General features: G+C 41.0%; 6 protein-coding genes across 25 annotated transcripts; 3 read left to right on the top strand and 3 right to left on the bottom strand.

Moving 5' to 3' along the window:
• Nucleotides 1-14,401: 14,401 nt before the first annotated feature.
• Nucleotides 14,402-39,801, bottom strand: MTMR6 (myotubularin related protein 6). The gene is made up of 14 exons (XM_054829159.1): nucleotides 39,692-39,801; nucleotides 34,926-35,042; nucleotides 32,842-33,004; nucleotides 31,688-31,845; nucleotides 30,822-30,950; nucleotides 29,639-29,773; nucleotides 28,259-28,391; nucleotides 23,728-23,837; nucleotides 21,995-22,120; nucleotides 20,713-20,762; nucleotides 19,723-19,923; nucleotides 18,895-19,029; nucleotides 18,694-18,820; nucleotides 14,402-16,843 (listed from the first exon to the last, which is right to left on the bottom strand). The coding sequence occupies exons 1-14, from the start codon at nucleotides 39,713-39,715 to the stop codon at nucleotides 16,586-16,588; spliced, it is 1,866 nt and encodes a 621-aa protein (XP_054685134.1). The 5' UTR covers nucleotides 39,716-39,801; the 3' UTR covers nucleotides 14,402-16,585.
• A 1,846-nt stretch (nucleotides 39,802-41,647) lies between these two features.
• On the top strand, nucleotides 41,648-79,725 carry NUP58 (nucleoporin 58). 2 transcript variants are annotated; one of them, XM_054832385.1, is made up of 16 exons: nucleotides 41,648-41,992; nucleotides 45,855-45,994; nucleotides 47,304-47,342; nucleotides 48,778-48,930; nucleotides 49,983-50,117; nucleotides 50,859-50,969; nucleotides 53,782-53,806; nucleotides 54,221-54,286; nucleotides 55,057-55,231; nucleotides 56,526-56,605; nucleotides 57,266-57,384; nucleotides 60,285-60,367; nucleotides 63,175-63,376; nucleotides 69,248-69,346; nucleotides 72,188-72,283; nucleotides 77,643-79,725. In XM_054832385.1, the coding sequence occupies exons 1-16, from the start codon at nucleotides 41,877-41,879 to the stop codon at nucleotides 77,810-77,812; spliced, it is 1,809 nt and encodes a 602-aa protein (XP_054688360.1). In that variant the 5' UTR covers nucleotides 41,648-41,876; the 3' UTR covers nucleotides 77,813-79,725. The 2 variants fall into 2 exon arrangements, with proteins under 2 accessions (XP_054688360.1, XP_054688368.1); XM_054832393.1 differs by having other exon boundaries at nucleotides 41,719-41,992; nucleotides 47,307-47,342.
• An 11,736-nt stretch (nucleotides 79,726-91,461) lies between these two features.
• Nucleotides 91,462-97,499, top strand: SHISA2 (shisa family member 2). The gene is made up of 2 exons (XM_054813268.1): nucleotides 91,462-92,167; nucleotides 94,250-97,499. The coding sequence occupies exons 1-2, from the start codon at nucleotides 91,864-91,866 to the stop codon at nucleotides 94,801-94,803; spliced, it is 858 nt and encodes a 285-aa protein (XP_054669243.1). The 5' UTR covers nucleotides 91,462-91,863; the 3' UTR covers nucleotides 94,804-97,499.
• Nucleotides 97,500-104,749: 7,250 nt separating this feature from the next.
• ATP8A2 (ATPase phospholipid transporting 8A2) lies at nucleotides 104,750-452,342 on the bottom strand. 8 transcript variants are annotated; one of them, XM_054809745.1, is made up of 38 exons: nucleotides 452,215-452,342; nucleotides 410,906-411,050; nucleotides 396,249-396,348; nucleotides 395,547-395,645; nucleotides 394,679-394,724; nucleotides 390,418-390,458; nucleotides 388,315-388,388; nucleotides 385,429-385,498; nucleotides 383,833-383,960; nucleotides 382,700-382,811; nucleotides 381,842-382,007; nucleotides 379,701-379,828; nucleotides 378,436-378,513; nucleotides 376,285-376,373; nucleotides 375,482-375,526; nucleotides 374,849-374,924; nucleotides 367,459-367,564; nucleotides 366,042-366,124; nucleotides 364,347-364,396; nucleotides 362,131-362,200; nucleotides 360,347-360,431; nucleotides 358,843-358,982; nucleotides 355,437-355,575; nucleotides 347,571-347,635; nucleotides 311,770-311,942; nucleotides 260,491-260,674; nucleotides 256,375-256,485; nucleotides 217,478-217,552; nucleotides 214,633-214,755; nucleotides 213,499-213,577; nucleotides 210,078-210,139; nucleotides 209,732-209,788; nucleotides 205,406-205,513; nucleotides 141,784-141,872; nucleotides 135,980-136,084; nucleotides 120,509-120,600; nucleotides 106,741-112,121; nucleotides 104,750-105,332 (listed from the first exon to the last, which is right to left on the bottom strand). In XM_054809745.1, exons 2-37 carry the CDS (start codon nucleotides 411,004-411,006, stop codon nucleotides 112,024-112,026), a joined length of 3,447 nt encoding a protein of 1,148 aa, XP_054665720.1. In that variant the 5' UTR covers nucleotides 411,007-411,050; nucleotides 452,215-452,342; the 3' UTR covers nucleotides 104,750-105,332; nucleotides 106,741-112,023. The 8 variants fall into 8 exon arrangements, with proteins under 8 accessions (XP_054665720.1, XP_054665681.1, XP_054665698.1 ...); XM_054809706.1 differs by having other exon boundaries at nucleotides 452,225-452,335; XM_054809723.1 differs by lacking the exon at nucleotides 452,215-452,342 and adding an exon at nucleotides 451,737-451,950.
• Nucleotides 452,343-468,121: 15,779 nt separating this feature from the next.
• Nucleotides 468,122-478,131, bottom strand: RNF6 (ring finger protein 6). 5 transcript variants are annotated; one of them, XM_054805269.1, is made up of 4 exons: nucleotides 477,213-478,131; nucleotides 473,242-473,454; nucleotides 472,569-472,676; nucleotides 468,122-471,351 (listed from the first exon to the last, which is right to left on the bottom strand). In XM_054805269.1, exons 1-4 carry the CDS (start codon nucleotides 477,334-477,336, stop codon nucleotides 469,616-469,618), a joined length of 2,181 nt encoding a protein of 726 aa, XP_054661244.1. In that variant the 5' UTR covers nucleotides 477,337-478,131; the 3' UTR covers nucleotides 468,122-469,615. The 5 variants fall into 5 exon arrangements, with proteins under 5 accessions (XP_054661244.1, XP_054661274.1, XP_054661282.1 ...); XM_054805299.1 differs by having other exon boundaries at nucleotides 473,242-473,449; nucleotides 477,213-477,306; XM_054805307.1 differs by lacking the exon at nucleotides 477,213-478,131 and adding an exon at nucleotides 476,936-477,179.
• A 6,322-nt stretch (nucleotides 478,132-484,453) lies between these two features.
• CDK8 (cyclin dependent kinase 8) lies at nucleotides 484,454-570,618 on the top strand. 8 transcript variants are annotated; one of them, XM_054848820.1, is made up of 13 exons: nucleotides 484,456-485,024; nucleotides 513,048-513,123; nucleotides 524,395-524,505; nucleotides 527,672-527,812; nucleotides 547,533-547,590; nucleotides 550,385-550,516; nucleotides 552,417-552,560; nucleotides 554,635-554,704; nucleotides 556,141-556,213; nucleotides 563,229-563,326; nucleotides 564,742-564,820; nucleotides 564,943-565,098; nucleotides 569,337-570,618. In XM_054848820.1, exons 1-13 carry the CDS (start codon nucleotides 484,897-484,899, stop codon nucleotides 569,460-569,462), a joined length of 1,392 nt encoding a protein of 463 aa, XP_054704795.1. In that variant the 5' UTR covers nucleotides 484,456-484,896; the 3' UTR covers nucleotides 569,463-570,618. The 8 variants fall into 8 exon arrangements, 6 of the variants coding, with proteins under 6 accessions (XP_054704795.1, XP_054704785.1, XP_054704803.1 ...); XM_054848810.1 differs by having other exon boundaries at nucleotides 484,459-485,024; nucleotides 564,940-565,098; XM_054848828.1 differs by having other exon boundaries at nucleotides 484,461-484,974; nucleotides 564,940-565,098.
• Nucleotides 570,619-576,716: the final 6,098 nt, after the last annotated feature.

Below are 576,716 nucleotides of genomic sequence, written 5' to 3'. Positions count from 1 at the left end.
TATCCTACAGAAGGGAAGAAAAATTATTTCAAACGTGATTCATCCTTCATAGTCAGTCAATCATAGAATGGTTTGGGTTGGAAGGGACCTTAAAGATCATCCAGTTCCAACCCCCCTGCCATGGGCAGGGACACCCTCCACTAGACCACATTGCCCAAAGCCCCATCCAACCTGGCCTTGAACACTTCCAGGGAGGGGGCATCCACAGCTTCTCTGGGCAACCTGTTCCAGTGCCTCACCACCCTCACAGGGAAGAATTTCTTCCTACCACCTAACCTAAATCCACCCTCTTCCAGCTTAAGGCCATTCCCCCTTGTCCTGTCACTCCATGCCCTTGTCAACAGTCCCTCTCCAGATTTCCTGTAGGCTCCCTTCAGATACTGGAAGGCTGCTCTAAGGTCTCCCCAGAGCCTTCTCCAGGCTGAACAATCCCAAGTCTCTCAGCCTGTCCTCATAGGAGAGGTGCTCCAGCCCTCTGATCAGCTTCGTGGCCCTCCTCTGGACTCTCTCCAACAGCTCCATGTCCTTCTTGTACTGGGGCCCCCAGAGCTGGACGCAGTACTCCAGGTGGGGTCTCAGAAGAGCAGAGTAGAGGGGCAGGATCACCTCCCTGGACCTGCTGGTCATGCTGCTTTTGATGCAGCCCAGGATATGGTTGGCTTTTTGGGCTGCAAGCACACTTTACTGGGTCACATTGAGCTTCTCATCCACCAACACTCCCAAGTCCTTCTCCTCAGGGCTGCTCTCAATCCATTCTCAACCCAGCCTGTAGCTGTGCTTGGGATTGCCCAGACCCATGTGCAGGATCTTGCAAGTCAAGAGAAATATGAAGTGAGGAAGAGGTCTAAAATATGTTACATGGATGGCTACCTAGAAACAACTCTCCATCTCTCCATTGTCTGCAAGGGAATCCAGAGGACTTTCAAACGCTGTCACCTAACATCTGAACATAAGCACTTAGATATCTACCCCATGCCCTTGTCCTGGCTACCCTGTGACCCAGGAGAGAGATGACCAAGGCCATGCTAACAGGTGGGTTCAGCAAGCTGGGGAAGGCACTGTGGCCAGCAGCTGGGCCTGAGGACTTGTTGGCAGCTCCCATTAGGAGAACTTAGACTTTTGGTACCTACTTCACTGAAGGCAAAGAAGTCTGGCTCCTTGATGTTATTTTTCTGATTCTGAACAGCTTTATGAATTTCTTTTTATTATTCTCATCTTCATTAACTACTACTAAATTTTGTACTTCTCAGTTTCTCCAAGGTCTCTGGATGCAACAATTTTGATTCTTCTGTTTACAAAGGAAAGCTAATACGTTAAAACTATGTATTGACCTTCCATTCACCTCAGAATTTTGTTTTCTGTGAAGTTCTTATTCTTCCTCAGTTTTGCCTCACAAGCAATGGAAGAGAAAAGATTTAATATCTTTCTTTTCACTCATACTTATCTTTAGCATTATTTCTTACCTGATAGATCTGCTAGAACTGGTAATAAAGGATGATGTTTCTGTCTAGCTTCTGCAGAACTTACTTTTTTCTCCTTTAAAAGCTTTTTAAGATACAATGTTAAGACATAACAAATCCCAGCCATCTTAAAGTAAAATCAGCACTTTAGCATAAAATATTCAGACTGTGCCAACATTGGGGACCTTCATCTGCCAGCTGTACACTGCTGTTGTAATCATCTAGATATATTGCCATTCTGCAATTTGATAGAAATTTTAAACAGTTTGGGAGGAATTGTTATTCATTGTGATTCTTCATGAATTAATTGTAGATAGTTTCCAGATAATAGTATTAGGAAATAGAATTATCTATAGATCGAGCTTCAGGGCCCTCAGTGAAATTGGTCCATATAAAATAGGACTAAATCTCTGACCTGAATAGATTGTAATCTAGGCAAACCAAAGGAAGAACTTGATGAAAAGAGGATATTATCTCAGTTTTCCACAGGCAAACAGGAGTAACACGGAGATTAAAAGACTTATCTGAGGTCAGAGAGAGCCTGCAGCAGACCCTGCCATCCACTCGCATCTCCCAAAGTTCCACATTTAACTATGAAGCTATCTTCCTACTCCCATACAATAATAAGAGATAATTAAAAAAAAAAAGAGAATTAACCCTCAGTTTATTACAGCCTGGAAATTATTACAGTATCTCTTAGAGAGAAACCAAATACCTTTCTCTGAATCAAGTATCTGCTAGTAATTTAACAGTTTTTTCCAAAGAGCTGGGGTACAATAACATTTTTTTGCTTGCTCCACCTAAAGAATCTGGCATATAGGAATATTTACAAACTACTTTAGATGCTTTGGTGAAAGCAAATCACATAATTCACATAATCTATTTTGTTAAACTTGCCACATAAAAAGGAAATACTGCTTTCTGCACCAATTGCTACATTATTCCACACTTACCTTGAAGTGAATCTGCTTCACAGTGACCAAAACTAATAGGTAACAAATTTATACCTTCAGTGTATGGCCAGCAATTGCTGACTACCACACAATATTTATCTGGGCAATTTATACCTGTTTCAAACTCTGCATTTTGAGAGAGAAGAGAGAGGAGGATTTCCTACGTGCCCAAGGGAATAAAAGCCTCACCTCTACACAACACGTGGGGCTTCGTCACCAGTGAGGAACACCTCAGTGTAGCCAGCACTACAGACCCTGCTCCTCCACTTCCCAGTTCAATGCATTCAACTACTGGCATCACTTCTGTCCTTCAGAGCTTGGTATGCCTACAGTATCATGGCATATCTGGAACATGGCTTGGAAAACCAGTATCACTGAGCCCTTTGGGAAACACAGGTGTATGGGGGAAGCAATATTCTTTGGCTGATGAGAAGCTCTACACAACCCAGCAGTGTGCGCTTGCAGCCCAGAAAGCCAGCCGTGTCCTGGGCTGCATCAACAGAAGCGTGACCAGCAGGTCCAGGGAGGTGATCCTGCCCCTCTACTCTGCTCTTGTGAGACCCCCACCTGGAGTACTGCGTCCAGCTCTGGGGGCCCCAGTACAAGAAGGACATGGAGCTGTTGGAGAGAGTCCAGAGGAGGGCCACGAAGCTGATCAGAGGGCTGGAGCACCTCTCCTATGAGGACAGGCTGAGAGACTTGGGATTGTTCAGCCTGGAGAAGGCTCTGGGGAGACCTTGGAGCAGCCTTCCAGTACCTGAAGGGAGCCTACAGGAAATCTGGAGAGGGACTGTTGACAAGGGCATGGAGTGACAGGACAAGGGGGAATGGCCTTAAGCTGGAAGAGGGTGGATTTAGGTTAGGTGGTAGGAAGAAATTCTTCCCTGTGAGGGTGGTGAGGCACTGGAACAGGTTGCCCAGAGAAGCTGTGGATGCCCCCTCCCTAGAAGTGTTCAAGACCAGGTTGGATGGGGCTTTGGGCAATGTGGTCTAGTGGAGGGTGTCCCTGCCCATGGCAGGGGGGTTGGAACTGGATGATCTTTGAGGTCCCTTCCAACCCTAACCATTCTGTGATTCTATGACGTCACATGTTAAGCACACAAAGTACATCTTTTAGCATTGCAAAGCTCTGCAGAAACCTGCTTTTCAGTTCTAGCCTGGCTTTCCCAACAACACACTTACAGCACAGACCACTTCAGAAAACACTCCCCTTTTCAAGCCAACTTACCTATTTAGAATAGTTTCCTCTGGCCAATTAGGTTCGAATCTCCCTACCTGGGTAGGGACAGTGGTTCAAAGCCTTCCGCTTATCCAAGCTGGTCTCACTGCATCCCCTGAGCCCCAAGGAGTCTCAGAGCACTTGGCCAGGAAGATGAAGACCAGGGTTTTACAGTGACCTTAGCCCAAGTACCCTCAGAGTTGTGCTCCCTCTTATGCCGCCTTTTTAGTTCATGTATCTTGACTAGTTATCTGGAGACCAGCTTTGCTCCCCTGGTGGGATGGAAAGTACCATGGGGCTCCATGGCAAGTTCTAGTCACCACAGAGAGGCCCAAGGAGAGACTGAAGATGATGGGGCTGCTCCCTCATGCTTTCTGCTGTGCTGCAACCCTGCTCGGCCCAGCACGCAGCCTGAGCGCCAGGACAGCCCTGCTAGAGAGGTGTCTGCCTGAACCTGCCCAGGTCCGTGAGGAAAACGACCTGGGGCCTCCCCTTTCACATGCAACTCTTAACCAGTACATTAATGGCTAAAAGGCAGAGAAGAGGCAGGATTTCACACCCGACCTCCTTGCATCTTTCACCAAGCACCAGCATATCTTGCTGGCAGTCTCTAACCAGCTCCCTGCTCAGCACACCAGTTTTTTGAATCCTGTTCTTCAGTTTCACTTGCCAGCCAGGCAAAGCCATCTCTGGGCTGCAGCCCAAGCTTTGCTACCAGGAGGATGAGACATCAGTCTCTGGGGTCTATTAATAGTGCCCTGTGAGTCCCCCAACTCTCCATGAGCAGCACAAGGTGTCCAGGTACCTTGCAATGCTCCCCAGTGCTGCTCTGGAGGCCACTGCCATGAAGTGCTCCATCAAATAAGCACTGCAATGTTGAACATCTAGGCACCTTGCTCCTTCATCAGCACTTACTTTCCCAGGCATTTTTTTTAGCTGCTCCAAATTCTAGACGTTTAACCTGTAAAATCAGCGGGAACATGACTCACAGTGCCTGACTTCACACATGACTGAGTGGGTCACCCAAGGATCCCTGCACAATCAGATGACAGAAACAGGCATTTTCACCATGTGAATCCTATGACCTATTTCAGACATGCACCTTTGCCTGAGGGCAGTGGTGCACCAGAAGCAGCTGTTCATCTGTGCAAGGAGCCTAGGGTGACCAGCTCAGAGGTGGATGTCTGCACAGAAGTGGGCACAAAGCTGGAGATGAATCCCACCAGGTGCCACTGGGACCTGGGTACTGGCGGCTTGTGATTCCTCCTTCAGGTTTGCTGGAAAGAGTGGTCAAGAGTTTTAGTAATTTACATGGGTACTTGCTCACGTGGGCAGAATAATTTAATCTCTTTCCATTGCTTTTCTATGATTTACAGCTTTGGCACATTTGTGCATTGTTTTACTCTGTTCTCTGTTTTATTAAACTAGTGCTACAATCTCTTGAGGCAACTTTAAAACACTTTGCACAACTAACCTAACATTACTTGCTTGCTCAAGTTCTCATATGAAATTCAATTGTATTCCACACACCTCTTCTAGCCAGTACAAATCTATTATTCTGCAAACTATGGAGAATTTCAGGATCGATGAACTTTTCAGTAACTTCATCATTATTCCACAGGTTTTCAGTCCTATTTATAGTCTTACAGGACTTGATAAAAAAAATATCAGTGAGCATCTTCTCTAGGAAGTTATATAGATGGCTTTCCCTGCCATATTTGTGGCTTTCAGTTTTAATTAAAATCTGTTTTTCAGAAATCAACTTATCCAACTAAATAAAGTCTGATAAAACATAACGAACTACGTATTAAAGTCTTCAAAAATGGCAGAAAGAAGGTAAGAGGGCAGTTGCTATTATCTTTGTACTAGAGAAAGGAAAAAAGTAATTTGATTTATTGGTACTTTAAGCATTACAGCTGAAAATGATAATGTAACAGCAGCTTAACTGCATTACGTAAGTAGCCTCAGGCTCTTTCCATAGTTCTGACTCAGTCTAGACAGCACATAAAAGCTCATCAAACAACGACAACAGTGGGTGCGTGCCTCCAATTACGCTGTCATTTGAATGGCAATAAAAACAAGGACCTAAACACAGTGTTGAGAGCTGCCTCTCAAACTCAGACACACAGTAGCTAATATTTCAATTTTCAAGTCACCGTAAAGACCATTTCCAAGTATTTTATGTTCTAGTAACAAGGTATACTTGGCTTTGAAAGAGGTTTTTTGTAGAAGCTGTCTTCTCCCTCACCTGCCCCTGTTCTACTTAGCTTTACATCCAGGGAGCCAAGGTCTCTAAAGAAGAGTAATCATAAGGATGAGTTTGTCATTACTGCATTTCTGTGCTGAGCCCTTCACCCTCAATGAAGGTTTAAAAGTGAAATGAGGCTTTGTTTAGTTTGTTAATGTGAACCAGAGTATAAAGGCTTGACAGCTCCCTCTCCTAAACTTCAGTATACTTGAAGACTTACGCTCCAGAATGGGCAATTAAAGCATTGCAGAGTACATGTCACTATCATAGATTACATTATTTGATAGATATTAATAAAAATATTTCACAACAAAGTAAAAAATAATTGGAAAAAAGCAAGAGATTGTGAATACATCACTTCACCTAAAACGAGTCACTGCCTCTGCAGAGCATCCCGGCAGGAACATCTTCAAGACAATGGATCATTCTGGAACAATCCTTGAATGCAGGAAACCATCCCGTTCTGAACAAAGTGGCAAATGTTGAGGTCACAGTGTTCATTACATTGTCTTCAGAGAAGCATTACTTACCCACTTCAGGGAGCATGACTCCACTATAAAGTATTTAAAAAAAAATTACACCAAATACCCAGTATTGTTTTCAGAATTAAGCCTAAAGATGTCTTTATTGTGATTTTTTTAAAAATTTCTTAAAACTGTATGGATTAAAAAGATTTTTACACAAAGTGCTGCCAGTTTTAAATTGCTACATTTAATTCAAAAAATATTCAGACACAGGAACTTACTGGACTTTTTTTTTTTTTCCTCCTAGAAAGCATACTGTAGTTTGGAGCCAAATACAGAATATTTTTTATCCAAAGTGGAAAACTCAGTTTAGCCCAACCTCTACCAGAGAGCTGGAAGAGGAGCTTTTCCTTAATTTGGAAACTGGAATTAACATGAAAAGTCACGGGAAAGGTAAACATGATTTAATAATGAACCCAAAAGTCTCTCTGGAGCTGGCAGAGACTCACTCAGTGGCGTAGCTGTAGTTCTGTTTAATGGCCCAAATGCTGCTAGAAAAGCAAGTTCCCTTGACCTTGTGAGACCTGAGATGCCTTAGCTCTTTCGAGGCTGTGATTACCGCTTTTCTAAAAACCTCCCCAGGGAGAGAGCATGTCCTCAATACACACACTGCCCGTTTAACTAACACTAAAGGCACCCCATTATCTGGCATGCTCATAAGCCTACAAAGCAACAGACCAAGTATGAGCAGCACAATTTCGGAATGCCTTTTAATTGCAGTAAATCAGAGCAGCTCTCCCTAATCCTCACAATGACAGAGCACCACACTCTTCACATCCTCAAGTGCTGCTCAGAAGTGGTGCTGTTCCAGCACTTACCTAATGGTCCTTTTCAGAACGGGGTCAGGTCCTTAGCTCTTCTGCAGACCTGCCGTAATACCAGTTTCCAAATTACTGCGCTGTTCCGCGGCTCAGACCAAGCACGGTGTACTGTTGCTAGAAATCCCAAATGCTGGTTTTCTACCTTGCTGCACTTGGATAGCTATTACCAAGACAAGCAGCTCAGTAGTAAACCACTGTCCCTTGGCTGAACTCTGCAGCTACATATGAGCAGCTCTTCTCAGCTTCAGTTGCCTTGAAGTCTGACTGACTATAGGCAGATAAGAGAGAAAAAGCAAGAAAACAGCAGAAATGATCAGAAACTGAATAGCCACAAGAGCGCTAACCACAACAGAGCATATAGAACTCAACGCAAATCCATAGATAAGAGAGCAGTCTCTGCCAAGTTGTGCTCAAATAAACTTTTGGCAAGACTTTAGGATAGCAAAGCAGAATTTTACATATGGATTCTCATCTTGAAATAGAAAAAGCCAAATTGAGACCCAAGAATTTGAATTTTTAGGGCTATATATAACTCAGTGATAGGGTTATACAAATAGCTAAATTCCTCCATACATTACAATACCTCAAACACTAATAAGTTGAAGTAGTTCTTGTTGCTAACCCTAATCCTTTCCCCACTGCTGAACTCCAGCTGGCCAGCCTTTCTCCTGCAACAGCCTAAGTAGAAATTAATTCTCTTACAACCTCGTGACTCACTCTTGGTATGCAATCTCTTCTACATGACCTCTGCTTGGGAAGCAGCTCTCCTTTCCTTTTCTTGGTTCATATCAGCAACCAGCCAGATACCAGTTATCTCTCTTCTCCCAGGCTGTCCTTTGGCACTGTGGATGGACCTGTGTGCTATGGGATATAAGCAGCAGCAGCATTAGAGCACAGTTCAGTCTTTTTTTTTTTTTAACAGCCACCAAAACCTCAGTGCTCTTCTCTGCACCGTATTTCACAAAATCCATAGTGATGGTTACATCCAGTTGTGCTCCATGTTCCCTCTTTACATTTTCCTGCCCCAAAACACGTTCACCATCCAAGGTCAACTCACTGAAAATAGTTTAAAAGAACCACTAGAATAATATTTACAAATCTTTGTCTTGATAAAGCACCAGGCACCAAGTGCTTATTCTTCTTGAGACACTACTAACCACACACCTCTGTCATTCTAGCTGCATTCACACTGGGATTTAAATCGTACGAAGTAGAGTTACAAAACAAAACCCTCCTTAGGTGTAGATTTAACATGCATAAACATTCATCCTTTTTCTTCCACTAATCATTCCTTTTCAGTATGCTTCATAATAGCTGCCAGTAGTCTCCTTTGATGTTTCCTGTACCCACAATGAGCATTTAAGAGTCATTCAAATAAATTATATAATAGCAATTAGAGCATTTTTCCTGCTGTCCTTATCATATTCGAGAGAAGAAAGTAATCAGTTATTATTCTATCATGGTAGTCACACTTTAACCTCTCCAATATATTGTGGACCAATGGAACACTTGCACATCACCAGATAACCTAGACAGACAGTGCACATACAAAATCCAGTAACCAAGCAGAAAAGTAAACATTTGGTTTATTAAGAATAACTTCTTCCACCAGCATCCTACTAAAAACAAGTTTACTAAAAGCAGGACTAGAAATTAAAGAAGGATGCAATCACTGAGAGCATTTCCCCCACTAAAGCATTCTCACATGAGTCTCAGAGCACTGACCTGCAGCAGTCTCATGCTTTCATAGAGGGACACAGCCAGAGCAGCTAGCGCCACAGTTGAGGAACACGTCTGAACAACATCCACACTCTTGAACAGTCAGAGAACACCCCGTCCTCTGCCAAGCCATATTCTTGCAAGAACACGGCCATCTTTAGTGTTTTACCCAGGGCAGCTTCAGGGAATGGAAAAATAAACACAAAGCAGACAGCAACTTTTTTAGGATCACTCAATCTTGCAACAAACTCTGGAACTAGCTCAGGCAGCATCGAAGCCCTCAAGCCACTGCCACATCAGCCCTTCATCCCACAGCCCAGTGTGGCCACCACAAAGGTCAGGAACAACATATTCATCTCCAGTTTTGCCTTTATGTAGTTTTTATGTCCCACTTGCTCCTCTTTAACCATTCTGTGCAGTGGCCAGCTAATTCTCACACATGCACACTCCAAGTAATGCCTAAACTTAGGCTGTCGTTAGACACTAGCAGGGCAATAAATGCTCCCTAGACCAAGTCAATAAATAAATTAATCAGCCTCTGGGCTATACTAAGAGCTGAAGTTAAACTTAGCATTTCTCTCCACTTACATATGCACACATGAAACTCCACTTTTACTACATCCCGTAGCATCCACACACTAGAAGTGCAGGTGGATGAACACATAGCAGCTACTGCTGCTGGATACAGAGCCCAATTGACAGATGTTATGATTGTTGTGGCACACAGTTAAAACATACTGCTATGACTTCTGAGTTCTAACATTTTCCCCTGATGGTACTAACCAGATTCTCCAACAGCATAGTTCCAGCATACAGCCTGCCTACCTGAAAGGAAGCCACTCAAAAACCTCCAACAGATTGAAGAGAGCCCTTTAAAGTTGCACCTGCCTACAGCAGGAAGGTCCCATTCTGCAATAAAGATCACAACATTGACTCTACATTGCCTAGTCCAGTGCCCCAGGACATTAGTTTCCCTCTGTGCTATGAACAGAAGCCATATTCTCAGTGCAGATCAAGATGGAGCTGGATGTAGGTGAAGTAAGTAAATATGAGCAAAATGCTGCTGGAAGAAGCTTGAGCATTGTGTAACAGGTGCTAGTTAGGAAGAGCTTTACTACCATGACAAAAAATGATTGCTATCTTTACTAAATGAAGGATACAGCCTCAGAACTAAGAATTAAAGAAAACCATTCTTAATAGGTAATGGCAGAGTCATTGAGAAGAGAAACTCATGTTTTCAGAAAATTATTCTGATTTCATAGAATGGTTTGGGTTGGAAGGGACCTCAAAGATCATCTAGTTCCAACCCCCCTGCCATGGGCAGGGACACCCTCCACTAGACCACATTGCCCAAAGCCCCATCCAACCTGGTCTTGAACGCTTTTCCAGGGAGGGGGCATCCACAGCTTCTCTGGGCAACCTGTTCCACTGCCTCACCACCCTCACAGTAAAAAATTTCTTCCTAATATCTAATCTAAATCTACCTTCCTTCAGCTTAAGGCTGTTACCCCTTGTCCTGTCACTCCATGCCCTTGTAAACAGTCCCTCACCATCTTTCCTGTAGGCCCCTTCAGGTACTGGAAGGCTGCTCTAAGGTCTCCCCAGAGCCTTCTCCAGGCTGAACAACCCCAGCTCTCTCAGCCTGTCCTCACAGGAGAGGTGCTCCAGCCCTCTCATCATCTTCGTGGCCCTCCTCTGGACTCGCTCCAACAGCTCCATCTCCTTCTTGTACTGGGGACCCAGGGCTGGATGCAGTACTCCAGGTGGGGTCTCACAAGAGCAGAGTAGGGGGGCAATCCTAACCAGATTTGTTGGAGCTATTGAAAACACTAATCTGGATTACCAAGTCTGGAGTAATGGCAATGCACAGTAAACACTGAGGTCTCTTCTCCTGACACTTAATTCCTGTGTTTGTAATTAATAGACCAGCAGTCTAGAGTCAATAACGCAAAGCTGAGCCAGTCTCCCATACCTAAAAGTTACAGAATCATTCAAGAAACTAATAGGCCAACTAATTGCTGTACTCTATAGCCTGTATCAGATATGATTCATCCATAAAATTAAAGTTTTATTCAATGTTTAATGTTCATACACTATTATAAATGGACTATTTAATGCCCAGTTAGATTGGCAATATTAAGATCATTTTATTTGAAGCTTTATGGATTTTCAAAACACATACAAATAAAATACTTATTACAAAATTCCATTTGCTAGACTTTCTTCAGGAATATACATCAAGCATGATCCCAGCACACAGATAAATGACTTTTTACAGCGAGCGTTACATAGAGCAATAAATGCTAGTTAAACAGCCAGTCTTTCCTGATACATTACAATGAAAACAGTTTTCTTTCTCTTTGCCACATCCAACATTTGAATAATTTTTTTATATATATATAGCCAGGTCTGAAGTTAACATGTGTAAGTAAACTGACTGTGGAAGTCAACAGGCACTCAGAAGCCCCGAAAGGGAGAATAAGCACTATTTTTCAAGTTCACTAGTTCAGGGGTAAAAATCCCTGAGAGACAGAAAAACAACAAACCCGTTTTCTTTGATGGAAAGATGTTTGTCAAGAGACATCACTGACAGACAGCTGTACAGATAAACCATAAGATTGAAGAGCAACAGTAAGACAGAGCAAGCAAACCAATCTGTAACGCTAGGTAATGAGGAAAGCCGTTGTGGGGCAGCACAGGACTTCACCAAGACTGCCTACCTGCAAGAAGAACGTTCAGCAGAAATACAAAGCATATGTGCGTGCTAACCTTGTCATTAAAATGGGAAAGACTTTTATAGTGTGTGTCAAAAACTGTAATACCAATTATAAGCAGTATGCAACTGACTGCAAGAGTTCAACTACAAACAAGAACAAAATATTGCACTCAAATTCCAAAGTCACCACCAGGAGTTTATTACTTGAAGCCAGTTAAGAAACACAGAACCATCTGTCTTTTCTGTTGCTTGATGCCAGTGCAGAATTGCTCAGCTACAAGTTTTAATAGACCAAGTCATTGAATTCTCTGGGATCTGGGAAGTGATCTCAGAAGTAGCATGCCTCTGACCTTCCACCTCAAGCCCCTGAGCTGCTGCTGGACATCAAAACTGCCCTACTGCTTCTTTTTAGGAGTCATGCCCCAGCAGGGTCCTGTTCCTTGCTACATGCTGGGACAAGGATCCCTGACTACATCCTTTTCCTTAAGCCTATTGTGCATACAGAAGTTGCACCATTGAATTATGATGCTGTGCTGATTTTCAATGCTATTTAACATGTAGGCAGGTCAAGCTAACTAGATGAAACGTAAGTCCACCCATACTAAGGCTGATCTGAGCCTTCAGAATAATGGCAGATAGTTGCACTACTTCCAGGTTTTTGAAACATCCAAAGCATTAAGAAGCCTGTTACATCTGACAGATATCAAGCACCACAATAAGCAACACTTGGAAGAAAGTGTGGCATAAATGGTGAAAGCAAGTCAAAGCAGACTTCAGTCTAAGGATCCAAGACTAAAGGTTAATAGAGATTTCACAACCAGTATACTTAGCCTATGATCAGCTACAGGTTTGGAACTACTAGCAATTAAACAAGAGTTTTAAGAACAACCTTTAGGTTCTGACCTAGAGATCTGTAAGTTACCACTGTGGAGGAATGATCTAGTTTGAAATCAGATTATCTTTAAACTAACTAGAAAGCAGTCATCATGCTTATGCAAGGCCCTCACGCTAGCTATGTTTGCTCAAGAGCAGGGCAGGACTCTAGAGAACAGATGTTGATAGCATGTGCCCTGTGCCATTAACATCAAATTTCCTTATGTTATTTATGTCACTTCCTTAAGAGGACAGTAGTTAAGCCAAGCTACTCCAACCCCACTTCAGCCCAACGGTGCATCCAGTTATGTGCTTAGTTTACCAGAATGGGAGCAGTAAGTTCTGAGATTTGCTGATGTGTGACTATCAAAAAGCCTTAGGAAGACAGCAGCTACAGAGGAAGAACACATCACCTTTCCCAGCACAGCGTTCTCCACTGTGCTTATCCTGAGGAAGAGAGATCAAACCTGTCACAGCTTGATTTGTGATAGCTTTCCCTCTAAAAAAGCATTATATTAGGGCATTTGTTCCACACAGGGATGTGCGGTTTTATGGAAGGACTGCTGTTCCAGTTCTCTAAACGGACTCTCCAGACTTCAGGGTTTTGCCCTAGATTTAGGTCACTAGTAATTGGACATGTGTGGAAAATGCACAGGCTCAGTTCAGTGTTGCTTAATTAATTTCTTAGTCTGTTGATTTGGCAGTCATCCTACAAAACAGAACAGTTGGATATTTAAACTTGTTTTGAGGAATACATTATGACAATAGCAAGCCTCCCAAAAATAAGCCCAACTCTTTCAGTACTAGTGAAATAAATATTTTAAATTGCCTGAAGTACAAAGTGAAAATCGGTTTTAGTTGCCCAGGTGAGACTATAAGCTTGGTTAATTAAAAGGAATTATTTCTTTTCTAGCATTTAGATTGGAAAAAAGATCAAGCACAGCACAAAACAGAAACCCAAAGACTTTACCAGACCTTCTCAAGATGAAGCACAGAATTGACAGATGCCAAAATCTTGCAATCAATGGAGCAGAATCAACTATAGCAACTTTCTATCTGGGACGTTATATTCCCAAGCAACTGGCAAGTGCACCAACTACACATTAATGCCACAGCTTGAAAGTTCTGTGCATTATTTTGAGCTGTACCAGGCATCTTTCAGTATTGAAACTGCTCTTGATACAGTATGTTCACTATGAAGAGCTCATCCACTGAAATAAGAATTCTGCTCCCAGCAGGCTTCTGCCACAGGTTTTTAGTCAACTTGCTTGACTTTTCTTTAAGCCCTTCTTGAAGGGCACAGAACAGCCCCACTGTGCCAAGTCCTGGCCATCCTGCCAAGCTTTCTGTTGGAGCTCATTTTGCTACCATCTATTTACTTCACCACAGGTCCCATGTGCTTTAGGTAGTTTTGGCTTAAGCCTAAACAGCAAATGAGAACAGACAGCTGCCTCTCTGCAGGAACTTTGCTCGCTGGTGACCCTGGGGGCTGAGTTGGCAGAGCTATGTGGACTTTATAAGAAGGCTGTTCTACTAAACAGCCTTATAAAACTCTATTCACATATTAACTGGATAAAATATTTACTTCAGATCAGGAAGTATTGTATTCTTTGATGAAGAAACAGGTTCTGTGCTTGAGCAGATAGTTTTATGGCATTTTAAAGCTGACCTAACATGCCTACCTTTATTCAAAATAAAAAGGCATCCCAATTCCTTTTGCTAAGAAGCGAACTCTGCCAATAAAAGGGGCCTGAAGACTGAAATAAACTCACTTTAACAGTACTGAAGAGGAACAGATCTTCTCTTCAAAAGCCTTGTATACAGGGGTACTCAGATAGTCAGTAAAGTAAAAACGACATACAACAATATTTGCAAAAAAGCTTAATATAATCTTTTAAGTCTATAAACTCTAAACAATAAATATGAAGTGTACATAGCACACCAGAGCAGCTAAATATTAAAACAAGTACAAATTGATAACACTTGCCTATATTGTCAGTGAAATTTGTCACTACTGTGATACAACACAAGCTTAATATACAAGATGTTTCTCCAAAGGAAAACCACAGGACCAAGTTGATACAGAAGGTGAGACAAATGACAAGGCACAAAAACCTTTCTTGCTGCAACCCTGTTAAGGCACCACTGTGCAAACATGAGACTATCAAAACCTGTAGTGGAAAATTTTGAAACGTGTTTAAGTGACTGGATAATGTATTTTAAAGATGACACTATGCTCATATCTTTGGGAATAGAAATACTTATGAACCTTTATTTACACTTATAGGCTTTTAAAAAACAAATTAGTGAAACAGGTGAATTGATAAATACAGGAGTCACAGTTAATTTCTCCCAGACAGTTTCACAAGTGCAACTTGATCATGACCTATACCAGCCTTGTTAAGAGTGTCCTGGATCCAATATGGTGCAGAGGGAAATGCTGCCATTTGTGTCAAATTGTGTGTGGCACACCACTAATTTTAATAAACCAGACTTCAAGGATTAGGATGAGAACAGACTAATTTTCACTTGTAGCCAAAAGTGATCTAAATCCAGAGATAAAAGGTCAGTAGTATTAATCTAACATCATACCTACAGATCTTAATACCCACAATTCTAATTTATACCTCTATTTCAGAACTGGGCACCGGCATTTTTCTTCCCTATTCTGTCATCTCCTCAGAAAATCCATCGTGAGACAAACTTCAGCAAAAACCTTTTCCCTGACTAGAAGGTTACAAGTTAAGCTTACACACTCTAAGTTTCCCCCTCTTTTTTTTTTTTTTTATCTCCCATGATCTTTACTGCATCCTGCTAGAAGAAGTTTTTGTCCTCTCTCCAACTACATAAAAATCTCCAGACTATACTGAAATTACTTAAAATACACACAGGTTGGACAAGTTTTTTTTTGTTTGGGTTTTTTTTTTGTTTTTTTTTTTTTTTTTTTACAAGATGAGAAGGGGATTTCACAAAAAACTAAAGTTTTCTTCTAATGAAAGATTTAGGACGCACTCAGTTTCTCATGAGCTTCAGACATCTGAATGACTTCTGTACTTGAGGACAAATGTCAGTAGACTATGCTTCTAAAACTTCTGCTTCCATTCTTGGAACTTGAACAACTGTATAGCACATAGTAAACAATCTGTATAGATATGACAAGTTAGTTACTGGCTAAGTTTTGTTTTCTTACACAACATGTTTTACTCTTCTTACTCTGCACTTAAATACCTTGCCACAAATCAAAACATTGAAGGTCAGACACAACCTGTAGCTTCAATGATGCTCAGTCTACTGAGCTGCCAGAGAAGAAAAATCAGCCAATCTATTACATTTTAAACCATAGAGGAACTGGAAGAAACAGTCTTCGGTGATAAGTTAACATTCCTATAGCTATTTGCTGAAAGGCTGTGCCAGCTTAGGCATGCTTCGTTATATTCAGTCCTGTTTTAAAGAAGTAACAATTTGAGGAAATACAATGTAAACAGAGTCAGGTAGACTCCAATAAAGGACAGTATCATTGACAGTATCTGACAGGTTTAAGGCCAACTATTTATGATTTGAAATATATCATACTTTTCCATGGCACTTAATACATTGAAAGTTAGTACTGGGTGACATTAAACAACAGTATACATATTCATATCATATGCGATATATACATGTAGCTTCAGTTCCTAAAATAGAAAGTTCAAGTTTTCTTGCCCAAATAAAATCAATCTGTGAAAGACCACCTGTGTTTTCCTATACTGAATAAAGTAGTATTACTGTTGTAATCAATTTAGTGCAAACTGACTTAAGTCCAAAGACATACCATTCCTTGATTTTTAGTCACTACTTACCAAATACCCCCATTTCTTTTAAAACACAGCTACGCTTTTTTTCTTAAAAGAACAGCAAACACTTGACAACTAGCATGCTGTTCTAGTCTACATTAACAAAACTTGCCAATATACAAATCGTGTTTTGGTCATGCAGCACAAATCCATCCTCAAAATAATCCATCTCTTAATTCAATCAGTCTAGAAGAAGAGGAGCACAGTGCCGGATTTTAATTAGCAGGTCATCCTGGCCACTCCGTACTCCAAGCTGACAACAGCAGGCTCAGCTTTCGAGAACTCTGCCACCAATTCACTGTAGCGATTGTCTGCTGTGTTGCTGCCCTCTATAGTTCTTACAGCATCGTTCACAGGGATCAGTGGCTGCTCCTTGAAGCACGGAGGGGTCTTCAGTGCCACGGGTGCAGGATGAGCAGACTGCTGATGTTCCTTCACAAGGACTGCACCTGACTGCCCATTTCTCCGCTTTATTTTCTGAAATATAGAGAACAGTTACTAACAGTGAGCATGGCTGCTTTGCTGATAATATTCTGCTTTGAAAGGAAGTGAATCCACTTTAGCTGGCTATCTCAGTGTCTGCAGAACCCTTGTATTGCATACCCTCGGTTAGGTGTGCAACAGTATTATTAAATGTTAGGCCATTAGGTAAGACATTTTCCCCCACAGTTTACAGCAGATGCTACAAGCACTATATGCTTAAGATTCACAGCTGAGCAGAAGGCAGAAAGGTTGCCTGTCCATGTCCATAGAGAAGGAGAGGTTCTTCCAGGCTTGCCCCTTGTTTGGTGGCTATCAAGATGAGAATACTTTCTGGAGTACAGTCAGAGGAAGACAGGCTTTGGTACTATTAGCAAGTAGGGAGCTTGCAGTAGATCATGAGCATCTTAAAGAGAAAGAGTAGTTTCATGGCTAAGCCCTTATGCCCTTCCTACAAGCCTTCTAAAAGACTTTTCCTTTAGATCTGAAGGACGTCAATACGGATCGTTTGAATGCAGGAATACACTAGAAGATGTCAACTAGAAAGCAGGTCTGGAGGAAAGGACCTATGCTGCAAGCACTGAGCAAGAGAAGAGAGATTTGGATTAAGGGCTGGGTTGTTTTTAAATTCAAATAATCTCACCCACTAACTGGGAGCTTGAACTAGTTAACTGAATTGAATTTTTCTTTTTTTGTTGATGTTTGTGCTCTACTAGAGCTGAGACTGAGCCTAGAAGACTTTGGTGTCTCTTGACACCAACTTTTTGAAGATAGACGCAGCAGTAGGAAAGTTTACTATCAAGATTTCAAACAACTACATCTCTATCACTCAAGTGAGAAACGTGGGCTCAGGTGAAGTTAACACCTTGAAACAAGGTTCTAGAAAATTCAAAACTGAGATGTCACTTTCTATCTTGCTTATTCTTCAGCTTGCTTCATCCTGAGTTTTCATCTTGATGCTTCAGTTGTATAAAAACTTTTAAATATACAATTAAGAAACAGTTTAAAGTGACCTGCATTCATTACATTACAGTAGGATCAGTTTAATAAAATCTTTCCTCCTAGAAAAGTTGTGCTTCCCACTTCCTCCCCAACATAACATACAGGAGTTGTGTTACTATTTCTAGCCACACAAAGAAGGAAAAACCGATAATTAGAAAACTCTCATTTCTTAAAAGGTTTTATTCTGAAGTTTCAGCACCTTAACTGACTAAAATGAAGTATCAATTAGAAGCCACTGATTAAGTCATAGCAGAATAAAGTGAGAGACACTGTTCAGCCTTTCCTGGCTGTTTACTGTAGTACTGAGTAGAAATCATTTATAGAAATCCGATCTCTGGATTTAGCCCTGTTTTCAAATAAGCATTACAATGTATACGCCCCATAATTACGGTGACTTACAACAGCATGCACCTGCATATGAAATTAAAAGGACAGTACTTACTGCTTCCATTTTAATAGCTATAATGGAAATAAAACATTTTCAGTCTCCTTGGTTTAGGAACACAGCTGTAGCTATGATGGTTACCTTATTATCTAAAGATAAGTTTCACATAAATTTAACCTACATTAAGCCACCTTCAGTAATGCTTTGATAGTAGGAGCACTTTTACATAATACAGTTCATCAGTAAAGCAAAATAAATTGTGCCTAAGAGCAAAACATTGGCAACATAGTCCGACATTCAGCATAGAAACATACAGTGAAAGTCAAAGTCGACATTACATAGATTAAGTGCTAGGCCATACAGCAGTGACACTCATGTGAAAGTTAGTAGTATTGTTACAGACTATAAATGTGAATTTGAAGAACAAGTCACAAGTACACCCACATTTTGTAATACTTACAGCTTCCAGTTCTTTAATGTCTTCCTCCAGTTGTTTATTTTGTTCACTCATGTTCATAATAAGATTGGACACAGACTGCCTGGGATGCATACTTCGATCAAACTGATGGTACATATTTCTCCAAAACCTGTATAAAGCAGACAGCTTTAACTACACAAAGACAAAACTGAAGAAGAGATACTGTACATAATTTGAACTTACTTAAAATTGAATGATACTGTGTTAGGCTCCAAAAGAGTTAGTTCTGGAGAAAAGTCTGGATTATACAGAGGATTCTGATATTTCTTTCGTTCACCCAGAAGAAATGGCCACAAGGAATAGGTCTTCTCTTTTAATCTTAAAGCAAGAAGAAATCAAGGTCAAGACACTGACTGCAAGCAAAAACCAGAAACTGTTCAACTCAGCATAATAAAAATCTAACTTTTTAAAAAGTTACCAGAATTACTTACAAATCTTGAATTAAAACTCTTAGTAAAATCAACTTCTTCCTGTCATATGCTAATGTTGGGAGAACTGTCAGGTTTAGAAGTAGTAGTTCTTATGCCATGCAAGTTTTGCCTGGTTGCAATAAATGCTTTTAAAGTACTGTTTGAGCACAGATGAATTGATGAAAACTTCACAGAAGTTTTCCAACTGAAAACATTAGGAGACATCCTATTAATACTAACTGACAGTAATTAGCATTGAGCAGGCAGGAATTTTAAGGTTACCTAAAAATAGATTGGAAGTATCACTTCATTCTGTGCCCCAAACTTAAGCTTACCTATTTTTAGGAAAGAAAAAAAAATAAGGATAAAGAAGTTTTAACTTTCCCTATAAAAAGTGAGCATGGGATTTTCTCCTAGAATTAGAAAGACTGCCTTCAGTGTCCAAAAGCATGGGAAGCACTGATGATCCCTGATGCAGCTCAACATCATTTTCAGTACTACCAATCCTGTGTCTATTTCTATTCAGAGCCTAAAATGAAGATGACTCACAGGAGTCCTTAGTCTGCCAGAATAAACAAAAGACATTACAGTATCTACTTACTTTAGTTCTTCTCGCTCTTTTTGGCAGTTTCCAAGGAAGTTACCAAACTGGCACGAATGGACGTGTTCATGGATTTGAAGGAGGAAAGCTTCATTGTACTCAAAGGCTTGTGGAAACTGCTCGGTCAGGTTCCACACGCTTTCTAAAAACTGGGTGAACACTGGTGAGATCTCTTTTGGATCACCATCCAACTGACAACACCTGAAAAAGATTCCATAAATAGATTGAAACGGTTTAAGTTAGAAATCAAGAAGAGTCTTAGTAGCACTTGTTTTTAAGTGACAGCACATTAATTTGACACTAGCTTTGCTTTGGAGATTAAACACCTATTTTTGAGAACTAGGGTGATTTTTTTAATAGAAATAAGTCTATATTTAACCTATTTTTCTGACTTGTAAGTAATCACACATCTGTGTTCAGTACAGAAGAGCAACATAAGACAGTTAAGTTCCTTTGTATCAATTACTTCCATAGTCAACATTTGGCATGTACCAGCTAAAAGCACATTTAAGCAGTAAATAGCAGCAAGACTATTGTCATAGCTGATGATAGGCAGATCAAGGGAAAAACAGAACTCTGAGCATACAGGACTTCTAAAGGTATGTATGACTTAAATGTAAACCCATTTTTAATGTTTACTTTTAATGATAAAGATATCAAAACTAAGTGTTTTATGTTGCCTAAATAGCTGAGATAGTGCAAAACCAAAAGCTATCTGTGCATACATGCAGACCTAGCTGTAGTCATCAACATCTGAGAGTGAGGCACCAGTAGCACTAGAAATTTATGTCCATAATATAAATCAATTATCCAATAGGTATTTGAATAAATAGCAATATACAAAGTGCACTGTCTACTGAAAATAGCTTATTCACTGCAAAATTTCTAGGAACACTGCAGTAGTTTAACATCCACAAGTTGTCTTTTGTTTTTAAGAATATTTAGTTCAGTTCACTGCATGCGTTTTACTGTATTGGAAGAGGTAACTACCTGTCAGAGAACTTGTGCCCAAAAGAGATCCAGTCTTTCTCTATCAAGACCTAGAGGGTAAAAAACCAACAAGATCTCATATAAAGTGTTACTCAATCTTACATCTACAGTATTAACCCCACAGGTAATCAATATATTGTATTTTACATTTGAGTCAAACTACAGTAGGAGTAACTATTTGTCACTTTGTAGTTCCTTTATTTCCTTAGAACTCTTTCACAAGAGATTCTCAAAGCACATTTCTCAAACTAGTAAAAAAGTTTAGCAAGTTGACAATCACATAACTGCTGTTAAACCAGGCTCGCTTTAAGCATACTAATGTTGCTTGACTTCACAAGCAGGTTATAAACCAACTAGCAAAAAAATGCAAAGTATAGGAAAAGTTTTAGTATTGCATTCCTGCTGTCATAATTTATGTAAAGCTACACAATACAATTTTTGTAACTTTTTATAGCAATAAGTTTATTATCAACACTAGCTTTTTTATCACTTCAGTCACAGTATCAGGAATCAAAAGGAACACAGGACTGCCTGCCCATTGCAGAAGTTTTCCCAGAAGTCTAATTGACAGTGATGACTAAAAACCAAGAGATTAAATTACTTCCCTAAAGATTCCACATATTCTCACTATTTACAAGAAACAAATCCTCTTCTAATTCCTCCTCAACTTCACTTTTGTTGCTTGTAATATTTGTGGTAGTTCTAATCAATACATGGAACTAGTTTTATGTACTACCTTTTAGGAGTTCCCGTAACACTGTGTATTGCCACTGCAGAACACTGTTGATTTTCCAACTCTAAAACTTGGAATAATCATATTGAAATTCCTCTTACTATAGAAAGAGGAAGAAATTTAGACTGCTAAAATATCTTCAAGTCTCTGTCACTAAGGGAGTTTTTAGATTTTAGTAATATTGATTTTGAGACAATTGATAACAGCACAGAGCTGCTATAATTTAGTACATCTATCTCACATAAGCACTTTGGAATCCTTATGTGTCATAGATAAGGGGCTTTTTTGGATTCAGAAGGCAATCACTGCAACATTTCTGCAGGGTGGCCAAAGCAATCTGCTATTTGTAGTTCAGTTTTTTAGATTTTAAATAAATGGTTCTTCCCAGTAGCAAAGTATTTCTAAAAGAAAAATTTGTTTGTATACTGCAAATCTTATTTTGTGTAACTACAAAAGGAGCATCTATATGTTTATACTGCTCCTTTTCACACTCAAACATTTCACATCCTTTATTTACCAAGGAATAACTCAATAAAACAGCTTGCTTACCATGAATCCTTTGATTGTTCTATAATAGGAATCTAGTAAGAGAGCTCCAAGAGAACAAACTTGGGAAGTCCTATCCCAGCCATCTGAGCAGTGCACTAATACACTCGCGCTCTCAACCGCTATTGCCTGCAAAACACAGTTGTTTCTTAGAGAATGTTCTATTCTAGACAGAAGTCAAAGTTTAGCAAATACAAAAGCTACATTCATCCAAAACTCACAGCATAGACCATTTTACTTAAAGCTAGAAAAATGTTTAGTATCAAATCCTTTCCTTATAGTATTAGAAAGCTAGAAATTCCTCTCCATGGAAGTATAGAAAATTCCTTATAAAGAAAAGAAATTCCACGACTTCGCACAAGATAAGAACATCTACAGTAGTTTCCAGTTCTCTTTCTACTCCTTATAAAACTAATAAAAACTCCTTGCAATGCATACCAAGAAAGAAGTAGACTACACATTACAGACCAAACAGGTTAAAAAAAGCCAAAACAACACAAACATATCATTAAAGATACCCACTTCATAGAATCATAGAATGGTTTGAGTTGGAAGGGACCTCAAAGATCATCCAGTTCCAACCCCCCTGCCATGGGCAGGGACACCCTCCACTAGACCACGGTGCCCAAAGCCCCATCCAACCTGGCCTTGAACACTTCCAGGGATGGGGCATCCACAGCTTCTCTGGGCAACCTGTTCCACTGCCTCACCACCCTCACAGGGAAGAATTTCTTTGTAACACCTAACCTAAATCTACCCTCTTCCAGCTTAAGGCCATTCCCCCTTGTCCTGTCACTCCATGCCCTTGTAAACAGTCTCTCTCCAGCTTTCCTGTAGGCCCCTTCAGGTACTGGAAGACTGCTCTAAGGTCTCCCCAGAGCCTTCTCCAGGCTGAACAACCCAACTCTCTCGGCCTGTCTTCATAGGAGAGGTGCTCCAGCCCTCTGATCATCTTCATGGCCCTCCTCTGGACTCGCTCCAACAGCTCCATGTCCTTATGCTGAGGACCCCAGAGCTGGACGCAGTACTCCAGGTGGGGTCTCAGGAGAACAGAATCACCTTCCTCAACCTGCTGGTCACTTGTTTGTCATTATACTACACAAGTTAAAGGACTAGGAAATGCTTATTAGCTTCAGATAAGAATTCAAATCTCATTAGCCCAGATATTTGAGGGTCGTCTTTAGCAGAATCATCCACTTTAAACTTCTTGTTATTTCACCTAGTAAACAAAAATCTATTTTTCTTCCTTCACCTAGTCCCCCAAAGGTGAAGCCCTTTGGCTTCATGTGCGTCTGGCAAAGGCAACTGTTCCTCTGAATTCTTTGGAGAGTCCCATTTCCTTGCCAAATGAAGTCAGCATAGCTAGTTTGTCTTCTCTGCCATTAGTGTCCCAGGAATTCTGTTTTTCAGGGTACCTGAAGTAATAGTTTGTTCCATCCACCTCCAAACTAGTTACAGCTTTCATAAATACTTAAAAGAGCCAGGGAGCATAAGAATCCTTCATCTCCCAATAAGGTGACCAAACAGCACCAAAAAATATCTCAAAACATTAGCTGGCATATTTAACATCTCCAATCATAAAGAAACATGCAGTACTTAAAACAGTATATCAGATGTATCAGTGTATACTAAGTATCTACCTCCAAAAAGGTCAATTGCAGAATTTTACACATTACATAATATTAAGATTAATTTTGCCTGTAGCAAGTCAGCTTCCCATCAAATAAAGAAGTTACCTTGACAAGGAAGACAGCAGCATCCAACACAGCTTTGATGTGACGCAGCCATCCAGAATTCTCCAAACCAGACAAAAAGTCATTGACAGACAAACCCTTTGTGCCACTGACTGAAAGAAACCAAGAGTTAGAAAGCCTTAAGCAGTTGTAGCTACCTACATCCTGCAATGGAGAAAGAAGAATAATTGTATATTGTTTCCACTACCCTATGTTGTAAGTTAATTAGAAAACTTCCAGGAAACCACTACTCCAAATGGTTAAGAGAAGAGCACTACAAAACGTTCTCCATCCAGAATTCAACTCTGTAGAACTACAGTAACCATGAATGATAGGAGTAAGATCTTTGTGCCTTTTTGACAAAGTAACATTTGAAGTAAATACACTGGTTATCCCCAATAGGCAGCCTTACCACGAAAGGCAAAGCAAATGCCAAAAGCTTACCAGAAATAATTAAAAATTTCAACTACTAGTAGGAAGTAGCTGCATCCAGACAATATACACAGACTGCCAGAGTTATATCACCTTCTCCACTCTGCTTAGGAGAATAAAGTGCAGTACAAGGACACAGTGATGAACTGAAAACTATCAGGATTTTGTCTACCTCCAGACTTGACATACTCCAACTCTGATTGATCTCTACCATTCTTCCCTAGTATACTTTGATCCTGTAACAATAATGCTGATTGAGAGGGCAGGGAAGAACTCAAGTTAAAGGAAAGATGCCTTGCAGCGTAGCAGCGAGAGGTGTAGAGGTAGGTTGAAAGCTTCCCACTCACATTCACAAGTGAGACAGGTAACCTGGTTCTTGTATGATTTTGAGTAGCAATTCGCACAGTTACTTTACTGTCCAAACATCACAAGCTTCTGGCAACAAGAAATGAAATATTTGCTGGCTAATACAGCTTCGGCTATGGGTGATTTTAAAAGATACCCAGGGTTGCTGTTTACAGAAATACCTACCCCTGCCACAAGCAGAAGCCTACTTTCTTAATGGTTGGACTTGATCTTCAAGGTATTTTCCAACCAAAACAATTCTATAATTCTAAGCTAGTGGGCCCTAAATGAAAATAAAAAGGCTCTGCAGCTGAAAACTATCAGTGGGGATACTAATACAGCAGCTGCAAAATAATCTTTATCTCTGACTATGGGAGGAAGTGAGTCAGTAGGAAAAGTAGAGAACAAAATTCTCCAAGTCATTCTGTGACACAATTTCATGTTCAGTCAAGTCCCCTGATGTAACGAAGGCTATAAACTCTTAAACCACTGCCTTAAGGAGCTTTTCTGTGTCTGCACTACATGTTTCTCAGCTTTCAGCCATACAAGTTTTGGTATACTCCCCACTGCTCAGAAGGGGTCATAGTGCCAGTTGCAGCTGAATGCTGTAACAAAGACAGGCTTCCAAATAAGTATCAGAGAATCTTTTCTAAAGCCCATAGAACTTTGTCATCTACAAAACTACCTAGCAAACCATAGCACAATGAGGTAACAAAACATCAAGAAACCACTGGATACAAGACCTAAGTTTAAAGGTTAGTCTGTAAATATCAGTAAAAGCAGCAAAAGCTACACTAGCTTTCCATGCTCTTTGAAAGAGATAGCATTGTTAGTCAAGAGTTCTGCTTCCAAAAGCTCTAGCACATGGAAGAAGTCAGCTGAGAACTACTTGATCCCTCCAGCTAGCTCATACTCTCTTCACACCACTGGTTCCATACACCTGTTCAATCACAATAGTGCACAAACAGGTCCACCACTCTATGGTAAAGGAAAGAAACTAAATACTCTAATAACTGGAAAGTCAGACATCTGCAGGGAAGGGATTGGACAGATGAGAATGTCTAGAAGCACTATTCATGGCTGCTCACCCCTATATTCTGTAGCTTACAGTTTAAATCACAAACTTTCAGCTAGAAAATAAAGAGGCTTCCAGCCCTTCGGTTGTTTTCAGTCAGCTACTGCTGTCAAAATCTGCTTTTGATCAGAATTTTCAGGTTGGTAGAAATATTTCACCATTGGTATTTCCCCCTTCTAGTTAGATTTCTGTATTTTTTTTTACAAACTGAGGCAGAGATAGGAACACATGTGTTGAGCCCAAAGAATTACTTTCCATTTCTGTGAATTGAGACAGACATTTTTATACTACTTAATGATGAAATAAAGAAATTGCATTGACACTGTTTTGACACTTATATGCTAAAAAAATAATTTCTAGTCCCTTATGGTCCCTAAAAGGGTCAAAGATGATTTATGGTACCACTAAAATGTTTAGCTACTTCACAAAAAACTATCATTCAAGATAGTTTTGGCTATACATTTTTATGAAGGGATCCGTATGTGCTGCATGCATGTGAGCCTCAAAACCTCAGTGTTCCATTGCTTGATTGTCCTTATCCACACTACTAGCAATGCCTCAGGCAGCAGTTCAAGAGGTGACTAGAACCTGCAGGCTGAAGCACAGTAAGTTGGGGGTGGAGGTGGTTTAACAAATAAACAAAGAAAAATAAAGAATCCCATTGCCCATATACACTCCACATAACCCACAAAAAAAATCCTTAGTTAACACACTTCTGTCATCAAAATATGCACAGCAGACCACAGTGACTATTATTGAGCCTCCTCCTCAAATATTTCCTGCAGAAATACTGTTACTTGACATACACACAATCTTTTTGCTTATCAGAATTCAATCTTTTCTGATATGTAATACTATGTTTTTGAATATATAAAAACTGGAGTTTATATTTAATACCACAGCCACAAGTTTAGTCTATGTGAAGATTCTTCCATTAGTGTTGTATAGATGGGCAGTCCGCCCATCAGGGGAGCACAGTCATCACATCCACACTGAAGAAAATTATTTTAGAAGAGTTTTGTTTCACTGCATACAAGATATTTAAAGCAGCTGAATCAGATGAAGAATAGACTGTAAATCCCCCCAGCACGGTCCATGGTGTAATCCTTCCCAACATCCTTTTGCAATGGGACTATGTCTTACCTTCTGCTTGCAAACAGAATCATTAGATTCTGAAGGAAATCAGGCAGATAGACACAGAACTTAGGAGCAGGATGCATGCTGAAGAACGAACAGCAGTTGTTCGTTATAAATAAAACTGAGGACAGTCCCAGTTACAATGACTCTTGAAAGAATAGGGTCATTGGTATCACATTTCTGATTTGAGAACATTCAGTTCGGCACATCCAGGGGAAGCTGATAGACAGAAGTTAATGGCATTTTCTTCATTTTAAGCTATAAACCATTTTTATAGCATTTTTTTCCTGATCAACCACTGATGGCACATTTCTACAGGAGTCTGAAGTGTTATTGCATACCTCCCTAAATTTTAGGGAACTCTCCTACCCGCAAATATGTTTATTTCATGTTTTTCTGGAAAAATGCAATTCCCTTCTGAAGGGAAAGTTTAAAGTTTAACTGTGTGACACACACACTTCTGCATCAGACATTATTCCATAGGAGCAGGCCTCAAAAAGAAATCAAGATTTATTAGCTAGTTTTCTGGAACTGAAGATATTAGCAAAAGAAATCAGGATTATCTCACATTTAAAATTGAAGTTCAGGTTCCAGCTGCTCATTTTTCCCTTCAACAACAACCACAAAAATACATATTATCAAAGCTTAGTAGCATTCCATACAGAGTGCCTGAAGAATAGGTTAGCAGCAGATACAGGCTTAATGAGAATGAAGTAAGACTACACCACTAGCCTGTAAGATTTCTTGACCAGTATAGCCAGAATGTCTTCATCAAAACAGGCTTCCATACAAGTGTAAGGCTTCTCCATGACTGGAAGTAGTTGCATAATTCTAGAAGGCAAGCACTTGTATATGTATTGTTTGTCAGGTGCAGAAGCCTGACTTCTGCCACTGTACTCTAATCTCAGTATTAATACTCCACAAAGTGTCTTTTTTTCCAGCTGTTTACCTAAATAAAATATTAACAGAACTATTTAATAGACTTCTGCCTGTCCATTTTCATCACCAGGTGGCAGGCAGTGGTACGGTGAAATGGTTCACTTTTACCCCACCCACTTCCCTACAAACACTCTAAGATGTACCTACAAGCACAGAAGTGACTCACCGGGCCAAAGAGCTCAAGTTTTGTACAAGCCTTACACTTATTGTGAATTCTGTGGAACTAAGTGCTCCTTGAAAAATCAGTACTCTATATATGAAAATGTATGTACAGACACACCCTATTTTGTGTATTTATATTACACGTGTGTGTATACATGCATGTATACTTGGAACACACAGAAGTCTTCTCAACAAGCCACTGACACTCATCAAGTTCACCCAAGATTTATGTGCCACTCAGTTAATTTTCTTCAAAAATCATTCTATTCATTGGGTTTACAGTTTAAAGGTAAAAATTTAAGGTAATTCACAAATTGGTACCAAACATAGAGCTGGGATAAAATATACAAATATCAATACAGTTTGTATAAGCTATTATTAAAAACGTCAGAAAAATATTTATCCTATTTTCATATACACTATTATAGTACAGTTAGAACATACCTTCCAGAAGTTTTTGTAAGCTGGATCTCATTACATGAATATTTTCAATGCCAACAAACTGGAACCTAATGTTAGAGTAGTTGTCTTCATTTTCATAGCCCTTCCCAGCAGCTCTGTTTGCCATTGCATTAAGCTTAAGAGAACAAAAACAAACAAAAAAACCCACAACTGAAAACCAGTGCTTGACAAAAAAAAAATCTCAAAAAGTGAAAGGCATGCAATTTCAATGGAATACACTGGGAAAAAACTCAAACACACAAGACTACATACTATAAACAGATTCTAAAATTAACAGTTTGTGGCAAATCAACTTGAAAGCATTCAAGTGTCAGAAAGGCACGGTGCATAAAGAACAGGCAGTCTATATTTAGAACTGACATGTGAATAATGCATTTAATTTCCTATTCTCTCCTCCATATTCCCACCAACAAACCTTTACTTATTTCCAAACATTTCTGAGCAAAGACACTACAAAGCCATTAACCTAAAAAGGAAAAAGCAAGACCCAGACTTAACCATACATTTAAGGGTTCTTAACATATATGCACTTCCCAGGCATCCTGAAAGTGTCAGTTTTGGGGGTAAGCAGCTAATAAATTGCTGCAGCTATAAAAATTAGAACTATAAAAACCCACAGTTGGCTTGGTTTCAGTCTGTCAGACCGACCTACTGCTGAACCCTGCCCAAAGTAAGTACAGATCCTACAGCGCAGGATTTTCACTTTACATCCTTGTTTTCATAGAATGGTTTGGGTTGGAAGGAACCTTAAACTAGGTCCAAGTTTTCCAGCTCCTGTGTTCAGAGATTTGAGTGAAATGAATACCAATTTAAATGCAGACGGTCTAAAGAGTGAAAGTTACCCCACACATTCCAACAGAGGTCAAAACCCCAACATAATTCAATTTAATTAGACAGTGATGAAGTATGAACTCAGAATGCTATAACTGAATTTTGCCTACTTCTTCCTAGCTAAGACAGCAACAGCAGTTTTCATACATTTACACAGCACACAGTCCTCCCTCCCAGTCTAAAAGAAACCCCCAACACAGCTCACTATTAATTTAACTTCAAACATTACAATGACTTAGATCCCACTCAATATTCACTTCTTAACTATGTTTTAAGTATATTTTTTAAATGCACCTCCCCAAAAGTTCACTAACATATTCAGTCAATTCTAGCTGAGTCCTGAAAGGGGTTCAACTTCTTTAAGAAAGCAAGAAATTAGAAGTCTGAACAGAGAGGCCTAGCCTCACATTTAAAGAGCTTTTTTGCCCAAAATGGAGTCATATTTAACTCCAAATCTTTCAGAATTACACTGTATCCCTGTACTTTAATGTTCAGGAAGATAGACTAGTCCGTAGAAGCTGAAGTACACACCTTTGGCCTGGTGTCCATGACATACATATAGCGATTTGAAGGATTTGCTTTACTGATGGCCTGCAACATGTGTTCATCTTCCAGGCACCTGGCACTGAAACCTGAGAGAGGTTGACTGCATCTGCAGATTGCAGCCTACCACAGAAAACAAAGAACAAGTCAGCATTGGTTTAATACCTGTAGTTGAAATGCTTTGCACAATACTAAAGAGACACTGAAACAAATTGTTTCATTCAGCAGACAACAGCACTAAACTGCAAATAAGTTTAGGTGTTCCAACTTTTCAAGCTTATCACTTGCAAACCTTCAAACACAGTATCTACCACTTAAATCTAAAGGTTTATCAAAACATTTTTTCACGCTCATCTACATGGGCAAGGTACCAGTTTACGTATGGACTTTCCCCAAGTATGAAAATTCAAAAGTATGGGCTGGAAAAGATATACTTTAGGAAATCATGAAATTGGTATGAAATGAATTATAGTTGAGTTTACTACTGCAAGTATGATTTTATTATTGCAAATACAATATGTTACCATCTGATGTAATTTTCATCATGTCATTTTCAATGATCTGCTGTATTTCAGAAGGTATCAGTTGCATCTTTCAACTAGTAATTATGTTCAAATGCATATAGTAGCTTAGCACTCATCCTTCATAAATTCTTCAACTCAGCAAGGTGACAGTCCTTCTCTCTCTTCACGGACACCTCCTAGACAGGCAGATGCTGCTTCACACCACTCTCTACCAAACCCTGCAAAATCTTATTTATCATCCTCTAGTTCTTTTTACCTTAAAAATTCCTCAAAGAGCCAGTTCTAATCTTTTAATGATTTGTTGAGGTTTTGTTTGGTTTTTGTGGGTTTTTTTAATCTCCATTTTGACCTAACAGATTTTATTCTTGATATATCAAGGAAGACAGATCACTTGACAAAGGCTATCTTCAGGTCAGTTTCTGAAAGCTTTAAGAGATTCAACTGATTACTGAAGGATTTCTTTTAAACTGGCTTAGCTTAATTCAGCATCCTGTTAGACACCACTACTGTCAGCTGTATTTAAGGTTGTCATGAGTTATACCATTCTCATACACGTCACTAATTACTTCCCTACTTGCCCTAAACTACTGCCAAGTGTTGAGAAATAATTCTCAGCACATTTGCATTAAGAGGAAGACACACTATACCTCTTTATTTTTATGATAATATGACAACACTGGGAATCTTCCTTTGCTTCTGAACTTGGAGCTACCAACAATTATGGGCTTGCTTGCAGTTCTGGGAACATAAAGTTCTCTAGGATAGGTTTCACAAATCTGAAAGACACACATACACAAAAAGAATTTTATGTATAATGTACAAAGCCTATATTAGTTATTACATCCAATTTGAGAGATGTTAGGTGAAATAAGAGACAAAGAATAAATGCCAATATGTGTATATATATATATATATACACACACACACAAATAGCTCAGGAGACAAACCATGGATAAATAAGTATATATTGGTACCCAAGCTGTACAACCAAGTATTGCTATACTAGTATTCACCTCAAGAATATGACTCTTCACTAAAAGTACTAACAATGCGTTTCAAATAAAATATTGAAATTATTTCCCTCACTTTTGTGTTTGCAGACTACAAAGTAAAATGAAATCTAATCTGGGAATCACCACAGCACTGTCTCCCACAGCCAGCATTGTAAATACTAATGTAGAATCCTTCTCAGTGAAGAGAGATAAAGCTGCAGAGCACCAGAATTGCTGGGGCTGGTCTTCAAACAGGTAAGTATACTCTAGAAACAATCCCAAAGAACATGTGCATCCATGCACACATACTCTCTCAATGAGGCCTTGGAAAAAAACTTCAATTAGAAAGTTGTGAAATAGCACACTGATTAAGGAGTTAACTCTCTCCACCTGCAAGTTTTTGCTTATGCTGCAAGCTAAGTGACTTCATAGTATTAGACTGTTTTCTATAGGGCTATAGAGTCAGAGGATAAAGCTGAAAACAGATGCAGAGCAAAACATGTCTCCATTACAATCCTTACCTTATAATCACGATTTGCATCGGACAACTGCCAGTTAGCATTTGGCACTCCCATTCTTTTATATTCTTCTGCTAGATCAATAAGCTGCCAACCTTTGACTTGCTCAGATTCATTTTGTTTTGGATTATAGGAGAAGGCATACAGTTCTTCATATTTTGCTAAAAAAGGGCAAAGAGTAAGACTATGTAATGAGCTGTCCCCCAAAATGTCTGAGTGGAGAAAGGTAGCACAGTTGGCAAGTCTTGAAATTGCACAAATTGCAGAGAAAGTTTCAGGCTTCAAGATTCTCAGAAACAAGACTAAATAGACACTTGACACTCTTGAAATATTTATTCTCCAATTATATACAGTTAACTGACACAATTATAGATATTTAGTTAAAGGTAGGTTACAAGAGCTTTCTTGAGTGTTTGACCTAGTTCAGCAGGGACAATTCTAAAGCTGTAAGGGCAAAGCAGAGGTCACAAAATTAAACAAGACAAGAGGCAGAATTATTAGAAGACTTCACAAAACCTAAAAGAGCAAAGTTTTGGGAGGTAAGAACAGAAATTTACATCTACTGAGCTTTAGAAGCAGTAAGTTTTAAAGCTTCCTTTAAAGCAAAAGAGCTTTCAAAATATTCTGTGTTTTTTCCTAATACACTATTCACATATTACAGATAACATTTTACATTGTTCTAAATACAAAGCAGAAAATGCAAAAGACCATATTAGGTGACAGAAGTCTTTTGTAAAGCTGAATTGGTAGTGCTATTTTAGCATCAAAACTTCAGTTTTATTTTTGAAACTGCATGAAATCAGTAACAAGTTAGTGTTTGCTTAGCAGCATTTTGTCTATGGAACACACCAATTAAGAGAGACTATACATACTTAGTGTCACAATTTCAGGGGTAACAGTAGAAATGCAAAAAAGAGAGATACAGGAATCTCACATTCTGTTAGTGAACATCAGTGACCTACAGAAGCCAGACAACATACCTTCTGAATTTGTATGCAAATTAATACTTAATCATTAAAGTTCTTTTACATACCAAATCCATTTAAGAGACTTCTACGTAACGCACATTTTTAAAAATAAGAGCCATGGATTTTTCCCCACCACCACCTTGTTATCCGGGTGTATGCTGCAAAGTCTTTTACAGTTAGAAGTATTACCTGTTCTTGACAGCTGAAGCAAAGAGTTATAGATGTCATGACAATCTCTCTCTCTGGGAACGACAAAGTGAACTATCCTGAAGTTCTTGCACTGGATAACAAGGGGGCAGCCAGAAGTAGTCAAGGGAAGTTTTTCCACTGCAGCAATGTGATGATGTAATATCTACGGCATAGAAGAACTCACAGCATAAGCACGCTGATAAAAATGAGAACAGCATACTGTTTACAAGAGCAGATATAAGATACATGAAGTGATGCTGAATATGGATTTTGACTAATTTTGTCAATCACTTAGTTAAAAAGAAAGAAATTTAGAAGAAAAAACCCAAGACTAGTATTTTGGTCAGGATACCATAGTATGACAAAATTTAATTATTCTCTTCCCTCATATTTTGAGGTGTTACCTAGCGTTTGTAAGGAACAGCAAATATCCTTCTAAATGCAAAAGTGAGAAGTAAAACTACACTGCAGTTGTTCAGTCCTCTTCTATAACATTGCTAACTGACAAGCATATGTCTAGTTACACAGGGTCCAAACAGGATATTTTTTTTCTAAATGATCTACAGGAACATACTTCAGAATTTTCATGCAAAATAAAGCAAGTCAGGGAAAGCAACTCAAAGTATAAGAGATACAGAAGATGCTGAAGATTTTAGAATTCCAGTATTTAACATCTACAGAACGAACAGGAGACAAGAAAAGCATCTCCTGTATTGCCCATTGTGTTATGTAGACATGACAGTCTCTCAGCTAAATGCCTTTCAACCACTTTAATAGAAGACTGTATGGATATACAAGAGTCCTCCATAGATTTAGCTGTGCAGCAAATCTACACAAAACTTAGGAAAAATACAGCTGTTTAACCATGGGAAGAAAGCCACAGATATATTATCTCAACTGAACAAGATGTTCTTGACAGCATTTCAATTACCTCACTGAAGCAATCATCTCCTCTTAAATATTGATCAGAATTAGACAGGCATCTGAAAACCATGCTGTCAAATATGCATTTACAAAGAGACTATATCTTGGAGACATCATCACAATTATACTTGTTACTTGCATTATCATAGAAATGCAATACTCCGAGTATAGGTTCAATTCCCCCAAAATAAAACCTTTTAACATAGTGCACAGGGAGATGCAAATAATGCTTCCCAATCATGTTCTCCCCAGTAACCCATTTTGTATGAAAGGACAACAGTTTGCTTTGTACAAAATTGTACATTGTATCCAAGAATAAATCACAGAAAAATAACTTTTCTTGAAAGCACTGTGAGGTGTCTAGTCAGATAACCAGGACACAGGATTAAGGGTAATCCACAAAAATAGACCTACAGAGAAAAAATTAACCACAGCCCCCAGGGAAACAAGGTTTCACCCTGGAGGATGATAGACTTAAGGCACTGAACTCAGGTAGCTGGACTACAGCAGAAGCCAGAACTTGATGTCCACATGCCTGCCACCAAGACACTGAGCAGAAAAACTAATGGAAATTACTATACTTGCCAATTTTGACTGTATAACATTGGTAGTGGTCACCAAGAAGCTGCAGCCCCTTCTGAATTCTTTTATTCTGGAGATGAACACTTGGGAAGAAACAGCTGCTTACCACTCTAAAAAGGGGCATGGGATCGTCAATATTTCACCAAAGCCTAGGTATTTGGATTTCGCTGTCTCAATTAACCTAGGCAGGATCTAAATACAAGGCAAGCTAATGCAGAAATTTAAAACCTGATGCTTAAACTAGCTAGTCTCCCACTCCTGCCTCTGAATTGCAGTGCAAATCAGTTGTTTAAAGAAAGCCACCACGCATTCACTCAGGAATACAAGTGAAAGCTATAGAAGAAATTACAGAAGCTTGAAGAGAAGCAATATTTTCAACATTACCTGCTTTCTGCTGCAGTAGTGTCATGCAAGAGTACAATCTGCAAATCATTAACTTATTATGATACCATGAACAAGGAGAGCATGGGGAATAACTTAGATGAACATTTTAGTAAACAAATTCAATCTTAGATCAGGAAGAAAACACACATCTGAAGAACCTATGCTTTTAAGCCACAAGCATTTGTTATCCTTACCCATGTTTCTCTCTGGCTTGAATCTATGAATAACAGATGAGTTGCCGTAAGGTATAGAGTTCCTGTCAGCGACTTATGGCTTGCACTGAACCTATCTAGTAATTTCACTTGTTCTACCTGTAAGAAAAAGAGGTAGGGGGAAAAAAGTTTTTGGTTTTTTTCAGAACACATAATCCTAACTTCACAAAAAGCTTTGTCAGTTCGTGCAATAATTTTGAAAGTGGTAGAAAGCATAACACAGCACACAAGACCATTCAGGCCAAACTATTAAGAACACACTAGTGGTAACATAAGCTTTGAAAAGACTCACTACTTAAAATATCTTGTTTCAATACAAAAGTGCATAATGAAGGCATAAGGCTAGGCTCATCAGAATACTTCCTCCATTTACATAACTACTATGGTTATTTGCTAGTAAAAGAGACCAGGGTATCAAGTTTTTAAAAAAATAATTAAGAGCAATGAATTACTAAGCTTTTAGACTGCTCCCCAATGTAATGCAAACACACACTAACAATTTCCTGTTACTGAGATGCCAGCACTGAATTAACAGCTGATCTCAGCAACATGCTTCACTGGCCATTTGCAGACTCAAAGCTATAAAGATTATGTCCTCCTGACTCCACTTGTAGTCATCGACCATCTTTTATATCACCCCCAACTTTAAAAGTCTAGATCATCATAACCTTGCCTTAGTCAAAATAAATTCTAGTGAAATGCAAACATTATACTAATAATTATAACAATCTCCTAGAAATTCAAGGACTCTGCTGGCATTAGAAACAGCTATTTAAAGCTTAAGGCTTGCAAGGGCAGATTTCTCCTCCTGGATAACATTAACACCATTATCTCAATGCTATGGAAAAAGATTTCAAAGAAAGCAATTTTTAGATAGCTTGCATTTTTATCTGCTGCTCATACAGCAAACTGTGGAGCCCATGAAGTTATTTGAAGCAAACATTACATGATTCTTTGCGTGCAACAACAGGAAAGGAGTGTGGCGAATAGCTTATCTGCATGCATTCCTCTATTTCTTGGCAGCATGTCTTATCAGTGCCAAGTTAAAGCTCTTATGCTTGAGGCTTGCTGCTACTGCCATTAAATGCCTGGCAGAACTCCAAGAACTTCCACACCAGCAAGACCAGCACCCAGATGAGGTAACTAGGAAAGCCCACATCTACTGTGCTGATGTTAAGCTGGTTTTAATTCACATGTACAAACTTAATTTACTAAAAGCACATATAAAATACTAAAAATTTGTCTTTTCACTTCAGGTATTTCTTACCGTGAACCACGGCCTAGTTTTGTGTTTGAAAGTTAAAAAAGTAATTTAATGCATACAAAACAGAATGGAGGTACTAAAACCAAGTGCTACTACGATATTCCAGATTTCAGTTTAGAAAACAAAAAAAAATTGGAAGTTACCTGCACCAGTACATTATGCTGTAACCAGCAAGATACCAGTGCTCAGAGTGGCACAAATCAATGTAGCACAGCCAAAACACAGAATCCATTCTGGGCAGTTCTGCTGCAGCAGCTGCTCAGGTACCTGGCACTGCACCTCCCCAGCAAATTGAGAAGTGCCCAGAAACTGCTCCAGTTTTGTTCCAGTAATACAACCCACAAAATCCTGGCATGAGATGTTCCATTCTCCTCCATGTAACAAGACAGAAATACAGCTTTGAGAATAGCTATGTGAGATGAGGACATGCGTTAGTGCTCCAGCTTCCTCTTAAATCAGTGAACTTGAAGTTCTACGTGTAGTTTTCTTAAAGGCAACTGAAATGTAATTTAGATTCACCCTCCATAGATTCGTTTAAACTTGACCCAAGCCTGCTTTAATGGGTACTCAGCTAGATAAATGCTTTTATTTTTTTGCTTTTTAATTGTAAAGTTTGGCAAATCCTTAGTTATGAAGAACAAGTCAGTCATCAGTTTTGAAGAGAACAGGTTCACAAGATTAAGAGATTGAAGACTGCTATTGAGTTTTAGCACATCTGTAAACAAAGACCATGTAAGTAGTCAGAAGCAATATTCTGACTGTAGCTAGCACTAACAAATCAGTGAGTTTTTACACCAGTAAGAATTTGCTCAGCTACCTCAAGAATATCGATTATTTACAGTGAAAGAGTCACCAAACAGTTTATCGGGACTAGGAGTTACAGATTAAAGGTAGAAAAAAAGGCAAAGAAATGTTTCAGTATAGGAGACAAGTTGGAACAGAAGAGAAAGCTGAAACTATACCTCTGAAATCTTGCATTAAAAAAGCTGAAGGATTAAGTTAGAACAATTACACCAAGACAAAAACAATACAAGAATACAACTTTGTTTGACATTCACTGAAATTAAAAGGAGTTTTCCCCTCCCCATTTAAGTCTCAGGCTTAAAAACATAAGCTTAGGATTTAGCAGTTAAGCTAACCAAAACTCTCCATCTCTAGTAGAACACTCATCAGTACTTTCACTAAGACAGATTTGACTTTAAATATACAAACAGATTTGACTGAAGAAATTCCAGTCTTTTCTACTGCTTTGCTTTAAAGTATTTTTAAGGACAGTTTAGTTCTAATGCGTCATTGCAAAATCACAATATTCTTATTTGTAATTTCCCCATCACAACCACTTATGACATTGTGAACTGGGTTTCATCATTTGTTGCTATGTGAGTATATATTCTCAGATAGAAGTGATTTTTAAGTTAACCTCACTTCTTTCTTCATCATAAATCTATTGGATAGTTTGATTTCACAAAAAGCTAAACTTTATTTCAGGAAACTGTGCTGACAGTTCTAAGGCAATTTTAGCTTCAACATTTCCAGCAAACAAGTTTGAGGAGGAATAAAACCTATTTCATCACTTCTCCTAGAGATGACAGCTTCCCTACACAGCAGTTAATTTGTGCAAGACTGCACTGTTATTTCAAGCTTATTTCTCTATTCCTTTAATAGAACAAATCTAAAAAAATCTAAAGTGCTGTCAGATTAGAAACAGTAGATATCTTAGAACAGCTGCAATAAGATCCAACTTGAACCTACACATGCAGTGAACTTAAGGCCCACAGTGCAGGCTGTACTTTAGTCTTCTTGCTTCCTATAACTGTAGTACTCATAATTATTACCATCTAGCATATATGTTTTTTAATCCACCTGAATATTCAATAAACCAACAGCTTACAAAAAGCTAAGCGAGCATCACAGTTATAACCAAAAACTTATCAGTTTCATGGCTAGGAATAGCATATTTTTAGAATGAATTTTTTTTTGTATGAATTATAAAAATAATTGCTTCAAGTAGTAAGTCTGGTATTTCAGAGCTTCTCTCTTCAGTTATATTGCTACATGAAGTATTTGTTCCCCAGCAGGGGCCCAAAAACGTGCAGAAACACAATCACTTGCAGATGCAAAGAAGCCAATGACCTGTACATAGCCTTTCTAGTCTCAATTTCAGGTTTGAAACTTAAACAGCTACTGGATCATCAAGAGACTTTGGGTTTAGTATAGTTTTTATTTTGAAATTACCTATTAACTGTAACAATACAATATTAAATTCCCAAACAAGGAGTTTCAGGTTTATAAGTACATAGGCTGATAAAGAAACCTTATCTGCAATCTGTCAGCTTGGTGCAAGATTATTCCATCCAGTAAACTAAAGCGTCACTAACAGTAGCTTTACCAGACACCTTCTTCCTGTTCCACATATACACTTACAAATATATATGAAAAATACAACTAGCTATACATATTATATAAAATTTATATAAGCTATTACTCAAAAAAATTAAAAGCCTGTTTCTTTATATAATTATTGGCTATAAACTGCTTGACAGTTTCCAGGACCCAACGAGGGGCAGTCTTTTCAGCAGCCCTAATGGTCAGGGCTGATGGGCAAGATGAGAAAAATACTGTTAGAAATGTAATTCTGTAAAAGCTGTGACTTACAAACTTACTTTAAAATTATTTACAGAAAAACTTTTTTTTTTTTACATCTTCATTATAGAGAAAAGATTAACAAAATAAAAATAGAAAAACAAAATCAGAACTCTGCAGTGTCAACTGCAGCTTAGCTAATTTTAATAGCCTAACACATTGCACGTATACTGATAGCTTGTATTCCTAACAACACGCACCAGAGCATTTAAAAGGAATAAAAAAAAGAAAATATTGTTTTCACAACAGATTCAGTTCAAAGCTAGAAAAAAGCCGCATGGAACTGCTCTCCAAGTACGACACCCAACGCCGCCCTCTCCCAGCTGACCGCTTCTGCTCCCCACCCCACCACCCCTGTTACACCAAGAGAATTTTCAGCGCTTTCGCCTTATTAAAGAGACGGCTCATTCGAGCGGGGCCCCACCGAGGCAGCACACACCGAGCTCCCCACGGCAGCTTTTACCCCTTCCAGGCCCTCGGCTCGGAGGGGCCCAGCCGACAGCTCCGCGGCGGCCGGGCCCAGGGGCAGCACCTGAGCCAGGCACCCCGGTGACTCCACCGGGGCCCGAGGACACGCCGAGCGGCACGGACCTCCCTAGAGCCCCTCACGGCAAGGCACCAGCTACAGAATGGGAGGAGGAGAAGGACAACAACGTCCTCGCCCACAGCTGACAGCTGCAGGGCAGGGACTCGCCGAACCGAACAGGCCCTCCCCGCCCCACAGTTACCGGCGCAGCACCGGCAACGCCGCCCCTCCCGTGCCGGCTGCCGCTTTCCTTCGCGAAGCGCCACACCACGCCACGCCACCCGGCCTAGCAGAGGAAGGCCGAGGCGGGGGTACCTTGGTAGTGCGGATATGCTCCATAGCGGTGCCCGCTCAGCCGCAACAGCCGCCGCCCACCGTGATACTGCCGGGCCAGGGCGGCCGTCACCTAGAAACGCTTCCGGGACGGGGAGGGACCGCCGCTGGGGCGGGGCAAAGCCGGAGCTGACTCTCTGCAGCGCCCCCTCGCGGCGGGAGGAGGACACTAAGTCTCGCAGCAGTGCGGGCAGCGCGCATGCGTTGTACCCACGAAGTGAGGCGGTGCCATGGTCGGGGCGGGAATGGTTGGGGGGCTCGTGAAGTGTCGGGGTGCGGCGGTGAGGAGCGGCAGGCGTGGCAGGCACCGGGCCACCCTCTGTCCGGCAGTGCCCCAGGGGTTCTCTGAGAGATTCGGGGGGTGAGGGGGGAGGAAGGGGCTGGAATGCTGTGCTGGGAGCCACAGAACTCAGCGCTGGCCATGAAACCTTGCCTGGCGGCCAGCCCTGAGGAGAGAGCGGTCCTGGGCCCCGCCATGGGGTGACAGTAGGTGTGTGGAAAACAGGAGCCATTCCCTGGTTACCCAGGCCTCTCTGTGGCATGGAGAGTTTCAGTCTTTTAGAGTGCAGTGACTCATCCATGTTGTAGTTATTTGGGTGCTGGTGCACAAAAATCTTGTGTATGCTGTAGGGTAGTTGAGATTTGATGAAACTTAAAAGTTGTAGAATGGGCTATATAAGTCTTGCTGTTTGCAGGATTATTATGTAAATTAGAAACAATTCAGTAGGATGGTTTTTATACAAAATTAACCTCTTTTACTAACATACAGGCTTCGTGATCTTGAACTTAAAGTTTTTGAGTGGTGACATTCATAGGCTGTCACAAGTTATTAAAACCATGCTACAAAGACATCACTCTTCCCTCGACAGGCCCTCTTTTCCTGGTATGCCAACACATCTTGTCACTTTGTGGCCTGTCAGATCAGAAGAATTTGTTGACAAATGACTCCATGGAAATCACTCTATAGATGCCATTTAACATCTCAGAGGTTTGGGACTCATTCTTTTTTAAGATGTTCAGCGATAGGCATGTGCATGCAATATGTAAGTAAACATGGACTAAACATCAGAAATTACATTTAAATATGTGCCTGAAGCTCTGCCTTGTGTAAAGGACAGCAATCCAGTCACCCATAAATAACCTCAAAGATTTTTTTCAGTCAATATGTCGGCCATCCATAGTTTTCAGCAGCCACAGCACTGAGCAGCAGAACATAGAGGTTTTTGTGTTGTTTTGGATGCTTTGAGAAACTCGAGGTAATCACATAAAACCTTTCATAGCACTGTGATTCACCTAGACTACCAGGTAGATTTAAAAGAAAAGCCTAGTAACGCCTTTTCCTGAGCAAATGTGGTGTGTAGGGTACTCGGAGGAACTCCCCTGTGTTTCAGCAGCGGCTTCTTAACACTTCCCCAGCTTTACATGTCGGGATCCAGCGACCGGATGGGACAGGGATGGAACCGTGTCACAGGTGCACGCAGCGGCATACGCGTGTGACGTACGGCCTGGTAGGGAAACGGGAGCAGGCGTTTGTGAACGCAGGCAGTAATTAGTAATTGAGCTGGTGATGTTCAGGTGCTGTAGTTTGTACTTCAGTGTTACCAAATGATGGGTCCTTGGAGAGGCAGACCAGAGCCATGTGCCGCTGTGCTGGCCGCGAGCCCGGGTTCAGCCTGAAATTAAGTGAGTTTTGGGATTTTCACGGAATTCGAGTTGGCTTTTTGAGCTGGTCTCCTGCTTCCTAGCCAGTCACCTGGAGGTAACCTCGGAGGTATCACAGCCTGTCCTGTCCGCCCGCCAAGAGCCGTGGGCCCCGCCAGAGCGGGACACCCTCGGCGTTTGCCTTGGCCTCGGCCAAGAGCGCTGTACCCGCCGAGGGGCCGCCGCCCCTCCGCGCGTTACTGTTCCTTTAAGGGCCGGCGGGCGGCGCGGTCCCGTGGTGCACTGCGGCGGGCGCGCGTACGGAGCGTGGCTGGCGTCCGCGCGTTCGCTGCCGCCGCTCGGTTCGAAGTTGGCGCTGGGCGCGATGCGGCGTTGAGGAGGCCGACGACGACGACGACGACGACTCTGAGGAGGTCGCCGCTGCCGCCGCTCTCCCCGGCCCCCGCCATCGGGGCTCGCTGCCGTCTCCCAGCCCTGCTTTCCGGCCGTTTCCGCTGCTGCCGCCATGTCTGCGGGCTTCTCCTTCGGCGCGGGGACCCTGGGCTCCGCGGCGGCCGCCGCCGCCGGGTCGGGAGGAGGAGGCGGGGGCGGGGGCTTTTCCTTCGGAGCCGCCACGCCGAGGTAACGTGGCGTCCCCCGCCCCAGCTTTGCTCGGCCATGCCAGCAGGCCCCCGCCCCCAGGCTCTTACGGCCTCGGGGAGCCGAGCCCCGCGGCCCGGCCCGTACCGAGGCCGCCGTCGCTCCGCGGGCTTGGCCCGGGCCGGGGCGGCCGCGGCTGGGCAGGCCCGGGCTGCACGCGTGTGTGTGCGAGGGAGGGCTGGGCACGGGGAGGAAGCGCAGCCCCCGGGCCGTGTGTCTCGGCGGCTCTCCTGCTGCTCCGGAGAGGCCCGGAGCTCCGGCACCTTTGGCCGAAAGGGCCTTTGGTGCGCGGATGAAGCGGCTTCATCGTGTCTGCCCCGGCGCGCAGGGGGTGGGGGTGCCTTTCCTGCCTCATCTGCTTCAGGGCCGGCTTCGGGAACATAGACGTAGGGATCGATCTTTTCGGCAGCTAATAACAAAGCGAGGTGCTCTTATAATTTTGCTTTATTTTGGTTTTGTCGAAGCAGGGCATCTTCTTTCACGATTGTCTCCAAGGTTCTGAACACAGAACGTGAATCGTATACGTGTGGAGGTTTCAGCAGTCAGCCTGAGCTTGTGCGTGTGGCATGGAGCTCGTTGATGTCAAAGCCCAAATGTTTAATGTTCAAATGTGATTTCCCCCCCCGCCCCGAGGTTGGGTGCAACCTTATCCTTTCTGGCACAGATAACCTTGCATTTAGTATATAGTGTTTTGGAGTAAAAGGAGAACTTTGTGCATGTGACACACTGCAGGCTCTATACTAAAGGCATTATTAGTATTTAGGTTTCTCAGAATAATAGGTAAGTCTTTGTTGTTGCTGGGGCTTTTTTTTCCCCTTTTTTCTTTCTTTGCACACAGCAGTACCAGCAGAGATTGTTTTTTCTGACCTCCTTGCTATTATGCTTCCGTTGAAAATTAAGGCTATTGTAGTGGAGCTTTGTATCAGGGTTTTTCCCAAATCTGATCAGGCAAAATTGATCACTGTAATGTAAACAAAATGGGAAGGTGAGCTACTCAAAGGAACATTACCTGATGCAGATATATTTGAAAATACTTACTTGTTGGAATTGTCAGGAATTAGCAGCGTGAAGGGAAGAGAGCAGAACGTCTGGATCTGAAAGAGTATCTCTGGATTAAATGGCAGTATTGCTATTTGGAAGCCCATGTGAGAGGGAACAAGTTTTCTGAGTCTCTTCTAATAATTTTATGGTTGTGACAGATTGATGGCATTTTTGTGTTACCTGTGCTTGTGGGTTTGTTTGTTTTAACTCCACAGTGAAGCTTATATGGAATTGGTAAAGAACATAAGTTTCTTTTGCTTCATGCCTGTTTAATGCAGGTTTCCTGTGATTAAAATGAGCAAGTTAAAATAATATTTGTTTATTCAAAAACACTCTTCTAAATGTACTGCCTGAAACAAGGGAAACTCTCTTTTTCTGTCTTGTTGATCTGTACTTGTTAAAAACTGCCTATTGAAATTAAATATTTTTATGTTTTTTTCTGTTCTAGCTGGCTTTTTAATCTCTTTAATAAGTAAAAGTTTAACAGGTGCTAACTAATAGTAGTATGATACCCTGCATTTTTAGTCATGCATTTATTCTTACAAGCAAGACACGTCTTTAGGGCTATTGGTCAAGGAGTATCACAGAGGAAGAGGCCTTTTTACTGCTGGATGATTGAAAGAATCTTGATCATCCCTATGGGATAGTTTGCTGGAGAACGTGTTTGAGCCTATAGGAAGAAGCTGTTCTTCAGTTGAGCTGGGTCTAAGACAATATTGCCAGGTGTTGGGAGAAAAGGGGCTTTATTGTGTAGTTCAAGTGTAGGTATTATTGATGAGAGTGACCAGTATTCTAGTGGCCTAAAGCCTATGCGATATGCTAGTCTGCCTAATTCCTGCATAGCACCTACAGCCATTCAGGTATTTAAGCTCTTTCTTTTTGTTAATTGATGTTCTCTATACAATTACATGGTATGTTTTAGCCAGGTGCAATGCTTTGTTCTAGTTCTAAAATTAGAGTTAGGACTTGACTTCAGTCACCTGAGCTCCTCTTCATCTGTGGGGCATAGATAGTCCTTTTGGTACATGCTTTCTCCTGCTGATGAGAAGCTGCCATTGCTTTATTTCTACATTTTGGGTTTTCTATCTTAAAAAACCAAACAAAATGCCACTTCATTTTATTTGAGTTTTTGGGGGGTTTTTTTGTCCTACAGTGCTGAATTGCATCTTTTGTACCTTAGCTTTCTTCTATTGGAATACTGAAACAAGAAGAACTTTCACAGAAGAATCATCTTTGTACTGGAAAAAGATGAAAAACGTAAATTCTTGACTAGTGAGAGAAGCACCATGTTGTGTATTTAAGTTTACAAGCAGTTAGGTCATGGTGCTGTAGTGTGGTATGTTGAAATTTTGAGAGTAAAGCAAGCTGAAATGATTTTGGCTCCTGTGGAGTTGGACTGTTAGTGGGTCTGTGTCCTTCTAAACTTCTTGGCTACTCTGCTTCCTAAATTACTACTTTGAGAATAACTCACACCTAGATTTTTCAACTTGCAACCAACTTTTGCTGGGCTTGCCACAATCAGTTTTGGAGATATTTTGAAAACTTTTAATGTAAAAGCTAATTATAGCCTTTTTTTTTAAGGATTTATTTCTGTGTTTAATTTGTTATGCCTAAGAGCTGCCCTCATACAAAAAGGAGAGAGGAGATGAGGGAACAATGAGAGACTACTGAACACCTGAAACATAAAATATTTCTTGACAGTCATTACTCTGAAGTCTAAATTGCATTTTGTTTCAGTGCTACTGTGGTACTATGCAAAATGTCATTTAAGTTAGAAAACTTACCTAGTTTCTAAAAAGGCTCACAAATGGGAGGAGGAAGTTACTACAAATAAATTTTTATAGTAACTTACCTCATCTTTCATCAGTTTAAGAGCAAAATTTTTGAAATCGTAGACTCACCTGGCTGTTAGTACCTGCAGTTTCATTGGTTAGAGATAATCATGATTATTGTGTTCCCCTGTGTTATTGTACAAAAGATAATGTGTTCTCCACTAAATGTAAAGCTTGTTCTCTATTTGCCATGAAACTTCTCAAATGTGTAGTTAACCAGGAAAATTAAGCCTTTTTATTTATTTTGGATGTTACTGATCTTTGTCTCCTTCCTCTCTTTCCCTTCATATGTGAAAATAGCTAAGTTTATTTCTGTAACTTTCTGACAAGTATACAGTCAGAAAATAAAGTATGGTAGGCATGAGTACCTCTATAGTTTGCACCTGTGGGGAAGGGCAGCATTTTGGTTAGAAAATTAATTCATAAATCAGTGTGTTTTGGTGGTACTATAGGGCAAAGTTGCGCTATTGATGTGAATGGCTGCGTGTCTGCTTATCACTTCAGAATGAAATAAAGTAACATTGGTTGAGGTTTCTGGTCAGGTGTATCTAACTGGACTTGCAACCTGCTTTGAAAAGATGTTCTTGCAGGTTTGTTGTCATCTTTGCGCTGCCTCTAGTGTTTGTTCTCCCATTTCAGTAGTTCAGGGACAATAATTAGGCAGAACTAATGAGATGATTTAACGGAGAAAAGTTGAAATTTCACACTGGTCTAGCAAGATGTATCAGCTCAACAAGGAGCTGAACAAATGCTGGAGTTGGTATCAGGGAAGCAGTGGGGATTATGGAGTTGTAGAAGGAAGGAGGGAGATAGACTTGGTGGGCAGTGATCGTAGACTGTCTTGTCCAGCTGCACTATGTGTGGTTCAGGAAAATGAATGATGGGGTGGGAAAGAAACTGAAATAAGGGAGGTGTTGGATCTTTTTTTATTTTGTAAAATAATTATTGCTAATAGTCTTATTTTGTAATAGCTCAACAGGAGGACTTAATTTTGGAACTCTGGGCTCTTCCACTGCAACAGCAACTACATCAGCTCCTTCAGTGGGTTTTGGGAGTGGACTTTTTGGATCAAAATCAACCACTGGCTTTACACTAGGAGGCACCAGTACAGGTAGAAAAAATTCTTGTACAGCAGAAATATAAGTACATAAAAACTGAGTCATCAGGTGTTTGTTTTTTTACAGTAGCTCAGGATATTGCTTAGGTAGCTTTGTAAGAAGGCTTCATTGAACAGTTTAAAAGGTCATTCATTGAGAACTATGTAGTACTGATGCCGCAGAAACACAAATGCAGTTAACAGAAAACTGTGCCTATGTGTAAATTCTTCCATAACTTGAATCCTAATGTTTTCTAGAAATCTAACTCTTCATCCAGGATGCTCAAAATTATAATTTAATATTGAGTTATATTTTGATCTGAAAAATATTTTAAAATATTGTGAGTTTGTCACATTACAAATACTAATGTTTGTAATTCTGCAGTAGTAATCATTTCTGGTTTTGTTGTTTAGGTTTTTTTAATACGCATGAAGAAATTTATTAATATTTTCTTAGATCTGTAATTCAATCTATGAACATACAGATTCTTACAGGAGTATTGGAGTGCAAAAGAATAAAACTTTGACTGGAGGTGGTTTGGTTTTTTTCAGCCATCAGGCAGATATAACTTAATGAATTTTACTTTGACTTCAATATTGTTAACAAAATGGTCTTTTTTTTTTTCTTGTACGCTTGTATGAGTAGATAGGGGAAGTTCTAAGAACCAATCTACTAGAAATCAATTTAACAGTAAACTGAAAGCCTGTACTACTGTGTTTGACTACATTGGGGTAATTTTCTTTTAACTCTGAATGATTCTTTTGATCTTCTAATCTGATGGTTTTTAAAATATGAAATGGCATAGCACTGTATTCAAAAGAATCTCTTTAAATTACCGGTGGGGCAGAAACCCTAAACCAAGACACAGGATTTTACAAAGACTTTGGACTCTATAATCCTCTTCATTATACTGTAAATCTACTGGTTTACATGCTAATGTTATGTACTGCCATATGGCTGAAAAAAATATTTGATAGAATTACTAGTTTCCATATTTTTATTTACCTTCATTTATTTGAAATTTCAAACAATTTGCTATACTGCTGTGTTAACATCAGCTTCACTGTTAGCAGATTCTTAGAAAGAGAAATGACATTTTTTGAAGTCAGTTATGCTTTGATTTGTGCTGCTAGCACTTACAAATACTGTTTTCTATTAATGTTGTTTTGCTTTCAACATACTACATAAAAACCTTGTATAATAGTCTGCATACTGACTCATAATGTTGTATTATTTTAGTCTTTTGTTTCATGTTTTTTACTATCATAGCTGTTCTGTGGTCTTCAATTACTATTCTTATTCTGTTTGGGTTTATTCTTAAAGCAGGAACAGCAACAACGATTGCTACAGGACTGACATTAGGTAAGGACCTAATTTAGATTTTAACGTTAAACAGGCCAAAAAGGACAGATAGATCTTTCTTGTAATGCAGAAAGTTAGTGGTCATACGTGAGCTTTTCCCCATTACTATAGCAGTCTGCTTTGCAGCCCAAATGGTGAGGCTGCAAACTAGAGGGGAGCCCTGCAGTTCTGGGCACTATTACTTATTGGTAAAGGATTATTCCATTCCTGTACAACAGTGACCCTAGTGGAAAGTTAGACTTCGTATTCATTTTTCCCTGAGGAGTTTCATCCTTCAGCAGAGGGGAGAGAATACCTTATCAAAGAATTCTTCATACAGAATTTCTTGCTGTTATGAACTTTGTGTGAACAGGTCTGTTAGATAATTACCACTTTTAGAAGAATAAAGAGGATTGAACTGGGAGGGGACCTTGGAAATATTTTACTTCTGTTTGATGCATCTTTAGTGACTATTTTTCAGCTGTCATTGGAAGTACAGGAATGTGTGGCTACTTGTGGGTTTTGTTTTCTTTGTAAACACCAGCAACTGAGGTCTGAGAAGAAACTGAGCTTGAGTATCACAAATGTTGGGTGTGGGGGTGGTGCTATAATACATACTGCAGTCCAAGAACTTAGGAAGCCTTGCTGTGAATAAATAGTAAAAAATGGTGTTGGATAAAGCAGCAAATGAAATGAGCAGAAGGGGGGAGCAGCAGCTAACACAGAACAGGCTGTGTGGAGGTGTAATGGTACGTGGCAGTCAGTAATATGCAGATGAACATTAATTATTTTTCAATAGCTGAATGAAATGATGTCATCCAAAACAGACACACAGCAGTTACTGAGAATACCAAGTATGTGTTTCTTATGCTTGCTGTTGTGGTTTGTATATGTATCTGCACACTCCTCCTTACTTTGGAATATGGATTCTAGAGTGTAAAATGTATTCTTGCCATGAAAACAGCAGAAAGTGGAAGTGATCAAAAGCAAAGTTTGAGGGAATAACATTTCAGTTTGTAAACAAGAGAACTATGTTGAAAGGATGTATGCATATTTCATTTTGGTGTGCACATCCAATTGAGAATTTTTAGTCTGTATTTTAGGCAGTATTGCTTATAGCTCCATCTACCAGTACTTTGCTGCTTCTATTAGATGCTCTTGGTGGAACCTCTTATTTTTACTTTTTTTTAGATTACTATTAGATATAATTGCCAGTCCATGATTAAAGCCCTTTGAATCACTAGGAATTCTGGAGTAAAAATGCCTGTGCAATTAATATAAACCTTTGCAATTTATCTGAAGGTGCTACAGGGATATTTTATTTGATGTGAGTGATCTTGCATGCCATGGTGCTCATGATGGTTAAATGGGAATAGTTCAGAAGAGAAGGTGAATTCAGGATTCATTCTCAGACAGAATGTTCTAAGAGTGACATTTGGCTTTTACTTTCTTTTAGGCACGCCTGCCACCACATCAGCAGCTACCACAGGCTTTAGTTTAGGTTTCAACAAACCTGCAGGTTCGGCCACGCCATTTGCTTTACCTGTTACTTCTACCTCAGCGGGTGGCCTGTCATTATCATCTGCTCTTACATCGACTCCTGCAGCAGGTAGGAAGATGTTTAGGTGTTTTGTGGGGTTTTTTTTGTTGTTGTTTTTAACAATAAAACTGTGGTAAAACAGTTCTACACTCTATATTTTTCTAGTATTTACATAATTTTGTGGTACTTCAATAAGAACATTCATTGGACTTCACTGGTTCTAAATTTGGGTATCCTAATGCAGGTAGATTTATGTTGATATAGAGGGCGGCATACCATGTGATATGGGCAGCATATAAGTCATTAGAAATGTAGCAAGAGCTGATTTGTCATGTGAAGTGATTATTTTGTTATTGTTAACCCCATGGAAGGTTGAAAGCTTCTTACGTGCACAGCTGAAAAGTTTGAAAAATGTCTACCTTTTGTAGATGGCCTGAAATGGCTAACTAGTAGTGGAAACAAGATTTTTTCCAGTGTAGTTCTCATACTGGCACACACCTGCCATCATATTTAACTCAGCTAAACTGTACCATGCATGATGATAATTAAGACTGGACTTCATTGTTCTTAACTTTAAGAGTCTGCATTTGAGCTCAGCTATCTGTGCCTTCTTTGTCCTCTTATGCCTGTGGTCTTTCTCTACTCAGTTCTTCCCTATCCTACCAAAAGCTGGGATGCTTAATTCCAGTAGGTGGCTCAAACTACCAATGAAATGTTCTTGTATCATCTGTCTTGTGTAATATATTTTAATGTTTCACATAAAACGTTAACATTTCAGCATTTTAATATAACAAGTCAATAGCACTTGTTAGACCTGTTTTGCCATAAAATAAATTCTGTGCCAGGTTCTAGATTCTCCAGTGTTCTGGGGGACTCTCAAAAATTTTATATAGTTGCAGGTAAATATGGACTAATCAAGATTATGGTATTGTAGAACAAAATCACGTATAATTCGAAAGTCTCTTGGCTTTCTGTGGAAAATGTGCAGGAAATAAAAATGACGATTGAGTTTATTATCCAGTGATGATACAGGTGCTGTTCAGACCCTTCAGTTATTTCAGATTGTCTATGGATGTATTTGAATGCAGTGTCTGCATGAAGCTGGTTTGCTTTCTCTGCAGGAACTACTGGCTTTACATTAAATTTGGGTGGTACAACTGCTCCAACTACAACTGCCTCCACAGGCCTTTCCTTAGGAGGAGCTTTAGCAGGTTTAGGAGGTTCACTTTTCCAGAATACAAGCACAGCAGCAACAGGTGAAAGTTATTTTAGTTTTTTCCTCTTTCTATCTCAAAATGTTGAAATTTAATGTGTGAATGTATTAAACTCATAATCTAAGATTTGGTTTATATAAAATCTTAACACTGTGAAAGTGTAATTTTTAAGTGTTACAGTTAAGAACATGGCTATGGAGTTGCTATCCATGGACAATAGAAATGAAATCTGAAATCATCGGCGGCTTTCTCATTCTTAAATTCACTTGTACTTAATGCTTTTTTTAAAAATGAAAACACGTGGAAATCTTTGTCATTGCCGTAATCGACTCAAGGAAGTTGATCATGAATGGGAGAGGGCAGCGATATACAAGTATCTCCTCCAGCTGTGGAGAAGTTGAAAGCTACTTATCCTGGTGGCTTTTGGTCTGAATAAAATCTTTAACTGTTAGTATTGTCATTTCACAGCTTCCTGTTTTTCAGCTCTGTTGTACTGTGGTGATAACACTGCTCTTTAAGTGAAACAGAAAGATACTTAAGATGCTGATGACAAGTTAGCTATCTGATTAGCTACCTAGTAATGTGAAGAAATAACACAAAACACTTGTGTACAGTTGCATGAAACTTCATGCAATCTGCTTCCTGTTCACTTTGCATATTTTTTTAATCCAAATGTAGTAAATGGACACTGAAATTGCATGCAAGATTATGTGCTTTTAGTTTAAAACCAGTTTTAATTATCAACATTATTAAGTGCAGAAATTCTGTTTGGATTCCTTGTAGGGCTTGGGCAGAATGCTTTGGGTTTGACTCTGGGGACAACTGCAGCTCCTTCAACTACTGCCAATGAAGGTCTTGGTGGCATTGATTTTAGTAGTTCTTCAGACAAAAAGAGTAAGTTTGTTTTAAAACATTCATAACTTTTTTTAATTGAGAAAATTGAGAGCACTACAGCAAAGATATTTGTCAGCTTTAATTCCCCACTCCTAACACAATGAAATAGTAACTCTTCCCCTTACAATGCATTTCAGTTAATTTCATTCTTAGCTATTGTGCTTGTAGAGAACAACAAGATTTTGGGGTGCAAATGTTATGTAAATGTATTTAAAATGTGTGTAAGCCACTGTAATACTTGAGAGCCAGGATTTAAACCCTTTAGCCTTTCGGGAGTGAATAGTCAGGGCTGTTGCTGAAAAACCATGGCAGATTTCTGCAGCTATATGTCAAATAGCCGCTAGAGGGAGGAGCAGGGTTATGTTTAAGTCATTCATTGCAAATACAAAAAGTACTCGTTTGAAACCAGCTTTCTCCAACTGTAACAGATCGTAAACTTTCTTTTTTTTGAAAGCCTACACAATAAAATGGCCTATTTTTAGCTGTTATTCTTCAAAGCTGTATTTCTGGTGGTGCATAGTTCTGTCTGATACATTCTATCAGGTTATTAAAACCAGCTATAAAAACTTTACCTCTGTGGTAGCTTTGAAGTACTTAAGGGAATATTGAGCATTGACGCATGGACACTTATTAATTTGTTTTGCTTTTATACTTTCAGACTAAGCTTAACTAAAGCTGATTCTAAAATGTGCATTATCTCTGGGGAATCAATACTACTAATTTAATCTTTTGATTCCATTCAGGAGCCAAATTTTAAAGTAGGTGTACCAGTAGCTAGAAAAGAAGGAAGTATAGAAACTCCATGAAACCATCTTTACAGAGTAACATATGTTGTGGAGACAGTTTTTCATACTTGTAGAAGAGATGGCATATTATTGACTGTCCAAACTGGAGCACTGTGCATGGTCTTGATTGTTTTTGGAGATTATTACTGAAACTGGGAGTGATGAAAAAGCTCCAATTCCTAGGTTCTTAATGGGATTTCCATTACTACAATATTAGGATGTTACACTTCCGTAATATCAAGTATCTTACAGTGAGGCCCAGAGAATCATAGACTCAAAATCTACTTCAGTCTGACATCTCCCAGCATTGTCTTGCCCAGCTTTTAGGGTGGAAACTTGGTTAGTACCTGAACTCCCCATATGTTGCGTAGTGCCACTGGATGTGTGGGACTATCACTGTCAAAATGCTAAGCAGTAGGTCCCTTAGCTAAGCAGTGAGAAATGTCAGAGGAGACTGGTTTTTGAGTTTTCTTTTTCTTTTCTTTTTATTTTCTTTCTTTTTTTTTTTAATTTGGGTTTTAATTTAGGAGTGTTTCCCATAATGGATAGTGCTGGCTTAAGCAGCCCTGACAAATATCCCTACTTGTGTCCTCTGTCAATACAATTGTTTGTACTTCAAGGTTTGAGAGTGGTGGTTTTACGGTTTTGAAAAAGTGCCCTAGGAATCCCAGGACAGATAGGTACTAGCACCTTTGTTCTCTCTTCTGGAATTGGTTATAAAAGCTTTTCCTTCTGGAGACTGAAGACTTGACTGTCTACTATTTCTTTAAAATACAACTGCAGGAAAAGAAGCTGATCTTATACGTATTTTCTGATGTATTACTAAAAAGAATGCAAAAAACCCCCCCAAAACTGGAGCATTCAACTTGCCCAGAAAGTAGCAAAATCTGATTTCAAATCTTTATTTTTTACATTGTAAGTATTGTTCTGATGTACGGGGGGGGGGGGGGGGGGAACCCACACAAAACAAAAACCCACCAAAAAAGTGGCTGGAGAGAGAAAGCAAAGTATACTTAGTTTTCTGCCTGATTTTTATGTTATCAGCAGAGAAAGGAGTCCTAAATTCTGGGGTTTATGCCTTTTTTTTTTTCCCAATTTTGTGTAGATTTTTCCCCCCTTAGCAAAAGGCATAGGGAATGGTTTGAGACTCCAGGTTTTCTAAATGTCCTGGTACTGCATGATAGAGTCTGCAGACAATTTAAGTAGATGTTGCTTCTAGAAGAGGTAGCTTCTCCTAGCAGGAGCACTGACTTGTGCAGCTTAAAATGCTTGTGGCACTAGTGTTAGCTACGTACACAGCTGCTTTCTGTCTTGGTGGCGCTGAGGGGGAAGTGAGGATGTTTTAACTGTGTCCAGCTGAAAATGAAGCTCACTTCTTGGACTTTGAGTGAGTAGTCTTCCTAGCAAATTGCTATGGTATGGGGTGTGATTGCTACCCTGTTGTGCACAATATCATTTTCAGCTCTGTTCTGTTACTCAGAGACATTTGGCATCTTGATCCACAGATGCGTAATTTGGAGTGGTAGGTAAGCAGTAACATCTTCAGTTCTGTAAAGCAGCATTCATTACTGAACTTGAAGCAATAGCAGAATTCTTAGGGAAGTCCAATGGGCACACCTTCGTTACCTGTGTATTTGAGAGGAGACTGCTATTGCTGCATTTAAACACTTGAGTGTTTTGTGGGTGCAGGTCTAAGTGTGGTGTGGTTGCATAAGAAGGAACAGATGTCTTATGCAGGTGCAGTTGTTTATGCATTCGTAGTGGCTCGTATAGTAACACAAGATGTCTTGTATTACTCTGTCCCAAGAAATTAGCACCTTAGCTGTGGAACCATTGTTCTTGAAAAGATATTTATCTGTGAAGGGGGGTTAAATTAAAACCTTCTTTCTTTTATGGCTAGCCTAGTCTGTGTCTTATCAAGAGAAATCAAGCCTATTGTAGTCATTAGTTCTTCCCTAAAATCTCATTAATGTTATTTTGCTTGTTCTTCGAAGTTTTATTTCTGACCTATAGTTTTTATTTTCTAGGTGACAAAACAGGAACAAGACCAGAGTAAGTGTTCAGATTTTCTTTGCATTCCATGTCTTATTAAAAAACAGCTAAACTAAATATGTTGGCTTTTGTAAATAACCAACTTTTGCAACAATTTAGTAATGGTGGTTCATCATTTTAAACACTGCAATTTTCCTGTCAAATACAATACACACAGCTTATCTGGCATCTGCTGTAGACTGATCATGTGGCCTGAAAAACGATTTCTGCAAATGTGTACAATGCTTACACCACAGGCTTGGACCCTGGAATAGCATCTGTGTGCATTAATCCAAATAATTCCTGGTTGTGACATACATGCAATGGGTGCAAAACTGTTTAATCATCACTTGAGTGTTTTAATGATGTTTGGTAGTCATGCAAAAGTGTTTGGCAGTATTAAAGCACCATCTAAACATGTGTTGTCTCTTGTAGAGATAGCAAAGCACTAAAGGATGAAAATCTACCTCCAGTAATCTGTCAAGATGTAGAAAATCTACAGTAAGTAGTGGTTTTTATTTATGATAGTTGAATAGCTGAAGTATTGTATGCTGTTGATGCTCTGTGACAGAAACACCCTACTGAAGGCTGTGCGCAGGATAATTTACTAGCCCAATGCCTTTCGGCAGGTTAACCTTGGGAACAGAGTAGGCGGATAGTTCTAGTACCTGAAGTCTTAGGCTGGGTTTTTTTTTTTAGCCTCACTTTTCCATGCATTTACGCAATATAGGCATGCCCAACAAATATGCTCTTAAAATCTGATCCATCTCTCCCTGGGAGTATTAAGCGTATTGTACATGCATAGTAAGTATTGAACCTTATGTCCGTGTTGCTTGTGCATTGTGGGTCTTGTATGGAATAGAGAGAACTGCAAAAGAGCTTTCCCTCAGGCAGGAAGGAGGCGGATTGTAGACTAGTCAAAGAGACTGTACGTCACTATATTTGTGAGGTCAAAGTAGTGATCACTTTTACATAGATATTTCAATATTTTAAATATAATATATATCTTGGCTTATCAGGGTTCAACAACATGTTTAAACACTTGCTATTGAGGTTTAGGGGTCTTTTGGTGTGCAGATGGGTTTTTTTCGGTATTAGCATGCTAGGAGTTCAGATAATACTATGCTATACAGTAATTTTACTGTTCAGTACTTGATTTTTGGAAAAATTAATAGCTATTTAAATATGACTGAAAGGTAGACACTTGGGTACTTCAGGCTCAATACTTCATGTTTCTTTCCTCCCCACCCTCTTCTTTTTGCTTTCCCCAGGAAATTTGTGAAAGAACAAAAACAAGTTCAGGAAGAAATTAGTAGAATGTCCTCTAAAGCAATGCTTAAAGTACAAGAAGACATTAAAGCTTTGAAACAACTTCTGTCTGTAGTTGCCAGTGGATTACAGAGAAACACTCTAAATATTGACAAGCTGAAAGTGGAAACTGCACAGGTATAATTGAATATAAATTTTTGTTATGTAGAGTTTGTATGTTGGTTATTTTATATAGGATAACTAGTCTTCTTTATCAGTCAAGTTAACAAATTTTTAATTTGTTAACTAAGGGGAAAATTCTAATGAAGTTTCTGGGGGAGACTGAAATCTGCGGTGTCAGTATTTTCACATAAGTGCAACAGCAATAAAACGGCTTTTATTCAGGAAAGCATTCCTCTATAGCAAAGGTGACAAGAGAATGTGTGCCTGCTTTAGTTCAGTTTCAGTTTTGTATTCAGCTGCTGGTGAAGAGGTATTTGTAACAATACGCTGGGCTCTGGAGCAGCAGAAATAAAAGTTATCAGAAGAAAACATACTTGCAAAAAACCCAAACAAAAAATGCACCATAACATTTCAAGGACCAAAATACCTTAACTAGCACTACTATTCATTTAGTGAACTTGAGTCACAACTCTGTCTGCCAGTCTGCATCTTAACTGTGCAACCAGCTTGAGCTCAAGTTTTGATGCAAGTGCTTTTCAGGTTAAGTTCTGTACTGCTTTTCTTTTGTCTGGTGTGTCAAGGCTGCTTGCTATATAAATAAATAACTGTATTCTGAAGTAAAAATGTCGATGTTTTTTCCTATATCTTGTGATACCAAAAGGAAATAATCTATAGCTGTGCCTTGCCAACTGTTTTCTGCAAAAACAAAAACTTGTTACTGATATTCTCATATTTCTGTAAGTGATCCAGTTGAGAATAATTGCAGAACCAGGCACTGAGAAATTCTTAATGGTAGAGTTATTAGAAGGTATTAAACAGAAGTGTATGCTGTAATTATCTTGCATAAAAAGATCATTTCCATAGAAAGAGGCATTTTTTGAGCTAGTTAATATTTTTTTAAAGGCAAAATAATCCTTTTTGTTCTATTTCTTGTTTTTTAGGCGTGTTACTTCCTTGCACTTGACTGTTGCTTTTTTCCCCCTAGTCCTTGATAATTGTAACAGGATTTCTGAAGTACAACAGAAATTAGATCTTCTCTGACAGTTTAGCACAATATTTTCTCAGCTTCTGAGAGCTCAATGTGCTTTCACTATGTGCTGTTTGTTCCTTCCCCAAATTTCTGTTGGTATTTGCAGTTATCCAACTTTCTGGCACTCTATTCTTTGAAGAATTTCTGGTCAGATTCTATCATGATGTTAACTTAAATATACAAAGAAAATATTTTATGTGAAGGAACAGTGGAGTTGTAGCTGGTTTTGAATGCTTCATACAGAACCTTATCTCTTATTAATTCTCCCTACTTATTTAGGAGCTAAAGAATGCAGAAATAGCATTACGAACACAGAAAACTCCTCCTGGTCTCCAGCATGAAAATACAGCCCCAGCAGAGTGAGTTACTGTTATTCATAAAAAACAGTCAATAATATAACTTGGAGAAGGGAAGTCTCCGGGGAGACCTTGCAGCCTTTTGATACTTAAAGGGGGCTTATGAGAAAGATGGGAACAAGCTTTTTAGTAGAGCCTGTAGCGATAGGACAAAGGATACTGGTTTTAAACTGAAAGAGGGGAGATTTAGACTAGATATAAGGAAGAATTTTTTTGTGATGAAGGTGGTGAAACATTGGAGCAAGTTGCCCAGAGAGCTTGTGGATGCCACATCCCCGGAGGGATTCACCATCAGCTTGGATGGGGCTCTAAGCAACTTGATCTAGTTGAAGATGTCCCTGCTCAGTGCGGGATGGGTTGGACATTTAAAGGTCCCTTCCAACCCAAACCATTTTATAATTCTATGGACTTAATATGATTTTTTTCTGGTTCCTGTAACATTTGTAGTGAATGCTTCATAGAATCAGTATTTTATCTTTATCTCATAGGCATGAGAAATAAGGTCTTTACTCTCTTTCCTGACATTGCTCTACTAGTGGAATGTCATAGAACATAACTGTTGCAATTAATTAAATGAAAATTGACAGCTAACTTATCAGATTAAAAAAACAGTGGCAAACTAGTGAAGTTTAATCATACAATTTCATTGTTTTACTCGTCTAGCTACTTCAGAATCTTAGTTGAGCAGTTTGAAGTACAGCTGCAGCAATACAGGCAACAAATAGAAGAACTGGAAAATCATCTTGCTACTCAAGCAAATAACTCACACATAACTCCACAAGGTAAATGTTTCCTACATAAAAGTTAAGATATCTTATACTTACAAGAAAAACTTACTAATTAATCTCCTCTTTTGTTATTGTTGACTTTTCTTATTTAACATACAGAAATAAGTGTTCGCATAGATTCTGCAGTTGTTCAATGTAAAGATTTGGAATTAAAGGTTAAATTCATAAAGATTCTTGAGCTTTTTAAGATGGATGCAGTTCCTGAGGTGCAATTTGTCAGCCTGGTTTGTTATGCATAGACATTTTGATATGTAGATACATAGGAGTAGACATCACAACTTCTGAAAAATAAGAAACAAAGCAGCATGGTATGTTTTACACTCTTGTTCTGTCTGATTTGGTCACCATTCTTGTAAAAGAACTTGAGTCTTCTCTAGATGTAGCTAGGGCACTTGCAGAAGAAGTTTGGGACTTAGTGGGGCCAGGGCACATCTGAGACATTACTTGGCAAACACTTGGACTCCAATTTTGTGCTGCCTTTTCTGACATTGTCTATTCAATCCATCTGCATTTTGCTTCTTTACAGTTCCTAGTGAGGTCATGAATGTCAGAGAAAGCTCCCTACTCTTCAGTTTTTCGTTGATTTGGCTTAATATTGCTTGATCTATTCTGTTTTGCTTCCAAACCATTTTTATTTCTTTTGCCTTTGTCTCTGTCTACTGTCCTTGTGGTTAATGTAACAGTGAGAAAACCTATTTTCCTTTCACCTTGGTTTCTGTCTTCCTTCTTCTATCCCATTCCACTAATAGGACTTTTCTGTCCACCTGCTATTTTAAGATGAGGTATTTGTACAGCAGAGGTGCTTATCTATGGAAGATACTGAAATGTCCTCACCATTGTAGATGAGGGATGATGATTCTATGATACGTCAAAAAAAAAGAGAACTGTCTAGACCTAGCTTCCAGAATGGAAGATCTGCTGAATCGTGAGGGTCCTCCATCTTTCTGTGTGATCTTCCTGTATGTCCAGAGTACGAGAGGGATGCCTTCACAGATTTTCCTCAGATTTTTCAGCAGCTTCTGCTATCATCTAAAGGTTCCTTGCTTGTGTGGGCAAGGCTGTTGTGCCAGCATACTCAGACTGTCAGCAAATGATCTTCTCATCTAGTCAACACTGTATTGCATATGTGGCCTTTACCATACTGGAAAAACTTCCTTTACCATACAGGAAACCATGACCCAGAATGTCTGGAAAAATTTGAAATGTCAGTATCAATAAATTGCCTCCAGACTCTTTGGAAATGTGTGGCCCGTCTTCCTAGATACCACTGCCTCCACAACCCTGCAGGTTGGCATGAGATTTATTCCCCAGCTCTTCTTTTTCAGAAAGAAATGTTGTTGTGGTTTTACCCCAGCCGGCAGCCGAGCACCACACAGCCGCTCACTCACTCCCCCCGCCCCCATTGGGATGGGGGAGAGAATTGGAAAAGTTTAAAGTGAGAAAACTTATGGGTTGAGATAAAGACAGTTCAATAGGTAAAGCAAAAGCCACGTGCACAAGCAAAGCAAGGAATTCATTCACCACTTCCTATGGGCAGGCAGATGTTCAGCCATCTCCAGGAAAGCAGGGCTCTGTCATGCGTAATGGTTACTTGGGAAGACAAATGCCATCATTCCGAATGCCGTTGCCTCCCCCCCCCCCTTCCTCTTCCCCCAAGCTTCTTATAAACTGAGTATGACGTCATATGGTATGGAATATCCCTTTGGTCAGTTTGGGTCACCTGTCCTGTCTGTGTCTCCTCCCAACTCCTTGTGCACCCCCAGCCATCCCACTGGCAGGGCAGTGTGAGAAGCAGAAGAGGCCTTGGCTCTGTGTAAGCACTGCTCAACAATAGGTCCATTGAACAAAAAATCTCTATATTATCAACACTGTTTCCAGCACAAATCCAAAACATAGCCCCATAGTAGCTACTATGAACAAAGTTAACCCTCTCAGCTGAAACCAGGACAAATGTGAATTATAATGGAGAAATTCACCTATGGAGAGGCAGCCCTTTTTAGTTCAAGAATCATTGCTAGACCTACACATATTCAAGAAGGTCATAGCTACTACTTGCATTTCAGTAGGGTATATGCATCCTTCAGAGGAAATGCAGAAGCTGATCTTTTCACAGTGAAAGACCCATTCAGCGCTTTTCTTCCATTCTGGTACATTGTTTCAGTGCTTCTTTCAGAAAAGCATTTTTTGTCAGCAGACACCTCATTTTGCTAAAAGTTTTGAGATTCCCCTTTAATCCTAAAACTTTGCATTAGTTGGATCAGTGCACCAAAAACACTTTCATATTGGTGTCTTCTAAGAGTTTATGTAGGCAAGGAGCTCCCTGTTGTGTTTCTTTTGTTATGATGTGCTTGTGGGTAGAGCTATAGTAGGAGTTCCTGTGATGCTTGTTAATAATGCCTTTAAAATGTAAGTAAAGCTTCCATTCTACTGCTGTCTCTGGCAAAATCAACTGAACACTTAACTGTGCTTTAAGTCAGAAGGAGTGGAAAATATGTACAAATGCAAGAAAATCTGATTTAACTATATTTATGTAAAAAACAAGTAAAATGTTCCTGTGTAATTAGACAAAGTTAGGTTAAATAATATCTTTTAGCTTTGCTAAATGATAGAATCATAGAAAGAAATTACCATGTGTATAAAAATAAATCTGAGAAAAGAGTACTTCTCAAAATAAAGTTTGAAGCCCTTCCAAAAAGTAGCTCTTGGGTGACTTGTGTCACCCAATTGCTTTCAAATTCTGTATTTCTTACAGACATTAACTTATTCTCATGCAATAGTTCTTGTGTTTTGTGCTGTATAGATTTTGGGTAGGCTTCTTGCTGCGGTATAAAGACTAAATCTTTTCTCCTGGTAGTAAGATTGTCACTTACCAATATTTTATATGCCTCTTACAGATTTGTCTATGGCTATGCAGAAAATCTATCAAACATTTGTAGCTTTAGCTGCACAACTTCAATCAATACATGAAAATGTAAAGGTATGTTGTTTTGATGTGTTCCTGTGTGTTTAGTGAAAGAACTACAAAGAGTCAGTTTTTGAAAATATAATGTGTCTTCAGGTATTCTTTTTTTCCTCCTGTTAAGTTAATTGATTTTAAAAATTTTCAAACAGTCTTGGAGAAGTGTTTTGATTTAAAAAGTAACTTCTGTTCAGCTGAATTCTAGTTTGAATTATTTACTTACAGTGATGATACCAACTGACCACAATCATTTAGGTTACAAAATGTTTTTCATTTAACTTTTTAATTGATCAATTTTTGAAATGTCTGTCTTGAGCTCATGCTTGTATGCTTTGCTTTTTGCCCAATGACCCCTTGATCTCAAGCAAAGATGATCTAAAGCTGCTCTTACTCAAATAGGTAACAGGAAAAAAAAGTAGGTATTCATATGTAAGATTTTTCAACATAGAAAAGAATTTTGAAAATCGTGTTCTGGCTTGCTTAATTTTTTTTTAACCTGCTTTTAATGGAAAGTCATATGTACAGGAGAAAAAAAAAGACTACTGTGGGGAAAAAATGCTAATGTATCAAAGGTCCTAGTTAGGCTTTTTTTTTCCATCATGGACTCTGGCTTGAATTTCCTATTTACAGTTCTGGACATATTGACAAAATGTCAATATTCTACAAGCCATAGTTTTTCTTGATCATCAGAACCCTTCTTAGTTACAAAAAAAAAAAAGAAAACTTGGAGAAGAGTATACTGTTTGGGATTGTTTCTAAGTTACTTCCTTAATGGGAATAGCTCTGGTAAATCTGCTTGCTTCCTTTCCAAAGCTTCTTCTGCACAGTATTGCTAGTTTTCTAAACATCTGAAACACTTTACTTTTCCTGAATAAAGTTTAGGAGTACTGAGGGTTATTTGTGCTGCTCTTAGTTAACTCAATTTTGGTACCAGATATAGAGTGTATCAGCTCCTCCATAATTTCGACAGAATTACACAAGAAGGATCCCAGATGTGTTCTAGACTCATCACTTCGGAGATCTGAGTGTAGCCTGAACTCATACATTGGTCTTTGATACATTTTTGTTGCTTTTTGATATGAAGAGGTGGATTAGTATGCAAGTATAAGCAATAGTGTCTTCAGTACCTTGTCAGCATGACTGAATAGGAAATGCTTCAGCTTAAGTATTCTATTGCCTGAAGTTGGTTTGAGGATTTTTCTTTTGGGGAGTATTTTTGAGATTTAATCTAGTGGGTGGACATGAAGGCTGATATTTTGTAAGACAATTACAACTAAAGCTTCAAAAATCAGAAAAATGAATGTACTGCTTAAGTGGGTCTGTCATTCTGGCCATCTATTTTAGTGTGTCAGCTAGGAGATGCTAGCAGAGGAGAGCAGTTTTGAAACTGCTGTGTCTGCCTTATTTGGTTGTGGTACAGTTTGTGAAGGCAGACCTGCAGCCACAATTCATTCCTGTGTGTGAAACAGGCTTACTGGTTTGCACATACACTTTGATTCAGAGGTTTGCAGTAGAAAAATATGGCCTGAAACATCTTTTGCACAGGGCTAGCTGTTAAAAATATTTATGTCAGAGAAGAGTAAAATGTATTTGGGCACAATTCAGGTAGAGAATGTAGTTAAATCATTCTGCATAGATTAGCCTTAAGAACTGCTCTACAATGTCTAATGGCATTTCTGTCGGTTCCTATGGCAGTCAGTATGGCATTGTATTAAATCTCAGCAGAGTTCTAAGAATGTCTCTTCTGTCCAAAGACAGCACTCCTGATGTGATAATGAAGTCATTCTTTTTGTGTTTCCTGCTGTTGCTCATACTTAAGATTATAGGTGTTCAAATCCTGAGTCAGAATTTTTGGACAGTAAACTCCTCTTCTTTGGAACAAGCGTATCCTTAGCCAGGAACACAGGACATAGTATGTCTTCCATAAAATTGAATTGAACCTACTGTTAATTGGTTTTAATAAATCTATCACACTTAAAGATTCTCTCTTAGAAGATGGAAATCATTCTATTGGTTCTTTAGTTGAAGCCATTTATTCTTTTTGTTACCTGAGCTATCCATAGCTCCTTCATCTGTGACAGATAGAAATAGGTCATGATGAACAGGCGAAGCCAGATGCTGCCACAGGAGGTGGGATTTTGAGGGGGGAAGGGGCATAGGCAAGGGGAGGGGGCACACAAGACAAAAGATTTGGACAACTTGTTAGTTTAAAGCAGAATGATCGATTGCATTTGTACTGCATTACATTGCTGATGAAATATATCAGAAACAAGAGTGAATTCTAAAGTTCTCGTAGCTTCTCTAGCTTTGTGCTAAGAAAGAAATGTAAGCGTCAAAGGAACAAAAGAAATGCTAGTGAAGGTGATAGGGGAGCAAAAGCAGAATCCATGCAGAAAAGATAACATACTCTTCTTCAGTTTTATGTTAGAAGCAAGTGATGTTGCATTTTGCCTCTTAAGTCAGCTAGTACAGTGATACAAATGGAATTGTGCTGATTTACACCAACTTGAAAAGATTTTGATACCATTCAGTATGGTAGTCTGTTACATTTGACTGCTTTGCAGAATTTAAGGAAGGAACCTGTTCTGGCTGTAGCTCCTGCAAAACAGTCAAAACAGATCTCTCCAGCTCATAGCCTGACTAGATCTTTTCAGGTTGTGGGGGGCTTTTTTTGTTGTGGATGGTTTTTTGCTGGTTGGTTGGGGTGGTTTTTTTTTTTTTTTTTTTTTGAAGTGTTATTTATAACTTGGTGTCTCTTTCCTTATTAAGTTAAGGTTTTATTTCAAATACATGAACTAAAATGGCTTCCCCCCCACCCCCTTCAGATGCTCAAAGACCAATACCTTGGCTACAGGAAAACCTTTCTGGGAGATGCCATGGATGTGTTTGAGGCAAGACGAACAGAAGCTAAGAAGTGGCAGAGCGCGCCACGTGTTACCACTGGACCGACCCCTTTCAGCAACATACCAAATGCAGCAGCCGTTGCGATGGCTGCAACACTTACTCAGCAGCAACAGCCTGCTACAGGTCTGAGTGCATTCAAGTTATAGATTATTAGTGTTACGACAATAGTAAATTTGTGTAAAATTTTCTATGAAGTCTTCCTTTGTGTTAGACAAAATCTAAACATTGTGATGAGCAAAGTTACTGATACATAGCCAATAGAAAAATGCAGGGTAGACTTAGCAATAACTATACAACAGATACTTAATCTTGTGAATTTACTTGTATTAGTGATATTTACTGTATTGTTCTAACTTACCCCTTGGAATGTGAGCCTTCACTCTTAAATAACATCTCCGAATACACATAGCATAGCCTCTTTCCAGAATTGTATGGTTATAGTAAATTATTTCAAATCAGTGAGGAGAGAATATCTAAATACATATTTCCTTTTTCTTATGTACAATTAATAATGCATTTTTATATAGCACTTTGGAACTGTAAAATGAAAAATGCTTTAGAACAGGAAGGATAATGGAGCAAACATCTGTAGACTAGGAAGACAGATGCCTGGCCGACTCCATTGTCAGAATGATGCTGAAGCAGTTTCTGCTGGCCATTCTGCTGTCGCAAATAAATATTAGATAAAGTAGAGTGGATCAGTGGTTCTGCATGTGTGTAAGAGGAAGATGAAAACAGGAAATGCATGATCCACTGCTAGTGAAGAATGGATACATATGGCAAAGGAAATAATTTAAGGCACCTTAGTTGACATTGTTATACTAACCAGTGCTTCTCAGAGAGGGGTTCCTGAATGTAGAGAAATGAATTAATATTTAATCATTTAACAGGAATAAGGTAAATTCCTTTTAATTTTACTTGAACGCGGACATGTATCTATGTCAGGAAATTATGAAAAGCATAGTTAACTTCATTCTAACATTTATTTTCTAAAATGTTTATTGTAGGTGTACTGAAAGTCATATTAGCACCTTTTCCTTCTCTTGTCTTACAACAGCAGTCATATTTTGAATGGTTTTAATTAGAGACCTATGCAACAACCACCCTAAGTTTGACAAATTATTAGGCTGTCCTTGCCTTCTCCATAAAAGGAAAATATAATTTACTTCCAGCCCTGGCCCTTATAAACAGCAAGGAGATGGGTTTAAAAGATAAATATGCCAAAATACTTTGAACATAACAAAAATGAAGTCCTTATGAAATAGTTCTCTTCTAAATTTCAATCATAGACCACAGTTTTCCTGTTGCCACTATGTTAATCCATGGAAACTCTGTTGAAGTGACATCTGCAAAAGAGTCTGGTTTTAAACAGAAAACATGAGATAATGTAATGTCATATTTCAGGGTTTTTAGCACAAATGGAAGTGTGGCTTGTGCAGCCTAATGATGCCAAAGTAGTTCCCTCTCCCCTCATCTTTCTCCTTGTCTCACGTTTGTTTTAAATACTCTCCACAGTCAGTACAGGATTAGTTACGATGAAAGTCATATACTTGGGATGTCACATTTAAAGTTATATCTGCATTGTCATGAATTGGGGTGAGGGATTTGAACTTCCTCTTCCTAGTCCAGATTGAATACAACTGCTAACAACTTGAGTAAATTGATGCCACTTATGGCATGACTTCATGAATATTCTTTTAGGAGTACCAACACACCTGAGGTAAGGTGACTTCACACCTTGAGGTATTTTGTAGTGAAAGGAGCAAATGGGGGTGTGTGTGTAGGTTGTTTTGGTGGGGGGTGGGAGGTTTGGTTGGTTGTTTTGGCGGAGTATTTCAAAAGCCAAAAATGTGCCAGCTACAAGAGTGATGCAGATAGAGCAAAGCCATTAATTTATGTCAAACATGCCAACAAAAGTAGACAACAATTTGTTTACTACTTATCCAGTTGGAATATTGTTACCCTCCGTGCAACTCACTTGAGGACCTGGAGCAATAAAGGCAGATTGATGTTTTGAGTGGCACTTTAAGAATACTTAAAACTCTTAGAAAATAAGGTCAGATGGAACATGAAGTCATGTTTTCTGTTCCTCTAGTTCAAAAGCAGGGTTAGTCAAGCCTGAACTATTCCAGAGAGATCTTAAAGTCTTAAAAGCTTGCTAGAAAGGAAAATTTCACAGCTTCCCTAAATTACTGATTTCAGTGCTTAACTTTTTCCCAACAACTTCCCTGAAACTTCTTAGCTTCAGACTAAGGCTGCCACTTTTTGTCTTACTCTTAGTGGAAAAGGAAAAGAACCTATTCTTTCAGTTTTGCAGGAATCTTTAAAGTCTATCTCCTCTTCATTTCCATTTACTTGTTTGAGTTTTCAGATGGCCGTTTGCTGCAGTAAAACTGCAAATGTTTGCATGTTTTAACTTTGTGTTATGTTATTATGAATTTGATAAACTATCTGCTAGAAGATAAATTCATGCATATTTCTTTGCAAGGTCTAGATCCTGAAGAGTGGGATGGATGAGGGATGGTAGAAGGTTATGAGAGAGAAGACTATGAAATGAGTTGTATATAAAGGGGGGCAGGGGGTGTCTGTGTAATACCTGACCTGCTGTTGCTGTTCTTGAAGATAAGAATAAAAGAAGAAAATTAATATGGGTTTCAAAGTTTTTTGACTAAAATCTAATATACGGTATGCTAGTATGGAGGGATCATGATGGTTAGTCTCTTTTTTAAAAAAGTATTTGATGTTTACGTGGTTAAGTCTATTTCATAAGATTAGAGTTAGTTACTGTTCTTTCTCTGAAAAAGTTAAATAATTTATTTTAAATTTGTGTTGAGAAGTCAAAGGTTTAGTAGCTACATCTAAGCTGTGGGATCAGGGAATGCTTACCCATTTCCTGGTGTAGATACGCACCCTATTTGTGTTCAGTCTGTATGCCAAGACATGTCTGGCTTCTGTTGAAACGGAGCAAGCCAGTGAATCCTGGCCAAATGGAAGAAAGGGAGCAAAGATGCACTCCGCTAGTCTCCTGGGGTGGACCATCAGGGCACCAGGACTGTGGCGTGCACACTGAAGCACAATTTTTGTGCAGTTTTGAAGCTAGAGTTACTAAAATTATGCTGAAGTCTTGTCTGCACACAACCTTTCTCCTTGATTTAGCACTTTTGCTCTGAGCACAGCTTTATTGGTAGCAGTGAGGCTGGTCATGCTTTTGTGCAGTAGCAGCTAGAGTTTTAACCACTGCCTCACCTGCATCTTCCCTGAGCAATCTTGAACCGTGTGGAAGTTAAAATGATGGTGGCTAGTCTACCTATTATTATTGATGGGACTAAAGTAAAAGATCTTAAAGAAAACGAAAGCCTAGTGAACTAAGAGCTGTAAATGCATGAGGCTGAAACTGATGTTTTTCTGGTAAGACTAAGTTGTCTTTAAAGAAATGCTTTTCTTCAAGCTCACTTTTCCTCCTGTAAAAAAGTAAAGTACCCCCCAACAACTTAGTTACTCTCTCCTTAACTGGTGAAGTGCAGAGTTAGTCAAAGCATTATCAAGCTATTAGCATGCTCTGTTATGTTTTGACTTGACTGAGTATGAGGTTGAAGTGCTAATGAGAAAGGATGCTGAAATCTTTACAGCACTTAAAATTTTTATTGTGTAATTTAATATTAACCTTGGTTAAAATTAGTGTATTGCTTTGTCAGAATCAGATCTAAGTTGTGACACTAAATTTGTTCACTGTTAGGACCAACTGTGATTTAAAAAATTACAGAATGTCACTTGAAGTCTGGCTGACCTGTCTGCACTCTCTGTAGCGGGTCCTATTTATTAAACTGCAATGCTCTACAGGGCAAATATATCAAGTTTTCAAATGTTAAAATACTATAAAGAATTTGTCTCATACCTATAATAGCCAGAAGTGCCAATTTTTTGCTAGTACTTTTGGCATCAAAGAATCTTTATTACGAATTTTTTGCTATTGAAAATTATGTTTACTTACAAGAACTATAAATAGTGATGATGCCTTTAGAACATTATGGTACAAAATCAACAAATATCATATGCTGTTGCTCAATGAAAAGCTTGTTAGCCTAAGGCATAAGATCCTGTTTTATATAATCTGAGGCGTTTTAGAATAATGTTTTTTTTACTGGCTCTAAAAAGCATGTTGCATTTGGTGAAAAGCTTGGCCTGGAGGACTGTAGTGTTTTGGTTTAAGGTCTTCCACTAACAGTGCCTCCTACTGAGATAGAAACCTGTGCACTTGAGAGAGAACTGGATATGTGGTTTTGGGTTGTTCTTTTAGTTTATTAGATGATTAACTGACTTGTGTAGGTTTCTTGTTTCTTTTTATTGATAACAATTTTACTCTTATTTTTAAAGAGTTGCTAGGTAGATGTATCAGTATTTAAACTGGATGTAAACAAGTTTAGCTTGGAATTTATGTGAAAATTTGTAATTACAACATCTGATATACTTTTTTTAGTGGAAAAAATAGCTTGGGTTTCCCAACTATTCCCTGCTAAGCAGAGACTGAAAGCTAACAACTTTAGTTGTCCTTAAAATTTAGTTTAACACTACTTTGAGTATACAGATGTCATTCAGCTCGGATCACATAAGAATTTTGTGTTCCTAGCAAAAATACTACTTTTCAATATACAGTGCCTTTCACTTGATTCAAAATGATTTCCCATTTAAATCTTCAAATACTGAAATGAATCTAAAAGCTTGAAATATTTACATTTTAAAACTCTAGATAAACATTAGTAATGGGAAACTTTGTAGTACAAAGGAAGAAATTTTGAATGAAAATAAGGCCAAATGTGATAATGGTTTAGGAAAAAGACTGAAATAATCTGAGCTTTATAGTAATATTTGAATAAATGGTCACTTTTTCACAGATATAGTATGTAAAGTATGTTCAAATATGGAGAAGGCTATCTTGAGGAAAGGTGTGAATGTCTGTGGATTAAGAGTTTGGCACTGTATTTTTATCTTCAATGGTTAAACTTTAACTAGTGCACTGAAAACTGTTTGAAAGACAGGAATATAAGATTGTACTGTGAAAACTGTCAAAATATATTAATTATTTATCAGAATTAATTATTTTAAAATGTGTTAGTAATGGGCTAGCAAGTTGATTCTTTATTCCGCAAGGTTTAAAAAAAAAAAAAGGAACTGAGGCTGTAAATTTCATCTTGTCAGACTGAAAATGGTTTTTTGACAGTCCTGCATCTTAGTGTGAATATGCAGGTACTGCCAACTTTTTTAATTATGGGGCAAACTCTGACTCTGAAATTTTGAATGTATCTAGTTCATTAAGGTACACAGAACTGTGCCTTTTGTAAATGTTTATTTAAACAGGTGGTTTGACTAGTTTACCTTATTGAATGGTGTTATGTAGCAGAGCTTAACAGAACTCAGTTATTACTTGTGTGGAAAAGAATTGAATTGTCATGTTACTGTGTAATTGACTTGCTTAAAAATGAACAATAAATTTAATAAAATAAAGTCATTGTCTTGTTTTTTATCTTAGTGTTCTGTTTAAATTTGGATGGAATGCTTGAGTAGTTTTGAAGGTTCCTATTTATTAAATAAATTAACTTTTGGTAATATAGTTTTAGTTACGTTAGTGTCAGTTCTTATGTTTTTAATTTGAAGGTTTTCCCTTATTCTGATTCCATGAATACAGGTGGCAAAATGTTGTTACCTATGAGTTCTCTCAAGGTTTTGAATAATGTGTTAAAGTTTAAGGTGAGACTAGTTAACTTGTAAAAATACTAAATGATATTATGTTATTAAGTTTGACTAGTTTCACCTTATTACAATTAGTGGTTTTACCAGGTGGACATAGAGGCAGACAGTTTGAGGTAAAGCTTGGGATCTTTATGGGATTTATTGAAAGCAATGATGTTCACGTTATCAAATACTTGAATAAATAAATAAAGGACCTCTTTACTATGAAAGAGTAAGGCAAGTTTGTTCTCATTTTTTTTATACCAGGGCCACAGCCATCTCTGGGAGTTAGTTTTGGAACGCCATTCGGCTCAGGTATTGGCACTGGCTTGCAATCAAGTGGCTTAGGTTCTTCAAGCCTTGGAGGTACACTTTAACTTTTCTAACCTTTCATTGAATTATTATACCGCACATCTGAATCTCTTGCAAACCTTTAACTCCACTAAGAGAATGATCTGTTTCAGGGAAAGACCTTAACAATTTGGCAGTCTGTGCTTTCCGAGCTTCTTCATGCCGTGCAGAAGGCATTGCTAATACTAAGGATAATAAGCCATTGTAGTGAAAACCCCAGATGAAGTAATCACATGGAAGTTCTGTTCTTAAAGTTAGGGAAATACATAAAGTACATCCTTTTATAACTACAACTTGACTTAATTTTACGTATGCGAAAGTTAGGTATCCGAGATGTTGGATCATGCTGTAGCTAATCCATAGAAGTTTTTCACCTGTATGTACAACTGTTAACTGTAGGGACCCCTTTCTGCTTGGATTAAGATAAGAATAAATGCTAAAACATTACTACAGTTCTGGGATCCTGCTTGGTGAAACATACTTGCTTTAGCTGTCGCTCTGTCCCTCAGTGCTGAGGTGGAAGAAAAAAATCCTTCCTCAAGCTGAAAAAGCAACATTTGAAAGTGAGCAGAAAAATCCTTATCAAAATGTTGATAGTGCTGGTGGGGAATATATTCCAAGAGGACACATGACTGAAAGAATAGGTGGCAATAAAATTGTAAAACTAATGTAGACCTTTTCATTTAAATACAATGAATTATCAGTAGTAGAAGTAGTAGAATCTAATGTGCATGTAAACTTCTTATCTGTATAGGTCAGGGGTTTCTACAGTGCAAGTCAAAAGACACTAGTGTCCTCTGAAGCTTTTGTATGACATCTGCAAAGAAAATTGTTACATCTGCTGAGCACAAAAATGTGTTGTGGTTTTTCTTGTTACATCCTCTCTCCAGCATCAGTCCACATCCTTACATTTTGCCTCTTTGAGTCTAACATGTGAATCAATGTTGTAATGTATTTAAAATAATTAAACATCACTTGGTATTGGAAAGATGTACTTGAATGTTATATCACTTTTACCTTAAATGATCATCTTGAAACTAGCTTTAAATCTACCAATGTCCTAAGTTTTTTCAGATAAAAGAAAGTCTGTACACCTAAACAGGAAAAATAACCAAGAATAGTGGGCTAAAAGGAAAGTACTTCTGAATTGCCAGATCATTCCCTCAATGTTTTAAATGCCTTACAAAACAAACCCCATGGAATTCTTCCTTTTGAACCAAAGAGGTTGTAGACTGGTGAACATGTATAAATCTTTAGTCTTGCCAATGTAGATTAAAGAACACTTTCTTTTAAGTTGATGGAGAACTGCTAGTTTTGTCGTAGAGGCCTAACTTGTATTCTTTTTTTTTTTTGCTAGTTCTCTGCTTAGGAAGGCATTTGCTTGCATTTTATCTGTTCTGTATTGATTTGCAAAATTTTCGTCTTTTGACAAATTGAGCAGCCTATCTGATAGAAGCAATTGTAGAAGAATGAAGGAATAGATGCAAAATATCCTGCAGGTGTGCTCTTGGAAACAAACTAGCAGAATGAATACTTAAGGGTTTGGGTTTTTTTTTTTTTGAACAGGACAATTTTTAATGTATACTCTTGAAACATCATTTGAATTGGGGAAATTTGCTCTCTTTCCATGATAAATATTCTGTGAATTTTGTCAGTGATAAACATGGAGGCTTTTGCATTTCAGTATATAAGAGATGTAGCGTATAGATCCTGTGCTTCATTAAATGTTTTCAGACATCTTCCCTGACCATTGGTAATTCATTTCAAACCAGATAGTTCATTTATATGATATACTTTTGTTCTATCATACATTCAAATGATAATTGCCATTATATACCCTTAAAACTCTTCTTTGATTTAAAAATTGCAGGAGACTAGAGAACAGTGCTTCAGATAGTGTACAATGATGTTTTAAAACGTAAAAATTATTTCTCTAAAGGAATGATAAAGGCTCAATTTGCAGTAAAATACAAGTATTTTCCCTGACACTTGAAACTTAAGATGGGGGCAGAATTTCCTCAAATACAAATACTGTTCTGTTTTTTTGAAAACCTCTTGAGACAGCCAAAATCAGAGAGTATATTTCTCTTGGTGTTTCTTGTGTCTGGCCTCTGTCTCACACGGCAAATATCAACTTACTTTTTCCTTTGAAGTGATCTCATATTAATAACACAATTTGAAATCTTGAAATATTTATATTATGAAATTATAAATGTGAATTACAAAATTAATAGAATTAGTTTTATTGCAGCTATATGTTTATAGCTGCCCTTTATATGATTTTTTTTCCCTCATTAAATATTGTGAAATTCTGTTTCTATTCTGTATTTAACCTATTTTGTGGTTTCCTAGGTAAAGCTGATCCCTAATAACTTGGGGGGATGATGACTTTAAAATAAGCCAAATGTAACCTGAAGAAAATGTTTACTTTGTTTTAAGTATAGAGATTTTTTCTTTTAGAGTTGTAGATGATTGTGGCTTTCTGGAATAGAAGTCATATAATTTGTGTCTGAATTTTCTTGGTTTTGGCCTATTTGGTTGCCATTTCCTTACCAATTTAACAGCAATTTTGTAAACTGTGATAGTTTACTTTGCCTGTTTTTATAGCTTTTTCCTTTACTCAGTTTTCTATTTTGAAGGAAATTTTTCTCCAATGCTTTCCTGTTTGCACTGTTTTCTTAACACAATGCAGTGTTGAGAATAAAATACTCTTAAGGCAATAATTTTAGGAATATTTGTTTATCAAGTAATGTTTAGAATTATGTTTGGGTTTAGAATACTTGCCCAAAACCTATGAGTCTTTAATTGCTCTGTCTGTAATTTTTTTGTTGTATGTCTTTACTATTATTCTACTAGGATTTGGAAGTAGCTCTGCCTTTGGAAGTAGTGCCACAGGAGCATCATCATTTGGGTTTGGAACTACAAGTAAACCATCAGGAAGTCTAAGTGCAGGTTGGTTTGTTTCTCTTGAATTCATGTTTAAAGCAAAAGTGTTATAACCAAACTGCTGCACTCAAAGAAAGCTACTGAAACAAATGTACTTAGAAGTTGCATGTGTATGTAACCATTAAAGTAACTATTTACTTCTAAATATCCATTTTCAGAGAAGTTTTTAGGTTCTGTTAAAGGTCTCCTAGGTAGACAGTGTTGAGTGAGCATTAATGTTTTATGTTTGATGGTGTCTGTCTAATTAGCAGTGGAAGCAGGAGGTAAGATGCATCCAGAGTGGATCAGATGCAGTCTGAGGCACAGAAATGTGGTTACTACTGAATGCATAGGCTATACAGTTCCTGAGCTGTTGAAATTAGTGTATAAATTTGTGACAAATATACCAGTAATTTGATTTCCTGTATTTACAAGTAAAGTTAAAATTATTTTTAGAAACCCAGAAGGTTTCATTAAAACTGTTTATCTGCTTATCCTTTCTATTCGAAGGTATTGTATCTTGGTATATATCCATAATTCATTGTGTCACTACTTTGAAAACATTTCTGTGGCAATTGAACTACTCAGTACTCATTTCACTTTTTTGTTTAATTTTGCTGGTGGTGAGAAAATGAAGGTATGGATGCAATTGGTCCTTAACTCGGATGTCGGAAATCTTAGTCACTTCTATAGCTTGTATCCCTATTTACTTTTTAAATAGGAGTTTGGTTTTGAGGCAAATAACTTACTATAGTCTGTTTTACAGTCTTTCTTCAATGACAGATTGAAGGAGTATCATGTCTCCCGGGATTGGCTTTTGGTAGCATGTTTCTTTTCTTAAAAGCAAAATGTTTTTTTAACTGCTGTTTATATTAACATAGCAAGTGGCTGGTAGTAAGTGTCCAGTACATTAGCTTGGACCAACATCTTGTTAGTTGCCATCCTTCTCATTTTGTTTTTGTTTTTTCCTTGATTAGTGATGGGTTATGCTGCCTGTAAAGTACCTTAAGCTTTGTACTATAAGGTGGGAATAGGTCACTAAGCTGGCTGTGTAACATTCATGAATGTGTAACACCCTAGTAAATTCTTGATAGAACATCTCTGACTTTACAATATGCAGTGTCTAAGCATCAGCCTTCTTTTGCTGAGTTAGTTTTTAATATCAGAAAGAAGCGCAAAACTGACACTGCTTATGTTTTTATGTTGTAGCTTATTCTTCCTGAGCCTATATTAAACTTCCTATATCAACATTTATATAAATAGTATTGCAGCATTTCAAGCTGCTAAGTTACAAAATACATAATTTAGTTTTATAATTAGAAAAGTAGTTGTATGGATCACTTGTCCACTACTGAGGTATCAAACCAAAGTAAATAGCAAATCTGTCTTGTCTCTGCACACAACCAACATAGCTAATTTAGATGTCATTTCGCTGTATGCCTCAAACGAGGCTTTGTCGTGGTGGCAGTGCCCCCAGTCTCTCTTGAGCAGTGAGGGAGTTTGACCCAGTCAAATGAAGATTGTTTTCATTTATCTCAAGAGTCTCAGCTGTAGAAAGTGGTAACCAGGAATATAAAAGATTAAATGCATTTCTTGTCATTTTGTGCTTATAAAATAAAGTGATCATGAAATTCTGATCTAGACTGGGATTATGGAATAGAAATCTCCATAAAAATTTGGTAGCCCAGAAGCACATTAATTTTTACCTTTTATATCCAAAATCCTATGCTGTATGGCTTCTGGGTTGCATATGATCTTTAGTGTAATTTTATTGATGGGTTTGAATGATGCCTGAGGTAGCCAGGTTATGGGGGGGTGGGGTTATTTTAATGTGTCCTGTTGCTTAGATAACACTTACAGAATCCTGAAACAATATTCTGGTTTATATTATTGTATGATAGCTGTATCTTGTTTCTGAATCTTTTTCTTTTGAAGAAGCTAGGAAAATGGGGGTGAATATGGGATATACTGTTGTTACTGCTTGTGTTTAGATGTGAGTGCTTAAGTATTTTCCCAAACTAATGTCTAGTGAGTGTTCCGTCACCCTGTCCTTCTAGGCTGCTTAGATAATGCCCCAGGTCTCCTCCACATATTTTCCATCAGTTTGTTCTTATTTTAGAATGAAAATTATAGATCCCCCAAATTCCTTCTGTCAAGTGTTTGTAAGTTATGAGTTAGATTTAATTGTTTTAAAAGATTTGAAAATGCAGTAGTATTACTGCTCTTCTCAATTTCAGTTTGTTTGAAAATTGAGTCCTCTAGAAGTACTTGAGTGTCTTCTAATAGTAAATTGGGCTTAATCCAGGAGCAGTTGTGTCCACTGTGTTAGCAGATGAAAAGCAGAGCAACTGCAGTCTTCTCTCAATTCCTTTAGCACACGCAATTATGAGATGGAACAAGTGTCTCAGACACTGTGGAAAGCTGACTCCAAATCAAGTCGCAGATAATTCCTACACTTACTCATTTGATGGCAATTGAAAAGGCTGATGTGAGTGGGATGTTGTAAAGAGCATTGAGACCCACCACTGAGTTTATAGATACAAAGTTAAGGGAAGGAGTGTGTGTACGCACACACTATTTTTGTGAAAACTGAGATGCTACATATGCTTTGAAGAGCTGAGTTGAGAATTTGTGTTAGAGACTTCTTTTTATTGAAGAATAGGAGCCTCAATACACAGGATAAGAGACAATCAAGTGGGACCGTGGCTGGACATACTGCTGAAAAATGGACCTGACTATAATCTGTGTCTAACTTTGAGCAGCTTTTAGCTACAGAGACTATAGTAAATCAGTCAAAGTTGTGCTGGAAATCTTCTTTGATACTGTGGTATGTGGATTGAGGGAGAGAATAGATTGCCTTTGAGATCTACTAAACCACTGTTTATCCCTGTAGTCTTAAAATAAAAAAAATACGGTTATGGTGTGTATCTCACAGTTGGCTTACCTATCTGAAGGGCTGACTGAAGCAGAGATGCAAAAGTCCAATGAATAAAGTGTACTCTGAGGTCCTTCAGGGACATGCTAAGTCTATGCCTTCGAAGGGCAGCTTGTCCTTTACTTCCTGAAAACAATTATTTACATGTAAGTAATACTGATTTCAACAAAGAAATCCTTGATCACATTGCAGCTATGATTCAAGACTTTGACTCTTATCTCTAGAACTGAGCTGTGCTGTGACTGATTCCTTCCAACAGGAATAAAACTGAATGTATACCTTACTTTTTTTCCCTGAAGATTTTTCATTTGAGTATTCTGCTTTAGAGTATGGTTTACTTTTAAGGGAAGAACTTCATACCACGGCCTTGGTATACTGCCATGACGAGACAAAGCCATTTAGATGAATTTCCCTTCTGCCTTTCTACACTTTTGTGCTTTCCCTCAATGGTACTTCTAACATAATAGCTATTACTTTCCAGGCTATAGCTAAATAAGCAAGCATGTTCTCAGTCTTCTATCACATAGTTTATGCATCTCTTTCTTATTCTAGCATTATATAAATAAAGCTCAGTCTGCCTTCCCTGCATGCCACAAAATAATCCCTGCATCTAGAAACAGCTAGGTGGAGGTAATTAATGAATGCTTTACCTTTGCCTACTGAACTCCTGACACTATAGATCACATATGGCTTTATTATGAATGGCATTCATGATGTTTTCTATAAGAGGCAATGCTTACCCGTTATCTCAGATACATACTAAAAGTAAAAAGGTAACTTACCAAGAACAGTTTTAGTTACTAAAGGTGTTTTGGTTTGGGTTTTTTTCGTTCATGAGATTCCCTGATGAAGAACAAGTTTAGTCTTCTAAAAATCTTATTTTGGATTCAGAGTTAGCAGGGAGATAGTGGAATAGTTTCATCTGCTCCACCCCTTAGATCCTCGGATGAGAGACAAATTAGTCCACAAAACTTAGACAAGACCCAAATGAGCAGTGTCATTTTTCACACTCTAGGTCTGCACACTCATTACATTGACAGTGAGTTGTGCACAGGCAACTGCACATGGAATGAAGGACTACAGCTACCGGAAGGTAGATAATGGGGGATTTTCTTGATAAGATGTTGCAGGGTATAACCCAGGTCCAGACATTTCAGGAGGAAGAGTTTCACGTTATGTTTTGAAGTAGTTCTTGATCCAAAGTGTCAGTAACAAGTGAGAGAACAGAAGACATCGGGCTTGTGAGAGCTACTTTGGGATTCTGATGAGACAACCAGTTGGGTTTTTATTTTTGTGCTTTAAAGAGATTTAGGCATTGAGTTGAAGATACTGATGTGATGAAAGGATTGCTTTAACTCTCTACTTGAGAACTGACAAAACTATGCTAAGTAATGCGTATTGAGATTATACCCCTTTCTGCTTGTTAACCAGTACCATTTTTTCTTAATATTTTGTTTACAGGTTTCCATGTGCAATTTCTATGAAACGATCTGTTAAAATCTTAACTTGCTCATGTCATGCTTGTTATTTTGTATGACTGGTTTCCTAAGAGAACAAAAGGCAGAGTTATGAAGTTCTGCTTCTTATTAACTAACAATTGAGAAACTTCTAACATTCTCTAATAGTTTCAATTATTATCCAAGTATGTTGTGCATAACTGATATACATTCACAAAAAAAGTATAATGAGTTGGTGTTACTGTTGCTGAAAACTGTAGGCAGATTTTCTTCAACTGATCTCGTTTTATAGCCGAACCAAAAGTTCAATTTATTTATGTTTACAGAAGAGGGTGGAGGAGTTAAAATAGCAAAATTCACTCACCTAGTCATTCAGTTTTTCCCAAGCTTTGTTTTCAGTGCTGCTTTTTGGTTTAAGTCATAAAGGGTGGCTTTAAATACCACAAATTTGACAAAGATTTTGTGCCTTTTCCACCTCTCATTTAAGACATGGTCTGTGCCCCATATGTTCCAAAGACAGGCAAAGGTAGCCGGGGCACAGGGCGCAAGGCTGGGAGCTCCAACCCCAGCTTTGCCACTTACCTGCTGTGAGCGAAGTGAGCGGGCCATGGTCTGCATTGTACTTCTGCCTTCTCCCCACCCTACGTATGCGTTACGTATTTAGACCCAGAACTTGAGGAGTTATGGTGGTTCTATTGTACAATTTCAGTGGGGTTTTTGGGTGCTAGTGTTGTATGGCTAAGGGTATAATAGACTTGTGATTTAGGATAGAATTGTTTAGAATCAATGAGGTAGACTGTGTTAGTGCTGTAATACCCGAGTTGTCACAGCAAGTCCAAGTGTGTTAGCAATGTGCCATACTGTTGTAGATCTGTGTTAGTATAAAGTATTACAAATATCGGTAACAAAGTGGTTGGCGTTCATAACTCCAAGGAGAACAAACTTGTGATCTGATATAACTTATGTTTTAAAATATTTTTCCCTCCCTCATAAGGCTTTGGCAGCTCGACTACATCTGGGTTTAACTTCAGCAATCCCGGCATCACAGCATCAGCTGGCCTGACATTCGGGGTGTCTAATCCTGCATCTGCAGGCTTTGGGACAGGAGGGCAACTTCTTCAGCTGAAGAAACCTCCAGCTGGAAACAAGCGAGGGAAAAGATAGGCACCCCTTTCAGGGAAGGGGAAGTGAATCAACTTTGTTCATCTGAAAAGTCTATTTTTCTAGATTGATGCATTAATTAAATTGCATCCCAGGAGATTTATAAAAATTTTGCTACTTTTCCCTAGTCTGAAATACAAAATAAAATCCTATTGAACAGCTATTTTCTTGTGAATAGAAACTCGTTTATGTATTTTTATTTTTGGCCCTAGTTTTAGAAATGTTCTATACTGCATTATTATTAAAGAATCTTGTAAAACCATCTATTTAACCTAATGTTAGTAGCAGAATATTTTTTGTTAATAAGCTTTATACCATATGAATATATGCATATTTGTTTTTTGTACAGATAAAATATATTCTAGTACAAATACTAGAGTTCATATCTTCTGTTCCTGGATATGGCCTTTAAATATACTTCAGGGTGGTTTTGTGTATATGGATGTAAATATATACAGTACAATGCACACATCTGTGTGTATGTATGTATAAAATACAGATGTGCAAACCTTGCCCCATAGACAGGTCTCCTTTTCTTTGTGTGTGCTGTTCCTCCATGTTGCCCTGTGGTCCCATATCTTGATGTTCCCAGGAGTTTCAAATGGTGGGTCCCAGGCTATGTCATCATTGCTTCTTGTATTTTGTTGTTTAAGACCAGCTGAAATACAATGTTTACTATTTCATAAAGTTTGGTAAATAGTGGTTAGTAGCTGGATTTTTTTTTAAACCTTTTTCTTGAACCATTTAGCAGCCAACTCTAAAGAAGAATCTGAGATTGACACAGACATTTCATAGGTAATGTTCCCAAACTGTTTGGTTTTGTTTGTTTGTTTTTCTCCTGAGCTGAACAGTAGGGTGTTGCAGAATTTCAGCTGAAAGGTCGGGATGCCACAAGATCTGTGTGCAAGCAGAGAGCTGTTGGACTGGATGAGCTTTTCCCTGCAACTGGAGGAGATAGGATGTGCTACTCTAATGAAAACCCGAGTTAGCTGTTACAAAGTGGAGTTGATTCACTAGGTTCTCATCAGCGCTACTAGCATTGACTTAAAAGCAGTTGCGTATCTGCTTTCAATACGAGGTATAGTACAAGAAGTTGCTGCTAAAGAATGGAGGAGGAAAATGATGTAATTTGAAGGTTAAAGCTATTGCAACAGCAGTTTATGAATTTTGCACATTACGACATCATAGCTTGTTGTGCTGCAGCTCTGGTCTGGTGTGCACTAGAAATAGCTGAGAAAACATCTTAAGGAGGAAATAACAGGTCAATTAATCTCTGCAGATAAAGACACAGGTCGAAGTGTGAACATGTAACTTTGGAGCCGAGTTGCTTTTTATGTAGGTGTTTTGTATATAACATGCATCAAATGAATATTCACAATCATTTTCACAAAAGCACCTTTTTTTCTAAAACAGTTGCAGTGCATAAGATTTTTCTAGTACCGGGTCATTTGCTTTCTATTGTTAAAGTGTTCTTACCATTTTGTATGTTTTGGAAATGATGTCTGCATTCAGCAGTGATTGCTCTTCGACAAATGTTCAGTTTGTCGCTTGATCTGATAAAATTAAGGGAAACTGAGCACAGAGTTCTTCACTTTTGTACTTGTATGTTATTGCATCTTTGTGAGCAGTCTCTTAGGAAGGGATATAATGTGGTTTTTTTATGTCTCTGAAAAATAAAGCTTACAATTTATTTTGATTTCAACCTTTTTTTAAACTTTTATTGGGCTGCAGTCAAAACCGTAATGTTTGTATTCCTTTGTTATTGCTTTTTTTAATAGTTAATACGTTAAACCACTGGACTCCTGTGTAATGTATTAATTTGTGAAACTAATTCTAAATGTGTACCGTTTTGTCCATATGTGCAACTTACCATTGTGCAAACAATAAAACAATAATGCTGTGATCCTTGTAATACATACTTGCCTATTTGAAAGATCATTTCCTGTTGTTCTCCTGTGTTAGAAGAGAAACCAAAATGTCATCGGCTCATATGTAGAGTGGTTTTTCCTAGAATTTATATAGTGCAAAATTGTTCTCGCTGAAGTTAGGGCCTTGATCTCTGGATTGAAAGTAGGGGGGTGAAGGGAGGTGTCGCATTGTGGGTTTGTCTAGAATCTTTTCACAGTGCGCTACATAAATCTGGATTGTGCTGTCATGTAGCACAGCACTAGGTATGGCTTTGTAAATTCAAAAGCAGTGTGAGCCTCCTGGGCACCTCTGTTCTGTTTCTTTTCACATTAAGGCAACAGTTATGTCTTTAATTTAGCCTAAGTGAAAAAGTGATTATGTAATAGAATAATCACATGTTGGAGTACAAACTAAAGTAAAATGGGATTTGAAAGAATTATATTCCCAGAATATCACTTGGGTGGTTGAATTTAGCCATGATTTTCAAGGATCAGCATTGTATAAGCTGTTTCAAATGATTTTTTTCCCAATTTAAAAACATGTAATATAATTAGAGTGCAAAATACAAGCACATTCAAGGTGTGGCAGATTAAGAATCTGACCTGTACTTAAACACCATTAAATGAAATCAAGTCTGCATTATTTCTTTTGTAAAGAAAGAAAAATACATGCCAGAGGAAGGTTGAAGTCACATACGTAGGATGTGCTTCTCTCTTGGTTTGTACCTGGCTGTACAGCTGTGGTGTAAACTTATTTGTGACCTCTTTCTTTTACTAGAAGTAACTTTTATTTCCCCACTGTTTTCCCTGCAATGAATGTAGCAGGAGGTAGGACAGCGTTACGCTTCAGATTGCTCGTTCCTTGAACCTCTTCCTGTTCCAGCATCTCAAAACTTTATGCCAACGTTTGTGTCTGTTCCTGACAAGTCGGCTAGTTAGATCCTGCCACGCTGACTGTTTTCTTGCAGATTGGAAGGGTGGAGGTTGAAATAAGGTGGAGTTGGATAGAATTTATGCGTTTTCCTCACCACAGGCCTCAAATCCAAATCTAGCTATACCCCCTCCATCTACGTATTGATAATGTAACTCCATTTTGAACCTTGACTGCTTTTATAGCATCATTTAAAAAATGAAAATAAAGTTTAGAGATACAGATTTAGTGGCCTTTTTTCCCCTCTTAGAGATCAGTGATATTTCTCTGAGTTTTGTTTTTTGTGGTTTTTTTTCCCCACTTCTCATGTTAATGGTAGAAATAATCCAGAGTCAGTCATGTCAGCTCTTACGTGTTACTGGTTCTAATACCTGGCATGTCTCAGCAGCAGATCTGGAAGAAGAAACTTGTACGTTCTTAGTGAGAAATTAAGAGTAACTGTACAGAAAAATCCATCTGTACTGTAGAGCTTTATGCTCTATAAAAGTTTGTTTCCCTAAAACTCCCAAATTCAAGTTTATACGAACAAAAAACTGACTGTGCGCAAAAAATTCCAGCAATAAATTATGCAAGTTTCGGACTAATTATGGGGATTGTGCTGCCAGGCTGGTTCCCTCTCATTAAGTACCTTTCGGCCCTGTGGCTACTATCTCCGGACACTGATGGACGGTTGAAGTATCACAGTAGTAGATTTGTACAAGTTCTCATGAAAAGCAGCAGCTGGGTTTGGGGAGGGGAGCGACACCGAGTTGGTGCCCGCAGCCGCTCTGGGAGGCAGTGGTTACCTGCTGCGGCAGCACCCGTGGAGCTTCAACCCAGCTACAGCACGCGGTGTCCCACCCAGCCGGCCAGGTAGGTTGCTTAAAAGGAGGATGGAGGTGGTGAGGGGGAGGAGGAGTGTGGGGAGAGGTGAGGGGATGTAGAGCGTAAGGCTTCCTACTGTGAGCGGGACCTGTTTGGGATCGTTTCTTCTGAACTCAATGTTGAATATTTATACACTGGTGGTTTTTTAGTCCCCAAAACTGAATTTGTTTTGTATTGGTTGAATGTTGGGTTTAGTAGGTAGAATTAGATAATTGTAGCAGTTTAATTTTCTAGGTGGGTGACATTTTTACTCACAGAGGAGGAAATTAAAAATTAACTCCATAACCAAAGGAATAAAAAATAAAAAATTAAGGGATCCCCATCAGGATTCCCATAGCTCTGTTGGAGAATGCTGCTTTCACCGCCTGGCAGGGGGCTGCCAGTTACTGCTGCTGCAAGCCCTTGCAGGCATAGTTGTCAAACTTTCTTTAAGGTAGTAGGATTTTGCTAAACTTCCTCAATATTTGAATGACCCTTCTGACTCATTTGAGTCCTGTTATGAGGTTTATTACCTAACGCTTTTTTACTCAGCCTCTGGAATTTAATCTTTATAGCCCATCGCTGCAGTTGAAGCACCACATGAGGAGGTGAGTATGCTGTGTGTTAACTTTACCTCTAATGACTTTTCCAAAGAATGTTTTTGTTTTCTCACCCGTTAGAAGGCAGTTCTAGTTGATTTTGAACAGGTTATGGTTAAGTTTAGAAACTTCTGCAAACTTCTAGAAAAGCTTTTGGATTGATGTTATTTGTCTTGGGCTATGGATCTACCCCTACCAGGATATCAAGTTAATTCTGCTGAACACTGCATGGAAAACTTGGAATACATACTCTTGTCCTAAACTGGCCAATAGCCAAGCAGGCGAAAGATATTTTAATTGTTTGTTCAACTAATATCTCTCAAACTGATGGATTTCTCTCTTTTTTTCCCCCTCTTTGATGCAGGTGTCACTCTACGGCATGTGCTTGGGCAGCAGCAGAACAGCAGCTTTCTAGAACGTCATGTAATTGCTACCAAAATCCGATTCTGATTAGAGGCTGGTATATACCTCCCAGGCAAGAAGTTCCTTGCTGGCTCTGTGTATTTAATGTGGCACGTTGTGGTAACAGGATATGCTTCAGAGGCGATGATCCCAGTCACAAAAGCAAGCTAGAATGGTGAGGTTTTGATCAGACATTACAGTGTAGTAAAAAGGGAAAGAAACACAGACTTGACAAATATTCAAAATCAAACTATTTATTATATGAAACTTGAATTTCTGAAAAATACCATGTACTCTTAATAAGAGGAGTGGATAAGTTCTCATGGGGGGGGAAAAATTGTGATGGGCACCTTGAGTAGACTTTCAGTTGAGTGAAACTGTGGGGGGAAAAAATACACACAAACTATGTACGGTTGGGTAGCTAAAGCTCATCTATTAAATCCGTGGTTAGGTACCACAGTAGAAGCTACTCTAAACTGAAAAACCCCACCAAAACCCTCTAATCCTGTTAACCATGTTAGCATTTCTTGGCTGTTTGGACCACCTTTATTTCTTTATCAATGCACACATAAAGGAATCGAACCTGGGGGCATAAACACTTTTGCTATTCTATCCAGGATGAGGTAAAGTACAGGAGTCCTTACTAAAAAAGAAGTCCATCTTTCAAAATGGATGAGCTGAAATGGCAGTGAGCAGTCAGGCCAGCACTGTCCCAGTCCTTAGCAGCTTGGGGACACATCTCCATCTCTGCTGGAGATGGGTAGAGCAGTGATGGTGAGCATATCTGTATCTCACCAGCATGTCATTGTTTCGTGCAGCTGTGCTTGACACAGCTCTCCAGCGTGTTGCCTCCTTTATCCTTCACAGCAAGGCTGAAGGCAGTGATGGTGGTTCTGATCTGGCATCAGGCTGGGCAAAGTGAACCAACAGACGTGATAGCAAAAGGAACATGCTAGCTTTTGTGCCATGGAAATGAGTCCTAGCAATGCACATTATATCCGTTTCAAATAGAAATGGTCATCTTTTTCCTTCTGCCTTTTATTTTGGCTGCTAAGGAAACTGGTGGCTACCTGAAGGAGCTCGCTGCAGCTAACATCGCCATTGCTTACCCCCACGGTAGCAAGAATAGCTTTCAACAAGCAGGCAGGTGTTTGCATACCTCTGGCAGCCAAACCAGAAGCAAGCTTTATCCCCAGGGAGGGTGAGACCTGCTTTGGCCATTAGCTGAGCTTACACAGTACAGCCCGCAAGGGCAAAGCTCCTACTTGATCACGCAGTAGCGAAGTGAAGTTGATGCTGAGCTCTGCTCTGAGAGTAAAGAGGGAAGGCTTTTAACATTGTTTATGTTGGCTTTGGGCATGGTAATGCTCTGTCAGCGGCAACAGCAACCTCCAATAGTAACGCTTCTGCACATCGGAGATATGCAGAAGGGGCTGGAACTGCAGAGAGGCTGTGTCAGCTTGTCCAGGTTGCCCTGTGCAGAGCAAAATTCACTGCTGAAGGTGCAGGTCTAATGCAAATACCTATTAGCTTGAATTTATACTTTATTAGTAACAATCATAGCATGGTTTGAGTTGGAAGGGACCTCAAAGATCATTTAGCTCCAACCTCTCTGCCATGGGCAGGGACACCCTCCATTAGACCACGTTGCCCAAAGCCTCATCCAACCTGGCCTTGAACACTTCCAGGCAGGGGGCCTCCACAACTTCTCTGGGCAACCTGTTCCAGTACCTCACCACCCTCACAGTAAAGAATTTCTTCTTAATAGCTAATCTAAATCTACCTTCCTTCAGCTTAAGGCCATTATTACCCCTTGTCCTGTCACTCCATGCCCTTGTAAACAGTCCCTCTCCAGCTTTCCTGTAGGCCCCTTCAGGTACTGGAAGGCTGCTCTGAGGTCTCCCTGGAGCCTTCTCTTCTCCAGGCTGAATACCCCCAACTCTCTCAGCCTGTCCTCACAGGAGAGGTGCTCCAGCCCTCTGATCAGCTTCGTGGCCCTCCTCTGGACTCTCTCCAACAGCTCCATGTCTCTCTTGTACTGGAGCCCCCAGAGCTGGACGCAGTACTCCAGGTGGGGTCTCACAAGAGCAGAGTAGAGGGGCAGGATCACCTCCCTGGACCTGCTGGTCATGCTGCTTTTGATGCAGCCCAGGACACGGTTGGCTTTCTGGGCTGCAAGCACACTTTACTGCTGGGTCATGTTGAGCTTCTTGTCCACCAGCACCCCCAAGTCCTTCTCCTCAGGGCTGCTCTCAATCTATTCTCAACCCAGCCTGTAGTTGTGCTTGGGATTGCCCCGACCCATGTGCAGGACCTTGCATTTGGCCTTGCTGAACTTCATGAAGTTCGCATGGTCCCACCTCTCCAGCCTGTCAAGGTCCCTCTGGATGGCATCCCTTCCCTCCAGCATGTTGACCACACCACACAGCTTGGTGTCGTTGGCAAACTTGCTGAGGGTGCACTCAATCCCACTGTCCATGTCGCTGACAAAGATGTTAAACAGTGCCGGTCCCAGTACCGACCCCTGAGGAACGCAACTCGTCACTGGTCTCCACTTGGCCATTGACTTTCCTCATCAGCTCTCCCTGTGCTTTATCTCTGGCGCTGCAGCAGCCGGTACAGCTGCTGTTTGTTGCTCTGCCATGGTGATACCCGCACTGTGGTGGTAACGGGGTTTGCCAGGCTGCCGAGCTGCTGAGAAATACGGGGCAAAGATCGTGGGCTCAGGCAGATGGCTGGTGATAGCATTCCAGCAGCGACAGAAATAGTAACATTAAAAACCAGACACCGTCACAGAGTGGTGGCTGTAGCATTTAAAGTTGGCCCTGAGAGTGAAGGGGTGGGGGGGGAATTCCAAAGCCTCATAGCTCGGTTATATCATCTTTAAGGTGCTACAGATATGCTGTAGCTATCAAATGAAATAGCAACAATGCAAGCAGATACAGTCTTTTTTACTTCTTTTGTAAGCAGTATACAAAAACGTCCCGGTCTAGAAAATATTCTCATAAATATTGTTAATTTTCTGCACCAGGTTGCTGCTGCTTGCTCATCTGCACTAATAATCCCTATGTAAAATCAAAACCTGCAAATTAAGTCGTAGTTTAAGTTCCGTTGAACCATGCCAAGAGGAGAAGCACCTTTTTCTTGCCTGGAGCTCATTAATCTTACTGTACAGGCAGCAATGTGGGCTAAAGCTGCATAAGGATGCTGCTTTTACCATATCGTGCCTAAATCTTTGTCTTGTGCTCTAGCAGCAGGAGGTAAGCAACAGTAAAATTCTGTTTCTCTTCCTGCATTTGATAAAATGTTCATGCTTTATGCTCTGCACAGCATAGACTGGAGTGTGAATGTGGAAAATTCCTGTACTTTGGGGTTTTTCCTTTTTCAATTGAAATAATTTTATAATAATGATGCCTTGTCAAACTGGCTGGTCTCACTGGGAGGGCAGGCTCTGGGAAGATGGATTTAGTCCGTAATGAGTAATTCTTCCTCTCTTCTTGTCTAAGGAGGGGGAAAAAAAGCTAAAATTATTTCCTTTTTGCTAGTGGCTTGAGCGGTTGGTTACAGCAGAAATAATAGTTTGATTAGAAAACAGCACCCCTTTCGATCTGAAGATGTGCGCATCAGCTTTGTGTCTTTTATACTGTAACGGCAATCTGTCGTGTCTGCGGTAAGTGAGAGCTCCAAAAATCAATGTACTGAGACTCCTGGGAGAAGAGCGTGACAGTTGTATTGATCAGAGCCGAGTAGCTGGTAATGCTAACAAACTCCCTAAAGGCCCGGACTCATGGGGCTCGGTGTTGAAACTGGGGGACGTTTTCTGAGAAACAGCCTCCTGCTTAACTTACTGCAGTGCTACCCCCGTGAATTTGGAGGAGGATGTCCCCCAGCACTTACGGATACTGTTACCCGGTCACCTCGCACCCCTCCGCCTGCATCCCTTAACCCCGTTATCGAGGCAGTGATGCATTTGGGAGCCAGCCGTGCGATACTGGAGGTGTCTGCGTTGGCTGTGATAACGTGGTGCCAGGGCTGATGTCCGCTGTCACCGCTGCGTACGCCGAGACAGCGTGCGCTGATAGCAGAAGCCGAGCCTTTGTCTATCGATGTGCTTGGTGCCGGTGCAGCCGCTGCAGATTCCCAGCCCTTGAGGAGTGCGCTAACTCCATATCATTTAATTCAAAGTTAGTTTTACAGTCCTTCGACTCTTTCTGTGAGTTTTTCCTTGGGTCATCTTGTTCTAATTATTTTCCAGGAAATGAGAGCCAATAAAAGAAAGCCTTTCTGTTATGAATACACGTGTATTTTAAAATGTAGATATTAAATATGTTCCCTAAGCAGAAATAAAAACCAGTCCAGCTTATGCAAGTAATATCACAATCGGAGTAGCAGTTTGGGCCTTTAAGTATACTGACGGCATTTAAGTAATACTTACCACAGGTGTAGCTACGCTAGTGTAAAAGATAGCTAATAATCAGGGCAGGAAGAACAGGAAACCCTACCAAGTTAAGCTCATATACTCTGGTAACTATCCTCAGCTGGGAAATTAGATTAGCATGACCTGTGGGTAAGGACTGCGCTCCTGATTGCACCGGTTGTCTGTACAACACCCACAGCGATGGTGTTTTACTAACGCTACCCTTCCCGCTAACCTCACACGGGGGCAGCAAGGCATCGCGCTGTCAGTGGGAAATACGGTTTTTACCTGAGATGCGATTTCGTCAGGATAAACGTACAAGACGCAGGGATTTCTGACTCCAAGGTGATTTGTTTATAAGTTTAAAAAAAAAAAATCCAAAAGACAAACCAGGTTTTTTTTAAACAACTAAACCCCTACATGCTCAGCTTGGCTTTTAGGTGGGAATCGATTCTGTTGTTTTATATTACCAGGAAAAGGAATCTCTGCTGATGAAGTGTTAAGCTGCAATATGTAAGTGTACAAACTGCAATAAAATCCAGCGCTTGCGGTAAGCATGGCCTGGCTTTTACATGTCGAGCGATCTAAACGATAGTACCACGCTGACGAATTCTAGCTTTTCTCTGGGAGAAGCAGGGAGAAGACTTCAGGTTATGAGTTTTAACTTGCAATCCTGATTTGCAACGTTGTGGACACAACTGCAGAGCCAAAGTAATTCCTGAATCCGGATTTTCGAGGTTTCTGATGAGGGTGCAAAATTGTTTGAAAGTAATGATGTAATGGTAGATAACGCTAGCTAAATATAACGAGAAAGGCACTTCAATGCCTGTTTGGTGTCCAGGGCTGGGCAACGAAAAGCAGGTAATGTCACTTGTACCCAAGTGAATAAAATCCATTTACTGTTGACTAGGCTACCAAGAATGAAATCAAAGGGGAAGAGAAGAAAGCATCCACCCTCCATCTAAAGTTTATCTGCAATGATTGAAAGGAAAAGGGGATAGGAGATGCTGCCAGTTTTGTGTCTCTTTTACCATCGAGGGAAGGTGGCAATTTGCAGAGCATGGGTTAGAAATACAACAGGGAAAGCAAAACGTCCCTAACAGCAAGAGCCACTTACACACCCAGAGAAGCTCGCGGCAGCACAGAGTGTCCCATCACAGGGTTTTCCTTTCTGTAGCTCTAAAGAGGTTCCAACCAAAATAGAGATACAGAGTAAGGCGACAGGTCTGCGTTCCGGTGTCAGCTTGGAGAATTTGTAAGATGGCCACCACCAACGGGTGAGGGAGACGGACTGTTGTTACAGCTTCCTCTCATTTGTCCTTTCTCCTCTTTCCTTCCTGTCCAACGCGTGCTGGCTCAGCCAGCTCTGACAAATGTTTGCGGTACCTCACTGTGACCGGTTCAGCAGCTCAGGCTCAAGGTGGGATGTCCTCGGTTTTCCTCCTGTTGAACTGGGAGCTGTTAAGGACAAAAGACATGCTTTTATAATATCCCTCTTTTCATGCCTTTCTTATTTCTGATGTCTTTTTTTTTTTTTTTTTTTTTGAAGTAGAAGCAGTTGTATTTGCAAGGAGCTTTAGCAAATGAGGCCTGAAAACCTAAGGAAAGCAAAGCACCATGCTCTGAAGGCACATAAATACTTATGAAAAATTCCCATCTCTAGAGGGACTGTAGTAGTAAAACAGCAAAAATACTTTTGTTATAATAAGGAGAATATTTGTCAATGCAGCGACCGAATGAATTCGCAAGATACCGATCTTACACAGCCATGGTGGCAATTCTCCCGCAGCAGCTTTGCCTGCAAGGATCAGCATCCCGGTCAGCAGCGGTGCCGGTTGCTGCGCCACAGCTCTGTGCCCAGGCACGTGGCTGTGCTGGTGTCGCTCTCGCACGGCCAGCGCAATGGCTGGGCGCTGGGTCCTGTGAAAGCTGTATCGTGCTGTAAATGTACTTATCCCCTTCGCTGCTGCACAGGCAGTTTGCAGTTCCGAGCGTTAAAAATGATACAGAAAACGCATTTTATCAATTTCAGACAACTAACTGTGTTGGGTTTGCGTGGCAGGGTTTTGGTGGCGGGGGGGCCATTTTAACTCTTATTTTCCCTGCTCTAAGTGAGGAGATTTTTCAGGAGTCACAGAAAGCATGTGAGTTCTTCGAATGACCGAAATAAAACGTTGTATTTGCTTTCCTGCGATTGTGCGTTTGGCTTGGGAAGGGCAAAGACCATTTCCAGTGAGCCAAAGGCCTCAGAAACCTACGCCTGGTACTAGTAGTAAAAAAATTCGGAGACTTTTAGAAGAAAATAAACAAAAGTTGAAGCAGATAGTAGGGACTTATAGACTACGTGGTCGTTATTGAATATCTCTAGGCTTTAAAAATCTTTGCCACTCTAATACGTGTGCGATGTTTCATTGGTATCTAAAAGCTGCAAGCTGCTGTTTGGTGGGACCCAGTGAGTTCGGTGTCCTCCAGGAGCCGGAGCCTTAGCGAGGGGTTTAGTTTATGTTGGAATAGATGGAGCTAATGTTATGAGATTGCTAGACACAGGAAAGCGAGTGAAAAAGTTGCAGAGTAGGAAAGATTGTTGCTATACTCACGTGTTTTTGCATGTTTTGGGGGTTTTGTGTGCTTTAAACTTTAAATCATGCAGATATTACCTGATCCGCTTGTAAAGACAGCTAGAAAAAAAATGGTTGCTAATTAGTCTATTGCCAAATACGTTCTAAAGCACTTTGCAAAGTGCCAAATGTTTTACGTTTTACAAAAGCATAATGAGGTGCGCTATTATCTCTGGTTTTACTCAGGCAAGTTGAGACAAATTCTGAGCTTGAATAGATGAAGTACCTGTTACAGATAATCTCTGTGAGGGATCTGGTGCTGGTATTTTGTTGTGATCAGGGCTCTTAGCTGGGAATACTTATGTAGGTAGACAAAACGTAGGCTATCTTCTAATAGTCTGTTACTGCTGTTGAAAGAGATCCACCTTGTTGAGTATCAGTGGAACCATCGACTCGAAGGATGGGGCTGGGAAAGTATTTTGCCTGCCACGTATAAAAGTATCAAGAAGCTGCTTTTCTTATTATGAAAACGTCAGTCCGACCCAGATTTAAAGAAAACGTAGGAAGACCTCTGTGAATGAAGGCGTTTAACAGCTGCCGTGCCGTCACTCGGGGGGTGCCAGACGCCCTGACAGGTCACTGACAGGCGCTCGTGGTTTTAACTCCGTCCCCAGACGGTGCCCTTCCCTCGCCGTGCCTTGAGGCTGACTCGCAGCGTGGGGGTGTCTCGGGCAAAGGGTGCTCTGGGCGATGCGATGTATGAAATCTGTCACGGCTGTCCGTGGTGCGCTCCTCACCCCAAACCAAACATGTTAGAGCTGACAGCTCTGGGTAACCTCTCATCAGGTGTTGAGATGGAGCATCTCAAACTCCATCATTCGAATCCCTACACTTTTCTTCTCATTTGTCCAGCTGGTTTGATACGGGCGACGCAGAACCTGTCCTGCTGCAATCCCACTTTACATCTTGATAACCACAAGCTTTTCCAAAGGCTGGCTGCTCCGGGTTACTCATCCTGTCTGGGGTAAGGCGTGAGATGTGTGGGAACCACCTCTGCGCCGTGCCCTTGCCCTGCCGTGGCGCTGGCTGTGGGTGAGCTGGGAGCGGGACACGGCTGGGAAATAACTCGCTGGGAGCAGCAGCGAAGCCGAGGGGGCAAAACGCAATTACCTGGGCTGTAATTTGACCAGAATCTGCTGGTCCAGACTAATACCTCTGTGAAAGCCTGCAGCTGTCCGGGAGCGGCCAAAGAGAGAACAAAAGAGGGAGACGAAAATGGAGGGGGAAGGACGGGTATGTTACTAGTGACAGTAATTTAATTCAAGAAGAAAAGCTCGACCGAATGAGAGAAATAAACATTACTGCGGTCGCCTTCCTCACAGTGAAGTGATTTAGCAGCAGGATTTTAAAACAGCGATCGTTACCAGAGCTACGCTTTTCCTGCCTTTTTATTACACGATGTATTTTTTTTACTTGATCTAATAATGTCTTGTAAGCAAAAGCTCCGGTTGCTAATACGCGAGTTGTTTTTAATCTCTCCATAAAAGTCAAACTTTCTTGATGCTTCAGCAGCTCGGACGCGTTTGGAAGAGCATCCTTGCGTCCCTGACTGTTAAAGAAGTGCGGAAGCAAAATCACCGCCTGTACTCAGGGCGGCAGCGTGTGACCCCGCACAGCGGGACCTGCCTGCCGCTCCGCCGGGGGTCGCATCGCTGGTTTTGGGGGTGGGGGGGGGGGCGGCGGGGGGCTGGCGTCGGTCGTAGCGCCCGGCGGAGCTGCAGGGAGGACGGCTGCCTGCAGCGGCACCGCGGGAGCAGGGCAGCGGCGCGTCCCACCCCCCCCCGCGGGCCCCGGTGACCCCCCCCCATCCCCCGGGCAGGGGGCGCGGGGCCGCCCCGTCGGGCGGGGGCGGGGCAGGCGCATGCGCGCTCGGTCGCCACCGCTGCCTATAAGGGCGGGGCGCGGCGCCCCCCCCACACCTCAGCGGCTGTTGCCGGGCGCGGCGCCGGACGGGGCGCACCGCGGCGGCGGCTCCGGCTCGGCGCCCCCCGGGCGGGCGGAGGATTACAACCGCGCCCGCCTACCTTCGCCCATGGGCAGGGCGCAGGGCGCAGGCCGGGCCGTCGCGGCGCGGCGGTGGGGAGGGAGTAGCGAGTAGCGGCGCCGCCCGCCTTCCCACCCCCCCCCCCATTCCCGCGCCGCCCGGTGGGTTCTTAACGGCGGCGGCTCCGAACCCCGCGGGCCAGCCCCGGGCATGCGGCGGCGGCGGCAGCAGGACCCGCGGCGAGACTCCCCGCAGCGCGGCGGCTGCATGTCCCGGGGGGCCGGGCGGCGCTGCCCCGGCGCGGGGGGGCTCTGACCGACCGGCCGCCCGCCCGCCGCCCCCTCGGCGGCGCCATGCGGGGCGGGCGGTGCTGGCTGCTGCTGGCGGCGCTGGGCTGGCTGCTGCCGGCGGGGGCCGCGGCCAGCGGGGAGTACTGCCACGGCTGGCTGGACGGGCAGGGCGGCTGGCGGGACGGCTTCCAGTGCCCGGAGCGCTTCGACGGCGGCGACGCCACCATCTGCTGCGGCAGCTGCGCCCTCCGCTACTGCTGCTCCAGCGCCGAGGCGCGACTCGACCAGGGCGCCTGCGACAACGACCGGCGGCAGGGCGGCGGCGAGACGGGCCGCCCCGGCAAGGACGGCCCCGACAGCGCGGCAGGTGAGGCGGCCCCGGCACGGCCCCGGGGGGTCCCCCGAGGTTCAGTGGCTCCTGGGGAGCCGCCGGGGGTTTGCGGCAAACTTCTGTCCCGCTCCTTCCCCTTGTCGCCAGTCCCCTCCGCCGGCGAGTCGTGGGGCAGAATGACTGGAGGTGGGGCCAGCCAGGCCCGTCTGCAGTGTTAAACGGGGAAAAGTGCCCACGCTCAGATACTGCTGCTTTTTTTTCCCTCCCTGTTATTTGAAAGTCCAGCCCTGTTTTCTTTAGAAAGAGGTGACACCGCTGCCGACAGCCTGGGGCAAGCTGTCTGTGTCTTGTGCGGCTCTGCCCCGCGCTGAATTGGCTCCTCAGCCCCGTCTGTGCTCCCAGTTTAAAAAGGGAAGAGGAAAAAAAAAAAAAAAGAAACAACCTATACGAGCTACACAAAAAAAAGTAACATGACATTCCAAAATTACTTCTGGCTGCTCCCCGCTCTAATTGTATACGTTCTTCCGGCTCAGATACCCCCACTTAGTACTGGTTTTTGCAAGATTGACTTTCAAGGATAAACTCAAGTCTTTCTAGTGCTGTTTAAAAAAAAAAAAAAAAACCTCGGTGGCTTCCCAGCACCCGTGCTGCCATCCCCACACGCTGAACGCACCAGAAGTAGCCTGAAGTGATGTTATAATTAGGGCAGATTTACTCTTGGAAAACTTGCATGTTACGGGCTGTAGCAAGTGCGTGCACCTGCTAAGGAGCTACTGTAGCGCCAAGCGCAGAAGTGGAAACAATTTTTTGCAAGCCTTTTGTTTAAAAAGTGCTAAAATTATGGAAGAAATGGGAGAAATGTGGCCTTTTGGTTATAACTTGCTCCATGTAATCACCTGTGCGAGGAGGTGTTCTGACCTGTGCGGAGAGATAACCCCCTTTACAGTTCTGAGAACAAGGCATTTTTCTTAACAATTCATTATTTTCTTAATATTTACTGCTCAGCAGATTTGGAGCCGTCACCCTGTGCTGGCACCAGTTAACTTGCGGGAGAGGCAGCCGCTGTGCCAGGGGACGTGGTTAGCAGCGGTCAGGCAGGGGTCCGCAGCCCTGCCTGAATCTCGGGGCTGCCAGATTTCAGTGGAAATGATGAAGCCCAGGCATGTTTGGAGCGTTCACAAGTGCTGAAAGGGAGGCACTGTCCCCTCGTTATTCCCAGATATATCCATGCAGATTTCTTAATGAGGCAGAGAAAACAGCTTTTTCCCTGGGAGCGCAGAGCAACCAGAGCCCAGGTTGTTCCAAGGATGGTGTTCGCCATCCGCCTTGTCAGGCTCCTGACCCCACCACTGAAGCATCACCCATACTTTCTGCTCCCACCCTTCACCTACCCGCACTCCTCCTGTCCTGATGTCCCTTCTTTAAGCCTCACAAGGAGCGATGCTGCCCCTCTGTTGGTAGTGAAGCTTTGCAGCGTGGTGCTGTCGTCCTGCTGCCCACCCCGTGGTTTCTCCCGAAACCCAGGGCTGGAGCGCAGAGCAGCCAAACACTCTCCCAGGGCTGTGGGGTGGCAGAGCTCCTGTGACTGCTGCCTGGTCACTGCCTGGCTGTCTCCCTGCCTGGAGGGGCGACAGCAGCCAGAGAGGGCTGGCAATGAGGAGGGATGTGATGCAGCACTGGGGTTTGGTCACCCCATGCTCCCAAGCTGTGAGCAGGGCTCCAGCCCCCAAAGTATGTCCCTATGGCACTGTTCAAACCCAGCATTCTCTTGCCTGATGTTTCTAGTAGGGCATGTTGGAGACAAGATCTGGAGTGGTGGTTGATGTGGACTAGACCACCATCAACAGGAGCAAGCTGCCCTCCCTCGAGGCATGAACTGTGGGCTTTCCTTCTGGCTAATAACTTTGAACATGCTTTTGGAAACTCCAGCCATTGGTTTTGCAGCCCTTTTCATCTTCCCTGTGTAAAATGCTCGGCTGCACACACAGCTTGTAGTGCTCACCCTGCATTGACCTGTGCTGGGGGGAGATGGGCTCTGCTGGGGTGAGGGGGGAACCCTCTGCTGGAGCTGCTGTTTGTCCTTGTCCCCCAGTGACGGTGTGTTTCTTGCTGTTGCAGTGCCCATCTACGTGCCGTTCCTTATCGTTGGATCTGTATTTGTCGCCTTCATCATCTTGGGGTCGCTGGTGGCGGCTTGCTGCTGCAGATGCCTGCGACCCAAGCAGGAGCCCCAGCAGAGCCGAGCCCCCGGGGGTACCCGCCTGATGGAGACGATCCCCATGATCCCAAGTGCCAGCACCTCCCGGGGCTCCTCCTCCCGCCAGTCGAGCACCGCTGCCAGCTCCAGCTCCAGCGCCAACTCGGGGGCCAGAGCCCCCCCGACCAGGTCCCAGACCAACTGCTGTTTGCCAGAAGGGACCATGAATAATGTCTACGTCAACATGCCGACAAACTTCTCGGTGCTGAACTGCCAGCAGGCTACCCAGATCGTGCCGCACCAGGGGCAGTACCTGCACCCCCAGTACGTGGGCTACGCTGTGCAGCACGACTCGATGCCGCTGACCCCAGTGCCCCCCTTCCTCGACGGTTTGCAGAGCGGCTACAGGCAGATCCAGTCGCCCTACCCGCACACGAGCAGCGAACAGAAGATGTACCCAGCTGTGACTGTGTAGCACTGACGCCTTCCTCCCCCTCCCCACCCGACAGATTTTAATATCTAAACTGAATGGAGGAGAAATACTTCCTTGGAATGAAGCTCCCAGAACATCACTTGTAAATAATTTTGAAAGGCTCATGCATGTCAGACAGTGTTTATAAACCATTTATTTTCATCGGGGTCCGTTGCCAGAAACCGTAGGATGATATCTCTGAATTAACGTTGCCAGATATGCTCTCATTCCAGTGCATGATTTACAGCGGCGAAGGATTACGCTGAAAATGCATATGCATTTCAGATCGCTGTACTTGTGAGATAAATGCCGGAGCCATTAAGTGCCCTTCAGGTATGACATGGTCAGAAGTATTTGCCTAATTAATTCGCAGAAAGAGTTTTGTTACACTGTACCACATCGCAGTACTTAAGACACCTCTTTTCTCCTCTCCCAGCTCCTTAATGACATTTCCCGTTGCTTTACAGACAATCACAACTGAGAGCCGAACAGTGCAATCCCTGCGTGCTGGGTGCTGGTACCAGCCCCTGTGATTTCTTACGCACCCCCAGGTTTGGGGTGAAATGCCACGAAAGGGTTAGTCTTGCAAAGACCAATTTTTTTTTGTCCCTGGTATTTATGTAGGAATTAGAAGAGTGTGAATTATTCAGCTCTTCCTTCCAGTGCACTTGAAACCCTTCTTGATTTGGTTTTGCCTCAAGATCAGGACCCAGTAGTGGTTTGCACAGACTGTGTTTATCTTTGTGAACTTTTTACTAAAAAAACAGGGTACGAGGTGCTTGCTCTTCCTGACGCTCAGCAAAGCTTTTGGTACAGCTAGCAGCATCTGAGCTCAAACTGCCTTTGCAGAAAAAGGTTGTGCTGTGACTCCAAACACGCCTGATTTCACCTCACTTCCCATGAAACAGTAAACCCGTGTGAAGGCGCACGATGTTGTCAGACCCAAGCCCTGCTTGTGCTCGAGTCTGAGCATAGGGTGATGGGCTCGTTCCCCGCCCCCCCCCCCACCCCCCCAGCCCACTCCGGGTCCCCAGCTCTGCTCTGTGGGGGGGGTCACACAAAGCCCCCCCCACCCCGGGCATGGAGGGGCTGGTGGAGGTTTGAAACCTATCCCCTTTTCTTCTTTACCCATGGGGCAGAGGAGTAGGAAGGCACAGCTGTATTTAAAAACAAGGTAAAAAGCCCAACCAAAGGGTGAAGGTGCATGTGACTGCCCGTGACGCCACGGGGGTCGGGGGGGGGGGGGCACTTTGCATGGGAGCTGCTGGCTCTGTCTCGCCTTGCTTCATCTGGGGAAAAAGACTTCTCCAGGTGGAAGAGGCAGCAGCGCACTGGGAATAATCAGAATCGTAATGTATCAGCCCCAATGCAACAAACTGAACTGTTTATGGCTGGGTTTGTCTCTTAAAAAAAAAAAAAACACCCAACAAAAAACCCCCAAACAAACCAAACAACTTAATCATCTCTGCATTTCCATCCATTTCTTCTTCAGCTGAAATACCGCACCAGAGGACTGAGGGCATATACCAAAACCGGGCAATTACTGTAACCAGACCAGGTTTCTTATTGTCTGATACTGTATCAGTATGTAGCAATAACTGTGATACTACTATTTTTTGTATGTCTGTTTTTAAATTACACATACATGCGGAAACGTTGCCAAATGCAATGGTTTACTCATAAACACGCCACACACAAGCAGTCTGCAGCGGGCAGAAATGGTTTGACCACTGACATACGAAAATGAATAGGTAATTTATCCCAGCTCTGCTGGTCCTGGCTGCCTTCGCCCCATTCAGCGCGTAGGACCTGGGCAGAAGGATTGACTTAGGGGACCGGGCTTCCCCTCGGGCCGGGCGGCTTTGGCAAGGCAGCGATGGGCTGCTGCAGGCTCCGGTGGCTGCTCTGTGCTGCCTGCACAGCTTGCGGGGGGGGGGGGGCCTTAAAGGCAGCGGGTGCACCAGAGTTGGGTGATCCCAGGCTTTTGGAGAACCCAGTGTACGCTTGATCTCGTGGAGAATTACGTTCCTGCCTTGCCAAATTTTGTCTGGCAACTCGGTCACTCTGTCCTTGCAAAGCTGGGTTTGCGTTAGGCGCGGGGGGGGGGGGGGGGCGGATGCCTTCAGCGGCTGGTGGCTCTGGCAGGAGCTGGAGGTGCTTGGCCCCAGGTGAGACCCCAGCCCGTTGCTGCGTGGCCAGAAGCCAAGCCCATCCATGCCTTCGGTAGCCTTCCCAACTGTGAACCCGGGCAGCTCTCGCCTCCCCCTGCCAGCGTGTGCTGCCTTGAACGCGCCTGGCAAGGAGACCTCCTCTGACCTGTGACATTCAGGTGAATCTCTTTGTATATTGTTTACTTGTTTAAAAAAAAAAAAAAAAAAGAATAAGTTAAATTTAAGTCTGTAGAAATTAATTTACAACTGAAGGCAGAGAAACCTGAGTTGTAATAAAAGGAAGTTTGTGAGATGTGGTGGGGTTTTTTTTTTGTTTTGTTTTTTTGTCATGTACAATAATGTAAAACCAATGTTACCATTTGATATAGCTTTTAAATCTCTGAAAGGGCACTTGCTTTAAAGTGTTTCTTACAAATGAAGAAAAAAAGACCCCTTTGTTACTTAATAAATACTTTATGGTGTGACTGTTTTTGTTATAGTTTGGTTTTTGGATTTGTTGTTTTTTGTTTTTTTTCTTTTCAGTTAATGCTTTACTTTCCTCTGTCCACAAGAGCCCATCTGACCAGCCCAGTTCTCCAGATCCTGGCAGAAAGCAAAGTTTGGGGCTTTTTTTGCTGTGTTTTTAAAGAATAACAGTAAAAACAACCTACATGGCTGAATAATGTGTCTGAGGGGGTTTGCTGGGGGAGCAGGGGAGCAGAGAGAAGGGTGTTTGAGCATCAGGTGAGCTTGGGACCCCTCGTGCCCCAGTGGCCGCAGGGATGGTTGGGGAGCAGGATGGGCAGAGCCCATGGCCCCATCAGGCTCCCCCTTTCCAAATAATACCAAATACTCTGCAGCAAATGGCATTTTCAGAGCATTTTGGTTTCAGCTGGGCTCCCAGTTACCAGCTAAGCATTTTGATCCTGCAACTCTCAGTTAGCGGCCGTGCTGTTCCCACCTCCTGCTGTACGGGGACCCTTCTCACTTGAGCAAATTCCATCTTTGGGAGACAAAACCCAACCCCCACGTTGTGCCGGGGCGTAATGCCATCTGGGACAAGGCCATTTCACTTTCCCAGTGTTTGCTCCCTCCTGCCGCTGGTGATGCCAACACCGCCGATACTGTCCTGCGAGGCAAAGCAGGTGGCTGGCAGGGGCAGAAAGGGCACGGAGGGGAAATTGGGCCTCCTTGGCTCTGTGTGTTTGTAGCTCAAATAAGTCTGGGGGAAAAAAACCCATAGCCTTGGTCAGGCTGGATGCAGCATGTCCCAAAATGTCACGGCTTCCTGGCCTCCGGGGGAGGCAAAGGAGCAGGGCTGGAAGCAGAAAGCTGGCAGGGGCGAGGGGCCAGCCACAGCCTAGCGCAGATGTGCTGAAGTGATGAGCACTTCGCAGCAGGAGAAGTCAATAGTTTGTGTCAAAACTCCTTTTTTTTTTTTTCCTCTTTAGCAGGTTTGGTTTTTGGTTTTGGTTTTTTGGTTTGTTTTGGTTTTTTTTTTTTTCCTTGGTGAAGAGGGGTAGAGGTTTTTTCCTCCTGCACATAGTGTCTATGGGTGGCATGGGGAAAGCGTTGCTGACAAACGCTGAGCAAGCACAAGTGGTGGTTAGGCACGATGCAGTTATTTACTTGCTATAGATTACCGTGCTAGTTGAGGCACGGGCTCTATTTGCTTGCAGCTCAGAAGGAACAGTCCCGCACGTAACACCGTAACTGGAGAACCCCGGTGCAGTGCTGCTGTGTAGCGCTGCACCCTCACAGCGCAGGGATGGGCTCGGACCGGGGAGCAGGATGGGCACGGTGGCTCCCAGCCCACCACCGAACGTGCATCTGTTCCCCAGGAGAGCCGGTCTTCCCCTTTTCTTTATAACGCAAGACTCTGAAAATCTGAGGATTTAAAAAAAAAAACACCAAACCAACACAGTCATGCTTCTAAACCTGCTGTGTAGCCCGTAAATACATTTTTAGCCTTATATGGCTGTAAGAAGCGGTGGAACCACTCCTGCACTCACTTCACCCACCCTGCAGCCCTGGCCGAGTGCTCCCGGTGGGGCTCTCCGCAGCGGGTCCTGCAGCTCCACACGGGATGACTCACGGCTCAGGAAACGCGCCCTGTGAGGCCGTCCGCCTTTTTGCTTGCTCAATTCCATCCCGTTACTCAGTCCCATCTTCCCAGACTGCCCTAAACAATTCCTCTTTTTTCCTGCTGTTTACACCCCTTAAATTTATGTTCTCGCTCACTCGCAGTTTGACGTGTGCGGCGTACTTTTTCAGTGCCTGCTGCTGAATACATTGCTACCTACTCACGGCACTGAAGCGGCCAGTACTGGTGTGCACGGTGAGCAGAAATGATGGTGGGGAGAAGCCAGCAAAATGCATAGAGGCTGGGCTGGCGCTGGTTTGCCCACACCAACGTGCTGCTGGTGGCCTCACACAGGGAAGTGTGGGCATGGCGGTACCCCCAAGGCAGCTGTGGGCAAACCCGTCGTGCTCAGGCAGCGCTGACCAAAAGCCGTGCCGGCACCCGCTGGCGTCTGCACAGAGCAAGATGGGGGCCTGGTTGACCCACCATGTCCAAACCACTGACCAAGCCATGGATGGGGGCAGCAGGAAACCATCACCAGTGACATGAAGGCCGAGTTGGATGGGGCTTTGGGCAACCTGGTCTAGTGGAGGGTGTCCCTGCCCATGGCAGGGGGAGGGGGGGGGTTGGAGCTAGGTGGTCTCTGAGGTCCCTTCCAACCCAAACCATTCTATGATTCTGTGACTCCCTCACAACACGCACATGGAGAAGCCGGTTGCTCCCCATTAGCAGGAGGTCTGCATGTCCCCACAGAGCTGTTACCAGCCATCGCCATGTTTATTAGAGGAAAGTGGCACTTGGTGCGATCAGAGACTGTTGCTTAAATGTGGCCCGTACTGCCCACAGGAGAGCGAGCCAGGGTTTGGGTCCCAGCTCAGCACATTAACATCAGCACCTTCCTTGCAAAATATAATTTGCTGTTCACTCCTGGCCGGGCCGGAGCTCTTCTTTCCCCTCCAGATTTTCTACTTTCCCATTCTTTTCCTCCCACTGAAGTTGTTACTAAATATTATTCCCCACATGTATTCCCTTGTATTTTTCCAAGCTGAATCTCATTTTATTGTTTCCTGCTCATATTTCTTGCTTCTCTGTAGGTCCCTTTGTATTATTTCTCTGTCCTCAGTGGGGTTTGCAACATTTTTCCGCCCAGGATCACTTGCAAATGGACTGAACAAGTCACTTCAGCCTGTGCCATCCTTTCTCCCCTTCCCCACCTGTAATGAATGGAGCCAGTTCAGCAGAACTTTGCCCTCCCTGGGGGGATCACCATGTCCCCCGTCCCGTAGCAGAGCTGTCCCCGTGACAGTGTTTCTGTGCCACATGAACGGCCAAATAACACCGGTCACTGGTGCTGGAAGAGCCTCCCGTGCCTCAGCCGTGGGGAGATGCCCACCACGCTGGCCCACGTGGCACAAAATATCGGTGTGGGATTCACATGTGGGAAGCCCTCACGCGAACCAGCACCACAGTGTGGCTGCTTTGCACCAGTCGAATGCCAGCAGCGTCAGCCCATCCGCGGTAAGCCCTGGAGGTGAGGGGCCTGATTTGTCTTTATACCTGGAAAATCTCAGCACAGTGGCCCTGGGGTTGAACCCCTGGCTCTCAGCCCTGCACCTCTCACCTTCTCCAGCTCCTCCACGCTGGCCTCTTCACAAAGTTTTCTCTGTGCCTCGTGTCTTCTCCATCTCTTGCTTGCCCCCACACCAGCTCTGCATCCCACAAGGGCATCGTGCTGCAGCGGCGGCCGAGCTGGACTTCTCACAGGGGCAGCTGTGCTGGATGGGGGCACCTGGGGCAGCTGGTTAACACGTGGAGGCACAGCTTCATTAAATGTGATGCCTTCCGGGTTTTCCAGACACTGAGAGCAAGGTGGCAAACATTTCACTAGGCATGGCTAAAAAAAGTCACTCGGTGTGCGAGAGGCCAGGTACCTGTGTATTCCCCAATGTTCATTAGAAGAGGGGAGAGGAACCTCGCTGGAGGTGACATGAATCACAGCTCCCAGACTGCAAGTGCCTCCAGCATTGTACTGGCTGCTGGCCTTGGCGAAGAAAAAAAAAAAAAAGTTAATTTAATTTACATTTTCTTAATATTTACCAATTTTGGTGGTTATTACTGATGAAAGCACTCAGGTAACAACTCAGTCACCTTCAGCACTGGGCAACACCGGGTGGGTACATGCAGCTCGCTAGGGAGAGGTGTCATTTCCTTCTCGTTTGCGTTGCAGAGAGCACAGCAGGAAAGCTGAAGGAAAATTTACCTTAAACTTTGAAAACAGAATCTTGCCTGCCATCGCAGGCTCTTTTCACCCACTTAGAAGGCTTACAATAGCAAAAAAAGTAGAATTCAAGTATTCAAGAAAGAGTAGAAATAACATCCTTCCTCCTAAACATGATAATCCTTTGCTTTCAGGTAAGCAATATTTGCTGTTACCAACCTGTGAGAAAACCTCCAGCAAAATCAAGGCATACATGAAGCTGAAAAATGTTGTTTAATTCGAAAGATGAGTCCTTTCCATCAAGCATTCCTCATATTTAATGCTGAAGCAGCTCAGGGCACAACCCAAACTGGTTTATCTTCGCAGGTTAACCTGAAACCAAAAAGTAGTAAGACTCCCCTTTGGATCCTATCAACCCTCTGAAGCTGGGGCAAGTGAACATCATGTCAGGCAGCAATAAAATAAAATTACTTATCTCCCTTACAAGTTATTGAGCAACTCCCTTCAATCGGGTTTGGAAAGCACTTTGAAAGCCGGCAGAGCGGTTGATGCTGCTGGGCAGAGCGCCCAGCTTCGCTGGGCCACACGCTTCCCAGAGCCTGATGGCGCTGCAGCCGCTTGCACCAGGGCAAGCCCATACAGGACCTCGCTCCTCCGAGGCGAGGATGCCAGCGCGTTGGGCAGTCTCTGCTGTGATTCATTACCTGAATGGTAAATATTGGCTTACACAGCTGCTAATTCCCTCAGTATTTGCTTTTGAGAGAAAGAATCCTATTGACTTCACGCACCAGACAGCCTGCGCGTGATTGTAAAGGTCTTGTTATGGGGGAAAAAGTGATTCTGTTTCCATCGGTGCAAACTGAAAGCAACTGCTGTAGACCTAGCATGCAGTCACAATCAGGTACTCAGTTTAAACACCAAAATGCCACCTTCGTTATGTACAGGTAAATACATGTAGTCATTATACAGGATTTAATTAACACGTGTGATACAGGTACGCAGTTCAAGCTCTCATACCAGGCCCATCCAAATGAACTGACGCTTAGGACCACATCACATTTTTGCCCAGACGAAATCTTGTGGCAGTGTGCTTGGAGACAGCTCCTTCCACAACCAGCAACATGGAGAAAGGAAGGAGGGAGATGGACCAGCAGAGTTACAAATCCAGTGCATTACAGAAACCCAGCCACCAGTGCCTTTCTCCTGGTCGTCTTTCTCCTGAGGGACTGAGAGGTGCTCCTGCTGCCTGCGCTGGTTACCAGCAAGAACCACCAGCTCCACCGCATCCGTCAAGACCAAGAAACCATTCCCCACCTTGGACCCAGCCCACTCACTGTCTGCCCAAGAGCTCCCTCCTCAGCATGGACAGCTGAGAAACGGCAGTGGCTTTCAGGGATGTTTCCAAGCCTCCTTTCTCCGTAGTCCCAGGAGAACACCTGCTGCTCCATCCAAGTTTCTGAGGACTTGCTGTGCCCCAAATGCTGGGGGAGCTCAAAGAGGCGCGGGGCTGTGCTGGAGGGAGCGCTGGTACAAGGTGGCTGGGCACCGCTGTGGCAGCGCTCACAGAATAGGATGATGTTTCTGAAATCTTCTTCGTTAACATTCCTCAACCGGACCTTTCTCACTTACACTTTTATTTTTTAATGCTCCCATTTCAGACTTGAGCATTAAGCTACGGGTTTAGGGACTTTGATTCTCCTTTGGTCTGGTATGAGGCACCGGAGACGGCCGGCAACGGACTTAACAGCTGCTCCGGCAAATATTTGGCTCTGGGACGTGAGCACTAGGCGCTCTCACAGCCTTGCCTGTCAAACTGTTAGAGGGAAAGTCTCTGAGGTGATTAGTCAACTAATATATCTAATAAGGGGTTTAAGCAGCAAGCCATTATATTTAAGAATTCTGAGAATCATTTCCCTTTCGGTGCGCTGTACAAGAGATGACAGTGCAGGGAGCAGTCGGCTACACATCGAGTTCTCCCACCACCAACCGAATAAAGCTCATTCAAGTTTTATCATCAGTGTTACTTTGGCATAATTGATTGCCCAGATGTGTGAGAAGCTTTTACATACAGCGAAGTTCCTGCTACTACACGCTCGCGGGCTGGACCGCTGCTACGGAGGCCCAGGGAAGGAGCAGGCGTTTACCGCAGCACAACAGGGATACACAAGGAGTTCATCGATGGCTTTTTATTTCTCTGCAAAGGAAAAGCAGGTACTAGGTCTGGCTTCTGGGATAAAAGTGTTTTGCAATGTGCTCAAGCAATGACTCGTAAAGGGAAGAGGGGAAATTTGGCTTACACCTCCTTTTTGTTTCCTAATTTAAAAAATCCAGAAGTAATTTGTTGTTTTATAAAAGTCTCTCTATGCTCTTAAAAATGGTTCTGTCAGCAATCTATAAGGAAAAAAAACATTCATCAAGTTACAGCACCCCAAGGAGGAAAAATTTTAGCCAGACTATATATAAATATGCATTTTGTTCCTGATAAAATCTGTTTAATTCCAGTATCTAATAATATTTGGACAAAAAGCTCCCTTTGTTAAAGCTCATACCCTTTTACTTTCTATAGGGATCTTATAATGTGCGTTCCCTGTGGTCACCAAAAATCGAATCAGGCCAACCTTTTCTGCAAAGTGAACTTCAGCCGTGACTCGAGCATCACTCCCGACTCGGTGCACGCATGACGGTTTTGTTCAGGGAAGATGCTGCCGTTGCCCTGAGGGCTTACAGCCCAAGCTCGCCCGGCCGAGCGAGCCCATGTAGTTTATGTTAACTCCACACACATTTTGGATACATTAGCAGCTTAGTTTGACTCAAATTGGTTATTCGCCACACCATCCCAGCAGGCCCAGCACGAGGGACAAGGTGGTTCACAGCTCACCATGAAAAAATCTTCGTTACATGGAAGGAACATGGCATCTCTCATGTCTTGCATCACTTCACATCTCAATGCATCATCAGACCGCTCTCCCCCCGCAAACATAAGAGCGTGCAGGCCCAGTGGTAAAAAAGCCTCTTGCAAATTTAGCTGCAAGAAGGGAGCAAAAGAGATTTCAGGGCTTAATTTTCCCCTGCTGTGTCTACTTGACTTAGCTGGGGCAAAAGATTTCCAAGGTTTATTTTGGTGAAGCCTCGGTGAGATCAAATGTATCATTTGTAGGAGAATATCTGTCCATCTTAGTTTATAGAAAAAGATGGTTTTCCCCCTGGAGACACTGTTTAAATATCAGGTACCTGCTGTCAGCTCACCAGTACCATTCTTATTTTGCCGTATAATCTTGTGTTTGGGGCCTGATTCGAGACCCACTAAAGGCAGCCAAGCCTTGTCCTTGGCACTAACAGAAGCAGGCCCTTAAAACACATCCAAAAAGGCATGAAAAAATAAAAATAATCCCCTCACCAGCTTTGCAGGCTAAATCTCAAATGCATTTAACATTGAACTCTTGCTGCAGAACTTGCAGGAGGGATAAAACAAACAAGCCTTGGTCCGTTGGATTGCTTTAATAAAAGGTTTATTGGAAATATTTTTGTGCAGACATACAACAGTCAACAACGCTGTTCAAAGCTACAAATTTTCTAAGTTTTCCAAACCTTCTAAAAATACAAGTAAATGACCTTCATTTGTATTCAGTCTGGGAGGGAAACAAACTCCACTGTAATGCGATGCTGTATTTAAACTACCAGAGGACATTAATAGGACGTGAAAATGGTAACACTTCTAGAGGAAAAAACCCACACACCACCGCTGCTCTGCTGGGAGCCAATTAAACATCCCCCCACAGCATTACTCCTCTCTGCATATCCAGATTAAAACCTCCCCATCTGAAACAATATTTAAGCAATTCGAGTACAGATATGACAGACAAGCGGGCACACGACTTGGCTCGCTGATGAAAAAGGTGCTGTTAAACATCCTGTCACTCAAGCCGCTGAATATTTGACCTCCCAGCGCAACGGGCTGCACTTTGGGGGCAGGAGGAGGGACAGGGGGAGGTTTTAAAGTCGGACGAGTCTTCCAACACACACATGCACACATGGTCCCAGAGGGCTTGGCTGCCTCATTGCTTTATGTTATCTGGAGCCCCTTTTTTTAAAAAAAAAAAAAAAAAAAAAAAAAAAAAAAAAAAAGAGTTGAGAAACAACTTTGAGCAACTTTACAGCCTAAGAGCTCTTGACGGTAAGAGCAGCAAGTGCCTGCATTCCCTGCCTGAATCAAAATATCAACCAGAAGGGCAAAGGGGAGCATATGCACTCTGTTAAATTCCATGTTTTCTAAGAAACCTGCAGATGTTTTGAAGTTGATTAATTTATGCCAAGACGACATCTGGAACATCTTCACAAGGAAGCCACCCAGTAAGGTGGTCAGAATTTAAAACAATCACGTCTTTCTGTTAATGTTGGCTTTTTCCCCTGGCTTCATCACTCCATAATTACGAGGGGGCTGACCTCCCAGGTACGCACGGTGACAGTTTGGCAATATATTAGTCTTTTCTTCATCGTTAGACTTCTGTGTAACTGCCCAGAGCTGGGCTTGCCCACACAGAATTTGTTATTTACCCACTTCTATTTCTCTTTAGTAGCTACAGAGATGCTGAGAAAGAACGATCCCCTCGTAGCAGACTTCAGGAGAACTTGTCTCACCTTCTTCATACATAAAGGAAGGCTTTGGAGCTAAACACCAGCACTCAGCTATTTTACCTTCTGTCCACACCGCAAATGAGCGAGCCACGAATCCAAATGAAACAACCCCTCGGCTTCAGACTCTATCACAAAAAGACCCAGGTCCCCGGATTAACAAGCCCCTTCCACCAGCCTGGGGGAGAGGAACCTGCCCAGGAGCAACACCCAAGGAGAAGCCCCATTAACTCTCTGTGAAAGACACTCCCTGTCAGGACTGAAATCATTTCAGTGCTCAATTCCTGTGGGTCCATGAGGCAAACAGCAGTCAGTAAACAATTTAGCCATCTGTCATAATCCAGAAAACAACCTGCTAGAACCGAGGGACGCCAAGCAGGGGGGCTTCTGGCAGGGACACGTTCCCTTTCTCCAAGCCCAGGTCTCAGCCTGGGGTCAGAGACAGCTCAGCTTCAGGTGATAACGGAGCTTTGCAAGCTCACAACGCAGCTCTCTCCCTCCCTTCCCACAGCCGCACAAAGGAACCAGCTTTATCATAGCTCTTCAGGGAAGACCAAGGAATCCCTCTCCTCCCTCGCCACTAACAGCAGCAGCGGTCTCGGCCAAGCTCTTTCGTTTCCCAGTCCCTTCACCCCTCCAAGAGCACGTTCCTGGCCAGATAAACCTGGCCAGGCTGCTGCTCGCTGAGAAGCTATCACCTTTGGGATTCGCTTGTATGACTCAGCAGCACAGGGCACTTTCTGGTTTTCATTTGCGAGCAAGGCTCCAAGCCTCCATTAATCGTGCTGCTAGGCGTGGAAAGGTACAGAGAGAGTACATCCACGTAGATTTCTTTTGTTGTCATCTATTGTACTGACCTGTTCTGTGGTCTTCTCCAGACACACAGCTCTGGTCACAAGCACTGAAGGGTGGTGGAGGCTCTCTTGGGTGTCTGGAGAATGATGAAGCTTTCGGGCAAAAGAATCTGAGCTCTCTCCCTCCTGGAGCTATTTGGTTCTGAGAAGTCAGTGTAAGCGAAATCATAAGACTAGTGAAAATAAAGTGGGAACAGGGTTGTGTTAACTGTGTAATCAAACCAAGGAGACTTGCCCCAATGCCTCACAGGAAGAGAAAGCTCTAAGAAAATAATCAACATGTATGGTTTCACCAAACAAAGCCCCGAGCCTTTCATGTATGGTACAGAAAATGGATAAAAGCACGTTTCGCTCTATTCTAACAGGAATTGTTTGCAGTCAACCCAGAAGGCTCAGCATCAGAAGAACAAACTCTAGAAACATCCATCAGAAAGCTCAGGTCATGTCAAAGGCCCGACCTCATCAGCACTAACAGGTCATTTCCAAAGAAGCAGGGGCTGTTGCTCCTGGAGCAGCTTGTCTCACCCCTCTGGCCACCGTCTCTGATACAAAGACAACCGTGCCATCATGTTATGGAACGGGCAGCTCCTCGGGGCTGCCCCTTTCAGCCTGGCTGGAGAGTCACCCTTCAGAGTGGGAGCTGGGACAGAGCTCTGGCACAGAGGGCTTCTCAGGAACAGTGACACAGCTGCAAACAAGCAACATGCTAAAGAGAAGAGTCATTGCCTGTTCACTCACTCACCAAGCAACACAGTTGCTCACACAAGGCCTAACCAGTGGGATGGGACTGGGCCGTGTACAAGTCCAGTCATCAGATTCATAGCCTGCTGAGTTGTCATCTCTTGTACATCTCTTTACACTGTCTGCAGTGACAAATTATGAGTTATGGCTAGGAACAACACGTGGACTTGAATTCCAAACTCTCCCCATCTGACAGGCATTTTGTGCCTTCAACAACTACTTGTGCAACAGCCCCAGGGCTGTGCCCAGGGGCCCTGCAGGTACAAGGTAGGGAGGATCCTCTTGGTGGAGAGGGAGATCCGCTTGGTGCTCAGCACCCTCGAGGAGGCATGGAGCTGCAGCACAGACAGATTCTGGAAGACTTAAGTACAAGGGTCGTTCCTGATAGGACAGAAGAAGCCCAACTGTCTGGAGATTGAGGAACATGCATGGTCAGTGCCACATTTCTGAAGCAAACTGCTACCCAGATGCATCAGGCATCAGCCAACTTCTCCTCCAAGCCATCAGGTATTTCATATCATCACTGTTTATTGTTAGACTCAACAAGACACAAAGAGCTCTCCCTGCAAACCGACTGAAGTTTAAGGCATTGATGCTGCGTGATGATCCAAAACTAGGGTAAAATATCTTCAATGCCTTAAAACTAGGGAGAAATCTGACAAATCCAAAGTGCTTCTTGGGAGTGAACACCCACTCAAGGGCTGCTTTGCTTCAAACTTGAGCTGTAAGGCATAACAGCAAAAGTACAGTCCTCAGAGTATTTAAGAATGAAATTAAGTCATTATTTATAAAACTGGAAAATGTAAATAGGGCATCACTAGTCTGCACTGATGACTGGAAGCAATGCAAAACAGTACATTTGGTGACTTAGCCCCAAAGGGCAAAATAAGCTTGCAGGACAGGGACAGCGTAAGGACCCTGCACCTCTCAAGCTCTTGGGGTTGTCTATAGAGGGCCAAGTTGCGCCCAACGCAGCCGCTGACCAGGCCGTAACCCTTGCATTTCACTTATTCTGGTCCACCGGAACTTTCTCTTCTTTATTTATGAGCATTGACTGTCTCGCAGCAAACACGCTCCAGTACATGCTGTAAAAATAATGTAATCTTGGTAACAGGAGACTTCCCTGCAGCATCTGCTATTAGCTGCTGGCTGCGGCAGGGGAAGAGACTGCGCATTTTTGGCGTGCACTAAGAGGCATGTGGTCTAGTGAAGTGCAGATTAGCGAGGCTTGACTGTTATCTTAATTTACAGCCCATATAGTTCATGTTAACTCCACACACATTTTAGATACATTAGCAGCTTAGTTTGACTCAAATACTTTTGTTGGTTATTCGCCATTTCTCCTTGACAAGTTATTACTGACTTCCCATGCTAGCTCCCTACAGCAAGACCTGAAGCCCTGTCAAGGAAAAGAAAATGTCAACAGACTGCTCAGCAGCGCTCAGCTCAGGCTCCCGCTCACCAGCTCTAATTTGCTACTAGGCAATCGTTAAAGGAACAGCAGCTTCTATGCAAGCAGTGATTATGGCGTTACAAAAAGGAGCACCCAGGTTTAATTCTGGAAAATCACCACTTCCTTCTGAATGTTCAGCCCCCCCCCCCCCCCCCCTTTGGTCAGTGCAGAGCGCTGCCCAGGAAACCCTTTTCTGATCAGCCCTAGGTAGTTAAATCTGGACAGTCAAGCAGAAAGCTCCCATTCCTTCTGCTCCGATAGCCTGTCTAGTTGATAACGCTTTCACATAGCGCTTTCAAAGGTTGCTGTTACTGCTACATGGGTTTGCATTAATGAACAAGGAATTCTGTTGATGCAGAGCAGCTGCCCTTCTCCTTTTGCTAACGCACCACCGGAATACACCTCATCATTGTTCACCGAGACGAGCAACTCCAACGGCCAGGCTACAGCATATTACAATACATTAATTCCTGTAATGACTCCGAAGAACAAGAAGAATGCCAGGTCTTGACCTGGGTGGGCTCTACAGGATTAACTCAGCTAGAGATTAAGGCCTTACAGTGATGATAAAGTCTGACCCGCTAGCCCCGGTGTCACATACTGTATAGCGCTGTGATAAACCCCATGTGTAATTCCCATTGAGCTGACATCCAACACACGCACCTCAATCTAAGCCACTATTCACTCTAGGGAGGGTTTGTGTTTGTGACACTCACTGACCTCAATTTACAAAGAGGTCAAAATGATACAGCCCATAGTCTGCACTAATAAAATAAATCACATTAGATGACAGCTGCTCCTCCCCAGCATCTCTCATTATGTTCTGTAAAACTTTGTTGCACTAAGTTAAGGACAGAAAAGACTCCAGGATCCTTTCCATTCTCTGCTCAAAACACTTACTTGCCCTTCTTCATTATTCAGAGGTTTTTACAAGGTTTTTTTTCGGTATCCTCATGAAAAGCCTCCAAATTGTTTACATACCAATGTTTAGTGTATGGCTTAGAGTACAAAGACTAAGCTGATCTCTCTTTGTCTCGGTGGGAAGTTAATTTTCCTTGTGTCCTTACAAAAGGAAGAAACAGTTAACGGTTTTGAGGACAGGCTTACACCACACATTTCCTAAATAGATTTTGTTTCTAAATAAAACAAAGTGTTTAACAGATTAGATCAGCACTAAGATTTAAAAGTGCCTGGGATCAGGTTGAGCCTCCCCTTATTTATCCTCTTTACTAGTATTCGTGCCTTTAAACAAAATTCATCTCCCAGAAAATATGTACACCCACACTTGGCCCCTTGACATTCATGCCTATGGCAAAATTATTTGCACGTTTCCCTTATTGCATAATTGTCTCATTAGCACTGCAGAAAGGTGGTGATGACTTTTCCTTCTGTGCCATCAGCCTAATCCAAGAGCAATCCTGCCTGGTGCTGCAGGAGCAAAAGTTGCTTTTTAACGTGGAAGGGGACTCTGAGCCTCTGAGGTGGCACTGGGAATTGAACTGCGACACTCGAGTGCTGGCATTTACTCACAACCCTTAAGGAAGATTAAGCCAGTGGGCCAGGCTGGCGTTTTCCTTTTCCTTGGCTATACATAAATATTCATATTCAAATTGCTTTCGGATATATTTAAATCAATAAAAAGTTCTGGAAGACGGTCAATAGGGCAAAAAACAGCGCCAACTTTTTAAATGTACAGATGTAGTATATACATTAACCACGAAACCTGGCTAAAACACAGCAGTATTTACTTTATACTATTCAGAAACATGGCTTGGCGACTAAAATTAATAGAACTTGTCTGGAGGACAGCATAAGCTTTCTAAGAGCTCTTTCAGCTTTAACTTATGCCCCAGTTTTTGCCCTTTTTTTTTTTTTTCCAAAATTCCAATCTATGCAGCAGCACGCCTGTCCCACTGGCACAGCGAGGCCGTGGAGCCAGCATTCCTTCCAGGGCTCACGCGTCCGAGTGTGTCAGGAAGCCTGTTGATGGATGGGATCTAGAAGAGGGGCTGGTTTGGCTGAACAAACAAGCAGCAGGTCTCCTCTTCACAATGACCAGCTCTGTGTGTGTACATGTGTGTGCACGCACATGTGTAAACCCTTCCTAACTTTCCTTCACCAAGCCTATCCTACCTGGTCAGGGGAATGCTTCTTTAGGGTTACAGCATCAGCCTCCTGTGCGGATGCTCATCATCTTTCTCAACATCTGACAAGCTTGCACCTTTTAAGTTCTCACTGTTTTGTTCTATTGTTAGAGTGGGAATGGGATCATGGAGGGAATCCCCTGGCTACATTTGAAGTGCACGTCCAAACACAATCTGCAGAGTTACCAGGAGGCACCTACTTGAGTTCATCTTTGTGCACAATGCCACATGCTCAAGTCAGCTGCCCTGCCAAGCTCTCTGTCCTCCACATCCTAGCTTTGCAAGTAAGCTATTAATTGGGTTTTAGAAAGCTAAGATAGAGCCCTAATAAATCTTGTAAGAGGGCAAGAAATATTCTAAGTAATTCATTGCTATCTTGTGTTATTCTGTCGTAAGAAGGCAAATAAGCATTTTTAGCTACAGAATGTGTTACAATCAAAAATTTTATGCCAAATTGTCTGTTAAAAATTTCAGCCACATTAGTAAACAGTGAATATTAGAGGGAGTAAGGTCTGCATGCAGCCGTGTGCACTTGGTCTGTGAGTAACAAAACAGGAAATCTCAGCACCCCGTTCCAATTAAGCAAAGGCTAATTTTTCATGGAACATAAATTTCCTACTTTTCTCCCAGAACAACCTTATGCTGATGTTTTAAATAGTGGTAAAACATTGTTTTTAATTTCACACCTCACATAACACAGTCAAATGCTTCATAACAACATAAACGAAACTTTAGGCAGAGCTTTGCAACTGAATTCAAACAATGATTCCCCCCCACAATATGAACTCAAGGTCTGCAGGGAGAACACAAAAACTTGTTGGCTAAGGCCACAGAAATGAGTTCTCTGGTGTTTTGGCTGCTGCTGCCAACTCTAGTCAAGAATGTGTTAACAGTGGATGCATTGATCCAAATCCCATTGTTCCCACCACCCATCAAGTACAGAACTATTTATTCTACTTCTGCTTTCCTTTTGGTTGTATCGTAGGATCGAACAACTTGCGACTGGGAAACAACACCGTGTTCTTCTTGAGAAAACGCATACCCATCTGAAAAAGGAAAGAAAGAAAAAAATAAATCACTGGAGTTCAGCTCAAGGGCACAGCCCATTTTTAGGAACAGTTTTAGGCATCACTAGAGTTACATGACTGAGACTGCAACAATCTTAATTTCTACGCTGCGCTTGCGTCACTTACAGCTGTGCACTACATGGCCCACATGGCACAGAAAGGATGTGACGCCTGCTGCCGGCTCTGTCTTACTGCTCCCTTCCCCAGGCCAGGGTAGCGTACACGGTCAACACTGTCCTCTGAGTTAACCTGACTAATAAACTACAGACGGATTTGGACACTGTGGTTACTCCCGTAGTGGCAGAGCTTCTTTACAGACTTAACATTCAGGTAGAGATTTGCATTTTGGCTCGACTCCTCTACAGTCTGCTTGCTATCAGCAGCTTCCCTGGAGGAACATGGAAATGTCTAGACCACAACTGGATCTGAGTCACATCTTCCTCTTAACTCTATTCAGGAACTTTTTTGTACAAGTTTCCAGGTGGCATCTGACAAATCACACTGAGAAAGTCTCGATTCTCTTGGCCTGTCATTCGCATCTTGACTAGAACAAATGTACATCTTCTGGAGGTCTCTATTTTGCACAAGTTAATCTTATTAGCTAGCACAATCCTCTGGTCTCCCTAGAAATTACTCAGATGAAAATAACCATGTGTCTGATTTCTTTTAAAGTACTGTGGACAAGGCAAGTGACATTTCTGACATCATCTGCAAAACACCACATGACTGGTAAAACAGTCACAGCAGCTTGTGGGCCAGCGTGGGGAAACATCAAACAATATTTAAAGCAGATATGACTCTACAGAAAATTCTGAATGGAAAACTATAACAAAGGACAGCAGACTATGACACCAAGGAAAGGGGATTTTCAGGTGAAAACGGGTAACCAGAAAGGAAAAGAAGGGCAGACGAGCATAGTTACAGAAACGGGAGAAAGGGGGAAGTCACAGGCTATACGGAACCAGGCAATGCTCTCTAGCAGGAAAGCAGGCAGGAGTCAGGAGGTGTGAACTCCGCCTGGGAGAACCCAGAACCAGCCAGTACCATGGCTAAGTCTCCATGGGCAGCTCTCCATCTCCCCCAAACACCTCTGGAAGCTGGAGCTTGTGAATTCTGAATCCTGCCCTAGATCTACCCCAGGCTCAAAGACACAGTATCAGATAAGGACAGACATCCCGTGTACTACCCAGAGACCTAGCGAATGTCTTTCAGGAGTCCTCCCTTAACAGGCTCAAGGCATATTTGCCCTATATCAGGTACCGAGGTGAGATAAGGTTGGAGCATGACACAGAGGGACCCTGTGACAGAATGGCACACAGGGCTGAGGACCCTTGTGAGGCAGGAGGGGTGCGAGGCCCCTAAGCAGCTCGGTGCTGCAGACCAAACTTCCCACGAGCCTGAACCCAGCCTGCTTTGAAGCAGGTGACCGATGCTGGTAGCCAGGAGAAGTCCAGGCAGCCAGAAATGAGCTGTGTCCCGAGTAAGGCTTGTTAAAGCTTCACCTTGACAACTGAGTTGAGACCAGATGAGCTGACCACAGATGCTCTAAGGACTCTTGGATCTTTTCCTCTGGCTGATGCCTGCACACAGGGACAGTGTCAGCGAGTCCTATACAGATGTAAACTGCTGCGAGAAGAGTCCCACAACATCAGGGATGACGACTGTTCAGTTAATGGAGAGGATTGTCTCCGCTCCCACAGAAAGCGGGTAAATGTCACCGCTGAAGCCACAGGGACTTTGCTGTAGATCCGAGCTCTGAAGGCAGAACGCACACTCCCTTAGCAGGAGAGCACGCGATCAGCGGGTTAGCTGACCTGAACCACAAGCACGGTAGGAAATCTTCGCCAGTAAGTGGAAGGGATTCAAACAGAAATACATCATCCAGAACTAACTCCAGTCACATCTCCCTCTTGGAGTGATTGCAGGAGTGGATGAACTTTGATTTGATTACATGACCGATCATCCCAGCATCCCATTTTATGTTCCCTGAGCAATTCAATGGCAATATACATACAGCTACGGAGATACAGGTTAGGTTTTTCTGCCTCTAGATTAATGTTTACAAAACACACACACAAACCACAAACTCTCTTTTGGAAAAAGTACACGTATGCTGGACAATTGCAAAGGAAATATGATTTACGAAACAGGCCTTCATTTAAAAAAGAATGAGTTCACACTTAAATACCTTCAGTGGGTTTGTTCCACGCTAAGGGCCAGCCTACTGTTAGCTTTTTTGGCTAAATTCTCAATGGAAAGTCAAGTTGGTCAAAGACCGCAAGCTAAAGCCCTAAAAGACTGAAGTCCATGCCCTGGTCTGCAGCAAGGTGGCTTTGCTATATTTACTTACTAGGTAAGGTAATTCAGCACAGTAGATTCTTCAGCTGCCGTAACTACTGCAAATCCAGCACTGAGCGCACGGGTGTATGGAGCCCATCACCCCCAGGTATCTTCCCATGACCCCCGCTTGCTTCCAGCACTAGCACAGGGCAATGAACAGCCAGGCAGCCCCAGCACTCAGCAGAGCCAACTCAAAATGCCATCAAAGTAATACGTTCACTACTCTCACACCAGTAGGTAACACCTTACCAGGACAAAAAATTTCAGGCTAAGACGAATGGTTAAGAATACCAGTGGTATCCTTACGTCCTCATGTTCTCGATCCATCCTGAAATATCAGCAATGAGGGGTTTGTGCAACATCATGGGAAAGGCTGTGACCCCCATACTTGCACGCTGCCCTACATAGCTGAAGCTCAATATTTGGCAGTTTATTTAAAACTTTTCCTGTTGATCTCTACACAGGAAGATGAGTTCATATTACATTTTTTTAATTCACATTACAATTAAAATTGAGCTTCAAGCTGTTCAGGCAGCTGACTGTGCCTTGCTCGAGTCCCATCCACACTCCCCAAGCAGCCCTACATTTCCACTATTTTCAGACCTCATCCAAAAACAATGAAAGTTTCCATCTGCCTGTTACCAGGGAACTTTTCGGAAGTTTGAACTTTTCCCCCAACGCTGGTTTTAAAACCACACCTATGAGCCTGCCCTGGGAACAAGGCCCTCATTGTTTGGCTGTCCTGGAGCAGCCCAAGGAAGGAGCACGTTTCTTTGGGGCTTTCTGGGCACAACCCACTCACGGCTGTCGCAGAAGGAAGGACCTTTGTACTCGGAGGCTTTCTATTAATGGAGGAAAGGAACACTTTTGAATATCTGTCAGTGGGGCTCATTTGTTAAGAGGAGATTCACGTTCTCATCAAATCTAAGGTTTCACCTGTACCAGATATTATCAGGCAACCTACTGAATTTTAAAAGCATCCTGTTGGGGTTTTTTTAAAGCTTTGATATTCTATTAGTAGATCAGAATCTAGTCTCCCATTAGGTTTCTAATTTAACACACTCTTCTTCTGTTCACTGCAATGACTATTCTGGTCTGTGCAAAGCTGGATTAGAGAAACGGTCTCCATGTGTGTCTTGAATACAGACAGTAACGCTGCACAAGCTCAACAGCCCGCTCACATACAACAGCTTCCAAGACCAGGACCAGAAAGGGTGCAGAGCGCTCTTTTTATTCCAGAAAATCTGCTCATGGAAGCACTGCGTACAGTTATAGTCACTTCAGGGATTTATTTTAGCGGCTTCCTACTCCTTGCACTCTCCTCTGATAGACTTGAACTGTCTGTCCCTGGGTTTGTTTAGTCCAACCAGCAAGAGGGCAGCTCTCGCTGGAACCTTGTCTTCTGCAGCGTTCCACTGTTTCATATGCGCAGTGGTACTACAGTTTAGTATATGTAGTCCTTCAAAGAAAAATGCCCAGATTCAAATCCACTAAAATTAAGTTTTAGTGGGGATGGGAGGGGCTTAGTTTTGGGGGGATGGGAGGGGCTTTTTGAAAAAAAAAAATCTCTTTTAGGAAATGTTGCTTCTTAGATACCAAAAATCTCTCTGACATAATAAAAATCAACGTTAGGGTATCACTTGGCCAGCAAAATTCTCTCTCAGGCCAAACATCTAGTTCTGCACTGTTTTTAAGGAGATTTGCTATGACGTCGCAGTTCACATTCACCAATCAAGCAGGAAATGCTAACTCAGCTTTGACTTCTCCGGCAATCCTCTTCCACTTATCCTGGGAAAGTCAGAGCTGCTTCAAATCTTGAACATTTTGACTAAAGCTTACAGACAGAAATCATTCACTTCTCTGCTGATAAACTATGCCTGTGTTTTCGAAAGGACCCAAGAGGAATTCCTTACAAATGGTCCCATCCCTATCGTCCCAGACACTCACCTACCGGCACGTGCATGTAGAAAACAGCCAGATGCCACAGCATCAATTCTAAACTAATTATTCATATTTCTTAAGTTGATTTTAAAAAATTATAACTCACTTGGCAGTCAACAAATATACAGCTTGGAAAAAACACAGAATAATATATATATTTCAAACACATGCAAGGTAAGAGGAAATGGAGTCTAAAAAGCATCTCAAGTAGTTACCCTGTTGTTTTTCAAATCAAAATGCACCAGCAGAAAAGTGAGAGGAAGAAGGTGTCTGGAGGAGAAGGAAAATAAATGGTGGGATTAGAGTCCTCAGCATGAACACATTATTATTATTTATTATTCGCCAGCCCCCACACTGTGAAATGAACCTCAGATGACAGGTGCTTTTTCTCCATTGATTAATAAGGTGCAAACCATACGCTCTGCATTCAGATTTACTCTGTGCAATCACCATATTCTGTCAAAGGAAGAAGGATTTTCTTTGCTAGCATAGGAAATCTGGGCCAAGTGCAGTAATCCTCATTCAGGCACAGCGCTCTGCATTTCAGGGGGAGCTCTGCCGGAGCAGTGCTTAGCGAGAGCAGGATTCAGCTGTTTTTAAGAGCATGCTGAGACAAATGACAACTAAACATTGGCAGGGGGTATTCTGAATTACAGGAGGGGAACTGCACTACAGGGATGGCATGGGACTTCCCTTAAAGACGGGCAGGTCTGAGGGTACCTGAGCAAGTGGGGAGCATCACCCTTCCCATCTTGCTGGTGAGGCTCTGGGGGCACAGGTGATACAGGTCAGTCATGCAGAAGGAAAGGGAAGGTCAAGAACCATCTTTTGTATCCACAGTGCTTGTCTAAAGGAGATGCTATTTTCACAAAGTCACAGCAAAAAGAGACATGAACTTGGATGGAGACTTGGAGAAAGCTCACCTGGAGAAAACCTCATTGCCAGCAAACCCTCTGAGAGGGAGAGCTTTTGGGAGTCATTATTGCTCCTTCCCTAGAGTATGAGCCCCAAAGAAATATCCGAGGAGCCTGGTGGCATTTCCTGCTCACTCTTAAGAGGCTTTAGAAAGCAGATGGCAATGGGCAATCTCTGATTTCACCAGGCACCTTCATCAGGAGCTACACCAAGCCCAGACGCCAGCACCATCACTGCTGCCTACAAGATTCCACTGAGATGGTTTTATGCTAGCACACGGGCTGGACAACTGTATAAAACTCTTCCACTAAAGTCTTGTGACAATGCCATCCAACAGGAACTTCATCATATTTATTTATTTAAAGTTTTCATAAACCTTCCCAGAAATTATACTGGTAGGAAGGAACCACATGATCTTAGACAGTGAAGTTAGTAGACAGATTCTTTTCATGCTTCTGGCAGCTCTACATGATTCAGGAACACAAAACCAAAGCCAGAGCAAGGAAAACAGCCATGAAGGTCTTACGCACTTTAAGGGCATACCATTCCAGATGGACAGCGGCTACTCTCCGAGGCAGCCACTCTGAGCCAGTTTTTTGACTTGGAGGCAGCGTTTAAGAGATTAATCCTGGCTGGCATGCCTGTATGGCACTGACGCTGCACTGGCTCCGTGGCTCTGCCCCACGCTTTGGGGGCTGGATCTGCCAGAGCCTGGTGCTGTACAGGAGCACCCCAGCCACACATCCTGCCCAAAGGTCTTATGTTGTGCTAACGCTTTTGGAGAGGGGCTGCCTCACCAACAGAGAGCTAAGGAAACACACCGAGGGAGCTTCTGCCTTTTGATACAGGACTCTGCAGACTTACCTCAGTCATCTTCTTCCTCTCACCATGGACCACTAGTAGTAGCCCTGAAATTCCCCATGAGATTTTTCTCCTTTCCATGTGATTGGAAACAAAGTTATTTAAGCATTGTTTCCTCTCCAAAAATTTGGAAACAGTTGTTGTCAAAAATAAAGCGACTCTCAAACTCTACATTCCATGCTAAGAAATTTAATCCCATTTTCCTTCCTTGTTTGGACCAAGGCAATTGATTAGCTTAAGCCTTTGTCAGCTCTAACTAAACAAACCATTTTCCTGCTTTATAAGCAAGTGTCAGATTCTGAGTTGAAGTCACACAAGCAATTTTTTGGAAGAAGTGGCCTTTGCAGGCTGGGAACTTGGAGCCTGGTGGAAACATATGAACAGTTCAAGACTTCAAACAGAGTGCTTGTAGTGTGATTTAAGATATTGGCCCAGCATGTCAAGGCTACTGCCCTATCCATCAACTCTTTGCTTTGAAGATTTCTAGCATTTAGTAAACAGTTGTACAATTTAGGGTTGTGAAAACAGCACATATGTTCCCTGGATTTCACATGGCCTTGTACACATAGCAGCTATGCGACATTGGAAAATAACATTTGACAAGAGATGACAGAAGTTTTTAAGAGTCATGAATATTCCATAAAAAGCGTTTTTCAATCCTAACAGCTTCACAATCAAAATTTACGTTCATGTGAAAAACAGATGGCTGATTGTAACCTGTCCTGACCAGCCTGACTCATTTAGCATGTAATCATTTGCATTTATAGGGAAGCTGGTTATACAAAATAAGGTTTATTTCAATATCTCATTTTTCTTTCCCAATAGCTATTCACCTACTAACAACCTGCTGATGTGTTCTACCAGACCAAAAGCATAGATCAAGTCTGACTAGTCACCACTGGTGTATCTCCTTTCTGCACTGTGGTAAGTCTCTACAGCAGACTACTCTGACAGCAATTTATTTACGCATTTTATGGATTTCCTCTGCCAATCATCACCTTTGGAAATCTCCTCAAAGACCGTGTTTGCATGTCCAAAGCCGTGCTGCTGTCAACATCCCTGGCTCCTTGACGCACAGGATTAAATCCTGGCAGGAGCACATGGGTCCACAGGGCTGCTCTGTGCACCGGCCTCTTTTCCCAGGAGCAATGGGATTGATCGCTAAAGACCCTACATCCCTTGACAGTGATGGCCTTCCAACAGCTCTATGAAGGACAAAGACTAGCAGATCTGTCGCTGTCCCACCCCTTTTAATCAAATTCCCCATGGAAAATAGCAATACCTCAGGCATTTGGGTTCTCAAATCCCAGCCCTTCCCTCATGGCCTGAACCACAACAGTTTTGCTACAGAAGACGACACAGCCAAGAGCAAGATTTGTCTTCCCTGGGATTCTTAAACAGTCAGAGGTGTCACTTCTCACTGCAACAGCAATACGAAACCCAAATCCCAAGTGCCTGCCCCTTGCCCTGCGCGCAGCAGTACGGCACGCTGGGGGGCTATTTTCTTTGGTAAGATGAGCATATTTTGACTACCAGTTTAATCACAAGAGAGACTGCATTTTACCACTAGAAGGGGTTGACTGGTCCTCGAGACAGTGTGGTCCTTCAGCGTATCTGGCCTACAGAGCTGTTAGATTATTTTTAATGCTGTGGAAGTCTTTCTAACACTGAAAAAACTGTCAGGTCCAGCAGATCAAGGCCTGTCGCATGTTCCTCTAGGAAGATGAATACATGGATGACCTCTACAACAAGAAGAAATGCAATCTATTCCAAATAGCAGCAGTAGTGAGGTGTGAACGTTGCTTCTCTTCTCCCAGCACAGGACAAAGAGGGAGAGGAGAGAGGCAGCTCTGCACACCATGGCTTTCCTCATCAAAACCACACAGAAACCCTAAGCGGCATCCCTGAAACATCGCTGTATTCTTAGCTAACCACAGCTAATACGACTTCTCATAAAGAAACCATCTCTATTTAAGCTAGCCTCTATCACAACATTTATTTTATCCTGCAGAGTTTTTGATTTTACAGTATTCTTGAGACTATCAGGATTTTACATTTAGAGAACCTGCGTACTGGGATTTTGTCATTTGGGCCTGTTGATTGGATCCTACAGAGATATCCACATTTGAGCTCCACTTGCCTAGGGCCAAATACACTAATTCCACTTCCAAATGTGTGTGTCTTGGCAGCTCAGCCTCTGCGCTAGATTATCTCTACCTACAATTTAATTAAAAAATAATCACCCTTCGCTTCGCTCATCTGGGACTGACTGCTGTGAAACACACATGCGTACACGATCCGCTACTTACGTGATACACTTTGCTGGACAGAATGAGCACGGAAAAGGCTCGGAGGAGTTTTCCTGCCGAGCCTTTTTAACAAATGATCACGTTCGTTCACGCTGAGGGAGAGAAAAAAAAATATACCAGTGAGTAACCAGATAATTTCAAGGTAAAAGGCAACTGTATTTACAGTACTTGGAAGCTTTGACTTTGTCAGTGTTTAAGATGGTTGTAGCATGAAAAAGAATTTTCTCTTTAAACTGCACATTATCAAGAGAACTCTCTAATAATGGAAACTCCTCCTTTCTAAGGCCACTTTGTATAAGCTTGCATTTAATTAATCCATCCCTAATATTACCATCATTGTGATTTCTCAATGCCTGATTCCTACAAATTATTACAAACCATATCAGAAGTCTGACATCAAATGATACGGAACATTAAAAAGGAGATTTCTCTTTAGTATTATGTACATGAATCACAGCACCCCCAAAATGCCTTAGAGAGAAGGAGCAAAGCATTGTGGCTTAGCACATGGTAAAAGGCTTCTATCACACCCGCAAAATGGCCTGAAGCAACCAAAGGTGGGACCCAGAATTAATTCTGTCTTCTAAAGAACACTCATTTTCGCCTCCCATACTGGAAAGAAAATTTTCTAATCAGTTTTTGATTAAAATCCCCTTTGGTTTGCACAGTTCCTGTCAAAGGCCTGAAAAATTATTACTGAATTTACAGAAAGTGAAAATACAAACTTAAGGTGAAAAATACAGTATGCTTACAATAGGTTTAACAGATGTACACAAATCATTAGAGACACTCTCTACCTCTGATTTTTATTAAAAACACAACTTCTTTAATCAAGAACTTTGTGCCCAGAATAAACAAATGATGGCTAAGATCCTGACCTTTCAAAGCACTTAAATACGTATACAAGTCTCACTAAGTTCAATGGGGTTTTAAAATTACATAGGTGTCCAAATCTCATTGCGCTGGAGCCTCAAGTAAATGTTATATATCAGATTATTTTGAAAAAAAGATATTACAGTCTATTTTAGTTCAAAGTTCCTGTGCGATTGGGTTGGTTTTTTCCATCTCACCCTTGTTCCTAACACGGAGATGGAGCCAGTGCACAGGAGGGATCTGTCTCTAGTGCAGCTCCTTGCGGTGCCTTTATCCCATTTGCACCACATTTACACTGTGTTTCCATTTTCACAGTCTGCTTGTTCTTTCACGTCTTTACTCACACGCTGTAATTCCACCGGTTATGCTGCAAACACGGATACACATCTGAATGCCAACATCGATATCTTTCTTGGGGTAGATTACAAATTCACATACATTCAGTATAAGGAATGGAAATCCCAGCAAGCACAGCTGCTGCTGTCAACAAGCCTACGCCAGCTTTAAACAAACAACTCCCTTTCATTGAAGCAGTTTGCTAACTTCAAACAAGAAAGTAACCAAAGAATCTCTGAGATGCCTATAACATGTAATCCAGCCATGCAGGCTTACATTCCACTTAATAGTCCATTAGGGTAGTACCCAGGCTCACAGTCCTCTGTTCAGTGCATAATGAAATGTCCACGAAAGAAAGGGAGGAATCAATCTCTTTCTTCCTGTGGTCTCTAAGCTCAGACACCTGAACTAGAAACTTGTGCAGCCTATGGACCCCTCCTTAAAATCTTTACAAACTGTCAGCATTTTCAGACACTTGGTCTCTTCCCCTCCTTCCCTTGGCACCACAGAATCACACTTGCAACAGATACGACAGGTTGCTTTCCCTGCCTGCAGTCAGTAGTATTCCCTCAATATAAAATAGAAGTTGGTAACAGATTTGGAAGCAAAACTATAGACACCAAGTGAGCGCGTCAAACAATCTTTAAGAGCTCTTGGATCACGAGATCCGCATGCGTTCAAAGAAGAAAGGATCACAGGTTTCCACTAAAACCAGGGTTACAGCACGGAAGTGTCTAAAAATCTTGGAAGATCCAACTGGTTAAAAAAACCAAAGACCACCTGGCTGTAAGAAAACTAAGTACATACACAAAGAAATCGCCAACTGCTCAAAGCAGGCAGCATAACAGCGTGTACTACAACGGACCACCAGGTAAGCGGATGGCAGGCACGAAGCAAGACATGAGATTTCTCTAACCTTTAACAGGCCTCTGAAGCTGACAGCCTCCAGAATCAACCAGCAATAGCGCAAGCTAGCGATGCTGTGCTGCGCAACCTCCTGCTGATTGCGGAGGACTGCTGGGTAACTTGTAAGGCCACTGACGGCTAAGTGTAGCAGAACACTGAATCTACTGCTGTCCTGTGAATGACAGAAGTGGAATACTTGTTCATCTTCTGCAGGTAAAGGACATCATACAGGCAGGGTCTTTCCCATCTCAGCAGGAGAACCAGAGGGTGGTTTTGGATAGGTGGCTTAAAAAAGTAATCTTAAACCAATCAAAAATATTTGTTCTAAGGGACAAATAAGCAACATCTGACAGAAAATTCTTACACTGAGAATGGAACTAACCACTGCCGCAAAAGGCACGAGGAACAAATTCTTGATCTGGCTGTCTACCACACAGCAACAGACAAAGTGCAGGACGGTATCTGCGACAGCCCAGAAATGGTTAGCTCCTCAGGCTTCTACATGCAATGTGTGGAGGAAAGTGTGCTGTCGAGGGACTTCTGAACATGACTGACACACTGCGGCTCTAAGGAAGCCAAAGCCAGACTACCTTTGATACTGGTAATTATAATTACCAATTTCAAAACTGAAGTCACATATGATTTTCCCATTTGGGAAATAATATTTGATCCTATCTATGCAGAGAAAGAAAATCTCACGGAAAAATTAGAGCATTTGTGGTTTAAGTACAAGGGATGATTAAATAGACTGTAAGTCAAGACCAGTCAACTACTATAAAATGAGCTCCTGATGCACAGAAGTAAATGCAACACAGCTCTTCTGAAATAGATGAGTATTTGATTTATTAACAGATATTAGATCTCCCAATACAAGCCCTGAAAAGAAAGAAAACAGAAGTTAAGTGCGTTTCTTAGCTAAAGTGTTTGCACTGATACCTTGTCCCTGCTTTCAGAAAAGGTTTTGGTCTGCTACCAACAGATTAAAAAAAAAAAATGAAGACTTCACAGTCTCCTTCGCGCTTTGATGCAAAACTAACGATGAAGTCAGACTCACGGGCACCAGGTTAGGCCTTGCTCACAGAAATACTGCTTGTAAATCAATCCCGAGCATTAGTCATGATTTTAAGTGTTAATTCTGCTTTCCCGTGACTCAGAGCCAGTGCCTAAAACCTCCCACAGGGTCTAAGGATGGCATCTTAAGATGCATTGAGGAAAAAGGATAAGAGGTCATGAGATCATACTCTGAATATTGGATATAGCTGTGTTCATACTCAGGATCTCAGAAATGGTGTCAGAAAGGAAGCAATCACAAACCCAGACATCCTTGTGGGAGTCAGTGACCTGGAAAGCGACAGTGAAATATGCCTAAGTTGGTCAGTGAGTGACCCCAGAAGGGGTAAGGGAGAGACACCATCTCTCTGTAATTATATGAAGGACAAAGGACATAGACAAAATGCTTTGAACTAAGCCAAACAAATAGCAGCTTAGAACAAAAACTATAAAAAATGTCCCAATTTGGAAAGTTACTATGAAAAATGGATTAAAAAAGTCATTACTCAAGTCAGCTGAAACCAGGTTCAGTTTCTATCAATAATAAAGAATACCTTGTGCCAGGAATACCTCTGCAATGGCTTGCTAAGAGGTTCAAGATGATTTCTGTCTGCTTGGAAGTCTGCGCTAACAACATTACATGAATTCATTAAGCGAATGGCAAATCAAAAGCTAAACTAAAGGCAACATGTTATCTCATAACAGTATTTTCCATTCCATGAATAAAATGACTCTTCCATTTTCTTATCTGAATTGCTCGAAGGTGTCAACAGAGACCTTCATTTTATTTTTCTGTGTTCCCTTCTTCTCATCCCTCACAAACGCAAACAGCCCTTAAATCTAGGCAACAAACATCTGGCTTTACACATTCAAATGAGGTGCATCAAAACAAACAGAATAATTCAAAGCTGACGACAAGGTCCCACTGGCTCATTTGCTCAAGTAATTAAAAAAAGATGAGCTTCACCACCAATTAACCTACTGAGCACTAATTAGCATTAATGAGGATTTGTGGTACTTGGTATAGCTTGACCCAGAATGTCCTCCTGAGTCCACTAATTGGCTGGTGGCAAAAGCAGGGCTCACAAAGAAGGGAAGGTTAAAGTGGATGCAGGTGTCTCTTAAAATTGGATCTTCCCTGAGAAAACACACTCATAGCCCACTTAAAAAAAAAATTCAGGACCCCCCTTCTCTTACAAGAACTGAACTCTTAGGAAATGAGTTTGTGTTTTGCTATAATTTACTAGAGGAGATAGTGCAGGCACACCAAACGGGCAGAGACACTTCGTTGCCATCGGTTTTAACTCGCTGCCCTTCTGGATGATTCAGAATTCAGTCAGATACACACACATTAAATTATTTGGTTTTGTTTCTGCTTTTCCACTTTCTAGAAGGAAGAACTGAGCTACTAGCGAAGCCTAACCAGGGCTGCTGAAAGATGACACAAATAAAACACATATCCCAGCTGCTATCCCTGTGCCTTGAAAACACGCAAGGAACCTTGCTCTTCAGTGCAAGATACCCATCCATGGGTAAGCCCAGAAGGCAAGCGAGATACCCACTGACATATCTAGTATCTTGCCCTCTGGGCTTACCCACTGACGTACGTAGTAAGCCCAGAAGGCAAGCAAGATACTACGTATGTCAGCGGGTAAGCCCAGAGGGCAAGCAAGCATGCAGCTGTTTCTCCTGTCATCTGAATAGCTATGAACCCCCTCGCCCTAGTGCCTGCGGGTGCAGCATCACTGTTTCTTCTATCCTACGGTGCTGCCGCAGCATTTAGCAACAGGTAAATCATTGTCCAGCTTGGTTCAAAACAGAAACCCCTCCACAGCTTAGGCTGAAATTCTGCCCTTAACTCCACAGCCTCTCACCCATATGTATTTTCAAATGGAGCAGCAGATGAACCCTCATTCAGCCTCTTCCCTTCCACTGTCGCGCACTCTGTTAAACACGTTGCTGCCTGAGAAGCCCTGGCTGGCCTGCATTCCTCTCCTGTTGGAGGAAACATCTTGCAACGCATTGTCCTCGCACTGCGACAGCAGGGAGGGAAGCAGGGCAGAAGAACAACTTTTTGCAATCCAGTGTGGCTAAACATTTTAATGTGGTACAAGATCAGGAAGTTTCTGTCCCTGTCATCTTTAGAATTAAAAACTAATAATTGATTTCTTCCATACGTTCCAAACAGTAACTTTTGTGTAAGTTTGCTGTTTCTTTGTTGCCATGTTTCTGTCACTGAAAGTTACATCAACATAAAAGATGAAGAGCAAGGAAAAAAGGTCTGAAACAGACAGACTTCTCCAGCTTTGATCAATCCTAATCACCAAACCATTTACAAGCAGATTATTGATTTTCATTTCAGTCTCTTGGTTCTCAAACTTCACTAAGTTTCTTCTAAAGAAGAACCAGAGGTTCAAGCACTATGACTTCTCCCCAAGTATGACCTGGCAGAGGGGACCCACGGATCCCTCTCCGGCTGCTAGGACACACCAAGTATTCTTGAGGATTCAGTCACAAGTTCCATCTCTCACCTTTCATGCCACGTAATGCTGCTTAAAGGCCCACACCATCCGTCATGCTCCTGGTGGACAAAGAGTGAGTACCGTAACACAGAGTCTGTGGCTGCACCTTTGCAATCGGCCAGAGCAGACCTATTTTTCTTTCTCAGATACTCCCCGCTGGCTGCGTGCACTCCCCCCACTCGGCCGCAGGCCCTAGTTTAACTTGTTTTCTTTTAGTTTAGACTCCAGTGAGTTACTTGAATGCACATAAGGGAGTTGTCAGAGTTATGCAGCAGGCAGAGAGATGACAACTAACACAGGCTTGGCATAAGGAAAAAGTAAAAACAACATTCTTACAGACCAGGAATTCAAAATTAAAGCATGCAAATCCCACTAATGCTGAGGGTTCAGCAAAACTCTATATGCTCAAATGCCCCGAAGAACCCAGGGCTGCGGAAGAAAGGCCTGACTGGGCTGAGTGAGCAAATACACCTCCATCCTCTGGGCTTCAGAGACATCGCAGAGAGGAATCGCTCTCCTACAGAACAGCAAAAGTAGCGACTCTAGGCTTCTGCAGGTTTCTGTCTTTCACTCCACAAAAGGGAGATGTTATTTTTGGTTATCTAGCATTGGATTACAGGAATGTTTTACTATGAGGTCAATTGGAGTAGGAGGTCTTTTTAATTTAAAAGGCAAACAGGCATTACTGATAATGAAGCTGCAGCATAATCAAAGGAAATCTCCGGAGCATTTCACAAGGAAGCGTCTGAGGCATATAAACAGTAAAACAAAAATCAGCATTTTCTTTGCAGAGTCAGCGTCTACATACACTGCTCCTTAATCACTCAGGATCCAGCTGAAATAAAGAGACATTCAAATCCACGCTTCTTCTGCATTTTTCTATAAATACTCAGCAAGCCATCAACAAAATCCCAGACCACGGCTAGAAGACCAAAGGCTCACCAGGCACAAACCACTGGGAAATGAAGGCAGAAGTGTGGCGTATGCCACTTGCAGGCTGAGAGGTACAAGAAGTTACCTATGACTCCTGCACCATGACAACCAGGTTTTAGGGAGTCCCAGGTCCTTGCTGAGGGTTCAAGCAAGAGCCAGCTTTCCAGGGAAGCTGGAGGCCTTATGCCCCGCCACGGTATAACATCTCCATGTCTTGTTAACGCAGCAGCTCCCTTCCAGCTGCTTCCCAAGCACACCACAGCCACAGAGGAGAAACTCCCTTTCCCTAGATAGGAGGCAACTATTTAAGGAACTTTCCCTCTTTATGAGTTGTATTTGACATTGTCCAGCCAAATATTTGTCTGTTAAGCACCAAATGTGTCTGGATGTGTGGCTCTGCAAGACAGACGGGGAGCATACTTAGAGCAGCCGTGCAGTAGCAAGTTCTCCAGCCTGCAACATGCAGTACCGAGCTCGGCTCACAGATGGCTGCAAGTTGTTTATCCTGCCTGGATGTGAAAAGGTTAAGAGTGTCACACGACTTCAGCGGCAGCTACACGGACATCCTTTGCGGTGACTGATGGCTAAAGCAGTTCCTGCCCTTACCAGTCGGTCAGAGAACCTGACAGTGCTCCCCACACCATCCCACTTCCTTCAGGTCATTTATCACACGGACCCACAAGCTGATCCAACTGAGGAGACAGGGCAAAGATGGGCCCATATGACCATGGCTGGTAAGGAACGGTCTGGGAAACTCTTAAGCCAGACCTACAGCCACATCAACAAAACCCCATAGATCCACGACCCTCGCCAATGCCCTGGAGAAACACTGCTGTTACAGCTTGTGATTTGGCCGAGTAGCATGCTGCTTCACCAGAAGAGCAGCCCATTTCCCTTCCCATTACATCCAAGAGGTTTGAACGCAGGACCCCAGCAGCAGCAGGCCTCACGTCAGGGGCATGCAAGTCTACCCACGGTGCCACATCACCTCGTGCCAGTGGCAGAACCACCCTGCAACAGCGGACAGAGGCCAAGGCATGTCGCGAGCTTCAGCCAGCCCTCATGGGCAGCACCCAGACAGTCTGTAGAGTTCTGGGACCAAATTCTCCACTCTAAGCCCACAAAATTCTCCCCAAGTTGGTCCTTAAAGTTGTACGGCTAAAAGCAGGGTAAAGCTTTTCCTTTTGGTGACAAGCAAGGATGATTTACATTTTCTTTTGTCATTAACAATGTTCTAACGCAGAAGAGCCAAACGGGTCTCTCCTTTGACTCCTAAAATCACTTGGACAATCCATTCTAGCCTTCATTTTTGAGGCTGTTATTCCTAAACTTCTTTCCAAGAGTACTACTTTGAATAGAAAACAGTATTACCAAGCACCTTTTAAAAATACCATCTAAAAAAAAAAAGCAGACACTAAAGATCACATGCCTCTCTGAAAAGCAACAAACCCAAGAAAATAATAAATGAGATGTCTCCCCGCTTAGAGTGCCGTCCATTTCTAGGCACTGCAAACATTAAGCATGTGTTTATGCATTTCATTAGGGGGCAGGGGGAGGCATCGCTGTCAGCTGTCCCAAAGCCAAACTAACTTAACACAAAATTGAAGCTGCCCAGTTTTGCCTTCAACCTTTCCCAAATGTGGGAATTGACTCAATTGAAATGTTTGAGAAGCAGAAAAGGCTGAGTGTGGCTTGCTGCTTTTCAGCTATCCTCCTTTTGGTATGAGTGCTGTTTACTTCTTGTCCATAAGTGCCTCACTTTGCACTTTCTCTAGTGGGTGCTTGGTCGCATCCTCTACAGATAAGATGGCAATACAATTGCAATTATAACATTCTTTTTCTACTCATTTTTTCAGAAGTAGTCACCTTGGAGGTTGAAGTTTTCCATGCTTGGTCTCTATGTACAGGTGGTGGGAGTTTTTGATTTTTTGGTTTTGTTTTGTTTTTTAAATCCTAACTTTCTGATTTTAAAAAAAAATCCACTTACATACTTTGATTACAGCTAAAATGACTTCTGTGTTCAAAAACTCTAAACTCCTCTTATCAGGTTTTTTCTTTCTTTTCTTTGGAGGGAAAAAAAAGCTAAAGAACAGCTCAGGGCAACAACAAAATGATGAACTTTTAAAGCGTCTGGATACAACTGAGAGCAAAGCCCAGGACATTTGGTTGATCTGCAAAAAACTAAACTGCTTTTCTTCAAGCTTTTAAGTATTTGGTAATTGTCCACTAAATATTTAAGACATAGTACAACTTCTGTTTCTTGTCCTTGCTACACGTAACTTAGTACTTCATTCTTTGCCACAAATCAGAGGCGTGAATGCAGGCTGTCCTGCCTCCCCTTCCGAGATGGGGTTAGCCAGCAGAGGAGCCGAGGCCGACTGCTGAAGCCATTAGGCTGGAATAGTTGTTATGGAACAGTTCTCCTGCTGTGCAGCCTGGAGGGAAGATTTCTTCTTCTCTCCCCTGTGGAGATCCCCGGTGCCCAACCCAGTAACGCAGGATTAGGCAGAAAGATTGGCCCCTTAATCAGTTTTAACCCTCATCTTGTTATGTTCTCTTTTTTCTAATCTTTCCTTTCAATTTACAGCTTAATTTTGGCCTTTGTGCTGATACTGTACCTCCGTCAACTTTGACTTTGCTAGCAAGATTTGATCACAGCTCTAAATCCTTCTCCAGGTCACCAGGTTTTAACCTCATTTGTGCACTGGATCTCCCTCAAGGTTACATGATAAGCACAATTAGGATGTGAAATAATTAATTGCACTGGAGAAGGGGCATGTCAGCTCCAACTGGTTTGCGCTAGCAGCCGGGCACTTGGGTCCCCAGTGCCAGTGGGAGCATGATAAAACTCCCACTTTGTCCCTCTGGCCAGCTTCTGAAACCCTGTCTGCCCTCTGCTCCTTCCCACCTCTGCTCCACGGCCTCCTCGCTGCTCAACTCGGAGCAGAATCAAACCCAGTAATTTCAAGTGCCTCACACATAGGGGTTAGAACTGCCAGAAATTAACAGTACTTATTAAAACAAGGAAATAATGTGATGATTCTTTACTGATATGGGACAGGAGGGAGAGAGAGAGACACAAGTGTAAAGCAAAACAAAATTATGCATTTTCCACCCACCATACACCAATGTTTACCATATGGAATCAAAGAATTACAAAAACCCCACTGATATAATTTTATGTGCTTTTTGCTAGTAAAAGGAGTCTAATATCTTTTTACTAGAAAAGCTGCAAGGAAAAATCGTAAATATGCCAGTCACTTTGTTGTGTATGCTGGTGGAGAAATCTTGCCTTTGCTTCCCAGAAATGGTGTGAAGAACATCTGGAAAAATTGATAAAAAGACTCTGAAACCTCACAACCCAAAATACACCTCTCCCCTCTTCAACCTCATTTTACGCTCAGCTGCACTGGATGGGCCGGATTCAGATCACAGTCATGCGTATCCTGAGTAAATATGCTGAAGTCAACACATTCATGAAACAAGAATTTGGCTCCAAACATCCAATGCTGTTTAACCAGTTGAAAACACAAGACTGAGTTTGTTTCAAATAAGATTCATTGTACTTGCTGATGTGAAGGGACCTTACTGGCACGGTCTCCCTATTCAAGTTGTGGTAATTTGAAATGCATCAATAAAGAGACAAAGCGCTTTGAAATATAATGAGCCCAAGCCTCGTTCCTCTTGATCTTAATGAAAAAGCTTGCCTCTTCCTCAGGAAGCATGAGATCAGGTCCTCAGCTCATTCATGGGGTTGTTAAGAGAAAAGTTAAGTCTGTTTTACCATTTCTGCTTCTGTCGGTGCGAGGCTGAGGGCTCTGCTGCTCTCGGCTCCGTGCACAGCCACGAGCCTGAGTCAAGTTTCCCACGTTCTCCTCTTGCTCCTCCCCAGGGACCTGTGGAGTGGGCAAGTCTCCACGGGTACCTGTGTCAGCTCACTGATTACCCATCAGGTCACGCAGCTATTGAAACAACACGGGCATCTGCCCTCACCCACCAAATAAAACCGACACTAAGATAAGTAAGACGGCTCACTCTCGGGGGGAGAGCTGGTCATGCACGTTTCACTAAAGCAACAGAGTTAGATTTGGTGAGAAGCACTTAAATGAAAGAAAATCTCCACCAGCGTGTCTCCTTGTTGAAGTTAGACAGTGGAGAGACTGGGGAGCTGCTGGTTTAGGTACACTGGAAAACAGTTATGTGTTTTACAAAATGGAGATTAAAAAGAGGCGGCCCACTATCATCAATGGGCGTTTGAAAGCAGCAAGAACAAAAAGGCATATTGAAAATGCTGCGCAACAGCACACCGCAGTGCTTCCTTGTCGCTCCCAGCTACACCTCGCTAGTTCTGTAGTCGCTTCCCTTCACCTTCGTTAAAGACAAGACATTGCCTTCCAGATTTCTGAATAATTTGAATTTCCCAATACTTCAGTGATGCAGGCACTTTTCTGCCACATCCCCGACAGGCCCTTCACCTCCTTGTAAAGGATGTAAATTGTGAAAGCTACGTTGTTCTTCAGTGTCAAATAATCTTCTAATTCTGGCCACCAACTGACTAAAAACAGAACAGAAAAACAACCAAAGTAGTACTTTCAAAGGGAATTCTGGCAATTCCAAGACAGAGAAACCCTCTGAAACGGGAAATCTACTGTCACAAAGAGGGTGCTGCACAGCTTTGCTTGCTCTCCACTAGTTGGCCAGTGAAGCAATAAAGTGACATGGGGTTCCAAAGTAAAGTTTGCTTTGGTCCCTAATCAGGCTTTACTCCACCTGAACTCCTGCTGACTTCAATGCGAGGTTAGATGAAGTGAAAAGTGAATGAGGACTTGAAGATTTGGCCCTTTATGAGCCAAGATTTAGTTGTAAACTTATTTAAAGACACAAAAATCTCTGCAGCTGAACTCAATGCCACTTTTGAACACAAACCTGTAGAAGAACTGTTTGTTTTCTTTGTGTAAATCTTGCATGTTAACATGATTAGGTCTGCTGGGCAGGTGTCTCCACATGTCCATGTTTGCTTTGGCACACGAGCGGCCCCTCTCACCTCTCCAAATTCATGTAAATTTAGTGTTAAATCCTGCCTTTTGTTACATGAGAGTGCCAGGGAGCCCCTCTCTCCCTTCCCGCACTAAGGCTTGCTCACGTCGCGGCTGGGCTGGAGTCCAGCCCGGCACTGCCGGGTACCAGGCTGGGGAGGGCGAGCGCAGGGACTCATCTTCCACAAGCCAGCAGGCGAGCGTGGCATGGGATCCATCACCAGCCCCTTACCGCACGCTCCCTCCTCTGCTCCTCAAGCTATTTCTGGAGTTGCCAGTTTTCCAGATACTTGTTTCCCCTGATGAAATCCCCTACTCCTGGAATCATCTGATTTTGAGATCATCCCAGCTTCCATGAAAAGGTTTTAGCTGTCCAGATGAGATATCCAGAGAAATGAGAACATGACCCTTTACAGCTCAAAACAATACACTGGAGAATCTCCAAGCATCACTCTAATGTTTTTTGCAAGAGTTTTGGGACGCAGCTGTAGCACTCAGGGTGCTGACACTCTTCCCTGCGCAGAACAGATGCTCCCTGATCTACCACTTGCCGTTTGTTCCCTGCCATCGGTAAGGCAAAAATTTGCACCTGCTTTTTTTCCGATCGATACAAGCAAATTCATTTTTAGAAACTGCTCAAAGGGGCCAAGATTCAGAAGGATGTAACAAGCACTAGCGAAGACATTTTTTATTAACCTGGAAAAATGTGTCTAGCAAGAATAGTTGACAGGGTGAAGACCCTCTAAGACAGGATCTGCGTATTCAGCTACCAAGTGGCACGTGCAGATCCCCCAGCGCTCCTTCCCCCAGTGCAGGGAGGATCCAGGTGCTATCCTGCTCGCATTTTACAGAAATTCAGCTGAGCCACAGCAAGCTGTTGGCATCTTGTGCAAGCCTAGACGCACTCACTGCTTTCTGGGCTTTGTGAATTGCTTTCTGTTTAGCAGATTAATCCTAAACATTCAGATCTTGCACTTCATTTTTTGTCTAAGGTCTAGGCAATGATAAAAGCAATTAGCTCCCTAAATCCTTCTCTTATCTGTAAACAGGGTGTGATTTTTTTTTTGTTGTTTGTTTGTGAAAAACACAACAAAAATAGTGTCTGCTATGTGGGCCAGGAAAATAGACCCTGATGACAGCCAGCTTATCTTTCACAGCTGCCTGAACAAACCAACACCTCATGGGTACGTTTTCAGGAACACTTCCAGCCAAGAGCTAACGCTGTTACTTGAAGGTGATGGACGGATCCGTGCAGTTTTAATTTCCATTAGAAACGAGGAGACTCTGGTTACTTTCCCTTCCTGCATAATGTCACATCACAGAAATATCCCAAGAGCGATGGGGCTGCGGGCAGGAGGGGAGAGCAGCACACACGGCTCAGTGCTTGTTTCCACCGGCTTCAAGGAAATTTTTAAAAAATAAAGAACATGAACCAGAGAAGCTGTAACTGCAGAAAGTTCCCCCTCTGCGTCTTTCCCACCCTCACTTTTCCCTTTGGACAAGCACAGGATTTCTAGCAGGTGTGAAAGAGCCAGGAGACAAACAAAAGAGATAAAAAGACAGAACAACTCTGAAGAGCACTCAGGAGGCCACATCACAAGCACAGCACACCAGCTCCTAGCAGGCAGAGGCACTCTACCATTATCTAGTTCACAGATGGACCACCCAGAAAATCTGGGAGCAATTAGGAAGGAGAACAAACAAATGCATGGAAAGAAGGGGGGGAGGGAGAATGGGAAGGAGAGCCAGAAGGGATTCCTTACATCATCTCCATGCAAGCGTTTCGAGAATGAAGTGAAGCTATATGGAGGAGGAATGCAGATGAAAGAGTTTGCAGTGAGAACGCAATAAAATAAAAGGCTACAAAAACATGTAGTGTATGAATGAATGACAACATGGCCATTAAATTTATAGAAAGTCAGGACAGTGTGTAAACAGAGAAGAAACCCATCAAGCTCTTGGAGGCACATACGTGCACATATAAACAGATCGAATGCTTAAGTGTGTCTCTCACTACTGTATGTCAACCCGCCTCGCAACGCAGGGATCCATCAGGCAAAAAGCTGACCCGCTCTCCTCTCCAGCTGTCAATAGCTGGCACTAAATACCGGCAAGAAACCACTAATGCTACAAACCAATGCAGCTTTACATCCTGTGCATGGACAGGAACCACAGCAACAGCCAAGGGGTTCATATCAGAGCCGCGCGCCTGGGAACCGCCAGGTTTCTGCTGGCCTAGGTTCCACTTGCTTGGCATCAGTCTATCAGTCAGCACATCACAACACCAAGTTACACCTTTCTTGCCTGGGAGGCTGACCGGATTTTGGTACCAAGCGCTTTGGCTCCAACTGACTTCAAGGTGACTCCTCAGCCCTCTAAAAACAAGGCGCATTTTTAATTAATTGCCCGATTTTAGGCATGTTTGTTGGTTTTAATTGTAGCACAGAAGGTTGCCATTGCTGACCAGCGCTGCAAAGTTTGCTTTTTCTTTTTAAATGATTTGATGTGCGGTTTGCGACTTTTGCAAGTGAGCACAATTTATAAACTGGGTTTTGTAGGATCCAGAAGTCACAGCAGAAAAATGACTCAAAATAAAAACTGACCATACCAAGTGTTTTGAAGTGATTTTAATCAATAGCACTGTGTTTACTTTGTCTTGGCCTCTGAGAAGTGAGCTCTGGTCACTAAGGACATCTTATAAACACATTAAAGTTCACACAAGCATGGTTTAAAGCTTTTCAGTTTACTATAATCTTGGTAAACTCACTCCCTGATAATTTTCCCTAAAAATAGTGCTTATTAACTCACAAGTTCAGCTGAAAAAACTACTATCCGCTCGTCTTAGCAGCAGCTACAATATGGCAATTAGTTTACCTTAGAATAGACATCAAAGGCTCAAAGGATGACCCTGCCCCAGAAGAACAAAATCTTTTAAAAGGCCCATTCCACTCAGTTTGCTAGTTTATAAGGTTTGCTAAAATCCAGTTTAATGATCGTGTAGTTTCTTAGCAAGTCATGTGGTGCCATATTGTGTAAGGAACAGAAGAGTTAGTTCTAAAACCTTTTTGAACTTGGGGAGCTTTTCCGACCAGCTGATGCAGAACCACATTCTGAGACGGTAAATGAAACTGTTGGATGCAAAAGCCTCACTATGATTTTCTTTAGCTTCTTTCACAAGAGACAAAAGTTCCCACACAACACATACTCTCCCCTTACAATGAAAGATTCAATAATAGCAATATGTTCAAGTCCATATGGTGTGGATAGAAGGGAGAGGCACAACAAGAAACTGAGAACCCTGAAAGCAGGGGCCTGTAAGTTGCAGTGAAAAAAAAGCAAAAGCATAAAAAAAAACCCCTTAAGGTGAGACTGAATGCAGTTGTAGGGCACACTGGATTAGCCAGTTCCCCTTTTAGCTACAATCTTCATATCCTGAGTTGCAGACAGTTCCCTCCCCAACATGGTTATCAGATTGAAAATTTTTTTTTGTTTGTTTTGATGACATACAGCAAAGTCCTTTCAAAACCAGTTTGGCCCAGTGGCCAGGTAATAAATAGCACTACATGTTACCAGGCAGGAGACTAAGCAGCAGTTTCCAATATAGCCTCACAGCAATAATGCAGGACAAATGAAAGTGGAAGGGCTGATTTCAGTGGCGGCAACAGACATATATGAAAAGGAACAACAAGAAATGAGTAATACAGGAGAGAAGCCTTCTTATCCTGTCTGGAATCAGATTTGAATAGTGACTGAGAAATAGGGAAGAGAGAGGACAAGAAGGGTCTGTTTTAAACATCAGCATAGACTTGCCCCACCTCTTTCCATTGCTATCACGAAGCATGGCTTTTCCCAGCTCTCTCGTCTTCGTCTCCAACTCCTGAACTTGCTCCAGCAAAGTTTTATGGTAGGTATGCTTGGCCCTGTACCACAAGGAAAAGACAAAAAGAGAAACAACATAAAAAAGCCACGTGAACATTTGTTTTGCTACAAAACCCTAATTTTACCTCTCAGATGAGAAGCGCAAGGCCTTCCCTTGGAGGGTTTGAGAAATAAGGCACAGCATAGGCATGTCAGTTCAGGTTAAAAATACCTGGGAAATACTACATAAGAAATGAGAAGGACTTCAAATTCAGCAGAGCTTGGCTGCTTCGACACTCAAAATCTAACCAAGCAGCAAAGCTACGGGACTATGGAGACCTGACACGGCTGCCGTGGGACTGCTCAGGACCCGGGCATTCAGACAAAAGAGCTGGGATTCATTGAATATTCATGGTTGTAAAACATGATTCGACTCTGTCTTTTGAGCTATGCGTGGCACTGCTCTGAAAACCTGAGAGGAGTCTCAGATAATAATTGCCATTCAAGCCCCTTTATTTTCATTTATCAGTCTCACATGACTTGGAAAGGCAATTCCCTCCCCACTGAGCTTTCAAAGTGACAGTAACAAGACTAGCTGTGTCCTATTTTCCCAGCTTGGGGATTCAAACAGCAATCCATGTACCACACATGCAATCAAAATTTGGAGGGCAATGTCCCCCATGAAGAGACTTTGGCCTTTGTTTCCCAGTTTTACCTACTGCTCCAGTGTTACGATGCCTAAATTACATTGATATAAGGAGAGAATCTAGTCCCCTCTGTCGTGACATGTACAAAGCAATAATACAAGATGCAGGGATCTTTCTCCAACGGGCAGTTTTTGATAGGTTTCCTCTTTCGTGTCACTTAAAGGAGGACAAATGTCCCATGAGATAATATTGATTTGCATGTGACTGCACAATAAGCCTGAAAACAAGATGGAGCCAAGTCGGCCGAGACACCACTTGCTTCATGGCATTAAAACAATATTCTCAACTCTTGAGATGGCAAAAATTTCTTTACAAGTTTTATAAAAATCTTACATGCAGATACTATAATCTTTAAGCAATGATGTAAGGCAATGTCAATCTCCCTCCAGCAGAAAAATAATAACTGGAGTATATGTAATTAAAATATAATGAAGATGCATTTATTTTTAAAAAGCATGATTCTTATTACTCCTTCCATGGGGAATAAGAAACAAAGACCACAAATTTGCTGATACTCTTTTAGATGACAGTGCCTGGGTATTAATACTAGGTTACCCAAGTCCTCTGGTCTTTGTGTTGCTGAATTAGGTCCCAAATGTCTCAAAATGAGAAGCTAAAATGAAAACTACTTTTCAAAACACATCTGTATTTAACAGAGGAAAAAAGAGAACAACAAAAGATGAAGCATAGCAAAATCTGGAGATAAAGAGTATCAGGATGTACTTAGAAGAGCACCCTATTAAAACAAACCACTAAAGGTGTATGCTTTGCAAGGGAACACTAACATACTGTGACAGAAGAAATCAGTAGCAAGAATATTTTTAAAATGCATAGTGTTTCAAGAATCTGAGATTACCAATAGCTACACAGAAATTAATTAGATTCAAGTTCCTGTAACTAGTTAGGCTAATGATTAGACTGGTGTCCTCTTTGAGGAAGGGAACCTACAGTGATTAAAATGAGAAAGCTTTGAGCTATTAATTCTTATAATCTTTACAGCTGATTGCACTATCACACTCTGAGTAAATACATTGAAATTTTGACCTTGAACTCATCTCTCACCTTTTAAAGAGGCCGTACCTACTATTGCAAACTTGATGACTGAGTGTGTTTAGAACTTTTAAAAACCTTTATAACCACTTCTCCCACAACAAGAACCCAGAAATCTACAAGTTATTCAATCTCCCCAAGGTTCCATGTTTATCTTGCCATACACCATAAAAGATGAGAGATGTTTTTCTTTTCCCTTAGTGTGAATATTGAATTCAAAATTTAACAGAATGGAGCCTGAGCAACAAAGCCCGATTAGTGCAGCGCAGCACAAGGAGGCATTGCACTGATATTTCACAATATGGAAAAAATACTGTTGTCCTGAAGTTGGGGGTACTGAAATATTTTGTAAGTAGTGTGAAATGATGAAATATATGGGCTCTGCTGTGGCTGGGTATCCATAAAACAACAATAAACCTGCAGGTAATAGTTATGCATTGAGTCACTCCTTCACTTGGAAGCAACAGCATCCACAGAAGAGTCAGTAATCAAGCAGTTATTAGAAGGGCCTAAGCTAGCCTATCCACGCGTTTCTCCAAAGCCGAATACTAAAACAGGTATTACAATTGCCTCAGAGTCTGGGCTTGCTCCCATCAAAGTCAACTGCAAATATTCCACAGACCGCTGGCGGCAGGACTGGATACTTCATGGCTTTCACAACAGCACACTATTAACTTTTGATACACAGAAGTACAGGTAGAGGTCTTAGCTTTTACCTTGTACGGTACAAGTGGCCCTAGATGTGCAATCAGTCCTCAATAAATTATGAGATCTTGTGTTCGACGTCACTGTTCAGATGCAATTTGAGGCGTTACAAAAAGACAAACTCACCTTTCCCTCACACACTGGGGTATTAAGATCACAGATCGTAAGAACAGGCAAAGGGTTATCTTTGCATTTTGGGTGGCCCTTTCCCTTCCAAGCCAGGGGAGTGCACAGCTTCGCTTCCTTGCCCTAGGAGGATATTTTGGGGGTTTGGGAGGCCAGAATCTGCCAGGGAGAAGCATCGTTACATTCATAACCTTTTCTCAAACATGGTGACACCTCTATCTCAGCTCATTGTCCTCAACACCATTTTAGGAATCTTGTGCTCCTGCAAGCGTGTGCAAGGATGGGAAGAGGTCCTCATACCGTCTCTCTTATTTACACTGCGGAGCTGGCAAGTGCAACATGCTTCTTCCCCCACGGTAAAAAAAAAGTACATTTAGATTTTGGTAATGATTGGAAGGCTCAGGAAGTTTTTCACTGTAACATTAAGTATTGAGACACCAATTATTAATAAATTCTTGCCCTCTTGCCTAATTTTGCTGGAATACACTCTGTGTTTTTATGATTCCCACACAGCTTTGTGGCACAGTTATTTCGAGACTTCCTAGCACCAGTGACACTTATTCAAGTGACACGTGCCAACTGTGAGGAAGCATTCCCCTTATAAAGCTCTGTTCATTTCAATGGTAGCATGACTGGGGCTTTTATAAGGCAAAAACCAAATCCAAACCAAGCCACCGACTTCAGGGTAGCGGAGCAAAGTTAATAATGTGGTATTGAAGCCAAGAATTAATAATAAACTTCCTCCTCTTTTTAAAGAAAGTTTTCCACATTTCCTTGATTCACTTAGGGAAAAAAAAAGCAAAAAAAAAAGCCTGAAGCTGCAGAGAACATGGAGATAAGAGGTGCGTTGACAACTGTAGCCTGTGTAACAAAGGGAACATGTAAAACTAGCTCTTGCTTCCAGCATTACAAGTTTTGATAGTGGATGCAGCACAGCAGTTTAGAAACAAAGATTTGTATGGGTTTGAAATGCACATTCCTATCCCTTTTAACCTTCTTCCAGGCAAAAAACTCTGCACCGTATTTATGATTTTCTGGCAGTATTTTGTACTGAAATTAGGCATGTACCTTCTGGGTCACATTGATGCTCTTTCTGCAGACATATGCTTCATGTCCAAAAGAAACTGAAAGGGATAAATTCCATGACCATGAGAAGTCAGAGCTGGTGGAATTTTATGGCCAAAACCAGATTTTGCTGAATTACAGACAGCAACGTGGTGTAACCACTGCTGTGGAAATGTGCCGGCTGATTTCCAGAGGCCTTGGGCTCAAGTTTTAAATGGCAAGCCTCTTGGAAAGGAAACAGACCTTTACTCCTTCCATATGGCAGCCCTGATAGCTGTGTCATTTCATTTATCCTAGTTAAAATGTTAATGGTGTTAATTTTTCAGTGATAGGTTAAAAAAAAAAAAAGAAAAAATGAAGTCCTACTCAGAGAACAGATTTTTTGCTTAATGTTGATAGGAGCCTCCTGTTTAAAATCTGTTGGGAAAATATCTAGTATATCAATCATACACGTTTGTCTTGAGAGCTTCACAATCTCTGCACATTCTTGGTCTGAACCACTGAAAGGATTATGTCGCTGAGATTTCTCTAAAAAATATTAAGGAACAGGCTGAGTCAGTAACAGAGCTTCAAATGAGTAATAGCTGAGGATGAGCCTGCCTTGGTCTGGCATATTTTACAATTCCTGAGTTATTTTTGCCAAGAGCTGATAAGAAAAGAGGACTACTTCGGGACATTCAACTATCATGAAAACAATTCAAAAACTAAAGTGTAATCTTGGATGCCTAAATATATATTTGAACCCTAATGCTGCAAACAGTTCAGCTCCTGTTTAGCTTTAATCACAAGAATAGTCCCACTGACTTCTATGCAGGTAATTTTAAATAAAGCCTGATACAGGAGCAGGGCCTGTTATGCTAAATGAATTCTAAGATTTTTTTTTCCAGAACTTTAAAAAGCAGGTCATAGACACAGTATCTAAATTTAAACATTTTGGCCTCAGCTTTAGAATTTTAAAATAATTTTCAATTGGAGAAGTTTAATGAGTGTAACAAAAAACCCTCTAGTGTGCTAGACTATTAAATCATAGTTTGGCCTGAACAGAAATTTTACATTATGATACCTAGCTTTAATTCTAGCAGTGTAGCTCATGAAAATTAAGCTGAGGAAGAAAATAGGAAAACATTTAAGAAGTACTTACTGATTGGTAAATTTGCCTACTACCAGTTTAATTTAGCTGTGCTATCAACACCATAGGAAGAAAAAAAGGATTTTCAGATATACACATATGACCTGATTTATCCTTTTCTGCTGGTGTCTGAAACATGTCTCTGTGTGTGTAACCTTCTGGTTTTTCCAGTATTTTCTGCATTTCTCTGTAAAGAAGATTGGTGGACTTGGTAGTGGTATGTTTACGGTTGGACTTGATGATCTTAAAGGTCTTTTTCAACCTAAACGATGCTATATGATTCTAAGAATCTTCCTTGGCTGACCGACAACTCATTCCTGGAGAAGTGTGTTACGTGTTATGATGCTTTCACTTTGAGCCTCTGTGACAAGTGACAAACTAACCCATATTCCCTCTTCACTCCAGCTAGGATCTGGTTTTTTGCCCCAGAGTTGGAATGCCCCAAGTCCTCCTTGCACGTGGTTATTAAGTATCCATGTAATAAAAGCTTCTTGGTTGAAACATAGCTTTTCAAAGGAAAGAATGAAAGCTTTGGTGCTTAAGACACTTAAAAGCAAGCTGAACAGAATACCAGAAATTCTAAATGAAAACAATACTTCTGCATTTCAAATTGCAATGGTAGAGAAGGTAAGTTGCTTCTCTTTAAATCAAAGTTCTCAAAACTGCTTGCCTTCCGCAAAGCTTTGAAACCCCAGAGTTTTGAGAGAAAGGGATTACACAGGCTTGTATTTCACAAGGGTTGTTCTTCCTCTCTGGGCAGGGAAGGAAACATTAAGATTTTACTTCAACCACAGAGTGCAGAGTATTGCTCTTCTCTCGGTTAAGTCTTGGAAGACCCACTGTTGAAGGAGAACCTAAAGAGCAGCTGACAATTTGCATTCACTGAAAGGCTTCAAAGGTTTTTACACAACAATACTGGACTGGACATGTGCATACAGAATAATTCCTGTAATACCAAGAGGACTGCTTTGGGACTTACGCTGTCCATGCCACGTCTTTAACAAGGCACGCAGTGGGCACGAGAAACAAGCCAAACCAGAAGTATCCACATCTTAACACCATTCCAGCCTGTGAAGAAAAACAAACAAACAAAGCATTAGTATTTTCAAGCCATTGCATGTTAAGTGGTTGTTTACAAGGAAAAGGTAGAGTGATGGCATCAAACAGGTACTGCATCCACGATCTGGGTGACGTTGAAATTTGGTTGTGGTGGCAATTCTCATCAACTCCTAACAGAAGTTAGGCCAATAACTAAAAAACAGCAATGGCATTTCTCATTGCTATCATTCCTTATGATCTCAAATTTCTTAGAAGTTTTTTAAAAAAAAAAAAAAAAAAATCAAGCGTTTTGACCAAATCCTTCACTGATACTAATTTGTGGATCCCAGACACACACATTTTCATCCATGGAAAAAGAGCAACGCAAGCATATTTAGCTAGCACTTTTGACTATCTTTTACGCCCTTTGCTGACTATCTTTCTACCAACTGTTCTAGAACTCTGAGCAGCATCAAACTGACATAAAAAAACCCCAAACATTTCTTACTGAGATGTTTCAGTGATATTCCACTTAAATACAGCACTTCCTGTTCAAACTACTGCTGCCTGAAACCCTGGGTGGGAAAGATTCACTCCTGTCCCACAAATGGCTTTTTTTTTCTTTTTTTTCTTTTTTTTTTTTTTTTTTTTTTAAAAACAAAGAGCTCAAAGTTTATATTTGCATTTTCCTCATTGTTGTAATGCTTGAAGAAAAAGCTTGGTAGGATTTGAGAAGGAAGATATCTAGAAGCCCTGCAAACCCCAGTGTACACACATAGTGCCTCATCGTTGTAGCACACAAGAGAGCAGCAGCCCGCAATGCTGAAGTGTCAGGGCATTTTACGGACAAAGTTGAACTACAGAACATGGAACCAAACAAAACGTCTACTAGGCTTTGAAACGCATTGTGAGAAGACAAAATTTGTAATTATACGCTTTGCAAGACAAATGTGGTTGATCACAACAGAAGAAACTTCTACCGCTCACTACAGCGAAGCTTTAAAACTGAGAAAAGCCGTCACACTGCGTTGCCGGGACATCTACCAGTAGCACCCAGTACCTTCTCCTGGTGTTGATCTCTGTTTAAAGTTGTCTACCTCCCAACTCAGTCGTATTTAGCAGCAACTTGCCCTTGGATTACCAAGGAGTGAGTGCTTCCAAAAGTGTTTTTCACTTGTGAATGTTAAAACCTCCGTGCCGTTGCTTGACCGACGGATCAGTGGTAAATCTTGTACTGAAACTAAGAGCGAGCTAGACTGTGCTAAAACATTTATGGACACTTTGCCACCCACACAGACAGTAAGCAAACACATTCCAGTCCCAGAATCAGCTCTCAGTTATTTGTGAGTCCTCATGCCTCCTTTTGCATGAGAATGCCAGAAGCATATGGGCAGTTTTGATCTATGCTTATTTAAGGAAAAGGATGTGCAGGAATAAGAGGGCAATCATAACTTTATTGTTAGCCAAAGAACTGAACTGTAATAACACAGTGGCAAAACATAATGAGATTTATCCTCATGCTTTGCTTTTCTTCGGCTGTGACCCTGCAAGTGCTAGCAGTCTAATCACGTCAGCATTTCCACTGACCATCCTTCCATTGCCTGTGCTAATAAAGGCTAAAAAACGGCCAGACTATCCTATATACATTTTCTGCTATTTTTGCTTCAAATATTTTACGTTCTGCTTTTTGGTTTTCTAGCTGAAAGCAACTCGACACACTTTCAAAGTGTAGAACAATCTGAGTGTTCAGTAGGAGTTTAAATGCTGCTATTGTTATTATAAATGTTGACATCTCAATCAATGGCTATAAATTTGGACAGCTCTCATGTTAAGCTCGACACCAAAAAAACCCCTCCAGCCAAATAATTTTTGCCTGCAATTATGCATTTTACTCGAGTATTATTCTGTCCAAAAACTGCACCATAACAGTAAAACTATTCATCTCATCTGAACGCTGTCAGACACTTATTTTACTACTGCCAAGTCTTTTTCCACACAACCCTCTCTAAGATTTTACTCCATTCCTGAGCTCATCTGGAAGGTTTGTTCCCTGCTCCTCTCTAGTTTCCTCCAGGAGTTATATGGCTGCTATGCTGCATGACAGTGACCTGGTCCGTGTTGTCTGCCCAGCTCTGCCTCTGAACTCTGCCTCCTCTCTGGCAGGGTCACCCCATCTGCTCACAGGACCGGAGCTCCTCAGCCGAGGATTCACTGGAAACCACCTAACATGTTCTGGGGACATCCACAGACAACATTTTTAGGGTATTCTTCAACTTGTGGGATAGAAGGCTAGGTTATGAACAGAAGCTATAGTAAGAGCACCTATTATCACAACAAAGCCTTCCTCAGGCTTCACAGCTGTTGCTGTGCTCCATTCCAGTTGTTCAGCTATTCATGACAGCAGTGAAGACAGTACTGCGACACATCTTCAGTGAAACACGGCATTTCCGTACCCGGTCCCAATGAGTAACACCCTTCAGCTATCAGTTATCTCCCCCAGATAAGGAAAATAGAGCTACTAAACAGGAATCACCATCATTATTTTTTTATTTTTAAAATGATCACAGAGGAGGAGAAATAGTTTGCTTTTTAAACAAATTCAAAATTTGACCAGCTCTGTCATCACACAGGCCTCACGATATGCAACCAAGTCATTTTTATTCTGTCTACTGATGTAAACATTAGTGACTAGCAGATCCAAAGCCAACTACCAGAAGCCATTAATCACACGGCACCCCAAAACCACTTGAGACTAATGCAAGTCCTCCAGCTGAAGACACTGCAGCTCAGACAACTGCCTTCCAAGCGCTGACCAGGCTGTCACAGTAAAATGGCTCGTTTTAGAGGAGTGGTAACATTTGTCAAAATGAAAGACTGGGAACAAGAGAAGAAAGAAAAACTCAGCTCCAGTTATTTCACAACTGAGAAGCAAACAATTTAGGTCCCAATATCTTTAACCTGTTGTAAACTGGTTTTGTAAGGGTGGGTACGTACTTTCTTTTAAACACAGTAAAAAAAAGTAATCATACTGGCTACTCAGAATGGCTAGGAAGATCTGCTCTGTACTATTATTCTAGAAAGCCTAGGTTAAGGGGGTTTCTTGTTGTGTTTGGTGGGGGGCAGGATTTGTTGTTGTTTTAAATCAAGGACATGCTCTACACAATGTATCAAATATGGAATAGATTGTTTTAAAAAAAAATCTTAAATTGCAATACAGAATGCATTTCAAATTCTCTTCTCCATTTTACTGTTCTTAGTATGCAAATAAGCATCATTCACAGTTTGACTGTTCCACCAACAGGTGGTGCCGCTATTTTCAACAGCAACCTCCAAGGAGGACAACAAGGCCCGAAGTGCCCGGGGCTGGGAAGCCACATATCCAGACAGTTTTGGTATTCTTGTCACAGCACGGTTAAAGAACAACTGGGAACCAGTAAATGATTCATACAAACCAAACAACAGTCTCAATCATCTTATATTATTCAAGAAAAGTGAGACAAAATGTAAATTCGTATTTTGAATAACAAAAGCTTTTTATTACTTCTTTTCCTCATATATCCATGCATTCTAACTGATAAAAAATGAACAGCAAAAGCGTAAGATCACAACGGAAACAGATGGCTTTATATTTACAGTGCAACAAAAATTATTACTGGAAGTGTGCCTGGATCCTGACCATAGCGCTCTCCACGAGGCGTGGATAAGGATCCAATAAGCTGCTCAATTATAGTTTCATATTCATTCGATTCCAGCTTTATACACTAGGGATCCAAGTCCCTTGCAGCCAGGTGATCATAGTCAGATCACTTTGGTTGCCACTAGTCAAAGGTGAACGATAGCATGGCACTGCCTTTGGCAGCCCTGGGGAAAGGACAGAGGGAGAAGATGCCCACAGGATCGCGAGGGATTCACATATGGTAACAGCACAAGAAACGTTCACTGCCATCACCGAGATACTATCGATCTAGACATCTATGACACCCAAGGACCCAGCTGACAAGAGGCACGCGGCTGGAGCTGCAAGTGCAACTCTTGGAGCCTTGGCCCTGCTGCTCCATCCGCATTGCCTCCCTAACCAAAGCAGAATGCAGCACATCACCAGCCAGCAGTTAGCCCCACCTTAAGGTAGTCAACTGAGGTGCACTAGGTAGACATCTCTGCCAGTACCTCTCCTCCATCGCTTCCAGACCAGTGGCTTGGTCTGAGCACACCACCCGAAAAGGGCTCAAGCTGGGGCAGGGGAATCCTGGTTGGTCACTCTGCTCCCATCCCATGTTAGGCAAGTCACTTGGAAGCGTGTCTTATTCAGTCCACGAGGACAGTTTTCTTCAAAGCCTGCCTCAGCCGATCGCTCTGAGGTGCTACTCCCCAGGTCTCAGTCTCAGCCATTTTCCCCACCGATGACAGGGTGCTGCTAGCTTGGGCAAACAATCCCGCTCCATTTAGCCTGAAGTCCCAGTGCCTCACCAGACGGCACGGGCTACGGACAAATTATTCTTCTCCATAAGAAGCTCAGGCACTACCGCTGGGACACGTCACAGCAATGCTCCTACTTTACTCTGGAAACTCCCAGATTCCTGGGAAGGACTGCCTTTCGTTTGCTCTGTAGGTTCAGTAGGGCTGATTCAGAAACTGCTTTAAAGGTTTAGGAAATATTTTCAGTGGAAAGTAAAACACAGTCTACCCCTGCATGTTCTGGGTCCTCTTAAGACTGAACGTTTCAGTGCCAGCACTGGGTAGTTTTCTGCTTTCAAGAGACATGGAAGTTTAATCTTGAAAGGGCAAAAATATTAAATCCTTATCAACGGAGTGGCTGAGTAGATCTTAAGGAGACATAGGACTTGTCACATACTAACACTGTAAGCACATCATGCAACAACTGGAAGATACTGTGTCATAAAGCAATCCATTTTCCATAAATTATTCCAAAAGCATCAACTAGCAATGGCTTTCTCTCACTTTAAATGATAAACCAGCATTTGTTAGATTCAAACCCTCCTCCTATTTCTATTAGCTTATACGGAATAATCAGTATCTCCACCCCATGCTGTTATACTGTACAAAATAGACAAATTCTATTATAATTACTGTGTTATACAAGATCCTTAAAGTACTACAAATACCAGACCCACCTTAAAGATCATATACATTAAAACCCAAGTGCAGAGAGATGACAGGGCTTGCTCATGGTCACACAAATCAATTGCAGAGCTGGGCAGATTGCCCAAGTACCTCAATTAAATCATAGTACACAGAGACTGAGCCTACTGGAGCCCGAGTATGAAATATAAACAATATCCAAGAATGCAGTCTGAAGGTCTCCCTGTGCACGTTGGAACCTAATCCAGCCTCAACATGAGCCGGTGCTTAAGAACTTTTTCCTCCAATGCAACTATAGCCAGCTCCATGCTGGGCAGATATACTAGATTCAGGGCTGACAAGTGTCATCAACAGCTTTACCAGCTCCCTCTTCGACAGGCACCTTGGCTGGGAATGTGCCTGAAGAATAAACCCTTTGGGTTAGTGGCAAAGCGTTCAAAAATGAGGCAGAAGAATTTGACTTCCGCTCCTGCTTACACCACTGGGAGTCAGGAGTACCTCAAATGAAATCAGCAGAGCTCTACCACTGAAAGGTTGGCTGGTTATTTCCATGTCTGAAATAAAGATGTGCAATGTTTTCCATAATGTAAGAGTTTTCATTCTAAAATGACTCAGATGAAAACAATGACCTCACTGGCTGGCTGGATTTAACACAATGACACATTGGTCCAGTCTCAAACCTATTTCCTCCTTCTCCCAGTCTCCACTCATACAGCCATATCCCCTTGGGAGCAGTAAAAGGAGGAAAGAAAAAACTCAGATACCTCACTCAGTTATTTCACCCCTTTTCCTCAATTTTGCCAGTCATACTTAAAACCATATGGAAGTCTAGAGTAAGAAATCCATCCACTGTCTAGATTCCAAGACAGGGTTATCAAGCTTATTGGTAATTTTAATGTAATACCTGGATATAAATGTAGGGAGGGATGACAGGAGCAGTACTTTGAGCAAAAAGAAAATGCCAACACGATATCACAGAGGCATATATTCAGCATTCCTAGTAAAGCTCAAGGTATTTTGAGATACAGGTCCCAGTTGCTAGTTATGATGGTTAAAAGAAAGCATGAAGATACAAACTAAAGTACAGAAAACTCAGAAAAATATAATAGCAACTCAAAAAAGATAAAATTCTTGCTTGAAATTCTTTCAGGATGAGAAAATTCCAGGAATTGGCAATACAAAGCTACAAAACCAAAAAATTAGTACCTTTAAGGGGAACACCCCCACCCCCCCCCAAACTCCAACAAACCACAAACCCCAAACTTAGCATCTTCAAGGGGGAAAAAACCCCCTCCAAACAACTCCACAAACTGCCATGATTTTGGAGAAACTCGTTAGAGCTGTAACACCATAGGAGCACAGTGAAATCCTCAGATCCTCTACTCCCTTTTATTTTCTTGTTAGGAACTAATTTTCCATAATGGAGGAATACAGCAAGGCAGCAACCTATTTTTATTTTATTTCTTAATGCAATTTACAGAAATATTTGATACATAAATGAATATATCATTGGCCAAATGTGTCCCAAATGGCGTTAAAAGCTCTGTTTTGTGTTAACTAAAACCACATTCTACATATGCAGCCTTGCCTAAGAAAAAATTGCTATATCTCATTACTTAATTAGTATACAGCACTACCAATTGAACAAGGAGCCTGCCCATGTTACTCTCCATGATTAGTCTGACAGCAGAGAATTAAGAAAATTAATCAGATGGTATTTTAATTTGATTTTATGGTTCAGTGGCAATGTAAACTCTGATGCAATTTCATACAGCCTATCATTTCTTTTTCATTATTGGTTACATTAAGCTCAACAAGAAATGTAAATGAATATTTCTTCAAAGTCATTTGGAGAAGACTATTGGTTAAAAATTAGTAGTGAAATCATGCTCAATGTAAATGGATGTAAGTGGATTCCTGAAATTTTATTAGACAGCACGGATCTCATTAACCAAAGAACCTTCTCCTTAAAGTGAATGAAATACCTCAGTAAATCTTTAGCTAAAAGGCACCTGGCGCTAATTATTCATCCTGGTTAAAACAATCTAAAAATATAATTTTATATTAGTCTGAGCTCCTCAGCACAAATTAACATTACTGAATAGAAGTTATTCCTTCCTTTACACACGTTCTTGTAGACCATGAACACCTTAAAAAAAACCCCAAAACCTGATGCAGAAGATACTGTTGACAGCATGCCAGATTTATTTTTCCTTACCTGAGTCAGGTGTGATGCTACTCTGAATCATAAGATAGTTTGAATCTTCTGAGATATCTCCAATTATATGGTTGTGCAACACAATATATTCCTCTTTGATTGCAGTTTAAGATGTATTCATACTACAGGATGTGGGAGAGAAGGTCCATGGGTCGCTACCTGCTGATGGGTGGTGACCTGCCATGGTGCTGTAACTTCACTGAGCCCAAGTAACATCTGTATGAAAGTGCTTCCCAGTCTGAAAGCAAAGTCACTCCTATAGACCGTTTTTGGGGTTGGTTTTTTTGTTTTGTTTTTTAAGTCTTTGCAGTTTTTCTTTCCTTCCCCCTCAAATTAAACCAACACAGGCATGAACAGAAAGAAAAAATAGATCTGAAGCAGTAACTTTGATAGACCTGACAATGGAGCAGTTTGTCTTGGTTCACTGTTTCATGCACTTTAGTATAAACTTCCACTCTGCATATAAAAAGAAATTTATACTTTACATTATGTTTCTCCTTTTGAAGTCATGTTCAGCATGTAGCCACTCTTGTTTGGTGTCTGTAACTTTTTCTGTGCGTGTTTTAATAGTAACCGCTCTTGTATAGTAGCTGCCATTATTTAATAACTGTGCCTTTATCATGAAAGCTGCAGGGGAAAAAAAAAATTAAATTTTACAGAACCCACCTTTTAATTCAAACTCCAAGGGAGTAATTATGTTTAGCAGAAGCCATTCCTTGCCAGTGAAGATATAAGGTATTTGTACAACCTGCCAAATTACCCCTACAAAAAGAGTCAGAACCTTCACATTTCCTGGCTTTGTGTGTTGAAATTTTCCAACTGTGCTGCCACAATAGCACTGGCTTCCTCACACAAACCACATTTGCTTTCAGATACCCCCTTCCTCCCCACTATTAGTCAAGTAGCATCCCTGGGTTACAAGGTGCTCTATCAAGAGCAGAAAACTCACTTTCAGGAACCCCGATCTTATTCCACCTCTACCACAGTTTCATGGTATGAATATGGGCATGTGTCCTAACTTCAGAGAAAACACAGAAAATATAGTCAACTTCATTGCAATGGTTTGAAAATAATTTTTTAAAGAACTGTTTCAGTAGTACATTGAAAAATAGCTTTTTTTAATATTACTATCAAATAACGTTTCCCCCATCTCATATGACTATTCACTTAAAAAAAATTATCTTTGAAGTCTATATTTTTCCTTTTCTATTTGTTTTGCCACTTAGCGTATCTTTCTGCCAAACATTTTTGTGCTTTTGTAGACCATCTCAAGAAGAAGGATTAAAAAAAGAAAACGTAAACCACATTAACTAAGCTCCACTATTAAATATTTCAGGTAAGTATAATTAGTTATCTATCCACTCACTCAAACCATCTAAATAATTTTGCCTTCTGAGTGAAGCTGCTGATCAAAAGTCAAGTTCTACAGCACATACAAAGACCTGGAATGACCACTGGCAAAACTTTCATGGATATTAACTCAAATTAGATTCCGCACCTTGTCCCCACATTTGGCAAATAAGTTGACTCTAGCAAGGCTGCTGCTCTCCAGAGCCCTGGATCCACCAATTTAGATGAGCCATGCAGGCATCCGCGCGTGCGGACAAGTCGTCAGCACGTACTGCAACTCCGCATGTGTTTGCTGCTTGCAGTGAGCTACAGCATTGGGACCCACAAATGGAAAGCACTGTGGGTTTTGCTATTTTGCTTATAAACTTATTTCCTGATATGGTTTGACATTAAGTTTACCAGGATAACATTATTCCCTGCATCTTTCATTTTGGAGATTCCTTAATAGCTCAATAATTCCAGATAACGGCTGATAACCACATAGAATGAATTAGATCTAGTAACTCAAGGCTCAGAGGAGTATATCTTTTCTAGTTTTTCAAACTGGGGTCTAGGCTTATGAATCAGTGAGCGGGTTGAATTCTCAGTGACCTCAACAGCAGCTGAAAGTACATCGCTTCCATAGAGTGGGCTCTGCATTCTGCAAAACTACGTCCTCAATTGTACAGATCTTCGTCTGTTTTCAATCTGTTACAGCAATGGTTGACTTGAATCAGATAACAGTCATTACTTATCCATGTTATATCTCTCCAGAAAGAGTAGCTTACTAGCTCAGTCACTACATATTCACTTGGGATTTTATCTTCATTCAGCTACTATACTCACAGGTCATGTTCTGAAAGCATATTCTGAATGCAGCCAGCTCAAAGTTAGTGGTTTGTTTTTTTTTTTTTTTACCATCATATTGTCTTCTTGAAGGCCTTAAAGACTTTGGGTTATTTCAGCATGACTGCAGTTCAACTGAGATCAATGGAGTCTTACCACAAATGGGTACTTTTTCCCCATAAAACCTTGGTTCTTCCCAGACCAATTTATTTCATTGCTTCAGCACATATGACCTCTTGATACAACCACCACATCTTTGTGCTTTGTATTATCATGTATGAGGTACACCTGCAATCATTCCCACCACACCCTCCTGCCAAAACCTGGCCATGCATCCTGTCTCTCCCTTCTTCCTTTTACCAAAATCTTCATAACAGCACAACAGATGATAGTAATGATTTAGACAAATTCTCTTTTCCACACAGCAAATTACAGCTACAGATGCCTACTCTGAACCTATAACTAACTGAATTGCAGCCAAAAGTTAGCTTCCCGGCCTACAGAGATGCCAGACAAGCCTCATGGCTGTGGTGCATTACTTAATGCCCACAGGGGACCCTCATGCTATAGCAGATCTTCTCCACCGCTTGGTCTTGTTCGCCTTGTGCCACCCCTATCTTTCCCTACATGGCCAATTTCTGAGCATACGACATTCAAGAGCCAGAGACAAACCTAACAGCCAAAGACAGACAGCCCCACAGGAACCATTCTCTTAATCATAAAACATCGACAACGTGACGAGACGAGCACAAGCGCTAGCTCCAGGTGGAGAGGCTCTCCCGGACGGCCAGTCCCGGGGCAGCAGCACAGCTGCCTCCTGCCTCCGCGCCCGTGCCAGCGAGGCAGAGCAGGCAGCCATTCCGCCTCCGGCGTGCGAGGCAGCGCTATTTTTTTGAGATCCGTATTGCCAGCTTCTCTCTTCGGAAGAACACTGTAGGAGTACAATACCATTTGGCGCACTAATGTTATTTTATTCTATTGATTTACGCTTTCCCTTTAATTAACAGGTACCAGGAAAACATTTGGTTTTGATTCGGATACTCAAACCCGCCGAGACCCATTTCAGCTGACTCCTCAGCGCAGGTCCAGCGGGCCCTGTCTGCGTCTCCACAATGAATCGCTTCCGCGAACGCGCTGGCCGAAAGCCTCCACAGATCCTTCCCCCTAATCCCCGCCATCTGTTCTGCGTCCGGGCCGGCCGCGGCGGGGACCCGCCAGCGCCTGCTGTCAGCATGGCCGCAGATGAGTAAACACACCAGCGCCCGTGTCAGGCCGCCGTGTGATTTCAGCTGAGAAACTCCGGACGCGGAGCACGGTTCTCATTTAAAGCATTCGTAACGTCGAGGAAACACCTGTTAAGAAACTATCCAAAATAAATTTACCACAAGTCTTTTAAGAAAGAGAAAAACCGTGATTGACAGCAGCAGTACAAGACCTGACAGCAGCAGAATTCAAAGCCCCATTACAAACCCTGACCAATTAAATACACAAACAGCACCATTTTTCATTTCAGGGTAACAGTTACTATTTCATTTCTCATCTTCCACTTAAAATAGATGCTCTTCACACTGGAAGAATGAAGTTTGACCTATTTTGACCCGGTTTATTTTCTTCTGTGTGCAAAAATCCTACAATGCCACATTGTCTGTAGTTTTAAAAGAAACACTCCTATACGGTTACTCTTTAAAATCATGTCAGCAGCACAGCATCACGAACAGTTTTAAAATGGTTTCTGCCTGGCTAGTGAAAAAAGGTGGATGGTGATATTCTGCTTAAAGCCTGCAAGGTACAATAAATGAAAACCAGTCATTTTAGAATTAATGTTAAAATAGTAAAAGTATTGAGATTTTCCAAAGCCGTATCAGTGATATCAGAAGCAAACCCCAAGTCTTTGACTATCAGACAGAACTGGCATTTTTAAAAAGCTTGCCAATAATTTTTTCATTTAAACCACTGTTTTCCCCTTTAGGGACTCTGGAGGTTTACCTATGCCAATGGTGGGGACCCCCACACACCTCTGTGTACACATCTGGCCGGTGATCACACTGCAGGCCGCTTACTAATGATTGTGGTATTTTTCAAGAACGCTTAAGCGACTATGGAGCATGGGTCACACCGATGTTCAAGTAGAACTAGATCAAATATTTGCAATATTTTGCATTTCTCAGTTTCTTTCTATCCAGGGCTCTCCAGCACAAACTATGCTGCTTACTAATTTGAGCACTACACCATTCCTGTGAGGTAGGAAGTTTTATTTCTCATACTGTAGGGATGAAACCCCAGCATTTGTAGGAATTAAGGCAGCTTTCCCTACATCACACAGGGCTTTTGGGCCAAGGGCAGGTAAAGCCAGCTTCACCAGCAATGTCCTTGGGAGGCAGAATGCCAGGGGCACAAAATGCCTGCAAGGAAGGTGGCACCCATGACCCTGTGGCTGTGCCTACACCAGAGGAGAACAAGAACAACTCTGGGCATGGCACAGCGGGCTGCATAATCTCTTTGCCCGAGTCAAACAGACTTCCTCACCGGATAACCTCTGTTTATTCAGATTTCCAAATTCTGCTTGGTCCAGCTTGATCGAGCCCTTTATCAGAGCTTCAGAAAATAAGGTACCACAGGATAAGTGGGAAAGGTCCTTGCACAGGAGAGTAGCCAGTTAGATAATACAAAACCAACAGCAGGACTACAAATGCGGTGTTCTTAATGGAGAGAGATCAAGGGAGTCCTACAGACATCTGTGTTATGATTTGTGCCAAGATATTCACAGATAGTCTAGGAAAGGAGTGAACAGCAAGGCAACGGTTTCAGAGGATACCATCTCCCCCAGAGAGCACATAAAATAATAAAAATTAACCAGAAAGAATAGCAAAAGGACTACTTGTGCAATAAAATAAAATTCAATGTCTTTAAGTGAAAAGTGATAGACATGGGGAAAGTGATAGTAGTAATAGTCAGCTGAAGGTCTAAGGATGCAATCCTGTTACCCAGCAGTCTGAAAAAGCACGGTGAGTGTTAGGACTTATGGGGAATGGGATAGAAGAAACCTGAACATTTTGCCGCTATAAACCACTCCCCGTGCTTCATCTACATGCCCCCTTCATTCTAAAAAGGACCTGGAGAATTAGAAAGGTTGAGAGGAAGGCAACAGAAATAATCAGAGTACAGTAAGGCTTCAATCTAAGCAATGACTAATGCAATGACTTTCCTTTTTAGGAACATGAAGAAGAGAGACTATATAAAGGCCTGTAAAGACAAGAATAGCAGAAAGCTGATAAACAGAATAATTGCTCCTATCTTTTTCCAGTACAAGGACTGGGGACACCAGATCAGTCAGTCAGTGGCAGGTTCAAAACCAGCTAGACGTAATATGCTTTCACATATACAGCACAAGATTCCTGCAGGTTGTTGTGGACTGGAGAGTAATCACATTACTTGAAAATCTTAAATTGAACTTAAAATTACACCCCTTCCTGAAAGGAAAACCCATTGAGGTTGAATAAATACAAAGGTATTGTTTCTGGGTGTTGAAATCCTTGAGCTGCTTAGAGCTGGGCGATCATATCAGAGAAGTACCGTTATATCCTTTTCTACTCATACTGTCATTGCCACATGACAGGCATGGCATTGCCACAGCCAGGACAGGAGGTTAGATACCTATACTGGGACCAAATATGCATTATTTAGACTGCATCAGCTGGAGGCTGCGCATAAAGGAAATGCTGAGAGCGCCAGGGAGAAACATTTTTTTCTCTGTCATGAAATGAAATCAATGGGGCAAGGCTGAGAGGATACATAACAGTGAGGGGCCCCATCCCCTTGACAGCGCACTGACCCCTACCCATCATCTTTCTCTTACATATCCCAGATTCCCCTTGCTTCCTCTACCTTCTAGAATCCACTCCTCCATTGCTCTCACACTAAATCTTGTGGTCTCATAATTTTGTGTTCATCCTTCAGGTGGTGACACTCAGTGAGACCCAGCCTGCTGGAAAACCTGACTTGAGAAGAAGAGAGTTGATAGTTCTCTGGGACAGTCACCAGTCCTTATCAGAGATGCTGGTTTCCACAGACAGATGCTGATAAAAAGCATCTGATCCGTTTGTTCTAACCTACTGAGCATGCATAAGGTCTTCTGCATGGCTACCTAACAGACATTCTAGTGAATAACACTGTTGTCTCAAAATGGTGACCATGTGGCACAATTACACACTACTTTCTCCCTCACTCTCAGATGGGGGAAACTAAGGACCTGTGCACACGAGAGCTGAGATTTGACTAAGTCCTCTCTCAGCGAGGCAAGGTAGCCGCTGGTCTCAGTGATACTGAAATCCATTACAGGAGTTCTGCAAAGCTTTTAGTTTTGCTTAACAGACAAGTAAACTAAACTAAACTGATGATACAGCAACGTGCATTTCATTCAAAAAGTGAAAGGAAGAAAGGTAACAATGCAGACATGAGTTACCTAGAGCTCCTTAAAGAACATTTTAGCAGAGGAAAAGCAGAGTGCTAGGCTCTAGGGTTCAGCTCCTTCGAAACCAACAAGCTTTCAGCCCACAAAACCACACATCGTGGCCAGCTTGCACCTTCCTATTGAACTTGTACTGCAAGTGAGGCTTCACAGTCCCTCCCGGGGAACTATTTCTTCTTCCAAGGCACAGAAGTGAGCACAGCTGCAGAGATACAGTCTGAAGTAAATATTCAAGGGAGTATCATTGTGTCACGCCCTCCTTACAAACACACTTTCCAGCATGTCTGGGGCCAGCCTGATAGGAAAAGGGATGACTTGGATGACATTCTGAGCCCCCAAATGAAAACCTGAAGTCCCTTCCTCTCCTCCCTTGGAGACAACCACATACACACAGAGGAAGAGAAGGATGCTGAGAATCTGGGCTGAGCGGGAAAATGTTCACAACAAATCCCACAACCATACATAATCGAGCAATCCAGATTTCGGCTTACTCACGTTTATGAGAACCAAAATAACATTTTAAATGCTTAATTTTGCTCTCCTTTAATTAAGCTTGCCCTAGGCTCACAAGCCTATCCCATTTGAGATTTATTTTTAAGATAACTGACCTGGAGAGTTTTCCTACCTGTTCTGCCCTAAAAGTATGTCCTAAGTTCATTCACTCTCTTCTCCTGTTTTCCTACAGGCTTGACAGCAACATGGCAATCATATACACCAAATACTTTCAACTCCACTTGTAGACTCAAGGGGTCCTCCCACAAGACTCAAGATTAGGCGACATAGTAGTCTTTACTTATATGTTGTGCTCTCCTGTTTCTCTCTCAGCTTGGAAATCGGGGCTTTCTGAAAGGGCTCCTAGCTCCTGCAATAAGCCCATTTGCTACAGGCAGCAGAAGCATTATCAATGACCTCATTACGGCTGTCAAAAGCTGGAGCTATTCTGCAACTGGCAGGAAAAATGTAGGTTTGCAACACCAACAAACGCATCCAATAGCTTCTCGAGTCTCCAAGCAGGCCAGGAATTTGCCAGGAAAAAATAATCCAGAATATTTGTGTTAAACCCTCTCCCCGCCCCCTTACAAAAAACCCCCTTAAGTCAGCAGGGAAGTACTGCTGAAGCAGAAAAGATTCCCAAACTCAGTATAGCAACAAGGTAGCACCATGTCAATGAAGTCATTCTGCTTTTGCACAGGCAAAAAAAGCATTATAAACCTGTGCAGCAGGGAAAAGAAAAAAAAGATTCAAATACAGCTCTTTAGTCAAATATTTCAAAGAGGGAAGATTCTAAAACCATTTTTTGGTGTGATGTTATTACATTCTAGATCATTAATGAAACTATCCGAGAGAAAAAAATAAATATACAGGCAGTGCAGTGTGGAAAGGAGGATACAGCTAGAGGAAGATTTAGAGCGCCAATTCCCTGTTAATGGTTCAGATTCATTCAGATGGGATACGGTCCTAAAGCTCTAGGGATTCACACATCCTTGCCTCAATTCAAGGCACTAATAACCAATCAGTAGTTTAGATAAGACTCTATAAATATTTAAAATTTTTAATCTTTGGAGTGCCAAGAATAACATTTCCCATCATGTCCTTGCCTTTCCCACAGCAGCAATGATGAGATTTCTCATCTGGCATTGCTGGCACCAGCACGATGTCAGGTGGTTTTAGTAGTGGCAGTCAATTAACTTGAAAAGTTACATCTAATTGATCCATTTCCTGCTCTGATAAACAATTGTAAACAAATACTTTTCTTCAAAGGAGGAGCTTTGTTCACAAATTAAAAAAGGAAAGGGGCCATCTGAATCATGCTAGCCATGGCTGTGTCAGGGGTTTTATTATAAACACTATTTTTAGGGCTCTAAATGAGTGATGTGACATTAAATATAACGAGCCAAATTCTTTCCCAGTTTAACGTGACAGCGGTGGTTCCTCACACAACAATCTTTTCTTTTTCTTTTCTTAACCTCTTCTGTGTTACTGACAGCAGTGCGTGTGTACATTTACATTGTTTTGATTTTCCTAACCCGTATTTAGCCTTTCTACTTGATGCTCATTTTTGGCACAGGAAGCTCACCACCCCCCTTCACTGATGCTTTCGTCAGGTTCAGCGCGCGCTTCCCGCGTCTCAGCAGAACAACAGCCCCAGCAGAAAAACAAAAGCCAAATCCCTTCTGTTTCTGCTTGCAATTCCCATTACAGACACCCCCACCATTCTGATAAGCATGCATTTTTGTGGTCCTTTTCCAAACCTTGCAAAACATAGCCAGGGAAAAAAATTCAGTGTAAACTTCAGGCTTTTTGCTGAAAAAGGCCACACCACACACAGTTACTCACAGTACGTCATCTCCTCCCCAACCATTACTGAAAAGCCATAGCTATACTTTACCCTGCCCATTCTCCCCTCATCCGTAATTTTGTTTCCTTATCCACAGAATGAAAATTTTGATACAATGATAATCAAGATGTTCACTTGTTTCTAAATTATTTCAGATCCAATGATAAAACATGCTACAGAAATGCTTAATTATTTTTGCCACTACTATATTCTCCTCTGGCACACAACCAGAAATTCTTAAAATCAAAGGATTAAAATTGCCACTGTCATTTCATTAGCAAAAGCATCTGTTAAAGTAATTAGGAAAGTGCGGTCTGTTGTATTTTTAATTTTGATATGGTCACATATCTTAGTTCAGGAGTTCAAGCCTACTTTTATTAAAATGTACAATTTTTACAATTAAATTTAATTAAAATGTACATCACTTGAGCAAAGAGATCAAGTGATTGATTTCTATACGCTGTCAGCTGCTATGTCTGTTTTGACAGATTCAGGGTGTTTCCACATCCAGCTGCCCTGACTAACATCGTTACAGTCTATGACAGCTATTACCATGCCAATAAAATTTCTAAAACTGATCCTAGCACCCTATATTGATTATGCATTTTCAGGAGTGAGATGCCCTTCTGTTCATTTTCCAGTACAGACATCCTATGTTTTACCTGACACGGTTTTAAAGACAGGAAATCAAGCCCAAATACAAACCGGCAAACTAAACAATATAACCTGCCCCCATGTGCCAGTTGCCAATCAAGTCCCAGGGCATGCTCATAGGAACGAGATGTTTTCTATACGCCTGAAAAGACCATATCCAAGCGATTTTACCAAGCAGCAAAAAAGCTGCATCTTATTTACTAACCCAGGAGCTTAAGTATGATTGTCCAGGACTAATGCTGTCTGAAACTGCAAGTTCTAGACATTCAATACTCATAAGTGGAGAACCAAAACAAAATAGCTGCTTACAAAAGAAGGGATTCTTTGCAAAGCCAATTCAAAACAGCAGAATAAAGATAAAGGTGTACCTATATATATACACACACACAGAGAATCAATTATGAAGAATAACTGGTCATCAGAAGAGAAAGCACTGAAAATAAGCAAAAAAAAAAAAAGAAATGAAACGTTAAAATAATTAGCAAACAATCAATCAGCTCCAGGAAAATAATCTAGTAACACAACTCAGTGCCTTTCACTTGACTGAGTGTTAGTCAAGTGCAAACGAGAGGACTTGCCATCAGGTCAGAAGAAGGTGGAATAGTATCGTCATGTCGTTACTATTACAATAGTAATGTTCCTTAGAGAACAAACAGTAAAGTGTAATATAGGGGAGCTCACGTACTTAAAGGAACTGGCAAATGAAAGGGAAGCGAACCTGGAGCTCTCCAAGGCTAAAACAAATAGGAAATGTCCCAAGACAGCCGCTTTTACCTCCTTCAGAGACATCACTGCTCTCAATCCCTGGCAAAGCTTCTGCCGTTGAAAAAATACCAGTCTTGAGTACAGCCCCCCTGACAGAACCCGGGTTTTCTTAACCTCTCCGTGCTTGGGGCAGACTCCAGCGCTTGCTCAGATGTCAGCCTGACCCTGGTAGGCGTCCTGGTTAGAACGCAATTGTGTCTAGAACACAATTATTAGTGTTGCACGGAAAGGCTTGAACAAGATCTAAATTTGCACATTCCAGCAGTAGAAGCTGACCAACTAAGCGTTCACGTGTTCAGGAAGTTTGATGTACCTGAAAATAGGAGAAATCCCAAGACGCCGTTGCCGAGGGAAGCCAGCCTGCCTAGGCTCTTTTCTGCCAAATTCACAGCTCAGCAATCTAGAAGCAAGTTCACCCTCTGGCAGAGCGCCTCTCCAACTGATGGCATATATGTCCTTATTACCCCAGAATCACCTTCATTCCTACAGCATTCAGAGAACAACAACTTCACATATGTGTGGCAATTAAAAGATAAACATGTTTCCGCCTTGTTTTTTTTAAGTTATAAATGGAAAAACAAATACCAAACAGACAAGCCCTGTTTTCAGCTAAGAGCATTACCCCCTTCTGACTCGAGACACCAGAAGAACTTGTAGATCTTTTTCACCAGATTGAATAACAAGTAATAGACCTCTACAAATAAAAACCCAAGGGAGAACCAGTGCCTGTATCCCAATGCTGATGCAGGGGTACCATTACATTTGAGGGTGTGTCTGGGCCATGTTCCAAGTCCATACAGTGACAAAACACGAGCTTGCAGGTGACAATTCCTACATTCTAGTTTTCATGGAAAAGAATTGCTGGTGCGTGGGCTGGAATGGAGCCACAGCTTATTTCAACATGTTCCTGACCTGGGCAGTCAGGGTTCCCTGCAGAACGCTCCCGAGAGTCCGTTTAGACACAGCCAGTGAAATCAAAGAATAGCGGGAAGTCACACGGCTGCGTTCTGTTCAAACCGGGGTACCTCTTGCTGTTCTCATTCTTGGATCGCCACTTTGGATTTTACATAACAGACACGGTGAGACTGAAAAATTTCCTAATGCAGGATTAAAGTTAATTTGGATGCCATTAAGGCAGAAAACACATTTGATTTTGACTGTCATGATAAAGACTGAAATTTAAAAACACTGCCTAGGACACACAGAATTACAGTATGGAAAAGTAAATAATCTTAGTAACCCAGAGGGGGAAAAAAAAGGAAACAATAAAAGAAATTAACACAGGCAATCAAGTAACTGGAAGTGCTACATAAAAGAACTGGTCTAGAAGGATATTTATAAATCACTCCCCTTTCTCAGAGGGCAACTAAATACCATGCTTCTGAAAGAAATGAAAAAGCAGTCAGATGCTGAAACAGATGTATTATGGAGAGAGCTAAAACTAATGAACTCCTCAACTACAGCTTAACGGACCAGAAGGAAGTGAATTACAGGTATTAAAAATGCAAAACCAGAAGTTGAGTATAAAAGCCAGAGAAGCTGCTGGATCTAACTGGACAGCAGGGCTGGGGGAGTTCCAGGCAAGCCTGGATGCTTCCTGGTACAAAGATCCTGCGGAGAGATACCAGTGAGGCTGAGAGCCCACAGAGCTCGAAAGGCCAACAGAGGAAGAGGGGTCAGAGAGGCAATTAAACTAATGCAAACACAAAAAGCCCCAAGACCACACAAGTTTTCAGTAGAGCTTTATAATAGAAGACCCAGCGTACAAGGTACACAATCTATACCCACTCTATCTGACACATCTATAAAGTGCAGCAGTTCCCAAAACCAGAAGTGAGGCCAGCCCAGCAGCACAAAAATAAACAGACTGTTAAGAGTCCTGCGCAGGCCAATCTTGTCTCTGAGGGAAGTAAACACCCTCTGAAAAAAAAAGTCATCCCCAGAAGAACAATAACCACCCTTCCTCAGTCTGTATGGTTTAAGTAATGAAGCTTCCTATGGAACAAACCACTGAGGCTTAGGCACGGGCAAGCTAGAAGCTATGTAAGCACAGACACAAACTGGTAGCAAGGCATGTGTAGTATGGAACTAAATGTACTAACGCATCCAGTCTACTTCCAGACTGGTGCTGGCTTCTAACCCTACACTTAGCCGTTAAACCCACAGCTGCTCTACCCAACCGTACGTACATAGGGTGAGAACATTGCACAAACCACAGTAATGACAACACGTGGTTGCTATCTAGCAAAGGTTTCTTGATGCTTACAGAGCAACCTTTTTGAAAACATCTGTTCTTGAAGATGGAGTTTAGAAACAGCATAAAGATTTGTGTAACCATACTAGACACCCACCACCTACACCTCCCAAAATTAGCAGAGTGAACTCCACAATAGCTCAACTACAAAGAGGAGGAATACACAGGTATCCCTGATTTCCCTCTTTTGTTATTCACCTCAAATGAATTCCTGTTCAAAAAAACCCAACCCAAAACAAGAATCTGCCCCCAAAAACCTCACAGTTCCAATGTAACAGAATGTATAACTAATGAAATAGAAGATAAGCTTGTGCTCTATCCACATAATCTGATACTCATGTTAAGCACCTTCTCTGACTTGTATTATGAAAAATGTAGATGAATTTTAGTAACAGATTAAGTTGTAAGGTTTCCAGTTCTACTATAATTTTAAGTACGAGGCTGAAAGAATCTGTAATTAAACAGCTCCAAGACAGACTAGAGTTTGTGTGGTCTGAACTAATCAAGTATGTACTGCTCCTAACCTCAGTCAGCTATATGAAATTAGCTTTCCTCTTCTTATTTTGAAAAGATTTGTAGGATAAAAAAAGCCTACATTTTTCTTGGCTATGCACTACAGTAGTGGTTAAAGTGAAAGGATTGCTAAAAATTGCTCTTCTGATTTGGTATATATCAACAGTTACCAAAAAGCATTCTAGACATCACTCAAAATGGAATAATCAGATTCTGCTCTAAGAGTAAACAAACTCCTAAGAAGAATTATGGCTCCCGATAGTTTCCTTTGGAAAGACAGGATAACAATACCTACCAAAAGGTGACTGGCCAGCGTAACTTTGATTACCACCTCCTGGAAATTTTACTGACCATGAGTTTTGAAGCAGAGGTTGAACAACAGGATAAAACATACATAGGTATTTCACTGTTTATTCCATCCCCAAGTATCTGAGTTGATGCAAAAAGGGAATTACCAGGGAAATACACATCCTTCACAGATGGGATTTGCTATAGAGATGTGTCTTGGGTCTACTGAATCCAGGAGACCTCACTCTTGTCATCACGCTACTCAGGCATATAATGCACAGGAGAGTGTAGAACCTGAAGGCAACTCTTCTGAAGTGATAAAACATTAAAAATGAATACCAAAGATATCATAATATGAAAATGTCAAATTGGCTTATCTGTAACTGAAGATTTATGACAGACTAATGGGAATTTCCAACTGGAAGCTATCTTTCCGGTCACTGAACTCACATTGGCAGCAAAGTGTCATTTCAAGTACACATTTAGAAAGCTTTCTCTAAGAGCTGTAAACTGTTCTACTCCTGGTGCGCCACTTCAAGGGCAGATATTTCCTGTTTTTTTCAATATGAAATTACTGTCAGTTTGTCACCTCATGAAAATATTAATCTCCTCCTTCCAAAACAATTTTTATTTTTTTTTTCCTCTATTGCTCTACTACTGCTACTATTACTGGAAAGCTGGCCTGAAATTTCTTCACCCTAGAAAGCAGCTCTTCACAAGTACTCTTCAGTTGAAGTTTATACTTGTTTACAGCCCTTTGCATCAACATCATCCTTTAGCACTAATAACACCTTTCCTTATTTGGTAGTCCTTCTCCAGATATATATATTTTATGTAGAACTAATAATAGAAGAACTACATTTTAAGTAGTATTTCCACCCCATGTTTGCTCTCTTGCAATGTACAAGTCAAATTAGTCTCTTCTGCCTTCCCCAAGCATTTGAGTAGTAACTCTTTGCAGCCTTTGAATCAACTTTTCTTTCATGAGACCACCCAGAACCATGAACAGTATGATAAACTGAAAAAGTTGGTACTTCCTTCTCAAAAACTTTTTGCTCTGATTTTTCAAACAAAGTGAACTGTGTGACGACAGCGTTGGATGTGAAATTTTCAAAGGCAAGAGGCTTATTGGACAGTTTCTTTTATCACAAAGGAATAAATCTGTAGCAAAAATGATCACAACCTTTGGTGGAAATCTACAGTTCCAAAAGCAGCTTTACTCCCTGTATTTCCCCTGTCATCCTGATCGAAAACCACCAAGAGCACCACTTCCACAGAAAGGTTAAGGAGAAGGCCAGTGGTGATGTTCAGAAGATGGGCACATCAGGGATATTAGCACTAGGTTAAAATCTCACAGTGAAGGAGTAGGGAGGAAACATTTAGGGGCTCAGTAAACATCAACCTGGCAGGCTGGCAGAAAACCGCGACCTTCCTCTATGTTGTCTGCAATGCAGACAGAGCCACTAGCTGCACTCTGCTTAACTGAGAAACAGAATCTCTAACTCCAGTGAAAGGTATTAAATAAAAGGCAGTGTGAAAGTCCAGCCCATTCAGTTGCATAAACGTACCCAGTAGAGCCCTTTCAGCTCACTAATTGGAATATTCTTGATTGACAAAAACCCTGGAATTTTCCAACTTGACAGCCATATAGCCGTCAACTGTATCACAAAGTAAACGGAGATGAAGCTCAAGTAGTGGCCTGGATGCGAATTCATCATCATGAGAAGGTCTGAGAACACAAGCAGGACCCTTGTGCTTTGCAAGCACTTCCAGGGTGTCCAAAACCAGAACAAGCTCATCACCAGCCAGCAAGATCACCAGCCTACCTCATGTTTCCCATTGCTAATCACCATTGGCAGGAGGAAAGAAAGGACAAGGGGATATTCCAAGACAAGGAGGGAGCATGTTTAAAAGTGGAAATCCTTGCTGCAGAGCCTGAAGAACGCATTGCAACAAGATCTCTTTGAAGCCAACAACCTACTGAACCGTGGAGGAACCCTCCTCCCCCGCTGGCTCTTCTGGTATGAGACCACGCAGCAAGAGCGAACCCTCAGATTTCCTATGGGAATGCACTGTGTAATTAGAGGGACTGCTTGAAGAGGGCAGCTCCTCCCATTTGCAGCTCCATGATGACTTTCTACAACTACCCAGTTGCTTTCATGGCAGTGTAGTATTAGGAAAATATTTGATATATTTTTAGCTTTCTTTTATTGTAGCTTAGCAGCTGGATTCAAAGAGAGCCAACACTGTGTGATCAAGCTGACCTGCGTATGGGTCAGTAACACATGCTCTACCAGCCATGAGCCCTCTACAACATGACAAAAAAGACCAAGTGAGGGATTACAGTTTTTAGGGTATAAATCCTCATGGATCAGGGCATAAGGTGCTCCCCACTGCCATCCAGATTTCTATGGTTAATCAGCAGCTTTTCATGTTTCAGTCAATCCTTGATGGTCCAATTCCTGTTTTTTGAAAAATACTACTACTACACGTAACCCGAGAGAAGACAGAGGACTAACTGGATTAGTGACCTGATACAGCAACAATCTGTGTGGCTTGGCTTGCCATAAATCCTGCTTAAACACTATCCTCTTGCTTAAAGGTGGACAGTCAGTGACCCTCAGCCCGCTTGGCCTGTTATGGAAGAGACCAGAGCAAACCACTTCTGAGCAAACCAAATCCCTGCCTGCTGAAGAGACGTGCCTTCGCTTGGCAAGGTTGAGAAGGGCATTGAAGAACATGGCTGTGCTTTAGGTGGAAACTTAATCTGTGCTGGGGATATTACCAACTGTGGAAACATTTGACTTAAAGAGTTATGCGTTTCCATATATTAACATACTTCCCACACTTGCTCACATCTGCCCAAATAAGCTATGAAATAAATATTTTCCACGCTGTAAATATAGCACATATTTCTAAAGCTCAGTGATACATCACTTAATCAATCCAGAACGGTGTAAGCCAGTTTTTGCAACTAAGCCTTTCATGGTACAGCTCAGCAGGCAAGTAAACAAGTTCAAAAAAATTCTGCAGACAGTTTACTTACCTTTCAGTTTGCATTCCTCTTGTACATAGAATTTGTTTCATTAAAAAAAAAACACCACAAAAAACCTAGTATCAACAGCTTAACAGAGCAACAAGTAGTGCACTCCTGAAGGAATACCTGTGACAAGAGCAGCAATTTCCTTATGCTCATCTGCTTTCTCAGTATCGGCCAAACGTTTGATGCACAGAATTAGTGAGATAGCATATTAGTATAAAAGGTGACTCACAAAGCAACTGTCCTCTTCATTTCATTATGTTCTATTTTAAAGATCTTGATTTATCCCATCAAATAATGCCTTTCTGCCATCCTAAGAATCCAATCATTGCTACATGTAGCCTGCTTTATTTCTGATAAATGACAGAGTATCTCAGAGATACTTTGTTTAGTGAATTTTTAATAAAGATGTCCTTTCTCCAAAGTGTTTAGTTAAATTTTCATCAAACCCATCAATTTGTGGGTTTTCTTTTTTGAATTTTACTTTTTTTAACTTGAGAAATACTAGATGTATCACAGGCATGTTCCCCTAGTTTTAGAAATTAATTGGCTATCTCCAGAAGATTAAAGACTCAGTGAATGAAACAAAGAAATCCCTTCTCCAAAAGGTTTAGACAGGCAACATAATAAAATAGGTGTTAATAAATGCTGATTAAAAAAGTAAGAACCAGTATGACTAAAAAACCCTATCCATTTCTACTTTCAGAGCTCTCCTGTATTGCCAAGACTTCACAAGCCAACATACCTACCAACGTAGCCAAATAATGAAATTCGCATTTGAAGGGGTGGGGGGGGAGGGGGGGGGAGAAAACTTTCAAACCTTTTTACATGACAGTAAACTTGAATAGTACATTGTAAAAACACAGTATGAAAAAAACCCCAAAATCAAAGAATGTCAACCAAATGATATATACATTAAGACAGCCACAAGAAGGAATAATTAATTCTGAGTAATTTTCTGGCATTTTCAGCTTTATACAATACTAAGTTTGAAATAAAAAAAGATGTATTTGCTAGAAAATGAACTACTCATACAAAGCTGAAGCAACATCTTCCACACTTTGCAAAGTTGTGACTGAATGAGAACTACTTGCCTTGTGTTTAAAAAAAATTCTAATCATACTTTTCTGAAGACAGCTACCACAAAAAGTGCTGAAGTTTGAAGTCCGTTCAGGATATTGTCTAAAATAAGTACTGGACTATTTGTGCAGCTTGTATGGAAGGAAAAGGAAAGACTGAGGTAACTGCTGCCTGGAAACCGGTCAAAGACTGTGAAAGGACTCATGGCTGGAGAATTCCTCTGCTTGCTTAGGCTAGTAGAACTGAAGGCCAGCAGTGGTCCAGCATTTCTGTAAACTTCACCATAATATGCATTACCATACTTGCCATACAGCTACAGCTTAGCTTCGTTTACAAAGGAAGCAACAGAACAAACAGTTAGCTCCTTTGCTAGATTATGAAATACATTCTCGAAAGTCTCATTTTACAGACAAATACTTATCCTCACAAGAATTTACAGACTGACCAGGCTTTCTCAGCCTGGGTTAGTAAATCCATCATTTTACTAAGTGAATACCAATTCACTAGAAATTTCATTGCAGTAGGATTAAACTCTAATGAACCAGCCTCCAAAAAACCAACAAAAATTATGTTTCCTCAGCAGCTAAGTGGTGACAACTGCAGAGCTATGGCCTAGCATTAATGCTAAATGCACTATTATTGAAGGCTGGTTTATTTTATTTATTTGTAACATCTCTTGGTGCAGCACATAATTTGGGGTAGTTTGATCATTTCATGGGAAAGGGATCTTTTATCAGCATTTGAATCTCACCAAACACCCCTATATCTTTGCAGGGTAAGATAGGCAGAAGACCGGTCAGTTTTCCTCATGCTACACAATGTGATATTTATTTGCCAAATGCTCTTAAAAGCTTTCTTCCAGGTCAAATCACCCTAATCCTCCAAGCAACTTCCAGTTCCTTGATTCAGATACTATTTTATGCTTCAATATTCAAGCTAAATCAACCTGGAACCTGCCTGCTGCTTCTAACCGCAGAGCACTCTCTTCTAGTCTGACAGTTCCTCCTGAGCAGCCCTTGACAAATCGCTGCTCGCTCTTCTCTCCCATTCCTCACTTTCTCTGTCACAGGGGCTCATAAGGTCTGTGAAATCCTTTTTTACCCCTCCCCTACATAAAAGTCAACTCCTCAGTAAATTCTTCTTCCCCTGCACCAGTCTCAAGAACAGGTGATATCTATTCTAGGGTCTCCATCAGCCTCCCCTCTGGATAAACTTGACAGAAGCTTCCTCCCCTCTTTCTACATCCTTCATCATCTTTGCCTTAAAGCACCACTGTGTTTAGGTCACTTCACTGACCTTGTCGCAATTTTTCCTACGTACACACCTGCCTGAACAGTTTTTAATCCACGCTACCACCTTGCCCTGGATTACATGGCTATTTATTTTCCTCAACAGAATCTTAGGAGGGGCATTTTGGAAAGCTTTTAGGAAACCCAAGTAATTTGTCTCATCAGGTTGCCTTTTTCTTCCATCAACTTCTTCAATAATGCTGATAATTTAAAGAACTACCTCACCAAAGCCATATCATTTTGACTTAAGTTACATTAACCTAATTTTCCCCTTATGCTCTTCATGTATGAAATCTCTGTGGGCTGAACTCCACATTCACTTACATAAAACCGTATCAAGAAAAATTTAAAAGATAATTGATGGACTTATCCATGGCTATTGCTGTCCTAATAGGAAAATTCATTCCTCAATTTCATTTCCAAGAGCTGAAGTAAAATTAAGTTCTATCTAATTCTTAGGCTCTGCCTTGAAGACAGACTTCATTTGCATGCCTTTAAGGTTTTCAGGAGCACTTGTTAAAAAAGAACAGGAAGGGATTTTAAAAGCGCTTACTATGTTCCATTCGTACAATAACTGTTTTATCAAGGAATTTACCGGGTACGGATTTATTGTTCTATCTTGTCATTATCTCTACTATAGTATTTCAGTGATTTACTGCACTTGAATTTTCAAGAGATCTAACTTTCTCCTGAAACATTAAGATTTGCTAAGGTCACACACTGATTTCCATAAAAAAATGCCCTTGGAATAATAATTTCCCCTGCATCTTCTATGATGAAAATAGATGTAAAATAATTCATAACTTCCCTGCCACCTCATCATCTACTTTAGCTATCACTCAAGTATTGGTGCTTTAGAGTGACTAGCCCTACAGTCACAGATAAAAGGACAACGATCAGCTGATATTTCTGCCTGCAGAGCACACAGGAAGGAAGATAAAGCTTTATAATACTGATCTCCTTAACTCATCACGAGTGCCCCTTCACTCAAACATCAGAGTGGGCACATCCCAATCTCCCTCACTGCTTCAAGTCCCAATGAAAGGAGAAAGAAAAAAAGAGCTTGAGAGATGGGGGAAAGACACAAATCATGGTAGAAACAGGTGAAAATTAAGGCTTATCTTCAAACAAAGATTTCAACAGTATTGGAAGCTGTTGCCCATCGTAGACTTACCACTTTCAGCCAAACATCTTCAAAGCTATTTCACTCTCTTCCCTCAGAACTCTCCTTTCCTGCCAGATCTACGTACTCACCTCAGTAATGTATAGATGCCTCTCATGCTGTGTAATATTGCAACTGTTCGCTTTGATCCTCCCATTTTCTCTGGTGCTGAAGATACACAGCACGGTGTAGGGATAGAGGTTTTTCCATAAAAAGCCTAACAACTGGACCATAAAGGCTCTCAGGAGTTTCAGAAGTATGAGTTAGCGCACAGTTCAGAGACAAAAAGAAAGGGTGAAAGGGCCAGGATGCTCTCAAGATTTCTCAGGTGTACTGTATCAGCTCAAACTCTCTACTGAGAGAACACACACAGCCTCAGTAGGAGTTTGATACATCCTAAAAGTACAGCTTAAATTTGGCTCAGAGTTCAGAAAATATTTATATCTGGTGATCACGTGATGGGAAGTACATCTAGCTCCCAATACCACTGCTGCTGTGTTGCCAGCCCATCTTGATGTGAATGCCTCTTCAGAAGAGACCAAGCTGTTAGGAAGTATACGGTTGGGTTTACTCGACAAAGTTTATCCTCAGGCTTGCTCCTCTCCTGCTCTGGCAATCTGAAAACATTGAGTCTGAGTGACACGTAAGGACAGATTAGAAGGAACAGAGAACAGCGCATTTAAATGGAAAGAGCTTAAGATGACTTATGTGCAATTAATCTACAACATTCATTTTCCGTTCATACTTAGCTTATCAGCCTTCAACCGAAATATTTCTTCTGTTATGCTAAACCTCCGCTGGATGTCCATGCTGTTAGTTAAGGAGCAGGGAAAGCAAGAAGTGTCTTCTTAAAAGGAGCATCACATTGGAAACATCTTTGAACTAGAATATTTTTTTTTCAGAATACCGACATACCACACATCACAAAAAAATATCCCCAAAAGACAGAACGGTGGATAAACTGAAATGAAATTCAGCACAAGGAGGCAATTCCATCAGATCTTTCTGGTGACCTTATAAACACAACAAAAAGTGCTATTCGTATATCACCTAGCCAAGTCAATATTTATTTTCTTGCTTTATGCATGCTTCGCAGGAGTGACCTTAATCATAAAAGCAAGGCACCAAAAAGCATGGTTTGGTCCAAAACTTGTTTTGGCAGGCACTACACAGATTTCCCCAAGTAGCTCTGCCAACATATCTCAAGCCAAACTTGCAATAGTCTGACCTAAAAGGACAAGAGCCCTGTCATAAATGAGACTACAAACATTTCCCCCAGGAGCATGCTGTGTGCACAGCCTCTTTCCATGTTTGCGAGGGGGAGGGGAAGGGATTTTCCATGTCTGTATGTGTTTTCCATGTATATTTGCCAACAGTTGCGAGATTATCCCCAGAGCCTACTTTGAGCACCGGGATAACTGCTCTACTGTAGACTGTATTTTCTTTATGAACATGGAGACTACAGAATAGAAGACTGGATCTTGATTTCTGAGTTATTCTGGGCACACCAACAAAATAAATGAACCCTGGTTTTACTTCAGTGTTGTTGAGAACAGATCTAACCCCTCCAGTCTGCAGCATCTCCTGGGATTTAGGAGTTGAAATGGCAGGCGAGAACAAGAACAGGAGAGCAGGCAAAACCACGTTGGATTTGTTTCTTCACATGAAAACCATTAGATATTTTACATGTATCAATTGCTTGTTTCTAATAACGTCACATTTTATCCCTGTGCAAGCACGGTGAATATATGTAACGCTGAGACACAGAGATATAAATTAAGGACAGTAAAACCCCTCTCATTATCCCCGATGAAAACACGCTCTTAAAAACCGCAAAGACTAGAAGGAGCTGCACGACACTTGACTGTCTGCCTCATCAATGAGAGATTCCCTCGATATAAGCTGCCAAACTACCAACCCAATCCTTTTTATTTCTTCCTTTGTCATCACAAGGGTAAGTCTAAAAGCTTTCAGCGCATTTCCTCTCAGTTAAACTCAAATTAGTCCCCTCTGCTGGACTCCTACTGGGATGCCTTGGTCTATCCCAGAGCCCTTGCTGAGAAAAGCTCTTTTCAGTCCAGCAAATCACCTCGGTACCTGCTACTCTGACAAGGCCGACGTCATTACTTATTACATAATAAGCTCTCGCTGTTGAGGGTCAATTATTCCATTGACTGAGCATTACAATAATTCTTGGTAATTAAAAGAGGTACTTATGTGAATCTGGACGCATATTGAAAGAAACATTAGTCCTTTTGTTATCATGGCAAGGCCTTGTTCCTAGCCCGGCCCAAGCAATTAGCATCTTTTGGCAATCCCTGTCAGCTGGGGTTTGGAAAGCCTGAAGAGAGGGTCACTCAGATGCTAATTTAGATACAATTGTGACAGCAGAGTTTAGAAGGAGCTGCTCCAAAGGCGCCGTCAGGGTTTAATAAAGCAAACAGCTTGGGTCCCAGTGACCCTGCAGGGGTAATTAAAAGACTGCTCTATGTTGTTGTGCCAAATGGGAGAGTGGCATCATGAAGCCCGGCCACAAAAACCATTTTTAAAAGACATATAATCACCCATTTAATCTGCTCATTAAACAAGTCTCTCATGCGGACTTAACAAGAATTAGCACTTTCTAAAAAGGCAAAAATTGACAGAAAGCAGACGGTTCAAATGATTCTAAAGGTCGTGATTCCTAAAGGTTTTCCCATTATTATTATAAGCTCATTTAATGTTAATGTATAATATTTGGGGATATTGGTGTTTAAGACTATCCTTTTAATGCTGCCTTTACAGGAGAAATGTGAACATCCACTTCTTAAAGGTAACATGGGGTACTGACATCAGCTTTAACAACAGGAGGAACCCCAGTCCTATACACTTGGTGTAAATAACCCCAACACTCAACCCACACCAAATTCTGCAGGGGTACCGCTGGCACTTTGTTTCCCAGGATGCATCCCAGTAAGAGAGCTCCTGTACACAACTGCACGCTCAGCCTCTCGTACACAAGTAACATCATGTACCTTATTATATCCAACTCTTGTGTTCCCCAAGGCTGTTAAGAGTTAGAACCGTCGCTATTGACAGAGAAGCAAATCCCCTCCCACTGCTTCAGGGAGAAAAAAAAAAAAAAGAAAAAAGTTCCTCTTTCAGTCTGGAAATCAAAATTAAAAGTTACAGAGGTTGTAGGGCACAGGGTAAAGAGTAAGGAAAACATGTACTTTGGCTTGACAATAACCTAATGTAAATCATGGGCAAACCATTCATCTGCATGTAGAATGCAAGACTTTCATTTTTGGAAAGCTATCCTGCTTTGGGTTGGGACAATCCTACAAAAGCAAAGGAGGAAAACAATAGCGGAGAAGACAGAGGGTAATGCCAGCTGATTTTTTTCAGTTTTAATTCAGCATTGAAAAAACTGATCTCTGTACAAGGTCTGGGAGAGGATGCAGCTGGTAAGTCATCACAGAGGTTAAGCAATTATATTGTTCCCTGGATATTTCACATTTCACTATACGGCATTCAAATACAGCCTCCCAAACACCAGTCCTCTTCAACCTCCTACTAATGAGAGAATAAAACATCAGGGAGGCCAACTTGGCCCCAGAGGTGGGGGGGGGAAATCATCATTAGGCATTGTAGCATGCTCAGCCCAGCTATTAAACTTTTTCTCAGACTCACGAGGCTCAATACTAAGTCTGAGCTCACCAACAAGCTGATTTTCTACTGAAAGCTGTTAATTAAAGACTGTAGATATGGTACCAGCATACTTTATATCTCTAGATGTAAATGATGCATATTTTTCACAAGGCAGAGTGCTGAGCTGGAATGACAACCTCAATTCCACACAAGCTAGAACCAGTAGGATCCACTTGGCATGTCCACCTTATTTGGAAACAGAAGGCCAAAGTCAGTTTCAAGTCCTATGTGCAGGTCATCAGCTAGATCAGTGTTTCTCATTTTGCAGTCTGTGGACTGGTAAACCATGAGACAAGTGCGTAATTCCTTTTATCTCTTGCTTAGCATATCACAAACAAGATCCTCGTTAAACGCTAATTTATGAGTTCCTCCATGGTGACTACAGAACAGAGACCAACAAACAAGGCAAGGACTCAGCCACCACTGTTCATTATGAGATCTGACTCAGCTGAACTGCACAATAGCAAACACGAATTGCTCCCAGTTCTCAAGATCACCAACCTGCTCCAGTCACACACCTGGCCACTATCATTGACCTGTCAACATCTAAGTGTGCTTTTTACTTTGCCATTCCTCAGCCCTAAATCATCACAAAGCAGTAAAGGGGAAAAAAAAAAGTAATACATTCAGAAATATCCTCCTCAGCATCATTAAGTGTCAGAGAATCACTGTATCATAGATCAATAGGGCTATGGCCCAAAAACATCTCCAGTTCTGCCTAAGACAGGTGACGGGGAAGCAACATCCCACCTTGGGAACATCACCTCTGTACAGAAATACTAATGGCACAAGGGGACGTATTTTCCTGCCTCCAAGAGGCAGGACACAATATGGAACAAGACAAGTTAGAAATTCTGAAAGACTGACCAGACACCACCTACAGTTTGCAGGACTTGCCGTAGTACAGTGGGAAAGACCATATAACTGCACAAGTCAACTACCTCCCAGGGAATAACCCAAGGGAAAACCAGCACGTATTCTATAGGAGTACACCCAAGTTAGGTCGAGGAACAACGATATAGGTGATGATTTTTATGCACGCTCCACCTAGATCTATTGATGTCCAATGATCAGAGCATGCTACTTACTTGCCTTAGGTTGTTCCTGAAACATATCACAAGAACAACAAAGCTCTTACAAGTGAAAAGAACTTCTGCACCACAAAAAGCCTAAATGAGTAGGGGAAGAAACACTCTTTCCCACCATGAAACAAAAACTGACATGAGCATGGGATGGGGTGCTTGGAAATAAATCAAGAAGTATTAGTTTTCAGAACAAAATGAACATTGCTTTAGACTCAAGTTATTTTTTTGTAACTCAGTATGGGGAAGAAGAGGGCGAGGAAAACGATGACGATGCGAGAAGGATGAGAGAACATAAAGAACACCAGGAGAATAAAGAGGGAGAAAGAAATAAATCATCAAAACATTTATAACCCTAGACTGCCTCACAGGGGAGCAGAGGAAAAAAATTAGACCATTTGTCTACAGCATGTTTGCTTATTATCTCTTGGGAGAGCTTCAGATATAATAGTTGACACCATTATACGTATGTGCAGTTAACCTTAACATGTACTATTGCTTTGTACCTTTGTGGTCTTATGCATGCACGCAAGTATCATCTTGTACTGATAAACCATGTCCAGTTTCCCTTAGTACTGTACGGAGAGTAATTCCTATACAAAATGATTACAACTCTTTGCATTAAAGCACACTTTGGTACTGACATTTGGAAGTAGTTCTGTCTAGCTTGAGTAACTAGACTACACACTCCTTCTGTATTCCCTACCATCAAGTATATTTCCTAACACACTTGAGAAAGTAATTCAATAGCCGAGCTAACTACAACTACACTTTCAGGTCTATTTAAAACTGCAAAAACAATGTGTTCTTTCTCTTGGGAGAGCTACACTACCATTTGGTCAGACAGCAACACATTTTGGACTCACTTCTAAAGTAGCAGCATGCATCGTGAAGATTTATGGTCGGAGAGGGATTAAGACGGGGTGCAACTCCCGGGAAAACACTGAAATCCATCCATAGATGAACCATCATGGACAAAGTCACAGATGCAGTTTTCTGACCAATTCTGCTGTGCAGGGACATGGTGAAATTCATGCAACTACTACATTTTTTCTTAAAAATTAATCTTCATGCTACAAATGAACGTGTTGCTTTCTTGCAATATATAATGCCACTGGTAGTGTTTACCTCTGCTTCTCCACCAGCATGTGTGACACTCATTCCAGACATTCCTTCTGCAGCTTTTTGTTTTCTTGGGTAATGTTTAGAAGGTTTTTGTGTTAGTCATAAAAAAATTTTCCTGTTTTAAAAAAGCCCCCCATAACTGTGGAGGAACCATCTATACAAGAACTTCTAAAAGAATAAATACAGCTGGATAACAACGAGTAAGAAGTTACAGGAAAAAGCAGACAGAAATCTTCTGTAAATCTTAAGGCTGAGGCTGTGCTTTGAATCTTTGGAGTTTTATTATTTTATCTAAACTGTACAGGTTTTTTTCTCCAAAAAAAGTTACTTTAAATAATGATGAAAAGCCAACATTCCACTTGTTATTTGTAGTAAAAAACATATAAACTACTAATACAAGCAAAAGCTGACTTATTAAAAGCATACTTCAGAAAAGCAGCATTAGTTACGCTTAGAGCTCTCAAATGGAATTGAGAGATTGAAGACAATTTAGGAAGAAAAGCATACAGGTCAATTTATCCTCAACAATGAATATTCATTTATTTCTGGTCACTGGGTAAATCTGCATTTTAATTCCTTTATTTAACTGTCAGAGGTTATAAGGATATTAAACCAAGATCTTCATATTATTAGGGACACAGTTAAAACAGAAAAAAAATGCAACAGGGATGCGACTAGTTTAAAAACTTAGGTTGTCGGAGTTTATTCCTCTCTGGTTAAACAACAGTGTCAACTGGAATTTGAAATGTTTTCTTTATTTAGATCTTGCAGGCTGAACAATAAGCCCCGACAGCTCCGTCTCAGCCCTCTCAAGGCCCGTACCAAATGAAGCCTAAACTCACCATTCAGCAACTGCACCGGCCGTGGGATGTCTGGAATTTGTTGTGTGCACTCATCCTTAAAATGGAACAGCTGTCGTGAAAGGCTGTTACAAGACACCTAAAGGGGCAAAAGGCTCCAGTGACACCCTTATCTACAACCTGATATGAACAGCATTTGCTGCTACCCTGCTCCCATCTCTAGGTGTAAAGTTACACGCTATAAGGGTCCAGAATGCTTTGCTCACTAAGGTGGAAATCTGTACGGTCTCTGCTCCTTTTCGTGCCATTAATTGCGCATAGGATTAAATCATCTGTAAGATGTACTTATTTAGTGTAACACATCTGCATGCCCATTTTAAAACCATGCATTTTAGAAATCTCCCTCTCCTCTCACGCTTTGGCAACAGCAATAAGACAGTCTTCTCTTTGGGCCATGCGGTGCTTCCCTTATTCTGATTGACTGCATAGGCTATAAGCCTGTAGACTAGTTTCACGAGGGGCTCAACCAGGATTTGGCCGTTAAGGATCAGAAAGCAATAGCAATATAGCAAAAATAGCTCTCAGGGGAAATATATCTTGTTACTGCCAGAAAGAATATTTTTGTAAGAGAAGCATTTGTGTAATTCTTATTAGCTAAATAAAAGAGTGGAAATAACCAGAAGCATAAAGACCCAAGGGTCTGAGCTCCCATCACAGTCAATGGCAGATTTCCCACTGATTTCACTGGATCCGCAATCAAGACCAACTGTGGAATACAAAGAGAAACCGATCAGAGGAAAGACTCTTACTCACAAATGCATTCTGCATCTGCAAACTTTGTACCTGCAATTGAATTGTGTTCATAAATCAGACTAGTGTCTACCCACCATACAACTGTGATGAGTTCCAGTTCTGGTGGGAAAACCAGAAGAACTACTTCTATTAAAAACAGAGAGAAAAAAAAGACACCTTCATTTTTACAGATGCAAAGCACAGTGTCATCAGAAGTTGCACTTTTCCACGGATATCCTCCCCCAGCCTCTGCTCACCCAGTGATCCAGAGACCTGCCAGGCTCTGCAACCAACCCCTTCCTCCCACCAAATGCAGTCACCATTTCTTGCTAATGTTTCTTTGATACATCAAATTCCCTCTTCTAAACTCTATATTGCAGAGATTAAACAAGTCCATAGTCAGACAGGAAATGCTTTCCTCTAAACACTTTTATGCCTACATAAACATTACTATAATTGCAACAGACCATCAGCCCCACTTCAGCCAAAACTCAATACCGGCTTGTAGATGCTTCTCTTAACCAAATCACAACTTGTTATTTGACTGTATGGAAGAAATCCCATTCCCTACCTCTCACACCTACCTTTGGTATTTTGGGTGGCCAAATTTCCTCCCACTGTTCTTCCTATGAGCTATGATTCTCAGCAGCGTACAATCCCACCCTCTACCGATGTTCTGGCCTAGGGTTTATACCCTGAGACATGCTCTCCAGTGGGACACTATGGGTTAGCAGCCCTATTTTCCCAAGGTCACAAATTGCAGGTGGGGCAAGAAACTGGAGTCCCAGAACAATAAGAATATCTAAGGGAGTGAGGAAGAAAGAAGCAGCAGGAGAAGATGAGAGTAATGGACTAATACAGGTAAAACAGGGCCAGGCAGACACAATAGTAGTATTTGATGCAACAGGGTTGAAGATAAAGTGATCTTAATTTGGATGCATCAAGACAGATACGTGCAAGCCATAGACATTACCAAGTTCTGCTCCAGAGCTTGACTTGACTCTCCACCTCAAGATGATTTACTGTAGCAAAAGACAATCCCACCACAAAAATCCCTCTCCCTCTTGGAGAGTCCTCTCAGGAACCATTACACTTGCTTTGGTTCTGCGGCAGGTAGGTCATCTCTGAGCAGAGGGGGAATGAATCAAAACCCCTTTTTCATCAACTACTACAGAATATATTGGTCATCTACCACCCAAACAGATACTGCCTGCTTTGGGCACATCTGGAAACAGATGGCTCTGTTTCTAAGACGGCTGAGCCAACTGTGTCCTCCTTTCACTGTCACAACCACTGTAGTAATATATTAAATACTCATTCAGTATTAACAAACATTTTAGATGCCCAAAATACAGTTTTCCTTCTTGGTTCACCATACGAAAACTATCTTGGACTAGGTTCCTTCTTACAGATTTGTCCAATTGTGTATTGGCTTCACACTTTCAGCTCTTCACCTCGATGGCGGTGATGTTATCTGAACTTCCAATTCTTTAGAGCAAAGTGTTGGAGTTGGGAACCATGCTAAAAATGTCACAGTGAAAAGCAGCTCTTTGAACCTTCCTGTTTGTCCCACAACACACTTCAGTGTGAATCACCTCTTTTAGTCCCTACTATTGAGTTTTGACTGCCTTGGGGATTTCTGCTGCTTCCATTGCTGCTCTAAGCGTTCTTCTAGATTCACTGTATTTCAGTTACCCTATTCCCTTGAGGAAACATCCATTGGTATCCAGACACTTCAGCCTCTTATTGTTAGAGGTCTCCTGGAGCTATCTTCATAGTTCAGAATTGCTAAGTCAAAGGTTCAAAACAGGAGAGAAAAAAACCCCAACAACCCACCACCACAAAAAAAACCAAACCAAAATCAACTGCCAAGAGCTCTGCCCCTCTCGTTAACAAAAATGGATGACTTTGTCTCCAAGTTTTTCCTTCAGCCCTACCACACTGAAATCCCTACTGAAACAAAGCCCTGGAGACAAAACCTGCAAGATCACTACTCTCTAACTGGAGGGGTTTTTTAGTTTCATTGGTGTTATCTGACTGAAATCTGTCCTGTGGAACCTCACAGCCAGTCTCATCCTTTTCTGTGATCCAGTAACGCACTGCACAATCATGATACTCCTCTCTGGATTTGTACCGCATTTTCCTCTCTCTCGTTCTTAGTATTAATCGCCCTCTTACTTTCTGCTGCACAGCTATATTGGACTTATATTTCCAGCTACACAGTTGTATGGTAAACCTCAATTTCATGTCTGGTCAGTGAACTTCATGACTGTTCTGTTTAATATATACTCTGTTTTTTGTGGTTGCCACTAGACTCATTGTTTTACATCTGTTTGCATTAAAGTGAGTTTTCCACTGAATGACTCAGACACTTAAAAGATCCCAAATCCCTCTGAATAGGGTTGTATAAATTCTGAAGTGTTTGCTATTCCCTTCCTCTAGCTTAAGTATCATCAGCTAACATTTAATATGATCTTACATCTGATATTCTCATTCAAATTATTTATATATGTATTATTAAAAAGATCAGTCCCCTGGAGTATGCCACTAGTAACCTATTTCCAGCTAGAGCAATTATCATCTGCAGAAGCCAACAGGCTATTTTTGCTACTCAGATCATGACTCCATGATTTAACCAGTAAGCTCCTTTATAAACCTTATCATTTGTTAAAGTGTCATTAATTCATGGAGTTTCAATTTTCACAGTATTTTCTTCATAACATTGAAAAATAGAACATTATCATGATGCATCTGGAAAGTCAGACTTCAGAGCACAGAATATGTGCTTATTTCTCAAGAAATCTGATTTTCTGTTTACAACATTTTTTCTTCTGACAAACAATAGCAAAAAAATAAATAAGCTATTCAAGGGAATTTGAAACACACAAACATTACAGTGTTAAATGTAGTTCTCCAGCTGTTTTTGCTCCATTTGCCCTGAGTTAGGGTCTTACTCATTTTTCCTTTAAAATCATCAGCATTTCTGTATGTAACAGTTGGCAAGTAGGAAGGGAAATGGTTTTAAAGATCAAATTAAGCAAACCTGATTAAATAATTCAGATTTGTCATGGGACTCAATTATTTCTATTAGAAACCCTTATTTTTCACAGGAATAAGAAGTTATTTTCTTTGGCATCCCAATAATTATTTCTTTTACTTCTGGAAATGTTGAAGTAGTTGTTTCCTGAGGTTTTACCTGCTAACTCTTTCCTGTTTTTCCTGAGGTTTTACCTGTTAACCCTAGCCAGAAACAATGACAGATGCTCCAAGAATAAGTATAAAGTAAAATAGAGATGTTTTCCTCTTTCCTATGAAAAGCACAATATAAATAGATTTGCAAGCTAAAAAACACTACAGTGTCTGTCAAAAATTTGGATGTCAAAACTTGTCAAAAATTTGGATGGGTTATCTTACAATAGAGATATTTCTCCCACTTAGTGTAACTGCATTTATGGATACAATTAGCCCTGCTGCAGAAGGCCTATGCAACCATATGCAACATCAATGTGTCAACTAGCGGGATGTCACCACTGTCCCCATGTCTCTCTGGAGCAGAAGATCAAGGTTAACAGCAACAACGTCAATAAGCCTAGGTGAGGCAGCATCACACTTAACCACGCCAATCCCAGGGCCGCAGTAGCACAGAACCACCCCCAGATGATGGGTGCACGCATCCACCGAGCAACTCCTCAGCCGGGCGCAAAGGGCTGAAATTCCTCAATCCTAGGCAGCCTGCAGGATCAGGTCCATCAGGAACTGGGACTATGCTGCCTTTTTCAGCTCTGATTCTAAATACAGTAGCCCAGGAAAAGTAGCCTAGAGAAAAGCTCTATCGTTGACGTCCAGGGCTTATGCTGATGAGGGATGTGCAATTAGAGGGGACATCAACTGAAGGGTCTTGTGAATAACTGAAGGATTGTTACAAACCACAATCGACACTACATAATGTGCAAACTATTTGGAAGATGATTCCCTGTATCAGAGTTCACTGTAAACCAACTGTATTAGACTTGATAGTTAATTTTCCAGGTTAACAAAAAACAAACAAAAAACCCCACAAAACAAATAAACACCTCCCCCCCCCCCCAAAAAAAAAAAAACCAACCCAAAAAACCCTCCGAACAACTTTTATTTAAAGCCACCCCTGAGGGAAGGTTCAGGAAACTTTCTGTGCAGAAGCCTGCTTGCGATGGCACAGACACTTGGCTATCGCCTGCTTTCCGCACCCCACCTCTGACCTTGTTCTATTCCCCTCCTCTTCCAGGGCAAGATGTCAACTAGATGATGTGGAGTCTCTGGGAAGTTACATAAAGCACAGAGCTGAAAGGGTTACTGACTTTGCACTCAATAGGTCTGTGTCCTTTCACAATAAGCCAGTTAAATCCTTTCATTCTCAGTTCTTTGTATTTATACAGAGGATTCTTTTTTTTTAAACAAGAATCTTCAGATGACTTTAATTATAGCGTGCTTGCAGAAGCACCAGGCAGAAATAAGGCCCTGAGAGTTCTAATTTTTGAAGCAGAAATGTTATCATTTAAGTACATTTCAAAGTATTCCCAGATTTTACAAAGAATGAAAAAATTAAGCATAAGATGCTTTTTCCAAAAAAGATCTTCAAAATTAGACTATCTTAAATATAGCTCAAAAAAGCTGCAGCTAGAGCAAAGCCTCTTGAAGGAAGAGTGCCATTAAATCACTACATCTAACAATTGTCAATGAAAACCTTACATGAAAAAAATCAAATGGTAAGATAGGATTCAAGATCAAGATAAATACTAGTAATTAACAAAAAGACATACTGCTCTGTACAGAGCGGTGCAGAAGGCATTTTCCACAAGCAAATTGATTGTGTTGCTACTGGAGTAAGATCCTACTTAGCGTGATTGGAGGAGTGCTCCAGAGATCTGTTTGCAAGTATAACGTGCTCCTCCTTTACCATACTGCTTTTACAAACGTAAAGAAAGAAGAGCTTCCCCAACTTGAAGCACTATTAGCAGATTCAGTAACCAAATTCTGTTACAACACACTTACTCTGCAATATAGAGGAATGAACACCTCTACTTGAGGATCAACTGAACTAAGTGAAATAAATGGACAGGAACAGCTAGAATTACTCCATCAAACTGTGAAAATACACTCTGTGACTTTCAAGAGCAGCCCCTATTTAGGGATAATGGCTATGTCAAAGCTCTACAGGAAGAAAAGGCTCAGCAATTTGTGTAGGTTTGTCAAATTTGATGACCTACTTGTTCTTCTGCACCACAGGCTACTGACCTGTCTTTAAGCTTCTCTGGATCGTGCTGGAACTCACAGCTTTCATTCACCTCCCAGGAGTCTGGGCTGCAATACATTCAGCCCGATCCAGGGCCCATGCAATAGTGAGAGCTCATGTTCGCGCAGTGGACTGTCCTCTCTTTGGAGCGCTGTTACCTGAGCCTGACTTCTCACCAACATACTTAACTGTAAACAACAGGAAGATTGACAGAAGAGCACAAGAGACCAAGGACCCCTCAAGACACGTACGCTCAATGCAACTGTGCTTCTAAACCCATCAAAACCATTTACAAAAGGATCTGGGATGTGCAAACCTTGGGTATTTATCTCCTTTGCAAACCCTGGTCTAGAAAGATGACGAAAAGAGTCACAACAAGGCATGCTGAGGTCAGCAGCCTATCCTAGCAGAGGACGAAAGATGATTCCTTTTCAGGGATGCAGTACTGTTATTCTGGCAGACTTTTCACCATACATCATACCGTCCTAGTACAACAAAGTGACTCTAAAAACTACTCTACCATCATAGCTCCAAACCGTAAGAGCAGAATTTTGTGCTAAACAAGTAACAGATGTGTCTTTTTAGCCTCTGTGTAAAGAATAAGGACTAGGTAATCATACCTTGTTCTGTCTTTGGAATATATCGGCTAAATTCAAGGAAGTTTGGCAGAAGGTACTGTCTCAACAGTAGTTTAAGTTCACTCAAACGTCACTGAACTAAAAAGGTGGACAGAGGTGTTCCAAGTGCCCCTTGAAGTGCCCTGAGAAGGGAAAAGCTGCAGGGTAGGTTCAGGTGTTGGACAGATAACCTACAGGAGAGTGACCCAGGTACAAACCAGGGGTTTGACCACAAGGGAAGTTATATTGCAGCAGATGGCTGGTTCTCACTTGGTCTCCACTAAAGCTCCTCTTCAACTGAAGTAATAGCTCCAGTAACCTTATGTGAACAGCCTACTGCCTTTCTACCTTTAGTCAACAGCTGGCCTGTGCTGGGCGTTTTCTCCTCCTGCTCTGACTTGGTGCCTTTACAAAACCAGCTGGAAGCTTCCGCTGATCTTTGCAAAATGATGATTTGGGCTTAGAGAAAGGCTTCTTGCATACTCTCAGCTCTATTACCTGCTCACTCAAGATGAGGGATAACATTCTCCATGGTAAATTCAAGAAAAATGTTTAAAAATCTAATTTAAAGAATAGGAAGAAGAGTCCTAGTCCATAAATAAATTGCTTCAGGACATGACTGTTTCAAAACACTTGACACGCATTGCGTACAATAGCACATGCATTGGCTACCAGCTTCCTCTGACTCCCAAAATACCCGTTTGAAAATAAAATCTTTGTAGTACAGATTATTTGTCTTAAAATTAAGAATTGGCAACATGGTGAGAACATGCACTAGCCTTTTATTTCTGCAAATAAAAAGTCAGATCTCACCTTGGTTTGACTTCATGGGAGCTGACTCCTGATTATTGACACTCAAAGGTGCTTCTTTCTGAATTAAAACTGTCCCTGATTTAACATCATTTCAGCCACGGCCAGACTTTCAATTGCCTTGTGAAAATTTACACTGAGCATCTGATCACGAAAAAAGACTAAAAAACCCAACAACTAACTAGTGAGAAGAGATCAAAGACTGAATAATATTATTTGGGGTCAAGACAGAACTATTATGACTGAGCAAGAGAGGAGCTTAACTGATGTCTGCACACACTCAAATTGCAACACGCTTCAGGAGCACAGACAAAAGTAGGAATCCACATTTGTGGCTATATTTTATTAAAACGTCTTTCAACTGGAAAGTTGGAATATCTAGGGTGATATTAAAGAAAGAAATCAGTAGTGTAATTAGGTATTTCTGGACTATTCACAAAGTCTCATTTCCCCTGAACGCAGCAGGAATGGAGCATCGCAAGTTTGCTCTGACGCTTCCCTTTCCAACAAATGTTCGGCAATTTGGCAAAGACAAGCTTCCACAGAACAACGCAGGAAGTCGTCTTATATAGAGGGGCACGCACAACCACCACAATTTCTTTAGCCAGGCAGGGGCCACCAAATGTTCAACCTTTTATTATAACCATCTTGAAAGAAAGGAATAGTAGTTTCTGTCTGTGACATGCATTCTGCACAATATATTCTTTTCCTTCTTACAAAATTATTCTTAATACAAAATTAAGCCCCAGAAAGGTTAGGGAGGACTAGGATGGACTGACTATTCAGCTTCAGAAGCTATAAAACTACATATAAAATACTTATGACCTTGGTGGTGAGTGGCAAGAAATAAGAGGGTAGCAATACTGAAAGATGAGTTATAAAATCATGAGTCAGCTCAAAGACAAAATAAAATTTAAGTCAAGTCTGTGTTCTCATTTCAGACTCTCTCCTGGAGAAGCACAAACGACGACGAGATTTATCACATACAGCAACCTGCTGTGCCCTGCTGCAGAACTGCTTAGGAGAAGACCTAACCAAAGCCAGGACAACACCAAACATCCTATGCTTTGAAGAACTGTCAGCCTTCTGCAACACAAAAGGAAGCTTAAGAAACTGGAAACAACACCTAGCATGCTAATGGGCCTGCCATAGAAGGTGGGAGCAGATGGGAAAGTTTCATCTACATTGCTAAATCAAGATGCCAGTGAGCTTGAAGTACCTTTCTCCACCATTTCAGTTGGTTAATCTGACATCTCAGGTATACTGGCCCCCATTAACTCAGGGGGCAGCAGCAGGATATTCTGCACCAACATTACCAGGGAGTGAAACAAAACACAAGAGCACTTGATATGAGGTATTACAAAGATGAAAGTGGGCTTCCATACTAGCACAGAGACACTAGCGCTGATTTTAAACCATTTTATGTGTGAGGTGAACGCAAAGCATTATGACACCAGTGTGGGTTGGCTAAGCTGTTATACTACACTATAGGCTGTTTCTTCATTAGGCAGTATGGCAAAGAACATTTTTTTTCTCTATCTCTATTTATACAAACAGGTTTTATTCTGAGCGTGGCTTGAAGCCACCCTTAAAAGCTTAATTGTCTTATGTTTCAAATGCGTTACCTGCCCAAAGTAACCCCAAATAACAGAGAAGGTTGAAAGAGGTACAAATATTCAATGTCTACCACTAATAACTGTGAAGCTATGGGATCCCTGCCCAAAGAACAATTTCCTTCATGCTATAGTATCAGGTGGAGATTTACTTGATTTCCAAAGCATATGAAACAGAAGGGGTATACTGCAATTTTTTTTTCCCATTCCTATGGCCTCCTGAGCAAAGGTCAGGCTCACGTTGCTCATAATAAATTGGCAAGAGTTGGCAACACTAGAAACAGCGCATGAGGAGCTGGAGGAGGAATTTGAAATGACGCAGGGTCTGATTAATGGGCTAGAAAGATAATTTTAGCTGCTGAAGCTTGGAAAGATTGAAAGTATGATTTGGGAATTAGGGATATCAAAACAGAAGAGTTTGGAGTAATCAAGGAAGATAATTAGCATAGAAAGAGCACAGATTTTAGCAACAGACACAAGGGCATACAAAACCACTTGTTAACTCTAAGATGCATTTGCAAGTCTGAGTTAAACCCCTACTTTTCCTCAGGGAATAATGCCCTGAATCCCCCTTTTAAAATTAATCCCTTCCATTTTACTACTTTAAAAAGAATATGTGTGCGAAGTTATTTAGAGCGGACAGGGCAGCCGGGTGCTAGACTACGTCCTTGCTCTTGACTGACTGTGAGTTGAAATGAGAGAAATTTTGACACAGGGGATGCTGGCAGAGTTCAGCCCATGCATGTGGAGACCCAGGATGGCTCCAGTCAGACCAGAAAGTTGCTTTTGTACCTGTAGTGGGAAGGGAAGGGGACTTTCTGTCAGGACAAGAAACACTTCAGGAGAACGTTGGCACCTCAGATGGAGACAGGGATTATGGTTTTACAGGAGAGGAGGATGGTGCGAGGGCCAGATCCCCTTTCACAGCTCTGTTGAAGGCCCCTCAACTTGCTAGCAGTTCCCGACGCAGACCCTTAGTGCCACACTGGAATTAAAGGATTCAGCCTCAAAACAATTTGTTACTGACTCTTCTTGGAAAAGTGATATTGATCTCATCAGTGTTATGGTCTGATCTATAACATACATTGGGACAGTTTCAGCGAAACTATTAGGGCCTGCCTAGAAGTACAAACTTGTTCTTAAACTCTTCACTGTGCACTAGTGCTTCCCACATTACACTTTGCTGCACTAAGAGGTGGACCATGATCCCCATGGAAGTTCAGGTGGGGCTTGCAAGCTTTAATAATGAGCTGGCCCCTGTCCTACACTTCTTAAACCAGCTACTGTGATTCACGTGTGATGGGAAATGGCAACCTGTTTCCCGATCTTTTCTGAGCAAAGGAATACAGGCACCAAAAGGTGCAGACAGTCACTGGGATGGACAGAGGAAAGATGAGGGGTGGAGAAGGAAAAAAATCAAGCTGGGGAGAAGTGATTTGCAAAAAGAAAGTGTAAATTCTTCGATGTTCACACTTTTCTTCTGTCACTACCTACATCTCTCAGCTTACGCCCAGTATAACTGTGAGAAGACCAACAACTGTACGAACGTCATATTCTGCATCTACCACTATTGTACTGAGTTCACATGGTATCTGTAAGAGGCCTAAGTCCAGATGTCTGCTCGGTACAAGCCATGCAAAGGGAGATCCAGTGACACAGTATTAAAGAGATTAGCTCCCCACCCCCCCCCCCCCCAAAAAAAAAAAAGGCAAAGTGCTTAGTCAGAGCAGAAGTCTCTCCTCCGAAGTTACTTACTCTCTTCTGGACTGGAAGCTTATTCATTAGAAAATCCAGTGTTCACCCTCCCCTGTCCTTTCTCTACGCTTTTTCATCCTGTGGTTTGTAACAGTTTGGAAAACTTTAGGGGCATTCCTAAGCAGTTACAGATGTGTAAGGATGCACACTACAGGCCACTTCATCAAGAAGATGACATAACCCTGCATGCCAGCTTCAAAAGTAGCTCATTTAACACTGAACTCGGAGACACGATTGTCCCAGACTCGCTGTGTGCCTGTTGAGAGTGATGGGATTATAAGAGCAGCTGGCAGTGCTCTGTTCCAAGAAAGCTCACAGCATTATTCAGTCTTGAGTTCCCTCTTCCTCTGTGGAGCCATTTGATCCTTAATCTCTTCTATGGATTCTTAACCCTTTTGATGTACTTCTCCCCTCAACAAAGTTTTACGCACACATCTTTATACCAAAATATGGGTGAGGACTATTAGTAAGGTATCACAGTTGCACATCTATTTTGAACGCTACTTGTAAGTGCTTGTCAACCATGCATTTGCATGAAGAACTGCCTAGCATGTATTTTACAAAATTAAGTACAGAAAAATAATATTTTAAAATCCATTGTGCTGCTTTTCCTGAACCAGACTGTGCAACTGGAAAATGTTAGCATAATGCTGCAGGGTACCCGAGACCACAGACTACTAATACAATTAGTTCCCTGTATCGCAGTAGTATCTGCCATGTGCTTTCCACACAGAACGAACCACCACTACTGCTTAAAAAGACTCAAAGTCAATATTGTCAGGAGACTTCTGCTCTGCCCATTACTCTGTCATTATTCTGCTGGGACACTCTGGTCAGGACCTACTGCGCCTTCTCTCAGCAGTGCCTTGCATAATTAAAAGATAATTACAACTTGCTATGTATGATCAGGTTTCTTTCCCATAGAGACTGAGATGGTAAGACACTAACATGACAGCTTGGGACAAGACGTTGCTTCTACAAAGATGATGATACCAGCATTGTCCAAACACAGAGACAAAAAAAGCCAGCGGCTTGAGAATTAGTTAAGAAGGTGACAGTCTGTGATAAGGAGATGGAGGAACTGGACTGAAGACAGTCCTGGTTGAAGAGAAGTGGCAACTGCCACAAAGGGTTACCAACATCACAGTGATCAAAGAAACAACAGGGAAAAAGGATGTGGGAGAGTATTTTGTGAGGCAGGTAGGAAAACCAGTGTTATTCACTATGTGTCAGAGGAAACCTGTAGCTTATTGACTAAAAGAATGTGAATGGATGCAAAGGAGTTTGAGACACAACAAAGAAAGTGTTTTCTTGGGAGCAGGACTACTGGAAGAACCAGAAGAGAACAATCCTGAACACTGCCGGTAGCAGAAGACAGAGCAGCGACATCAGATTTTGATTTCTCCTTCCCTTAAAGATCTTGCATAAAGTGGCAGAGAATACATGGAAATCAACACTGACAAATGGGTAGACAACAGATGGATGGGAAAATAACTGAGAATTGAAGCAGTAGTTGAAGTAGTTCAAGGCTGGGAAATGGCACAGCCAGGGAAAAAAATGACCTTGAACTAGCACTGGTGAAGTGCCTCTACAGGAAGAGTATTATATAGCTGAAGTACAGTATTTCAATACTGTTAGTAAAACACTGGATATGTATTTCTTAAATAGAAACGTTATTAATCACAAAGGTTTCTTTTTAACCACCTGATCATTGGTATATAGCCCCCTTGTAATTTCTCCCCTCCCTGTTTTTGTCTGTTTACTCAGTTCCCACTATCAGAAAATCCAATAAATCTTTATTGGGTTAGACTTATATATGAACATATCTCTTCTCCAAGGAACACATTTTAATAATTTAGATGGCAGCTCTGTACTGCATCATTTCTTTGATTTGAGGGGATGATGCAGTGGGCTAGAAAGCTAATTTAGTTGGGCTTAAAACTACCACATTTCCACAATTATCCTATGTTCTAATATTCAGTTTGGCATATTTGGTGTGTATGAATTGTTACTGCATTTTTCTTTCCCCTCTATAAAAGATTTAAAGGAATACATCATCTTGCACACAGCACAGTCAGTAGCACTATCAAACATGACATATGTAGCCAAGTCATGAAAGAAATTACACAGCACTGCAAGCTATTGTTTGAAGGCAAATATGCAATTATAGTAGTGGTCATGTTAAGCACATGCACAACAGCAGAATTAAAGTCACATTAAAACCCACCCAAGCTTTACAGGGACCCTGCTCAAGCCCACAGCAAGATTCTACAGGAAAGCTGACAGCCATTTGGGATCTTTTCACAATAAGGATTTGACAATAGGAGATTTAGATTACCGCAGAGGGGGAAATCCCCGGCTTTCCAGTGAGAGGCAGAGAAAGGTCACAACCTATTAGTCTATAAAATCACAGCAATAATTACTTTAACATACTAACATTCCCATCCTCTCAGCCTTCCAGCCTCAGGCTCCAACAACAAAAGCATCCACCTTCCCTGGCAGATATGAAAGCTATTCTTAATGGAATTGATTTGATTAAAAACACCCCTATCAAGCGTTTTAAACAGCATATCTGATAACACTACAAAAAAGCACATACTGGCCCACACATAAGATAAGAATCTCTTCCTTCTCCATCGCTATAAATTTCAGCTTCTTGCTTTATGACCTTAAGACAGATTTCAAACCCATCACTGGCTCAAGGCTAAGAAAATCACTTAATTTGAGATGCTGGCCAGTATAGATTGGAAGAAGGAAGTTCCACAATTGGAAAAAAATTGTGCAGAGGAAAGCTCTTTGGATGTCTGATTGAATAATAAAAATCCCCCAAATAGGCAGACCACAGGAGGCTGGCTGGGCTTCGGAATGGTAAATCCTAACAGCAGAGTGCAGGTGTGGCAAAAGGGGGCCATGCAAGTCACTGTGATGACCACAGCACAGCGACGCAGCCACATTTTAGACTATCAAATTAATTTTTCAGCTTAAGATGGCACAAGCTGCTTTTTATGCTTCATAGCTGAGTTGTGGCACAGATGTTTAAAACTTTCCAAACTGTTTAACAGATGACACAAACGGCCAGCAGTAGCTAAGCAGGGAGAAAGGACTCTACCTCAGTAATATATTCTACTGTGATAAATTCCCTTTCAGTGAGGCCGTGACTCCTGTCCTAGTTGAGTCCCTTCGGAAGAAAAAGGAAAATGGAAGGAATCAAATATAAAGCAAAGAACTCGCCAAAATGAGTCTTCAGGGCCTTCCCTGCGGTGTTGGCACTCAAAGCTGTACCTGGGCTCCAGTAAGTGTTTAGCCACAGCAACACTAATTAATTGAGGGCACTTTGGAAAATGCCCTTCAATCCCCTGCTGTGAGTGCTGGACTGCTCACAAAATTTCTCCCTCAAGTCCTTTCTGTTCTTTTGAAGCTCTACTGGAACATGCCCTACAGAGTCTGGGGCGAGGGAGAGGCTTTCACCGGATGGGACCTGGCTGGAGGTGGTTCCTTGAACAGGTGCCGGGGCCCAGGGAACCAGCGGGAAGCAGGACAGCGGCTGCCGGCCCCTGCAACCAGCCAGCTGAAGAGAAAGAGAGTCAAACTCCAAGCTGCAAAAGCCGCTCCTCAGCTGTCTCTGAGCAGCCAGAGAGGAAACGGTGTAAATCCAAGATATGTGAGAAACAAACAGAACACCTTATCTACAAAAAAATGCAGGTTCATTAGTAGAAATTGAGGTTTGAAGCACTGTATGCCTCTGAGTGCGCAGAAAAAGCAGGCAGCAACCATTGTGAACAGGATCGAATGGGGCTGCACCCAAGTGCACCTCTGCGGGGACGTATGCCAGGGTGCTGGCTGTACGTGTGTGGGCAGCAATGGGTAGAGGAGCTGGAGGGAAGCAACCACACCAGTGCAGATCTTAAACACTGGATGCCCCTCTGTATCACCAGGGAAGCCCACAAGAGGCAGAATACAAATCACAAGTGATTTTATTCTAGTCAAAGCTAGCAGCAAGCAGAGACTTCCAGGAGACTTGCACACATGTGTTCAGGCTCACTGTACCGAGACCGAGGAAAGAGCGTTCCTCATGCTGCTCTTGACAGCAGCAAATGATTAAAATTCAAGTTTCCCAAGAACAGCAAAGCCAGCCAGAGGCTACTGACCCAGAGGCTGCTATTGAAAAGACAGCAGGTGTGAGTAGATCTTGCTGCTCTTCTATTGCTAAATCTCACATTAGATGATGTTTGAAGCTAGTAGTGTTAAGGTTGAGCTGGGCTGAAAGGGCCAAAAATAACGCTGTATGTAAACAATAGCTGAAGAAAAGGGTTAGCATAAAATCACATAATAGAAGTCTCAGCAGTTTGCCCTGAGTTTTGACCACCACTGCTCAGGCAGATACTTTCCATACTAAAAGAAACAGATTTACAAGCTTGTAATTAAACTGTCTGAAGGACCCGTAAACTTCTGCGTGTTGTTTTTATGCCACTTCGACCAAAATTAATGCAAGTGTTGTGTGTGACTGGGTCTATCCTTGTTTGACTGCTGGGCTGCCTTTTCCCAGTTCCCAGTTTTTATGACCTACATTTCCAAACATCTGTCAGTGCTCCAAAGTCAATGCCATAAAAATCTCTGGTCTGTTCACGTGTTCGTCTCTCACAGAGCAATAAGAAAAACCTACGACATGGTGGTCAATGTATTTAATGGAGCTCTGCTTCTGCTACTGAGAGACAGCTATTTAACAAAATAGCGGCCAGTTCACAATTTGAACAATTAATCTGCTTGTTCATGAAACTCCCTGAGTGCCTCCTGGTTTATCATCAGCCATACGTAGGTGCCTGTACTGCATCCAACAGAAAAAGAAAGTGGTAAAGTCAGGAAGTTGGAGTACACACATATTTCAAAGTGCTATTTAAGAAACTTACTTTAAAATTCAGAATTTCTATTGACAAACTTAAAAAAATTACAATTAAATGCGTACACATCTTTGTAAGCACTAATTTATCTAACATGTAAAGCAAAGAAGCTACTCCAAAACCCAATGAACATCCAAATACTAAGCATTATTATCACTGCTAATGTCAAGGTCTTCCATTTGTAGCTTTTGCTCTATGGTTTTGACCTTACTAGATCTCATTTTCACACAGGCTCCCTTGCCAGCACACTTTTAAGAAATTTTCAGATATGCAAATATTTGAAGACAATAGAATTGAGATCAAAACCAAAATATGTAGAATAGGGGACCCAGGCTGAAGTTGATTTTCATCTGAGTGGAAAAAAAGTATCTTGCTTTTTCATGTATCAGTAAAGTAACCACCAGATTTCAAGTGTTTGGTAAAATAGAATCAATTAATAGTTCCCTCCAATACTGTTATTAAAATGTTCATCTGGCTGCCTTTAAAATTCAGGCTGCTTTAGCTCTAGGTGACATTCTCATTTAAAATTCTAGATTAAAGCCAGCAAAACCAAGGACTCTTCTTTGGTCAGGGACTGTTAACTTTTTTTTTTTAAATTTATTTTTATATAACATTGATTTGAGTCTGAGCTTGATATCAGTTTCGGACAAATAGCAACTGCTACTACTCACACACACAACCGAAAAATCCACTGATCTGAGAATCCCTCCGTCACTGGTTAACTGTTGCAGAACTGCCCCTCTCCCATCCTCAGCTCGGCAGCACCCATTGAGGTATCTGTCCTCGGAATATTTGGGAGGGGGCGGAGGGGGGTGTGCAAATTCTAGGACCATGGCTCTTACAGGCACTCGGGGGGATCCAATATCAGGAGAGGACCAAAGACTAAACTCAGGACACAAGCCAGTTTACTTCAAGTGACCAGTCTGACTTTCTGTACACAGCACAGTTACACTACCTAGAGACAATTGCCCGTGAAAACCCAGGCTCGGATTACTCTGAAGACACTGAATGGTACAGCTACAATTCTCATGCTCCATTTTGAGGCTGGACATTTGGAACGTGAATAATGCCATTAACCCAGGAGAATTAGGTAAGCCCCATGGTTTTTCAATGACTTAAGTTTTTGTCTGCACTAATTTTACCTCCAAATCTGCATGTCTGAAACTCCACACTCTTCAAGTCTGCTTAAAGTGATTACGTCTTTTCAGTAAATCTTGGATTGTTCTTTCTCCCGGCTGCAGAGTTGTCTGCCTGCAATTTCTCAAAAGAGCACCAGGATTTCATGTCCATTGGCCCCTGCATTCCTGCCAAAGCCCTGCAGAAATGAGAGCTGCTGCAGCTGCCAGGGTTTATTTACACACATTCCTGCCTCAAATTGAATTAATGAGCATAATTTAACTCAGGCAATGTCCTCCACAGCTCTTGTTTCTCTTTGCCCCTCTTGACATTTCTTTCTTTCACACAACCTCTCTTGTAGTCTGTCTTAAAGCAGTATCTAAAGTGATTCTGGTGTAAAAAGTAATTGCAGACGCATTGTATCTCCCCTTTGAGCCGATAAACTTGTACATATCTGCTTACAGCCTACTTTATGGAAAGCCCAGGATCCCCTTAATGAGTATCCAGAAGGTTAACTTGAACTTATTTGCTCTGTTCGTTTTTCAGTTTAGCAACGAGCTTCCAGTTTAATCACTTACAAAAGACCCAACCTTGGAAAGAGCTCCGATGCAACAGATGAGAGCAGCTGATGCTACAACATATCTACAGTTGTTAACGTTCACGTGCCATATTTAGTAAATATTTTCTACATACGTCTCCAGTCCATTTCTGCTCTCAGAAATCTGAAATTTGGCATCCACAGCATAAGGGGTCTCAACATGAACAAGCCCTGCTGGCGCCGTACGGACATGTCACATACAGGAAGCCTCTGTTATGCCACTAACCAGACTGATGCTGCGTTTCCCACACCTTATGTCAGATAGAACACAAAAATATTTTTCCAGATATTCACCCCCATGTGACTAACAAAGCCCATTCTCCCCTCTATGACACACACTGTACAGGGTGATATCTCACACACTGTGTATATTACACATGGCTTAGAACAAAAGCCATGTACTTCTACTAGAAGAGCGTGGGAGAGAAGGAACTAAACCTTTAATGATAAATACATTTGCTATATCAGCACTTCACAAGCATCATGGACAAGAAGATTTCAGCAACACTTTAAACCCCTAGATCTACAGGGAAAAAAACATTGCTTGGCACACAGCAGTTTGGCTTTCTGGGAAAAGTATTCTCGTAGGAAGTTCCCACAAGACCGTATCTATCCAGTTGGGCTGATTCATGGAAAGGATGTTCCTTCCCCTAAACAAGACTAACAAGATCTTTAAGAGTATCTCAGTGAGAAATCTATGTATTCCGGGACTTGTGATTGAAACCACAACAAATTCTATGGACCTGAGTTTGCAACCCCCACAAACAGAAACTATGCAAGTAGCATGGGGAATAAACAACAGGAGTCAGAGACGTGTGAATGTCTGCAGGGCTGTGATCTCGTTGGCTTCACAGAGACATGGTGGGATGACTCCTATGACTGGAGTGTTGGGATGGAAGGGTACAGGCTCTTCAGGAAGGACAGGCAGGGGAGGTGAGGAGGGGGTGTCACCCTCTATGCCACTGACTAGCTGGAGTGCATGGAGCTCCACCTGGGGATGGATGAGGAGCCGACCAAGAGTTTATGGCTCAGGATTGAAGTGAGGGCAGGGACAAGTGATGTTATAGATGTCGCTTCACCTGACCAGGAAGACTAAGTGGATGAGGCCCTCCACAGACAGATAGGAGCACCCTCACGCTCACAAACTCTGGTCCTCATGGGGGACTTCAATCATCCTGATATCTGTTGGAGGGACAACACAGCAGGGCATAAGCAATCCAGGAGGTACCTGGAATACACTGATAACAACTTCCTTCTCCAAGTGACAGAGGAACCAACAAGGAGAGGTGCCACGCTGGACCTTGTTCTGACCAACAAGGAAGGGCTGGTGAGGAATGTGAAGCTCAGGGGCAGCCTTGGCTACAGTGACTGTGAAATGGTGGAGTTCAAGATCCTGAGGGCAGCGAGGAGTGTGCACAGCAAGCTTGCTACCCTCGACTTCAGGAGAGCAGACTTTGGCTCTTCAGGGACCTGCTTGGTAGAGCACCATGGGACAAAGCCCTGGAGGGAAGAGGGGCCCAAGACAGCTGGTTAGTATTCAGGGATCACCTCCTCCAAGCTCAGAAGCAATGCATCCCAACAAAGAGGAGGTCAGGCAAAAACACCACATGGCCTGCATGGATGAACGAGGAGCTCCTGCACAAACTCCAACACAAAAAGGAAGCCTTCGGAGGGTGGAAGCAAGGGCAGGTAGCCTGGGAGGAATACAGAGAAGTTCTCTGAGCAGTCAGGGATCAGGTTAGGAAAGCTAAAGGCCTGATAGACTTAAATCTGGACAGGGCAACAAGAAAAGCTTCTATAGGTACGTCAGTGATAAAAGGAAGACTAGGGAAAATGTGGACCCTCTCTGGAATGAAACAGGAGGCCTGCTTACCCAGGACATGGACAAGGCTGAGTGAATTTTTTGCCTCAGTCTTCACTGGCAAGTGCTCTAGCCACACCACCCAAGTCGCAGAAGGCAAAGGCAGGGACTGGGAGAATGAAGAACCACCCTCTGTAGGAGAAGATCAGGTTTGAGACCATTTAAGGAACCTGAAGGTGTACAAGTCCATGGGACCTGATGAGTTGCATCCATGGGTCCTGAGGGAACTGGCGGATGAAGTTGCTAAGCCACTCTCCATCGTACTTGAGAAGTCCTGGCAGTCCAGTGAAGTTCCCACTGACTGGAAAAGGGGAAACATAACCCCCATTTTTAAGAAGGAAAAAAAGGAAGACCCAGGGAACTACAGGCCGGTCAGTCTCACCTCTGTGCCCAGCAAGATCACAGAGCAGATCCTCCTGGAAACTATGCTCATGGAAGATAAGGAGGTGATTGGTGACAGCCAACACGGCTTAACTAAGGGCATATTGTACCTGAAAAATCTGGTGGCCTTCTATGATGGGGTTACAGCATTGGTGGAGAAGGGAAGAGCAACTGATGTCATCTATCTGGACTTGTGCAAAGCATCTGACACATTTTTTTAAAAATTTCTTTTGATATTGGCATCCAATTTAAAAAAGAACAATTAAAGTCAACTCTATCAAAGAAATTCACCATCACTTTCTCAGACTTCTGTATCATTAGAGTGGAGAAATTTCACTTGAATTTGGAAAGGCCTTCCCTGAATGCAGCTTCTGTTGAAGCAAAGCTTGAAGTGGTTACTTTTCAAGCTCCTCTGAAATAGAAATAGCCAAAAAATATCCTTTTTTGGTACAACTCTCACAAATTCTCTCAGAACCCTGTAACAGGAATATTTCTTTCACACATGAAAATGAAATGCCAAACACTGGCTGTTGTACTGTATGTACATACCGTATTGGATAAAACACTACAAGCAACAGCTTACATAGATACAGAAACCATAGGACTGATGAAAGAAATAACAAAATAAATCCTTTAGATATTTACTAAAACAGGTGGCTACTCCAACATATTGCACAAAAGAAATCCTTGCAAAGGTGATAGTAATTTTCTTTTGCAGAGTCTAAAATTACACTCTGCTAACCACATTAACTTCTCTTCTAGTCACTCACATTTTGCACACCCATGTAGTGGCAAAGCAATGAATTGAGCATGGCGTGGAAACTTTGAAAGCCAATGTTTCTTCATTCTACCTTTTATATTCCTTGCCTTCTCCCCAAACAAGAATTCCACTCCCTCAGCATCTCCTTTGCTGAGTACTGGGTACAGCTCGTAGACTAGTACAGGTGGAACTGGTGGCTAGTAGGTGTTCATCCTCTTCCTTCCCAGAAACCTTCTGAAAATGAAAAATGCTCCGAACACACAATTTCAATGTAAATGAGTCCATCACTTTAGAGAATGAGATGAAGGAAACAAGTTTGCATATCATATTGTTCTGGTTCATTTCTTTGAAATGTATTGGCATCTCCCAGTTTCTGAACAGGGTAAGAAGTACCTTCAGAGACTTCTCTGAAATGCTGTTCCATGAATTTGGGCTGATTTATTAAAAATTAAAAAGCCATTTTGGGTCAATTCTAACAGTACAGTTCAGCCACTGTACTGAATCCTTCCTTCTCCTCCCCCAGCATCCTCCAAAAAGCTCTCTGTGCTATAAAGAAAGGATGTTTATATTTACTTGTCTATTGTGGGTGTGACAACACTACTGTCCAGGCTTTCTCTGCATCAGCCTGCTGACTCTACAGTAAGGACCAAACTGCCTTCAGTCATATACCGGGAAAGGGAGGTGTGTCTGGAGCTGCAAGATGGAGCCCTGCAAGATGCTTGGCAAGAGACTGCAGCTCTTAGTGGCGGAAGAAACTCGCTTCCCAACATCAAGCTACGAAGAGGTGCCGTTGTTGGGTTTTACGCTACAGAGACCAACAGTGGCATATCTAATCATGAGTGGCTCCTTCATGCTTTAGGCATTATGTTACGGACAACACCTGTATTATCCTCTGTCCTTGTTTCCTATTGATCCTACTGAATCACATACTACTCTAAAGAAAATACAACTCTCTGGAAGTGTAAGTGTGTATCTGCTTAGCACCACCGCTTTAACGCTGTTACTCTTTCCCACAGTCTCCTTCCTATGCCTTCTGATGAGGTTACCGGTACAGAAATACCACCTCAAGGGATACCCGAACCCAAATGAGAAATTACAAGCCAAATAGGTGCAGTCTGACCTCCCGCACAGACACCAAAAGGCATTCCCAAAACGTACAGCACTCCGATGAGAACTGGTTTTTGTCAGCCACGTCCATCAATAGAGAAGCAGCACGAGGCACCACCGCTGCCGTGTTAACAGGAAAGCCGCAGGGGACAGACTGTGCCGGCTGAGCCACGGCAGCGGGCAGGGTGCTCGGGAGGGCTGCGCTCCTTCCAGCTACTCCTGAAGCTTGTGTACCCATGTTTGCCTTAGAACAATATGAGAGAGATCATTTCCACTCCTCAGGGCTTTTTGGATCAAATTTTGACATAATACAATTGGGAAGAAATGACCTCATGAAATGTATACTGTAGGGAGGAAAGGGAATAAAGGTATGTTTCTAATTGATCTGGAAATATTTTCCCATATGAAATAGTTATGCTTGTCTCTTACAAAAATGCAATTCAACCAGCACAGGAAAGAAACAGTGGCATGGAGCACCAATTCAGCTAAACAAACAATTCTCCCCCAAACAAAACCCCTTTATAATAAGTAAATTCAAATAAAAACATAACATGACCCTCCTGTCCCCAAGGAACCAAGCGAAAAACAACACCCCAACCAAACCCCCAATATCTGCTCTCTGGGCTTTCCTGCATCCATCAGAAAACAAAGCAACTTAAGTGTGACCAAAGCAAGCTATAAACCCACTAATTCCAACTCACAGACAGTCACCTCCTGCCCTCTGGAACAGATCCCATCTGCTGCTCCTCTTATTTTCTAAAGAAGCTACAGCTTCATTGCTATGAGCTTAACTGCTCTTTTTAAAAAAAAAAAAAAAAATCACTTTACATACACAATTACCCTACCATCTTCCTTTCTTTGCATCCTAGAGATTATAGGAACAACACCACATCGATCTCTCTACTTTCATGTCCTTTCTCTCCTGCCCATCTTCATCGTGCCAGACCGTTTAGGCAATAAACTCCACGCAGGAACAAGATATTGCTCGGTGCCTTTGCACTGTCTGGAAACGTGGCTGGTTCCTACATCTGACAGCCACAGGCAGGAGTGCCGAGGCAAACCCAAATCTGTTGGCTACGGAGCCTCTCACATTGCTCTGCAGCCCACCCTACCATCCCCGTGCAGCACGCTTAGCCTACAAAGTTGATCTGCAAAAGATGCCACAGAGGCATCATAACAAGGCACAAAAACCGTTACTACTCTCCACTTACGCTATCTAACAGAAAAAAAAAGGGTTTGGGTTTTTTTTTTTTACCAAGATGCACACAAAGCCTTGTTACAGATGACAAATCCCCACTACAGAGCTGTTTGCTTTTTCTCCTCATGTTTCTAATGCAGAACAGAGCCTACATCAGAAATGCTCTGATCCACTGTGGCAAGTTTGTCCTTGCTCATCAGCATGACTCAAAACACGGGCTTTTTTTGTATACATGAGTATTAGTACATGCTGCCTCTGGTACAATACAGTAGCTGCTTTTCTAAATTTAAAAGCCAGCTGTTTCTAATTAAGAAAATACTGAATAGGATATCTTCCAAACATCTTTCCACGAGCATGCAACAAGGCCTTGCTACTTTTAAATATATGAAAAAGTGATTTAGGTAAATTTTAAGAGACATTGAGCAACCCTGGACTCCAAATTGAAAAAAGATGCAATTTTTTAAGTGCAATCCATTACCATGGAACGATAATTCTATCCTGAGTGAAGGAGCCTGTTCCTGGACACTGCTATACCCCACTGCTAAACCAATAAATCTGGATAATCTGCCAATTACACAGAAGCGTAAATGGTCTGTGTGCACACTGTATTTCTACTTAAGCTACTGAGCAGCGTTTAAACTTAAGACTACCTGATCTCCAAACAGACGTTGGCCAGACAGCATGGCTAGCATCCAGGTTACACCGCCAACACTGAAGGAAAACCAGCTGACACCTTACGCACCATCAGTACAACCTGCAGGTAACCATTTATCTCCACTCACTTTCCTATCGCTCTCCCATCTAACACACCAGCCGGCTAGGCGCAGTTCTTCTGCACGGCAGGAATAAAGACCAAAGTCACAGAATCACAGAATGGTTTGGGTTGGAAGGGACCTCAAAGATCATCCATTTCCAACCCCCCTGCCATGGGCAGGGACACCCTCCACTAGACCAGCTTGTCCAAAGCCCCATCCAAACTCGCCTTGAAGTCAAGGTGGGCACGTGAAGACTTCAGAGAAGCCTGGTGGCCAGCTGACTGCCTCGCTCCGCACTGCCAGCCCCCAAACCAGAAACAGTTTTTATGCTCATGGCTTAACCCTGTTTTCACGTGGCTCTGCATGGGAAATGCCAGCACAGTGCTTGGCACAGCTGCGTATACAGTCCTGCTTAAAAGTCTTTACAAAATACTTCCAAAGGGAAATAAATTTGGGATATCTTTAAGAAATATTTAGGACAAATTCGCTGCGGAGTTGCCAAACAGGTAAAGTGGCATGTTTTGGAGGTTAGCCTCCAGAAAAGAAGCATGTTTAATCTACTAGTTTAAATGTTCAGAAGTTATTAAAATATTGATTTTCATTTATCTCAATTTTTTTCATCTTTTTGGTGTATCATATAGAACAGCACAATGTCAGGGATCTAAAAGTGAGAGATTCATTTCTGAAAGCCATGTGTGGCTCATAAAAAACCAACCCACTCCTTCAACAGATGCGTAAAAATATACACATGCTTCATTAGTCTAATTTGTCTGCTCAGAGCCTAGTCCAACACTGCAGAAAAACTTCCAAAACCACATCAAGTACCATGGATACCGCTGTGCATAATAATAAAAACAAACATGATCAGCAGGCATTAAGGACTCAAATCTGCAGGCAAAGTCTTATTTCTGCCTAACAGCTGGATGAAGCATTTCCACCGACCAAAACATTGACACCACAATGTAATGTGCAACCGACTGCAGACAAACAAACCACAACCAGAACAGCCAATTTTCTAACTAGCACCAAACTGCAGAAATATGAGAAGCCAGAAAGAACAACAACTGAGACCTCTGGAAAAAAAATTTTAAATGTAGAAAGGCAAAAATATTCTGGAAAACACGAAAACGTACATTAAGCTGTCAGTATTTCAGTGTGGATTTGCAAGAGTAGTAATGTGAAACCTCTTTATTATGTTACAACAATGATTATTATCTTGCCTCCAGGATTTTTTAGTTTTGTTTTGTGTTGTTTCCAAGTCTTCCAAACCATGCAGGTTTCTCACATGCTTTAACAATAACTGAATCAGCAAGATTTAAGAGAGCTTCAGACCAAAGGCCAGCTACTAAACTGGCCATGCAACCAGAGTCCATCAGACCCTCAAGATCACCTCCTGCCCTCAAAAGCCAACGACCTAGTGCAATAGCTAAGGTGAACCTGTCTTGCAACACAGAGAAGAATGGGAAGCTTTGCTAGAAGAGGGACAGATGTTTTCTTGACAAACCATTAATACGAGTAAGTCCTGCTGCTGCCACGTTACACGGGATCAACCAGAGATCTCAATTACTGGGATCTTTGAAGAAACACCCTTAATCCAGGTAAACCTGCTGCACAACTTCCTTAAAGTCTTTATGTAAGTAGACAAATAACCTAGCAAGAAGTTGACACTTTAGCCAGAAAAAAAGAAATATCTTCTGTCAAGAATGCAGGCAGCACTAGGAAACAAAAAATGACCCTGCCATTAGAGCTGTGAAAGCATGAGAGTAGCTGTTTCCACTATGCAGAAGCAGAGCTGGTGGTACAACAATTATTTGGATTGTGATTTTGATAAATCTCCTCTCAACTGCAGTTGTACAAAAGTAACCGGGAAGTGCAGCAGCTCCAACTTCAATACCTCCAGCCAATGAGGGAACAAGCTGGAGGCCTCACATGAGAAAGGGCTTCCTAATGCCTTCCCGAGATCAAAATAATGAGTTCCAAACTCAAATCCCTGTTCTGAGATATGACCACATACAGCGCAAAGTAAAAGGCTAAAACCCTAGAAATTACTAACCTGCACTTTGGATTAACCACAATGTATGATCTCCCAAAACCAAATTACCCCACCACCACCTCTTTTATACCGTCTCCTCCAAGCTGAAAAAATGAGACTGATACTAATCTTCCTAAAGACATTTCCTTAACAGTAACAACAGCTAACGAGACAGAAACAAAACACGACACTTCAGGAAAATAGATTGCAAAAAAAAAAAGTCACAGCTCAATAGTAGTCCTTCCTAATAGATGCTTCAGGGGAGTGATAGGAACACCCCCCCACTCATACACACACACAGAGTCTCATAAAACACTAAAAATACAGTATTTTAGCTTGGGGTGGAAAAGGAAGATCTGTTGTTCATCTTAGATAACATCTGGATCAAGACTCAAAGCATTATCGCTTTCATACATATATATAACCATCTACTTGTATACATACACATGCTTTCAGGCACAGGTATCTAGGTATGTGCATGGGTGGAAATACCTGCACACAGACTTTGATCCCATACAGTGTAATCTTATTCCCATAAACCTAAAGTATGCTACAACTCCTATGAAGAAATCCACACAAGAAAAGAACATGAGCAGCATTTCCCTCGCACCACCTGTATGATACACAAAAGAAGCGAGCACAAGTGTTATTGCTGAGTGTTCCCTTCGGGGCACCAAATCCCATCCCCCAGACAAACAGAATACCCAAGATCACACGAGGGCAGGACTACGGCTAATGTGCCGGTCAACAAAATACCACTTGGTTATGAACCGCGAGCCACAAAAGTTCAGGAAAAGGATAATTAGAAAAGCACTCACATCCTTAGAGCAGCATGTTTCTGTACCACCTCTTAATTAATGAGTATCAAAGTGGATAGCAATTTTTTAAAGACATAGGCATGTACTTGTTTGCAACGATCTGTGGTGGCAAGTCATAACTACTGGAAGGTGGGAAAGGATTTACATATTGTACAAAATGCTGTCATCTGGAAGTGCTTATTCAAAACCAGTCAGCTCCCATACAAATACACTGGCTCCAAAGGCAAGACAAAAAAACAGGCATCGACTTTTCTCTGTGTCACTGTTCTCTGCAAATATAAAAAGAACTTCTCTTAAAAAGATACAAACACTCAGGAAAGCCAAGAGAGCTATCAGAGGGCTTCCTTGGTCTTACATTATTGCTTCTGATACTATTGAAGGAAAATATTATTTGTCCGTCTGAAAAGGTTGCCCCAAAACAGCCAGAGAGTTTATTTCTGAAGTACCAGATGTCATACTATTGGAAAACTTCCATTAAGGACTACTGAGATTTTTATCACGGCTTTGTCTTATTATGTTACATGTATTGTATGGTGAATACTGTAGTGGAAACAGAAGAAATATGCTGACTCTTTGACAGCAGAGAATAACTAAGTTGCTTCCCTTTGCCCCCAAGGAGGCAAAAAATGGTATTATTTTCCCTATGAGACTGCTCAAGATATAATGGGCAAGAGAAAGAAATACTTAGTGAAAATGGCTTAATAAATCCCAGCAGAAACAAAACATTTTTTCACATACTTAACTGTCTGCAAGGCTCCATGCTGACGTTTGATGAATGGATGGCATAAAATGTTTTGCACCTCCTGGGCCTTCTATGGATGGCATAAAATCCTGGCTGGCACAGACGCTAGATGAGTATTACAGTTAAAACATGCTCCCTTCAAGTGCTATTGGATTTGCATAGCATGACAATCTAAAATATTATGGAGTTCAGTTGATTTGAAGATAAACACACTAGCAAGATTTAAAACCAAAACAAAGTAAGCTTTTCACTGTCTTATTTTGCTTTTAAGACACCTTGATTACTTGTAAATGCAGAAAAGATAGCAGGAGTAAAGGACTAGCTGAAGTCTGGGAAGCAGCAAGGCAATTCATTTTACTGACCAGAGCCTAGCACGATCCCAGCTCATTTCACCATGAGCTGGTTTTATGACAGCAACTGATTACTCAAGAGACTTTGTTTAAGTTAATGCAAGTAGTAAGCAAGTTCCTGGTACCTTGGGAGCTTTCCTTGGTTTTACAAAAGGATAAAGGAAACAAAAAATCCACTCTCTTCCACTGCTAATCCTTCTTTCAAATATACAAGAAAACTGTTAGAATGGTATTGTTCCACACCTCCCACACTGAAAGCCATACAACAGATTATCTCTGACTGTATTCAAAATGTGTCTTTCTAAAATGATGAATAATCCTTAAAGTCTTAGATTGATGATTACTGACCCAGGGGCACAGCTCTACAAGTACTGGACTAGACACTCAAATTATATGTGTTCTCTATTAACAAAAAGGTACATTAGATTAAAATAATCTCAGCAAGATATTAGTACCACTTCTCAAGTCATAACGTCAGAAAAACATAGCATAAAATCAAAGTTTAAATAGAAACATTTTCTAAAAACATATTCAAGCAAAACCAAAACCTTATTAACATGAAGCTTTTGTTCTGAGACCTGTGGTTTATATCAGAGCAAATGTGTATGACCAACACAATTTTGTTGCAGTCGCAATTCAAAAAAAATGGGAGCTACTTTTGAAAAGAAAACGCAACATCAGGCTAAAGCTGATAGTCTGACCCTGGGAAGGAACAGCTCAGCTTATTGTTTGTGTTTTAGAAGGCTGACATGTCAATGGCAGCACTACAACGCTGCTGTGGAGGACAAGTAGTTTGTGGCTCTGCGTGATACTCAAGTCAAATTTCTGCTTGATATATAAAAACGTGAATTAGAGCTGCCGATGCTGTACGTGCTGTGAAACACACCAAGATCACCATGAAATACTATCAGAGGACTGAAGCTTTGCCTGTCAGTCACTTAACTTGCTGATCCCAGCCTGTCAGCTGTCACACTCTGCTGTGCTTCCATTATCCCCAGTGTTTTAGCACAAGATAATAAAATATGTATTAGGGCAGAACAGTAACAAAATCATGCCCAACTGCTCTTCTGCTCTCATACAAACATGAGAGTAACACTGGAAATCTCTAATTGCCTTGCAACACTCAGCTTTTTTTATTATTATTTTCTAGTACGCCAGGGTGACATGAGTTAAATATACTTAGATTCGTCGTTAAAATTATTAGTTGGCTTTTTTCCTTTCTTTATCATTAACACTATCTTTGCATTAAAGAAAACTCTAAACTTATTACCTTTTTCTGGTCATTTTGACAGCAGTTCCACTTCTACAGAATAACTTTTCACCATACATTTATTAAGTACTTCATTGTTCATGGTAACCCCCTATTTTAAATACACACAAGGCTCTTGAGTGATTTTGACAGGCTCGTGACTCAACCTTCTCACCATGGGTTGAAATAATGACACCGAAGGGAAAATTTCACCACCTGGAACTCAGCTGACACTGAAGGAACAAATCCAAAATTCCTCTGGTATTATAAAGGGACCAGTAACATATCAGCTTCCCTTCTGCTTCTGACCATCTCATCCTATTCGCAAGTAAATGCTGGTTTATTTTAAACAAATGTAGGAAAAAAGGGAACAATATGAAAGCAAAATATACAGAGGAGAAAGAACCCATGATAAAAACCCAAAACCCCCAAACAAATAAACTAAATTTCTACCTGGCATTTTGTCAAACACACAAAGTTTTACTAGGGAAGCACTAATGAAAGAGCTAGTCTTGCTGCTGTCCAAGTGAACTGAGGATTGTCATACAGTATCCACAGCGCCTATAATCATGTATGATGTCACTTGTGGGGAGAAAAAGAGCTCTTCTAATGAGGAGATTAAGCCAAATGAATGCAGGGATTAAAAAAAAGAAAAGGTTAAAATGAAGTACAGGCGCTCTTACTAGAGCACAATTCCATTCCAAGCATTGTGCGTTGAGGAAGCAGCAAGCAGCAGCACCGGCAACAGCGGGGCGCCGTGCCGAGCAGCTCACCGTGCGGCCAAGCGTTCGTACTGACCTGCCCCAGCATGTCTGGCGCGATGGGAAACGTGGGCCAGATGGCCGAGTAGACACCGAAGAACACCAGCCAGAGCAGCATGCTTCCCCAGACGGCCAGGTGACTGAACTGTCAAGGAGCAGGTAAAGAAGGAGAGTCAACACAAGGCACTGCCTCCATCCACCTCACCTACAGCTAGTTCTCTGTTCAGGTCTGTGGCAGTCTCACTCAGGCATTTGGTTTCAGGCCAGTAGCACAGGTTGTTTAAACAGCATAAACCAGTTCTCCTCTGTGATCTTTGCCTCACAACAGGGCAGACAGATAGTCTTCTCAGGCAATCTGTCTTACTTGGAGCTCCAAAAACTCATCAGATTTTCCTTGGAACTCTGATTTCTCTCATCTAGCTCCTGCTTCCCATTGTGCAGGTGCCAGATTCAACACATACATCAAGGTGGACATTTTCAAAGGCTCAGGTTAAAGTTCACCTGGACAAATCCCTTATGGCAGAGTGTACGCATACGAGCCACGTGCACCACCCGCACACCTTTCACAGAGGAAGATTCAAGTGTTGTGTAATACACTACCACAATCAACATCTACCGATCAGCTTTTTTCTTTTTTGTTTTAAAGGTTTCCTAAGTGATTTACAGATATGCACACAATTCACATCTTTACAGGTTCTTTAGTCTGTAGAATCCCTAAGAGTAAATAAAAGTAGTATTGAAGTGATTGAGCACATGTCCAGCACAAACTTCATTTCAGTTTCATTAAAGAAAGTCATTTTTCCTTACACACCCAAACTATTTTGCTTTTCAGGATGATTTAAGCTGTTTTACTTTTACACTGCAGTGGATGGAATCAGTAATTTCAGTTGTAACAAGCAATTGAGCTCATTATTGGCTCCAGCTTTTTTGGATGCCAGCAACTCCTGCAGCTGATGACTTTGGCTCTAATTCAGAGAAGTACCTGCATAAATCTTAATTACTAATTACATATGGGTTTAGGAACATGAGAATGAATTCATATACTGGTTCCTGTGGTGGACACAGTGTGTTCGTTTAGTTCTCAGCTTTATACTTTCTATTTGATGACTTTTTGAACAGTATGTCTGAGAACCAAAGAAGTGTCTGAGTATCGCATTCTGAGAGATAGACACAAACCTCTGGAAGGAGAAGATTGCTCCTCCTCTAGAGGTACTGAGCATCCTCAGAAAGGAGAGCTTTCTCCAGCACAGGCAGTGAAAGCAGACAAGCAAGGAGTCTGCAGCACCAGTGCACAGTGGCAGATAGCTGGGAGCAACTGGAGGCTGCCTTACAGTAGAGGCATTCACAGGGCAAAACGTCAGAGGCAATAGAAAGAACGCTCTTCCAGGCACTCTCAGAAAGCTGGATCTTTGTTCAACCCTAAAAGTCGCTGGGCTAATGAGCAGGACAGGATAGGCCCCTTCCTGGAGAGACACAGTAAGCAGGAAGATTTGTTTACAAATTTCACTATTTACTCTGTTTCACTCAGGAGAACCACAACACATTTTTTGATTCAGTTTTAATGTGAATAAAACTAAGAGACTGGAAGGAATTTTTTTTTAAACACTTGGAAGGAAGGTGGGAATTTTATCCTTTGAGTCTAATTGCTTTTCTGAAAACTAGGGACAACTCTCATCAAGAATCTGACTGAAATAAAGCCCTGCCACAGTGAGCAACTGTAGTGCTTAGCTCCCCAAAGAACAAGTACTGCAAGGCTGCTGCAAGAATTCAACTTAAAGAAAAGCCAGCCCCATCCAACAGCGGAACACCATCAGCACTGCTTTCCCAAAAGAACATGATGCTTTCTTCTGGGCCACAGCCTTCCTGCCAAACAAGTGGACAGAAGGCTCAGAATAGCTTGGACTGATGCTTCCAAGCTGCAAACTCCTACAGACTTTACAATTAAAAACAGTGAAGATAAAGGCAAGCAGGGAAACAAATCTAAGACCTACTCCTATTTTGTAGGAGGTGTATTTATGCTAATGAAATGACATCTTCATCTTGGTTTTGTCTCTCCTGTTTTTCTTTCCAGTCTGCTGGTAGAACAGTTTTTGACTTTTGCAGCTCTTCATCTTGCCCTTTCCAGCTCAACAAAGACTTTGCTCATTTTATGTTGTCTCTCTTCTTCTCATGGTTGTCCCAATCATCTCTTCATTTCAGGCTTGTAACTGCCTGAATTGCTTCTCTACCTTTAAAAGAGCTTCTGCTTTCAGGAAGAGCCCTCCCTGCCCTGCTTGGAAATGTTCCTTAGGCACTCACCCCACCAGCCTTTGCACTGTTGATTCTCCACTGATCTCTGTCATTTACCCTTGGAGGATTCACGTGCAAAGCAGAAGCGAGTCCGTCAGATGTGTTAAATGAATGGCAGTCAGAAAAAAGAAATCAAGGCACTCACATAAAAACTAGACACACTGTACAGCTATCCTATGCGTCCTATTTATCTGAAATAGTTCATACAGTGTAGTAAAACAGTGAAGAAAGCTGTAAGTGTTTGGGAAAAAAGCCTACTGCAGTGCCCCAGATACGTAACACGAAGCTGCTCAACACAGCTTCAATGTGAGGACTTTGTCATGCGTCATGTTACCACTTTTACCAAAGCCTTTCTTTCCACACTACCTACTGGATACACCCGGCTTCCAACCACTTTGAATCTGCATTATTTATTTAAAGCTTTCAGCTGAACCCATCATGTTCTCCCAAGTGGCAGTGCCCCTCTCACTCTCAAGAACAAATTGCATGTAACCAATCCACTTGATGATGGAGAAGAGGCTTAACTCAATGTTGTACATTTAATACTTTTCAAGTAACCTAACGATTCTCTGTGTGTTGATTCACTCACAGCTGAAACAATAATGGTAACCAACATCAGATTCCAAAATGACGAGAGTCATCATTGTCCAAGCAACGGGACAGGAATTAGAAGTACGTATAGAAAGAAGTTGGTTCTAAACACGACTTTTCTGTGCGTAACAATCATTTCTCTGCCAGTGTTAAAGAATACTGAGATCTGCTAAACTTTATGCTATCTTTTAAAATAAAATTTTGAAAAGAGGGGATCGTGATTATCCCCAGACGACTGAAAAGACACCAATTACCCAGGGGAGAGAGAAGGAAGCATCAAACAATTCATAACATAACGATCTAAACAGGCTCACATACCTCCCATGCAGACTTGCACATATCCTCTTCTAGTGCATGAGGAATTTAACTATTTTTGCATTTTAAAGTGTTGGTACACAACACAGTTCTTTTATGCATAAGCAACAGCAAAAAAGAACAGATTTTATTTTCAGATGAGAGAATGAGGCAGAGAATATTAGCATCTCCCTAATAATTAAATAACCCATACAGATAGCATTTCATCTTTAAAATTCAGAACAGACATTGGCTCATTAATCTTAACAATTCCTCTGTGAGGAATGAAAGAAAGCGTTTTACAACTAACAGAAGCAATGAGGTTACAAGATTTAAGCCAAGCCCCTCCAAGAAACTGGTCAAATAAGAATAGGAGAGTCCTCAAAGCAGCTTGGTCTTGAGGGCAGAGTGTCTTAGTATGTCACGAAAAGTAGATTCCCCATAAGGTATCTCACAGGTGTGGAGAAACAGGGGCTCCATCAAAATCAAAAGATTAGTGTTTCAGAAGGGCTAGGGGAAAGAAGGGGAGAAACGTGTTGAAGGTTCATCAACACAGGAACCTCCTGCCCGCCATGTTCTTTGGGGGTCACTGCCCTGACAGATTCTGACACCAACCAGTAACAGAGTATTCATCGCAAATAAACGACTCAAATCTAGGAATCAACATAACCGTTTGACTAACATCCTTATTACTCTAAGTTTCCAAACAAAAAAACTCTCATCCAATGTGAAGTCACTAGTGCTTTTTACTAGCTTCAAAGATGTTTTGAAAGCCCAGTTGTTTATCTGTGGGCAAACATCTTTCCTTCCCTATTGCATTAATTTTTAAAGGAGCTACAGAGCACAAAGATGATGTTCTTGATCTATTTCCTTAAGCGATTACCGTAGTATGTTGATTTAATGCAAAATTTTTCTCAATTTTAAATATTTAGAGATGTTGACAATATACTTTTACTGTTCTCTTCCCACTTCTGACAGGTTGCCCTTTTTCATCACACATATCATGTGATCTACGAGTTCATTCTCCTCTCGCATCCTGTATTTATGGAGCTTAGCAGTTTATCCTTACATGAAAGATCCAATTAAAACACTGAAGCCTCAAATGATTTTTAGTACTACTTTTCTCTATTAATACTCATTAGGGAGAAAGATGTGCTAATAAAAATAAAAGCTACTGAAGAGTACTTACTCTAGTCCACGCAGTTGTTTCCAAGCCTGCTTTCAGACAAACAGTGACTACTACATACTACAAAGAAAAAAGAAAAAAGATGACAACTTCAGTATTAACATTCTCAAGAAGTCACTGCCATTTAGGTACCACCCCAGGGCTTTGGCAGTGTGGGATGGGGGAAGGACAAAGCAGAAGATATTGTTGGTGCATGTTGGAGGGGGGGAAGGGGGAAATCATGCACACAGCATAAGTTTGATTTTATTTTACTTGTACACTTTCTTCCGGTTTACACCATTTTCTGATAGTATAAAAGAACTGTAAAGAAATTCTACCATTCAAAAACTGCTAGGATACACAAACTTACAGTGTAAACTATGTTTCCAACAAATAAATAGTCAATTCCCTGGCCATTTGTGAATACTGCATCTGAAAAAGAAAAATTATCACATTAGGTAATCAGTTTGTCAACAGAATGAATGAAATAACAAGGAGATTTTCAGGAGAAAATAACTGGTCCCAACCTTGCCTTTCAGAATGTCTAAAAGCACTTTTAGACGCTGTGAGATAATGGTAATGCAGAAGTTGTGCTAAGCCAGGCCTCAGCCATGATGCTCGGACAGAGCGCACATCCACAGTCCTGGTTGCCAGAAGCCATCCTAGCAAAAGGGGAAGTGTTTGCCAGACCCTAACGTGTAACTCATCTGTAAGAGCTGAAGTACATCACTGTCACTTTTCCTCTTGCTATCTGCTCTGTACTACATATTGACACCTCTAACAGATCCCATTATTTGCTGTGCCTGTGAAGAAAAAGCCTTTAAAACACAAGCTGATTTGTGGTGAAACAGAGCTGAATTAAGAAAAGCCACAAAAGATTCATCCAGAAAGGACACATGTAACATCTAAAATATTTTAGTGGAGGTTAATTCGGTAACTGAGCAGCATTCAATCTCCACGCACCCTTTCTCTAGTCAAGTATGCACAAGGGTAAGTACATGTTAATCTATCATTTGAAAGTGCCAACCTTGGCAACACTTCAAATGTCTGTTTAGTCTTTCTTAGCCCTTGTTGAACAAAACCGGAACACCGTGAAAGCGCATTCGACAGCCACACTAATGCCAAATGAACTCGTACTCACAGGAGCTTTCAAGCATTACTTAAGTATTGCTGTTTTCACAGGTTTTAAGACAACTGCTAGAGAAATACACAAACAGCAGGGATGAAAAAGGCTTAAGATAAAACCTTGGACCTGTTCCTAAACACATACTGCCTAGCACAGTGCTTCTACTATGAGGGCACCACTTTGCTAGAGTTATTTGCAAATAACTAGATCTGACATTCTTAAACTAGGGTCACCTACTTAGTTAACTACGGTCCTGTAACATAAGTCTCAAGGATCAGTAAATTTTTAAAGTACATTTTTAAGTCTATAGAGAAGAGTCCCTGACGCCCTGACCTCTGTGGTGAATACTCTGCTCAGCTTACAAGTAAAAAGATGATGTATTTAATCAGTGCAGTTATCCCAAGCTACTTTTATGGTTTTCTTCTACAACTGCTGCATGTGGTTGTCTCCAAAGAACTGACAGGTTGCGAGTATTTTCCAGAAGTTGCTGGTTCTATATCCCTGCTTGCTTTTCTCTTTTGAACCCCAACTGCTAAGAAACAGCAGCGGATAGACTAGTCACTGACATTGCAACAGGAGCTAAAGCCTCGGATGGCTTGGTTAGGAACTGGTTTGGTTTCTAGCCACTGGCATCTCTAAGGCCCAGCTCCTCCTCTGGTACTCTGTGGCTTTGGAGATTTACCACATCATTCACAAATACACATCAAGTTTTAGCAGTCACTTTGCTCTTTCCTCTAGAGTCAATCAAAAAGGTGAAGAGCACTAGAGAATTGAGCCTTCCATGTCCAGTGAACCCTGCTGATGCCAGAAGTCTCAGTTTATTAAGAAAAAGGCATGCCTAAATACACATCGGTTTCGACAGATCTAGAATAAACTGTCCTAATGATTCTGCCAGTATATTGCTCTAGTGCAACATCACAGCGTACATTTAAGTAATTAATAATTTTTGGTGTAAAGCCTCAACTTTTTTAAAGTTACATTTTAATGCAGTAAATGAATGCCTTTTTTTTTCCCAGTGATTTCTATGACCTTCCACTTTAGGAGGGTAAGCGGTCCTGAAAGGAATGATATTTCTGTTAATGAGAACAGCAGGACGCTCAGTGAACATTCATTTCTAAAGCTACACAAATGCCCATTCATGGACTATAAGCACTTCACATTCTAAGGAACTTGAGAGGTTAAAAAACATCCCAGTGTGAATTGCACATTTTTGTCTCTGGCACTGAAATCCCTTTTTCACTTAGAAATACAAAGAAACTTGAAAATTCAATATTCATTCCTCTTTGGAGAGAAAACTAAGAAACCTATTTAAAGGAACTCAGAAAGTTACCATATGAGCGGGTGAGTATTCCAGTCTTATTTCAGTTGTTGAAATTAAAAGTACATTATTTATTTAGGAATTAGTTAGAAAAAACATTTACGGAAGACTAAAAGAAAAACTGTATTTTTCTTTAACTGTAACCACTACAGACATTAGCCTAAAATTTCTGAAGTTGGGTTTAAAGAAGAGCTATTAAAGATGAACATTTCTCATAAAGTAGCGAAACAGAACAACAAAACCCCCCAAATCAAACCAAATCAAACCAAAACCATAAAAACCCCTTTCCCCCCAAAACTGAACCAAGCTCCCAGCCCACATAAGGAGGAAAGGGAAGAGGAAAGTCCCCTTCTTGTATGGTCCATCAGACAGCGTGTGAAGTTGCCACTAAGGATATGATACTGACATTTTACTCAGCCAGATAAACATGAACCTGCCTCCCACAAGTATCTCTTCCATCACGTCTCTGATGTGAGTGTTTGTCTTCCCTTTCCATTTTCTTTCCACTCCTCCCCAATTAATCCATCCTGGAGCTGAGAAGGTTGTCTTGAAATTAGTGCTCTCCAGGAAAGAGTTTCAGTTTTGAAAAATTTATGGTTTTACATAAATACCATTCCTCCCTGACGCTGCCCCAAAATTCCTCACCTGATCTCGTCCTATTTCTTAGGTCAGTAAAAGAACAGATTTCCCAAGGTTTTTCCTGTCCATGTGACCATATCGTAATGTTAGGTAGGAACCATATGGGATTTACTGTTCCCTGAAAGACCACGTAGGTGCATTACCTTTCACGGAAAGCGAGACTTAATAAGCCTAATTTGTACAACAAAAAGTCTAATTTCCCCAATATCTCTGACTCTTGATCTGGCCTACTTCCATTCCAGTCAATTCATTTTTTCCAGACTTTAACAGTAGTGGAATCTCTCTGTTTTATCCCACATTTTACAGTGCTGTGTTATGGAATGGGAAAGGTCCAACAAGATATAAAGCAAATAGCTGTAACACAGCTGCTGCAAGAACATCGTGCAGGAAAAGGTTGAGATCTCAACCCACTACCAAAAGAAATAAAGCATTGTATAGAACATTATTCAGTATTCAAGTAAGACTTTTTGGCAAAGCAGCAGTTTAATTTTTCACATGTTAAAGTCACTATATGAACAATAATTATGTTTAATTAGAGTAAGTTCTGAAAGCCACTAGATAACTAGCCAAGTTGAGCAGCTATAGGCTATTGAACTGTCTGTCAGCATTATTTTCTTGGGATTTGTCACGACCTCCCATTCTGTGAACACACTGGGCTCTGTGTGACTGAACATCAGTTACTGACGTAAGAAATAACGAAGGCCTTACCGTGCTCCAGCACTTTCAGTGGAAACCAGAAGAGAATGATGGAATGGATCAGGGCATTGATGCAGTGACCCCAGAAAACCTGAGGGAAAACAAACCAAGTCATCAGTAAAGTCCAAAACTCTTGACCTCTAACTCCTAACAAACACTTCATTGTGTAGTTTAGAGTCAGACAATGTTTGTCCTGAATTGAAATACCTAAACTTCTGCAGGATCTATTTCCTCCTACAATTTCTGCTCTTTCATAAGAAAACACTGGTCCAGTTGGATGGTTTTATTCTAACAACTTAAAATATAATAGGCAAGCACGCTTGCAATTTAAGATCTTTATCAAAATACAGATGGAGTCACCCTTCTTTAATTACCTCAAAAAATGATTTTAAAAGATTGATTCAGTACTATGAAATGTTCTATATTTTTAGCAAGCAAATACTTTATGCCCCACAATTTTTAACTTACAGATAATGCCGTTTTGCACAAACTACAGCTTTAAGTACTCTACAATTTCCTCTCTAAACAAAGCAATTGTACAGCTTCCTTGGTTCAAAAGTATATTTAGATGTGCCCGTTATGGAATAAAGACAGAATTCCAAATTGTGGCATTTTTCAGCATTTAAACAGCAAAATGAAGTAAAATGTGTTCTTCAAAACTCAAAGTCCAAATAAATCAATTCAAATTTTATTTTCCAAAAGAACTGCAGGAATAGAGCTATACTAGTTGTGAAAAATCCCCCTAGTAGAGAGCATGATGACAACTTGTACATTAAATAAAATCCAGGTGATGTTATCCAATTCCTATGAAAGTGGTAATCTTACCATTTATCAGTAGCTGTGAATTTGAAAAAAAAAATAAAAAAAATCACTCAGGCACAAATCTTTGACTCAAAGATTACCGATATTTCAGGACCAGTTTCAGTTGAAGCCATACCAGAAAATCCTTATTTAAAAACTAGTACTTTTTTTTTTTAAATAAAAAAATATAATCCCTTGAAAAAATACTGGGAGGCAGAACAATCTTCATCTCAATGGCTAGCATAAAGCAGAAGTAACAGTGTGGAATAAGTTATTTTCTGATGAGAAAGACCTGGACAATAAGAATGCTCATGGTTATTCTTAAAGAAACAGACTTTCCCTTACCCTTGTGTTGAACCCATCTGCGTTTTGAGTAATTTTGTATAGCTGTGGAAATCTAAGCATGCTATCTTGAGTACACGATCGTTCAAAAATTCCCAGAGTAAAGGGTGGCAGTGCTGTGAAAATCTGCAAGGAAAGCAAATACTAATTAAAAGCAGCTATTAGTTTTAAGTGGATCTCAGATAATATTTTGATATCTAGATAATAGCAAAATTCCCACAGACTTTAATGAACACTTATTACCAACTAGTGTGTTATTTGACATGATTTTCAGACGTCCACACAAGTCCAAACATGAATTTCAGCAATTCATAATTCTCAAACGCTGACTTAGAAACAAAAGCAGCATGAAAGAAAATTCTTACTGTTAACCAATTAGCTTAAACACAAGAAGTTAAGCATCAGTACTTTCTGGTGTACCAGCTAATCTAGTGAGAGTAAAACACAACAGACTGCAAAGGAAAGACAACATGTACTTTTTCAAGAAAGCCTTGTGGGAATGGGTTCAAATATAGCTGCAATTGTAGCCATAATTAAATATGTAATATGCTTAACCAAAGCTAAGTTTACAGACAAAGCAAATGTGGAAATCACATTAAAAAAAAAAATTCTACTGAAAAACAAAGGCCATTCTGTATTATGGTACTTTGGGGATTCTCCAGGCAGGCAAGAACTGATAGGAACAAATTAACTGCAGTATGCGTCTGTGCTACGGGCAGACGCTTAGATGACCAAGCCTCGGAAGCTTTCCAGGAGAGACAGCAGGACACTTTGCCAGAAGCAGAGTAAATTAGCCTCTGCTGGGTCCCACGTTGCTACTCTGAAAGTGTTTCCAGGATCTGAGGCAGCTCATTTAAAGCCAGCTTGGGTATCCACGTTTCTTGCAGTCTGCAGTGCAGGAACTGAGTGAAAATAATACCAGTGTGCATGTCTGACCACTAAACTTCATTCACTTCCTTTTACATTAACAGTTTATATCAGAAAAATAATTTCTAATCTTGTACATACATATATTTTTAACAGTTTGAGAAGTGTTCCTGAAGTTACGAAGCAGCTTGAAGTTACAAACCGTTTCCGTGTACGCACATTTGCAGAAGTTGGGCTGTGGTTCCCACCCGCAGCGAGCCGGCAGCCAGGGAGTGGACAGAGAGCAGCACAGAGGACTAGAGACTAGTGAGAATCAATAATGACATCCCTAGATCCAACTGGGAATGTGCCACTTTTGCTCATAAAGTGATAAGCCAGATGGTTACAATGGCAGCAGGTCGGGGGTGGGAAACTGAAACTAAGACCACTGGTCCAATATATCCCAAAAGAAGGGCACGTTCTCATAGAGCTTTAAGGTATTTCCTCCCGTTTCCCATGTTTACTGGGGCATTTACATCCTCACATGAAGCAATTCTTCTAGTGTTTTTATTTATGAAGGTAAGCCTCCAGTGTGAACCAGCGCAAAAGCAGGAGTTAAAATGCTACCATGATTTCCTATGCTCAATATTTTAATGAGACTACTAATGAAATAAAGGGTTAAACTGCACAGAAGAAAATGTCAGAGCTAAAACCACTTTAAAATCTAACCCCTACAAATTGTGGAAGTCCCAAATATCCTAACAGCACTTTATTCTTCATGAGTCCATGCGACTAGTTCAAATTTTAGAAAGTATCAACCTTACAAAGCAAGGGTTAATTTCTACTTCACTGGTTCTAAAAGATGAGTTTCATCCATGAGCTTTATGTAGGGTAGGCAGATCCATCAAATCAGGTTTAAAGATAATAGATGCAAATATCTAAACATGAATGACAGAGACTGAGTAAGAGTCAGGAAATTAGGGTGAAGAGAATCAAGTGAGTAGAAAATCTGTGAATAAATATCTTCAATGAAGAATATGAAATCTTACAGAATATGAGGGTTTGTGCCATCATTTTTAAGATTAATGTGACAGAAGTTAAGTGTTTCCATTAATATTACTCAGTGATAGAGATAATTTGCTGGGTTTTTCTGTATTACCATATATTTGGAATGAGTCTTCTTAAAGAAAAAAATTGAATTTCCTTCCTCCAAAGAGAAATGCAAAGAATTTTTCAACTGACAAAGTATCCTAATAGCTTATAAATCCGGACACCAGGCTGCTCATTAGTAACTTGACAAAGGTAACACTGCTGAAGACACCAGCACAGGTCTATGGTATGCTACGGAACTTGGTCCCAGAGATCCTCCAGGTTTTAATCAGTTATTGATTAAATAAGATTATTGATTAAAGTGATAAAGTAACATGGCACAGTGCAGCACTTTGCAGAGCACAGTGAAAATCAGAAATCACTCCTGGACTGACACATCCTGCTCTTGGTTCAAGTGAAAAATGCTGGTGACACAGCAATGCTGCTTCCCGTTCTGTACCTAATGTAGCACAGGTCAAGTCAAAGCACCTGCATGACACTTCTCTGAGCATCTTACTGTTATGGGGTCTGACAAAAAAAAAAAATCACAACTCAAAGATTAAGACTCTGTATCTATTTTGAACATGAACAGTCAGCAAAATATTTAGTACAAAAGACTGAAGATGCTTTTGAAGATGAAATTAAATTCCATCTAAAAGCTGCAGAGTGTTATGGAAGTTATATTAGACTAAAAATGTATATTTTCAAGGTGTGTTTTCCCAAATTTATTTTTGTGATTAAAAATTCATTTTGGATTGTGTTTTTGTCTACCTCAGCATGGATTCAAAATGGCTTTTACAAGTGAACTCACCTTTCCTGACATACATCCAAGACAGTAACCAGTGAGAAAAGGGACACAACAAAATAATATACAAGTCCCAAGCACTATCAAGTCAAAACATGTAGCACTTACCACATTATACAGACCAATGCACCATCGCTCAAATAAGATCTGCCCAGAAAATCCATTAACGAAAGCAAACCAAAGCTGAAACAAAGACAAGTTACAAGAAGCTTTAGATTACTACTGCAGTACATGTTTCCATTTACAGTAGAGGAGAAGGATGTAGAACACAGACCACCATCTGGAGACAGCTGCTTGTCATGCATTAAAAATAATTATCAGCAGTGCAAGGTAGTTATTCTCTTCTAAAGTCTTACTTTTTATATACTGCCAGAGTACTGCTTATCTAAAATAAAACACTCATGTGATGGATCAATTTTCTGTATTTGCATCATTACTCTAAAAGAATAAATGGCTTCAAACTATTCCAAAATCCTTCTTGCTGGCAAATTAACATGCTTGAAGCCAGAAGCCAACCTCATTTCCATCATGGTTGGCAAAGATGAGAATTTTCAAGGTAAGTGTGTTTTGATGGATGCTCCGCTTGACTTGTGTCCTGTTTTTACAGTTCTAGAATTACAGTGACACCAATTTATCACAATCATAATTATATTACAATTTGTCTATCTGATGTAAACATTACCATTTAATAAACTATCAATTTAATAATTAAACACTGGAAGAGATTGTCTAAAGGGGCCAATGGAGTCTCCATCCTCTTAGAAGTTTACAAAACCCAACTAGGCAAGCCTTGAGCCTGAGGGTTCACCCTACTTTAAGAAAGAGGTTGGACTAGATGGCCTCCACGTTGCCTTCCAACCAAGGGGATCCTGCAATGCTGCGGTCCCAGGAAACCACTGTACGCTGCAGTACATAGGTAAACTCTTTTCAGCGTTTCCTTGGATCTAGCTTCCTTGAGCATACTTCTTATCTTGTTTAAGAAGCTTTTTGAAGCAAGAACTGCTTTACTGGGTTGGAAGAAAGTTTCTTAGTCATTGGGCATTGAAAGAAGCTTAGGAAAGAATATAAGAAAGAAGGGAAAGAATTATCTTTTCCCAAGTAAATTGGAAACTGGAAGAATAATCAGCAGTTTAAGGGCATCCTGAAACAGTTTGCATGTGAATCAGTGCACTTAATAGATAACAAAGGATTTCTGTGAATTTGTGACTGTCGTCCCGTTTAAAAACCACACTGCACCATCTGTTCAAAATTAATTCTACATTGTGTGTGGGAACACCTCCCTCCCCACCCTTTTTCAACATGTTTTGTCTTGCATTTACTTTACAAGTTCAAGTGATGCCCATGCCTGTTCCCTTCTCACCGCCTGAGAGCCCATGGCACTCACTGCCAGGCATCTTTTCTGTCGCTATTCTGTCACTCACATGGAGCAGCACTCTCACCAGCACCATTTATTCTCTGGCTCGCTTGCGCAAAACACCTCAGATATCAGGTGACATACAGTTAACTAAATGTTCTCTTCTCTGCTCCCACCCAAAATAGATACAGAATAATTAGGAAAGACGACAAGAGAAGATAACAAGACTGCATCAAGACCTACAGCTGTTTTCATAGATGTAATAGCTAAACAGAGCAGGACTCTTCGGCATGGGACAGAGGCAACTTGAGGGAAGATGAAAATATTTACAAGATTGTCCAGAATAACAAATAGCTGTTCAAATAGGCACTGCTGCAAGGCATCAGATTAGCAGGCTACACAAAAAGAAAAAAATGACACGTTTTCACACAATACATGGTTTATCTATGGAACTGCCCTGCCAGGTGATGCTGTGGATGCAAAAAGCAATTAGAAAAAAAAAATCATGGAAGGAAGGCTGGAGACCAGATGAGTCTGCCAGAGAACTACCACTGTTCACAGAGGATCAGGGACCAGGTTAGTTGAACTCTTATTCTGACCCTCTACAGCTATTCTTACGCTATTATATCACCATTCTCGCTTAAAATTAATGATCATTCTAATGCATCGTCACTGTTCAAGTGAGAAGCAACGACACTGATCTCAACTCATTTGCTTATAGATATGCCTTGCACAGTAGGCCAGCTATTTAAACTTATTTGCCACAATTTTTGAAACCTCAGCTGCTCTTTATAGTAGAGAGTTTCTATTGATCTCACCCTACTTTCTGAAGTTCCCACTTCTCTATACCTGCTGGCCTTCTTGCAGGGTAGAAGTACCCTTGTAAGCTTTCTTTAGGGCCAGCAGTTTCATTCAATTTAGTTGAAATGCATCAGCCTAGTATAAACTGCAAAATATTTCTCCAGTTTCCTAAAAAATAAAATCCTGTCTTTCACATTGTCAATCATGGATTAATTTAAATTAAATAAGCATTTAAGTGTTCATCACTCCAGCTCTGTCCAGAAAAAGGACAAAAGGAACACACATTCTACATCCCAACTTTTTTCATCGCTTCTACTGTACCGATACCTTGAATGATCACTGCTCTCTAAATCTCATTCCAAGGACTCAACTAATGGCCCAAAGTAGCATAGTGACCAGTCTCACGCTCACACTTGGAGTGTTTCAACCAGTTGTATACCTCGGCTCTTCAAGTGAAAGATATGAAAAATCTTGGGTACAAAGCCTGAAGTCCCAAAAAGAAACCACAATTAATTTGGGGCTCTCAGGTAAGGAACTTGAGGGTGTCTTCTCCTAGGAGGAAACAGAGCTTTCAACAAGCACACTCCCAGACATTTAGCAATGATGAGCTAGGCATTTACCATCTCTAGGCTTCTTGCAATTAATTGCAACTACGAATGAGGGCAGCAATCCTAGAAAACATAAATGGCTCACAAATCAGAAGCCTGTCTGTCCAGCTGGCAACCTCAGCCTGTGCTCTGCTCCATTTTCTAGATTCCACTGGGCAAAGCAAACTTCAAAGATTTTTATGACACTGGCTCATGTTACTTGCTTTCTGAAACCATAGCCTCCCACAACTAGTCCTCCAGCAACAGACATTTCTGATTTTCTATCAAGAGGGTAAAACAAAGCAGCCAAATTTTCTGTAGCTGGCCCACAGCTAGAAGGAAGCGCCCCAAACCAGGCAAAGCTAACATCTTAGACTCACGTTTCCCAACAAAAATATTAGTAGTAAGGAACTGAAGAAACAATCATGTAAAACTTGCAAAAAGCAAAGTTGTTAAGATGCATTACAAAGCAGCAGATAGACTGTCAAAGTACAAGTGAAAAATGCCTTCTCAACAACCCAATTTCTACTCAAAGTTCCTGCCCTACCTCAATTGAGTGATGCAGAATTCATTAAAGACCTTGCTAAAACCACCTTGAGATTAGTCAATTGTGTCTGACTCTGGTAAATAGATATCTAGGTGTTCACTATCTTTAGTCTTCTGCAGCATCTTTCAGCACTGAAAAAAAAATTGCTCCAGGACAGTTTTCTCCTTATTTCAAGGCTGCTATGATTTAGGTGGGCAAGAACTAACATTCAGGAAGTTCAATTTTCTGCTATTTCAAAAGCCAAATTTGAACTATTTTTCTTTTGGCAGGATCCATACAGGTGAAAGTTAGGAGTGAGAACATTCCCAGCGCTTACGCAAGTCTGCGCGCACCACACGCTCCAAACAGAGGGCAAAAGCTGTTACGGTTACGACAGACTGACAAATGACAGCTATCTTTTCCAGAGATTCACATTATCAAATGCAAATCCACAGAAAGAATATTGCATACTTCCTTGATATCTTAATGTCCAGAGTAAATTAGATATTCTGCATAAAATATACATTTATTTTGAATTTAACACAAGCCATAAATTGCCAAGTGTGGTTTAAGAACCACCTGTTTGTAGTCAGAGAACAGTATTCTTTAAGGTCAAAGGAAAAAAAAAACCCAACACACAAACAAACAACCTGTACCTCAACGTTCCTGTTAATAAAATGTAATAAATATATTTGAAGTTGCAACAACCCATGCTTAACTCAGACTTGGTAAGCTGGTAGGAAAACTTGCCAAGTCTGCCTGGCTTGCCAAGCTCCAGGGGTTTGCAGGGCTCAACTCCAGTACTGCTATGAACAAATGGACTCAAACTTATTAAACTTCTTTTCTAGCTGGAAAAAAAAAAAAAGAGAAACCTTTTCACTTTAACTATTACCTGGCTGCCAAAAAGCTGGAAAAGCTTATTTGTAACTCAGCTACAAAATATATATTTTTCTCCCAAGGAACAAGAGGTCCAATTTAAATGTAAAGAAATTCAGACCTAAGGCTGAAATCTGGGTTGATACATTGCTGCGCTTTATTACAGCAGGTATTGCAAAGATCTGAAACCAGTTGGTATTGTGCACAAGGAAAGTGGAACATGTTGCAAACTGAAAACCAGCCCACGTTTCCTGCCTTGAAGTGTGGCCGCATTCTTTAAATAAGAAACCCCGCTGCTGAAGCACTCCATGCCAGCTGTGATGTGGGCACTTGGCCACTAGAGAAGGGGGGGGGGAACGGGACAAAAAAACAGACTGCTGCCTCCTTCCAGAGGTCAACAAAAGCCAACAGATGGTAATACTTGGTTAATATTGACTTGAGCTGCAGGCAAACTGAGGATCTCGAGGTAAAAGGGCCCCGCACTGCCATGTTGAGCCACACAGCCCATCCACCTGCTCTAGAGTATATTTTGAGAAAAGATCAAGTATTATTTTCAAAAAAATATTCCCACTTGAGCAAATTGGAAGGCGATTTTAATTGCATTATTGCTTCATGCATAATTACCTCAATATTAATGCCTGAAATAGTAGGAACTAATTTATTTAAGTGCTCTAAGGCACTAGGATGGCAAATCATCTATTCTAAACATGTATATTTATGATGTCTTGATAATAGACAGCTTAACGAGTAGTAGAAATGTTTTCCCAACTCTGCTAAAGGGCACAGAAAGCTAATGTAGTCAGGGTATCAACAATTGCCACAGGCACCAATTATAGCCAGACTGGATGCCTTTACTATTCAGAAATGAGTTAAATTCTCAAAATATCCTCTCTCAGCACACACACATTTTGCATGTTCTTACCAAATAGGCTCATTTACAGTTTGCCTAATCAAGCAGGTTTGTGTGTCTCCTGTGCAGTTCATTAATAATGTATCCTGATTAAAAATCTCTCATTACAGCTGCCTGTCTCAATGCCGGGCTCTTATTCCTGCCCAAATGCACACAGCCTTAAAATAATCCCTTCATTAGAAAATGTACAGCACCAATTTTGTAACATAGGTAAAGAGTCTTATTAATAAGATTTGACAGTGTAGGCATGACCGCCTGAGACTCACTTGATTTGCTGAGGTGTATTTCCCTTGCTCCTTTTATTCCCCGCACTGTTTATTAACTCTTTGCTGAAAAGAGATCGATAGTTTTCAATTGAAAAGCATTTGCTCTAGGCCTGTGCACCCCAAACAAGTCCCTATTTAAGCTTAAAAATCATCTCAAATCTTCTCTGCCAGTGTTAACAACTATTTTTAAAATTTCGTGCTGGTTTTGTCTCATTAAAAACCCCTATGCATTTACTGCAAAGCTTGGTCGGATAGATATATATCAAAGCAACCAACACAATAGAGATTTCCTGGCTTTACACGTTAATTTATTAAATAAGCCTGAACAGCTGTTTTTTCTTCTATCGCTGACAACAGATACACAGTTTATATTTCAGCATACTAAAAAGCACAATTTTAGCACCTTCATCTTTCTCTGCTTATAGAAGAGGCACATGCAGAAAATTTGATTTCTTCCTTGTACACGTTGTTTCCGTGCTCCTCTTCTCTAACCGGCCGACTGCTGACATCCTTCCTCCAAAGCACGGGTAACGTTCAACAGGAGAGGCAAGCACAGAGCAGAAGAGAAGGGAGAGGCAGGAAAGGCAAGAGGAGCACCACCCCATAGTTACACAGACTAGCAATTCTTACAGTCTAAATCCTCGGAATAATTCTGAAGACTTTAAAATTAAATAAGAATTAGCAAACCTCTGTTTTTTTCCCCTCAGCAGTTACCATTAGATAACGATCCTGTTTCTTGCCCTGGGAGTTTTGAGCACTGTGGAAAGACACCACATCTGCTGATGACTACTCAGTCTACATCAAAGGACCTAGCCATTAAGACATGAGAAGACTGCCTTGTCCAGCAACATTAGGCCCTGATACACTGATTAATGTGTTTAAAAACTCCAACAAAACATAGCAGGCCATGCAAACTCCTTTTCTTCACAGTGGGGTGGTGTTTTTCTCTTTTTGTGTTCCTTAAGTTACATGAACATCTAATCAGTATGCCAAATGATGCATTTAATATTTACATCACTGGTAAAATGAACATGCAAGCCATTAGAACAAATTTAGCAGAGCTGTAATGTGGCTTTTTTTTTTTTTTTGAACAATCTTATGAAACTGAGTAAAGAAAGGGTAGGATATTTTTCCAGCTCTTTTGGTGTGAAGTGTTCCAGGGACTTAATATTTCTCCAGCAGACTAACTGCTGCAGAAGCAAGCCTACGATAACATGATTAGAAATGGCCTGTGTCGCCAAAGGGCAGATGTACTTGCCAAAAGATGTGGTTAAACTTAGCAGTTCCTCAGAACATCTCCCTTTTACAAATAGAGCCAGCTCTATTTTGAATTTATTTTTCATCCTTCCTTATGTTTTCTGGAGCACCAAGAAAGCCGACATCGCTACACTAGGATTGTCTCATCGCGTATATATGTAACACCCTAGAGGTGACAGACTCACATATCGACTTTTCAAAAAACAGATAAGGAAACAACCCAGCTTAGTACAATTCAGTCAAGCCCCATCAGGATGCAGAGTTTCAGCACGCCTGCATGGTCAAGGGGGTCCAAAAACCATAGCCAGCACAAGACTATCGGGACTGGTGGTGGTGGGAAGTTGCCCATCATTATCCTGATAACGCCAGGATAGCCTGCTGACAAGGAATGGGAACTCATGCTATGAACTCCCACTGCCATCACCCTCCTTCTACAAAATAAACACCACTCCTAACACTCCTTTCTTGAGCAAAATGAGAGTAGCTATAAAGAAAGTTTTCCATGAACGTGGAAGACATGCTTACGCACACAGCAGCAGTGTTGGAGCCAATTCACTCATGTTAATTTTTTTTTTGCCTCCCAGATTTGCCTAATCAACAACTTTACCCTTGAGTACTAGCACATCACTGTGGAACTCAGAAGTACAATGTGACTATTAATAGCTTGGCATGTATTAATGAGAATTTACGGTATTTCCTCAGCATGTAATCATTCCAGACTGGTCTCGATACAACTTTCAGAACTGTGTAATTGACCCACATCTCGCATACAAAGATAAGGACATGCTATTACATGGTTTTAAATGACCTGCTGGCTTTTCTGAAGCTAAGTGGTATCTTTAACCAACGATAAAGTAATAGAAGTGCTTTGGGTTTGTTATTCTGAATTTGTTCTCTAGTGCTGAAATAAACGGATAAAAAAAGACATAAGTTTATTTATATTAATAGGTGAGGAAGCACAGTTTCAGGTAACTTATCCACCTGAAATTTTGGTAAGCACTTGGAATCCAGTAACAAAAATTATGTCAGAAAGCAAAAAGTGCAGTATCTGAAATAGAAGATTAGGGAACTGTGGAAAAAAGAGTGCTGCTACTGTTACCCGAGTAAGGACAACGAAAGGGAAGGAAGCACAGAAATGACTACAGGAAAGATCAACGGGCCAGCAAGTCTGGTATTGAATGTACAAACAGAAGGAAAGCCAACAAAACACAGCGCTCCGTGAGTGATGCCTGATAACTCACGACTCAAAAGCGAGGCTAAACCCACCAAGGCTCTTCACACCTGGGGTGTGCACCGGGGCTCACTGCAGCCGGAATAAAGCACATCACCGCTGACCTCCAACAGCAAAATATTTCAACCCCTCTCATTACAAAACAAGAACATAGAGAGATCAGAAGACTTAATGCAAACCTGGCCCCAGAAATTAGCACGCAATGCAAAAGAAACCCCCAACGTTGTATGCGTTTGGGAAGGGGAGAGTGGGAACGTCAAAAACCAGTATCTAAATAGCCATGTTTGGACCCTGTACACTTGTGGAGCTGTAGCTCTGTGGGACACTGGGGGAATACACCTGGTCCCACTCAGGCTGGGTCTGGCCTTACGGGAGCACACATTTTGTGTCACATACACGTGTGTGTATATGCCCTGAAGTGACTAACAAGCAATCTGTTTCTCTAAAGTCATAGTATCCTGTTTTCACATCTAGTTAGCTGAAAGAAAACAGAACCCAAACCCAGACCTCATTCACATAGTATCCCGTGATAGCATCACAGGCACACAGGAACATGTAGTAAAGATTTCTTTGAATCTAGAACACCAACCCTTTAGGGGTAGAGGTTGTCAGGCTGGAGGAAGATAGAACTGAGGTAGGAGAAGGACTGTACAGAATGCTGTAATTCATTACAACAGCAGTACTACTTTTGCTCTTAGTTTGCTTCTTCCCATGGCATTGTGTAGTTGGTGGTTTCCATTTAGCCTATATGTAGCTTAATGAAGCAGAGAGTTCCCAATCCACATATGAATACATTCACTTATATCGTCATACATATGTTTCCATATGGTACAAAGGGAACTAGGATAAAATGTGATGAGATCAATATTCATTTAATGTAGCTAAAGTACAGTTCTACATTCTTATATTTTGGATATGAACCTAGGCAATGTCTTATAGTAACCTAAACTATTTTAAGATTTCCAAGGACCAAATTAATTCCCAGTACTGACTGAATAAAGCTGATGGTGACCAAGACCCTGACTGTCACTACTCAGCTCCTATTTTGCAGCACACTTCACTTCAATCCTTTCCCTTCTTACTTTCATTTGCAGAAGTCCCTTATGTTACCCTTATAAATGCAGGTTCACAGATTTTGCTTTTCTTGTCACCACATAAAGGAATCCTTCTGCAGAGCTGCTGAATTAAGTGCAATAGGAACAGTTTTGTAGCAAGGTCGTTTTAGGTCTGGAACCGCAGTCCCCTTAGGATTCCCTATTACGGCTACACGAACTGCCAGGTTCCCCTTGCAAGTCTGTTTTCCCCCCCTTCCTCCCTATGAAATAAAATTCAGTCTCTGTAAGCCCTTGCATTAAGCTACTTTTATCCAGGAAGTTTATATAAAGTTTTCTGACAGCTTGGAACCCAAAGAAAATAGCAAAATTAGCAACAGAAAAGCCAGACCGCTACAGAAACTGCAGCTCATCTTCCGTCATATTGACAAGAGTAAACCCTTACAGCGGTAATCCCAGGAGCAGCCCGTGTTTCTCATTACCCACAGCTCTATTAGCATCGCAGCACAGAGACAACATTCTAGCCCCAAACTACCAGGACACACAATGCAGTCTAAAAAGCTCCCTAGTATTTCTTACATTTGTTCCATTTTTATTAATACAATCATTTTCTTGGTCAGTGGGACAATCTAAAAATACAGGATTTACCATTTTTTTTTATACAGATGCTTTTTAAACATGGTATCCCATCCCTAAAGGCTCCAAGATCTGTTCACAAAAGGTCTCTCCCCCTGCTCGTCTTGCCACTCCTCTTGCAGAAAATACATGCAATATTGGTAATTTAAGTCTAAATTTATTTCTTTACATGCTGGCAAAAGCTAAAAGACTTAGATCCTAAACATCTTTTGCCAAAATACGCAGCACGCTGTAAGCACATGCCATCGTTTCACTGGTAAATTACTTATTGATATACTTCTCAAATAAATAATGTTTGAACTGCTTTCGGAAAGCAATTAGCTTGCTTTCACTGCAATACATACAAAGAAATTCTTGGTGTGCCTTTAAAGCATTCACTGTATCTTCTGATAGAGCTGTGCACAAATAAAAATCTAGCTAGGAAAAATACCTTAGATGAGAAAAACCTAGAAGTTTACACACAGGAGCAATGCATTCAGGTGATTCCTGAATTCAGTCCAAGATTTCATTACGTTGCTCTGGGAGGGTACTGTACGCTCACTCACTCCACCAGGCAAGCACCAGAGACTGCTGCTTTTTTATGAATGACTCTCCTAAAACAGCTGGGTAGTAAAGGAGAGACTACGCAGACTGACCACGTTTGCTACGAACCAGCTCTTAGTGTCACAGCACTTTGTAAATGAGTTTTTAACCAGAGCAAACTAACTCGCACCATCATCTGCCTGCCGAGAAAACCATTCATCACAAATGGCCAGCAAATCGCCTCCCAACACAAGCCAGGGATACACCTCTGGATTCTGTTCCACAAAACCACAGTAAGACTGAGAGGTTACACACAATGAAAATCTGAGATGGCACCTGAGGCGACACTCACAGGAATAAGGTCTACAAATGAGGTTTGAGGTTAGGCAATGCTTTAAGTAGCAACTCTGAGAATGAAGATGTGCTTGTCATCTTTTACGCAACATAGAACAAAAAATTATGAAGCAAAACTAACCACAAGCTTACTTGAAAATTAGGCAGATACGTAAGAACTGTGAAAACACTGTTTGTACAAGACCTCAAAGCTATTTCAGAAACAAAGTGAATTTATAGCCTGAGTAGAATTTCCACAAACTACTACAGTAAAGGGCGCGAGCGTTGCTAGCTTTTGCTACAGCCGACAGTGGGAGGCAGGGAAATATGCACAGAAAGCATCCACACCATGATTCGCTTGATCTACACAAGCCAGCATGACTCCAGCTGCCGTACAAGTCCCTTCTAGTCCTCCAACAGTAGTTGTGCTTCAGGTGCGGAAAAAGCACCTAAAAAGTGCAAGAGGGGATAAATAGATGTTTGCCATTTGCAAACCAAATTAATTAAATGCAGAGGAGATGCAAATTTATTCCCTTTTAATGAATTCTTGGGACAGTGTACTCTTCAGAACACAGCAGAGGCTCCAAAAGACATTCTTCTCTACAGAAACCATGTATTATATGAAAATTTGTCCAAATAAATCATAGTTATGGTTTTACACCTATTGCATTCTCCCCTCATTTTAGATAGGAACAGTGTTCATCTTTAGAAAAGTAGTTCTTGGTGCAGAATGTAGCAATTTCATATCTGAATGAAGACACTAAGACATTTGAAAAAACAAAACCAACAAAAAACCAACCAGCACAGCACCTTATGTAAATAGCAGACAACCAGGAAATAACAGAGAGTCATCAGCTGTATGGGGAGACTTCTGTGCAAGTTCTGGCATTACTGTTTCTTTTCTCCTCGGAAGCATGTAGCAGCCCTCATAAGATCGTAGTTACTAGAGAAAGCACCCAGCTCTCTGAAGGAGCATCTCAATTCCAGAAAGAACTGCAGATGCTAACCCATTCAGGCCAACAGCTCATCTCACCTAGCTGCCTATCTTTAACAGTGCATGCATGCCAAGCCCTAGCAAAGAGTACGATCCACGCAATGTCCAGGTACTCACCCAGTACCTGCAAATATCCAGCTTTGTGGATTTTCCACATCTCCCGTGCCTTGCCTAAGTAGTAACCTGCAACAGCTCTATTCCTTGGTGCTTTTCCTGTATCCTTGTAAGCCCCTGTAAACATCGTGCAACACAACACCCTTTGACAAGGAGTTTTAGGTAGGGTTCAAAACACTGAGCTCAAGGACAAGCTCCTACAGGAGGCAGAAAGCTAGTGCAGCAGATGATAGGTTTATTTTTTAGGACCTACCTGATTAGCAAGGGGAAGGAACATTATAAGCAGCACATCAGTGAATCAAGTAAGATTGAGGGAATGGCTCTCCTCAAACTTCAAGAACTCGACCAGCTGGTTAATAAGCAATATTGAACACTTTGGTAACAATAGATTTTTACCAACTCTACCTAGAGAACAGGGCTGGTGACCAGTATATATGAAACAGAGTGGTACCCCAGATCATCTACAGATGTTTTCGGGCTATGATGAGGGAAAAAATACTTGTTCTAAACAATGCTGCTAAGAGGCAAGAGAAGTAGTCTTTTAATCTAGACATCAAAAATCAGTGGCAAAAGCATTTAAGCTCTGAAATATCTTTCACTGCATATGGCCCACAGCTAGTCTGAAATCTGGCACCCTCACCCCACGCAGTCCTTTAAGCTATCTTGGCAGGCTTAGTACCCTCAAATATCCTCTTATCTTGCCCTATATCCACAACACGAGACCTCACTAATGCTATAAACACAGCCCTCATTCTTTCCAGCACTTCAAAGTTTTTTTAAAAACAAAACAAAACCCCACACAGTTTGTCTACTCAAACTAAGTACAAAGGGCCACAAGACACTCAAGCCACTACTCCTCCAGGTGGTAACGTTGAGCGATATGGACACAAGCTAGTCCACATCCATAAGCCTGGTAGTCAGCTCTCTGGAAAAACTGAAAAACACAGCATAGCTATTGCTCCCTCAAAAAGACACCAGAGACCCATCTGGAATTAAACAAAGCAAATGACCCTTGTATTGCATGGGGCTCTCCCAGCCTCCAGTCACTCAGAAGCACTTTCTCAGAGAGTCATTTCAGCTCCAAACAGGGTATCACAACAGACACTGACTTAATGTTTCATTTAAGACACTGTCTTCCATACTGCAGCACAACAATCAACTCAATTAATCTCAAATGCAAGTTTTAAGTCTGTGGAACAAACGATCCAGACCATCATTTCAGTTTAAATCAGGCTTAGAGTGCCCACAGAACATTTGGAACCAATTTAAGTGGATTTACAATCACATCGCAGTTAAACCACTGTAACTTCCTTGTGCAGGCAAGCCCGTATGGCAGGCAAGGGAACCTTTGTTTATAGTTTGGATGACTATAAGAGCAGAAAGAGGATGTCAGAAATAGCCTTTGCTTCACTGCTTGGGGATTTCAGCACTGAAGGTTGAAAGGTGAGAGAACTACTCAAATATTAGAAGAAACCTTAAACCACTTTACACCAGGATCTGTCGCAGTCGCTCAATTCTAACAACAGAGAATGTTCTATCGCATACAGCCACGTCCAACCACTTCTGGGGAAACATGTCCAGAATTTACACGTTGGATCTTCTACCCTTAGTAACCGAGGCATTTTTCAGGTAAATTATTACATATAATTAATGCTTTTAACCCCAAACTTTTCTTTTAATCTTGCTTAATCCTCAGAAACACTATACAATCCATCTTGACTGCCATAATGTTAGCTCTTCAGATGTTTTAAGATGGCAAGTGGTTACTTGCATCAGTCATCTTGACATTCAAAAGTTGCCATTCAGAGGTTTTTTCTTCCCTATCAGTGCTGAAAATAACACACAGAGGAAAAGCCCCAGCCTCAAACGGCCGTATGTATGACACGGCTAATACCCAGGCTGCACGAGGCTGGAAGTCCCTTGTGAGGGGCTGACACGCAAACGTTTGGTCCTTGGTACCTCCGGTCCTTCCCAGGGACCTATTGTCTACCTTGTTTGTCTTATTAGTATCAGGTTCTAGCATGAACAGATGTTCCTTTTGCTCAGATACTACAATGTCCTAACTGAGGACTATTGAATATTTTCTTCTTGAAGGGAAGAGGATTTGACAAGTTAGGAAATATGTTCTCAAGTAAAAGCTACAGCAGCTGGATTTTAATAATCTCAATTACCCCACAATCAACATGCCCTCTTTGGGGTCAAAAATATTTTTCATGCTGGTAAAACAGAGCACAAGCTATTCCAACCTTCAGGTGAAATCACCACCCTGCCCCCAGAACCATTTTACATGTTTCCAGACTTCAAGCCCAGATACTGAGAAGCAGACTGCATGTGAGAAACCGGGTTATTATGTTCTATAAAAGCTTTTTCCTTCTGCCCAGTGTTAGAGACGCAACCAGAGATTTAAGGAAGTGAGAAGTTGCCAGGGCTGTTATTGGGAAATTTTTCATATAACAGAGCGCTTCTCTGCAGATATCAGTTTATATGAATACTTTTGAGCGTTGGGAACTCCGAGTTTCCTATGATTAAAAAAAATGAAGAACAAAGCACCTGCACAGCAAATAAAGAACATTCATTTTATATGGCAAGTTCACAGTATGACATAGGTATGCATACTATTGAACTATAAAAATCAACTCACATTCATTCTTATGGATAAATCTGCAGGTTAAATCGTATTTTAAACAAGATACTCAAAACTGCTGTGTTTGTTTTCCCCAAAAAATTAACAGAAGAGGAGAATGAATATTGGTACTTACAGTTTTTAATTGCACTCAATGTCAAGCCCTTTCAGATAAGGTATAACATGCAGCCCGAGGAAAAGTTGTTTTGCTTTGTATGGAAACTTAAAAACCTTTCAAGGTTGTTTCTAATACAGCACAATGCTGCTTCTCAACACAGCACTAGATTCAGGGTCATAACCAACAATTCCAGTACCTTACAAAGATGAACCATGTATCTTGAAGCAAATCCAGTGCTGCAAAGTAATTTATACCTTGGCTAGTTAAAAAAAAAAAAAAACAAAACAACACAAAAAATCCCAACAAACCAAAAATCCCCAACACGTAAGTATGTCATAAAAGCATATTGCAAGTTATTTCTCATGACTGAGAGTGTTCTTACTTGCCCATAGCTATTACAGAGGGGTTTCTCTTAGCTTGCTCTACATGCATCGCCATCAGCCTGCCAAAATTACAGAGATTACAGGCAAGTTATTAGATTCCAGTGGTGCAAAAGCCACGGAAGACAGTTGTGTAAAAGCAGAGTGAGCAGCTCATCTTTCCACTGTTACATTTTTATTAATTCCTCCCACACTTACACCACATTAAGGCAAAACATAACTCCTGTCAAACTGATAACACTTAGGAAATGGTAACATACTTAAGACTACAGTATAGTAATGACTAAGTTACATTTATGGAATTCTAAAAATAACTTGTTAACTACACACAGCTTAGCTGTTGGTATTTGAAGGCAAAACCAACCTCACTCATGAAGACCTTCATCTGCAGAAGCAGTTAATCAGATCATCTTCCTCACTATTGAGAATTTTTTTTAATGCTAAGCTTCTAAAGAGTTACTAACATCACTGCCTTCCTGTCAGCATCAAAATACAGGGAACCAGCAAAGTGTCTTCACCTCTGGAAAGGTGTGTTTTTCCCATGCTGGCACCTGTATTGTATAGAACTTCACCTGAGATAAATGAACCAGCAAGGAAAAAGCACTTTTATCAGGAAAAATTAGGAAGTAGAACACGGACTTCAGATGTGTACCTCGTGAGAACTTTGGGGAAAAAGTCAAAAAGACAATTAAAAAGTATGAGGGGAAAAAAAGGTTAACGCACTGCAAAAGGAAAAGGGCCTTGTGGTTAGCAATGGTTGCTGAAGAGTGCACAGAAGTTTTTGGCTTTTTTTTTTGTTTTTGCTTTGGTTTTTAAATAAAACTGACTTATAAGCCTTCTGTGAAGAGTTCTATAGTTTAATTATTTAGTCCATGGATGATGCTTTATTAACAGCATGCATCACACGTTATCACTGGAAAACTGGATAGAAGCCCAGATGTCTGGTTTAAGACCATTTTTATTTCCTACATTTTCAAAACATTGCATGGGGCTTTAGCTGCACGACTCAAATGAACTTAATGAGAGTCATGCAGCTCTGCCTGCATATGCTGCTTTGAAAAGAGAGAAGCACTATTTTGGGTTTTGTTTTTCTGAAGCTCTCCCTGGAGTGTTTTAAAGCTGTTTTTTCCTCTCAGTCTTTTCTCTAAAGGCCTTCTACACTTCACCTCACCATGTCTGACAGATAAATAACTGAAAACTTTGGACACCTCATTTTTCAAAGACTCCAGTACTCAGAACTTGTGTGGTACCATGAAATCAAACAGTAAACAGCCAGGCAATTAAATTCAGCCAATTGTGTATATGTGCTCAATTTAACTGCAGTAGGTTCCTTCAAATCAGAACACTGCTGTGGGCACTGAGCCTCTGCAGTTACAACTTGGTATCAACATATGTCATTCATTATGATTGATTCCTATTTACTGTAAACCATTTTAATACCCACACATGATCAAACTTAATATAAGTTATTCAGGTTCAAATCAAAACTTCAGTATATACATTGTATTACACACCACAAATTTCTATTGGAAAGCCATGCTGTAAATGTTAGATTAAAGAAAAAGAGAACCATATATTATATGTATCGTTTACAACCTATTCAAAAAAATCATTTTTCTATATTTCTGTTGATAAGCTGTAAGAATAATTTTACTGTATTCTCATCTTTTCAAAAAGTTTAAAATACAGATTTCCTTATTTTTTTTTCATTTTCTTTAAGCAGGAGTGCTAATCTTTCTCTTTCTGAGCTTATGAATTGACTGTTTGAAGAGAACACCCCCCCTCGAGTTAGACGGCAGTTTGCAGATCTGCCTTCAGGTCCGAACAGACTAAGCCTGAGAAGGAACTGGGACTTGACTCTAACCTTTCAATTCCACAGTGACATTGCAGCAGAAGACTACAGGGGAATACAGAGATTGTTATTTTTCCATTTTTAGTGCTCATATTTTATGGAAAGAAATGGTAAAAGACACCACGTAAATCCTTAACTTTATAACAACTTCTGAGAGAAAGAGTGAGCAACAGAAGCAGGATGACTTCAAGGAAGCCTATACACACCAGAAACCACAAATAATGTGAAGAAAAAAGAATCACCTGTGGGAGGCCAGTAAGAACACTTTTAGAGAAGAATCAACTGCAGCACAAGGATCTCTTTCCTTCATATAGGAAGGACAGACATGTGTACGCCAACACTACTGATGCATAAGCTACACTTCTGAATTGTGCCCATAATCATTACACAAACCATGACCCCCTGGAAAAGATCCTTCTGAAGTTTAGAGATCCCTCTGATCCTGACCAGGAGGAACACAATAGAGACCATCGCAAACGAGACAATGAACTTGCCTTCCCGTAGGGTTTAGCCAGGATGACTGTTTCTTCTGAAGTTTACTGCATTTCTGAAGACCCCTGGGCTCCAGAGAGACTCATTCTAACTAAAAATTACACCCACAGCACATTCTGCATCACCCTGGTGACAATCTGTCATCCTCCAGGCATTCCCCAGCTGTCAGGTTTGAACAGTAGTGGTTAACTCCTTTAGTGCACTGAAACACATTATGGAATAAGATCTTCTTATAAAAAACTAATGCATCTGAATATATTCTTCGCTAAAGAGATTGTTTTAAGGTAAACATTTAAAAATAGGGCAGAAAGACAGGCTGGCAGCTCTGAGACATAACATGTCGCCAGTGCACAGTAATTTGGAAGAAGTAGGGAACTGCCCCGATCCTCCCCCAAACAATAAATATGATATTTTCCTCCCAGACTCAGCTTGCTCTCCTTCCTAACGTGGCTATTGCACTTCTGGTCAGGGTATGAGCAATACTGCAAGCAGCATCCTGCTACCGTTTCTTGTAGCCCCAGTAATTTTTTATTCTGTCTAGAATGCAGGTGGGTCTGACTGTCATGTAAAGGAGTATTCTTCTAAATTTGGAACTCCAGTTTATGGCTTTGGGGCCAGATCAGAGCTGGAAAAGAAGCTTCCACACATTAGTGGTGGTCACTGGTATCTCATTCCAAGCTATTAACCTGAGAAAGTGAGAGAGTGATATCAGAAGTTAAGCAGCTTAGTAATTTCTGCTAATTCCTGTCAAAACAACCAGAACCCTCAGAGCTGCATATCATTGCCAGCTGTACCCCAGTAAGAAAAAAGACTGACACCTAGCTCGCATTCCAGAGGCAACCATCCACCCGAAATGAATCCCTGTAAGAGCTTCCAAGAATATATTATTACCCCTGCGTGGATGCTGGGTCACATACACAGCAGCTCATCTCCAGGACATCAGGGCAAATACATTTTGTTAACGCACGGGGACAGGACTAGTGAGCCGAGTACATTCTGGGGCAAAGCAGACGCCATTCAGGACTCCTTCAGGGAGCCAGAGCACACATTGGGAGGCCACCACACAGTCTAATCACCATGAGCAGAACATCACCACTGTCGTACATGGTGAACTTGCCCAGGTAGACGTGCAAAGGCTAAGTCCAAATCATCAAAGTCTCAGCTCCCTACTCCAAACTTGGTTCTCGGTCCCCAGTCATCCACACTGCACAAGGTAGCTCAACAGCTTTTCTTTTGGAAAGAAATATTTGCTCCCTTTACAGCAAGAGGCAGGTATCACTTCTGTGGACAACTTGCTTCAGGTATTGCTCTTTATAGCTAATGCAGGAAAAAACCAAGTTCATGCCAAATTCAGTTCCCTCCAACACCAACCCAGCAATAGCAGCACCATACACCTCATCTCACCCCTCTGCATGCAGCACATACCTACCATCAGGCTAAAATCACTACAGTGACAGCAGTGACAGGGCCAGCAAATTATTCCAGCTATTTTTATGTTAAAAATACCCTGAAAATAATTTATCAGACTTTCCAGATGCCTAAGAGATGCGAGCACAGAACTACAAATAGTGGATATAGCCGGTCTCTCCTATAGAGCACGTATGAGTAATGTGACAAACCATGCTGCATGCTTCGCCTGGGAGCCAGACATTGCTCTTCATGGCAAAAACCTTTAAGAACACAGATACAATCAAAGTCTCGGAGTAAATCATAGCTATGTCTTCAGTACATTCAGCAGGAAGGGTCAAAGTGTGCTTAATGGCACCTAACAAATAGCATCAGCAATACCGTTAGAACCGCTGCCCATGTAGGTAAAGCTTCAGGATTTTTTTTTTTTTTTTTTTTTTTTAAGATTTGTTACTGCTTCCTAGCCATTTTGCTCTCAGGCAGTGGATAAATAACTTCACTCTTACTCCAACGAAACATGAATTATTTTGAAGAAACACTAATAGAAGAACTGAAAGCTGTTCCATGCACTAAGTATATGACAGTTGCACAGGATGAACATACTTCAGAAGAGCCACAGGAGTTAGTTTCCTGTTTATGCAGCTGCTCCTTAAATTGGGAAGGGCAAGACAGAACTACGATCACTCCAACCATACTGCCAGCCTTTCTGCTCGGGCTTGTGAGGGGTAAGAAATGATTGTCATTATAAAGCTGAAATTTTCCTACTATGTCTGAACTGGACTGAAGCCTAAAGCCACAGCTGATTGCTGTTGCCAGCGCGAAGGCAAGGCGAAGGCAAGGCGAAGGCAAGGCGAAGGCAAGGCGAAGGCAAGGCGAAGGCAAGGCGAAGGCAAGGCGAAGGCAAGGCGAAGGCAAGGCGAAGGCAAGGCGAAGGCAAGGCGAAGGCAAGGCGAAGGCAAGGCGAAGGCAAGGCGAAGGCAAGGCGAAGGCAAGGCGAAGGCAAGGCGAAGGCAAGGCGAAGGCAAGGCGAAGGCAAGGCGAAGGCAAGGCGAAGGGGGTTGAGCCCCCAAGCTAGCACCTAACTCTGCAACAAAGAGCACCAACCTGCACAGGAGCCAGAAATGCCACAGTGAACCTCTAGATTGCAAGATCTGGACAGACTGGAGAACTGGGCAATCACCAACCACGTGAGGTTCAACAAGGGCAAGTGCCAGATTCCGCACCTGGGAAGGGGCAACCCTGGCTATACATACAGACTGGGCAACGAGACCCTGGAGACCAGCCATGCTGAAAGGGACTTGGGGGTCTTGGTTGACAGCAAGTTGAACATGAGTCAACAGTGTGCCCAGGCTGCCAGGAAGGCCAACTGTATCCTGGGGTGCATCAAGCATGGCATTGCTAGCTGGTCTAGGGAAGGGATTGTCCCACTCTGCACTGCACTGGTGCAGCCTCACCTCGAGTACTGCGTGCAGTTTTGGGTGCCACAGTACAAAAAGGACATAAAACTATTGGAGAGTGTCCAAAGGCAGGCAACAAAGATGGTGAAGGGTCTAGAGGGGAAGATGTATGAGGAGAGGCTGAAGTCCCTTGGTTTGTTCAGCCTAGAGAAGAGGAGACTGAGGGGAGACCTCATCGCAGCCTACAACTTCCTCACGAGGGGGAGCGAAGGGGCCGGAACTGCTCTCCTCCTTCTGGTGACCAGTGATGGAACCCAAGGGAACAGAATGAAGCTGCGACAGGGGAGGTTTAGGTTGGATATCAGGAAAAGGTTCTTCACTGAGAGGGTGGTTGGGCACTGGCACAGGCTCCCCAGGGAAGTGGTCACAGCACCGAGCTTGACCAAGTTCAAGAAGTGTCTGGATAACGCTCTCAGTCATATGCTCCAATTCGGCTGGTCCTGTGTGGAGCCAGGAGCTGGACTAGATGATCCTTATGGATCCCTTCCAACTCAGAATATTCTATGATTCTATAAGAGCTAAAAAGTTGTCAGCTCACTAAGCAGTATCTTTTCAAACTAGTTTTGTTCTCAAGTGTATCTTACTCATTACCTGTAAGAGAATGCTCTCAGCAGAAAGTAAAAGACAGACCTGCTTATAGTGAAACTGGATTGTATTAACAGTTACACCTTAGTCCATCCCATTTTGTCTAGACAAAAGCCTTGCTCCAGTGCAGACCCTGGACTGTTAACAGCTGCCAATAACATTTCTGAACACTTTCTACAATTGGTACTGAAGCTCAATCCAATTGGCTTACTCTGGGCAGCAAAAAGACACCTACACTGATGCTGAAGAGAAGGACTTAAGCTATTTTATATTTAAATATGAGTCAAGGCAAGACCAACCTTTTCTTTTAAAAGGATAGAGAAATTCCACACTTCATACAGAAGCAGGCCATGGGGAACAAGATGATCTGAGTCCAGTTCAGATTTGCTATTCCATAGCAGCAGATCCACTGCTACTCCCACCCTTACTGACCCATAGAAGATTTGTCTTCTCGATCATGCTTGAAGATGAATGAGCCAAGGAGACCTGAATGGTAGAGGTAGAAATTGGGGCAGAAAAGAATGATGTAAACAACCTTGCTGTAAATTCTGGCTTCTAAGCATAAGTTGCATACACTGTAGATTTTCTTAGGGGCAGCTCCAAGTAAAGTTTAAAAGTGATTACAAAAAACAACCGGCACCTTCAACAGATTGCCTTTCAACAAAACTTTCCCTTCCAACATTAAATCAATGTCATCTCACACACATATTCCCTAGAAAAAACAAAATGCAGTATCATCAAGCTGTTGTTGACCTTTTAAAAGCAACAGCAGCTTACATTAAACTTTATATTACTATATAAAGCAGATATCAATACATTGGAGAAGCGACCACAAATTACTTGCTGCTGCAAGCAAAGTTATCATTCTAGGGAAAAAGGAAACAGTGAGACAGTTTAATTTTTTTACCCTTTCTTTTCAGCAGCACCAAGAGAGAACATTGTACACTCATATCACAAAGGCAATTGATATAGCTCTATCAGATTCATTTTCCTAAGGCTAAGATATTCTTTCAGAAGATTTTATTCATATCATTAAGGTGCACAAGTCCATGGGACCTGATGAGATGCATCTGCAGGTCTTGAGGGAACTGGCGGATGAAGTGGCCGGGCCACTCGCCATCATATTTGAGAAGTCCTGGCAGTCTGGCGAAGTTCCCACCAACTGGAAGAGGGGGAACATAACCCCCATCTTTAAGAAGGGCAAAAAGGAAGACCCAGGGAACTACAGGCCGGTCAGTCTCACCTCCGTGCCTGGCAAGATTGTGGAGCAGACCCTCCTGGAGACTATGCTCAGGCACATGGAAAATAAGGAGGTGATTGGTGACAGCCAACATGGCTTCACTAAGGGCAAACCCTGCCTGACACTTGGCAGCCTTCTATGATGGGGTTACAGCATTGGTGGATAAGGGAAGGGCAACTGACGTCATCTACCTGGACTTGTGCAAGGCATTTGACACTGTCCTGCACGACATCCTTGTGTCTAAATTGGAGAGGCATGGATTTGATGGATGGACCACTCGGTGGATAAGGAATTGGCTGGACGGTTGCACTCAAAGAATTGTGGTCAACAGCTCAATGTCCAAGCGGAGAACGGTGACAAGTGGCGTTCCTCAGGGGTCGGTACTGGGACCAGCACTGTTCAACATCTTTGTCAGCGATATGGACAGTGGGATCGAGTGCACCCTCAGCAAGTTTGCCAATGACACCAAGCTGTGTGGTGTGGTCGACACACTGGGAGGAAAGGATGCCATCCAGAGGGACCTTGACAGGCTGGACAGGTGGGCCCGTGTGAACTGCACCACGTTCAACAAGGGCAAATGCAAGGTCCTGCATGTGGGTCAAAGCAATCCCAAGCACAAATACAGGCTGGGTTGAGAATAGATTGAGAGCAGCCCTGAGGAGAAGGACTTGGGGGTGTTGACTGATTGATGAGAAGCTCAACATGACCCGGCAGTGCGCTTGCAGCCCAGAAAGCCAACCGTGTCCTGGGCTGCATCAAAAGCAGCATGACCAGCAGGTCGAGGGAGGTGATTCTCCCCCTCTACTCCACTCTCATGAGACCCCACCTGGAGTACTGCGTCCAGCTCTGGGGGCCTCAGTACAAGACAGACATGGAGCTGTTGGAGAGAGTCCAGAGGAGGGCCATGAAAATGATCAGAGGGCTGGAGCACCTCTCCTATGAGGACAGGCTGAGAGAGTTAGGGTTGTTCAGCCTGGAGAAGAGAAGGCCCCAGGGAGATCTTAGAGCAGCCTTCCAGTACCTGAAGGGGCCTACAGGAAAGCTGGAGAGGGACTGTTTATCAGGGAGTGTAGTGACAGGGCAAGGGGTAATAATGGGTTTAAGCTGAAGGAGGGTAGATTTAGATTAGATGTTAAGAAGAAATTCTTCCCTGTGAGGGTGGTGAGGCACTGGAACAGGTTGCCCAGAGAAGCTGCGGATGCCCCCTCCCTGGAAGTGTTCAAGGCCAGGCTGGATGGGGCTTTGGGCAATGTGGTCTAGTGGAGGGTGTCCCTGCCCATGGCAGAGGGATTGGAACTAGATGGTCTTTGAGGTCCCTTCCAATCCAAACCATTCTATGATTCTATGAAAGTTCAGTAAGGAATTAAATTATTGTTTCAGACTTTGGGAAACAACCACCACAAATTCAAATACTGTAAATATTAATTGCAATACCCTTGTTCTACTCTATTCTTTTAAATTTTCATTAGCAACTGGTTTCTTTTAAAGATGACGGATGGTGGGAATTACCAAGTCTGACACACTGCAACTATATAGGCTCCTGCTGTACATACAACAGGGATTTCAAAATAGTATGGGAAACAGGTTTAGGCAAGAGTAATGCAAACATAGAAATAGCTCCTCTTTGAGGAGTACATCAAGGATACAAAGGGACATGTACATTCAAGTGAGTCAGTTCAAAATGCTTGTAAGGAAATCGCTGAAACTCACTGATCATTAATAGAATATATTAAGCTATTAATTCTCCACTGGAGCTGTGCTGGACTTCCAGGCTGTTTGAAATACTAAAGAGAAACCTGAAAGTCTATTTTCATTTTGGTACTACTACAATTTTCATCTTTTTTTTTTTTTTCCCTACTCCTCTTCCCCACCACAGTGGAACAGCTGTGACTGACAACTTTTATAAAGGTACCCTTTCTGCTTTACAGCAGACAGTAAACATTTTTATGAATGGTAAAGCAAGACTCCTTCAGGTGGTGCATACACAAACACGCACATTCAATTTAGAAGGAAGCCTTTCATAGACTGGAAGGAAAAAAACCTATGAGTGTTACAGAACAGCATGTGCATTTCCAGGAAAATGCCTTAAAGCCTCTAATTCTTCCCTCATTTATTTGCAGTTAGGCTCAGATGATGCAGCAGAGAGCACTTGAACATTGATATTACCTGATATTACCCTAAATGATTTTTCAGTGATGGAACTTCCTAGAACAGTTTGGAAAAAAATAGATATTAATGATTTGGGGGAACATATTCAAACAAAAATTGAAACATAAAACCATGCTTTTACTTTCCATACTAAATTTTTTTCTGCTGATAAAACTGATCAGTTAGAATTTTTTGTCAATTGCTACAAACAAACCCAATGAATCAAACATGAAACCCTGTAAGAAGATGATTACCACTCCCCTTACTAATATCAAAACACAAGTGCAACTAAACTAGCTTTTCCAAAACAAATGTGATTTCACATAGTTTCTACAGCATGTAAAAACTTACTTTTTCTTCTGCTTCTATTTTTCAAAGCAGAAAGACTCAGTGGTGATGCAGAATAAAAAGGGATTTGTATTTTACTGTTTAAGCAGTGATTTGAGGAAAAATATGTAAGGAGGACGATCCCCACCCAGTATGGTGTTGCAGCTCCCAGCACTGGAGCCAGACACATAACAGTGCTGTGTCTTCCGAAAGATGACACTGCTGCAGGACCCAGGCACCCAGTGGAGGAACTGGCCAACCCTCAAAATTTACACCAGCTCCAGAAGTGCTGACAAGAGTACACAGTATTTTTTAGATTTTATTTTTACAGTGACACCTCAAAAGATTGTTCTCAGTACCAAACTCCACAAGACAAGGCCAGGAGAACTTTGTACTTGCAATGGAAGCAGGAGCTATTTACATGCAATACAAAAGCCATTTTTTTAGGGTATCGTTCTTCATATACCATTAAGCAGGCAGTCATCTGCCAAAACTGCTTTTTGGAACGGGATACCTACCTACTGCAGGAGTTTATGGTGACTGATGCCAGTAGGGTGGGGGAAAATAACTGAAGCTTGGCAGGTGAAGGTCTGTTTCTCCCCATTTATGAGAATTATACAGTAATTACTTCTGTTCGAACAGAAGAGAGCAGACACTTCCTGCCCACCAGAGTGGCTTCCAGCTATACCTCCAAATGAAGAAATATGAGAATTAAAGTTTCATCAATCTTCATTATTTTTAATGTGACAGTAGATGTGGGAGTATTGCTAGATTTTATATTGTAGAAGTGTATGCAGCAGCAACTTTCCTTGAAAAAATGAGGAATTTAACCAAGTGCCTGGGCACAACCCTGACTGGAGTTTATTGTACCCAGTGTTTTTATATCATTTACTGCTGCTTTGGGGCTGCAATAAAAACCTGTAGATTTGCTTCTTCGTAAGAAAGGAATGACAAATTTAGTGATGAATCTCAAGTGAATACCATTGTGGTTAAAGAATGCATTGGAAGCTTAAGAGCATTGTTCCCCACCAATGGACCAGTAAAATAAATAGGAAGACAGACTCAGTCAACACAACCAAAAAAACCCCCAGTCAGTCACCAACACTCAGATTACAATGCAGTCAGCTACATGAAGAGTGACAGGCAATGACCAAAGGAACTGTGTTGAGTTTCTCAAGAGCAGAGCTCTCGGGAGACTGTCATTTACTGATCCAACAACCTGCTCTATAGGGAACGAAGTCAGACTGGAAGAAAATACAACAAAAAATAAAATAATCAAGCTGCTGGGCAGATACACCTTCATGCTTGTGAGTAGCTCTCACTGAGTGTAGCTATCCTGACAGTAAGCAGAAGCAAGCTATACAAGTGAGTGTCATTCATCAGAAACCATGTAAGTACCAGCAATATATCTGAGTATCAAAATCAGCATGCTATGACTTGCATTACTTTGTGTGCAACCTTCTTTAAAATGCCAAACAAGGTAATTACTTCATTGCTGAAGAGACCACAGACCTTCTCCTCCGGGGTACGTTAAAAGCTGAGAACTTTGTGCCTATCCAAATGCCACCTCCTCCCCCAAAGTGGGCTTCACAAACCCCACAGAGACTCTTCAGACCACCAGCATACACTCCCCTTTCTTCACCAAGCCCAAGAACAGAGGGCTTGCCAGGATTACTTGGAACTTTTTATGTAACCAAAAGCCAAACACATTGATTTCCAATCCTAATCCATATTTTAAAATGTTCTAGCTTTTCTCTCATGCCTTCCCTAGAATGCTCTCTCAGCAGTATCAGGCAACGTGAAGAGAATGGTAATTCTCACATCTCTCATCCCTTGAAGCACTATCCTGGTTTTAGTTAACGTATTCCTGCTTCTTCCGCTAGATTTACTGCTCCCACCTTCTTACTTCAACTCAGCGTAAATTAGGAACTGCTTGACAAATAGTAGTAACTGTTTCCAGAGAAGCCAAGTCCTGGCAGACTGCTATCATTTTATCACTCCTCCAGTGCAGGAATACCTCATATTTTAGCACAAGCCAGCTCCTCCTTGCTGCCCAGATGGCCTAATGTGCATTCTTAAAGATTCCCCCCCCATATACCACAAATCACACACCATAAACTCCAGTAACTGTGCATACATTCTGTTAAAATTATGGCCTCCAATGTATTCTCAGTTTTTGAGATATTATAGCTTCTTTGTGCATGTGAACAACACAAGACTGACATAAGGAAAGGTTTTTTTGATCAGATGTGCCTTTGGGATCAACTACCACTTCTCAGCTTCCCTCCCTCTTCCCCAGCTCTGTGTTTGGGATGTCTTTAGGTAAGAGACACCCAGACAGCCCAAAAGGGAAAAAAATGGTTGATTAAAAGTCTGTCCCCAACCAGTTATGCCATGACTAGGCTAGTCCCCAGCCATTAGTACGGATATCATGAACACCAATTCATGTCCTTCACCTGCTCTGTCACCAAGATTTTGTGTCTTTTCTGCAGACACACAAGCAAAAGCCCCCACCTTAGCTTACTGAAACAACACGTACGCTGAAGTCTGACAAAAGCCTACACTGCTATCAGAAGAGCTGGTCCTACCTCTCGTCCAATAACTCCTGTGTACATCAGGAACATGATCTGGCTGAACTGAAACCTTAAAGAGCTCATCCTGCAGCTGTACAAACACTAGTGCCTGGGCAAGGAAGGGGGAAAAGAACATGCTCCCAGGGAGAAACAAAGATCAGACTGCCCTCTCTAATGGCAGTGTGCATTTATTTCAGATTAAAGCACAGCCCAGTTGTGGATTTAAGTGACAGTGGGGATTCACAGCCCAAAGATGGGTACAGCAATATGCATGACTCAGTCGGAGGGACTTGGATTTTCTCAGGGAGCTGGCACCTCGAAGGCGAGTGCTGCACAAAGCTCCCAGTGCAGAAAGCTGCTGACCCACCACCATGGCATGGCGTGGTGCCACCGAAGCAGACTGCAGCAGGGAAACAGGGATTAATGACGCCACTGTGAAAGTCACATCTCCAAACTTCCTAGATTTCCTGCATTTACATATTCAATCATAACACTAAATAAACAAAAAATGGGAAAGTAAAGCCACTCAATAGTCTATCCCCATCTTGTCCATGAAGCAGGATGTATTAATAGGCACAAACACATTTCCGAGTAGTACAAAACCACATGTCATTTTTAACACTAATGAATGCCAGCTGACACAAAGCACAGGCTGACTGTCACATTGCTTAGCTGCTCCAGACACCTGTCACTCCCTGGCAACAAAAGGGAGAAAAGGTCAAGACACTGTTAGTAAACCCAAAAGGGAGACTGACTTTTCTACCAAAATTGAACTTGACAGGAACCATCATCACAAATAATGCCAAGAGGTTCAGGTGTTACTGGTTGCTGATGGCTTACACTTCTGCTGCTACCAAGCTGTCTGCGTATTTGAGTCAGTTAACATTAATAAAATCAATCTGCATTGCCAGTTATTAATAAAGATAGCATTATTTGGTCTTTGATGAGAATATACAGTATTTCTTTTCTTACACAGTATTTGTAGAGTTTATACAAAAATATATATGTACACTTTCACCAAATCCCTACAGAACTTTGATACAGCAAGCCTAACATACTCCTTCTTCTCACTTTCCAAATCCTTAATTGCTTTTTCATGAATGCAAAGAAATCCAGCAAGAAGAAAGCAAGCAAAATAACTTTGTCACATTTAAAAGCTGACAGACCAAATTTTGATCTCCTTCACTCATCTGACAGCATGAAGTCATCAGCAGTTATCCATGACTTCCTCTTGATGGGGCAGAAGCGGATTGTAACACTCTCAAACATGCATCAAGACCACTTAGCTCTTGCTTTTCCACGGAATGGACCCCTGTGCCTCTTGGGGTATAGTTCTAGGGTTTTAGCTTAAGCCCATGATTACCCACTATACTGATATTTATATTCAGCATTCACACAAACGTGTGCTAAGATTATGGTGGTCTCAGCCTTGAAGTACTGGTCCTGATTCTCCTCTCCTTTGTCTGACACCATCCCAGTTACAGCGAACTGGCAATCCTGGTTCAGAAATACCAAAAAAATACATTGGTCCAGGATGCCCTTACTTCAGAACAGTTACATTCAAGTTGCAACGGCTCAGGAAGAGAATCAGGTTCAAAGTAGCGAGGAAGAGGAGAACTAATGGAAAACATTATGGAATGGCAATAGAATATCTAGGGGAAAAAAGCTGCAACTGACTCATTTTTGACATCTTTTCAGAAAAAATAGACTGTATAAATCAGGAGTGATACTATCACTAGATAGCATGATTTGCTATATCCAGTACATTTTAATATGTTCTAAGTGATTTTGTTGAAAAGATCAAGGAGATCTAAAAAGCAATGACATGCTCTCCAGAGCATATAAATAACCAAAAGCTTATAAATAATCATAGCTATATGCATTGTGCTCAGCATCTCAATACAGAGTGAAAAAATAACCTGTTTTGGACAGGTTACTCAAAGCTGTTACCCTTGCTGTGCACTGTCACACAGTGCAACGCATCCTAATGCTGACTTAATTAAGCGATGCAGGATTCCCACACAGGAAGGGAGCCTCTCAGGGGCACCGAGCGATAACAACTCCTTTTCTTCTGTCCCCAGCCACACAGCTCGAGCTCCTTTCAGGGCAGATATCCCTTGGGTCAAATACAGTCAAACCACTAAGTGGTTTTACAGCAGAAGAGGCTGCGAAAGCATACTTGAATGCAACACCTATGCTGCTCCAGATTTGCACTGGGGACTGGACTGATCATGAATAAAATGGTGCATTTTTTTTACCTCTGGCCCTAATGTGCTAAAAAAATTTGGTTCGAGACCTTAAACTTGGGCAAACAACTCCAAACCTATATTCTAGATTCTTTCCTTCACAAACATAAGATACATTTTATTTTAAATCCTGTATATGCACTTAAACTAGGTTACAGATGCCTTTCATGAATCCCAAAATAAAACAATCTCTAGTGGTTAATTAGTGAAATTGGATGGAGGTATTTTTATCATTAGTGCTCATCCAAGTGAAATGGCAAAATTATTTTCTAGTTGCATTTAAAAATGGAGTCTGTATTGAGTTAAATTTGTTCTCTGCCCTAGCTTGTTTGGGTCATCATCCTAAAAAACCTAAGAAACCTCAAAGTAATCAGGACCGGCTCAATTCATGATGCAGATACTGGAAAAAGAAATTTTATATTCAAAAAAATCTGGTGCCACTACATTTCTGAGCTAGTGTTCAGAAGGTTTTTGTAGTTGTCTGTGAAGCAGTATTAAGACAGTAAGAGTTATGAACTCATCAATTGCATGCATCTGTACTACAGGACACACTAGAAAATGTGGACATATACTCCGTCTACTCCAGCGGTGCCTCCAAACACACCAGAGAAACGCCCTTAACTACAAAGGAGAAGGTGACAACGAGACTGCTGTTGGACAGGCGCTCAGGTAAGGATATCCTTTTTGCCCGACTTCCCAAGAATGAAGACACAAAGTACTAGTAAAATGCTTTAAGATGATAAAACTGAATACCAAAACCAAGACGTTTTGGTGTTACGATCAAATTACTCATGCTCAAGAAATAGCAAGCCTTATGGCCTGACCTTACTGCTGGGCAAGCACCTGGCAGCTTCTATTTGGATCAGAAAGTGAAACGCAGCCCACGCAGACCAGCGCACTCTTTGTTCACAAGCACACAACAATCAACCATATCGTAGCACGTGGCATGGAACAAATAAAGTCATTTTATTCCAAAGAACTGTCAGGAAAGTAGAAAATCCAATTACTATTCAGCAACTTCAGTGGGACTGCTCACAGGCAAGCCACCGCACATTTCCAAAAGTGGGCTCCGAGTTAAATTTCAGAGCACCTCGGGCTTAAATAAGAAGTTAAAGGATTTTGTGAAACTGCACAAAAGCATAACTCGTGAAATGATACTACGCCTCGTCTGTGACATTTCCAAATTCTCTGGCACTACCTAAAAATGCTTTATACAAAGCTGTGCAAAAAGAACTACAAACTCCTCATCACACCTAGGCTAAGTAGTATTTTTAAATCCCAGGACGACATCTGAGTTTAACTGCAGCAGATACAGCTAATTGAGTAAAAGTAATTCTGTTTTTCTCTGCCCTGGAAGACTAAAGTCTTCCAAGTTGCATTAAGTTACAGAACGCGCACACTTCTAGGGCCATTTTAACATGAGTGCCTCAAAGCTCCTAAACCAGAGAATTAAACTCGCTGTTCCAATTTGCCAGCAGTCACTAGGGCCAGGGTCTATCACCAGGTCCTCTCTGGAAAAACTTAGCCTCATTTCTAAGCATTTGTATTACCATTCTCAAAAGTAAATCGCTGTAAAAATGCATTTTGAGCATAGCTATTTAGAGCAGTGAGGTAGAGGTGAAAAAGAAACAACCCTGACACCCTCAACATGCCAACCCTGTGGTTTCTGTCTCGTAAAAAGCAAACCAGACAGAACCCCCTTCATACATCCAATATGCACAGGACCATACTCTGCTATCAGTTATTCCCATGTAAATCAGGAACGTCTCTACTAAAGGAAGTCTATTTATAAAGGCATAGGCCAGATATAAAGAAAACCAGTACAGGCCCAAAGGATGTATTTGTGAAGAGCATCAGTGGTGCTAGACTTCAAAAATGCTCTCTCAAAATGACCCCCTTCAGTACAGTACAGCATACATTGCTAAATTCAGCATGAATGTGCTAAGCACAAGTTATTCCCTGATAAGGTTTATTTGCACTCTAACATTGATATCAATTTGATATTTGGCCTTCTCAGTACCCACAAGTAATGCCATACGCACTGAACTGGCCTAGGTGGATGGGAAAGCAAGATCTGCTCCCCCTTATTTTCATTAAAACAATGGGTTATCCAATATTATTGAGTCAGAGCAGTTAATGTTTTTCAAGTCAATATTCAAAGCCATAAGAAGAGTTATATTTGATATGAAAGCTTCCAGCTTTTGCAAAGAAAGTGGGGTTGAAATCAAGAACAATAAACTCAAATTTCATAGCTGGTTCTGTTTGATGGAAAAAATTGCCAGGTTCGGGTTTTCTTAACTTTAATAATATAGGTTTAGCTTCCCTCTTAAAAGCTTCCTCACATTAGGTTATCTCCCTTCTAAACATCAACTTGCATTTTCATTGATGACATAATTAACCTGAAAAAACATTTACTGATTCTGGCTTCGATGAACACATTGCTCAGGAGATGGCTAATGTTTCACATTTAACCACCTCAAATTTACAGAACAGCGTTACTATCGCTTTGTTATAAGCCTTCCATATATTAAACTAAGATTTTTCACACCAAATTAAGCTTATATTTTACAGAGGAAAAAAGTCATTGTCATACACCTCAAGTTCAGAGTCCCTGGATCCATTTTTTGCATATATTTATATACATATCTGCCCAATAAAATATCATAGTATATCTCTTCTTGAAGTAGTCTATGGCAGCACGTATTGAACCTGGTAGGTGTTTCACATTGAGATTTTGAGACCATGTAAGGAACCTAACTTATCATTCGTAATATTTGGAATACTGAGAAATTACAAGCTATGGCAGTTGTAGGGTGTAATCAAGGCAGCGTTCATAAAAAGTCAGAACAATGCTGGTACTCATCCCACCACTTTTGAAAATGGTTGGAAAAAATTCAAACCCAGCCATTTAATAGTTGAGTTAATTTGGTTTTCAGAGAAGATGGGCTGCTCTCTAATGATTCACTGTGCAATGCATAGCCCAAAAAAGAAAGAAAAATTAGCATGGATTTCTCTCTGACTGATTCCTTGGAAACTCTTGGGATTAACACACACAACTACAAATCCAAAAAACAAGAAGTCAGTCATGGATTAAAGTTGGTGAGACCAGCCTATATGCAATTCTGAATTTCTTCAGACAACAGGGGGTTTGAAATATGGAATAAATTGTCAGTGGTAGCAATATAAACTAGGCACTGTAAATCAGATGAGAAAGAATTAGGATATATTTTTAAGAACAAAAAGCAAAGCACTATCTGGACAATTTTGGATTAGGTTGGCCAATTGTATTTTATGATATTCCAAGAAGTTTGGCAGGCTATTTGCAGGATCTGTTTTTTGTAACTATTGCTACTAAAGAATGTTTTCTTGAATTGGAGCCTACGATTAGTTTTTTTGGTGGGCGGGAAGGGGATAACATTCTGTGCTGCCCTAGGTTGTCTACTTCTGCATGTTAAGCCTGTGTACGAGGCTGATAAGAGACAGTGCAAGAGAAAAATAAGCACACATGTAAGACCTGTTTTGCCAAAAATTATCAAGAGACAGCGCTGAGTCTCACATGCTTTGCTCCTCACACCGTGTCCATTACTGTGCTTTCCAGGTCTGCAAGTTCTGTACTATAACTTTCATAACCATTCTGCACTTTTTGAACTGATTAACATTACCCAAGCTGAGGGGTTTGGACTCCTTTCTTTTTACATATTTCAAAACCAAATGAACAAGAACAAAAAAGATTCCTTCACTTTCTGGATAGGATTCAGTTACCTCAACATAGACCTCTTCGTTCTAATAACAATGCTGCTGCTTCAGACAGGTGAAGGTCTTTGGCAGCATCCATAAAGTCCATCTACATGGACACTACACAGGTTTCTCTCAGGCACCTAAATTTACACCTGATACCAATCTTGAGGACACTGAATCCTACCTTTTGCCTATCTGAAAGCACCCATCTACAGAGACTAAGTTACTTATTCAGGATATGCATGCATTTGTGAGAATTCCAAAGCCAGAATTCCAAATTATATAAAATGCAAATCACACCCATTCCTACTTTGCTTCATCATGATACAGCATTGTTATAAGCTTACCACACCGAGTATATGCACACAGAAGTAATGACTATTAAATGCCTACTGACATTTCAAGTATTTGAACAGACAACTGAATAATCTGAATACATAAGCATGACAAGACAGCTAGCCACCCATATTATTGTTATCCCTGTTAGAGAATTTTACAACCAGATGTTCTTATTCTTAATTTAACACTGGAGGGAAATACTGCTCTTATCTTTTAACAAAGTTGCTTTTTATGACAACAGTTATTGCACTTTGGTCTTTAACTCACTGCAAAAATCCCCATGCTTTAGGTTTTCTATTGCCTGGCTGTACCCTCAGAGTTGCAAGGTCAATTGGAAACAGAAAGCACAGGGATGTAGGTAGAAGTCAGAATACATAAATCAGGGATAAGCACACAGAAGCGCTGGAGCTGTATATTTTTTAGTATCATGATACACTCAATTCTGCATGCCATTTGGATAAGAGGGCTAAAATTCCCATGTCTGCTTTCCATATTTTTAAAAATACCTGTTGTGTTTGACAGGGAAGCATGAAAACAAGAAAAAACAAAATTAAATAAAGGTCTCATGCAGCAACATTTCATGCGTGCTTTCACAGCTTGTGCTATCGGCTCGTCTGAAGTGGTGACCACTAAGAGCGTGTGGAGCACTTCACAGCTCTCACTGCCAGACCTTGCTGGACTCACAAAACCACCACTTATTTCAAAGCACGTTTGTCTAGGCATTGTGTTTACTCAGAGCTTTTAAGACTTGAAAATTCAGCTCTAAAAGAGAAACTATGATCCTGGTGTTTTGTTCTTTAGTACATTTATCTTGTTTGTTTAACACTGCTCACATAGAAGACTTCCCTCTCAGCCTCCACAAAGAAACAGCTCTCCGGTCCAGGCTTACAACTTAGCTCTGGATTCTTAAGGCAGAAAAGAAAATAACGCAGCAGCAGGGTATGTACACTATACTCTCCCCTTCCCACTTGCCATTCATGTCTCTGTCATGGCCCTGCACCTTTTGACACAGGGACCATTTACTCCCCAACCCCCCATACTGCAATATATAAGAGCGCTTCGTATTAAGTACATCTCAGACAAACAACATGCTCCAGTGAAGTATTGAGCACATTCTTCCCCACACACTGTGTTGGCCTGAAAGCTATCTTCCATGCTACTGTTTCCACAGAACCATTCCCAAATGCCTTGAACTCTTACCTGATATTTCTGATATCACCTTTGATCTCGCTGTGTTTCTATTTCTCCAAGCATGACATGAAAGCAACGTTCCTGTATTCTTTTACATTTGAAATCAGCTATATTTTAAAGCTCTGATGTCATCAGGACAACTTTATATCATCTCCAGTGAAATATATCTGCTCAACACATGTGAAACAGATCTTTTGTTTCACTACTCGGTTTTAAGCCAGCTACATAAATAATTGAACGAGATCGTGTTTTGTAATGACGCCTAGGTATTTGTCTGTCAAATCTTTAAATGCCAAAAGCCTGTCACTGACCTGCTTCAGGATGCTGCCGAATGATTGCCTCTCCTCAGCAACAGCTTTAGTGCACACTGCTGCTGCTGCCAAGCATGAGAAATACAGGAACGGACACCAAAGAGGAGGCTTTATATTCGCATTTTATCCCTGTACTCATCTTGGTAGCTTTCTACGTAGATTCCCTTGCCACTCAGAGTGGGGAAGCGGCAGAAATTCATCTATCAACCAGCTCTGTGGACGGAAAGGCTGCTGGTAAGGGAGACCATAAGCAAGGGAACCCCAGCTTTACACCCTGCAGCACCTTGGCAGCACAAGGGCTCAAGAATCAGGCAAAGAATCACACTGAAAGGACTTGAATTTCCAGAACCCGCTTCTCTTTCTGCTTTTGATTTATATTTCACTGAGTTTTATCTTTTCAAAATTAAAGGGGAGGAAATTAAGAGGACGACGATGAAGAAACGCAAAAGGAAAGAGATCAGGTCAGAGAAAGGAGAGCAACATCCAGTTTCTGGCTGTTAAGCCAACCCAAAATCTCTTCAGACTTCACTGAGCTTTATCACTGATTAAAATTAATCTCTTAAAGATATTAGGAAGACCTAATCAAGGGAGAGGGAAAATACACTCATTTCCTTTTCCCCTGCAATCACTACACTACAAGGCCTGCCTTCTGCTCTACTAGCTCTCTAGCTGCATGAAATTGTCCCAATATGGGCACACATTTTAGTCATCAGAGCAGCTGAAAACACAGTTCCTGGGGTCCCTGTCTCTCCACAAAGTATCAGCCATTGCAGGAAGGTAAGCACCAGCCTTAACCCAGCAGCATCTCTTAGGAGTAAAGCCCATGATGCCAGTCACCCGAGTACACTTCCCACCAAACTCCAAATTCTCTATTTTGGTTACCACTTTTCCCAGAAGCTGAAGGAAAGGCTGATGAAATTTAACGTTTCAGAGATGCCACAGTTTGGATCCTCCTGGTGTAAGAGTGATTGGTATCACGATGAACTTCTAAGTGTATTAGGGGGTTTAATATACCAATGTTGGGATGCTAGGAAAGGAGACAGCAAATGTTCTCCTCAAGCATTTATCATTGTTTAATTAACTTACATTTAATCTTAATGTATGCGTCTGCAAGTTGTGTCCAGATGTTCTGTGTGCTAAGCCTGAGTACCATCTCTAATTTCTCTCTAATATTTTGAAATATATCTCTCTGATACTTGGGACTGGAGCATCTCTCATGTGGGGAAAGACTGAGAGAGCTGGGTCTGTTTAGCCTGGAGAAGAGAAGACAGAGGGGATCTCATCAACACTTATAAATATCTGAAGGGTGGATGTCAAGAGGATGGGGCCAGACTCTTTTCAGTGGTGCCCAGTGACAGGAGAAGGGGCAATGGGCACAAACTGGAACACAGGGAGTTCCATCTCAACATGAGGAAAAACGTCTTCACTCTGAGGGTGACCGAGGACTGGGACAGGCTGCCCAGAGAGGTTGTGGAGTCTCCTTCTCTGGAGATATTCAAACCCCGCCTGGAGGTGATCCTGTGCAACCTGCTCTGGGTGATCCTGCTCTAGCAGGGGGGTTGGACTAGATGACCCCCAGAGGTCCCTTCCAACCCCTACCAATCTGTGAAAGTATCAGGGAATAAAAGTTGTGATGAGCCCCAGTGCTTCACTGCTGCGAAACTCATTTACATAAGGCTTACTATAGTTATTCCTCAAGTGTTAAAGCTGCACTGAAATAAAACAGATGCAGTAACAAAGGTATAACTGACAGTCATATTGACCGATATGCTTTTCGATTCAACTCTATAAATATTTACTCAGTACAATCCTTTAGAAGATTAACTTGGAAAGTAGTTCAAGTTCAAATCCCTGTTTCATTACAATGCCAAAGGAATATTCCCCATACACCACACATCCAAGCAGGAAGTACAGGTAAATATTAAACTTGTCCAGAGCACTGGGAAACAATCAGGAACATACCACATGCACAAACAACAGTGCAGGAGTGCTGGGCACTCAGCTACCATTCTCTCAAGTTGAAGGATTTATTCCCTCGTGGAGTTTCTCTATCATGAGCATCACTCTGTACCACAAACTGATCAGCACTCCCGAGCCTCACAGCAGAAATACAAAACAACTCAGTTTTCTTTGTGTAAAGCTAAGAAGAGAATTAGAGACCTCTTCTCTCTCTCCTCTCCATCCCTCCTAGGATACCAAAAGTGGTGTGTCTCTGGTTTCCAGGCAATTTGACTAGTTTTATACAGTTTTGGAGGGGAAGCTCCGTAAAGTCACTAGTAAAGCAAACTCACCTGGAGAACTAAAACCACACCGAGCTTTTCCCATTGCTGCAGGTCTACAAGATTCCTTTGGTCACTTAACCTCCCTTAAGCCTAAACTTGCTCTCACCTTCCATGCAGCATGAGCAGAGGGGCAACCAAGGCATGGGGCTGAAGCTCATTACACATTTTTCAGTGCTCATGTGTTAGATGGAACTGACTCCCACCCTTAGTCACAGACTAACATAGTGAAGAGAACATCTGACCTCTTATTCTCGGAGCAGGCTTGCATTTTATGTATCATATAGTGATATCTCTGGCTAATAAAATTCCTCCCAGTGGTAAGATGATGAAAGTAACCTCAGGCTGAAGGTCCCAGAGGCCTTCACCTGTCCTCAAGCCCTTCCAGAGCTGCTCAGGAAGTGGGAAGGCATAATTTAGCCATACACCATTTGATGCAGAACTTAATTCACTTGTCAGACTATAGTAAATGAAGTAAAGACACACACTGCCAGAACGGGTGAGAAGCAGGACTTTCAAAACTAATTTTCAAATGGAGAAGAGAATCCTAGAAGGCACTCATGAAGCTACTCAGCATTTTCTGAACAATTCAGGGAAAACCCCAGCAATTCCCATGCTCAGTAAGAAACCTACTAGAAGAATTCTTTTTAAAATTATTTATATTTCTTTTGCACGATAATGATTATTATTGTCATCTCCAACAACACTTAAAAATCCTTACTAAAAATATGAGTTATGATCAGTCCAAGTCAAATTAAGAACTATTTCAGAAAGTAAAACATGAACCAAATCTTAATTATCTAAATGTCCCAAATTAGTCTCAGATCTGTGAAGGTGGCTTCTTGGCTAGGACAAGAACACACAGATGAAATCTCAGGAACATGGATTTAAATTTAGCAGAGAATCCGGCTAAAGAGTTGGAACACAGTCAAGATTTGGATGCTTAAAATTTAGAAAAAATCAACTCCTCATATTATTTGACAAATTTAACATACGCACCATACGTCACTCAGCCATCCTGCTGTCACCCACTACAGCAAAATACTGCCATTATTTTGATGGCATAGTGTAACTCTCTTGCAGTAAACAGACTAATCTGCGTTAAAATTATAACAGCAAAGAACTAGTTCAGAAATAGTTAGCACAGGAAAAATGAAGCAAGTTAGTGGAGAATATTTGTTCTCTAAGAGCCTAACATCATGCATAAAAGATGGTCAGACCCTGAGGGAGTCAGGTATACACACACTGACCATGATATGATGCACTGAATAATAAAACAGTACTTACCCACTGTCTCCTGTAATCAATCTAATTAGCTGCCTAATCATAAATGTTCTAATTTTCCTATCTGTCAAACTCATGTCTGCTTAATTGTAGAAAGAAATAGAAAACCTAATATATACGCATAGACATATGGAAATAAAACTGATCAAGAATGTGCAAATTGCTGTACCAAGTGACCACTTGATACTCAATCCATTGAGTTCAAGTTTCTCGTGTGTTTCTAACTAGGCAACAACACCCAATAAATATCCCTTCCTGATCCTCCTTAAATTCAAGACTATATCCTGAAGCACATGAACTACACTCCTATCTAAGCAGGCTGAAATGCAATGTATTATTGTTCATAACAGTATTGAGCCATCTTTAAAATCCTGTTTCACTACTTGACATCTTCAGGCAATTAATCTGTCGAAACACAGTTAGTTACGTTTTAAATATTAAATCAAATAATCTGATTAATTTTATAATTTCACTGGCATTGTAGGGCAAAATTATGTCCTCTCTTTCCAAAAAAACCAAGGCAAACTAATTTCAGTTCCAGCTAAGCTATGGTCTTTATAATTTGGAAGAAATAGCTGTAGGTTTTGCCTAGTTTATTATTTGCCTATAGAGTTCTTTCCGATTCTATTAAATGAACTTTTGATTTAATTTCAGCCCCAAATTCAAGTTTCCATGAATACAAAGAAGCTTTCAATAACAACGTTTGCACAGAAGGAACGAAGTCCCCTGACATATCACATCCAAGGTTTCACTGTACCAAAACCTTCAGTTTTCCTTTTGCAAACATTAAAATATTCAAGTGGACTAACATAACCTGAGAAAGGAAACAGAATTTTAAGTTAAACACGGAAAGAAAATGTCAGTCCTTTTAGCTCAATCCATTTGGATGAGTTTCTTTTTATGAAATTATTTGAGGAGTAAGCACCAGTAAGGCCCATCCATTTAATTACTCTTACCTCAATTATATACAAAACCACATTCTTGTAGAAGCAATAGAGTATGCACTTGGTAACTCGATTGTAACTCCAAGCTCCATGGACCAACAGCAGCTTCTCCAAGTAGGAAAACTGAAAGAGAGAAAACAAGTTTTTACATATATGAAGAACTGTTTAAAAAAAATTGGTTAAAGTAAACACCTGCCCCTCGCAAAATCCCCCCACAAAACTCAGATTAGCTATGAAAACTGTTCTTCAGACACAATATTTAAATAGCTTAGCAGAACATACATGCAAAAAACAACACTTAAAATATTTACAGGAAAAGCCTTTTTTTGTAGCAAAACCTCTGACTATTTTTAAGTTGTCTTCACTGGCTTTAAACAGCAAGAAGTCTTCAATTAGATTACTATCCTGATAGCAAAATCAAGCAAGGTTAACATAATTTAGCCTTGTTGATTGAATATAAATGTGAACTCTTCATTTCATGGCCAAAGAAGATTCCTGTGTTTGCGGGCTTACAAGGTTCAGAATCTCCTTTCTCTGTGTTAAACAAACAGCCTGGTAATTAGAACTGTCTTGAGCAGAAATAAAATGCACAAGGGGGAACACAAGTGGAAAACTAGATGCATAGAGTCTTTTATAGAGAATGAATGTTTACATTAACATTTGCAGCCCACAAAATGTATGCAATCGTGTGTTATACAAAGCACCTAAAATATAGTATAAAGAAAGGACCATTTGCCAAAAAGGGCAAGTAAATGAATCTTGTAAAAATGAATGCATTTTAATGCTAGTTTGAACCATGGATACAGGTCAAATTCAGCTTCTCAATTCAGCAGTTTTGAAAATGGACTTTTACAGCAGCAGTCTCACAATGCAGCCTAGGAAATACATCATTTTCTAGTCTTGGCTTTGTCAGTGAATTTTTTATGGCCTGCAGCATTCCTCTTTTTTCCAGTTGCATACAACTCAAACTGGTGACTAGATTTACCGTTCAGCACGTGTGTACCTGAAGGGTTCTTGGACACTAAGGTGGGACCATTATTTGCTTTGCTTCCTGGTCCACAAAGTGACTTGATAGGAAAAGCTTGACTTCCTAAATTTTGGTTAAAATAAATGATCTAGAATCTAAACTTATTTGAAATTGAAAGCTACAGTAATGAGTTAGGACTGTCATGAGATAGCTCTGCTCCCATGATTGCCAGCACTGAAATCACTGAACCACAAATCCTGTAAGAACTGCCTCTCCCTCATGCATCAGCGACTCACATTTGTTAGGATATGCCAGCAAGAAAGCAGAGAAAATAAAAGTGAACCAAGCTTCACGGTTCAGTCTCTGCCCAACTGGAGTCAGGACTGAAAGTGGGACACTCACAAGGGAGCAGCTGACCTACACTAACACCTAATGCCACATGCAGCACAACTACAATTTTCCTCATCAAAATTCACTAAAAACATATCAACAGTGATGGGAAGCTTGCCACTACACCCTGACAAGCCAGCCCAAACACCTCTTGCAGAGAATAGTTAAGCACACCCTAAAAACTTTTATGCTGGCATACTTAGTAGAGCCCTGTCCCTACAGTTGCCTAAGACACTGCCCTTGTTTGGGCACTACTGTATTTATGGAGTTTTAAATCAGAAAGGAACATTACAACCATCTGGCCAGCCTATCTGCAAATCAGTTTCTGTAAGTTTTCGGTTGTCTCTGCATCAACCCTAGCAGAACTTTTTTTATACAGAGATTGTCTTTTAGAAAGATAACCCCCATCTTGACTAAAGGATGAGGTGATGTCATGGCGGGGGTGGGGTGGGGTGGTGTGTGTTAGGACAAGGAAAATGCATCCAAAATGCAAGGCAAAATTTCCAAAGAAACTTTAAGAAAGAAGTTTCCCTAGTTAAGAAAAGAAAACAGTCCCTAGATATCAGATGCTCTCTGGATTAAGATAAAGCCTTTTACTGAGGAAAAAAGTTATTAAATTCTACCTACTACTGTCTGTCTAAACAGTTAGGTCATTTGATTTGGGAATTCTCTAAATATTGATCACTGGTGCAATATCATTTCAAGGGAAAAGGATAATTCAAACAGATGCTCCTTGCACCTGTGGAAGCTATTTGGAGTAGAGTCAGACACAAGTTGCCTTTTTATTTTTGTTTGGTTTATGCTTTGATTCCCCCTGGAATCCTGAACAAGTCTATATAGAGACTTTCTCTTCCATAAGTGCCTACTTCTGGCACCACTGCATTTGAAATACCATTTGAACATGAGATGCTACATTATAGCAGTCGTCTTAAATTACTCAATGGGAACATACTCTGCCTTCAAGGCATGCACATACAGTAACGCTTTAGTGGGAGTTATACATCTGCGCTGAAAGAAATATACCCCACAGAGATCAAGTTTTTCTTTTGAACACTTTTTTGAAACACACATTACCATAGACTATTAGTCCCCTTTACAGAAGAGATTCCTTTAGGTTTTCTAATCAGCACAAAGCTCTTCTACACAACCATGAAAAGTACAGTTCCACAGTGCTTTACTAATTTTTGAAAGTTAAAATTCTGTGCTGATGTGACCAGCTTTTATTTCATATTGAGCTAAGAAGATTCATTGCTATTGTCAGTAACTCCCTGACTGGATTTTAACCCAAGAGCAACTAACTTCCACATTCTAACACTAAATCCAAAGGACAGGGGGTTTGGTTAATGCAGAAGCAATACACGAACATGGAATTACTTCTTCAGGTTTAACGTTACTGCAACACAAAAGGAATTAAGTGTGTAGGGCCCTCTATGGACAAAACTCTCACTGCTTATGCTTACTTATTAAAATTGAAGTAATAAATGATCTGAGGAAATCTAAGTAAAGAGCATGCAATTACGTTATGCAGTAGAAGCAATATATAGCCTACAGGAGTTAGAAATAAGAAAGTCATTACAAGATACCACAGACTTTATGATTATGGCAGTTCCTATAATGCTATGTATTTGGAATATACTACTATTTATGACAGAATAAGCCCTCGATAAAACAGTCTAAAATTTTCAAGATAAATTTGGTGAAAGGTGTCAGTTACTCAAGCCTGATACCCAGCGTGCTTCATCAGACCACAGAACGGAGCGGCAAATAAGCCGCAAATAACCCTTCACAGCAGGGTTAACACAAGAGTTAATGTAACAGCTAGCTGTGCAAACAGCAGCATTATCCACGCCTTTTCAAAATCTCACTTTCTATCAAAACTATCAAGAGATGATAATATTTCATAGCACTTGGTAGAGCAAATCTGCCTACACCCTGCCAGAAGGGAAAATCAGCTGATGTTCACAGATCACTGAGGAGACAGTGGATCATCTCGGCTTCCTGTCAGCTCCATCTCTTCTTGCCCTGTGATCAGTCTCAAACACATACACAGAGCACCTCAGCCGTAAATAGCATTCCAAGGATGTCCAGAAACTGAAGCATCTCCTTTCTTTCCCAGGTTTCTTTAAGTCTTTATTCTGCATCTTGTTTTCTTCAGTAAAACAAAAAAAAAGTTTTTTGCTGTCCTCTTTAGCTGAAGTAATCAGTGCTGAATTTGATGGGATAGTTTGGGAGCACTCACCCCAAATAACACTCCAAATAACACACCTGAAATGAAAATGTTGGCCAGCTCTCTAAGACTGTGACCAATTCTTGGATATATCATGGGGGTAGGGGGAATAAAGAAGAGGAGGAAATACCTCAATATAAGAATTTCCAAACAGCCAAACTCTTACACACCTGGTTATAATGCCTACTTATAGCAAAAAAAAAAAAGAGCTTGCACCAAGAGAAAGAAGTTAGACTTAAAAGCATGTTAACATAGGCATCACAAAGTGCTTCTCCCTGGTTACTGAAGAACCAAGACATTGCGCAGCTGTCAGGAGGAAACTGAAACTTGGAGAGGAGATGGAGCTTTGCCCTGAAGAATACAAAATTGTAATAATGAATCCCAAAAATACATCCAAGATATCCATTTTTAGATAGCTGTCCTGAAAACAAAACAAGCAGAGATGCTCCTAGCTTGAAGGGTAGGAGAAGCCATCAAGCACCACACGGCCACACAGCGCTTTTCTGACAACAGGATACGGCAGTTGCTCTTTTTTGCCTCTGACCTGTGCAATCGCATAATCCGAGCAATTGGTTGCCTGCATTCCCTCATTGCCACTGATCCCGACTCCAACGTGAGCTGTCTGGATCATTCCTACGTCATTGGCACCATCCCCAATGGCAAGTGTTATGGCATTGACGTGTTTCTTGACCATGTCTACTATTTCGGACTTCTGTAGAGGAGATACTCTGAAAAGGAGAGAAAAAGGTGTCAGTCTCTCACATGCTGAGCTATGTCCCTTTCCCAAAAGAACAGCTGTAATCTACATTTAGAAGTAATCAAAGGGCAGTTGCTGGGAAGTTTCTTTATTCAACAACTAAGCTTCAGAACTTGTGCCAAACTATTTTGGAAGGAGAAAGTAGCTTTAAAAACAGTTTCGCATTTGTCTACTTGCTCATATTTTATGCAAAACAGACCAAATAGACATGTTTTCCTCCCCCAGCCCCATCTGATACACTTCAGCATTACACCAGTGATGTTGTATCGGGAACACCAGAGACGGGAGTTCCCTCTTCAGCTACGACCGTTTACAGATGAACAGTGCAGGCTTCCCTATCTGCTGTCAGCACAGCATCTCCACCCAGGAGGAGGAAGACCACTAATATGTTCAGAGAGTAAATCAAATGGAGGCTTTTTCAGTGGTTTGGCAGAAGGTACTGCAGGCTTACATATTGCCTCCTCCAGCTCACATGCCCCCTTGCCAGACCATCTTTCCAATCTTGGACTACATAGCCAGGATCAGAAAGGCTAAGGCCTCTCCCTGATCTCACATACACCTTGTGTGCTCATGTAACTCTGACTTCAGTGATGATGTTACTCAATTCCAATTCAAAAACCAAAGGCTGACTCCATGACGTCTGAATATTCTTATCAGCTTCACTGGTAGTTACTTTAACCTCATTTCACATCAGTTCTAGTTCAATAAAAATTCATGGAATTCAATGGAGTTAAACTAGTCTAAACCAGGGAGAAGTGGAAAAATACTCAGGACTAGGTTACTAAATTGGATAAGACACCCAGAATGCTCTTTTTTCATGGAAAAGGTGGATCAGGTTACCAAATCATATGAGGTATTCTGGAAATACCTACATGTAGATTAAATATTTCCATTCTAACCCCATCTGTACAAACAACCCTAATTCCTTTCCCCATCAGTTTTAGTTAAAGTTCCAAATTATTTTATATTCCCTTGAATAAAGTTTTAGACAAAACTTTTCCACATCTCAAGTAAGCCACGTAACACTCAACAAAAAGAATGTAACTGATATCTAAAAGCTTTGCTATTAAAATAGGGAGAGAATGGGGAGCTTGGGGAATAGAGGAGACAGAAGTTTTTTTACGTAACATTTTTTCCAGAGTCTACATCCTGTGGGAGCAACTTACATAGCATTTTAATACACCCGGCTGGATTATTGCTGATCAAAAAAAGTAGAATTATCTTGTTCAGCATTTGCTTTATGGCCTTGATTTTGTTTAGTGCTGATGACCTCTTAAAATAACTTGATGAGTAATTGGGGGAGAAAGAGTTCCTAAGAAAAGTTTGCTGGGCTCAACATTCACATGTGAACTAAACCACCTAAAAAGTCTAGCAGCTGTCCCGTTCCTAAAAGCCGAAAACAGGAAAAAGTTGACTGGGCCATAAAGTTTACTTAATTCCATCAGATAGATTTATTAAGCACTCAACTACCTGGCAATGAAAACACCACTTGGCACTGCAGGGGCCCAGTTAAATTATCAACACAAAACCCCAACACACTAACCAACCTACGGTGCATGACAAATGTCGATTTTAATTATAAAGCAGCTTTGAATATAGACTGCATCAAATTTTAACTTCTCTCATACACACATACATGCACACACACACCACTCTTCCCCCCCCACCCCCATCGCCACCCCCCGATAGCCACGTAATAAAATACTAAAGCACGGAGCAAAGAGTCAACAGGGACTTCAAGCAATAAATTGGGAACTCCAGAGGGACTTGGAGCCAGCTCTGGAGGGATGGGATGGACAAGTGCACAGACCCACATTACCAGCCCCAGTGCACAGGACAATATACTTTTAGCAGTCCCCTCGTGCAGTTATTTCACCGCAGCTGAGCACTCTGCATATCTGCTAACATCTTCCTCAGCCATACACATATCTCAGAAGTCCAGTTTGTGTTCATTTAGTTTTCAGTTACATGGCCATAGAAAGAGCCAAGAAGTTCCCTGGTTTCAAATATGCTTAAAGTAACAGGGGAATGAAGAGACAGACTGTGAACAGCATCTCTGATTCTGTAGTTTAAACTAGCAGCTTGTCTGCAGACATTTCAGACATGACCAGAATGTGGCAGAGATGTTCGAGCTTGTTCTAGTGCAGTTTAGCTGTTAGACATCAGGCAAGCTAATATATCCTGTGTTCACTTCTGTGCCTGCAGTGTAGATGTGGCTTCAGATTTTAAGTCGACTTTGCCATTAATAATTCCATTATTTGTCAAATCAATGGAATACCTCAATATAAACACATTTATCAACTATTACACAATGTACACAGTATGCTTTTACTGTCTTGACCAAATAAAGTTAATTAAACCCATAGTTCTATAACACCCAGTTAAAGATTACCATCTTTACATGCCTAGGAAGACTAAACAAGCTACAGGAAACACCAGATATATATTTCAAACATAAAAAAATGTTTCTGCACTTGGTTTAAGACGACAAAATCTAAGACAAAATTTCAGCACAAAGCGTTACTTGTAGTTGCTTATTCTAAACAGCAGCTTTATAGCAAAGCATCCTCTTTGACACCTCCCCAACAAGTACAGCCCCAAACTCCAGAGAACACATTTTGCTGCACACAGTATACAAACTACAAAAGTTGCAAATTGAGATGGCTACTGATTCCCTGAGGCTTTTCACTCCCCTCCTCTCCCAACTCACTCAGCCTCCAAATCTCCTCTTCTGTTCTTTGTAATCTATTCGGTACCACCACACTGCATTAGGTGACTTTAATCCCCTGAGTCAGACGATCAGAGCAGCGGCCCATTTCGGCTCATTGGATAGGCTGTCTACGAGAGTAACTGGAAGATTACAGCACAGGACACTATTAAGCTGCAGCTTCCCCCAGGTGGTATCTTGGAAGGGGAGGAGGAATAGTCAAGTTCACAAAGATTCCTGGATAAATGAATAAGTTCAAAGTAAAAAGCAGAAGGAAAGAACTAACTACTTTGGAGAAAAATTTTGCAGCGACAGGCAAGTCTTGGTAATTGTGATTTGGTGGAACATCCCCGGCTTTCACTGCAGAGCTCACTGCAACAACATCAGGATGTAAGCCTTGCTTTGATATACACCCAAATAAGAATTAAGATGTGAGCACAAAACATTAGTTGCATCAAAATCTTCTGCTTACTCATGTATTCATTCACTGGTCAGACAGCAATGCTTCTTATAAAGGTACTTAGAGTGCAACTCAAAAGAGTTCACTGGAATTGTTTGTTTACGTGTAAGTTATTTTTATTGTCTTTACTCAAAAGCATCTTTGACAACAGATACAAGCAACTTAGTCTTTTACACATACTCCTGGAAAAAAAAAAGTCAGGTTTCAAATACCACAATTACAGCTACAGGACCAATTTTCAGTTTCTTTCTTAAACTGCTTTCCTGAGAATCTGAATTTAACCTACTCAGGCTGCAGAGCACCTGGGGTCAAGACTGCACCTTTATAAAGCGTTTAGCAGTCAACATTTGGCTGGGCAATACAAAGTGCTAAAGGAAGGGATGCATAAAGTTAGTGTCAGCCATACAGCAGGCCTGCTACTTGCCCACCTCTGGGGCTTCCTTCCAGTAGCCTCACTCTTGAGATGGTAAAAGCTGATATGGAAAAAAGTAAAGTTCTCCTCAGTCTCAAACCTGCTTAGTCTTTATCAGCACCTTTAACAGATAATTACAGAAAGGAGTTTCCATCCTGAATGAGGTGACTGACGCCTCAATATCATATTGCTTCCTCCGTAATGGGTGGAAGCAAGAAAGGGCACAAAGCACTATACCTTGTGAAGAAGCTCGGAGAACAATGCAGCCCAGAGCCAGGGACCCTGAGAAAAATATGGACCTAATTATCCCCGGGTCACTTAAATCTATAAGGAAACTGTGGAATGAGGCAGGGGTAAGTAGTTTTCAGACAATGCAGTACTATATTGTTACTATCAGTAAATACTTTAAGGTCCCTCTTGTACTTAGAGAAAACTCACAAAAAAACCCAGCACAGCAGGGAGCAGTCACTCAGCTGGCTTCCACAGAGGATGTTGTTAAGTGGCTTCCCACTGACTTCTCCAGATCAGCTCCCAATGGCTTTAAACCTTCTGTTCGCATTTACTTCTTTAGCCTGGGTACACACATTTATGAGCAGACTTCTTACCTGATACGTTTTGCCTCTTCAGAAAAGTTCTACTTATATGGTTTAGTCTTAGGTAGTCCTGCGAGGAGCAGGGAGCTGGACTTGGTGATCCTTACGGGTCCCTTCCAACTTGAGATATTCTACGATTCTACTCAGCATTTTGCTAGAAGATTTGCTCAGGTTTACTTTATTTCTTTAAGAAGAAAACTCAAGCACAGATAGAGAATCTTCCAGTTCAATTTTTTTCCCCCATCAGGAATACTTATGGGACAACCAGAGCAATTCACAAATTCGTATCAGCTCTGTCATCTTTCAGTGAAAGATTTCACAAAAAAACCCCAACCAGTGAAGTGGTGATATTTTCAAAAATAAATATCGAATGTTTTATTTATAAACCAATTTTGGTAGCAAAATTAAAGCCTCAAGTTAAGTAGAAGCAAAAGATTAAGACATCCATTTTAAGCAAGCAAAGCAATAGAGCTATAACTTCAATTTTTAATGTACTGCAACTGATTTAAATCAATCAATTCCTTTACTGTACTTTTTGCAATCTGGCAAGGCAGCTGTCCCTCTTATTCCCAGACTCCATCTAACATATTAAGATGGATGCAGTCACAAATGAGATGGGAAGGACACAATCAGCACAACCAGTCCTGTGTCACGTACATCTGCTACGCTCCACAAGATACTATCAGCGGGAAGCAAGAAACAGTTTCTTTCTTCTGCCCCATGCGTATCTGTATTTGTCCCAGTTACAGATGCATGAGAACAACTGACAGCAACGATAAATAATACTTCTCACACAGGTCCTTGAATTACAGCTGTATCATTGCAGATGCTTCAAAGTATACAGACATAAACCACAGATGGGAAATAAAAATGCAGTATTTTCAGAAAAAGATTAGTTTTACTTATTGCATTCAAGTCTGAAGGACCCAATGAAGGCAGGGTTCTGCTAGAGAACTAGCAAATGAGACTACCGTCTGTATATAAAAAGACACATGATTAATAAAGAACAAGAAAAGTAAACTTTATTGGAGTCCTTTTATCTATAAGACATAGACAGAAAAAGATCCAGTAGTTTATAAGAGATCAGTTTATATTCAGACCATCTTACAAGGCCATGAAGAGAAGGCAGCACCAGAAGCTCTTCCGCACCTGAGCAAGGCACAGCTTGATAGTCTCAGCAGTCTCCTCTGTTCCCTCTACAGGTGCTGGGTTTTGCAGGGATTTTTTTGTTTGTGGGTCCCCTCCCCGAAAACAAGGAGACAAGCATTTCTGTTAAGACTGCATACTTCCCCCACCCCCACTGTGATACAAGATACTCTTAAGACATTCTTACCTACACTTTTAAATGCTTAATGTTCATTTAATTTTTAATGTCACAAATGGGATCCCCCAGGGATCAATACTGGGCCCAACAGTGTTTAATATCTTCATAAGTGATCTGGACGATGGGATCAAGTGCACCCTGATGAAGTTTGCGGATGCTACCAAACTGAGTGGGGAAGCGGACACTTTGGAAGGGAGAGTCACCCTGCAGGAAGACCTGGATAGGCTGGAAGAGTGGGCTAACAGGAACCTTACAAAGTTCAACAAGGACAAATGTGAGGTCTTGCACCTGGGAAAACATAATCTGGGAGTGCAGCACAGGCTGGGATCTACCCAGCTGGGGAGCAGCTCTGTGAAAAGGGACCTGGGGATCCTGGTGGACAATGAAGAGTGAACAATGTGCTGCTGGCAAAGAAAGCCAACAAGGTGCTGGACTGCACATCAAGGACATCACCAGCAGAGGTAAAGTAGTCATTATCGACTCAGCATTTATCAGGCCACACCTGGAATACTGTGTTTAATTCTGGTCCTCGCTATACAAAAACAGAGACGTGGACAGGCTGGACAGGGTCCAGAGAAGGGGCACAAAGATGATCAAAGGACTGGGAAGCCTGCCATAAGAGGAAAGGCTGAGAGAACCGGGTTCTCTCAACAAGGTTTCAGCCTTGAGAAAAGGCGGCTTAGGGGAGACCTCATCACCATGTTCCAGTACTTAAAGGGTGGCTACAAAGAAGATGGAGACTCCCTTTATACAAGCAGTCACATGGAAAAGACAAGGGGTAGTGGGTGCAAGTTACTCCTGGAGAAATTCCAATTGGACTTCAGAGAAAAACTTTTCACAATGAGATCAGTTATTGGAATAATCTCCCCAGGAAGTGGTGGATTCCCCAACATTGGACACTTAAGATTCAACTGGACAGGGTGCTGGGCCATCTTGTCTAGACCATGCTTTGGTCTAGACAGAGCTTTTGCCAAGAACAGCTGGACCAGATGATCCTCGAGGTCCCTTCCAACCTGGTATTCTATGATTTGTGAAAAGGCGGTGGCAAGGAAGGAAGCTGTTTCAAGTATTACCTCCTCCTGCTTCCATGCTGTAACAGGGATTAAACACAAAGATGTTAATGTCTTTAACACAAAACATTAATTTGATATTCTACTTCCTTCAAATGCCTTGTTAATGCAACACAAGAGGCCCTTAAGAGCCTACCTTTATTGCAGTGAACATGATTTTACCCTGTTCTATCGTAAAATACACTAGTACTTCAAAATGCTCAGTGACCTCATCTTCAGAAAAGGCAGAGATGGGAAACAGCCCAGAAAGAGCTGAGAGCTATCAATAATACTGACATTTAAGTGTATGCACTGGTCCCCAGAAAAAGCAGCAAGATAGGTTAACACTAAAAGTAATGCTCAGAAAGCAAGGAATGTTACCATGGCATCATATTTAGCATTTTTTAATTACATATTGATTTCTCCTGACACATGCCAGGGTGCAGATTTCAACCACGTGTCATCCAAACAAGGGCTAGTCTTGAATTACAGTCAAGATGCTCCAAGATATCTTGGACAGACTCACAATGATGCAGTAACCCACACAGACAAAGAGTGAACAACAGCACGCAAGCATTGTATTGACTTAAAACGCGCATTACATTGAATGCTTTTCGTTTAACCAAGTGCTCTGAATCTCCTTCAACCTGCTGACAACCACAATTTCACAGGGACTGGCTCTGGTGCAGTACTTACAACTTTGGAGACAGCACTGAGTGAACTGATGGATAGTTTAATGTTCATAGAAAGCACCAACGGAATTCATCCAACTAAATATAAGTGCCTCCAATGGAGACATCTCTATCTGCACTAATCGCGCCACGCTCCTTTTATAGTCAATGGAGAGAAACAGGCACTTCCAGAGTGCAATTCATCTGGCTTATTTTAGACATGTGCTTTAAGGCTATAGTTCATTTCCTCTTACACATGCCCTTTTCTCCCCACCAAGGTAAAGGGGGCTGAAGGTAACTAGTTCACATGAAAAAGCCTACTACTGACAGGTAAAATTACACAGGATGAAACCCATCCTACATTACTGCAGTGCTAAATGCCTTCAAATCAATCAGTTGCGCAAGCTTTTCCTCTCTTGCTTTCTGGAAGGTGGAATGCCTCCTTCCTCCCCACACAGGCACCTGATGCTGAACTGACTGATACACCACATCCTCCTTCCCGTCTCTTAAAATTCTCACTTCTTGACTGTGCCTCCAGCTCTTACTAATTCTTCTCTACAGTAATTTCCCAGTCCCATCTCTTCTGAACACAGACAACTAGAAGTCCTACCAAACCTCTACTGACTTCTGTAAAAACAACCACAGCTTCACCACCCATTATCACTTCAGCTGCAATCTCACTTCTCCTTACCTCATTTTTTCCCCTGAGCAGACCACCCTCCAAACTTAGACTGGTTTCTAGTCTATTTTTTAATTTTAAGAAGAGTTTTTATATCCAATTTCACTTATCAGGAGTCTTATTTCATCTTGTTAGAACTACAAAAAAAAAAATCTTCCTTCAGTTTTTCAGCCTCAGTGACATGCTAGTCACACACCTGACTGAGCAAGATATATTACCTCTAAATTTCAGATTATCCAGAACAGGGTATTTTGATGCCTAGCATGGCTTTAAGTCAAAACACATGCACACACCTCTACATACATGCTCATAGAACATGTGGTTGTTCTTTTTAATTTAATAGTTTCCAAAATAGTTCCTTCTGCATCACTTTAGGCATAACAGAAATGCCTTAATAGAAAGCTCTCTTTGTAGTTATAAAGCCATTGAATTATACACAGTCTTCTGAAGTGGAAGAACCCAAATTCACGTGGCACCTTTTTATCACAGAAACAAAGATTATTTTTATTCTAATTGTATGAGTTTTTTATTTTAAAATACATGTATCAGTACAGAATTTCTCCCTTCCATTCCATATTTCAAGAACTCATTTGCCATTCACAGTTGCCACTGAAATGATCTCCAGAGGACAAGGACTGTGAAATAATCTCTTTATAAGCTGGGTTCAATGTATTAAGCACTGTGATATAATACACAGCTCCCCACTGAACACAGGGTTAAGTTTCAAGTCAGCATCTTCTTCCTCTTTGATATCCCCCCTGCATGTTTCTGTCCTGATTGCCCTTCCCCCAACCTGCTTTATGGAGCAAAGATTAAATAGGGAAAATCTAGTTTGGAAAACAAATGATTTGGAAAGTGATGAGTTGGCATAAACATGGTGTTGAACAGGAGATTATTTTGCATTTTTAACTAAAATGGTCGCTAGTGGCAACAGCTATAATACATTTTTAAAGTGAAACTAATGTATCAAATTAATTTTGAGCTTCCCTCACCCCAAGCTGATTAAGGCACATTCATTTCCATGTTAATCAGCCTGAGCAGTTCTCATGCAACACAGAAATCTGCCTTTTTCTAATGACAGAGCAAAAAAAAAAAAGCCTGTAAGACGTATAGTTTAGGGCCTCTATAGCCTTGAGCACACGCACAGACAGCGAGCACCCGTGTGTTTCACACAGCAAAGCTGTTTATAGACTTCTGCGGCACACGGTGTAATCGAGCAACAACTGAGACCGTGGCCATTCATAAGCACGCCGGCCCATTTAGCGATGCTCTGTCCTGCGATGGAGCCAACAGATCAACCGGGAGAGCCGGGGTGAGCCCCAGCCCCTGGGAGCAGAAGAGCAGTACTGCGGCAGCATCAGCCACACGGGCAGCGTGGTTGCCTGACAGCCCCTCTGCTCCTCCATGCTAACTACAGCTCAAATGTGAAATACAGCAGCTACAGATGGCATTACTATTGTAAACTACTGCTTCTTTCAGGTCATATACTTCAGACATGGGCCACAAACACTGACATGGGAGGAAGATGAAGGGAGAAGTAGCTAATAGATTAGAGATAGCTTGCCATTTCAGCAGCACTACAAGCACCAACAGTTTTATTTTCTTCATTCTGAGTTCTAATAACTCTGCATAATTTACTTTTCTCCCTCTCTCCGAAAAGTCTCCTGAAATTTAAAATGAGAACGTGTGTAAGTGATAAACTTGCAACTACATATTATTGCTCGAATGCCTAGGATCTCTGAATTACGTGCTCCTGGAACAGACACAGTCCCAAGCAGGGTATCTCTCCCAGTAATGATCGTCAGAGGGCTGCAATCTACAAGTATATCATGTTAAGGACTCACTACCCAAAATGAGACCACTACCTACTTATGAAAAGTGAGATTTTTCAATTTTGGAATTATCAGCATACCTCAAAAGTCAGGGTCACATTGTATCAGGGAGGAAAGGTGAGCTCCCAATTTTTTTTTCATCACAACACCAAAGAAATGTTATTTTCCACCCTTCCCTGAAATCCAGTCTCTATTTAACAAGAACAAAATGCTTGTGGTGAAGTCCCTAAATCCTTTGACATTTAGAAAAAAAGAACCAAACTTCTGGTTTTCACAATCTCTCCACAGCTAGGGAAGTTGAACACCAGGGTGTTCCCACCAAGATTAAAAAAATTCAGATGACTTTTAGATAGAAAAGACATTGACAACTGGAAGTTTGACTGGGACCAGCTCAGTCTTGGTCGACCTTTAAATCCGCATTCTGTTCAAAGCCAGGCTAAGTATTAACTTACAGAAAAGCATTCACAGCACACTCGCTACTCCCAAACACAAGCTGCAAGAAGAAAGGATCTTTACATCAACCTTTAAACCTCAGACTCAATACAAGCAACACTTAAGAAGAGAGGCAAAGGAAAGGAGGAAAAAGGAAGGAGTAATATTCTACAGCAAAATCAGTTATACATTACCTTCATGATTAAATTGAAGCATTAAAATACGGCATCTAGGGTAAGGAGGTGCTTTTGTCATGTTCAGCCATCACCTGTACTATAAGTTAATATGACCAAATTTACATCAAGAAGGTTTAGTAATAGCGTCTCTACCCATGGCCAGTCACTACCATGGCCATGTTGTTAGGGCACCTCTAACCCTTGAACACACGGTTCCAACATATCCGTATCTCAGTGCATGTTTACATATCCAGACTGAAGACACAGAAATGCCCTGTGGTTTGTGAAAGTGGTGATTAATAGCAGCTGCTGCTCTAACAACAAAAGAGAAAAACAGCAGAGTGAACACAATGTATATTGGTCCCCTGTACCCTTGATTTTCCAGGACCTTTTGAGTGCGAAGACCCTGCTGCAGAGGAGAGTACACAAAGCTGAAGCTGCATGTCACCAGCGGTGACGCAGGGCACGAGCACACCACCTGCTGTTATCGCATTGGCAACTGTCAGGCAAGAGGTCAACCTGGTCCAGTCTCACCCCTGCCAAACCTGGGGAGCAACTGCTTGAGCTGACTGTCCCCAGAAGCTCGTCCAGGCATTTTGGAGCAGTCCAGGCAGAGTCAGGGAGTACTTTAACAGTGCAGGAGGGACCATCACAGTCCATTGTCCACCCTTGCTCCTTTGCACTCTTATTCAGGCTGTGGATGCACTCTTAAGTGCTTAATACATGAGGAGAAGCCTCACAAAACACCCTCTCTTTTTCCTCTCCAAACTTGCATTGACTTCAGAATTACGCTTCTTAAAAGCTCTAAGCTGGCCACCTTGCTATTATTGAAAGGAATCTTCAGGGCTTTTGGAAAAAAAAAAAATGCATCAAAGAAATTGCAGTTTTCATTTCCTGCATGCATCTCAACTCTCAGAGCTGATTTTCTTTTGCACATATGATTTTTAGTTTTAGTCTCATCCATATTTCTGAGCACAGGATCAGTCATATCAGAATAGACAGAGCTTTGCCCAGGACAGAGCTCCACAGAGTATAGACAGTAAAAAACCAAACAAATATTTTCCTTAATAGCTCAAACTAGACCAACAATTTTGCTTCCTGAATTACACTAAAAACACAGAACTAGGAGCCAAGTCTTCACAACGTCAAACCTTTGCATGTTTATAGAAAGGACACAAAATGCTGCAGTTCCAGTTTGGTAACGTATGTGTCTACGTTTCACAGGACACGCTGGCTTAGTGCTAAGGAACAGATGCCAGGCAAGATCATCCCTTCTACCACCCCTTTTACTTAAGAAGAATTAAAAGGGACACCCGAACAATTAGAAGAGCAGAGAGAAGATAGCTGCATTTAAATTAATCTTTTCCTGAAAGCAAGCAGAAGGATATTGCCTGAAGGACCTTCTTTCCTGGAGAAAAAACCAGCTTTGAAACAGTTCGACAGGCATTATGATGAGCCCTTTTCTATTAACTTGTGGTCTTTTAAGATGAACCGTTGGGCAACTAAGAGACAGCATAAAGTACCAGCCCATTACTAGGGGCAGAGGCGAGCAGAATTCTTCCACATCCACTTTTATACCCAATCGCTGTTAGACCAAGAAAGGCATCTTCTCATCGCTACCGTAACTTTAAGTACTAGGCTGCTTCAGACCATTAGTGCCACAGTAAAATTGAATTTGAGCACGTCCAAGTCATTAGTGCCAATGGAATTTGAAGTATCAGAGCTACCTTATTATTGCTAAGGTAACTTAAATCCTGTAGCCTAGGCTACAACTGGAAGAGCTAAATGAGCCAGGCCACATGAAACATCTCCTTAAAAAGATACCATGGAAATTGAGGGGAAAAAAAGAATTGCTAGAATTTGAACTATATTCACTGACACTCTTCAGGACTCAAGCATGATTAGAAGCAAAAAATCTGGCAAGAACAATGGTGACTTGCCTAATACTGAATAATTCATGGGCTCTATAGGAAGCAGGAAAGAGCAAAGGGGCTTTTGTGAGTTAGATAGGATACTCTCCACATATACCAGAGTATATCAGTATGGCTAAGTTGATGCTGTCTTTTTTAAATTCAGTCATGAAAAGCAAGTCAGCTTACAGCACTTTCTGTCTAGAGAAAGGCTTAGAGCCCATGCATGCACACCTGACTTTATAAAATGGCTTTTGTAGCAGCACGTTGTCTACTCTCAGTTTACACAGTAACTTTTATTTTATTTTTTAGTTACAAGCTAAGACTTGGAAGCCTAAGTTCACATAAACCTGTTTACTATATATCAGAAGTTTAAGAGTTTAAACACACTGGCAAGATTCAAATAACAGCAGTTCATTTTCCAAATCCAATGCACTGAAAAATGCCATAGCCAAACAGGCTATTGAGGTAAAAAGTGAGCCCCACTTTCAAATATGGCCTGGCAACTGGAAAGTTCTTAAAACACATTGCAGAAGCTGAACATAGATGGCAACGTGAAAAACTGTAATGTTCGAAGGACTCAGAAGACATACAGTGCCTCCTACAAGCTCCTACTAGCTCTATAAGCTGATCTAGTTTTGAAAAGCCACTTCACTTTGTATACTTTATATATTTCTCTACACTCTATTGCTCCAAACAGGGTCAGAGTAGCCTTGCTAGAAGCTTGCTGGCAGTGATGTGCAAGGCATAGTCAAAGGTTACTACTGCAAAATTCCAGGAGGACTCGGCAACTCTGATCTAACATCAAAGTGGTCAAAACAGTCAGTTCATGAAGATGGAGAGTTATTATATGAACAGTTCTCCCATGAGTACAACGGAAAAACATCAAAATTAGACTACTAATAGCCTTACACTCACACTGGATCATGACATAAGAAATCAAAAGCTAACACTTTGGATTAAAAAACTCCATAAAACAGATGGAACGCCAAAAAAAAGTAAATTACTAGATCTTCTGCATGTAAAACACCCAAACAATTTACATGGAACAGAAAACCTACTTATTCTCTAAATGCACTTGGCTATAATAGTACTGTAGATGTCTTGCTGTTTAATTTTTAGGAATACAGATTTTATTCTCATTCACATTCTTCATATCCAGTTCAAATAACACCTTAAATGCAAGCCAACATATTGCAGCAGGGCAGAGTGATTAGCCGAAGGGAGGATCCAGCTGTTTTAAAGCATTTGAGGCATAACTTTTACATTATTCTTGGTATAAAATACACTTCACAGAAATAAGGTCGAACATTCAGCTGGCAATGGTCAGAGTACCACGAGGGTCCATCCTGCTCAACATCAGCAGTAACCCAGACGCTGACAAAAAGGATACCCTCAGCAAATCTGCAGATGATATTGAACTAGGGGGACTGAGCCAGCAAACCTCATAGAATTCAGATGGAGAAAGACAAAGCTCCACTCCTGGGACAGAATAACCCCATGTACTAGTACAGGCAGGGAAATGACTGAGTAGCAGCCCTGCTGAAGAGGTTGGATATCATGGATGTTTTCATGAAGATCTTGAGTAATAGAAAAGATTTGCCAGATATGTTGTGGAATCTCTGCCCAAAAGTGTCTTCCATGGCTCAATTAAAGAGAACCATGGCTGACATGATCTACTGTGGATGACGACCCTGCCTTGAGCAAGAGGTTGGACTAGGCCTCCAGAGGTTCCCATCCACCTCAACTGTTCTATATCTGAAGTCTCAGTTTAGTGACAATGGAGGCACTTCCCTACTAAAGGAGTGATATGGTCCCTGAAGAGGGTTCCCACGTGGCTGTCACACAGCAAGGCCTGGATTTCAAACAACTATGCTTAGCACACATGCTGCCTTGTGTGCTAAAGGTCTCCAGTGAGATACAGTATAACCAGGCACTGCAGCAGAAAGTGACCTTATCTCCTTCCCCTGCGTGTAGTCATCTCATGTTATTGGAACACCTTCCCCAGGTAAACAGTCTTCTCCTTCCAGCCCTGCCTTTTCCTCATCCATCAGCACTTCAGACTCTTCTCACCATCACATCATCTCCTTTCTTCTGCCTGAATAACCCAATGGTGTTGAAGTTATTTATATAACTCCGTGCATCATTTCCTTAACTCAAGATTTTTGTATTTTAGCAGTGGATACATTAGACTTGGCAACTTGAAGCTGACGACGCTTTGGGCAGACACTATAAAATTTCTTGGTTATTTTTATGCCACTCTTCAGAAAAAAAACCCAAAACAAAAACATCTGGCATAAAAGCCAATCCATCAAAAGAAATAAACAGATCTCTTGAGAAAGCTAGACAGCCAGTGTAGACTCAACAGAAACTGCTCTGATCCAGCAAGAAAGTTCCACATTGGAAAGATTCCTTCCAAAAGGGTCAACTCTCAAAGACTTGCATTTTTTAGAAGTACTCTCCACATTACTATTTCCAAATCTAGAAAAATTAACATTTTAATCTCGTTAGTCCATAATGTCTGATTATAACCCAGTTCTCAGAGAAAGTCGGGCCTTGTAGTAACAGGTATTTCTAGTTTCTTTCCCTTGCCTTTGCTAGATAAAAGGAAACAGAACTAGACCTAATTCTCCTAATTTAAGAAAACTGATCAGGAATAAGTAGGAGAACTGAGAACTAACCATTAACCTCAATTTCTGCATAACAGTTGCTATGAAACCTTAGCATAGGCATTAAGAGTTGGAATCCTCCTGAATGCCATATATTTGTGTTTTACTGTGGAAAAAAAGGTTTGACTGAAGACACAGAGGTTCTACAAAACCAAAACCCTTTTCAGTTGCATTCTGCCATAATTATCATGGTAAATACTAACTTCTACATTAAGATTTCCCAGTCTTTTATATCTGAGCCATACTTTTATGCCTCTCTATCCCTTCCTATGTTTGCCTACATATCTGTGACATCTATAAACCAGCGTAAATAAGACTATTAGGAAAGTCACAGATGCATTTTAAGTAGCTCTTTATTTGATCTAATAGCTGACAGTAATCACTATGAGCCCAGTCTAGAGCTAATCATTCCATGGATTTTAATGAGGATCGAATAAGGTCCAGATATCAGTCAATCCTCCATAGATTTGAGTTCTCCCAAGTAGCTCACCTTAAACTTGCCAAGGGAAGTCACATCCACGTCACACAGAAATTCTCAATATTTAGCATCAGCAATTGTCATTGCATTACTATTCCCAGTACATCATGCAGCAGTACGTAAAGAAATCATTGTGTATGCTAATCAACGAATGAAGCAAATCTTCAGAGCCACTGAGAGTCCTCTCCCCATCTGCATCATTTGCCTAGTTGCTAGAGAGACTAAAGGAAATAAAATTTAAAAAAAGAGGAGGGGGAGAAGGGAACCTTTCACAACCATGTAACTCCAACTGCAAAAATTGCTAATACAGACAGGCTCATTTTCAAATATACGTGGGTCAGAAATAACAGCACAGCTCAAAGCAGCTGCGGTCATACTGTTTACTCTCCTTTTTGACATAAAAGCCTTTTCCTCTGTGAACAGTTCTTAATGTAGAAACATCTAAATGTATGCTAATGCCCAGAGCAATAACTTCCTTTGATTGATTCAACAGTACTGAAAGTACCAGGAAAAAAGATCAAACCAAGTATTATACAAACAACCAATGCCTTCAATATGGTACATGTCAGCATGAAAGCTGAAAGGAGTTGAACAAGCCAGCTACTAATGTCTTACATGGTTCTGAAAGTGGCAGCGTTCTTAAGTGCCTGCAGATAAAAGTGTTTTTCTTAAGTTGTGACATCAATTTATAGAGCTCTGTAATATAATGAAAGTGCTTTGATTTAACATGATTTATGAAGCAAAAGCACTTCTGGTGTCTTCAGAAAAAGCATAGGAGTTTACAATAAACACAAGATAATTAAGTAATTTTGCAGCCAGTTACTCTCCTGAAATCATAATTAGGAAAAACAAACATGACCTCCCTCTTTCCTTTTTGTGCCACTTAAAATTCCTTCTTCTGTCTTCCATTTCACTGACTCACCTTTCTTTCAGCATCTTTTCACTGGAGAGCTTCCAGTGACAAACTTCTCTGGCGTTACTTTAGTGAAGGCATTTTCAACATTCAACTAGTCCCAATAGCCTGTTTTTCTACAAAGCTGCTATAGTGTTTACAGAAGAACAGTAAGACACACAAAAAATAAATCTGAACAAATGGTCTATGACTTTTTCAAGTGTGTCACAAATAGTACAAACTCTGGCTGCACTCTGTTATGTTTTACTCCTCCAGAGTTCAGCATAATTTCTTTTTTTTTTTCTAATGTGTAATGTATAATTGGAAGTTATTTAACTGCTAGGAAAACAAATCTCTGGTTAGATTTAACTGACCCCGTGCTAGATGCACAAAACACATAAGGATAAACAAACTGTTCCCTTAGGTAGACAGATGACCAAGTCCACTTCAGGGAACGGGGATAAAGCTCAAGGAGAGGGAGGCATTTTGCCCTCTGGGTAACTGCTGGAAGGAACAACAGGAGCAGGATTTCGAAATCAGGGTCCACTGTCCTGTCCTCTTCAAGTAGCCCAGCATGACATGGGTAGCACACCTTATTAAATCTGATTTCAAAAAAAAAGGTAGCTGTGTTTTTAAACTCCCACTGTCTAAAGAGGACACTTAGCTTAAGCCTACTTAAGCCATCATTTCTAACGTTCAAGAACGTGATAGCATGGGGAACCTTCAGTACATCCATGAAATAAGCCTCCAAATGCATATATGCATTTAAGAGCCAGCTCTAGTACATGTATCTCAAATTCAGGCATGATAGATACCTGTCAGCCCTTTGTCTCAGTCCTTCTGGCCTTGTCTGGGACATGACTAGCTCAAAGCCAGATGCTTACAGACCTTCAGCACATCAGTCGTTAAGCAAAGTTTTGGAGTAAACTGTATTTCTGGACCTAGGAATCTCAGCGCCATGGAAGGAAATTGCTCAGCTATGTCCAAAAAGGAAAAAATTGTATAAAACTGCAAAATATAAATGACAAAAACCTTCATTGTATTAGCGTATAAATCCATGGTGTATCCACACTCATGTTAGGCAGACCTTCTAGTTCTTTTTATCAGTTTAAGAGAGAAGAGGTCTAAAAAAAAGGGAGGGAGGGAAGATCAAGTATGTGGAAGTGCTTTTGAACAAGCACCCTTTATCTGAAAAAAGCAACTACAAGTCAATATATCAGAGGTTCATTTGATGAGGTGAGGGGAAGAAAAGCAGCCAGGGAATGATTATTCATCATTTCTAATGTTCAAGAACGTTATGGCATCCAATGAAATTACCAGGCAGATTTAAAAGCAAAAGGAAATACTTTCTCTGCACTGTACATAACACCCTCTGTCCAAAGTGAGATTACAGACTAAGCTCTAATCTCTCTCAATTAGAGATTAAACACATTCAGGTAAAAAGACTTAATCATGAAAGAAAAAAAATAATCAAGGATTATGAAAACAAGATGCAGATACAGCTGCTGGCAAAACAGGTCTCTCATTCTCTAATTATATACACATTCCCAAGGCAGCTACTACCTGTCACTGTTTGAAACAGAAAATTGGGTTAGATTGGGTCTGGTCCAACAAAGACATTCATATATGAAACCAGGCTTAAGATCATTAGCTGACAACTACAGCAAACGTGAGGTTCTCTACAGATTTAGCACTAGTCAAAGAACAGCTATACTGCGGTATTATCCACTAAATTTGGACATATCCTACTGAAAATCTCTTGGAAGAGAGAAGCTAGAATCCAGCTCATATTCTCATTCTAGAGCTGCAATGAACTGGATGGCAATTTGTGCAGGAAAACATGACACTCTGTCAAGTCAGGCAATTGATCTCTTGCTGATTCAAACTCAAATCCTGACAGTGGTACACCTGATTTTCAACAAGTTGTTCTTCTAGGCAAAAAAGAAATCAGTTATCACTGATTAATAGCGTATGACAACAGCTTGAAAAATTTGTGGAACAGCTTAAATGTACAAGAGATCTTGAAAAATTACAGTATTTATGAACACTGAGAATTCAAGTTTACTTTTCTACTTACATTGCCTATTTTTTCCTGGGGAAGGAAGGGTTCACAGAGGAGAAAAAGTGAGCCTTTTCATGAGTATTATGGATTAATCTGCTTGGTCTATCACCTCCTTGCCTCAGATTTGGCCTTTTCCATATCTTGCAGGGCACAGGTCAGTTCTTACGCTCCTGTGTTACAGGGTCCCTTTCGCTCTTGTTCTGTTCTAGGCTTAAGTAATACTTCATTTTTTGTAAAATCATGTATCTGAAGGTCACAATAACTTTCAAGAATCAAATTTTATGACAGGACAATCTAGATCTTCACAAAAATATCCCAAGCGAATGATTTTTTAATAGAAAACTATCTGCAAAGAAAGGAAATTAAAGCATCTAACATCATTTCATGGCATGTGTACCAGAGCTTCTCCTTTACTTCAGCACTAACAGACAAAAAAAAATAAAGAGAACATGCAACAGTCATGGAAAGCTAAAGAAAATAGTTAAGCTTTGACAAACTTTAACCACTAGTACTAAGGAAATCCTCTCACGAATGAGAAATACAAAAAAAAATAAGAAAGCACAGCTACTGCTATTCTTAAAATGTCAGACAGCTAACAAAGAATGAAATTTGCCATCCACATAACAATGAGTATTTTGCCAAAATACATTTACCTCAGGTAATGCCTTTATTTACAAGTGAACATGAAAAGCAAGTGTGCTGTATAACTCAAATACAGGTGCTCACCTAATCAGACAGAGGAAGAATCACCACTTAGAGGACAGGAGAATGGGAGGGCAGCAGTTTTCTTATGTGGCAGAGGATACTCAGAACACATGGCCTGCAAGTGCCTCTATAAACTGGATTACCCATTCTGTGAGAAAGCGCTGGGCACCACTACATAACTGAAAGACTTTTACAGTTCAAACTAGGTACCTTGGTTTGGATAATCACATCCACTCATTACTCTATTTGAGTAAGTGTCAAAGGGCTCTTCAATTCACACATAGTACAAAGTTTGCATCAGGCAGACTATTCTCCTGCTATTTGTCTCCTTTGCTAGCGTTTAGCTTGACAGAAGTTCCTCAGCTTTACTACCAACATACCTTCTAAACAGAGGACACTTGGTGGAAACAACCAATTAATCCACTGAAGGGTATTCTTCCTCCTGCTGTACAGATTTACAAAAAAGGAAAAGAACCTGCATGCAGTTTTGCTTTCAACACCGCACTGGGGAAAGCGAACAAAAAGCTTACTGCTTCCTGAACACAGAAAATAAATACTCCTCTTAGTGCTCCAGAATCCCAAGGAAGCTTCCAGCTGTGAAATAAGGCAACTTGGTGACTTCTGCAAGAAACGCACCAACTAACACTGTATTTTAGGAAGTACACAGTAAGACACTGAGGATCAGCTTTGTCCAAGCAATTTTTCTCCTGTACCTGAAAGAGCTCTGAAGTTTCCTCAATCCAACTATTGTCACAAATGAAGACTTTATAAAAGGACAATAAATCTAATGCCACAGTGAGCCTGGAAACACTACTGGCACACCCATGTAGTAGTCCTGTTTACTGCCTCTGCTGAAATATCATTTCACTCCCAGTACAAGTCTTTGCTTTTGAAAACAAAGAAATTGATAGAAATCAAAGTTTCTCTGAATAGTTTAAGTAAAGAAAACCACACCAGTCCCAAAGGGATTAAAATTTGGAGAGACCAGTTTGATCCAGAGAATTGAATGATCACAAAAGAAAGTGATTATTCCCATTGTAATATGTTTACACCAGATTTTGGCCAGGTTCCCGCTCATATTTCTTTAATTATGCCTGTATAAACAGAACTATTACACATCCGATTCGATATCTTCTACAGTTCGGGAGACACGTCTGTAAAAAAAATATTTCTCATTAACAAAACAGTATTTTACAAAGGGTCACTGAAAGAATGCGAAGTCATCTCCACCAAGCAGCTGAACCTCACAGAGCTGCAGGGTTCGGTGAGAATGACCTAAGCTGCGAGCACGTTAATACACAGTCAGCTTCCTTCTCAGCATCCTGTCAGTATCACCAGGGGCTGGTCTTATTTCATTTACATATGCCATAAAAATATTTCCTGGAGAAGAATATTGCATTACCATATGCAGATTTTCAACCAGGAAACTGAACTTGAGGACAGCACTCATGAGACCTGGCTTTTAAAAAAAAAAAATCTTGTAGGCAAGGAAAAAGGAATAAAGCAGCCAGTAAGCTTGCATACATTTTTTTCCTGCACTTTTTTTTTCACTTTTCTGTTCAGAAGACACTAAATATCTGCACCAAAAGGGAAGAAAATATGTAGAAGTCTTATGGTGCCATCTGTTTGTTCTGGTACGTGAATGGATAAGTTAGCAGCAGCATTCCTCACCACACCAGTGTCCTGTCAGACAGCTGCCCTGCCAGCAGCCTTCACTCTCAACGTCTGCAAAAGTTAAGCATGATATCCTGGCCAGTTTAGTCCCGGGGCCCCCTCCTAGAAGATCCTGTTAATTATGCCAAGGTCTGTTAAAATTATGTACAGGGTTCTTTCAATATGTGTCTACTCAGCTAAGACTAATAGCCCTCCAATACTTTTGGTTTGTCAGGTCTCCAAATGAAACAAATGAAAACCAATGGAGAGATACTAAGTGTCCCTATACCCCTTCAGGAACAGATTTAACACTATTGAATTACCGAACAGAATGCCACGGAGAAATACAGGCTTTCCATTTCCTAACACGCAGTATCATTGGAGGCCCATACTGCCTGGCCGGATTAACCTCCCATATGGTCCCACCTACTTGACACTACCAGCTACAACAGTGATTTATACAGCTGGTGTCAAGAAGTTCATTATCTCTGCAAATGGAGCAGAGGATTTTCAGACTACCAGCAGCCTACACTCTGGGGCTGAAGTGGGTGCAAAAAGCTAGAGTTGGAAAAAATGCAGCATGATATGAAAGGGAAAGGAAAGCAAAGGGAAAGGCCAAAGAAGGTGAGAAAGTCAGTGCTGGAAGCCTGTAAGACGCACGTACCCAAAGCAGGAACCGAAATATCCACCGCTCCGAACGTTTAGGAAAAACCCAAAGACAGGCTGAGGGGCCGGTGTGAGAAGAAGGGAAAGCAGGGGAAGGGGGCAGAAAAGGAACAAACTACTGAAAGGTCATGACAGGAGACATTGCAGACTGAACACAGACTGAAGCTATTTCCTGTTTTAAAAGTGAGAGAAAGTATTGATTAATATCAAGGAGACTGATTTAGGGTAACGTAAATCAAACTTTTCAAGAGTTGAAATGCCAAGAATGTTCTAGCTTTTAGACAAGGGTAAGGTTTTGGGATTTTGGGTGTCCCGTCCCCGCCCCAGTAATAGCTTTATGTAAACACATTTAGCCTAATACAGAAGTAAACAGTGTTAAGATTTTTTTCCTGAGGAGAAAGAAAGGATCTTGGTGGCAAAGACAAAATTAAGAGAGACTTTTGGATCACACTGAGCCCAAAGACAGTTTCCAGTAAAATGAAAAAAACCAAACAACCCCAAACCCAAAACACACACCTTTTCCAGGCAAGCAGTGTTCTATTTTCTATGTTCAGTTTTGTTTTACCTTTTTCTTTAATTTAGGTCCACATGTATAGAAAAGGAAAGTTAAACACAAATACCTTTGCACTGAAAGTTTTTTTAACACTTATTTTCAACTCCGAGTTCATAGTCACTTGCTTTACATCCCCTAAGAGTTTAAGAGAATGTACCGTCTATTGTCCACCTTTCACGTCATGCCTCCATAAAACAATGCTAGTGCTCACTTATTCCAACGTAAGTGATTTCTTCTGAGTTAAGTGCACTGTAGTACTTACAAACGCTTTCCTTAGTCACTACGTCACCACTACACATTCAACAGCAGCATCCTTTTAGCCCCACGCATTTGCCACATTACCCGCCCCCCACTCACTGAAAGAGATGGGGTTTGTCTACTATGACTACTCCCCTTCAGTTTAAGAAGAACGTGATCACATTAACTCTCAAATTTTGATATATTATCACAACTCCAGAAGGAGCTCAGAGTCTTGCTACATGACCTGCTAATATAAAGAAACATACAATTGAAATGTCCCAAAGTAATCTCAAGTTTGAGCAATAGCTAGTGCTGCAAGAGAATAAAAGAAAACTGTGCTTTCATATTCTAGCTTGGTCTCCAGCCTGATGTGTCACAGCAGTTAACTCTCCTCTGAGGAGCCCTTCCCCTGCTATTTGCACAGTGTAAAACTCTGGCCTTGGAGCAAGTGACCTCCCTGCATTCACAGGCCTCCTTGCAACCAACTGAAGTGTCTTCTGCTGTTCACTGCAGCTCACAGCCTGACACACAGCACTTTCATCAATGCATCTGTGACCACGTCAGTTTTTTTACCTTTCAATGCTTTAACATCACACACCTTATTAAGCTGTTACTTGCTACCAGCCAACACAGACTATCAGATTGTATTCCAGCTAATGGGGCTTTACTTCGGCCTGCACGAACTCCTCAGGTCTCACAAATGGAAGTAACTTCCTAAAGGGGTTCTGCTTTCCCTTGACACTACCTCATTTTGATAAGCAAAGTGACATTTATGAACATACTTGACAAGAATTCTCCTCACACACACAGCACGCTCCACGGCTCCTTCCTGTAATCCATACCACGCATCCAACCCACTCCCGTTGCCTTCTGATCTACTGCACCTATGAACACATTTTGGCTTAGCTTTGTAGCAGAAGTGAGGTACACTGGGGAGATCTAGTTGTAGAAGCACGTTCTGTGTTGTGCTGCACACTTACTCCTACACCACAAACCCCACACCTAGGAAACACAGATGCCTGACCTGCACATCACCTCTTCAGTCCTGTGCTCTGCTTTCCCTCTCATTTGCCTCTAAGACTACTTGGCATAAAAGCTTGAGCTCAGCAAGTGTCTCAGACCCCAATCAAGCCACAGGCGAACACTCATAACTTCGGGACACCATGGACCCACACGTCTTAAACTGCATGGAGAGAAATCTGTTCTTCAGCAATTTGCAGATTTGGGGAAGCTGGGGGAAGGGCAGCAATTCTGTCCAACTTAAATCTCGCTTGGCTAATGTAGGTTCTCTTAGAACAGAAGCATTACAAATACTGGAGCCCTAAAAAAGCCAAGTTTCCAGTTCTTCAACTACTTTGGTTTCAGAAGCCTTCATACCTTCACCTTCTATTCCAGAAACCAACAAGTTCTGGTAAAGCAACTCTTCTTCCTTGTGAGACTAAATACCTACTCCTTAAAAAAAGGTCAACTAAAAGCCCAAGCATTTATGATCCCCTCTACTGAACTATTCTTCCTACATTTTTATAAAAATTTATTACAATCCTTAGAACACATGCTCTTTGTTGTTCAGTTATCAGACAGATATTTTTCCACACTCATCTGAATGTGTTCAGATTTCTTCATGTTTCAGCCAGGCTTTCTGTTCTCTTGATGATAGCAGTTTTGTTTGCAAAACAAATTGAAACCTCTATTAGAAATCTTTAGACTTACACACAGATTTCAAGGTCATGCAAATGTCTTTAAGCAAGTTATCTTCCAGCTTGATGTCCAACTTTAATTTTTACACAAGTAGAATGGGGAATCCAAAGCAACCGCTCCATTGAAACACTGCCTGGTTCAAAGCCCGATGTTTCATCCAGCCCATCACCCAGGCTCAACATCTTTAGACTACAGCATACCAAATACACTTTTTTCCCCTGCCTTGCCGAAATTCTTCTGTTTTAATTTCTTTTATTGTCTAGGCTGCTTCACAACTTTTCCTCTGCATCTTTGTGAAAGGCTTTGAAGCACCAGTTACAAGGGACACTGCCCCAGTGGTCTGAAATTTATCTCCTCATTTGCAGTATTTCTGCACAGTTGCATGAGTTCCTATCAACAGCATTTAACCCTTCAGTACAGCTCAAAAGAGCCATCTGACTGCAGCTGCCTGCAGCTCCAGGGCCTGTCATGAAGCAGTCCCTCAAGCAGCATGTTGCATGGCTGCCCAGCAGCCTTACACTATCCCAAAACCTTGACCAAGGCTAGGTTCATGGGCTCCCTGCTATGCGCTTGCTTCCTTCTCCAAGGAGTTTCTCACACAGTTCCTCCTGGGTGGTAGACCAGGCTTGGCTCTTTGGCTATAAAGAATGTGACATGAAAATTCATAGGACCAACACTTCTTAGTGCACAGAGACGCACCAGATTTCTCCTTCACATTGCCCTCTTAACATCCTCCAGCATTTTATGTAATCGCGTCAATACAATTTAAGTCTCCACTTTTAACAAGGAGAACAAAGTCACTCCATTCTTTGCAACAACTTTTTACATCCCTGAACTCTTTTCCAGACTGAACCTTTACACAAGTTGTTCTTCATTCATGTTTCTAGACTGAAAGTTGTCCTTACTAACTCTTCTTTTTTTCTGTTGGTCCAAACCATCTGCATGCACTAATTCCATGAGCATATCCCTGTTTCTGCAAAAGCAGAATCAGTGACTTATGCAAAATTGATTACTTTTTTAGAACAGAAAAGTATTAAAAGTGTCTTTTTAATATTCCACACTATTCAAAGATGTTATTCACGCTCAAGGAAGACAACTGGTTAGAATACATCACACAATGTTTAAAATAATTTTTTTCAACATAACAGGTAGAGAATTGGTAGAATGTTTCAGCACAAAGCAAGAATAAGCTAAAACATTTCATGACAACTAGATATTTAGACTAATCTCCAACGCCTTCCCAGCTCAGAAGCATATTATCTTTTAACTGGTTATATCCCTGACTTGATCTTCATTAACTCAATCTAATAACCACAGCATAAAGCAAAAGAGGAACTTTTTTCTTTTTAAACCTAGAGGAAAAAAAACAAACACAAAGTTATTCCAAAAGCTGGTGAACATTTGGGCTGGAAGAAGAAATAGCGGGGGGGTAGGACAGATACTTGTAACAAACCAAGATTAAAAACTGCCAAACAGTTTGACAGCGTAAATACCAGAAGAATCCATGGAGTAACCAAAGAGCTTTTGTAATAAACTGTGTGGGTAAAAGCACAGGAAGAGAACAATAGCTAGCTTAACAAATGTATATTGAATATATTCTTTCCCTTCCCTGTTTTGACCGAGGCATGGACTTTCTTTTGTTTGTGTTTTCAGGCCTGCTATCTGTATTTGTAGCCAGCTGTTACTATACCATAACACATTCCCCCTGCTAAATCCCACAGAGAACTGCTGTGTGTGTCGCAGTGTTTGAGAAGAATTGTCTCGGACAGATGTCAGTTCTCACATTTCTCAGTATCTGAAGCTGGCGCTGAGCATCCCTCCCCTTGCCCGGCCGCCTTCTCTCCCCTCGCTGGTGGGGATCTTTGTGTCTGAGAATGCAAAATGTCACAGCAAGGGCAAATAACACGCATTAAATTGCTTTGTGTAAACTGGCCAAATTAAGAAGCAAAACATTTCTGTGGAGGGTTAATTTCCCTCAAGGTAACAGAACAACATTAACTCTCTAGTAATAATTTAATTCCATCTCGGCCATCTCTCAAGCACAGATGCTGTTTTGTTTTTACTATGTAACTCAGACTGCAATGTTTGGGGGCTTCTTTTGGGTTTTGTTGGGGGCTGAGGGCAACGCAAGAAAGAAACAGAGACTGGGGAATTCTAGCTTGTGCATCAAATTCACTGCTTGATACTGTGAATTAACTGCAACTTCCAGGTGAAACAAAACAAAAGAAAAAACTCCCGTTATTCCTTCTCACTGCTGCAATAAAATTCAAGCAAGTGCTCTGCATTTCATCCTGCAGCATACAGCTGCCTCTACCACATATGAACAGGATTCAGGATCTTCCTTCCCAAAAAACCCAGGCAGACCTTATGAGTGTCTTTCTCCTCGTGGGTACAAGAGCAGCCATAAGCTTTTTCATTATACTGTAAGAAAAGATATTTTCACCATCCTGAAGGAACAGGCAAAAGCGTGATGGCTTACGCTGAACTGTGAATAACTGAATAGCAAAATTTTCTATTACACTCCTGTAACTCAATACACTATGACAGCCGAGTCCAACTAATAGTAAGAAGGCAGGAATTTCATGTCACTTTCTACCTTATTAGTTTACACGTTTTCATAACAATATTATTAATTCGCTATGAATAAAGCTGCAGCAACAAAATGATTCCATTATTGGAACCCACAAAGTAAAATCATCTTTGATAGCTGTCAAACCACTTTTGCACAAAGAATTTCAGAAACTCAGCCAATCCTACAACAGAAGACGCTTAATTTATCATCGTGCATTGGAAGAGAAAAATATGAAGTCCTGAAGGTCCACTTATACTGAAAAAAAACCCCATAGATCTACTTATTTTAATTCCCAGACATAATGGAATAGTAGTACAGTTAAATCCAGAACACACACAGTGCAAGTAATTTTGCAAATAAGTATCATCTAAACAGCGAGCACTCTCAAACAAGACAACTTCTTGGAGTTTACACAATACTGCCTACAATAGGATGCTGAAGAGACCTCACCATAAAAGCAACACAAATATTTAATACTTGTGTAACAGCAAAGTTTTTGCTTTGGAAAGCAGATATAAGATACCACTAAAACCCACCTTTATATTACCCTTCAGCAATGAAAAGTTTTCCATATCATTAAAAAATCTGGTAACAAGATATATAGAAGGAATCTACAGTAAGAAACTGTGCCTATCAGAATTTCCTGGTAATGTCTTCATTAACATAATAGAAGCTTGGGGTGTTTGGGTTTTTTTCTTTTTTTTCTATTAAATCTGAAGTACAAAATAAAGGATTTATGTCAAAATAATTTAAACATAAGGAAAAATTGTTAAGCAGTACCTAAAGACAGCTCTCGAGTGGTTAGTGTCTCTGCATTAGTTGTACATTATAGGGACCTCGCTGCTACTACTATCAAGAAAGCACTATCAAATAGTTATATTAAAAGCTGTTACACAAACTGTCTGCTTTCGAATAGATAAGCATTAAAGTCTTTAAGAGTATTCAAGATGGGTAAAGTAGCCAGTTGCCCATTACAAAGACTGCAGTTATGCCCAATCTAACAGAAAGAGGTTCAAGCCTGCAAATAACAAGCGTCCTAAAAGGAAGATCCCGTGCTTTTAGTGGAGTAGTCAGTTTTATTTTGAAGGCATTAAGTACCACGCTGAATCTGACCTCAGAGATAAAATTTTGTCACCATCTGAAGGTATTCCTGCTTTGTATGCTGATGTTTAAATTGGTGCCTTAAATTTTCTTCAGTAAAACATATTTTGGTTACTCTTAAACATTTATTCAGAGATCCATTGTTTCGTTGCTTTGGCACTTCAGTCCAATGTGCCGCATTATCTTAAACTTTAGTGCACAACATGTTTGCAAACCGTGCCGAAAATGAGAATCAAGCCTTCCACTGCACGTGCTTCTGCCTTTAGGGAGAAAGGCAAGAACAAATACGCAGGTTATAGTGCTTGATACATTGTGCAAAAAAACCCTCCCACACTATCAGAAGTTACACAAATCTCTCAGCCAGCTTAATACTTACCCTCATTCTGACTTTTTTTTAAATCAAGGAACACTTTAGATGGTGCATAACCTTTTACAATACCTTCACACACTTGAAGTCAGAGTTAAATCTCATTTTCACCATTGTAAATGTCTCTGAAATGACACCCAAATTGCAGTAGTCTGTCCCTTAAATACCATCTTTTTGCCACTTCATACATTCTACAGAGCCTTCCACCATTATTTGTTATTAATGAAAGCATCACTGCACAAACTTGATTTAAAATCCTAATCCCACATTGTGTCAAGCACTTAGCATCTAATAGGAGGCATTTAGCACCTCACAGAATCAAGTTGTAAAGAGAATTTTATTAGAGAGTCTTTAAACCACATCTACAGCCAAACTTAAACCCCCCAAAGACACAATTTGGCACCTGGAGGAAAAAAAAAAAGAGAATGAAGTGGAAAATACTGAAAACTACTGGGGAGAACAAGGAAAGGCAAAGGCACCACACATACCCACCAGGCAATTTCTGCGTTTTCCTTCCTTCCTTCTTCTGTTTACTCGGTTTAAAACAGGAAGGTGTTTTACTGCTCTGTAATAGCCTGGGTCCCTTGCTAGACCACCACTCATACAGCCTTTTCCCCAACATATTACCACCCAAACAGAGCACTACCCCCACATCATCTAGCAGAACCAAGTGAGGGGCAGAGCCTCAGATATTTCTAACTGCTTTATCATTCCAAAGATCAAGGAAATGCGAAACATTCCCAGAGAGGACACAACCATCCTTCTCTGTGCAGACATTTCACTCTGCTTTGCAGCACAGGAGCAGAAGAGGAAAAACCAAATGTTGACCTACTCCTCGTATTTATGTGTGTATCTGTTACCTTTAGGGAACCACCTTGCTCAATGTCCTCTGGACCCTGGCAGCTGTAGGTAGTATCTGCAAATCCACGGCTGAGGTTACATATCAGTGGCTGCATTCACACTGGGGTACAGGCTAGTTCTCTTGAATTTATGAAAAACTGCTCCATCTCCACAGTATCTTAAAGCTACGCATCGCAAAGACTAACCTTAATAAAGCAACAATTTCTTTATAGCCTTTCAAATCACTTTGGTAAATTACAGCATTCTGATATCAAACCTCTTGGGAAACAGCTTTGTGAAACTTCCAAAATTGAGTAGTTGCTCTTGTTCAAATATGTTTGGAAAATAGAGCTAGATTGTTAGGGTTAAACAACAAGAATATGGATAAGCAATTTGATGTTTTAAGTGATTATTAATCAGGATCGATTTCGAGACAGATTTGCATTTGTTTCTTGTACAGAGAAGGTATTTAGTACATAAATATTCTGAAAGACATACTACTTGGGAAAAACTGATGGGTTTAGCTCAGAGATCCTAAGAAAACAAAGTAATAAAAGCCAGGACAGGGCCAGTGGGAGGGAAGAGATTAATTCTCACCTGTAAAACCACTTTCAGATAAATACTGTGCCTGGCAATTCAGTATACATGACGAGGCTGCCATCCTCAGGGGATCAGGGAGCTATTGCAGCTGACTTCCAGAGAGGGTTTATGCCTTGACCTCCACAGAATAACTCATGCAAATTAATTCCTCAAGAATTGGCTAAGTAGTCAAATATTACAACATCTTAAGTGGTCTTCAACATTATGTTCCTTAACCATAGCCATTTTCAAATGTTAGACAAACTAGATGGCAGGGTCATTGAAGCCTTCTAGTCAGTGTTATACAGAAAGTTCTCACATTTCAGAACAGAAGGTTTCTTGAACATGTTGTCTGACAACTACACACATAACTCAGCTAGCAGTAACATCAAGAGGAATAAACGGAAGCTTCTTAACCTTTAAAGGCACACTTCATTATTTCTCCTTCAACTGCCACAAATAGCATAATTTTATTGTATCAGGGTTTAAATGTTACATATAAATTGGAAGACAGACCACAGGAAATAAGACCGTTCTAAAAATTTTTGATACCTTGTCATGATTTGGGATCAGCCTTCTGGGAAGAACCAACCCTTCTCTTGATTTCCAACCATTCATCCAGCGTCTTGCATGACAGAGCTCCTTTCCCCAAAGGCACTGTGGTGCCAGCTGAGCAGCACTTCTAAACTTCTAGGAGTGATTTCATGCCCACACAAGCCATCAGGTTTTTTTCTAAATTGACTACTCCTCATCCAGTATGTCCTTTGTCCTAAAGACTCTTTGGAATAGCTTTTTTTAAAATGAACTTTTACAGTTTTTCCATTTCAGTATACAGAGACAGCCTCTACGCCACTTTAACTGTTCTGGTTTTGGTGCAGGAGGGGGAAACCAGAGACCCCATGAACTTGATTCAAAAGCTCTGTTATGCTACTTTTCCTTCACGCTACTTGTGTAGCATAGAAGTCCACAAAAAACACAGAAAGCAAAAACCCTTAAATAAGCTGATTACAAGAAAAAAAGATGTGCTCATGCACACAGCAGTGGACCAGCTGTTCAGGAGTATTCAACTTTCTGAATTCCAGACAATGATACCATTTGTTAGAGAGAAATGGCCAGTGAAATCAAGTTAAAAAAAGACATTTCACCACTGGATTGCTGCCAAACGCCCATCAAAAGCTAATCAGTTTAATCAAAGATAGGCTTGGGTTAAATGAATCTGGAACTTCGTTCAAATTGCAAGTCTAAGAAGCATTACTATAAATTAGCGTTTTTCCCACCATCTCCTGTGGTAAGTACTGAAGCTATTGATTTTCACAATTATCTACTGACACACCAAAACCCCAACCATCATCAAAATAAACAGACGTCAATTTACAACTTGTGATTTACCAGCCGGCAAAACCCAGCCAACAGATCTGAATGTAATCACAAAACCAATAATCTACTTACTGATGACAAAGTCTTTACCATCAAGCCTCCCAAAGGGATCTGCTGTGGAGCTAAAAGAAATTAACAATACGGGAGAAGTCACAGCAGAGGTGACGGTCTGCAGAGAACCTTCCTCACAGTGAGATACTTGAGGAGCTCAGCAATTTTAATGCTCCAAAGTTCATTCAGTTTCAGTCTTTATATGATGGGACAAGTTCTCTTTACTATTGTAAAAGGCGAGCCCTCTTATCTAGGCAGGAAAAGGTCACAGGAGAGTCACTGTCTAGTTGAAGTTGGGTAAGATTTCTTCTTTCTAGGAACAGTTAGCATACGAAGCCCCTAGAAAGACTTGTTTAAGGTTGTGGTAGATCCACTATTTCAAACTACATTTTCTCCATGAGGCTTTTCAACTCAGGTACCCGATTCCATAAGTACTCATCACCTGAATATTCTTGCATGAAGAGAATTGACAATATTTTGACAATAAATCCATGTTTAAACCTCAACTTTTTTTTTTCCTTACAACTTAACAGGAACACTTTTATTGGGCCAAAAATCTCATTCTACAGGTCAAGAAGATAGAAGTTTTTGTTCTCCATGTCTCGTCAGAGAAAAGCCGTGTCTACTATACAACTCACTCTTCCCCGTGTTGCTTTCTGTGACTGATGGCCAAGTACATCTACAACAGGCCCCAGACCATACAAACTGGACCTCCCGTACAGATCCCAGGCACCAGAAATACTCCATGCCACTGTGTGAGATTGTCCTTTTTTTTTTTTAGACCGCTGCCCACTGTTGTAAGAGTGTACAAGCTACATACAAAACTGTGGAAGTTTATTCAGGAAGTGTGTGTCTGTTCATCATGAAGACCCCAGTAACCAGTAGAATGGGATTCTTCAGTTCAAACCTACTCTGCATTCCCAAGCAGGAGCCATACATAACGCCTGCAGGTCTGAAAACAAAGCAGGAACCCCTCCTCCAATCCTCATCATCTTCCATCAGCAACCGCAATCCTTTTTACTTCTACAAACCCTGCTTTCCCACACAATATAAAATGCTGCTTCTAAGACATCACTACTCATGATCAAACTCTGATCTCAATTAAGTCTCATTTCATTTTCAATATCCTTCCTGGCTTGCCTGTTACATCTTACCTACAAATCAAGTGGCCTACCCTTTACTTCAGCTGTTCATCACTAATCTCTGGAGTTCCCCAAAAGTCACTTTTCCTGAGCTTATTTCCTTCTTGTGCTCTCTACTTCCCACAAGCACCTCTGTAGACACTCTACTTCAGCTGCCAGATTTTTCCTTTCAGTGCAGCAACCGCTCTGTGGCAATATGCACAGAAAATTTTAGTGATTAAGCATCCAGTAACTAGAATTCACAGTGACATTCAGAGTCATCCTGTAACAGCTGCCAACAGCACAAAACCCATCACAGACACTGGCTGTCTCTTTTCAAGGACTGGCTTCTTGGCAGAAGTTTATGAACTGCCTGATGCAAAGTTTCCTGCTGGAGCCCACCCAGGTTCCATCTTTTGTTAGCTGAAGGATTTTTCCCTTCTTCAGTACTGGCAAAACTCAGTATCTCAGCACTGTTATGAAAGTTATTGGACACTTTTTCAAATGCAAGACGTTAAGAAATATTTGGAAAATGTTCTGAACCAATGGTAAGGCAAACTGATGATATTAGGACCTGAACTCAAACCAGGAATTTGAATGGTTTAATAGGAATAAGTCCTTGAAATACTTGAATTATTTCATAGAAACAGTGGAAGGCTTTGAAAAAGTGATATAAAGTAATTTTTCAGAAGAACAATGACAAGTGTTAAGTATTTTGTTTCAGGTTTGTCTGTCTTATCTACATTAAATCAAGCAGAATGTATCAGTGGACTTTTTGGAGAAAATTATTCTATGCTTTCCATTAGGGAGCTTAAACTTTTTTTATAATAAGCATGACCAATTTAAAAATTGCTAACATTGGTTTTCCTCAGTATTACATGTTTCATTAATGTCATTTATAAAACAATGTGTTCCCCAAGTTGCAATAATATCAAGCATCAGTTACAACAGCATCTAGTAAAATGTTTTTGGCAAGACTGACAAGTATAGCACTATTAGATCCAGAATCGCTCTGTTCCCTGAAAGCTAATGAAGTTCTGAATAGGGGATCAATTGAAAGTGTATCAGTGCTCTTGACTCTACACAGTATAGCACAGAAAAGGACATTGATGTCACCGACTTCTTGCCTACACAGCTCAAGCGCGTTGTAATGTAAAAATACACTGGAGATCATTCATTTGCTTCTCTGAAATATCCCACAGGCACCATATACACACACAGCCCCCCCAGAGACCCGGGGGGACGGCACAGATGGACAATTGGCCTCTCCCTCCTCCAGTGAGGGTCCCACAGACAGAATGGGAGAAAACTTGTTTCATTGAGCCATTTACTATTAAACATTTTGAAAGAGAGCAGTTTGCATAAACATCAAATAACAGGCTGAACTGCAGCTTAGCTCAGGGCATGAACTGTGATAACTACCTTGTGAGAGAAACTTTTAAAAACAAGTTTGATTTACAAAGTATTAAATGGCCTCATTTGTTATAAGTCCTAAGGGACTACAGCCCCTCAGCATCTCCGCAGAATCGGACTGCTGTTTAGAGAAGCATGGTCTTATGAACAACAGCCTCTGATTTGTTACAGTATTTATGACCCAATTTTAATTCTTACCCATAGTCTTCAGTATGAATAAGAATTCAACACTAGTTACAGTTGCCAAAGCACGTCCCTGAACTAGTACAGCACAGGCATACATACAGCCAGGTAAAACATGCTGAACAAACTTCTCCCATATAAAAATACGCCAGTTCTCTCTCTTCACTAACACACACACATCTTTTTCAGCTTGTTTTTATACTGTCTCCTAAGGTCTAACCACTCCATACTTTGTACACCACGGTTTCTTTCCATCTGAGGTTGCAAAAAACCCCCATTTAGTACTAAGTTGTGAATTTAACTGATGAGCTGCTTAGCCTCCTCCTTTAAATCATTAATAAAGATATTCAACCTAAGTGAGCCTGATACTTATCCTCCAAGCACTGCTGCCTGCACTGCAGCTCAAATTACTGCCACATCTACTATTTTTGCTTAAGGTCCTTCAGCAAGTTTCCAGTCCATGCAATATTTAGGCATATAAAGTTTTTTTTTTCCTCTCTCCCAAGTTTTATGTGGAATTTCTTCCAAATGGCTTGCTGAAGTGTTCGCTGCATTAAGTATTCCTCTTTCTGCAAAATAAAACCTGATTTTTTAGAAGGAAAGAGTATGCTTTGTGATTTACACATACCAACAGTTTATTGGTCACAGCTCCATTATTTACAAGACTATTAGAGATGTGCCTTCAGTGTTGGTGTTAGTATTTTATGTAAGGATGGATGCAGAATTAACATTGAGGACTTACAGTTAACATACAGAGCCAATTTCTTCACAGCAGACACTCTGATGAGCAGATACACACAGCCTGGCTACAGAACCCTAGACTTCACACTATGCAGTTTATCCCATTGAGGAAGCTGGTGGCAGCTGCAGCTAAACTACTTTCAACACCTAAGCCAGTTAGATATTTAATTAATTCCACAGCCAAACAGTAGTTTGTTGTTTTATTTTAAGGTATAGGCGCTGCGTTTCTTTTTCCAATCTGTTGCTATCACCAGCCTTTCAAAACCCACTTGCTAATTTTGTAAATTCGGCAGCTAATCCCTAATCCCTTTATGTTTAAAAATAAAGCTACTCTTCATTTACAGGTGCCCTTTCGCTATTGTTGTGAAACAGATTCCCACCCACATATCTGCAGAACCACTCCATTTTCTGAAGCCATCCTGGAACAAACAAGATGTTAGTACAGCGTCTTGCAGTGCAAAGCCTGCGGGAATAAGCATCATCGTATACATAACCCCTATTTTACACGGCAAACTACAGCAAGGTTAGGTGTCTCAAGTCTCTATGGCAAACTGGGAGCACAGATCAGGTAGTCAGACTTCCAAAACAAGCACCACAGATGCAAAGCCACCCAGTTACTGCTACTGCTCTTTGAAAAGTCTTCAGAATCTGAAAGGCAAGGACCTAAAACAGATTCACAGCCCATCTCCTTGCAGAGAAAGCATCGCTGTCTCAGTACCTGTGCTCCTGCAGCCTGCCAATTTCAGCATTACAATTTGACTTTCACATCACTGTTGGGATTCAGTTTAATTAAGGTGCAGCTAAGCCACATGCAGACTCAATCTTTGCAAGTTTGCATTAAACTGGAAAAGACATGCCAGCTTGAATTAAGAGTCAAATAGATATGATTCACAGGCCTATATAATGCATTACACTCAAATACAGCCCTCATGCTGCTAGCACTGATTGTTCAACACTCCAACAGGATCTTTTCATAATGCAAGGAGATATGGTCCCATACCTGATTTCATTGTGAAAGAGACTGAGGCAGAATATTCATTCACATCACTAGCTCACAGTATAGGATTTCCTAACAAACCATACAACAGACCATCTTTGAAAGTTACTTTGCCCCCATACCTCTTCCCCACCTTCTTAATTCTCACCTGCTTAAAGAAATATCAACTGTTTGTAGGCAAGCCCTGGGTTCACACTTGGGCATCAAAATGGATCAATGCATCCAAGAGCTTAACTAAACAAGTTAACTAAAAACCTGATCTCTGTACGATGCTATCCAAGTTAGAATTCTAAGAGACGAATGGTCAGAAAAGCTCATTTCTTTAAAACCACTAGAATGTGCAGGAACAGAAGTCCTCTTTTGTTCAGCAGCTTTCCATTCAATAAAATTCCCCATTTGTCTTTGCTTCCCTGGACTTCTTTCCTCTTGCTAATCAGTGCCAGCCGCCAATTAGGACTGACAATAGAAGAAAGTCTTTTTATGATCTTCAGTCATCACTACATAAACCACCATACTGCACTCCATTCTGTACTCAGTTCCTTCTTTTTCTCAAAAAGAAAACTTTAAGTATGTTTACTGGTGTTTTAATCCTTTTCTTGTTCTCAGGCCAAAAATAAAATTCTTTCCAATCCTCCCATTCTGGACTTGGACTGCGAATACTGAGCAGGCACACCGGGCTTGTTGGCTGCAACTTCAGCTAAATTGCTGCTGCCGCCACTGTTCCTGCTCTTACCATCTCGTAAAATATTGATTTCTACAGCACATACCCAGTAAAGAAAAAAATAAATCAATTTTCCCCTAGACACAGCAAATTGGCAACAACATAAGAGATCAGCCTGTCAGGTTGGTATGCAAGACCAGCATCCAAAAATGAACTGAAGACACAATGTCAAGAAGGTGGGAGGGTGTACGGGGAAAAGGGGAATGCAAACAGTTGTACCAGAGGAGAGTCAGACAAGAAAAGGAGGCTATGACTGTGAAAGATGTGTTTGTTACATCTTATTATTACAGCACTGTTATAAAAAAGCAGTATCGTGTATCAGGTTTTCTACAGGACAGCCAGTGATGGTCTGTATGATTCCATCACAATCCTCTACCCTGAGAAATTTTGGCATACACACTGAAAGTTTAACAGTTACAAATACAACGAAAGTAACAAGCAATCAGTAAAAAAAATGGGATGAGAATAGTCAAGTGTTTGTGTAAGAGGACTGCACACCTTAAAGCATGAGTGTAAATTTGGAGAACCCATGACAGAATCCCACAATAAAGGTGCTCTTGTTTCTTAAACACACAGCCACAGGCAAAGCGGAATAAGGTGTTGTACATTAATTGAATCTACCTGAAACAGTAGAAAACATGAGCAAAACAAATCTCCCAGGTAGGCTGAAGGAATCTCTTTCCCCCTTGCATTCTCCACTCTCAAAGCTCCCTGCTGTGACCCCAGCAACTTATATTTTTCAGCCAAGTTCTCCACGCTCTCTGAAACTCCCTCTACAAGAGCGCCCAGGAAAACCCGCACTGCTGTAGAGCACATGCTGAAATGACAGACCTGCCTCCATCACACCACAGGACACCTAGGACCAAGAGGAAAGGCTCAGCCTCTTCCTGACCTTCACGCATCAACTTCATCTGACCCTTGCATGTCAAGGTACAGAAAACGTTGCTGTGCTTCACGTACTTTAAAACAGGCCTCTTCTAAGCTGCCAACCCCTGAAAGGGCAACAAGCCTGACCCTTGTACCAGTTGTGGTACTTCACATGACTCTTCCTTTAAGCAAAGCACTGCAGAGACCAAGCGCTGGCTTCACCCCAAGAGACGCCTGTGAAACCCAGAGCGCCTGGAATGCTTCTTCCCCTTTCAGCACAGCCATGAGCCGCACACCAGGAGCCAACCTTTGATAATAGGCACAAACACACATTAAAACAGAGCTCCAAATCACTGGAGCTTTTTATATACTGTAATAGATCCCAACTGTATCAAAACATTAATATTGAGCTCTCAGGACTAAGGATATGGCATTGGGTCCAGGATACATGCTTTTAAAAGGTCCCTAAATGCTTATTCATATAATAAGCCACAAAAGCTCTGAAGAAGCTGTTGCCATCTGTTTTCCGGACTCCAACATTTCTATACAATCCTCTCCCTACCCCCACCAGCTGCTATTTTCTAGAATACACAGAATGGTAGGAGTTCAAAGGGACCTCTGGAGATCATACCATAAACAGGAGAAAAGAAGAAACTAAAACCAGAAAAAATAAAACTACGACCGCGTCCCTTAGTCACAACTCTCTTCCTGAGTATTGCAAGGATCTCCAAAGCTTTGTAACATGTGGTACGTAAAGATGGTGTGTTGTGAATAGAGTTGAAACTTTAATTCTACATTTCCTTACTTTTGTCATGTAAATCAGATGCAATTTCTTTTGCATCTGGTTACTTTCCAGTTTAATGTGAATTCATTTAGTACTTGCAATTTGAGGTAGACATATTTGTTTCAAACTAACAATTTGGAGGTGGTGGTTGAAGAGGAGAGAATGGTCAAATGCTAGGTTTCCTTTGATCCTCAGGTCTTCACTTCAGACAGTTGAGACAGGCAGGGACCCCACTAACCACGCCATAGATTTGGTACTGAACACATTTTGTCCACATCATATAAAGCATTAGTCTTTTGGATGAGCAAAACAAATAATTCAAAGATACTAGCAATAGTTACACAGAACAGGTTTATAAAAACTGAGTAACTGTTTAAGCAGCTTTTTACTTTTCTATTTTAAATTGAAACCAGGTGCAGTGCTTGCTTTGGGAGTGCTACAACTACTGTGTTATGCTTAAGGGGCCCCCAACAACTGGCTGTTGTTTACAAAAGTGTCCTCCACCTCCCCCACCCACCCTTTAAATTAGATTATCAACTCTGACAGAGGTAGTTTACACTCTCCAATCCCATCAGGACATCATGTTAAGTGCTTTAAAAGCCCAGGCAAAGACCTTATAAGTGACAGTAGGCACTGACGCCCAAGGAGCACACAGAGCACTTGAAACCAGTTCTTCCCCCAGCCAAGGGATGAATTAAGCAGTCTCTTCTCTGCAGGGAATATCACGAGGCCTGACCAGAATCCATAACACTAAAGATTTATATGCTTCCTCAAAAGGACTGGTTAAACATTAGAAACTGTGCAGAGAAAGGCAGAGATAGGATTCAACTTCTTAATGCATACAGCTTCTCACAACCCAGGACTTCCAAGACCACAGCACACCCACCGTCACAGCAGTGCACTGGAGAGCAGTCGCTGGGTCCACCAGCTCCACTGGGACATGCCCTGCTTTTCAGAAGCGTGCCAGCCCAAACGAGATGCCTATGTCCTGTCTGTATTGATCTCCAGGCTAGCCACAGCATTTCAAACAACATTAAGTGGTCACAGAAAGAAAAAAAAAGATCAGCAGCTTCTTGTCCATACAACCTGCATGAACCTTGCACATACTTATATATACGTGCCAGGTTCTTAACCAGAGAACTGTGCATAGTCATCTGTTTTAAAAATAGCCATGCAATATTTACTCTCTAAATGTGAAGGTACTTGATATTTTAAAGCTCTAAAAACTAAAGTTCAAAACGTGAATAATAGTCACCTTGTCACGGGGAGAAGGAAAACTCTGGAAGTTTCGAAGCATTGCCACACAATGAGGTACTGAACCTTTCACAAAAGCAGCATGCAGTTTTCAGAATAGCTATTCAGTAGTTTGAAGTCACTTCACCGTATCTTTGACTTACCAAAATGCAAAAAAGTTAGTGGCAGTAACAGACAATTAAAGGCCAGCAAGTTCACTAGGTATCACCCCAAGCCCATCATTAGACATAGACATGGCCAGAACAGTTGAACAGTGTTCTAGCTGACCAGGTACAGCAGCACAGTCTCCAAGAACAGCTCTGTTGTTGTAAACAAGCATGAAGTGGGCTATGGAGCCACTTTTTCTTAAATCTTCACTACTTCACCCATTCAATTAGCCAGACAAAACCAACAAATCCCATGAACGTGCTAAGAACTCCTGAGCTCAGCAATTAAAGTAAAAACATTCATTAGATTCTTACACTTGGGCAGGATAAAACTTAGTTCTATGTTGCCTTTAAAAGCCTACCCTAACAAAATATCCCTGAACAGCTTAGATTTCCAGCCCACACAAGTTGGTTATCAAAAGAAACAGACATCAGAAACAATGAGGGAGAAAGCTTGCACACATTTCTTCCTTAGACTCCCAAAACCAGTTGTACTGAAAAAATAAAGCAAAGTTTGCCACCCAGCACCCGCGCACAGACACTCCCAAGCACCAGGCGTTAACAGCAATGGGGTCAGATACCTTGAAGGGAACTGCTTACAAGCATTGTCTGATTTTTTTTTTTCTTTTTCCATGCGATTGGAACTTCTTAACCAACAGTAATGCAGCTACAAACAACATCTTGCAGAGGAGCAAAATGATCAAGCAGCTGCTTGTTGCTCTGGAGGTTGTCCCCAACTCTAAAAGTTTGACTTAGTCACGTTCTGGCTCCTGTTATACCAACCAGTATTCAACAGGCTATAAAGACCTGATCCGAATAACAGAAAATCCAATAGTACAGCTGCTTTCTATTTATAAAAAATTAGCCAAATCTTGTAACAAAACATGTCCACACCAACTCTGATGATTTTATGACCTGGTTGCTACTTTTGTCAGTTTTAAGGATACTTGTTGGGAGATGGAAGGGAGAACAACACACAAAGGTTACACAAACATCCCTCAGAGCCAAGATATGCACTCATCTCATGTTTGGGCAGTGACCTCAATGTCATAGAATCTTTAAGGTTGGAAAAGACCTCTAGGATCACCACAGTTCAGCCTTGGACACACTCATAACCCTTAAGGCAGTGTTCAGAGTCATTTCATCTCCTGGACGAAATCACTGATGCACAGTTCCAAGAGACCCATCACACACACACAGTTCCAAGAGACCCATCACACAACTCAAACTGGATTTGGATGATCTGTTCATACAGCCCACTACCAAGGCATAGAGAAGTACCTCACTTGCAGGATGAGGAAGGTAGAGGTAGAAAGCTTTTAGAGGTAGGAAGTTTTGGAGATGCTCAGCATTGACTTTGACACTGAATATACCATATGCAAAATGACCCTCCACCTTCCCAGTACAGACAGTTCTGGGCTTAACACTTCATGGGATGAAAGACTAAAGCTAAGCAAGAGATACAGAGAAGCGAACTACAGCAAATGGTTCTGAATACACACCAGAACAGCCTTTCTTGAACCGCAGAGAAGTTCTTCCGCCCCTCCAGCCTCCACAGAGGCTGCCAAACCCTGCCTCTCCGCCCAGGATGATCAGTTCTTCAGCCAGCAACCTGTTACCACATGCTTCTGAAGAACAAGGTGCTGTTCTGCAGGAAGATGATAAGCATTTGAGTTCTCAAACAGATGTCTTCATCCCGCCTGCATCCAGTTAGTAGACTGTCTTTATTCTGAGACCCTAACACACTTATGTCTCAAGTTCTTTGTTGTTTGTTTTTAAGACTTTTTGATTCTTCCTTACTAGGGCCCACAAATAATAGCTCTCTGAAGATCACATGTAGGCAAATAATCACAGGTAGCCTCCCACACAGGTTTAGCAGCTCTGATCTAAGAGCTCCCTATGGGAACTTGAGATTCTGTGTGTTGTACACAAAAGGGCATAAATAAAACAATACTAGAAATACACAAAGACAGCATATTTTATAAAGTGAGATATTTGACAGAAGAACTGTGAGATGGAGCAATTTAAAGTCTAAGCGTGTGCCATGACATTGAAAACAGCAAGAGAAGGGAGTATGAAGGAGCAAGATTAAAAGATTATAATTTTCAATGCCTATCACTGTATCTATGACACTATGGGAGAAGCAAGTTTAAAAAGAGTACAAGAAAACTTAAGGCAATATAGATGCCAAAAAAAAAAAGATCAAAGCGGCCTTCCCAGAATAGGGTGGAGCTATCTATACCTGATTTTTCAGAGAAAGCACAAGAAAAGCCTGAAAGTGAATGCAGAATTCAAGTTTTTACCATTTTAACCCTGCTGGTGTTGTTCAGAACATTGACTTCTTGTAAGCTGAATGGTAGTTCAACTACAGCAGAAAATGTGGTTTTCCTAAAGTTTTAGAGTGTATCTTTCTAAGTCCAGGTATTCCTCACACATTTGTTAGCTTGCCTTTTCCTAATAAGGAAAATTACTGGCACAGAGAAGAAAATTTTTGTTTTTTGAAGGATGAGTTTAGTATTGCTCTGCATAAGCAGGTGAGGACTGTTAGCACATAGCAGACTGCAATACATAGGAGATCTTGCAAAGAACTATTTCTGCTCTCTGTGGGCAACTGTGCCATAGAAAGTAAATCCTGCAAAAGCTATCACACCATCACCTAGGGATGCCTATTTTGCTAAATCACTTCCACTTGGGCAGCCTTGATTGCCCTGCAGAATATGGTGGGATTTGCTCTGTTAAAGAAAAGGCAAATCTATACATCTTGCCATATTTCAGGCACATAAGCATGCCAAAAAAAATGCATAGCCCACTGGAGCCAGTGCCTCTTCACCTTACTGCACGCGTGAGTTTGCTTCCTATTGTAGCCGAAGAGTTTGCTTCCCATTCTAGCCTGTTGAATCAAATCAGGTTTACTACATTTCCCTCAAGCATAGTTTTGTTTTTAATTACCATGACTTCAGAGATACGAACAGCAGAGAAATAACTTTAAGCATAGCCATTCTGTTTGGTGCAAGGTCAGATTTTCCCAAGTATCTAGCATGGATTCAGCTATGCTCCTACTGAACTTGGTCACACACTAGTCAGCTTCCACCAACACTAAGCACTTTTGGAAACTTCAACCAGAGCCATTTTACCAGTTCACTGTCCTGGATATTAGTATGGTGCACTAAAGCCCAGAGTTCCCATTAAGTTAATTCCCTGCAGTACTAAGAAGCTTGCAGAACAGACCGTTCCTGCCTCTGTAATTTTATATCCAGTACTTTTAACAATGGAAAATACAATATTTAAGCTGGTCCTGTGGGATAGAACACAAGACTTTGCTGGATCTTATGAAAGGAGCGGTATCACAGTTGTTTTGAGTGTCTTGCTTCTGAATGCAGTGCAGCACCACATATTCTTTATAGGCCCTCGTCTTCTGTACATTCACACGTCTCAGTATTAGTGAAACTCCAATATCACATTTGGAAGACAAAAATAATAAAACCAATGAGTATCCTCAAATCCTCTCCTAGGAAAAGTTCCGAGATCCTTTATAACTACTCAGTATTCAGACAAGGAAATTCAGAATCATAAGCAATGATCAAGATGAGGAGAGTTACCTATTCCCTCTTAACATTCTACAAACTACTAGAAGAACGCAGAAAAGGAAAAACATTTCCTTGTAGTTGCAACTTGGTGAGCAAGGAATTAAAGATCTTTTCTATGCAGTCGGAAGCCTTTACAAACCAGTTGCAAGACTGCAGAAAGGCACCAGACCCTCGGCCTCCATCCAGCCTGATGGACCAGCAGGGAATTCCTTCAGAGGAAACATTCAGTCACTGCCTGGCAGGCAATATACTGTTCCAGGAACTCAGGAAAGGGGTATATTTGGTGCAACAAGCAAGAAGCACTAAGAGGGCTATGTCAAGAGTCTAATTGTACCAGAATGCCTGAACAGCAAAAATTCTGCATTACTGAGGTCTAATGGAGAACCAGAGTGTTGACACAAATTTGGTTTGGGGGAAGCTTTAGGTAAGATAGGACAGTTAGCTGCAGTTAGCCTACACGCTTCGTCATACCAAGAAATTGTTGTTACCAGGCGCAGAAGTATATACACCAATTAAGGGTTTTGTACACCCTGTCAGAGACCGCACATTACATATGCAACGCAAGCCGTCTTGAAAGAGCTCAAACATCGTGCTGATGGTTAAGTTAGAAAGTTAATTTACAACTGCGCTGGCAAACTGTGGAGGACTTGGGTAAGACCAGGGTCAATATGCATCATCTCCCAACTGTAAAAATAAATAAAAACCCCACCACCAAATAACCCCCCAAAAACCCTACACATTTTGTTTAAAGACAGTGGTGATAATATTTATGCTTCCAAAATTATTTTTACAAGCCAGAAGGCTCACCAATAGTTGGAGCCAGGTTTCAGAAGCAGGACCTCGCCGTAGTACCTCTGGGTTAAAACCTGGCAACCTTTAGCATTCACAGACACCCTCGCAGGAGCTTTGCGTAGGAAGTGAAGAATATTATATTCAGTAGAGAAGGCAGGGGGAATTTCAGTGAGAAGAAAGTAATTGTTCAAGTTGGAACTTGGCCAGAATATAGGGGTTAACACACTAACACTTGCGGAAAGAAAAATATACCAGTACTATGAATTTCTCATGGAACAGAAGGTATTCCAAACCACAGTTTTATCTTTCTTCTAAAATAGCATACGTTCCAGCATCATAGTGTTTTCCCATGTGCAGTATCTATGGAATGTTTATTTTCCAATTTGGGAAGTGCAGCACTAAACATAGCATCGCTGGCTGCTCCCGCGCAGAAACCGAAAAGTCTGGGAGCAATTTGGAGAAGGTACTGTGGTACGGTGAAGAAACTGATACCGATACCATTTCCAACTGTTTGCGAGAGTTATCACACCATTCCTCAAGACAGAAATTTCACTTGCATTTTATGATATACATCAAGTGAAATACTAAGATTTTGGTCACCTAAATACTAGACTTATAATGCAAAAGGTAAGAAATGAACTTTAACAGCTAGGGTAAACAGTACTTGGAGGATAAACTTGTGAAGTTTTTAATCAGGACATACAGTATTTTTCCTACAAAATTGTTTCCAAAGAAAAAGAAAAACGTCAGTTGCTTTTAGCTGTATTCATGCCTTTCCTCCAACTTTTTCCAAATACATGCTGGTAAGTGAATTTGCTAGTAGTAGGAAGTTCAGGTGAATATAGTAGAGTATTTCAGAAACAAATTTTTCGTTCATGATCACAGTTACAGGCATGAGAAATCACTCAATTGGTCAATCCAGTATAAAAACAAACCCAACACTAAAACAGGTACCCGATCTGAACCGAAGCATACAAGTTCCAAAAACATAATACAAATTTACTCAATTAACTAAGTATTTTTCATTAATAACATCACAAAAGCAAACATTTTGCCAAATAACAATGGAAATTGGAACAGTCATTCAACTTATTACTTTGAATTGTTTCCTTATCAAATACGCAACAAGAACAGGAAATTAATTCTAAGTATAGTCATGGTCACAATAATGGGATGAAGTTCACCAAAAGAAATGTTTGACCATCTAGCAGGAGTCATTTAAATTCAGGCTGTCAGGCAATTGACTAGTTACCCAAGGGAAAGAGTGAAACACACTTCCCCTGTGTCATTTAAAAACCAAACACCACCAGTCAAAACAGTATCTTTAAGTACTTTTTTTTAGTATAAACAAAAATAATCCTAGGAAAGTGTGTTGGGTTTGCGTGGCAGGGTTTTGGTAGCGGGGGGGCTACAGGGGTGGCTTCTGTGAGAAGCTGCTAGAACCATTGCAGCCGGAGAGAGGAGTGAGAAGATGTAAGAAACTCTGCAGACACCAAGGTCAGTGCAGAAGGAGGGGCAGGAGGAGCTCCAGGCGCCGGAGCAGAGATCCCCCTGCAGCCCGTGGTGAAGGCCATGGTGAAGCAGGCTGTCCCCCTGCAGCCCATGGAGGAAGGATGAGGGGGTGTAGCGATTCCACCTGCAGCCCGTGGAGGACCCCACGCCGGAGCAGGTGGAGGCACCTGAAGGAGGCTGCGGCCCGTGGGAAGCCCACGTTGGAGCAAGTTCCAGGCCGGACCGGTGGACCCGTGAAGAGGGGAGCCCACGCCAGGGCAGGTTTGGTGGCAGGACTTGTGACCCCGTGGGGGACCCCACGCTGGAGCAGTTTGCTCCTGAAGGTCTGCACCCCGTGAGAGGGACTCCATGCTGGAGCAGGGGAACGATGAGAGGAGTCCTCCCCCTGAGGATGAAGAAGCGGCAGAAACACCGTGAGATGAACTGACTGTAACCCCCACTCCCCGTCCCCCTGTGCCGCTGAGGGGGGGAAGGTTGAAGCCAGGAGTGAAGTTGAGCCCGGGAAGATGGGAGGGGTGGGGGGAAGTGTTTTAAGAGTTGATTTTATTTTCTCACTCCTCTACTCTGTTTTGCCTAGTAATAAATTAGATGAATTCCCTCTCTAAGTTTGGTCTGTTTTGCTTGTGCCGATAATTAGTGAGTGATCTCTCCCTGTCCTTATCTCGACCTGCAAGCATTTCATTATGCCTTTTCTCCCCTGTTTAGTGAATGAGGGGAGTGAGAGAGCGGCTCTGGTGGGCACCTGGCCTCCAGCCAGGCTCAACCCACCACAGAAAGTGAGTGATTCACAGATGTTTCTGACTTGATAAGCATGTATTTCCTTATGAGAGGACTACCCTGAGTCTGGGATGGTTTATGCATCTGATTGATACAGCAACATTTTGGAGAAACATTAATGCATTTAGGATTAGAGTCAAGTCTTTGCTTTTTGGGTTCTCAGTTGACAAGTGACTGGAATGAACAGTATTTTTTTCCCTTTTAAACACTAGCTATGTCTTTGAATAATTTAAACTATGACAGTGAGGCTCAGGAACTGTCACAGCTCAGGACACTGATTAATGAGAACAAACAGAAGCCAGAACATTCAGCAGAAACTCACTCTGTCACACAAAGGGCAAGATAATTATTATAAGACCAACCTTCTCTTCAAGTTTACCTTTCCAACACAGAATTAGCAGTATTTTGCAAGTTTACTTAACTCTTGCAAAGTAGCCAATAAGCTTTTAAGAAAAATAATCACAAGAACAAGTCCCAAGATTGCTTTTCACATACCTACATACACACTGGACAGTTTAGGCAATAATTTCTAGTCATCTGTGAATATTCTTTATTCAACAGTGCAGAGAGCACCACATCATGCTGCAACCCCAAACCTTCCTCTCACTTCAATTATCTGCAAACATTAAAGCTGCCAGAATGGTTCTTCCCTCATGGTTTTCAAAGTCCTGAGATGAATACTGCTGTCATGAGTAGTGAGAAATAGAACAAGAGAATAAGCATTGATAATTTAGTAAGTGACAGATGAGAGAAAACATAAGATGTACATGCAGGAAGCTGTAACACATCCATAATTTTCTTTGGGACCAATTAATGTTAGAATTGGTTTGCATACTCTTAATCAGAACTGTACTGCAATTTTCTGCCATGAGAATGGGGATCTTTTCTAATGAAAACCAACAAGACACTTTTTTGATTTAATAAATACATTCTGAACTACAGCACAGAATAATCACTTTGTCAAATACTAACACCAGCAACAATATGAGACTTAGGGGCATAAATAGTTAAGAGGTATTCCAGATGTTCATTTTGTGAGCTATATTATTAACATCTCCAAACGATGGAAGACCAGAAGCATCCAAGCTACAGTCTTACAACTCAGAGTGCTGAGACAACTTTTCTCTTGTCTCCTCACCTCTCTTCTCATTACCTAGCTGACAAAGTGACACTAAATTAGCAACAGGTACTCTTCACAGGCTGCTTTTTTCCTTCCCCTCTCCCACCTTCTACTTTCAGATCATTAAATCCCTTCCCTTTCAACACCCAGACACTGTCTAGTCAAAGGGGTAGGTTCATTTCAGAACCTTTAGTGTCTGTTCTCAGAGCGGTGTTTGTGGGCTCATGTCCTCACCCCACACCAGCTCAGACACCCAGCACCATCACCTCAAGCAGTGTTGCAGAAGTGGCCAGTAATATAAGCAGAAGAGCAAAAAGACACACTGAGGCAGCCTAATGGGGGATGTGGTCCCTGCCTCATGGCACACATCTCTCTGGAGACGCTTGCTTCATTGCGCTTACATCTGTGAGAGAAATTAAAGGAAGAACTACTTCTGTTCCAACAATTATTTCTAAGTAGTTAAGTACTTATGAACTGCTTGGAATGATTTAATCTATACAATGCCGATGAATTGCTTCTTCCTGATGCAAGTCTTGTTACTATGGCGTTAAATGCATACAAAGGCAGAGTCACTGTCACCTGCTATTCAACGACAACAAAAACTGTTCCCAAAGCAGTGTCATAAAAAAGTATTTCTGAAGCACCACATATTTCAGTTACCAATATTTCAATTCAATGCAGGCTCTTCAGTAGAGAATTAAATAAGCTGCTGTAACATGCAAGTTATGTATTTCTCTGCTACTTTTATATTCAAAGCCAAACACAGTGATCTGCTGTACAAACTAGCTTTTTAAGAAGTGTAACCATTTCATGAATGATAAAACTCCCTTTTGTTATGAAATAAAATCATCTCATTTCTACCTAAGCCTTAACATTTTGCTGCTCGCACAAAACATCAATAAAAACAGATCCTTTAAAGGAACATTTGAAAACCAGAGACAGGCAATCGACAGCTCAGATCTCATAAATGAAGTCATGAGTTCAACTGCCTTCCAAACAACATTTACTTCCACTGAAAAGTAAGTTTTGCTTGCTCTTGACATACTGACATCCCAGTCAGTGTGAGGAAAGATAATAAGATCTGTCAGTCTCTGGAAAAACTTTTTAACTAACAAGGCTTTTTCTTAAAGATTTTTATTTTATTTTGCAAGCTTCACCAAGTCTCCCAAGGGATATATTTTCCTCCACTGTGTCAGTGGCCTGTAACACTGGAAGACTTAACCCCATGAGAAGATACCATCTCTCCCTCTTAATGCAAAATGGGGCCAGGTTTACTACAGTTTCGTTTTAAGAGATTACCCCTGAGAATCAAGTTCAACTACAGTTGATGCCTGAAGCCCAGCAAATTAATATACAGTGTATCTTAAGTATATTTTAAAAAAAAAAAATCTTTGAATGGCAAATGCAGCTGAAACTCCCCAGAGAAGATGAAAATGTTGTAGTAAATTTATGAAATATTAAGTCCCATGAATTTATGCTATGTTGAGAATGAAACACAACTCCTCCTAGAGTGGTTAAACATCATACCACTAAGTTTAAAGACCCAGATCCCCCTCCCAATTAACATTTTTGTTTGAAGACTAACTCTATTTAATTTGAGATTTCCTCTTGCTATACCAATTACATTTTAAAACTTTTTCCTGTGAAGTTTAAGTAGGAAAAAAAAAAAAAAAGGGTTTCTTTCTTCAGTATCAAGCACCTGGCAAGTAAATGGAAGGTTCCTGCAAAGCCTTTAAGGCTGTAAAAGGCATTCCTCTTTTTCCCTGGGGATTTAAAACTCAGTTATTTTTATTCCTCTTTTTAAGCCTATGAAATGACATCATCTTTTCCCCTTTGATTTATACTTTACAGTATTTTTTCCTCATTGTTCCTCAATTTGCTAATTCCCTAATAATTAAAACTGCTGTTGGCTTGGTCATGAAATAACAAGAGAGGAAGTGTCCAGTACTACACATCTCTGCAAATCAGGATCATTCATTATCTTCAGTTAATTACCTATATTAATGTAGTATAATTTTAGTAATTTGCAATTTATCATTTGTTTCAGCTATATAGGTATTTGACCTAGCTTGTCAAAACTTTGAGAAATAAACTAACAAACTGCCTTGGAAGGTTCTCTACCAAAGCATCGTGAGAGAGCATGAAAGCAAGCGCTTTCTATTTGCTCAATGTTTGTTAACTTCCCCACAAATACAACAGCATAAGTCTACAACGTAGGGTCAGTTTTCCCTTCCTGGGCACTTGGTACTCTCCAAACCCAAGGTAACTTTGGACAAAAAGAAAAGGCTGACCTTCTTCCTAACACCTCCATCCAGGCCCATTGCATCCAAGAGAAAATTGCTGCAATTGTGTGAGCTCCCTCTTGTAAAACACTCTTGTTCACTCCCATCAAAACAGTTGCAGAAGTGAGAGCCCTCCTCTAACACCTCATGTTCTCTCCCCTCTACCCCCTCCAAATAAAAATAAAAATCAGCAGTAGCAAAAAAAATTGCTATTGAAGAACTGATTTAGGAAGGTCATTGGAGTTGACAATCATTTAGAACAGGATTTGAGAGAAGGATGAAGAGTGCTGGCTGGAAAAACAGTCAGAGAGTCCTAGAATTGCCAAGGTTGGAAGAGACTGCTGGAAACGAACCAGTCCAACCCCCCTGGCTAAAGCAGGGTCAGGTAAAGCAGGTTGTCCAGCACCATGTCCTCCAGCTGGGTTTTCCATGTCTCTTCAGAACAGAGACTCCACCACCTCTCCGGGAAACCCACCATCCTCACAGTGAAAATAGTGGGGGGTTTTGTGGTCAGATGGACATTCACGTGTTTTGTTTGTTGCATCTTGTCCTGTCACTGGGCACTACAGAGAAGAGCCTGGCTTCCTGAATTTCATTCACTCCTATTACATATTTATACAAATTGATAAGAACCCCTCTGAGCCTTCTCTTTTCTAGGCTGAAGACTCCCAGCTCTCTCAGCCTCTCCTCATATGAAAGATGCTCTAGTCCCTTAATCACCTGCGTGGCCCTGCACTGGACTCTCTCCATTAAACCCGTTTGTATCTTACATTGAGGATCCCAGAACTGGACACAGCACTCCAGATGTGACCTCACCAGTACAGAAGTACACAGTGCAGAAGAAGGATCACCTTCCTTGACCTACTGGCAATGCTCTTCATATAGCCACTCAGGATGCTGTTGGCTCTTTTTTTTTTTTGCTGGTAGAGTGCATTGCTGGCTCATGGCCAGCTTGTCCACCAGGACCTCAAGGTCCTTCTGGACAAAGCTGCTTTCTAGCCTGGCAACCCCCTGCATTTACTGGTGCACAGGGCTGTAACTCCCCAGCTACAGGACTTTGCATTTCCCCTTCTAAAGATTCATGAGATTTCTCTCTGCTCCATTCTTCAGCCTGTCAAGGTCCCTCAGAATGGCAGCACAACCATCTGGTGTATCAGCCACTCCTCCCAGTTTTGTATTGTCTGTGAATTTGCTGAGGGCATACTTCATCTGATCGTCAGGTCATTAATGAAGACATTGAACAGCACTAGTGCTAGCCCCAGTATTGCACCCTGCAGTACAACAGTGCAAGAATCCCAGCACTTGGAAAGAAACTACTCAGAGGTGGAAAAAGCCAATGGGTTCATCCGCTTCAGGTACATGGACAGCAATTGCTTTTGACAGACAATAGTTGTATGCTAGTGCGCACATATAAAGACAAGTAAGACTGCAAAACAGTAGTACAAGATCTTCATATAGTCATTCCCCACACAGCAGGTCTTGCTTCTACAATGCAGAAAAAACTTCCTGTCTACCTAAACCAACAATCCCTTCGAGGTCACAGTTCTCCCCAAATAGCAACAAGCACAAACACACATCCATACACACACACAGTCCTACCACCAGGAAGTAACATGCTGCTGATCGAATGCTCACCCTGAGGTTGTACAAGCTCTACTGCTGCACTGTAGAGCACCTTGTAGGACAGGAAGAACTGAAACCTTAAGCTTTGTTGGCTTGTCCATCAGCCTTATGAACACTTTCACAGGCTTGTCTGTGGTATAAGAGGAATACCTCTCTACAGTCCTCCTTTACTCCTCCCAGCACAGCCTTGCTTTGTAATAGTTCCACAGAAGAGAAATCAATTATATTATCAAGTGGTTCACCACTGCAGCTTGCCTCCTTTTGAATATCACACTATTTCCCCTACTTCTGTATTTCCTGTGAGCACTGTAATAATGACAGGAAAGTTAACATACTAGGTAAAATTTCACAGGTGTCATGCCCATTTTATTACCAGAAAAAGTCCCAGAATTTCTTACCTGCAACAAATGACCGCTTTACAGGAGAGTGCCAAGTCCAGAAAGCTCTGCCTGACTTCAAATGAAAGGGCATACTTCAGTGTGTGGCCATCGATAATCAGAGCAATATCATTTTCCTTGCCCAGCGACTCCCCCAAACTGGTACAATGTTGAGTCAGAGAGGCTCTTGTTGCCTGAAGAATAAACAGAAAGAAATCATGTTTCTTCCTAATATCAGGAAAGCGCATCCAGACTACAGCAAGGCGTCTCTGGACTGTGCAACAGAGCACAGTATACACGCACCCGAACTAGTACTGACACGAGTTAGTGTTTCAACAGGACCTCATGCAGACATTAATTTGGGTCACAAATCAGCAAAAGCTGCATCTGCTTGCCTAGGAACACATGCCTTGTTTCCGTGCGGACTCTGGCATCTCCACTATACACCCCCACGTGACGCACGTGCCTATAGTAGTTGTGATAGATCCTCTCCAACTGTAGGACAGGTATAACCTAATGCCTTTCATGGCTTTTGACACCAAAGTATTACTATTTATTCAAACAGTATTTCCTACCCTAAAAACATTTTCACTGACAGCTGCTGCTGGGAAAAAATAAAAATCAAATGTTCATGTTTCACTGTCATCCCAAATATTTCAGCCTTCCCACTGCAGTGAAATTCACGCCTAAAGCAGTCTGTTCCATTCCCATGGAGGTTAGTTTAACCATCAGTTCCAGCTGAGTTAACCAGTGCTAAATGGTTCAAGAAATTGCTCATGATTTCAAGCGTACACACACTTTGACAGAGAAGGTCTTGACATCGGATGGCAGAATATGAAAAGCAAAGACTTCAAAATCAAACACTGCTTTTAGGTGACAAATGATCACTAACTGCTGGATTATATAATTGTTCAGGTTTTTTCCCCTTTGTTAAAAAGAAAGGGTATCAGTGGCATACACAAAAATAACTGGTTTCTGTTTTAGCAAATCCTCACCCAGTTTCCTGTCTAGCATTCTCTCCACTCAAACCAGCCCCCCCCCCAAAAAAAAGAGAAAACGCACTCCTCATCTTAACTGTGCAACTTCAAGTAACTGTGCTAAACCAAGTGTTACGCATGCTTCTGCTTATTGATATTTCTGATCCGCATGTGCTGGTCTAAGCAAAATGTGTATTTTTTATTCTTCATATAACAAGAAAAAACCTCTAGAACAGAGTTATAACTCTCTTTCTGTCAGAAATGAAAGTGTGATATATATGCCTCATTGCAACCCATTCATCATTTTACAGATCCAGACTTCTCCAGAGGATGGCAAAGCCACAAACTGTTGACAAGTGCTGCATTTCCTATTTGCACCTCTAATTTAACAGCCAAATGTTAAAAAACCCTTGAGGTAGCTAAAGTAGTTACTTTGGACTATACGTCTACTGGTCCTGAGGAACAGATGACTTCAAAGGCCAGCAGTGATGTGGAGTCTGGATTTCTCTCTCTACATTCAACCAAGAACAGGAGTTGGGGTTTTTGCACATGGTTGAGCAAACCACCAAAAACAGAGAAACCTGCATACATGAACCCCCTTAGGAAGATGGCAAGAGAAGGATTGAAAGTTGCATCTCTTTCACATTTAAGACATCTGAGTCAAAAAGCTCCAGTTCCATATTGCATTATGAAAATAGCGGGAAACAAGTTTACATTCCTACAATACTTCCTTCAGTGATCACTCCAGCATCTATCCATGAAGGGAAGAGATGGGAAAAAACAATACAAAGAGCTTCCCAGTACTACAGCTTAATCTCTTATCTAAGCTTTCTGAAACTGTTTCTGTGCATCCTAAAGAACAGAAATGTCATACCAAGGTGGGGTTTCTTCTGTGAATAAAGTGATGGGAAACTCCTCTGACAAGGGTTCTTGCAGGGCTGTTTCTCACTTTTTTCTCTTCACCCCTCACCATCTGTGCAGCCTTTTGTCCTTTCTTAACTATGCTTTCCCAGAAGTGCCGCCATCTTGGCTGAGGGGCTCAGCTGTGCCCTGCAGAGGTGGCTGGGTCTGGCACAGGGGAGCCCTGGCCTCTCATCACCGAGGCTCCTACAGCCCCCAACACCTTGCCACGGACACCCAGAACGGCCGACGGGGTGGGCACTACTACAGTGCTCAGGGAAGCCAAGGTAAGTCAATTCAGTACGTCAAACCACCAGAGCCCAAGAACTGCTCTGCACCCTCCAGGACAAAGAACCACAGGCAGTGCTTCTGGCTTAGGGCACAAGACCTCTCCTAGCCCCCATCCCCTCTTTTTTTTTTTCTCCCCTCTGATTACTACTCTCCAGTAAGATCTCACTAAGCCAAGTTCGCATGCTACCTAGAGGCCAAGCGCCCATAACATTATGTCTGCTCAGGTGTTGTACAGCCTCCCGGTGTTTCCCAGCCTCCTAAAGCCTCCACGCTATCAGCTCCTACTGCAGCCCGCAGGAGGGACAGATTCTGCCCAACACCGCGCCGTCCTCTGGTCCTCTCACTTCCCCCTGCTCCCATCTTGCTGGCAAAGTTTTCACAAGGTAGTAATACTCACCCTGGCTAGAGGTATCTTCACTGCAGCCATCAGCAACCACAACCAGTGCAAACTTTACCTCCATCACAGTAACAACAGAATCATCCCAAATACTGCAGACTTTGACCATTCCAATAATATTTTACTGAAATAACCAGCAACAAATGTGTTCCCTTTCTGTCAATTTAAGTTTTTTTTACAAAGATTTCTATACAAGATTACATCAATGATCTTTAAATGCCCATGTTCATAAGGTCATGGTAAAGGATTTTTTCCTTCATCTTTTTATTTCCAGCTCAAATAAGAATCACCTTGTTTCAGAAAAATACATGGGCTTCCCAAACTAAATAACTTATTTGATTTTAAAAATGTTTTCCATACACGATACTGAGCAAACTTGATCTGATTTCTGTCTAGACAGACAGCCACCACAGTACACTGAGCAGCAAGATTGAGTGTACCATGATGGTTAGAGGCTTGATTTTTTTCTTGCCTTGAATCATGTTTCTCATACAAAACTCGGTAAGCATGCTGAAGTCTGAAATGCATTGCAAAGCTGCTAAACGTGGCAGCACTTCCAGCCATCTGCTGCGTAAAGTTCTGAAGTTTGATTAGATCAGTTTTACACCAATAAAGCCAGTAAAATGAAATACAAAAATAGCCACACTCAAACCAGACCATGTCTGAGGCCAAAAGCAACCAGCTGGGAATGAGTACAACGAGCATATACCAGCACCCCCAGAAGAGCCTCTGGGTCCCCCCAGTTGGCAGTTCAGGGACCTCCTGAGCCAGGTGCAGGATCTGTTATGGGACAGCCTTCAATCCCCAGTTACCATCAAGAACTGTGGGAAGTAGATCCAAAAGTTAGCAAGGGAAGAGGGGTCATCTCTCCTCTAGAGTAAAGCAGGATGCAGAACAGCATGCAGGTAAGGAGGAAACCCCAAGAAACATTGGAGATTAAATGAATTTTGGGTGGTGAAGAAGTTGAGGACATGATAGAAGTCAAGACAGCATTACTGAGTGGGGAAGGAGGATCAGGCAGTCAGAATGACCAAGCCTTCCTGGGCCAAACAGGTGGGAGGAGAATCAGGCCACTTTCACACAAAGGGGAGGGGGAAAAGTTGCTTTGCAATTTATTCTCTCTTGCCCCACTCACTGATGTGGTAGTCAAAACAAACTCTCACCAAGAAACTAGCCCTAAACTGGAGGCAAAGTTACAGATTACATTTGAGTACAACAGAGTGCACAATTCAGCCACTTCAGACACAGGTTACATTTTGCACCTTCTTCACTACAAGAATGACTGTGTCATTCCCTGCTTCCCCGTTAAGCTGTGAGGGATTAGATTTATGACTTCATAGCATGCTTTATTTACACTGTACCTGAAATTTTAACACAAAGTAGATGACTCCGCTTAAACCATTACAGACTTGTGCAAGGAAAACAAGGCTATGACTTGGGGGAAGAAAGCTGTTTTCTTTACTTCAACACTGCTGTGTAGTGACAACATTCACAGAAATCCCAAGGATGGTGGAAGGGAATCAGTTCAGGTAATGTCACCAGTAACAGAATTTTAACCCAAGAACCCTTGCCCCTGAGATACTGGAGTAAGCGTCATTTCTTTTTCTTTACTACTTCCTCTCAGTCTTGCTCAAACCTTTTTCTTGCTCTCAAATGCAGAATTACCCCTCTTCCTTCTCCCGAATCCACCCACAGGATTAAAAACCTCCGACTCCTTGAAACCAAGGGAGACAGTCCCTGCCCTCATTCCTTTGTCTAAACCTTCTGGCACTTCAGAGGAAACATGCTCCATCTCCTGTTGCTTCTTACCTGACCCAAAGGAAGGTGAAGGGCCAGGGCCCCACTACCCCCTCCTCCAGAGGCACACGAGAACCTGAGGGCACGTTCAGGAGGGTTATTCAACATCCATAATCTGTTGCCCAAAAGAAAAAGTCACATGGCAACAGGAAGACTTAAAGGGGATGGTTCTTACCAGATAAGATTACTAGTCTTCTGCATAGCTTATTATCATGGCTACGCATAAATAAGCCTCATCCAATTCATGCCCTGGTCACTGAACTTACTCATCTTACATACAAGACATCACAGAATTAGTAACAGGGTTAATAATACCCAAAAAAGTTATAAATTAAGGATTACAAATCAGACACCTCATTTAAAAAGCATTTGGTAAAGCTCTCAATATACTCTTCCATACGCATGACTAACAACCTAATAGCTTATACTGTAAAAAAAGCACTAATTATTATTTCTGTTTCTTTCAACTACTTACAAATGCTATGTTTGAAAAAAGAAAACAAACTACTGCTCCTGTATGCCAGTGCAATTAAGCAAAAGAAACTAACTCCAAATCTCACTGGGTATGTAGTAAAGACTTCCTAAGTAAGCAGATGAACAAACATTTGGAAACCATGGGGAGCTATATCCTTCCGTGGGCAACTCATTACTGATAACTAGTGTAGAAATCTCTACTTTGATACCTAGCTTTTGCTCTGTGTTTGACATCAAGGGATAAGTTTCTTCTTTGAGTCTCATCAAGCAAGAATAAATCAATCCTTTGCTACAACAAGCATGATGGAGCAGAAATCAATAGTAATCCTGAGAAAGTATCCAGATAAACTCAGACCTGTGGAATATCCCTGCCATTTTTACTGAGCATCCATCAAGAATAAATGGAAAGTTTGTCACAGTTTCTGAAAAAACCAGAACATTACAGAGGAGAATACTACAAGCACTTCACCTAGCCATAATAAACTTGGTTTTTCCTCCCTCAAGATTTCCTTTATACACACAGAACATCCAGCTGCTCTGGGGAAACCTGGAGGGGTGCCTGCCAATCAGACCTTTTGTACCAGCATATCAGATAAATTTCCATCAAATATTAAAATGCAGATACAGTTTTATTTAAAAGGTCAAAAGGTGCACAAATTGAAGAGGTTTGTCAGTTTAGTAGCCCTGATTCAGTGGGCTATTCAAACAAACACAGACACTTCATTAGCCAGCAGAGGACATGTGCACATGCTTAAGCTCTCTGTTGAATTAGAGCAACATTGACAGTTTAATTAGAGCTTCACAAGGGCTTAAGAATCCATTCATACAAGACCACCGAGTAAATCAAAGCTGCAGAGCACAAACATTAAAAAAGGATCAGTTAGATTGCAAAAAGTCATCCGCAAAGCTCCAACTGAGGAAGCTAAGGAAAGTACTTTTTGGTTGTCTTGGGGTTTTTTTTTAATTCTACTTCTACACATTTGACACAGTTGGGGGAGCTGATTCTAAAAATATCAACAATTGACTTGCACAAATGCATTTAAGGGTTAATGTTACGGTACAAACCTTGAACAGAGCATTTACTTGCATTATTGTCTTAAAATAAACTTTCAGATTTTATGGTTCTGTGTGTGTATAGTTTCCATCCAGAACATGGAGTAACAATATTAGTACACTATTATAAATCTCCATAGCAAAGTATAATTTGTTGACAGGCAGAAAATGAAAACATCCTGAAACAAAGTTTGTGTGGTCTTCTCCCTGGACTGCACTCAGGATCTTTAACAAATCTTTTAATAGCATGTTTGTATATTCTCACTTTCTAAAGCCTCAGAAAAACACTCTGCTATGCTGTCATGGTTTCAGCAGGGATAGAGTTAATTTTCTTCCTAGCAGCTGGTGCTGCATTTTGGATTTAGGATGAGAATAATGTTGATAACACAGTTTTAGTTGTTGCCAAGCAGCCAAGGACTTCCCAGCTTCTCATATTGCCCTGCCAACGAGAATGCTGGGGGTGCCCAAGAAGCTGGGAGGGACACAGCCAGGACAGCTGATATTCCATACCATATGACATCATGCTCCGTATGTAACTGGGGGAGTTGGCTGAAAGATATGTGGCTCAGGAACTACCTGAGCATGGTTCCAGGCGGTGAGAAATTGTACTCTGCATCACTTGTTTTGTATAGTCTTTTAAAATTTTCTTCCTTTGCTGTCTTAAACTGTCTTTATCCAACCCATGAGTTTTACCTTTTTCTTTTCAATTGTCTCCCCCATCCCACTGCAGGAGAGGGAGCGAGTAAATGGCCGTGTAGTTGTTTTAGCTGCCAGCCAGGTTAAACCACGACATATGCCCAGCTTTGTATCTAAACAACAAAACTGAGCAACAAATTCTGAGATTTCCGAGGCTATTATTTTGTAGTTTAACCAAGCAAATAATAATTTTCACATGATGCGTAGAGTGAATTTGGAAGTCAATGAGCTCTGCTGACTTCACTGAAAACAAGAGCTGACTCCTCTTACTGTAATAAAAACATTAGAAACATTACTACACAGGCTATACAAGAGGACCTTAAGGGGTTTTTCTTGTTTGGTTGGGGTTTTGTGTGTGTTTTTTTGTTTTTAACAGCAGCACACTACAGCCCATTCCCTCCCACAAAAACTTGGGAAATTTGCATCCTACAGCACAAAATGTTAGTGTGTGAGGCAATCTGGTACCCAACACAGAACAACAATATCAGGTACTTGCCCAGAAAAAAATACATCAGTAGGACTTGCAAAAACTTTAGCAGGATAACAGCCATTCCCTAAATTTATCTTACAAACTGATACCCAGAGAAGAACTCCACAATTACTGAAAGATGATCAGCTCCAAATCTCCTCTTCCCCTTCCTCCCCTGGAAAGGCTCAAAGTTGCTGAGATGATAGCAGGAGAAAGAAACCAAGCCTCGTTTGACAGCAACTACACTCATGTTTCATTCTAAGCACAGGGCAGCATGTGGCCCACAAGGCAAAAGGTCTTGGGAAGAAAACTAAACAGCAAGTGGCATCATGTGGCCAAGGCGGCCTCTTTAGCTGAAGAGCTACTCACCCCTGGATCTGTCACCTCTGAGACATACACACTTGTTCAGCCTAAATCAGCCTTACGTTCTGGCCTTCTTGGGCACCTACATTTCATGCACACTTCTTGCAGGGCCTTTCCTCCATCTCGGAGGAGCTAAAGCGATCCTCACAGAACAAGCTCCTGCAATAAGAGATGTTAAACTAACACATTAGTTTAACTGTAAGCTAAGTCAACTGCACATACTACTTGTTGCTATATTTATCATAAATCTAGAAAGTACTACAGCAGTTTAAAGCTTTTTCCAGGTTAACTTCTTCCATCATCCTGTAATTCATTTCCAAACCACTAAGTCTGTGAGATGATATAAATCACGCAACCTGCTAACTAATTGTTCTGGAGTACACTGAAGTACCAGTTCAACTTATTTTACCAATCCAAGAATTTACTTTTTGTGACTTCTGCTGTTTCCTTCCTACACATGCAGTGTTAATAACCACATGTAACAATTCTTTTACTATGCTGAAAAAAGTGGTTTAAGTAAAATACCAGCCATGTACCCCAACCTCCCCCCTACGTTAAATGAAAAATCTTTGAAGGTGGACTTCAGCAAGGACTTCACTGCATAACCCATGCGAGACAACACTTGCCAGCCCAACTTCATAGGAAGTTTTCCCCTGCATCTTAATTGCAACATAGAAGCTTTACCATGTTTGGTGAAGTCTTTCACTTCAAACTGTCTAGTTGCTGTACCTGAGGGATCTGTAAGGACATCTGGCAGAAGCAAGTTTACAGGAGAAGAGGGATAATGAACATAAAGGCAAGACAAACTAATGTTTAAACCAAAGCTGGTGAAACATGATACAAATATTTCGAGCAACACTTGTTAGGCAAAAGAGTCACTGGAAGCACTTTCCACAGTAAATGGCACATGTGCAAGTGCTAAACTTGAAACCAAGGAAGAAACATCACTTCATTTCCAGAATGATACTCACTTTTGCCAACCTTTCAAGTTTTGCACAAAACTTGACTAGGACAGCAAACAACTTGAATTTCTGAAAGCAGACAGACAACTTCCAAAGACCTAGTTATCAGCAGGGGTGCAAAGCACACTGCCACAAAGCCTAGCAAAGGTGCCTTCCTGTGCACAGAAAGAGACCAGCTGCAGGACTTGTTGCTCAGGTTCCTTTGCTCCCCCTCTTCTGTGACTTACTACAACTGACCTACCTTGGAACAGCTGATTCTTTAACTGCTTCTGCGTACTCTTGGAGTTAAGATTGCGGAAGCAAATACAAATTCAAACATAGCAGTGTTTGCTAGGTGCACTGCATCACCTGCTTACATAAAACTGACCCAAAAGCCATGCTTTATGGCCAATTATATAGAAACTCAAAACTTCAGTAGAAATAGAAACATTTAGTTGTTAATACGAGGATATGTGTGGCCTAATACAATCAACTCAACAATAACATGGACCTCCATGTTCTACTCACAAAAATTTTAGGACAAGCATTTGACAAGCATTTGCATACTTTCCCAACAATGAGGATGTCCTTAAGAGCATCCCCAGAACTACTTTGGCTTTCTTCTACACTTAAAGCTGTGTCACAAAGCCAAAAGAAAAAAAAAAAATCAAACTTGACAACGGTATGGACATTAGTCTGACCACCTGGCTACACAGTGCCATGGATGAGGCAGTATGAGTTGAACAGAGTAGGCTGTATGGCTGTGCAATACTTACACCCACCTTTTTCACCCTAGCGTAACACTTAACTCGCACCCAGTTTGTGACCCACCTACTCCTTTTCTGCTCCCCATCTTGCATTCACATGGTTGAGCGCTCCTGTGCAATAATACGATCTTGTGTCTTTCCTTTTCAACTGTATCTGATTTCTTTCGGGCCATTCTCTGAAGAAATCACTTGAAAACCTTATCCAAACTTGCGATAGACATGAGGAACCTCTCAGTTGGTAGCATCTGCAAACTCACTGGGCTGCTAAACAATATTCAGCCAAGGATTGTCCCTTCTCAACTAAAGACTTTTCCACTTACAGTCAACTTCCAAAGCAGTTTAATATGTTCCACTTTGAAGCATCCTGCACATAGTGGCCAATAGATTACAAACCACCACAGTAAGATGAGAATGCAAGAGAAAGTGCTTACGTATATTAACATCCTTCATGCAGAAACCTGAAATACTGTGCTTTATGTAAGAACTACTTAATTAGCAGTGGTGAAATACAACAAAGCTACCTCTAAAATACAATGCATCAATTCTGTAACACCAATACACATTTCCAAAGAACCTTAAGCTTGCTCAGCACTAGAAACATTTAAGACAGTCCTGTTGAAAGATTTATTTATTAAACAGATAGTTGATGACATGTGATCCCAGATCTTCTCCATCATCTCTTGATGAATCAAACATGATTCAAAAAAATTACCTATTTCTGTTGTATATTACATTAAGATTTGTTGCTAATTCTTTTCTAGCTGTCTGGGGGTTTTGCACAAGAGGTGGCAATACAATGGGGATAGATAGATATCTGGAATTTCACTTTAAAATACTGCAGCAACATTCAGATCAGGAGATATAAGAACGTGCAACAGTTAACCTACAGTTTCATTCACATGGTCCAACTCTTGTTCCCATCCAGAGGATTCAATTCAGGATGTGACAATGTGAGAAGGGTACCCAGGAGACTGAAATAAAATCACGATGCATAAAGTTGTTCTGCCACTGAACTTCAGTGTTTGGCTCTACATACTTTTTTTGTTCCTTTTCCTGGAGCTATAATGCTGTAAGGAGATCTTGCCTCCAGATCTTTCAGACCATGTGTACTAACTGACCCTCTCGCATAACCACAGGGTAAATCAGGTGGAACACATACTGCTTAAGTCAGCTTTCCTGTAGAAAAACTGCCAAGCATATATAGCATTAGGTAAGCTGAGGGCTGCTGCATGCCTAGATCAAGTAAAGCAGACCTAGTCCTTTTTTACTTATTGGAACATGAATGACAACAGCTTGGCTGAAATGAGAACCACCATTTTTCTATAGCTTTTTTTAGAAGAGGCCAGGATAAAGGACTAGAAAAACCAGGAACACGTGATCAGGTGCTCATACAAATTCTGAGTCATGAGGGACTTCAAAGTGTCTCAAGATGAACGTACCTAAAGGAACAGCAGTAATATTGGGATCTATGAGTTATGGGATTATGGCAGAAGAGCCAAGATGAGAGATTAGACTCTTAGAAAAGAAACTTAGGAGACAAACAACACAGGTCCACATGAAAAACTCTCACCTGTGAGGTTCTTGTAAAGCCAAAAGTAGAAATATTAGCAGTGAGGTTGTTTTGGTTTTTAGCTCACTGAAAACAGCACTATGCAGACATGCCTCTGAAAATTACCTATTTTTAAAACCCAGTTTTAAGAGTCCGTCCATTCCTTTGCTTTATAGGAAGGACATAATATGAGGACACTCCCCATTTCTACAGCCAAGTGAACCTTTGAAAGCTGAGGACTCCAACTGTGACTACTTTGCTACTTCACATTTCAAAAATACTACCAGCATCTCCTAGTTCAGGAAGCCTTGAATACTTTAAAGTACATGAGAAATACATAAAGTACATTAAAGTACATCTTCAAACTCAACCTGTACACACAAACCCACACAGCAAATGGATCACGGGAGAAGATCAGATGCCAGCTGAGTACCTTCAATTTACTCTTTTCAGTAAGATCAAGTTTTAACATGAAAAAAAAAATCAGGCTCATCAATAGCTGTTGGTCAGTATTACTGCAGAGCTCAGCCTGTGCCACATGCTGATTTGAAGAGATACGTAAGAGCACACACTACAGGAGCACTTCACACTGATAAACACTAACTTCATCTTATAAGTCCCAATCAATTACTTGACCACATCACTTTGAAGCAATCCTCCAAAGAAAGATTGAAAGGTAGTGTCCCATATTCCTTCTCGAATATAAAACAAGCATGATTTTGACAAAAGTTCAGCCTCAACTACTTGTAAGACATTTGATCCCAGATTCCTCTGACAGAGGTGCCAAAATAATTCAGTGTTCTCAGAGCCTGGTGAGAACAGGAGCTTGCATGTGTAATAGCTAGGAAATAGACTATTCTAAACCATTTCTGCAGATACCACATTAGAAAACCTGCAGTTTCATAATCATTCCTGACAAGATTTCTCACAAAGCCCCTGGAAGCTTCAGTTGAACTCTGAGTGGTACGAATGGATAATTTTACCAAAAGATGTTGTTACGGGCACCATATGCCTTCCCACAAGAGTCTGTAGAAGTTGATCAAGCAACATCTGCATTTCTCTTACAAAAGTATTTCATAAGCTCAGATACCACAGTTACACACAAATAACTCCAGCAATGTCATCTGCTCATTTAAACCCATTTCTGAGAGTAAGCTCACTATGATGTTTAAAGAACCAAAACATATAAAATATTAGGCAAGTATTGTTATACAGCAAGTCCAAATATCACTAAAAATGTAAGACAAGACAACAAGAACCCATTCCTAAAACATGTCAAATGACTGTCACTGCTTCTACACAGCAGTATTTGGTTATTTAATAGCACCATGAATCCGCTTGATGAATTACGGTATCCTACCACGCCAAGAAAAACATCATATGGAGGACCCAGAGATGTTAGATGGCCTCACGCAGATCATTTTCATAGCTTTGAATCTAGCTTCAACCTGAAATTCCTTCACAGTAAGACAAGTAATCTAAAACATCTATATACAACGAGTCCTTAATCTGCATAGCAAGTCTCAGGTTATCACATACAGACCAAATCTTGCCTTCAAAAATTAGATAAACAGATCATATCAGTACTTGTACGTCTCCAGTAGCAGCTGAAAGTCCAGATGAATCAGACCATCAAGAGCTATAGCAAGAGCTGTAGATAATTATTCAAGGATGCTTTCAGTTCTGTAACAAACTGATTATGCAGAAACCAGGGAACTTGGTAAATAGGGACGAAAATATACCCTGAAGGCACCTCTGTCCTGTCAGCAGTACATTTATCTCCATGCATGTTCCACATAGCTTAAAAAGAAAAATGAGAAGGATCTTTTACAAGCTTTGTTTGATCACAGAAAAATCATCTCCAAATATGTCAGTCAGATATACAATCTCAGATAAATATCCTGTATAAAGCATTGCAGGTAGTTCAAGATTACCGTAAAGAACTGCACCAAACAGCTGACCACTTGAGAGGTACATGGTTAAACGTTCAAGTCAAACCTAAAGCAGAATGCTAGATGGCTACATGCTAAACTTAGGACTTTCAATGAAGAAAAGCGGTGTCTTCAAGGCATGTGCATTATGTCCTTCTGCAACCCATGAGCTGAGGGCTCAGGGGGGACTGGGAGAGGAGAAGTAGGAGGGAAGAGAGGCCTTTTCCAAATTAAGAGGTAAAACTGATTTGTTCAAGATTTCACTAACCAGTCATCTCCAGTCTTTCAGACTAAATATCATGGCAGCATCTGCTGTCAGAAGTGGTGGTCCTAGGATTTTAGCCTTTTGACATAAACCCTCCAATTTCCTGCAACAGTACTTTTTCCTCAGATTAGAGGCACACACTGATTATGGGAGTGGCATCTTCAAAACACCAATCTTCACTGTCAACCCTGGTTAAGCTACTAAATTTATTTCTTAAACACCAAGAAAAGTGACAAAAGTCCCAACGTTTCAGCTCAAAGAACTGACATCCTAAGCGGTTATCCAGTGCAACATGACTGCCAAAGGCACCATCTTGAGAGTCATGAGCCTTTTGCAAACCTTCTTTGAGTCCTCAGAGGGCAAAGCTTGCAGCCTAAGAAACAATTGTAGAAACAACTGCAGTCAAAGGGACAATTCATCATCATCAAATGTTCTTCAAATGCTATGAAAGACAATACAACATTTGTTCAGCTTGACATTTTTTAATATTTTTAGCTTTAGCAAGAAACACATGTGCACCGTGGGAACACTAGCAATTTCAGATAATATAGCTAAAACTGTTCTTGTCACATTAAGAACAGGATTAGGCTTATTACACAATTTTCATTTACCCTAGAAATGCTCTACATAGGACTATCTCTCTGTTGCTTTCAATACATTAGATGTTTGACCACAGAACAGTTTATGGTACACATAAGACAGTTCATATCTTGAACTACAGAAAGGCCAAGAAAGAAATGCTTGTTCTGGACACTAACACACACATCTGTGGAATTATTAAAAGCAACTGTTCTCTGCCAAGAGGAAGCAATCTGTTAGTTTTGCTAACAAGCTAGAATGTCTCCATGTCTTTATATTTTGATATTTTAGCTTTATTAAATTCATTCAACAGAATAGGCTTTTTGTTTTATTTCCTTCTACTTTTGTCAAACAAGTCCCAATTGCTTTTTCTCTTTCTAGTATAACAGTCCAAGTTTTCCGGAGCAGGAACACGCTCTCGTTGAGACATCCAAGAAAATTATATTTCTGCTAAGTAATTTCTCAAAGATAAAAGCCAACCTTTCAGCTCACTAGGTAAATCCTCAGATCAAGAAGATACCACAACCTTCTGCTTTAGATCATGAAGATACAGGATTCAGTGTTACAGCATCTTAACCACGTGCTTCTGTGTTTTAAGTTGTTAATACACTCAGATGCCTACAAACTGCTAAGGAGAATTCAGCCAAGAAAATACACTGGTGTGTGGACGTATAAGTCAGCCTGTAATTTGCTCCCAGAAAAAAGTGTTATTTTCTCATAATATGCATGTAGGGTGCTTTAAAGACCCAGATCTCAGCTAGAGATCCCAACTTTCATATGCATGTATGAATATAAAAACAACATATAAACTAATATGTATGTATATTATCACCATTATAATACCCTGGGTTGATATATATATAAAATATAAGCATTCTGATTCTATGATATTAGAACAACTTTTCCTGAAAGGAAGACAGAGCAGCCAACAATGTAGCCAAGACTATTCCAAAGGAGTTTTATCATTGCTAGCAAGTAAGGAATCCATGTTTATTAGTATATAAAAGACTGAACACTAGCCACAATGAAATATAGACTGGATAACAGAACCCATCTTTCCTCCAAAATACTACTATACACAGGAAACATAGCATTGAGTAGATTGATTTGTACAAGACAGGATTGCCTCAACATGACTTTCTCATGCTGCAGTATCTTGCCAGTACAGACACGTTCCAAAACCAGTGTTCACTATCAAAAAAAATCATTTATTATTTTCAAGTCATATTACAACTGTAATGTGGAAAAGAAAAAATTTTGGGTTTACCTTTTCATATAAGGTAATGTAAATCTGTCAGACATCAAAATAAAGTTGGAAAAACAGAATTTTCCTCTCTACAGACTAATATAATTTGAAAAGGGCTAGGGAAAGCCAGACCTTCAATTATTTTTAGTCTTCCACTCTCAGTTTCCTCCCCAAAATCCCCCTTGAAAAAAAAAAAACCTACCTCACTATTAGCATCTGTGTAGTTAATAGCTCAGTTGCATGCTAGTGTAAGTAACAGAGGCCATACCACTGTCAGAGTTCATAGCCAAAGTTATTCTAGTACTTAAAAGGAAACTGCTTTGAGCATTAAGCCAAACAGCAAACTATAAACCTAAAGCTACTCAAGACAGTCCCACACATGCAACAAGCCAACCCGTCATATTAGTCTTCCTTTCAAGCACTTGGAAAACAGATTTGATAGTACACAAGTGAAGCCGAGGAAGTTCCAGATCAGATGATTAGCACAGGCAAGCTCTGTAATAAAACTGGCTTTTAAGAAGCAGATTGCTTTCAACCCAATTTGTTTTCTTCAAGACCTGGTTTTGATTTAGACACAATAGAGGTATTGAACAGAAATATGAGAGAACTTACAGTTCTTGAAATACCCTTTGAGACTTTACTTCTACCTTTAAAACATGACAAGCATCAGAAGTTACTCACGCTCCTTGGACTATATATTTTTCCTTTTTACCCATGGCTGACTAGGCAATAAAGCAACACACAAAGGTGTTTTCAGAAGGCTCTGATACAAGCTGCACTCCCATAACCTTACCACTTCCCCAAAAGCCTCTTGGAAATGGGGAACATGCCTGTTTGTTGACTGTTCCCATCCAGATGGGATTGCTGTAAGGACTCCTGAGCTCATTTACGGTCCCAGAGCATCACTTTGACTCATTAAAGAATTAGTTCAGGCTTCCTGTCCTTCAGCAGGCAGCTGCCCAAGGGAGTAGGCAGGGTGCAACAGGCTATTCTGGCCACTTAGTTCCTGGCCTTGGTCCCATCTGTGCCCTCCTGGGACTTCTAATAAAACAGAGCCCAGCAAGCAGAGCATGAGGCAGCATTCTCCTGCCTGAGCTAGCCCCTGCAGCAACCAACTGGAAAGATGACCCTCAAGCCCAACAACATTTGTGTTTAAGACAAAATAGTGCCCAAATTACTTAAGAGCTGCCACAAGGGCAAGTGAAGGCTGAGGAAAACCCTGGTCAAAGAAAACACTAAGCATGCCCTGAAAGACAACAGTCTGGACACTCTTGCACCTGGAAAACACAGGGAGAAGGCTACCAGAGGAAGAAGCAGAGATGGGAAAGCTGGAACAGCAAAGATGTGAGAAACTGGATTTTTCCCCTCATGCCCCGAACTAAGAGTAAGAGCTCCGTGGCTTAGCTTTCAAGGAGAGGACAGCAGCAGGATTAGAACTGTTTACCTTGGATTACAGTTTTTGAAACTCATCAAATAACAGTGCTAAAGTAGAGGCATGAACTAGGGAAGAAGAGAAACAATTTGGTTAAACAAGCAAGATGCTAGGAATCATTCCTGCTACATTAGCAGAGATCTTTACTATCTGAACACTTGCTATCCAAAACACTGGCATTGGCAGAACATGTAAAAAAATTACAAATACAGAAGTTAGTGTTACACACAAATACCAGAAATCCAGATAGCTATACACTGGTTCAGCTGATACAGGACCCAGAGCTGAACTATCTGCAAAGTATTAGATCATGAAATGAAAAAAGCATGGCAGAATTATCTAACTTTTTATGCGAGCCAGTCTGTTGAATCGACTTACTAGTTTTGCTCAAATAAGATTTGGTTAAGATGCCAACTCTTCCACCGCAATTTGATTACAAAATTAGAACTGCACAGCAATAACATCAGGTAAGTACAGTAAGATTGTCCAGCTTTAACACTTTTTGTCAGAGGAAGTCTGAAGAGTGGGTTTTCTAATAGACTTCTACCAAGATCAATTCATGCTCAATGCTATTGTTTATCTTCAAAGTACCAAAACAAATGCAAATCTTTTGTCTTGCAATTTGAGTACAACAGATTAATGAGCAAGAAAGGAACAAAAATAAAAAGCTCCAAAAAAGCCAACAGAAGCAAGCTTTCTTGGAGAAACTGATTTAACTTCAACTTGCAGCACATGTGTGAGCAAAACAGGATATAGCAGACGTCCAAATCCCCTCTTCTGCCCCCAGTTCCAGTCTTGGAACTGGGCACAAGGCAGCCGGTTCCTCCAGCCCATCCCTCACCATGTGGCACGTGAAGAACCAGCAGCAGGGTACAGCCGCCGCTCACTTCCTGAAGTTCCCAAGTGGGGCGTGGGCATACTGACGAGCTCACCACAGCTACTCCAGAAATTGCAATAAAATTGTCGGTATTTCTGCTAATTTTTACTTCAGTTCTAAGTCAAATTAAATTAATTTTTGTGCATATTTTTTAAAAAAGGCTTGCTACTACACCACAGCTTTGACTGCTCAGAAGACACTAGGTTTAAGAGTAGAAGTGCATGGCTGGAGGCTCCTAAAGGGCCTGAAGCCTTGTCTAGAGGGTTTTGAAACAAGAAAAAGTTTAGGGTTTATAAAAGATGATGATACAGGGCACCAAGATTTTCCTGAATATCAGTCAGTAGCCTGAGATTGTGTTACTTGACTCCCGTAAGTAGCATTACCAACTTGGCACAGGGTATATCTTGGGGAAGGGTGACATGCATGAACAAGCACGGGTCTCCTGACAGGCTTCAGAGAGGCGCTGCCTGGGGATGGTCTGGCATTGCAACGTCCCTACGTAGCTGTGGAAAAGGATACAAGCAGGAACGAGGACAGCTTGGCCACTGCCCCCTTGCAGATCAAAAGGGAGTGAGTGCCTCCAGTCAGCTATTCCCTAGGCAGCATTCCTAGTTATTTTGTTAACTAAGATTGTTTTCAAAAAAAAAAAAAGTCTTCAGCATTCTAAGCATCTCCAAGCTTCACAGGAATAGAAAAACGGCCTTTGCTAAACAGAGTCCTATTTAATACTACGTAAGATGACATTAGGAAGGCATTAAAATGACATTTGCCCTTGCCATCACATCCTGCAATGGTTAGGCAGGTTCTTCACCAGCCATGGCACAGTCAGCAATGTTATTTCTGCAAATTTGAAAGATTACTTGTGTTCACTTGACAATTTAGTGTCTTCATATTTTCATAGCTACACCAGAGGCAACAATCCCAGGTAGTGTGTTTGAGGGGGACGGAGGTGAAACACATTTCCTGTTTCAGTGACTGAACAGTTCATCCAGCAACTATTTTATATGAGCTGTCCTGATGCCAGACCCTAATATGTTAAGTTTCAAATAATTTCACACAACTATTTTAATAATCTTGAAGTTCCAGTACTGATGAGAATCTATGGAGAGCTCCCAAACACATAATTACCCACTGGAACAGTGCCAAAGTGATATAATTTTAACATGTCACAGCCAGTTTCAGTAATTTAGTACTTCAGATATAAAACAAAATCCACAAAAAGCCTTCTCCCAGCTTACGTCAATAAATGCTTTACCTGACAAGAATTAGAAATACCCAAAATAATGAAGTCTATCACAGCAGTTTTCAGGCTGTATGGAAGACTCCTGCAACTCAGGGATGCTGAGACCTCATTCACCTCAGCCTCCCAAGATACTGTGTGCCTCCCAAAGCTTATTGCACTGACAAGATGATTACATTTACCTTCTAAAAAATTCTATACAAATCACAATTTTAAAAGGCAGCACCATAAAGATTTTTCAGAGCTCTAATTCCAGTGTAGGATAACACACAGTTAAGGTAACAATATTCATAACTAAGAGCAAAATATTCACTCTTACATCATACAGGCTATTTTTCTGACTACGTGAACTGAAATCCTATCATGTGGGAATTAGGGATTTAGCCACAATAACTTTGGACATTGAAATTAGTTAGGGCTGAACATCACCTTTTGGAAGACACTGGCAGAGTTGAGTAACAGACAGTCTACCTTTAAATAATAGGTAGCAGTAATAATTCTGAGGTTGGCCAGCAGTCCTCATTGCTACAAATTCATCTGTACTTCCCTGCTCCCAGCTTCCTTCAGGCCCTAGTTAACCTTTGCTCATAAAACATCATATGTTCCAACAATGGTTAATGGAAAAAGAATATTGTAACCAGCCACTTGTACATGTGAACCCAAACTCAGGACTATTTAAATTGCATTTATGAGGCAGTAGACATGATCTTAAAACCACACTAGCAATTTTTCCAGCAGAAAGTATTTCTATTGGATGTCTTATTGGAATACAAAAAAGGGGTTTTTTTTTTTCCCTCTTTTAATCCATGTTATTTAGCCTATTTAGTCCTTAAAATATGCAGTCTACTTTAGTCCATATTAACACCAGGCTTCTGTTAAGCACACATAGGTAACAAGCTTCCCATTATTTTTTTATAAAATAATGCTAGAATACTGATGACAGCACTCATGACAGTAAGTATATTAATAGCCAAAATCCCAGTAAGGAACCAGGCCATTTTTTGGTAGATGCTGCTATGACTGAGAAGTAGAGGCGCTCCAGGACTGTGTTCACTGAGCAGGCAATACACAGCAGTGACCCTGCCTGTCCAGTAATCTAAGTCCCCAGTACAGAGATTAAGGCAATATGAATAGAACTGTTTCATCTCTTATAAGGGTAAGATACACTAGAAGCATGTTTGGTCCTACATGACTATCACTCACTTTAAGATGCATTTTGAATAATGTTTAGTTTGAGAATTTGCTGTAGGTGACCACCAAAGAGTTATACTGAAGATCTGTATTGCTCTTGGGAGATTAGTAATTCTACTACACTTCTGTACAACAGCTACAGCAACAACTTTATTTCCTTGAACACAAAACACTCCTATTTGTTAGTATACTAGGAATGACTCATTCTTGGCAAACATACTTTCTAACACTTTTTGCCAGAATAATCCCTCTGATTTGCAGATTTCCTTACTGAAGGTCCACTTGGCTCCTGGGTACTGGACAAACCATCAGTCAAAAAAATCTGTCACAAGGTCTATTTTATTTGCAACCTCAAGTAGCTAAACTATTTCCATTTCTTAGCTTCCCATACTTCCATCATACAAATGCCCACCACCACCAAACTAAACTATCTGCTGCCTTTTCTCCCTCCAAAACAAGCACACTGGATTTTTTTTCCACTGGCCTTATTTGACTTGTCCAAAATACTGTCCACCTACAACACAAATTCCAATAAAATGGTTATTGGCAGGTAATGAACCACAGAGGAAAGAGCATCTTCTTCCAGATAGTCTACACCCTGCCAGACTCTGGCAAATAACCCATTCTGTCCCCCTTCCTCTATTGCAGACTTGTTTATTCCTTGCAGACTCAAAAGCAACAAAAAATATTAAAATTGACACGTATTTGTTGGCAATTGCCACTGCTAGGAATGACTACATTGCATAATGCCTATAGAGGTCAGAGAGCAGCCTTTATGTAGATACTGTTCTTCTTTGACTAACTCTTCTATAATGAATTATAAAACTAATGATTTACAACAGCATTTCAGATAAGCATGGAAGCATCTCTGCATCCAAAACCAGCAAAGTTTTAACACCGCTGATCCTAGTCCTAACAACTTCAATGTTCTATTCCCATATCCAGTTGGTACAAATTGCCATTTCCCTGACATCCCCAGGTAGCTCAGGAAGCAAAAGTGGCTCTGCTGCTGCACTGCTCACATCTGACTGCTTTTGTCTAAGTCTAGCAAGAACTAGGGGAAAAAAAAATATCTTATTAACACCGCGTAACTGTTGCCCAGCAGAGACGCTGGTACCCACTCAACTGAGAAGCTGGACGCAACACCTGATTTGCTTTCATCCTGAGAGTTTCCTGTATTTTTACTTATGTTTTTAAGCCAAGAATATAAAGGTGCTATGTAAGAAAGCCCCAGGCAAACTTCTCTTTTCTAGTCAAATAAACACTGTTCCCTGAAGCGAACACTAAGTTTCAAAGACCTTTTTTTCCAAGAGTTTTAAAAACACATCACTTAGTTCCCTATCAGTTTACCCCATGTGTACATCAGAAGTTTTTATTAAAGTTTATCTAATAAATATGATACCCACCTCAATTACTAAAAATAATTTTAATAAGAAAACTCCACAAAATCATCAAGATCATGTTTCTCTTTAAAATTAAACCACCAAAGTTATTTCCCTAAAGATTTAGTTGTACAATAGATTTATTTTATTAATATTTACTAAACCTATTAACTCTGTCTACTGAATTGTAGAGTTTGTCTGTCAAGCTCTGGATAAAACTATAAATCCCTTGAGAACTTGATAATATTAAACCTACTGTAGACAGAACAATTAAGTTTCAATTACTTGAAAAGAAAGAAGTTTTCAAAAAATCAGCTAGTTAATTTTTGAACCCATTCCTCCTTTTCCTTATAAGTTGGGAAATATTAATTCTATAATGAAGACATAAATATTACCGTACCAACCTAGATCTTACAAAGCCTCTTAACTATTCATTGGTTTTTTTCATCCACATTTTCCCCGACTTCTACCAACTAAGCTCCACACCCAAAAGCACAGGCTTTGCTGACCTTTTTCCCCACTGAGAACACAGAATACTTGAAGCCAGACAACGTTGGTCACCATTAGCCACATAAATGGTCCCCAGTTGTACTGCAGAATTTGATACTTTGTCTTTCTACAAATAGCTGTATCTTGTTATTTCAGTGAATTCTATACTTTAGCTACAAGAACTTGAATTAATAACAGACACCAAATTCCTCCATCTTTCCAGAGGAAAGCTTTCTTGTGATGTGTCAGTTTTACTGGACACAGAAAACAGACAAAGATTTTATGTCGAGCTTTCCACTAAGCACTCACCACCATTTTTCAGTCTTTTGCTGCAATTTGGATATTGTCAATCCCTTACAGCTATGATCCCGGCTGAAAAACATTTCAATCTTTAGTTGTCTCAGGGGTCACCTTCTCTTTTCTGGAGTGCCACAGCAGATCAGAGTTGAATAATGAATACAGGCTGTACATATTAGCCTAAAGAGGCAGCGAGTGCTTAAACAGAGAAGGTCTGTATAAGCATTGATTTCCACCCTACAGTCACTGTTACCTGGGCCAGCAGAGGCCACAAATTAGAATATACCACAGCTGAACAGCTCTTGCCTCAAAGATAAGATTTGCTCCCAGGGATTTATCTAAGGGATGTCAATGCCCTGTGGCCATACTTCAAACAAGAGGGACGTGCAGGTAGACTGAACTATCAATCCAGGGTACCTTTCTGGGATGAAGAAGTTATTTATCTGAAACATTAAAGTAAGAAAATGTAAAACCACCTTATATTGAACAATTCTCTTTACCTGACCAGAAAGGAGCACCAAAGGATCCAAAGACACATGCCTTGAACAAACACATTACCAAAGTGATGGACTAGATAACCAGGCTTTCACCTTTAATATCTGTTACGTGTAACTTTGTTACATGCATTGCCATACTGGATCACTTAAAAAGTATTTTTGCATAAAGCCTTTCATCAAAATAGCATCAGATGATGTACTCCCTTCATACCACATCAGCACTGAAGTTACAGCATAACCAGCTCTAATAAAATAATCTATTAATCAAATCAAAGCTATAGCTTACAAACTTCAATTTAAGGTGAGATAAACTAGCATAGGTGCTTGTTATGAAGCACCGCATCACAAGAAAGGCAATTTCCTTGATAAAGACTTGAAGTCCACAGCACATAGAAAATAATTCTGGTTTAGTTATTTCAGACCATCTGTGGATACTACTAGGCAGACACCCAGCTACCCATTCCATGCACTTGCCCCCTTGTCAGCTGTAATATTGTAACTTGAATAAGACTCAGCCTCTAAATGCACACAGTGATCCCACATACTAGTCTACTCACTAGCAAGTATTTAATTAAACCCAGTTTATTAGATATGGAACTGCAAGTCCCTAATTACAAAACAAAGTTTGAGTCTGAGACATTGCGATAAATTTGGAACGTATCAGGAGATGAAAAGAGTTAAGTCAGGCTTACAGGGCAGGCAAAACCAAGGCTTTACAGCCATTTTGACAGAACTGCTTCCCAAAACAGGTTTTCCAGACAGACGAGAGACCTGCATCAAATTAACCCCCAATGAAATGGCAACGCATAGGGGGAAAGAACTGCCCGTGCCAGAAGCACCTTGTATTCTTCATCTCAGCCAGAAGCTATCAATGGTTAACAATTAGAGCAACCAAAAATGTGAGTCCTTTAAGAGGCTGTCACATGTTCGTGGCATACACATTACTATTTAAACAAAATTTGCACCAGTATCTCATATCAGCACTGTTGTGGAAAGTGAGAGCGAGGTTTGAGCAATTTTTTTTTTTAATTATTGAAATAATGTACAACTGTGTCTGAAGAACTCCCCATCATTTCAACAATGTCATCCTGAAGTAAGTTACAAGAGGATGTGATCCAGTTTCTCTCAAGTCCCAACACAAAGAATTGCTGCCCATAATGAACAAGTGCTATTAGAACAGAGCTTACAATTTTAATCTCAACTATTAGGATGCAGTAACAAACTGCCATGAGACACTGGGCAGCACAGGTTGTCTGTGGGTCACTGTATGTAGAAGATACATGTCACCATAAAGACAACAGACATTATACATCACATTTTTTTCTTCAGACTTCTCAGTGGCTCAAGGTCACAGCGCATACCCAACCATGCCATAAGCACTGGTGCAGCCACAGCTGACAGCAGGCCTATTTCCAAAGAACTCATTTGTTATCTCATTTATGGACCCTACTGTGGTTGTACTTAGGTCAACAGCAAAACATTTACCCACAGAACTAGGTAACTCTGCAAGCTGTTACATTTGTTCTTTTAATTTGCTAATTAAAGTTATTTATGCAATATGTTGTATTAAAAACAAATTGGAGGAGTCTTTTGGGTTTTTTTGAGAGCATATTCAAAATTAACAATAGGCTTCTCCCAATGACACGGCTTGTTCATGACAAGCTAGTAATACATTCCTCAACAAAGAATAATGCAGGTGGTCTACTCTGCCACAGACAGACGCTGTCACAACATGACTATAGCGGAGTCTTTTTGCTTTAAAGTTTGACTGGGTTTAAAATGTTAACATTTAACCTTACTCCCATAAGACTAACAGGGTGAAATAAACGGGATTATCTTACATTGCTTATTTGAGCAAATAGCAAAGGTGCATGAGAGTTGCCTTGACATATAGAAACACTCTGCTTTTGCAAGAATACACTTTTCTATCAAATCCAAGGCAAACTGTACAAAGTCTAAACTCTGCGACAGCTCCCATATATGCCCAAGTTAGAGATTTATGGACAGGGTGGGAAGGGAAGTGAAAAGGTTGGAAAACTACGAATTCAGAAAACAAATTGATTATGTTCTCCACAGCTAGTTTTGCCACACAAATAATCTCTCACAGGATGTTTACAATGCTGCACTTAGAAGGAAGAAAACTGAAGCTCTCCCAGGATATACACATCTCACAGCAGAACAAGAGACTCATAGCTGACCAGGAGGCTTGGCCACAGCTTGAGGAGCATGCTTCACTGACTAAGCCGAATTTATTTTGTGACATACATTTTACTTGAGAGGCATTCCATGAAATACAGCCAGCCTACCAAGAAACATGCTCATAGAACTTGTTACCATTACTCAACTCAAACTCACTATCTACTTTTTATCATGGTGGGGTAGGAGGGAGAACATAGTCTTCTGTGGATTTTTATTGTCTTCCTTAATTAGCCTATTTCTGGGTAGAAGGAAAAAGAACTACCTGAGAGGAGCACAGGATTCAAGTTAACAAGAATTAAAGAGATTACACCAATTCTAAGCTTATGAAGCAATTTGTCTCTACGAGTCTTACCACCACAACTCTGGTGTCCGTCAGGGCTGTCAAGAGCTTCACTAGTGTACTCTTACCTTGCCTGGCTAGCTTGAAAAAAAAAACAATGACCAGTGTACATATGACCACAACCCAGCACGATGGAAGCTTCAAGAGGACATCCGAATCACCTCAGCTCTGATTAACACTCATTCACAATGCTCTCCAGAAAAAGCATTAAGTTCTGACATTTCAGAACTGTGATTTTAAGCCTACATAGAACACCAGTTATAGTAACTTTAGGATTTGGGAATTATTTGAAAACACAAGATATCCAAATCAGTTTTGTCTTGAAACTATGGACAAGAGACTGCACTCACAACCTAGCTTCAATCAGCTAGTCTTCTCTAACAAATCACTTTAAATATGAAACAGAGCAAAACTGACCCTCTAGCATCACTACCTCAGTTAAGTGACTGGAGTTACATATGTGAAGACACACTTTTGCACATTTCTCAGTAAAAAAATAAGCATACATCATTGTGGCAAAGGCACATAAAAACTCTAGAAATTTCTAAAAGATTTGTCTGATCAGTTCTACTCTGTGCAGAAGGCCTACATTATGTGTTCAAGTATTAACTTCATACAGCTGGACAATTGCTTAATTCTAGTTTCTGACAGACTGCCCAGAAAAATTCAGTGGGACTTTTTCTAGCTTCAGCTAAACATAAAACATCTTTTTGCTTAATTCTCATGTGAAGGAAATTTATTTCTTTATGTGATAGACAAGCAGGCTTGAAGTAATCAAGCTTCAGCTACAAGAACGATGCTCAAATTCTTAACAAAAATAAACTAATCTTCATAAAAAGGTTTAACAAAGTAGTAAGTCAGTATTATGGGAACCAAAAGAGTAAGACCACAGATACCTATAGCTCTATCTTAATTTTCTGAGGACATGATCAAGACATACCCTAATTCTTAAGCTGAAGCAGTAGTTCTCCACTATCTTCATTAAGTTAACAGTGCAGGTGAATCAATCCTATGGCATTAGGCTGGCCCTGCACCAAGAAAGGAAGACTGCTTATGCTTAAAAAACCCACACGAACTTGCATGAGCAAGGACTCCTCCTCCCCTTCAATGACAGCAGAGGATCAGATATGAAAATAAGTACCTTGAGAGAAGAAAAAATTTAGTTCTTACCCTTCAATACAAAAAACAAATCTGAATTGTTTCTACAGATGTGTAATATTAAACCATGTCAATCAAGAGGGGTCAGTATCCATAACACTTACCTACAGATCAGATACCTTAGTCTTATTCCCCTGAAACCCACACCATCATGCTTTAACATAAGCAAAAACTACATTTTGTGGGTAGTTTCTCATTTAACAAAATCTTGCTTTCACTTCATTATGCATCCTTATATTCCCATGGTCTCTTGCACTTATCAGAAAGTGTATCAGTATGCTGCAGAGAATCCCATCTTCAAAGCAAACAGATACTTCCATCACCATCCAGCTGAAGCCATTACTACATTGTTACTTACACAACAGAAAACAGATTTGGATAACACTCATGGATCATCTATTGAGAGATGAGTCTTCACATATGTGAAGATCATTAGCAGTTTTAAGAGGAAAAGTGTTTGTTCCCAGTCATTTGCCTCTAACATACGAGAACTCTTACAAATGAGACAGCAAATTTAAGATGGAATTCAAGGAACACGCTCTTTCTTTCCACTTCTATGTAAGATGATCTAGTCTGTCCTATAGCATGGACAAGGCATTAGCAGGATGAGCCCCCAGCTGCTAAAATACCTGCAGCCTAAAGCTGAAGAATCTTTTCTGGGTCTTGTCAAATGTGATCACTATTAGAGTTGAAGACATGAAGGGAAAAGTAACTTAGAAAAGCAAGTATTTGGGTTAGTTTGGGGGTTTGGGGGGGGTTGTGGTTTGTTTGGGTTTTTGTTGGGGTTTTTTTTTTTTTTAGATAGCCCTCCCCAGCCCTCCTCAATTTCCAGTTATGGAAAGAAGAGTTATTTAGAAACCTGGTCTTCGACCTCCTAAAGGGCCTTGCATTCCCTCAGGTCCAAGTGCCCCCATTTCATCCCAACCAACTATCACAGTGCCAGAAAACACTAACAGAAAAAACACCACCACAGATAAGGGAAAATAGTCATTAGTGAATGCTGAAGAGGGAAAGCAGGATGAAAGAAATACCAGCTTAACTCATTCACCACTCACGGCTCAGACCTCTTAGTATTACTTCCTGAAAAACTGGTAATCTATACTTAAGTTACACAGTCTTGTGTATACTTAAACCTACAGGTCCGGGTAACACCTATGTTCTTTCATTTGTAATTTTACATAGTACGCTCAAATCAAAGCGGCTTTTCCACACAAAGAGCTGTGTATTTTCCACATACACATAACCAACTTTCTATGCAGATTAGCAAATACCTGGAGCTATGAAAGATTCTATTTGTTCCTCAAAAACAAACAAGAAAACACACTAAATCTCTTCTACCTAATATTTTTGAAGATTTATCTGATTACTAAACCCTGTTCTTTGTGCAACTACTTATTAGCTTGATATCTGTTCCTAGATTAAGAAAAAGAGAAATTTGAGCAATAAAAAGAATTTGGTACAATAAAATATATTCTTTCCATAGTTTTCCTAATTAGCTTCCTTTGCAAATTCCCAGTACTACACAGAAGAGCTGATTACAATTCCAGGCTGACTGCTAATTAGAGTAACTTATTAGCCACAAGACACCAGAGGAGCATCCCAGATGCTTCTCTGAAAGGGCTGATGGTTAGCTAAAACTGAGCTTTGCCCACACTGATCAGTTTTCCAGAATACCAAGCTTTGTCTGAAAGCATTTGGGCAGATGATAATGGGAGGAAAAAAATCCCAATTTCCTCTTATGCAACACACAAGATGTAATCTTCAAATCACCTACAAAGCATCAGCAGTACAGGACTTGTTCTCGTCTTCCCAGCAGTTATCTATACACCTTAGTGTCTCTTAGTAGGACTGAGGTACACATGAGACCAAAGCTTTGGAGTTCCCAGTAGCAGGTAAATTTGGTTTTAGTCTGAAAAGCTGACAAAAACTTTACCCCCATTCTTTGGGAGTAATCAGCATGACACCACTGACAAGGCTCAGACGTCTTTCCCCCCACACCCCCCAACAAGAATGCCAGGATCCAAAAAGCAACACCTTCAAAGTTTCTCAGAGCTTTACAGGCACTGCCTCCTACAGTTGAACTCTTTGAAATATAGATTCACATAAAACAACTCACATATTGTGTATGTTAAAGAAATTCCTGCAGTGAAGTTAATACCTTTCCTACAGAAGCCATAATGCTACACAAATCTTTGTCCCGATAGGTATAGTACAGGAAACACTACTGGAACCATATTCTTTGCTTGAAAACAGACATGCTGATAGACAATTTATTTTTAACGGCCTACTCCTCAGGTTCTCCTCCTTTCCACAGGCAGTCTGAGTTCTCCCAATGGTTAGTTAGAAAGAGTTTTAGGCAGCAACTCAGACCTGCTTATTTTAGTGTATGGGTAAATCCAGTGACCAAATCAGAGCTCCACTTCTTAAGAAACCCAGAGCAGTTTAGATGCACAATTGCCAGATAATCCCAGATCTACGGAGCTATCAGTATTTAAATACAATGAATAATGATGCCTGTTAAAGATCATGGTGCTTAGTTACTGGCTGGGGTTAAACCACGACATCTCCTTAATAGATTTTTTTGTAAACTCTGTTCAGAAGCATGGGAAGGAAACATGCCCATAAGAACAAATGTCGTGAAAGTTATCGGATAAATCCAGTAATATTCTCATACTTAAGAGATTTTCCTTATAGGTTATAGAACCTTCACAGTAACGCTACCCTACAGAAGAGCAAAAATAAGAAAAACTAACCAAGTTTTCCAGGTCCTCACTCTTCACCAGTAGAATACAAAATGTAACTGCATGTACAGCTTCCCTGCAGATATTAAGACCCAGTTTGGGAAGTCAACACACCGACAGCAGAAAAGTTACACTGAATATTTTTGGGGGTTTTGTGGTGGGTTTTTTTTTTTTTCCTTCTCAGAGTACTATACAACATCATGGTAGCACAAACTGGCTTATCCATGCTCATGTTCAATAGCTCATCCAAATGGTGAAGCATGCAAAAGATACAGCTGACCAAGCTGAGAAGTGAGGGTGGCCAGCTTCCACTTCTATGCTTATACTTTTAGTCAGATTACCATCACTAGACGCTGGTATTGAGGGTTCTTACAGTGGAGTATCGGTTTGTTGCTACTTACACATGTGTAACACAGGAGGATGACTGTCAGTCCAGGCACACGAGTTCTGCAGGACACATTCACCGTGTAGCTCCATTTATATCAACGGAAGTACTTTACAGCAAAATATTATCCACAGGTTCAGAACTGGGTCCCTCCAATTTTGTCCTTCCACTACTGTTAATACAACCCAATGTGCCAACCAGCTGACCCCAGCTCTCCTTCCTACAGCATTGAGGACAGGAGGGGAAACACCCCCAACATTCCTCAGCTGTAGTATCCACTACTCTCATCTGAGGCTTTCTAGGGCCTCTCTGGGTCATCCCATTTCCCCTTCTTCAGATTTCCCTCTAACTGCTCTGATGCCAGTGAAAGAAATTTGTCCAGGTTAGGAGCTGCACAATTAGACTTTATGGTGTTTCCAATTTAATTAAACAGAAAACTGAATCCAAGAATTACACTCAAAGTAAATCTTGTGCTCAAAATACTTTCAATTGAAAAAAGCTTTATTAGGAAAAGGAAAGAAAAACCAAGTGAGCATATGTATGCATGTAGTTAAGTCTATGAGGGATAAACATTTGCAGATTATTATGCTAAGTTTTGAGAACTCAGCTGAATCAAGCCAGGGATTAGTCTTTTCTATTCCCAGTAGCTCTCTGAAGAGAACAGGAATGATTGATTTTTTTCCCCTCAAGTGCATGATTTGGAAAAAAAAAACCCAGCTCTCAAAAACAAGCCAAGACAGTTGTTCGATCACATCTCACCTGCTGCTGCATGCCAAGGAGCAGAAGTGGGGGAAAAAAGTCACACAGGGACTGCACAAAGGGGAAAGTCTATCAATATTTAAAGGCTCTAAGCTCAACTTGGATCTTGTAAAAATTCATTTTTAGCATTAATGGATTTCAGAGTGGAATATATTAAATATAATGCTACAGAATTTCAGTGTGAGAATCTTCTATTGATAGATTTTAGGCTAAGTTGAACAGAAGTTGTATTTCTGTTACAGGTGCAACATACAAAATAAGTATTACTGTGGAGATCTAACACTGAAAAATTGGCAATAAGTAGCTAAAGACACCTTAGAATTAAAACTCAGTAGCAATTATTAACAAAACACATAAGAACTTTAGATTGAGGCTTATGCAAAATTCAGTTCTACATTAAAAATGGCGATAAGAGTACTTGAGAAAAAACAGAATTACTTCTGTTTGAAAACAAGATTGATATACTACAAAGCATTTTTGATGTACCAGTTCAGAAACTCCACAAGTTTGTGCTCCTGTTCTGGAAAAACATGTTATCAGAGCCAAAGCATCACAGTCACCTTCACTATTAGATACATCTTCATGATGTACCATGTAATCACCCATTTTCTTCACTTAAAAGACCAGCAACTATATATCAACAAGGGATTTTTGGTCATCTAACATGCCATGGTTCTCCATTTCTTTGTCTGTTTTTTCCCATTAGTTTTTATGTTTATTGAAAAAACTTCTAATACTGTTGTCTTTAGTTTACAGCTGGATTCTATAACCAAAGCCTTCCACACGTGAAATTATTGAAACATCTAGTAGATGAGGGGACAGAAGAGCAAAATTAGAACATGCAACACATTTTCCACAAAGCTTTTTTTAATGTACACGGGTTTAACTAGACATTGAATAAACTAAGAATAGATACTATTTTACCTGCTGCTTATGCCAAAACCTATCCACTTATTAGTGGCTTGTTAAGGACTCTGCATTACTCAACATGAGCCAACCGTGGCTATGTTTTACAGACTATTTCAAGTAGAAAATCTGCACTTCACGCTGAAATGCTCCAGGAGCACTGATGCACGGTATGTCTACAGTAAATTCTCAACTTTGCACAGGGGATGTTGTTTAACAACTATCACTTTTCACTCCAACAGCAGCCATGACCCCTTCCCTAGAAGCTCTGCCAGAGACATGTACAGTTGAGATTAAGTTTGTCATCTCCAACTCTGACTTATCTAAAGTTACAGGACCAGAACAGAGATTTCTCAGCTTTTTATAACTGCAAAATTTAGGTGATGTTATTTCAAAGAAGCAAAGCTACACAAATGAAAAGCATGAAAAAATCAAGACACCAATCTTTTATGTTTAAGAACTGTTACTGTATTAGCTCACATTTTTGGCTCATGAAAGGGAAACCAGAGGGAATCAGCTAAAATTAGAAGGTGTGGAAGATACATTGCTATGCACAGGTGGAACCCCTCTATTGTTTCTTCCCACTCCCCATTCTGGTGGTAGTGGTACTACTGATCAACACAGCTGAGGTCAAAATCTAGGTGTAAGGCTTTAGATTCAAGATGAGCCATCAGCAACACTACAATTCCAACTTAAAAAATTAGGAGCAGCTGCTGTGCTCTGTATTCCTTAGAGCTCCTCATTCAGCTACATAACTGGAGGTAGCAGGTGGGGAAAAAGATGATGGAGTTTCCTTTTTTATCTAGGGATTTTACAGTACACCTGATAGAAAGTTGATTGCATATCTCCCCTATGTTGGCAGAGGTCAGGCAAAGAAAGGGGAGGGAAGAGTTTCATTCTATGTCAACCCATGTTTGATCAGGGCTTCTCAGTCTAGCATGTCCTTAGACTGAGCCATGTGCAAGATGCATACGAAATGACTCATATTACTAATGGTGTCACCCTTGACCTCTCACGCTTTATGAGTATGACTGACTGTTCTTATTTGAGGAACAGATTCATCTTAACAGCCAGCATTCTGTAGAGTCAGTCTCCCATCCCCACACACTCTTTAAAACACAGAGTCCTCAAGGGTCTCAAAACGGGCTCCACGCCCCCATCTATCCAACCAGAGTGCTTTCTGGCATTGAGACAGTAGGAGACTCCAGTAATATTTTCGTGTGTTTTTACACATGACCAGTGACCCCCTCTACCATCACGGGGTCAATCTGTCAATATACCTTTGACTAGCGCTCATAGTGGAGACTGTTGATTAATCTGCTAACACTTCAACATAGTAAGAGGACAGACTGTCAGTAAAAAGTTCTAGCAGTTTTTATAATTTCTCCTTATCTTAAGCCGTATCATGAAGACTAAGACAACCTCAAATCTTCCTAGACTGTTCAAATCCATTCAGCTTCTCAGTTTATTACTTTTTTTTTTTAATCTGTACCCATTTTCTCATTTGTACTACAGCTGCTTAAGACATAGTTTGTCTAGAAGTTAGAAGTTAACTCTGAGTTAAGACCCAGAAATTAACTTTTATTTTTTGGGTATCACTGCCAAAATATATATTTTGTATTCAGTTTTCCAGACTTGCCATTTCTGCTTCTCAAGTAGTTAACAGAATACTTCAGAACAGGAGCATCATGTTTACTTATGAGAAAGCTTAGAAATTATGAAACTAATGGCTTGCCCTACTATTCCTCACTTGATTTTAATCACCACCTCCTAAACAGCAGAGATGGCTGTTCATTCCTGTTCTCCCCCCACTGCCTCAGAAGACTTCAATCTGAAACTGGGCAATGGATTCAAGATTCAGCATGCAGGTGAGTAGATCTGTCACCTTTTCCCTTTCCTACTCTCCCTTTGATGGGGAAAGGAGTATTTAGCCTCTTCTAACTTATTCAATGAATTTCTTTCCACTGGGGTCCTGTCTATCACTCCAAGTGAAGTTTTGGCACCCTACAGTATTTGCAAAGCTGGCATGTGGGAAAGTGAGAAGAGATGTTTTGGTCAATGACATTTTCTCCCAGTTCAGCTCCCACATTACCTTTCCTTCATACCTCTTGGCTAAAGTTTGGGAAATAGTTGAATATAAAAACCTCAAAGTACATATGCTAAGTACAGAAAAAATTAAAATTAGACCTCAGGAATTTTAAAATAGGAGATTCCCTCTATACTTTCTTGGAGTACACTAGTTCCTATCTTTCAAGATTTTCTGTACCCTGTATTCTTTAGCTCTTACTGCTTTCTTCACTTTCATTTTCTCTCTGGTATCCATTTTTGCTTCTGTAGATCTGTGCTAAGATAAGGGCAGGTTTCACTTTGTTACCATTAGTTTGGCATTTAGTGTATATACTGAGGCAGGGGTTGTCAACTGAAGCTATCAAATAGGCAGCTGACCCTCTGAAAGGGACTCAAAAGCAGCGGGACGGTAAGGAGACTGTCAGCACGCTGTCCCTGAAACCCACATACCCAGCCCATCAACTGCAAGCAGATCAAGCTGAAGAGATATGGTCTCACAATGAGTTCTTGCTAAAGCAGCACTTTTAACATCACATAGGATCTACTGAATCAAAACCAGCTGTCATAAGCCTCCATTTTCTCATGTTTCAAGAGAATAATCAAAGATTTGTCTAAAAAGCAGAAGGATCTAATAGGACTTCAAGAATGTCAAGTGCATAAATAAAATTAGCTAAAACCCCTACTTTCCTAAAGCAATGAAAAACATACCAAGTTTTAAAAATAAAATACAGAAGCCTTTTTGGAGTCTAAAAATCCTACGGTAATGTAGGTAAGCATGTTCCTTTGTACAGTTACATGATACGCATTTCAGTAAACCTACATCAGTTCTGTAAACAAGACGGGGCTGCAATCACACCAGTTACCTAGAGCTCATTCTACACATAGGCCAGGGCCAAGCTGTTCCTCTTGCTGAAGATGGGAAGGGAGGAAAAACAATTGAGATCTAGGCACATTATTGCTCACTTCTTACTGCTTAAGTCCAACCTTTCATCCCAGAAAAGGCAAGTTCATTTTTGCCTCTTATTGAAAGTTCTGAAATCATTTTACTTCCACTGCTGTTTCACATTTAAAGGAAAAGCCCATGGTTGAAGCGCTCACCATTAGGGCATACATAGTAAGCCATGGCATTATTCATCCTGCCGTCTCATGGTCCTTTCAGCCGCTTAACTGAAGTCACAATTTAAAAGCAGGTGCTGAAGCTTAGGCACTAAGTTAGGCACTACCAAGCACCTTCTGCATTGTATTCACTACAGAGGTACCCAAAAATCTCACTATATCACTGTATTCAAAACTAGAAGTAGTAAAAAAAGTCAAGTTAAAATAGCTTGAGGAATATCTTGTCCAACTTCCAGATGTTTTTAAATACCAAGCAATGTTGCTCCATTTTCTTCCTCTGATCTAGCAAGAACTTATTCTATCCCATCTTCAGTTTGCACCCTTTACTTTAGCCCTGGAGAATCTTTTTCTAAGTCTTTTATTATTTCTGAACAGGCATCACAAAAGGCACATTGTTTGTTTCTGCAAATTTAGAGGAACTACTTTTAATTCAGATTGAATTAAGAGCCTTACTTCCAGGGTCAAAAAACTTCAGAGTTTCAAAACATGTGAGATTTTTTTAAAGTGAAAAACAAAGCACAACCATTTTCCTTCTTCTGGGTTGAGTTAACAATACATTCAGAAAAAACCCACCCCAAAGTTTTCTTATTCTTATAATTCTAGCCAACTAATCTTCCTACCTCAGGAAACAAAGACCACCAGCTGCTCATTTTCTGCTGAGGTTCTGAACCTTTCTTCAGGTTAAGAGGTCCAGTTACCCAAGCTTGGCAGAAAGCTGATCAGCACCACAGTATTTTGATCCCACAAAATGGAAACATTTCCCTTAAAGGGGGACCATGAAGTAGAAAAATGGGAGAAAGTGGTCTGAGCAGTCGGGAGTCTTCAGCAAGGCATTTAGATATTTGCCTGAAACAATTTATATATTCTAGTCCACACACTTAATGCAGTTAATGTGAAAAAAATTAAAAAGGAAGTCTTATCCTACTAGAATTATCTGAAAAAGTCTCTAACTATACAGCAACACAGAAAACTTAACTCCTGCAAGAGAACTAACACAGTCTTTATTGCCAGAACTCAGTGAGACTGCTCCCACCAGGGTGCATTATGCTGCATGGAAACTAGCAATCCAGCCTCTGGAAGCAAATCGTCTCCCCTTGGATTCACTGGGATCTACTGAGCTCTGGTGAGCTAGAACACTAGGCCTTGAGATGCCACAGCTTCATACAGAGAACTTGAGTCTGAACTGAAAACACTGTCAAGGCTGCTGTTACATCAGACACAACTGGAAAATAACGCTTATCAGCAATTACTTTGCCACAACAGTACTCTCCTCTTTCACCAGATTTCCAGATATCCAGTAACTCCTTTGATAGTCAAAGATACAGGCTTTGCATCTCCCATCCAGTCAAGCAGGATGAATTGCCAACTCTAAACGCAAGTATCAGATGCTATTATAATCTTTTCATCTATCCTACAAATATCTCTAACAGCAATCAGATATTAATGTGATATCAAATGCTGATATTGATGCTGAAACAGGCAACTGGAAAAAAGATCTTCTGGGAAGATTAATGCTCAAGGGTATGATTTTTCTAGTTAGTTTTTGCTCATATCTGAGGAGCACAGCAACCACTTGCAGGCAATTTTTAGGTCTCCTAAGCTATAGATAGGCAAGGTCACAATGCAGTTTGCTCAAGCATAGATTGGTTACAGTTGTTCCATGCAATGCTGAAGATAGCTTAAGTTGAAATGAGTCTTTTAGCTTGTTGGGTTGTTTTTTTTTTTCCTTTCTTTAAACATGTTACTCCTGTATCTATACCTTAAAGCCTAACTATATTCCTGACGACACAATGCAGGTTTCACAAGTTTGCAGTAGGATCAAACCCATGGACCTGATTAGTTGCTTGTTCTGAGACTTTAGTTTGATCTGTACAGCTTCTGACTGGAGACCTCAGGAGTACATTTTGCACAACCCACCTGTTTTAGCATGAAATGTTTATCTTGCTACCCCTAAAGGCAAGTGAGAGAAATAAAATGAGAAAGATCAACAAATTTCCCTTTTGTTAGCAACACCTCCTTCTGTCAAGAATTACACCAGTTTGCTTACTTACATCTAGTGAATCCTCATTGACCAGGATGAGAGACATACTCTGTGAAATGAGTCTGCAAGAATACCCTGCAAAAGAAAAAAACAAAACAGAAGGACTTAACTTTTTGGAAGAATATTTAAGCTTTAGCTAAACCATCAAAAGGAACATCTATAGCTCAGATTACAGTTTATTTTTTGAGCAGTTACTCCTATCAGGCAGGCTACTGGAAGCATTGGTGTATAGGGGACACTCCAATTTGACAACTTTACTAGCAAAGCCTACATTTTATCCACATTTCCAAAATACATCACTTGAGATGTTTTAACAAAAGAAAATATTGTATTAACTAGATGCAGCAAATACAGGCTATACACTACAAAGTTAAATATTTCTATACCTAAACTTCTTTTTAAATGTACATCAAGGCAGAATTGCCTTCAACACCTTACAAGAACAGATCTGAACACACAGTTATGGCTACGCCATGTGACTGGAAGCACACACATTGAGTCAGTTGGTGCTACCCAGTCCCCTTAGCCCACACTTGGGTTACACAAGGTTTGGTTTTTGGTTTTGGTTTTTTTTTTTTTACTCCTGAGAGTTTAGCATGGGAGGTCCTGAGCTTCATCAAAAACTACACATCAATGACACACACAGAGCTCCTACCAACTCCTGTAGCATGAAGTAATTGTACTGGATTGTTCCTGGTGTAGGACCAGGGCATGAAAGAAAAAGAGCAAGTTGCCATAGTCTGGAGCAGCACTCAGAAGGTAGGTCTTATACATTTGCCAAGACACCAAAATTAAAAGCAAAAACTCAAGACAGTAAAAAGCCTCTTATTATAAAAGTCAGTGACTACAGTACCACTCAGTGGCAGGGAAACGGCAGTTCCTCTGCCACACGATTGTCACTGACATGAGACAGGCATATCCAGGATATATATCTGGTGTTTACAGTATAAAGTTTAATTTCATCTCATATTAATGGCAAGAGACAAATGCAAACTCACAGACTGACCCTACTGCATTATCCTAAAAGCTCATGCAAGTTCTCTTGAGATTGGCACACATAGCTTCCTAAAACAGCAGAGAATTCATTTATTTGAAGCACACCTTTTATTGCTGATTACACAGGAAAAGGAAACACAATAGCATTATTTTGTGTTTCTACTGGGCTTTTGTACAGAAATGAATTGCAGCAAGTTTAGGAAATTGCTGTCACAAAATGAGGTCTCGGGAAGTATTTCACTTTTCTTGAATGGAGACTAGAGGCTACTGCAGTCCAAGAGTAACATCCCAGTGATGAACCACTGCAAGGCCGACAGGTTCTAAAGCAGAACAGCACAGTCAACGTAAAAGGATTAAGTGCCTGTCTCCACATCTCAACAGCAAGAGAACAACTGAGGCATGAATTTATTTTCTGTGGGATTCCTGGTTCCAGAGGAAGGCCATACCGGCTCATCAACTGCAATGTAAATCATTTCCTCCGGGTACAGAATTTTTATAATTGGGCTAGTTTTGTAGGTATAATCCAGAGTTAACATGCCTGCATGAACAGTTTCTGTCAAATTGCATCCCTTCCACAAAGGAAGATGAGGTTGTATCCCATAGCCAGGCACTTTCAGGCAGCAGGTTTGAATACCTGCAGAAGTTTTTATTTTCTTCCATTTTCACAGCTGTGTGGAATATGAACATCAGGTGCAACCTTGTAGACAGATTTTCATCTTGTTTGTGTTAACAAGCTAAGGTTTACTTTCTGCTTTAGAGAGCAACACAGAATGACATTGAACTCACACACCTGTTAAGAAAAAGATGAAATACATTCTAACAAAGTGCAGCCTACAACATGGAAGTTTTGCAGACAGCCTCTGATTCTGCCTGTGAACAAGTCTTCGGTGGTAATACAGAACTGAATAATGAAGCTTCAACAGGTAGAGACAAAACACTGACTTGGGAAAAAAGTCAGTTTGCCATTTTTCAAAGACTGAAGAACCACTTCCTTATTTTTACTGAGGAGAAAGAGTATTACAAACTTAAGCACTTCCCTCCACATCAGGGTTATTCTTTCCCCAGGGAATGGCAACAGCCTTGTGCAGTAGGCTGTTACAAATTTAGTATAACTAATTCAAAAGGATTTTCTAGTAGCACTTGATTGGAACAGCAGCTGCAATAGCAAGCTGTAATTTCTAAACTGCTGCTCACTGTTTCATTTTACCTCTTTCAAAAGGAGCCAAGACACCACTTGACAAGTGGAACTGGAAAAAAAAGCCTGTGGAGAATAAGACAGAGTTGCTCTGCTGCGCATTCTGAAGTTACGGAGTCAGAAGAACTAATCCTGCAATTAAGGTCATTTTGCATCTTGTTGTCATATTAAACAGGAAAGAGATCAAGATTGCAATAGGAGGATGTAAGTCAAGCCTAACAACATTTTATAGGAGATCTATACATTATGTACAATTTCAGGACTATGAAGATGTTAAAATCCAGCAGTAGTATAAAGCAAAGTAACTGGCAACTGTAGGATTACAAGTGACATTTGTAGTCATATTTTGAAATTTAATAATAGTTTTATAATATTTATTACTGGTAGTACTAAAACAGCAAGCAAAAATACACTAAGATCAAGGAACATTTTTGTCAATGCTTCAGAGATCAACTGCTGGTTCAAAGCAGGTATAAAATGTCAATCCACACCTGGAAGTTGATCTCTAGGTCTTTACTTTAAAAGTCTGACCAAAGTCCAGGAAGCAGATGAATCAGGTACTTCTGGGACTTATTTCCCTTCAAGTGTCCTGGGAGAAAGATTGCTTGAATCAGAGTTCAAAATCATACCCCACAGGCACATTCATACTGCAGGCAGATAGAATCCAGCATCTGAGGCAAGAATGATTATCCTCTGTGCTTAGAGAGGGCACATATGCCCTGCTCAAACTTCGCACAGGGATACATGCAAGCATGCTGGTATTGCTTCCATTCCCTCAACTGAAAAATCATGGCTTGCCATAACAGAAGCATTCTTACCTCTAAATTTGAGATACACGGCTTTGATGGATGGACTGTTAGAGTGATAAGGAATTGGCTGGTTGGCCACATCCAAAGAGTTACAGTCAATGGCTCAATGTACAAGTGGAAACCGGTAATGAGTAGTGTCCCTCAAGGGTCAGTCCTGGAACTGATACCATTTAGTATCTTCAATGACAGATACGAGATTGAGTCCACTCTCAGTAAGCCTGCAGACAATACCAAGCTGAATGGTACAGTTGATATGCTAGAGGGAATGGATGCCATCCAGAAGGACCCTGACAGGCTTGAAGAGCTGGTCCATACGAACCTCAAGAAGTTCAACAAGGCCAAGTGCAAAGTCCTGCACCTGGGTTACAGAAATCCAAAGGATCAATCAGTACCAACTGGGGGAATGAACGGATTGAGAGTAGCCCTACTGAGAAGTACCTGGAAATACTGGTGGATGAAAAACTGGACATGAGACCCAACCTGGAATACTGTATCCAACTCTGGGGGCCCCAGCACAAGACAGACATGGACCTGTTATAGAGCGAGTTGAGAGGAGGGTCACAAAAGGAATCAGAGGGCTGGAGCACCTCTCCTGTGAGGATGGGTTGAGAGAGTTGGGGTGCTGTTCAGCCTGGAGAAGAGAAGGCTCCAGGAAGACCTGTCAATAAATAAAAAGGGCTTATAAGAAAGACTGAGACTTTTTACCAAGGCCTGTAGTGACAGGACAAGGGGCAATGGTTTTAAACTCAGAGAGGTAGGTTTAGACTGGACATAAGGAAGAAAATTTTTACAATGGGAGTGGTGAGGCACTGGAACAGGTTGCCCAGAAGTTGTGGATACCTCATCATGGGAAGTGTTCAAGGTCAGGCTGGAGGGGCTTTGAGCAACCTGACCTAGTGACAGACATCCCTGCCCATGGCAGAAGGATTAGGCTAGATCTTCAAAGGTCTCTTCCAACCCAAACCATTGTACATTGTGAGGCAGTGCTCGCAGCTATGAATGCATGCTCTAGGTAAGAGCACTTAGCTCAACTGTAGCGATTGACTCCTTGTTCAAGGGAGGGAAGCAGTTCAGAAAACACTTCATTCTCCCTCCCAGAAAATAAAGCTATTACTAAGAAAGTTATTGGCTGGAAATACATCAGTTCTGATTTTCTGGGAGCCTGCTGAGCACCAGGATGGTGGTAAATAAGAGTCTGCCAAGGGGTTTTTTGTCTTACTGAAAGGCAAAGATCCAGAGTCTGCAGATTGTTTTAAGAGAAGAATGAAGCTACAAGAACACTGTTAAGCCTTCTGGAGTTGTTTGCAGACACTGGCTAAGGACAGTTTTAGCTGATAAAAACTGAAGACCATATGTCATGCTCAAAGATGTTTCTGAACCTGGAACTCCTGTTTTCTGCAAGTAGACAGTTCAAAGGGTTGATCAGTATTACAGCTCATCAGTAACACACTCCCCACCTGCAGGACTATTAACTGGCACATGGCTGAGTGGAACACAGAGAAGTCAAGAATGAAATCAAGAGGCAGACACACACACAAATTCTGAAGGTCAAAGAATGAAGAGGAAGCTGGAACAACAAAGTACTCCAACTCCTTGGGGCAGCTGCCAAGAACTCAAGTATCCCTCAATACATATACATATCCATACAGCAAGCAAGACCCCATAAGTATAACCTCCGCACCCAACAAGAAAGTGAAGGTACTTTTTACTCCCCAGATGGCATATTTTCACCTGAAGTATAAAGTGTACATGTGGACTGGGTTTTAAATTGAATGTTTACTACAGTTTTAATGGGTTACATACAAAAACCAGAAGGGTGCCACATGTTTGTACTTTCAAGCCAACTTGAACATGAAGCTCATTAAGTTCCAGAGTTTTACTACCAAGTTGTACAGTAAACAAAGTGATAATTTAGAAGTTGTAAAGCAGATGCTTATTCTTTTCAAGTTGCTACCATAAACAGTTTTAGAGACAAGTTGGAATTTAGTCTCCTTCAAAGCTTTCAGAGTAAGCAATTGCTGTAAAGGTCATCTACTTGTGTTCAGCATAGCTGCTGTCAGTTAATATATTGACTTATTTCAGATATTTATGCCAAAATCTGTAGCTACTTTTTTAATTTGTCAAAAGGTGCTTCCCCTCCCCCCTCTAGTTGACTACTGCTTTTAAAGAAAGCAAAATCTGAGAATAGTGATTCAAAGCAGATAAACAGACAATTGATTTAAATGCTAGTTAAGACATCCACCTTATTTCTACTACAACTGTATCAGTTCAGCAAATTACTTCATCTCTTGGTACCAATTTTGACATACAAAGATACAAGTAACTTGATCCAGTTTTGATAAGTAAACAAAAAATCTAGTCAGTCAAGCAGACTACATTCTGAATTTCCACTAAACCAACCAGAGCAGAAAAAAAAAAAAAATCAAAGAACAGAAAAAATAGCAAATGACCAAAGTTTTGCTAAAGGTAGTGTAAGTTCAGTTACAGAGCATCACAGTTCTGCCAGGAGGAGCCTGAAATACACTCAGACCCATCCACATGCAGTTCTATATATAAAAAGCTTCATTGGTCACACTCTTCATATAGTTAGAGAATCTCAAAACCAACAGGAGCTTGAGAAGGCTAAAGAAATAGCTCCTTCAACAGAAGGCAGCCTGTGCTGTTAAGGATCCCCTTAACCTACACCTGTACATCTAAACAGCCTAATCTGCAAATCTGAATGCAATTGTGGATGGCACTTTACATGGGCACACTAGACACAACAGGGATAAGCAGAGTGTTCTAGACTTAAGAAACAAGGTGAAAGCGTCACTCAGTTCTGTGACACATCAGATCACCAGAGTGCCACTCTGCCTCTTCCCATCTCTGGGCAGATCTACCAGTTACAGGGAGAAAAATAATCTAAAAGAATACAAGAGCATCATGGCACTATATTGCCAAGGATGCTGTATTTGAGAGATATGTGATGTCAGGGCATGTGTGCTTATATCAGGATCTGTTCCTTAACTGAGTAGTAAAGACTTGGATATCCCCTCTCCTAGGAGGCTGCTAGTGTTGCGTGAAAGGCTGTGGCACAATGGCAGCACAGGGGTAGCTCACGTATCAGCATTTCAAGCACAGCAGCATTCTGTCACAGCACAAGGTACTGCTACCCAGGTTGCACATGGTCCTGGCTTTGCCTGGGATAGAGTTAATTTTCTTCCTAGTAGCTGGTATAGTGCTGTGTTTTGGATTTAGGATGAGAATAATATTGATAACACTATTTTGGTTGTTGCTAAGCAGTACTTACACCAAGTCAAGAACTTTCCTGCTTTTCACACTGCCCTGCCAGCGAGGAGGCTGGGGGTGTACAAGAAGCTGGGAGGACACACAGGCAGGACAGCTGACCCAAAATGGCCAAAGGGTTATTCCATATCATATGACGTCATGCTCTGTTTATAACTGGGGGAAAGCTGGCCAGGGGTTTAGACCACAGCTTGGGAACTAGCTGGACATCAGTGGTCTGTGGGTGGTGAGCAATTGTGCTGTACATCACTTCTGTATATTCTGTTATTACTATTATTCTCTTCCTTTTTTGTCATATTAAACTGTCTTGATCTCACCCCACAAGTTTTACCTTTTTTCCTTTTTGATTCTCTCCTCCATTCCAACAGCCGGGGAGCAGGGAGTGAGCAAATAGCTGTGTGGTTGTTTTAGCTGCCAGCCAGGTTAAACCACAACACCCACCTTGCAACCATCCACGGTGAGAAAAGGGCTGAAGAATTTGAGTTTTGAGTACTTGCTAGACCTACTCATGTGGCATATGCAACGCAAGACTAGCACAATGGCAGAAGTGCTATAGAGCACATCTAGCTGCTACAGGATGGAAGTTACAGCGTGCACCTCCAGTTCAGCCCAGTCTTACAGTAAAATCCTTTTTTTTTTTTTGCAAGTTACAAATAGTACAGACAAAGGGTATATAGACTGACTTTATCAGATACGTGTATGACCTAAATGAAAACCTAATGTTTAAGACTTGCTTCTAATAATGAACCTAAACTTATCTCTCCAGTTTTATGCTGCAAAAACAGCTAGTAAGATAGACACCTATGTTTTAAGTAGGTTACCATTCTATTACATGAGTGCCCAAGCACACCTGTCTGAAACACTTAATCTGTACTGTTTGTTCACATCATTGCAAGGTGAGGGGTTTTTTGCATTACACAGAGCATAGTTTGCAAGTTAAGATGCATCAACAAATTTGAGACAGATATCCATATTGTGCCTTGATAAAACAACCCACATTAAACTCTATCCATATATTCAATAGCAGCAACACACTTCCACTAACAATCATGACATACTTTACTAGAAGATGTGTCCTAAGGTGACAGCAGGAATGGTTATTCAAGCATCCACCTACTTTCACAGACAAGGTTTGCAAGAAGTTGTAAGCTATACACTTTGTATTACCAGATTTCCTATCATATCCCAACTCCAATAGTGTCTAGAAAATGCAGTCAGGAAGATAAAAAAGCTGTACACCAGTGAGATGTAGTGCACAGTATAACTGAAACATTACAGTCTGGTTCAGCTCTCCAGTTTCCATCAGACCACAGAATTATCTATTCAGTCCATACAGGAATTGTACTTAAGCAAGAGCAGAAGCATCCCTTTTGCCTTAAAAAAAGCTGAGTATAGCCTGACACTCAGAGCAAAAACTTCACTTTAAACGCTCCCCTCCTTCTCCAAAGAGAAGGCTACCACATGCCTGTCTGCTACCAAGGAGCCACTCTATAAAAAGCAGGCCTGGTTTTGTTTAAAACCCCACACAGCAGTTCTAGTATGTAACCTGTTACATATCAGACAAATTTAGAGTAACCAGAAAGATGGATACCTATATTGAGAGCTGTTTCCTGTTTGTCCCCTGTCAGAATCCATATCTTAATTTCTGCCTTCATTAGTGTGGCTATTGTTTCTGGAACACCTGCTTGCAGGCGGTCTTCAATGGCTGTAGCTCCAAGAAGCAGTAAATCCTGGAAAACAGAATTTGAAGGATTGTTTTCTTAAGATAAACCTCTGTTTGGAACACACTCAAGAAGGAATTCAAGACAGCATGTTGCGCCTCATTGCTAATACAGCATTTTGACATGCAATATACACTACAGTAAGTTTCTGGTGTGGCTATTCTACTTCCTCTGCATACAATTCACATTTCAAGAGGTACAGAATGGAATAGAGTGTTTCTGATCAGAAAGATGGCAATGTTTCAAGAGCAATTAATTGAAGTTATAAAAATCTAAAGCTAGCCTATGGATGAACATATATACTACAGCATTCACTAAACACCATAGCAACGTGATCATGGTCACAGTCTATATATTTCTTAAGCTCACAAAACAAAAGTCATCTGGCATCACATCATTTAAACTAATTTCCCTCCCATAAAATGTACATACAGACTGGATACAATCACTCAAAGCAAAAATTATTGCAACTATTTATGGAAATAATCACTACATTTATGTAATACAAGTGGTATGAACATTAATCAATCCACGTATCTCTAGTCTGCATACGTATGCCAGAAAAACATGTCTCATACAATAAATTTAATACTAGAGTTTGCAATATTCTTATGCAATCCTAAAGCAATTGCTCGAAGAGATTTGGCCATGTTACAGGAGAAAAAAGTGAGGCAGACAAAAATACCTAAGAAATAAACCTTGTCAAAAGGCACAATCTACTCAGCAGATTTTAACTTTAAGAGCATTTTAATGACTCGTTAGACATGTAAAGATGTTCAATTTAAAATAAATTGATACAAATTGTGTTTAGTTATATTGTATCATTCCAGGAATTGCACAGAAAAAGTAACAAATTCTGTTCTTGGTAGGGACTATAGTTATTCAAAACAAGTGAAAACTGATGAAGTGAACAGAAGTAGTTAGGAGAGTTGGTGTTCTTCAGCCTGGAGAAGACAAGGCTCCAGGGGGACCTTACTGTGGCCTTCCTATATATGAATACAGGCTGAGAGAGTTGGGGTAGTTCAGCCTGGAGAAGAGAAGGCTCTGGGGAGACCTCAGCGCAGCCTTCCAGTACCTGAAGGGGCCTACAGGAAAGCTGGAGAGGGACTGTTGACAAGGGCGTGGAGTGACAAGACAAGAGGGAATGGGTTTAACCTGAAAGAGGGTCGATTTAGATTAGATGTTAGGAAGAAATTCTTCCCTGTGAGGGTGGTGAGGCACTGGAACAGGTTGCCCAGAGAGGTTGTGGATGCCCCCTCCCTGGAAGTGTTCAAGGCCAGGCTGATGAGGCTTTGGGCAACCTGATCCAGTGGAGGGTGTCCCTGCCCGTGGCAGGGGGGTTGGAGCTAGATGATCTTTGAGGTCCCTTCCAACCCAAACCATTCCATGATTCTATGAAGATGGCATGAGAGCAGCTCATGCTTGTATGCATCTATGGATGCATACAGAACAGGAGGGGAAGTAGTTATTCATACAGGTGTGTAGGCTGGCATTAGTTACAGGTCTTGACAAAGCTTAAGTTTTGTTATGAGACAGTCAGCTGATAAAGGCAGTAGAATCAACTACCCTAAGTCATTTGCTTTAGTAACCTATAGCCTCCTGATGAAACATTAGCCCTATCAATGCTAACAACACTTGAAGGTTACAAATTCAATCTAATTGTGCAACTGTAAATTATTTTTATTACCAAAATGACTTGTTAGGCAGTTAAACATGACAGCAGATTGACATGGCTGAGCTACCTGACCAGAGGAGTTACTAATGCGCCTGCTAAAGCCCTCTCAGGCAACGTACAGGTGGGGATGGAAGCCAGTTCAAATTTGCCTCCATGTGTGCACCTGTACTACAATCCAGTGACCTCAGACTGGCAAAGTAGCTCTGCCACTCTAATTTGAGCTCTTAGATTAAAAAAAAAATAGCTTGTTAAAACACATTTTATGTTATCGCCACAGGCCAGTTTCTTATCTGGAAAGACGTGCCTACAGATCAGAGAATTTAACTTGGGAAGTACCAGCTCAAAGAAAAAATTAAATTAAGTTACAAGTGCAATTCCCTGCTCCTAGGTATGACCAGCAAGCAAACATTAACAGGAAGAAAAATACAGTGGATGCTTGCTACAAGTCCAGAACTCCAATTCTACAACCCATTCATGGGTCCCCTTTTTTCAAGGTTTTAATTCATGAAAAGAGGCAGAAGGCAGATGGCCAACAATTATCTCAGGTTTGAGAACACATTTTAAACAGAATCAATCCAAGTCCATTTTTCACCTCAGTGAAAACAGAGAGGTATGAAAGCACAGTGCAAGAAGCAGAAAGCTGAAAGGAGCTGTGCAAGCCTACAGAATCAAGGATTAGATAACCACACCATTACTGACCAACCAACACAAAAAGACAACTTCAGGCGTTAGTTTGAGAAGACAGACCCAACCTTCAGCTATTACTTAGAGTTCTTGGAGTTCTTCTGTTACCCTATGAAAGTTAGCTCTCATTCTAATCTCAGCCTCCTTCCCTCTTCTGCCCCAACTAACAAGTTCTGGAGCACTGTTGGTCATTTAAGTCACATTGTTAATATTAAAGAGAAATTGAAGCTCAAAGAGTTTTTTGAAGAAACTACTAAGTAAAATGAGTGTGAAATAACTGGAGCAAGGGGAAAGAGCATGAACAGGTGTAGGTGAGAAGTGTGACTACCAGCATTTCAGAAAGCATCACAACCAACAAGTATCAAAGAAACACTGGCCCCTAGTGTTGACATTTTAACATTTCATTCAGTGTAGGGTTTCAAGGTTTCAAACTGTTTTTCCAACACCTACTTCCCCTCTCCAGAACTGAGTTCTGCAATTTGCACAGAGAGCAGTTTTTCCACCTTTTTTCAGTCTATGCGAGTACAGGCCTTGGTGAGCACTTTCTTTTGTCTATAGTGCCTACAACAGCCTTCAGAAAGTCTGAACTGTGACTGCTGCATGAAAAGGAAAAAATTCTTCATACACTAGGACATGGGAACATGGTAAAACACAACAGTTTTATAAATGACCTTTACCAATTTACATCAACCTTACACAAGATAGCAAGATAAAGTGTAAGAAAAGAGTTTAAGTGGCAATGACCTTTTATACATAAGTTTGTCTCAGATTTACAAACTAAAACTGAAAAGGTTGCCAACTAAGAATACCTTTCCAGTTTCTCATGAAAGAAATTAACAGTTTTACTGTATAAAGCCCAAATTCCAGGGGAAAAGACACATGTAAGGGAATCTGTATCTCAAAAAAGTATGTCTTACCTTTTCGATAATCTCATAGCATTCCTCCAGCTTCTGAGCTCTGTCTTTCAGAACTGTACTGGTTTCATTGTAGACATTCAACCACTCTCTGTAAGAGTTTTCTGACAGATCTGCATAAGCAATGCACAAAGTCCTCAGACCTACAAAACAAAAAGACAGCCATTATGCACAGTAATATTACACTGAGTATCACCAAATCATTAATGCCCTAATGAATGCTAAATTCTAAATTCTAACTCTCTCACTAGAACATCAGGAGGTTTTAACACACACTTGTTAAACCCTGGATTCCAGAAAATCTCCCTGTACATTTTTAAAGCATCTAGGTTTTCACAAGTGTAAAACAAAGGTCTGACTCATTTAGATTACTAATGTTGGTGCAAATGAAGAGAGCACGTAATGGGCACAAATTTCTCCCTGATTTTCAGTATTGCAAACTGGCCATACTGGAGCAACAAAAGTATCATCTTTAAATCTTTTAAGTATCAGAGGAAGCTTGGCTTTTAATTTTTAAGAAGACCAAGTTTAAGAACTGGCTCCATATTGTGACTGGAGATATCACTTACTCAAACGTACTGCATAACCCGTATTTTGTAGAACTGTAGAATGGTTTGGGTTGGAAGGGACCTCAAAGATCATCTAGTTCCAACCCCCCTGCCGTGGACAGGGACACCCTCCACTAGACCAGGTTGCCCAAAGCTTCCTTCTTCACTATGTGCACGTAACTTACACTAATAATGGGAGTTACACATGCACAAAGGGTAGAGAATAGGGCCCAGGAAGTATGAAAATCATTTTATTAGACCACTGACAAAAATTAACATTCAGAAATAATGATTTCTTTTTTCCTGACATGAGTGAAGCAGAAAGGAATGTGTGACAAAATACAAAAAAGTTCACTACTGGGAATGTGGGAGTCTGCAAAAAAATATTTTTTAAAAAAGCTGAATAACATTTTCAGATTTAGGGAGAAAACCACTGATTCATGGTTTTATTACAATGCAAACATGTTACTGCAGAAGATGGAGCAAAACCAAGTACCTCCCTATGAACAGAGGTGTTACATCAGTCATAAAGGCCTTAGAGACCACTTCAGATCATCGTTGATGTCTTGGTCTTCCAGGGTCCCCAGCACGTTCGGGTTATTGCTCTGCTTCATAAAGCCAGGGACTTTGTCATCTGACTTTTACACTGGTAAAAGCACCTCTAACTCCAATGTAATTGGGGTATTCTGGGCAATACAACTCATGCCCTTTCCCTTCACCAAGGGCACACAGAACCCCAGCTTTTCCTTCCAAATTCCACTCCTCTACTAAAATCACACCAAAACCAGACACAAACTTCCTTAAGCTGGAAGTTATCCTAGAGTTGTTAATTTGCTGATTACACCCCACTTAAGTTATCTTCATAACCACCTTATTTGGCACTGCAAAGCTTAGATAATGCAGAACATGATGCAAGTAATTTGATAGATTGAATTCTCACGACATGCTATTTCTCTTACCTTCTGTTGCGAAGTATTCAAGATGGCACAGTGTTTGCTCCATATACTGGGAATCTTTTGAAAGCCTCTCAAAAATTACATTATCCTGTTAAAACCAAATTAATTACAGTGGAGTAAGTCTACATATGAAGTCTCCATTTGTGTATTTATGAGCTCAAGTGAAGTAACCCAAGTTGACTTGCTAATATCAGAACCCAAGACTATATTTACAAGCAATACATTTGGGTTTTAGAGACTCCAGTTTGAGTAAGTAATCAGTGGTAGAGATACTGCATCCACTTTAAATATTGGGGACAGAAGTACACTCTGCCCTCTTCTTCTCTTTCCATAAAAGGGTCCTCATGACTGGGGAAGTACAGAACACTTTCTGAATTAAGCAGATACATTGATTTTCAGAGAATGTAAGTTTCCAGTCTTATTCAGAACACACTGTAGTTCCATACAGAAGAGCTTCTTGCAATCTTATCTAGAAAAGACTCCCAGTGATGTTAAAGAAATAGAAGGCAGAAACACTGAACAGGTTCTACCACAAAATTCTCTCAGAAATAACCCTCCTCCTGCAGCCACTTTCTTCATCACTAAATCAAAGGACAATTGAAGAGGCCCAGGTAACAGCTGCAATCAAAATAGAGCACCATGACCCATTCATCTACAGTCGCTGGATTTTATTCTGCAACTACCAGAACAAGTTGCTATACACGTGTAAAATATGGAAAATGCTACTGTTGCTCAAACTCTTAAGCTAAGTAAACAGATCTACATCTATCATTGATTAGAGATAAGCAATACAACGCAAGTAATTTATGATGGAAGTGACAGGACAGGAGATGAGTATCAGAAATTAGAGTTCATGTAGAATAGGCAGTTAACTTAGCATACAAAACACCAGATCACACTAATTACTACGAGCCTTTTGCTCTGTTACACATCTGATGCTGCTCATATTGAGGACAGCATGAAATTTTACTACAAACTCTCCTGTTTTCCATCCCTTCCAGTGCCATGCTCCAAGAAACAGTGTGAACTCAGGCATGGTATAAGCAACAAGCAGTTGCAGGTCTGTGTGGTCCTACTGGGCATACGACTTTGAAATATCGCACAGTGACAGTGGGCTTCATTCACTCCCACCACATCAGCACGAAGCCAGTACATCTTTATCAAATCAAGGGAGTTAAACTGAAACAACTGAGCAGTGCACACAGACCTATACGTCAGGACAAATTCAAGTAAACCAGATCCTTACAGAAGTCAGAACTAATTTTCCCTGTTGCAAAAAGCCACCTCCGTAGTTTTCCATTGAAATTAGAACCACTCTCTGGCTGTGGCCAGTACTAAGTTTTGCAGCCTTTGTACTTTGGGAAGTCATTGCTCTTGTCAGTGAAGACAGAAGCACAACATGGTGCAAGTCACGATGACAAATAACAGCAGGTGCAGAGATGCAAGAGCCAGATCAAGAGCCAACCACTTGAGAACAGATTTTTGTGTTACAGATTTAGATAACAGCACTTAGTCTAGTTCCTGAACTGCTGCTGCACAGCTGGGTGAAATCCTGCCTTTGCTTAAGTAAAAGGTACTGCTCCCATTAGTTTCAGGATTTTAACTGGGTAGCAGAAAGTCTAGCAGTCTTCCTGCCTGCAAAAAGAGCCAGAGCAGATCTCTTAAATCACTTGGTCCTAAACAGAAAGTCAACAGGTATTATGTATGAGACATGGAATGCCAGCATTGGCCACAGCTGTTGAAACAATAACTGGCAGTGTTAGTTCTCCATTAGGTAGCATACTTACAGCGCCTTTGCAGTAGAGACGTAGCTTTCCTGCTGGAGTTCGAACAATCACCGACATTCTCTTCCTGTTGCTATTGAAAGAAAAATATTTGCTTTCCTTAGTCATAGTGATGAAGAGTAAGTCCTGTTTCAGCCAGTGAATTTTCTCTGATGTGTTTAGTGTATCTGAGATCAGGTGAGATGTAACAGTAGTAACTTAACATCCCACAATCCATGACAGCAAGGAGAAATACTAAATTGCCCATTTCCAGCTTCAGGCCTCCCTATGGCTCCCCCATTGGCAACCACTCAACCAGAACAGATTTGCACCCAAATGTGAGCAAGAATTTGGAAAAGAACAAGATGGCATCGAAATCCTCTTGAAAGAAGGGGAGTCACATTTATTCTCAGCTTTTCCTTATTCCTCAAGCAAAATTGTACTGGGGACTTGGGCTAGAAACAGAATTAAGACTGAATGTGTATTTATTATAGGCATACGTAACCGACATTGAAATAACCACCCACCAACAAGGGCAGTTATTTAACTTCCTAACTCAAAAGAAAGCAGAAGTGTCATGGAAAGGAATCATGGTATAGACCAGCCCTTGGCCTCCCTAGAGGTTCTTTATATTGGTCTAATCAGACCTACATAATTAGAATTATGTAGAACAAAGTCAGACCCTCTGAGCAGGGCAGCATATCAAGACAGTCAATTTTATTTTAAAAGTGTTTACCAGAGGTAAACAGTAGCATATGGTACACAGACATTTAACAAAGGAAGGTAGACAAGGATATATATATTTTTAAGAGATCAATTTTGGCATTTCACTTATCAATCTCTCCCTTAAAAGAGCCACTGGAAAAGATGTAGCTTGTAAGAGGCAGAGGCAAACAAACTCTCATCAAGAGAACCCTAAGAACACATGGTTTCATAGTCAAAAAATACAGATAACTATAATTCTTTTCCTTAGTGAAAGGAGAACTGAGAAGCATCCTCATTCCCTTCTTGACAGCATGTACCAACAGATGAGAGTTTAGAGCAACCTTCCTCCTCCTCTGAAGTTGCTCTGGAAGATCTCGTCCCTTTTCAGGGCTCAAGAGCCATGTGTAAGAAAGTAAGCTCTTCACATGTATAATCAGACAAAACAATCCTTTCTGAGACTTTCTAAAGAAAGTCTGGGAGGACAGTAATTAGCTGTGCCCAGAATTTCTGCAGTAAGCTAATGACACTGGGAAACTTCCATCTGCTTTTTGAAATCTAACTATAGGAACTCCCTCACTGGTCAAGTGGGAAGTTGCTACACACAGGTAGAGCTAAGCAGCTTTTTTCTGCTGCATGCAGACTACAGCTACTCCTGTCTACAGACACCAAGGGTATTGGTCAACTTGTCAGAAACCCTAAAATACTCTTGTAGTGCCTTTTCCAATATTCCCACAAGTAGCCACATTCTGAATGAAAAGCGGAAAGTAGTAAAGAGTAATCTTCAAAGCAAGCCAGGACACAAGAAAAGCTGCCTACCCAGATCTTCCCTGACTTTTACATACTCCTTTAGAGCAGAACTAGCCAAATCAAAGAGGGCAGAGAGCAAGACCTACTGTGGCTTAAAGCCTTGAAGAGTAGAAAAAGCAGCAGAAAAGCCTGCTGACTGCACCATCCAAACTGACAAAACTACCAACTGACAAAGAGAAAGTACCTTTTATCATCTCCAGTGATTTAGGGGCCTGATTCATCACACAAAGGTTCGTGCGACCCAAGCAGTGCTCACCGTAACTAGACTGACAAGTTCGGAGTGCTTGCAAGGTTTAGCTTTTCATAGCTGGAGTGGCTCTTAGAAACAGGCACTAAGAAGCCCTCAAGTTGTAGATTCCATCTACTCAAAACCAAGTACTTTACAGAAGCAGTATAAAAGTGCAGTCTCAAAGCATGCTCTTGAAGTCGACAAGTAACACATCAGGATATCAATGAGGCACAGAATGACACTTTCAGGGCAACAACTCTACAATAAGCCAACAGAGCTGGAGTGGCAGGGGAGAGCTTCATGCTCACATGCCAATAGCCACCAGTTTGTAAGCAGCTCTGTATTAGTCTTATATTGGAAATGGATGAGAGAGGGGCAGGACAGAATTAAAGAAGTTCAGCTTTTCTACTACATCAGCTGTATCTTTTTATTCTCAATAATGAAGTTACAAAACAGCTTTCTTGTTACCCTGCATTTACTATATTAGAGGACAACTTACCTGGAAAACTCCAGCACATTAAGAATTTCAAAGGTTTTTTCTTTTCCCAGCTACAAGAGAAACCATATACTGTTATAAGTATAATTCGCGGTATATTCTTACACGTGTAAACATGCAAGTTGGTTAAACACCTTTGTTTAAGCATCTCAGTCTAAATAAAATGTGGTGATAGCTCCCTCTCCTGGTAAAAGTGATGTAGAGCCCTATTTAATGAAGGCATTCTAATCTTTCTTGAACATCTAATATTGTGGCAGCCTCCATTTACTCTTTTTACATCATTTCAGGGAACTAGTATCTTACTCCAGAAGGATAAGCATGCTCTGAAATGCATACATACTTCTTTACAGGTATCAACGACGAGACAGGCTGTGATCATTATTCCAAGTTAAAATAAACCCACCACCCAGATTTGGTATTACAATGACCTTTGCCTGAGCTGCCTTAATACTTCTTTTACTTGAACTTACAAACATATTATATTATTTGTGACAATAATGGTTAACTGAGGAGTAATTCCTGTTATCACCAACAGCTGTTCGCTGGAGTTGAGCATTAACAACCTGAGGAAGGAAAAGCATTTAGAAACACCTTGTCTTTGCCATTCCTGTTGGACAACAGATGGTAGAAGCAGTAGGAGTTACTAGAGCCTCAGAACTCCAGTACTATTTGTAGCTCATGGTTAAAGAAAGGGCTGTAGCAAAATCTAATTGCAGTACAGTTACATCCTACGAGGCACACGTCAATTCAGCAATATCCCCAAGACCAAAATCCATCTCCAGCCCATGTTACATGTACTGCCACTGATGTAGGCAATAAGGAGAGACAGGAACCTCTGGGAGTGACAACTTTTATTGACTGACCATGCTCCCATCTTGGAATATAAGAGGAGTATAAAACTAGGTCAGGTGGGCCTGGATCTTCCTGCAGAGGAGAGAAGAGGCTAGATAGGATGAGTAGTGTCATCTAGAGCTAAGCTCTTCCCCTTAAACTAAGCAGCAGTTTTCTGAGTAGCTGTAGAAAGTCTGTGACAAAATGTCTATCTTTCTAGGATTTAAGTGCTTAGCAGTGTATCAAGAAGCTTGAAAGTGAATGCACTTGAACAGAAGGACAAAAATACAGCCATTATTCTTAATAAGCACCCTAGTAGTTGCACCTATGTAAGTCTGGAGCCACTCTAAGTTAGACTGCAACTTCAGTCAGAATGTGGCCCCATGAGTTTGAGACTGCAGGTGGCAACTCTAAGCCATTAACTATGCACCCCTCCATAGAGAGCTTGTTAAGCCAATCAACATCATCTGTAAAAGATTTAATTGAAGAAAAAAATCAAGATTTTAATACAAAAAACCAAACATTTAGAAGTACAGTAGCCATGAAACATAGTAGTCAGAAAATCTCCCAGATACATAAGAAGGAAATTCATGTGAGTGTTCTTATCTGTGCTTCCCAGACAAGGGAAACATTCTTCAGGCACAACTGCTGTCATTTCCCATATAAGCTTGCAACTTCCTATTTCCCATGCCACACAGCAGGGCAGAGGACTTTGCGTCTAAAATAGAGGAAGACAACTTCTCCCAGTCTGCAAAAGCCTTTTGCATGTAGCAAGCTAAAGGCCCTGTAAGGAACTCACAAGGACCACACAGGAGACACTTATGCTCCACATGAGCTCGGCAGCCTGTGCCATGCACATCTACTTACCGCATCGATGATAACTGAATGGGGAGTCCGTCCTGTGAACACATAACCAAGTTTTTTCGCTCCTTTCACTAATGCCCCTTCATCTGCCAATACGAGAAAAGCTTAAATTTAATCTGGTACATAGCAAAGGCCTGCAAAGCCCGTACTTAAATACGCCACACTACCAAAACACAGAAGCCCCCTTTCCCCATGTACTCCCACATCTGTAGGGCTGCTAGAGTAGCTCTGCACACAATTCCACAATATTCACATGTTGATCCTACAAGGCCATATGATACCAACTACACAAACTTCATACCCAATCTGTAACTACTGAAGCATTAAACTGTGTTGTTGTGAAGGAGTCCTACTTTTCTACATTAACAGGGGAAATACCTGTTCTGAAAGGAAGATCAAAGCTGCATTACTCTTAATTCCTGCAAAACACATTTAATCTATCTCTTGCTGTAAAGGCACTAAGTTCAGGTGCTATAGAAATAAATACAGCATCATCTTCTGGAGACTGAACTAAGCAGTGTGGTTAATAGCTCAAATAACCGAGCTGAAACCAGAGCCAACACCTCTACCAGTTATACAGCCTTGTTAAGGAGCAAGTGGCATTAAAGCACAACCACCATACAAGCAATTTAGTGCCCAACTCAAGTAGCCCTAATGTCTCTACAGCTCCCTTGGTCTCCTCACGGGTCATCAGCACTGTGACTAGAGTTACCTTACATGGGCTGTTCACCCAACTCTTCAAACACTGTTAAGACACAAATACTGCTGCTTTATCACTCAATATATCCACTATAACAATTCTAGAAATGTCCTTAGAAATGGAGATAATTTGATGGGGAACAGAGCCCTACTGTTCAGCAGTTTGGCCCTGCCTACCTCTCAGCACCACTGTGTTTACTGAAATAAAGAAGAAATGGGTGAAAAGAAGGCCCCAATACAGCCAAGGCTCTGCTCTTTGTTGTATCATGTTAAGTATCAGCATCTTGTATCTGCTTAAAGCAACACAGGAAGCTACTAGATCAAGACCAGTTTGCATGCATGCCAAATAGAGCAATTAATTTTTCATGCAGAAACAAATCAGTACTTCCATAGGTCTGCTCTATGCATGGAAGAAGTCACTGGAAGCTTTACTTTTGCTTTTCACCCCCACAGAAAGAGGCCAGAGTAGGTGTTATGAGAGCAGTAGGGATCATAAGCGTATCCTAGCTCTACAGAAACATCATGGACTTGGCAGTTTTGTACGAGGCATTCAGAAGCAGTGTGCACTGGTGCCAGAAGATGCCAGATCTACTGCTAGCATCATGGAGGATATCTTGCTTTTAAAATTTATGACCTCATAAATTTCTGGACTTCTTCATCCCCATCCACCCATTTCTACGCCCTCATTCGTTCCCTCCCCAAAAAGACAGCAACAACCAACCTGGAGAGGAGGCCTGGTAGATTATCGTATTTCCCTGTCTCTCAGGAACAACAGTATGACACACGGCCAGCAGAGTGAGGAACTCCTGTATGTGCACAGCTGTGGGCTAGATCAGGAAAGTCAGGTTTAGTATTACACACAGACTGAGAGGCACACAGACCATTCACTAACCTGAGATGACCTCTTAGGTACCACAAACAAATAAATATCCTGGTCTCTATTTATAGTAGTCATCTTAATCCCAGAACATCAATACAGCAGAGTTTAGTGCTCCGGTTCATTAATGCTGGCCCTTATGATAAATACCTCACTTAAGTTGCAGAGAGCTGGGAAGCCAGAAGATTCCCCCACCCTCCCAAATATAAAAGCAAGAGTTTTGTAGCACCCAAGCTTCATATAGGCAAAGATGTCTACCACAAGATGTTGATGATAATCAAGCAACAGGAAATACTACTTTGGTAGCTTCCACAACAGCTTTCAATAGATTGACAGTAGCCACACTAGCATTAAACTCATTGCAACTGCACCTTTAGTGATGAACATCCAGAGCTAACAGCAGCTGATTAGCCAGTAGAAGGCAACATCACATGCTCTTCCCCAGGAATACATCATCCAGCCAAGCAGAAATTTGATCAATGGTCCCTACACATTCAGCATCACGAGAACACACAATATAAAACATTGCTCACAGACTGCATAGTCACCAGCCATCCCAGAGTGCTTAAAGAGACACCAGGTCTACAACTCAGTGAAGATGTTATGGCACTTAAGTCACAGGTCTCTGATCAGCAAATTCTGGCAGCTGTAGCTATAGTGACTTGAAATGGAGCCCCCCATCCCATTCTTCCCTCCTTTCCACCCCTGCTTTTGGCACAGCACTTTCAGTCTCATAGCAGTCGGGAACAGTACTCAGCTGCCCAGCTCACAACCTGCCAAACTAACTTCATCCACAGTTCACACAGATCTTCAAGATGCTTGGCTGAAACAGTCAAAGTTAACATGTTCCCCTTCACCAGCCCTGCTATATCCATAACATCCACAGTTAGTGGCATCAAAATCTTACGTCACAGCAGCCGCTTGCTCAGTGACTGAGTCAGACATGAACTTATCAGTTCTATCTTTGCAGAAAGCCTTAGTTGACTTTGCAAACTCACAGAATTTTTGCATGTAAAAATATCATCTAGTTTTCATTAGCATAGCATATTTATATACGCTCTGTCTTAACAGAACCACTACAAATTCAAGAGCATTTGCAAGAGCTGTTAGCACAAAGTTGGGCCAAAACCCCATTACTGTAATATTAAAACCAAGATCAGATGGAGAAGAATCCTACAAGACTCTAGTAACACAGGACCCAAGTTTTTTTTAAACAGTTAAAAGATGCTTCTACACATTTTATTCTGCTACACAAAGTATTCTGTACATCAGAATGTTTCACAACAGAAAAAAGGCTACAAGTTCAAATAAAACTTTTTCAAGTGGGAGCCACATGCCACCAAAAGTCCTCTGATGCAAGAGACTTATTACATGTATTTTTCTAAGAATATATGCAGTACTACTACCTGAAGTAAACCACACAGTTAATTTATAAAACCCTTTAATCATGCAGAACTACTGAGACATTAAAGACTCCTCTATTTCCCATCTAGAGAGGCGCTTGAAATGCAACTTCTCACAATTATGCCAGGAGCATTCACAACTGGCTCTCAGACATGTTAATGCTCCTCCCCAAGTTAAGCTATGTGACAAATAAAACTACAAAGTTTTGTTCTATCTCAGGTCCTGTTTCAGGGACAAGACCAAGAACAGCGAAAAACTGTTGAGTTTGTGTTTGTTTTTTCAATATGGTGCACACAGCCTATGTACCTGTACAACAGAAAGATGCCCTGGCAACAGCAAGATGTAATGAGTAGGAATTAAATTACTATGAAAGCCACAAAACAGCTGGCAAATGTTGTGTTAACATGTGTAAACAAAAAGTAAGCATATCAGAAAAGAGTGTAATAAAAAGACTGCAGATCTAATACTTACATTCTTGTTTTACTTCATGTACTTTGTCATGAGTATTTTGAAAATAACTGTTCCATACAAGGCCTCTAGCTTTGCATACTGAAATTTCTGAGTTGTATGGTCACATGCCATTAAAATAACAACAGTTGTAGCTTTTGACATGCTGGAGTACAGAAGCTGTGTTCAAGAAAATGAACAGATGAAATATAATCATGAAGTAGTGTGCGAAATGTTAAGTCCATGGCAAATTGTTGGTCAGGAGGTTACTGCTGCTCCATTATTTCCAGTGAAAGCAATGAGAGTTGTATCTCCATCTCAAAAAGCACAGCCTACCAGATTCTCATTTCAGCATCCATTGCTATAGACCTTTGATGTCCTTCTTACATGTATATCACCTAGCCCCTTACATGCTTTCATATTATGTGTTCTATCAGCTGGAAACAAACTGTCTCCGGTAATGTCATAGATTTTAATCCTTCCTACGTATATATTTCTGCTTTCAAGCCAGCAATGTAATTTGTTGCTGTCTTGGTATTTTCACAGCTCACAATGGATTACATGGCAATCTTCCAGTTCTATTGCAGAAGATCACCAGACAGAGGCCCAGCTTATCACATCAGCTCCTCCACACAGCTGTCATTTGTTTCCTTTCTATATTGTTGCAGCACTGACAATATTTATTGCACTGGCATGAATCAGGATAGAGAATTCAAATTCCTACTTCAGAGCTGTGAATAGAAAATTCATTACTGGCTTGTGGCGATACATCCCTAACATCATGCCAAGCATAAGACAGAAGTCCCACAGGTTAACTTTCTGCTTTATCACTTATTTTCCTTTATTGAAGCAAGTCTCTGCCATTTCAGTACTCAAATTCTTACTGACTGAGACATTCCTCGCCTGCCCATTTGTTAAGTTTGGCTCTACCTCTTCCCACCCCATTTTTTCCTTCTCTATTTGTCTGTAGCAGGAGCAAAGTTTGCTTATTTTAGTCTCTTGTTCACCCCCCATTTTTTCCTCCCTGTGTGCCAACAGCTCTGGGTGAAAGCTATTGCTTGTCTTCCTCCGTGTCTTTTCCAAAGATCCATGGAACACTTGGTGTACAGCCACTTACACCAGCAATATAACCCACTGGCAAAACTTACTTTGCACGCTGCCCCTACAAGCTGAGAACTACAGGCACACTGAGACAGTCTCATTTCTGGAAGCAGTCTCTGGGGTTTGTTATCTACAAAGTGTTATCTACACTGAAAGCAAAGTTTCCCTATCTAGAAGGCACAGCATTATCCATTATCAAGCAGGGCATAGACCACTGGTCAGGAAGCTGTATCAAAAGTTTTTATCTTTAACATGTTCTCCCTTATGCAGAGGGGACAAAAACAAAGTCAAAACTCATTCTTTTGGGGAACAAGCTGCACTCTGACAAATGTGTAGATATGTAGTTCTGCATCGATGTCCTTATCTGGGTCTCCTCAGTCTGAAGAGAAACTGCATTATTCCAGCCAGCTGTTCACAGCCTGATAAATTACAAAGAAGTTGCATGTGAAGTTATTTATTCATCTTTCCTTTTACTTGTAGCAGTATCAGATCAGTGCCTCCATTCATGATATTTCCAGATGAGCATGGCTGACAGGTTTATGAGCAAATGGCCTAGAAAAGGCCAACGGGATATTAAGGGACAGTCTAACACTTGAGCTTACTACTTTGCATAAGTGTGGCACATTCTGTCAAGGACAGCTAGTAAAATACTTATCTACTTCATTAACAGGGAGAATTATGACTCAACATCTTAAAAAGATGTGAGCTTCCTACTGTTTTGTTCATTAAAATAGCTGGAGAACACTGTGAGGATCCAGCCATGTCGGGCACCTCCAGAACAGTGAAGCTGGTAAGGCTAGAGGCGATCAGGACATTTCAGACTCAAAGAAAACATTAACCAGCATTTGAATATGAGTAAATGCAAGTTTATCTTGTCCAAAACCACTGAAATATTACCTATAATGAAAGATGCTGCCTTTTACTTGAGCAAAAGTACCAGAGTCCCATGCACAATGAAGGCAAAAGGAAAAGAATGAAAAATATTTCTCACCAAGCTATATAACAATTCAATTGTCAGCTGCAAAAAAACAAGTCAGCTATAAAAAACGCCAGCAACAGTTGCTTTCTGAACTAAAGCCTCCCAGAGGTTCTTACCACCTGAATGCATTTCCCCCCTGCTGTATTTTAAATTCCGGTTTTTTATTCCAGCAGTGTTTTTCTTGTTCTGCTTTCCTAAGGAATTAAGAATCAGCTGGCGACAGCAGTCATTTCAACAAAGCCTGATGGGATAAAAGCCTCAGTTCCCACACACATCATGAAAATAAGCAGACATGTTAGAGATCTAAATTAACACTTTGACAGAGGTAAAGGCTCAACATGAGCACAACAGTTATCTCTTCTGCCTGACCAGCTGCTTAACTCTCACACATAGTCACTGAATCAATTAATGCATCTGCAGCTATACAACTTGCTTGCTGCTTCTTGCCCAAGTGGTAATTCACAGAAGAGAGTTTATATGGGGATTGGAGTTCATGGGGGAGGTTTGGAGAGAATCCAGGGAGATAGAGAAGTCTAGGATGAGATCCAAGTTTTAGTTCTTTCACTTCTTGACCTCCTTCCCTGCACTTATATCATCAGGCTTGCATCTCCATGATGAGTTTATACCCAGCACATGTGCAACTCAAGCACCAGGATAAAGACTAGCATACTCAAACTTTCTTTTATGTTTTTTTGGAAATAACTGATCTTTTCTTTTTCTAAGAAGAATTTACACCATTTTCCCTATAGAAACAAGTCAGCATCATACTCTTGGCATTGCTGCACAGTTCATACAACAGAAGCTGTTAAAAGAAAAAGCATAGGCAGACAAACCTAGGTACTTTCTTCCACATTAAAATCCCAGAGAAGCCAAGAGAAACCTCCACATGTTTTGAAGACAAGTTATTTTTCCTTGGAACACTTCCTGCAGGGCAATAATTTTTTGAATCTTACTCAAGAGTGAACTTGGCCATCATTCAGTCCATACACACCAGTGGCCCAGAAGAGCTATGAAATTTAGAGGCAATGCAGGATGCTAAAAACCTTCCTAGCAGATGGAAGACAGTCTCATGAGGACAAGTACTTATTTTTTATTTTCAACTTGGAAAGAAAATTACTTGGCATTGAGACAGCTCTAAACACAACTGGATTGAAAAAAATAAAGTCTTCAAGATCAGTGCAATGAGTACTTATTGAGTGTTTGTGAGAGACAGCACACTGACAGCTTCAGCTGCAAAAGGACAAATGTATAAAGGGAATTCATTGCCCACCTGAGTCCAACACCATGTGACCCCACAATGCAGCTTGTGCTAGAACACTTCAGTTTTATCACCTCAGTTCACTAAATGAGTGGAGACTGTCAGACATTAGTAAATGGCATTTGCAGCTATCTACTAGCTATGAAAACTAAGACACTAAGGGTTTTTTTGGTAGAAGGAAGCAGTTTATGCACCTTAACAGCTGACCTAATGCAGAAAGCTAATGGGCTAGAAACACACAACTCTTCCCTCTCCCATCCTGTAATCCAGCCCTCATCTCACTGATGCAGTTTGACAAATAGATCTGAACTTCCTAAGCAAACTGTCACATGTAGTCCTTGCACTCGTGTCCTGTACTAAATCACCACTTGTCAGTGGGTGGCATCCATCCATCCCTCCAGTACAGTCAGGCTCCAGAAGATATCTTTGGCCTACACACTGTACACCTTAAGTCTTCTTCTCAGCCAGAAGTTTCTCCACTGATTGAGGGCTGAGTTCAGTGTGCTCAGCCCATAGTCAGCTGTGCAATGACATCAGTATTTATCTGTTCAAGTTGCCAGCCAAAAGGAAACTTGATGCATAAGGGTTCAGCATGTAAAGAACAAAGACTTCTGAGCTGTCTAGACTAAGTGACACTTAAGGAAGCTACCAAAATCCTTTATTTGCCTGCTACAACGGCAAATATTCCTTCCATCTCCCAAAGTAGAAGCTTTGCCCAGAGAAGATGAAAGAATTAGAGATATCCCAAAGTTAGCGAGCCACTGCCAGGCTAGATGAGAAACTCCATCTCACAGCCCATTTGATATATGTCCCTTCTATGAGTCTATTAAAGTGTACCAAAGTACTTTTCTGTATAGATGCCTAAACCAACAGCCAGCGAGGAAGAGCTCAAACACACTTTATCCGTAGCCTGCACCTAAACCAGTAGCCTCGCATGCAGACTGAGTACCTGGAATACACAATGTACACAAACAGAACACAAACAAACAGGAGGCAAACCAAATCTTGGCTGCAAGTGATGTGCAGCAGGAAGTCCTTCCAGTGCCAATGATTAGAAAAGCCACACAGAAAAGCAATGCATTGCCCTGGCAGGGCCACCATCCTGAAGGTTAGATCACAGAAGCCATCTTCAGGCTTTATCACATTGAGGAATACGTAGTGACATGGAAAGTCCTTAAGTATTCATTCAGGCATTTACACCATGCTGCATTTCAACTTCTTAAGTATTGTAAAGCAAAACAGAAAGCAAAGCTTTGCTGCATGCAAACAGTATGTTGTAACTATATTTTGGATGCTCACACTAAACTTAACTAGTCCAGTTACAGAAGTTATACTAAGTAGAGCAATCACCTAATTGACTTGGTGCTTGCCAGTGCCCAGATCCCCTACTGTGAGGGACCTTCTGCAGAGCACAAGGGTCATGTTTTTCACAAGTGACTTCAATTGTTTGGTGTCCAGTCAGACACTTCATAGCTGCATGGCTTCTGAATACACAGTGAACTGACACCCTCCTAAGGGCTATGTCCCTTCAGTTAGGCTAAGATTACTAATCACTAAGTCTCATGCTAAGACTAGGCTTGCAGTTAAGTCCCATCTCTAACATCCTTTACATGATTGGAATTCCCAACATCTGCAGTACTTAAAGCAGGTCTCACAACAGAACCACCTTGCAATGCTCTGGATTACTGTTAAAAATGGTATTTTAACATTACAGATGTTTGAACACTGCAAGTAGTTTCTTTTAAGAATTACAACTTGTACCATCATTTGCTACAAGACACTATCTTTCATATACACTGGCATATATGAAGCTGTTTTACAGCTAGCTGGTATCCATATCCATGTCATTTCTCTAATTCTATAGTAAGGCAAGTGAGCAGAAAGGAGTTGGCGGACCTATTTTGTTTCCTTTTTCCTCACTCCGTGCTTGCATGACACACCTGTAGAGCAGACTTGATCACACAAGTAGATTTGTTTAGCATTCAATTCCAGAGAGGCCTAGAAGAGGGTGTTTAAGAGACATGAGATTCAAAGAGTAGACTTACATGGTCATTTTCAATGTTTTGCAGCAGTCTCGGGTCATCAAATTCACACGATTCACTGGTGGAAGGAGGTAGCTGGCTGCAGAGCAAGACAAGCACATTCAAACATAACAGTGGCAACATTTCCAATCTTGCTACTTAATCTATTTTGTTGGGAAGCAAAGGAAAAACAAGATACAATTCAACATGAAACACCATATCAAGCTCTTTCCCAGTTTAATTATTAAAACATAGCATTTTAATAAAGAAGTTAATTTTCTTCTCCTTGTCAGGTTTGAACTTAGTGATTGCAAAGAGTAATATTCAGTCTCTAGCTAGAGGTAAGGTTACTGTAAAGACAGTTACTCTTATCTTGTAACTTGGTTGTCTACAATTACAAATAAGCACTTCATTAGCATGCATCCAGTCCACCCCAGCCACTGCCTATCCCTCACTCCCATTCACCCACCATCTCTCTGTGCAGAAAAGAAGATCCATCACCACCCACCAGCTCTGCATTAGGCTCCTACTGGAAGAGCATTTTACTCAAACACATTGCTCCCTTGGGCTTCTTCCAGTCCCAAACTGGAAAGCGGTCTTTATATAGATTGTCCCCACTCTGCTATAGAGAACACAAACATCTTAGAATATATTTACCTGAAGTCTTCTGATGAACGTTCTCTTTCCAGTTCAGGAAAGTGACTAGGGGGTAGAAAAAGGAAAAAACATTTATTCCGCTTTGCAAACCAAAAAAATAGGTAGAAGGCGAAGATCAGTGAGTCATCACACATACAAACATATGCTGGAATCATGGGTTCAGCTGTTCACACGTTTGAACCAAGTCTTCTGCTTTTTGAGGTATCTAATGTAGCTACCATGAAACTCAAAGGTTAACTTGCAGAGATCTTAAGACTACCCATTTAAAACTAAGAGACGAAGATTTACTATTCAAGACTCAAAAGGCCAACTGCTATGAAATACTGGCATGACTTCAAGGGATCCTTTTGACAGAAACAGAACAAAGCCAGTAAATGGGTATCCCTCCCATGCATGGAATATTTAACTCCACAACTACAATTGCAGCTACATGGTTGTAATGAAATCCTGGTTCTTCTGAAGAAGTAACAGAAATATGTCTGACAATTGATACCCTTGGATTGCATCTTCTTCCCTCTGGAAAGGTCAGAGGTTATTTGGCACTTCTGTTTTAGTTTAAATCATGATCAAGATCAGTTACGAAGCAAGTAATTATTTCTCATCATGTAAAGTACTCCCCAGGTTTGCATTTCATAATTTGTGTTGCAGGACATGAAAAATCAAAGCTATTAACTGAGACCACAAAATACCCTAAAATACAAACCAAAGAACAGAATGTTCTAATCCTGTTCTGATTTATAAAACTATGTACCATTAATGAGCACATATTAAGCTACAGAGTTTCTAAAAAAAGTCATACTTACCCATATGTCACTCCAGCAATACTGCATTTCTTAAAGTTCATGATATTGCATGTTAGAGTACCTGTTTTATCAGAAAACAGGTATTTCACCTGGAAGAAAAAAAAAGTCTAGTTTTCAGCCTGCACAGTAAGAAAACTCAAAGTAGAAAACAGATTAAGCATCAGGAAAATTCTGGCAGACTTATGGCTCAAGTGTCACCGTATTGGCCAATGCAGGCTCATTGCAGCTTGTTTTGTCTTACCAAAGCTGCAGGAAAATAATCAGGAAAGTTTTTTTTTAATGGCATTATTTCTCCTTTATCTCTAAATGCAGCAAGGCCCAAATAGTAGGTATCAATTGCCAAGGCTCCAGTGTATATAATACAGATGTACTCGCTTGTGCTAGTTGAACACTCACCAAATCTTTCAACTGTACTAACATCAAACAGCAAGGCTGGAAATTAAAACAAAGATTCTAAGATTGCTGAAGAACCATTAGTATTTAGCATACTGAAGAAAGTCTGTGTTCCAAACATCATCAAGAATTTGCTTGGGGGGTTCCCCATAAACAGTACTGTGCAAGGAATATCTTGGAGTAAGTCCAAGTGGTATTCTGCAGACAAACATAAGCTGCCTTTCCTGGTATTCAGTCACGAGCAGTCCTGAAGTGCAAGGCATAGCCACAGTCAGCTCTACCCAAGCTAATAATCCCATACAGGAAACCAATGACTTCCAGATAGAACTTGGAGACAACACCAACACAGCAACACAACTTCTTAGAGCATTAGCAGACTCAAGATTCCCACCTTCAGTCGGCCGCAAGAGACCGAAAGTAATTGCAAGCTAACTTCCACACTGTTTTACCTCTGCACTAGGTAAGCTTTTAAACCAGCAACAGGTAGGAAGTGATGGTGCTGACATAGTCTGGTCTTTAAATTGGCTAACTCCTACTTTGCCTAGAGTTACAAAAAAACACGTCCTCAATATTTGCAGCTCAGTTACAAGACAGTGCACTGCACTACCAGATAAGTGATCCTTTAGCTGTGCACTACACTGCTTCCAAATACAGCACGGACTTTAACTTGTGCAAGCTTCATTTCCAAAGTAGGTACCCAAACCTCTGAGGAACTTCAAGTCATTAAATTTTGTTATATGCTAAAATTATTAAAATACACCTGTGAACAATTCAATTAGTGAATCCAAGAATTCAGTATAGTTACATGGAATCAATAGTAAGCCATTTCTGAAAACCACATGTGGGCCAACAATACACATTATGCCACATATAGTTTACTTTAGACAAAACCACTACCATAATTTAGAGGCTGATAACTTCCAAGTAATCTAAATACAAATCAATTTTTAACAATCCTAAGGAAAAGGCCAATCAGATTAAGCAAGAAGAATATTGACTACCACCCCACTGAGCAGCACACAATTATTTTATTACATAAACATTGTCTCCAACACTAAATTCACATGAATTATGAAGTTTATGTGGTTCAATTACACACCTATGACTTTAGTGGTCAAGGAAAAGCTAGGATTTCTCAATGGTACTACAAAATTTCAATGGCAAAGTTGTGTTTTCCAGTAACTTTATTTTGAGAAGTCCTTCCATTTTGAAAAGACTGATTTCCAGAATTTATTAACAAATTTCTTACAACAAGTACAAGTTAATATACAGTTATCTTTATCTGAAAGGAAAATGGAAGCGCTTGAAGGAATACAATCTGAATTAGGAATAGAACTACTTTTTTTTTTTAACTAGCACTTCCTGTGAAGTGGCCAGAAACATGAAGAACTAAGAACACAGGCTGAGGCTGTTGGCCTGCTCTTCAGCCATGCTTAGGCCTGTACATTCTGTTCTGGTATAGACAGTCACAATCACAGAGCATCTCTTCAACACCCTTGAGGGAAAAGTCAGTTTAGAGCAAACACAGAAAATAAAAAAATGCAATTCCCAGGCTTAAAATTGCCTATATGACCTCAAATTTAATCCTATGATTTCTCATTATTTTACTTGTAAGATTTGAACTAATGAAAGTCAGGATATCCCATTGATCTGAGCCACAGAGCAACAGAATAAAGCAGATTTGTACAGCATGCTCTCATAGCTTCTGGGAAGATAGAAGGGTATCACAAACACACACTTCAGAAAATGCTGTCTTACCTGCCCAAGTTCCTCATTAAGGTTTGAGGTTCTGGCCATTGCAGGTGTATCTGTTTCAGGATAATACATATCTATGTCCTGAAATGAGAGCAAAATTAGACCTATGCTATGCAAATTAAACTCTGAAGTCTCCAGTCTTCTTTTAGTCAGCTCCAACTTGGCTTAACTCCATCGGTGGAAGTTCTGAAAGCTTGAGACAAACAGCACCCCAGGCTGAACAGGGCTGCCTCCTTTCCAAAGTATACTGCCATACTACATGTACGTGAGAAAAGCCAGATTTGATTACACATAATTATAATTTTCTTCATGGCACCTCTAGTTTCAGAATTGAGTACAGTAGGAAGTTCTAACAGGCATTAGCCATGCTAATCACAGGGCTTCAGTTACAACAATGCAATTTACTCTAGCCACCTCCGTGACTGAAGAGACAATTTAAGTGACTCTGAAATCAACTCCTATTACTACATTTAATTGGGAGGGTAAACAAAACAGCTGCTAGATGAACCAAAGCAATTTCTCAGATAAGCTAGTCAAGCATCTCCAATACATTATAAGCAGTTCAGACACGTTAGACCTTATTTACTTGAATTTTAGAGGAACCACCACAACTTTACTGACAGTCCAAGGATTAATGCATACCAAGACAAGGTATTCCTCTTGTTCAGCTTGAGATACCACTACGGTATTTTTGGTCCACAACCGAACAGAAACACACTTTAAAGTCAAAGCTCGCCGGAACAGACAGATCGCTGTTTTGTTGCGTAAGGCACCACCAACTCATCTCCTTACAGAAATACTATGATTCATACCAGATGTGACCTTAAGGCCAGCCTCAGGATTTAAAAACACAACCAAACAAAAAAGCCAACCCCCCGAAAAGGCCACACATCCCTAAACAAGTCTAGTCTTTCCCTCTGCTGTGGCCAAGAGAAGCTATAAGGTACTGAAGAGTTTAAGAGATATTTACTGAACATAAGTCAGCTGAGAGATTTCTTTCAACCAAAAGATCTGAGCCTTCCTTCTCTTCTTGGAAGTTTAAAATGTACAAGAGTGATCATTTGTACAGGGGATCTTCCTGCAACTAAATCTTTTCATTTCCTGTGGAACACAGAACTAATACAGAATAAATCCTCTGAACTTCTCCCTGCCTTTCCCAGGAGCTGCATTAGGAAAGCAATCAGAAAAGTTTAGTAAAGATTTCAGGGTGGGTTTTTTTAACGTCACTTTCCAAAAGTGATGTTAATACATTTATTCTTGTTACTCACCCAATTTATAAAAAGAGCCTGAGTAAACTTGACAACTTCCAGTGTCACCAGAAGACTGATTGGAATAAGGTTGTTGTACAAGATTATAAATGTCAGCAGATTGTATCCAAAGTTGACAGACAGCATTTCTGTGGACCAAAAGATGTAAGACATCAGACAGAAGGCAGAAGTCTGAGTGATACAGTATAGGGGCACTCATCTTTCTGCACTTGACCTGATCAGATTTTATAGTGCTAAAAATAATCAGCAAGTGTGTTGAGGCCTAGCATGAGAGCCTTACTATTGATTTCAATAATACATACAAGACACCCACAGAACACATGCCTAGATATACAGCATATTATGCCAGGTGAAGGGCAAGACTGGTGAGGCTATTCAAGAACAGAACAATTTCTGAACAATTTTTGCTAAACAGATGGTGAGAAGTATGATATTCCACACTATAACCCAAATTTAGATACTTATCTGATGTGACAACCGCCCCAATTAAGAGCCACCAATATCACCAATAACATAACTTTACCTTTCAGAAAGTGTCTCTTGTGTCAGTGAGTTAGAAAACAAAAAAAATAAAGACTAAAATTTGTTCTAAAACATGCAAGCATTGGCAGAATTAAGAAGTTACCTCCCAGGGTTTTCAATGTTACAAATAAATTGGTAAGAAGGCAGGGGAGCAAACTATGAGGACAGAAGCCAGAGAAAGTTGCTGAAACCTAATGAAGATCAGAACAAGACTTGAAGTTTGGACCAAGGCACCTCCAAGCATGAGCACATGTGAATCCCATGTCTGATCCAATTACAAAAGAGCTGAAGCACAACTGATATTGGAAAAAGCCTTTCCCAATACAATCTTTATAGACATTATACATTTAACAAAAATTTAACACCTACCTGCCTAGCCTGAAAAAGTGCCTTTCCCATGTGTGGCAGTTACAGAAGTGATAGAAATCATGCATTCAATTTACAAAAAAGCATCTGTACAGGCTACTATGTCATCCTAGTTTATTACAGGTTGCACGTGGTTTATATTAGCACAAGTTCAAGAGTTTGTTCCATGCATCTTTTCCAATATTACGTCAGCAATCGGAAGGCACAAATTTCAACTGCCTCATTAAAAAGCAGCAGGGAGGGTGGGGAACAAGCTTTGCGAGTTGCTGATACTGCTACTAGGAGACATTACAACTATCAGAGTCAAGTATGAGGCACTTTCATGCCCTTCCTATATAATTCTTTTTTCATTACTATCACAATTGCAGTTCTTAAACTGCAGAAGACACTCTTTGCCATCTGTTTTGCAATCACCAGAGAAAGACCATTTGCAGTTTGTGAGAATTGTTTTCAGATCTGCATCTCAAGATGTTTGTAACAGATTTTATAGCTAGCTAATATAACCCCCTCAAGTCAGAATTACTGGAAAGCAATTTATTTAATCTTTATGTGTTTGCATAAGGCCCATGTTTGATATCTGAACTAATAAATTCAAGGAGTATGAATGAAATCAGATAAGACCCTTTAATAAGCATGCCAAAAGATCAGTTATTGCAAAATAACAGAAGTCAGAAGCTAGAACAACTGAAACATTATTCATTAAATACAAAATCCTAACATTTACCATTTAACCATTTTCTTTACAGTGGCAGCAAATCAGCATTTCTGACTGAAAAACAGCTAGAGAAATCCTTTTCCTCTGTACATAAGCATAAAGTTGAAGTCAGTACCATCAGACTTATACCTGCTATCCTGCACTCAGGTAGTCAGACATGATACGTAAGGCAGCAGTACACGACCTGCTCTGAAAAATTCATGCATGGCATTTCTACAGAGCTTTAACACCAAATACCCAAGAATAACTCTTGCCCCTCTTTCTCCCCTGCTCCCTGGGTGGTAGCCCAGTGATATTTACCTAACCTGTAGAAGGTTTTATCAACAGAAGCCTCACTGGCAAGTCAACTTATGCCAGCCCATTCTTAAAAAATAATATTGGGTCATCAAAAGTTAGCTACAGGCTTTGTTTCTTGTGTTTCTTTTTGTTTCTTATGTTTCTTTCTTTGTTTCTTATTTTATGCATTCATTTAGTAAAGTTAAGAGCCTGGCCAGCCCTACAGCCTGATACATCCCTAGCACACTACTTGCATACTCACTGTTGGAGCCAAGATACCAGACAACTCCGCCATGTGTTCTGTTCCATAATAAGGCACCTACAGAACTCACAAGGGCCATCACCAGAAGAATACAGAACAAAACCAGGATCTGCACGTTCGTCACTTTCTCCACATTTGATCTTTTCAGAGGTGCTTTGGTAGAGTTCTGAACAGCAGCAGAAAAAAAGAAAAAAAGAGTCTGGCTTATACAAGAGGAAATTGTAGATGCAAACTCAGCCTTTATCTTTAGAGTCCATTATAGAACTTGCTACTTCAACTCTGTTTAGCTCAATATTGTATGCAGAGCTCAACAAGATAGCTATAGGAGTCAATACTCCTAATGACTCCAAAACTGGCAGGAGATTGAATTAAGAGAACCATTCAGTTCTGAAGACCTAGTACACTCATCTCCTCTCTGTCCATCTCACTGATGGTCAGAGGTGAGCAACACATACATGGTGCTGGTCTCTCCAGGCACTCCCTGCCAGTAAGGCAGAGACTGTAGTCTTAACCTAATTATCTCCCAAGTGCTAAAATCATAGGTGGCCATTACCAGCTCCTCAGCTGTTAAACCTCAGTTTTAAATGTTGTCCAGCTACCAGATAAATTAAGGTAAAATACAGTTAGTTTTGCTTACATATTCAAGTGTTTTGAGACAAATACCTCAATAAGCGTTTACACATGTGCACAGGCAACCTCAAGTACAACAGCATCCTTGTATTCCTCAAAGGCTCCAGGTTTTAAACAGCTACAGTGAATCAAACCATTTCATAAACTCAAGTCCAAAAGACAAGCAGAATACAGGAAAGATGACCAGCTTCTATCAGAACACGCTCTAGATCTCCTTAAAAACTTTACCTGCATGAGTTTTGTATCATGTCCTGTATACACAACAATACCCAAGACCCACTGGGTGTTTCTCAGTTGCGCACCTCTTAGCAAGATCTGGTCTGGACCAACAGGAACTGGGCTGCAAAGCAAGAAGTACATATATCTTTCCATTCTTGATAACACTTTAGGAAAGTAATTCTCCTTTCATCCTTACTCCCCCCCTCAAAAACACACCCAAAACCAAACCAGCCACAAAAGGAGGAAAAAATAATGAGCTTACGTTGTCCATACAACGCAAGAGATCACTGAAACCTGTGTAAGTCTAAGGCCTGTTAAAGCATAGTAGGGCAAAGGTGATACAAGGCAGCTGTTCTAGTTGCCCAAAACTTGAGAACTTACATGGCAGCCCTAAGTCTACTCTGCCCCTTACCCTGGCTAGTATGTTTTCTCACATGAAGGACAGAAGTATCACACTTGCAAACAGACCTTCCATTCCAAGTGCACTATAACCTCACATACGCAATTAAACAAACATTTTGGGAAAACTATATTACCTATGTGATTTTCAAGTGGGATGGAGGTGATCACCTATCCTTGCATCTGTCAGCTGAGTTGCCCAAGGAATACATTTTTTGGGCAGCAAAACAGGTATAGCAAGATGAAGCCTGTATGTTCCTACTGACCTTTCAAATTCCATGAATGCAAGTACTAAAACTAAGTTCTTTTCTTCCAAGAGTTGCAACAGATCAAAGTCACACTGATAAAGACTCCAGATTCTGAAATAATTTTTCTTTCTAGATCTGAACTAGGTGCAGCCTTTGGCTCCAGCTGGAAGGGAAAGACTTCCCATTTCTCCTGTAACAAGGTAGCCCTAGAAACCCCAACCATTCCCCTCACTTTTCCTTCTCTTTAGATGTTAATTTTGACCAAAAAACCCACTATGATTTCAAAGAAACATACTCTCTGATAACAAGATGGCAACTCCATGGGAAGACAGAACTATGTTATCTTATACTGGCAGATGCTCTGATGGACAGCTGTTAATTACCCTCCTCCTTCCCCAGCAAAAACACGCATATGCTCAGTGTTGCAGACTGAAAGCACACAGGAAGCATTTTTCCTAACCAAATGAATTTATGGCTTCATTGTCAAGTCAATACCTTTGACCATCTAAGCGCAAGTTTCCAGTAAAGTCATAAAGATGACGGTTGGGTCCTTCACATTCTATCCTTCCAGACACTTTCATCAATTCTTCTCTTGACTGGAGACTAGCAGTTTGAGACAATCCCTGCAGAGACCAAGCCAAATGAGATTGTCAAAGATTGTTATTAGAAGGCAACCTAGGAAAACAGTGCTTTCTTCAAACATCCAAGATATCAAATGTAATTAAACATGTGGAAGTTTTCTGTCAGGTTTGTTGGCGGGGTTTTTTGGTTTGTTTTTGCTTTGTTGTTGGGTTTTTTTAATGGGTATTCAATAAATTTCCTGCAAGGAAGATTCATTATGGACCCATATAATCCTGCTTATATAAAATTGGTTTAAATCTCTACGCAGGAGAGTTGTATTTAAAATTGGTTTAAATCTCTACACAGGAGAGTTGTATTACCTACACAATGTCTTTGTAACCAAGAGGAAAGTCCCATCCACAAAGCACGAAGTTGCACATATGCAGGAGGAAGTAGGAGACAAGCAATATAAACAGGCCGGGCTTTTCTCTCAAAGTATAGCTTCACTGATGTATTACTGCTGCTAAATATAGTCACTCCTAAGTGTAGTCTCTCTTGGGTCACTGCAGCCATTATGCTTTTATCCTACTCTAGGTTAATTATCAACCCATCATGCAACTGTAACTTAATGTATTGCTACTCCATCTGAGAGTGCACATACAACATTCACTGCTTTTCATCTCTCTGTGAACACCTCCATTTAGTTAGGAGTGATCCATTTAGTGTTTCTTTTGCCGGATTTTGATTGCAGCACTGCAAGCCAGAATAAGGCTTTGGAAAACCCCACAACCGTATTTTTGTATTTTTAGGCATGTGTTGTGAAGCAAATAAAATCTGACAGGAACTCAAAATGTGGTCTATTGGGCTGACCCGGAACAGTAAATCACATTTTTGCAAAGGTAGTAAACAAGCAGCAAATGTAAAGTTTTTTAAAAAACAAAATCACCTGCATCTCAAAATCTTAATCCAAATTCATTTTTTGTAATGAAAGAGGGCAAAGATTCTGAACTATTTCTAAACACCATAATCAACAGTATTTCTTCAACAAAACTAGAAATATCCAAATACATTCTACTACTTACCACAAAGAAAGAACAAGTTAACTTAAACATATAAAAGGTCCTTTTGAGCACTGCACAGAGGCAGAAGCAACAGACTAGCAGTTGTGACAGCAGAAACTCCAGCTCTCACCACAAGCACAGCTACCCTTTTTTTTTTTTTTTTAAATACAGCACTTCAGTTCCACTAACTGGACCTTCAGCAAAACACAGCCAAGACCTACTTGATTTGCTTTTGTGGGCTTATAATACTTCCTCCAGATTAGCTCCTTACACTTGCACAGGAAGCATTATTGCTTGGGCTTGTATCTGTTGAGAAGACTACAGCCACCTGGAAGGAAATAATGCTGCTTTTTTTTTAAAGAAAGAGTACTTGTACTGTTGTCATGCAAACCAGACTCTGCTTTGTAGCTAATATTACATACCTAAATGAAAAAAAAAAAAAAAACAGGTGAAATTCAGTTTGTTTTACCTGTCGTATTTTAAGATTCGTCTCCCCATCGAGATTAGCTGTTTCAATATAGCACATGGCTTGTGGTTCACTGTAAGGAGCATATGATATTCAATATTAAAACTCGGTACTTTTTGTATACTACTTTTGCACTAAAATGGTCCACAATACACTTCAATACACTGCAGAAGACAGAAATCCATATTGGTGGTATATAATCAGGAAAAAGCCAGCTGAAAGATTTTACAGAGATGTCTTTGGATATGAATACTATCAAACAACAAATTATAGAGAAAGAAAAGTCTAAACCAGAAGTTTAATAAGAATTTAGTAAGTCATGATAAACTTAGATGCCCAGAGTAGACTACTTTACATTGCAATCCATAAAATTGCTTCAGAATGCAGGAGCTATAGATAAAATATTAAGTATTGAGCAGTGTAAAAAGGGGATGTGCTCGGATGAAAAGGGTAGGGCTCTCCTCTATTGAGTTCCATCTGTGAAATGGACACACAAAAGGTCATGGCCACAGGGCCACCTTAAAGTTGAGGGACTTGTGGAGGTACATCTGAAGTCACTGCTAATCAGGGGTTTTTTTGAGAATCAGAAAGAGGTACAATAAGATTGAAACTGAGGGCTATGACCTGCATCTTCCAGGGATGCTTCTGCCCTTACCAACAGGGACAAAAAAAACCCCTTCCTTAAAGAACTGTCAATTAATTGAATTTTTCATTAGTCAAGCTCTTACCTACATCTAACATGGAGCAGCCCTGCATAGGTAGCACCTGTGAGAAGGAAGGGTACTTCTATCATGGATCTTTTCCTGACATGCCCCTTAAGACCTAAAACATCTGGATGGCACCACCAAAACTGTTTTTCCCAACTGTCTTTTCAGACTGCTAAGGAATATCAGTTTCTCATCTGGATCCAAATGTGATTTTTTAGCATATCACTTTTCATACTTTTGAGATGTTGCTGTTTCTTTTCCAAAGTAACCAACTGCTTTAATAGCAAGTGTATTTCATCAGAAGAAGAGTCAATAACAAAGGCTCCTTAGGACAAAAATTGTTATGAAACAGACAGGTACATTTCTAACACAGTAAAAAGCAAGATTTTTCTCTCCAGGGAATTTTTCTTAAAAAAAAAGGTTCAGAGTCTGTTCTTTCTCCTCCCATATAGGCAACATGAATCTGAACCCAAGAAAGCCACAGATTAAGTCCAGCTTGATTACAATTTTACTTCTCACAAACACTTTATCTACTGCAACTGAAGTGGTTAACTTAGGAGGGTGACCTCTTGCAAAACAATTCTCTCATTTCCACAGAAATGTGAAAGTATTTCCATACAAGGTTGTGCTTGGATTCAAATCTTTTTTTTCCTTCATGTAAATTTATTCCCTGTGTAAAATTCACTTGATGTCACCTTTCTTCTATGGGGGGAAAAAAGAATCAAGATAAAAACAGCTGTTTATTTCACCTCTGACAGTCAGTTCAGACACAGAAAGTTAACACATATAAGCCAAAGACCCCACTCCTTCAAGAGCATGCAAAGCCATCTGGTGAACTGAGGACACTTAGTATTGACATTTAAAAGAATCACAGGAATAATACCAATTGTAAAGCAGAACTGCCATAGAAATTGCTATTTACTTCAAGCAAAGCTTCTCCCAAATCAACATACTTTGGGTTAAATTCTCCAGTTATGTGATTATCAAATGACAGCAGGTTAGCAGAACAGTGAAGAACAAAAACCTGACCCATGCAAGTTACGAAATACATCAGAAGGTTTTTTAGTATAATACATTAGAGGAGAAGTTCAAGTAGAACAAATATTCCTCAATGCTGAAACAGCAAGTTATTGATGTCAAGGTGTAGCCTAACTGCATATTAAGATTGATAACTCCTTATTTAAAATTTGAGGATTCTTTAAAAAACCCCACAATATTGTATACCATAGAATGAAGATACCTCTATCCTCGATCATGTGACAGTTCAAAGAGACTGAGCTTCGCCATACAGCTTTCAAAAAAAAGTGAAACCTCCCAGGAATGGCACAGACAAGAAGGATTGAGCAGAAAGTACAGTAGCTTAGAAAACAGGTGTGCTAAGGACCTTTAGAGAACTGTAACCTGGAAATCAGAGCAACCTGCAGCCTCTGTCAAAAAGCGTGCAGACAGAAGGAAGTTATGGAGAACACCAGGATGTCATAAGATTTGACTATTAGAAAAAAAAACATGTTCAGGAATAGGGACTGCACTATTGTTTCTTGTTTGAATCTCATCTAAATGAACAGCGGTCTTGGTTTGGCCTCAAGTTGTTCAACACAACATAGGATCTAGATCAGCAGCCAAGTACCACTCAAATACTCTTAGGAACTAGCAAGCAAGCTTTGTTTGCCAGTACATTGGTATAAAGACATTGTCCCATATTCCACAAAAAAAATGAGCAGGACTCAACAATTTACTGTTGCTACCATGAGAAGAGAAATTTCTTTTCAAAAAGAAATCTTTCCTGAGGGGCAGGAAAATATGCTGGAAACTCAGTGAAATTAATTGGAAGGAAGCTTAAGTTGTCTTCATTAAATGGAGGGATCTTCAGAAGGCCATAGAGCAACTGATCGCATGAAGCTTGTGTAACAGACCTTTAGTCTTCCAAACTCAGTGATACACTTCATAGTATCATGTACCTGTAATTCATGAAGTCTTAAAGAAGCCTTATTTCTTAAGAACCTACCTACAATGACACATGAATCATTGCCTAGTAAAGCACTGTTTTGACATTGTCAAAATTTAGATGTGGAGAAGAATTAGTGCCATCTGATGCCTGTTTTTATTAATAGCAAATACAGAGTTTAGAGCCCTCTGCACCTCAGTTCATCAGACACATCACTTCCACACCCATTCAGGATACCTGGAAGATATAATGATCATGTCTGCTGGAAGATGTTGCCCATTGGTGACCTTCACAATATCTCCTACTGCTACCTGTTGAGTCAGGGGCAGCAGTACAGTAGCATGGAAGAGAAAAACAAACAATTTGCTTGTCTGGAATGTTAGTTTGTTATTTTCTTTCACCCAGCCAAAAGAACAGCATCATGCACAGAACAGCTAGAGACAGTGCTTCTGAAAGTCAGAGTACTTTTCACTGCAAGTTTGCAAGTGTCAAAGCCTTCCCTTTTCTGAACAAAGTAAACAATTTTCTATAGAAAAAATAGATATACTCAATTGGAAAGTGTGAACTTCTGTGGCTTATATTTAATAAAAATTATTTTTCTATAATCCTGCCGTTAACCAGATTTGAGCTATTTTTTCTTCCTTTAGTTTTATTTAACTTACAGAAAGATGTTTTCCTAGTTTCCAGCACCTTTAATGGCAGTCACACATGCATGGGACTTTCATTCTAAGGACCAAGGAGCACTCAAAACAGTAAGCCAGGCTTGCCTGATGAGTATCAGATTGCTTAGCACCAATGCAATCTTGAGAGTCTGTCCTGGTTTCGGCTGATAGAGTTAATTTTCTTCCTAGCAGCTGGTACAGTGCTTGTTTTGGATCTAGGACAACAATAATGTTGGTAACACACTGATGTTTTTTGTTCTTGCTAGGTAGTTGTAGTGTCTACACTAAGTCAAGGACTCTTCAGCTTCTCACACTCTGCCAGGTGCAGAAGCTGGGAGAGCACAGCCAGGATTGGCCAAAGGAATATTCCCTACCATAGAATGCCATGCTCCGTATGTGACTAGGGAAGCAAGCTGGGATCACTGCTCAGAAACAGACTGGGCATCAGGTTTTGTTTTTTGACTTCTGCATGTGATGAGCAATTGCATTACTAGCGAACTGTCTTTATCTCAACTCATGAGGTGGGTTTTTTTTTCTCTCATTCTCCTCTCCATCCCCTTGGGTGAGGAAGAGTGAGCAAGCAGCTGTGTGGTGCCCCAGCTGGGGCTAAACCTAAATAGTCTGAAATGGGCTTAAAATATTTAACACATTAATCAATAAAAATTGAAACAGACTGCATGTTTGAACAGGTAGATTCATTAGTCTTACTCTACTCACACTGAAAACAAATTCCCTACCAATTTCAACACCAAAAAAAAAAATCAGAAGCCTGCCTTAAAGTAAACAAGGTGGCCAGTACAGAACTGTTATCCCCCAACAAGAACTGCAAGCCTGGACAATATGCAGATGCAGACACAGGCCAATTCAAGAAGTGCTTAAGGGTATAAGAAAAACAGATTACAGGCTCAGCTTTAAATATCTTTCAATTCAGTGTCCCCACTACAAATAGGACATGGAACAGCATAAACAGGCATCAGCATTAACCATCAGAATCCCTGGCAATCTTTAGTTTCTACTATAGCCTAACACTTCAGCAGGATTGCTTTTAGATCTCGAGGCAGGTCTCGTTTCCCAGAGGTTTTAAAAGGATGTACTTTTTCCTCATTTATTAGTTAACAGGGCTAATTTTGTCCTTAAAAAGGCATTAAGAGTCATGATTAGAGCACTACATCCTGAGGGATTTCAGGAAGTTCTAGAAATAAAGCTCACCAGGTCTTGTCACAGTGCTTCACAGAACATGGGTCCTAAGTGCCTGAGGTAGCAGCAGAGCTTGTGTTCCTTACTTGAGCAAACAGCTTACTAATTAGCCTCAAAACCTAAGAACTTTTTAGTAGCAAAATAAGTCTCTGTTCGACTTTCAGGAGAGGTACAGCATTGCAGTGAAAGTTACTCTTCTAGATGCAGACTGAAAAACCCACACTGTTTATACCCTGGAGGATATTAACTGTCCAAGCAAGAACACTTACAACAATTCATTAGCATTTGACAGAAACATAGTACTAGGATTTAAAGATGGGTACTCAGATGCAATTTTCACTATTGCAACAGAAAGGATCCCTCCCAACCAAGTCACAGGGAATGCTCACATAGTGTGCATTAACTCTAGGCCTCCAAATTTATTCCAGCAAAAGTAATTCTTGAACATCTTCCATTCCCTCCCATCCCCAATTTTATTTACCTCTTTCCATATAATGTTCTGCCACATCCCATTTCTTAGAACTGGAAAGAAAGTTTAGAGTTAGATTAAATACCCAAGATTTGGACAAATTTCAAAACAACTATAATCAGCAGTAATGAACATTGACCAAAATGGGAACTAACACACATCAGAAAAGTACTTTGCAGAAGCTGGAACCACATTTTTGTGCACAGCTGTAGGCACGTGCATCCAAGAAAGAGGAAAGATCTGTCCTTAGTATTTATATTGTATCATTTTAATCACCTGCTAGACAACAGTTGGTGGCCTGATTTCTTCTTGGCATTATTTCATACCAACATGCAGATGGGCAGTGTTGGTACTTGTTTGGGAAGTGACCTTCCTTAAAACAAAGGGCATTATTACCCACTGCCAATCAATACCAGGAAGCATCTTTACTCTATGTATGACAACCACAGAATTTTTACTTCTCACCTTCTTCCTTGCATTTTATTCACTGTGTTTTGGCTCTGACATATTCAACCTCGCTACGATATAAACTGCCCTAATAGGGCTGAGGCTTAATTGTCAAGCAGGCTCAAAGTCCAACTGAAAAGCAAAGATCAGCTTTGGCAGAAGAAGAATCCTAAATGCTGAAGCTCACATTGAAACAAAAAAGGAAACAAGGTACTGAAACAGGCCTTGACTTCTGTAGCACCCAAGTCCTATACTGCTGTCTTAACACACTCGTTTGTCATCTACTCTGGAACATGCTTTTCCACCCAAGTAGTTCCTCTAGATGCTTCTATACATTCTTAATACTACCCTAGCCTAACCAGCAAGGTCAAAAATTTATGTCAAATCATTGCTGAGCAACCAAATCCAGTCCAGGTCTGAGCACACCAAGTACACCTAAACAAACCTAAAGCCTTCACTGAAAGCAGTTGCAGTCAGTTTTTAAAGATGTTCAAAAGTGTAGTGCATAATAGATGAAAGTTGAAGAGGCCAGTCCTCTACTTCAAATAAGTTTTCTCCTCAGTTCTATGTAATTCACATGTATAGCTCATTTGAAAACAATATCAAATTCCCAGAAAATACAACTCTGCTGAATAGAGCCTCAGCCACCCTACTCAGGTTAGGGCACTCCCCAAACAGAAACACAAGATTTGTCAGACCAGATCAAGCACAAGAAACCCACCTCTTGATTCCTGTCCCTAGGCCACACAGTGAAGTAAACTCTTCAACAAAAAAAGGGCGGGCAGCAACAGCAGCACTGCTAGTAATGCATCCAAACTGCCAAGCATCCACCAAAACAAGTATACGCAGTTCAGGGGAAGAACAGTTTTGTTGCACCCCTTCCTTCCTTCTTCTAAGCTGTACTTGAATTGAGCTCTGTTTAGTTCAGAATTCAGGAGAAGGACTGAGCCCAGAATCTCAAGTGAAAAATCGCTGTACCTGCAGCCTTGACTCAAACCCCAAACCCTCAGAGAGCAATTGCAACACTTAGCCTCTCCTGGGCCTTGCTTTAAACAGCTCCCTGTTCCACCAGAAAATTTTGGAGATGTTTCAGCAAACAGTTGACATGCAATGAAGATATTTTGTAGCTTTGAGTACCATGAACTTGGTCTCAGACAATTTATTTAAGAAAACAATTTAGCTTTCATGCTTACTGCAATCAATTTAGCTATTAAAATTAATTAGTCAAGCAAATTACTGAGGCAACTATTTTTTTTAAACTCATAACACCGCAATCTAAACAGAAAGCTTCCATTAGACATAAAACGATTGAGAAATTTTGGGGCTGCAATTTTGCATCTTTTACTCTGGTTAATCCAGTTTTATAGGAGTACTCCAAAAGACAGAAAGGACTATCTTCTAGAGAATATTTATAGGCGGATAAAATTGATGAATTGTTCTTTGTTACTTTAACCAAATACCTTTTGACAATGAACAAGTACCTAAAAAGACTGCTCCTACTCAAAAACAGAGTTTCAATATAAACCTTCTCTAAGTCTTTTTAAGACTAAAAAACAGGGTATTCATGTTCTAGATCTAGGACGTAATGCTGTCACTCACACTTATGTGTGTAGGGCCATTTGAAGTGCTGCTTCTGAAGGGCAAGCATTTCCCATCAGTTTGAGATGGTTTGCTAGCCCTGTGCCTATCTACTATTTGAGGGCATCCCATTCAGTATTAAATGCTCACGGCTTATTCTCTAATTTGGCAATGAGAGGATGAATACATCAGAGAAGTTATTCCTGAGCTCCCTACATCTATGCAATATGCTGCTTAAGGGCTTTGCCTGGGATTACATTTAGTCTGGTCCCTACATTCAATGTCATCTCCATATACACCATGTGAAGCTGTCCAAGACATGAGACACTGGCTCAGAGCCTAACATGCTCCAGCTCCTAACGGAGATGTGCAGTGCTCACCTGGAGCAGAAATTTCAATTTCATTTCCTCCAAAGGGAATTTAATTCCTACATACCAAAACAACTCCGCAAAGCAAAACAATGGTTTTAATGGTAAACTTAATATAGGAAGTGTGCTTTGAAGCTGCTCTACCACTCAATAAAACTAAACATGAAGATAAATGCAAAGCCTACATGCATATTACTGAAGCAAGCATCTAGTCACTGCAGTCAGTGTAGTTCAGAACCTAACTAAGCAGCCAGTATGTTTACTTTTGAGTGAGTGGAATTGCCCTCTGTACTGCTTGCACTGACTAGACCTCACTCAGCTGTAAGAGGAACCTAAAGGCATATACAGAACCTAAATTGAATTAATCTAATTCCACCCTGAACATAAATTAGCTTTTCATCCTCATAATACAAGTCTCAAGAATGAGCATCTTTAGCCTTCCTTTTAAGAAATACAAGGATAGAGCTTTAAGTATCATTTTGATAATTGTATTTAGAGTACTCACTCAAATGTAAAATATAAAGCCTGAACTAAAATAATTTTTCAAGTGCTAAGTTCCACTTAGCTGCATAAGAATACCTTCTGTTCTTTAAGTTTGTCTCTCCACAATTACTGTGATAAACTTCCCTTGAAGTGTTTGTTAGCACATGTTCTCTAACCACAAATTAATTAGAACTGCTTATGTGACCTTCGAAAGAGCAGTCTTTCATATTACCTTTAACAAGGCCTGCTGTGCTACATAGCTGATTTCTCATGACTAATACAGTGTTCTCCCACTTGAAAGATCTTCCCAGACTCTTGTAGAGAAATTACCTTGAAGAACTGGTAAAGCAATGCTTTTTGATGTTTGTTAATATACAATCTCAAGAATCAACTTAGCTTCTCAAGCACAAAGGAAAAATAACTCACTGCAAATAGTCCTGCAAACATTTTGCCTGTTAACTGAAGTGTGGAGCTAGCAGGTTGTTCAGTTCCCCATGTTCCTCTACGTATTTTTCTTGCTTCTTGACACTGAAGCTAAATGTGTTTGAGGAAGGGGCTCTACTCAAAGGTCAGATCCCTGTGTTTTGTTTCATCTGCAGATCCCCACAGAGGAACAGCGAAGGAGCTGCCCAACATGGGAACACAGAGATCCCAAGACTGCAGCACAGACCGACCATAGGGTAGCTATCAATAAACTCTTCCTATTTGCTGCACAATTTTTCAGTTAAGAAAGATGAAAAGGAAAGCGATGTCTTCAGGTATTCAGTGCCAAGTAGTGTCAATACATTAGGGATACATGTAGGCATTCAGAGGATATCAACGTTAAATTCTTTCAGTGACACTTCAGGAAAGCAAGTCCACAAAATATCCAAAGCTCTTCCTATATTTTAAGGGCAGCAACATTTACAAAAATAAAATTCCTTTGACATCAACTTTTAGCATTTCAAGGGATTGTTGGGGGTTTTTGTTGGTTGGGGTTTTTTTGGAGGGAGGAATGTTTGTTTTATGGGGTTTTTCTTGTTTGGGGGTTTTTTGTGTTTGCCGGGGGTGTGTTTTTGTTTTTTTTTTTAAATAATCACAATAGTTTGACAGGGGAGAAAATTGCTTGGTTTTCTAGGAAAAGCTGAAAACTGTATCACTTTGGACAACCTTGAAATTATACAAACCTATTAATTTTAATAATTCCCCCCATGCCTCACCTTCAAGTGTCACACTATCAGCATCAGTCTAAAACATTTGGTACAGTAAAATCCTAACATACCAGTAACTACCTAGTCCAAAAAGACACGTTCCCCACTGTCATGACTGTTTAAGCAATAGAATTGTTCAAAAGTAACTGTTTTCACATTCACTATTTGCACTTTAAATATTTCAACTTAAAGACTGTTTAGTCTTACCTATTGTTTTCTTTTTATTCACTGCACTGTCTGCCTTATGCCTTTTCTGCAAGGAAACAACATTTTATTACACTTCATTACAGATTCCAAAACCATTAGAGCTAGAAACATGACAAACTGCACGATGATATATTGGGTCATTTTTGCCTCTATTATATTTTTTCTTAAAAAAAGCCACACAGATCATCTAAATCCAAATGGCTTGTAAAAGAATATAATTTAACTTTAAAGTAAGAGTCCCCATATTGGAAGTCAGGCTCAAGCCTGGATCAACAGCAACAAAACCTGTCTCCAAACTGGTTTTTGGAAAAGAAACAAGAGGAACAACGAGGAACAGTATATTTAGATGACAGCTGTGCTATACATTCTATGTGCTGTTTGTATAGACTCATTTCTAAGTTAATTTATTCATCAGAATTTTGCAAAGCAGAAAGACCTCTATTATAAATAGTATCCAAGTAAGTTAGTGCAGATTTTCCCCAAAACAGTTTGCACTATGCTAAAGTTGCTTTCCACCCCCTTCCCCCATTTTCAAGACCAACTTAAAAAAAGCCACATATGACAGGATTCTACAGTGTCTTTCTAGCCAGGCCTTCTTAGTAAAAGAATGAATAAACAAGTTCAGAGAGGTAGAAACAAGTGTCCTGACTGCTACTGTTTCCTTGTTGACCATCTATAATGAAAATAGTTAATTTATCTCAGTGTGCTACAGAAATCCTAGTCCATTTCAGAGCTTTGAAAGTCTAAAGGATATTTTGCTGCTCTTCAGCAATGACTCAATAGACTTTTGAGACGCACAGCTTTGGGGCATTTTGTGGCTTTTCTGAAACACTGTCTTTAGCACAGCCTTACCCATAATCATACTCACATAGTCTTCTATGATTTCTTTGATGCCAGCAACTGTTAAAATAAATAGCAATGGCACCAAGGTGGTATATCTTCCTGTTGGAGAGACATCTGGAATTTGCTGTGAACAGAGGGAGAAGAGATACACATTTTATATTTGTTTTTAAAATTCATTTTTAGGAGATTTAGAGCTTTATGCAAAGCTCTCAAAAGAGAGAACACGGAGTTTTCTGATTTGTGCCTGACATCCAGTTTCAGCGGGCAAACTAGCCTAAGCTCTCAGCAGATTTGAAGAAACTACTACCATAAAAAGTTTGAAGAAGTTTTTGTACATGCCTTTTATTCTGTTTCTCCTCTCTTCACAAAAAAAACATTCAAGTGATGTAATTCAACTAGAAGCAGTGATAATGTGGACTATGTAAACAGTGAGCAGTTCCACAAGAACTCGCTCATGCTTTTCTCAGTATGGCCAATAAATAGCTCCATATTCTATGACACTAACGCTTTTATTCTTAGTAAGTAAATACAAGCAGCTTGATTTTACAAATTACATTGGAAAAAGTCTCTAAATTGCCTTCTAATCTCAATTATAAAATACATACCTCATTAATATTACTATTAGAATGTGTCTAAGAATTTCTTTGCAGTTAAGCATAACAACCAAAACAGCTTTTACTGCATTACAATCTCATTTTATCATCAAGGCAAACTAATAAAACAATACCTGCAGTAAGGCAATGAAGAGGAAGAATGCATTTGCAGCTTTTCTTATCTGCTCATACAGGAATCGAGGTAGAAATGTCACCACACTGTACTTAGCTGTGCTGCAAGTTAGAAGATTTTTATTTTAGTATTTCATTAGAAAATCATGTAGGGATTATGACCAAAAAAAGTTTCAAGTAGGCTTCTAAAAGCCAGCATTAGAAAGATCGCGTAGTACAGACAAATATAGAATATGGAAGAAGTTGCCTGCAGTACGAGGAAGAGCTGCACAGAGCAGAGGTATCACACAAACCCAGAAGGCTGACAGTCCCACTTCAATCACTGCTACCATTATTACTGGATAAACCACCAGATAATTTATTATCTGTCCAAACTTCAGCACCACGAACACGCGACCTTTTACCTCAGTTCCAAGCACTTACCCCTTATCGAAACACAGATTTAAGTGCTGAGGGGAGGCAGAATTTAACATAAGAGAAATTAGAAATTCTACATTTTTAAAATGCCTCATTTCCCAGTTCAGAACCACTGTATATCCAGTTATGAATAATCTTCCAGAACAATATACACTTTTTCAGATTAATCTTTCCTGGCTATTTTCCCTGAGAAGTTATATTACTAGTTCTTCTACCTTAAAACAAAAATACACTGCACGGAATAGTCTCAACAACCCGCATGATTTGTCTTCCTCACATCGTGGGTTTGATGGGCATAAGTACAACTTCAGGAAAAAAGCATCAGAGATGACAAGATGTAACTGTCCAATTTTCAAATGAGTTCTATATGCCACACCCATGTTGTCCAGATAGCAAAAAGATAAGAGATTAAGACTCTTCTGTGCAAGTCCTTGCTTTCTGAACATGTTAGTTACAACCCAGTCATCTACATGCCTTCTTGAGAAAAGTTCTGCAGCATGATGAGCCTCCTTGCAGTCTGAGCTATGAGAGACTGAGTCTATCTAGTAGTACACAGTGTTCCATTATACAAGGAAAAAAAGTATTTTTAGAGTAAGGAGAGCAACTACACCTTGCTTTCCCCCACCAAATTAGCACAGCACCTTCCCTCACTGTTAACTACTGGGCATCAGCATGAGTTGGAGCTTCAAAAACCAAGTGCCTGCAGGTGTAGTTCAGGTGTCTTCCCCCAGACACCAAATTTTAAGCTCTGCAAGAGCCAAACAACCTGTGACAGGAGTTTTTGTTTGTGTTTTGGGGTATCATTTTTTCTTGTTGTTTTTTTGGGGGACTTTAGTCGTTTGTTTTAAGAAGGCTTATATTTCTAAGGAACTGAGAGCCCTAAGATACTCCTTTCAATAAAGAAGAAAAATTGTTTGCTGAAGCACTAACACAGTTCCTCAAACACAGGCAAGATACTGTTTTATTGAAGTCTCCTAGAACTCTTCCATGAAGGCTGGTCCTCTATGTGAAATGCTTTTCTTGTTCTCTCCTACCAATAAGAATTCCAGATCAATTGAAATCCATGGCATCATTATTCACAAATCATGAAGCACTAGTATAATCATGGCAACGTGGACAGTGAGATTGAGTGCACCCTCAGCAAGTTTGCCGACAACACCAAGCTGTGTGGTCAACACTGGAAAGAAGGGATGCCATCTAGAGGGATCTAGACAAGCATGAGAGGGGGATCTCGTGCAAACCACATGAAGTTCAACAAGGCCAAGTGCAAGGTCCTGCACGTGGGTCAAAGCAATCCCAAGCACTATAGGCTGAGCAGCCCTGAGGAGAAGGGCTTGGGGGTGTTGGTTGATGAAAAGCTCAACATGAGCCAGCAATGTGCGCTTGCAGCCCAGAAAGCCAACCGTGTGCTGGGCTGCATCAACAGAAGCGTGACCAACAGGTTGAGGGAGGTGATTCTCCCCCTCTGCTCTTGTGAGACCCCACCTGGAGTACTGCATCCAGCTCTGGGGGCCCCAGTACAAGAGAGACATGGAGCTGTTGGAGAGAGTCCAGAGGAGGCCACAAAGCTGATCAGAGGGCTGGAGCACCTCTCCTATGAGGACAGGCTGAGAGAGTTGGGATTGTTCAGCCTGGAGAAGAGAAGGCTCTGGGGAGATCTTAGAGCAGCCTTCCAGTACCTGAAGGGGCCTACAGGAAAGCTGGAGAGGGACTGTTTATCAGGGAGTGTAGTGACAGGACAAGGGGTAGTGGGTTTAAGCTGAAGGAGGGTCGATTTAGATTAGATGTTAAGAAGAAATTCTTCCCTGTGAGGGTGCTGAGGCACTGGAACAGGTTGCCCAGAGAGGCTGTGGATGCCCCATCCCTGGAGGTGTTCAAGGCCAGGCTGGATGCGGCTTTGGGCAATGTGGTCTAGTGGAGGGTGTCCCTGCCCGCAGATGATCTTTAAGGTCCCTTCCAACCCAAACCATTCTGATTCTCCATTTATGATATACTGCCACACCTTCCAGAATCAAAACAGTAACAAGGGATACAACGTGACAGTGTTATATGAAGCTCCATTTTGGACACTAGAATAGAATCAGTGGGGCAAGTTAAACAAAATGATCAATTAAAAAACAATTAAGATCCCATCTTAGACTGTGGTAGTTATATTTCAATTTTACCTAGTTTCCTATTCAAGCAATTAAAAGCCCCTACTACTTTTGATGCAAATCAGTTATTACTTTAACTAGCTCTCTAGAAGAGGCAACATGACCGCATTTCTAGCGGTACAAACTATAGATTTCCCATTGCTACTACTGCTCAGCAGAATCACGTATTAAAATACCCAGCATGATATTTTACAGAAGTTGCAGGTGGTCATACTTCAACATAAATTACACCAACTAAGCCAAGTGAAAACATGCATCTGGGTTTACACCATGTAATGTAGTATACTTATTGTATAAATGAAGATAAATTGTTTCCTTTAAGTGCTATTGGTTTCTTCCAACTGTATTTTTGTTTTAAGCCACATTCACTTGGTCCCACATGTAATATAGATATAATATAGAACATAATTACACATACCTGTCTCAGAAGTACCTTGTGACTTTACAAATATGGGTTAATCAAGTTAATAGTTTAGACCTACCCAACAAGCAAATTCCCCAAGCAATACGAATTAGAAATCAAGAGTTGGCAGATTTTTATATCAAAATAGTATTCCCTTGGATAGCACATTGATAGTCATCAGACAAATTTTTGCTCTAATGCAGTCATAGCAATCTGAAACATATATTAAACAACACTCTACCATTTACTGACTTTACAGCTAACTGGCACAAACAATATTCTTACTGTGTTGGCATTAACACTATCATTAGAGTAAGGCTCTTTTGAATGAGCTTTATACATATTAAGTCACTCCATCCATTGCTTAAGTAACATAACAGATGCCTACAGAAAACAGGTACAGTTCTAATTACAAAGGGGCACACTCAGCTGTTACCACACAGACCCAGAACAGTCATCATGTTTATGTATAAGAGGTGCGTGTTATTCAAAAAGAACTTATGAAAAGCTAACTAATACTCTAAGCACTTATAGCCAAAAATATTTGATTAATTTGGCTTTGAAGAACAGCTCTCTAAAGGACAAATACTATACTTACAAATAAAAAAAGCTTTGTGCTCCCTCCCAGATAGATGCGTTGCAGATGACTTCAGGATAATCAAAGCTTAAAGAAGTTAAAATCTACAGGTGAACAGGTAGAAAATTCAGGCAGCTCATAGCACAACTTTAGTCACCAAAGATAAACATCTGCAATGCCTAGCCCCAGAGCCATCTTATCTTCAAAGAAGTGCCTGGTATCCAACTCTAGGAACACCAGGTCTGCAGCTCACAGACCAGGTTGTGGCAGGGGGAAGAGGGGAGAGCATATGTAGGAAACCAAACAACGAACTGTTTTTTCCTAAAGCAACAGCTGTTAACTATACAAACCTTGCTTAACTACACAAGTTGGATGTTTGAACAGCTGTGCAAACATTACAAGAGAAGTTGCAGATATAGAGCAGACATAATTCATGTAAGTCATGTTTCATGTTACACTACTGTGCAAGTCAGGAGGAACACTACCAAACCCTGTTAAATGAGTTTGGATACACATCAGTACAGCTGAAAGTCTGGCCGCACCGTTTTGAGAGCAGTGCAGAGATTTTTCTGAAAGCAATCACTGCATAATTTGAAAAAAGTTGGTGTTATTCACATACCTTAAATCATTACCATGTTACTGAAGTACCAAGGATTAGTTATTTTGATAACTCAAATGAAAAGTAGCAAACAGTGCACTGAGAAACTCAGCAGTAGTTTTCCAGTATAGCTCCTCCATTTATTAACATGGAAATTTTGCATGGCAACTCCCATAGCTGCCATTTTCCCTGTTTCCCAAAAACTTTTCATAAAGTCATGTTTTACTCTAGTGCATCATCCTTGAAGAGGCAAAGGCTGCCAGTAACAGAGGCAGAGAGGTTACTTCCTTGAGCAGTGCGTGCCAGCAATGTGCAGCCAAATATGGCTGACTGAAAATGTAGAGCTATCTAAAGCACTTCCACCCCGTCCTTCAGAATTTACACTGACAACTCTGAGATGAACTTCACCTTCAGACTAATCACAACAAAGAAAACAAGACCTCCTTGAGGCACACGTGGCCTCATTTCCAGGGGTGATAAGTGCAACAAGCTGTCCTTTCCAAGGCAGCATTTACCTACAGCTATCCATTCCACAGTTCACATACTTGAAATATTCTCGAATCGGAGAGCTGAAAAATTAGTATTGCTTGATGTTAGTGCTTTTACACACATCAATTCACAGGAACAATCAGTAAGAAAGTCAGGTACAGACATCTGAACCACAACAGAGGGGCTGGGTAATTAAAAAAAGTGTTAAGGACTTGAACTCTTCTCTCACCAACAAGCCATTAACATACACAGAAGATCAGGTGCCCTGTAACAGCGAAGGAAGAAAAAATAAAACGCCAAGATGCTTGCATTAAGGGCTCAAATACTGTCTTCACTGAAACTGTGTGTGTACACTAAGGTCCTGCAGGCACATGATACTTCTTTTAATGGCAAGACTGACATGAGCTTCAGACATTCTGCTGTAGCTCTCTGGTACAGAAGCACTATAAAACAAGCTACCTCCAGACAGTCACCATTGCTGTGGGAGACACAGCAGCAAGCTGTACGTATTTCAAGTGATATTTAACTACATTAACACAAAAACCAGGCAGTTATTACACTGAGTACAGAGAAAACTCATTCATAGGAACATCTCACCAAACACTGCCATGCAGAACACTAACTGGGTTACAAATCCAGGTGTCACAAACAAGCTTTAGTGTTGTAAGCATGCCACTGCCAAAAGATCATTACCTCCTTACAGCATATGGAAGATAGTGTATTTTAATCATGAAACTTGCTAAAGAGACAAACATTTACAAATTCCATTCATAAATTTACATTTGCAAATTCCAAGGAACACATCATGAAGGTTTTTAAGGAGCAATTACTTTATGCCTACGCAATGACTATTGGTTGACTGGAAACTGGGTCCTAACCAAAGCTGGTTGATTCTAGGAGGCAGCAACTTCTGTCTGAACCAGTGCAGCCCCCAATCTAATCGAAGAATTCATCTCACAGGGCAAAGCTCCTCAGACTACAGTTCCTGCAGAGGAAGGCTTTAGCCAGTAAGCATTTCACTGCTCTGTATATGGCCTGTACACTTCCATCAGCTAAGAAAAAGGCATGTGATGCTTAAATACTCCACAGTTTGAGACAGACTTAGCTCAGATGAGAATAAAGGAGTGCAAAAGGAGCTAGGCTTGCTCTTGCACTGTAAAAAGTGCATGACTTGAATCCTACAAGATATTATTGCTTCAAGCCAAAATACCTGGCCAGAACAAGACAAAGAACCAAGAGCCATCCCATCAGAGTATCCGTCAGCCAGCCGTGGAGCAGCCACTGTCTATAGTCCAAGTGCCTGTTTTGCTTCCATCTCTTCCTGTACTACCCTACAGCTTCTCTATAGTTACCATGACATCTTGCACATACAAGTTCATCTATCATCAAAAGCTAAAAACAGGTCATAACTTTATTTAAAGGACATTCTTCTGCCTAGCCACTGAAACATCAAATCCCCAAAAGATTTTTCCAAAAGTTGTTGCAATGCTCAGAGGGATAAATCTGTTGTCCTAAATTATCCACCCAGACAGTAAAACTGATTGTGAGTATTCAGCTGTATTAATCCATCTGAACTTTGGCAGCAAACAGAAAACACTTAGCAGCTTAAAACTGCAGCGCCCAGTAACTAGTGAAACTCTTACCAGTGGGCCCGTTTTCATCTGAAGGATCTCATCACTTCCCCTAATCTCCCCTCAGTGCAAGGATTCTTTCCTTTACAGTATGGGCTCCCATCAGAAGCCCCTAAAAGCACCACTGCATGTTTGAAAGACTTGTTCTTCCCCTCCTTTGTAACAGGAGGAACTAATCATATCTTAGTATCTGAGCCTTCTTTTCTCAAATCATATGATTTGGGGAGAAAAAGATTGTTTCATACAGGTGTAAGACTCAGGACATATCAAGCCAGCCCACAAACTCCCCTGCAGGTCAAGTTCCACCAGAACTTGATTTTTGTGGGCCAGAATGGTTTGGTCTGCTGTAATAAGACAATGAAGCTCTTCTGAAGAATTTATTTCAAGTTAAATTCAAGACCTCATACATAACCAAAAAAAAAAAAAAAAAGGAGAAGCAAACAAGCTATCAGCTAGACAACCAGCCACTAAGGTTTAAGAGCATTTTACACAAGGGGACATAAATTAGCACAGACATCAAATATATTCTTATATTATTTTACAGTAATGCACATCATTAGTGTTGTCCTACACCAAAGCCTAATTAAAAGGCAGGGTGATAACTGCAATATTCATTGATTACCATTGCTTCTGCTGGCAAGTATGTTATCTACCTAATGCACAAGTTCCATTTCAGGAGCAAGATGTTCAGACTGACAAACCCAGCTTGGCTGAGCTAGCTGCACTTCCTCTGAAACTGCATTAGCAACAAGCTTATCTCAGAGTGCTTTATTTTGGTTATCTTTGTATAGACCATTTTTAAGACAGAAGTACATTAAAATGCATTATGAACCATTGTCTACTGAGGCATAACAATCATTACTCTCCAGTTCAGCAAGATCAGCTCCTGTGTTATGATTCTTCATAATTCCTAGCCTAAAGTATCTTGTGCCAAATTACTCCAGTATCAGCAAGACTTTTGCCATACATAGGCAGTGAAAGACTGCAAAAACTCATGTAACTGATGTTGACAAAGCAAGTATTACTTCCACTAGAAAGGCCTCTTACAGTAGTGCTCATGGCAGTCTTAATACAGAGCAGGCATTAGCACAACTGCTCACGCTCAGTTTAACCTAAAAACAAGACCTCGTGGGCACATTTAATAGAAGTGATAGCATTTTTGCTTCCAAATCCTGTACCCTGGAGGCTTTTCCTAAAGCATGCAAACAGAAGAGGCCTTTCCATTTGTTCTCTATTCACGCAATCCCTACAGAAAGGGGAACAGACTCCTGGCTATTTTTCAATAACAAATACATTAGACAAAGACTGTTTAGAAACAGCACTAAAAGCTCTGTAGGCATGATATTGTTCCAGCATGCTCTGATATTGTCAGGTCATCTCTATAGAAATATGCCCTCGCTTTTCAGCAGCCCTCCTGGCAAGTACAACTCACTAAACTACAACTGACTGGAACAGTTAACCTAGAAATACTACTATCTAATAAAGGAAGTTTAGTACCATGTTTAGTTACTGTGCAAACCCAAAATAGGCTTCACAGCACTGGTATGAAGACAACTAAAAAAAAAATAACAAAACAAGTCACATAAGTTAGCTAGCTGCCTAAAAGCCAGAGTGCTAATTTCAGTTTTAAAGCCATTATTTAATTCCAAGTGTCACCACAACTCAAGCAGCTATTGTTCTAGTGACAAACAGGGGGGTGGTAGAAGAAATGAATACTTACATTTCTCTTAAAACTGAACAAATATCTTCTGAGTCCACAGAAACTATTTGGAAAGCAGTTATTACAGTTCTGAAGCTCCACTTAGGTCAATTTAAGGGAATTTCATACTCTTTTCTACAAGCCACCGGCAGTCAGACAGTGAGGTCTGTAGCACTGAGCACAAGACTATACACACTACTGTAAACAGCAAGAGACCTCAAAGTGTGATTTATTGTAGTCCAACTCCTGAAAGCCACCTGCTTTGACTCTACCCTCAAACTACACAAAGAATCACCAAAACCATTTAGTCTCTTCCTGTTCACATACTTCTCTAGACAGATCACCAACAGTGGAGGAGTAAGTAGAAATGCAGAGTCACAAGGGAATACACACTGCTGAACATGGGCCAATATTTATTCAACAAATACATGGGAAAGCAGCTTTGTTTGCATTGTCAGACTGCATTTAAGCTTTAGCTCCAATGTCTTAAAATCGCTTAAATAGTGATTTAAACTGGGTCTTCTTCCTCTTTTTAGATAAATTCCCCTGCTGTGTTGCTACTACTGATGTATTAAATCCATCATGACAAAAAAAATTCAGTATGCCAGAGAGCTCAGCATGCATCATCAGGTGGAAGGGCACTAGAACTCTCTCACATCTGCTTTATTTTTCATCCAGACATTTTATCTAAGCAAAATTCAACAGTTTAACTGCCCAGAGGCTCTGGCCCTAGGAGTAGTCCACTAAGATCAAAGATGCAGCAACTTCAAATACATTGGCACAACCTAGAAACACAACATCAACACCGGGCATATGATACCAATTTTAGTGAGTTTTAATAGCTGAAATAATCCTTCTATAGCTGTACCCAAGCCTTTTTCATTGTGATAGATTACAGTATCAGCAACAGCTGCACTGCAGGAAAATTATTTGCTGATTTACAAGAAGTACGTAACATTGAGTATTTCTTTTCAGTTAAGAACAGTATCTACCTAGAATTGAAGAGTTGGCAGAGGATCAGTTTAATACATGATTACACTTGTACCATTCAAAATATAATAATACATCCCTTCTCTGAAGAATTCCAAAATGCTTTTCTGCAGTCAGGCAAGCGATCTGTTCAATGACAACAGAAGAGATCTCCAAATGTACTACAAACACTAGTACAAGTGGTCACAGTGTCTGAACTCTACCGAGAATAAGTTGAGCACAAGTAGGGGCAGTTTTACCTAAAAAGCAAAGGTACATTTTAGTGCAAGAGGAATGCTGGTGGTGTGGTATAACCCAGCCGGCAGCCAAAACAACTACACAGCCATTCACTTGCTCCCCACTCCACTGACAGTGGGATGGGGGAAGAGAATTGAGGGGAAGAAAAGGTAAAAATCATGGGCTGAGATAAAGACAGTTACATAGGACAGAAAAAGAAGAAAATAATAATAAAAGTATATACAAAACAAGTGATGCACAGCACAATTGCTCACCAACCAAAGCCAATACTCAGCTAGTTCTTGAGCCAGACTGCCTCCCCAGCCCACCCCCCAGTAATATACTGAGCATGACATCATACGGTATGGAACATCCCTTTGGCCAGCTGGGGTCAGCTGTCCTGGCTGTGTCCCCTCCCAGCTTCTTGGGCACCCCCAGCCTTCTTGTTGGCAGGGCAGTATGAGAAGCTGAAAAGTCCTTGACTGCTTGGCAACAACATCAGTGTGTTATCAACATGATTCTCATCCTAAATCCAAAACACAGCACTACACCAGCTGCTAGGAAGAAAATTTAACTCTACCCCAGCTGAAACCAGGACACTGGTCTACAGCATTAAGTGCAGATAAATACACTTGCACATAGCAGACTACCATTCACATTTTAAATTGCAGATCACAGCAAACGCTACTGGGATTTTCATGTTACAAGGGTGATACCAGCAACTCCTATTTCAGCAGCAGGGACTCATTAAGCACCAGTGAGAATCTCCCCACACGTTCAAAAAGCATTAACACCTCTAAATTGCAAGTGGCTTGCACAGTACCTATTTACAAGCCAGGACAGCAACGCACTGTACTTCATGTAATGCAACATACAGCTGAAATTAAAGAAGAATTCAGACTGCGCCTACAATTTTGTCGCCAGCAAGCATTCTGCAGACACTGACAGGAGAGTCTGGGGCTACAGAAGAACAACAGCCTGGTTAACACACGACTTCTGGTGCTACTAGAAGCCTTTTTACAGTCTTCAGTGCTAAATTCCTAGTGGCAGTGCTTCTGCATTATGAAACAAGAAATTTGTTCTCACCAGTTAGCTTGAGTTTTAAGACCTGTACAGTTTAAAAGCAAACAATGAAAGCTTTTTGCTCTTCCTATTTTCTAGCAGAATTTAACTTTTGCCTGTATGGAAGATAAGGCTCTGAACTGAGGATTTTCTAGATAACAGAATGCATCTTTTGGGACCTCCCTAATAGATCAAGCCATCAAATTCTGTTCTGATGAGAAGCTTTTCAACAAGACTTCTGGATTCAAGATCTATTAAAAGCATACAAGTAGAATTTCACCCTTCCTGACTGCTACTCTGCCCCTGATCTTCCATTCAAGCCACTGAACTTGGAGTCCTGATTCAGATGTCAGACTTGCACCAGGATGCACTACCAGGCCTTAAATAAGTACACTACACAGTAACAGTTACAACAGTAATTGCAATGCACTTAAATTTGGAGACAATTACACATGTGCCTAAGTTTATTTCAGCATTTTTGTGCTTCCTGGATCAAGAAACCAGGAGTTCCAACTGCTTTTGCATCAATGTTAACATACACAACAAGCGAGGGGCTCAAATCACTTAACTGGCAATTTTTACTGCATGCACTGGAAAGAAGTTTCAGTACAGTACTGTCATACATTCAGTATAAGCCACTGATGTCAGTAGATTCCTGCATTCATCAGAAACATGAAGGAATTGTATTTACATGAAAGCCAGATCTGTAGAACATTCTTGTTTTAAACAAAATAAACCAATCCTCACTGAGTATATATTTGGAGAAGTATTCACGTCAGTTTAGCAACCTCAGAAGTATAGACACAGCATTCCAACCCTTATCATCACACCCCATCTGTATCCCTGTGTTTTTACAAGTCAATAGGCAAGTTTACTTTCAACCTATAAAATACTTTTGAGTCACCTCCCCCACCATTCAGGTAATCACATAAATCAAACTGTATTAATAAAGAGCTATGGTTTAAGCAAGGAGGCAAACTCAGTTAGCCAAAAAAACACCAGCCAAGCTGGCACTTCTGCTAAACAGTTGTTTTCACACTGTGCTAATCATCTACACAATGAGTGTACAAACGACCATAATTACTCACATTGAATCAAGCCAAGAGCAGAAGAGTTAGAGGTTGGAAACATTAATGATCCACTACCATTTTGTGTTTCCACACCTGAATTAGAAGTAAAAAACAGTATTTTAAAGAAGTACCAAGAAAGCCTTTCCCCACAGCATATTGGAAAGAAGAGAAAGAAAATGCTGGCTGGAGTCTCTGCAGAAGCCTGACTACCACCTCACACTATCTGTAGCCAGGGCTGTCTTCAGTTTATGATGGCTGTTAGTAGACTTCAATCCCCAAATGTAGAATGCCTGAGTAGGTTATAGTTATTGCCTTTAAGTGGCATAGAGCTGTGTGCAGAGTGGCTGGCAGTTTTCAGGACAAACATTTCATTTCTTACTGAACTTCAAGTACAGAGATGCTCCTATTAAACAGGCACATTTAAGTTATATCTATTGAGCAAGTCAAAATAGGTACTAGTTAGCTTTCATAAAAGCAAACATCACAACTACAGCTGTGTTGGACAGAGTAATTTTTTTTTTTTACATATTTCAAAGCTTCTAAAATGCTTCAGCTGAAAATGAGGTATCATTTACCTTTTATTAAGAGATCCAACAAGTTATGCATACACAAAGTTTTTCAAACTGAACACAGCAGGGATGAAAACAACTTCTAATGCAGGTAGAGATACGTTCCTACAGAGGAATCACTGCTGCTGCAGTGTAACAAAGAATCATGACAGCCATATATACATGCACACACTTAAAGGATGAAGCTAAATCCAGCCTACAGCACTAGGTTTTTGAATAGTTTGTGACAAAATTTGAAGAGCACAAAAAAATTTAGCCATTGCTCTACAAGTTGTCATAATCTCACTTATTTATACCAGAAAGCCTGGGGAAAGAAGAAACAGTTCTTCCTTCCGCATCCTCACATTTCAAGACTTTTGGAAGTGTTAATGCTATTTTGCCATCCACTCCGTATATAGTTCTATTGCAGAAACTATTTAGAAGTAGCATTAGGGAATTATCAATTTTGCTTAACTTGTCCAAAATTAAAAAACATAAGTACTTATTACTTTTGCTCCCACAAACATAGAAATTCACTTTCAACAGTGCCTGTCCCCCAAAAAGTTAGGCTCAATACGCTTAGAACATCCTAAATGAAAAGCCATACTGTTGACCTACCTTCCCTCACCCTCTGCACCTCCACTTCTTGCTGTATATTGAGCAAGCTTCCCATGAACATTTCACAAATTCCCACTGTGGTTCAGAGACTTCTTGATGACTACCAAAAAGGTGACATTCAGAAGTCACATGATTTACAAACTTATTATCTCCTTCAGTTTAATTTTCCATAAGCCCTTATGTACAGGTGCTTATCTGCTAACACAGCGCGTTGCACTGTGGTACACCAACGCTTCCTATGGAGACAATACATCTTCAAATCCAACGACATCAAGAAACCCAGAAGCTGAACACAGTAAGAAAGTCAAAGGGCAACATAGAACAGCAGTTCCTCAAGACAAATTCCAATATACACAAGCAAGCAACTAAGCCACTACTCATACTCCACACAAGGCATCCTTCCTGCGATACTACCAGCTCTAACCACCTTTGACTTGGTTCCCACTGGGCTGAGGGAAGAAAGCTAATCCAGAGAATGGAGAGAGCACAGCCAAAGCCTGCCACCCTTTTAAAAGTCAGAGATGTCAAAGCTTTCTTACTAAGCAGAAACAAGTTTTTATAAAGTCAACTTCATTTCTAAATCACACTAAGGAGCTAAAATACCTAATCAGGTAATGCAAACACCTCTAGTTTCCCACTACACTACCTGTATTTTGTCCTATCCCTCACACCAATATTCCTCATGACTCAGGTTGCCCTCATCAGGGGGCAAAGCTGCAAAAAGCTACTAAAAAAACATTTACAGCTACCAGGAGATGGCTTCTGGACGAGTTGGACACAACAGCTTTTTCAGGTGTTGGTGATACGGCTGTCAGGAACAAGTTCTCAGTAACAGAGACACACACTACTTTTTCATAAGATTAAGCCAGATCAGAACAGAATCGCTTTACGAAAACCAAAACTGCAGATCTTGCCAACTTTTCATGCTCTGCTTTTCTTTTTGTAAAACAGGAAAAGCGCAAGTAGTCTATCCACAGAAAACAGTTGAACTTGGCTCATATTTAGTCAAGGAAAATAAAAACAAAGTGAGAAAACATCCAATGTTGCTGCCCATGTAGAAAAAACAAGATGCTAAGAAAATATGTAATTTTAACTGCTTCTAAACCATAGGCTTTCCTAGACAGGTATGTAAGAAGTCAAAGTTGAGGAGAAAATTCTGTATAGCTAAGTTGCTGCACTACCTGGAACACAAGCATCCTTCCAGAAGATATTCTTAGAATTGCCCATAATACACACAATAAAACAGCTAACGGAAATAATTGTTTTAGCAGGATATAAAAGTTCCTCTCTTTTCATAAAAGCACTCATTGTGTAAACCATTCTTTGGACAATAACTCAAACATCTGCATTAAGAAACAGAAGCATGCTAAATAACACTCCTCCTCAGCCAAGACAGGAGACCTCTGTTCACCTAGCTAGCACTGCCACAACTCACTTATGTTAGGTATCCTCATACTCCATGTTTCAGTGCTTCCAAACTGCAATAACATGACATTAATCATATCAACAGAAGTCTTAAACATACACCCCTACAATGAAGGGCTTCAAATGCCACAGAAAAGTCCCTCTGGTTTTCAATTAAAGAACACAAATGGACTATAGCCTTGTACGCATGGGGATGTGAGTTTGTAAAGTCTGTAGTCATTCTTGTCCTGTTAGCCTTATTTTCTTCCTTCCTATTCTATACTTTTATGGTTAGTCTAGCTAGCCCTTCAACTGGATGCTACTTTTTAAGAGATCGCTTCATGGAGTTTGCATAGTAGATTCTATCCAAATTTCACACTGAGTTTTCATGGGTTAACCCCTGTGTCCAGGAGTACTAGATTAGGTCCTGTTATTCTAAATTTCAGTGGCCTTACTGAAGGGGGCGGGGGGGGTTACTGAAGACCTTTTCATGCATCTTACCCATGCAGCTCTACTAGCTTCCTGCTCTCACTACTGTTGATACAAGCAGCTTACCCCTTGCTGCTGCTGGATCTCTCCTTCCTGACTCCCCTGTACCGCCAGCCAGGCCCCGGTGCTCATTCCAGCCAAACCCAGCTGCCTCGGCAGAGGCACAACTTACTGCCTTAAAACCAGGGCTGGGCAGGGACGGGAGACAGGGAGCGGGACCAGAGCGCTCCCTGCCCGCGGCTGCGGGGTGTGAGGGCTGCCGTCTGGAAGGGGAGAACCGGGGATTGCTCCGTACCTGACCCAGTTGTCGCGGAATTTGCTCTGCTGGGGCTGGTTCAAGTAAATGGTGCGGGCTGGTGCCTCGTCCAGATCCGCCGAGGACGTGGCTCCGGACATCTCATCATCCGCCTTCTTATAGCCCGAGGGGGAACAGACAGGCCCTGCAAGGAGAGCGCAAAGGGAAGGCGGTCAGCGAGAGGCCGCACCTGCCGGAGCCGGGCCGGCGGCTCCCGGAGCCGCGCCGCGAGGAAGGATCGGGGGCGGACGACGAACGGCCGCTGCGAACGCGCCCTGCCCAGTGTTTACCACGGCGGAGATCGATAAATAATGGATGGCCAGGGAGGGGGCGGCGGAGCCCGCCCGGAGCCAGCTGGCAGTGAGGAGAGCGCTGGGGTGCGCGCCCCCCGCCCCGCCCCAGGGCCACGGGGAGGGGCGCAGACCCCGCACCGCCCCCGGAGCGCCGCTCCCGACTGTGCCGGCCCGGCCGGCACCGGCGCAGAAGAGCTCCGGTCGAGAGCCGGCTGGAGGCTCCGCTGCGGGACAGCCCACGAGGCGAAGGGGGCACTGCGGGCGGCCGGCGGCTGTAACACCCACCGCACCGCCGCGGGGCTCCAGGACCGTTCGGTTCCTGGGTGTTACCTACCCGCACGCACCGCGTCCCGTACAGCCGAGCCTAAATTCACACGCACGGAGCAACGCATCGCTGCCTGACCTCACCCAGGCCTCCAGGGGCACGGCAAGATACATACGTGTCCGCTCAGCGAGCTGCCTTCTGCCTGCGGCACTAGCCACCGAGCATCCCGTACAGCGTGGCCACAGCTGGGGCTGCCTGGAGGGAGCTTGTACTCAAAAGACAAGACTCAGGTTTAGACTGAAGAGAGCAAGAAACTTTGCTTTACACCTACAGCTTCAAAGCTGAAGTCTTGGAGATGAAAATTACTTTCAAGTCAAATTGGTCTAGAGTGACTTGAGTCCTGTGAAGCATTGTTTAGCTTTGCATTAAGAGATAGCCAGAATATAAGGAAAAGGAGCTAGCCATTTCCCTGTCAAGCCTCAGACTGTTACCAGAGTTGTTGGAGACAGATTTACTGCTTTCCCCTTCCATTCTGAGCCATGGAGATGCTTTACATTACTTGAGCTGTAAATATATTAGGTAAGAACATCAGTTTATGAAATAACCCATGCATTTACAAGCTAGCACAGGTGGTTCTAGACAAGAATAAGACAGCTTGTTTCATAAGAAGCTAGTAAAAGTGGTATTTTAGGGTTATTTGAAATGTCCATTCAAAGATAACATTGAATAGCAACTACTGTAAAGCCAAATCCAGCAGCTATTTCAGATTTCTGTACAAAGGCAAGATAATACTGCAACAAACTGATCTGATCAGACGGTGACTATAAAGGACTCTTCCAAATGAATAGAGGGAGCCCCCTCAAATTATGTCCTTTTAACTACAGCTTGAGGGAAAAAGCTTCAATCCTAATACAATCTTAATATATTGAACACTTAAGTTCTCACACATCACCGGTGCTCATCTTTTTAAAATAGACTCTAGGGCTAAGCTAACATCCTACTCTTAAATTTCAGACTTTCTGAATGATTGATTCACTATTGCTAGTGCAAACAGGCTCTGTATCCTCTAGACATTAGCCACTGGAGGGCAACATTACCCATTCATCTAACAATGTAGTCCAGTATCAAAAAACCCCAACTTTGCAGTGCTGGCCAATAAAGCTAATGTAATTAACAAACTAAAATACTTTCAACAGCACCATCTCTTGCCCAAGGCAAGTGTTGAACATTGTGAATTCATACTTTGGAGATATTAAGCTGAACTTGTAACTGTGAGGCTAAATAATTGATTTTTCTTTCATTTCAGTTGACACCAATTCAGACAGCAAAAATACGCCAACTTGCTAGTATTTTCTTTGCTAAAAAGGACATAAATTTAGAAAGTAAAATATGCAAGACAATATATTATGCAAGACTATGCTATTATAATACTATATTAGGTTACTCAGCCTGAAGAGACTTGCCACAACAAAGGACCACTCAGCCTTGCTGAGTGGGTATTTTCCCCTTCAGAAAAACAGAGCTAAGAGCACTACTGGATACTTGCTGTTCTCTCTCATTGATTTCATGTTGTGTAACTGCAGAGGAGATCAAACAACAGTACTCTTAAGAGCATTAAGTGCAAGGAAGCAGCTTTCATCTGTTTTCCTAGTCAAGCTCCAGAACAGAAGTACAATTTTTCTAGAACAAACATGCTGCAAAAATTGTTTTTTCAAAAACCTTGTTTCACTTTTTCATGACTGACACGAAATCTTCCTGCTTACTATTCTCTTCACTGCCAAGTATCATGAAGCTGTCCCACAACTTTAGATTAACTGAGTCAATACAGCTGATAAAGTTCAGAGGCATTTAGGCTTACTTAATGCACTATGCTCTTGGCTGCTCTCTCCAAGATAGGTGCCCCAAGGACAATAGCATTTGCTATTTCTTTATGTACACTGAAATATTTTCAAAGCAGACTTGTGAGTATGTAGAAACAGCTTTACTAAGAAGATTTTCATTTTTGAAAGTGGCTCAAGTCAGCTGCTTCAACTCTTAGTGGAATAAGCCTCATTTTGGAAGATTATCCAGTAATCCTGCCCATCAGGAATGCCTTCCACCTCCCTCCCCTGTTATTAAACAGATCACACCCAGAAGCCTGCACACACAGTGACCTATGCTACTGGCTGTAGATGCTCTCCTTCCCTGCATTTAGAAAAGTTAAGGAGCCCTGAGCTTCTGAGGGGCTCCTGCTGGGCAGCAGTCCCAGAGGCTACACCACCTGCAGAAGGCATCCTCCTCAAACAGACCTGACCACATGCAGACCATCACTTCAGCCATGCGAAAGCAACTTCACCTCTGCTCCTTGGTTGATAAAGGCTATAGATAATAGATAAAGACAGCACAGATTTGAACTTAAAACTGAAGTCTGAGCAGCTCTTATTCAGCAGCATCCAAAGGAATCAGACCCATTAACTTCACTTTAGGGCAGACCAACTTTTCACTCTGGGATGGTTTCTCTCCCAGAAGACCTGCATCTTCTGTTATTTGCCCAAGGACTTGCAACATTGCTATGCAATTTATTTTGGATAAAACTATTCATGCTTCAAGGAGTATATTAGTGGTAGACCATTGTACCTCAACCTGTTCATTTAATATGTTTAGCTACACCAGATTTCGGATCTTTTAACTGCATTAATCTTAAGTCTCTATCATCTCACACTTACATCCTGTATATAGATTAATGTAAATTCATTGTATGATGTTTAGAAGTCAAGACAATTTGATAAAAGGAAACTAATTCTGCAAGAATAACCCAGCATGGGGTTGGTATGCTAGTAGGGCAGCTGTCTTAACTTGAGGAGGTCCTTTGACTTAGCTTGTATCTCCTGAGCTCTGCTGTTGGTCTTCCTAGACCTCTTTCCAGTATTCCCCCCCACCCAGAAATAATGAAAATCCATCACCAGTGTCACCACCTACTCTGCTCTCAGCCTGGTAACTTGTACTTCAGGGAGAAGGGAAAGCAGAATTTTTGTACAGGCCAAAAGTTGTCAGGAACAGAATCAAAACACATCATTGAGTGATTATTCCCACTCATCTTCAGGAAAGAAACCTTGAAAAGTCTCAATTGCCTTCAGTAAAGCAGAAAACATCAAAAAGTTAACAAGAGAGCCGGACAGAAAAACCTCAGGGGATACTTGCAAGCCAGTCTACTCATAGGTATTCTGTGAAAGTACTAAAGAGGTAGAGCAGCACGATTATTAAAGCACTCTGATTACTACCTGGTTTTATGGAGCTTAGATCCTTATGGAATTTAAACAGTGTCCAATACATCTGGCTTCAACTCTGAGGCATGAGGCACTTGCTGCAGGAGTCTATACTGTTTCCCACTGTGCTTTACAAGTTCCATGAGTCAGACTTGAGTTAAACTCTTTTATAAAGCCCATTCGTTTCTTCAAGACTCTTACTTCACACTATTTAACAAGTTTATTTTCTAAAAAAAGATGGGATTAAAGCTTGACAAAAATATCAAGAGATTTTATAGCTTTCTCTCATCGTTAAGAGAAACCAGGCTTGATGCCCTGACAAATTCACATTGCATTTGTTATCACTTGAAAAGCAACGAATTATAATTTAATACTCTTACTTCAGTAGGCCTGCAAAGATGGCATTTTCCATGTATATCTGTCTCCTTAATGTCTGCTCAGTAATTATAGCTTCTCTGTGATTGAGTAAATAAAGTGTTGTGAATTCTGTCATGTTTTTAAAAATGAGTCACTTGTGACTTCTGACAGTTGGCAAGCATCCCAAGAGAACTCTTACTGAAATTGTATCACTCTTCTCTTAAGTAGATTAGCCAGCTAGTTACTACTTCTGTCTTCTATCTTGGTGAGGCACTCAATTGCTCCAGCGTGCGTTCTATTTAAGAACAAATGATAATGGAGCAATTAAGCACCTCACCAAGACAGCAGAACCACAAGCTATGAGAAGCAGGTTTGTAATGGAGACATTCAGACAGGCTTCATCGAGGCCAGTTTAGAACCTAAAGCAAGATAAGGGTCACAGCCAAGAATCATCCTACAGATTGTGTACACTGGCCGCAGGACTAGGATCTAGTAGAAGAAAGGACACTGAGCTAAAGAAGCTGACCCCATTTGAGCAGAGTTGGCCTACCATCTCCAGAGGTCCTTTCTAACCTCAACTATGCTGCTTCTAAGCCTAAACAGTCACACAAAGTGTAAATAGCTATACAGAGTCTCTTGTGTCCTCCCAACTGGATTAAGTGGGGGGTTTTCAATTCAGAGACATTTGAAAGACAGCTTTCCTCAGAACAAGAGGGAACTTCATCAAAAGCCTCCAAAAACATTTTCATTTACAGAACACATGGTGTTATTGTTACAGACTTAGCCTCAAAGAAAGGAGTTAACTTCTCAGATGTTCAGTTTGCCAAGACCCATATTTAGAGAGGTGGCAGACAAGTTTGCACTTTTGCCTGCACTGAAATACAAAGTTTGCTCTTAACAAGCCACTCCAGATTCAGTTACTCACCACCACTTTCTTGGTGTAACATCCTTCTCACAGCATTATCTTCACAAACTGAGTACCAAAGATGACCCCAAACAGAGAAGTTCTACAGTTGAGAATTGTCAACAAGTTTATACATAAACAGTGACTTTGAAGCTTGGCTAAGTGAGTGCAAGAAAGAATGTATTTCAGGTAAAAACAACTATTTCATTAGCTGCCTTCACTGTTCAACAGAAGTGAACTTGAAAATGAATCTAAGTGCATACAGGTAAGAGATCAAACAGGCAGAGCACAGCATGCTCTCACAGGAGATGCAGGGCATGAACTCAGCTACCAGGTCCTCCCAGAAAGTTTTGTTCCCACCAGGACTGGGATACCTTAACCTTGCGTTATAACCAGTTCATGTGAAAACTTGAACAGCATTAAAGTTTCATTTTTTAGAATTTAGAAAACTTCTACAGTGCTTAGTATAAGACTGTAGGCAAATGTCCTTACATGCTCAAGTCTGAAGAAAGGAAGCTCTGGAATAATTCACAATGGAGCTTTTATTTTCTAGCTCTTATATTATTTTAACAACACTTCCTTCTTTGTAGATGTATGTCTTGCAGAGAAGGTGTTCTTAGATCATCCAGGGATCATAATAGCAAAAGCCTTGAAGTTAATATTGCAGTTGCAAAACACCTCTTGCTTCTCTCAAGAATTATGCAAGAGCTGGTCTGCCTGAAGTTACTGGAGAAGTTATTGGAGATATAACAGCTCTTTCATTTGCTAAATGAGAAGCAAATATGGCTCAGTATTCCTGCCCAGATGACATTTAGGTTGTATCTTAGGAGTAAAGCAAGTTGCATCAAGAAAAGAAGCTATTGTCTTCTAAAAAAAATATTACTAAGTAATATATATTTACTTCAAGATGTTTTCAAGTTCTGTAAATAGCACCATAGATGTTACTAATATGCATCTTTCAAGAATGTAAAGCTTTCAGCAGGTACAGTTAAGTCTGGTATTCAATTAACTTTGATTGTGGAAACATGAACAACCTTGTCAATTTTGATAGGCAGTTATAAAGCAGAGGGGAAAAGGATACCTTTCCTCAGCTTGCCCAAGGGAGTTCCTTGGAGTTTGGGACCAACCAGAACTTCTGTAAAGGCCACTTACTATCACACATAAAAGATTGTTTTTAGTAACAAGTAAAAAAGATTTCCACAGGAATGCAAATGATAAGTAGGAAAGGGGAGCAGAGTGAACTACTGTGTATTTTAGCCTAGGACTACACTAGCACTGAGCTTCTGCTCTAGTAGTGTCTAATCAGGTTAGAGGGCAAAGAGTTACCAAAGAAGGGAATGGTGTCAGTTCTGCTAACACAAGGGCTAAGCATAAGCAGGTAAAGTCTTTTTAGACTGGAATACTAACAGTCAGTGCCGCAGTCTAGGATAACAAGGAAGCCATGACAAATTCTAGTGACAGAAGATGTTTGCTAGCTACAACATACACAATACATGAGAGAACATGTATTCAACCTTCAGAGTATCATCAGGAAACACTTGTGACACTAGAAGCAAGAGCTACCCCTCCATCTCCATCATTCCAGGCATTAGGAATCCTGCAATGGGCCTTTTACACTAATAAGATGAAATGCTTGCCACCATGCAACACTAACAAAGTTGGCAATAAATTAGTACAGTGAAATGTCAGCATTAGCATTTCAGTCACTGGATCATTACTCAGTCAGATCAAGCCCCTCCAGTTACCAGCTTGTGCAGTAAGATACATAAACAGCATTATATGCCCTCCCAGGAAAGGTACTGTTTTTCTTACAGGCTAGAGACAATGTAAAACAGAAGAGTTGGCAGTGAACTCAGTTCTGACACTACAACCAGTAAGTACATTCTCCAAATGCGTATAATTGTTGTTTTAGTTTGTTTGGTATTTTCATTTTTAAGTAGTTGCATGTTCCAGCAGAACTACCAGGATACTGAGTGAGCAAAGCAACATCCATCAGATTACAGTTCTTCCACAAGATCTTATTCTTAAAAGTTAACCTGAATTTGCATCTGGCAACAGCTAAACCTATAGTGGAAAAACCTTGTGTTCAGGTCAAGGAACTTGAGATTGCTAGGGAACAGTCCTACTACGAGTCAAACTTGGAACACTAGGATTTAAAGCTCTCAGATGACCCCTCTGTTCATGTCAGAACACAAAAGAGACATCCATACCTTTGTAGCAGATGTTTTAGAGATGCACAGCAAGGAAGAAAAGCTATTTTATGCACAGCAGAAAATCAGATTTGAAGATAGAATTTTTTTCTGTGCTAGATGCAGACCAATAAAGAAATTTGAGACTCAGATGAAGACAGCAGCCCCCCAAAGGATATTAAGAGTAAATAAAGCTTCAGAAGCATGACAAGAGAGGATTGAGCAAAGGAAGCTTATTTTCTGAACTCCAAGATGCAAGGAGAAAGCGGTCATCAATCAAGCTAACCCAGATATTGCAAAGGAAATTAAACAGACACAGGTCTGTAACTTCTCTCCTTTTCTCTTCATAATCTACACATTGCATAGCTATCAAAATTAACAAGACTAAGGGCATTGTTGGGCAAAGTTAGCCAATGTGATAATGCTCATGGATTTCAGAAATTGTTTAAAACTCAAGAGTAGTTGCCTGTAAGAGTAGACAGTGAATTGTTCTGCAAGAGAAGCTGCCATGCAGGAGGAGCTCCTATCAAGCTTCTCTCTGTGAAATAAGCTTTCATGCTGGAAAGATGTCACTTGTCAACCTCCTTTGAGACCAGTTTGGGGGATAATTTCATTTAATCAGTCAAAAAACACAAGACAGTTGAGTGGCCACTAGTTTGGGCTTGCTTGAAGACTGGAGAGCTACATGCATCTTACAAGTGTCAGTCTTAAAGAGATGCTTTAATCCAGTCTTCAGGAACATCTAAGTGTTAAAAATCCTACAGCACAAACACCTAGCAGTGCACTTCAGGATCAGTGTGAAAAGTGCTGCTATAAATTGGGAGCTCAGCTAAGCCAAAAGAATAGCTTGGATATATTGGTCAATCCAAGGAAGACTGATTTGCCAGTGAGATGTATCTACAGAAGAACTGCAGTGTTATGATAGACGCAGAGATCCTTGCGGCATAGGTGGATCAGTAGTTAATAGATGATTGATTGATCATGTTAATAGACACACAGCATCAATAGCTCTCACAGTAGGTAACTAGAACTGCACATGTTTGTGGAAAACTTCTTGTAGCCTTATAGCTGATACAAAAGCAACTGTTGAGATTACAGAAGTGAGGAGAACAAGAGCTCCATTTGCTTGGTCCTGTTAATGTAAGCCTGAACAGGAATAGTATATGCCTTGTGAAGTCACTTCTCTGTGTTTATCCCCAATTTAAGCTAAATTTGACAACACTGAAAAAGGTCTTTCTGAATAATCTTAAATTACAAACTAGAAAGTTTTAAACTCCAAGAAGTTCAAGGCACAAAACATAGCTTGTTTTGAAAAGCAGCCTCAATCAGATTGTGAATGGAATTGCATGCTGCAAGCAGAGACAGCTGGAGCCTGGATTTTGATGCACATGCCCAAATTTATTTGGATGAAGCAGCTAAATGTTGTCACTAACAAACAGAACAGATTCCTAGCAAAACGCTAGAGACGCTTCAGAGAACTAAAAAGCAGCAACCAGGATTATGCTACTGCAGGAGCAGAATATACAGTTTAGCAAAAACTATATACAGAGAAGATGCAGGTGCATGATCATGCACAAGTGCTACATATTTCAAGAGACAGAACAGAACTCTTGTTGAGGCAAGGGATAAGAAGCAGGCCCACCCAATAAAATTCACTGTCATCTGTATGACCAGTGGACAGCTATATTATTCAAAGCAAACATGAGTTGGCAGAACACTCAAGTAGGGAGAGCAAAGGTGACTAAGGTTACCTGTGGTCCAAGTTAAGGTCTCCTTAGTGCATTTCTTTTTGCTTCTTTGAATGTTTCTATTCCCTCTAACAATCCTCATATGCAGCCTTGGTGAGACCACAAGAGGAATAGCACTTTGCCCAAAATAGCTCTTCTCCACCTCCCAAATCATTTTGTACCTGCTCACTTAGTGTCAAAAACAAGCAGCTTCTGCTGATAATGCTGAGCTAATAAAACTGCATCAGACAAACATTATCTATTCTTATTCTGCCTCATGCTTTATAGCCACAACTGTCAGCTAAATTCCAAGGCTGAACCTGTATCACTGGTAAGTTAAAAGAAGTTAGTCCCTTCTTCCTGACTAAGTTTACAAAAAACATTAGGGGCATTAGTAATTGACACCAGTTAAAACAAGTGGCTTGGTGGTTTTAAGTTCCCATACTGCATTGGAGAAAAATGGCCTTTCTAGAGGCTTCATTTCTATTCCACTCTTAGTTGTTTTCCAAACTCACTTGTATATTTGCTAGCAGCTTGTCACCATAACCTGGACTTCAAGCAGGTTTTTTTTTTTTTCTAGTATATAATGTTGTATCTGATTTATGAGAATCAATGATGTATCTGGGGCCTGAAAAAATAAATATCAGGCAGCAGATAAATTAGATCCAATAGCCTGACAGAGTTGAATACTCAGCTTCAGCAGCTACTGTTCAACAGCAGAATTTTAAATAGGCAAGAAGTACTGCAGCTCTAGTAAGCCAAGGGAGCCTCCCAAGATGTCCTCAAAACCCTTAAGTCTAAAACCAAACGCTTCATGTGCAATAGGTTTTCTAAGAGCTGGATCAAACAACTGGTATTTCTCAAACTCAGATCCAACTCTGAAAACTACCTATGAGTTCCATATGCTCCAGGTTTCCAACAACTTCACAAATACTATAAAGGCACCAAGGTACCCTACAAACAATTTGTCAGTTTTTTCCAACTAACAGCTTATAACTTAGAGCCCCATAAGAAGCAATAAGGAGTAATGGAGGAACTGGTTTTCTGAGAACTTGATATATCAAGCACTAGTGTTCCCTGTTTGGGGTTACACAGTTTTGAGACTACTGGTAATGTCACATATCAGCATTCCTCTGCTTTTTTCAATTTTTTTTTAAACTCCTGGATTAGCACAGCCTACCAGCTGTCAGTCAAGCTTAAAACACATTTGCACACATTAGAAAGCACTAAACAAGTCTTCAGTATTTGAGACAGTTTGGAGGACACTGAATTTAGAGCTCCTTATTTAACATAATTCCAAAGCATTTTATATACAAGGCACCAGTGCAAATGCAGATTCCACTGTGCAATGAAAACATATACTATGTCCATTCTGCATGCACTATCAGCTTCTGAAAGGAAGATAACTTTACAAAGAAGTTTCTTCTTAATTTTCAGCTCAAGAAGTGTTCCTATACAAAGAAAAAAACAACTTAGTTGAACCCTGAAACCATAGCATTTTACAATGCACAATGGTAATTCTACTCCCTTCTTCCAGTATCATTATTTGCAGTTCCTGGAATTTATCATGAAAATTGCTTTAACAATCAAATTTCTAAGCGAACATGAGATGGCAGAAGTTACAGCTAAACTGGATTCTTATACTTCAAACAAGAATAAGCATCTCTCCTCTGAATAATCTCACTGCACAAGGAAGATCCTGGAATTCTAGCAGTTCTCAGATACACCTTGGATAGCCATGACTAGTAATCCTATTTGTGGGCCATGCACATAACTATCAAGCACAGTGGATCTGTTAGGTCATTAGTGGAATATTTTGAAAACAGCCATCAGAAATCTTGTTAGCACAACTGACAGTCACACCTAATCCATTGAACAGAGCACTTACAGCCTTCCCTCCTCCCACCTTTGAGGCTTGTTTCCCTGTATTAATATTGGTTGAAGCTAAAAATATCTTTGGCACATCACAATTCCGTTCGTATTCTGGCACACAAGTGCTTTTTTTATTTCTTCATTTCTGTAATGCATCTGTTCCTATAACAATTTACTAACAGCTTTAAGCATATCAGCTGCAGGCACAGCTGATCTTGATTTCCAAAGAACAATTTAAACAAGAAAAAGAAATGTTTTCCCATTTATATGCTCATGTTGTAAAGCTATCCGTATTCTTCTACTAAAAGCCTGGAGGCCTGTAACATTGGCTTCTAGCCAACGCTAGATTAGAAAGACTTACCAAATACATACTGACCTTTTGCTCTAAAGCATTCCCAAAGCTGTTTTTCTTAATTCTGTCCACCCACAGTTCAGTATAGTGCACAGCAAAAGCAGCTGCCCATTGTTCAGTTACCTAGAAAGAAGCATCTCTTCCAGCGATGGCACAGAGACATGATGTTCATTCCTTCTTGCACTGGCTGCATGAAGATGAACAGCAGTAGTCCTTCAAAGATCTCTACAGCATTAGCAGGTCTCAAAGCTGATTAAAGTGATCCTCATGGTAATCTGTGAAATATATGTTTTGTACTTTCAAACTGCTCCACATTGGATTCACAGAAGGAAAGCGTGCAGTAGGTGCCTGTATATACCCATGCACAAAGAGACAGCTATAGCTCTTGCTGGAACATCCTAATACATTTCAGCAAAAAAAGGAAATTCAGCATCATCCTGTATTTCAGTTCTTGAAACAACTCTCTGCCCAGTTCCTGGACTGTGACCCCCCCATACAAGGTTTCAAAGCACAATTTTTCAAGTGAGATCCTAATAGAAAGATACAGTAGAACTCAAGTTCTGTTCCTGCTGGAGGTGTTATGTGGCATTACAGGTCATGAGATCCATTCATCTTTGCAGATAAAGGATTATGTTTTAAACTTACTTTTTCTTGCTTCTGAACAGGTTTAATGGCAAAGTACTTTGGGTCTCAAATGAAGAGGTTAAAAATCAATTCAGCTATCACTTCAGCTAATAAAAATACCTCTCAAAGGAAAGAGTAGTTTTCATTTTCTCACCTGTAGTCAGCCCATTAGTATGAACCTCTTTTTAAAGTCACATCTACTTACATGGCCCTTATAGCAGCTTTTCAGGGCCCTTCCTCCTTGACAGTCTTGTCTCCCCTCCTTCCCATTGCCTCCCCACCAGACTGTTCACTTGCTTTTTGGATAGGGAAAAGGAAACATCAGCAGTGTGCTTAAAGCCTCAGAAAAGGGCTACAGGAGGCAGCAAGGATTTGGCTTTTTGGCCTGTATCTGAAGTTACCATCCCAATGAAGTATTGGGCACGCAGAACATTCCCCTGTGGCCATCAGGCCCACTTCAGTAATACGTTGGCTATTTTTAGCAAGGGACTACAGTTACGCTAGGACAGCTGTGACCTCTGAGAAAGCCAGACCACAGGGAAAGGAGGCAAGAACCATCACTGGCTGTTAATCACCAACCACATCTTGGTCAGTTCAGTCTTTCTGAAGCTATCAGCACATTAACATTACACCATCAACTTCAGGGTTTAGTCTGTTCAGGCCTGTGCAAAGTCAGGCTCCAGATGTGAGCGGTGTATCAAACCCATCTCCTACCATGGACTGGACACTGGATGGAGCAGCAAGTCAGAACATCACCTGGCAACTGGCACAACCAAGGCTGGTAAGAGATAATCACGTAAAGGGTATCAAATATTTATAAGCAAGACAATGACAGGAAGCTATGGAAGACACTGCTAGCTACAAGTAAGTGCTTTTTCCTCAGGAGAGGAAGGTAACTCAAAGCTTTAGTCGCTCTTATCCAGCTTTCATTAGGGAAGCATGTTGCATAATACATGAGGAAAACATCTGAGAACAATGTTTGAGAACATTATCTATTCCCTACACAGACAAATCCATGAGCAAACAGTATTGTATCTGTTTGTCCCCTGCATATAGCTGTACTCTGTACTTCTTACTAAAAAGGTAAAAAGCTCACCAGCTGACTATTATAAGGCATAGGAATGATGGATCTTGAACCACAGCTGCTTATCTCACCTTCTCCAGGCCAATGAGATCTGACAGCAGAGGCACCATTATCACATCCAGAGGTGAGTAAGCCAGTAACACCAGACTGGCCAGGCCCAGAATCCCCCTGGCAAAGTGTCAACTGCTTTCTGTCCTGGGCTCCATTTACTCTCTACCACCTCATCACAGCCATCACGGCCACCCCTGAACCTACCTTATTTCAAAGGCTCAGCTGCTGAAGTATATGGTCTTGGTAACATCTGCCTAACATTGTTCTAAATGAAAGCACGACACAAGTTAGCCACAGTATTTTTTATGTAAAGATTGGTACTGCACGCTCCCTAACAAAGATCCCTTCAGATCTTTCCAAACTTGGTAGCTTATACTCACACACATCAAACAAGAAGTCCACCTTTGGATCAGTAAGCCCAAGCTATGTACTTGGAACAGAAATCTGATATAAGGAGTCCTTGATCAAAATAAGGGATTATACTAGTATACAATCAGACCACTCAACTTTGTTATTTATTTTCAAAGACAAAAAGCCTCATCTAAACTCTTACATTGTGCTGCTATTATAAGCTATATCTTGAAAAATTTCAAGTTATTTTTTTCCCTGACAGATATAATAGACATGACAAGTATATTCAATGGAGGGGGTAAAGAGACTGATTTAACCATGCTATCATGACATTTTCTATATTGACTAGTTATACTTTTTGTCCTGAAGCCAAGTATGAACTTGTTCTACATTATTTGTAAAAAAAAAATGCAATAAGAGTATCTCACAACAGATACTCAGCATTAACCTCCAAGATTTTTGTGACTATTCCAAAATTGTACATAATAAAAACCATGTTCCTCCACCCAAATTGCACAGTACTTCTCATCAAGCAAAGTGATCAAGTTCAAATTCTCTCCAAACCTGTCTGTCCCTGCAGCTTCATACATCCTTCAATGGCTTGTGCAGACCCCTCTAAGCATTTCTCAGAGCAAGTAGACCATATATAAGCCATGTTCACACTATACTCAAGAACTAGCAGGAGGCATTTAGACAAATACTGTTGGCCTATTTACCATCAACAGTGTATTGCCTTTAAAGAATCACAGAGTGGTAGGGGTTGGAAGGGACCTCTAGAGATCATCTAGTCCACCCCCCCGCTAGGGCAGGATCACCCAGAGCAGGTTGCACAGGATCACGTCCAGGTAGGGTTTGAATATGTGCAAAAATACCCACAACCTCTCTGGGCAGCCTGTCCCAGTGCTCAGAGTGAAGAAGTTTTTTCTCAGTACTGCTTTTTATTATTGGAAATCCATGCACACATAATTCTGAGAATCATCAACTCAGTACTGGTACTCCAGGCAATTTGACAAAAATGAGTCAGATATCAAAACCCTACAAAACCATCATGATGTTTAGAGTCCTGGGATTTGAGACTTGGTTTTGTTCTTTTAAAAAAATTATCTTCTCACCCCTGACCCTTTATAGTAGACGTGTCACATTTTCAGGATTGCCTGCAATCCCAGCTTGATTTTTCTGCAATGCAGGTTCATCTCCCACATGCTACCTTCATAGTGAGCTGGAGGTTCAACATAAGGCTGATCAAAAGTACCATGAAATCTAGAAGTACTTGGAATCTCCTTTAATGTTGAAGTTAAGAGTTCAACCCTGATATAATAGATGTTTTTGCATCAAGTTTAGTGAGAACATTCAAAGTACAAGCCATTTTGAGTCCAATGTTTATTCCAGTATAATGGCAGACTTGAAAATAAGTTTCAATATTTTTGTGTACACCTCCCTAACAGTTCAGTATCCACCAAGCATCCACTTACTTAGTGTGTATATGAAAGGACTAGAAGGACTTAATTAAAACACAGAACAGGAAGACAGGTAATTCCTTGCCCTCTTCATTCCCCAGGGAAACCATTCACATTTGGATAAACTTGCTAACAATTGTAGAGTGACTAAATACCAGATCAGTTGTAGTATTATATACACTTATATCTGCTCCTAAATTCAGCTTGTGATTTTTATCATCTTGTTTATCCTGATAATCAGAACTACATGCTAGGATATGCCAGGAATACACAGCTAAATGATTTGCTGAAGAAGTACCAGCTAACAGCAAATACTTTTGATAGTCACCAACATAAAACACATCACAAGGAAATCTCTAACCACCTAGAATTCAGAAGTGTTCTTTCAGTCTCAGTACACCTAGCCACCACCAGAGGTTTGGGGGTTTTTTTGCAGCTAGGGGATTAGGCACAGATGGCTAAAGTAAGAGTTGGAACTGTGCAGCACTTTGGCAGCACAGGAGAACAACTTCACGTAACAGCATTCCTGCCTCTGCAATCAGTACATCAGAGATGGGTACCAAGACATACCAATCAAAATTGAGCTATTCAAGTCACAGATACTATGAAGTATTTTCTTACTGAATGGGCCATTAGATAACAGATTTCACCAACAGCACTTAACAATTTGTTTCTGAACTCTTTAGGCTCCCAGGAATCCAGCCCCAAAAATTTATCTAAGTCTTAATCCTTTGCTGGCCTCTGTTCCCTACAAACCCTACTATATCCCTTATATTCCATACCCTTTTGGAGATACACTTTTTAAACATATCTTTTACCATTAGATTATGGACCAGAAAAGACAAACTTTTAAAGGGAGATTCTTAATCGGGCAGAACACAAGTCTCTTCCCCTCCCCATTCTCCGTCTCCCAGATTTGCTCATTCAGGTAGCCTACACTCCTGAAGACAGCCTGCATCAGCTCTTTTTTGGCTGTTGTGGGCCAAGCCTGCTAGAGAAGACATCGCTGCACCTAACAGCAGCACTGCTGCCACTAGCTCTGCATTCCAACCTCCACTCATCTACCTGTGCTGACAGCTGACGCCATCAAAAACATGAAACAGTAGGCATAGCTCTCATCCGCCAACATCACTGCACACTTACTTCTAACATAACCTCACATTGCACAGAAGTGCAAACTATCAGTGATCAGACTTTTCAACAGTACTAAACAATGATTTGCAAAGCTTTGCAGCTGTCCTTATTATAAAATAATTTGAAGTTAAATATGTGATTTCTGTCAGACTTCCATACATTCTGGATTTTCAAGTCTACATCTACTTTGCTCCTACAGTTCCAAGTCTCCAAAGGAGACAAAATCTGTTAAAGAAATGCAAAGCAAAACTGCAGTCCAACTGCAAATGTGTGTTTAGTCAGAGTTAACACCAATTTTTTAACAACTTAACTTTCAAGTTTTCCTACTTGCTCAAATTTATTTTTCTCCTTGAAGGGTATTACAGCACACTGTCCTACTGTGCTGAAATGAATCTCCAAGGGCATTGCATGTGAAGAAGGTATCTAACCATGCTGGCCCAGCAGTGAAATAGGGGCCTGAATTACTACTACTGCTTGTCAAAAGCACACATGAGCAAAAATGAGGCTGTTTGTCAGGGACACCTGACTAGGAGCTCATCTAGACAGGGTACTCCTTGCCCTAGCAGTTAGCCCTGGCCCTTCCCTAGCATATGTGCTGCTCAGGAATAAAAGTGGATAAATGATTTTGAGTGGAGCACTGTGAAAAATCTTTAGTTTAAAGGTAAGACTTCAGTCTTAATCTCTTAAGTTCTGACAGGTCCCTACACATCTAGCAATAGCACAGGCCACAGCTGAACAGAATTGTTTCAAGCCTCTTTCAGAGCATATCATTCAACCACTCAATATTCTCTTTAACAATTAATTTAATACCATTTTACTATGATTAAGTTGAAGTTTCTTTCTTAGTAACTAATGAAGCTAACAAAGTCCAGGAGCAGAAGTAGTGAGTGTATCCTAGTGACTGATGGCTGAAGACTCAGACTGAGCATCAGGATGTCAACTTTTTAAAAAAGGTTTCTACTGCGTCTTCATGCTTTCATTTTTATTTGTGAAATGCAAATACTTCTGGAGGCCAGAAATATATTTTTGACACAGTTTAACATCACATTCACTGCTAGGAATCCTAGTAAAAAGAGCTTTTCCTTCTTCAGGCAGCAAGAGATTTGTGCTCCTCAAGGAAAAAGACTCTGTAAGGGAAGTTTAAACTGCCTAACGCTATTGGAGTTCAGATTCTAAGCCACTCCTGTGCCTATGCCCTCAAATACACGATCACTTCACTGTGTGCTGAGTATCTGTAGCACCTTCATTCCACACAAAGTGACTGCTTAAATGTTTACCTGCCAGTTGGTGACCAGCAAGGCACCTTCCCTTCACACAGGCAGTGGGACAGGCAAAGAGAATAACATGGCACCACACTGGAAGCCAGCACAGCACCCACAGCCACCACAAACATAACTCGGAACGCTGCAAGTTGTTAACTTAGAGGTCCACCAAATGAATAATTAGCAATGTATCTCTTCATTCTTTGTACTTTAATGTGGAAAGTGAGTAAATATTTAGGCCAGGTTTCTGGCAAGCCAATGAGAAGGACTACAAGCCAGAAACCAAATACCACAACTGGCTTAAGTGCATTTGCTCCTGCTCTGGTGACTTCAGGAATACTGGCCACAAACCACACCAATTAGCAATTACTCCAGTCTTGTAGTAGCTAATGATTTCTAAACTCTTGAATGTAGTCCTTTGCAGCTATATTTAGACATAAATTGTATTTGTTATATAACAATTTGGATTCTTAGTACCTTACAACAAAAATATGACATTTTCTTTAAACAGTAAGTTAGAAAGCCTGAGTTTGAGTAATTTCAAGATAAATTCAGTATCACTGAAGCTCATGGGAGTTTTGGTGTGATGAACTGACAGGTTTTCCACCCGTTACACCTCACTATCCCACCTAATATTAGCTTACCTACTATTTCATTCTAAATTGTTAAAAGCTTTAGCATGTTGACTCAAAACATATCAGATTGGTGGGGGTTGCATCTAAGTAGAAGATTTAATCCCTCCTCCCTGAGGCTGCTGTTGAGAGAACAGATTGGTTGAACACTGAAAATGCAGCTCTTTTACTGGAACATACTGCGTGGCAAATCGACAGTACCTTAAGATCATTTTACTAGCATCTCAAACCTCACTACTTCAAGTTCAGTTTTCCCCAATCATGAGATCAACTTTTCAAATGCAGGTAATGGGCAGGGTAGTAACTGCTACAACCACTTGCATTTGCAAGTATTTTTAAGCCAAAAGTTCAGGCATAACTGATTTCTATTCCTTTGTTCTTAGCTGGATGTTTTTCATGTTCAGAAACTTTTTGCCCTCCTCCAGGATGTATCCCTTCAAGATTTATATAAAGCTCCTGTTCAAAAGACTCCTGAGAAAACTGGTGCTCAATGCAAGCGTTATGTTTTCATGATAGCAAACATTGACAGATGTGTGTAGAGCTGCCTGCAGGGTCAGGAAGACAATTCTTCTAACAGGCATTTGTTAATAATGAAACAGTAGCTGTAGGTTCTCTTTCAAATATATTTCCCTAGCTTGTATAATCAAAGATTCATGTTCTCTACCACAGACTGGGAAGGGAATTAATTCTCAGAGCCACTCAACAGCTAGGGAGACCATAGCGTAACCTCTAATAATTTAGTAAGAGAATTTTCAGTTTCCAGTTAATTTTTATCAGATCATCTCCAAACTGCTGATAGCACGCCTCAGAATCAGAAAACAGTAAGCATATGCATGCAAACACATGCAGTACAAACAAGAAAAAAAAATCAATTTTCAGCCTCTTATTCTATGCTCTAATGTTATTTCAGTAAGATTAAGGTCTCCACTGATGAGTCAGTCCATTTGTGTTTATAGAACTTTAATGGGAAAAGTATAACAATTTTGATTCCATAGTTGTGCACCAAAGCCCATATTACCACAACATCTATAGAAGACTAATTTTAACATTATATATTTAAATAAAAATAATATATATATTAAAATCAGTAAATGTGAGATTCATCACTATCTAGTAACCCTCTAAAGGAAGCCTTCCTATATTCCCCTTCTCCACAAAGTCTTTGACCTGCAAAAATTACTTCAAATATTGCTTTCAAGAGATATGGGGGATAAATTAAGTTGCAAGTCTTTTTTTTCCAGTGCAAAATAGGAAGCCTTAAAAGACAGCCAGGTTGAGCCAACTCCTGTTTTGCAAGGCATCCCTCTATACCATTAAGGTAGTTGGTCCCATCTGCTAACAACTTTTGTTTCAGGTCAGTCTTACAACAGACCTGGCTGGAACTCATCTTCTCTGCTCCCCTGCAACCATTTCAGCTGCATCCTACAGGAGAAAGATGCTTGCAAACTAGTTTTTTTTATTCAAGGTTGTCAGAAAACATAATATCACAACTTTTGAAAATAAAGGTCTTTAAAATAAAAAGGCACAATAGAAACCAGCTCACATATCAGAGGTGTCTCTTTAAAGGGCACAACCAGCTATACTTTTAGAGTGACATTTAAACCTCACTTTTTTTACATACCACTTTTGTCCCAATGACAGCAAGGATCCTGATTGTACTCTAAACTGCAAGTTCCAGCCGGATTGTCTCATTTCTCACAGTTCATAACACCTTCTGTAGTCTTACACCATCCTCTTAGCTCATTTCAACTCCACTAATCTTTCTACATGAGGTTTCCCCTTCAGCCACTACCTCAGGCTCTTTGCTATCTAAATAAAGCAGTCAAATCTGAGAACCAAAAGCTACAGCTGTGATAGAGATGGTTTCCATAGTTTTATGTACTAGCTACAACTTCTCAGGGCAAGGTATCTTTTCTTTGGTCTCCTTTTGTTCCAGAGACCAATGCTCAGTTCATTCACCCAGATACTCAGTGCACACAGCCCAGAAGCCTGATGCTGTTTTGAGTTCTGCCCATAAGAAAGCAGAGGTAGCCCAAAAGCATAAAATGCAGCCCACTGACTTCACATATGGCAAGATCTGCAGTTGCTCCTCCAGTACACAAACTTCAGCCACTAAATTTCAATTTAACAACCACAAAGAAAATTACTGCAGCTTGGAGAAGTTTTCTGGTTTCAAGAGCTTAGTTCTCCAAGTTACTGATGTCTCTGACCGAAATCCAGCAAGGTACTAAAACATTAATTAATCTCAAAGAAATTAACTTCAGGCCTCAATCTTAAAGTTTATAGCTAAGGAGCACACCAAGTTCCACCACAGAGAGAATACTTTGACCTGAAGCCCCCACAACTTGTCTGAAAGAACAACAGCTTGCTGAAGTAAGATTTTTCACAATTATTCCCAGTTAAACAGAAGCACTCCATAAAATTAAGCAAACTCTGAAGAATAATCTTTTCCACCTACTACCAGATTTGTGCTGCTTGCTTACCACTCACTGTGTAAGTATGCATCCCTATAGCAGCCTTATAGTACAGCTTTAAAAACGGTCCCATCTATGCATACTCACATGCAAATATCATCTTAAAGTTTTTTTCTAAGACATCTGGCAAGCAAAGGAAGAGAGAAAGAGCTTTCCACAAAGCTACATTTCTTCCTGAATTATGTTGGTACTACCTCCCCTTGATGTTGACAAAGTGCTTTCCTTTCCAGAAAAAATTATTCGTCAAGCAACTACAGTTAAAATTCAAGCACAAACCATTAATTTTATCTTTAAGAAAAATGTGAAAGAGGGTAAGAGTCACTCTCATATTCCTGTACTAGTCGCTGGAAAAACTTGGAGTCAGACATTAACAGTTACTACAGAGTGAATCTCTGTTCAAGTAATCCAGAGCAATCTTCCAGCCTTGAAATGGAGGAGATCCAGGGTCACATCTATTCTCACTGTAAACATGTCCACATCTGCAGCGTTGTCAACATATGATATTACAAAACACAGGAGCCAATTGCATCTCTAAAGTTGCTTTTGTCCTTGTGCAATAAGACCACCCCTGCTATGTATACTAGAAATACAGCTTTGTCAGCTGAAGTCACCTATGACTACAACTTCCATAAAGACATCCAGGACTACCAGAAGACAGTTCAAGTACTGATTTACAAACACTGCTGGAAAAAAACCCAACACATCTTGCAGCAGGAACAAGTTAGGTCTCAGATTTCACTAGCAGGACAACCACCTTCTCCCTACTGGAACTGCCCTCCAGTTAACATTAAACCAATGCACAGAAACTAAGCCTGTACACAAACAGAAGCAACACCTATATACATCTACTATCTGAAGATAACAGTGAATAATTATAGTGAACTATTTTCAGTTTTTGTCAACTACTATCCTGACATGTAGCTTGTGCTCTACTACTAACTCAAGCCACCAAAATGTGAGCTAAAGAAGCATGACTATTAATAGATAATCCTTGCAATCCAGTTATCAATCCTTTTGTCTCAATGTTATCAATGCAGTTGCTTTATATTAAATAGGCTTTCTACTTTAGAAAGCTAAAATATTGATGTGGATAAAGAATAAGTACTTGCAAACAATGAAATACTACCAATAAAACATGCATTTGCAAACAATGAAATACTACCAATAAAACATGCATTTTTCTTCCATCCTTTTAATATCCTCTTGACTAAACACCAAAAGTCAAGTACTCACTATGTTAAGATAATTCTAGTTTGGTTTAGGCAGCCTGAAGCCACTACAGCCTCTTGCATTTATTTACACTTATATTAACCCAGCATTAACAATGCTACAGAGCTGATTTAGTTCATTTTTTATTTCTGGAGGCAAGAATGCTAGAGTGCTGTAAAGGGAAAAAAATTCAACAAAATCTTCTTAGAGGATAAAGCAAAGAAATGCATTCCTCATACCCTGTGACAGTAGCACTTCGTAGCACTTGGCCTATGCCCCAAACCACTGCCTTTTAACAGGCCAGAAGAGAACTCCTTTACCAGCTGAAACACTGTACAAAAAAATGCCTTTTAAAACTAAAGGCCACACATGCACTAATCCAAAAGGGAACTGCATCGCTTACCAATTCTTGCCTAACAAAGCCCTATGGCCTAACTCACAGCCTTTGGCCAAAGTCTAACTGAGAAGTTAGGATTCAAAGATGATGTGCAATAGTTGTAAGCACAGAGACCAAGCACAGCTTTTTCCCTCCAGGTGCTCAAGACAGGTTTAATGCAGCCCTGAGACTCTTCTCATAGAAGTTTAATGATTAGTGCAACCATAGGAACTCCCTTATGAGCAATCATTACATATCAAAAACAATTGTTTAAAAAAAAAATAAAGGAATCCGCAGCAGGCAGACAGGCTGTATGGTGAGGATAGCTCTGTTCTGGCAGCTGTGGATAATCCATCTCACCAAGTCTTGGGGAAAGCTGCCTTCAGCTACCACAGGGGAGATCTAGACTAGCTGTAACAAAATCCAGATTTACATTAAACAAAAATCCAGTACCGTGTATCTTCTACCACCATTCAACCTCACTTTCCCTCACCAAGCCTAACTAGACTTGTTTGAAATATGTAAACCCTATTAATTATTTACACTTGCCCTTGCTTACTTGCCCTAGACATGCAAGGCATTAGCAGGTACACTCATAACCTAAGTACTGACCAAGAGGCAGCAGCAGGGGAAGATGACAGCACATAAGATATACCACTAACAATGCTAATAGCGCAATAATCACCGTTCAGACTTGGTTAGTGAACTAGGCTGCAGATAATTCACTGGATTTCTCAAAGCCAGCTTAGACCGGGTATTTGCTCACTGGGCAGCACTATGCAGCAGCTGTGAGATACACAGGCACAATTCCTCCAACGCTTAATGGGGTGACATGTGGGTTCTTGTAGCTAAAAGCAACAGGCACGATACCAGAGTTGCTGACCTTCCATCAGCCAACAGCAATCAGATTACAAAGACAAGCCCACTGCTTTATTAAATTTTAAGAGCACTGGGAAAACAGCAATTTGTTCAGGAGCTCAGGTTTGTTCTCTTCTCATGTGTGCCCACATGTGAGTGTAGCTTTTGTGGAAGAGCTCAGCAGAAGGAGAACACACATTAGAAAGAGCAGTGTTTTTCAAAGCATCTAATCTCTTATGCAGACACAGGGGTGCATATCTTGACCTGATCAGACATAGGTGATAGCTGTTAAAATTCATTCCAGTACAGTTAGGAACAAAACACACCAGACTGCAGCCCTAATGCCAACCAAACCAAGCCTGGGCAGGTCCCTCTGCATCTTGTGATGGATCCTATTGCAAAAGCACAAATCCAACATCTCACCACTGCCAACTGCTGTCACTAGAAAGGGCTCAGCCAGCAGCAAGCCAGCAACGTCCCACTGAACCCCGTTTCCTTACTAGTGGTACTGACAGCTGAGACAGCCATATCTCGAGTGCTGACCTGAGCTATGGCATGGTAAGGGGATGGACCTGCACAAAGTGGAACCAGCTTCGAGACACAGCGGCGCTCCCTCACTCTTGAGGGCAATTCCCAATGCTGCTTGCACAAACCACCAAAATACTTCTGTAAGGCACTGATCCTACCCAAGAGAATACTCCAGCATCATACTACAAGTTCTGAGGATTACATGTTAAACTAAGAATAGCACATTAATTGTAATAAGTAATTGGAGGTAATTTGGTGATCAAAATGGGTTAGATGAGAAAAAGCAATCTTTCTGCACCATTCTGCACCAGAGAACATCCTGTTTGGCGAGGCTTAACCAAAATGTTGCAAATTGCAGTGCTATGTTACTATGACAACTTGTATCTCTGTAACAAACTACCCAGACTTGGAGGAGCCACGATAACGGCAGAAGCAGAAAGGCGCGAAAATCAACCTATAAAGGAGGCTGCTTAGCATGTTGGAATTTGCGAGCCCTTGGCGGAGCTGCGACTCTCCGGCCGCCCAGCGCTGCTTTTGCTTTCCTACCTTAATAAATACAAATTGAATTTACTTTGGACTCTATTTGTCTCAATTCAACTATAACATTAATAATCTACTATACCCTTACTACTCTGCTACTTCTGCCTTTCTGTATTAAGTTTTGTATTCTGTGTTAAGTATGCTTAACACAGAAGAAAGTAGATATGAGAGAAATAATGGGGAAAATATAAAGTTTAGTCTAACCTCCTCACTGAGGCAATGCTTTTAAAATAAAAATCATACCAAGTTGGTGTAGAAGTACTTAGTAAATCAGATGGAAAAACCTGACTGTATGGTACCATTACAGAACACACCATGCACCAAGCCACACAGGCTCATGGGGGTTATGTGGCTTATTATATTCATTAAAGGTTCACTACAACTGTTAGTGGGACTGTTAATGGAACCATTCAAGAGAGGAAACAGCCAACCAATTCATTCTCACTAATTGCAATATACTTTCAGCTATCTTATGCAGCGGCTAAATGCCTTGCCGAAAACAGCATCTTTGTAACTGCCTAGTGTAATGACTAATAAAATTTCCTATCATATTCTTATTTAACTTATACTAATTATTTTTAATGTAATATCTGCTAACTATTTTGAAGTTTGGCATAATCCAGGAACAAGATTAATACTGTCTTGTTAATCAGACAGAATATTTTAATCCTCCACCTTGAGACCAAGAACTGTTCAGCAACCCCAGCATGGTGGAGACACTCCACATGCATGTAGAGGACTGCACTGAATCCCAGAGCTATGAGCATAACCCATGCAGACCCGCTCCGCTCCAGCGAGAGAAATGCCATCCTTGGTGCAGAGTGGACAACAGGGTTGACTAATAACAGCAGGAAGAAGAAATAAACCTCAGGCTAACTATTTCAGAGCTCTAGGAGTAACATACATCACAGAATGACTGCTGTCCTACATCACCATCACAACACAGAAACAGCATGCAGAGAGATAGCACATTCCTTAGAAATTCATTTTCTGGTACTAACAGACATTTTCTTCCTTTTAAGGCACCTCATAACAGGAGTATGTATGCTGATGTGAGAATTAACAGCCCTCCCCACCACCTAGCAGGTTCTAGAGGACTTGGAGGCCAGATTGAAACCACCACCTCCCCAAGAGAAGAGTTACAGCAAGCGGGTGGAGGAGTGGGGGTCTGCATTTCAGTTTTCTTATATTTGGACCTAAAAGTGTAGTTCCTGTACTCCCAGCCTTGAGCACCAGATGAAGAATCCAGTGCCAAACCTCTCACATTGCTCTGTATCACCAAGGACTAACAAAACCAGAACACAGATAATAATGTTAAAGGCAGCTTAACGAAGACATACATTTGCACAGAGCTCAGGACAGACTTGTGAACTTAAAATCTTCAGTGTAGGACAAGATTATTTTTAGTTTAATGGATGTATAAGACAGACTTCCAAAACAGAAAATTCAACAGCAGTTCTATGTTTAACCAAGGACAAGAGAAAAGCTGCCATCACACGCCTCTGCCTGTCCCCTGCAGGAAAAGAGTACTACTGACAGATAAGAGAGGCTTACAGGTTTTGCAGTATCAGCCAGTCTTATCTCTGCTCTACAGCCTCAGTCAGAAGATCAGATCAGGGATGAGAAGAAGGCTTAGTGAGCTAGAACCTCATGTGGATCTTTCCTTTTGAAGCACATTATATAAAAAATATAATTATCAGTTATTCTAATGCTGCAGTAATAAATAGTATTTATCCACCTGCTACTGTTATGCTGAAGTCCTATACTGTAAGTATAGCTGGGGAAGTTCTCCCCAATAAAGTATTTTTATCAGAAAAATGCCAATCTAATAAGTCTTCTTATGCTGGTTATTCTTCCTAGAATAACTATCTTGCCTGCAGCATCTGTACTGGATGAATTTCCAAAGTATTCTTTCTTCTTTTTCCCCCCTACCATTTTTTCCCCTCCTAAAGAGAGATACTAGTCTCAGTGGCTTGATCTCTACAATATATCTTATGGTCCCTCTAGAGATTTTTCTGGGAAGCCTATAGATCAGACCCTGAACTGCTACAGACTGGTGACAATGAATTGGATTTAGGCAGAGTTACACTGACTGGTCCAGCTGGGGCTGTGACCATACAGGGCTCCTGCTAGGCTTCATGCAAGGCTTGTCATTGCCAAAACATTAATGGTTGTTTTCTATCAGATCAGGATTCAGCTTGACCTATTCCATCATTGCTGAGGATTAAGTACATTTGTGCTGTATCTGTCTGTCACTTGAGACATTCCAGTACCTGTCTGCAATAGGCAGAGTTTTATTGGAACTGCTACCAGAATAAGCAGAGACAAGAATCACAGACCTTTTCAATATTTAATTATCCAGTATTGCACAGGCTGCTGTGGATTTAGAGGAAATTATGCTTATGACTCATATGCTAGTATTGGAGGAGTTTTTCCTAACGAAGTAGCCCTAGGGAAAAGAAGGAAAAAAGCCCAAACCAACCACCCACTGCTGAAAGCTGAACACCACCACCTAGCTGACTCCATTTCCAATGACAGCGCATCCATCCAGGTACAGCAAGCACTGCTGTTTCATTCCTAAGAAAGTCTTATCAGCCAGACTTCAGTTACTCTTCTCTTTCCTTCTGCTCAGTACAGGGAATGGTATAAGATACAGAGTCCAAAAGTGGTTCTAATGCTTCAGGACAGAGTTTCAGACAGTGCTGAGCTGCACCCATTCCTAGATTAGATACAGGTTGCTCAAGTTTCTCATTCCTTCATGAAGGAGAAGGAGACACCTTTTGAAAGGGAAACAGTCATTTCCACCCCCAGCATAAGCTCCACCTATTTTTACTTTTTTTTTAATAAAAGACAAAAGCAAGCAGGCAGTTCTCTCAAATAACTACTAGGGACAAATTTCATAAATGTGTTGGGTTTGCATGGCAGGGTTTTGGTAGCGGGGGGGGCTACAGGGGCGGCTTCTGTGAGAAGCTGCTAGAAGCTTCCCCTGTGTCTGATACAGCCAATGCCAGCCAGCTCCAAGATGGACCCGCTGCTGGCCAAGGCCAAGCCAATCAGCGCCTCTGTGATAACATATTTAAGAAGAAAAACACTTAGAGAGAGAGAGCTTTTGCAGCCGGAGAGAGGAGAGAGAAGATGTAAGAAACTCTGCAGACACCAAGGTCAGTGCAGAAGGAGGGGCAGGAGGTGCTCCAGACACCAGAGCAGAGATCCCCCTGCAGCCTGTGGTGAAGGCCATGGTGAAACAGGCTGTCCCCCTGCAGCCCATGGAGGAAGGATGAGGGGGTGTAGAGATTCCACCTGCAGCCCGTGGAGGACCCCACGCTGGAGCAGGTGGAGGCACCTGAAGGAGGCTGCGGCCCGTGGGAAGCCCACACTGGAGCAAGTTCCTGGCTGGACTGGTGGACCCATGGAGAGGGGAGCCCATGCCAGGGCAGGTTTGCTGGCAGGACTTGTGACCCCGTGGGGGACCCCACGCTGGAGCAGTTTGCTCCTGAAGGTCTGCACCCCGTGAGAGGGACTCCATGCTGGAGCAGGGGAACGATGAGAGGAGTCCTCCCCCTGAGGATGAAGAAGCAGCAGAAACACCATGAGATGAACTGACCGTAACCCCCATTCCCCGTCCCCCTGTGCCGCTGAGGGGGGGAAGGTTGAAGCCAGGAGTGAAGTTGAGCCCGGGAAGATGGGAGGGGTGGGGGGAGGTGTTTTAAGAGTTGATTTTATTTTCTCACTCCTCTACTCTGTTTTGCCTAGTAATAAATCAGATGAATTCCCTCTCTAAGTTTGGTCTGTTTTGCTTGTGACAATAATTAGTGAGTGATCTCTCCCTGCCCTTATCTCGACCCACAAGCATTTCATTATGCCTTTTCTCCCCTGTCTAGTGAAGGAGGGAAGTGAGAGAGCAGCTCTGGTGGGCACCTGGCCTCCAGCCAGGGTCAACCCACCACAATAAAGCATTTTTTTTCTGAAAGCCTAAAAGCCTTCTTTCTCTTCCCTCCACACACTATTACAGAAGCTATTTGCTCATATATTAGTAGAAATCCCCAACTGGTAAGCAGCAGTTTGCTATACCATGTTTAGAGGTCTTCAAAAATACTACCACCACATTATTTCCAGATAGCTGTTCTACTTTGCTGTGAATAGTAGAACTACTCAATGGAGAAAAATCCTTTCTATTCAGTTACTGTCTTAATATTGAACTCATTGTTAACACAACAGTTCCTCACCACTAGTTAGCCTTACACTCTAATAAATATGAGGGAGCCTCTCACATTAAGTATACCTTTCATCTTCAACATAATTCTACTATGCAGCCATTGAGAACCACCACTGTAGTGCTCATCTCAAGACAGTTTAAGTGCATATGACAATAACAACAGCATCATAGAATTACCCACAGGAAGGAGTTGTTCTGATATAGATTTATAATTGTTTGTTCTCAAGGTTTACAGTTTTAGCTACACTTTTACCAAGCAGTAAATCACAGATAAAAGAATAAAACCATTACAATAAAAGCAGGCATAGGCTTTGCTTACTACAAGACTCTTTCTATACTTCTTAGTAAACCTTCTTATCAGAAGAACAGGCTTTCAGCTTTTCCACACAGGAAAGTGAAAAAATATAAGGATAGTCAGTCTCTACCTCAGAGCACTAGAGATGAAGTCTATTAAACACATTAAAAACCCATATCTTTTTTTAATAAGCACAACCTTGCCTCCCCTCAAACCCTAAAATAAACTTACCTGACTGAAGTCCAAACCTAACAAAAAGGACAAGCCTCCTATGTACTATGCCTTATCCTACCAAAACCTCTACAGACATGACCCCCTGCTTCCTTTCTCCTCTTTAAAGTCTTCTTATCTGTGTGTATTAGCTTATGTCACCCACAAATTAGGGGGCTGGGGCTCGTTAGTGTGAACAGAGCTGTAATAATTGGTATCAGGTGGAACTCATATCTAGTTAAACCTACTTTCTAGTGAGTAAAGCACAACCTATTCGGCTTGAATAGTCACTATATTGCCCCATCTGAATGCGAATTTTCAGACAACTTACTTTTAACATTCCTTTGATTTTGTAAGGGTTAGTATTATTACAGCTGTCTTTTACAGCTTAATTTTTAATTTATTTGTAATAGTATACATGTTAAAACTTGCATAAACAATCAGAAAAAGTTATTGTAATTTTTTCTTAGATTTTAAATCTTGGTTCTTGATCTCTTAGTTGACTTATTATTTGAGTCCTCTTTCACAGTTCTTAGTGTGAACTCATTTTCCTTTTTACAGGTGTATATAATGGGAAAATTCCTTAAATATCTCTTCCTATCTTTTGGTGTATGAGACAATTCTAAAGCATCTATTTCTGCTTTGACCTTAGTTTTAGCTACTTGCTTTTCTTCTGTTAATCCAATTCTATTTTTGGCTATAGTCTCAGTCACAGCATAGTCTTCTAGTTGAAGCCCTGCCAATCTTCTTAATGTAGGACTTCCCTTCCCCCTTCTTCAGGTTGTTAATCACTCTTCTCAAATTTTAGTCTATGAAACCTGATATATCAATTTTCTTATTAGAATTGTTTATGTAGGAGTAGAATCATTGTTAATAAACTATTTAAACAATAAGAAATAATGCAAAAAATCCTATAGAAATATAGCTTATAAAATGCCCTTATAAAAATAAACATTTGCAAGAAATAAAGGATTAAATAAAAGGTCATGCTGTGTTTGTCTCTTCCAGAATATCCACGTGGACTTGCTTTCGTGATGCCTCATGCCACCAAAGCCAGATGGCAACTATGAAAAAAATGTAACCCTAATGGCTGCAAACTTAACCTGACTAAAAAAACCTTTTCATATACCATCTTTTATTTCCCAGCACCATACAAATACTGTGTAGTTGCTTGTAATCTTCGTATTGACCCTATAAAGTAGATGATAACTAAAATTATTCCCTTGCTCCAGAGACGCCAATGACAAAATACTTGGAACTGAAGTGAAACAGCTTTAGTTCCCTGTGAAGACAGAAGCCACCACATCAGTGTTGTCCTTCTCCACCTCAGTAAATTTTGTGGCTTCTGCTTTGAGTACTAATATTTTATTACTGAATGCTATTTCATGTACTAATTCTGATGAAAATAAAAAATATGGTTGTTTACAGTTGCTGAGTCCCAAATTAATGACATTGTACACTCCAATAGTACCATCTGCCCCGTCTAGACATGAACTGGGCCATAGAAATATAAATCCTATATTCTCATCAGTGGGCAAGACTGATGTCCTGATTTGATTTGTAGCCTACAACAGAATGAAGCAGAAATTCAGCAGGATGTCTGTGTGTAAAGTGCTGGGTGTCTTACAAGGGACTTTTAAATTTTTTTTTAAAAAAAAGTTCCAGTAGGAAGAAGGTACAAAATTAACTCTTGCCTCTGGTTGTCAGGGATGCCTCTACACAGGAGATGGCAGGGATAGCCTGATAAAAGAGTTTAATGTCTCTTTAAACAACAGCCAGCAGCAGCAGGAAAGGCCAGTGCACGGAGCCTGGCAACCTGGCTGTCGAATGAACCAAAAAGTACCAAAAGGAGTAGTAAATTATTTAAATGCCATGCTATTTAGCACTATCACAAAATTGCGCTGTCTCGACAATATCATATCAGACCTATTATTGCAGCTATTTTATTCTCATTTTTTTCTCTTTGGGGTTTTGGCAAAAAGCCCTCAAAGAAAATGGTTTAGGTAATCAGCAGGCAGGCCAAAACTTCAACAAAACCATCCAGTGCTGAGGACTGCAGAATCATCTTCTTCTTTGGAGCCCTGGATGAACAGTCTTTCTTGATGGTGAAAGTTTAGGATTGTTGAGGTCTCTCCTGCAGTTCAGGCTTGGAACACTTACTGCTCTCTCTCATGCCATGCCGCACGCTGTTCTTCACACCTAACTCGAACTCCTACCAGAACCAATGCAGGTAAGCACACTTAAGGGAGATGGTGTGGAGTCAGTGATGGAAATAGATAGCGATTTAAATGGCAAGTGTGTCTACTATGAGACAAAATAGACTTCCTCGTCAGCTGCTTTCAATGGAGATCCTGCAACTAGGGACCTTCTTTGATCTATTGTAGGATCTGGGATTTTGCAGATCTCCTATGAGATGCCCTGTCAGAAGAGAGGGAATGGTACTAGGAAGATGCAGTGTATAGAAGATGCCGCGTACATAGTCCCGGCTAACAGAGACCCGTGATAGAAGGGCTCCCTGGCATGTATTTACGGAAAGCATCATCTGTGTTATTGGGCAATTTTAGGTTGACAGCATACATTACAACTCACAGTAGGAAGCTCTTGATAAACTGACGTTAGGAAGGTTGGGAGACATGTGCTGTCCTACCACCTAAGTAATGCATAAAACTCCCTTGTGGTTTGATCGCCAGCTGTATCCAAAGGCTGTCCATATTCCAGAGCCAAAAAAATACACTGACTGGAATTCAGGATGTCAGAAAATATAGTCCAAGCAGCAGGACACTCTCAGAGTTTATATCTCTTTCTGCACACAGTCATGCTAAAAAAATCAAAAGGCAGAGGCACTCTACTTCTGTATGGTTTGTAGGGATGTATACATTTTATCAGTTCAGACTACTCCCTCAGACAGTCATGGCTGTGCTGCTTGTAGTGACTTCATGTTGTCCTCTTTTGACTTCCAGAGAAGCTGATTTATTTTGTTCCTGTTAGCAGGACAGTTTGGGATACTGACTCCCTCTTTCCCCTTCTGCCACCGTGCTCTTCCATTATTTTACAGTTCTCATGTTACTGCCTTTATGCATGTTTTGCTATTTTCCAAAACAATTATTGGTCATTTCTGAGTAAGAAATTAATCTGACAGCAGACATCACAGACCATCCCAATCCTAGCATGGTAAAACGGAAATACTGGAATATACTACATTTGATGGTTGTTATGGTTCATTCAAAATCAGATATTAAGTGCAGGTGCTATTTTACAACCTGCTCCTGGAAAGACCAGTGTATACAGTTTATCTTCTGCCCATGAAGTTCCTGGTTCTACTTGGTGTTCTAAAACAACGACCATAGAAGCAACAGCCTGTTTACAAATTCAGATCCACCTTTTCCATATGATTATAGTCCTCTACATATACCAGTCAAATTCAGTCATGAGATCAAGCTAGATTTCTTTCCCACCACTCCTTCTGGAAAGCTATCCTGAACAGCTGTCTGATATTTAGAAATATGCTTATTACTTTCAGACTAAATGTCTGTGAAAGTCTGTTCTTGCACCAGCACTATCCTCTAGTTGAAATAATTTTTCTCTCTCTTGACTCTATGTACAGAAACTTAACTGTTTAGATGATAGCTAGGCTGATAGAAGCTTGCGTCTGGTAGCTGGTAAATAAAATACCAAAATCTTGCGAAGCTCGCAATAAAGGTAGAAGTGTTGGCTGAACTGAAATTACATATTCTGTCCTGCACAGCTTCATCACAGTCAAAACATCAACTGTAGTGGCCTCTTCAGTAATGTGGATCTATATGGTATGTTATGAGATTACATTGCCCCCACTCTCTCCAGAAAATATATCCTTAATTCTTCCTATTATAGGGGCTCAAAGCTCTGTATAAAGACCTGAAATGATGTCCAACTCCAGTTTCTAAAGATGGAACATATCTAAAATAACTCTAAAATAATTAGTTCCTGTGCACATTTGCATGTTAATAAATTTACCAATAATTGCACTTTCCTGAAGTGTCTTAATTTGGGACCCCAACCCCCAAAATCTTTTTGCTTTTTCTGTAAGACATCCACTCTTTCTCCTCAAATATTTCAGATCTTTTTAGTCAGTCCTTTCTCTTTCTGAAGACCAATCACCCCCTTTTGCTACCCTAATGAAGATTTGGAGGGTTTAAAATCTTTTGAAAGATCAGATAAGCAAATTTCTGATTTGTAAATAAAATTACTTTCATCAGAAATGGAGGGTAAGAACCTTTTTACTTAGTGCAGGCTGTGCGAAAACTTCAGCAAGGGTCAGGATTTTAGTTAAGGAGTGAAGAGTGAGTGGTCCCCACTATTCAGGCAGTGCAGGATTAGGATGAGTTTGATTGGGGGCAGGGAGGGAGAAGGATAGCACTCTCTCTGCCCATCTGTCTGGTAAACTCTTACAAATGCTCTTTTTTCCCCTACGATGAAGGAGACAAATGGCACAAGGATGGCTTCCAGGTGCAGACTTGTATTAGTGAAACTCTGGGAACAAGATTTGATTGTTAATCTGTAAAGCAGGACTGGTCCTCCCCTGTGTACCTTAATTCCCCTGTCTTTCTGTCCCTCTTCAAAACAAGTCACCAGGATTGAGGTCAATGTATTTCAGTTCAGTAGCCACAGGATCACTGAAGCAGGAACTATGCTGAGCCTTCCCAGTGAGGCAGAAATGTTGAGTAAATGACAACTGGCTTTCAGTTTAAAGCTTCTAGGTCAAGTCCCGATTCCCATCTGTGTAACTGATATGACAAATACAGATGTAGCCTCTGTATGTGTTTCAGAGTTATGATGGCTCTTGTTGACTTTGCATATAATCTTTCAGCGTCTTTTGTCTCCCATTTACAAATAAACTGTATCTATTAAGTTAAGGTGACATTTGCTTAGAGTATTTAAAGGCACACAAAAGCCTGGGGTATTTGTTTCATGTATCTTTTTTATAAGCATCGGGTTGAATGTTCCTAGATGTCACGGGCAAAGGATGTTAGATTGCCTTCGCTGTGCTTCATGTGAATAGGCAGAACAGCGCTGGGTCAGCAGGAGATAACACCTGAGCCCTCCTTCTATTCAAAGTAGCAAATGAGTCAGGGTGGTGTTATTGTAAGGAGATAAACACTTTTGCTTTCACTCTTTACAACGACCTGCCTATTTAATGAAATCAAATAAATCAGCTTGGTCATCTGCATTTGGGAGATTAGCAATCAAAAATCAAGACCTTCCAGTCAGTTTTAAACAAGATGTAAGGCTGCCTTCTCTCCCTAGTAGGACCTATACACTCATTACAGTTGTGTTAATACCAATTTACAATATTCTAAAAGAGGATAGGTTCATCAGACCAAACCCTGGGCTAAAACAAACTTGGTTGGTTCTACTATGAATTAGAAGTCTAACGCAATCGTGGCTCTTCCATTTCAGTCAAGTGGAAGACAAGTTCTTGTTCATTTGCACTTTGCACGGATGTCTCAGTGCAACAATTTCCAAGTTGTTACTTAGAACTAAAAATAACAAAAATATCCTATGTGAGGTTGGAAAGCAGTGGAAATGTATTAGAAAATCTACAGTGTCTTGTGATTCTTCATCACAACATGAAGGTATTGAGACTAATTTACTGACACTTCATGTTTGTTCTGATTTAAACTGGTTTTAGTGCCTACTGCAAGGACAACTACATTGTTAAGAAACACCTCTAGCTGTCTGAAAAATCTCCGCTGAATGTCATATACCTGTTTGTGACATTCTATCTGTACGGATTATGTCACTCTGAGTGCAAATAGGTGATTTGATGGGGTCACTCATTAAAATCTGTATCATGTCAGCTTTGCCTTAAGAAGTTTTCAATACTGATACTACATTTTTTATTTTGCATTTAAAAAAAACCCCAAACAAAAAACCAAACCCTTTATACAATTTTACTCTTCCTTCATCTTCCACCATGTCAACAATCTTTAACAAGTTATCCTTTGAGTATACCAGCTGAGAAGCGTTTATCTAAAGCTCTCAGATGTCATGTCTCGTATACCTAGAACTGCTCCAAAAGGCTTAGCTAGAAAAGATGGGAGACTGAGAGGAAAACTTTCATGTTGATGAAAAGGCGAAGCCAATATTAATTAATGGCTGTCCCAGAAGCAGAAAGTTGTTGCTGCAGAGACGTTCAACTGCCTTTTCAAAGTCTAATATATTACTCTGCTCTACCAGCTATACATACAAGAGAGATTTTGTGATTAACTGTCCCTTAAAAGAACCTGTCGGCAATTAGGTTCTACAGATACTGTCTGTAACAGATATTCTGGTATTTGTGCTACTACAAACTAATTAAAATGTGCCACAATGCAACATGATGCAGGAAAACAAACATGAAACAGTAATCTATTATAGTAATTAAGCTAACACAGACACTTAGAATATTACTTCACAAGTAGCAAATCAGCCCTCTCAGATTCAATTATTTAGAGGGTATACCTGACAGCTCAGAGAAGAACGCTCAAAGGGAAATGAACCAGCTAAGAGTACCACCATGTAGCAAGTCTACAGAGTATCACTCCACAACCTTCTGGAAGAGCAGAAATGAATGACACCGATGTCTACAGAGCCCACAGCAAGCCTTCATTACAATAAAAATGCCTTGTGAATTGGTAACTAATTGGAGAGCAATCAGTTTGAGATGCTGCCATCAATTTTCAGATGATCATCCAAAACGCCATGTAGATTGAATGGGAGCTGTCAGCTTGGAACTTCTTGGCGAGGGAAGAAGAGTTAATTATCAAAACCAAAAAAGGAATGCTTTAAATCAGCGTCATTTCTGAAGCTGTAGATTTCCATGTAAAAACTTCCTACAGAGTTGGCAGAGAGCAAGACTGTACTCAAACCTCATGGCAATGAAAATGCAATACTGAACAACTATTCTTTCTGTACCCAGTAACTGCAGTTTCATTGTCTTGGAGATATTCTAGGACCCTGAACAGACAAGGTTTCCTTGCAGTCTTTTTACTGTCAGATGTTTTAATTGTGCATGGAATTACAACAGCATTACTGCCAAATCACAGTAGCAGGGCAGTACTTTTAGATCTACCCAGAAAGTAAGAAGGATAGTGACTCACCCAGCACAGGGAAGTACACTAAAAGCAGATACTGCTAGGGAACTAAAATCTGAAACAAAAGTCCTGTGGAGAGAGAGAGAGTGGAGCAATGAAGGAATAAAATAGTTCCTATAAATAGACAGACAGTGTCTGTTTTCAATGGAGTTATGGATATAGTCAAATAACATAATTAAGTTTGTATATTGGCTACACAGTGAGGTGGACTTTTTTGTTTTTATTAAATACATTTCATTTAATTTAATCTTTAAAACTGAAGATTAGCTAAATCTCTTCAACTAACTCCTAAATAACAGTGTTCCCCATCATCTGAGTCGTTTGATCTTTAATGGATTTACTCATGATCTAACCTCACCTGTCACAGTAAAGCAAAAAAGCGTTTCTTATGCGACACTACTTAGGACCTTGTTTATATATGAAATTATTCCACACTAACTGTGTATACAACATCTTTTTCTAATTCAGTGTCGTAAGCAGATGTATTTTAAATCCCTCCTATCCTGATGCAAAGTAACTCTCACCGCGAGATAAGCTTTAAGTGAGTTACCCAAGACAGCAGTTCAGGTTGGCCTCCAGCTAGCCCCGTCACTGTCACCACCTCACTTTACCGTTGAGCAAGATCTCACACTGCTTGAGAAGACTCCGCTTTGTGCTACTATAAAAACATAGCAATGTAAAACATAGGGTTTATTGTGATGAGGTCTTGCTGAAAAGGCATAATTGTCACTGGTGTTTATGGAAATGGGATCGGGACTTTGATGTGATTGAATGAGCGGCACATTATACTACGCTACATGCCAGTTAAACATGGATGAAAAGAAACAGGAGCTCTGTAACACTTACGTGTAATTACCACCATACGGTTTGAGTGTGTGCAGAAACACACATGTACTTTAGTCTTCACCTGGAAAAATTTCTCACTATAGGATAGAATTTCTATGTGTCAACACTATGGTTGCAATTGTCTTGCTAAATGTTTCTGTAACTCTTGGTAATGTTAACGGGCATTAAATGCATTTGCTGGGGAAGCACACCCCTCTGCTTAGTGCCCAATGTCACTACACCTGCCAGGCACATTTCTCACAGCAGAATAGAGCTTTTGCTCTTAGTTAAACATTTAAATGTTAATATTTCAGGAATCTGTCAGCTCAGCACTGTCCTGACCCCATTCATAGGGTTTCTTTGCTTAAAAATGCATTCAGAACAACTGCTGATCTGCCTGCCGAGTGTGATATAGAAGATGCCCCATGAGTACAGGTGACTTGAGCGAGCTTCGCAGTGAAAGCTTTAGCCGTCACTGTACTCCTTACACTGGCTGAACCTGACCTCCACAATACCAAAAGACACCTTCTTTGAAGCAGCAACAGCAATATGTAAACAGTACAAAGCTCACTATTTCACCTATAGCTACTGTGCATTTTACATTTATCTATAGGAATTCTGTCTAACCTGTAAATGACTACAGATGAAAGCTTCGAGCAAAATACAAGTGCCTGTGTGCAATTATAATTGCTCCGTATGGCACTTCCCAACAAGTTGCAATCATGGCAATGTACTCTCGCAACACAAAAACAGGATCTAGCCCGAAGAGGTTCTTACATAGATGTCCCTCTGACAAACGAAAAAGACAGGTCCTTGACAATCAGAAGGCAGTAAGACTCATAAGAGACAGTCGCTGTTCTTAAGACCAAATACACAGCATAAAATACAAGCAAATATTTCAGGTGAAATGTAGATGGAAAAGATATAAAAGGAGTACGGTTTCGTACCATGAAATGATGCTTATATTTCAACTCCTCGTGTCCTGGGAGAAGATTCTGTCACTTCCTTTACACTAAAAATACTTCTTCTTGCTGATGTGCACCACTGAGCAGTTGACAAAGACCTCAGTAAATGACATCAAGATCATTTGTACTTTTAATCCACTCTGAAGTTGGAATTTGAAATTTTTTGCCCTAAAAATAAAAATGCTATTGTGTAATCATCCAATGTGTTATTGACAGTTGCTTATTTTTAGTGACTTTAAGGAGACAGGAAGGAAAAGAACAGGTTAGTCTTTGATGTCTGTGGTTCCAAAAGTAAAGAGCTGGAGACTTCTTTGAGAATAATTTAAATCTAATCAATTTAGCTCAGCTGGTACAACATTACAGCAATAAAAAGATCTAGTTGTACAAAGCAAAAAAAAAAATCAATTAATGAGCAAATGCATAAAAAAGAAGAGGACTGATCATTTGAGTGGCAGGAGGTGACTCGTCATCTCTAAATTCTCCTTTTCGCATCATCTGCTTTTCTGTGAAGTCTTTTGTACCAGTGCTAAGTGGGTTTAAAACTCCACCAAATATACCAATTACATTTTATACTGTACTAGCACTTGTGGAAGCCACACTACGAAGTGCAAGAGGGTAGAAAATCACAATTGGATCTGATCTGAAAAGATGTCATTAGACCATCACAGAGGTACTGTTCTTCTTGACTAAAGAAGAACATCTGTAAGCTACTGAAATACTTTACACAGTATGAAAAGAAATCTCTGTGACCCAAACTAAAAGCTAATACTTGAAGATTACCAAAACACCCTCAAAAGTAAACAGGACTGGCAAACAAACTACAAGCATGTAAAGCAGGAAACCTCTTCTAAAAAGGAAAAAAGGTAGAATATTCTGATACATATGTGCTAAGAAAACCGCAGTGGAGGAAGACAGGGTTAGCTGACCCTAACTAAGGATGACAGAAGGGTGACCAATCCATACCACTCTGCTCAGGAGAGGTCTTCAGATTTTGCAATGCCACCACACAACCACATCTGAACTGATTTTCAGCTGACAGTGGCTCTCCAAAGATGTGCTTTTACAGTTGCGTTCACACAGCCCAGAGCTCCATGTAAGAACCTGTTAGGTCCACAGAGACAGCAGGTCTGCACACCAAGCCACAGCACACTGTGAAAAACACAGCGTTCCTGCCTTTCTCTGTCTGTTCCCTGCTGCCATCTCAGATCATACAGGCTATTACTGAGCCACATCAGCACTGATCCAGGTGACCATGTAACCATCTGATGGCTAATGTTGACGCAAGCACGGCAATGGGAATACGCAGGAAGGGGGAAGGCAGGACCTTCTCTCTGGGTGGCAGAAAGATTGGCTCTGGTTATCCTAAGGCCCCAGAGCTGGCTCTGATGTCCTAAGTCAACTACAATCATATCCTTTAATAAGTCTATGTAATAAGTTACACAAACGTCTATGTAATTTTATAGGCATTATACATACCTATACTAGACATTAATTATTCTTGTTATCCTTCAGAAAAATATTCTAAATATTCTGGTGCCTCAGGCACCCAGAGCATGACTGAGGTGCAACTTAACCACCTAGATCCACAAGTATGATTTACAAAAGCTGAAGCTTAAATTCTTTATGTATCCCATGTTCAAGCTAAACGTTCTCCAAGTGCCAAGCGTTCAGCATGTGAAGGGCTGGTTATGGGTAAGGGCACCTAGGTTTGGATTCCAAACATTAGGTCGCAAACCAATCTGCTGAACAGCAGCTCCAAGAAAGGAGCCTCCCTGCCACAGGACAGGATTTCAGATCGGACTGTGGAAGTGGACGCAACCCCAAGCACTGGAGAGTGGAATCTGCTTAACTGCGTCTGTTTCATCTGAATGGCTTATGCTGAAGAGAAGTAAAGCTGGTAATGTGCTAAATCCTACTCTGAAACCTTACCATTTCCTATGAGCTAGCACTACACACCTCTCTGCTTAGCATCCTGCTTACTTCAGCAGCTATGCAGAAGTCCGAGGTTCTGTCCTTATTAGCAAGCAGTGAGGCCAAATGGGAATATTACAAGAGTGACCAGGTTGTGCAGAGGAGCCACAGGGAAGGTGGCTTCTCCTTCAGGCTAGCTCTAGCCTGGTTCCATGGGCTGAACAGCCATGAGTGGCTGGAGGACACCTTCCAGTTTAGCGTCATCCAAAAGCAATCCAGCAAATGCTCTCCAAGGTGTTCCAAGATTTAACCCAAAGTAGAGCTGATCAGGAAATGTGCTTCAAAAGCACATTCTTTATTCAAACTGAAAGTGCTGAAGGAGCATTATACTGCACCTCTACTCACCGTAGAGACTATAGTAGGCACCTAAATATTTTGCACAGGAACGGGTGTCAGCCTTTTACTGGACCTGTCTGTAAGTCACCGACAATGTCATTGATGCTTCATCTATCCCTAAATAAAAGAGATATCACAATGAATTCTGAATGCACCTTGGTCCTATAGAAGTGGAAGTCCTTTGGGACCAGAATTACACCTTCAAAGTATTCCATTTTTGTCTATTTTCTCATGAACAACTGGGAAAACATTTTCTTATATGAACATCTTGAGAAACTTTCTAATCTACCTCTCAGCAAGCTCACTGCAGTGCCCGGTGCTCTCCCCACTCCTGACCGCCGGACAGAGGCCCCTGACCTGCCTGCTGGGGTGCTGGGCACCCTGCTTCCCTTACCCTCCGCCGGCAGTATTAAACCTGTGACCAGATGCGCACCAGGAAATTTTCCTGTCAAAACCTATCAGAACCAAGAGAAAGCAGGGGGACAACACCTTGCCCCCTCAGTAGTGCTATTAAAGGAAGGCAGCACCAGGGCTGCCCCTGGAGGTTGTTCCCCATCTGCCTTGACCCCCGCGGCTCAGGGAAAGGGTTGGCAATGCCCGGCCTGTGGTGTGCGGGGCCCTGTCGACCGGGGGCCCTGTGGGCTGTGTGGGTGCTAGGGGGGCAGAGGTCCCGTGGGGTGGGTGCCCAGTGGGATGCAAAGGGCCCGCGGGGTGCAGTCACGGGTGGCTGGGGGTGGGGAGTCCCCGCGGGGTGCAGTGCTGGGGCCGGGGTGAGGAGGAGGCGGGTGCAGGTACCCGGTGCCTCTGAAGCGCGGAGGCCGGGCGGGCAGCGCTGCCCTGCCCCGCCGCAGCCCGGCAAGCCCGGGGCCTCACGGCACCTCCTTCCGGCGCAGAGACCCCGAGGGCGGGGACGGCACCCCGGGCTTCCCGCCACTGCGGCCGCTGCAACACCTTTGCGAAGGCGGCGGAAGAGGAGGAGGGGACGCGGGCGGTGCGGCGGAGGGGGCCGGGCGGCCGGGCCATGGAGGCACCGTCTCCCTTCCCCTCGCCTCCTTCCTCCGCCGCGGCGCCTCCTCCCTCCGCCGCTCCCTCCCGCCTCGCCTCGCCCTTTCCTCACCAGCCGAGGAGTGGATCTTGGAGGATTTGCGCTGCAGGGACATCCTTAACGCCGTGTCCAGGCCGGCCTTGTTCGGCATGCTGCGGCCCGGGCGGCAGGCGAAGCCCGCGGCCGACTAGGGCGGCGGCGGGCTGGCCATGGGCCCCCCCCGCCCGCAAACGCCGCGCTGCGGCGGCGGCCGCTGGCACCGCCGCGGCCTGGCTGCGGGGGCGGGCGAGGCGCTAAGCTCTCGCCGGGCTCGGCTCCCCGCCGGGAGGCCGGGGAGGTGACCTCCCGAGGAGGGGGCTCGGCGCCACGGCGGTTGCTGCGTCCCCCTCCGCCCCTTCCCTCAGGGCCGGGGCCAAAGGCCCCGCCGCAGCCTCCCGCCGACCCCACGCCCCGGGGGACACCGGCCTGAGGGGCCGCTGCGGCCCGAGGGCTCCTGGCGCCTCCGCTAACGCCACCGGGCACAAGGCGCGGTGCAGAGCCGAGTCCTCACCGCCGCTTACGGAAACACCGGCTTCCCGGGGGCAGAAGGAACGGCCCGGGCCCGGCCGGCGTTGCTGTGCCGTTTGAGGCGCTCTGGTTCCCTACTGCCTCACATCCTGCAGCCATCTGTGTCTCGGCAAAGCGCTACTCCTCTGGTAACACAGCCTCTCACAACTCCACGTACCCAGTGTGAATCATTACATAAGATACGATAAAGTCAGGGCCTGGGGGTGTTTTTTGAGGTGTCTGTCTGAAACCAGTATTTCACTGACTTTTCAGGCACATAAAGCCCCCACTGGAATCAGGATCCCTAACCGAGCTTCTTTGTTTCAGTCACAAGGGCATCGTTCACCGCTGTGGCACGCTGCCAGCCTCTTCACAAAAGATACCGTTCCTTCTCAACTTGAAATATCTGGTAAATCAAGGATAAAAAAAGGAATAGAGGAAAAATTAATCAATATACTGCTTAACTCTTACAGCGCATCGCCTTTCTGTGGAAAACATTTACAACCATGAGAATTTACCTACCAAGGACAGGCAGAGAAGGAATGAAATTGAAGGGCAAAAAATAAACTAAAAAGAAGCCTCTCGATCTTTACAGATGCTAGTCAGAATCAGGCATGGCTAGCAGTGGTTGCCACATCTTGAAGGGGCTGCCTTCTCTACTTGGTGAGCTTCAAGGTAGGATGGTTCAAATGAGGCAGAAGCTCCTCTGGGATGAGGATGTATTGAGCTTTGGGAAGACCTACTACATAAGAAGTAGTCCCCAGTACCTTGAAGGTCTGTGAAAAATGGCCCTAAATCTGTATCTAAAGCACTCTACAATGCGGAGTCGGCTAGCATACAAGATGTGGAATTCGGGTGTTATTTCAAAGATGGTAAATAATGCCAAACTGCTGAATCTCGCTGTACTTCGGTGTCCTCACATATACTACGGAAACTGATACTTTGCAGCTACAACTTCATAAAAAGTTGCAAATATAAATTTTGTTGACAAATCACTTTGCGCTTCGTAAATGCAAAGTAGTATAGAACTGCGGCATTTTACACTGACTTCACTGAGTGCATCATAGTCCACCTGGAGATGTTCGCTTTGGGACAGGGCTGCTGCAGACACGTATTTCTTGGCCTCTGAGAAGCTTTTGCTCTTGTGGATTTTATTGCTCTGGGAAAAGGCTGGCCCAAGGGCTTTTGCAAATTAATCATCCAGTCGAGGCAGTGCTGAATGCTGGCGTTACTGCATGCCTTTACCATTTTCAGCCCATGACATGAAACTGGTTATTTTCATGAACGTGATTTTCTACATCAACTTACTCTCTTGCCTCTCCACAAATTATTTTCTGTTGTGGTCAGTGTTTTTGCACCAGTAGGAATTGCCTGGAGAACAGAAAATCAATTCACATAGTTGTTATCCAGTAGACAAATTAAAGTGAAGTTCGCTTTGGGTTCAAGCTGTCAGATCAAAGTCAAGAAAAGTGCTCCAAAACAGGACCAAGAATGGCAGCTCCTGGTGTCATGGTTACTTTTTCTTCAGAAATTAACCCTCAGGTGAACTGTGTTTACAGTACACTAGAAGTATTGTCGACTGGAAGCCATCAGCCCTGTCAGCCTGCAAACCCAAGTAGCAGCGAAATGCACTCCTTCCTCTCATGTCCTTCCGCCCATGCGCTGCCCTCGCTTTCACCTCTGCGCCCTCAGTGTTCTCCAAGAGTGCTCCAGCTAACATGCCATCCGGCTTGCATCTACGCAGGGCTACTCAGTCACGTAAACTTGACTGCTCGACCTCCTCAGAGATTTAATTACCCAACCCACGCTTATCTCAACAAGCCTGAGATGTATCCCTGTGGAAGGCAGATCCCTGAGCATTAGCAACCAGGCATTTCAGTGGTGCTTAATGGCATGGAAGAAAGAAAAAACATTTTGCCCCTGCACAGACTGTGAGTGCCACAGATGCCTGCAGTATCTGTCTCCAGTCACAACTTGATGTAATTGTACACTGCAGTCTAACGGGAAGTCGAGGTGAGAAAGCAGGCTGCAAAAGTGTCTGAGGAAAACAAGTGTACAGGATAATCTGAGTAACTGAGGAAGAACCTGCGTCCTGCCCAGCAGGATTAACAGTAGGACCTGCAGGAAAGCTAAGTGTGCAGTCTGGAAGTGAACCTGAGTTGGTTGGGTTTATGAAAGCTCACATTCATTAGTAACCAGCTGACAAGTAGCAGGTTAGACCTGAGTTTTGAGAAAAGAAACAGCTTTGTTTTCAACAGTTCAGCTGTGCAGGACTCACCTTTGTCATTTTGTTACGAAACGCCTGTCTTTGTCATAGCGCTGATGTGTGCTAAATTGTATATTATCGGACCATGAGTCATGGCAGTATGATTCCCTGAGGTCTGTCATAATGGCTCCATGGTTTGAATGATGTACTGAAAAACAGGAGTTGGTATTTTTCAAATTACGATGTGCTCACTTTTCTAGTATTTATAGCGATGTACTTTCAAAGAGCTCAGTATGCATAATAATTATTTCAATGTAATAAATAAAGCAAAGGCAGGAAGAATGGGCCTGTGGTTAATGTGCCAGGCTGGGAGACAGGATATCTTCAGTCTATTTCTGACTGTGCCAGATACCGTCTGGGACCTTGGAGAGATAGTTAAGCCCAAATTTCAAAAAGATGCATCCTTTTGCTCTGATTACTAATGTTATGCACAGAGTTTGGTTCTGGAAAAAAAAACAAACACCCACCAAACCACATCTTACTTAGAATTTGTTATTAGTATAGTGGAAAACAACGGTCTAATAAAAAAACTACTAGGTGAGAGCTAATTATTACAGAAAAAGAAAGGAAAAAAAGAAATTAAAGAATGCTAATTAAGAAAAATCAGAAACACTAATGCAGTTCATTTTTTTGTAGACACACTCTTCCTGTCTGTCCTGATTTTGGTGCTGTGCTCACCCTTCCACTGCCTCTCTGGGACCTAGGGTTGACAGTGCCAGCCTTCCTCAAGCAGTGGGTGTCGGGGCTGCAGCTGGTCATCAGTGTCTTCCCAACAAGTTCTTTGCTGAGAAAAGTAAAGAACTGTTATGCGGCTATTTCTATATGGTTTTTAACATGCCTTTACACTTTGCTCTTTCTTCATTTGTCTACAGCTTTACATTATATCCAATTTTACTATCTGTAATGCCATTTATGTATGTTACATACTTGTTCTTTGTTCTTTTTATTATCCCCAAACCAGCTTTGCCCAGCTCTCAGGTCAGCACTGCTTTAGCTCGCTACTGGAGAGCTCTTCAGAGCCCCGAGTTCTCCACTGCCAAGGCTGTGCCCCTTTTTTAATCATCCTATGCCTCCTGTACAGTGTCCTGTGTCTCCCCTTTCAGGGGACTCTGCTGTCGTACCAGACCTGTATTCCTCTACGCTGCATCACTACGTTAGTAATAAATATCTCATTCTACACAGTATAACTTCTTATCACCATCCATATAAAAGTTACCGTTGTACCATACAGAGTTAAGCAAAAGTAAAACAGTTAGACACAGCCACCTGCTCATTAGAAATGTTGCTGTGACAGCTAAAGAAAGTAAAAAGAGCCACAGATGAGTCGAGAAAAGCTCAGACAAAACAAGTGTCAGTCCTGAGGCCTTGCAAAGTCACTACAAAGCCTGTGGCCTCCTACCAGCGATGGTGTTATTGGGCTACAGGACTAGAGTAATAGCATGCAACTTCTGCTTGTCTAACGCTGCTGTCTTAAAAAAACCCCACCCTAACAGACTGTCTTAGTCTTAAAACAAATCTTTGTGCTGTGGTGCTTTGCCTTTGTTTACATGAATAGGATCAAAATCAGCACGATGCAAATTATTTGCTGAGATCCATGGGAGATATCTGTCGCTCATCATGACATTTTAAAAAAGGTCAAAAAGCCAGCACTTGCTATTTTGAGATTCATGGAGGAAGCTACTTCCAGATCCAGAAAGTGTGCTTAGCATCACTCAACTTAAGAAAATACATGAAAACATTTATGGATCATCTTTGCAGAAACGTTACATCTCTATAAACAGATATGGGACGTGGCCATTAATACGTGAACATGTATTAATGCGGGCATGGCCCACCTGTAACCTCTTCAAGGATCTGGTAGTCTCCTATACTTTCTAGTGCAGAAGGGGCTTCACTCAACTATACACTGCTCTTACAGTTAACCACAGCCCACAGATTTAACCTGAAGGTGGAAAAAAATTATGATGAATTGCATGAGCAATGGGTGCGTGGGAGAGGGGTGGCAGGGTGGAGGAAGGGAAAACCATTACCTATCAGAGCCATGGTGGGAAAAAAGGTGAAAGATTTGGAAATCTTCATTTTTCAAGTCCCGTTCAAAGCTCGTTCAAGGCTATACCGTTCATTCCTCTTATATCCAGTGGAAATTTTCTATCCAATGGAAAATAATAAGCACCAGGCACATCAAGGTTTTCCAGATGACTTTTGAATAATGACACATGTAAATAAAATTATAGTGAGTAGAATAATCACATTGATATGTTGGCAACTGCAATCGGTACTCATTTTGCAGCAGGAGGTGATCTGTGATTTTCCTGAAAAATACTGAAAAACACTAAACCCTTTCTATATTAACAATAACAAAACCAGTGAAACTAAATAAAGAAAAAGAATGTAATTTTTTTTCTAGTATACTCAAGACTAAGTACTTATTGTAACAACTGTTGGGGCTTCCTCATACCTGCAAGTTAAGTCAGGAAACAAACATCAATGTTATTACTTTACCAGAGTAACTCCAAGTTTGTATGCCTTTAAATATGCGTTTACAATCCAGTAAGCTAAATCAGAGTAAGTCATTTTTGTTCCATGATAATGGTGTCCACAGAAGGAATTCTGCTATTCAGGAAACATCCAACTCCTGCCCTGCAAACTGAGGTGTCTTCCATTGCTGAGAGCTGTTTTTGCAGGCCGGAAACTTGCTTCTTAGACACCCGTCTCCAAGCACCTTACGGAGACACAATATCATCATCCCCAGTTCCCCAGGGCAGAGGAGGCAGAGAGACGGTCTCTGGAAAAACAAAGCCCTAGCAGGGAACCCAGATGCCCTGAGCACTGGGCCACGCTGCCTCTGCCGTGGGGAGCGCCTTGTTGGGATGGTAACCTCTGCCAAACCGCTGCAAGCCCCGTGCGAGCTGGCGGGCGGCGCCGCTCCAGCACCTCGGAGAGCTCCCGCCGAGGGGCCGGGCCGCGCCCGGGGCTCCGCGTCCCGCCGCGCCGCCTCCTCCCGCCGAGGGGCCGGGGGCCGCGCAAGCTGCGATTGGGGTTTTGTCCCCACTCACGCGTGTGGTTTGCAGGGGAAGGACGGCGAAACGCTCCCGTGGGGCCACCGGGGGCTCTGCCCGCTGGGCAGCGGGAGGCGCTCGGCAGCTGCCGGCGTTTGGCCGCTTTGTTTCGCGCGATATCGCTGGCTGTCCGGTGTGCGAGGGTTTGAGGGCACTGCGTGCTGAAGGGCGCAGGGAAACACGGAAGAGCCTGCAAGCTGTGCCAGTAACATTTCTGTCAATTAAATTTGCAATTGGCTTTGCTTAGTCTTATTTAAAATGGAATGATTTCATGTTAACTTTATTTCAGAATTAGCATTCATGTAAGGCGCTGTTTATCAGATCAGTATCCCCACGCCCAGGGAAACAAAGGGTGTAACGTGTAAGTAGCCCTCTGCCTTCCCTTCCCTCGCACGGCAGCGCTGGCCCTGCCCTGCAATGCGCGGGGATCAGCAGAGCAGCAAGGCAAACCTTTTTTCACCAAATCTTTATTTTTATTTTTCCCCTCCCTGTTAGAAGAAGTTGGGGCTCGGAGGGAGGAGCAGCGTCTATCCCCTCGCTGCCCGGGGCTCCCGGTGCACCCCGCACCCCCAGTGCCGCACTCCCGGGTCACCTTCCCCTTTGGAGGGGGCTGTGCCTCAGCGAGCACCGCCAAGCCAGAACTCGCTCCTTGTTGTCTGGCGCCCTCTTCTGCTGTGCGACACGTTTTCCTCTTGGAAGCTGAGGGGTTTGTCTTAATTAAGTCTAGGCAGCGCAAGAGGGATAAGTTCTGGGCTCCTGCCGGCCCCTGTGCTCTGGGGCTCCGGACAGGGCTTTGCTTTCGGCGTGTTTCTGTCCCCAAAAGCCCGTCTCGCTCACAGTGTTCTGCCTCCCCCACGTCTGCCGCCATCCCAGTTAGAATGAATCACATCACGGTATTTTCTGGGGCTTTGGGTGTCTCAAATTGCATTACTCGGGGGGGGGAGGGGGGCATTGCACAACCTGGTTCATGTAGTGAGGCGGGAAAGGAGCTATAACTTGATTCATGTGATGGGCCAGAGCACGGTACGGATTCAGGGGAATAATGCGAATTGAGCAACTGAAATCAGCTGGGAAGCCAGAATCATTGTTTGAGATCCAGGTAAAATAAAAATTTAAATACAATACAATACAATACAATAAAATAAAATAAAATAAAATAAAATAAAAAAATTGGAGTCTGTGAACTTGGAGATGCTTTAAAAAAATAAAGGGCTAAATTTTTGAAACCTTTTGCTGAAATAACCCCAAACTTGGGTCTTTACTTCAATCCTGCATTGAGCAGAAAATTTCAAGAAAAAACAAAACTAAGCAAATGGAATTTAAGCAGTCTAAATAGGAAAAAGGTCTCAGCTGTCACAATACTGGGGATAACCCCCAACTGCAGTGTCTATACAATGCTAAAGTAAGTTAACAGAAGGACCTGAATCCAGATGTGCAATAATTCCAACTTAATCGTTACACTGTGATGCACGTATTTTTTCCTTATGAATATGTGTTTTTTCGTGCAGAATTCAATTTACATATGTGCGTCTATATATGTGTGTGTGTGTACACAGAGACATAACCTAGAGTGCTAGGCAAGGAATAATATGATTGTTTACTCTCACTGTACGTGTATTCAAGTTAACTGCTACACATACACACATTACCTACACACTAACTGTGCTCATAATGGCATTCCCTATTCTTTCAGTGTTTATATGTACACTGTTAACATTGAACAAATGGAATAAACTGTATGCAAAATGTGTTTAAGAATCAGTAAAAGGAACAGTACCAGCAACTGAAGTGCTCTCGTCATGCACCACTCAGATAAGGGTGAGACCTCTGTACTAAAATAGCAGCACGGTATGCTTTCCTGAGCACATGTGCTTGAAGGTAAAGGGATGAGCCATTATTAATGTAGCTCAAACCTGTGTGAACTGCAAAAATACCTTACAGGCTGTGTAAGGTACGTCAAATGTTCAGCACAGTAGAACTAATGTTGCATAAGGAAATACATTACAATGGAACTGGCCTAGATGAAAGCTTATTGTTAAAGATGAGACAGAAAGGTTCAGGATAAAAATTAAAGTGCTTTCTTCAAAGTAGGAATAAGCAATATACCATATGTGTCTCACTTTACTCAGGACAAGGACCCCCAATGTGCGTTATAAATGCTTCAAGTTAGGCCTTTATAAAGGACTGCTTAAAATAATGGGACAAAGTGATCCCACATATCCCATTACAGCTGTTCAAGTTGGGGAAGAAAATCAAAGCAGCGTTTGTTTTGGTTTATTGTGTCTATGTTTCATTCTTGCACTTCAGGCAATTTACATTACATTACACTAAAGATAAATTTAGTGGTGGGATAAACACCTTCTGGAATAAGTGGGAATGCAAAGGAGCAACCTGCACCGAGCTGCTATTTGGTGAACCTGCTCCGGGACTCATTTAAACTAGTCAAAGTCCAGTGTAAGCCTAGGGAAAGAAAGGAAACTGGGGAAATTTTGCTTTGAAGTACCTTGTGCCACCCAAAGGAGGGCTAACCCCATCCCCACCATCAACTAGAGCAGGCTGAGGGAAGGCTCCAGGCAGTACTTGCCTGCGGTTGATGGTTTCTGTGTACAGGCTGAATTCAGATTAGCTGCACAGCATCTCAGGAGAGCTGAGGTGATACATTTCATTGTAAAGACTTATGTCTGAGGGCTGCACTTTTAGCATGCCCATTTGTTTTGTTGGGTATGCTGCTCTGATCAAAGCTGGGTATGCACAGCTCCATCGTTATAATCACAGTGTATGACTGGATAATGATAATGCAGAGCTTTCTGCCATCTGCCTCCCTTAAAATCCTGCAGACTGCACCGATATACGGTCAGTGCATTCAAAAGGAGAGTCAGGTCTCGAAGACTCTTCAGGAACTTCTAAATCCTACAGCCCCTCAATCAACTTAATGCCAGTGTCTCCTTTTAGTGGTGTATATTGAAAGAAATAGTCCTTAAATTTTGATGGGATGAGGAAACAGGCAAGAATACTTGCTATCATTTATGAAATGATAATTCAGAAATCTCCTGGACTGTTTATGCCCTGTCGAATGGCTCTTGCAGCAAATATCAGGGTGGTTGAAGTCTCCCATGAGGACCAGGGCCTGTGAACATGAAGCTTCTTCCAGGTCCCATCTACTTCTTTTTCCTGATCAGGTGGTCTATAGTAGACACCTCACCTACAACTACATCGACTGTGTTGGTCTGCCCGCTAGTCCTGACCCATTGGCTCTCAGCTGGCTCCTCGTCTGTCACAAGACGGGGCTCATGCATTCCTGCTGGTCTCACACGTGAAGGGCAGCTTCTCCCCATCACCATCCTGGCCTGTCCTTCCTAAAGAGCCTGTATCCATCCATTGCAGCACTCCAGCTGTGTGAGCCATCTCACCATGTCTCTGTGACCCTGATGACATCATAGCCCTGTAACTGCACAGAGACCTCTAATTCCTCCTGCTTGTTCCCCACGCTGTGTGCACTGCTCTCCAGAGCCTTGAGTTGCTGACTTTCCAGGGAAGGTATGACAGATGTCCCCACCATGCTGCCCCATAGGCCCTTCCTTATTTATGTGCACACACTTGAGGTGACCCCACCCCTACCCTCTTCTGTCAATTAAGGAGTTTCTCCTGTCCACATTACCCTGCACACTCTGCTTCTCAACCTGGCCCACCACTCCCTCACTTGGTTACGGGCTGTCATGTCCCTCCCTGCATCATTCCTCGTTGGGCTGGTGGTCAGGTTGGTTTCCTCACCAAGTTGGTTGGGTTCTGATCAGTCACTTGGTGGTTACTACACAACTGCACAGGCTTACTTCAGCAGGAGCTTGGGCATGGGGAAGCAGCATCTGCTTTTAAAAACAGAATAATTATTTCCCATTGAGGCAAAAGCACAAAGTGGCAGGACATAACCTGCTATAACTCACCATCTCCTTTCCTAGTTCCACATTTGCACGTTGCTAATTGTCGTGTCAATACCTCCAGAAAACCGTCCTCTCACACACGCCTCTGATTCCTTTAAGTACTTACATATTTATTTTTCATACTAATTAACTGTCTACCTTATCTTGAGAGAACTAGGCTGTGCCATTCTGCTTGGGTATACAAATTCAGGCATGTTCGTGCCACACCTAAGCCAAACCTTACTGCCATATTAACAGAATTTAACCATGTCTGTGGCTTAGCAAGATGCTTGATGCCAAAACCAGCCTGATAACGTAGCCTGCGTGTTCTAGTCAAACTATCACATTTCATGTTCCATTTGCCATTTAGCTATTGTTTTTAGATGAAAAGGCTACATTTATAATTCACCTGTATATCAGACAACAAAACACCTGATTAACTCTCTCCTTGTATTTCTAAAGATCTAAAAACATGAAAGACATTGAGCTGCTGGAGCGTGTCCAAAGACAAGCAATGAAGCTGGTGAAGGGTCTAGAGCACAAGTGTTATGAGGAGTGGCTGAGGGAACGGGGATTGTTTAGCCTGGAGAAAAGGAGGCTGAGGGGAGACCTTATCACTCTCCACAACTGCCTGAAGGGACATTGTAGCCAGGTGGGTGTTGGTCTCTTCTCCCCAGTAACAAGTGATAGGACAAGAGGAAATAGCCTCAAGTTGTGCCAGGGGAGGTTTAGATGGGGTATTAGGAACAATTTCTTACCCAAAAGGGTTGTCAAGCACTGGACCAGGCTGCCCAGGGAAGTGGCTGAGTGACCATCCCTGGAGGTATTTAAAAGACGTGTAGATGTGGTGCTTAGGGACATGGTTTAGTGGTTGGACTTGGCAGTGCTAGGTTAACAGTTGGACTTGATGATCTTAAAGGTCTTTTCCAACATAAATGATTCTATGAACAGAACGACCACTTGACACTGATTGAAGCCAAGAGAGGTTGTGCAACCTATCATGGCGATGCCACTGCGCAAGTCCTAACTTCCTGCATGATTTTGGTTAATTCAGGTTAGAGTGTCTGACAAACCTCTCAGGTCACAGCACTGTGAACATATGTTGTACACGTCACTTCACAGTTCTCTGGTGTTGCTTTTCTGGTGCAGTATGAAGCAAATATTGCTGTTACAGTACAAATATGTCACCAAACCAATATGATGCCCTTGTATTAGTTTTGAAGCTATTCTGGAACACTTTGTGTTCAATAAACTTGAAAGCGGGACTATGAAAACCAGGGATGATGCCCCTGTTATCCCAAATCTCTTCCCCTTTCTAGACATGCACATGAAATTTTTCTAGTGTCAGAGGAAAGTACTTTGTGGAAATAGTCTGTTCCCAAGGTGAAAGAGTGAAAAAGAGCTTAGGAATGGTTACAGTTGTACAAAAGATCTAATGAATACAGAAGGGAAGGAAAAGGAAGTTGGAAAGAGTTTGAGGAATGGGATGAAATTAAAACACTTCTGCCCAGTTTGCAGTTATTTGGTAACACAGGAATCCATTTCTACATCATGTATTGTTAATGAAGAGACTATTAGAGAGGCATACAGGGCCATAATATGAGCTAGAAAGACACTGAGAGCATCACACAAGTAAGAAATGGAAAAACCTATTAACTCTGCCTGATGGTTCTCTGTATCTTTCCAGAGGCTCTGTCCCACCCAGCTCTCTGGGTCATTTTCAGCATTAAAGGCTTTCTAGAGAGGCTTTGGGTTAGTGCTGCCAGCTGAGCTGAATTTAATATTTCCATTGAAATAAATTGTTATTTTTAAGTCTTCTACCCACATTTTTCTATTTATTATCATAGAAATAAATTACTTTTATTAATATTACCAATAAAGATCACTTAACATGTCAATTACTCCTTCCAGAGATAAAGCTAGCCTGATGCCAGTACCAATAGCTGTGTGCCCTGGAACAGGTGATGACCAACAGAAGATGTCTAATGGAGATCAACCAAAGATGGCTTAGAGGATATTTCCTCTAGTTTGATGATATAATGCTGTTCATCTTTAACATTTATTTTTAGCTTTTTTTCATGCCACACAATTATGTTTATGTAAGCTACATCCTATTAAATACCTGAATAGAAGACAGTCAGATGGAGAAATAGGTGCTCATTTAAAGAAAAAAAAGAAAAAAATAAGATAGATGAGATGTAAAATTCCTAAGTAATCCTTTTCTCACAAAAGCATTGAGAAAATTACCGTGAACAATAAGCATCATGAAATAACTCACCAAGAAGTAGATACTTCCCTTCAAGACAGGAATTTAAAAGCATGCAGTAAAAAGCCTCCAAGGCATGTAACAAAAGACAAGGAAAGATTTGCTAGCAGCTCAGCGAGTGAACCTGACCTACGCAGTGCTCAGAGACACCACGTTTCCAGGGAGAGAGAGATCATCAGCACAGAGAGGCACTAGAAAGCCAACCTTCGGTGCCACAGGCAACCTTCATTCTCGTGTTTCCCAGCTTCGTCATGCTCAACTTCCCAACTGCAGGAACATTTTGTTTCTGCACAGATGTGTGAGTGCTCAGCTGTCCTTTCCCTGACCTATCACCAGTTTCACCAGTGGTGGTCTGCCTTTGTTTGGTGAGGTTCATTAGCCCAACCCTTGACTGTAGTTAACTGTAACACCTCAAGTCTTTTATAACCAGTAAACGTCAAGTCATTTATTTTGGGTAGTATAAGATCTTCTCTGTATTTTAACCTTCACAATAAGATGAATCAACAGGCTGCAGAAAACTCCGATCATCCAGAGCTTCATAGAATGGGTGTACCCTCCCTTTGACAGCTATGAAAGACACAAAAGCTCCAGCCTTGCTCCACGTGAGCCCACAACCCAACAAGTAAGCATTCACAGCGCGTGCCGCAGGGGATTATTGTCACTTTGGCTACATAAGCACCTGTCTGTGCTGCTGATGAAAATCTTCTGGCACCCTCTGCACTGCTGGGAGCTGGCACCCCAGCTACCACAGCTCCCACCGCCGACAAATGCCGCTTCACTTTGAACTGGTAGGGGTTGGAGGTCTGATCCAGGCTGGGCCACCTTCTCAGCACGCCTGGAAATAGCCAGAACACAGCACTGTGAAGCGCTTTCCACTGCAGGCCAAGTAAACAAATATATAGTAACACAGACTTTCCAGTATCCATTTCTGTAGCAGTAAGAGCTAACTTCACATTAAGGGGCAAGTGGGAATTGCACCGATGACCAAATCATCAGGTACACTTTACATCACAAGGCTGAGAAGCGCAGAATCAGTCTGACAGGTGACCCTCCCATGCAACAGCTGATGCTGGAAATGGTGCAAGAAAAGTATGTGACCTGACAGCATGTTTAGGTCACAGCTTCCGCATTAGACACATCAAGACAATCACATGAGATTTATTCCTCAAATTTATTTTTGAGGTTTCTTGTACAGAGTATGATGTTAAGATTGCACAGCCTCTCTCGAGCGGTGTTCCTGTGACACAGAAACCTGGCTGGGAAGCACCTAGCTCCTGCTGCCTTCAGCACAAGCCATAGTTAGCCAGGTAAGATACGTTGGTGAAGTCGAGCTCGGCGAGGGTGACAAATACAGTTCCACAGTAGTTGGAATGTTACTTTGAAAAGGGAGAAAAATGGGCTTAGTGGGAGCTGTTAGAACAGGCTGAGAATTTCACTGGGGGAAAAATTCTAACCGGGAGCTGAAAGTCAACTAAATTAAATGAAAACAGCCATGAGAAAATAAAAGTATGCTGAAATTTCAAGAGTAGGAAGGACACAGTGGATTATGGGATCGCTTGCATCTTAGTGGGAAAGGATTGTGGAGATTTACAGAGGGGGCTGGGGGGAGAACAGAACAAACCTGTGGCATTCTAGAATTTGAACACTTGGCTTTGTAATTCCTTTTTGTGGAAAAGGACTAAATGAAACTCAGCTACAAATACTGAAATCCCCATACTCCAATAACACATTAAGAACTGAAATTTTCAAAAACACATTTTGGCTATTACAGGAAATGTTGATGTTCATTCTAAGTAACAAATGGGATTTCAAACACTTTTGCATTCAATCCATTTTCCAGACATCTGTACCTTTAATCCATTTTTTAACAAAAGCTGTTTAAGAACAAACCTATCATGAGCCACTTTGAACTGTTAAGTGTTTAAACTTACTCAAAAGATGATCGATAGTGCAAAAATGAAGGTTCTACTAGCTAAGCGAATGATCTCAATATTACTCCCTATGCACTTGCTTTAGCATCTGACCTCAGGTCATTCCAGCAATAGCAGGCAGCCACACAAACTGCATCTTGCTCTTGAAAATGTGATGCACAAATATACTTCGATGCCTTTCTAATTTTATAGACAAACTTGAGTAGACAAAGCGTCTTATCATTGTGCTAATTTACATATCAGAGATTTACTTTTAATGACATGTAGTAACATTATAAAGTTGTCCTGTGAAGGAGGAGACAGGCAAAGGCTGTTGCACCTTCACATGAAATACATGAAGAGTAAGCAAGTATTATTCCTCTCCTCAGCCCTTTTCCAAGCAAAAGAAAGGATAAAAAAAAAGTTATTAGCTCCCCTAATCAGATTGAATTCAGGGATAACTAAAGGAATTCAATCATTAGCAAACAAGCTTAATTCTGTCAGTGCGTTACTTGGATTTCAAGTTCTCCTCAACAACTATCGGCTTAAGGACAATTACGATATTTATTTTCTTAGTCTTCATATATTTATCTCTAGTCCCCTTTTATTTAAAAAAAAATCTCACAAATTTACTGATTAAATAGCTAGAAAGAAATGGTTAAGTTTTGATTTAGAAGGCATTGCTAGTGAAATACCTGTGCTATGTGACATACTTATAAATGATCAGAAAAAGAAATAAATAACAAGTGATAAAATCTGCAAATGGTACAGAATTATTGGGCTGTTAGAAGCAAAGACAAATCAGAGGAGACGGTGCACAGGATGATAAAAGGGCAGAGAAAATTTGACTTGTACAACATATAAAATAATCCAAGAGAAAAAAAATGTAGACAACAGCATGCAAAAAAAAAAAAGCATGCAATAATCAGTTCTAAATTAGCAATTAATTCAGGAAAGTGATCATGAAATCTTTTTGCAAAACTTGATTGCTGCTCAGCACTGAGCTGATATCAAAGCAAAATCAGAATATTAGGAATTATTTGGAAGATCACAGAGAGGAAAAAAACAGTTGTTATATCACCAAATATTACTTAGTGCATTCACATCTTGAATCACAAAAGAATAGCTTCTGTATAAAAATGTATTAATTAGGACTCCTCAGTTATTAAAAAAACCAAAAACAAACCCACAACAAAAACAACACAGGAGAACAGGATAAGACAGTAGCAAAGTAACAGGGAGGTGTTATTTATGGTGACTTTGCTTCTTACAGTACAAGAACTAGGGATTTTAAGATACTAAAAAGCAAGTAAAAACCAAGTACTTCTCACAAAAGACAACCTATAACACTGCAATGGGCAGCTGCAGAGATCAAGAACACAGATCGGTTTGAGAAGCGATAGGAAATACATGGAGAATAAGGTAAGCAAGCTTTTAAACACAAATATGGCTGCTGGAACACGAAACCCTTGTGCCATGGACAAGGTAGAACAGCATTTGGGGTGTGTGTGTGGAACTGAAGGAATGTCACAGGAATGCAGGTAACAGACACCAATACCAAACTGAACCACTGAGATTTAATTGGTCCCATCAACACAGTTTGCTGGGCAAGTTGAGGAAAAAGTGACATGCCCCTCCAACAGAGGGTAAATACTCAGCCATTCACATGCAGCAGCACAGGAAGAGAGCACAGGAGACTTCGTGTTTCCTATCCAATAGCCTCTGATTTCTATGGAAAGCTCTCACTGGACTTTTGGACATTCCCAGTTACCAGTACCTTGTCATACAGGACCAAATTTTGCTGTTACGGTTACACAGCAAAATCCCACCTGAATGAAAGAAGGCACAGGGAATCTCCCTTTACCTCTAGTGCACTAGTGTAGCAACTGAGCAGGATTCCAACTAGTTAGTTAAAAAAAAAAAGGTCCCCTGTCTTAAGGATTTAAGTTGAAACTGACCTTGAAAGAACCAACCAGCAAGCCAACGGTGAGCCAAAGGCAGGTTTCTACAAATGTGGCACTTGAGTCAGGCGGCTTTCAAATATAAAGGAAAACCCTAAGGAGAAAAGGGCCTAGCAGAAGGCACCCGGGTATTTAGATACTGTCAACATCAAGAGCTAACAGAAGTAATGAGGAAAAAAAAAAAAAAGTAAAAAAATAAGCTAGTTCTGATAATCATGTTTAAATCTCCTCACTTTTTGATATGGCTGAAGAAGCACTCAAGAAAGGTGTCAATGATGTTTGCAATAATTAGCAGCCCATATCACATCAGAAGAGAACTTAATCCTTAAACTTATCTAAATCTTGTAAAAGAATTTCTTAGAACTACTTTTAGGAATAAAAAGCAGCACTTTTGTGGAACTTTTGACACAAGTTTTTCACTTGCAAAATTGAAGTAGACATCCAATAGCTTAACACAGGATTTTACAGTTTCCCTTCAAGGATGCTATGTGCAGATGTTTTACCTGAAGCACCTGGCACAGGAGTGCATTTGTCAAGGCCATCTGTCAGCAGAGAAAGTCAGCAGGACTTCTTCACTTGAAGTAATCTTCCTACTGCTCAGAATATGCACATGGGAGAATACTGCATGATTGTGCCTTTCTCTGGGAATCAAGATGCACATTTCTCAGGAGATGAGCTTTGTAACACTCAGCTTACTTCTGGAGGCCCCAAGAGTGCTTTGCCTTGCATTTTTGTCTACCGTAACAGCTACACACATTGTGGAAACCCCAAGTACATGGCTGAGGAAAACCAGGGAACGAATAAAGTGAAAACTGAGACCGATCATCAAGAATGATAAAACTTCTCACCAATCTACAGGATATAGCTCAACAGTAATTCACACAAAGCCTCCATTTGTGTGCACTTTGCAACTTTATTTCTTTATAAGTTATTGGTATAAAGTTTAATATCTAATTATACAGTAATCTGGGGACTTTAAGGGAAGCTTATTTTGTCCTTTTTAGTGTCTTTTGCCATTTGGTCCTCAGACATGTTTTAAGAGGACTAATATGTGTACCTTAAATTTCTGTACAAAAAACACTTCAAGACTGTTTTGTTTTTCTGAGTAGGATGCACAAATCATGCATATTGTAGACAATATAATGGTCAAGGAAATACTTCCCTCTTTCAACTAAGGCAGTTAAAAACCCATGAATATCAATTGAATAATTTGGAAGAGTAAAAAGGCTTCCTCAGTGCTCATTTATTCTTTGAGCAAATATCATGTTCAGTAAGACACGCCCTCTTGGAATTATCAATGATTTGATTGCTGTCTGCATTGAAAAGACAGCGATTGTCAAAGACAGCATTTAATTATGTACATTTTATAATGTCACTAACCCATCCACTTTTGAATATGAACTCATCAGCGTTAAGCATTGTGTAAAATCACATGCAAAAATTGCCATAAATTTTTTTTTAAATAGAACCAAATTGGCAAGTTTTTGGAAAGGATATTTCAATGTTAAAAAAAATATACTGTCTATTAAAATGAGCACTTCAAGTAACTTAAATATCTTTAGCAAACATGTCCAGCAAGAGACTCTCTGAAAAATAAATTGTTCTTAGAACAAAAAACTAACGAATGGCTATTTAGACACTAATTTTTCAACACAGTGGTGGGTCCGTGTGAAACAATTTGTAATCTAAATAAAGTGAGTCCATTACACTGTTAAAAAAACCATACATTAAGCAGGACTGATTAACTATTGCATTTCTGTATTTACAAAAGTGCTTAGCATAACAAAATTACCTAAAAAAATATAAACTTTACCAGTATCATTTGGTTCTATGTGTACTCCTAGATCTGCACTTGGAGAAAAATAGTATTTACATTGCTATATTTAGACAAGTTTCCTATTATTTTTAAAGAAATTTAACAAAACTCCCCACACAAATGGACTGCTATGTAAGTCAATTCATTCCATCTGGCTCATCATAAATAGAGCAGAAGCAAATCCTTGAATACTGAGCAGTATAAATAATTCTAGCCATTGTCTGTGGCATTGGACCCCAATACAGGCTGCCGACAAATTGGGCAAGTGGAGTTTTCAGAAAGCCAGCGATCGATACAGTGAATATGAAACTCATGCATACAAGGTAACTGCCTTAGCTTATTCCCTGTTACATATTCATTAATGCAAACACTACACGTTTTACTTATTTCATTTTCAGTGTGAATATCCCCATAGTTCCGCGTAGAAAGATTGTCAATCTGCTCTTTGGTTAAACCTCGTAGCCGATCGTCATCATCATCTTCATTCAGCAAGAAGAAGTGGGCAAGTCGAAGTATGGGCAGCGTTCCATTTTCCACTAGGTTGTTCGCATCTTGAGACTGCCTGTTATCCTGGTTTTCAGTATTGCGACCAAAGCGTTGAATATCATCACTCTGTCCATTTGTTTCCCTGCTGCCTTCTAGTGCATGCCCATTTCTAGATGAAACCTCACTTGCATCACTGCTATGGTTTGCTGAACTGGAGTTATTCTGCTCTGACTGCACATCTGGCAAGTGATGACCACCTCTTTGCGCTTCTGAATTAGATTCAGTTTCCATTAAAGAACTCAGTTCTCCAAAGCCTGTCATAATTTGTCTAAGGATCGATCGAAGAGCCACTGATGAAGGTTCACCGAGCCCAGTTTCTGAAATCCGACGAAGAGGTATCCGTATAGTGCTAACGTAGGTTCGAATACCTGCGCGTTCTGATCGTGATATCGTACGCCGAAATCCCCCACTGTCACTTTCAAAGGTAACTGTGTTTTCTGCCATTCCTACTCTAGAACGAGTTCTACTGGCAATACTGTCTCGATCTCTGTTTTCTCCAGGACGAATTCTTCTCACCTGAAGATCTAATGTAATTGTTGGATGCCTTCTAACAGCAGCTACTGGCCTACTAGATTCCTCCTCTTCTAAAGTTATTCCCAAGGATGGGGCTACACTGGAAAGCTGTGGAGTCTGAGTGTTACCTCTCGCTTGTTCTTCAGCAGGCTGTGGGGAAGGCTGAGCAGTTTGTCTTCTACTTCTGTTGACTTGCTGTGCATTTGTATCCTGCCTCTGCCCATGTTCCTCAGAATGAGCAGTGTCACCTTGCCTTTGCAGCGGAGAGCGGCTTCGACTACTTAAAGTAGACCTCAGCCGCAGAATTTCTAGTCTTTGGTTTGTACTCATCCGAACATTAGTTCTAGCTCTACCTCTTGTGACTCCTGTAGAAGTACCTCTTTCTGACATTTCTCTTTGCCCACCAGTAGCCACAGAATTATTACGTGTGGTATTTGTTTGGGAAAGGCCTGTCAACTCCCTCGTTCTACTCCTGAGCCTCCCTGAGACTGGCTGAGAGGCTACATCAGACCTTTGTGCCATGGAACTTCTTACAGACCTGGTCCTTGCAGTGCTTGAAGCCTCGCTGTTTGCCTCTCTTGCAGTCCTGCTCCTCGTTCGTGGGGTTACTGGACTAACAGCTCTTTGATGTCTTCTGTCTAAATACATTCTGCTACTATCTACACCCACGTACTCCTCACTAGCAGTCTCAAAACTGTTATGCTCATGATTTATGTTGATTTCAAGACTAAATCGAAACTCCCCACTGTTTGGATTTGTTCGACTCACAGCTCTCCAGGTTTGATTCCCACTCTGTCCGCTGCGAGTGGCATTTCCTGTGCGACGAAATGTGTTCAGCCATTCAAGCAAAGAATCACCATTTGAGTTTTCTCCAAGAACATCAGAATCTGAGACAAACAAAGAATTGCAAACATTCATACAACTGCATGCTAAGCATACTACGATGCACTCCAAATCCCCTACGCTTGCTGCTCCCTGACTTCAGAAACATTACCGTAGCAGGACAGCTACCTTGCTATGCTAACATAATTTTGCTGAAAATACACTGTATGTAAAAACGTCAGCAAAACTCATCAGTTCAACCTAGAATTTGTCTCACCAGCAGATACACAGAGAAATTAATATACTTAGATGGCCTTTTCTGAGAAACTGTTCAGATTCAGGTAGTCCAAAGTTAGTTATATATGTCCAATATCTGTCCCTTGCTTAAGCTGTCAATTTGAAGGTATCCTAGTCAACTGATTTTCATAAAGCAAAAAAAAGTATGCCATCTTCTAGAAAACATTTTTAAAAATGTTTTTCTATATGCAGTAGAATAAATGATGCATGGTTTCAACAAATTTGCTCCTTTTGTGCAAATATATTCTTCTCCTGCTACAATATTTACAGCTCCATTCCCAAATCTCCTCCAACTACAAGCTCAAGAACAGATACAATTGCTGTGGTTAGTGCTAACTATGCGTATAAAGCAAGCCAACGTTCATGATCACAGCAAAGGTTTTCCCTTGAAGGGATCACATTAAGCTCTCCCTACTCCATCATCTCCCTACCTTCATGAAACCTGCAAGAACTTTGGTATTCTCATTTCCGAGTTGCCTGTTCCTCTCCTATATCTGACTAGAAGTGGCCAAACAATTAAGCCAATATTGCTGGGGAAGTGACCACAGACAGTGCACATAATACAAGCCTCACTCTATTAAAACAAATAGAAGTGAAACAACAAAAGAGTGGAGAGGTTAACTGCTTCCCACTTAACTTATTTTCTGTTCCAACGTCTCTAATACATGATAAAACCTTTTAAGAATTAGAAGAATGAAAATTATTTTTGTGCTGTTAAGCTCACTAGCAAAGGGAAACCAGGAAAACAGGAAAAAGTAATTTGTGGCTGACGTAAATCAGTTTTCATGAAATATTTCAAGTTTGTTTTCATATCATCAGGAAATGTCTCTTACTTTTAAAACATTCTATAGAGGCACAATTAAAAAACAAGACCTGAAATGGCTGGTACTGAAATCCATCAGCATTTCTCTTAAATATCTGTACAGAACAATATTTATGCATCACGTACTATGTGTATCCATACATATGAATGAAGAATGGTTACCTCCAACAGTTCTACCTTCACCTTCTCTATTATCCAGATCATTCTGCGATGCCAGACGCTCCTTAGCTCCTGACAAACGTTGCTGCAGCTCTTCTGCTGTTATTTCCCCTGAAATAATTTACATTTTGATAATGTCGTTAGATAAGAAATTATTATTAGCTCAACACAGCCATGCAGAACTAACAATATTTTTTATCTTGAAGGAGAATCTTCAGAAATAAGGTAAAATCAATGAAACAAAAAAGAAAACAGCACTAGTGTGAGACAGTAACACAGGTACACAGATAACAAAGGAAGTAGGTACTGGGGTGGAGGAAAAAAAGATGCTGAATGTGTGTCAAGAGCATGCCAACTTCCAGTAACAACTCAGAGGCCCCCAAAATTGCCACAGATATACTTAACTGTACCAGATGTTAATTATTTGGGTTTGGATATTACCTGTATATGGAGGTGTTGCATTTCGAAGAGTTATATTTTTATTGTAACTTTAGTATCTACTTAAGTTGTTAATTTCTACTGAACGTCATAAATTTTGAAGGGAAACGGAAGGTTTTTTCCTTTCTACAAAACCACAGCCATCAGGCTACTCGAGTCATACAACCACATACGATGCCTGACAGCACGAGCGTTGTCTCACTTTACATCTTTTCTGCTGAAGGTATCCACGTCTTACCAGGAGTGCCAAGCAGGTTGCGGTCCCTCATTAACCTGTAGTCTTCTTCATTGAGTTCATTAATGAACTGGTAATAGGCCTCCTCCCTGCTGAGGCGCTCCAGCTGTCGTTGTCTCTCATCTTCACCATGACTACGCTCTCGTGAAGATGCCTGCTCATTGCCATTCCCTGCACGGTGCCGAGAGCGATCCATAATGATAATGCCAGGCTGTCCTGAACAAAACCAGGAGGTTAGACTGCACAGTAATTACAGTAAGAATTTACCTAATTCACAGTAAAAAGTTCCCAGCATTTTCAATGAAATTAGTTTATTAATAGCTAAAGATGATTAAGATGAACCAAGCTCCATGTTATTTCCAAAGTCAACAGCGTAGTTTATTATGCAACTACTTTGCTTCAAGCTTGCTCAAAAATAGCTAGAAGTCCCCTTTGCTCACTGAGAGGACATACCAGGTGGTACAGCAACTTTAAAATAAAAAAAAAGAAGTGACAATTCCTTTCTATTTTTTAGTTAAATAAAGATATTCCAGAAAGTTAGAGGAATAACATAAAAACTATTTCCCTTCTCCCAAGTAAAATACAACACCAACATGGAGTATTTCAAAACTAAAGTGTCACTAAAACCACTGTTCCCTAGTTATTGGGCTGTATTACCCAGTGCAGATTTCTGACAACCACAGTCTTCTGTAAAGCAGTAGCTATCTTCCACTCGAAACATTTACTGATAAGCAGGTAAGACTACATTAGTATCTCAGTCGGTACTGCCCCTCACATAGCACAAAACCTACAGATACATTTTTGCGGAACTGACTCTTTTGATCTTCTGACATTACTGGTATGTTTTCCTTGTGATCTCTAATCCAAGGATTAGCTAAGAAAAGGATATCATCTCCAGGAAAGTGGTGTATAAGAGGAAGGGCTATACTGTACCCACAGTTTTTCAATACTTTCCAAATATTTAACCAATGGGACCACACTATTAGAGGACATGCATAACCTTCCAGTATCAGAAAGAGGTGTCATCTCTGTTGATTTCTGTGCCATTACTTGCTCTCTCTGGCCTAGGATTGAGTCCTAATGAATCTGCTCTCAGACCACTCCCCAACTTTTCTACTTCCTAAAGAAAACCTGTTCTTCAACATTCGATTTGCAAGAAGCGAAAGCAAAGCGTCATCCTTTCAATGGGGCTTCCAGCTTAGCAAAAGTCATCTGTAATACCTGCTAAGGCAGGCACCTGACAGAAGAGATTGCTTCTCTAAAGAGATCACCAGGCCACAAAACCCAACCATATAGCACCACTCTGCTTACGTGTGAAAAGAAAGTTATTGGGTAAATACTTTTTTTTTTTGTCAATTCACCAACACACCAAAGTCATTTCAAGTATTAATTATGGGGAAAACACAGAACAGCTTTCTCAGCACACTTCCAATGAGTAATTAGTCTTCACAGGAAAGGCGATGAGACAACAAACAGATCAAACCAACTAACTATTAGACATACATTCAATAAAGAGTAAATCTTTATCAATGCTGCCAACAGACACAAAGAATCAGAAAATGTATTTGCCAACAGCAGAAGCTGGCATACATTTAATATACCTTTCTTACGTTGTTTGTGGGATCCATTCAGATGCATCCTTGGTCTCCTCATTTTCCACCCCACATGCTATTTCCTCCTCCCCCACAAGTAACTGCACTTCTAAACAGCCCTTCCCAATCTTTGCACTCATCTGCCTCCTGTGCCCAGTTTAACACTTCCCTCACAGCTCTTTAACTCACTTAACTGAGAAGAATCAACTCTGAGTATCTCCCCTTCAAGACACTTGCTATTCCCATAATATTTGCGGGGGTTTAAATTTACTACTGCCCTCTTGGCTCAGCCTCACAAGCTGTAGGTAATCACTGACTTCCATTTCCCACAAGGGCTATGTTCAAATCGGGTCACTTCTCGTATCACCTTTCTAAACAGAAACTTCTCAGCCAGCTCCTTCTCTTAGTACCCTGGTTTCCTCAAAACAGTTTCCTCCCCCCTCAACACACAGTTAGCACTACTATTACCCTGATGACACCCAGCCGTTGACTATTAGCATGAAAATGCCCAATTCATACTGCACTGAATATTAAAGTGCCTCTGTCCCAGATGATTTACAACCTGACACAAGTGAAGCAGGGAGGGGAAAGAGGACAGATAAAATTAATTTTGTTTCACCTAAGGTTGCTATTCAGGCAAAAGCCTTAAAACAACTAATGTGTTACTTTTTGCCCAGCAATGACCATAGTAAGTTAACCAACCTTCTGGATATATTACTGTATTGCTGCACAGAAAAAAAGACATATAAATTCTTAAGATGAGTCCATCACATGTAGTCCCCCTCAATCTAAATTTAAACTGTTGTTCAAAAGAGAAGTTCTTTACTTTTCATTTCTAATCCACAGAAAATCTGGAAATCTCTTCTTCAGATTTTGTGGGTGGTAGAAAAAAAAATACTGTTTTGTTGACAACTGTATGGTAGGATGATTAGTCACACTCTTTAAATGACTCACTTAGAAACAGTAAGAAGTGTGAAGCGTTCGGTTGTCCCATCTGTTTAACGTAACTGCACGGATGACAACTACAATCCATATTTATCAAATGCCATCAAAACTGAGTACTTTGGCACTTAAGATGTTTCAGAGTAGTGAAAGTTGAAGGGTATTAACTGTATCAAAATTAAGTACTTTGGCACATAAAATATTTCAGGGTATTGAAAAGTTGAAGGGTATTAACTACCAAGATGTAAAAAATCTGAAATCGAAATCGAGTTATGACTCAGGATTACACTTCCTTTGCAATGAAACAGGTGCCACATGCCAACAGTTTCTCTATGTTTCCTAGAATTTTCAACCTGAGGCTAACTCCTTTAGTTCTTAATTCATAGTTACTCCAGCTCATTCTTGAAGATTTACATTCATCTTTATCTAAGCGATATATACTTTATGCTTTTAGGTTTTGGCCTCTACCCATGAATTACTACGTCCAGTTCAATTAGGTATTCATTTTCTGAAAGACTGCCACCTGATTGCAAGTAAGACGACTACGGAGTTTAGATGAGGAAATCTCCCCAAGCAACGGGGCTGCTTAGCATTTCTGTCACACTGCAGCCTCCAGGAGAGATGATCTCACCGAATTTGGGGAAAAAAAAAAAAAAAGAAACCCCCCCCAAACCCAGAAAACCCCACAGAGCCTCGGGAAGGAGGGGAGGGGGAAGACAGACAAAGGAAGAATTAGAAAGTAATTAAGAAACAGGCCGCAGGACACCCAAAGCGATCTAAGCCCAGGGCCTGGGGCCGCCCGCTTCCCCCCCTCCAACCCCCGGGCCAGCAGCAGGGCCTGCAGATCCCAGCCCCGCGCCAGGCTCACGCTCTCCGGCCCTTCCCCAAGGAAGGCCACGGGCCGGGCCCTGCGCCCACAGGCAGGGGAGCCGCAGAGTGCCCTGGCGGGAGCAGGGAGCCCCCGGCCCGGCCGCCCCCGCCGCCTCAGACAGCGCCTGTTGCCAGACGCCTGGGGGAGGGGAGGATGATGGGAGTGACTGACACGGCTCCCGCCCAATCACCTGGCCAGCTCGCGGCCACCGACCAATCACAACTGGGCAGGGCAGCCCATGTCCTCCCGCTTCTCTCCTCCCCAGACTCCCCGCTCGGGCCCCGCCACTAACCGCCACCGGTCGGATCGACTCCCTCCAGCGCTGCCCGCGCCCCCGTCTCCCCTGCCCGCCGGGGAGCGGCATCACCCGCTGCGACAAACCGAGGAGGCGTCCATGCCGCCGCCTGCCCCGGAGGAGTCTGCCGAGACCGCAAATGGGGAGACCCGAGAGCCCGTCCCTGCCCGCTGTCCGCAGCGCCGACCGGGGAAGCACGGCTCAGCCCCACTCCGCGCTCCCCTTCCCTCCCGACGGCAGAAGCAACGACCACCTCCACCGGAACGAAACCGACCCCTAAGTCTGCGAGCGGCGCGCTCCAGCCCCGATTGCAGTCCGGGCGGCTGCCGGCAGCCGCCAGCGCAGGTTCCGAGCGCGCGAGGGCGGCCCCCGCGACAAGCCCCGCCTCTACCGCACATGCGCGCAGCTGCGGCGCAGGCGACCGTTGGGCGGTGAGCTGCTTGCCGCGGGGTCAACGGCCGCGGCGCGCGCGGGCCGGCGCCTGTGCGGAGGTGGGGGGGAACCCCCGCCGAACCGAACCGTGCCGAACCGTGCCGAGGCGGCCGCCTGCTCCTCCCGTCCCTGTTACCGGCGTCCTGGCCTCAGCCCCCTCACGGCAGGTGCTGCCCTGCTGCTTAACGCCCCCTCGAGCAGGCCGGAGTTACTCGCGGCCTTGCGGCCCAGGTCTCTGTAGCGGCTGTGGGTGAACAAACACCTTGAGGGAAACGGAAGGCGCCAGCGTCCCCCCGGCCCGGCCCGTCCGCAGCCGCTGCTCGGGCTGATCCTGCCCAGCAGAGCTCGCCGGCCTCGACTGGTCCTGCCGCGGTCCCCGGGCAGCCCGCGGGGTCCCCGTCGGTGCTGCCTAGGCTCTGCCTTCGTACGTTCTCACTGAATCTTTGGATTATGTTTTTGTTTTGTCTAACTTGCCATTGTCCACAGCCATTCTTGCCTTTAAACACGTGAAGGAAGTCGTTTCAGGTACGGCATTTCTGTAGCAAACCCGTTGTTAGTCAAAACTCTCTGCCCGCCCTGGTGGGTGTGAGCCTTGGCTGTTAAGGTAAATAAACTTGCACAAAGAGGATTTCACAATACAGCGCTTCTCAACTGTAAACAGACTCAACATCTTTAACCTCATAATATCAATGACCATTATTGTATTTCACCAAATCAGCATGAGACTGTAGCTTCAGTTACTCTTTTGGTACTTTATAATAAATTACATAAGGAATGAGATTATAGTAACTTTTTTCCCTGCTCTCTCCTTCTCAGGCCTGCATTTTCAGATGGGGTGCTTCTCCCATTTTCCATGACTCTCTGCCTCTCCTTCCTTCCTTTCTATTTACCTTTCCTTTTGCAGTAACCTACCTTCACGTTCCCCGTTTTCTAAAATAAACGACCAGTTGCTCAGTGCCATCACAGAAACTGTTGTGTTTCAAGCTCTGATTTTAGTCATTTCAATTTGCAGAGCCTTAGATGTCTTTCACACAAGATACGAACCCTTTCACAAATTTCCCCTATGCTAATTGCTGACAGCATCCACAAACTTTCTTTTCTGAGTTGCTTCTGCAGATTGTTTTAACACGTGGGGGAAGCCGGCAGGCTGTGACAGAGGAGCGCGTTTCACATCTTACGTAAACTATTTGAATCAGCAAAATGAGAGGATTTCATGACAAGGATGCTTTAACTATGTAAAAGCACCTCATCCCTAGTATATCCAAACTGCCCATACTTCTGTTCAAACTTGCTTGCAGAAATAAAGTTAGCTTGGGTATTTTTGGAGCAACTGGTCTTGATGCAAAGGCAAACCCTCACTAATGACTCGGACCGGTGTCCGGGCAGATACCACCACTCCCTACTTCAACTACACACCCCAGGATTTGTTTATTCTGGCTGAGAAAAAGAGTTTACACAAGTGTTCTATTTAGGTTTCTTGTTAGTTTATGCTTCTTTTGTGCCAGTATGTGGTTTCCATGAGAAAAATTGACTGTGGGGACACTCAGCACTGAGGCCATGCTGGGGGCTACTCCTTGCTGCTCTCTGCATTCAAAAACTCGAACCCTCACTGTTACTCATGTTCCTTGCCACACTATGAATAATTAGTATTATATTATGATTTCCTTTGCCTGGAGCAATTAAAATACTTGCTTCCTAGGATCAGTTTCACTTTCAGAGTATATAAAGTAGTGCCTGGATCCCTTGAAAAGTCAGTTTCTTCACACAGTTATTTCTGTTCTATTTTTGAAATCGTTTCCCCTCATAGTCTGTTTTTAGTAGTCATTATTCCATAGTCAAACACATCATCTTCTCTGGTATCAAGCCCACGTATGGGCTGCTCACCCAGAAGAAGGTTATGGTTTAGATACATAATTAAACCTACATTTCCGTACTGAAACCTTATACTGAGTTAGTTTATTTTCCACTGACCTGTCCTCCAGTGCAGGATTTTGTGTTCACTTCCACCAGTACACCATAACTAAGTACAGTCTTTGTTTGTTTTAATATTGTGTTGTTAATACAAAAGGACAATAGTAGATCTTTCCTGGAATATTGTTATTGCACTGTAGCAATGCCTTCCACAATAACATACTATCTTTGGAACTATCATAAAAATAGCCTATGGAGGGCAGCAAACCTCAGGCAATTACAAAGTTTTGTACTAAAAGAAAATCTCTAACCCTGGTTTTAAGTTGATTGTTCAGTCATTTAAGTTCTTTAGAAAGTAATTTTATTCTATTCTATTTTATTACTTGATATTATATAAGTAAGGCAGAACCTTAGATCAGTGTTTTTTAAACCAGATCTTAGTAGGTGCAGATGACACCAAAGCAGTGACTTGGAGTTGATACGCTTGAGGGGAACCTCACAGGCTGGAGGAATGGGCCATCAGGAACTTCACGAAGTTCAGGGAGGACAAATGCAAAGTCCTCCACCTAGGAGTGATCAGCCCCCTGGGACAATACCGAGTGGGGGCTTCCCGACTGTCTCTGCTGAAGAGGACTGGGGCTTCTGGTGGGCCGTGGCTGAACGGGAGCCAAGAGTGGACCCTTGCAGCCATGGTGGCCAGTGGAATCCTGGGCTGTATGAAGAAGAACACAGACAATAGGTTATCAGGAAGTGATTATCTCCCTTTACGTGGCTCTTGTTTGCCTGCATGTGGAATATGATGCCCAGTTTGGGGGTCTCCAGTGGTACAATACTGATATGAAAAATTATTGATGAACTGTAGCAAATTCAGCAGAGAGCACCAAGACGGCCATGGCTGGAGCACTTGCTGTGTGGGCACCGGGGCTTCTTCAGGCAGGAGAAGGGGCAGACTGCTGTACCAACAAGGAGGTTACTGAGAAGTACACAGCAGGAGGAGAGACAGTGACCATAAATTTGAAAGAAGGGAGGGTCAGAGTAGATAGAAGGACAACAAATTTCACCCTGAGGACAGTCAGGTCTAGAGACGCTGTGGAATCCCCCCCCATAGAGGTTTTCAAGACCCAAATCAACAATGCCTCAAGCAACCTGAATTTAATAGTGCCCCTGCTTTGAGCGGGGTATTAAACTAGATAACTGCCAGAGGCCTCATCCAACCTGAATATTTCTATGATTCTTTTTATTGAAATCATATAAAATGATAAAATAATATTCAGTATTAGGGTTTATTTCCCCTCAGGTAGGGCCCTTTTCAGTAACAAAAGTAACCAGGAGTTTATAGGCTGAATTTTCAAGGTCTGTCAAGACTCTTTAAAACTGATTCTCTGGCTTCTTTGGGAGCACAAAGCAGTCAGGCTGACAGTTACTGCAGGCGGTCCTGAGTCTGGCAAACAGATGTTTCACTGAGTGCAACCACGACTGTCTTATACAGGACCTGGATCCAAAGAACTCATTTATTTTTGTTTAGGACTTAACACTCCTCCCAGAATCTAGTACACCTTGTTAGATCAAGCACATCACTAGTCTGATCAACTTTATAGAATCATAGAATGGTTTAAGTTGGAAAAGACCTTTAAGATCATCAAGTCCAACTGTAAACCTAACGCTGCCAAGTCCACCACTAAGCCACATATATAGTAGTTGATCAACTTTATTGTAAAGTCCAGTTAAGCACAAAATTTAAAAAAAAAAAAGTTGCTTTACATACAAAACTATTTGTAGAACCTACACTCTACTTACCTGCTTTAAGTAACTGGTATTCTTAAATGCTGCCAGTATTCAGCTAATTAACTCATCTGCACATTAACAACTGCGAGTTTCTGGAAAATACTGAAACTGTGCAAGTATGATTGTTTTTTCTTTACACAAGAAAACACCACACGTTATTCACTTGCCTTCAGCTTTCCCTGGTCTACACAGAAGTGGAAGATATATAGTGCTTAGCAGGACTGGCCCTTTTCACTCAATACCAAGCTGGGAGCACCTTGGTCACACTGTTAAGAATGTCCCCTTGGGGATATGGAAAACTTTCAGCAGGTAGCTACTCTTACCTGAAGAATGCCCTGAAAAGGAAAAGTATTTTCAAATTTGGCAAATTAGGAAATGGAGGAAGTGGACATTCTAATGGCACGGGCATGTGATTGAGTGTTGTAGGTTATCCACTTACAAAGACGAGAAAGCAAAAACATTAATGATACACTTTTCTGTATTTTTTTCCCCTCTATTTACAAAGACCACAAAACACAGAGAAAATAATTTGTTGTACATTCCCCAGCTGTAAGCTTTACTTCACAATCTCTGGTTCTAGCACCTACACTGTGACCGTTAGTACGCAAATGTGCACAAAACTAAAACGATTTTGCTTTTGGTACTGCTGCTTCGGCTCAGGTACAGAACCCGCTTTATCTGGTGCCGTACCTCAACAAGCAGCATCTGCTTATTACCACAACACAGGGCTTTCACCTGAAATACAATCTCCTACATTCAGAGATGTTTAATGATGTGAACCTTCCTTGACTAATTTCCTCTCAGGACAGTGTTCACTGTCTCCAACCCTCTGCACATTTATCGATGCTAACACCGTAACAGTCACTTTCCTATGGAGAGCTTGGATTTTCTTTACAGGTGTGGTGATTTCAAAAATGTGCGTACAGGAAACATTAGAAATGATACAGACTTGGAACAGAAAGGTATGATAGAGTGAACCATGAATGTTAGAGGAAAAAAACAGAAAGAGGAAAGCTGCAAAGAACCAAATTCAGCAGGACATGTTAAGCATATATTTTTAAATTCATTTCTGAGACAGCATGAAAGGAGGGAATACAAAACAAGCAGTAAGAGATAAAAAATCTTATCAATTAAAAAGGCCACTGTGGGCACCTGAGAGTTAAGAACAGCAGATCATGGCCTGGTTGTGTCCTTCTTTTTAAGAACGGACCCCAAAATTAAACTTTTTCTTGAAATTATATTATACTGTGACAGATTTTAAAAATAAAGCACAAAAAGTATGCAACTTTCCATGAAACAGAATTAAAAGTTGACCTTGAAATGTCAATATTCACTTACCATTAAGGGAATCGAGGTGTGCTTTCTGTTTCAAATCTGTTATGACTTGGGAACCACTCATCTGAACTGGTAAAATCGAACGTGGCCCGCAATACAAGTCCCTGAAGTGAAAACAGAGTGAAGAAGCAGCAAATTTACAGCTACGCTCGATCTGGAAGGTCTATAATCCAAATGGTATGAAAAACTAATGAAAAACATTTGCAGAAAAGCAGTCTTGTAAACATTCTTACAAAAGGACCAAAATCTGAAAGAGAAGAAAAGTTATTTCTGTTGTGGTTTTGACTTCTCAGAGTTTATTTGTCGAAATACGGAATTCTTTCCAAGCGGTTTATGTAAACATGTAAAACATAGCACAGGTCCTCAGAGAACTAGAATGGATTCCGTGTTCTTGTTTTCCTTCGTGCCCTCTTTTCTCTCTAAGCAGACATTCCTCCACACCCTGCAGTGTTTTAGGTTGGGACAGACTAAACTCACCCATTAATTACCATGCAATAATTGGATCTGTGTGAAGGACTTTGGGTATTTATTGCCTCCACAGAAGAGTGATTAATAACACAAAGAAGAGTACAAAGTTACAGAAGAGTGGTTATTTCTGCTTCCCCCCTCCTTGCTGAGAGGACTGAGGGCTGTCGGCAGGCAGGAGGTGCTGAATGCGGTGGGTTTGGCCATGCAACCTTGGTCCCCGCTGTCCCTGGGAGTCCCCAGAGCCAGGCATCCCCAAAGGCAAAGCGGTGCTGCTCTGCTCTGGGCTGAGGTGGGTGAATTTTGTGAGGTGGATGGTATCTTCCAGGCTGTTTCATCTTTACAGGCTGCAGGGCTGCCCCAAGCTGTTCCTGGCTGCTTGGCGTAGTGAGTCACCAGGCAGTGTTCTTGTATAATTTAGTTGGGTTGCTGGGCAAATAAAATCTAGTTTTGCTGCTTCTACCAAGTGCATGTATTTTTCCAAACACCTGCCTAATTGCTTTATCTAATATCTCTAACAATTACATGGCAACATGCCATAGCAAGGTCAAACTGCGGGCATCCATCATCAGGCTGATGGAGTGGTGCCAGCTCGGGGCTGGCACACCCTTATCCCCAATCCTCAGGAATCAACGTGTAAACGAAACTGGAGATTTGTAAATTAAAAGGGAGGTAATTTCAGAATGTTCCAGAAAATGTTGTTTTTTCTTTCAGAAGCCCCCACATCATATGATATTTTGTCTCTAAATTAAGGATTTGAGTGCCCATTTACTTACCTATACTGTGTTCTTGAGCTGAAATGTGAGGCGTACGTGCGAACTAAAAATGCCAAAAGCTGGGCTGTAATTAGATTGCTGTAACTTTAGTTACAATCTCTCTATTCTATAAAATGACTGGCTGGCTTTGTGTTGGGTTGGTAACTACGGCTCCGTCAGCCCAGGAGTGGAATTGGAGAGTGCCCGGTTACTGGTCACATGCAAGGGCCTCACTAAACATAATGGTTTTGCATTAAATACCAGGTGCAGTGATCCCACTTTGTCTCTGCAGCCACGCAGAGAGGGCTGGTCAGCGCTGTAGTATCTGTGTCTATGCCCAAAGTCGTGGAATTGTCTTAATTCCGATGACGTTAACAGGTGGTCTGGTAGGTAGAGCAGTCAAGGACCAGCTGTGCCTGCCCTTGCCAGTCTGGAGTAAGCCGGGGACCCTCATACGCACCGTAACCAGTCCCCATAATGAGGACAACCGCAGCCTGTGGTGACTGCGATTGCAGGCCCCGAGCCCCAGCTGCCCAGCCCCAGGGGCTGATCCAGGGCAGCCTGCGGGTGGGGGCCCTGCTGCACGCGGTGCCGGTAGCCCAGTGAAGGAAGCCTGGTCCTGGCCACATACCACACATACAGCCTCTACCGGTCCCGCTACCCCAGGCCGGGCCTGCTGCTCTCCCAAGCCCTGCCCAGGGACTACAGCTCCCGGCAGGCAGCGCGCCGCGCTACCGGCTGAAGACCACGCTTCCCAGCGTGCCTCGCGCGGGAAAGACTACAACTCCCGGCATGCGTCGTGCCGCGCCCTTCCGCCTGCTTCCCGCCTGTACCACATCTCCCAGTGTGCTGCAGCATCCGCAAGGCATGCCGGGACGGGCGGAGGGGCGGGGCTCTGGCGGAGGTCACCGCCCGCTGCCTTCCACGTGGTGCGCTGCCCGCCGCGCCCGGGGCCGGGGAGGTGCCCGTGGTTTGCGACGTTTCTTTGCGGCAGTGCGGCCAGGCGCGGTGGCCGTATTCCGCCCGGGAGACCGGCTGTTGTGCCGCTAGCTGGCGGGGCGGGGAGGGAGCAGCCGGAGGACCGGGCTCGGGAGGGAAAGGAGCAGCCCCGCCGCCGCCCGCCCGCCCCTGGATGGTCCGCGGGGCGGCTCGGGGGCCTCCTCCTCCTCCTCCTGCTGCTGCTGCCGCCCGGTCGCGGCGGGGCGGGGCGCGGCGGGGTGCGCGGCTGTCGGGGGCGGCTCGGCGCGGCTCGGGGCGGCGTGGCGGGCGCTGAAGATGGACTATGACTTCAAGGTGAAGCTGACCGGGGAACGCGAGCGGGTGGAAGACCTCTTCGAGTACGAGGGCTGCAAGGTGGGCAGGGGCACCTACGGGCACGTCTACAAAGCCAAGCGGAAGGACGGGTGAGTGAGGAGCGGGGCTCCCCCGCCGCGGGCTCTCCACGCCCGCCCCCCGGTTCCCATCCCGTCCGCGCCCTCCTCCCCCCGGCGCCTCCTGGCCCGGCCGCCCTACCCGGTGCCCGCCGCCTCCTGCCCCGCGGGCCCGCGTCCCCCCGTGCTCCCGCCGTGCCTTAGCTTCTCCCTCCGTGCCGCGGCTTCTGCTGCCGTCCGGACTGCGGCTGGGCCCCCGCGGGTCGCTGAGCGTCCCGTCCCCTCGGCGCTGTGCCGGCGTCCTGTGTCGGTACCGGCGGGTTGCCGAGAAAAAATTCCGTAGTTAAGGAAAACGCGTAACTTAACGGATCCGCGCTGGCAGTAAATGAGTAACCACTGACGGTGCTCAGCCTGACCATCCGCTCTGGGAAACAGGGCTTGGTATTTTTTTTTTATAGTGCTTTTTTGTCTGATTTATTACTTGTAGTCACCATTTTGGGTATTCTTGGTGGCTGCTTCAGCAGCCGGAGTCAACTGGTCCTTTCGGGGCTCTAGAACGCCTTAAAAGAGCTTTCTGTGGGACCGCTTCTCGCTACAGACCTGAGTAAATTAATTTCTTGGCGTAAATGTTTTAAAGAAAGATCTAGCAAACTGTCATTTAGGTTTCCCCGGTCCATGACATGGCATCACTTGCTGAACGGCAGAACAATGGGAAGTAGGGAGCAGGAGAAGCAGGAGAGGCACGGCTTGTTCTCGTAACAGGTCCTAAATTTAAAATTACATCCATTCTTTCTGGTACAGGCTTATCACGGTGAGGCTCTGCTTGCTATCATTCAAATAAGGTGGATTTTTAAAGTCTGGGGATTATTTTTGACATTTGATAAATAAAAACCCCAACTTTTAAAGCAGGCTGTGGTCAGTTATGGCTGAAATACGACCCGGTTCAGTTTACATAAGCTTTAATTCTAGAAATGCTTTAGCCATCACTTACAGAACGGTTGTAATGGGACTGGGTTGCACCTTATCTTGTCTGTGTCTTAAACATGCTGATATTAACTGCAGCACAGTTACTTCAGTGTGAATTTCATTTGCTGATAAGAGTCAGCTAACTACTTTTCTTCTCAAATCTTAACGTTTGGATCCTTAAAATTGTTCATAGGAGAAATTTTTATCTTGCCTGAATTCTTTCTTTTTTTTAGGGAGAGGAAGGGGAATAAACTGTTGTCAATGTGATAAGCTGTTGCCTCAAGTCTCATTACGTGCAGGTACTAACTTTGCTAGTACAGCCCCTGGTTTCAGCACCGATAAGGAGACCTGTGATATGAAAAATAGATTGAGGTACTGAAAGATACGACCACACTGCTAACGTTCGTGTCAGGCTCTTCTTTGCAGCTGTTCAGCATGTTGGACTGCGGCAGTGTGTAGGGAATTCAGCATGTGATACTGCTGAAGCATATATTCAAAAATATTTTTGGTGAAATCATCAGTCTACTTGATGTCATTTGGGAGAGTGTGTTTAGAATTGCTGGTGGTTGTGTCATTTTGAGAAATTTCAGAAAAACTGGAATTGTGTGCTTTAAAAATGGGTAGGTACTCAAAGGTGGCTTTACAGTAGAATTTTCTTCTCTGTTCTTCAGCATATATAATTTTAAATCCTCTCTTTTCTTGGGGGGGGAAGTAAGGTATGGTATTTGATTAGAGTTTAAAATAAAAAGTGAGCAATGTATATTGTCTCCTTTTTCTTCGCCTTATTGCTCATTTAGTGCCTCCTCTCTCTTCGCTTTCCCTAGTACATTCAATTTCCCTTCCAGATTTCTGAAAACTTTCTCTTTTAATGCTGTGTAATTGTCCTTGGACAAACACGAAAATATGTAAAATAGAAACATCCGTAAATGCTTTTGTAGCTTATAGTATACTTGTACATATGTGGTCTTAAATTATATGGATGGAATTAGGATTGAAGTTAAAGGTTCCATTTACATCCCTTTATCCAAAAGAATCAATTAAATTGCAAAAGCAAATGGATAACAACATTTTGTTTTCCTGAAGCTGTGGTAATGTATGGATGGACATTACATCTTGCAGTGGGGAGTGTATGAAACAGAGTTCAGTGTTTGTGTATTGTTATATGGAAATATTGAAAAAAAATTCTTACATTGTTTCAATATTCCCCAAATGGTACATACCAATGGATGAATAATCTGCTTTTTGAGTTGTTTATAGTATTTCTACAGCTCAAACTTTCTTTGCATATGAAGTTGTTTGCTATCTTTTAGTTAATTTTCATAATTTTTTTCCCCTGAACTTCTAAGTTTAAAGCAAACTTTGTTACATGATTCTAATTCTTATTTTAAATAGCACAAATCTTCTAGGTCTATTAATATACATCATTATATTTAGAGTACTCTGAAGAATAGACTGCAGGACTGCAAATATTTTGTTAAGAATATTGGGGCAGCTTTTTTTTAAATGACATCTTCTACATATGGATGTCTAATGAATAGAAGAAACGCAGAAAAGAACTAAACTTTAATAATTCAGTTTGTGCAAACGTATGTTCAGAAGCCCTCAGTGATAAAAATCCAGTTTAAGAGCAGTAGGAGCTTGTGTCTTAGTATGACTGCAGTCTTCACCTCTTTGTTTTTTTGATTGCTCTTCCAGCTGCCTCTGAGGTGCAGTATGGCAATTCAAAACCAGATAGCAGCTGCCTGTCCTAATTGTAGGAAGTTAATTATAAGCCATTAAAACTACATGGGAACATTTTGGAGGACAGTCTTATAGGAATCTTGATGGAGTAAGAATCCTGCTAGCGAGTGACCGAGATGTCCTGTAGTACATGCTTTGGTGACCCGTGGCGGGTGTGACCTGGGCTTTCTGCCCTGCTCCAACAAAAGAGCCGGTCCAGCCCTGCTGTGCCCTTTGCCGCGAGGTGAGGCTTGGGCTCACAACTGGTCTGTCGTAGAGGATCAGCGGGTACAGCTCCACGGAGGTTTCCTTACATATTCACTGCTAAACTTGACCCAGCAGAACATCAAATCAGCTGAGTAACGATGTCAGGCATTGCAGCTGAGCTTTACCTGCTGCATTGCCTGCAGCAAAACTGCATTCTGTTCTCTAGTTTTTGTTTTAATCCCTCTTATTTTTAACCTTGTGGTCTCTGTGGTTGAAAAAAATAGCTTCCTGGCTTTTTACTGAATGGTGCTGTCTTTTTTTTTTCTTTCTTTCATCAGTGCAGTACCTGTAGTGGGCTCTAAAGCTTGCTTAGAACAAACTCTACGTGACCTGATAGGGTTTATTTTTAGGCAGAAAGGTGTACAAGAAGGCAGCTGACTGTAACGGCAGACATCAGGAAGGGAATGCAGGCATGGCATGTTGAATGTCAGTCTTCAGATAAAGTAACTTGCTTGTCTCTAGTGGTAGTAGGATAGTTTACTTTTTTTTTTGTCCAGAAAATGTAAGTTATTTCCTGCATAAAAGCTGCTTTGTGTGCTGTTTGGGTGCTCCCCCAGGAAGATTGCTCAACCAAGATATTAAACCTACCTATTTGACTTATGCCAGACTTGGAAAATATGCCAGCAGCTTTTAGTTTGTTGGACTGACATACGTATTTGATTTTTTTAAAAAAATTTATTTTAATTGACTGGATCAGACTCCCTCAAAGCTGATGAGGACCTGGGTGCCAGGTATGGGCAGACTGAGGTGGCAGGGCACCAGGGGCTGCTTGGGCAAGCCTGGCCGCTGGAGCTGCCCGGCTGGGCTTTCTGTGCCGGCAGCGTGTGCTCGTCGTGTGCTAATGCCAAAGCGGTACCCAGTTTCAATGGGATTGATCTTGCACTGCTTTCTTTTGTTCACTCTTCTCTCCTTTCTCTTTTTATGATACAGCTATGGTCAGAAATCTGAGAGAGAAGCCTATTCTGGGGAGCAAGGCTGCCTTGCCACTGAAACAGTAGCAACTTGGAGCGTTTCCAAATATTCATTTTTCCTGTTTATCAGATGTGCTTTGGATGAGAATAAGAAACTATTGAATGTCACCATTAGACAGTATCTAACTTTTTAATTACAACATATAATTAAAATCTGGAACTATAGTAACATCCCCCAGTGCTTTACTGGAAGCTTTTCTTAATCTCTTGGAAAGAGACTTATGTGCTGAGATTCTGTTGGTGGGGAACCAACAATAAGCAAGCTAGCGTTCTCCTAGTCACCCTCAAGAACTATGAGAAGTGATGCAGGTCCCAAACACAAGTACAGTTGGAGATTTTTAAAATTTTTTTATTTCAGCTATTACAGTTCTGTGTTGGAAGTATTGCTGTAGATGAAGGGACAGATTCTTTCACTTGGATGTACTGACACACTGTAATTGAAATGATGAAAATACATTTATGTGCTGGACTTTTCCTGGCACCATTCAAACAATCAAATCTATATCCACTTTTTTCCTTGTGGCTCTGTATGATTTGTATGAGAAACAGAATGGCGGAAAACCAGTGGATGTCCAGTAAACTACTGGTATTGCTTAATCTCTAGTAAGATATGTCATAGTTTCTACTTACTGGTAAAAGGATATTGCAAGGATGATGATGATTCTCTCTCAAAAACTTTTGTGTAAAGAGAAACTGAAGAGATTGAGAGTATTTCCCTTTAAAGGAAAGAAGAAAGCAGAATGTGTTCAAGTTAGATAAAATAATGAATTGTTTGGGTAGTGTAAAAGATGTAAGTGCTGTTCGTGTCTCATAGTACTTGAAGAGGGTGACGTGGAATTCTTTTTGATAATATTTTCATGGAACGTAGATAAACTGTGCAACCTGTTGTCAAAGGCAAACGCTAAGTCGAGCTTAGTGTCTGTCTGTAACGTTATTGAGAACAGTCACTCCTGACTAACCTCTGTAACAAGTTGAATGCTCTTACGCTCCAGAAGTTAGGTGGCTCAGAGATCAGACCAAGCTCTGTAGCCCACGCAGAAGAGCCTATCTTCGTTTACTTTAGGAATTTAGGTTTCTTTTTATTTTAAACACTTGGCCTTTCATAAGGTTGATATCAGATTAGTTCTAGTTTTTTTGCGTTTATGGGTATGTATTGAGTTACTTCAGGTCATAGGTCATTTATATTGTCAATGTTTATATCAAACTGATTTTCAGTGAGAGGTACATTGAGTTTGGGAGTGCCACTAATAGCAGTAATGAGCCCAGGGAGAAATTTTACTTGGCAAGGAGTGAAACAACAGAGCTGGACTTAAAATTTCTCGATTCATTCTGTACCGAGCTTTTGCAGGAGTTGTATCATGAAGTTCATGCTGTTAGTTTTCGCTGTAAACTTCCGAACAGCTCTTGTCATCTCTCAGTTTAATAGACTTTTTTTTTTTTGTTGAATGTTCATCTGTGGTGATTTTAACAATTTTGAACTGAAGCAGTTGGTGCAGATTACAGGCAGGCGGTGAGAGCTGCAGAGTCAGCACGCAAGCCTTTGGCTTCCAACTCCCGTGAACAATAGCATGGAATTCCTAAATGCCACAGACTTTGTTTATGTATGTAATATGTGGTATTATCTTGTTAAAATATATGCCCTGAGTCTCTTTTGCATCTATTACCACAGTAGTTAGAAAGTTCCTAATTATATCTACATAATGCATGAGGTATTGCATGAAGTCTTGTGCTCTTTAATTTTTCTGGTAAACCACTCATATAATTGTTCTTCCCATCTGCTTCCCTCCCTTCTCACCCAGTTAGGTGGTTCTAGGCTTTATAGGTTTTTAAGGTCATGCCATTGAGAGTCCTTCTGTGGCCCTTGGACTTTATTTGGTGTGATCTTACCTTGTCACAGATGTGTTGATTCATTTTCATAGCCAACAGCAAAGGTGGAGCTGGCATAGCTGGGAGTTAGTGTTTTGTTGCTCCCTGAAGCCTTTGACAAGTGGAAAGAGGAGGGTGTGAGAATAGTGTTGCAACACATCAAAGATCTGTATCTGCTTTTATACTGGATTTATAAATTAGAATAATACATGTAAATAATGGGGACATATACTGCTGTGATTGATTTCTCATGATGGAATAGGGGACAGATTTTGGGGGGGATGATTATAGAGAAGGTGCATGTCATCAGAGAATGCTGCTTTTGGCCAAATGATGGTGAGGTAGTTCACTCTAACTCTTGGGTACTCTTTGATTCTTCCATTTTAAAGTCTTTTAGAATTTTTTTTTTAAACAAAAAAAACAAACCAGCAACCCCAAAACAAACCACAAAAACACAAAACCAGGGAGATGTCCTTTATGACCATTGGAGTCTGAAGAGCTGTGATTTGCAGACTGCTGTAGCAGAAACTGAAAAATCTCGTTTCTTAAGAACAGATTCTTTTAGCTATGCTGAAATTTGGAAACTACGGTGGAAACATAATGAAGGTACAGTGGCTCAGAAGAGTGTTTGAGATTGTACTCCACAGTGTGCAACAGCCTGAAATAGCGATAGAAGCAGATCATTCTGAGTAGCCAGTTAATACCGAGGTGCTTCTGTCTTCCACCAAAATAATTTTCTATAGACAAGTAGTGGACAATGAAGCTGGTGAAGGGTCTAGAGCACAAGTCTTATGAGGAGCAGCTGAGGGAATGGGGGTTGTTTAGCCTGGAGAAAAGGAGTTTGAAGGGAGACCTTATCGTTCTCTACAACTACCTGACAGGAGGTTGTAGCCAGGTGGGTGTTGGTCTCTTCTCCCAAGTACCAAGTGATAGGACAAGAGGAAATAGCCTCAAGTTGTGCCAGGGGAGGTTTAGATGGGATATTAGGAACAATTTCTTACCCAAAAGGGTTGTCAAGCACTGGAACAGGCTGCCCAGGGAAGTGATTGAGTCACCATCCCTGGAGATATTTAAAACACACATAGATGTGGTGCTTAGGGACATGGTTTAGTGGTGGACTTGGCAGTGCTAGAATAATGGCTGGACTTGATGATCTTAAAGGTCTTTTCCAACCAAAATGATTCTATGAGAAGCACGACATCAGTTGCAAATGTCTGGGTAGCAGCATCTTCTAAACAAAATACTTCTCTCTTCCCTCCCCCGCCAATGGCTTTCTTGGGAAGAGGATTCTTTCTTTCTACTATGGGCCCTTGTCATTACGGAGTTGTGATTGTGTGGGGTGGAGACTGGGCTGCTGTAGTTAGATGAACCGAGCTGTGAGGCAGTGCACAAGCTGCTGGTGTAGACTGTGTCTTCTCGCCTCTGCTGTGGTTAATACCATTAGGTGCAGCTCCAATCCCAAAAAGGTGCGGTCTCCTTTGATCATCTTTTATTTGGATTTAAACATAAAATTATTTTAGTGAGAACTGGAAAGCAGGATCATGAATATTGGTCCTAACAATTGGCAACCTGTATCTTATTTTTTTAGCAGCAATACTGGAGTGCTGGGCTAGAGCCCCAAAAGGAGACATCTCATGCCCTTCACAGGATCTCCTTTGCTCTGTGCTGACAAAATGAGTGCTATCTTCAGTCTTTACCATTTGCCTGGTACGCTGTTTTTTCATCTTAGAATAAAATGTCTGCTGTGTCTAAATTTTTGCCATACAGCCTGTCTTGCTGTATGGCAAAAGCTTGGTTCAGGTTCTTAATTCCGGAGGATAATCCTTTCATCTTGAAGTATGACGTTAATCTGAATTTTCCTGAAGAGTCTGTAGGATGAGTGATAGGATGACTTCTTGAGCTTCCTGCTATGGCTGCCTTGGAAGCAGCAGAGGTGTCGTAGTTATTTGTCGCAGTGGTGCTCATATAGAGGATGCTCATTTGGGGTGGGTGGAGGGAGGGATGTAAATAGCTGAACGGTTTGGTGGTGTGTTCAGTTTAGAGTGTAAAAACTGGTTAAAACTTTTAAAACAAAAGTGAAATTGGTAACAGACAGACAATTGAAGTTTTCCAAATAGTCCTTTTCCCTCTAGACTCCTATGAATATAAGACCACTCCCTATTTCCAGTGTCAAGCCTAACGCCATCCTAGTTTTTGCACACATTAAGCTAGTTTGTAACTGAATATGAAAAGAATAAAATGGAAATGGCTGGTAAATATGAATGAATGTGGAATGTCAAGGCTGAAAGCAACCTGTAGGAGAGAGTTGGTACTTGTGTTTGTTTTAATTGTCCCCTCTTGTATGTGCTAAAAATGGGTTCTCATGCATGTACTTTTCAGTAAGCAAGAGATTTTTGATGGATTACTGCAATAAAAATTCTGAGGGAACTTCAGGGCAGAAGAGACTGCTCCATTTCCTTGCCCACCCACACGAAGGCTGCATACAGTCATCAAAAGTGCCCACAAGAGTGGACCTGGGGGTGACACTGTGCACTAGGAGTGGTGGAGCTGAAAGACAAACATGAGCTATCCATAGATGCCAAGATGTCTAGCAGCATGCTAGAAACAACGTACTGTGCTGTCTGCTTCTGGGATGTCAGTGCAGAATGTGCAGTTGAGTGCACTGAAAAAAGTGGTGGATGCTATGGGTTGTGCATTGTTAAGGAAGGGGAAATGAACCTGGAGCTAAACTGTTCTTCAGGGGAAGGCGAGAGAAGAGGCAGAGGTGGCTGGGAGGCTCTGCAGGGTTCAGGAGCTCAGATCTTGGGCATGGTATCTGCATGGGAAAGCACCTGTTTGTACAGTGAGACCAGGCGCAGACTATGACAGTGGGTGGTTCTTCGTGTTACTAAACAGTCTGGAGACAAGGAGAAAAACTATGAAGTTGTAAATTTTCTTGGGGCTGAAATCAGTGATCTGGGTAGAGTAGCGTTGGGTTTCTGTCTCAAGGAACAAGTAGGGAGGGAGAGGTGAGTCAGGAAACTGTGTCCAGGAGGACAGATATTGCAGCTCTTGTTTCCAGCACTGAGTTTTGAGAATCCTGACAGAAATTATGGAAAAACCCTAGACCTGGCCTGGAAGGAGTTCCTTATGTCTGAGAGCAGGAATAAAACAGTAACATTAAAGGATGAATCCACTTTTGTAATTTTGTGCATTTGAAGAAAAGTACTTAGAGAACAAAAGTTTAGGTGGATAAGCAAAGAAGTAGTAAGTATACATGGTGTAGGAAATTTGCAGTGCAGGTGCAGTTCTTCAGTGAACAGGTTGAAAGCAGATTTTGAGAAAGCATTTCCTCACATCTGTTAAAGATTTTGTGTGGTTTTTTTATTTTATTTTTGAGTGGTGGGGGGGTTGTCTCCCTTTTAAGGGTGAGTGTGATGAGGCTCTAACACCTTTTATGCTTCTGCTGGCCTTTGCAGATTCTAAAAGAATAACCTGTAGTGGATGAATATCCAGTTGGATTCCTTAACCTTTTTGCTGGTTTTAAACAATATTGTGTGTAGTCTCTGCACGTGATAACTGTTCTGTAGAAAATACAGCTTTCAAATATCTGCAAAAACATCAGAAATTTCTTAACCGTAAGGAGGAAAAACAAAAAGTAAGAGTGTTAATTTTATAGCTACACATACTGATAACCTCTGTATTTCTGAAACTGTAAAAACACAAAAGAATTCTGTGGCTGTACACAGTCCTTGTATAAAGAGATCTGAGGTACTAGCAGCTTTTGAGATACTGGAAAATTGAAGATGGACTTCCAGCATTGCTGTCTTAGTCACATAGGCTGCACTAGTTCTGGTTGCAACTTTTTGTAGCTTGCACAGTAGTTGTGTGAGTAATGGCATTTATGAAACCTGATTTTTTTTTTTTCTCCTCCCCAAGGCTCTTTGCTTTATTATGGAATTATCCACTGTCTAAATGCAAATTGAGATTGGAAGTATACTTGCAGCTAAGGCTGTCTCCTAGAATGAGGTAAATAACATGTTGTGCAAAGGAAGTAGCCTGCATGTCTTCTGCCAGTCTGCTGTCATGATGAATCTTAGAGTTGATCAGCTCAAATGATTTGAGGTAAAAATGTTGTGCTTTCTGGGCATGTGTTGAAGGAAGAGGAACTGCCAGATCTTCAACTTTTGAAGTAAGACAAAAGGGCCCATGCTAAAAAGACGTCAAATCTCATTCAAAATTCTCATTTTGAAACTGAGTAAGCCTATGAAGATTATGTTTAATCAATATATAATTGGCTGTCTCCTTTATGCTTATTTAAAGCATTAACTAAGTAAGCCAGCAGCTTGTTTTGTGATATAAAATACTCAGAATTGTGGATTCTGACTTTATGTAGATGATGGTAATCAGTTCACTCTCCTCTGTTAAGTCTTGGAAATGCTCTTTAAGGTTCAGTACAGACAAAATTTGTGGAAGTTTGTTCAAGTAAGGTAAGGAAGCTGAGGCAGGAGCATCAAGATATTTAACTTTGCTGCTAGTAAAAGACTTTTTGTTCTTTCTAGTATCCTTCTACTGTAAAGCAGTCTTGAGTTTAGAGAAGCCCATTTTGCATGAATGTATGGCAATGAAGTTTCAGTTTCAGGCTTCGTCCCACTAATGCTCTAACTCTCAGGCTCCTCTCCCCCCTGCAGCCCCCCATCTTTTCTTTGCGAGCGTGGTAAGTAATGCTGTGTGTTACTGCTACGTGCGGGCTGATAACCATTCAGGAGGGTTTTGTGTTCTGGCTGGCTAGCCTGCTGTTCTCTCTTGTCTCCTCTGAGGCTAAACAAATGGTTTCTGAGACCTTGTCAAGCCCCCATAATAGCACATTTGGGATTACAGCAGAGCTTTATTCGTAGCTGCAATTTTTTGTTAGGTACAAGGCCACTTGTGAACTAGTTGCTAACTTTTGTGTACTGTAGGCTTCCCATCTGAGAAATAGCTATTTGAGTAAATGTACTGAATTTTTTGCTGAAGCATATGAAGTCCTTTGTAGCTTATGCAGGAAAGGTATGGTATAGACATTTTAATATTCTGGGTTTTTTTTACAGAGAATTCTACTGATGTTGCCCTATTGCATATGTTTTGTGTATGCTAGCGAAAGACTGACTTAAGCTTGTGAAGATGGGGATGCCAGATAGTCCTCATAAAATTTTATGCAATACTTGAGCAAAAAGATACTGCTGTTGAGGCAAAAGTTGCTATTCACTACCTTGAGCATTAAGTGGTGGAACAGCAAAACATATTGTGCAGTCAGTTCAGAATTTGCAGGAAAATAAATATAAGCCAGGAATAATGCTGCAGATATTTCCTTTAAAGGACAAAATGTTCAAGAGAACATAGTGATTTTTCTCAACTACAGATGATAGCCTAAACATCCAAAATTAAAATTAGTCTTGAAAAAATGCACACGTTTTGTGAACAGGGAAGAACACAACTAAAGGTCACTGAAACAATCTGCCTGTTTTTCTGGGAAAGCTCCATGCTGCGTGCTTGTAACACCTTGCATACAAGATGTTGACATTTGAATAAAGGACACTTGAGATTTGCACTAAAAACGAAGACTCAATTCATTACTGTCTGTGTGAATAATACGTGCGGCTGTGAACGTGGAATACAAAAGGGTCTGAATTGCAGCAACCTCCTGATTCTACCTTGTGTTTCTGGCCAAGGTGTGTTTTCTGGGAGAGGCATAGCCTTACCCTGTGAGGGGGAGCCCAAGCTGCAGGTGTACTTTAAATTACAGTTTGCTTTCAGACACTGGGTAATTGCACAACGGAGCCTTGGAAAGTCAGGTTTCATCAACTCCGTTGTTCTCACGGAACTACTGTGCAAGGAATGGAGCATAACAAAAGCAACTGGAGCAAGCTCTACCTGGGTGGACTTCAAGACAGCAAGGCAGCAAATTTGTCCCCGAGTGTAATTTGAATCTTATCTAGCTTTTTGTACTTTAACTGCTTAGCGTTCAAACTCTCTCTTTTCTTTCTGGTTGAATGTCAATCCTGTTTAAGCAGGGTTGAACAAAACAACCTCTCATAAGTAAATGTGCTAACAGTGCCATTCACTGTTAATGTTAGTTCAATTTTTTAAAAGCTTAACTGGAAGGAAGGAAGCTTATATGACTGCCAGATGAGTGTCAGATACTGAAAGACTCAAAAAAGGAGTAGCTGTTGCAACACTGAAAGCTCTGTGGGTAGAATTTCAGGGGGAAAAATAGCGTTAGGGCTGCATTTCCATCTGCCTGACTAGTTTGCCTGTGCTGCGTGAGATCAGAGTCTACAAAGCAGAAAATATAGCAATGAATGGCTCGTTAGCATCATTTCATTTAGGTGGATGCTCTGTCAGGGAGGGGTGCCAAGACAAAACGTCAGGACAGTGAGTAGCTATGTACTGAAAGAGCTGCTCAGAGCACCCACGACAGGGGAGTCGACTTGGGACTTGGCCTACAGCAGGGTGAAAGAGCAGATTCAAAAACTGTTACTACTGAGGGCTGTCTGTGACACATGTGGCTTGTTCTTTGCTCCTGGAGGGATGCTGAATCTATGCAAGGTTAAGAAATCTGCTTGAAGTACCACTTCAGTTAAAAAAGAAAAAATGAGCGGTGGTGAAGGGAGGAGTTGGCTTCTTAAAGCTAGAAGGGAGCCAAGAAGGTGGAATGTTGCAGTCTGCTTGGGAACCATCTTTGAAGCTTTGCTGGGCTCTCAGTGAGTGTGTATCCCTCATCGAGACACAGTGTAAAACCATCAATTAAAAAAAATCTGGCATGATGAAATAGTTAAATAAAGGAAGCCCTTGGGAGTGAGGATATGTTCTTTGAAAAATTAAGTCTTTGATGAATGGTGAATATAGAAATAGAAGGTAAGTGGTGGTAGCCCAAGTGTAAAGCTGTACTGTGAGAGCCTCCCTGGCAACCTGTCCCCCATGTGAGCCCTCTAAAATGCTCACACAAGCTCCCCACGCCTTGAGAAACTACTCGAGAAAGGCATGAAATTAATCTTCCCTTTTCTCCCTCTTTTCCGATGCATCAGTAGCACAATGCTATCTGTAGGACCAGGGCACTAGTGACCTATAAAAGGAGCGTTTAGAGAAGATGAAATGGCGCAAGAGAAAAGCTTTGGGTTTGTGCGTTACAAAGGAACTTGAAGAATTGGAGGCGAAGGAATGCATTGGGGGGGGGGGTCTGTCTCAAATTGCAGTGTTTGGGAAGGGGCTGTTTGAACAAACTGAAGGGCAGTCAGTTGTCAAGACTCCTTTGCGCATCTGAAGGAGTTAAGAATGAAATAAGCAAATTACCAGAAAGTGTAATCCTATGCTTTATATTGTGGCAGTCACAGAAGACTGGAAAGGAGCAGTAGTGAGATCAGCTTTTAGAAGGACTTTTTGGAAGAGTGGAAACTACTGACTGGTAAGCCTACCCAAGAGCAGAGAGAGTGGACACATGAAAGGTGCTGAGGTGAAGAGACAACAAGCCTTTTAAAACACATTCAGCATCTCCTAAGTCTATTAAAATCCTTTGACAGAGTTAACATACAGGTTAAGGCAACATAGTTGATGTTATCTATCTAGATTTCCAAAAGGCATTCTGTGAAGTCCCCTACCAAAGACTTAAGCTGAATTGAGAGATGGTCTTTCTCTGGATAGAGAAGCTAGTTGAAGACGTGAATTAATGGCAAGAGGTCGTTAGTGGTATCTCTCGGGAATCTGTGCTGCTCAAATGTTTTGTTTGGAAATCGCTTGGGAAACTGCTTTGCTGGTAAGAGAGTTACTTGGGATAGCGAAGGCAAGGACTGATTGTGAAGGCTTGGCCTTCAGTATCAAAGCCCTTCTCCAGTAATATATTGTACTCATTGATGTGGTGATGCGTATGGTAAAACGGTCCTTTCTTTACTCACACAACAGTAGCCTCCGAAGTTGTTGTTATTTAAGGAAGAGATTTTGAGGTTTATAATGTTAGTTTTGTGAAAGTGCCAGCTCAGCACAAGTAATTGTTAAAAAGCAGAGAGAATCACAGGACTCGCTAGCAATGGAGTGGAGCACAAAACACGATGTCATTGATGCTGTAAATCCTGTTTTCGGTATTGTAGGCACTTCTAATCCCTTCATCCCAGGCAGGGTATAATAGACCTAAGGAGGGCCAACAAGGACACTGAGAAATGTGGAGCGGTGTCTGTATGAAAACTTCAGGCGTTCCCATAGACAAGGACTCTTCTGTCTGTGAGAGTGAGGGACAGGGAGAGAACCTCTAAAATCCTGTGAGTAATTGAGAAGGTAGGAAACAGTTTTTCAGTGACTGGATAAATTTATGAAAGATAAATCTGTTGAGGGCTGTTAAATAAGAAAACAGAATCTGTGAACTTGTAGCTCCTATAGTGGGGTATGTTTGTGACTGTTACACAAATTTGTGACTTAAAAGGTTTGTCATCATAAAAGGTTTTTTTAAAGCAAATATGTTGTTTCCTCCATGTAAACCAAATAATTTCACAGATTTTACTACTGAAGAAAAAAAAATACCAAAAAATACCTGATGAAATTACCGTTTTCTGAAGTTTAGACCAGTGCTTTAGTCCTGTTTGTTGTTTGCTTTTCAGAACAGGTGCTTTGAAGTGTTGTGCTGTCTTTTCTGCAACTTCTTGTTTCTGAAGTGGTATGAATAACAAGGTTGATTTAAGAGCAGTCTAAAAGAAAGTTGCAATATTTTTTCCTTTATAGAGAATTTGCATAGGTACCTCATGTATTGCTTTATATAAAGTTCCTACTGGTAGGACTGCCATGTGCTTTAGTAAAGCAGCACGGAGCTTTGAGTCTGGAGTGAAGTATTGCTGCTCATCAGTGTAGAATTTCTTAAACCACTCCTGTTGGTAATTAGTCTTCTCATAGGAATGATCTTCTTAATTGTAAGGTTTTAAAATTTTGTTTTTAGGCTGTCAAATGATAATTTCGAGCAAAAAGAGAGGGGAAGATACTTAACCGAATCCCAGGGATTCTTGCTTCTGTGGAACTTTTATGCTGGAGTTAATTGCAGGGCTAAGTGGGTGGATGGAGGAGGTTGATGTGTTTTGATTTTTATTTTTGTTTAAATTATGGCAAACCATACTCCCTATGGTTGGCCATGCACCGCCAGAAAGTAGGGAGTTAAGTGAGGGGCATCTTGCTTTTTCTCCTTCATCTCTGTCTCTCCGCTACCCATCCTCTCCTTGCTTTTGCCCTTACACACACTTTGGTGCTGGTTTTGATACTCCTCGTACCCCACTGTAAACTAACAGAATTTGTTAACCCAGGAGAAGAAAGTGGATAACTTTTTGCTGGATGCAGGAGATGAACCGTGGCACAGATCAGAGCTGGTGTGAGGGTAAGGATTTTCTGGCTAGGAGCAGGATGGTAGAGATGTCAAGAAAAGGCTTTTTTTTCAATAGCAGCAAATTCTTAGATCAGAAGAACCACATGTACAATGTATCATTGAATTTACTTGCTTACTTTGAATTTCTTGGCAAACTACATGTTGTGGTGAAAGGTGTTAATTTAAAAAAATCAAGGAACAAAAGGAATAAAGTGAATCAGTAATTGCCATTCACCACATAGTATCAGCTGTCTCAGAAGCCCTAATGTTTATTGGTTTGCTGTTGATGGTTTTTCCTCCAGCTGTGGGAAATGACCTTTTCTTTACCACCAAAAAGGTCTGATTACTGAAGGATTTGTTTTGAAGTGGAAAATATTCTCAGTGTAAGCCTTGCTATCTGCTAAGAATAATGATGCTGTTCTGGCACAGCAATCTTGCTATGTCCTTTAAGTATTTTGGTGATGGAAAAAGAATGAATGCCTGAGTTAGACCCTTAATAAATTCAGTTTTGTTAGAGCATCTTCCTCTGCAATGCTTTCTTTGTGTTAGTGTTTGGTTGAGTCCTATGCCTTTCTATTTTCACATGACGTCTTGTAAATTTAGATCCGAGTCCATTAAAGGTGCTTCAGTCACAAACTGTGTTCCTTGTACTCTTCTATCCTCTTGCCATATCTAAAAATTGCATCCTAAAGCGTTAGCGAGACAGTCACACTGGAGTACTACTTTTCTTTTGGACAAAGTGTACATTTCTGAGGAGGGGGGCTAATAGCAAAAAGAAAGAGCACAAACTGGCTCTTTTTTCCTGCCTCTGAATATGCTGTCTTTTACCTGTTTGCTTTTTTTCTGCATCACAGATATATATAATATATATATCTTTAAAAGGGTATCCTGGTTTCAGCAGGGATAGTGTTATTTTTCTTCCTAGCTGGTGTAGTGCTGTGTTTTGGATTTAGGATGAGAATAATGTTGATAACACACTGATGTTTAGTTGTTGCCAAGCAGTCAAGGACTTTTCAGCTTCTCATACTGCCCTGCCAATGAGAAGGCTGGGGGTGCCCAAGAAGCTGGGAGGGGACACAGCCAGGACAGCTGACCCAAACTGGGCAAAGGGATGTTCCATACCGTGTGACATCATGCTCCGTATGTAACTGTGGGAGGGTGGGCTGGGAGGCAGTGAGGCTCAGAAACTAGCTGAGCATTGGTCCTGGATAGTGAGACATTATGCTGTGCATCACTTTCATTATTATTATTATTATTATTATTATTATTATTATTATTATAATATTTTCTTCCTTTTCTGTCCTATCAAACTGTCTTTATCTCAACCCACAAGTTTTACCTTTTTCTTTTCAGTTCTCTCCCCCATCCCACTGCAGGAGAGAGGAGTGAGCAAATGGCTGGGTAGTTGTTTTATCTGCCAGCTGGGTTAAACCATGACAAAGGGAAAAAACCCTAACCATGCAAATTTGTTAAAATGTTACATCAGAGATAAGTCTTTAAATTTTCTCTTCTGCTAGGTTGTTTAATATTTACATTTAAATGTGATTTTTCTATTAGTCCTTCTCTAAGTTAAATTTTAATTCAGCTAGAAATTATTGACAAACTCAAAGATAATCACTGCCTAGCATTAAGATAGTAATGTGTTTTTGTTAACTCTCTGGAAGAGGAGGAATAGGAGAGAACAGCAGGGTAAATAAATTAAATATGAAGTTCCTGTCAACCTCTCTGAGTTTTGCAATTTATTTAAGTTTAGCGATATGACTGTGCAAATACTTCCTAAGGCTTACCAAAACTTACTGTGATCATACAGCACATTAATTGAAACTTGGATCGACGTAGCTGTAATCTGTGACATGCCTTTATAAAATTAAGGGCGGTATTGATAAAGAGAAGTGGTTGCTCTGGATCATACAAAAGGTCCAGGTCTCTTTGGCAGTTAACTCTAGCAGATCTTTAGGAAGTAAAGAAAGGTGGGCAAGCATGTAGCTGTGCTTTCCTACTAACACGTTTCTGCTTCATCTAGTATCCAGAATTACTATCTTAAGGTGAAATTAAAATTTAGATCCTGGATTTCTGCTGTGTTGTTCACTTGTAGTCGTTCTTGCACTCTTCAGAAGCAAAGGAAAAGGAACCTTAGGAGATAAAGGATTTGATGGGGTTTTTTTGCCTTACATCAATTTTACTCTAGTCTGTCATATTCTCTGTGAAGCCAGGCAAGATTTAGCCAGTCTTCCTGATAATGGTTACATATCAATAGCATTTGAGAGTCCCTGCACATCAGCAACACCTGCAAAAATGAGAACATGCCCGTGAAATTGTACTTGTTGGAGAAGATGGTGGCTTCTCAGGGATTGCATTGCTACGGTGTGAGTCTACACCAGCCCTGACTCCCAAGGGGTTGGTGATGTTGCCTCCTCCCAAGGGGAGTTATGCTGTCATTCAGAAAGCCTCGGGTCATTCGGAAAGCTGGGTGCTGGCGCAGCTCTGCTCCTGGCTGTGCACAGACGTCTGGTACGGCAGCAGTGCGGATTATAGGCAGCAGTTCACTACGTTTTTTTTAAACATGCTTCCATGCATTTTTTGATCCAATTTTTTCTTGCATATCTCATTTTTGAAGTTGAAGAAGTAGACAACGCTTATGACTGTATAAATGGGGGAACAGTCTGAAATGTCCCCTTTGGGAGTAAGCACTGTTACAAGTGTGTGAAACCATAAAGCACGTACTGGTACTGGCAACCGCATTAGAACGGGTGTGAGGCACAGCTTGTGGTGGCCAGCACAAATGTATAAGAAGTCACACTGTACTTACTGTGAACTCTATTTATCCTTGTCTGCGGATTAACTAGTACCAACTCTTCTTTATTCTCTTCACCTGTTCCTGGAAAGTCTTTGCAGGGAACTTTGCAGAGGAGAGAAGAGTAGTTGTGAACCACTCTCCTGAGCTGAAATCCTCGACAAAGTAGCTTGGACTCCCAGCTTTTCTGGCTGGGCTGCATTATTATGATCCTTTCTCATTTATTTATATATAAGAGGCTTTCATGACAGAATCTGGGTTTTTGTCTGATTTTTTGGCAGATTTCTTCTGTGAAAGGAACAAGCTAGAATCTATGATGGGATAAACTTTAAGCTGGTTGTAAATACATTTAAATACTCTGGGGCTTGAATAAAGCTGAACTTTTAAAAATAGTCATGCTTTGGTTGAGTAGCAGGCAGTTTATAATAGAGAAGATAATTTTAACCTATTTTCTGTAGGTTTAATGCATGTTATAGGACTACCCCATTTTTCAAAATGTTTTTAAATTGAGTCAAATGAAGCAGCAGTAATTTGAGCTCGTGTTTATCTTCTGATGTTGCTTCGTCGAACTTCTGTAGCTAATAGAACTGAAATGTGTTTTTTGTTTGCTCTCAAAACAAAAAAACCCTTCCTACAACAAGTGGCCCTTGGAAAAGTATTTTTAGAATAATTTCATCATGGAAATGATTTACTGATGCTCTGTGCATTATATATAACTAAAATGACCCTCAAACAGCTATAACTGAATGACATCTAGTTTATATTATTTCCATATTTTGAAAAAGTCTACTGTTTTAGCAATGGTGAGCTTTTTTAGTGACTAGAATTATTTCTGCAGCGGGTGTAGCACTTAGCTGCAGCTTTCTGGCAAAGGTGGATGTGCTTACCTCAAGCTGATGTGGAAAGAAGGTCTTAGAAGATGAACGTCATCCTGAACGTGGACAGAAACCGCTGTGCCTCTGCTGTGTCTGCTCTCTGTCTTTAGAACTCCTGTGCTCATCTGAGCACTCAGCAGGCCACTTCAGCTCACAAATGTGGCAGAAAGCGTACCAAACAAAAAATTGGGAATACTTTTCCACTCTCTGTATAAACTCATCTCCATCTGAAAATGAGTGCCTGGGCTCTGGGCAAAGGGACAGGAGTGTGTGTGTGTGTATGAAGATGGGGTTCTTTCAGCAGGAAACCATTGACTTAAAGCAAGTTGTTGTGCAAAACTTCACTGTTAGTTTTCAGTTCTGTTTATCAACTTAATTGTAAAACATTTAAATGTATGAAACCCAGCAGGTTTTGTGAAAATGGAATTATAAAAAGGTGAAGTTGTTATTGCATCACTGCTAGCTCAGATTTTTTTTAAGAGAATGACTTATAAGATTTTGCTCTTTATTTTAGGGTTACCTGAAGGTACAGGGTCAGTGATCAGACTTACAGTGTACTCATTAGTTTGACAAAAGTTTTGACTTAAGATGTGCTTCTGGGAAGTTAGCTGTTTATAATGCAATTTCTCAGCCTTTGTACCAAGTTGTTACTACCAATTTTTTCCCTATACAACTTATTTTCTGCTGATGCACGTCGTCTTTGCTGTTTGGTGGTTACCCTTTATCCTCACAGAAGTGTTACGTCTCATTCTGCGCAGCTACAGCTCTCCAGCTTTGTACATTTAAATGTATGCAATGATAACTGTTGAGTTTAATACATTTAAAGGTTTTACAATGTGAAACTTTTTTCAGTGTCAGCCAGTTGGACTGTGACCATAAACCTGAGTAAACTTACTTTGGTGCCTTCTCGAGGCTGTATATCTTGGATGTGCTTCTTGAGGTTTAACCTTGGTAGGCAGCTCAGTCCTGCACAGCCACTCGCTCCCTGCAGTGGGATGGGGGAGAGAATCAGAAGGGTAAAAGTGCAAAAACTCATGGGTTGAGATAAAGACAGTTTAATAGTAAAGCAAAAGCCACACGCACAAGCGAAGCAGAATAAAGAGTTCATTCACTATTTCCCATTGGCAGGCAGATGTTCTTCTCCAGGAAATCAGAAGTTCATCATGTGTAATGGTTATTGGGAAGACAAATGCCATAACTCCCAATGCCCCCTCTTCCTCCTTTTTCCCCCAGCTTTATATTGCTGAACATGACATCATATGGTATGGAATATCCCTTTGGTCAGTTGGGGTCAGCTGTCCCAGCTGTGTCCCCTCCCAACTCCTTGTGCACCTCCAGCCTACTTGCTGATGGGGTGGTGTGAGGAGCAGAAAAGACTTTTGACACTGTGTAAGCACTAAAACATGGGTGTGTTATCAGTGTTGTTTTGGTCACAGATCCAAAACAGAGGCCCATAGGTGCTACTATGCAGAAAATTAGCTCCATCCAAGTCAAAACCAGCACAGCGCTGTAGTAAATTCACTTCTAGTATATGCTGATCTTGTCAGGGTATTGTGGTCTTTGGGGACAAAGTCAACTTCCTTTATGGATGAAAGGGTTTTGTCACATCTCTGTGTGTAAGTTTGTGGAATCTGTGTGGAAGCTGTTGAAATACAGTGGGTAGAAAGAATTTATTCTTGATTTGGGTGGCATCCATCCAAATCATCTGCAGGCTATATTAAGATTTGGAGGTTCAGATACCACTATTTATGCTAATAAATACAACTATAATTCTAAAGGATTATTCTTGTTCACAAAAAAAACCCCATTGGGTTTCTTTTTCAGCATGCTCGCAAGTAGCAACATCTGTGCATTGCTTAAGTTTTACACCAAGCCATACAATGACTTCCTTTTTTAAGAGATAATTACCATTGCACACATCATAAATACTAGAACAAACTCTATTCCAATAAGAGATTGAATTCAAAGTTGTGTCCTCACACTAATGTAAATTATATTGAAGAGGTGAAAAGTTTTAAATCTCTCTATAGTAAACGGTCCTCCAAATTATGTACATGTGTGTCCAGAATAGTTCTGTGTCTTTTTTTCTAGCTAGGTTTTAGAAATGTTGTCAGACTTGGAAAACAGTATTAGGAATTAGCTGTGTGTCTTGACAATGCGTAGTAAATGCACTGCACAGCTGTGAAACTACCTAGTCTCAGATGAATCCTCAGCAAAGTAGTGCTCTACCTCACAATCCCACATAGAATACTTCAGGTTAGAAGGGATTTCTGGAAGGCACCTGGCTCAACCTCCACTCAAAGCAGGAACAACTTTGATATTAGCTTAGGCTGCTCAGATTCTTATCTGGCTGTTTTAAATATCTCTGAGCATGGAGAATTCTAGCAAATCTGTTCCACTTTTTGACTACCCATGGGTTTTTGTCTTGATGATATCTAATTGGAATTTCTCTTTTTGCCACTTGCTTGTTGCTTCTCATCTGTTTGGTGGGCATCTCCAGGAAGAGCCTGACTCCTTCCCTGTATGCCAGCCTGCCCCCATGAGCTAACTGAAGGCAACGATAGGATCCCTCCTCCTTAGCCTTTGCTAAAGGCTGAACAAACCTGGTGCTCTTGGCCTCTCCTTACATGTCATGTACTTCAGACTTCATGTGGTGCTCTGCTGGACTTGTTCAGTACATCAGTGTCTTTCTTGTAGTGGAAAGCCTAAAACTGAACGTGGAGTTCCAGTTGTAGTTTCACAAGTATTGAATATAGAGGAACAATCATCTCCTTCCACCTGCTGGGTACGCTCTTGCTAATACAGCCCAGGATTTGGTTGGCTGCCTTTGCTACAGGGACGCATTGCTGTGTCATGTTCAACTTGTCCACCAGGACCCCCAGGTCTTGCTCTCTAAAGCTGCTTCTGACCCACTTGGCAGTGTGTCCAATTCCATGGGGTTATTCCGAACTAGAGACAGGTCTTTGTGCTTGTTTTTGAACTTTGAGGTTCTTGTCTGCCCATTTTTCCCATCTGTTGAGGTCCATCCAAATGGCATCTCAGTTCCTCAATGCATCAACCACTGCCCCCAGTCTGTGGATTTGGTGAGGACATCTTCCATCCCGTTGTCCATTTGTTAATGGAGATGTTACATCAGCCCCAGTATCTGCCCCTGAGGGACGCACTAGGAACTGGCAGCCTGTGGGATGTGTACCATTGATTACAACCATTTAAATCTGGCAGTCCAATTGATTTTTCATCTGTTTTGAAGTTCAGCTGTCCAAGCTCTCTACTATGAGATCATGTCACAAGCTTTGCGAAAGTCAACTTAACACCCAGTGCTTTTCCATTGCCCGCGGAGCTAGTCCTCTTGTTATATAGGACAATCAGATTGAGAAGGCACAACTTATCCTTGGAAAATCCTGGCGAGCTGTTCCCGGTCATTTGTTTTCCTTTGTGGGCCTGAAAATAGCTTCCCATGGGGGTTAGCTGCATAACCTTTTCAAGGACTGAGGTTAAGCTGACTGGCCTATGATATCATTGAACCTTTTTGCCCTTCTCATAGAGGATCCTGATATTTGCCCTTTCCTAATCGTCAGGAACCCGCAATGATCATCATGACCTTTCACAGATGATAGAGTGGCTTTGTGATGACATTTGCCAGCTCCATTAAGCACCTTTGAATGCAGCCCACCTGGTCACATGGACTTCTCTGTGTCTAGTTTGCTGAATGTGGTTTCCCTCTATGTCCTTTCACCACGACTGTGCCACTAGCCTTGGGAACGTGGTAGTTGTGCGAGTGGACTGTGATGTGAAAATGAATGCTAAGAAGGCTTTGAGAACCTCAGCCTCTTTTGTGTCCTTTGTCACTTGGTTCTCCACTGCACCCATTTTCTGCGTTGGTGGTTAATAGGTACAAAATGCAAAAGTAGATAGAACTCCTGGTATAATACCTCATTCTGGTGCCATGAATGTGGTGATAGAAGAGGAAAAAGAGGTAATTCTGTTCTTCCAAGTCATCATTTGAATGGGTACCAGTCTGCCCTCATCTTGCTGCGCTTTCTAGAAAATGATGTATTGTTTTGGTGTGTATTTAGGTGTTTGCTGTGCATATACCATTGGCATTTAGTATAAATGTAGAAAGTAGAAAACTAACTGGAATGTCATGGTTTAACTCTGCGTTATCTTTCTCTTCACTTGCAGTTTAAATCTGTGTTGAACACTATTCTGATACTTTTAAGTAAATTATAATAAAACCTCCGCTTCATCTATTTCTTTGCTTGACGTTCTGGTAGGTAATAAAGATTGACTATTTTTTGCCTTACCTGGCTCCCCAGCATGTATGAAAGCTCCTGTCTGTATTTTGCCGTTAATAATGAAGATGTGCTACTGTTTGTACAGATTAGGGCTTGGAGTTACTCAGCGTTCACCTATGCGAGTTGTTCAACGCTAAGATACTCTACAGCACAAATTGATTTTCAGCTAGTAAAATCACAAAGACTGATTTAAAGCATTCAGAGAATTTTGAGTTAGTACTGCTGAGGCTGAATCACTCCAGCAATAGTGCAACAGTTGTACTGACTCAGGATGTGTTACTTTTACTACTATTGATGTTAATGGAATTCTCAAGGGTAGAATTAAAAGAAAAACCCATGTGTTTTATTGGTAGGCTTATCTTTTAATTATCAGAATTTTCATATTCTTTAAGGAATAAAAGCCATAAACAATTAACAGATTCCTTAGAGTTTTCTGTAGAAGAGATGCCGCATTTGCAGTTCCCTGTGGTAGTTGTAAGACTGGAGCCTGTTTCCCTCAGATGTTTAACTGCAGTCAAATTTTACATTTCCTTGTTTATAAAGACAAAACTATTCCTAAATTCTGACCAGTCAATTTTGAATTTGAGATATGTTAACTGTAATGTAAATCTAGAATTATGACTACTGATTTTAAGGCTTCCGTACTTTATATTTTTTACTCAATTGAATTTTAAACTGATCTAGTGATCTGAATAAAGAATATATTATAATGTTGGCCAATACATTTCAACAAAATGTATGATATGGCAGATGACCAACAGTAGAACTGATTTTTTTTTTTAAACTGCCTTTTATGTAATAAGCCTCCTTTTTCTCCATGTGTAGGATATTTTTTTCCACTTGCTGAGCATATTTATGCTTAAAGTATTCTTCTAAATAAAGGATAGAAATACCAGGCATTTTTAATACTAAAGCTTTGCAGTGTGCTCCCAGTCAGCAGGCATCTGTTCCTACTCATTTTGATTTTTATTTTTTTCCCTCCCAGGTAAACTAAATGCTTCTTATGGTGCTGCTGCATTTCCAAATTCAGTAGAACTTCTAAAAAACAATAAATAAATATTTGGAAGCAGCATTATTATAATGGCTTAATTCTCTTAAAGATGACATTTTCAGTTCTAGTTTATTCAAGCTGTAAGAACAAAACCCAGTAGTTACGCTCTTTTATGGTGATATTGCAGGTATATTTGTTCTTGTCATTAAAGTCCACTGGAAGGTGTGTTGCGGCTACCCATTTTTTCAAGTTTATGCCTCCGATGTTAATGTTGTCCCTCTGAGGAAATGACATTTTTACACGAGGTTATGCAGTTTGCCCGTGACTGCAATAAACACAGCTATTTCCAGCAGCTGTGTACAAAGTGAGTTTTCTTACTCTCACTGCTCTCACAAACTGCCTGTTCCTAGTGGGGACTATTACTGCATTGAAGATGCCAGCCTGCCTAAGCGCAGGAAAGTATGAATATATTAGCATGAAAATATAAGTTTGCAGTTTTTCTAAGCCTGCTGGTAGGTGGAGAATTTGCTGAAGTTACTTAAAGTCCCGTTCCCAGGCGGCAGATAAAGTGGACAGGTTTTCCCAACAGGACTTCTCTGTTAGAAGGGTAAATTTAGTTAAATTATGCTTTGAGTCTTACTGTACTCTTAAAATGCAAGCTGCCAAGAAGCCAATGCTGTTGCTTAGCTGTGGAAGATGTTTATAAACAGGTTTCTTTTTCATTTTTTGTCTTATTTTTTGCGTTTTCCTGTCTTATCATTGAATGTCCCTTGATCTTCAAAGAAGGAAATTGTCCGTATCCAAAAGCATGCAGAGGCCCTTTGGCGTGTGTTACCATGTAAACAGACTATGGGCAAAATATTTCTGGAAGTTGTGTAAAATAAGCTTGGTCACTCTGGCCTTTCGTTTGGCTTCATAACATTTTTGTAAACTTTTATTGCTCCCTTTAAAAACTATTCCCTCAGTTCCTCTGACTCCCATGGAATTACACTGTTTCATAAAGAAAATTTCACTTGACTCAAAGGTAGAAGTAGAATTTTCCTACTTCCGTTAATGGAAAAGCTGGTACTAATGGTGTAATGGGTAACCATGGCGTGTTACCAGCTGCAGTGTAGAACAGATATTAGAGAGGGTTAAGAATTGATTTATTACTTTGTAGCTCAACTGTGCCTGCACAATTTGGAGAATTTAACTCTTGGAAGTCTTTGGTTATTTTTTCAGGTTCTGGAGGAGAGTATAATGTGGTGCTAAAAATGTGCTTAAATTGTAATTTCTTTTCCTTCTTTTTACCATGCTTATATTTCCTCTAGACTGCTTGGGTAGGTTGAGGATGGGGCAGAGGACATTGCTCTTGGTTCCTGCGTGCGGCACCCGGGCAGAGCAAACGAGCGACTGGTTAATTCCCCGCAGCCCTGGGCTGCTGTAAGGGCAGAGCACGGTTGGGCATGGGATCTTGGGATCTCAGTTCTTTAACTGCCTTTTATTGTGAGAAGATTAATTTTCCAGAGACTCTTTATTTCATCCGTTGTTTTGAGGAGACCAAATGGTATGTTCTTAAACCACGCTGTCAAATTTCAGCATTAAAGCAATGATTGTAAGAGAGTTAACATGCACAACTGAAAGTGTGTTCTTCCAGTTTTGTTCTAGGAAACAGAAGTATTTTTTTTTCAAAAAAAATTCCAGAGAAAGTCTGCCATCTGGTATGGAAAAATTTTAGTCCAGACTTAATTTGGCAAAAATTTGCCCAATTAAAAAATAGTTGTACAATCTTAGGTGTAAGGCAGGCTTCATTGTAGACAGTGCTATCAGAAATGCTTGTAGTAATACCAGTTGTATGGTAGCCCTCCTTCTTATGCTGAGTTCTCCTTCAAATACCTTGAAATCTAAGGAGGTGAGCAACAGGGCAATGAGAATAACCTTTAGTCTGACCTGTTTTGCTCCATATTCTGTCGGTGGTAATGCTGTAACAGTAGCGGTTGCGTGGTAGCGCTTCTCATGAAATAGGGATCTCCCCAAATGCCTTAAAAAAAGTAGATGAGGACATAGGGCAATGAGAATAACCTCTAGTCCAATCCAATTTGCTTCATGTTTATATCCAGTAATGGCTGCAAGCCATTGCTGGATAAGGCAGATTGAGGGTAAAATGATTTTTAGCTGGGAAAATTTCTCTGTATCTTTTTCTACTGGCACCATAGGAAATCTCTGTGCTGGAAAGCAGATTGGGGTTATGTTCAGTTGCGGCTCATGCAGTGGTCCATAGCTCCCCTATCCACTATAAATTTGTGTAATTTGAGTTGAAATCCATTTATACTTTTGATCCCTGTAATAATCTGTCATCATGAGTTGCACAGTTTAATTATGCACTTAATACCATAATGATTTCTTGTTTTCAAGCTTGATGCAATTTGTTTTCCTCTAAGGTGAGAAATAGGGAATTATTCCCTACTCACACCTGGTTTTGCCATGTATGAGTTTGTGCTCAGCGCTGGCTCTTTCTCTTCCAGGCTGGGGAGTTTTCGGGTTTTATTCTGTGCAAGCTTTTTAGTGCCTTCTGTCATTGTCCTCCTTAGTATTTTTTTTCTGTTTGTGTCAGATCCTGTATCTTTCCCCTCTTTTATCTTGCTGAATCCATGTAATTGCCCTCTTACTGAAATCTGCTCTCGCCCACTCGCTGTTTCATTCTTCCTCCTCATTAACTGTGTTCAGATTTTGTCCATTAATCTCCCACTTTTCCTCTCTTCCCTGTTTTGAAAGGTTATTACTAACAGTGGGTTGTCTTTGAACCCCATGAAAAATCTCTTGGACAGGACCTGATAATTTGAGTGATTAAATAGGTAGTGAAGAATAGAGGAAAGCGTGTGTTTCAGGTAGGAATACAGCAATTCAAAGCCTTGCAAATATTTAGTGAGAGCTGGAGGACACAAGTGTATACATTTTAAATGCTTAACTACAGTCTTGTTTTATTTGCCTTTAGGATGTTTGAGTTGTGCTTTTTTTCATGGTGGCTCTTCACAGCTGTGAAAACCAGATTCATTAAAAATTAATAAGGTTTCTTATGTAACCTGGAGATTTGGGGCTGTGCGAGTGCTCCAGATATCGAAGGCAATATTGTTAAGTGCCACATCCCCCAGGAGTGCTGTGGATGCCAGCCCACAAGTGGGAAGGACCAGCACTCCATCTCCGAAAAGTTGGAGCTCTTTGAGGCTGAGGATGGGCAAGAGTTCAATGTCATCTTTTGCTGCAGTGTATCTCTTCTTCATTTTGCTTTTGGTAGCTGGAGTTACTAATAGGCTTGCATTTTGAATAAATGACTGTAAGGTACATGCTGATTAAATGGAGTGGCGGTGGTGTTTTTCAGTGTTGTACTAAAGCTGAGCAAACATTTCTCTGGATTCTTCAGATTGGACAGATACCTCATGTTTGTTTGTTTTTTTTAATTAATCTTGGTAGTTTTATTAGCTTAGTAGGGATAAAATTTTAGGGCTCTTCTTGTGACCTAGAGGAAAGACAAGATGTTAATGTGTTGCTTCTGGGCTGCTCAAGAATTCATCAAAATATGGGGAAGACACTGTGTCCCAGAGTAATACATTCATGGGAGATGTAGCCCTGGCTAGACTTATTTCTCGTATGTACTAAATGTTTGCTTTGTTTTCCTCTTCATAAGAGAAGGAAGGAATAAAAGAAATGTCAGTCATTGTATTTAAGAGTTTTGAGGTTTTTTTTTTTTTAAAATCCCTATTTATGTAGTGAGAGCAAATTTATATTTCAAGTTTATCAAGGTGGTGTGGTTAGCTTATGGTTTAGTTGGGTATACAGCCATTAAACTAGTAAAGAATCAAAAGAAAATAAGATGCAGAATTTGTATTAATTAGAAACTGTCCTCTGAATGGTGGTGAAGAGCTCACATTGAATTCATGGTGCAATTTTTTTAAAAAAACTTCTTTTCTTCTTTCACAGGAAAGATGATAAAGATTATGCTTTAAAGCAGATAGAAGGTACTGGAATTTCTATGTCTGCATGCAGAGAAATAGCAGTAAGTAACATTAGTTCTTTCTACTAGCAAACAGACTTATTAAAAGTATTGATTTGAGTGCATGCTGGGTTTTGGTTGCTGAATCATGTTATTCTTTTATTTATTCTATTTTTATCATAGAGGTATAAAATAAGTACCAATGTCATGGAAGATTTTGTGCACCTGTTATGTTTGCTGTCTAAAAATGACAGTGTTTTTTAGTTACAATTTACTGCCTGCCTCAGGGCAGATTAAATGCAGCAGTTTAAAAACATGATTAGAGTCAGTGGCTTAAATTACATATTTGATTTGACTTTTGCATTAGTTACTTTCCTGAAGAGGTTAGTTCCTATTGGCTCATAATGATTAAAACATGTTAGCTTCTATTTAAGTGAAGACTTCAAACTAAACTGGCGTTGTTGTTGCCCAGGAAGCTGTAATATACTCGTGAATATTATTCAAACATTTTCTTAAGTTTTTGAGGTTTATATTTGTATGTTCCATGTTCTTAGAAACTGGTGAATAACATGGTCTAGTTATGGTTTGTGACAAGCTTCCAAAGAAATACTGGTAAAACCAGTGTTCTGAAGTTTAACTGTTGTATGTTCTATGTTATACTGCTGCGTGGGTTTATTTTTCTTGAAATGTTTCAACTGAAATTGCTTACTAAAAGGAAATGCATGTAACTTATGTATGTGTGGGGGGAAGCAAATAGTTTCTTTTCAGTCCATATTCCTCAAGAATGAGGACTCTAATTTCATTTTTGTTGATGGAGATGAGTACCAGGCTTTCCTACTTTGTCGAATTCTGGTTGGCTTTGTGATTTCAAACATGTTAGTCCTTGAACTGAGTGAGGTGAAAAAAAATGGTAAGTGCAAAGAATATTCCTCAGAAGCTCTTCCTGTCCATTGGTGAAAGCTGAGCCTCCCTGCTGTCGTAGACATCCACTGCGAACTAAAGGAGCTGAAAACAGGGTCTTAAATTTTTGCTAACTCAATTTCTCTATTAAAAGAGAATCACTAACCTGGCTGACAGCTGGGAAGGATTTGGCGTTGTTGCATGGCTTGAGGAGTGTTGTGTAGTTGTTCCTCGTGGGCAGCAAGGTCCCCAGTGGTGACGGGAGAGGAGCAAGAAGCAGGGAGGCTTTCTCCTTGCTCTGAGCTGCTGCAGCTTGTGCCCTTTGAAGAGAACAGCAGTACAACGCAGGACTCACGTGGGAGGAGAGGACAGGGTTAGTGGGAGAAGGAGGGGAACGTACTGAACACCGCGAAGATGCCAAGAAAGCAGGTATCAAGAGCAAAGAGGGGAGTAGAGCCCAAAAGCAGGTGTAGGGGTGGAAAGAGTAACCTGAAGCAGCATTTCTTGAGCTGTTGTTGACTTTGCTTCCAGTTATGCTTCCAGGCTTGCAACTGCTGGTACTGTGGTTGAATTTTCCTGCAGTTGAATTAATAATTCACCATGGGCGTCTAGGGTTTGAATCTCTTTTCCTTGCTGTTCTTTTGATGTTGCTGTTTGGAGTTAACAGAATTTTTTCCCTGAAATGTGTTGTTCATTTTAATTCTGTTAACTAGAACTCCCCTCCCCGCTTCCCATCAATTAATATTGTAAAAGGAAAAAAGGAACCTCATATGGAGGTGGATCAAATTGAGGATAATAGCCATACTGTTTATATTGATTATATGAGTATGTGTAATGTATATACAAAAATGCTACTGAGTTAATCAGCAGTGTTGTACCCTAAAACGTCATTGGTACATCTAATTAATAAATTTTTCTGTTGTCATACATAAAAGTCAAGGCTGAATAACAGACACCCCAATTAATGCATTTTATGAGCATGGTGGTATTAAGAGAAACTAGGATGACTTGGTTTGCATATGAGTTATATCCATTTCAGTTTCTCTGAAGAGCTGAAGCTTCTATATTTTACACTGTGACTGTCTGGGAAGAGTGCAGTTTGATAGACATCCCAGTGAAACTCTCCCTTGTTCTTACAACTCTGCAGTGGCTTCTGTCTTGTTTATGATGACTAACTTCAGTTTTGCACTGTTGAGTAACTTAGATGTTTAAAAATGTCAGTAACATACTTTTCTAAGACATCTATTTGATGCAGACACCTGAGCTGAAAAACAGTGTCAGACCTTCAGAAAAATAAAATAAGTATTGAAATATATCAATTACAGGCGAAAGTTTGAACTAGATCAGAGACCTGAGTCGAAATGGTTAACTGAGTTATGGGATGAGCTCAACCTGTATATGTATATGAAAGACTTCCTACAGCATGAGAACTTAGACTTCATGTTCAAGAACCTAGCTGTTCTCTTACTCTGTTGAAATAGCTTTTTTTCAGTGATTTTATGTAAACCATGCTTTAACTGGTAGAATTAACAGTTATAGTGCTAATTTATGCTAATTGAATCTTTAATATCAAGGTAGTTGTAGTGTTATATTCTTCCTTATCTTTCCCCCATTCATCCACCATGGTAAGCATTTGCGAATCCTCCCTCTTCCAGAACCTTAAATGAATGTTTGGCTGCTCATCTCTTGTTCTCGGCAGGCATGTGTACTCCCTGGGATTCCGGCTATCTTTTTTGTGATCTGCACTTGCATTTCTGAGGATTTAAGCAGGCACTGAAAACTGCACACGCACCATACCAAGAGATGGATTTGTATTAGATTGGATAGCAGAGGGATAGAATGGTGAGAAGATTTGTATAAAAGTGTACAAAACACACAAGCCCGAACACTTGATTCCTCATCTTCTAATTTAATCACAAGGAAGAAAGTCATTAAAGCCTATCCACCTGGAATAGCACAGTAAATGGTATTTCACAGTTCACAAAGCAGGAGACTTCTTCAAGGCTGTAGGAAGCTGGAGCAGGTAACCAGGCTTAAAACAGAGCTTCAGGATTTTGAGTTGGGCAGTTTCCTATGCAGGAGTCTTAGGTTTTAAAGTAATCAAGTGACTTTCTGACGTTTTTCTTGTTGATTAGCATTTTTCATTCAGTTTTAGCAGGTTGGCAAGTATGTCACTTGCCTATGCTTCCTTTAGTCAGAAGTTGCTTGGGTTGTTTTGTTTTTTACTTTTTGGAGGACTTCCATGTAGCTTTGTTTTTCTGGTGCCTGCTTGGGTTGACAGAAATATCCCTGAAAAGCTTGTTCGTATGTAAAAACACCACATAGTATTTTTTACATGATAGCATTATTTTTTGACGTGGCTCTGAAGAGGAAGCGCTAGATATGGTGGCAGACACTCCGTGGTAGAAATACTGAACGGGACAAAGCAGGGCTGGGGTGGGTGATGCTGTACTCTGCCCATCTCCTGTCTGTGTAGTGTCCTTCAAGCATCATAGCCGGCTTGTACAAGTTCGAACTGCCTTGAGGCTGCTGGGGCTGGGACAGAAAACTGCAGAACAATAAGTATGTGGCTTCTCTGATATTTTCCACTCTTTAGGATTGCCTTGGAGGAATTTGGGCATTCCTAGGATTTTGTGGTTTCCTATTATAACAAATGCAGGCTGTCATCATAAAAGGTGATGTCTTCTGTGTTGAATCTGGTGATAGTGTGGCTGAAGGATGAGGAAGTTCATCTTCACTGAAGGGAAAATGAACAGTTTGGTTAGTTTTCTGTTGTGTGAGGAACCATCCTTTGGTCGCACCATTGCTTAATGTAACTCACGGGAAGTGGTAGGAACCTGCGTGAGTGGTTTGGGTATAATGCAGACTTGTACCCAGATGTTCACATGTCTGAGCATTAACAAAAGAAAGGGAAGTCTTGATTTTTGTCTCCCAGGCAGGAGGTTCAGGGCCCAGTACGGATCTCCTTCCGTAAGGCTGAGTTTGCAGGGAGCAGGCACGCTGTGCCTGAGCTAGCTGGTGGATGACTGCTGCTCTTACCTGAAAGGGAAAGCCTCTGCAGCAGTCCAGCTCACCTCTGCAGCTGCTCCATCACCCTGGCTTTCAGCTTCTGGATGGGAAGGTGGCAGAGAGGTAGAGGCAGAGCGAGAGCAGCAGGCCTATGGCCCTGGGCAGCTGAGAAGGGAGCTGCCATTGACTAGTGGTCTTGGCCGAGTTGACCTCAGTGGAGGAGGCTGCTGTAGAGGTGAATTGGTCCTCCTTACACTCTGAGGCTTCCATGTCCTGGGTGACAAGAACATATCATTACATGATTATCAGGCCTCTTTCCCCACTGCCAGTGGATGGGATGGAAGAAGGGCGTGAGGGCTATTTCAGAGTTGGTCCGAGGTTGACCAAGGACCCTGAGGTAGCATGCAGCAGCTGGAGGGATGCCATGAGGCAGAAGCTGAAAACTGAGTGACTCCAGGATTCACCCTCTTTAATATCTTCCCCTGGTAAGGAACAAATGACGGTTCCCATGGGCTTGCTGGAAGAGATCCCATACCATCTACATGTTAAGGAACAGTATTTGTGTCTAGGTTCCTCAGGTTATAGGGGCTGTCATGTCCCTTCCATGCTAACAGTGAAAGCAGTTTCCCACAAGCCCAAACACAGAAGTCATTCAGATGAGTACAATCCTCATGCCAGAAAACAAGTAATGGTTTCTTAGCAATCTTTCCATGTGGTGAAAGGCAACAGGGTATTGAGGAGGACAAATGTTTGATTTGACCCTCTTTGGCAAGTCTAATGACTCTCAAATGCTTTAATTGTAGTACGGTACATAAAATGTAAGTTGTGGCTGATGAGTACTTTATTGAGCTATGTTACAGGGTTACAAACGGTATTCTTGAGAGATTTTGTATGAAGGGAGGGTAGTAGTATTTTTAGTTTTGTGAAAGTGGGACAAAGATACTGATTAAATGTTTGAAATTGGAATCCTCGGGAATCATAATGTTTTCTGTGAGCAGCAGAATTTGACCAAGCTTGATATCCAGTGTCTCTCATCTAGATTCTTCATCCACTTCCTTACTTTCAGAGAAGCTTTAGTAACACCACTGCTAATACTTTGAATGTGTTTGGATGTAACAGGTGCTAATAAATACTGACTTGTATGTGTGATCATGTAAGACTCATTTGTTTTGGAAACCACAAAAGTTAAAAGCAGAAATCTGCATTTTTTTCTCTTGACATTTTGTGTTGTCAGCCTTCTTTTTTGTAACATTTAGAACTTTAAAAACAAAAGAATAAAATAAAGCAACAATTTCACACAGTTGTATGTCTGAAGAAGTGGAGCTTCAAAAACATATTGTCAGCTTCATAATAAATAGAGCGAGCAGTACTATAACTTTTTCTGTTATGTTGCCTTTGTACGCTTTTGTTTGAACATTTTTGAAAGGAAAACAGCGTGTACTTTCAGCAGGTATTTTGTTAGTTTTTAGTACTATGGAATATCTGACTTATGAGAATATAAAACTGTAAAATCGTATTTACATTGAAACAAACAGATCTTGAATCTACTGGATAGCAGCTAAGCCAACTTGGGATTTAAGAACTTGTGTAATAAAATGTATAAGTGACAAAGTAGTTGAGTAGCGCTCCAATGTTTGATAGGAAACTAAGAATAGTGATTTGAATTTTTTTTTAAACTTATTTTATTGATATAGAATTGGATGACACCTCTGGAGTCGTCGTATTCTGCTCCTTCTCTTGCAGACAAAGTACACCTTCAAAAAATTAGCAAACTACAAGTTAAACTTGTAAGGACAAGAAAAATCTCTGAAGGCAGTTCCTGAGTCTTATTCTAGTAATGACTCTATATCACCCTTTAAGCCAAAAATAATCATGACTAGTTCGTACCCATTTGTACGTATGATAATATTTCAGTTAAATAGCTCTTCTCTCCTGCTTTCATTTTAGAGAGACTGTTTCTTTCTCTGGCTTTGTTTTGGCAGGCTTTAAGGATACTGGCTTGGCTTGCTGGTTTCCTGGTGGGCCACAGGCTCTCCCTTCCCCTGGGTGTAGGCTTGGGCTTTATTTGCCCTCTGGCAGCTGGAATTAATCTTCCCTGAACTGGCCAGAATTGCACATAGCATTTCAGGTAATGTCTCGCTACTGCCTGTGCTCATCTGTTGTAGCAGTAGGTCTACTGGTATCTTTTCTGTTACAGGGTAACTAAATCTTTGTCAGTCATCTTCTGGTCTGAAAATTGCTTTTTTTTTTTTCCCCCCTGCATCAACTGCAGTCTGCTTCCTGTTCCAAGTCCCTATTTGCTCATTTTCCACCTTAAGGCCGTGGTGTGACAATTAATGATTTGTTTGTTGCTGGATCACTTGGTGGACCTGATGTGAGCTTTTCTGAAGCACGAGATGATGATGATATTTTGAATTTACACCATTGAACTAGCAAGATGACACAATAGTGATGATTTTTGCTTGGTATTGCCAATGGCTTTGTGTCTAGCCATTTCTGACTGTCTTAAGCTTTGGGAGAAATGTGTTGTGTAGCACTCATAGGAAGGCAGTGAGAGTAAGGGGTTGCCTTTTCTAAAATAGCTAATGTCCTGAGACAGGACATTGGAGAAACTCTTTCTGGGCCAGGTCACCTGGCCAATTGCTCTAGCAAATGAGTCTGTGCTTGATTATAAAAGCAAGCATGGTAGTATTGCAACACGTAGCAGGTTATGTTCCCTGTGGACCACATATAGCAGCAAGCATCAAGAGTGGGGGTGGAATGACATTTGCAGTAAAGCTAGAAACCCTCGCATACGTGAAGAGCGCAGTGTCTTGGCTCATGAGAAGCGTCTGTAATGGTGGAAAGCTGTACGGGAAATGTGGGAATAGCACCAGAGGAGGAAGATCATGTTCATCAACACTTGTGCTGAGTTCAGCTCATACTTGATAGGAAAGGTAATTATTGTTAGTGTCCCTGTGCAAGAAAAGATTTGCCTTAGTCATGTGGCAGTTTGCCAGGCTGCCTTAATGCTGCTGTTGATTATTTAATAATGTCCTGTCTTACCCCACTTCGCCCTTATTTATGAAGCAATTTAACAATTTCATGCGTTATTAGGACTCTTTCATTTACTGTCCCTCAGCTGCCCTGTGGCTGTGGAATGAGTATTTCTGCATTTGAAAAGGGAGATGGAGGGACCTTAGTGTGAGCCCAGGACTTGCACATGGGGATGCTGTTTCCCTTCCTGTGTCTTGAACAGTATTTATGAAAGCAAGGGCAAGACCAGCCAGGGACAACATGGGGTTGTAACACTCAAGGCAAACCAGATGTAGCAGCACCTTCACAATTTGCTGATTTTGGTTTCTTTGAAGGTCAGTTGGGTCTTCCTTCTTTATAAGGGGCACCTAGACCAACTATTTTAAGGGAAACCTTTCTGGTTGTAGAAATGAATTTGAATCATTGTATGATATGAAGGTAATTTACTGAGAGCTAAATGCATAGGTTTTGTCTGCTTTTGCATTGTGTTCTATAGAGCTGAACTAGGATAGACAGAAGCAGTTAGATATCTAGAGTCACTAGGCCAAAAAATGCCATTAGCAGGCATCGTACTGATAGTCAAACCATGTTTCTTGCAATCCGCTTTTATCTTCAGTGAACTCTGTCAGCTGCTGGACACGAGGCAAGTCATCTGGTAGGAAATGCACGTGGCATATGGGCTAGAGAGGCCTGTTCATGGAGAGTGAGGTTGCTGGAAATGCTGTTTGCAGCCCATGTGATGTGTTATCATCTGCATGAGCTCTTTCTGTCCTTCAGTGTTTGCATTTGTTGCTCTGCATTACCACTGTCCTGGAGCGTTTCAGCCTTTCCAACACAGTGATTCAGGGATCATCTGTCACCACTGCAGCAATCAGTTCCTTATTCTGATGGTTTTGCTGATGTATATTAGCCATCCTACTCACTGGGATGCTTGTGGCTGTCTAGCTTTGACCAAACCCGCTGGTTTTTTTAAGCAGACTGAGAGAATATGTAGTTGATGGCTATTCAGCATAAAAAGCAAAGGCAAAAACCCAGCAAGAATGAGAAACTGAGCACAGAGCTGCACAAACCACAACAGTTGCTGTCCATGACAGTAACAAAGGCCAGAACTCTTAAAACACTGATGAGGGGCCACAAAAGGAACTTCTTGGGTGTATCCTCAAAGAGATTCAGCCAGGGCTTTGTAACAGATGAGAAGGGAAAGCAGATTGCTATGGATCTTACCCAATAAAACCTCTATCTGCCTGTATTTGTAGGGGCTGCTGAGAATGTGTAAAACTTGGTGTAGGGTGTTCAGAGGGAGGGTAAAAGGTAGGAAAGGGAAGGAGATGAGCTGCCGGCGAGAGCTGTGTGAGTGGTTTTGGGTGTGACCTGCTAGTGACTTTCAAGCATGTAGAATCAACAAGTGGGAGATTGAAATCTGGAGAGACATAAGGTTGGAGCTGGAACTTGGATGAAAGGGCATGGTGTCTGGGTTTGGATTCTGAACAGATGTAAGGTTGCACCAGAGTCTGAGGGACCTGCGAATACGTGTGCACGCATGTGAACTTTAAGCCTGATTAGCCGGAGTGGAGAAACGGCATCCAGGCCAGTTGTGGTGTTCAAGTTTTGCATGGATGCCTGCAAAGAAGATGCTGTTCTGTTGATACTGTGTGGCTGGTTGCATCTGTATCGTGTGTGGGCAGAACTTTGTGCGTGCCTGCAGGAAATGCACGCTCAATTACTTGTACCTTGCTTGCTGCTGGCAGGATTTGGAAACAGGGAAGAACAGCAGCCTGTTGTGTAGCAGACCAGGAGGAATGCTGTGAATCTCAAAGACCACAGGATTGACTACCCCTAGCACAAACAAAGGAGAACTACATCCACATTCCTTGCTATACGTACAGGGAACCCTTCTGCATTACTCAGTTTCTCCTCTTTATGTCATGTTCTGGACCAGCTTTGGTGATGGGTTCTTTGTGTGTCCTCTGAGGTGGATCACACTTGATGTGAAGAGGTTGGCTTTTTAAAGTGGGTGATAGCTCCTACCTGGGGAACAAGGAGTAGGACAGACTTAAAATGTGACAGGAAGGAGTTAAAGGGGAAAATTACATTGTTTTCTAGAGCCCTGACTAGTATCTGCCTCTTTCATCCAGGAATAAATAGTCTGTTGTCTGGCACAGGTGTGTCATCTGGCCACAGGAAATCTGATAAAATTTGGTATGGACACATAGTTGCTGAACTGTCAGGCAATCTCCTGGGTACAGCAGTTAATTCATCAGAATGTTTAGCATAAATTTAAGCTGTGAATTGATACTGGTTCAACAAAAAGTCCTTCACTATAAGGACTGGCGCAACATATCCTTAAACCCTATAACCTCATTTGCTATTAAGAGGCTGACTCCCACCGATGGTCTTTGATGCTGTACTGGGCCTGGCTGGGATGCAGTTAATCTGGTGGTGTGTTTTGGATTTGCAACTAAAACAGTGTTGATAATCCACCGGCATTTTGGCTGTTGCTGAGCAGTGCTTGCGCAGTGTCCAGGCTTTCTTTCCCGCTCTGCCCCTGCTCCCTTTGGGGAGGTAGCCTTTGCTTGGAGACCAGCTGGGCATCCGTCTGCTTGTGGGAAGTGATGAGTGATTGCCTTTGCATTACATGTGTTGGCTTTTTTTTTTAATTCCTCTTCACTTATTACAGTTTTATCCTCACCCACAAATATTCTTGCTTTTGTTGCTCTTCCTCTCCCATCTGATGGAGAGGGGTGAGCAAGTGGCCGTGTGGGGCTTAGCTGCTGGCTGTGGTCAACCTACCACAGATGGTCCCCACCTGTAATTGATAAAAATTGCAAATAAGCATTTCTTGGTTTTCTCCATGCTGATCTTATGCTTTGTAGGAATTCTAGGCATTTACAGAATTCCACACTTCTTGCAGATCCTGCCTTAAAATTCCTCTATGTAATGCTTTTATTAATCTTAAGAGGTTTAACATGCTGAAACTACTACCTCCTGCGTTGATTTGTAATGTTGCGTTGTCTCCTCAACCCTCTGTCTCCCTGTTTAATCTCATACTTGAGATAAAAGCTCTGTAGGCCAGGTCCTCTTGCTCAAGAAATGCCACACTGAAAACTCTGGTCTGTGAGTAGGGATGGGAGTCTGTCTCAAATGAAATAGAAAATAAGGAAGCAAACATATGCGGATATCCACTCCCTTTTTACTATCTCAGTAGCAGCTGAAATGTTACATGTGACAAACGTATCAGTAGAAAGGAAGGAATTCTCTTGTTTCCTTTATTATGTAGCAGGAAAATGATATTTTATTGAAAACATATCCAATCTCAGAAATAAAATGTTAATTTTCTGTTCTATATTCAAACAGTAGTTCAAATTGTCCTTGGCTTTAAAAAAACCTGTACTCATTCCTTTCATTAAAAATGTCGTCATTTCTGGCAGACTGAGCTGGCAAGAGTTCATCTAGCCTTGGGGAGCCATACGTGACAATCGCTTGCTTAGATGAAGTTTTTGTTTCTCTCTTAGCAATTGTGTGAGTACAGTATGATTGTAACATGACCAGTAGAGCTCAGAGAGACTGTTGCTGTCTGCACTCAGTTTTTGTGCTCTATCTCGGCTAGGTTTTCCTTGCGGTGGTGGTTAAAGCTATAGTTTCTAAAGCAGCTGAGCTGCTTTAATGGCTCACCGCTGCTGAAAGAAGTTCTTGCTCCTAGCTGTGTCCCTTCGCTAGCGCTGGGTCTGCTGTTAGTGCTGTGAGTCATTTCAGCTCAGGAACTCAGCAGAAAATTACCGCCTTTGTGTGTCTGGCTTAGTTCTCTCCTGACCTGGGAGCTGTTTCGTGGATGGCTTCTGTGAGTGCCGTAACTGGTGTAATATATGTTGTGGGAGGGAGTCAGACCTTCTTCTGTAGGTGGTGATGACCTTGCAGATCAGCTGAATCCATCTTATAAACCACATCTTCGTTTAGCTGACTGCCTTGACAGGCTCTGAATGAGTCATCCCATTCAGCCTTGAATGGCTGCAACCAAAATGCAGGGTTTTCAGATAATTGGGAGTCAGATGAAAATTGGATGCCCCAAATGTCTCTAGCAAAGATTACAGCCTAGTGGAAAGGGCAGATGCCACAGCTGGCTGTTTGCAGAGTCTTCTTGATCCTGGATAATAGTGAGGCTTGCATAGACTTCAGCTTCTAGGAAGCGAATGCCCTAAGGGGGTTATGACCTGCTTTTGGCTTTGGTTTCAAACTAATGACTGGTTCTTTCATTAAAAAAATATGTGCTGTTTTCTGTGACTTGCAGATTTCAACTTCTCTTGTTTGTATTGTAGAATATGTAGCAAAGACTATTAAAGTATTCATCTTTCCAGCCCTTTCACAACTTTGGATGTGTGGATATAACTGTTGTGGACTTTCTTTATTTTGCAGTTGCTGCGGGAGCTCAAGCATCCAAATGTCATTTCTCTGCAAAAGGTGTTTCTTTCTCATGCTGACAGGAAAGTGTGGCTTCTCTTTGACTACGCTGAGCATGACCTCTGGGTAAGGTGAATTGCTTGTAGGTACCAGGCTTAGAGTTTTAGTTGCAGAAGAGAGACAAGGTCAGGGAAGACAGTTTAAAAATGGTATAGCCTTTTGCCTCGTGTTTGTTGGAAACATTTTCAGTACTAAAGGAAAAGCAATGGAAAATGTTGAGTAAGCACGCTACACAGTTAATCTGTGACCCTTTAAGAAGATAAAAATCTGCATTCAGCTCTCAGTGGCTAGAAATCTAGTTAAATAAATGCAGATATAACCCTCCATTATAGCTAAAGTGGGGTGCAGGAAAATGTAATTGATTATGCAGGTGGATTCCCTTTGACCAATGACAAACTTATTGGCTGAATAGGGCAGTTTGGTGTTTTAGTTACGTTGCATGTCATCCGTGAATACATGAAGTGAGAGTAATGCCGCTGCCTGTAATTGAAATGTAATTCATATGTTTCAGTGGGAAGAGCTTATTACTCAACTCATCTGCTGAAATTTCATATGTTCGGGAGGAAGGCTGTTTATTCCTAATTACAACATAGAGCTTTAAAATATAAACATGCTGAAAGCCAACTAAATTTCTTTTAAGATATATACTCTTTTTTTTCTCTTAACTTAGTATTTGTACCCTTAACATCCATTTGGAATGCTTTAAAAAAAAATAGGTGAAAGTAGTGTTGCAAAGAATCCAAAATCCCATGCAACCTTGACTTCTCTGAAAAAAGGTACATGTTTGCCTCGAATTAAATCTGACATACATTTTGAGCATTGCTCTCAATGGAACAAGTATTGTAATACTAACCTTAAAAGATATTAAGATTCGTATCAAAGGGTACAACAGAGGCAATTTGGAATGAGATGGAAATTTTGATGTATGTGTTCATGTAAGACTTGTGTAGTATAAATCATGAGTTGTTTTTTCTTCTGCATGTAGTTTAGACAGACAGCGAAGAGGTACAAACCAAATTAAAACTTATTTCTTTTGAAAATGATGTTCCTTGCAGTTGGGAATAATTCAGTCTTGCCTAAGAACTAGTGTGTCAATTTTCCTTCAGCTACGCTGAATCAAAGATATTTTCTCCTGATTCAATGTCTTGGAAGTTCTGATAGTTGGTATTGAGATTTCATTGGCAAAATAAAATTAAGGCAAAAAAATTACCAAACAGCAGCTGAAACGTTGAGACATTCTTAAGGCTGATGTACAAAACAAAACCAAAAAAATCTTGAGGAAATGGAGTAAACTTTGTTCTAATGTGGAGAAAAAATAAGCACATTCTTTTTTTCCACTGCTCCCACCGTATTTATGATATGCTAAGCTGCAGAAGTTTAGGAATGTGTGAGAGTTGTGGTGTTGGTTTTTTTAATCAAAATGTGCTGCAAGGATTTGTATTTGTTTAGAGGATTGTGACTGATAGTGACCTGTCCTTGTTTGTGTGTGTATGTTTCTGCATTGCTTCATACTTAACCAAAATCACTGCAGAAGCACCTCTGTTAACACTGGTTTGAATATCAGTAACTTAGGAATGACCCTCAATTTTGACCTTTACGTTTACATGCGCATACCAGTATAAACCCCAGAACTCCCCCCGAGCTGTACCAGCTCCTGGTTGTTCACTGTACCTGGATGCAAGAGACCTAGCTGCAGCCCTGGCCTGGCTCCGTGCTTGGCTATGGACCAAGACCTCCAGTGCTGACGGTATCTAGCGCAGCAGGTCTCGAACAAGGCTGGGAAAAGGGGCACAGAGTATGTTAGAGCAGGAACAAAGAGGTCCAGGAGAGCCATCTGTCTGTCTCTGAAGATTCACTTCTGTCTGACCACTGCATGAAAAATAACATTTGCTTTGGAGTCAGTGGGAGGCGAGAGGAGGCAAAACTTGTGGCTCAGGCTTAGGGATGCTCATGCATGTGGTGCTTGGCTGACTGGGCAGCGACTGTCCCTTTTTCAGCAATGTTTCTCTCCTCCATGCAGCTCCATTTTTACCTTTGGCAGAGCAGGGATGTGCCTTTTCCTCCCAGGAGAGCCAAGCTCAATGCCTGAAGCAAAGGAGGGCAAGCTGTATGGAGCTGGGCTGCAGCCAGAGGGAAAAGGCAATTTCCCAAAGGGATTTGAGTAGTTGGGTACCTGATTGGCACCTGGAATATAAAAGTTCAGGAACGTAGGAAGAACACGTGATAGAAGTTTGGTGCTAGGTTTTGGATGGACAACATCAGGGCTGTTTTTTACATTACAGAAAAGAAGTGTGAATGCATGAAAATGTTTGTTCTAGAAATCACCCCTCTCTCAAAAGGAGACAAACAGGGAAATGGTTATCGTGGCTGTGGCACACCTCATCTATTGAAGTTAGTGGCACCTGGCATTCAAGTGCTATGACAACATATCCTTTTGGTCTCCTCCTTGTTGCTACACGTCATTGCCTCTGTCTACATTTATAATTGTTAAAGTTTTTTCCTGTGTCTGACTTGGTAGCTGACTTTCAGATTGACAGAGCAAAACTATAAATCTGTCCACAGCTTCTGTTTGGAGAGTACTGGGCTTTAAAGGGTATAGTAAATAAGGAATAAATCTGGGCTTCTAATTTAAATGTTTAAAACTCCCAATACAGTTTGCAAGAATTTCTGTCTGGCATTAGGTGTTGAATATTACAGTGTCGTTATTACCCTAGGAGAAAACCTAAAAGTAAAATAATATAGGAATTAGGTGATGCACTTTTAACTTTATGCTGTGATATACAAGGTATCAGCCTATATAAACAAAAAGAACCCGCAAACTGGAAAAAAAACCAAAACCAACCAAACAAAACCTAAAACCTCCAAACTATTAAAGATCAGCAATCTGCAAGGGAACTTGCTTTGACAGTGGTATTGGGTTTGTATTCCTCATCCCACTGTGGGAGAGTGAGCGAGTGGTTGTGTGGGGCTTAGCTGCCTGCCAGGGTTAAACCACAGCAACAACTGATTTCAGTTTTGAGAGATTTCCTTGGGACAGTGATCACTTTACTTTGTATAGTATTAATTTTCTAGTACTTAAGGTACGTGTTTCTAGTTTTGAAAATGAATGATGAAAGGTTGGAAAAAAAAACAACCTAAGAAGTCTGTGTAAGGAATTGCTGGCAATCTTTGTGTAATGCCGTAGATCAAAACATTACACTTTTTTATTTTTATTTCTTTTTCCCCTTTACAGCATATAATCAAGTTTCACAGGGCTTCTAAAGCAAACAAGAAACCAGTTCAGTTACCTCGGGGAATGGTGAAGTCACTGTTATATCAGATCCTAGATGGTATTCACTACCTGCACGCTAACTGGGTGTTACACAGGGATTTGGTAAGTGGATCCACAATGGGGTTTAGCACTGGGATGGTGATTGAGGGCAAGGATTGTTTTTTATACAAATTGCTGGGAAACAAAAATCTTTGTGCTAAGGGCATGTACTAATAAATATATATTTTTATACTGCAGTCAGACAGCCTTGATTAGTAGAGTGAATTTTAAAAGCCAGCTATGACATGATATGCTTATGACAGCAAAGTATATCAGATGGCTGTTTTCCTTTTTTGATTTTCTAAATAAACTATTTTTAAAAGTGTTCATTTAAATAACAGGCATGTTGAGGTACAGAAAATGCCTCTGGTAGTATCACTGCAGGCAAGATAAATAACTAAATATGGCATGTGTGTAGGTGGGGGAGAGGATGATTGACTGTAAGAACTGCTGGAAAAAAAACCCCTCCCTAAAGTTATTAGTTTTACTTATGAAGGTAACTTCTGAAGGCCATTATCTTCTCCTAATATTTATAATTATCAGAAATATAGCCATGCCAAATTTCGAAGGCTTCTGCGAATAAACTAATGTTTATCCAAACTACAGTATAAGTAAAACATTTTGAACCTGAGTTAGTGTTTCTTAACCAGCCAATTCTATTAAATGTTTTAAATTGGTGAATCTTATCAATTCTTTTACATTTGCCTTTGAAATATGCCCATAGCTGGCTCGGCTGGTTCTGTCCGTTGTCTTAAAATTGGGTAGTTTTCCTGACCCAATTGTCTGTAGCTCTTATTCTTAGAAGTAAATTAGAAAAAAATGCTATCAAAGTATGATATTATCTATATATGATGCTTCTAATTGCTGAAATTTCATTAGTGCATGAGAGTATCATTAGTTTGACGTTTCATTCCCGTGAGTCAGTATTACCAGTGCTATTCTATGCTTGGTGCAGTAAGTCTGGCTTCCTTATTACTCTTCCAGAGTAACTTTTTGTCTTTGAAATAACTTTAATAGTGTTTCTGGAAACGTAGTCAATGACTAGTTATTTGTCTTCTATTTTCATGCCCAATAAATGCTTTTACAGAGTGCCAGTCTCTGTTTAAACTGATGGGAAAAGATTTCTTTGATAAATAACATTTTCAGAACTGAAATACAAAGAAGCTTTGCTTTATTAAAAGAATTGCATGGATATTGTTTCAAATTTGCTCCCAGTTTTAGAAATGGAACAAAAGCCGCAGCACTGAGGGGGAAAAAGTCAAAAAGATTGTGGTGGCTTTGTCATGACTCATGAAATAGTGGAGCAAAACATACTGTAGAAATCTATAGTGCATGTTACTACTTAGACACACTTTGTTTTGAACCAAAATGTAATGTCTTACTCTGGTGTTCTGTCTGTGATGGTACTCTTGAGTATATTTTTAAGAGGCATACAGAAAACAAATGACCTGTCATCAAGAATCTAAATTTTTCTCATGTTTTACTTTCTACAGTTTCAGAAAACTTATGAACTTGCGTAATTGAGTTTAAAAAGAAAACCATGCATGTTGTTAACTGGATGGCTCAGGAGATTGGTAATTTATTACAGAGCCTTTCACATCTAGGTCTGTAGGTCAAATACAGTTTAAGTTGGCAACTGCGAAAAACTATTATCATCTCATTTTCTGACCTATGTGAAATGAGTTGGTGGTCTCAGTCCAGCATGAAGTTTTCTTCCAGCAGAAAAACCACCATCACAATTGGCTATCTTTTGGTAATCTGAGGAAGAGACCAAAAGCTTGAGGCAGTCTCTGAGAGGTCTTCCCACTGGAACCTTGTCAAGCCATGTCGGTGAGAATCCTGTAAAAGCTGTGCAGGGCTGCCCGCGCTGCCTCATCCGTGGAAACCTTTGGTTTTGTTGTTTTGAAACCATTCAGTTTGAGCTGAATTTAGAAGGCACGTGTTTCATGCGGGAGAAAAGACAGAATTGTATCTGTCAGGTGCTTTCTTCCTCTTATCGGGGTCCCTGGGAATAGCCTGAGCAACAGAAGGGATTCTACCTAGTGTTTTGTCTTAGCAAGACAGGGGCATATTGGTGCAAAGTTCAGCTTGCAAGTTGAGACTTCAATAGCATGTATATTCTGGTTCAAAGCAAAATAACTCATGTTAATGCTTGTTCTTAGATGTGGGTTTCTGCTCCAGGACACCCGTAGTATTAGCCTTCAGGAATATCAGTATTATATCATCAATTTTAACTCCTGATTGGATGGCTGGACAGATTTATTGTGTTTTTCCTACTGTGCCTTTAAAGTGAAAGGTGTTGCTGTAGTTTCTGAATGTTTTATGTTTCCCTGGATTTAGATGTGTACCGATACACATGCAGAGTTGCTTAAGCAACATGCTTTCATATACTAGCTATTATAAGAGTGATGGTGCTTGGGGGTGGTAGGAAGCTAAAGAATGTGGTACTTGGGCAGAAAAATCTGTTCTTTGATACATCTCTCTCTCATAGGATAAGGATTTTTTTTAAAGGGTAAGAAAGCTCATCTCTTGGGAAAGTAATTATCCCCCATCTAAGTGCAAATTTCTGGGTTTTGGTGGGTTTGGGGTTTTCTTTTTGATTTTTTTTTAAGTGTCTTAATGAAGTTAGGTTTTAGGTAGGTAATGCTTTGGAGTTTTTTTTGAGATCTTGACTTTTGTAATCAGAAAGAAAATAAAGTAACTCATTTCTTGCTAGCATTCACAAACCAGGCAGTAAAACTTAATGGCGATTAAACCCACATAAACTTAGACTGAAATTTATCTGCAGAATGGTGGCATCAAGGAATCTTAATTCATGTAAGATTTGTATAAAGTGAGTATATTCTGTATGAAACAGTAAAAACTGTAGGAAGACAATAATTGTCTATTGTGTTTTTTCTTGTTCTGGTTCGCCTTTTACAAAGGAAATGCATAGAAATCTTAGCAATAACTCAAGTATTTAAATAGTTAACTCTGCTGGTTTGGTTTTTTTTTTTTTTTCTTTCGGTGGTTACAGGAAAGCCAGTTCACCACTTCCATCAGAGCAAGGGAGATGTTGATTGTATTTGTTGTCTTTGAATAGTGCTGTGCTTGAGTAGTTAGCTTTTCTGTAAGTCTTTGAAAAATACCAGTGAAATTTTTCAACAAATAAATGTCAGTCCTTTTAAAATTTCTTATTCGACTTGCATATTCTTCAGCTTTTTTTAATTTCATGACTGAGAGCAATTGAAAGCAGATTGTTTATTCATCCTCTGACTGTAGCAGGAAGGAAATAAGAACACTTCATGTAATTACGACAAAGTGCATCAATTATAGTTTTAATAATATTTTGAATTTAGTTATCAAGCATGCTTGAAACATACTGCATTTTGCTGACTTCTTTTCCTAGTATTTTTTTCCACTGTATGATATCCGGCTATTGGACTTCTTCCTGTACTCAAAGTGCTTATTCCACACTAAAAATAAGCAGAAGACTGGCCGTATATCTGTTTTCATCAATCTTCTTTCTCAATAGCATGAGGAAAGAGAAGATGGACTTAGCAGTGTGCTTGGAAGAAATCTTCAAGTAATGGGCTCAAAATAGAGGTCCCTTTCATGGTATGGCAATTTATATACCATACCTGTTGACATTTAAAAATGCATTTTTATTCAATATTAGTGTCTAGTAAGCCTGTCCACACAGTCAGGATCCAGTCTCAGCTAAGACATGAGCTCCCCTCCACTGGTTTTGTGTGGTGACAGTAAGATTAATCTGCAATTTAAATTAATAATATATTAACGCAATATTAAATGAATAATAGATTTTGTACTGAAACTATTTAAAGCACTCACATGGTGCAGCAATGCTTAAAAACATACCATTAGCACCACCCAAAACCACCCCCCAAAAAACCCCCAAGAAACCAGAGCAAATCTCACAGATCTTATTTGTAGTGCTGCAGTTGAGACGCTATGATGAAATATTTTTTTGTTCCCAAATTTTCAGACTAAGTTTTCTGGGCTTGTTCATTGTGCCTGGTGTGAGTTGGTGATGAACAGATTATTTGCCACTTGGCAAGCCAGGTATGGAAGTAACATGGTGCCAGGCTCCTGCGTCTCATTCCCCTCCTCCTGTCTCTTGCCAAAGGAATGAGAATCTCTTGGCCTTTGTCCATAACATCCACGTCCTAGTTAGTCTAGGACGTTTTTTTGTCGCTGTGGATGTGACCATTTGCAAACTAGTGCTAGCACAGGATGCTGCAGCCTATTTAATGCGTTCCTAGTGTGCAGCTCAGCTAACTGCTGCTGTTCGATGAGCACTCATTTTTAATAAGCTTTCAGGCGGACGAGCTTTAATGTAGTTGGAACGTAGCTTCCTGGGACCTGGACTGTTCCCAAGGATACCTGCTGCCAGTTTGGGATTAGCGGGAACATTAAAGATGTTCTTTTAACAATAAATGAGGAGAAGTCACTGCCATGGTGTTGTTTTTTGGTGGTTTTTGTTTTGTTTTGGGGGGTTTTTGTGTGGTGTTTTTTTTTTGTAGACATCATCTTAGTCACTTTCCAGGCTTTTCTGGATGTGAATCATTAAAGTATGTGCTTTAGGCAAAGTTAAATATATGGAGTTTTTACCCTGCCAATTTACCATTTTGGTGGGTTTTGTTTTGTTTTGGGTTTTTTTTGTGGGGGGTTTTTTTGTAGACAACATCTTAGTCACTTTCCAGGCTTTTCTGGATGTGAATCATTAAAGTATGTGCTTTAGGCAAAGTTAAATATATGGAATTTTTACCCTGCCAATTTACCATTTTCCATATTAGAGCTCTTGAATCTAAGGATGACTCCCTCATCAATATTCAAGGATTACTTCAGAAATACAGGAATGCCCTTCAGTCCTGCTCCAGTGCTTATAAAACTGTGGTCATTTGAAGGAATGAACCTAAATGCTTAATAACAAATAGTAGGAAAAGCTGTGCACATTACTTGAAAGAAGTTAGCAGCTTTTAAAAGCAAGCAGGCTGGTCTTCTACCACGTTTAAGTATATAAACAGATAATAGGCATTTTTTCCCAAAAGGTGTTGTAATGACTTATCAGTGATTTGCTTTCACAGGAGAAAAAAACCCAAACCAACTCAAACCCAATCGCTGTTTTGGTTGTCGGCTGTTGCATTTCCCTAGATTTTTGTTTCCAAGGTGTTTTTCATTATGTAAGTGTGTGCTTTCAGGAGATCACAAAAGAACAATGTGTCTGGCAGAACCTTGCTTTCTTGCATGGGCTGTAATAACATGCTTTCCTGTGAGTTGTTATTTACTATAATTCAGAATATTCTATAGTTAAAATTATCTAGTGTTTCTTAATGCTGCTGTTTGCAGGGAACATGACTGCTCCCTTGCCTGCCTTTCTGAACATTATATTTTGGATTAGACTTTAAAACCAATAACCAATCAAAGTGTAGACTGCAAAACTAAGTATTCAATGTTCATGCCAGTGACTTTAAAAAAAACAACAAACCCTGAACAAAACCCTCAAATCCCCCCCAAAACCACAAACTTACCTTTTTTCTTTTTTTTTTTTTTTTTTTTCCCCAAAGAACTGCTGTGCTAATGAGAATCTATTTGGCTTTTTTCTTCTTGGACATTGTTGGCAATGGCCTGTTAAGTCAAGCTCTTGATTGAGTAATGTCTGTCAGCTTTGTACAAATGCAGATTTGAAGCTAAAAATGCAGAGTATATTGCTGCGGGACTACCAGCCTTCCAATCAGAAAAGTACAAGTCATACTGCTTAGACATCTTTGAATTCACCATAGAGAAACCTATAGAGATGTATAAAATTATTGCTTCATATAAGCAAATCACTGTGAGGCCACTCTCTTTGAAAGGTCATAGCAATCAGGGGAGGTTCCTGAGGGGAAGAAAACCAAATGTCACTCCAATCTTCAAGAAGGGCAGAAAGGAGGATCTGGGAAATTACATGCCAGTCACTCTTACCTTGATCACTGGGGAGGTGACGGATCAAACCTTCCTGGAAGCCATTTCCAAACATTTGAAAGACATGAAGGTGATTAGGAGTAGTCAGCATGGATTTATGAAGGGGGGAAATCATGCTTAGCCACCCTGAAAGCCTTCAATGACTAGCTCGATGGATGGGGGAAGAGCAGTGGATGTTGCTTATCTCACCTTTAGTAAGGCTTTCAGCACGGCATCCCATAACATCCTTGTAGACAAGCTAATGAAGTACAGACTAGTAAGTGACAATAAAGTGAGGTGGATTAAAAACTGACTGAGCTGATGGGCTCAGAGGATTGTGATCAGTGCCGTGAAGCTGAGCTGGACATCAGTCACTAGTGGGGTGTCCCAACGGCTGATACTGGATTTAGCGCTGTTTAGCATCGTCATTAATGACCTGGACAATGGGACAGAGCGCACCCTTAACAAGTTGGCAGATGATTTCCAGAGGTGCCTTTCAACCTCAGCCTTTCTGTGGATGTGTTATATCTTCACCATTTGATCTGTCTTGAAAAAATCAATTATTGCTTTTTTAAAATCTAAAATCCAGCTCATGAGAAACCAGTAGAAGAGAAACTGTGGGGGGAAAATAAAGTGGGAGCAGGTGTGAGTAAGAACATGAAAGATCAAATAGCTCATATGGAATAAGGAACAATGTGGAAGAAAGCAGTGAAATACAAAACCTTTTCAGTGACAGAAGACATTTTTGTGATATATCTTGACTGCAGCATGATGAGAGGGAGAACATGGTACCATTTTCCTGGGGAAAAAAGATGATGTATCCCTAAAAGTTTCTTTGGAAACTATGCAGGCATAAAATCAAAGATACATCACTACTGGATCATCAAATTGTAACCAACTTTGGGTGTGAAACACATCTGAAACCACAGTATCTCTAGAAAGGGATACCTGAGTCTTGAGAGATTAAAGTATTTGTCAATTCTATAGGATTAAAGTGTTAGAGATTCATATTTTTACATCTCTTGGATTAGCCCTATGTCTCTCTCTCTTAGCTGGAATACTATTCCTACTGTGCTAAAAGTAGCACTGAAATCAAATGGAAAAGATCAATGAAAATGCAATATTCAGTCTACTTCTCCAGTTGTATTTGGGTCTTCATTGCAAGACTTCCTGGTGATTTTGTAAATTGGCCATCTTTAGAGATAGTGAGCAGATTTTTTTTAATTCATAGGCCACCTCCATTCAAGCAATTCTTCAATATTAATGTAGTCTTGCATAGCTTTTTACAGGTTGATCGTCTTCAACCTCAGATCTAATAAGCAGTGCAAGGTCATTTAACAAGTTTTAATTAAGGATTGTGAAGGGATAGAGTAAAGCTCCCAAGACTTATGATAATGTGTGAGATGAACAGATACACCTAAAAATAACTTTTATCCAAGCAACCAGTGTTTAGCAAAAAATGGGGAAACAATCCTAAAAGTTCTTGATAATCTTTTACCACACAATACTGTTAAATTCCCATTTATAGTAAGATGAAGTGCTGAATAGAGTAACTTTTGGTAGAGGTTTTTCTGTTTGTAAGTAAAAAGCTTGTTTATAAACTTGATTCAAATGAAAATAAGGGTGCAAGGAGAGGTCAGAAATCTCAGAATTTCAAGAATGTTTTCCAAATCCACCTCTCTTAGACTACTGCTTTTATTCAAAGCCCCATTTGCCTGATGGTCAAGTCCTGCCTTATCTAAGTATCATAAAATGGAGTAATTTTTTTTAGCCTTTCTTTATCTTCCACAGGTGTTTCCAAAGGCTCTGTTTGATTGCTGTACTGACTTGTTTTGTTTGTTGGAACCTAAATTTAGTTTATCAGTAACTTTCTTGCTGCTTAGCTCAGTATCTTTTCCATAAATAACTCTCAAAATAATTAAGCCTCTGCAGTAATAAAAGCTAAGTCCCACAGCCTTGTCATTTACAACTGGCAGTGGTACTGGCAATGCTTTTTTTTATTCATGAATATACCTTGTTTTGAAACTACAGTAAACACAATCTTTGTCCGAAGTTTAAATGGAAGGTCAAGGTAGAGTAATGTATATATTATTAGAAGAGCTTTGCTAATTCACCTAGCCAATACTGTGACCAAACCTAGGCAGACTAACTTTTAGACTGTTACCGGCTAGAGGAAATGCAAGTAGAGTTACTGAATTTGAAGTTTCGTAGTCAGTGAAAATTTCCACATCAAAGTAGTACAAGGTGCAAAAAAGAAACAGACAAAAAAATGAAGGCTGCTTATTTAACCACCAGTTGTCTTAGGGACAAATGAGAACAACGCAGATGAATATTTAAAGACATGAAGTTAAATTATATGATTATTGATATTTTAGTGAGGTATTTTTCACTTACCTGCTGCAGAACTGTCAGACGCAAGAAGTAATGGAAGCAGAGTATTTTTTCCTGACATTTCTATGCCATTATAACTTAAATACTTTTTAACCTGTAACCTTGGATCAGTTAACAGGTAGTGAAGAACTGTCGCAAAAGGATAACTACAAATTTGAGGTTGAAAGTAACTTGTAGGTTTTTCTTCATACGGCTATAAATGCTGCTGTGAAGAGTACTGCTTTTGTTTTCTTTCTCCTCTTTCCCCTAGAGCCCTTCAGTGCTAGATGGAATGTTTCAGGACTGATCTTTAATAACCATTTACATCTTTACCTTACAGGGTATCAAATCAAGGCAGGCCTTTTCAGTGTCTTTCATGAAGAATTAATGTCACTGTAGCTTTTGAGAAGTTTGTCCTTGTTTGGTGGAACATACATTTAATAACAGTACCAGCAGCACATCTGTCCACATATTGCGTAGTGGTTTCTAAACTGAAAACAAGGTGGTGCTTTGGAGTTAGCTGAAAAAATGCAAATAGTGTTGTATGTTCCACAATAAAAACCCTTTGTGTTGGTCTACTGATACTGTGTGGGCATAGCTTAAGGAAACAAAGCTTACCTGGGTGTGCTGGCGTTTTGCTCCTTCCCCCAAGTAAGTTGTGTATCTGTTAGCAAATTTCAGATACATTTCATAAAAAGATATGGTATCAAAACAGTCAAATTCTTTCAAATTTCGTGAAAAGCAGATGTCAAACAGAGGAGTACATGTGTTCTGGGAGAAATGCATTGACAGTTGTGCCAGGGCCATCTTCAGTTTGGCTTGTCTGCACTCTAAAGATAGTGGTTCACTGGTCATTCATAGTGCACACCTCTCTCCGCTGGCCCTTCTCGCTTGGTCATCAAAACAGGCAGGAAAGGAGCTTGAGGATTCTGGATGTGGCAGAGAAAGGCGTAGGAGGGAGCTGGAATATGTGCAGTGAGAAATGCAGGAGGAAGATCTAAGACTTAGATGTTTGAGGACATGGGCTTCAGGAGCTGCGCCCATCGGGAACGCTTCATCATGTTAAGATGCTGCAGGCTGAAAGATTTCGTGATGAAAAATAGAACAGGTGAATTAATAACACATGATGTAAAAGATTAAAAAAAAAAACCCCAACCTTTTTTCAGTGAAGACTTTTCACAAAGATTTCATATCTTTGTTCCTTATTGGAATTACTGAAACCTCACAAGTGTCCTTTAACTCCTTCCCCAAGAGAATAAGGGCTGACCAGACTGTAATATCTTGATGCCTATAAGATTAAATCAGCTAAACTTACTAATAACTCCTGTTAACTATGAAGAATGCTCAAAAAGTCACTGCCCATTTAAAATGATATATAATGTATCTCTTTTGCAGGATCTCTGAATGAAAGTATGGAGAATCCTATAGCAGACTGATTTAACTGGGGGCAGGGGGAGTATGTAGCTAAGCAGAAAGTCATATAATTACACAGGTAATATAAAAAGTATTTTGAAAAACGAGTAAGTGTTTCCCAAGTAGTATCATGTTTAACCAGAAAATGTCAAGGATTTTTGTGATGAATGTTTTCATAAGAATGCATAGAATGAAGAAAAAATAGGGATTTTTAATATGGAAGAGTGTGGGGGGAATATTTTTGATCCCTATGTTGTTTACAAAAGCAATACCACTTACATTTCCTGTCAGTGTGTATGGTGCTTTATTTCTGTGTGAGGAAAATTGGACTATTAGATTTCTGAAAAATTTACTCAAGTATGTTATTGTAAAGTTGTAGAAGCTCTTTGCAACAGTTGCATTCGTTGTTTAGCTGTCCGAAAGGCTTCAGGTTTCTATTAATGGTTCGTTATTAAGCAAATTTCACAAGAAAGTGTTTAAAAAAAGAGGTGTTGTGAAACTCTTTTGGTCAGACAATTTTGGGTAGTGACTATCACTTCATATGTGCTGAACTTGCCATTTTCAGTCAGTCATAAATTCATTTAGTAGTTGTTACTGCAGCAATCTGAGTCCATTTATACTGCCCTCGCAAAGGCTTCAGAAGAGAAAATAAGTTGTTTGCAAAAGGAATGTGCATTAAAACCTGTGCTGACTTCATTCCGTCATGCAGTACTTAAAATGAGAGAGGAGAAGCAGCAGCAGGATGTAGCTGTTTGCATGCACAGAAGGACGGTCAGATGACTGTACTCTTCTTTTTCCACCTCCAGTTCATTTTCCTGAGTACTTATTTCTGTGCCGTCATCATAACAAAAATGAAGATTTGGAAGTTTTCTATATTACACAGCTATTTTTTAATTGAAATACTAGAAAATATTCTGCTTTCTTCTAGTTTCAGTAGCTGAGGATTTTTGAATATTGCAAAGGAGATCCCTTCCTAGCAAGTGTAGTTACTATATCATTCTGTCTTGAATTGCTGCACTTTTCAGAAAGCAGGAAGCCCACGTGCAGAACTAGCATTCTTTCAGTAAAGAGGACTTATTCCTTATGATGCTGTTTTGTCGAATTTGGATTTGGTAAAATACTTTTGCTATGACTTTTTTCAAGTTAGAAATATTCTGACTTTTTTTCATCCCAGAATTTTTATGTAGCTTGATAACTGAAGTAAAATGATGTCATCAGAATTATATGGTTGTGATATAGGTAATATATTGAGGAACGTCATTCATATATGGATGTGATATATAGATAATTTTTATATCTATATATGTATGAGGATTTTTTTAAATTAATTTGAATCTGGTTTTATATTTTTAATAGCAAAGGTCCTGCCTGAATTAGATGAAATCTTGGGGATGCAAAGATATTAACAGATGGGCAGACCACACTACATTTCTTTCTTGTCTATAGCTTTAAAGTTGTTCTTTTGTGACTAGTCTGATCTTTAATGTGCTGGCTTTCCAAGATGGCCAGATATCTGATTATGGTGCTGGAAAGAGAATAATGTAAGTAATCCTTCTAGAAGGCTGGCTCAGTGATCTAGTGTGTTGTCACACAGCAGTGGTAGGTAAACTGGCTGAAAGAACTCTCATATCCAGATATGTAAATACAGAGGCAAGACTTCTACAAAGGAAAGGCATTCTAGAAACTTCATATCTAATTTCTAGCAGCTCTCCTGTCGTAAAGGCAATGAGCTGTACTAGCCAGACGGAAAATGTATCAACATAACTTGTGGTTCTGACATGAGAGAGGTGTGGAGGACCGGAAGCTCTTTGATCACTAACGTACCTTTGAAGTAAACCGAGTCAATAGAAACCCTGCAGTAGGATTTAGTAAAAACCCTAGAGTATGATTTTAGAAACACTTAGATACAGTTTAGGTTTGTTTTTTTCAGTATTAAATACCTTGTTAAGGAATTCCTTGATATAGGAATATAAATTGTTCCAAGTACAGGAAGTAGCCATAACAATGTTTTATCTGTATCTTGCTGTAGGAAGAAAATGCCATGATCTAAATGAATGATCTGTACACATAATCCAGAGGAAAAGTTGACAAACTGACAAGAAAACAGTCCTTCAATTAACCCTAAATCTGAGCAATTTTGAAGTAGCCTATGAAAAATTTTCCTTATAAATAGGGCACGTTTACCCCAGCTTGCGCTTAATGAACTCCCAACTTTATCTGACTTGCTCTGAACACGAGTGACACAAAAATCTTTGGAGCGTCGTTTGAAATATTGTGTTGTGCACAAAGGTGCTTTAAACAAGTAAGTAAGAACAAAGCCCAGACAACCACTGGAAAGTACATAGTGATAAAGTGCATAGGCTTTTCACCTTTTTTTTTAATTCATCCAGAACAGGAGGAATTATGTATTAGTCAATACTAGCAGAGTGATATGGAAGTGGTGAGAGTACTAGTTAGATGAAAAACAAAAATAAAATAGGGCTGTTAAAGAAAATGGCATGGGTTACCATAGCTGCATGCAAACCAAAGAGTAAATAAGGCAGTTTTCTTCCTTTGCATGAAAATATCAGAAAGTACGAAATTGCTACTGAATGCCTGTCAACCTGCGGAAGCTGCCTCAACAAAATGAGTGATCAAAACCAGTACTTGGTGTTTTTATTACCCATTCAAAATCCTCACTTTTGAGGCAGAACTCTAAATTAAAAAAGGATGTGGAATTATATCTGGAATAACATAATACCTAAAAACCAGGTTCAGTGCCCGCTCTCCTCTTGCGTTTGATCCTGCTGTGATATGTCCATAGCATCCAGAGTCATCCCGACCTATGGACAGAGTAATCACTCATGTAGCAAAACACTCAGGAAATATATTTCTGCAAGACTATTTGTTTTATTATGTTTGTTATTACACTTTTGAACGATGAGTTAATGATACTTGACATGGTAGCAGATTTTCCTGCAAAGTTGCTATAATAATGTTTTTGCTTATGATATCCACCTTTCCTTCCTTGGACTTGGTATGGAAAGTCCCTCCCTGCAGCTTGTCCTGATGTACGTTTTTAGGGAGTGGGATGGTTGGCCTGAAAAGTACAACTAGATTTTTTTTTCAACTCTAATTCAGTTCTAATGAAAGTAATAGAGATGCCTGTGTATTAGGCTATGCACGGGCTTTAATAAGTTACATTGCCCCAAGTTGGCAGTAATTGAGTGACAGCAACTGAAAGAAATTCTTGGAGTGTGTTCAGAGCCTAAAAATGTAATAGTGAGGCCAACAGCTTTCATCAGGCTGAAACAGAGATAAAATATGGTGATGGTAACTAGCAGAAGGCTTTCCTGGCATAGATACAGCATCCCTCTATCTTTTATCCTATCCAAATACTTTCTGTACTTTGAAAATTTTTGAGCATGTGTGCTTTGATAATTTAGGGGTTTGTTTTTGTTTGGCTGTTACTGGGAATCTTAATGGCTCCTGATTTTAATGAGAATTTATTTAGATGCTTGATTTTTTTTTAACAGGTCTCAGATGGTCTTTATAAGAAGAAAATTAACAGGAAGTATTAAATAATAACTTAAAATTCCAGTGCTTTTAACAATTCATATCTTTTTTTAATTAAAAAAAAGACTTTAATGTTTAGATTTAATACATGTTGGGTTCTGTGGAGCCATTGTTTCTACCAGTGTTTGTGGTGGTCTTTTGATGATAATTTATTTTAAAGCCCAAAATCAGTTAATAGATGTGACTGAAATTAGTTGTTTTAATTGTGAATGCACATCTTTGAATTCAAGGAAATTAATTAACTCCAGAAAAATGCTGATATTATAATTTGAATATGGTTGTAATGACACTTTCATTGTGCTAGAGTACTATTTAGCATTGAAGTAGACAGTTTTGTTTAAAGTGGAAAGAGAATTGAATTATATTCTTTAACCGTAAAATCTTAAATAAAAAAAAAAAAGGTTCCAGTCCCTAAGAATGCAGTAGGGGAGCATCCCACCTTGATAATAAGTAATCGTTCTGGTGTATGTTAGGATTACCTGAAGATTAACAGGGTTGTTCAGACAAATCTGCCTTAAAGGCATGAATGTTTTGTGGGTCACAGACCCTGAGATGTGGTGTGGATTTTGCAAGGCTAGCTGAGGGCTAGTAGGTTTTTGCTGCACAATTTTACTTGTCACGGGACCTAACTGGGAAGTGATAAACCACATCAATATTTTAGATTTCTACCCCTATGTCACAAAAGTGCTCTTTCAAGTATGCTACAACTTAGTAAGCCCCTGCAGTTGCCTTTCAAAACCTTTTTGATTTTTTTCATGCCATCAAATTACAAACTTCACAGCAAGTCGCTTTTCACTTATTTGTGTTTCAAGCTTCTCAGGCACTTGCTCACAGACAGCTGAAGTTGATTTTTTTTTTTGTATGATTGTGGAGTTGGTTGTGCATTTGAATCTGTTCCTGTATTGTTTAATATAATACTTTTGCAGTCTAAAATATTAAAAAGTCATTCATTCTAAATCTTAATAGAATCATTGTTGAGGCCATGATTGCAAAAGCAAAATAATTTAGGGATAAAAGCACTTTGCTTAGTATTGTTCTTTTTAAGTTAAACTGCTTTTTTAAAAAATGAAAACCAATGTTATACTTTTTTCAGTTGTTTTGTCTCATCGCAGGTAGAAATGGGTGGGACGGTCAGTTCTGAAAATTGGTGGCACAGCCATTAACGATGCACAAATATCCATAGTTAACAAAAGTCACTGGTGTGACTTCCCCCATCACTGTGAGCTCTCTGCTGAGTAATGTTTTACCAGCCAAACATTCAAATGTGGAATTGTCCAAATGAAAATGAGTTAGATGATACTAAAATTTTATTAAAAGATACATTAAAATGGAGGTATGAAGAGGGTGAGTCTGTTCATAAATATACGTGGGACTACTGCAAACAGTTAAGTGTGAGGGGAAAAAGGTAGCATCTACGTTCTAATACCATAAATAATTCAAATGGATTTTGGTTACTCATTGCTAGATAGGTATGTTTAAAATGAATCTTTAAAAACTAACAAGTTCAGAAACAGCCTAGTAGCAAAAAAATATGTGGAGTAATAGATCCTACAGACCTGTTTCGATGCTAGAAGTAGTAAGTATGAAAGGTCACAATGGCTAGGCTGTCCAGAAGGAGGTTGTAGTGAGGTGGGTGTTGGTCTCTTCTCCCAAGTAACTAGTGATAGGACGAGAAGAAATGGCCTCAAGTTGCGTCCTGGGAGGTTTAGATTGGATATTAGGAAAAATTTCTTCACCGAAAGAGTGGTCAAGCAGTGGAACAGGCTGCGCAGAGAGGTGGTGGAGTCACCGTCCCTGGAGGTGTTCAAAAAGCACGTAGACATGGCACTTTGGGACATTGTTTAGTAGGCATGGTGGTGTTGGGTTGATGATTGGACTTGATGATCTTAGAGGTATTTTCCAACCTTAATGATTCTATGATTTCTATGATTCTAGGAAAAATGCCAGGGTTTTTCCTCACTGCTTTGATGAGTAGAACTTAGTGGAAGGAGGACCCAACAGCAGAGTACCTTTCCTGGAGCATGAGAAAATGTCCTGTGATTTCTGAACATCTAGTATGAGGAGATAGAATAAGTAATCATCTCCTGCTCCTATGAATAACTTGCTGTGAGCAACAGGAATGCTCTCTGGTTTTGATATGATCACAACTCATCAAGACATAAATTCGTATAATTTCCATGTTGTTTGCATTTTTATCTTCAAAATAGAAAACCAAATAAGTTCTAAAGTCTGGGTTTCCCCTTTGAATGAACATGCATTCAGTGTATGTTAAGAAGCAATATTTAAAAACAAAACAAAACCCAAATAAGTAGCAGTCCTGCAGAAAAAAATGTGAAGAAAATGTATGACTTGTAACCTTAACATGAATCAATAGCTTTACACAGTGAGGCAAAGCCAGATACCATACTGGGGTTGTATAAAGTGGAAGATGCTGTGCAAGGCGTGTAAAACCATCCCTCCACTGTATTTGGCATTAGTGAAGCCTAGGCAGGAGCAGCGTGTAATGTGGAGCACTTGACTTCAAACAAATAGGTGGCCCAAGGCAGAACAGCTAGAGCGAAGCAACAAGAATGATCATACATCCAGAAGAAATAACCTACTAGGAAACACTGAGCAGAAGAGAATTCTTTTAATCTAGGTGATAGGGCTGAAGAGAGATGTGTATCTTCAGAAGTGGAAGAAGTCCTTGCAGTGAAGGAGTGGTCTTCTGCTCTTTCTGCTGATGTATAAGAGAAGAGGTAATGGGAGTAACTTGATTTGTTCTGTTAGAAGGAAAGGAAAAATGCTGCAATAGGGTAGAGTGAGAGCAGATTGCCTTAATCATCAGAGACTTTAGGATCAGGGTGAACAGAGCGCGGTATTGTGTCAGGTCAGGCAGATGGATGAAGGTGACTGCCTGAAGTTCTTTGTAATCTGTGAACCTGTTGGTATAGCCTCTGGGTTTTTTAGCTCCTTTGTTTGAATTTAGTCTGCTTCTTTCTGTTTGCACTTTGCAAACAATGATTAAATTAGAAGCACCTAAAAATATTTCAGTGAGCATCTTTGTTCTCTCTTCAGTAGTAACAGTGATTAACTGTGCAAGATTAGGATTTGTCTAGGAGTCACAAGGAGTCCTGCAAAGCCAGATCTAGGACCAGATAAGAGGTAGTGCTGTGCCATGGTCACAAGGCCACTCTTCCATGAGAATGATTTATTCCCCTGCAGCTGAGGTGGGGTGTTGGGAGGGAGGGGTGATTTTTCTTAAGTCTTGTTCTACAGGGTTGTCAGAAAGTTGTTTTGTTGGTCTCTGAAGTACTCAACTGTACAGCGCTGCATGGCTCTTCACATTCGGCTTAGGATCATAACAGCTTTCTCATTTGCATTTGTCTGGCACGAGCAAATTATTTTACTTGAAGACGAAAGTAAATATGCCTCTATTAGAACAAAAATAAGTGACTTTTTAAAAGTTGATCATTTGTGGTTATAAGAAAATGATAGCTGTTTTAAAGTAGTGTGTTTTCAGAACACAATATAAAAATTGCTGATAGATTTTTTCTTCACGTGGTCAGCCCAAGTGATTTGAATAAGCACTTTAAACTTTCATTTTCTCTGGATAATTAAACTGAAATTTAATGAATTAAACTGAAATTTGTCCAGATTTCTCCCTTCTGTTTCTAATGACTGCTTATTTTTCTTTGCAAATAAATTTCTAGTATGCAATGAGTTGCCCAAAGAGACAAATCTGCAGAGTTATTTTTTTCTCCAGATGGTGGACTTGACTCAAAGATATCTAACAAGAATCCCTGAGCCACGTTTTGACTTTCGCGAGTGGACTTGAATTTTTTTCAGAGAGTCCTCAAAATGTTTGTTTTAGGATCACCAACATTGTCTCTGTGCTACATTCTGATAGATATTCCACTATTGAATTTAAATACTGATTAATGATCGCTTGGAAAATTCTTTCAACTAACAATGTTGTTCCAGGCTACTAATGCAATGATTTTAGGAACGGGAACCTTCAGAATAAGATCTGATTTTAAATTTCATTTTTTTAGTCTTTAACTGTGGTGTATCTCTTTACTGTGATGTGACTATATAAACATTGTTGTCTGCAGTAAGACTCTTCTGTTTCAAACAGAGCTGTTTCAGTGAAGGGCCTTTGACTCTAGAAAGTGATGAACTGCTGTGAATGGTTATTCCAGATCAACTGAGGGGTTTTTATTTAGTTTGCAGCTTTAGAAGACTCCTACACGGATTTCTAAATTGTCTGTATTTTTAAATGTTTTCTGTAAATCCTGAGAGGGGAAAAAAAATCTGAGTGTGAATCAAGCTGTTGCTATTTATTTTGCTAACCAGTACTGTCTCATTTCTTTGTGCTTTCTCTTCTCATCTTGCACCTACCTTGAACTTAGGGTAGAAGATCTGTGGGGCAGGAATTGTTACCCAATGCTGTGCTGATTAATGATCTGGCATAACGGAGTTTTTGTGTGAATATGGCTCCTTGTCCCTATCAAAATCCAAATAGTAAAACACTTTAAGGTAAAAATATCATGAGGATGTTACAAGCATTTTTTTGTAGAGTATTTCCAACCTGTGAAAATGCAGGGGGGGAAATTATACTTTAGGTCAGTGTATTATTTATTTGAAGAATTTTAGTGCCTGTGTAATGTATCGTTAACTACTCAAAAAATATTAATTAGGCATGTAGCTTATTAACACCCCAGATATATTGAAGCAGCTTTTGTAAAAGATACGCTTATTTTCTCTTTGAGTCACAGCGTAGCAATAAAATGGTTTGCGGTGAAATTATGTGTTTTCTTACCTAGCAGTTTGAATTGCTTTAAACTTCAACATTAACTCTGAATTTAAAGATTTATGCTGCTTGTTTTTTTCTAGGACTTTTCTAGAAGCAATTAAAATTGAATGCTGTGAGCTGTGTGCCCACATACTGCATATTTTTTTATACCGAAGCAGTACTTACCTGGAGTGTATGCCTTTATTTAAAAAGAAAAAAAAAAAAGAAAAAGGGATGGTGGTGGTGTGGGGGACAAGTTCTGCGTATCGCTGAGCTGTTGCAGCCCAAGTTGGATCTGTTGTTACTGCTGTTGGAAAGATAATGGGATATATCTTACCTTTTTGATCGCAGTCAAGCTACAACATCTTCTTCTGTCTTTAACCTGCTCTCAAGAGAAGAGATGCAACGCCTCAAATTCCTTTTACGTATTTTATACGTGGATTGTACAGTTTTAGAAATCCATGTTGGAGCCTTTCATAAGCAGTAGTAAATAAGTTTCTCAAGGGAATTTTCTACTGGATTATTAATTTTTTGCACCTTGTTTTACACAATATGAATTACTTCTAGATGGATATCAAATTGTGATCTTTTGTCTCTTTGAATGTGTTTACACCAGAGCCTGATAGATTCAGGAAGACTTGAGAATTGGTAAATCACACCAAGACATAAGGATTTATTATATTAACTTTTAGGTAGCCTAAACTGTCTTGCTGGGGTACTTTTTTCTTCAGATCAATTTAAACTGGGAAAGCAAAGCAAGAGCTGTAACTCAGCCTTATAGTTCTTACAGTTCACAACTGAATAGGAGCCCCTGTTTTGTCCAGGATTTACAGTGTGAACAGGTATCTAAATCACTCCATTTCAAAACAAGTCTAGCATACATTTTCAGCCTTAGTTGTGAGTTTCCTGACTTTTTTTTTCCCCCTCAAAATAAGCACTGCAGGTTTGATTTATATATCAGTGTTAGCATTTTGAGGAATCTTCTGACTGCAGATGCCGAGACTGGATTATGAGAAACAGGACGGCAGAGAAATGTAGGACTAAGAAGTGAGTGGTTATGTTTCTAACCAGGTGAACTCTAGCTCAATTCTTTAACTCACCTCCCTAGTAAAAGAAAGAAAGGGAAGATGGAGAGAAAAATAACGTAAAGACAATGCTTTCCAGTTTTGCGCCCGTTGGAATTGGTATACACTTGTAAATAGGAATAATTTAGGTGATTTTTTTTTCTCTCCACTATAAAGTGATACGGTAATGTTTAATCTGTATCTCACTCAGGTATTTTTTTATGTAAAATGTGTTTGCAAATGTGTCTAATGACCCTGGGCAAAACGTGTTGTAGAGCTGGCTGCTCATCCCGGCGCTGGGGGGGGCAGGTGGTGGGCAGCAACAGGACCGCTTCCCGCCAAAAGGATCCAGGGCAATTTTGGTAGAAATCTCGGCGGCTCGGCGACTGCCAGCTCATGCAAGTTGAGGACAGACACCAGGGTGTCAGTGAGGGAGCGTGGCACTGGAGCGCAGAAACGCCGAAAAGAAACGTGAGGAAGATGCAGTCAGGGAGAGCCTGTGTCTGGGTCCTTGCACAGCTTTACTGTGACAGAGAAACTTTGTCATTTTTATCAAAACAAAGTTGGTTTAAAACGGGCAAAACAAAGCTTAACTAATTATTCAGAGACTAATGTTTAGGTTTATCGTGGTATATGTATTGTATATTTATTTTTTTTTCCACAGAAACCTGCTAATATTTTAGTTATGGGTGAAGGTCCTGAGCGAGGAAGAGTAAAAATTGGTATGTTTATATCTTTGATAAGTCCCAGTGTAGCATTTAAGTTAGAATGTTCTGAAGGTGCAGTTGTACCACCTAAAGTAGTCACTGTAATGCTAGTATGTGCCTGGGCACATTGCCTAAATGCTGTTTTCTGAGTGACTGGCTTCTTGATATTAGCCCCATGCACCAGTTCTGACGATGAAATGCTGTAGCCTCATCAATAAAAAGTGGAAAATGTCATTATATTTTAAGTGGGTGTTTGTGTGGGGTGGGGGATTTCGATATGGGGATAAAGATGACAGCTAGCTAGGAGGGAAAGGAGGAGAAGGAAACAGGATTTTAAAATTTCCTCCATTTTACCCCTGTAATGCCATGACATTATCTTGCTGCTGCTTATAAAAACCTAACTAGGGAACTACTCATTACTACAAACCTTAAATTTTATAATGGAATCAAAGGCGGCATTTGCAAAATGTTCTTGAAAGAGTAGACAGGTCCCTTGGAAATAAACACAAGGGATCCTAAAAGTCCAGAAAACACAGTAATCCAGCCAAAATGCTTAGTGAGAACTACAGCTAAATGCTCAAACTGGGGTGTACCAGGGTAGGAAGGACCCAACGCTTTCCCCACTATTTTAACATTTTCTGGTGGGAGCTGCTGTTCACAGTGAGAGGATAATTTGTAGAACTTCAACTGTTTTAAATTAAAGTAAATAAATAAATAAAAATTAACTGTAGTCTAACAGCAATAAGCTATAGCAGGCTGTGCGTTAGCATGGCCGTGCTTTGATAGCAAACTGCTAATGCACAGCCTACTTAACATTTGTTACGGTAATGCAGCCCCATTTGGAAGGGTGGTTTTTTTTAAAGCTAGTTCATCTTTTTCACTTCCCTCTGGCTTTCTTTTATGAGATTATTCTTCTGCATTGTTGCTCTGTACTCTTACTGTTTTGTTAATCTGAACTATATTGTTAATTGCTAGTATAATGAATTTGGGGTAGGATTTTCTTGGAGCTTTCAGTGCTGTTCTAGTCTTTCCCTCGCCCTTTGAAATCCAAGGAGCAGATGGACCAGGGCTGAATGCTTCTGCAGATCCTACCCGAAAGTTTTTAATGCCCTTCCGAGGTTTAAGGTTGACATTAGAGATTGAGGTCTTCTCCGTTCAAAACAGGTACAGCATGAACAGCGGAAGGGAAAATTTCTTCCTATTACCTTATTCTTCATGGAGCAGTTGCTTCCAAAATGGAGAACGTAGGTCATCCTCTGGGCACGTTCACTTTCAACTGTGGTGGTGATGTTTGCTGTACACAACTATTTGCTAGTAATTGCACATAGACCACCCATTTATTTCTTAATTCTTAGTTTTGAATTAATTTGGGAATAACTTGGAGCACAACTAAATTTAGCCAGACTCTGTTAACGGACAGGTGAAAGATTCTGTATCGGACCACCAGTCCTCTGAGCCATCCATTCCCAGCAGGGAAAGAGGGAGGGGGACCCTGGATTTCTAAGTGTGTTATCAAAATGTAGATTTTTTTTTTCTTATTTTCTTAAGATATTATCGCAGCAGGAAAAGAATGCAGAAGTTATACCCCTACCAAGGGCTTCCACTTTTCCAGTGTAACTAATTTTTCTAAAAAATACATAACTGGTATTTAACTTAAAATAATATTATAGGCTTTTTGTGTTATTTTGAGTCATAAAATCACTTTCTGCCAACAATTTTCCTTATTTTTCATAGTTACTAGTGACTTGATCATATCTTGAGTAATCGATATTTTAATGTAGAAAACTGTAAAATGTTTCTCTTTTTAAATGCATTAAACCAATCATAAATAGGAATGCATATGAAAAAAAATGATTAAGGACTGTGTAGTCGAGTTAGAGAGCCATATTTACACGGCAGTTTCCCCTCAACCAGTGAGCTGTAGCGCGTAGGTCCTTTTCCCTCAGAATGGCTACTCATCTCATTTCATTCGAGTCTTTCTCAGCATGTGTATGTCCCCGCACCACAGAGTCCCTCTGTCTTGGGATTTGGGGAGTGGTGGGTCGGGAAAGCAGTTTGGTGGGAGAAGGTGCATATTTTAGTCTCTACCCATTTTTTTCCTGTATCACTTATATTTGGTAGTTCAGACAGCTTTCTAGGTGGTTGGTTACTACCAATTCTAAAAAGCAGGTTTTAATGATATAATGCCCCCAAACAGATTTTTAAAATCATAGCCTAAATGGTATTTAGTACTGGTATTTTGATACTGGAAATACATCTTGACAGAAAATTAGCAGGGAGGCAGATGCTGTAGGCTTAGGTGCTGGTTTTGTGTGAAGGAAATCTTGCTACAGCTAACTTCATAATGAGGGAGCTTTTGTGATGTGCACGTATGTATTATAAATCATTCTAACCTTTGCAGAACCTGCATTTTGCTCACATTTAAAATACTACTTCTTGAAAGACCATCCTGTAATAACGGAATATTTTACCAGAGAATATCAGGTAAAATGAGTCAGGATTTACCAGTGTCCTGAGAGAAGTGAGTTGATGCGCTTTTTCAGAACAATGGTTAATTCTTTGTTCTAAATGTCTCATGTTAGTAATGATTTATAATGATATACTTTATAGGTGATGACATCCAGTAACTTCTACAAAAGCTTTAAGAAAATCTGCTCACAGAATTCATATATGCTACAGTCTGCATTTGTATTTTATTTAGCACAGTGATGGTAGCGCTAACAAGTAAACTCAATCAGTTTGTTTGAAAAAAATAAATAAATTGGTAGTTTTCCTCAAATTTTAAAGCATCTTTCTTTGAATTTTGCAGCTGACATGGGCTTTGCCCGATTATTTAATTCACCTCTGAAGCCTTTAGCAGACTTGGATCCAGTAGTTGTGACGTTCTGGTATCGAGCTCCAGAGTTGCTTCTTGGAGCAAGGCATTATACCAAAGCTATTGGTAAGTAAATTGGATGAAAACTTACTATTTTGGTTTTTATGTAAAGTGTGCCCAAATATTAAAGCATTGATAAATAGTACAAAGGACAGTAGCTGAGTTAAAGGTATGTTACTGATTTCTTGAAGAAATACTAAACTTTGACAAATTGTTTAGTTTACTATGGTCTCTGGCTATATATGGGAATGAAATATTTCTGGGTTTTGTCTCCAAATGCCCTGCGACGCAATATAAGTTTATATGGCTTTGACACAAGACTTTCAGAAATGCTGTTAGAGGCAATACAAAATATGGATGCATCTTCGAACTATTAGTAGAATCCATATTATGATGATGATGCACAGTGCATTAATTTAATTGCAGAGGTTTTTACCTAGTGTAATAAATATGTGAAATATGGAATGCACAGAATGAAGAATATATTGGCTGCACTGAAACTAAACTGTAAAAATAAGCTGCATTTTAGCCCCTCTCTGTGTCTTTTTCAAAGCATAAGTGTGAACAGAAATTGCTTGCAGTAGCGAGATGTGGTCAGAGTCACGCAACAGGCTAGTCTGTGACACTGCATCAGACATTTCCAGAAAAAAACAACCCTCACAGAACACAGATGCTGCGAGGATGCCATCAGTTACATCAGCTTAATGCTGCATCCTCCTCACCCCTTAATTCATAGAATCATAGAATGGTTTAGGGTGAAAGGGACCTCAAAGATCATGGCAACTGTTTTTGGGGAAATAACTTGCCCTGCAACGCTCCGCTTACTTTGCACAAACATGGAGGTTGTACATCAGCGTCCATGTTGTTTCTGCAACCTGAAATTTTTTCCTCAGACTTTAGCAGTTATTTTTTTTAAAGATTGTGTCAGTGTTTTTGTCAGAAATTCTAACATTTGCTTTAACAGAAAAGTAAATGACAATACATTTAATACTATATTTCTTTTATAGATTAAATATATTTCCTTATGTTCATTTAAACTGCTTTTTTTGGTTGTATTTGCATGTTCCTTCACTTTATTGGCATTTTCTTCTGCTTGCAGCATGTGAAATTGCATGGATGGTCATAGCCTTTAGTACATAATTTTTTCAGCGTAGATAAAAACTGACTGTAAAAAAACACTGAGTAATGGGGTTATGCTCTCTGCATCATTTGCTTTTGTCCTTGTTCATGACCTTTTCTTGTTCACTCAAGGTTCAGTGTAGCATTAACTCTATGTAAGTTAAAAATTGTGTTTATATATACTAGAAAAAAACCCAGAAGACAATTGGGAAGATTCAGGCTATCTGATTTTGCAGACTGGGACACAGTAATTAAAACACAAAGGGTTTTGGGTTGGGTTGGTTTTTTTTTTGGGGGGTGGGGGGGTGGGGGGGGTGTTTTGTTTGGTTTTGTTAATGAATGTTATGAAAAAAAGGGGTGAGGTGCATATGCATGGAGCAATTTTCTTGTTACTCTTTTTCCGCAGGGTTTTATAGGTGGCGTTTGGCTTATTCCAATATCACTGCTCTTTAACTTGTATTTTTTGGGTCATTTAATACTTATTAAACCCAGTGGCTGATGAGCGAGGGGATGTTTCTTGGCAGGGACAATATGGCAGTGAATGGGCAAGATGTTGGTTGGCTTTTCTTCATTTGTGTTTTATGTGTGGACAGCAATAAATGGTAACTATGCTTTAAAAACCTGTATGATACTCTCTCAGCTCTTGTGTAGTTACTGAATTGTGTACCTCTATCTGTAGCTAAAAGGAGAAGTTGAGAAAGTGTTGCACTTCTACAATAGAAACTTGAAATTTTCAATGCAGGGACCTTATCTCTGATAAGCTAAAAACTAACATTCTACCTCACAAAGATGCTTTTGGAAAGATTAATTTGATTTTTTTTTTAATTTCTGTTCTCCTTTTTTAAAGATATTTGGGCCATAGGGTGTATATTTGCAGAGCTGCTAACATCAGAGCCAATATTCCATTGTCGACAAGAAGATATCAAAACTAGTAATCCTTATCACCATGACCAGCTGGACAGAATATTCAATGTAATGGGATTTCCTGCAGGTACATACTGTATTTTTTTTATCACTGCTGTTCAAAGAAAGATATTGGTATTTCTTTCTTTGCATGTGAAGGTGGCAGCTGATCAAAGCAACAAAGCTGTTCAAACACAATCTTTATTTCATGAGTTATAAATCTAGAATTTAATGGCCACATTAGATATTTTTTCCTATCATTAATGATAGGATAATCTCTGTGTATACATGTACCAATGTTTTATAATTTTAAAAGATCATGTTTAATGGTGGATGATTAAAAATCAGAAGTATTTCTGCATTTCTTCGGTATTTATAGATTTGGAAAGTGACTGATTGTATGAAACCAAGAAAGAATCTATACATTTCGTGAATATTTTGCAGATATTTAACTCATGCTAAATTAAACATAGCATTTGGAAGGAATGGGGAGGGTATTTCTTCCCCACCCCCACCCCCCCACCCCTCAGTAGAAAGGTATGGAGAAAATGTCTTTATTCCAAATTGGAACAAAGAACTGGTTGCATGAACCAAAACAAATTACAATGTGGATATCACTTGTTGCATTTTCCCCTCAGTGTTGGTCATACCTTGTTTTTCTATAGGCTGTCTTGCAGCTTTTCAGTTAATGCTTTGTCTTCTAGTGTTCATGTAGTTGCAGATGTCAGAATAACAGGGGCCTTATTTTTACTTTTTGGTCATGTTTCTCCTCACCGCTTGTGTTCTCTGCTCTTAATAATCTTTTTCTTTACTGCTCTGGTGGAGTTTCTTCTTCCTATCACATTAATTTTGTGGTCTTTATCTTTGTGTCATTCTACAATTTTGTTACTAAATTTGCTCTTTTTTTTCCTCTTGACTTTTTTTTGTCCTGTATGTACTTCATTGCTTCTATACCGCTGTATGAGATTCCTGGAAGTGTTGCCTTTGCATATTGAATACTTCTATTTTCTTGAAAATCCCCCTTAATTTTGTTCCTTCAAGCAATACTGCCCTTTTCTGCTTTTAGCCTAGAATGTTACCCTTTTCCTATGCTTTTCTTACTTCATTTGGGTTTTAGGTTCTCTTTGTGTAGCTTACATAAATAGATGATCCTCTTATTGATTTCTCATTGGTGTAAATCTTTCTAATGGTCTGCATTTGATTTTTTAAGGTCTTTGGTTCTTACCAAGAAATATTATTTTTTTCATTTAATTGCAGCTTTTTTTTTTTTGCTTTTTAATTGACACTTGCCATATTTGAAACAGTTTCACATGTCTTTGGGATAGGGGATGGAGAATGAGGAGAATCTTTTCTTTAAATAAATAATAATAAAATAATCTCTGATTTATTATTCACTTAATATTTTTAAGCTCCCAGTTCTGCAAGTGTGAATAAGACTTAGTAAAGATTTGATTTGAATGAAATTACCTGCCCTGCCCACAGAGCCTTTTCAGGAGTTAGTGTAATACATGTGAGGCTAGGTGCTGGTAGTGAAGTTTTTGTTTTATTTTTAAATCCATTTTGGGCTTTGTCTACACAGAGAAATTGAGATGAAATATTCTTTAATTTGAGTGTGCCAATGCTACTTTTTCTTGACCTTTTGTTGGCTAACAGTATTTCTTTTAAGTTGAGACAGCAGAATTTTACACAGTACCTCTGGGCATTTTCCTGTAACTGAAGACAGTGCTGTCAGAATGGAAAATCCCTTCAAGGAGACAGTGTTTGTGGGAGTCTTATGTACTCCTGTCCCGAGACCATGACTGTGCCTAAATAAATTAAATAACAGTCCTGAAGGGTGCAAGCACAATGGCTGACGTGGTTTTGTTTTCTCCTGTGTTGTCTTTTGGGCATATGGTGATCTTCTCTGTAGCTAGGAGCTGTTTTTTTTTTTTTTTAAGTTCTTGAGTTAATTAGCACATAACTGGAACTGGTATTGTGAAGATTTATTGTGAAGAGGTGATGAAGGAATATGAGCCAAGGAGTACAAAGAAATAAGTAAATGCAAGGTTAGAGAAGCAGACTTAAAAAAAAAAAATCAGGGCTATGGAGATACTTGGAAAGCTGTTGTTTTACCTGGGAAGGGGGGGAAGAAAAAAAATTATTAATAAATATTGATTTTACAGATAAAGATTGGGAAGACATAAAAAAGATGCCTGAACATTCAACTTTAATGAAAGATTTCCGGAGAAACACGTAAGTCTGCTTTGAGTTGAACTTTCTTAAGAAAGCATATTTTACTTTTTCCTCCTACCCTAAATTTCTTGTAGCGCAGGTTGTTTTCTATGTAGATTCCAAACCAGGTCTATGAAATGGTTATGACTTAAATTGGGGGGGGGGGGGAAGTTGTTTGATAGTGGTGAGCTGGGCCTGTTGTGGTGGGAATCAAAGAGTAGCCAGAGGCAGCCCGTAAATGGTAAGGTGGCAGGTGTGAAGTGGGTGATGCCAGTAGGACCCCATGTGGCTCTGAAGATCACAGATTCACAGAGTGGTAGGGGTTGGAAGGGACCTCTGGAGATCATCCAGTCCAACCCCTCTGCTAGAGCAGGATCACCCAGAGCAGGTTGCCCAGGATCGCCTCCAGGCGGGGTTTGAATATCTCCAGAGAAGGAGACTCCACAACCTCTCTGGGCAGCCTGTCCCAGTGCTCGGTCACCCTCAGAGTGAAGACGTTTTTCCTCATGTTGAGATGGAACTCCCTGTGTTCCAGTTTGTGCCCGTTGCCCCTTGTCCTGTCACTGGGCACCACTGAAAAGAGTCTGGCCCCTTCCTCTAGACATCCACCCTTTAGATGTTTATAAGCATTGATGAGATCCCCTCTCAGTCTTCTCTTCTCCAGGCTAAACAGACCCAGCTCTCTCAGCCTTTCCCCACACAAGAGAAAAAGCCCAGTTTGTCACAGCTGCTTCCAAATCTGTGGTACTGGAAATGATTTTTCTGTGATAGCTGCATAAGAGGGATCTGGTAACCTTACACTGTTTCCAGCAAACAGTGGGTATAACTGCCAGGTTTGGTGTCTGGGGTAGCTTATGAAGGCTGAAGAAAGGAATAGCTTTCAGTTTTGCTGTCACATTGCCAGAGTCTAATACCCGCACTGAAGCCCCTTCCCTGTTGCCTTGTTTCCATGCTGAGGGATTTGGGGCTGTACTGCTACACACATTTGTTGCATCTGCCATGCTGTTGTAACCATTTAGAAATCTTATTTCTGAGCTTCTCTTCAACAAAGTGAATCCATGGATGTTCTTGTAGCAACCTGTACATTGCAGGAGAGTGCTACAATGGGCTTAGTATTTATTTCCATGTTTACTGGCATTAGAAATATACAGACTGTAACTGCATAGTAATAAAATTGCTAAAAGGCAGTTTAAATCCAAGTGATAGGTTGCTGTCTGGTGAGCTTTTTGTGTGTGATGTGTTTTTTACAAGCATGTGAGGGAAAGAGATGCATTTTTGTAGTGTCTGCATGATTTGTAAGCAATCTCTGGTGTTGGTAGTTGTGGTTTTTCCCTGCTTAATGGATTAGCAATGGAGACTAAACTGTTCTTATTAATATATATTGTGACTACTAAGAAAGCTTTGTGGTATTGGTGATTTGCATATTAGAAATGTCACATTTTTTTTTCCTTTTCTAGGTATACCAACTGCAGCCTTATCAAATATATGGAAAAACATAAAGTTAAACCAGATAGTAAGGCATTCCACTTGGTAAGTTCCTGCATGCATAAAAAAAAAATCAAACCCCTCATATAAGTTATAGTTGTTCAAAGTAAGAGTTGAGCTGATGTCAAGTACACTGTGACTAACTTTATTTTGTAAATATTATACATTATTTTATAAATAAAGTTAGGAATAACTGATACTCTGCAATCTGAGAACTGCAAAACCACTTGATCATCTCACATTGATAAAATGATTCCATGAGTCATTCACTGGATTAGGTTCTGAGTATATCAGAAGTTTTCAGTCTTTGTCACGTTTAGTACGTAATTATATTTTCCGTGTTGCTGCAGCTCTTAGATATTTTGCTGCTTTGCATGCTTTTATTAGCCTATTTTTTATTTTTTAAAAAAAATCCTAAATGCCTAATTTTTTTACATATTCATTGTTAAGCTTACATCTTACAGACTTAGACTTCTGAACTACCTGTTCAAGTCTCAAGTTAAAACTTTAGTATGTCTTCTGGTGCACTAATCCTTTGCAGCTTTCTTAGGAAAATTCCTAGTACTCTTAGAAGAGTGACTTTTCTCTAGAATGTATAACTTTTTTTTAATGAAGACTCCAGTTAAAATTATACACTTGCTCAGCCCTGGAAGTGCCTGCATTATGTTGTTTCAGAAATTACTATATTGGGCCTTTTCTTTTGTGCTTTAAAGAACATTCAAGTCTCTAAAATAAACTTTATATATATAGGGAGAAGAAAGAATTTAAGTGTATCTAGTCTCTCTGAATGGACATTCTCCTTATCTTGATGTTTCCAACTCAGAATAAATGTTTTCAGGCTAGAATTGTAAGGTAAATATATTATTTGGGGGCAGGAGTGAGGGAAGAAAACAGAAAGCTTTTTGATCTTGGAGATGAGAGGAATAAATTGGAGAAAAGGGAAGATAGTTGAGGCCTGGGTGTCTGAGGACATGTGGCTGTTCGAGTCATTGGAAGCTGTACCTTCTCTGATGATCAGACTCAAGGGGTTTTAAGGACCTTTTTCTGTTCAGTACTTTTTCCTCCATGTAAATTTTGGAATTTATCCTTCAGTCAGAGCATCATTCTTGTAGCGTACTGGATGAGCATTTTGAATGGGAGTTTACAAGCAGGTGAATTACACTGCAACTGGTCTGAAGTAGGATGTATATTCAAGGTTCAGATTAAAACCAAAACTATAACCAGCTGAATCAAGTAATCATTGCAGGAAGTTACCTGGCAGTTATAGAATCACAGAACGGTTTGGGTTGGAAGGAACCTCAAAGATCATCCAGTTCCAACCCCCCTGCCATGGGCAAGGACACCCTCCACTAGACCACGTTGCCCAAAGCCCCATCCAGCCTGGCCTTGAACACTTCCAGGGAGGGGGCATCCACAGCCTCTCTGGGCAACCTGTTCCGGTGTCTCACTGCTCTCACAGTAAAGAATTTCTTCCTAATATCTGATCTAAATCTACCCTCTTTCAGGTTAAACCCATTACCCCTTGTCTTATCACTCCATGCCCTTGTAAACAGTCCCTCTCCAGCTTTCCTGTAGATCCCCTTTAGGTGCTGGAAGGCTGCTCTAAGGTCTCCCTGGAGCCTTCTCTTCTCCAGGCTGAACAACCCTGACTCTCTCAGCCTGTCTTCACAGGAGAGGTGCTCCAGTCCCCTGATCATCTTCATGGCCCTCCTCTGGACTTGCTCCAACAGCCCTGTGTCTTTCTTGTACTGGGTCCCCCAGAGCTGGACGCAGTACTCCAGGTGGGGTCTCATGAGAGCAGAGGGGGAGAATCACCTCCCTCGACCTGCTGGTCATGCTTCTTGTGATGCAGCCCAGGACACGGTTGGCTTTCTGGGCTGCAAGTGCATGGTGCCGGGTCATGTTGAGCTTCTCATCAGTCAACACCCCCAAGTCCTTCTCCTCAGGGCTGCTCTCGGTCCATTAATGGTTGTACCATTATGCATCATTTACTATGAAGTGTCTCTGCTCTCTAAAATTATAAGTTGGCGAAATACTAGAGATGTTTACATAAGCAAGGAAACTAGTCCTCTCAGCAGAGAGATTTTGGATTTTTGATGGATTTTTGTATCCAGTCACCATTGGAAGCCACTGAGCAGTCTGTATATATTTGTAATGCATAAAAGGTTTATGTTGATATATGAAGAACTGAAGTGCTCATTAATCCAGTTTTTACTATGTAACTATTTATAACAGAGGTTCAGAAATGCACTTTTAGTATTGACCAAGATGTTCTTACGTTTTAGTATGACAATACATACTTTAAAAAAGATATTTGACATAGCAAGTAGATAATACCTCATATTCCTATCAAAGCCTAAATAATATTTCTACAAATTATACTATTAAGGAATTCAACAAGCAAAAACCAATGAACGTGAAGTATCTGTTGAATATGATGTTTTGAGTAGGATGGGGTTTGGATATAAAACCTCATCCTTGGACTCTTAAGCAAATGGAGTGAATTTGCAGGTCTTTCTCATCAACCACTCTAGGCAGGTGTTCCATAAAAATATGCAACTGTGTGCATCAGAACTTACTTTTCTAACTTCATCATCTTTGAGAACAAACATGGTGCTTGTCCTCTACAAATTTGACTTGTAACGTATTTGGAGTCTAAAGCTCTAAAATTAAGCTTATGTTGCTGTAACAAAATCTGAAAGCGGCGAATTATCATTAGTGGTGAATAGCTGAGAAAAGTCAGGCAGTTCTGCCTATTAAAATCAGTCACTTTAGATGTTCATATCCTACCTAGGTGATCTGAGGTAAAAACCTTTTCCATGCAACAACCTGTACGACATGGCCAGTGACTTCATCTTCAAGTAATGTAGTGCTTTTCCCCTCCCTCAATTGCTCAAATATTTCTTTCTCACTGCTCTTCAGTCTGCTGGCTTAACACCAAGCTCGGGTAAAAGTGAGCAGGTCAGGCTTTGCTATACATTTGGATGGTCCATAAAAAGACTTTCTCTGAATGAAGCAGCTTCTCTTACAAGCTGTGAGTGCTCTGGCCAAACCGACCTGAAATTTCTCATCTGCTCTTGCAGTCTTGCAAGTTTCGACATTGTTTTCAGTAGAACAAGAAACTAGACACAAAATAATCATGTTAAAATAGCTTACAACACTTACTGCAACCTTTTCTATTCTCCCTGTGGTATCACGACAGGGTGATAACTGTTTGAATGTGTTCAGCACGTTTGTATTTATACCAAAAAGCAGTGGTTACGTTAAAATTCAAAATCAAGGAACGGTCCTTTTCCAAGCCACTGTTGCCCCTCCATCCTTGGCTGTATCTGTTAGTACTGAACAAGAGGACCAGGAGGTGAGTTTGAGTGTGGAACCTTAACTCAACATGCTGCTCAGCTGCTACCTCACCCGCTCACTCCACTTTGGACCTCTACCTTCCTTCCCCTCTACAAAAACTGGTAACAAGCGCGAGTGCTGTGTGCAATTTGGATGATGTCAGTGTCACACAAGCCAAAAAGCAGGGTATTTAGTAGTGTAGACCTAGCCACGTTCTTTTGCAGAACATGACTATGTTCTAACATATGTTCTATAACATGTAGAATCCCATAGATTGTGAGCTAAGTACTGTCAAGTTGATTGTTAATTAGCTCTAATAGGATCCTCTCCGTTTTCTGCTAACTGCTGTCTGTCAGAACAATTCAGTGAAAATCAGATCCCATTTAAAACCCCGGTCTTTCCAAAGTAACATCTTAAAACTGTTCAGGGGCTGTCAAAATCGGAAGGTGTCTTAGGTTTGCGCTCTCGCTGTTTGGGACTAGACTGAACTCCAGATGAATGCCTTAGGCCCCTCCACCAGACCCTGAACAAGTTCAGCAAATCTCTTGGTACCAGTTCTTCCAGAGATACTCCAAGATCTTACTCTTCCACAAGCTGTCTCACAGCCATTTTACTCTCTGCATCAGAACGGATAAAAAAACCTGTTTACATCTACTATTGTAAACATATGCCAGAACTAATAATTCCAGGACTAGTAAATCCAGAGATTGTTGTCATTGCCAAAAATGAAATGTTTTGATTTCCCAACTTGAATTAACCAGATTTTTTTTCTCTTTACTGACAGTCAGTCATGCACATGGTCTCTTTTCACATGCGGAACTGATGTGTTACATGAGAGAACTTTGGCTCCTTCCTGCTTTTGCAGCTTACATTTTTTTCTGCTTTCCTGATTTTTTTTTTCTCCCTACTTAATTGTTTATGCCCTAGAAAATGGGTATGTGGCTGCTGATCCTGGTTCATTGAGTGATGCTTCATCTTCCATTTGGTTCCTTTTGGTTACTTTGGTCCCTATCAACTGCAGTGATTGTCCCATTCATTCTTGATATATCAAAGTTTACTGCATTTTTATTATGTCATTCAGCCAGGTAATATTTTAATTGAACAGTTTTTAAAATAGAAAATATTTGTAATAATAGGTGGAAGATGCACTTCTGTGCTGGCACCTGAACAAGGGGGCAAAACAGGAGTTTTGATCCCCTGGGTGATAATGGTTGCACAATCATTAAATTTTGCTTATGGTTTCTGGTTTCTGTTGCTGATTATGATGTTTGTTGACATCATGTCAGCATGTGATGGACAGCCATATAACCTAATCGCCAGAAATGATGCCAGAATTTTGCAAAGTTTTTTGATTGTGATGTTTTTCAGCGTGTTGGCAATTCTCTCACATTTTTTTGCCTTCCTCTTTTCTGGCTCCTGGGATTGCTTTTTGAGCTTTTTAGAGAACAAGAATTGTTCTGTTCAAACTGATATTTTAAAAGACTACATGCAGACTGGGAGAGCTGAAATAACTTATTGTGAGTCTGATGATGTGAAAAACAAAACTGGATTGATGGTGGTAATACATATTTATTATATTCTTAACCATGCCATTAAAACTGAAGGCTGAGGAGAGAAAATGTACTTTCTAACTTTAGCTGCCTGCAGCATGGAGGTCTGCGTTAATGGTTGTATATGCTCACTTAATAGCTAGCGAAAGGGATGACCAGTTCAGATGTACTTCACAACACTGGATCTTTATAAAAAGGTGAATTTAATCCCATGAGAAGTATGAATAGCAAATGTGAAATGAGTATTATTTGCATATGTAGTTTCTGCCTATATTCTTAGTTCCATGATTTAAAAAAAAGCTATAGGTTGGAAGTGTAGCATTTCTTTTACAAGTCATTGTCTTTGACAATGTATCAGGGTGTAGTTTTGCCTTGGATGCTGTATTCCATGGTGAAACACGAAAACTCACTCTTTTCCTTGTTCTGTGTAGTATCTGAAGCTCCTTCTGCCCATGTGTGTTGCTTGTCCAGCACAGCTGTATTCCACAAAATAAATGCTGGGTGGATGGGAAGAAATAATGCACGTACACCACACCTTTTGAATAAGAAACATTTACTTTTAGAATGCATCCCTGCTATTTCAGTGCTAGAGTTAAATAAAATCACTCTGGTCTGCTATTCCTAAACTAGAGAAAAATCTTCACACCCGTGGAGAGAGCATGATGTTTCTCATGTGTTTTTTATTGACAATCACTGTTGAGATGCTGCAGTGACAAATGTAGAAAGTCCAGACAGCTTCCGAAATGTTTGCATAGGCACAAAATGAGAGCAGAAGAGTAAAACCAGTACAAACAGTAAAACCAGCTTTTAGAGTTACCTTTCAATCTTTATTGTTGTGCTGAATTTAGACTTCATGTCTGTTATTGGTATTGGAAGTTACTCAAGAAGAGTTTCTGGCTATGTATCCTAAGCATTTCTTATAGCATGTACTTCTAAGTAGCAATGTTTATAACTTTTTTTATACTAATTTTTCACTTTGGTTAGGTCAGTTTTATTCAATTTTCATTTGTGTATTACCTTAGGATTTTTACTCTGCCTGTTACTGAAACATCTTGCATGCTGGTTTGGTTTTTTTTTAAAGTTAGGCATTGGGGAAATACCTAGTGTGTTGCTTAGCCCCTTGTTAACGCTTCCCAGTGAGAGTACAATGTGCTTTCTCAAAGGGTAAGGTTTTGCTGGATTTCTAGTTGAACTGAGTTCAACTATTTTGTAAACTATTATACTTTGCCTTGTCTTCTGTATATTCATACTTTGTGGTCATCTTCATTGGCTTTAACCAACACAGGCATTTTGGAAAGATTGTTTTCACGTAGTTGATACCTGATTGAGCAGTTGTTACAGAAGATAAAGGCCAAGGTCTTACACTGAGAGTGAAACAGCACCAGTGCTTAGGCTCAATGTACTCATGCAGGAGAAAGCTTGTTCAGCTTCCCTGAGTATTTTGCATCAGGTCATGCAAAAAAATCAACTAAAATTCAAGATTTTGCACAACTGCTCTTTTGAGCAGCATGTGGCACACAGATGTGTCCGAGAGTCCATCTCTGTCAGAATAAACAAGCACATACTGGAATGGGTGATAAAAAGTTTTCTGGCCAGGTGGGGTTTTTTGAACATGTTGATTACCACTTTATTTTACAGCATAAAGATTCTCTAAGGAGTGACTTCATATAACATTTTTAAAATACTATGGATGACAATGGAGATGTACTAATATGACAATACTAAATAATGAGCAATAATGGACATGGAATTGCTTTTGCTTATTAATTGCTAAGAATTGTTTGAATTTAAAAGGATATGATGATGCTTCCTCTTAAGTGCAGTGTAGTTGAAGAAACCAGGCTAAATGCGTGCACTTTACACCTTCTTGGGGGAAGTGAACAGACCATTAAAGGTGCTGGTACGTTTTGGAAATGCTTTGAAAGTTTTTGTTAGAACATTTGTGACTGGAACTAACGGAGTGTCCTGGGCTTTGCAAGTAAAAATAGGTATTCTTTGATGGGAAATGGAGATACTATTTTAACAAGAGAGAAGAATGTGGTTATGCCATTTATGGTTAGGGTTTTGAGTTCAGAGACACTTGTGTCAGCTTGTCTTTCAGAAATAATACAATGAAGTTTCTGTAAACAATTTTGGTAATGCAGAGCTTTGTTATCCTTTGTTTTGTGCAGCTTCAGAAATTGCTCACTATGGATCCAATAAAGAGAATTACCTCAGAACAGGCTATGCAGGATCCCTATTTCTTAGAAGATCCTCTTCCCACAGCTGAGTAAGTGGTCAGTTTATTAACCTATCAGTACATCCAGAGATGCTTTGGAAATGCGTGCTTTCCTTCTGCCAGAAATATGTTTGTGAATATTGAGCTAAATGCTTACTGTCTTAACAACCAAGGAAAGCTATAACCACTAAAATGCCATTTGTGGTTTTTAAAATTAAGTAGCATTCTTATTAATCTCTTGCTTTATGGAACTTTGATCCTATTAGTCGCAGCACTAATCTTGTTATTCACTGACAGGTTGATTATGCATGCTACAGATCTTTGTAGACAACTGCTAAGTGCCCGCAGGTCCACTTCTCTGCTCCAGAATGCCAGATGACACTCTCTAATTAGTTTACATTTTTCTGTCTTAGCCTTTGTTGTAAATTCAGTGGGTGGGGGAAGTCAACTCTGTCTCTGTGCTGTCATCCTTAACAACTTAAATCCATTTTCTGTAGACGCTCCTTTTTTTTTTTTCTTGCACTGGGAGATTTACAAAAGGAAGAAAACTTAGAGACAATTAAGTCATTAAAAATGAACCTGTCCCCTACCCCACCTCCTCCACCCCCCCAAGACTAGCCAGAGCGTGTGGTTGCACATCATCTTAGGAAAACTATTAGCATATCAGGTGCATGATTCTCTACCATTATCTAGGCAAGAATTTATAAAAATATGGTATGTATATTAATAAGCAATTAATGAAAAATGACATTATTTCACTAAAACCTACTGGGTTATTTATAGCAGCTCCTGACCTGTCTCTGTGATTTCATGTTGTCACGTGAATGATTTGCTTTTGCAGAAACTGCTTTTAGGACAGTGTTTGGCTTTATTTTTCTCATAAGTTGGCATTTTAATGTGAATATGCAATGAGTAATGCTAACAGGTGTACAGATACTTTATTATAAATACATTCTGCTGATTGAGGGCAGATAAGTATTCACTTGCGCTAGCAGTAGCAAATTCACATGGACCATGAGATTCGAATTGACAGATGAAATTTCTAGTTATTTTTAAACTTTGTTCCAGGTGGTTTTATTAATAGTGGAGTTTCCAGGAGTATATTCAGTTACTCCTGAGATTGTGAATTACGTTATAGCTGCATTAAGATAGCTCTTTGTGCCCTTGCAGGTACCTAACAGGTGGTACACCTTTCCAGCCACCAGTTTGGTCACCAGTTACCAGAATCCATGAAAACTATTAGGAGTTTAAATTAGTGTATAAGAGGCAACTGAAGATTAAAACATAAATGTGAAAACCTTTACTAAGTTTAGAATATGATGAAAGTAAGACAGGGAAAACTCCACTAGGTACAGGCATTAGACTGTGGCTCAGGCAAGTTGAAACTAGCATGGGTGAAGTATGAATCTTACGGGTCTAACCCTTCTGTTCTCATACAGTGATAAATAGACTTTTTTGGGGGGCAGTGTTTTTGCAGGTTGTCAAATCCCTTACCCAAAACGAGAATTTTTAACAGAAGAAGAACCAGATGATAAAGGAGACAAAGTAAGTACTAGAAGAACAGTATCATCATGCTTCACTGGCTTTCACACTATTTCCTGTTTTCATGTTATTTCATGTACTGCTTTTGAGTTGAAATTTTTCTTTGTGTTTAAACAATTGAGAAGAACCAGCAGCAGCAGCAGGGCAATAACCATACTAATGGAACTGGTCATCCAGGGAACCAAGACAACAGTCACACACAGGGACCCCCACTGAAAAAAGTGAGAGTTGTTCCTCCTACCACTACCTCAGGTGGACTTATTATGACCTCAGACTATCAGGTATTATTATTTGTTTTATTCATATATTGTGTGTTTGGTTGTCATGCTTACAACAGTGTTTCTTTAAGCTGAAAAAGTAATTCTGTAAATGTCACTGTAGTAACAGTATTTTTTTGGCATCTCTCAGATGCACTTAGTTGATGGTTTGCCTGTAAATTGATATGCTGATGCTTTTTAAGTTAGCAGTTTCAATGAAATTAGGATCAGAGATTATTGCAATTACTAATTTATTACCTTCATATTAGGGAATGCTGATTGTGGACCAGGAGCCTGTTGTGCTGTGCTCTGTATCACCTAAAAATACCATTCCATATTTGAACAAGCCTGTAATGCTGGGGGGCAAGGGATATCACAGTAAACAAGATGTGAAATAAGAATCTGAACAAGTGTTTTAGTTGGGGAAATGGATGGGAAAGCAGTATTTTGGAAGACAAACAGAAAGACTTGACGTGATGCTGTCATAATCTCTGTTTTTAAGACCAAAGGAGATTCCAGGTTGAGTAAGCCCAGTATTACAGATCTGAAGAGACACGTGAGGTGGTGGCAATCAAGTGAGGAAGAGTTAGGAGGGGTGTAGAAAAAAAGCTTGAGGAAAGCTTGAAAACTGTGTTCTAGCCTTCCTGCATTTGAGTTTTTGGTCAAACATTAGGAAATCAGAAAAGTCTGGAGGAGGAGAATATCTGAGTCATCCCAGGGAATGATACCTGCATTTGTGTGTTTGGATGAGGTTACTCCCAGAGATGGTGGAGAAGAGAGGACAACAGAACCTTTAGTTAATGCAAGCTAAGGAATTACAAAAGAGGAACAAGGAAGATTTTTCAAATGACATGCATAGGAATAACTAGAGAGGTGGCAGATTTTGGAAGCCTGGGGAGTAGATGATCTCAAGAGGAGGCACGCTGGTGAAAACGTTAGCCTGCAGGAACTGATAAATACTGGTTCACATGGAGTGCATAGTGCGGAAGGCCAATTAGAAGAGAGTCTTGGATGGAATCCCAGGACATCGACAGCAATCAGTTTTCAAGTTGTTCTCCTTGAACAATAAAGATTTTTAGAGCTGTTTCAAACAGTGGTCAGTCTTAACTATAGTGCTGCAGTGTGGGGTGCCTCTAAGTATAAATATGGTCTGTCTTTTAGTTGGGTTGTGCATCACAGAGCACTCCTTTACAGGACATTCATCCCATTCAATTTGGCAAGCTGCAAATTTGATTGCTGTTTGGGCCTTTTAGCTGGCTCCTACTACTACTTCTGTTCTGTGCGTGTATTTTTAAGAAGGCAAATGCAACTCTCTCTTAATCTTCCCCTCATGTTGAGCCACGTATCTAATGAGACTGATGCAGCGGTTGCACATACCGTGTCAGGGAGCCCCGTTTATATGCCCTATTTACACACCCTTCACCTCATTTTGCTACTGTAGCTTGGCAGTTTGGACAAACTTCGGCTTCCACTTCTGTGAGCAGGAGCTGAGGTTTGCTAGTTGAGAAGTGAGAAGACTCAGATTGCTTTGGCAGGAGTTGATGTTGGTTTGTTTTCAGCTCATGCTCATCAAAACTTTTGTACTCTCAGATGTCCTTCCCAGGACTGTAGCTGGGGGCAGCCCTTGTCAACAAATGTAAGTTCAGAATACTTTTGGCTTCAGATAGTGATAACTGCTACTTTGCTATCTCAGGAGCTCTTACTGGTAGCTTGACTGCTCCTCACTAATCTTTTTGCTGTCTCTTTAGGAGGTAAAACATCTGGTTTTCAAAAAAACCCCACAAACAAACCAACAAAACCTCTACAAAACCAAAACATCTCCCCTCCAGTCTTGCAAGAAGGCAGCAGGTAGATTTGTTCCAATTAAGGTATCTGGAAAACATGGTAATCAAAGGGAGGAGATCTGAACTTGCTGGCACTGGAACAAAAGCAGTTTGAGTTGCCTATTGGTGGTTTCGGATCTCCTTGAAAAAAATTCCTCACATTTTTTGCTTCTGATCCTGCAACTTGAGGAGATGGCAAACAAATATTACAATACAGCCCTCTGTTTTAATCAAACACCTGTTCCTTTGTTCTTCGTTTAATTTGCTCAAATTCCCCGTATAAAGCTTGTGAAGAAGGGTTGCCATCTCCTGGGCAAGACACACTAAGACAGTTTCTCCATCCACTCAGAAGTCAAATTAGTCTCTGCAGAGCAAGTTGACCTTGTATCCTTTTCTGCCATGCATAAAAATAGTAGACACATGGCACACAGTCTTCCTTGCCTTCTCATTTAAATCCACAATGTGATATTTCCAAAGACAATGTGACTGAACAGGCTGGAGCAATTCCACTACTCTGAGGTTTTGCTTGTGATAAACCTCTGGGTGTTTAATAGTATTTAGAAAGGACTGGATATTCACATTCGTTCTTCAACAGAAGCCATTTGTTGCACCGGGTGTCATGAAAGAATCTGATGATTTTCAATTGCCTCCATCTTGAAATAAGATCTGGTTTAGAAGTTGGGATGCAGAAAGTGTTTACAACTGAGATGAATGGTCAGTTTTTAAATAGTTAAACTTGTGATAGTTTCCTACACACAGGAGCCACGCTTGGGCAAAAAGAATATTTAGGGATTTTTGCTCTGTGAAGTACATCCTATATTTGTTATACGGAGAAGGGTGACGCAGAGTTGTGGCACTTCTGTTGGCGAGTGACTTGGTCCGTCTGTGAAGAGCGAAGGGGAAATGCCACGAAAGTGCAGTCACTGCTTTAATGCTGCAGTTCAGCAGTGCTGGTTTGTTCCTGCCGGCACTGAGTGCGGGTCCAGACTTTTCTTCCCCTTCGCACTACGCACCCCTAGAGAATTAGCTCAGTCCCATGAGCATACGTTACCAAGTGAGTTTGCCTTTTGATTTCTGCCATCGCCTCAGCATCCTTATTATAGCTTCTCTTCTAATGCCAAACGGCAGGAAAAAATTAATGGCGTTCTTTATTATTTTATAATTTATTTTATAAAATCTGTAAAGTTAATTTAATATTTTACTTTTTCAGGATGTTGGGTCACCATAGTTTTGTCTATTCAGGTCTTGGTAGCAACATCCTAATCCTGGAATATTCACCATAAGGATGTTTCCAGACCTTAACTAGAAGCAGCTTTAGCTAACAATCATAATACATCTTGCGATATCAAGAGTTAGAAGTTAAATAGCAGTTTCTAAACACTACATTTGTGTGTGTGTGTGTGTGTAAACCTTAACATAAACGTAACACAATTTCATTACATTACTATTCCGTTTTAATTTAGTGACATGTTAAATGCTACTAAGTGGTCATATACTCAGATTGAAAATCCCACATGCAGTCCATCTTTTCCTTTATGATGTGTGATGTGTAAATAACTTGTAGGCTAAAATTGAAGTAGGCAGTTGCTGGTTTGCTCAGTGTTTATGGCAGTGATGCATGCTCCACTCTATAAATAATTTTAGAAATGCTGGGTGAAAGGGGCCACTGGAGACCATCTTAGCCCAGTCTCCCACTCGAAGCAGAACTGTTGCTAATGCTAAATCAGGTCAGCTATGGCTTTGTTCAGCTGAGTCTTTAAAACCTCCATAGGTAGAGACTTCACAGCCTCTCTGGGCAAGCTCTTCTAGTGCTGTGCTAGCCTCTTAGAGTTTTTTCCCTAATGTCCAACCCGAACCTCCCAAGCCACAGCCTACGGCCATTTCCCCTTGATGTATCTGGTTCCACTGAGAAGACTGTGGCTGTTGTCTTTTACAACTACTGGAAGGAGAGGTAGGCTGCTGCTAGATGACGCTTTAGCCTAAACGCAGCACTCTCAGCCTTTACTCCTAGGTCACACAAAAGCGTGGCAAGCATATCCTTTGTATAGGAAAATCTCCCAAATAACGCAGAGTGCCTCAGCAGCAGTAAGATGCACCGTCAGACCTCCACCCCAACCTACTTCTCGGTAAAGGGAAGGGAGCAGGTGGAGAAAACCACTGCTGTGAGCGGTAGTAGCCTCCTGTAACATGCAGGAGGATCACAGGAGGTAATTAGGATGGATACCGAAGGGTGGTAACTGTCACTTTCTAATCTGATATTCCTGATGTGCAAACCTGCCCCTGCTGTAATCAGCGTAAGTGAAAAGAAGCCTGGCAGTGCGGCCACTTTGAGACTGTGTGTGCTCAGTACCTCTTGAAGAGATAAATCGGTAGGTGAGACTGTCTTGCGATGTACCTGTTATGAAGGATTGCGTTTCCTCTGCTCTTACCTCTCTGCAGCGTTCCAACCCCCATGCTGCCTACCCCAACCCCGGACCAAGCACATCACAGCCACAGAGCAGCATGGGGTATTCAACTACCTCCCAGCAGCCGCCACAGTACTCGCATCAGACACATCGGTACTGAGCTGCGTCCCAATAACGTCAATGCACTGTTGCTAATGCTGCAGGACCGGCCGCGCAGCTGCCTGCCTGGAACCCGGCTTGGGCCACGAGAATGTACTGTACAACCACACCTCCAACCTGTCCGATCGCCACGATCCACCCCCTTCCACAGAGGGGAGTAGTGGCTCCCGAATTGTACCTGTTTTTGGGGTTAGACTTGAAAAGAAAGTGCTAGCACAGTTTGTGTTGTGGATATGCTACTTCCATAGTTTACTTGACATGGTTCAGACTGACCGATGCATTTTTTTCAGTGACAGTCTGTAGCAGTTGAAGCTGTGAAATGTGCTAGGGGCAAGCATTTTTGTTGTCGTATGTGGTGAATTCTCTTGATGTAACAACTTTATCTGACCAATAGTACACAACATCTTTGAACTGGTACTTGAAGCATACAGTATATGTTACCATGGCAAAAAAAGCAAACTAACCGTGACTCTGAGACAATTTTGATAGACGTTTATTTTTAGTGACTTTTGTGGGTTGGTTCATTTTCCACCTAGATCAATGTTTTATGACCGACGCGATTGCTACGATGAGATTTTTTTAAGAACATGAAAACGTTTGCGTTTTTTTCCAGCAATTACAAATGTCCCAAAGATTAATTTCCAACATAAGTTTCTGTTTTTAAATCTATGACTTGACTGGTATTAAAGCTGCTATTTGATAGTAAAATAAGTATGTTGTCATTGATATAAACATGTTTGGTTCAGCAAACAAACTAAAATGATTGTCATAGACAGTGTTTTATTTTTTTTCCTGTTGGTGTTAATGATTTGTGAGCATGCTTTGGGATTAAAAAAGCATGAATGATATTTCCTAAAAAGGTGCGGCATCCATTCAGATATTTCGTCATGATTTTTGAGAACCGGCTTGGTGTAGTGGATTTTAAATTTTGTTCAGTTAATTATTTTTTTTAAATGTTCACACGTTGTTTAGGGGTGCCATTCCTACAGCAGAGGATCAAGGTGTTAGGAGAGCCTTAGAATTTATGAGGAAAAACTTACATACAATGTACTGTATCAAACTATTTTACATGAATGACACAAGTATTCTGAATTAAAAAAAATCAAACATTGTTAAAACAAGGTGTTATGTAATAAATTTATTTTTCATAAATCTGCATATGACCTTTGCCTGTATTCCTTTTTATCAACAAGAGCACCCCGCTCCCCCATCGTACATCTATATCGGGTTGAGTCCTGAGAAACAGCATCTGACAGGAATTTTTCTTGCAAGCGAGCAGGCTGCCATTAACTGCTGAGAAGGATTTTTTTATTATTATTTCTAAATAGGAGAAAAAATAGAGTGCCTTCATGAAACGTCATTACCCTTGTTGCTACATGTAGCTGATCAGCTGGAGATACACCGAACGTGGGTTTATTACTACCTACATTTCATAGATCAGACAGCTCCTTTTCATCTACAAAATCGAGAGACGTTCCTGTCTGAATAGTTCTTCTAAGGTTTCTGTAACTCATCTTGGTGTCTTATAGCACACCGTGATTTTATGACATAAATGTATGCAGGATTTTTTTTTCCGCAAGTGCTTCACGTAGTGTGAATATCAACTAGGATGATCCATTCAAATGCGCTGAGCTGCTGGTGGAGAGCAAAAGAAAAACCAAATGGGTAGCCAGCCGGCAATGCAAATGATGTTTGAGGTGAAGACGAAATTGAGCGGAGTAGAGGTTTAAGTACTTAGGAGACTTAAAACTAAATAAAAAAATTGAGTGCAGTTTATGCTGCTTTAGTTATACTGTGATACCCTCTTCATTTTGACATAAGTGTTGTCAAAATCTGACTTTCCTCAGTTTCTGGAATAAAAATAAATATATAGGTGGGAGTGCCTTAAACTTCTTTTTATTTTTCAGATGAAAGCCTTTGTTGGTCCTTTCCTTGATTTGTATGTAGGCTTTGCCCTTGCCTGTCTGGTATCTCTAGACTCTTACCAGGTACTGACACGGTGACAAGAGTAACTTTTGGCTGAAGTACTATTGGCCTAGATTTTTTACTTTCTTATCAAAGCATATTTATATTAACGTATTGTAGTTAATATTCATATTAATGCAAACCTTATTTGATATCAGTATATTGTGATAAGTCCAATGCTCTGTTTAAAAGTAGCAGGCTTGCTTTAATTTCAGTTTTGCAAAGGGAAATACATCCAACTAACCAAAGGACTCTTGCCATTAGTTTGCACTTGAATTTAATTTTCCTATTAAGAAGGTATCTGAGATGAAGATGTAGCTTATCAACTAATTATAACAAAACTAAATTATACTCTATATTTAGTTCTAAATAGCCTGCTATTCCATTTGCAGTAATTTCTTTCATTCGACTCCATTTTTAGTAGACATTGCAGATTACCTTAAACTGAGGTAATACGGGGAAGTCAGATCTTAATGTTTGACTTGTTCTGATGTCTGAGTCAGCTGGTCGTTTGGGAGGAGGAGTTTAAGGTTTCTTTCTCTAGAACTGTGGAAAGAAAAGGTTTTTCAATGCTTGGTATAACCTCCAATACCTTCATGATGGACCATATTTCTTTTGCAGATAAGGTTAGTCTTGTCATATTCATGACAATTATAAACGATCTTCTGCATCAAGGAAGGTTTTTAATACTGGTTTTAGGAATACTGAGTGCAAGGCTCTAAATTAGTTTCCTGCACTGTTTTAAAAAAATAAATAATAAATTAATCCTGTCCCTGTTTTGCTCGGGGGGGGGGGATTTTTACATGAGGTTTACAGAAAGGGGAGGAAGAACAAAGTTCCTTTGAGAACATTCAATGGAAGAGTTGCAAATTCCCGGGAGGGAGCCAGCAGCTCGGCATGCAGCAGCCGGCGTGTGAGCGTTGCCTCGTCCCTTGCCTAGCTCAGCGTTTGTTACTAGATTCAAGAACTTCAAAGCTTTTCATTTTTCACCAACAATTATCTGGACCAGTCTGGGTGTATTTCAAATAGCTGGAGTCTGGGAGCCTGTGTTTGTTGCTCTGATTAAAGAACAAATTGTTTTTCTAGAACAGGCTTATGTCAAAAAGGGGCTATGAGCTTAACTTGATGGAAGGATAAATACGCTGTAGCACGTTCACCTTGGCACAAGCCTGACTTGTGGCACCTCTGAATTTATCATACCTGATAAGAACCCAGCCTCTTTAAGAAGAAATAAATAACTTTAAATAAATGACCCCTTTTAAAGAGGGTTTCAGCAGCAGTAGAAGGGAGGAGCCGTCTGAGGAAGGGAATGAGACTGGTTCTGTCCTCTCCTTCCTCTGCGTAAATATAAAGTGGGAAATACTGAATTGCCTGTGGCAGTGCCCAGGCAACGTCCAGCTGAGGGGTTGGCCAGTGTGGGTTCAGGTTTTCTTTCAGCTTTCTTTTGTTCATTCTGAAGCCGCTGCTGGGCAGAGTCTCGTCTGGGGTGATTCATTTGTAGGTGGCAAACTCCTCAAGCAGTTGGGGTGGTAGGCCTGAGCGGGAGAGGAGCGAGCAGACGCATCTCTCCAAATTCCTTTTTACTTTGTGTGCAATGCTTAATTTTTATGGGATTTATGTTTCCACGCTTTGCTTTCTTGGGGGAGATGCTTAATGCAGGTGGCAGGTATGTGCCGTTGCCTGTTCAAACAGTGTCACAGTCCTTGGCATCTCATTTGTGCTAGATGGGGTCCTCCGAAAGACAAGAGCGAGTTCCTCCATGTTTCTTCGCTGAGGGCCATCGGCAGCCCAAGTGTCTTGTCACTACCACATCCATGGTAGCTTTGCACAAAGCTTTCTCCACAACACGGAGCAGGACATTTCTGTGAGACTGATTGTTAGGATGTTGTTACTTCTGATCGTTAGGATGGTATTTTATACGAAGTGGTGTCAACTCAACTCTCCTTTGCCAGCTGAAACAAGAAGACAGCAAAGCACGAGTGGAGTGTGAGTCAAGCATGCAGGAGTTAGCCATGCCATGTGAAATGGCCTTAAGCTCTGTCAGAAAGGATCTTGGAAGCTGTTCCTATTGTTTTCACCTTCGTGTATGTCTCTTGCCTGTTCAGATGGCAGCAGAGGTGGCAGTTAGTGAGAACAAGGGTTGGAGTCAGTTGCAAGTGAAGGTTTTATGTGAAGAAATTACTTCCCCAGTGTCCATTGATTTCTTTCTGAAATTGCTCTTTGAGCGATAAGCAGCTCCTGTTGTATCTCCCCCAAGCCCATCCTGGCTTGGCTAAAAGGCAGGCTGTGATCTCTGCCTCTCATGTATGGTGGGTGTTGATGATTTTATGGGCACGGTTAGGCAGTTTGACTGCCACCGAGCAGGATGATAACGGTGGGATGGAGCCTGCAGGATCTCGTATCGGTTATTGTGTATCAGAAAGGAGAGACAGATTCTTTCTTGGAGCCAGTGGTGAAGTTGCAGACGTGCCATTTGGACTAGACATCGTTGCTCTTTTAAGCTGAGTCTATTTTCTGCAGAAGGACTGAGTAATGGTGGTGCTCCCTACGTGCTATTTTGGTTACACCCCTGAGTAGAGCAGCCCTTTTTTGTTGGGTAGCGCAACGTCTCAGCGTCTTCCTCTAGGCTGAGTGGTGGCAGTGCTTCAGGATGCCAGTTCTGAGACAGCTTAATAGCGTCCCTTGAGACCAAGGTAGATGAGCTTAATTCAGTGTAATTTGCTTGTCACAGCTATGGATAAAGAACATTTTGTGAAACGACGTGTCAGACATCTGAATGATGGGATGTACAAACTGCGCTCTAGCAGTAGAGAAAAAGGTGCTTACCCTTTGAAAGCAAAACAGAAACAGAAACAAAGCTGCTTCTTCCACCAGGACTCTTGCGATAAGTTCCTCTCCTTGAGAATTTTAAGCAGCCTTTATCTTGTTTGGCTTCAGCGATGGCAGGAGGCGGCTATCTCCAGAGGACTGTTTAGTTAAAGGGATCCTGTGCCGTAGAGCTTGGCACCAGCACTGATGTTAATGAAGCCGTTGCCCTGGGGTGACACACACCAGCTCCAGCCCACGGTGGGAATCTGGACAAGCTCCATCACTGCTCTCAGAGCTCCCACGTCACAAGATACTGAAAAGCACTTTTCAGCCTGCCAGGATTAGGGTGTCTTTCCTTGGCCCTTGCACTAAGCTTATCCCTTTGCATTTCTGGTCCTACTTAGGTGGGCTGGGTACTCCACCTGAGCCAGGGGAGGTAAGAAAGGGCCAGCACAAGAAGCACGTGTTATTTAAGCATCTCAGCACATAACCCCGTGCCCACAGAAGCGCCAAAGATAGACTTTACAGCATCCGCTTTCAGGAAATGTTTCTGTTTCCTCAGCCTGGGATGTGGGAAAGCTGCCATGTGCTCGGAGCGAGCCCTTGCTTACTATCTATGGGACCTTTGGATTTGTCCAATGCTTTACCCACAGGGTCTGAGGAGCAGCAGCCTCTCTGCCACCCCACCAGCTACATAAGAAACTCAACCAGCTGATGGACGAAGGGAGGGAGATGAAGTAGGGATTTGTGTAAGGAGAGTGGCTACAGGGGTGCTGAGATCAGAGTTGAAAAGCCTGAGCAGATGCTTATGGAAGGCACCGTTACACCTTTCCCAAACGTGCTATGTGAGAAGGTGAAGAGGTATTGTCTTACCCTGTGAGGTGGTGTATTGGGTTTGTGTGGCAAGGTTTTGGTAGTGGGGGGGCTACAGGGGTGGCTTCTGCGAGAAGCTGCTAGAAGCTTCCCCTGTGTCTGACAGAGCCAATGCCAGCCGGCTCCAAGATGGACCCGCCGCTGGCCAAGGCCGAGCCCATCAGCAATGGTGGTAGCACCTCTGGGGTAACAGAGTTAAGAAGGAAAAAAAACCACCTAGGAACAGTTTTTGCAGCCAGGGAGAGGAGTGGCCATATGTGATAGGAACAGCTCTGCAGACACCCAGGTCAGTGAAGAAGGAGGGGCAGGAGGTGCTCCAGGCACCGGAGCAGAGATCCCCCTGCAGCCCATGGAGAAGACCATGGTGAGGCAGGCTGTCCCCCTGCAGCCCATGGAGGATGATGGTGGAGCAGGCTCCTGACAGGACCTGTGGCCCCGTGGAGAGAGGAGCCCAGGCTGGAGCAGGTTTGCTGGCAGGACTTGTGACCCCATGGGGGACCCACGCTGGAGCAGTCTGGTCCTGAAGGCCTGCACCCTGTGGGAGGGACCCACGCTGGAGCGGCAGAGACAACGTGTGATGAACTGACCACAACCCCCATTCCCCGTTCTCCTGCGCCGCTGGGGGGGAGGAGGGAGAAAAATCGGGAATGAAGTTGAGCCTGGGAAGAAGGGGGGGTGGGGGGAAGGGGGTTTAAGATTTAGTTTTATTTCTCATTACTCTACTCTGTTTTGCTTGGTAATAAATTAGATTAATTTTTTTTTTTTAAGTTGAGTCTGTTTTGGCCGTGACGGTAATTGGTGAGTGATCTCTCCCTGTCCTTACCTCGACCCACGAGCCTTTTGTTATATTTTCTCTCCCCTGCCCAGCTGAGGATGGACAGTGATAGAGCGGCTTTGGTGGGCACCTGGCCTCCAGACAGGGTCAACCCACCACAGACGTTAATAACACTCACATCTTTAATGGAACTCATTCCATCTCTGAGTCACCGTGCCAAAATCTGACCATGCCCCACATTTGTGTTTCCAGTTTATGCAGGGTTGCCTTTAGTATCCAGTGGCTGGTCTTCCCACAAGATGCTGGGAGGGTGTGCATAGAGCTCTTCTTATCCATCAACTTTTTAAATTAAATTTCTTTTGCTGTTTATAGTGTTTCTCAAATATACGTAGGGACCTGCAAGGCTTCCTACACCAGCCAAGCTCTACCTTAGTGTGTTCTTCCTGTTAACTGCCAGGGAAGACAACAGAATAAATTGTTTGGCATGTTCCACATCAGCTTCAGCCATGTGCTCCTGTAGATCAGAATACGGAGATAGCCAGCAAGCTGTGGAGAAGGGTTCTTTGGGGATAAATTCTGTGTTTGGGTGCCAGGAATGATCACCGTGGCGTGCTTTGAGGTGTGCTAACCTCAGTGTGGGCAGCTCATACACAGCTCAGGCACCCCTGAAGTCCTCTGTGCACAGGCTTCGGGCTTTGCCCTGGCTCTCTGCCCCACTTGACCTTCAGAAGATTGGGGTTGGAACTAGATGATCTTTGAGGTCCCTTCCAACCCAAACCAAGATCAGGAAAAGGTAAGAGGAGTATGATGTCCCAGCCCAGCAACTTAGCAATC

The sequence above is a fragment of the Grus americana genome, chromosome 1 (genome assembly GCF_028858705.1).
Source record: "Grus americana isolate bGruAme1 chromosome 1, bGruAme1.mat, whole genome shotgun sequence".
NCBI lineage: Eukaryota > Metazoa > Chordata > Aves > Gruiformes > Gruidae > Grus > Grus americana.
The sequence above is the reverse complement of the archived record's forward strand: the minus strand, read 5'-3'. Positions and strand labels throughout refer to the sequence as shown.

Bases quoted from the DNA above. Each gene is read 5' to 3' on its own strand.
- ATP8A2 (XM_054809706.1), bottom strand. From the start codon at position 452,330: ATGGCTGCAGGATGTGAGGCAGTAGGGAACCAGAGCGCCTCAAACGGC. The intron at 395,646-396,248 runs GTATTGTTTTAT...CTCTGTTCACAG, and splicing joins TCTTCATTGCCTTACTGCAG to CAAATTCCAGATGTCTCTCC. The intron at 379,829-381,841 runs GTGAGTATGCAA...TTTGGTCCACAG, and splicing joins CTGGTATCTTGGCTCCAACA to AAATGCTGTCTGTCAACTTT.
- CDK8 (XM_054848810.1), top strand. From the start codon at position 484,897: ATGGACTATGACTTCAAGGTGAAGCTGACCGGGGAACGCGAGCGGGTG. The intron at 552,561-554,634 runs GTACATACTGTA...TTGATTTTACAG, and splicing joins TGTAATGGGATTTCCTGCAG to ATAAAGATTGGGAAGACATA. The intron at 563,327-564,741 runs GTAAGTGGTCAG...TTTGGGGGGCAG, and splicing joins GATCCTCTTCCCACAGCTGA to TGTTTTTGCAGGTTGTCAAA.
- MTMR6 (XM_054829159.1), bottom strand. From the start codon at position 39,715: ATGGAGCATATCCGCACTACCAAG. The intron at 20,763-21,994 runs GTAAGCAAGCTG...TTTACCCTCTAG, and splicing joins GAACAATCAAAGGATTCATG to GTCTTGATAGAGAAAGACTG. The intron at 19,924-20,712 runs GTAGTTACCTCT...AATCTTTTTCAG, and splicing joins GGGCACAAGTTCTCTGACAG to GTGTTGTCAGTTGGATGGTG.
- NUP58 (XM_054832385.1), top strand. From the start codon at position 41,877: ATGTCTGCGGGCTTCTCCTTCGGCGCGGGGACCCTGGGCTCCGCGGCG. The intron at 56,606-57,265 runs GTGAGTTACTGT...TTACTCGTCTAG, and splicing joins GAAAATACAGCCCCAGCAGA to CTACTTCAGAATCTTAGTTG. The intron at 57,385-60,284 runs GTAAATGTTTCC...TGCCTCTTACAG, and splicing joins CTCACACATAACTCCACAAG to ATTTGTCTATGGCTATGCAG.
- SHISA2 (XM_054813268.1), top strand. From the start codon at position 91,864: ATGCGGGGCGGGCGGTGCTGGCTGCTGCTGGCGGCGCTGGGCTGGCTG. The intron at 92,168-94,249 runs GTGAGGCGGCCC...TTGCTGTTGCAG, and splicing joins CGGCCCCGACAGCGCGGCAG to TGCCCATCTACGTGCCGTTC.
- RNF6 (XM_054805269.1), bottom strand. From the start codon at position 477,336: ATGTGCGGTAGAGGCGGGGCTTGTCGCGGGGGCCGCCCTCGCGCGCTC. The intron at 472,677-473,241 runs GTAAGACGTGGA...AAATTATTTCAG, and splicing joins CAACCTGCTTGGCACTCCTG to GGGAAATAACAGCAGAAGAG. The intron at 471,352-472,568 runs GTAACCATTCTT...TGTTTGTCTCAG, and splicing joins TGAAGGTAGAACTGTTGGAG to ATTCTGATGTTCTTGGAGAA.